The 576,716-nt window shown below is 46.5% G+C and overlaps 13 protein-coding genes and 1 pseudogene across 47 annotated transcripts; 6 read left to right on the top strand and 8 right to left on the bottom strand.

Annotated features, from left to right (window-relative positions):
* Window positions 1-34,047: 34,047 nt before the first annotated feature.
* Window positions 34,048-131,025, bottom strand: Rim (Rab3 interacting molecule). 29 transcript variants are annotated; one of them, XM_076426586.1, is made up of 27 exons: window positions 130,719-131,025; window positions 122,879-123,083; window positions 106,139-106,411; window positions 104,120-104,341; window positions 102,863-103,082; window positions 87,289-87,502; window positions 86,601-86,790; window positions 79,055-79,259; window positions 77,688-77,939; window positions 76,640-76,687; window positions 74,104-74,368; window positions 72,366-72,620; window positions 71,602-71,772; window positions 65,519-65,548; window positions 62,196-62,346; window positions 61,717-61,883; window positions 61,443-61,618; window positions 61,012-61,249; window positions 56,801-59,892; window positions 55,059-55,238; window positions 49,980-50,190; window positions 46,324-46,538; window positions 44,929-45,068; window positions 44,676-44,810; window positions 44,243-44,309; window positions 43,969-44,140; window positions 34,048-42,082 (listed from the first exon to the last, which is right to left on the bottom strand). In XM_076426586.1, the coding sequence occupies exons 1-25, from the start codon at window positions 130,826-130,828 to the stop codon at window positions 44,259-44,261; spliced, it is 7,416 nt and encodes a 2,471-aa protein (XP_076282701.1). In that variant the 5' UTR covers window positions 130,829-131,025; the 3' UTR covers window positions 34,048-42,082; window positions 43,969-44,140; window positions 44,243-44,258. The 29 variants fall into 29 exon arrangements, with proteins under 29 accessions (XP_076282701.1, XP_076282705.1, XP_076282708.1 ...); XM_076426590.1 differs by lacking the exon at window positions 44,243-44,309; XM_076426593.1 differs by lacking the exons at window positions 43,969-44,140; window positions 44,243-44,309.
* A 4,699-nt stretch (window positions 131,026-135,724) lies between these two features.
* LOC143210098 (exostosin-3-like) lies at window positions 135,725-141,771 on the bottom strand. The gene is made up of 10 exons (XM_076426622.1): window positions 141,246-141,771; window positions 140,876-141,115; window positions 140,268-140,808; window positions 139,145-140,199; window positions 138,872-139,082; window positions 138,504-138,760; window positions 138,311-138,438; window positions 137,969-138,245; window positions 137,782-137,886; window positions 135,725-137,640 (listed from the first exon to the last, which is right to left on the bottom strand). The coding sequence occupies exons 2-10, from the start codon at window positions 141,035-141,037 to the stop codon at window positions 137,536-137,538; spliced, it is 2,841 nt and encodes a 946-aa protein (XP_076282737.1). The 5' UTR covers window positions 141,038-141,115; window positions 141,246-141,771; the 3' UTR covers window positions 135,725-137,535.
* Sccro (defective in cullin neddylation 1 domain containing SCCRO) lies at window positions 141,584-144,394 on the top strand. 2 transcript variants are annotated; one of them, XM_076426627.1, is made up of 5 exons: window positions 141,584-142,034; window positions 142,582-142,795; window positions 142,905-143,073; window positions 143,173-143,386; window positions 143,479-144,394. In XM_076426627.1, the coding sequence occupies exons 1-5, from the start codon at window positions 142,032-142,034 to the stop codon at window positions 143,659-143,661; spliced, it is 783 nt and encodes a 260-aa protein (XP_076282742.1). In that variant the 5' UTR covers window positions 141,584-142,031; the 3' UTR covers window positions 143,662-144,394. The 2 variants fall into 2 exon arrangements, with proteins under 2 accessions (XP_076282742.1, XP_076282743.1); XM_076426628.1 differs by lacking the exon at window positions 141,584-142,034 and adding an exon at window positions 142,451-142,474.
* A 652-nt stretch (window positions 144,395-145,046) lies between these two features.
* Window positions 145,047-146,794, bottom strand: LOC143210106 (uncharacterized). Its single transcript, XM_076426633.1, has 4 exons — window positions 146,285-146,794; window positions 145,971-146,209; window positions 145,659-145,889; window positions 145,047-145,447 (listed from the first exon to the last, which is right to left on the bottom strand). Exons 1-4 carry the CDS (start codon window positions 146,412-146,414, stop codon window positions 145,265-145,267), a joined length of 783 nt encoding a protein of 260 aa, XP_076282748.1. The 5' UTR covers window positions 146,415-146,794; the 3' UTR covers window positions 145,047-145,264.
* A 739-nt stretch (window positions 146,795-147,533) lies between these two features.
* On the bottom strand, window positions 147,534-155,201 carry LOC143210095 (tripeptidyl-peptidase 2-like). The gene is made up of 17 exons (XM_076426617.1): window positions 154,937-155,201; window positions 154,296-154,424; window positions 154,011-154,178; window positions 153,281-153,441; window positions 153,017-153,180; window positions 152,321-152,923; window positions 151,926-152,237; window positions 151,691-151,847; window positions 151,424-151,611; window positions 151,194-151,348; window positions 150,895-151,112; window positions 150,585-150,819; window positions 150,273-150,523; window positions 149,080-149,306; window positions 148,143-148,600; window positions 147,845-148,060; window positions 147,534-147,786 (listed from the first exon to the last, which is right to left on the bottom strand). Exons 1-16 carry the CDS (start codon window positions 155,096-155,098, stop codon window positions 147,851-147,853), a joined length of 3,798 nt encoding a protein of 1,265 aa, XP_076282732.1. The 5' UTR covers window positions 155,099-155,201; the 3' UTR covers window positions 147,534-147,786; window positions 147,845-147,850.
* A 540-nt stretch (window positions 155,202-155,741) lies between these two features.
* Window positions 155,742-159,004, top strand: Uxs (UDP-xylose synthase). The gene is made up of 5 exons (XM_076426625.1): window positions 155,742-156,039; window positions 156,180-156,767; window positions 156,840-156,953; window positions 157,019-157,339; window positions 157,414-159,004. Exons 1-5 carry the CDS (start codon window positions 155,979-155,981, stop codon window positions 157,680-157,682), a joined length of 1,353 nt encoding a protein of 450 aa, XP_076282740.1. The 5' UTR covers window positions 155,742-155,978; the 3' UTR covers window positions 157,683-159,004.
* Window positions 159,005-164,799: 5,795 nt separating this feature from the next.
* On the top strand, window positions 164,800-254,918 carry Sulf1 (Extracellular sulfatase Sulf1). 2 transcript variants are annotated; one of them, XM_076426615.1, is made up of 17 exons: window positions 164,800-165,180; window positions 218,006-218,340; window positions 218,846-219,085; window positions 237,435-237,756; window positions 246,283-246,433; window positions 246,603-246,778; window positions 248,382-248,492; window positions 248,624-248,928; window positions 249,924-250,265; window positions 250,554-250,740; window positions 250,816-251,050; window positions 251,142-251,321; window positions 251,381-252,350; window positions 252,424-252,831; window positions 253,144-253,335; window positions 253,410-253,497; window positions 253,783-254,918. In XM_076426615.1, exons 2-17 carry the CDS (start codon window positions 218,076-218,078, stop codon window positions 253,871-253,873), a joined length of 4,263 nt encoding a protein of 1,420 aa, XP_076282730.1. In that variant the 5' UTR covers window positions 164,800-165,180; window positions 218,006-218,075; the 3' UTR covers window positions 253,874-254,918. The 2 variants fall into 2 exon arrangements, with proteins under 2 accessions (XP_076282730.1, XP_076282731.1); XM_076426616.1 differs by lacking the exons at window positions 164,800-165,180; window positions 218,006-218,340; window positions 218,846-219,085 and adding an exon at window positions 219,114-219,646.
* Window positions 249,970-257,302, bottom strand: LOC143210104 (ATP synthase subunit s, mitochondrial-like). 3 transcript variants are annotated; one of them, XM_076426631.1, is made up of 7 exons: window positions 257,126-257,301; window positions 256,966-257,054; window positions 256,582-256,787; window positions 256,352-256,514; window positions 256,203-256,291; window positions 255,797-256,098; window positions 255,493-255,722 (listed from the first exon to the last, which is right to left on the bottom strand). In XM_076426631.1, the coding sequence occupies exons 1-6, from the start codon at window positions 257,135-257,137 to the stop codon at window positions 256,070-256,072; spliced, it is 588 nt and encodes a 195-aa protein (XP_076282746.1). In that variant the 5' UTR covers window positions 257,138-257,301; the 3' UTR covers window positions 255,493-255,722; window positions 255,797-256,069. The 3 variants fall into 3 exon arrangements, with proteins under 3 accessions (XP_076282744.1, XP_076282746.1, XP_076282745.1); XM_076426630.1 differs by lacking the exons at window positions 255,493-255,722; window positions 255,797-256,098 and having other exon boundaries at window positions 256,105-256,291; window positions 256,966-257,302; XM_076426629.1 differs by lacking the exons at window positions 256,203-256,291; window positions 256,352-256,514; window positions 256,582-256,787; window positions 256,966-257,054; window positions 257,126-257,301 and having other exon boundaries at window positions 249,970-255,531; window positions 255,654-255,722; window positions 255,797-256,056.
* A 241-nt stretch (window positions 257,303-257,543) lies between these two features.
* On the top strand, window positions 257,544-393,937 carry Su(var)3-3 (lysine-specific histone demethylase Su(var)3-3). The gene is made up of 14 exons (XM_076426623.1): window positions 257,544-257,802; window positions 258,322-258,550; window positions 258,619-258,770; window positions 258,849-259,010; window positions 259,069-259,185; window positions 259,256-259,432; window positions 259,509-259,772; window positions 259,855-259,992; window positions 260,061-260,134; window positions 260,216-260,364; window positions 386,926-387,218; window positions 389,656-389,868; window positions 390,363-390,561; window positions 391,980-393,937. Exons 1-14 carry the CDS (start codon window positions 257,779-257,781, stop codon window positions 392,162-392,164), a joined length of 2,376 nt encoding a protein of 791 aa, XP_076282738.1. The 5' UTR covers window positions 257,544-257,778; the 3' UTR covers window positions 392,165-393,937.
* On the bottom strand, window positions 317,273-324,300 carry Tollo (Toll-like receptor Tollo). Its single transcript, XM_076426618.1, has one exon. The coding sequence runs from the start codon at window positions 323,564-323,566 to the stop codon at window positions 319,850-319,852; it is 3,717 nt and encodes a 1,238-aa protein (XP_076282733.1). The 5' UTR covers window positions 323,567-324,300; the 3' UTR covers window positions 317,273-319,849.
* A 374-nt stretch (window positions 393,938-394,311) lies between the features above and the next one.
* Window positions 394,312-397,585, top strand: LOC143210105 (uncharacterized). The gene has a single exon (XM_076426632.1). The coding sequence runs from the start codon at window positions 397,137-397,139 to the stop codon at window positions 397,431-397,433; it is 297 nt and encodes a 98-aa protein (XP_076282747.1). The 5' UTR covers window positions 394,312-397,136; the 3' UTR covers window positions 397,434-397,585.
* On the bottom strand, window positions 395,096-395,248 carry LOC143210156 (U1 spliceosomal RNA; annotated as a pseudogene).
* On the top strand, window positions 397,536-418,199 carry LOC143210102 (uncharacterized). Its single transcript, XM_076426626.1, has one exon. The coding sequence runs from the start codon at window positions 397,681-397,683 to the stop codon at window positions 398,947-398,949; it is 1,269 nt and encodes a 422-aa protein (XP_076282741.1). The 5' UTR covers window positions 397,536-397,680; the 3' UTR covers window positions 398,950-418,199.
* An 85,720-nt stretch (window positions 418,200-503,919) lies between these two features.
* Window positions 503,920-566,872, bottom strand: Toll-6 (Toll-like receptor 6). 3 transcript variants are annotated; one of them, XM_076426621.1, is made up of 4 exons: window positions 562,416-566,872; window positions 525,843-558,403; window positions 505,709-505,779; window positions 503,920-504,577 (listed from the first exon to the last, which is right to left on the bottom strand). In XM_076426621.1, the coding sequence occupies exon 1, from the start codon at window positions 566,098-566,100 to the stop codon at window positions 562,432-562,434; it is 3,669 nt and encodes a 1,222-aa protein (XP_076282736.1). In that variant the 5' UTR covers window positions 566,101-566,872; the 3' UTR covers window positions 503,920-504,577; window positions 505,709-505,779; window positions 525,843-558,403; window positions 562,416-562,431. The 3 variants fall into 3 exon arrangements, with proteins under 3 accessions (XP_076282736.1, XP_076282735.1, XP_076282734.1); XM_076426620.1 differs by having other exon boundaries at window positions 525,843-566,872; XM_076426619.1 differs by lacking the exon at window positions 525,843-558,403.
* Between the last annotated feature and the right edge of the window lie 9,844 nt (window positions 566,873-576,716).

Below are 576,716 nucleotides of genomic sequence, written 5' to 3'. Positions count from 1 at the left end.
GGGCCCGATCAGCGGCACACACCAAGACCACGAAATACTTTATTCATTTGCGATGGGGCCCGGGGAGTAATGTTTCAGGCGGTGGTGTATAGAGATGCCAATAAATATGTCGCTGGCGGCATGCAATATGTATGTCAGCGTCTGCCAATCCGCGGATAAGTCGTGCGGGTCCCCGATTCTTCTCCGCGTCGAGAGAGGAAGGCCTGAGATGTCCCCCTTCGAGCACCCTCGCTTCCTCCTCCCCCTGTTTCATCTTCTTTACTGTCTTCTTCCCGGTGTTCTTCCCTCTCGTCTCGGGCCGGGCCAGGCTCATAGCAAAAACGACGATGCCCGGAGTTGCGCGCGACCCGGCCCTTCGTCGACGTATTGAGACGAAATGCGCGGGCACCGGAACGATGATCGATACCCGGGACTTCTCGGACCTCCGGGCCCACGGTGGTCGAGACGTCCACCGGAACGTCCGAGTCGTTATCTCGCGTCCCTTGACGTATGTCGATCGACGTCTGCGATGTCGTTGTGCCACGCTCGTTACACGCGTCGCCAGTCCATGTTCTACAACCCCCCACGCACTCGCAGGAAATAGACTTGCGATTATTAACACTTTACTGGGTGGTGGTGGTTGCTTAATTCTTCCCGGTTTAACGATTTCTAAGGAAAACCTTGCCCTGAGGGGAAGTATATTTTCATATTTATTTTTCATACCTATGTCTTATTTCGAAAGAAGTTCCAAGGTGCACACCTTCCGTGAAACCTGTCAAAAAATTCTACAACTCTTCCGCTCCTAAGAATCCACCTTACCCATTACTACCATCGAATAAAATTCGAGTTTGGGTTCTCGCGCGACGACCGTGCGCTTATAAGGGCCTGAAGTTCGGCGAGTCGCTCTCGGGTAATTTTTGGCCGATTTCAACGGCGATCACAGGCCACGGTACGTTAACGAGGAAGTGCACCGGTAAAGAGGGGGCCAGCGCTGGTCCCCGGTAAGGCAGTATGATAAGAAAGGAGAAAGTAACGTTTAAATAATCGGGTAGACAGCGATCGCGCAGCGACGGGGCTTTAAGTCCTTTTTGCCGCGTGTTGGAGGAGACGAGGCGCATCGGGTGGTCGCCGATCGCGACGGATAGACGTCCGAATGGTCAGCAAAACATCGTTCGATCGAACGTATTAACGATCTCATCAATAAAGCTTTCCCCCGGCCGGGGGGCCCGGCGGCGAGGCCCGGGGGCGCGCGGCCGCAAGAAAAATCGCCAATTTGTTGGATGCACCGGCCATAATTCTGCGAGAAAAACCGTGGAGGCATCTGCATTTCGTATGCGCGGCATCCGGGGGCCCCGGCTGACAGAAATGCGCGGTTGTCCGTGCAAATATCGACTCGCGGGTCCCGACAAGTCCCCGTTTTCGGCGATCGAACGCGCCGCGTATGTCGAACGCGATTTTCCGTCGTGTCCCGAAAGGAACGCCTTACAACCGCGGATATTTATTGCGTCCTGCATTACTCTGGACTCTCGACGCCATTTCCAGTCCGTTTCGTAATCGCCGACGCGATTACAGGTCGATCGAAGCAGACCGAGATCGAATCGTTACATCTGCGAGGCTCGCAATTAACCCTTTCTATCTAGACGACGATTATAGCTCGTCGGCGTCGCGAGCTTTCTATGCCTACAGCTACGTTAACATTGAAACAACATCGAGCAATTTTTTGTTGCCTCCCGATGTTTTCAAGATATTAAAAGTTGCGCATTGTCGCTCCAGTGAATACACAGGTTTGTAAGAGATGTCGCGCTGTTGGAAAAGGTTTGCCATAATTGCAAGATATAGGAACCAAATAGGAATTTTAATTAAGTTGTACGAAATGCATTGATTCTCTTAAAGTATTGTACATCCGCCCATTTTTCCCATAAATCTGCGTATTACGAATCTGAAAAATTGAATTTTGTCTGTAAACATTATTTGCCGGCAAATAAATTGCAGGGGTTCCTTTAGTTGGCACGCGAAGGAACGCCGAAACGGACCCGGGCAAACGATGAGCAGGGAAAACGGACTAGATCCTATTTAAGTCCGCGCAAGAGAGAGAGAGAGAGAGAGAGAGAGAGAGAGAGAGAGAGAGAGAGAGAGAGAGAGAGAGAAGAACGATCGGACGAACTGGTTGAACTTAATTGACGCTAGGCAGATGCATACTTGCTTTTACCGTGTTTGTAACCATATCAATTCGACTCGGCCCGCTACGCAAACAAACCTCGCACGTATTTCGGGATGTTGACTCAGGGCGAAAAAATACGCGGCGAAGGAACACGCGCGTACGAGCGAACGCCGAAACACCGACGCACCTTCGCCAGCCGTTTTAAGGAGCCCTGGCTCCTCAAACAATGCCTCTTTTTTATTTTGCACTTTGCGCGAACCGTAAACCAGGGAACTGCACCGGATTTCCCGGTGCACCGTTTTAGAACGGCACCGTTACCTCGGTTTTGGCAGTCTCTTCGATCAGTTCAATCGCGATTCTTCGATTACTTTCGCTGCTAGCGAGATCGGTTGCTTTTCTAGTGTTTGATTTATACTATTTTTTTTATATCATCATTATATTATTATATATAATTATAAAATTAAAGTAGTTAATATACTAACACTGTACACAGTACGCTGAACATATTAGCTGAAAATTCACGTTATGATATTCACCCCATCTTTTAGTTCTGACACTACATCGGCAGAGTTTCCAGAAAACAGCTCGATGTGAATGAGCTCAGCTAGGCTCGGCATGGAATTTCAGCAAGAGTGCAATTGACGGAATTGGAATTCCAGCGTTCCCACTCGCGATTGAACAATAGACTCAGCTAGTTTAGCAGATCGAAGACATCGGGCCGCGGCCCACAGAATTCCCGGGTAACAAACGACGGCGTTAAATCCGCGATATACAACGCGCGGCCGACCAGAGACGAGGAAACGCGGGCCGATAAACAACCTCGACAATTCTCTTACACTCAAGTGTTTATTGTTTAATAACCATTCCCTTCCCGGTCCAATAATGATCTCGATAGAACCGGATTATATATTATAGTCCCGGGGCTCGGGCCTCGCCTTTTCGCTTCGATTCGCATGCCGCACGTGCGCGCTTGCGATCCGATCGCAGATTTCCGGCGATCTCCACGGCAAAGAACAGCGAGACATACAGAGGGTCGGGGAACGATGGAGAGAGAGAGAGAGAGAGAGAGAGGGGGGGAGAGAGACAGTAGGGAGACCGAATAAAAGAAGCGTCGCTCCCGTATATCACGGATAGACTGGCAATAATATCTAGTCGCTTCCGATTGTGCGTGTACCGAGCTCGTAAACGCTCGGCGTGGGCGAGCACACGCGTGTACCCGCGACAAAAACGCACGCCTGGAATTATCGCCAGTCGTTCGTCGACTCTTTTATCCCAACCCACGACCGATTTCCGGAATCGGAGATCGTCCACCGGTCGATAAACCTGGAGCGGTTCGGTTACGGATGAGCTGCGAATAATGTGGAAAATAATGAACTATATCGGCGCGCCATCGTCGTCACGGGTCGAGAGGAGCTACATTGGGACTCTATGTATAGTGGCGAGGTATCTTGAAATTAGTTCCTTGCCAGCAGTCCTCGATTTGTTAAATGATTTTTCGAATTTGCCCGCATTGAACCAGAATCGGCGATCCTTTCACGCACGCATTCTTCGCGGATGCTGCTCTATGCTCTTCGTGTTTGTATGATCATTGGTGCATTGCAATCTCTATTCAATTTTTAATATCCTGTTTCTTTCGCTTAATCTTCCGCGAACTATGTTGCATTAAACCTTTGGACTATAACATCTAGTCAGGCTCGTTATAATGATTTCGAACAGAATTTACTAAACATCTATAATATGTTATTTTCATTCATGACGAGCAGATCAAATGTAAAAAAGGAGGAACGTTGAAAGGATTTATAAGTACTATTGCATCACTTTCAAACAATTAAAATTAATTAACGCAGACACTTCTTATTTTGTATAACAATCTGCAGTCGAACGATACAAACAATGTACAGCAAAGTCTATAATTTTATTATTATTATTATTATTTATTATGCACGGACCGAGGTCCATTTACAATAGAATAAAGACTTACAACAGAATAAAGACTTAACATAAATTACTAAGAAAGGACATGCATAAAAGAAAAAAAAACTATTGGTGTAAAGGTACTGATATTATGAGTTAATCCTGCGTAATTTTTTTTTGAAAGTTTGTAACGACCCATTAAAATAGTCAATACTATTATATAGAGTGTTGGAATTCGCAATAATTCGATTTATAGAATTTGTTAATCCATATGTGGATTTGCATTTACGTGTTTGAAAACCTGCTCGAGATCTCAAAGCACGTTCAGGTGCGTAAAAATTGATTTGCATAAGGAGAGAGGTACAATCTATATGGTTATTAATTAAATTAAAAATAAGGCTCTGGTCGGATACTCTTCTGCGAGCAGACAATGTTTCCAGGTTGACTATGGTTAATATTGTGGAGTAATCGTGATCAAAGATTGACATAGGATTATTAATCTTATGAGAACAAAACCTGAGAAATTTATGCTGCACTGTCTCTAGCATGATTTCATAATTTAAGCTATTCGGAGACCATATGTATAACTGAAGCATATTCCAACTGAGGGAATTTTATAAGTCACATCTTTCTATAAAATGGTGTGCATGCCCACGAGCTGGAGCGTTTGTTTAAAAGGTTAGTTAGAAAGGGGTACAATAAGAACAGCAACCACCGCAGGAGTCAATTCTCGCGTCGCCGCGTTCAGCGAACTATAACTACCGAGTGGTACTATCGTGGGGGTGAAGCGAAGAGGGGGAGAACACGATACGAGGAGAGAGAGACTATGATTTACACTGTTACCGCTTGGTTCCTGCGATACACCCTTTGTCCTTGTACGGTGGATTCGCGCCTCGGCGCAACCTAACGTGCGACTCGTGGAAAATAGGGGACGTGAGACGCGCAGGATCGCGTGATTGTTTGCATTATTTATGACGATTCGCGCGTCTCTCTCGCTTCGACGATGTACCACCCGATATTATCCTCTCTTCGAGTTACATACTCGGCTCGGCGCGTTAATACGAATGTGTACGGCGGGGACGAGGAACGGAAGAGAAGCGAAGAAGAGAGAAGAGGAAAGCTGAGCAAGGCGAGGAAGAGGACGAAGAAATTCGTCGATGAACCGTGAACCGTGGTCATCGGACTAGGAACAAATTGTTCATTATTTTATACGGTTCGCGGCGATTGTTTATCGGCGGGGCAGCTCGATCGCCGATACTCGATACGCGGAGCGGAGCGGAAACGCGCGAGTTACGAGTAACAGGGTCCCGCGTCCCGTCGCATAAACGCGGGCTACCAGGAGATAGCCTGACGTCGCGTCCGTCGCGATGAAAAGTGGTAAGCTAATGCTCGTTATCGCCGCACCGATTCTTAAACCGCGAGGTTTATCGACGGCGGAGATCGCGCGAGTGCTTGCTCGCGCGCGCGCAATTACGGAAACCCGCTTACGGAATCCGCTCGCAGTGCGGAGCGGAACGGTCGCCCGTGAAATACGACGGATCGTAAAGTCCCGCCGTTTATATTACACGCTGGCCGATGGCCGCGTGCGAGCGCGCGCGGGAGGACAATCCACTTTCGAATTAATCCGCGATGGTCACGACCGATCCGCTCCGGGGAAACGCAAGGATCCGGCTGCGTTCCGCTCGCCGCGCTGCCCGTCCCGGATGAAATACACACGATGACCGACGTTCACGTCTCCCGACGACGGACATTAATCGATCGACGGGAACCGCGATGCTCTCCGCCGACTCGTTCCTCCTGCAGATTATTCACGATGAAGTCCTCAAATTTGCATACGTCTCTCGGATATATCCGTGCGTCGAGGTGTCTGCGAATGGTTCATTCATGGAAGGCCGATTGTTCCGTGTGATTTCGATTTTCCGCGTGACTCGCCGCGGGAGACTCGAATTCTTTCGAATTCTTCGGGATCCTGCGTGGCTCCGGCAAGTTTATCGCGACCGTTCTCCGGAGATTAATGCGGTACTTGTTCTTTTTGAGCTAATTGTTGTAATTTCGTAGAAACAAGTTACTAAATGTTACTCATTTGTATACTGTCTTCAGGCGTTTATGTCGGGGTTTTTAATACTAAAACTAACAGCGCAGCGCCGCGTCGGTCGAACAACCTGTCTCAGATTTGTTATTTTACACTAAAAATGAGAACTGTGATAAAATACTTAGATTTATTTTGTAGTTGAGAGCATCCACTAGCTCCAAAGTTCTCGGGGTTCGTTAATTTGTTAAACAGTGATTATCGATTTACACGTCATAGAATTTGGTAGGTCGATTTTTGGACCTATCCTCTGTCTCGGTGGTTCCCGGCCGGCCCTTTCTTACGCAGGGAAAAGTGATTAATTACGTTTCTTTGGAGACCGGTGGCTCGTTGTTTCCCGAAGCCCGTCGGTGAGCATCGTTTCGACAACAATGTGGCCCGGTGCCCTCTCCTTGCAGCGCAACCTCAACCTTAGCCTCTCAGCCTCCTGCCTCAGCCTCCCGCGCCAGTGATCCTCTCGACCGAGGAGAATCGATCCTGCCCTCGGCATTGTGTCCCTTTTTGTCCGTCCACGCCGCGAGATATTGCCCGGCCGAACTTTCCGCCGACTCCTGACCCCTGCCCATCTTCTTTTCTACCTTTTGCGTTATTCCACGCTACGCATCCTTTATTTGCCGAGCGCAACGAGATCCTAACGACGTTCCGAAGGATCAAGGAACCGATCTAGCAGCTACGCTCTGCCCGCGCCACGCCGAAATAAATCTGTCGTTCGAAGGCGAAACCAAACCAGTTACCGTATCCTCACTTTCGAGACGCTATTATACTTTTAGAATAGCCTTTGCACCGCTGCTTAACTCTTCGCCATTGGAAAATGATTCCACGACTCCTTACTGACGACAGCGAACGACCAATATAGACAAAATTGATGACACTAAATTTTCTTGCGGACAGATAACATTCTGAATGCAAAATTTCATCTTTCTAATATAGGAATTCATTCATACTAGGTTACAGTTTATAATATCTTCCACGTGGCTTTGAAAGTTAGACAATCGGGAAAGGGTTAGTCCGAGAGTGCAGTCCGAAGAAGTGGCAATCGAGTCAGCCGAGGGGTTTCGTTGAAAATTCGAAAAGAAAAATGTACAACGCGGAAAAGGTAGGTGCAATAATTAATTCACATGCGTCACTCAATGAAGATATTTCGGTCAATGAGTCAATGGGGTTCTTCGTAACGCGTGTGGCGCAGTCGACTAACCAACCCTCTGTGCAAACTCATAATTAGACCCCGGGGGCTGCTTCTGACACATTCATTCCCCGCTACCCCGCCCTAAGCGTACACCGATCGGACGGCGAGCCGCATGTTTCGTGCACGATTTCCTTCTCGATTACTCGTGAGGAAGTACAATCGATTATCCGCTCTTCGAATTCATTTCTCCTTCTGCCACTCTCCCTTTACAAACGGTACACGAATAAAAAATCGTTCGAGTTTCAATATCTTCATTTAAAACTTCGGTATCCTAAATATAAATTTAAATACTCGTATACATTTACTGAATGAAATATTTGAGGGATTGGGCACTCTTTAGACAAGCATCTCTTCAGACACGCATCACTTCAAGAACATAATCATAGTAGCTCTAGCAAGGGATCCTCCAGTTGAAGAAGTTCAATTTTTGATTTGAAGCTTCCATATTCTAAGTATGCGGTTATAGTGGAGCAGCGAGGTGAGCTGTGCGGTGAACAAAAACGGATAGTAACGAGGAACAAATGTTGTCACGGATGTTGGTTTGTTTTCACCGCGCCGCTATCATCGATGCTCGCCGCTGCACTATAACCGCACCCTAAGACTTCAAGGACTCCAAACACCATGAAGTCCTCTGTGAACACCTATGAACTACTCTAAACCCCAAAACATGGTCTCTCCCGCACCAACGGGATCTCCAGTAAAGAATCTACGAGCCGAAGAGAAGAGGTCCCATGGGGAAGGCTCTCGCGTCCCATGTCCCGGGTTCCCACGAGAGAGAGAGCTGAGGGCATCAGCGGCCGCGAGCAGGCTCTCGTGAGCGGTTCTCGTGTGCTTTTCGGCTATGATCCGGTAATTACCGACGAAGCTAGAGGTCGTCGAGGCTGTTAACGTTCGGCGGCTAATGGTATGCACGCCGGCCAATAAAAAGCCGGCGACCGCGGACAGAAATCAAGGGAAAAGAAAATAGGCGGACAGCCCGGTGCGGAGCGGAGCGGAATGGCAGAGGAGCTCAGGGAGGATGGGGGTGGCGAAGAGAGCGGGTGAACGATGAAGAAAGGTCCACGTACGGGTTCTGTGCTGCGGCGGCGCGGCGGCGAAACAGGGCCCCGAAACGACTTTACGGGAATTACACCCGCGAAATCGGGGAGATATGGAGCCGCGAAATGCGATGTGGCCATCCGTCACTCTCGCGGCCCACATGTCCGCGCCCTGCCTCCAAAACCGGACTGGATGCGAGCCTGCTCTTCTCTTCTCTCCTCTCCCCTTCTTTTCTGGTCTCATCCTCTCGCAACGTTTCTTTGCCGCGCCGATAATTCGCTAAGTTTTCAATCTTTGCGCCAGTGGTCTCCAATCTCTTCGCAAATCCATTTTAAAATGTATTCGACGGTCTCACGACATACATGAAGCCCATTCTCAATGCTAAAGTGACTTGATTAAAATTTCAGCATGGGTCTTGTAAGCAATTCACCAAGTTTTTAGTCTTTGCGCCAGTGATCTCCCTTCTGATCGAGAATGTTGAACACCTCGGGGGTCATCCGTGACCGACACTATAGAGTTACTGAAAAATGATTGTCATCAAAATAATGCCACTAAATATGAATTGTTAATGCTGATATTAACTAGATGTAACGTAATGTGAACAATAGGGATCTGGTAGAGCCTCAGCTAGCATCGTGTGCTTGAAACTAATCCGACCACACGAGACTGCTGTTTCTCCGGTGGCAAGGCGATCGGAACGGCGAAGGAGGAGACATCGATCGGCGCGGTCGTCTAATTTGATCGACCGCGGTCGATCCACAGCTAAACGATACGGTAAATCACGCGCGGTAGCCGCGAACGTTCGACGTCGGTAGGACGGGATCGCGAAACGATCGAGGAACGAGAGTGGTTAGAAAGACGAGGAAGAGGAGGAGGGGGAGGAGGATATTCGAGCGCGCGATCTCGCACTTAGCGAGCTTTGATTTATGAAGCGATGACGTTTTAAATGAATGTCCCAGGGTACGGATCGTAACGCGATCTGGCCACACACCATGCGTGTTCTCGCACGATATCGCTCGTAATATCTCTTTTACGTCGTGTAAGGGCCCCGAAATGAATGTAAAATCTTTGTCGCCCTGAATTTATACGGCGATAATAAAATTAGCGGTGGAGGAGGAGGGGGAGGCGGAGAACGGGGACGGCGTCGGGACATCTTTCACGCGGCACAAAAGTGCGCGCCGTGTAATAAACGTCTGGCGCCGCGGCACGCTTTCGCGTCCGCGAAGATCATAGATACGATTCAACGGGGCCCGGTTCCGCGGGGTCCGCGTCGATTCCCGCGAGTTAGGTTCGTCGCGGCTCCATCGGGAACTCAGGAGCACCAGGAGAAACCAGGGCCAGTGAGAACCTAGGTCTCAGGTGTTCCAGCAAAAACTCATTAAGCCGACCCCCACGGAGGTCCGCTCCTAGACAAAACTGACGATCCTGGTGATCCTGATCCTGGCAGACAGGCTGGAGCCTTCCTCGCCGCAAATTCCTGGAACACCAGCAACACGCAAGTCCGCCTACCTGGACAGGTGCGCTCAGGCCCAGGGCAACAGCTCTCGCCCTGCTCCGGGTGTCAGAAAGCGTATCCCCTGAGTTATTGCGTTCCTCGAGAGCTACGCTGTGCTCCGCCGCCTAATGATTTCCTTTTTCTCTCTCCCTCCCTCCCTCCATCTCGCTCTCTTTCTAGCTCGTTTTCAGTTTTCGTGACGATCGTCCACGACGACAACGACAAAGACGATTCCCGAGGCCCCGGAGTCGCGTAAAACGCTTCCAGCTGGATCACACCGTGCGAACTGCCTCACCTTTGCACCTTCTGTCCTTTGTTAACCCCTCCACTCACGACAATCCACCACCCCCACGTCCACTCGAACCGATCCTATCGTACGTACGAATGTATCTTCGAGTCAATCTACGACTTGCCAGATAACTTTCTATTATCGTGATCACCGGTTAAGGCACGGTGCCCCATGAATCACGAACCAGCACGGATCTTCTGGTATACCCGAGCTACTCGGCGTGCGGGAGTCTGCCCGCTGGGAAAGCGACACTTTGGAAATTTTCTCGCGAAACTATTGGGGATTCGACTCCTCTGTTTTCATAGTCATTCGCGAGTTTGCTTTGGAGACGCTGACTCCTCTACTCTTGCGAAGGTGCGTCGCAAAAATGAACTTGAGAGGAAATGGTGAGGGTGGAGTGATAAGAGTAGGTGTGCACGGTGCTTCTGTGTATAAGAGCATTTATCAGAAACCGATCTGTGAAAATCATTAAAATATTTGTACTTACATGTTGAAGAATTGTGAGGATCGAAAGAGTTGGGCTTTATTCGATGAATTTTGTTTTCTACCATAACCAAAAGCGCTTCTGCGGGTTTCGAAACACTAGAGAGGAATCGTATTCCCGAAATCGCCATCCGTTCCGCGACGGCGCGGCGATGAAAAATGTCTGGCGGTGTAATGATAAACGAGCGCGAGCTCATAAACGGCCGAATGATACACTCTCGAGGGCTCATTGTCCGAGTAAGTTTTCAGGTGGTTCTCGGCTATTGTCGGCTGTGCCGGTTCGCATTGTTGCTTCGCTGCCGCAAGATGAAACGGTCGAAAATCTTCTCGAAGTCCGGTGGAAAAGAAAAGACGAGGAACACAAGAAAGAGGAGGAAGAACAAGGAGACGAAGCAGCAAAAGCAGGAGAGAAGAAGCGGGAGAGTGAGAGGAAGGAAAGGGGGTTTGTTCAGAGCGCAGGGACAATGCGCTTTCGTTACACGAGGCTGTGGAAAGTTCTTCGAGCTGGCTTAGTAGGATCCCCGGATCTCGGAAATGACAATGGCGGGCCTGATGGCTGTCCGCGCGATCCGATTTTTGTCTACCGATTAGCCAATTTACTCGGGCTGCTCCTTATGCTTCACGCTTTCTAGAAGTCGTTCTGCTCCGACGCGTTCGCGTTGATTTCTCACGATCGACACGCTTAAACGAGTCAAAAGGACAGAGCCAGAAAGAATGAAAGAAAATAAAGATGGAGGGAGAGTTGTCCGAAGGAAAAAAACAGAAGATTAAAAGGAAATCAACGTCGTTAAGCGGACGTCTTCTCTGACAGGGGAAAAAATTTACGAATTATATGCCCGGATGAGAACGACGAACGCGAATCGATCGTTGCCGCGCATAGATCGCTGTCACAGATACGCGTGAAAAACGAGCCGAAACAAACAGGATCGTCGACGATCGTCGAACACCGTCGTCGGCATAAACTGGCAACAGGGTAGGACATCGTGTGTATACGTATCTGTGTGCACGCGCACGAGAGTGTATGTAGACGCACATTCGGAAGTAGAAGGCGCGATTGCACCCACGGCAGTGGCAGCCTCCCTTCTAGCCCCTTAACACCCTTCCCTCGCGGCGGTCGTCATTGTTTCATTGTGTTATAAACGCATTGCGTGTGCTTAGTGCGTGAGGCGAGGGTGTATCGATTGCCCCGCCCCCTGCTGCGTAGCCATGACGACACTCCCTATCCTATCTAACCCCTAGCCTAACCTCCAACTTCTACGTTTCACCCCTGCGCTCGGCAACCCTCTCTCGACCAGCGTCGACCAGCGCTTTCTCTTCCTCTTCCTCCTCCTCTTCCTTCTTCGTCATCCACCCCGCAAAGCAGAGCGAGAGGGAATGAGAAAGAGAGGGAGCGAGAGAGATGGATACTTCAAGGATGAGGTGACGCCGGGCAAGGAAGCCTCTGTCATCGCTTCGAGGAACAAGCGACCCGTCACGACCTCCTTGTGCCGTAACCTGTCATCTTTCTTGGTCACAGGGGATGCTACGACATACCCCAAACGGACGACCAGTCGATAACCGGCCGGATCCTCTCGTACAGCTAGCACACTTTGACGTAGCCTAACTGCACAGAGGCAGCAACCACCTGGAAAGGGTCATCCGAGACCCAGGCTCTCATCGTCAGTGACGAATCACCCCGGGCTTTTGTCTCCGTGCGCGCGGTATACGTTCTTCCTCGGTTTCAGCGACTTTCACAGATCAACCGGCGCAGATAGTTCGCTCCTTTTCTCCCGGGTGTTTTGCTGCAATTACGAGGTGTGTTTTCGAGGTCACTCGGATAAGGTGTCCTCGATCGTATCGGCCCGACTACCCGCCGGGCACTGAAAGTATTGGCAAAACGTTTACAAATAGAAATCATTGTCGGGAGGACACCGTCACGCCGCGTCGCGCCGCCCGCCGCGGTTCCCGAGATGACAGACTGCGCGCGGAACACCTCTCGCCACGAAGACAATAGGTCAGGCCGCAAGAAGACTCCCGTTGCCGAGTGACGGGGTAACCGATCTGTCGCAGCGGTACGCCTCACCTTAATCGACCCCGCACAAAGCTACTGCGCTATTAATTACCGGAAGCTCCGCATTCACGCGTGACTCGGGCAATTTCTCCGCACACCTCGCTCGCGAGACGCTACCGCTAAACCGCATCCACATAGCACTTGCCTCCGGCAAAATATCCTTGTACCACTTTCAACGATATTTTACTCGTGCTACTCAGCCTATTGAAATTATTACGAAGAGAAATCAATTTTAATCCCTTATCTTGTAACAGGTGCAGATCATCTTTACAATTTTCCTTATGAGGCACCTTAAAATGCACTGAAAGCACAGGCCCGTCTAAGATCGTTTATACGACACAGAATTTTACAAAATTAGTTGAGAACCTCATCAATGTCCAAAAGCAGCGGCCGAAAACAATTCGAATCGTTGAGAGCGGTCGCGGTCGATTCGGCTCGCGGTTTGGCCGTTATTTTCATCGGAAAATCGTGGCGCGTGGGAAAAGTAGGCGCAGGCTCGTTTTCGCAGAATCCGTGGGCCCGTACTCCCGCGTCGGTTGCGTCAGGAAATCTCTCGGTTCCGTCGAGAAAATCGCAGTTCCCGGAAAGACGGGAGGGTAGCGCGTCTCTCCGTGGCCCAGCAAAGTTTTCGAGGCCCCAGAAGGTCTCGGGAGAGCTCTGGGCCCGGTCCCCGTGGGTCCCTCGCCGGCACAATACGTCTCATTATGTTATCCGCGCATCTCTCGACACAGCCATTTATCATTCCTCCGCCCGTATACCGATATATCGATCCTCTCCTTACGTGTGTAAAACTCGGGGCCCGAGTGGGGTCCGCACCGCTGGTCCTTTAGGGCCCGTTTCGCCCTCTCTCCACGATTTCCCCCACTCCTTTGTCTACGTCCTTTGGAAAGGAACGCGCGCGCGCGAGCACACGGAAAACAATCGGGCCCAGCGATCGTGCGAACGATATAGGATCGCTTATGAATATTGTATCGCGAGACCGGCCCGAAAATAACGATCCGCTCACGGCTCTGGAGATCGACGTGTATGCAAATACACAGTCGGTGGAAACGATCCTTCCATCGGCCTGCTACGCTGGTTCCACTGGAAAGCACGATCGATGCGGTTAACGCTAGCTGGCCAAGTAGATCGATCCTCCCCTGGAATCGACCGACATAATTGAACGAGCCTGATGGGTGGTCTTCCCGGCAAATAACATGTAATTCAGGCAATTCGACGCGAGAACCAGCAGCATGGTTTCCAATCGGTTGTCTCGCGACGCGGTACACTATCCTTCTTCTTTTAGGATCAAAGGTTTACGGACAAACCCAGCTTCTTTAAGTTTCCAACATGTTGCTTGAAATGAAAATTGACTCTTCTGTTTCTAGTCATGTTACTTTCACAATCTCATGTATGCTCGCTAGGAATGAGTAGGTGAGACAGCAACTCGAAACTCAGCATTTCATTGAACGATCTAACAGTTGTTTCCAGAAACGTCGACGAGAAGAGGAGTTCTTCACTAGAAAATACGAAACGAAATTCATAGCAATCGATAGATGCGAGGTGTTGCCGAGGAGCTATCCAATTGACTCTTCGCGGTTCGGTTAATGGGAAGAAAACCGGGTAGGTTCGGGTTTGCGGTATCGTCCGCGGGTGAGCTAACTGGTACAAGGATCAAAACAGAGTCGGTTCGCGCCACTTATTATTCATGAATCGCGGCCGTTGCTCGCTAATGTGTCTGGGGCTTGCGGAGCGCGTGCGCGCGCTCGCGAGCAAAACCCCGTGCACACTGTGAACGGGCACGGTTACACTGACGTGGGTGGTTGTGCTGGTATGTGCGCAAATGAGAGCAACAGAGAGCAGAGAGACGATCGTCGGGACCGGGGCCCCCGAACTCTCGGACGCGTATATGGGAAAGAAAAATCATCCATCACGTTCGAGGCTATCCAGAGCCGTGGCAGTGTGCCCCGGACGGCCGATGTTTTAGGCATCGGTTCTCTATGGACTCCCGTCATAAAATTGATGAGCGTCTTTGACTAATTTATTACGCCGGGGAAACCGCACGAAATTCATAATGATCCGCCGCGATCCACAGACACGGTGCTCCGCTTTGGCACCACTCCGAAACCGTCCTCAACTTCAACAACACTCCACCGCTCTCTGAATATCAACCCTCTGCAGTGGTGCTACCAAAAATCTTCACGTTTGATGAAGTGTAAGTCGTGAATGAATAAATGAAAGAAAACAGCTATACCTCACACATATTTAACCATTTTGACAAAGAAAAATTTTCGTTTCGTACAAACTTTCTGAACTCACATTCTGGCCAGCTTTCAACAATGATAATTGTCATCCTCACAACACAATCAAAGAAATATTGAACGCAAGTAAGAAACTGGAGCCTTGGATACACAGTGATTGCAACATGGGTTAAAACCTCGAGGAGAATTTTCCTGCTGAAAAAAAGGAGAGGCCGAACGTTCTCGAGAAGGTTCGCCAGTTTCGGTTAATACCACCGCATTCTTGTCGACCGCGGCGGCCGTTCCTTAGCAGAAAAGGAGTCCTGGAACAGCCACGGACAGGTTGTCCGCGCGGATCCGCTTCACGCGTCGAAGGATCCGGGCGGATCATCGAATTAGAGACGTCCCCGTGTACGCGCGTAACACCCGGACAAGCCCGATCGGTGGCCCGATGCGTGTTTACAACGGAATTCAAAAGGCTCATCCGACTGCAGAGCTTAATTAATAAACCCGCGATCTTATCGGGCGCAGCAAGACACATATCTTCCACTACTGTAGCCGCGTGTGCACTCTGCTCAAGCCCGCTCCGGGACTTCCCCCGTTGTTGGCCCTCTTCGGCTGTTGTGTCCCGTCCCGGAGCAGCGCGGGAATTTTTGAATCGGCCCGGGCCCGCGTGCCGTGAAAAATGATGCAATTTTCGCGGCACGCCTCCCATCGCGAGCCTGAGTCTCACGTATAAAGCTGCCTATTAGGTATACTCGTCCTGCGAGTGCACCGGCCGCTGCGTCCGAACTTGCAAGATCTAACGGGTGAGTCGGAAGTCACAAGCTCGGACACTGTTCGCTTTGATACTTCGTTCATGGCGAGCTGCAATGTCCTTTTTTAGTCTCTTTGTGGGAAACCGCGTACACATACAGTGTCTGTTATCGTTAGGAAACTATTTATACTCATAAATGTATTGAATCCGAATCATTATTTTCAGCAATAATATTTAAAATTGAAATTGAAAATAAAGACAATCTACACATATTTCCAATATTCTTAAAATAAAATACCATTTTCAAAAATTACTGCATCAAATAAAATATTTTATTCTTAAAGTTGTACGCACATACTTCAAAATAAATAGGATTATTTATTATTTAATATTTAAAAAACTATCTTACCCAGCTCTGGTCCCCACGGATCAAGCATCGATTCTCCACGCGGTCCAGCACAATTTTTCATCCTGTCACCGTCTCCGTCTCCCCTACGAAATTCAATTACGTTATCAGCGGTGAATGGAACTCTGAAATCACCCCGTACAGTCGCCGGTCACAGGTATGTAGTCGCGGGTCGAACGGGCCCCGTGCACCAACGCAACGCAACGCAACGTAATGCAACGCAACGGCAGTCTCTTTATGAAAGAGACAGATGGAGGTGAGGGCGCGTTCGAACATCTGCCGGTGATGTACCCCCTTGATGTCGATCAATTACACCGGCGTGCATGGACGTTATGCACGCATGCACAGCTTAGGCGACTACGGCGTTATCTGTTCCATCATCGCGGGCAACGCAGAACGATGCGCTCCGTGGCTAGATACGATGTAGCCATTCCTTAACTGGGCCCGGGTAGAACACCGGTAGCTCGACTAATGAGTTTGTCAAACTGCACTTCCTTCCTCGTGCACGTGACCTGGAAGCTGGACTCTACAGTTTCCCTATAAAATCGATTCGGAGGACAATGAATCCAGACTGTTGAATCTCTAGGATTCTCCAAACGAATCTAAATAAACAAGTGTATGTTCTGTTCGATTCGGAGGACAATGAATCCAGACTGTTGAATCTCTAGGATTCTCCAAACGAATCTAAATAAACAAGTGTATGTTCTGTTAGAAGTTTGAATTTACTGAAAGTAGCTTCTATGATCTAATTCTAAGGTCTGTCTGATTCAGCATCTTCCAGGTATATTGAGTGATTATGTCAAACTGTATACACGTTTTAAATATCTTGTAAATCACCTTGTTCAACAAGATTATTTACAGAAACGAGCGAGAGTTAAAGTGGAAACACGCTACACTACCACACCACGTGAAATCATGTGCTGTCACTAGGGGTGTCCGGGTATCCGAAATTTTGGGTCGGGATCCCGAAAGTTTATAAAGATTGGGTACCCGAAATGGTACTCGGGTCGGGTCGAGTCGGGGTCCCGAAAGTTTGCAATATTCGGGTAAACGAAGTTAAAGTTGGGGCAAGTCTGCGATCAAATCAGCGTTTAGTAAACGGTGTTTACTACAAATCAAAATATTATTCTAACCGATGATTGGACATCTTAACCCTTAGCACTCCAGCCTAGTGATTCATATAGTACACAAACAACTCCAGCACTATATTAGTAAGCAAAACAGTCGTGTCGCCGTAGCAGCGGCAGTGGATTTAAAGTTCATATTTCCAATATCGCATTATCGGCGAAAACGGAGTGCAAAGGGTTAATATGCATAGAGTTATTTATCGCTGCTTTAATCACAGACTTCCCCCACTTTAACTTCGAGTACCCAAATATTGCAAACTTTCGGGACCCCGACCCGTCCCGAACCCGAAATTTCGGCTACTCGCACACTAGCTATCACGTTACAATATGTAGAGCAAATAATTTTGGCTCACACTAGGTCCTACTGTCAAAGAACAATGGAAAATTTTCCAAAATTTAGAACCAGAATCCTCCGAAGAGTATACAATACTAAAAGCGTAATAAAATAAAAAATGCTGTTTTTTCGTAAAGGTAGACTTGAAAAAACGTCTGCGACACCTATGGTCGATTTGAAGGGTACAGGCAGAGTTCGGCAAAAATTTTATTGCAATATAAATTTCGAATGAAGTGGGTTTAAAACCCACTTGGAAAATCCCACTTTATTCGAGATTTTAATTTAAATAAAACTTTTGCCCAATTCTGGGTACAGGATCCTATAGCAGAGTATCCACAAAAACGAGAGAAAAATAGCATAAAATGGTCCCGGGCAGGACTCTGAAGAGGATCCACGAGCCGAACGATCGGGGGATCGCGCAGATCTACTGCGGCAGGCTCCACCTAGCCTCGGATCCTGCACGCAGGGTAGGACTCCTGGCTGTTCTGCGATTGGTCGACACGTGGCCCGCCATTGTTTCATTCACGCCTGTTGCACGTTTCTCGTTTATCTCGTGCACAGGCTGCGCTCGGGCTGGTTCGAGAGCCCGTTGCGTTGCCTCGCTTCCGCGGTCGTCCCGGCCACGATCGTTTTCTGCGCGCGCGATCTTGCAAACGGGATCGACGTCGACGTCAATCCTCGCGGATCATTGCGGTCTGCGCTCTGTCTCTCTCCCACATTGGTGATCGTCGAGGGAGGAAGAAAAAGAGCAGCGGAATTTAAATACGCGGAGCAGTTTTACGAGCTGGGCTCGTTAACGAAATCCCATTCGAAGCTCGGGCTGCTTTTTTCGCGAAGAGCCAACCTCGATCGATCGGCTTCTCGATCGTTTACCCGTTACCTTCGATATTTAAGGAATCGTCCGGGGACGAGAAATGTGTCCTTAAACGGAGCGAAGGAGTCAAACGCGGCGCGCATTGTTGTCCGACGAGGTCGTCGAATGCTAACAAGGATCGGTCGACGACGGAAGAAGAAGCTCGATCATCCGGAATGAGGAACGGACAAGACGACTACACAGAGAAAGAAGGGAAGAGGAGAGAGACACGGTCGGCTAGAAAAATAAAGAAATCCTTGTAATCCTGGAAAGCTAAGCCGACAAGCGGGAGGATGATCCTGACGGCGTACACGGGGAAACGTCTCCTACTCTACGAACCCGAGAACAAACACCGCGAAGTCAAGCCGAACTACTCGAGCGGACCGAGCACGCGGTACATAAAGGACCAACAATGCAGGACGATACACAGCTGGCTTGTAAAACACAGAGATCCTGCGAAGATACAAGAATGCCGGCTACCGCATACCTTGGGGTGGTCTCGTTGGATCCCGTGTTTTTCAACGGACAGCTATTTCCATGGATTTCTTTCTTTCTTCGTGTCCGTGCCGCCGCGCCCACGATCGCCCTTTGCATCGATAGACCCGGGTGAAAGCAGCCAAGAGAAATATGTTCCGCATTAACTTACGACAGAGTGACAGTAAACCGTAGTCTACACGGTGAGAATGATTTCTACCATTTCGTCTTTGATGTTGAATTTCACTTTGTTGTGTTGAATCTTGCGTTTCAACCCTTAACTGGAGGGGTGCTAAAAAATAATCCGTTCAGCAAGTGTTTCGAACAGGAAATATTGTAATAAAACTGTTCTTCTTGATAAAATTTCTATTGAGTTTCAGATAATTGTGTGTGAAAAGTGAAAACAATGAAGGTAGAACGCGATGAATGTTATTCTTTCACCCTATCACTACAGAATTTCAGCTGATCGAAATCATTAAGGAAAGAATGAAACTCCTTTTGACTCCTCTTCTAAACAATTTGTTGACACAATTTTTTATCAAGATCCGCAATATTACTATACATATGTATAAAGGCACTACTGAACCGAGAAACACATGATCGAGTGGGTCGAACGATGACCATGCCGTGACGAGAAACGATCCCGAGGCCGCATATCTTCTGCGGCGAATGCTCGCGTGGCGAATACAGCTGTGCGAAAAGTAAGAAACGAGAAACTCGTTTTATATTTTTATTCAGCCATCCGCGACCATTGATAAAAAGATTCATTTGCAGGAGAGCAGCTGGAATTCGCCGGCTGTGCTCACGAACGATTCCTTTCCGGGAACACGGAATAATTGTCGCATTCCGCGGGCAAAGTGTTCTGGACTGGTTCAGTCGGGTGCTTACTGGATCCCGTTAAAGGGAACACGTAGACGACGACGGCGGCGCGGCGGCGGCAACGACAACGACGACGCCGGTGCACCGTCATCGCGATCATCCCGGCCGGAAAAGCAGAATGGATCATTCTTTCGGCCACGGCGACAAAGTCGTCGCGGATCCTAGCGCCGAATAACCCAGTAGGGTTGCGCTTAATCCGCAGAAGCAACAAACAAAAATCTTGAGAACGGCGCGGGCCGAAACCGTACCCAAAACGAAGAAGAGGAACCGGGATGATCGGTTACTTGGCTCGAAAGGGCTTTTCACGGGTGCTAGAGCCTTCTTCGTCGCCTAATCCAAAGTGAATGACAGGAAATCGGTTGCACGACGTCGAATCGAGAACCGAGCTGTAATTCCGCTGCCGATGCTTCTAATCTTCTTAGCAGGGTTTGTCAAAACTCGTGGCGATCGGTGCTGGTTAACAGGTTCCTCGCTCCCTGAAACCTCATCGTTCACCTAACGACGGCTCGATGGAAATCCAAAGAGGCTCTTTGTTCTTTAAATATAGTCAAAAAAGTTCCAGTAAAAAACATTTATGAAACACATTCGTCCCTTGTTGTAAAATGACGTAAATAATCAGTTTATGCATAGTAAAAATTATCTTCTTTTTTATTAGGACGTGTTGATGACGTAGAGTATTCACAGCAGTTCCAGCAAAAAACACCTATCAAACACATTAGTCTGATGGTGTAAAATAATCAGTTTATGGATAAAATCGTTTTACTTATTCGAGAAAGCCGAACTGTTAAGGTTTAATATTTAATTCTTTTCCCAAAGAGCGAAGGCTCGCCGACGATGTTTATGGTCGTGGGGCGGGTTTACGCGCGCCATAACATCGCGGATAATATAATCGAAGGAGTATTAACGGGCGTACGGCCGCGCTAAAATGCCACGACGAAGAAAAATGTCATCGGGTTTTCTCCGCGCGGACGATTACGATGAAGAGAGGTACGTCATCGGGAGAGGAGTAACAAGGCTGGCAGGTTTTTGCGCCGCGTCTGCTTCTGGCGGTGGACCGTGGATGGCCATTCGGCGCCGATGCTAATGGCGAAACGCCGTCGAAGCAATGAAAATCGTTGCTCGATGCCGGAGAACGGTAACCGTAGCCTCGGGGGAGAACGTGCACGGGAGAGAGATCGATTCGAGAACAAACACCTGTCATCGGGCCAAACAATGCCGGGAAGAACTCGCCGGGAAAAATAGGACTTCGGGGAAAAGGGGACCGGGGGATGGAAAGAGTGGGTCCGGCAGATTCTAACCCGGTGCCATCCCGGCATCCTCGCGTCCATTGCAGGACTATAATTTGGTCCTCGGAGGTGCCACGCCCACGCGTATACATCATCCCGCTATCGAGATCTACCAGGACCGATAAAACTTGTCACTTTGTCGGTGTACACATGTATATGCGCGCTAGGAAACGCGGAATGGCGGAGATCAGGGCCGAGATAAGGCCTCTGAGCGAAGTAGAAGGATCCGGAGACAGAACGGCACCCGGACCGTATTCCCGCGGGTCAACGAGCGATTTCAACTCAAGAACGCGTGAATTCTAAAAACAAATCAACACATTTTATGTAACTTGTATTTCGGTGACAAAATTACTTCTCGAAACGTAAAAATTTATTTCTGCAGTGATAAATATACTCTGCTAAATTACCCATGGTAATAACAGGATTTTCATTAAAAACCAACTTCTATATGAATAATAATCCCAAATGAGAATATTGTATTACGTTGTTCTGGGTGAGTTGTTGGTTTAGAAAAATTATGGGATGCCCAGGGGTAGATAACGTGTTAACACCAGAAATCGGAATTTTTGTGGTCGTCGAGTGGGCGATGAACGTGCTTAAAGTCAGGTACCCAGGTATCGACACAAGGGTTAATCAACAAGGTGCATACTGAGGTGGTCGAAACACGGGTCTTGCAATATCTTGAAGTGCAATCTCGAAGCTGCGAGCATGGAAAAATGGGATTGCACGTCAGGGTACGGTCGCTGCGAAGTAAGTCGCGGCGGAGTGTGTTAACGACGAAGAAGAATACCTCGTCGGGCAGGTATCGGGCAAGAAGTAATTAACCAGGGGAACCGCTCGGCGAGTCTTCGGCTAAAAGGTTCACTGTCTCTCGCGGGACCCGACCGGTGCGCTGCCAGGACAGGAGAGGTAGAGAGCATCGCGGCCCCTGACACGCGTTGCATCGTGCTCGGCACAACTACGGTATCAACCTGTCAAAAGATGTTGCCGGGTGTGAAACGCAAGGTACCAACGCACACAGGCGTGTACCCGCCGCCGTATAATGTACCCGGGTGACCCTCTTCAAACCGAACCACGCCTAGTTAGCCAGCATTGTGCCGCGTCGGACTTTATGAACTGGAAACGAACGACATCGCACCCGTGACAACTTGATCGTCGTCGTTGCCGAGCGGATTCCAAGTTTTCGGAGAAAAACAAGCGCGAGAGTAAATATCTACTCTCGCGCACACGCGCGCGCGTCCCGAACCGTGAAAGCGTAATCCTCCGCAGCCGCGATCCTTAATCCCGATTTCACGGGATCGAGACGCCGCCCATAAATTTAAATAATCGTCCGGGTAACGCGGCATCGGGGCTTCTTTACCGGCGCGGTGGAAAGTCGACGAGCCTGGGGAAAAGCGTGTTCAACCGACCGACTCATTTTTCGTTTTTCGATCCCGTGTCGCATATCTCATGCGTGAGTTATTGCGTCCGCTAATAAGCGATCCACCGACTTCTTTGTTGGAGAATTTTACGGTGCGAACACGCCACCGGCGTGGAAATTTATACTCGTGGCATTGTTGATTTTGTACGATTAATCCGTTCCCTTGCCGCTTCCTTGAAAACTATCTTCTATTTCTTTTTAACCCCTTCCCTTATGAATTAAGTCACGATGGCGCGAACCACAATCCACAACAACCACTGTGAAACCACGAGCCCTGACTCACATTGTTTACCTTTATTCCAATCGAAGTACCACGGATCAGCCTCGTGTTTCTTGTCTTTCACCCGCATTTCTCACCACGTCTCTTACACGATGTTGTAGGCGAAGGGGTTTATGTCGACCAAAAACATTTAGATAGTCGTCTGTCGTTTTAAAGTATTTCACTTTTACAATCACATCAGATTGAGAGTATTTAAATATAAAAATGGAGCCGAGGTTCCCAAAAATGGTTGCCAACTCGCATGGAGTCTGTTTTAGACGAAAAGGAATGTTTTCAGTGTTCTAGTGAATAAATGCTCCTCCGTCGTCGAGCCTACTAAATATTCTTCGAGCAAGACGCGCGAAGGGTTAATATCTAATAATCGTCGCAGGGAGACCGAAGATAGTTTCAATCTCCACGAAATCTAATATACGGCATTCTATCCGATTATACGCGATGTAATCCCGCGTGTCAAGCGGCGTGATTAAGTGTGGAATATTCGGCGTTGACCCGCCGTGATTTTAATTCATCGTCGAGGGGCCACGTGCTCCCGCGGCCCCCTTCGTCCCCCACATCGTTCCCCCGTACCGAAAATCGAACGTATTAAGAACTTTGCAGGATTCTGGGTTTCCGCGTTTCTCCGTCAGCGGTTGAAACTGAGCGGATCCCGCCGGTCCTAAGCAAACAGAACCGGAAGCCACAGGCAAACACGTGTAAAGCCGCTCGTTTAGCCCCTCGAAAGCCATTTAGACAGCAGCACGCGCGGTCACGATCGTGCATTCGGATTAACGATCGCGTCGCGATCAAATATTTACCGAGAAATCGACCCCGGTCGAAAAGATCGTGACTCGCCGTTTTCCAGGATTTCATCCACTCTTTTCGTGTTTTAGCGCTCGGCTCCGCGGAAACCGTCCCCCTTTGTGGGTTTTGCTCGAGTTATTCCATATCGCGCCGGTTCTAATTCGAGTGGTTACCTAGTAGCACGTGCGGCTGATCCCCGGCGTCATTGCGGCGCGTTAATATCGAAAGTATGACCGAGGGTGAACGATAAATGAGGAAGAGGGTGAGACCGGCCGAGATCACCCGCAACAACGGAACACGATTCAGTTTTTAATTAAATTACGAATGATCGACTGCGCACGGTTACCGTTGTGTTGCCTGGGAGCCTGATCGAGTCGTCCACCCCTTTTTTTAATAAAGTATACCGCGGCTGCCTGTGGAAACTGTTCAACACGTCGTCGCTGACGTCGATTCGAAGCTCGAAAGGTATGTACTGTATTGCGAATTTTCATGTTGCGGAATGTCGATAAAAGGTGTTCTCGAAAAATCATGTTAACCCTCATCCGTCTCTCGTGTCAATTGACACAGTTTTCCCGAAGTAAGTTATACTGTTCTGTTATTTGTAAATTTGCCCGAAACTTCGAGACTTGACAATGTAAATGTAAATTAACTCATCAATTTGAAAAAAGACATTGAAAAATGCCTGTTTACTTTGTCGTTTCGTCGATTTTTTACCACTGTGACAATTTAACATCGAGGGACACCAAGGTGTAAAAATTACTTATTCAAAACCGATAATTGCTGTCTAAAGTTTTGATTTACTCGGAAGTAAATTCAAATCGTAAAGAACTTTTACAGCTAACAAAAGTGTGTCGGCTGTAAAAAATTCATGCTCAGAGCCACTGAAAATGAATAGTCGTTTATTCGAAGGGAATCGCACTCGCTTCATCGTACGTTCGTGCAAAGGACGAGGATCGTAGGGGTACGTGGCAGGCCGTAAAAGAAGAATCTCGAGAGGGTGCACGTATTCACCAAGGAGACGAATGTCGGGTCGCGGGGAGGTGGCGGGTCGGGGTAACCGCGCAATAACAACCCTCGGATGGCCGGGTCGGAGGTTGACGCAGTGTTTACGTCGAAGGGTCCGCCGACATCGGCTCCGCCCTCCGCCCCCGCACGGCTTAACGCTAATGAATCTGATTTGCATCTGATCCCAACCGATCTTCGATCCTCCCTAGAGGATTATTTAAGGACACGCCGCGCCACCCCGTGATTAATTACGCGATATCTGCGCCGGACTCGCGCCATTAACGCCTCGAAACTTCTCGGTGATTTTGACACACGGTTCTTATTCTATTCGCCATCTTCGTTAACACTTTGACTGTCGAGTGCTTCAAAAGTGGCATATATTCGGTGATACAAATTTACAAAAAGCAAGATGATCGAAAAAGTCAATAGTTTCTAAATTGGTTAACAAGGCTTCCCAGATTTTTAATAGTTTAATGTCAAAACACCTAATTGTTGTTCAACTTGTAGAGAATAGATTTATTTCATTATGTTGTTTTGCGTTTTAGTAATTTTTGAGACGACTAGGCTATAGGCAGTCAAAGTGTTGAATCACACTTGTCGAACACGACAATCGTATTCTGGATTCCACAAATTTTTACAAATCGCCACTGTCAAGGGAATCGAGTGAATCCTTGATGAAAAAGGGTCAGCAAAGTGTGTTTTCAAAGCCAGCAAGTCAGTCGCTTTTCAGCAAAGTCCGAGGGAAATTTCGTTGCCGAGAGACGAACGCTCGACGTTTTATAAACGACTTCGCTTTGTACGAATTTGCTTGGTCATCGATAGAAATAATTCGCTGTTGTGCTGGCCAACGCTAGAACGTCTATTCAACAATTTCTTTCGAATTTTCCTATTGTGTTCCAATTATGAACAAGTACATTAGCAGATTGTGAGACGAATAACATCGATTGTAATTTAAAAAATTCAATTATATTTTACACTACGGATGGATCTTACATAAAAAGGCTCTGTTTCATTAATTATTGTGCAGAGTCAATAGATTTGCGCGACTCGTATAAATCAGTAAGTTAACGATCACAATGAACAAAGCAGGAAAAACAATTTCGGAATAGCGCTGGTCTTTTTAGAGGAAGTCAAACACCATTTCGACCCGGAGCCTCTCTCGTGAAGGCGCAGCCTCGTTAGGCGTTGAGTTACGACGGAATAATTAGATAAAACTAAACCACGCTCGAATTTATATTCATCAGCAGCGTGCGGGCTCGCGGCGGATCGGAATCCACGATCCGGGGAAGATTTACGTAAAAGATCGACGGCGATCCGATGGGATTCGTTGCCTCTTTCCACGACAGGTTCGTGTTTAATGGGCGGGGTGCCCTCCGGATACTTTCACGCTGCTCCGCCTCCGACGCGACCGCGTTATTGCTCGGACACGAAAACTCGTCGCTCGTTTTATTGTTCAGCGCCGGAAAAACGGCCGCATATTTTCGAGACCTGGGGCTCGCCGACGAAATCGTTCCGGAGTGTTTTCCTTTTCTTTTTTCGTTTACGTCGCCAGAATACGAAGGATAATTAACGACCGGTTGCCCGCGTCGCGTTTCTTTCGTGCTGCCCGCGGAAAACGAGATACGAGAGAACTAAAGAACTTAGCTGCTCGACGATTAAACGGATTTCCTCAATTGTTTTGTCCAAATGTTCCCGCCCGTTTCGGGCGATACCGGGATAACTAACGATGCTGTTTACCCGGTTTAGTTCGCGGACTAAAAAACGGAAAGATCTAGTAGAAAACCTGCTATTGGGGATTCTATGCATTTACAACTTACGAGAAAAAATTCGGGTTTTCGATAACTGCTCGGAGAACGAAGAGGATTTATCTGTGTGTGTTACGTAGTTCAATACAGTGGATTAAAATTAAGCGGCTGTCCGAATAAAAGGGCTTACAGTGCCGATAGCATTGTACTCTAGTTTTTGTTTCCAATTTTATTTGAATTCAATTTTTCTTATGTCCTTCCTAATCTTTTAATCCTTTCTTTATACAATTATTCATTGATCGCGGGTTTTCAATGAGTTTCTTCGATATGTGCCATAATTTTACCCAACGGAGTGACTAAAATTGTTTGTTAATGTGCAGCATATTAAGCTACAGAGCATGATGAATAATGCCAGCCCCAAAGAAGATCCGATCGGGTCCATTCAAATGCGTTTCTTCGTGCTCCCTTGTTTATTCTTTCTTTGAATCGGAGCAATATAACGTTTTGGGTAACAGCGAGATCATAGCGAGTGAATGAATGATCGAAACCGATTATTACCGCCAGGAGAATCCAAACATCGGGAGGGTGAGAATCCAGATCGACACTTCGCCAGGAAAGCGAGGCCATACCCTCGGGATTACAGGGATTACCAAGAGACTGAATCAGTTTCAACCATCCTGCACGGATGCCTAAATGTGTTTCATACCGAGTCGCCTGTTAATCGTCCGGATTTCGGGAGATCAGTATTGCGCGTTCGCTAACGAGCCTACCGCCTAAAACCTTGTGTCGACTCGCTGGCTGACGAACGAACAGCCTAAAAAAGTTTCCGCTTTAGAGCCATATTAATTTATCGAATTAATTTATCGGTCTTTCTCTTTCCTTCCGCCTTTAATAATTTTCTACATCCTCCACCGACAAGTATATGTATAGGAATGAAAATGAATAAATACAAATCCTCCAAAGACATATAGGAATAAAGCTTATCTGTGCTTTACTGCTACTTAACTTGTATCGAATACTTCTGCAAAATTTGCAAAGGATAATAAAAAAACCACCTGTCATGCTACAATACCCCCTCAGGAATTCTCGGAACTCGGAGTCTCATTTTGACATGCAATCTCTGAGAAAAACGTCGGTTTTCCCGCACCTGTGGTGGACAAGCATCTCGGCCCGTGGAACAAGCGTAGAAGACGACAGTATAGAAAAGAGAAAGATAGAGAGAGAGAGAGAGAGAGAGAGAGAGAGAGAGAGAGGAGCCGCGCGATTCAAGCCGGAGATAAACAATCCGTAATTTCCGGTCCGACAATGGAGCGGAGAGGCCGTGATGGAATGGCCAAGTTTTTCCCCGGTTTGCTAAACGATCCCGCGTCAATTATGCGAAACTAGCGTAATGAAAGCCGGCTCCGTGGAAACCAGTCGAAAACAAACTCTGAAAGGATCCACCTCCGCCCAGGGCAACCCCTAATCAAGTCCCGTTTAATAAAACGCCCGGCCCTCCCTTTCCCCTCCACACCCGGCTCTTCGTCTCCCAGTTGGCTCCCGGGCTAATCTGACTTTGATTAAACTTTTAGCGACACCTAAAAGCGTGCCGCCCGATAGAACCGCCTCGTACACGCGTCCCCGATACCAGGGTGGCGGCTAGAGGCGAGCCGGGCCGGTCGTGTAAGTCGATTTTTATTACTTTCCGGCGCATACATTACACGGCATCGGCAGAGACACGAGGTAATGGGCTTATCGACGCCACCGGATTACCGTAATAAACTTCCGGGGACGCGAAACCGCGCGAGGCGTCGCGTCGGGACGCGCCAACGGAACGCACCGCTCCGAAATCGCCAATTCAACGAACGAAAAATAGCATGGATGAGAGGTCCGCAATTGACATGAAAATTGGTACCCTCGATTTTCTTTTGGTAAAGCATAGAACAGAGGGCCCAAAATTTATCTCAGTGGTTGAACACATTCTTTAAATCAAATATTATATTAGGTATAATAAAAAATAGTAAATAGTCGATTCAATGGAGTAGAACCTCGATTCTTTGAACCCGAACTCAAACAAAATTCATTGTTTAAATAATAACTTTTCTATTATTCGATCACTCGTGTCTCGTAATATTTCTTTCACTTCGCTCGTGGTGCCATCAGTGGCAAGTCATTCAAACTGGAACGCGCCTATTATCGACTGCTGAGAAAGTATTGGGTATTGGGTTGCTAGTAGGGCTGTTCGAGTACTCGCAAAATGCGAGCCGAGCTAAGCTCGACTCGATTGGTCGAGTCGAGTCGAGTACTCGCACGAAGCGAGCGGCTCGCACGATGCGAGTAGCTCGCATCGATGCAAGCTACCCGCATCGAAGCGAGCTACTCGCGCCGACGTCATCGGCTCGCATCGGTGCGAGTTACTTGCATCGATGCGAGTACTCGACCGGCTCGATCAATCCAGTCGAGCTTAGCTCAGCTCGCACCGATCCACAGTGCGCCGGTATGCCTGTTTCTTGGACAAAATTCAATAACTTTTGTTCTGTTTATGATAGAGACATGAAACAAAGTGGTTTTTTATTTATATTGAGAGCAATCACAATATGATATTATTATAAATATAGTATTTATTTAAACATTAAAAAACGATATTTATAAACAAAATTTTGTTTTATTGGTGGTTTTCAGTAGATATATGAATTCGCAGTTCAGTTCTTCCGAAACTGAAACTTCGTTTTAAATTAAATTTTTTTCATAAATAGCAAGTGATCGGAATTGTGGAAGAAATACTAAAAGTTGCATTATACAACTTCTTCATGTGGACCTATATTGAAAACTTAACAAATACGCTTTGTAGATCTGTGTTAATTGAACAACAAACGTCTACTATTTGATCTTCCTAAAATTCGCGTACAGATTCGCTTGTAACTAATTTCCTACTGAATTTTTAAAATCTTTTTCTCAAAAACTGATTTATTTTGACATAGTATGAACATTGTTTTAAATCGATATGAAGCAGTGACTTTTTCGATTTTTGTCAATGGTTCGGCGTACTGTGGCGAGCGTGCGATTCGTACGAAACGAACGGCATGCATGAAGGAATTGATTCGAAATAAATTCAAGCGTAATACGACATTGAAGTTCTCGCCGTGCCACGTTTAAATTATTATATTGTACAAACTTTAAAAAACGCAATACTCTTAAAAAAATAATTTTTAAAATATTTTATTTGTCTATATTTCAATATATGAACAATACTTCCAGCAGATACGATTAGAATCCCACACCGAATGATTTTCTTTTTCGTTAAACACTTTTTTTTCTTCTTTCTTAACCATATAATTGTTGTAGTGATATTTCTCAAATATATTGTCAAAGCAATATTTATATTGCATTTTTACGTTTGTTAAAAATGTTCAATATTACATAATACACATACAAAAGGTAAAGAAATATCGAAAAAGTTGATTTTTATTTTTTTTAAGTACATTGCACTATATATATATGGTATATATAAAATTCTGAAAAACATTAAGAAAAATGATTTCGACAATATCCCATTACTGAATTTTTATAAAACTGTTATCTCCCATACTTCAATAGGAAATATGCATTTTTTTCGAATGTTTTAAAATATGCAATTTTTTAAAGACGTTCGCATAATTCGAAAATCTGAAAAGCATATGCATTAATAATCACGATGGGACACAACTAACATATTAATATAAATAAACGAGTTATGTACTCTGGAAACTTTAAAATAAAACTCATTTCATGGCTACACATCAGATACATTGTATACATTGTTCGTTTCGTGTAAGCCGTTCGCTTCGGTGAGATCGGTGCTTTGAAAAATATATTTAATATATCTCTACAACAATTATATGGTTAACAAAAAAGAAAAAAAGCGGGATTCGATTCGCAGCGGGAGACCTTGCCGTCTGCACTAATTGTATCTGCTGGAAGTATTGTTCATATTAATTGAAATATAGGCAAATAAAATATTTTTAAAATTATTTTTTTAAGAGCATTGCATTTTTTAAAGTTTGTACTTTATTTTTCTGAATACAAGAATGTTCACTATTACATAATACACCTACAAAAGGTAAAGAAATATCGGAAAAGATTATTTTTATTTTTTTCAAGTACGATGCACTACATAAAAAATTCTGGAAAAAATTAAAAACGGTTGTTTTAACAATATCTCATTATTGAATTTTTATATACCTGATATTTCCCAAACTTCAATAGGAAATATGCATTTTTCCGAATTTTTGGTAATTTCCAATTTTTTAAAACCTGTTCGCAAAGTCTGTAAAATCTGAAAAAATATACATTAATAATCATGATAAGACACATCCAACATAATAATTTAAACGTGGCACTGCGAGAACTTCAATGTCGTATTACGTTTGAATTTATTTCGAGTCGATTCCTTCATGCAAGCCGTTCATTTCGTACGAATCACACGCTCGCTGCGAGCCGCGGTAAGCTCGACTGGACTCGCATCGATGCAAGTAACTCGCACCGATGCGAGCCGATGACGTCGACGCGAGTAGCTCGCTTCGATGCGGGTAGCTTGCATCGATGCGAGCTACTCGCATCGTGCGAGCCGCTCGCTTCGTGCGAGTACTCGACTCGGCTCGACCAATCGAGTCTCGACTCGACTCGACCAGTCGAGCTCGAGCTTAGCTCGGCTCGCCTGCAGCCCTAGTTGCTAGCACCCCATCACCGACGAGATAGTATCACCGACGAGATATAGGAATAGACCTGACACGCAATGCATTTTGGTGTCCGTCGGTATTGGGTTCCTAGCACCCCATTTCCTATATCTCGTCTGTGCTAACACCCCGTTACCATTCAGTGTCAACACCTCTATACATAAAATTAGAGAGATGTATTATTATTATTTCTAGGGGCACAATATTTATAGCCGGGTTAATAGCAAATTATGGATATAATTTAAAGAAAATTATTGCTATCACTGGCATTTTAAGGTGTCGGTACTTCAGATTCCTATGGACACCAAGTCCCATAAGGTGTCAGGTCTATTCCTATATCTCGTCTGTGATAGTATCACAGACTAAAATAAGACTGCCAGCCCCTGTGTTATTCAGCGGGACCGGTAACCGGGCGCGACGGGCGCGGGGATAACGTGGAACTTACAGTGACCTGAAATACCACATCGCTAGAAGTTCTACCAACGACGAGATACTGGTCATGTAGAAGAAGAATGATATAGTATTTACCCATTCTGTAATTGCCTTATAATACTATCACCGACGAAATACTATCCCCTCTCTTTACCTAAATAGAACCAGACGATATATGACGTTGTTCACGCCCGGGGCAAATCAGCTTGGATAATACATATATTTTGATCTGAAGGAAGGTAAAATTGCAAAATGTTGTGAAAGACAATAGGTATAGGAATAGAATTTATTGAAAAATCAACATATTTATTAAATGTGCAGCTATTAGCTCGATATTATCCTTTATTCATAAGACACTAAAAGTTCTTACAAATAAAGGATAATACCGATTGCCCAGGTCTCACCACGAGGAGGTTGCTGCACGAGAGACCCGAAAGGGAGTCAGAACTAATGCAATATTCCTTCTGGCTCCCTTTCTTACAGTGACGCACTTATACTAAATTACGCAAGTATGTCGAGTAATTATCGCGGGGCAGAAGGTGTGAATCGGAGAAGAAGTCTCCGATCCACGGGGGATCAAAGGCGAATCAGGCAGAAGGCTCTGATTCTTTCAAAGTGAGAAACTAGAGCGAACCAGAGCAGAAGGCTCTAGTTCGAAGGTGACGCGGCGCGTACAATGCTTGCAGTGCAGCTCCGGTCAGAGCCGATACCTGACGTGTCCTCACCAAGAGGAATAGACAATGAGAAGTGTTCAAACGTAACACCATCTCTCTGCCAACTACCTGCCACCAGGCAACGCAATGCATTGAGGTAACGTGGGTAGGATTACGAACAGAGAGAATGGCAATACGAGTGAACAAGTCTCAATGAACCAACCCTCTCAATGTATCGACGCCGAATACCGGCTCCAACCGGTCTGGTATGTACAAGCAAGGTCCGACACAGCAGAAGGCTGGTCCACCTCTGGTCCCTCCGGTTCTCCTGGCGCTCCTGGTCCCGCAGCACGTCCGCTCACGCTGGTCCCCCCGCCCCGACTGACTGACTGACGGAGAGCTCTCGCCAAGTCGCCGAGCTCGAGCGGCGCCCCCCACTCCGCCGAATATCGATCGATGTCGATCGCCGTGGTGTTCACCTCTGATCCACCTCTGGTCCACCTCTGGTCCCTCCGGGTCTCCGGGCGCTCCTGGTCCCGCAGCACGTCCGCTCACGCCGGCCCCCCCGCCCGGACTGACTGACTGACGGAGAGCTCGAGCGGCGCCACCCACTCCGCCGAGCTCAAGCGGCGTCCCCCACTCAGCCGAGCTCGAGCGGCGACCCCACTCTGCCGAATATCGATCGATATCGATCGCCGTGACGATTATTGATAAATTTATTATTTCCAGCTGGTTAATGTTTATAACAATTCTATTTTACAGCGATGTCCACAAGCAATCCCTTGGCTATCTGACCACCTAATTTTTTAGTCAAAGTGGATAATAGTATTCGTGATACGGAATAACTTTTAAACCATAATATTCGCTCGCATTAATTTATTCGATACAATTCATAGATAAATTTATTATTTCTGGCTGTTTAATGTTTATAACAATTCCTTTTTCTAATGATGTTAACGAGCACTCCCTTGACCAACTTGCCATCTAATTTTTTCGTAAAAATAGACCATAAAACTCGAAATATAGAATAACTTTTAAACCATGAACATTCGCACGCATTAATTTATTCAAAAAAGTAAAGTCTTTTCAAAATATTTCTGTCCAGATCGATTCTTGGAACATTTATGTATAAAAAAGTGAAAGGTAATAATTCTCGTTTATGAAATGTTTTGAAATTACAAACTGAGGTGTCTCGTATAAAATTTGAAATAGGAATTGTTGATTTTCCTAAAAAATTATGCTTTAATAATATATTTCTAGGAATTCTTTGTCCTTGAGTTTTGCTTTTAATATTGATACCAACATCGTCTGAAATATCTGCTCGGTACAGAATGTAACAATTCATGATGATCAATATGGTTCCGTGACGATTTGCCTTCTCACCGACGAGAATCTCCTCAGTAGCCTTCTGCAGCGACGAGATCATGTCGATGGCCTTCTGTTTCTCACTCCAGTCAGAATATATCTTAGAGGGCGTAAGAGAACACCGAAATATTCGGGTGACACGAACTCCCATAAGGCTGGCAGTCTTTAATAGTACCTCGGCGGTGTTATGGGCTACATAAACACGCTAAAAGCGTGATGATGCCTAGTATTCCATCTGGCGGCGACCAGAGAGCTAACCTCTATCTATCACAAAACTTCAACCTTACAGAGGTGCTTAGTCGTAACACCTCGATAATACACCGTGGTTTATTCCTATACCTCGTCTGTTCTCGTATGGTGATTGGCTACTCTCAGTGTCGCCAGTTGAGCTCCAAACGGAGCTCACACATTCCCCTCTTTTTCCCCTTTCATTATCCCATTCCAGCACCATGCGCATACTCCAACGTCCCCCACTAAGGCGTAGATCACGGTGCCCGTGCCGTAGACCGGACGGGGTACCTAATTCCCCTCGATTTTCTCGACCTGGCGATGCTGCCTACTCTTATGTGTACCTCGTATAAAAGTCACAGAATTCGAATGTAGCTACATTAACACATATCTGTACAACATAATGGATATATTCAAAAAGACGTATTCTCTCAGCTTTGAATAAGGTTGCTTTATTTTGTTAAAAATATTACTGACATTATCAATTAACAGCGGATTAACGAGCGATCGGAAAACGTATGGAAATACTTTCTTTTACGCATCGTGATCGATTGAATACCGGCGGTGTTACGTCGTTCCTTTATCAGTTTCACTTACAAAAAAAACCTCCGTTTCGCATTTAAAATATAAACGTTCTGTGTACAACGTGTATGTCTCTCTCGCTCTCTCTCTTTTTTTCTCTCTCTCTCTCTCTCGCTTTTTTTCTGTCACTCGCTTTCTCTCGTTTTCTCGTTTTCTCGTTCTCTCGCTCTATCGCTCTCCCTCTCTCCCTGTTGTGTATGAATGTAATATGTATATTTGTGTGTACGTATGCACAAGTCCTCATAATAAATACGTACTTGTGCACACATAATAGAAGTGTCGCGTGTCATCGTGTGTAGAGATCCTGCGTGTCGTGAAAGGTGGCTGCGATTGAAATGCGACGAGATCATTGAATCACTTTATTGTCACACGCCATGTCTGGCATCGGGGGTATCTTTTATCAGATATATTATACTGGATACAGTCACTAACGCTTTTTTTTATATTAATCGTTCCGTGCAGATCCCGCCGTGAACTCCTCGACCCCGCGAAACACCAGCACGGAAACCAAGAATCCCAATCGAGATATCATATTTTCGCTGTAGGTATTCGCAAATGACGATTTCGCGTCGAGGATCCACAGAAGCTCGCGCGTCGATCCTGGACCACGTTACCAGCCCTCAAAACGGAAAAACGGGAGAAATCACATACAATAATATATACCACCAATAGAACGCGAGAAAAACAAAGAACAAACCAAAGAGACAACAACTGAGAAACAAGAGAAATCGTCGACGGAGTCCGCGGCCGAGTTCTCTTGCACACCCACGGAACGTCGTCTAATCGTACTGTTTTTTTAAATTCTTTTTCGCCATTCTATTTCGTCGTCCCTTCTCTACTTTCTCTCCCACTTTCACTCTACCTTTCTCTATCACTCCCTCTCTCTCTCTCTCTCTCTCTCTCTCACTCTCTCACTCTCTCTCGCTCTCTCTCTCTGTTTATCACTCTCACTTTCTCTCTCTCGTTCTCTCTCGTTTCTCGTTCTTTCTCTCTATCGGTTGTTCCGCAATCACTCTCTCCTCTCTCTCTTTCTTTCTCTCTTTCCTCTCTTCAAAATGAAAATCCGGATAATTTACCGTCGCTCGCCGCTATAAAGCTACTGGCGAACCGCGTCTCGAACGATTCACACGAGATCTTCAACCCTCCCTCCTCTTCCGCGGTGTACCGTGAAACTGCCGGTGTCCTGCGCGATCCAGCGATCAATCCCGTCCCTCGATCTCTACTGCATCTCTCTACTCTTTAACAAAAATCAGTGAGCTTTACTCAACTTTTCCGAACACTCGATAGCTTCGACGACGTGGAAACGATCTAGTAGATTTTCTGTTCTGATCGCAACGGAGCAACGAACTCGAGTCACGCGATCGATCGCGCACGATCGCGAGATTACAGGACACCTACGCTACGTTGGATCGCCTCTACGGAGTGATTAATGTGTTTCATTGTAAAGAAATCGTTGACGGTGTTCTTCTCCACGTACCTCTTCCCCTCTCGCTCTCTTTCCTCCCATATTCTCACACTCGTCTCTCGCACACCCTATTATCGGTAATCGTAAAACCTAAATTGGCTCTCTAAATTTGACAAAAGTGGTACCCCTTGGCTCGCAGATTCCTTGCATCCCATGTAAATTTGAAATTCAGCTGCCCGTCTCGTTGTCTCGCCCCGATCCAACCCGTTCCATTCTTTTTCCGCTTCTAATTAAACTTTTCCGTTCCCCACCCCTCGCGATTCGCTTTCTACTTGTGGATGTCCCCGAAAGTATTTTTCCTCGTACTTTATCTTTCTCTCTCTCGCTCTCTCGCTCATTTTCTCTCTCTATCACGCTCACAATGACTCTCTTTCTCGCGTCTCGCCCATCATTTCGTCTTCGTTTTACGTTTAATTATTAAGTATATAGGTACAAAGTCGGATATTAATTTGTTCGGTTCATTTTTTTTTCATCTTCTTCCTCTTCTTTCGTAGTTAATGCTATTCTTGTTTGTATATGTGTATATATATATAATATGTATAGAGATGTATGTATATATATGTGATTCACGATGCGTGTTCGATCCTAAGATTGAGCATGCCTATGTACAGATGGGCATGGCAAGAGTATGTGGATGAGAAAAATCAAAAACGGGTCACCTTGATTCTCTTCGCGTTCAGTTCTTCCGGTGTTTACGAAAGTTTCCCCCGCTTGTCGCGTCGCGGGAACAATGGGAAAGACTGCAGAGAGATGGTTGCGTCGTTGTTCGGCTTAGAAAAAGCTCTGTTATCTACGGAGAAAATAGAAACGAGATCCCTAGATCGCTACTCGAATATTACACGAGGATTACTCGAAATTTCACCGATCCTTCTCCCCCCGATTTACCCAATATTTACAGTGACAAGTCTCCTCAGCGAATTCGTTCGACCCCCGGCACGCTCTTCGGAAACAGTTGCGCAAAATATCCTCCCTTTACACTTCGACCAATCGCGTACTCCATCCACGATCTCGTACGTCAAACGAATACAACGCAATCGTAGGGAAATAAACGATTTTACGGTATCCAAAATAGAAAATGGAGCGTGCGAGGGTCGACCGGGCGAAGTAAATTCGTTCCTCTTCGTCGATAGTTATCCGATATTTACAAGTGTTACACGAAAGCTGGAACCGCGAAGAAAATTAAGGCGGAAATCAGATATAGACATCGCGTCGAACGTAAACACGATAAAAACGTTTCTATCTCTCTCTTTCTCTTTCTATCTATCGCTTTTTTCACGTCATACAGCCTACCGGTGTGTAGTCATGCTTCTGTGTTCGTCGTGTGTGGTATCGATATCCCCTAAAAGAACTCTAACGAAACTTCCTACGAGAATTTCATCGACGTTCAACCCCGGACCAAGCCACCCGGACCACCTCGTTCCTCGATGTACAAGTATAAAAAAGCAAACCCGACCCTCTCACGTCTCTGGGATCCCTTAAGACCGGCTACTAAGTTATGAGAGTCATACGTCTGTATAGGATATGCGGTACTTTTATATCGTTAAGCGTTAACAGGTCGCGATCGCGGGACCCTCGCGCATCCCCTTCATTTTGTGCCCCAAAATCATTTACAATTCGGCCGACCTCATCGAAAATCGAACCCGAAATCCGAGCTTCTCTTTCGAATCAACCGCGGCTGCGTCTGGTAATTGCATTTAACCCCCGAGTGGACTTATAAAATGAAACCAATCTTTCTCTGCAGCTTCTACAGAGCAATGAGATGATTTACAATAAACTTGTTATGTAGATCTTCGAACAGCTACTCCACATTAACCCTTTGACCTTCGTAATTTCATAGTGTTGGAGAGTGTAATTAAAAGCATAAAATAGAATAGCAGTCCACTCACGGGTTCAAATCGCTGAAAAACGAACAGACCGGTGATCCAGGTCGTACGGATAGCGCCGAGGGTCCAAGGAACGCCCGTAACCGGCGAATTTACAAACTGAACGTGTTACATGATTCATAGTCTTTTGTATATATTTTTTTATCATTTTTTTTTATCCTTTTAAATCGAGTGTTATCCGCTAGTACAGAGAGTATATTCTGCGTGTTCGGTTAATTACGTTGTCATTGTCCCAAGAGCCTACTGGTTATAAGTCATGCACTTTGCAAAATGTTTTTTTTTGTTCTTTACTTAAAAATTCGTCTTACAGTAAGTAAATTGTTCGTTTTCGCGTGTGTGACTCGCTTTTCTCGCACAGCTCTCTCTCTCTCTCTCTCTTTCTCTCTCTCTCTCTCGGCTTTGCGTCGCACGCGCGCGCGCTCGCGCCGGCGAGCGTGTGTGTGTTCGTTTGTGTATACCTTTCTCCCACGAGTAAAAAAGCTTTTCGTTCTAAATCAAGCGCGTTACAGATATGATAAGATATCGCCCTCCACCCTCCCTATTCTCTTCTTTTTTTACACACCTCGCGGCAATAATGGTCGATCGATCACCCGGTTTACCGAACGGCTCGCGCAGTTTCGAACTCATCGCGAAGGAATAATAGATGTGACATTAGTCGCGATGAGTTTCGAAAAATAATGATAAAACAAAAAGTATGGCACTTCAAATAATATGCAATAATTAGACTACTGATTCCACGCATGTAAAACCCAAAATAGCTATAAGAATTTGGTCATATTATTTTTAAGCAATGGAAATTATTAAGAGAAGAAAACAACTTCTACACAACTCTCGTTTCGTGTAACTGATACCGACAACTTTTGCATAGAAATCAGCAGTCTAGTTATAAGAATTAATCCTCAACACGTTACCTACTATTGTCCATTGTGTAATAGATTTTAATACATTTTCCAATAACATCAACAATTTTGATCATGTACGAAGAAAAATCTTCCAGGGATATCATTTACAGAAAATGTTCAAACTCTCTTTTGATGTTGAAAAATTTCATCAACGAGTTTCTAGTAGATAATGTGTTATTGATGCAAGCGAATTGAACTGAAGAATATACAGGGTGTGGCCGGACGGGTGTTACAACCGAGCAGGGGGTGATACTACATGTAAAAATAAGTCGAAAAAAAGGAATAACATTTTTTTGTTTGACACTTCGTTTTCGAGAAAAGCGAGTTTGAAAATGCAGCGAATACACGTGCTACTGCATAGGAATCGTCTGACGCGTCTGACCATGGTCAACCAATTCTACTTTGTGCATATACTAAAGCACGCGAACCTGGCGTTAAACTCGATTTTCTCGAAAACGAAGCGTCAAACGAAAAAATGTTATTCCTTTTTTGTCGACTTATTTTTACATGTAGTATCAGCCCCTGCTTGGTTGTATCACCCGTCCGGCCACACCCTATATCTGTGGTTGTAAGGAAGAACGCCGCATGTCACATACTTTCACTTTCAAGATATTGCCATTTAAAGTTTTGATCAGTAATTCTGAAGATAGGACATCGGTTAAATTGCATTATTTTTTTGAGCTTCCGAATTTGTTTTCGTGACTTTTTTCTGGTGAATAAGTAAATCCTATACTCTGCAGCTCAATTAATGCGTAAACTGAAATTTTTTGAAATTGTAACATGCGGCGTTTTTCCTTACAACCACTGATATATATGGCGTGCAAGCGAGACCTAATTCAGATGATCAGTACTTGGTCGCCCAGTAAATCGAATAACCGTTCGCATTTATCTTTCGTCTTTTCAAAGCCTCGGATCACCGTGTCTGTCGATCGATTGTTACGCAAAATCTCGTGACGGTTTGCGTGGCAATAGCGAGCTTTGCAGGATGCACAGGCACAAACATCAGAATGCAAAACAGAGCAGAAGGTATCGATGCTGTAGTCACTGATCTGGATTCGAATTTTTTTAAAAAACGTCTTTGTTAGAATCTTTCAACACATTCATCAGACATTGAAACACGACTTAATATTTTAATTACATCAGAAGATGTACTACAAAGAAAGATATTTAAATGAGAAGACTGCAATTAGTGGACAAAGTATTATATATCATAGATATTAACGAAAAGAGACCAAACTTTCATTTTCTTACAAAGGATAATTGTTAATAGAATTGGAATTGAAGTTTTGGGAGGCGTATTTTTGCTGCGGGCCGTTTTAAATTTCTGTAAAAGTGCTTATCAGACGCGAAAAATGTGGTCGAGGTCACCGAGAAAGGTTACAGAGCTCGTCCACGAATTCTAACGGACTGTCGTCCTATTTTTGGCCACGGAATAGTGAATGAAGCGAAAGAAAGACGTTCCAGTGTGTCTCCCGTAAAAAATGAGGAGTCCATCGCTTCAGTGACGTGGATCAATACCTGGGGAGTACCTTTGAAGACCAACAAACGAGGAGCGAAGCGACGCGAAGAGTCCATACACTTTACGAGCATCGTTTGAGGAAAGTTTCGCGCAACTTTCCGCGATAAATTGTAAAATGCATGGGCCCTTTAAAGGGCGCGAACTAAATATTCAGCTGCGAAAGGGTGTCCGCGTGTTCGTGAGAAACTTTCAGCTTGGCTACAGTTTAATTGGTCGCGAAAATCGTATTTTCCTTTCTTGTTTTTCGATGTACAGTCAACTTGTAACAGTTTTCGTGTGATTGTTCCTTCCCTGCACCTCGTGTACATGTACTTGTGTCCGTGTACATGTGTGTGTGTGTTTCTTTTGTTCTTCTTAAACCTCCGTCTCACGAAGAGGAAAATGCATGGTTACGCATGTTTTGCAAGCACAATCAGCAACGAAAAAAAGGAGAAAATATATGTATATATATATATGTATGTATATAATATCGTACACGATTCAATCAAGTGTTTAATCGCTAGACGTAACCGTGTACACGTGCATGCTCATCGTATCGTGTTCCACGAGTGACCAGACGAATGCACAGACAAAGATCGAACACATAACATGAGAATTAAGAGATATAAAATTCGATTGTGAAATATACGTGGCGCGCCGGTGACTCTCTCTCAATCTCTCATTCTCTTTTTCTCTCACTCTCATTCGCACATTCTCTCGATCTCACTCTCTCCCCCGATCGCCAACCACGCGATCAAGGGTATCATACACAGCACTCACTTCTCATATATATTTTTTTCTTCATTAAAGGATTAACTTCAGCAGTGTGGTACGCGCCGCGAGGTCTCCACCCCCGCGGGCTCTCGTTTTCTATGCGAGTAATGTGGGCGGTTCGTTCAAGTGAAATATATATATATATATATGTATATATATACACACAGACATATATATATATATATATATATATATATATATATATCACGTTACAAAAAACGAGCGTCGTTTTTAAAGTCGAGTGCAAGTATCGAGAATAATTAAGGTCTCCTAGAGTTGTATACACAGCTCCCCCGTCCCCTTACGCGTTACACCGGACTCGTGAGGTCGACAATTAAATAAAACTAACAGAATCACAATATATGACAGTCGATATAGTTTCATTTTTTTCAGCGCGTCTCTCTCCTTATTTAAATACACATTCACTCCTCTCCTGATTTCTCTCACATGCTCTCTCGTTCTCTCTCTCTCTCTCTCTCTCTCTCTCTCTCTCTCTCTCTCTCTCTCTCTCTCTCTCTCTCTCTCTCTATTTCTCTCTTTCTCTCTTCCTCGCACACGCTCACGCAAAATAGTTGACATGGCTACTTTAAACGTTCAACAACAATTCGCTAATTCACGATATACGTCCCGGTTCCCGCGACTGCCGATCGACTTCCGGTTGGCTCGAATTCGCCGAATCGTGTACGCGGACTGTTCGATCGTTTGCCGATCGAAGTGCTAGTAAAAATCAACGAGGGTCCGAACGTCGTTGAAGTCGAATGGCAGCGGGGCAATAGGGACGCGACGGTCAAGGCAATTGTTCATTTAAACACCTGCGCGCAATACGTATCGCGAATTCATATATATATATATATGTATAATCGTTATTGGTATTTACAATAGATCATATACGCTTTGACGACGACAGTTTCTCTTTTCCTTGGCTAAAAAGTTCGACGAAATTGTCCCGGAGAATCTGGTTCATCGTTTTTTTTTTTTGGTCGTCGATCGTCGTCCGGATCATCGTCGTTCTCGATCATCGTTCACTGGTTGCCGGCACAGCTCGAGTGTCCTAATTTATGTACAAATTTTTTCCGGTTTTTCATTTTTCCGCTTTTTTTTCATTTCTCTGTAGTTTTCAACGAACGTTTTCGCGCGGTGGTCGCGAGCCTGTGGTTTATTTCGTTTCTCTTTTCTTCCCCCGGTTAGAAGCGGTGGTTCACACGGACTTACGGTTGTAAACGCGAACAACTTCACCACTTCACTTGGGTTTACTGGGTCCCGTGCACGTTATGTTACCGTACGGCACGCCTTTCTCACTGCACACCACGTTGGAGTTTGCATCGATCTCGCATCGAGTGCCTCTGTATCGGTTTCACTGGAAAGAAAAACAGAAAAAATCACGGTCAGACGCAATTGCTGAAAACCCGGCACGATGACATACAGAAACATATCGTACATAAGAGGAATAATTAGATGTAAATACTGGAGTCCGAACTTGCCAGAACACCTTGTCGAACCTTTTCGGTGCCGGTACATCGTTCGAGAAATTAGCTGTTCGAGACGGCGATTTTTCACAGTACATTTAGTTGCCTTCAGATTTTATACAAACAAGATTAACACATGTAACTAAATAATAATCTGTCAATCAGGAAGGTGTACATTTCAGCATTGTATTTTTACTTTCATTTTTTCTTGTACATCATAGCCACGACACCTGATCAAATATTTTTTAGCGGGTATGTTTGTAACGACTCTTCAACGTCTTTACCTATTTTTAGTCGACGAAAGGTCACCAAAGTATTTTTAATTTTGTATGAATATTGCCATATTTTTAACTCGTCTCCACATGAAGACTACGTCTACAGAAAATAAACAGTGGAATAAGAAATTGCGTCTTCGAGAAATCCTTCCGAGACGAATTTTCATTTTTTACAAAGTACAAAGTACCATTATACATACATATGTTCAAGAAAATTAATGATCAACTAACTTGTAATTAAAGAAGCTCCCCTTTTGAGTATTAAAAGATGTTTAATAAAATCAAATATTTTTAATATTTCACAACCGGTGGACTGTGAAGTGTCCGAAAAGATTTTCTGGCCAGATCAGCAGGTAACTACGAACAGGAACAGGTGTTGCAGTATCAGTAGTGTGTTGTGTCTGAAATCTTTTGTGTCTACTCCTGTAGTGTGACATCGAAGAGCGCTTGGACAGAGGACACTTCGTACAGAGACTTACCTTACACGATTCTAGAAAAGAGGAGAGACAGATACATCCAGTGTGTGAAATCGCATTGTAAAAAAGAAAAAAAAAAGAAAACAGCTTCCCGCTCGGATCGAGACGAAGAGAGGATTGCATTGCGGAAAGGGGTGCGTTTCATTGTGCAGACTCGAAGAGAACAAAGTTAACAAGGTTAACGCGCAACGAAGCAGCATGGAGGGCGTCTACGAGCTACAAGAGGAAGGAAAATAACGAATATTGCGAGCCGACATCGAGTTCAGACAGAGAGAACAAGAACGGAACACAGATGTAGTATATCGGTAGAGAGTCAGAGAGATAGACGCCAGAGAGACGTGGAGAAATAATAGCCGCACGAACCCCGAAGCTTCGATTCACGATCACGACGAGGATCGTGATCATCGAGGATCATAATCGACAAGGATCGTTACCTCGAGGCCCGGACAGAAAGTGTTTGCAATCGAGAAAGAGATTTTGCAAGGCAGAGCACATCTGTACGTAATACGTAGACAAGAGGAGAAAAGCATGACCTCACTCGGATAATTTCTGTCAAATTAAGGAATTTTCAAAATTGCTGAAATAAAGGTTAGAGACTCTCAATTTTTATGTATTGAGGTGGTTTTCTATCAAATTTAACTCTATATATTTTGAATAGTAATGTTTTAAGCAAAGATAATAGAAAATATTATAAAATCTCCCCAAGAAATCTCACCTCATCAGTCAGTGACCACTTGTACACCTACTCAAAGATTAATGTCATATGTGACTCACGTGTTAATTGCAACAAATAGATACTGAAGATGATCTGATAAGAAAACAACGATTTTTCTCGGACATAAATTTTGAGATCTAGAAGTAGGAAAGTCCTTGAATGAAGAGATCAATTTTCTAAGTGATCGATTGGACGTTTGTAACCGAAGATATTGAAGCTGCAATGGAAGGGTTATAGATGTTAGGCGATTATTCGCGTGAGACCATGCGAACAAATAACTGTACGAACGAAGCCTAGATCTCAGTGCGTACCTAAAGCTATCTGTCGATCCGGGAACATGGCCGCTATGTTCTACATCTAGTCTACATACAGACTAGTGGCTCATCTGATATGCCATACATGATATGTGATGTGCTAGTGGTGTTTCTAGAAAGACATGTCCTCCCGTACGACCTTTCACTCTTTTCCCATTTTCGCGATCACCTTGCAAATAAAACACACTTTTCTTGTCTCGTCCAACAGCGCGATCGCGTCTGCCCGAAATTTCCCCGGCTATATGCAACAACCCAGTGATCCAATATTTACCATAATCGACGACCATTTATGAAAAGACAATTCCCATTATCTGTTTAAAATTTGGCTTCTCTGTCTCCTGAAATTCGAACGCGCAGAAAATCAGAGATTCTGGAACACGAATCGCGAAATACAGCTGGAACTTACGATTACGTTTTTCACGCCGGTGCCAAAAAAGAATGCTTTCGATTTGCGATTCGTCAGATCGAGCAACAATCATGGGGAGATTCTCCGTTTGTTGGAGGATCTGTACTGGGGACTCGATAAACGCGATCAAGCCTGGACGCGGGGCTTCCTTTCGAACGGATCAATATCGATCGTCGTCGGAAAAGAAAATCTCTATTACGCGCGATAGAAAATGCTTCGGGACAGCTTAAACGTTAAAGGACTCTAGGGACGTGGCCGAGGATCGACGGGACACAGCTAGAGATGGAGGTCTACTGACCAGGGACGTGTTGCCGAACAGCTTGTACCACCCGAACACCATTTCATTGAGGTTCAGTTCGTCCAACACGATTTGCGCTATACCCATGAACACTTTTTTCCCTTCTAATCGGCCGTAATCGCCCCACACTGTCACCTGTAATCATAACAGACTTCTTTAAGCAACGCCCTCCTCTATAAAAAATTTCTTTTTCACAAAGAAGATAGAATGTCAAGAATGTTAGATCTTTAGCGAATTAGAAATGGAGACGTACCTGTAGTATACAACCCCGACAGTTTTCTCTGAAGGTTAGCGACTGCTGGTAGAACGGGTCCAGCGTTTTCCTTGCCATTGTCGTTTTCACTTTCGCGATACACTTTTTCCCGTTGACCAGGTAGACTTTCACGTAGGAGGCTGCGGTTACGTCAGGATGAGTAATTAGTGGACCGAGGTGGACGCTAACTTTGATACTGTGCTCAGCCAGAAACTAGCCCAATGATCTAGTCCATTTTTTAATAATTTCTTATTCTGCTTGCAAGGAAGAAGCATTCTATTACATAGCGAAATTGCTTGTTCACTTCAGCCTGTTATATTTAATATCACGAGAAGGTAGCTATGGAGACGAGATTAGTCTGTGATCAATTTAGCCTTCCCTACAGAAGCCAGTTCGGCTTTGCACAGTACAAAGTCACGTCCACATCGTCTTAGCTTTTAATTAGCCTCTATATCATTAATAAATATTAAATCTAAAAATACAGCTTTGTCGTTTCGATGAAAGCGATTGTTAAACTTCAGGCTTTGATCTTGAAGCTTTGCGGATCATACAGATCATCCTGATAGCTTTTCATTCCATAAAGTTGCATGTTCAAGCCAAGTCATTGAGGATGCAGCTTAATACATTATCTCTATCGTTATTTAATATAATCTTTTGAGAAAAAACGATTAAAAACCCAGGATCTCGTAATGAATTTCAGTAGCGACAACAACCATAATTATTAGTCAATAGACTTCCGTATACCGGCAATACCGAAAAGTTACAATATCAGAAAAAGTGGAGCATAATCGTGCATTGTTAAGCAAGAGTATTTAAGAATTAAAAGAAAATTGTTCAAAGAAACGGTCAATCGACTGTGGATGTTCATACAAATATTATATAAATGTTTATACCTTGACGATCTATATAATTATTTTCAAATTTTTCAGACACAAATGTTCTTTCAGTATTAAAGGTTACATTGCATTCTATAAAAGTGAATGTTATGAACTATTTTATACATTTGACAAATTTTAAAAAGTGGTGAATGCTATAAATGTATAAAATCCATAGTCTAGTATTCAAGTAACCTGTCTTGGTCCTTAATCACGAATGTGGTTAAACGAAAGATAAAATATTAATTATATTTAACCCTGCAATGGCACATTCCCCCATGAAGTCAGGAACACGTATGTCCTCCATTTCCTTTTGAACATCTTGGTCGTACAATTTATATACATATTTCATAAGAAGAAATATTGCATTTAATAGATTGTCGTGAGAAGTATATCACCTAACAGAACTTTGATAAACGAAAGGTTGAGGATAACTGATTGAACTCCTCATCAAAATGGCGCACAGAAGGAGAAACCTCCTCGCTAAAGAATTAGAGGAAAACCGAGGAACCTGTCGTACCTGGTATCGCTTTGCTGCCCTGTTTCGGCTTCAGATCTTTGGCACGTATCACCTCCACTTCAAGGTATCCGTCCTTCTGTTTCAGCGATAGCTGAATTTCGCCCAGACACCGAGCACCGAGTACCTGTCGGCCGACCACTTGTCCAGGTCCGAGATCTTCGAAGAAGTTTCTTAGCTGGTCAGTTTCGCCTGCCATTCGCAGATTTGGGGACCAACTGCAGTTCCCAAAATCAGACGTTTTAATGAACACACACCGACGCTTCTCACGCTAGGATAAGGGGTATCTTGGGGTTTTCGTGGGATTATCGGGGGACGAACAAACGATAAACAAAAGATACTGGGGTTGGTCTGGTCAACTCATCGGAGGGTAATACGATCCCGATCAATGAGCTACAATTACTTTTTCATATTTTTCTGTTTTTTTTTTTCGTTCATTGGCCGCTACAATTTCTACATCGTACCATCCTAAGGTTGGCAGAAACGAAAAAACACGGGGTCACGAGGGTTCGAAAGAAAATCGATCAAGAGGTTCGTTCCGCAGGAGCGAGGGACCATAACTCTCACAAGCCTTCGACAGAAGTGCGAATAAACAGAGAGAGATTACAGCTCGTTCGTGGTTATCTTTTTTTTACTGTTTTTCATGTTCATGTCTCTTATTCTGATCATTTTTGTAGACAAGAAGAACTCACGCTGCAAGTGTGTCGGTGTGGCGAGTAAATATAATATATATATATATAACAACAGTGTACAGAGAGAATTGTTGTAAGGTTGGAGACACAGCAGGCGGTCGGTAGGCATGCAGATCATTCTATGCGCAAGTACCATAAATTAGTAAGGATGTCCGGCAACGATCAATTCGATCGACAAATCAACTCCGATTTCAAGCGTCTCGTTGATCGTTGCCGGTGTTCTACGTTCGAAGTTCTACGTACTCATGCGTCGGTCTTAGACTTACGTTCATCGGTTACCTTTTTGATCAGGGATCTTCGTCTTGAGGCTCTCGACTGATTAAATGATCTAGAATCGTAGGGGACGATCGATGCGCGCTCTGGAATCGCGCGATCGTACTCGCCCCAGGATTTCGGATCAGGAATTCGGGTGATACAAGTATACTACTCTCTCCGAGCCGATCAAACGCATGAGAATCGCATGATTCAAGGTCTTCAGGGGATGATTTGATCGGCTCGGGTGACGCACTTGACGCGAACGGGTACATTCATCTACCTACGGTGTTGGGTCATAGTCGTTGCACCGAGTGCGACGGTAACGTGATCGTTTCCGGATCGAGGTTGGGTGGCATCTATAAATATAAACGGCTGTAGAATCAGGATTAAAAGTAGAACGTGGTCGCACACTTGGGAGAACAAGGGACATCCCACGGAAATCGGCGGCCCTGCCGCTCGAAGAAGAACGATTCGCAACGAGAGCAATACACACATTATCTTCCATATTTATATGATATATATATATACATATATATCTGTAGATACGTATATATATAGTATGTACACAGAGACAGAGCGTGTGTGTAACATTTTGTGAGAGACATAGAACGGTAACGGTGCTCGGATACATCAATCGTCAACATCACGCGATCATTCAGCCAAGCAGCAAGCCAAGACGACGACACAAAAACACCGACGAATGACAGCAGCAACGCGAAACATCGAGATTACATCGAAATATGTATATATATAGAGATCGTATATTATTTATATATATATATATACAGAATCGAAAACAAAGAGGGAAAGAGATAGAGTGTAGAGGATCGAGAGAAGATAACATTGGAAAGATAGTTAGAGGAAGAACGAAGAACGGCAGTAGGCAAATTGTCTTGTGTGTTTTGCAGCATTCGCGGTGAAATCCCCTCGCTTCTTCTTCTCCGTGGCTACGAAACCCGACGGGGATCTTTTTTCAGGGATAGTGTAGGAGGAACAAAAGAGAAGAAACGGCTCCACGATGAAATGATACACGGGGATACAAATGGAACGGGTGCGGGAAGAAAGAAAAAGGGCGGGGACAATCCAGGGAATACGAAAAGAAAGAGACGAAGCGTGAATGAGCAAGACAATGGACATTAAATATGCATACACATCGACTCAATCACACGTCGAAAACGATCGATTCGCGGTTTCCTATGCGTTGTCAAAATTCCTCACAAACGGGATAACAGGTAGAGTGGGATGGAGAATATCGGGAAGTTTTAGATGATAGCAGGGATAGCCCGTTACTCGGAATTAGTTGCTCAATTGCGAACTTTCCACGATGCTTGCGAAACGTTCCCTACCCCTTTGTTTTATCCTTACTGAGAACAATTGAATAATTGATCAGCGCGTCTGTTAGCATCGTTTTGCTGCAATATTTTATTCAACGGGCAATGTGTCTTCTTAATAGGACGCCGGAATTAAGTATAAAAGAACGAGTCCGATACGCCGCGCCACGCGGAAACGTTTTAACGCTTTTGGATAACACGGTGCGTGGAGTTTCGCTTTTTTTTTTAACCGTAAATCAGGAAATCGCGTTAAGCTTAGCACGGGTTGAGCTTGAGAGCTTGCGAGTTTATCGTGATTTAGTAGGGACCATTGAGATAATCATATTAGCACGGTTATGTGACAGATAAATACAAATAGTGTGCGAATACAACACGTGAAATTTGTCTCTTTAATTGTTGTTCTGGATATTTGACTTATAGACACACTCCGATGTTAACCCGTTTCATTTGATGCCATAATCTATGAATTCTTCGGTTTATGTCGATCTTACTAAATATTTGAAACAAACGTTATATCGTAGTTTTATTACGACGTCCTTTATTATATATGTATATCATCATAAAAATGTAAAAGGAAATATTTCTTTTCATAAAGTTCTTGCTACTACAAGTAGCAATAAAATTGTGACTTTATTTTTTTCTGTTATGAATCCAGTGATAAAAGGTACATTTTAAAATTCTGATTGTTTAGCAAGATTTTGATAAAAACATTTGTCAGTTTAAATTATCTGTTCTTCAGTCTGAAGTATTGTCCTAATTTAGAGATTCATTTTTACGCTTGTACATTCTGTGTACCGGGTTTCGTTTGAAAAAGTTATGTTCTAAATCTTGGCTATCCACTTTTTCTTTCTCCAAACAAATTACCTCAATTTTACAAAGTTTCTTGCGATTTCTACAGCTAGACAGTCACATGATAAAACGGTAGTATCAATTTAAATGTTGTTCACTTCGCACAGTGTAATACGGTCTGTCACTTTTTAAAATCCTGATTTTAGTTATTTTAGTATTTTATCTATTCAATTCTGTATAAAATACTACAATCTAATTAACTGAACATTTTCAAAATAAGTATAGATATCCTTTCACCATTTCGATTATATTTCGCGTCCCTCAAAATTCCAAGATAAAAATCCCAAGACCGATTTAACAGGTTTCAGTGTAAACCCTATCGGTTGACCACTATTGCCCAGCAACTGGCCACCCTGCTGGGAGTCTGGGGAACAGTTCTGTAGGCAGAGACAGAAACAGAGCGAGAGATAGAGATAGAAAGAGAGAGAGAGAGTGAGAGTCAGATGTAGAAAAGGAAGAAGTTGGAAGAGACAGCAAGGAGTCTCGCAGTTCCGGTTGCAGAATCGGTCGTTGTTGGTTGGCCACTACTTACGAGCTTCCTTCGGAACTCGAGATCGAGTTGAGACTTCCGGCTGTATCACTGGCCGCCGATCCTGACTGTTTTCCGGGTTCAAAGCGTTGATAGGGCAGGATCTCTTCAGATCGTTGTATGGTGCTCGGCGTGCTGTTGCGTTTCCGGCTTGATAAACCGGCGCGTGGATCCGCGCTACCACTTCCGCTGTAGCTCCAGCCGATACCGCACTCTGCGTTGTAAACCAAACAAGAAACAACCGCTAAACTATAATCTTTCAATAGTTAGGGATCCTTCGGAGACCGCGATTCTGCCGCAGCCGCCGCCGCGCCTCCATCACTCTTTTTGATCCAGCTCTCTCCAGGTGGCCGACGCGTGTCGTCTCTCTATCGACTAGACACGACTCTCTTTCTCTTTCTCTCTCCCTCTCACTCTCAATTTTCCCCGTCAAATGATTACCACACGTTCTACACCCTCTATACCCTCTTTCCCTCGTTCGATCCTTCGAAACGAACGAAAACGAGGGAAAGAGGTCTTCCGCGAAGACACGCGTACACCTAGACACGAAACGCGTGGACGAATGATTGATTTTTGTCAAAGGCAAGGCAATTCGACGATTTTAGAGAAGACCTGTAAAAGAATCCCAGTTGCCATGATCGAGATCTCTCTAGCTTCTCTCGGCACCTGGAATCAAAAGGGGCAAGCGTCGAAGCGCGGAGCCTTCGAACCTTCAAATCGTGTTCGGCTCGCATCGGGATGTCTCTCCGCAACTGCAATCATCGCTAACCGTGTGTCTCGTGTGTGTCCGTGTATACACAGAGGCTGAAGTACTATAGTGACACGTATCCCAGGGTGGAGGGATGGTTTCTCGTCGTGTACATCCATGTAAAAGCTCTCTTCCGCGTGCTCATCCCAAAACTCGCGTCCGGATGAGTACCGAAGAAGTGTCCGCAGGCAGAATGTACAAGACAATGTCGGTGTGATTGTGTACCGAGTACCTGAGTGTGTCAGTGTACATGTCTATATATATTTGTTTGTACGTGTGGTCGTGTGTGCTACATTCAACGAACTTGTTTTGCTTGGTAACTGTAAACGTAAATATATCGAGACATCATATAGAAATATGCGCAATATAAGAACACTGCAACGCTTGAAGACATCGATAAACGTAAAAGCCGTAAGAAGGCGGGGAGGAGGGTGTTAGGGTCGCGTTGTCGCAAACCCTGAGTCCTACCCACCGCCAAGCACGTATCAACAGCTGCCTTCTAAAGATAATAAATAGTAACGAGAACCGGGTGGCCAGCTTCTTACCTGCCTAACACTCCGTCGAGTCTCTAGATGAAAGAGGGGACTCGGAATCCCGAGTTGACCACCGTCGGACTCGTGTCGATCTATGTCCAAAAAGCTGCACAGAAACAGAGACAGACAACGCGACGTTCTTCGCCGGCGCGTCGAACCGGCACTAACAATCACTTCTACTGCCACGAACAGAACACAGCCCGACACGGAACAAAAGTTACTTGCGTAGCTAATACCTAAGGTTCTTGAGCCGCTGATCGGTTGCGGGGACTCCGTTCCACTACTGATCATGCTTAGACACTGTTCAACTACTTTGACCTTCAATATTTCTGGTTTCTCGTTCTCGACTTTGTCAGTCGTATTATATTCTATAGCGTACAAAAAATCTTAATTGACAAAATTTATTAAACTTTTATTGTAAAGACAAACATGAAGAGATGAAGACTACGAAATAAACACTGATTCGTAAGATAAACGACTAAGACATAATTTATAATTCATACTGGAAACATTAATTTCTACTACTAATAGAACGATGCTCTAAAACACGTAATCCAATCGAAAGCACACTGAACAACGTAAGACATATGAAAATGAAGTGCGTAATTTTAAAACACTATTATTGTATTTTGTATTGTATTTTTGATGAATTGAAACATTTGTTCAAACATTCACAGTCTAGTAACGATAATTTCCGTTTCCGGACAGATTATGGTATGTTGTGTCGAAGGGATCAGCAGTCAAAGGGACGGCCCCTGAATCTTCATCAACGCGATTCCAAAATCTCCGCCCCGATGAAACCATAGATCTCATCGAGGCTCGTCATACAGCTCAGGAAACTCGTGCAAACGTTCCTCTAAAGATCACGCATCGCTACAAAGTAGAAACAATCTCTACGATCTAGCTTAACCGAAGACAAGCGGGTAGAACCATCTCGTGACTATTTGTCAGGATCGAAACACCGGCTAAATCTATACTCGTCGCAACTGCGCGCACTTTGACTATAGAACCTCGTCCCGGCAATAATCACGAGCAGTGGTCCCCGCGCAGTCCCGTTTCTCTAAAGCACAACTTCTTCTATAAGAGAGATAGAGTCAATGTGCTGTGTGTCGCATTGTTGTTGTAATAACAAGTGTCTCTCCCGGCTGATCACGCCGCTGTCTCTCGGTTCTTCTTGCCCTGTGTCTCTCTTTCACGTTCTCGCGTCGCCTAAGCTCTCTACCATTCTCACTGGCACACTCGCTCTAAAACTTGTACTCACATTTCGCCGAAGGCTTGAAACGATCCCCGCGGCAGAATTCGGTTCGGCGTCCTCTCGACGATGAGAATCGAGAGCGAATCGCGAATTACGGTTACTAGAACATCGCTGGAAGGAACACACGGAAGAATCTTTGCAGAGGAAGAAAAAAAAAGTGGAGGGCCGAGAAAAGGTCTCGGAGCCGCAGAATCGAAAGAGAAAGAACCCGAAGAGAGCGTGAGACTCGGTGGACGGGGGTCCTTCGTCGGTCGCTCCCGCGCAACGTGAGGGGGCCGTGTTTCGTTTTCTCGGGGTATCCGAAAATCAAAATCTTTGGGCGTTTTCTGGGGGGGGGGTGGGGGTTTGTGGGAGGAAAGAAGGGGGTGTAATTTGCAGGGTGTTCGGACCTGTCCCCATCGCCGCTACCCTCGCCGTCGCTGCTCGCCGAGCTCGGCTGTCTTCCGCTCCTCCCGCTGGCAGTGTCCTCCGGCAATACCTCCTCGCTCCTATGAACTGTAAAGGAGGACTTGTCCTTCTTCCCGAAGCCTATCCTCCGCTTTCGTCCTTCGTCGCCCACGCATGTACCACCAACAGACGCACGTGGTATGTTATGTTTTTTGCGTGACGTGACACAGTAGTAGTAGTAGTAGTTTTGATTTGCGTGATTGTAGAGAGTGATTGTAGCAGTAGAAGTGGTGGTTGTAGAGTAGCGACAGTAGTAGGAGTAGAAGTTGTAGGCGATGTTGTTAGAGTGGCAGATGTTGTATTCTCAGGCAGAGTAGATGTCGCAGATTGTGTTGTGTGACGTGTTCGTGTGCGACGTGTGTTGTTGCCCTCCGAGCAGAGGTATGTCCAAGAGTGTGTGCGCGTGTGTTTATGTCCAAAGTTTTTGATGTTGTAAGTTTCGTAGTTGTTCGCAGTATTTTTTTCGGTTTCAAGTAACAGTGGTGATCGTTCCAGCGATCGATCGGGGTGATCCGCGCCGAGTGTTGTCCCGTGACACGATCGCGCGAGCGACGATCGCCCGCCACGATGAGAAATCGTGCAGGTGGGTGCAGATCGATGACGTGAATGGTGGTCCCCAGCGTCGAGAGATGGTTGGTTGGTAGAAGTAAAGTGTGAATGTGTTCATGTCGAAGAGAGGCGGACAGAGATGAGGAGGGATGGCGGAGAAAACAAGAATACGATTAGAATGTACATACTGTCCCGTTAACTGGGAGTTGGTTTTTTCTTTTTTTTTGGTTTCTGCTCCTCCACGGTGTGCTCTTGGTAGCGTTCGCGCGTCATCGCTCGGGGAGAATCCTCGGCATTTTATTTGTTCCCTACTTTTGTCGTTCGCTCGCTCTCTTTCTCGCACGAATACACTCTATTTTTCTCCCGCTCTCTCTCTCTCTCTCTCTCTCTCTCTCTCACTTTGTTCGTTTTTGCAACCGGTTGATAGGGTGATGTACACTCCCGAATGTAAGTCACAGGACATTTGTAACGCGAAGCGCGGAGGAATGCTAAAAGGATTGCATAAAATTGTGCAAACAGTGATATTTACGGATCTTTGTTAGTTCTCTTTCCTGCAAAAGGAACGTAAACTGTTCTTGCGCGGTGTAAACAATTTTTATCGTCAAGTGAACTTTGAATGTGCAATTTTATGCAATCCTTTTCATGTTACCACTAAATCAGTAATGAGAAATCTAAATCTTTGTATGAATCGAATAATTGTTCATTCAGTACTGTGTAAATGGCAGAAATAGTCCAATTTGATCACTGTATTTAGACTTACAAATTAAAACATTTTCCCTAAGTGAAATACATTACGTCAACGTCTGTAAAGTAAATCACTTTTCTGTTCCTATTTCATTCAATAATTTTATGCATTGATTTTATAAGATTCGTACAGGTGTTTGTGCGACACCTGATGTTTTAAACATTATTTGTTCACGGAGTTTGGAAACAGCGAACTTCAAATTAATTTCTTCTTCGAACTCATGATTATATTCTGCAGGAAATCATCTTCCATTTGCGATTTGCATGTATAATTTTTCTAGCAGGCCAGAAAAAGAACTGGAAAATACTAACTTGTAATCGTCAACTCTATAAAAATAATTAATTGAAATGCATCCATTCGAAGTCACTGTCTCGAATAAAATAAAACAACATCCTGTAACTTATGATCGAGAGTAAAGTTTGATCATAGTGCTGGGTCCGAGACGATCAGCCAAATTTTCTGTGAAACGGCGTAGCGAGAGCACACCGCGAGTCTACAGACTAAAATGGCACTAGACTAATATCTCTACGCTATAATCTCGGGTGACTATCGACATAGTAGACATGTTACAAATAGACTGGTACTAGTAGAGTCTGATGTAAAGAGAAGAGAGATAGAAAAGGTAGTCTATAAGAGATAGTAACCCCGATAGAATAATAATGACACGTGATACACGCGGCTCGGCATTAGTCGCGCGTCCGAGAACGAGTCTCTCACTTGAATTCTGCGGATAGAGAACAATGCACGGCACGCAACGTCTATAAACGTGAAACTGGAAGAAACGGCTAGTGTGACGATGTGTTACCTGTGGCGGACAGCTGACTGGTGCTGTTACTCTTCTTCCCGAGACCGGGCTGATACTGCGCCGTACTTCCGCCACCACCGCTGCTTCCGCTTCCGCTCTTGCTACCCGGCGAGCTCTTGCGAGCTCTCCTCGAGGAGTCTTCGACGTTCAAACCGATCGCCGTATCGCTCAAGCTACCGTCTGTTGAACAGAAATCTCGTGAATATACCTGGCTACCATCATTCATTCGAGAATTTATAGGAGAGGGGCTCTAGGTGATAGGCTTTCGATCTGAAACTCGGGAAACAACAGTGATGGTTAGTTCATTGCTCGCGGGTTCGGGTAAAATGGTAGAAAGGTCACTGATCTCTGCGTTCGGTGGAGGCTACAACCTTTTCCTGGCGAATGCAGGGTCCATCCGGACCCTTGGAAGAACAATCTTTATTTGCAGGATGTCTCAGTGATCATGGTACAACCGCAAAGAAGACATAAATACGGAGGCACTCTGTATAAACTGCGATTTCTTTAATAAAATACAGGGTGTGGCCGAACGGGTGGTACAACCAAGCAGCGGGTGAAACTACATGTAATAATAAGTCAAAAAGAAGAAATAACATTTTTTCGTTTGACGCTTCGTTTTCGAGAAAATCTTTGAGAGTTTGAAGTTCCGCGAGGTTCGCGTGATTTAATATATGCACAAAGTAGAATTGTTCGATCATGGTCAGACGCGTCAGACGATTCCTATTCCATAGCACGTGTATCCGCTGCATTTTCAAACTCGATTTTCTCGAAAACGAAGCGTGAAACAAAAAAATGTTATTCCTTTCTTTCGACTTATTTTTACATGTAGTATCACCCTTTCCTCGGATGTGCCACCAGTCCGGCCACACCCTGTATAAATAGATATTGTGGGTCACAATGGACCCTGCATTCAAAGGTCGCTACAAGATTCACAGATGAAGGGTTAGTAATCGTTCACGAGGGACAATGATAAATTTACTCGTGATGTTCTCCAAAATGGCTACTCGGATAACGAAAGTGCAGGATTTCTGATTTCTTTTATTAATGAAATAAAAAGTTTGTACCAGCGGTCTATGTGTTTATTTCGAACGCTAGGTGCTGGGGTATGTTTGAAGATATTATTGTAACAACATGTAGTAAATATATGATTGCAACGAAATTTAGTTAATTACTTAGTTGTACATCTGCTGGCTTCTTAAGAATTGGTACAGTTAAAAATACTGCTGTAGATATAGCATATCCATCAATAATTCCGCGTCCGACTTATCCAAAATAGTAATCTTCACGAGAAAGCTACAGGCAAATTTGAAAATGTGTCAAAACATTCAAGATTGGTGTTGGACACTGTAATAGATCTCTGTCGCGTAGATTGATAATAGCTTTCTCGTGGAGAGTGACTCTTTCACGGAGATTAACCCACAATCACAAACGCGCGGTCTGTAAAACATATAAAAGGGGTAAAATTATTGTACTTTGCCATATGTACAATATGGTTTATGGTTATGATTTGGTACAGAGTACCAAAATCGTCATTCGATTATTCACTTTTTGGGGAATTAATGTTTAATTATTCAGAACAGTACAAAAACTAACGTGCCCACAAAAGATACCCATAAAAATATGTTTGAACGTCTGTGATTTCAGGTTAACGTCAGCTCCTCCGGGAGAAGTCTCCGCGGCAATCACGACAAAAATCACGCATGTACCAAAGAGAATTGGTAAGAATCGGCTCGTCGACTCACCGACTTTCTCGTCTTGGGGCGCGTCGGTGTTGCTGAGGCTTCTAGCGAACTGGCTGCGTTTGCCGTGCTCGTCGGTCTCGTTCTCGGCGTCCTGGCTCCTGGAGGTCTTCTCGTAGAAGCTCGACTGGCCGGTGTACTCGCTGCTTTCGGGCATAGAGGAGGATCGGCGATCCCGGGATGCCGCCGATTGGTCGTCGCGCGTATCGTCGCCGGCGGTATCGTGGTAGCCGTCGGTGCCGGTTTTTTTCCGCGATCGTCGCCGGCCGGACGATGACGGTGAGGACGACAACGAGGACGCCGCCGTTGTCACGCCGTGGCCCGGTCCGTCGGTGTAGTCGCGCGACGACGATGGTTTTGTGTTTCGTGAGGTGGTATCGTGGTGATCGACGGCCCGTGGGTGGTAGTTTTTAGCAGTGTCGGAGGTAGCGGTTTGGGAATCAAAGAGACTTGAATTAGCGTTACCGGGGCGGGGTGCTCGGTTACGGGGCCTACGCGGATCGCACGGGCCAAATCCGCAGTTCTCGCTGCACTGGCTCTCGCTCTCCATCGAGTACTCGTAGTACTCGAGGGTGTCGCTGATTGCTACGTTCCTCTTACTACCCTGCTGGTGTTGCTGACCCTGGTGGGACGGCTGGTTGCGTTGCTGCAACTGTTGCTGTTGCTGCCTCTTCTCGAGGAGCTCGAGGTCCCTAGCCTCCGGGCAGCTGCTGTTTCGTCTACGGTACCTACTCGTGTGCCGCGACTCTAACGATGGCCTCCTCTCCTCGTGCCTGCTCCTCAACGACCCGGACCTACCTAGCTCCGACGACATCGCGATCTCCCGACACTCCGGACAACTACTCTTACGCCTAACGCGATACGCCCGCAACGATTCCGACCTAGCTATCTCGCACGTCTCCGGATCGCAGATCTGTCCGCCGCCGTAATCATATCTCGAGTCGATGTAACCGTCCCTGTCCGTCTCGTAGTACCTACCCCCATCGCTAACTACCATGCCGCTGGTATCGTTCTTCTGTCGGAAACAATCCGCGCACACGACCGTCTCCATTGAACCGAACTCCTCGTCCGAGTCCAAGATAAAGTTCGTGGTTCTGTCCTCGTCTTTCCTCCGGTCGTAATAACGAAGCTCCCTGGCCTCGGGACAACTACTGTTCCGTCTGCGACGATACAACCGTTTCGCTCTCTCCGCTCGTTCCGAGGAGCTCAACTCCTCGTCGGAACGGAGCACCGGCGACGATTCGGCGCGCTGCAGCATCATCCGCTTGCTCTCCGAAAAGCTGGGGACCACCAGGGTGTCCTTGCTAGGGTCCCGATACGGGACGTTCTCGTAGACACCCGTCTCCCTCATTTCGCGTCTACTCCGCCTTCTCCGGCGCCGTGGCAGCGTATTGTCTTGGTAGTGATCGGCTCGTACAGTCTCGGCACCGCTGTGCGCTTGGTAATCGTACTCGTCTGCAGAACGGTAGCCGCAGTACCCGTCCTGTAGGTATTCGTCCTCGACGTACTGCGACGTACGCTTCTTCCTCGTCCCACTGCGTCGCCTTCGATCGTAATAGTCGTCATCGTACATCTGCTCATCCATTCTCGAGGCCTGGACCCCATCCTCGTATCCGTACAGTCTCTGATCGTAATCCTCCATCTTCCCTCTGTCTACGAACCCTTCGTCGTACTCGACGTCCCAGTCGTACCCGTCGTACCCGTTCTCCAGGTACGACTCGCTGCTCTTAGTTCTCCTACGACCACTCCTACTCATTCTCTGATCATCGTACTGATCTAAATCGGAGATCTCTTGGCCATAGTTATCGGATGACAGCGCTTCGTCGATGCTGCAATAAATATGATCGCCGGAAGGATCGCACATGTTGCTGTCCAGATTCTTCGTCCGTTTCTCCGAAATGTTTCTGGCGAACGTCGGGTCGTGATCCTGGAACATTGAGTCGATGTATTTTCGTTTAGCTGGGTCCTCTCTACCTAGGACGTTCCTCAGACCCATCTGGTCGTCGCTGCTGAACACATTGTCTCCTAATAGGTCGTAGCGATAAGTCTTTGCTCTATCTAGGTCGATTTGTTTGCCAAAACGCGGCATGTAGACCTGCGCGTTGCCGCAAACATAGCCGGTGTCGTATCCGTAGAACGGTTTGTGGTCCTTCATCATGTAGTCATAGTTCTTCTCGCGTTCCAGGAGGCTGTTCGGCATCTTGTCGTCGCCGTTCGAGTCTAGGTACGATTTGCTCTGATCGCCGAGGGCCGGTATTTTGTCGCCGTAACCGGCGTCGCTGATCGACAGGTTCTTCTTGAGCTTTCTTCGGGCGGTGCGCAGGCTGTCGTCGCTGAATATATTCCCCGATATGTTGTCGTACTCGAAGCTCTTCGCGCGCCGCGACAGCAGACCCCCGCGTATCCCAAACCCGTACCGATCGGCGTAGGTGTCGTGTAGGACGTCGTAATCGAAGCTCCTAGCCTTCGAGAATAAGAACGATCTACGCGGCCGCAAGCTAACGTCTAAGTTCCTAATGCCGACGTCGTCCGCGATGTCGTGCAAGCCTCTCGAGAACAACTGGTGTCTAGCCTTCGCGACCGTTCGGCCGGCCCGGTCCTGCCAGCTACGCGACCTTCTACGCGCGCCGGAGTCCAACAACAGGTATGGTGAGGAGTACCTGCCGCGGAACTTCTCGATGAGGCGATCGTTGAAGTCGACCTGAAGGCAATCCTCGACGTATATCTCCGGTATACGTTTCTTGGAGCTACCGGTTAGCTCCTCAGGCTTGAGCATGTAACCCTCGGAGACGCTGTACTCGCTGGTCTCCGGGCTGTAATATCTCAGCATGTTCTCGTCGACGGTCTGCGACCTCGTGAACGGCGTACGCATCTTTCTGTACAACGAGCGCACCACTGCGGACTTGCTCCGTACGAGGGGATGCGGGGTGGGATTGTGCTTGCTTGGGTTGTTGCTCCTGGGCTTGGTGGGATTGTTGTTCGGACAGTGACATTCGCTGCAGGGTACCCTAAGTCTGTGCCTGCGCCTATTGCGCCTAGGGGGCAGGGGCATAGGGGATATGACACCGGGTATTAAAACGTTTTTAACTGTCGGTCTGCAAACAATGTTTTTCATATAGAGTTTTTAACGCATCCTGGCGGTCACATTAAAACGAATACGTTTTTTTTTTTGCTAATATATATTTTTCAGCCCATTCTTCATTTTTATTCACATAGATACACATATATATATATATAGATATTTAAACATGTATATATATGCTTCTTTCTACACTCAAAAAATGACTCTACTCGCACGTTCGCGATCGATCGAACGCGTTTTTCTTCTGCTTTATTATCTTTCTATTTGCTTCCCGTTTCGAGATTTTGTTTGACCTGCGAATTTTGAGCATTGTCACTCGCCGAACAATTTGAAAAATGCAGGTATCTTTGTAGAATATTTTTTTTTTTTTTGGTGGACAAGAGTGCGACGATTATTATAGATCAAGTCTCTCTCGGTGAACGCGTAGACAATACATTCTGGTGACGTGTTTCATTTTTTGTTTTAAACGTGGGTACACCTAGCCGTTCGACCAACGCCACGCACTAATCCCTGCTTCTGTTTAGAATGGGACAGCATTAAATGGACATTGACACGGTGCATAGGAGGTGCGTAAACTAGTCGCTAGACAACAGTTTCAGAATCCTCGAAGAGAGCGCGGTGAGGATATGGGGATTCCTATCAAGCAAGGCGGTGGGGGATGGATGAGAGTAGTGCAGCTACAGGGTGACATTTCATTTCGGCAATGTCCATTTAATTCAGGGATTATCGTCGATGAGAAGGTGAGCCATCAAATGTTCCATTCTGTGCGCCTCTGTACATGGATCTTTCGGTGCGCTTTTCGGACAGTAACGACGATCAAATTGGAAACCGGAGTTGGTTGGATATCGCGAAGAGGTTAATTGGATAGACTCTCCTGTGATCATCGGTCGAGAACAAAGAATGCTGACGGAGGGAAAAGTGTGACGTAAAAGAGGGAACACAGAGAAGAACAGAAAACAGTGAGCGAGGGGTGGAACGCGTGCCACGTAAAAATGGTACAATGGATGGCTGTCTCCTCTAAAGGGTGAATTTCTTCTCTATGGAACTTGTTTTTGCTTTGTACACTGACTTCGAATAATGCAAGGTCATCGACTCGAAATTATTTCACAAATAGACATCAAACTATACTCACATTAGTCCTCTGGAGGCACGTGGACGCTCCGATTGCGTACTCAAGGCACTACTCGTCACGGACGCTATACTCTCCATATCGGAGTCACCGTGATCACCGAGTACGTCTTTCTCGGGACTCAAGTGTCCTTTACGCGGCCCGTGAATTCGATAAGGATAACCGTGCTGCAACGACAACGGATCGTAGCCCACCGAGGGCAAGTCCGAGTCCGACAGCCCGGTATAGTGCCTCTCCCAACCTGGAAAACACAGAAACTCGCCGTCAAATATCAGGATTTCCTCGAGTACATTATACTCTAGGCAATGTCTTTTGTTATAGTAAAGAAATTTTTCTACTTGACATCCTTACAATTGGTAAACTTTTCTACAAACTCTTTCAAATAAATGTTCTCGTAGGAGCAGAATCCCGAAGTATAAATTTCGGGAACTCACCCGTCACGCCCGAGCCGTACGACGTGTGCACCTGTCTAGGATTATGGTGTCTCATAAATGTGGCTCTCTCGTGTAGGTCCTGGTCGACCCTTTCCTTCAGTACTGCCGGGATCATGGGCAACTGTCTCTTCTTTGGGGAGCCGGTGGGAGTGGCTGTCGCCGACCTCGAGGCGAATCTGAAATGCGGAAAACGATGTACGGGCACGGACGGCCTCTTTCGTCGTTCGATTCTCGTGGTGAGCTGTGGCAACGAGGCCCTGGCGATAACTCATACCTGGTCGATACGTAGCTGTGCGAGTACGGCATGGATCTGTGCTCCGGCGGAGACAGGGAGCGATGACCGGTGGGACTCTGAGACCTACCACGGTACCGGAGGCTCGACGCGTCCATAGGCGCTGCACTATGCGACCTGTGGCTCATCATTCCTCGGTGAATGTCGTCCTGGGAATCGCAGAAACTTAGCAACACCGACACTATGGTGAATCAATTAGGCTTCCAAGACCGTTAACCCCTTCGCGCCGAACACTCGACACCGAACGTTTCATTATAAACGTGCCACCGGCTTCACACTTTCTAATTCGCAATTGTTAAAATTTCAAAGACGTTTCCGTTCAAAAATATTCAACAAATTTTTTCATTACACCATATATTATGAGCATTGCAAAAAGTTACAGAGGAAGAAGTTGAATATTTGTGATGTGAAGATTAACGAATGTCCCGGAAGCCTCAGGTGTCGGTGAGCAGAGGACTTACCTTGCGGTAGGCCTGGTAGCCGGAAATGGATGCGGGCTGTTCCCGGATGGTGAGGGCGGGTCGTTTGCGACCCTGTGGCAGCATGTCCCTGCGACTCCGATGTTCCCCGCCGACGCACAGCTCGTTTTCCGGCGGGGGGCTAGAATGGTGGCTGCTCCGGCATGCGTTCATGGTTTTTTTCGTCGATTAGTGATCGTCGTGTGGCTTACAGGTTAAATGGGGCGAGTGCTGTGATCTCGCGCTAGATTACAGAGTGCATGCGGCCAGGCTGGTTCTCATTGGCGATGCTTATATATATTTCTATACATATATCTCTATACGTCTTGTGTATATTACGGATGTACGTATATACACATACGGCCGTGCATATATCCGTCGTGTCACGATGTATGCGCGGCGAGATACGTACATATTACGTGTGTATATCGTATATACGAAAATATATGTATACGAAATATGCAAAAATTACTACGCTGCGTTGCTGATTCGTGTTCTTCAGTTCAACAGACGAACGAACTCGGAAAGCGAACAAACCAAGACAAAAGGATGCGAGTTTCTACTACGTTTGCCAGAATTATAAAAAACAATAAACGGTAGTAATAGAATGATCGAGCGGCCCCGAATCGGACCTTGATCACAGTCAACAAAATTTTCTCGCGCGAGCAAGCTCGTTCTTCCTTCAACAAAAAGTATAAGTATTTACATCCTACTTGAGAAAGATGTACATAATGTATATGTATAGTGGTTACAGAGTGAGACACTAACTATTGACCCTTGGAACAATTGATTCCTTTTGTCGGACGATAGCGCGTTGACGAAATTTGAACAATCTCGCACAGTATCCAAGAAAGGCTATCCGCTAATTCTCATCTTCAACGTTAGAACTGTGTGTGTTTTCTTTTTGGTATTCGCGGGTGGCACTGTTCAATTTTCATCGGTGAGGCCGGGCAGAGCGTGCACAGACACACACACAGAGGCACACGGGGGAATGAATTACTTCCAACGGCAATACTTATTACCTCATTCCGCAGAGGACTGGTCGCTGACCGGTCTCGATATCTGCAAAGTGCAAATGCATAGATTCCTGCGACATGTTCGCGGCGAAGCTATCGTTACGATTTACTTGCCAATGAAGCCAGACCGGAGAAGGTTGGACCGTTTTCTCCCGATGGTGTCCTCCAACAATGGAAGGACCGTTTCCGTTGCCAAGAAGCTGGCCAGGCTAAAGAGGAGAGCTGGCCCCCGCGCTGGAAACAATGGACAGATCCCCGGGGCGCCGCGCCGCGCGCGATCAACCGAGCCAAAAACGAACGCGCGCGCGGGTCTCGCTAACAGAACCGTCTCGCGATTCGCGGATCAAGACGAAACCGGGGCGCGAATACGGAGACGAGACGAGGAGAGAAAAAAGCGGGAAAAACGGAGGGGAACCAGTTCGCCGTTCACCATTCCAACCGGGTTCCTGGCAACGGAACACGAAAGAACGCGTTGAAAGCGCGGCGAGCAGACGCGTGTATTGAAACTGGACGCTGCCCAAAAACGGTACCAACAAGCCTCGAGTACTGAAACTGGAGCCACCCCGGCCGATGCATCGCGTTGCACTAAGCGTTTTATCTAGAAGCCATGTCCTCTCGCAAAAATATCTACGTTCATATCGTCTCAAAACCAAAATCAGAAAAAGAAAACAGAAACGTAAAAGTAAACGTGGGAGGATGCAAGAAGCAATGACATGATGACGCCTACGTGTGCCTACGTGATCGGTGACCTACTGAATCTCTGCGCCCAGAACTACCGTCGCCGTCGTCGTCGTCGTTGTCGTCGTCGTTTTCGCGCGCATCCGGGCCCGCTGCCGTTTCTTGCTCGCGATCCCGATCCCCGACGAGAAACGACAAACTGCCGACTACACGATCCCGAAACGTTCAGACCAGACCGAAACCGTTTCTTTGCGTGCCGCGTCTTACGCTGGAACCAGCTTCTGCTGGATGATGAGGGAGCTAAGAGGGTGAGACTCAGCGACTGAGACCAACCGGGAACTGATCCTGGAGGAAGTTAGGGGACGAGGAAGATGGCACAGGCCTGAGAAAGTTGCGAGATTTTAATGAGCCTTCTGTGTGTGAATTTTGCAGATTATTGTTAAAGATCGTATAGAGCGGAGGTTTAATATTGTTTCTAGTGAGTTGTTTGACGGTGAGAAGGATTTACTAGAAGGATTGATATATTAGCACCTTCGATGAACGAAACTATGCTTGCCATGAAATTCTAGAAATATTTGCCACGAGACTTTCATGTTTAAATAGCAAAGAGCACGACTTTTTATTTGAACTGTGGTGAAACAGTCTCAGTAACATTTCGAATGATTTGATAATCGGATCCGACACTTGCCGACTTCCCTCTGAATCCCTCTGGTAAATGTTAGGCACGAAGGGCAGCTGATTCAATATAGAATCGATTTAGAGCACTGTGCGGTTTTAAACATGATTGCAAAAGAGGAGAATTCTCGCACCTTCTAAAGGCTGCACGAGCACTTGAATCTCTGTATCTGGAGACGAGACGTATACATTCAACACTAAATGATAAAATTGAGTCGTTTTACACAAGACATTCCGTAGATCCTAATAAAATTGATTTACTTAATAGATTGTAGCAAAATTTTGTAAAAAAATGGTGTCGGTCATGTATTACCGAAGTGACAGTCAAAGAACAAACTGCGAAGATTGTGGGCGTTACATGGGGGTAGTAGCGAATGCGTTAAATATAAACAAATTCAGCAACGTGAGAGCTATTTTGAAGTATGATGTGGTGACAATTCAGTGAGTCTAATAAAGGGCAAATGAGTAATTGATCTTTCGTTTTCTGTGAAATTGCACACCCAATTTCCGAATGAAGTTTATCGAGGATTCTTTCGCTGACAGCGCAGAGTTCGTTCCAGCGAACACGCATTAATAGGGACTGGCTAGAGGACATACACAGCAAACGTTTCGTCGTTTCTCGTCGTGAACGATGGCGTACGGTAGCGCCGTCATTAAATCGTCGCTCGCAAGGCAACGCGGCTGAACAAAAAACGCTGTCGTTTCTTTGATGGCGGCCGTTCATGCTTCTTTTAGCGAGACGCTCGCACCGATCTGACGGGCGAGAATCGTTTCAACTCGAACCAAATTCGCAAGGTGGTCTCTCTACGGGGATGTACGCGGATTCGCAACGCGATCTGGTCTACGCGCGGTTATGCTAATTTCGTTAGCTGGTTAACCTAGCGGTGAGAGGATGCAAGACTTGTGACTGCGTGATTCGTGAGAGAGGAGAGAAAATATAAGTTGTAATGGCCGTACCGCTTATAATTTGACGGCATATTATGAAACCTAAAAAATAAATAACAGAGCACACGATTACAAAATGAAACCAACGGGGAACGACTGGTCGGCGCCAGCCCAGCGGTGTTGATTATGTTCCTTTCACATCGAATCCGAATTTTTAGACGATTCCGGACGATCGTCCGTAACTCGGAAACAAAATCGATAACGATGCGTAAAAGGACGCGCTCCCGACAAAATTGTGATGAATCGTCTCCAACGAGGGATGTCAATTACTTGGATCAAACGGTTTTTCCGAAATTTTTGGCCGGACGCGCTGTGCTCCACCAAATTTCGATACTTTTCCATTTCGTTCAGCCCTTAATTTTTGTATGGTCTCTTTGGAAATAGATGCTGAAAGGAACACCGAAAAATGTTATTTTCGTTTTTATTTACAGTCTCAGATTTTCGAGAAATAGAACTAGACTTTAGGATTAGTGGGTTGTTCGGACTGTTTTTGATCATTTACGACTGTGAAGATATTAAAAGAATTCAAGGATATTGTTACACTATATTGAATTTCGTAAAATTGTTATGAAGGAGTACATATACTTCCTAAATTATTCTACAAATTTTTCGCAGAGTTCGTTCGTTATTTGTGAGATGGTAAATGTATATAAAAAATAATGGTGACTATTTTCAGGGCCAGAGCAAATTCTGTGAATGGAGCACACGCCAGGCTAAAAACCCGTAGAAATCGGTAAGTTTGAGGTCCCTCGAAAGACAACGAGGCAGGACGGCCGGTGAACGAAAAACTCGGCTCCTCGACGATGGATTTCTTAATGTAACCAGTGAAACCCTTCCGGAGAATCTTGTTAAGCGATATTGAAGGTTATTAAATTGCTGGACGCCTTTGCCGGGGGCCGGCACTCGGACTCGGGATGTATCAATTATTCGCGTTTCTCGCGCGCGTGGAACAAAAGCGAGAGAGAACAGAAAAGAACGAAAGAAAGGTAGGGGTTCAGGGGTTGTTGGCGGTGTTGGTGGTGGCGGTGGTGGTGGTGGTGGTGGTGAAAAAAAGAGAATCGGTCAGCTGGCACACGCAGATTGAGGCCAGATGGATTAATGAAGCACGCGGTCGTTCCGAATCGTTTCTACAGATTCTCGACGTCGAACGACAAACCCGACCTCGAAGCGCGACGACATACACTCTTCCTCTCCTTCTCACTCTCTCTGTCTCTTTCTCTCTTTCACACGTTTCTCACGTCCCTCTCTCTTCCCCTGCCTCTCGTTCGTTCTCTCTTTCTCGCACAGGGCTGCAAAACGACTCGCGTCGATTTCACGCGACGAACGAGACGCTCGATGAAAAATTTAAAGCGAGCTGGGGGGCACGGGGCAGCACGAGAGGGGGGTTTTCGCGAAGGAGGCGGGTCCCGCGCGGAAGTTTCGACCGTGCGATCCGCAACTTTCCCTCTGGATTCGAGATTCGAGGCTGTGTCGTGCAATTTTCAACGAGCTCGGCAACTTTCAGATATTATTATTATTCGAGCACCCTCGAAACCGAAGAGGGTCGGAGATAAGGCGATTGATTACAAATGAAAGCGAGCGGCCGGCGAGAACGCGCGCGGCTGCTGTCTCTCTTCTCTCTCTCCCTTCCTTCCTTCCCGACAGATCCTCTTTCTCTCTCACTTTCTTTCTCTCTCTCTCTCTCTCTCTCTCTCTCTCTCTCTCTCTCTGTCTTTCTCCGCTCTCTATTCTCCGGCCGGCAATCGCATTACTTTTCTAGGGAGAAGCGACTAGAAACCCTCTCGAAAGGCGAAGCTTGAATTCAGAGCATCATCCGCGGAATAAATTTACAAAGGTTCGACCAATTAGACCTGGAAATGGTAACCGAAGTGGCGGGGGGACGACGAGAAGAGACGACCGGGACGCTGTGCAGGAGGATCCCCCTCGTCTTCGGCGGTCCCTGTGTTCCCTGCGTTGTCGGGTAACGACGGTGGTATCCCGGTGCACCTTGCATCCTCTCGCCCGCTATCGTCGCCCCTCTGCATTCGAGTCACGAGTAATCCAGATGCATCGGGACACCGTGATCGCGCCGAACACCTCTTTCTCCTCCTTGTTGCTCTTCCCTCTTCGTGCCCTGAACACCGACCAGACAGAGAGAAGACTCCGCGATCCTTTGCGCGGCACAATGACCGACCGATTTCGCCTGATTATTACGAAGCCACTCGCGTATACAAGGAACAAGGATCGTCGCACTGGATCAGCGATCGCGAGACTCCGTGTCCGATGGATCGGACCACGGATCGATTCCTCGAATTTCAAGCCAGTCGATTAACCCGTCACGAGAACGTGACCGACACGACGCGACGGCCTCGTGGCCCACAACCGATCCGAAAACGGATCCACCGGGGGACTGTCGCGGAATTCGAAGGAATTTCACGAACTGCACGAACTGCACGATTCGCGCGCACCGGGAACGGAGTCCAGCACGACCGCGAACGATAAAAACTTTATTAACCGATGCACTCGTGCCGGATTTGTTTAGACAGGCGCTCCGACGCGGTAACCGCCGTTCGTGGCCGTTCCATTCGCTTCTCTTCTCTTTGTTCCTTTTACTTTTTTTCTCTCGTTTTGCACTATCCCCTTCCACCGGTCACGCAGAGAGCCGTTCCCGAACCCCGGTCACTCTTTACCGGCGTTCTCTCTCACTGGTTTTTATCTTTCTTGTTTTTTGTTTTCATCCGCGACGCGGAAAATAAAGTATCAGAAGGCTCGGGCGGGAAGCACTTTGCACTCACAAATAACGATCGGACGTCATCGTTGGAATATTAATATGGATACGGGTTCAGGGGCTGGCTTCCGCAGCCAGCGGTGGTTGCAGGCCAACTGGCATGTCAATTGGCTTGTTGCCCAGTTTTATAACTTGGCTCTCGGCCTCCTCTCTTCTCCTCTCCCCTATCTCCTCTTTCTCTCTCGCGGGCTCTTCGTCCCCTTCTCGCTCTCTAATTCTCTTTCCCAACCGCCACTCCGTTATTCTCCACCCTTGTCGACGTTGCTCTCTCGCTCTCTCTCTCTTTCTCTGTCTCTCTCTCTCTCTCTCTCTCTCTCTTTCTCTCTTTCGCGACGCTGTGATCATCGACTACCTTACGTCACGGTAACGTCGCCTTCCGTGCGGAAGACAAAAAGCCCGACCACCTTTTTGCAATCTTCGACGCTCGTGAGCCAGCGATCGGCTTCGACCGAGCACGAGTAATTAAAAGAGCCGATGTCTCCGCTCAAATTGCCCGAAATAAACGCCCGCAGCCCTTCGTTGGGGAAATCGGGAAGCATCCGGGGAAAAAGTAAACCACGCTGCTCCAACCGAGATTCATTGTCTGATCTGTTGTGGTATAATCTACTGAAACACCGAGTACAATTTTCTACATGTACTCTAAAGACGATGAAACCTTGAGGATCCAGAAGAAAGACGATCGAAAGTCGGAATAGATAAGAAATAAGAATAAGAAAGATCGAAGACAATCAATAATTTTATTCGAATGGAGTTTCTCAATCTATAATATTTGGTCAACGATGTGCAGACTCCAGCAAGTTCGAAGTAAATGTTTGAACCGTTCCACAGAGGAAGACAGAAAAAGCCAAGGCGAATATTCCTGGCGCTTATGCTTGATAAATGATGGTAAAATCTACTGAGGCGCGAGGTGTGGAATGTCTTCAGCTACCAGAATCGCAAAGTGATGGAAGTCTGCCGACCCAGGCGGGAATGGATCCTTTTGCGAGGCCAGAATAAATGTTTAGGTCGATTCTGAAGAGAAATAAGAAAGAGCCGGGAGAAAAATGCGACGATATTTTTCCAACAAATATTCTTATGAGTCTGCCTGGCTTGTAACAATGTGTGCTTTCTACTGTCTAGAAAGTGACGGCATGACGAAACTTTACGATCCGAGACTAAAAAAAGTTCATTTGTACGGTCTGGATTAACATTTACATTCTTTACCAAAGAAAGGAAGAGAAATCTGAGGAATAAGATTGTATCAGTGATTTTATGTCCGTCTGCCCGTGACGGTAAAATCTACTGGAGTTCGAGATGGATACTGTTTTCAACCTACAGAGTGCCAAGATGTCGAAACTTTGCGATCCTTAGCTAAAGAAACCCCGTTTTAATGAAGTTTGAATTAACATTTGAACCTTTTCACTCGGAAGAAAGAGAAATCTAAGAAGAATGAACTATATGCTTGAAACAGAGTTTCTTGGTTGTCCGATCAGTGACAGTCCTGAAGTTCAATGTAGACAGCCTAGAAAGTGAAAAACTGATGACACTTTGAGGTCCAAGAAGGGAAAGAAGGGAAAAGAAACCCAGGTCATATGATTTCAAAGTATTATTTGGACCTCTTCGTAGGCAAAGAAAAGAAATTTAAGAGTAGGGGCCAACGATATGAAACAGTGATTTTTAGTCCCCTTCTTTAATCAGTGACATAATCCACTGAAGTTCACCGCGGCTCCGTGTCCCGCGTCTAAAAACCAGCAAGCTGACGAAACTTTGAGGTCCAAGACGAAAGAGAGAGGGCTGGCGATGAAGGATTAAGTGTCAACGGAGACAGGCAAGTGGTCAAGTCGCAAGCCACGGGACCGGATCACCGGTTCCATGCAAACAGCTGAGCCGATGAGCGACGCGGGTCGGTCGATCGATCGCGCACGGGCCATCCGCGACCCTTGGCTATAAGGTAACGCTCGTGCCTCCTCAATGAGGCGGAATTGAATCAATGATGCAAGGAAGACGCATGGAGAAACATTTCGTTGGAACGAAATTTGGGTTGGAATCCTCGGGATAATCACAAACAACGTCACGTGTCGCGTCGCGTCGACCCCCAGTTGTTATTGACGATTAAGACCGCGTCGCACGCTACCAAGAGAGAGAGAGAGAGAGAGAGAGAGAGAGAGAGAGAGAGAGAGAGAGAGAGAACGCGAGTACCATTACGACAACAGTTACGATGTCGGTTACGGGCCCTGTAAACGGGATCTTAAGCCGAGAATAGTAACGCGGCCAGATTAGTGACACGAGTCCCATTGGCCAAGGACACCGGTACGCTGCACCCGCGGTTTAAGCACCATTAATTCCGGAGGAACGGCAACCGTGAACCTTGCACGACACAGCTTCGCACTTCCACGACAAATTCTTCGGCCCGACCCGGCCCGCCACTGCCACGTGGACCGCCGGGTAATTCCCGAGTGCCACGTGTGGACCGGGAGGCACGCTAACGATCCGTAAGTCTGCGACCGTATCTTCCGTCTCGACTAACAGACTGTCATCAAGCAGTATGTCATAAGACCAAATTTTTCCACTCGCTGAATCTTTAGAAACAGAAGCTATAAAATTTAAAGAACGATTGTGTCATTCTTAAAAGAAGTCTCAGAGGTCAATGATTATGCACATAATTTTGCAAATCCTCTAGGCTTATGGTTGGTACTTCTAGGGCTACATTGCTTCTTCATTCAGATCAATAACAAGTAAACTGCAGATTTTATGCACTCGTAAGGAGTAGGTCAAGTCGAATAAAATGCAAACCTTAATGATGGTTCAATAAATGTATCATCATATCTGTGTCGTCATAATCATAATAATAAGTTTCCGATTTCTAAATAACCGAAAAACATCTCTCAAAGACTCGCAAGCTAGTACCCTTGGCAAAATGGGGGCTATCAGGCGACGCGTAGTGAACGGGATCGCGAGTTATCGGTCTCAGACTTACGTTTCATAGCGAGCGTAACACCATTTGCTTCTCGCTATCCAGAATGGGGTTGCAACCGGGCGCGGCGTCGCGTACTTGAAGGCGAAAGACGAAGCGGATCTCGTTAGCCGTGTTCGTCGGCCTGGGACGTTCTTTGTCCGTAGGGGATATTTGCGGCGCATCGGCCGCGAAAATAGCACGCTCTCCAACCGGAGCAATCTATATACCCGTATATCGTTCGGCTTTTGGGGGCGTGTGGTCGAGGGGGTGGTTACAAAGGGTAGAAACGGGGGGAGGGGGTCGGCGAAGGAAAGGGAGAACAGAAGGGGAGGGAGAGAGGTTGTTAGATGGAACGGAACGCGACGTAGAGAGATTTCGAAGGATGGCTCTTACCTGGAGGAACTGCCGACACTGCTTATACTGGTACCGTCAGCTGTTCTCCTTTGATCCCTGGAGACGTCGCAGTCGGAAGTGTCGGAGTCGCTGAGCCGCGACGTCGTCGACGGTGGACTGCGATGCCGGTCCGCCACCGTTATCACCGCGTCATCGGGCTCCTGATAGTATCTGTGTAACGCGAAATTTAGATCTCTCACGCTACCGCTCATCTCTAGCCTTAGGAGAAAAAGAATCGGCCGATCGGATTCAGCTGTGTTCATCGGTTTCGCGCAGATCCCGAGGAGATCCCTGAGATTGAGAATCCATTGGGAATCGCGTGTCGACGGATTCCTTCTCCCCAAGCCTAATCGTTCGAGAACGACTTGTCGCCTACGCTCTAGCCTCTCTCTCTCTCACTCTCTCTCGCTCTCTCTCTCACTCTCTCTCTTTCTCGTACTCTCTCATACTCTCTCTTACACACACATTCACTCACTCTCTCTATCTCTCTAACTCTTTTTCTCTTCCTTTCTCTCTCTCCGTGTCATTCTTTCTTTCTCCTTTCTCTCTGAAAGCTCTAGGCGAGTCCGCAACTTCAGCGTTCATTCAGGCGGCTAACAAGCGCAGAGAGTGTTCGTCAATCACCAATCCTTCTAAATTCTCATTCTAGGTTGCTTCGACAGGCAGACATGATTTGCATAACAGCGACCGTGTTTTCTCATACCAAAGCCATGAAGAAATGAAGAAACACCCTAATCTACGCCCCATCGCCGGCAGCCACATACCCATGTACATGCCAGTGCTCCCCGTGGTTGATCAGCGGGAGCCATTCCAACTCCTCGTCTAGTCTGGCGGATCCTAATTCTAAGACAGCTTCGCCGAGGAAGTCGTTCGTCTCGTAGTTACGGTAGTCCCAGACGGTGATCTCCAATGCTCGTTTCCTCAGGTCCGTACTCCTGATCCCGTTGTAGACGAACGTTTGGTCCCACCGAGGGTCGTTCGTGTTCGCCACCGTTATCGTTCGTCTCTTCGACTTCTCGCTGCCGGGCAAAAAATGCAATAAATATTAATTACGCAACTGTGTTGTTTATGTTTACCGTAAAATTGCGGTGATGAGATTCGTTCAAATTCAGAAATATCTATTGAATAATTTTTCTAGAATTTGGAGATAAAATCTCGATGACCGACGCTATCGATTAAATCAGAACAGGATCAGATTTTTCAGAGCCGACAAATCGAGATCCCTCCTTAGCGTTGCGAATGCAACGATAACCTTTCGCGATCGATGCCGACCATTAAGCGGAGAGTATTCGTCAGGGAGAGGAGGGCGACGGCAAATAAAACTGGGAGCTAGCGACGAGATTGTTGGCAGCCTGGCCAAACTCGACGGCTATCTCTTGGCTCGCGAACGGCTCTTCGGGAAATGATTAATCTTAAGGGAAGACAGGTTTAACTTCGACATCGTCGCGGCCGGGATCTCTTACGGGCGACTAGCGCTTCGTTGTATAATACATGTGTATACAGGAGCGTCTCCGTACGAACTTCCGTTTCGTCGCGTCGCGTTGACGGCCTCGGTCTCGTCTCTGGCGATTCAAATTGATACGGCGCGACGAAACACCGAGAAAATTCTTGGCGCTCGATGCTCATAAAACCCGTGGGCGGAACGGGTTATCGATTACGCGGTGAGTCACTGGATTTTATTTTTAAAGAACCAGGGGTTTGCGGAATTTATTGGAATCCTTTCGATGGAGAAGGTTCGAAGTCGGAAACTTGACGTTTGTGACGTTTGTTGTACGCTCTGTTACTTTAGATCGGCTCGTGTGACGGGATTGAAAGAGAAGCTTGAATTCGACCTGCGAATTTAAATTTAGCTATGTCTGTAAGGTATACTTTGGTTACACATATGATGCAGTGATAGTTTCTTTTTAAAACATTCTGACATACGTATCGAGATTGATAATAATTAGACTGCGGATTTTAATGGAAAATGAAAACTGTTCGTCTTAATTGCAAGAATCAAGGGTCCAGTAGAAATTTTGTTTTCATTCACGTGAGAGTCGTACAAATGTTTATAAACAATAGCGCAGAATTTTCTGGTACGCTCTGACGTACTCTTAACGGAGAAATCGAACACTTCGTATACGTCGCGTTTCATTTCAGAACCCATCTTGGAAGAAATAAGGTTCTCCGGATAGTTATTAGATTGGTAGGAAATAAATGACCGATCAAATTGAGTTGGCGCGTTAAAATTCAACTATAATTTCCACGCGTCGATCAATATAAAATATGTTATAGTTTGTACATCCTTCCTGTCGAGTTTACATCATTTCTACAATTTGATCTTTGCAAGCCCTTAAAAAAATAAAATTACTGGTGTATTAAAAAAAAATCTGAAACTGCGAGAATCATAGAAGAATGTATCTTTCAATAATATGTAAAAAATTCCAAGTAAAAGGAATCGAATTAGTGAATGAAAAACTTATCAGAATAAAATGAAGGTTTTGCCGAGATTTGGTCACTCACCTCTTGTCCGGAAGCAGATAGATCTTGGCATACGGGTTCCTGGGCTGTCCGCTGTTCTTGGGCATGAGCCCGACAGCACAGATTAGGGTGACGATCACCTGCAGCGCGACAGGATCATAGCCCACCTTCACCTGAAGGCTTCCGCCGACATTCGCGTTTCCGGTTGGGTGTCTAAGGTGTCTGGCTCTCCCCTGGCTGTGGAGATCCGGCGAGCCGGGCGAGGTCACTAAAACCGAAGGTTTCTCGCGCCTCGCGTCGTATAACTCTGCAAGTGATCGTTCAGTGCCGGATAGACTTTAGACTCTCTTGGGTAATTTGCGGGTCTTCGAACAGTTATGTGTGTATGTGTCTGTACGTTTGTGTGTGTTTGTGAGCTACGTGAAAAAAGTGGGACTTGTGCCGTGACACGACGATCGGTGCTCGTCGCAGGGGTACACATCGGGGACACAGTTGCCAAAACGAACGGATCGAACTCGATTAATTACGGGGTCCAACAGCTTTCGATCAAGATTCTCGGGAGTCAAAAAAGCTTGCGGGGTACACGAGGCTAGCCTGGAGAAGTATCAGAGATTCGTAGGGGAAAGTCTTGTTTCTGGGGTAGCTGGCTGCGACGGTGGTTGATTATGATTTTACGGTTCACAGCGATTCGGAGGTATAAGAAAATGGCCCACAGAAACAATGTATTGCACCCATTAAAAATTAGACCTAATCTAGAATTGAATGTTAATCATATTTCAATATTCACGGATGTAAATTTGGCTGTTAAGCCTACATTACTAGATGCGAAAGGAGGCACTAATGGGATTCTATGTAACCGTCGAATCGCTGTAAGACTCCCTGGAACACGTCACTTCCCCTCGCCACAAGGCGTAGCAGAATTTGCGGGCCGACACATCCATTCCTCAGGAGATATGACAATTCACGTGCGGGGGTGCTCCCGGGCTGCTCGAAGTCGAAATAACGCGGCCCCCGGGGACGCATCGGGTAGATGCAGCTAGATTAACGTAGATGCATTCGAAACTTCGCGGTTGCCGCCTCGTGCGACGACGCTTGAGTGCACCGGCGCCGGGTACGCGCCGGATATTCCCGTCGTTTACACCCTGAGGACGCTGATTCATTATATAATATACGCTGGAGTATTTAATAGAGACCACACATTAAATAAGAAATGTTCATTCTAGCTGCTTGTACGTTTAGGATTGCAGTATAGTATTCATTGACCGTTATCATCGTTGTACTACAGTAAACCCCCGTATATATATATGTTATACATGTATTTTGCGTGGCTGTATATGTACAAAACATGTATTTAACCACCCTCCTTCGCAACCCCACGTTAAACTGTTCCAGCGACCTTTTCTTTTTATTTCGACCCATTTCATTCGTTAATCCTTATCGTTAAACACCGAGAATTATCGTAGTATTCGAAAATATTTATAAAAGCAAATTAATATTGTAGAAAAATCGACCCTGCTTTCACCCTATCGCCCCGAGTTGCTAAATAATCCTAGCAAATTTTATTGCTGTTGATCTTGTTATTTTAAGTGCTTGTCATTTTTATAGCTCTGTAAAATATTCATAGATTTAAGCTACTCCTTTTTCGCCATCTAGCTCCGCACGACTATTTCTCACTTGTTAATCCTGTTTTCGTAAATACCCCCAATTCTCAAAGCTCTGCAAAACTTTTGCACACACTAGACACTATCCCAAATGTTCCTAACACTTTAAAAAGGCCCACAGAATAAAAATAATTTCGATTATTTAAACGAAACTGCAGAGCTAATTTTACACCCTACAAATCATAAATAAATATATCACGTCAAACAGCAGTTCTTAAAAATGTACAAAGAATCGTGTCACCCACATATGGCCTACGCGGCAGTGAACGAGCCTAATGCATAAACCCGCGCATATAGCAGACGCACTGTTTTCTCTAGGATCATCGCCGTTGGCAAGATAATGGTAGTACGTCAGCGCGAGTGTTACAGTGACGCAGATCGTGACGCGCGATGATAATGGAACAGCCTAAGCGAGAAGAAGGGGGTCGTTCTTTCAAAATGACGCAGAAAGTACAGGATATTCGAGTGCTTGGTCCTTTCGAACGAGGGGGGGGGAGTAAAGATACGAGAGAGACGACACAGAATAGCAATTACAGAGGAAAGAAATACCAGGAAACGTTCAGTACAGAGATCCACTTGTCTCAAGTTGTTGCTCCCATAAAAACTATGCTCGTAATACGGCGGTGTTTTAGCAGGGGGTGCATTGGCGCTACTCTCTACGCTCTACATGGTAACATCGACGGTATACACAAAGCGGGGACAACAAAATTAGTAATCTCAGCGTTGGATCGACCGCTATCGTCGCTGTCCAACGCTAACCATAACTCCTGTATATATATATTATATATCACCATCTCCCGAGACTCTCGAGAGAATCGTACAACAAAAGGTCTAGGTGATCAGAGACAGTAACAAGGGAGAGAGTGGTGAAACATCGATTACTGGGGTTCGAGATTTAAAGAAAATTTGAGGCCTACCCCATAGGATACATTTCTTAAGACCTGGAATGCGAAAAAGCATATAATCTGTGACAATATAGCGTCGCTTTCAGTCGGCTTAACGTTACTTAAGTCTACGCGAGCGAAATCGAACGTGGGAACTCTAGGAAAACGTTGATCGATATAATGTACTATACTCGATCTCGACACACGCGTCTCCTTTGTAGAACAATGTGGTTAGGCTCTAAAGTTCTCTATTCTACGCAACACTACGGCCACGACGACGATATTACGACAGCTTTGTCGAACGGCGACAAACTCGCACCGCCGCCGTTCGACAACCAGTCGTCGACAAACTACAATATACTTCGCAGCAACGTCCCATAGCATTTGCCCTAAGGGTGGTCTATAGTTCCGGCTGAACTCCGCGCGGGAACAGAGACTACGGCCACCAGACTACGATCGGTTTCTAGACGCGAGTGGCGTTTACGCTTACGCTGCCCAGGAACGGTTTCGAATCTTTTGATCCCTTAATACATAAGGGCCGAATGACAGCGCTTTCTTGCGGAGACAGACGAATCAGGATTTCAATCGCATACTTCGCGTGATACGCGCGTTCTTCGTCCACGAAAAGAAGGCACAGAGAAACTTTTACTGTGGAACTAAAATAAGAACCAAAACTTCATGCCAATTTCGTGTTAAAACGGAATCGGGGACGAACTTTTGCACTAGAGTGTTTGTACTAAGAGTGGGGTCTTGGAGATGTCACTCTCTCAAATTTCATACCATATTTTCGTGAACGAAGAAAGCACACGTACGAGACACACATTTCATTCCCGTGTAGTTCGTACGCGTGAAGGTACCCCGCGACATGTGAATCGCGATCCGTGCGTCTCTGTGTGAAAGGGCTGTAACAGGGACAAGAATAGAGGACAGGGATGAAGAGGGAACGGCCGTGAACAAATCCTGTGAAGGTGGTAAGACGTGGGAGGAGTGGACGGGGGAACAAGGGGCGGAGAACCTGGAAAAAGGGAGTACTGAAACGGGGGTTGAAAGGGGTTGTTCGAAGCGAGTAGCACATAGTTACCTTTGTGGTGAGGCTGCTGAGGCCCGGGTATCGTCTCCGGGTGCTTCTGATGCCATTGGGTCTGCCCCGCCATGCGTCGCGGCGCTACCTGCGTCGGGCCCGGGGGCATCGTCGCCGGCCCCGTCGACGACAAGTTCCGCGAAACTACCAGTTCCACTTGAGGCTCCTGCCTCGACTCCGCGATGATGTCGTAAACTTCTTGGAAGCTCTTGCCCTGAAGGGACCTCCCGTTCCACTTGATCACCTCGTCACCTGAAATCGTCGAGTGCCCGGTCGGTTCCTATTGGATCGCCTCGGGAGGAGGGTGTGCGACGGACCAACGGGAGGATTTATTTACTCCGGGATCTCTCTCTTTGTGGCGGGGGTACGAGGTGGGATAGGGGGCTCTCGTTCCTTCCTCGCTTTTGTGGATCGAGGGAGAATCCTGACGCGGTGATTCTCGCGACCGGTGATCCGGGAGTGTTTGCGGACGACCGAATTGGCCCGCGCTACTGCTCCAAGGGTTGTATCCTTTTTTAGAGCGGGGTGGGTGTCCTTTCGTACGATCCGGCGTAAACTGTTCTCTGAGAAGTTGGGAGGAAGGATGACTAGGTTTCAGAACTGTGGCACAGCATGGAGAGCGATCAAGCTTCCAATCAAGACTTGATATAGGTCTGCGTTCTGAATGGGGGAATCCTGAAATATTTTAGAACTATAGAATGAACCACATTTGCTGCTTAGAGAAATACTTCCTTAAAAGAAACCGTCGAATAAATTATCTTCTCCTTTTATACCCGCTGCATCAAGTAGAATCCTCCCCTAAGTTAGCAAATGTGGTTCGTTCCACTAGCTCAGCTATACTGACCATCAAAAGGTTCTATCTGTAATACTTAACCCAGATCAGCTCCTTCCTAGCCATTTGTATTCTTTCTCTTGAACTTTGCGAAGCTGGATAGACGTTTCATCGAATTATCAGACACCACGGAATATACAAGAATTTGAAAGGGAAGGGTGTGTACTCTTACAGATCCTTGCCCAAGAAAGGGGACTAACGAGAGTGGATAAATAAAAAGATGTACAAAGATTTCCATGATAGAAATCTTTGAATATATATTGTCACTTTGTACATATGTTCAACCTTCACTCCTCAGCCACATGGCTGTCAAAGGGTTCATCCCCTAACGCTACAGTATCCAAGACACCTGAATAGGTTTTCCAAGGGCACTCCGAAGATGGAGAAGGGTTATCAGGGTTCAAGGTAGAAGCGTCGAAGATGTCTAATTAGAGAGAGAGAGACCGATTCCACGAATAGGACCCGGAGTCTGGAGAGGGTGTACGGGTTGCGGAAGGTGATTCGTAAGGGCGTCGAGTTAAATTTATCGTCTTACCGGGTCTCAGTTGACCTTCTATGTCTGCCGTGCTACCCTTCTTGACCTTCTCGATGACTGCGCCCATAGAGCCATCGTCGAGCAGCTTCCCGCCGACGACTTTCAGCCCGAGTATATTACTGCTTCCCGATCCGGGCTGCTTTCGCAACACCATGTGGCCAATGATCTTCTGGCCATCTCTGCTCACTTGCCAGGATAACGGATGCTACGAAGCGCGGAGAGAATGGATTTTGTTTTTTTCTCGTTCTTTCTGTCTTTCTTTCGTTTTGTTTTTTTTTCGACATCAGAGCGTCGCGTTTAGTGAGAGATGATCAAAAAAGGGGGACGGGTGGACAAGGGGTGTCGAGTAAACGCGGTGTGGTCGACGCTCGACGCTTGGAAACCGAGCCGTTTCGATAGACTAGCGTCTCGAAAACGGCGATCGGCTTCGGAACGTCGCACGCAGCAGGATCGATCGCAATGGAATGTGGCTCGTGAGTAGACATTGATGACTTCGAAGCTGACATCCCTGGAAGAGCGTCCTGCGCTGGCCTCGCAGGTCATACACTAGGTCACAGATCTCTTCGCGAATGTTTATAATTATCTGACCGAAAGTAAAACTTCAGTAAATTCACGCGTGTCAGTGACGTAGCAGTTCTGTATCTGTGCCATTCGTAATGTATCAGTAAAATAAATTCGGAACTGCGCAGAACGTGTATGGAGTCGGTGTGCGAGAGCCTGAAAGTGTCGGGTCGAGAATTTTATTCGGGATCGGGACGAATTCTCTAAAATTTCGTGATTCTCTTCCGTACCCGACCCAACCATCGGGTACCCGACATTTTCGTATTCTCGCACACCTCCAGTATGAACACGTTCATTATCAACGAAAGGAACTGATACGTCACTGATATCTGTAAATCGATGTTGAAACAATGATTTTTGAATTTATTTAGAAACCGTGCGAAGAAACATGTGAACAGTTGTGTAGGACGCTTAATGTTTGATGTCCAGTCGCAGGACACTTTTCCCGCGGAGAATTCTGACGAAGAGAGAGAGCTGAAGAGAGTTGATGGTATCCCAGATGGTGTGATGAGCGTGACGGAGGGTGTTCGAACGATTTCCAGGCTCAATTGACTATAACATAACAGTGAATCGTGACCGACCATGAGTATAAAATCGTGGACAAACCCTGAGGACAGGAAATCCAGGTTCGAGCACCCTGAACGTGGAAAGCGTTCGCCGCTACGTGAATAGCTACGAGTTCTAGTGGGTGGAATTATGGTAAAACGATCAAGCACGACAACGGGGTAGAAAGCTGTGTTACAGAGACTAAACGCGTGTCGTCTACGAACATATTATGAAACACTTGCTATAGTCCATGCACTACGACCGCATGCATCGAACGTGTATACACGAGCAGAAAAGCGAGCAATCGAAAAAAGTCCCATCGAACGCCCAATGTCCGAGGTCTCCGTGGTTTCAGGCATGCGACAGCCGCGTGATCACAGTCAGCTTGCGTAGAGAGACAAAAAAAAGACCGTGGAAGTGAAGTTTTCTCTGTCGAACAGCGACTCGATCTTGGTGGATCTACTTTAGGGAGAGGGGTCGCCTCCTTCCGGTATCCCAGTCGATCGTAGGTCGATCTGAGCGAGTCATTTCGGTAGCATACACCGGCAATCACAGGTGTGATCTGCGTGGAACACGATCTTGGGCGATGGCCTATTACATAATTCCCTTTGCGTTCTGGCGTTTTATCGCTTGCAATACCATTAACGCGCCCCTTCCCCGCGCGGTACTGTCTTCTAAGTTCATTGTACAGTAATGCCTCGATACCAGGAGAAATTATATTAATTATATTAATAACAAATGTTAATTGCAGACCTCTCTCACATCTATCGAGACATTACTGTAATCGACTGTCGAACGGTAGTTTTTTCTCGATTTGTTATAATCGAGCAATTCTTCCCGCTTCCATTCCTCAGACGGGATAGTTGTAATTAAATATTTCCCTAACGAAGTGAAATACGTGTCCGAAGTTCCGGGCACTAATTCGCGTTAAATTCGCGGCGCAAGTAGCCGCCAGAAATGTCTGTTCTCCGTTTTCTCTCGAACTCTCGGGCGCTCGAAGTGCTGCTCATAATTCCCAACTGCGACCCCCGTTTTTTCGATTCTTTATCCTTCTTTTTTCTCCCCGACGCGGTGCACTGGTTGTTTCGCGCAAACTCAACGGGACCGTTCACTTCGAGACGCTGTTCTTTCCCTCCTCCTCTTTTCCTTTTTTTAGTTTAAGATGGTTTCTCGAGCGCAGCCAATTACATCCGCTGCTGGTTTCCGGGGCGGCGCTGAAGTCGCGGATTTATCGAAAGACACCGCGAAACCGATCGACGGGGGTTAACGAGGTCGTCGAGAACTCCGCCGCTTCGGATATCCTTTGGCCGTGTTCCAATTCGATTAATTATGAAACAGGTACGCCTCTCCCGGCTACCTGGCATCCTTTCGGCCCTTTTAATTGGACGTTTCGGATCGACAGTGCCTCACGGAATCGCCCCCCGTCCCCGAGGACCGGTAATTGTCACGCGGACGCGTGAAAATCAGCCCCGATTCGCCTCGTGCGGCGACGAGAGAATTAAAAAGTGCTATAACACTGGTCGTCGTCCATAAAAATTCCTCGAAAATTAAGCAACCTATTTAATGTTCAGAAATGTCATAACAGTTGCCTTTGTAAACCTCGGTTGGCGAACTCGTGTCTCAAAGAATACAATTTTTAAAATCGGTATTTAATTTGACTGTACTTATTAGGCATAAAAATTTATCTTGCAAATGGTTTATGTATATTTGGTAAAATTTAATAATTGATATCCACATTAAGGGTTGAATCTAGGAAGATATAAACATTTCAAGATCGTTACAAAATTATTTCATTCAATGTATTATATAAAACATCATATAAAAATAACAAAATTGTTAAAACGTCTTATAACTCTGCACACCAGGTAGGTAACGCTTAAAAATGTTCTTTGCTCCCTTCCACAGTGCCTTTGTCAATCGCCCTATCAAACTATGCAACAAAGCCAAGAATCTACCGTCAGCGCATAATTACAGAACCGTCACGCGGCGTTCGTTCGACACTGTAGATCTCGCACGCGTGACCGAAAGAATACACGGTTCAATTTCCTGGGATCGCGTGTTCATTATTCTCGATCGCTGCGGCGAAATTTTAGCTCCCCTTGACTGATCGTCCGTCAATGGAAAACTTTCCCGCTGAATCACTCGAGTTCCTTTTTCTCTCCCTCTCTTTCAATCTCTCTCTCTCTCTCTCTCTCTCTCTCTCTCTCTCTCTCTCTCTCTCTCTCTCTCTCTCTCTCTCTCTGGTTGTTCGTCCGGGTGGAAAGAAAATTACGGTTAATCGCGACGATCCACCCCCCCCGGCCATCCCCGGAAGAGGGTCGATCTTGATTTCGTCGGAGGAGTACATAAGACGATCCGTCGGCAGATAAATTGCTCGATTGCCGTCCGTTTACTCGGACCGAATTTAATCTTGCTTATTTGCCTCGCATAATTGGAACACGGCCTGCCTGCCTGCCAGCCCGGTCTGCTCTCTATCCACCCCCGAGAGAGGGCCACCCACACCCGCGTTAAACCCCCGAAGCTTCCTGTCTTCCTCCCATTTATCGAACGATGATCCGTGTAGAATCGCGGGTGCACGCGATTTCGAGAGCCCGGGAGCAGCCGCTCTCTCTCTCACTCTCTCTCTCTCCGGCGCAAATCGTTCATTCCTGTTGCGGGAGAAAACGATCTCCGGCGAGGATCAAGACGCAAGGTAATTCTAGAAACTAAAGGAGAACGATCGAGAGATATTTTCAGCCTCGGCAAGGGACTCGGAAACTCGGTCAGCCGGTGTGCCGATCGAGTTACAGACCGAGTTTCTTCGCGCGAACGCTCGCGTGGAGCGCGCGCCGAAGTTGTCTTTCGTTTGTATTAGCCCCCGGCTCGGCAGAAGAATTGTGTAATTAAAAGTTTCGTTCCGAAGAGAGTGAGAGAGAGAGGACGAGAGAAAGAGAAGAAGTCGGGGGTGGATGGTGGAAAAGAAGACTAGGATGTATGAACTCTCTGCCCGGATAAAATGCAGAGTGTCCAGCGCGAACTCGAAGCGCGCCGAAGCCGTCGTCGCCGGGCTCGTAAACTTTTCGACGGGTTTTATTGTCCAAGTTGAGGCTAAAGTGTCTCACAGATCTTTCGAAACCGGAAATAACGACCATTGACTGCCGAGGAGGGCCATGAATTTTCACGACGGCACTCCGCTGGGACGTTCCCGCGGAAGCGAGTATTCTCCGCTATCGAAACCTCGCAGCTCTCGAGTATCGTTCTCCTTCGTTCTTCGAGATGCAATCTGCAACCGCTTTTTCGCTTTGCCGGACCCGTTAATTCTTAGCTGGAATTAAGTGTCAGCTTACTGACACTTACCACTGACTTCAATGAAACAAACAGAAACTTCTTCTCTTAATAAATTTCATAGACAGAAAATACAACAGTATGATACATGCAACAGTAAGTTTGAATTTCTGATGCTCGTACAGTCTCGTGTTTCGCCTCCTCATTTTTATCGCAAACATATAAAATGATTCGTATACATAAGAAAAATATAGTCTTATAGACAGATGCAATTTTTTATCAACTATCAATAGCTGAGAAATTAGTTTAACCCACTAATCAGAGAGACTTTTATCTGATCAAAGCGTAAAAACGGTCATAAGAAGCATTTTGCATCTCCAGAGTCCTGCCTTAATTTTTGTAGACTTCGCAGGACTCGGGAACGAACGATTAGTCCGAAAAGCTGGTGCGCTGGTTCGTCGATTAGGCGAGTTTATAGCACGCAGATAGCTGTACCGGTTCCGTTTGAGCGGTTTCACAAGCACGACAGACAGAAAAGAAAAGGGCTCGCGAAAGAATGGGGCTTGGCTTGGGCCGCGGATCGAAATTCGAAGCCGATTTACGAGGTCGTATAATAACAATAACGGATAATCGAACGGTGGTTGGGCATCGGCCATTCCGACGCCAGCAAATTGACAAATATACCCGGGGCCGAGGAGGTTATCGGAAAACTGACGTCCGAATGGAGGCTGCCCGCCCGGAAGAACAATGACGACCGATGATGCCCGGCCGTACCGCCAACGGGCTCCGTTTTCACGCGATGATCATGAATGTTCCCTCTTCGGTTACGAAACCGTCCTGTTCGCCGTGATTTTTCGACTGACTCGGTTCTCTGCCTCCATTGGTAGAGCGCGATCGCCCCTGACGCTTGCGTTTATCTCTGCATCTTGCATTCCGCTGCTATTTTCCACTCTATAAATTAATTTTAGCATTTCAAGCTTCCTACAGGCATTCATTTATTCATTCTATTTATTCATTTATTTCTGGTGTTCTTTGCATTAGGTTGTTAGCATTTTTGCTCAAGAGCAAGCAGAAAATTTAAAAATTAACAAATAGTCCCGGAAGTTAGTTTGAATTTATCTTAAACATTAATTTTTCTTAACAGATTCTCTTTTTCATGTTCCTTTAAAGGCCAGTAGAAAATCAACAGATTGACAGTACGTCCGAGAAGTCATTCTGGGCTTCACTGTGTCCTAAAAATTTTGAGTCTCGCATGTTCATCCCGAGCATTTTAATAAATCATTCTGAAATTCGCGAGACTCCAGACGAAGAGCAGTACGGTTCGAACGCGAACGTTTGCGCTCTACCAGACGAAGGCAGGCAAAGTAAAATATTTATCGGCCGTAACGATAAATCTCTTTGGATCGCGGAGGTTCCGGTTTGGAGACGCTTGTCCGGCCATTCCGTCCGGCCGGCGGAGTAATAGTCGCGCTGTGGAAGAAATACATTCCCAATTAACGCCGGGCGCTCGCAATTCCGGCCCGGAAATATCGTTTCGGAATTTGTCGGTTGTGAAACTGGCCGGTCAAGTGAGCGTCGCCGTCAAAGCTTGATTAAACGCGTGATTGCAGCCGTTCCTCCCCGCGACTGTAGCCCCGTTTTTGGTTTAATAACGTGGAACGATACATTGTCCCGGGTCGGCCGGCGCGAGATGTATCGTGTGGTGAATGAACAGTGGTGATGTGAGTGGTGAGGGGATGATGAGAGAGTCGTGTGCCTCCTCGTGCGAGCTCCACCCTTGCGGCAGAAACGATTTTACTGACGGTTTTACCTAACAAAGAAAGGTTTTACCTAAAGACCCCAAAAAGACAGGTGCGCGACGCAAAGTGTCCAAGAACCGAGTGGTGATCGTCGAAAGCTATGAATGAGACGAATGAATGAAGAGAGACGAGGATTTATGCGAGGATTGATGATCGATCGCGAGTCCATGACGCTGGATAGCCAGTCGAATTGTGAATACGAGTGATAGAGACACGGGTGATCCGTGAAGAAAAGCCATATGGTGGCCTGTTAAAGCCTATGGTGTCCAAGTCCCGGGAACCCTGTCGGATGGTGAGAGACAAGACTCAAGACTCATGCGAAAGGTGCGATCATCTATTCGGGTGGCCAGGGACGTTCGCGTTCCCTTCTGCTCGCCCGAGGCGGCGCGGCGCGGCGCGGCCTGGCGGAGCAAAAACGGTATACACAATCACAGTAACAACAACAACAGTAACAACGCAACAGGACCACGGCGACAACGCGAGTGGTCCGCTAGAGAAAAAGACGGGACCAAGCACGAAAGCCGTCAAGCTCGAAGTTCGGGGGTAAATCGAGCAAAAGAGGTATCTTGGTCACAAAGTTCGACAAGTGTCGCTGGCGACAAAAGAGACAGGCGATGATCGGAACGAGACAGGCCTCCCTGAAACTTCGGCTCACCTGGCATTTGACGCGCGTCGAGGTGCATGTTAACCCTTTCGTTGCGCCTCCAAGACAGACCAAGTGGAATCGTTGTAGGCTTCTACTGTGTCTATTCGTCTAAACTACTCTAAACCGAAAGATGCGACTCGTCCGAAATGATTGAATCAGTAAACTGAAATGATTCGAGAGCACCAGGCTGGTGGCGAGGCTCGAAGCAACGAAAGGGTCAAGTCGAAAACTTGCTAAAGAAACTCTACTCTAGGTTGCATAAACCATCAGGCACTAACAAGGCCAAGGATAGTCCTCTCTCCCTCACTTTTGTCCTTTCTCTCTCTCACAGACACTCTCGCTCTCTCACTCTCCACTAAAGCTCTATGAGTAAGCAAGGATCGAGGAAGAGTAGACCGTAGTATTCCACTTTGGACGACAGAGATCCGCCACGGTTTAGCGCCTGAAAAATTCGGCTGAGCGCGACGCGAACAGAGAGTGCAAGCGTGACAAAGAAAAGCGTGTCGTTATTCGGTCATACATATACAATATACAATAGTAGAACACCGGAATCGATCATCTTGCTCAGAGAGAGACCCCTTTTACTCGATCCACCATGTGTCTGTTATATCCTCCTAAAGGTACTCTAATCGAAGCGACTGCCTGGCCTGGCCGAGAACCACACCGCCCTCTACCCCGCATGTGCGTGCGACCGACTCCCAAAAAAAGCATCGACGACGGCCGCGCGTACCTTGGGCAGGTCGCCCCTGTTGCTGTCTTCACTGCTCGTGAAGGTGCTAGAGGTGTCTATCCCGGAGTCTTTGGTCGCGCTGTCTTGGCTACCCTGTCGATCGGCCTCCCAGGACCACTCCTCGTGAGGGCCGCCGACATTGGTCCCACCGTCAAATCGCACTGTCTTTTTCCCCCTCCTCTCCGTGAACCTGGTGGACACGCCACATACACAGAGATGCGGGACGAGCTACTCTATGTGCCTGTGTGTATGTGTTCCTGTTTTGTTTTATTTTTTGGCTAGAGTAAAGTGTTATTGTTCGTGGGTGTCTGCGTAGCCGTGCGCAAGGCCGTTCCTTGAGATCGTGGTCGATTTCAGTCCCGAGGTTGCCAGTGGAATGACGAGTCCGAGTCAGCGTCGTCGTTCATGATCGTCGTCTGTCCCTCTCACGAGGCTCGACACCGAGAAGAGGATCACGCGAAGAAGAAGCGATCGATCCGATTCAAGATTCAGCATCCTGGGTGTCGCCAGAGACCGGCAATCCCGGGACGACGCGAAATCCGAATCGCGGAAAAGGAAGAATCGTAATCGTAGAGAAAACGAAGTGTTCCGCGGGTAGACGAGAGAAGTGAAAATTGAGTGATGAAACGAACTGAAAAGACAAGACACGGTTTTGCCAATTTCTTTTTTTTTTCTTTTGCACACGCACCTCCTACTGTCGCCGCGCCACTCGTCGCCGCTCCTTCGGAAACTCCGTCTGACGAGCGTGCTCTCCTCTTTTCGCGGCTCTCGCGGTGGATGATGACCGTTATATTCGATGGTCATCGCGCCCGTGTTGTGGTGCCCGTTGTGGGGTCCGTTGTGCCTACGTCCACCGCCGGACGTTGACATCGGACCTCCCGTATGGTAGTAGTACCCCTTCCCTACAGTAGATCCAAAACGTTTTGTTTCTGTTTTCTTTTTCGTATTTCTTTTTCGTATTTCTCTCGTATCTTTCGCTATCGTATGTCTCGGTTCCCTTTCATTTTCCCCTCTGATTTTCTCTTGTTTCCTCTTTCCTCTCGCTTTCTCTCCCTCTCACTCTTACCTCTACGACCTATCTAGACCGAGGCAACCTTAACGCCGGTACAGTAATCACCTTCCCGCCCGTGATTCTTTCCGACACTCTTCTCTTATAGCTACGCCCGCATCCTCGTTCGATACGAAATTCACAAGCTTTACAACCTGACGTTTCACCGAGATTCTGCCCCCAAGACTCGCTTCCTGATGTCTGCTGCTAGGTATACAGCATCCCTAACGGCCACAGTTTACTCATCTGAACCCTGACATTCATAGAAGCCCGCCGTCGGTCGACGAAGTCTACGTGCACCTGATGAACAAGTATTTTAAGAGAAGACGCGAATTTTTCACGTTTTATGGACGTTCAGAGATTTGTGTAATCCGACGCAACCAGGAAAAATGCAGGGATAACATGTATTATAGTTGTTTACTCGAAAATGCTGGTAAATCGAAGACAGAAAATATTGAAAATCTAGTGCACAGTCCGAGACATAAAAATTCTACTATCGTAATAGAACGTTTTGTTAATTTTAATATATTCGAATTGACTGTTCGCAGATTTTCATACGTTGCTGCCTATAGTCGTGAACTATGTCGTTACTAGGCATTAATTAAGAGGTTTTATTAATTTTAATGTATTCAAGGTGGTCTATAGATTTTTACACACTTCCACCTACACTTTTCGATTGCCATTTACTGTATCCCTTTTGTATATACATAAGATGTATCGTTATTATATTGTTAGTATAATCAAAATAATAGGATGTTTTGTACATTTCAATATATCGAACGTTTGTGGATGTTCATACATTTTGCCTGCGCCTCTTGATTGACGTTTATTGTCCCCGTTGTGCGCATTCACAGAATTGAATTGTTGCTATCAGTATCATTGTAGTAACAGGATGTTTTATACATTTTCATGTATACACTGTAACTATTTGCAGAGGTTCGTACATGTTGATTCTCATTAGCATCACTGTGGGAATAAAATATTTTATACATTCTAACATATACGAGGCAGTTGTTCGTACATTTTCAAACATTTCTGGCTTCGTTTTACATGCACACTCTCAGAGACAAACACAAAAAGAAATCATTTCTCCAGAATCTGTCTGACTACAGCAAGTCACAAAATGTGCAAAACGTCGGATTCTTCTCCCGAAATATTTGCAATGCGAGGGTGTACGAGTCTTTCGCGACCAACAGTACTGTACCGAGTGTACTGCGGCATCCCTGTCGAAAAACTAGGGCTAAGACAGCGGTGCAGGCTCGCCCCTCGTGGGAAAAGTGTGAGGAACAGCGGTTCAAACGAACCAGGAGCCGTTCACGGCTCGTTCACCACCGTAACACGGCTGCCAGAACGCAGAACCACCGGGTATATTATATACTCGGCTCAATGTGCCAGGGCTGTGTGTGTTCTGTATGTGTGTGTACGTATGTGTGCGTGCACAATAGCGATGCCACCTCTCGAAAGACGACCGCCCGAGATTTCCCAGGTCCCTTCGGAGCCACGAGGCTAGATATATTCTTTCCGGGGGACGAAAATCGAAATTCTGCACGCTTGCGAAGCTACGCGAAAATTAATCTCGATAAAAAGAGTCGGCGGAATTAGACACCTTCAACCCTTAGACGTCCAAGTAGAATCAAAATAGAAAATGGTTGAATTGTAACCAATACAATTTGATCATATATATTACCAACAAATTCCGAGACGCTCACGAACATGGTTCAGTTTTAACCAAGAATAATTTAGTCATAATTTTTCGAACTCTGGATATTGTTGGATTTTAAACGTTCTTGGGTCAATGTATAAACGAAATTTTTTAGAAATGAAGGGTTAAGGACATCGAAATTGATGTTGGAAGTTAAGGGTTGAAGAGCAAGCGTGCGAGAATTGATAATAGGTGCAACCGCCCGAGACTTTCAAATTTTCGTTCGGAGGTCGCGATTGGTAGGGGTTGTTTCTCCGTGGAATTCCGCACGCTTGGAAATTGCACGCGCCCTGGCGCCGCGTGTCGCGGAATAGCAATCGATGTATTGATCGGAGGGATCGATGGGATTGTAACATTGTCGGATGAAAGAACAAGCGTGCGAGAATTCGGGGTCACGGAGTAGAATGTTGCGGGATCGCCCGCGGGAGAACACATCCACCGGAACACACGCGGCGCCCGTTGCGTGGGCGTTACGTATCTTCGAGACGAACATCGAGGAATGTAGGAATGCCGGGAGTATCTGGTGAGCGATACGTGTACGTAGCGTGAGTGAGGTGTAAACGATATATGGTATACCTGTGCACGATTCGTAGCCGTCCAAAGTAGAACAAATAAAATCTGTTACAGCTCTGCCGACCGATCACATCTCGCAATCAACATACTCTCCGGTCAAAATATACATATTTTACAATCAATTCGCTCTCGTAATGAGACACGTTAATTTTACTATTTTAATTATTCAAAAGGAGACGGCTTATTAGAACAGAAATGTATAAAGTGGAAAATAGAACAGAAAATCGAGGGACTATGATCAAAAAAAGGACCGCAGCCGCGTTTCCAAAATTCAATTCACGATATCCAAAGGCAAAAGAAATTCGGCACGTTACACAGAACTGATAGAAGAACGAAATTTCGCGAAAATGACCGGCGAGCGCCACGTGGCCGCCCACGTGTCTCTTCGCCAATCGTTCGCTCGTTTTCGGGCGTCGTTAGGCTTGAAGAAAAAGTCCGATGGCGAATTGAATTCGATGAAAAACGGGGCCCAGGGAAAATGGGAAAGCTCCGTTTGACTCTTCTCTCCCGATTCGTCGGGGTTCCCAATCGACGCGATTCTTTATGCCGGTTAGAATCGCGACCGGTCGGCAGATGACGTACACACACATGCACACGCATACGCAGAGATATACATATAATATTTATATATATTTTTTTAGGTAGATGTATATGTATGCGATCGGTTCATATATATATATATATAGCGGAAAACGAACTGCCTTATTGGAAAATTAGTAGGTACCGCGAGAAACTGACGCTTCAATCTGTCCCCGGGCTTCTCCCTCACGCTCCTGGAAGTCACCACCATGGACGGCGGTTTTTCCCCTAAAAGGCGATCTCTCTTTAAGTCACACATGTTGCATGATTATGTGCACGGTATTTTTTTGGGTGGGGTGGGAATATATGTATATATCGTTTCTCTTAACCGCTAGAGCAACAAAAGCATCATTCCCGTTGTTGGAAGAACGACGCGACGCGCGATCACGTGAGAGACACACACAGCACGCGCCTCGAAACATAAATCTTTCGAACACGTGCGAGCGTCGGTTAATAAATAAAAGAGAACGTGGACAGAAAATTCACTCGAACATAAGATAAACAGTTCCGCTACTTGGTTCACACAACTCTGAAAGGGTTATAGTGTAATAATAAATATGTACAGGCTGCTTCCAATCTAGCGATACAACTAAAGACGAGAAAATTCTACGGGAAGAAATAAGTCGAAAATATAGAATACAATTTTTCCAAACAGACTTTCAGTCTCGAGAAAATCGTCTTGAACAATTCGTCAGGTTCGCATGCATTGGTACTTACAAGAAGTAGAATTGGCAAGCTATGGTCAGCCAATTCCTATTCAACATTGCACGCAACTTGACGAATCTTCAAATTTAACGCCGGCTACAAACTGGGCCGTTTATGTCGACGACTAATTTTTATACTTACAGAAAATTTTTTTAATTTCTAGAACACGCATTGAAGTCCCTATTTTAACATATAATATAAATATCGAAATGAGATGCAAGAGTGAAATTTCGCTACGAACATAAACGACCCTGGTTGCCCACAGGGTTTTCTCGAGAACGAAACCTCGGAGAGCAAAATTTGATTCTCCTCGATTTATTTTAACATCCAGATTCACTCCCTTTTTTAGTTGTATCACCAGATTGGCAGCATCCTGTGTAACTGTCGTTTAAAAACACACTGGGGATCATCTATATGCTATGCTCGGTTTCGATGCAAAAGAACACAGGGGGCGGGGTTCCATGTAAAAAGATAGTAAAATGAAAACGGTCACTGCTATGGTATATATATATATATATTTATATATATATATATGTATGTATATATAAACTGCACTATGGAACAATCGAACACTGTACTAAAGTATGGTAAAATCGCAATGTTGCAGGCAGTGTCTGGTGTTCTCGCTACGCGCAAGAAGTAAGTCGTCGTTTCGTTTTATGATTTTTCGTCCCGGCTCGAGAATTCGATCTGGGTCGATTGATTCTGGCGGGGAGGAATAGGTTTATGGTGGGGGGGGTCTGTGGAAGGGGCGAAAGAGGGGGAAAAACGTCTCGTTCGTCGCCGCTGCAAATAAGGCAGGGGATGCCGTGTCATAAAACTGGCAAATTGGCCATACGATCGCCACGCGATCGGCTTACATCCCCTACGTGACCGAACGTCTTTCAGACACGTGGACAAGAACGGAGAACTACCCTCGGACGGCGGTGGCTGGGTCTATTTTGAGCCTGGTTGTCGAGAATTTCATTCGACTAACGATTTTTAAACGAAAATCCAATTATTAGTCCGAATAGCCAATCTTACTTTCTATCACTGATTTCATTCGTGACTGTTCGCAATTATTAATCATTTGTGGCTGGAATTGTTAATTTTATTTCACGGCGCTGATTTTATTCGTAGCTGTTCGTAATTATTAATCGTTTGTGGCTTGAAGAAAAACGTTACGCTTGATGTATTTCCAAACAAGTTGCTGCATCTTTTTATAATTGTATTTTACTTACTAATAACTAATAGCATAAACTTCCACAATATAAGAAATATCAACAACATTTAAGTTTGACGAAGATATTATCACAATTTCTATATTCTAATAGACCCGGACATCATTGTCAACGAGATGTAAAAAGCCAGCCCCATCCAAGAGTTAAGACTCCTTTAACCGACGCCACCTTCGTTGAATCTGCGCGCGTGATCCACGCTGTTAATCTTTCTTAAAAATAAAACCGGGTGGAACTGTAGTCGTATGGTTGCAACCCCTTTATCGAAACGCGTCCCATTTTAGCAACCCCCGTGCCGTGTAGGGCGGCAAACGTTCGGAGCTTAAAGCAGTGGCGATAATCGGTATTCCGCGCGAAAGGCGGGATTCCTTTGCATAATCAGGCCCCAATGCCGCTACAAAGTGTTACGTGGCGGGCAGAAAACGTTGATACCGTGAAACGGGGCGGCCGAGGGGGTGAGAGTCAAAGGGTGTGTTTTAAAGCGCAGCCAAGGTAGGCGGGTACAGTCACGCATCCGCGGCCATCGGATCCCATAAACGCGCCGGTGTGTGTATTTTTTACTGAACGATGCTCTCACGCCCGTAATAAATAGAAGACACGCGCGCACCACGCACAACGAGGGTAGTTACTAGAAAGATAGAACTCGCAACCAAGAGAAAAAGAGAGAGAGTGTGTGTGAGAGAGAAGGAGAGAGGATGGTGGAGAGGAGCAGACATGGCGGTGGCGTGCGGATCCGGCACACGGAGTCTTAATTTAAAAGTTAGATGACACCGACTCACCGCATATAAATCACTCCGGGATTCTACCCACTGGCGACCCTCGCCCCGTCGTTCCCAACCCCCGGTATCTGGTTCGCAGACCGCCCACGCGAAAAACATCCCGGAATTTACGAGGGACTGATGTACCCTAAGTAGAACAGCCTATTTACACCGCCGCGCCGCGGCCAGAAGCGTGGGACCGCATGCATCATCGTACTTTCGCCTAACTGAATTCTAATCCTCCGTCCGTCGTTCTGTAATTCATTGTTTTATGGGTCGTTCGCCTCTCTCTCCCTCTCTCTCTCTTTTTCTCTAGACTCCTAAAATATCACTCCTTTCCATGAATTTCTTCCAAAAACTAGCCGACAAATATTCCTAAAATTATGTAGACGATTTTGTAATTCGTGAGTTAAAGAGTGGAAGACGTATTTTCGAATCCCCCACAAGACGGACTTCTTTTAAAAAGTAGACGACAATTATTTGCAAAATTATATCGACTGAAAATAGCTGAAAATTTAAGAAAGGTAAAATTAAAAAGAGGTCCATCAGTGTTTACAAAACGCCCCGCTTCTGACCACCGACGGTCTCGAATAAAAATCATCGGCTAAGATTATTTTCAACGACGAACGAGACGAGCCAGGTGTCAAACAGCGACGCCACGAGCCACGAGATAGCCAAGGTCCACGATATCAGCGTTAATGTTACCGGGACGTCGGTTTTTATTACACATCCGGTCCGGGAAAGAGCCACCGTATCGTCGTCGATCCTGGCGATATCGTGGCCCGTAACTCCGACGTATTAACTATATTAAACGGCGCAGACTTTTCTGTGTCGTAGATACGTCGTGACGTCAAGAGGAGCAAACGTAGAGAATGGACTAGTACACAGGGAAGACAGAGAGGTGTGTATTAATCTACGGAGGAAAAACGTTCTCCGTGAACGTACACGTAGTTCCTGAAAACGAATTAAAAATCTGTTTAATAGAATTTCGACGTGAGGTTCGAGGGGTACCAGGAATATTTCTGGACGGGCTTTCGGTTGTAGGGGGCGATGGTCTGGAGGGGGTGTCGGACTGTCAAAGGTGCGGTAATCAAAGGCAGCAGGCTCGATGAGAGGCCAAAGCGTGGCCGCGACAATTTATCCTTTGCCTCTCCGTCTCTCCTCGTCCGCCTCGGATGTATCCGGTGGACGTCGCAGCTCCGGCCTCTCTGGAAATCCTCGTTAAAGGGATGGTTTTCGCGAGCTGCGAGCGCGCGCGCGTAACGGACTTACCTCTCGAAACTTCTACAAACTAATTGTATTTCTAGTCACTAATTGTATTGTGTGCATCTACGAATGGGAGCAACAACGCCGTCCGACTTGAAGCCGGACTCACTTTTACTCTCGCGCAAAAGGCGACACAGCAAACGGGCCCGCGAATAATTCGCTGATCGTCGATCGATCGATCCTTACGCCGGATCGAGCAAGATTCTTTTCGTGGTTCGCGGCTTTGGCGAGGAGGGAACTTGTCATCGACTCTCCGATGCTCTGCAGATTTCATTGCGGTTGCTCGTTACGGAAAAATTAGCATAGTTACAATCGTTACACATTACACACATCATCAATCTTGTATGTACAAGGTTGACATTGACGAGAACCCTCAGACGTTCCTCATAATAAGACTTCACATTTCATTTATTTCAATCCACGTCATAAGATGTATTACTTTAAAAATATATTTAGCATTATGAATAAAACTTAATTGGTTGGTTTGCGTAAAACAAAAATGGATGACATACTATCCCAGGATCATATATGTATACAAATTATTTGTCAAGATTGTATAAGGACTGGAAAAAGTATGAGACAATTTCTACCAATATACACGTTGACCTTATTTCAAAAATTTTTCAGATCAGACATATTGTAGTGCAGATTAAGCTAGAAGCAGGGTTAAGTCTCCAGTAAATATTCGTTTTGTCGATTCAGAGTCGGCAGGAGTTTCGAACAATTGTTGGAATAATGGTGGCTCCAGCCGAAAAACGGGAGGCATCGCGAGGAGAATGCGCGTCGACGTCGTCCCTAATAAGCGCGATCTCCGCATAGCGGCTGCCCTGGCCATCTGCATCACCGCGTATGCACCAAACGCGTAGCTGCACTACTGCCGGCGCGGCGTGTAGTACGTTAGCGTTGTATGCGATGCGGCGTGCGTCCGTGAATGCGGGCGAACCAGGTGTGCACGGCGAAACCAGCGACGCGTCTGATTATACAGTCCGCGGTTCCAGAATCCGGGCGTCGCGACGCCTAGGTCATATAGCTACAAGTCTCTCTCTTTCTTTCTCTCTCTCTCTCTCTCTCTCTCTCTCTCTGTGTCTCTCTCTCTGTTTCTCGCTCTCTAAGCCCCTAATCTGACCCCGTTGAGGTCGGGCCCCAGAGACAGCCGGCAGAATTTACGTTCCAACGTGCTAATCGGTGACGCAAAATGAAATTAACTAATTATTAATGTTGACAACCTTTCCACCATCACTGACGCAAATCTTGACTTCCAAACGAGCAACAAAAATCAATATTTAATCATTTGTAGTCTGCAATACTGGAAGATTTTTCTGTTTGTATGTACTAGAAAATGTTCCATTTCTTGCTGGTTGTGTTTCAGCTAACTTGAACATAATTATGAACTTTCTGACTGGAAGTGTCGAATTTGATTCGTTTAATAATGAACTACTTACTTTGGATTTGTTTTTAAAATCTCGTCTACGTTTTTGGTAACGATCAACAACATTGCTGTTCATTTATACACCCTTGAACAATTATATGTACATTGATTTAGAGACACAAAAATGTGCACTGAAATCATGAAACCTATCAATTACAATGTTACTGAACATGATAGATAATGTTCGAGACTTCGACACAAGAAATAAAACTAGAACAAAAGGCCAAAAACTGCCAGCCTCAGAAAAGTGGCAAGTACCCGCAAGATTGATCGTGAAGATCACAGCAGAACCGTCTCGTGCGACACCGTGGCGGCCAACACAGCATCGAAAGGGTTAGTATGCCGCACCGTAGAAGCCACGGGGCGAAGTTCATAAAGTTTTTCCCGGGGCAGGCACTCGAGTAATATCTTATGCATTCCGAAGAGCTGCGCGAACGGGATCGAAACGCGCGGGATTCTCCTCGGAATGAGAACTTTGTATTCGGAGCAAGTGATTTTGTTGCATCCGGGCGGTGGCGTGCCGGCTCCCCCGCCAGTAAACAAAGTAATTTCAATCCCGCCAGTCGGTGCCGGAAGCGGATAATGCCGGGGCAAGAACCCGGGCCAGCTGAAAGGCGACGTCGGATCCAACTGCCAGTCGCTCGACCGTCAAATTGCAGTGTCTTCGGATTAAATTTCGATGGAGCTGCCAGCGGAGGCAGCTCTCGACCTCCGTGTCGTAGGTGGATCAGTTTAGGTGCACAAAGACCTGTCCAGCTTCAAGAACGAGAAATGCGTCGATAGCTCAGAGTCGATTCTTCTCGACAGTAGGACCAAAAAGTCCGGTAAAAATCGGTTTCCAGTAACACTAGTTCAATGACTAGTTATATATATTTTATTCTACAATTATTGAAACTCTAGAGATCTTTCCATTAGATTGAATAAATTGTTTCATTAAAGCACAAATCTAAATAAATTCACTCTTGTCATTTGTACAACACACGCCACCCACATTGAGTTTTAAAATCTTATGAACAGGACGAATTTATTAATCGTGTAAATAATGTTAAATATAGTCTGTATCATCCGTGTTCAGATATAATGATTAAATACTAGCCTCGAGTGTAACTATTGGAAATTCAATGAAGCCTGTTATCACAGGATTTGATGCAACGCAGAGCACATTAAATGACTGCTCATTAGCAAGCACATTTTAGAAAAATATCTGCAGAAAGTGATTGAAGTGATGCATTCAATTATAAATCCCTCCAAAGTAGTAATTTTACTAAGAAAGAATCAAATAAAAAATAGGAATGGCTCCCGTAGTGGACAACATTTTTCTATCAGCAGATGATTGTAACTAAATTCGGAGAAAATTTATCCGAAAAATGGAACATCCCCGGCCCTTGTAATTAAACGAGACAGCGAGTCGCTGGTTTCGTCCGATCATTACTTATTGCAGGACCGTGTCCACAAGCGTGTGTATCACTGATCCACCAGCGAGCGGGTCCACGTTTGTTATACAATACCTCCCGGTCGTCGGGGGTCTAATAAAACTTTCCCTGCAAAATTCAAGAGACAGTCAGAGGGATGATCTTTGCACCCGGGCCGCTTCATCACGAATTCACACCGGATCCCCATGACACAGATCCGACGCGGAAAATGTCACGAATCCAGCCGGAAACCGGCGACGCCCGTGACATCGACGCTGCCGGGGTCCGCGTTCGCTTTTCCGCGAAATCTGTACTCCGATCTCTTGAGCTGATGCCACGGATTTTTCCACGGTTTCTAATAGGTCTCCGGTTCTGTCAGCGTCCGTGTAGCCGAGGGAGGCGAGCTCTTCGAATTTCCCGGTGTGGCCTCGGAATCGATCCGAAGCTACCGGTGTGTCGGGCAACGTAAACACGCCGGTGCCGGGGATAACCATTAAAGCGAAGACTATCCAGGTGCGTGACGCACGAGCAGGTATTTATGCAAAGCCGTGTGTCCATGACGCGGACACCCTGCCGAAAATCTCTCTCCAAGCTGTCCAGAAAGGGGTGGATGAATGGACCCTGTGCCCGAAGAAAAAGAGACGCGTCGCTCCTCTATCCATCTATCTCTCTCACTCCCCCCCTTCTCTCTCTCTCACTCTTCAGCTTGGTTCCACAGCCCAGAAATAGCGACGAGGTAGATGCTTGAGCTCGCCCACGTGTTGGCCGCGTGACGTCACGTTGTCGGCTGTGGTGGGCGTCGCGAGCAGGAGCCAGGATCCAGGGGATGAGCCACGGTTATGGTGGGGAGAGACTAATTTGCAGGGGAGAGAACGAGAGAGCAAGAGGATGGATGGAGAGCCACAGACCCGTCGACGTCCGTGGGAACAGAAGAAATAGCGTCAAGCGAACCAGAAACGGAAAGATACGCCGAGAAATGTGAAGACCCGGCTGGAAGATGCTCAAACGTTGATAGTTGGAGAGTTACGGGATCGCCGGAGTTCCAGGTGAAGATTCCTAGCTCGAGGAAGTTAAACGGCCCCGGCCGCGGCGTGACCGAAAAATTCTTCCTCGAGCTTCTTCTGGACCAGCGTCCTCTTCGAGATTTTTCTAGCCGGTTTGCTCAACGTTTTGCTCAATGTTTTGGTTAATGCTCAACAAAGGTAAAAGGATTATGGAAGAGTTGGGAAAGAATGGCGAAGGGAAACGAAGTATGAGAAACCTCTTTTTCCGAGAAGAGAACGCGCATTAATGAAAGACGCTGCTGCTGCTGTTGGAGGTGCTGCGTCTCTGAGGGGAAAAGGAGCGATCTTAGACAAAGCGCGAGAGCAAACTCTCTAGAATAGGGAAAATAGAACACGCCAGCTAGGAAGAAATATAGGCGAGAAAGATTGAGAAATGGGGGCGAGGGAAATCGCATCTAACCAAAAAGTACCTGCATTTACCAGTTAAAAAAGAAACGGCGAACAAACTACAAAAAAGGTGGAGAGGAAAGAGGAAAAGAAGTATAACGCCGGGGGATGAAGGAGGGCGGCGAGGGTGAGAATTGAAGAAAACAGAGACGGAAGGGCGGTAAACGGGGCTAGCGAGCTGCGGAGCAAGGGGTGGAGGTTATACGGGCTAGCGAGGCACAGAGAGAGGGGGGGGGAGAGAGAGAAGCGAGAGGGATACTAAGGATCAATGCAACGACGAGACCGGGAGGGCAGAACCCGAGAATTCCCGCAGGATACCCGTGCGATATGCCACGATACACGATCGCGGAGATCCGATCAAGGATTTAACGGCTACGAGGATAGCTGGGATGTCGATCAGGCGTCCACGCATCCTTGGCCAAGTCGATATTCGAGAAGAGGATTGGAGAAATTGGAAGAAAATTCACCGGCAAGGATTTCCGCCGGCTGATATTTTCGCTCGCGGACGAAAAAACAGGCTTACCCGCGTTCCTCTCGATCCCCTTGCGCGACTCCGGGAAACTCGCGACTTTTCTATAGAGATCCCCGAGATCTAGAACTCGTCCCTCGGTCTTTGTGCCCGATGATTGAACCCCAAGCGTCGCCGATCGGGCCGACCGTTCCCGATCCGGCATCAACGATCGGGGACTGGAAATTACAAACGAAGATGTATTAAATCAATTTCAATCCTGTCGTCCTGGTTCGCGAGAACAGATGACTATCGAGGGAGAACGGTGTCCGCGATAAAGAGAGAGAGAGATAGAGAGCCCTATCTCACAAGGGAAAGCAGAAGAATAAGAAAAACGGGAGACACCAATACCCCGGCGACGTTGCATCGAGCGTCGTTCCTATTTCGTGCGAGCTTCTCTCTCTCTCTTTCTCTCTCCCTCTCTCTCTCTCTCTCTCTCTCCTGCTGATGCGCACCTCGATGAATCGGTTCACAGTTCGCCGATCTCGTGACTAATCAACCGTGATCCACACGTATCTACATGCCTGCGCGCACACACACGCACATCAGTGGACGATGTGTGCTCGTATGGTAGTCTGGTACACCGTGTTCTCTATTCCCGGCAGTTCGAAACCGGCTCGAATGCGTCGCACAAAAGCGACCGAGCGCGACGTGGTGTGTCGAGTGTTCTCGTGAACACACGGCACGAGCAAGAGAGCTCGCGGCGTAACACAGCGAGATCCAGCCGTCGGTAACCTAAATTTACTCATTAGCCAAGGATGAACCCGGTCTCTCGCTTCCCACCGCGGGCGCGGGTTCGGGCTCGTGCTCGGGCTTGGGCGCGCGCGCGCACACCGACGCCTTCGCGATAATGCAGTATCGCTTTTCATCTGCCACTCCATTCGGTCCGATCTCTGGCTGCGCGCGTAGAGTAGACCTACTTTCCCCGTTCCGAGTATTTCAGACTCGCGCTCTCTCGCTCTCTTTCTCTCTCGCGAACAGAGAAACGCGATCGGTCCATTTTCCCGATACGTTCGAGCGGACCGGACTTTCGGCTCCATAGGCGTCGTAAACCACTGGCCGAGCAGCTCGTAAACCCAGGGTATTACGTTCGTCCCCCCAAAACCAGCAGAAAACCAGCCTCTTCTTGGACCAGAGAGACGGGGTCACAATGAGAGAGAAGTTTCTCCATTCGGTCTCGCCAGAAAGTGGCGTCTTCGGAGTTCGAACCACGCCACACCGTTAAGAGGCGAGGCGTTAATCGCTTTATGAACACGCGTACGCGGCGACGCGTGAGCTTTTTCAGACTGCATGAGCATCGGATCGGTCGATTACACTTTCCTTGGTCGGCTCGCCTGTAAATATCCGCGGTACAGGTGCACACACTCTCCGTAAACCAATTATCCGCTGACACGGAAAGCCCGTGCTCTTCTCGTGCAGCGAGTTTCAAGGGCAGAGCTGACCCTCCCGACCAGCTAGCTCTCTCGCCCTAATGTCTCCATCCCCCATCTCCTACCGCCGATCCTCCACGGCGGCAGCCTCACTGACGGTAATTCGACGGTGGATTTGACGTTTAACCGCGCCGCTACTGAATTATACGACTGGCGCCGCGAGGATGTGACATCTCGAAAGAGTAACGGGCCAATATTGCTGTCAGTGCCGATGAACTTCGGGAAAAACTGTCCCGGCGAGCTAAGAAAGAGAAGTTAACGTGGCCCCGATACTAAATCGAACACCAGGATACCGTACACCACACGCGTACCTAGTACCTACCCACGTTTCGGTGGCGCGGTAGCTACCCGCGCTACCCGGTGCTCGTAAGATTCGGGTCGCCACTTGGAACCTCATTTTCTCGCTCGACCCTACAACCGCACCACCGTGAAAACACGTTGAATTATCTGCAATAATTCCAGGCCGGGGGAGCGAGCCCGTGTTTCGATATTAAACGGTGTAACTCCGCGGGTCCCGGACTCGCCGCGCCAGAGCAAATAAACCCCGCCCACCCGCGTTTTATCCGCGCGCGAATTCCAGATTCCTTGCATTTTTAACGATCGCCCCGTGCTAGCCGACCGCCGCAAAGCGCGGCAAATCCGCTTCAAACGGCTCCGCGAGCAATTCGTCAAGCGCAATCTCTGTCGCGGGCTGCTTCGACAGAAATACGTAGGATTCGGTTTTCATTCTCTGTCCTCGGGTTGCTGGGTCTCGTTGAGAATTAGGATTGTAAATCAAATAGCTCCTTTAGATTTTGATGAATTTTAGAGAATCTTAAAGGTGCATGTTTTTTTAGCTACCATCATATTCAGGGGTAAAAGTATATATACTTTAACCCTCATACGCTTTCAGCTCGAAAATTGATCCAATTTTAGTTTCTAAATAAGGCAAGATGTTTGGTTTCTTCTCTATTTGTCTTACGCTTTGATATACTTAGGTGTTTAAGATATGACATTGTGAATAAGTTAAGTTAGTTCTTGAGCGATAGTACACGGATCCATTTAGACTCGCAATCGATAATACAAAATCATGGTCGACTTACATGGGTATTTCAGATATGACATTGTGAATAAAATGAAAATGGCCGCAATTAGTTCTTCGACGATGGTACACAGGTCCACTTTGACTTAGTATTACAAAATCATGATTGACTTACATAGATCCTGGCAAATAATTGAAATGTGTCAGCTGTTGGATAGATGCAATGAGAAGATTGCCGGAAGAATCACCTTGAAGAATGCTTAAATGGACCTAATTATCGCCAGATGCGCTGCTGTGAAAAATGTCCATTTTCTGCGAGTTAATGTACGACATGAAAGTGGATGAGGTATGATCGCAAGATCTTCCAAGTAACTATTTCTAAGGAACGTATGAGGGTCAAGGAAACTCATCTGAACATCTGTGCAGCTATTCCTAAGGAACATAAGAAGGAGAATCTGTGTAGAGGTATTAGCATTAAAAGCACTAGAAACTTGTAGAAGTTAGAAGCATTCAGTCCCTGGGGACGACTAGTTTCCAAGATAAGCAATCAATTACAATTAGCAATCTTACTTGAGGAGACTATTTTCATTCCCAACGTATGAACGATGGCCGCTAAAAAAACGAATACACACAGAATACTTCTTCGAAGTCTATGTCCTATCTACTCATTAAAACCAGAGGACACTAATCGAACAACAGCCCTGGTAAGAACGACGAGCCCATCCACGAAGTGTCACATCCTCGTCGGCGCTTCGATCCGTGTGTGTGTGTGTGTGTGTGGTCGCCTCTCGATTACTATATATCACGGACACACAAGATCTGAACGGAAGAAAAGAGAGTGGTTTTGTTTTGAAGTCCGCTACGGGTTGGTTGCGTGTAATCGAGAGAGGAGTAAAAGAAGGTGAACGCAATAGATACTTACATGGGCGTAACGCGACGGTCATGGGTTAGCTTCGAGAAAAGAACAGAGATCGTAACACGCGAGGGCGACTGCAACAACGGCCTAACACACATCGTGTTCTCGCGGCTCTCTTCGGGGCTTGTATATAATTAAACCCTCGTCGGACCGAGGATTCGGCTGATCGATAACACCGACCAGCGGAGAGTCGGTCGACGTAAGTCGAAGGGGGAAGAAAATATATAGTGATCGAACGTGGACTCACCCTTCTCGGACTCGTCAGGCTCGGGTGTGCTGCGCTCCTCCTCGCTGCTGCTGAAGCTCCTTTGGGGTTGAAGAGCGCCCTGCCCGCCCACGGACTGTGGGGGACGCGCGCTCTGCATCTGATGCACCGAATGTTGCTGCTGAAGATGGACCTGGGATCGAGGTGGGACAGCTTCTACCGGCGGCTGGCCATATGTCATCGCGAGGTCCGTGTTCTGGTCCTGCGAACCGAAAAAGTTCGGGATCTATACGGTTCCAGGGGGCGGGAGAGAGAGCGCGATCTCGCGCGCGCGACCTGCGGCCAAAACTCGTCGCAAAAACTCGCAGAGTAGCTCGATCGGAATCCCACGAGAGCGTAAATCCGGAGCGTCAAAAGAGAAGATCCGTGTGCGTGTGTTTCATCGGGAGACTTACGATTCTCGGTAGCAGCCTTCTGAGCTGTCCGCGTCGAACACAGAGAGACGAAGAGAGAAAGAGAAAGAGCTGACTCTACTAAAAGAAGCAGAAACAGGAGAGATACGGGAGAGAGAGAGAAAGAGACAGCTTATGCGTGTTATAGTCATACTTGGCTCCGCTAGCGTACTAAATTCTCTACCTACGGTCTCTTGCAGGATTCTCTAAAGTACAAGCGAGAATGTTACTCTGGATCTTACGGTGGCAATAGGGGTAGTTACTTCTAACTAGAAACGATGCTTCGATTAATAACAAAAGGTGCAGAAGGTCGCCGCCGGCAAATGCGTATTTTGCAGCTCGACTATACAGTACGATGCGTCGATGTTCGATAAAGGGGACGTGCTGAGTCGAAGAATGACGGTGGCGAATGTTCGATGCGGGATGATCGAAGGCGCGGGAGATAAGATAAGTCGCGCGTGAATCGATTATCAGCGGGGTCCGGGGGCGAGTGTAGTTGAAACCAGGATAGAGCCCAGCGTCGTCCCCTCCTTGTTCCATTCGATAACTTCGTTTTCGCGGATCTTCCGGAAACTGGTCGTTTGAGAGGCCTCTCGAGCACCGCCTACGCAAGAATATCGGCTAGCGGGCGCTCCTACGCGCTCGCAGCTCACAAGAAGAGAGAAAGAGAGACAGAGATAGATAGATAGATAGATAGATAGATAGAGCGTGTGTGTGGGGGAAGAGGACAGAGAGCCGGCGTACTTGTTGAATGTTTAATTTTCCAAGAGTCTCGCAGCGTCTCGAGCGTTAACGTCATCGTCGGGCCGAGCCGGCTCGATCGAACGAGGGAATCGGGCTTCCTTACCGGGTAGATTTGTCGTTGGCGTTGATAAGTTTGTTGCTGTTTCATAAGATAGTCGATCTCGCCGGTGTACAGGTTCGGGTCATCCTCGTCGAACGCATCCGGATGACGCGGCGGCTGCTGCACCTGGTGAGCGGATGATACTTGTGGCGTCGGCAACGTCCTCGTGTGAGGCGACACCGACATGTCCACTCTATCGCTTGTGGACAGCGGACGCACTGGCACCTGAAATCGCGACCAGCAACTTCCATTTTTCTCGTGTACCGAGACCCCCGCGGTCTGCTTCTCGCCCGCGATCCGCTCGCGATCCGCTCGCGATCCGCCCGAGGGTCCTGCGGACACTGTCTCGGCTGCGGCGAGGCACTAGGCGATTCGTTCGGGCTGCGCGACTTTGGACCATTCACGAGAAACGCGAGATTCATTCTGCACCCCCCGATAATCGTGATTTTTGACGAAACAGAATTTTTGGTTGTTATCCAACTTTTTAATAAGTGCGCTGTACCTAATAGAAACTTAAAAATCTTCTCACAACGATCCCAAACGAAATTGTTAGATTATGATATTGAGGGTGAGTTGTTGGTTTATGATTGAAGTTTCTGTTGCTGTTAGAGGATCTGTTAAAAAATCCTCAGCCATGGACCATAGACTTCCAAAATTATGGAATAATCGCCGGTAAATGATAAGTCAGCTGGAACCAAGGCTCCAATGTCTAACTTTGTAGCTGTTAGGTTCGCGGTGGATAGTCGCGATACCACTTTGAAGTACATTTTTGCGGGTTTAAATTGTTTGTTAAGTTTTAGGTTTGGAAACAACAATTCGCTGAACTCCGTTGAAGATTTTGGCTTTTACCCTCAAACTCTCCTCCAAAACAGTAGCTAAAAGATCCTAGGATAATGCTCCATTCATTTTTGCTTAACACTTTCTGTCGAATTATATTTAATTTATAATGCTCCTCGTTACGTCACATTTTAAAGAAATATATCTTGCAACACAAACAGGAAGAAATCTAACATTACACAGTTAAAAAAATGAAAATAGGTGATTCTTCACCCTGAGACATGTATGAGGGTTAAAATATAAGAGATTGATGTTCTCTCAATGTTTACAGGACAACATTTTGATAAAAAGTACTTTTAAAAAAGTATCTGACACATGGTTTTTGGCATCAGTTATCGTTCATGTCGAAGGGGTAAAACAATCCTTAAAGTATGGATGAGAATTTAATCAGATACCTTGGAAATTTATAAAACTAGGAGGACATTAAAAGTAGCAATATTATGTGTTTTTACTACTGACTGTAAAATGTCTGATACTGTAACTAGTGTTAGATTTTTCACGAAGAAGTAGGTACACAAATGTGTCCTGTACAATGCTGTCCTGGGTTGAATAGTTTCCAAGATATCGATCAAATATACATTGCTCATCCTAACAATGAGGACTGTTTTCCCTTCCTTTCATCTCTTACTACAAAAATATTCAATCTAAAAATACAATAATCTAAGAACTATTTTCTACGACAGCATCACCAAAGCTAACAAATACCTCTCAGATACGTCCTACGTTAAAAAATGAAGTACGTGTTCCACAAACAATGTATGTATGCGAAATGTTCCCCTTCCTAAAACCAAGTGCATGAATCCAAAGTGTGCTACATAGCTCGTAAACTATGATATCATAATCTAGAAACTTTGCATCTACAAATGCTGGAGCAAAATGTTGCGGGTAATAGCGCGAAAGACGGAATCGTCCAAAGTGTCGCCGTTGGTCAGGATTGGTGAGTATGACAGTGTGATTATGGTGATATAAACGGGCGTCGGCTTAGGCATCGCCGAAGTTGGTAGCATACGGGATTGAGCAGGGGTGGGGGTGTTTACTTTGCGGATAATCTGTATCGTTTTTTTCTTTTTTTAGTTACATCCAGAGCAACAGTGCGTGCACGAGCGCTATGTTTAAATATACCTCCGCTGGGAACACTACCCCGCGGTCGAACAGAAAAATGAGAATGATGATTGTAAATCGTACTTGCTCTTGCTGAGAGTACTGTCTTCTGAGCTGACTCGCGCTCCTTTGTAACAAGGGCAGATTCTCCTTCTCAGCGGCGCTGTGCGCTCTCTCGAGTTTCAGTCTTTTATCCTGAGTTTGGTCCATGAGTCCCGGAGGACCACCCACCTGCATGTCCTGCATCTGTTGCAGCATCGCGTTGTCCGCGGTGCTGAGGCTCGTGTTCGTCATCCATACTCCGGTCCTCGACACGAGTTCTTGCTTCTTGCGGCAGATGATGCACACCCATATTACCTGCAACCAGAGGAAATCCCGTTATCTCACGAGGAACGATCCTCTGAAGCTCGAATTTAAGTATAGTCCTGGAAAAATGCACAAAAAGGCCCGAGCAAACCATCGACTAAACATTTCTAACAAGTTTGTGCAAGCACATTTTCGCATTTCAGATGATCGCGTAAATGAACGCTTTTGCAGATCGTATTTCAGGCAGAATAGTTAAATAGGATATTCGCAAACGCAAAGCAGAATCCCAGGGAGCCGCAATTTTGAAAACTCGGGCGCTCGGGGCACCGGGTCTCTGAAACTTCGCGAAATTTCGTAATTCCGTGGATCCCGGTAGCTCCCCGGTGTCCTAAAAACTGAAAGTTCGAAAAACCCTCAGTTATCTGAAAGACGTCGTAGGTTATTCAGTAGTCCGGTGGCCTACGGTCTTTGCCAGCCGAATCCCGAGTGTCCTGTTTTAGCTAAAATCTTTAATAACATCAAGCCGTTGGAGAGAAAGAGTCCTGGATCCGACCGATCCAGGTCACAGCGGCTGCTTCGAGGATATTGCTAGGAAATTATCTGTAGGAAGTCGACCAGTTACTACGCAAATTGAAGCCCGTGTAGGGCTAGGACTCTCAATTGCGTCGACGACGACTAGATTGGAGGAACGCGTGTGCTCTACGCATGCATGTTGGAGAAGGGACGTCGTTCGTTCGTTTTCTTTTTTTTTTTGCGAGTCAATATTCGGTTGGATCGCGAGGGTGGAAAACGCGTGTTAAAAATACAAGAAGCCGAGAGGGTGCAGCGAGCCAAAAACGCCAGGGAAGTTGGTCCGGGAGCGTATTTTTGGCGTCAGCCTTCGCGGGAAAACTCCCGGCGGCCTTGCCCGTCGGAGGGAAACTGTAAAATCCCGTTTAACGAAGTCCCTGGCTCCGTAGCAGGCCATCGCCTCGGGCTGAATTCTTATGCAAATCCCCGCTGCTACCCGGTTACGTTAAATTAAATCAAGCAGATCCGCAGCCGATGCAACGCCGAACGAAAATAGCTCGCTGGAATCCGGCTACTACGTGGCCGCCCTACCGAAGGGCTCGCGTTGCTAACATTTTCGGGCACGAGGACTCACGGAAACAAGCGTGCTGCTTGGATTAAGTCCTGACAAGGTCTACGTTGGCTGGAAAGGGTGACCGAGTTCGAGGAAAGATGGTGGGGCTGGTGGACTCGCGTTCTTTTTGGAATCGATAGTGCAGTCGATTGGAGAGGGTTCTTGTTGAAAAGAATTCTGGTCTTCTAGATCTAGTGGTTCTTCAGATGTTTTTGGGGTGATCAAGAATTGATCTTATCCCCTATTGTCAGAACTGTTTTCATCCCTTTGATATGAACACTTGGTTAATTAGAAAATTACCAATTAACGACGATGGTGGACTAGCCGTCTTCTCGAGTCTGATAAATGAACCTGTTCTATTGGAAAGATTTGTTCTTGAAAGATACACTTATAATTCTTTAGATGTTTTTGAGGTAACCAAAGAGAAGGGTCTGAAATGTACACTGCTATTCTAGATCTACCAGTTCCTAAAATCTTTTTAAAATGATCAAAGATCGGAGGCTGGTTTCACTCCTTTGATATCACCGATGGTTAATCAAGAAGTCATTCAGATCGAGAAAAGGTGAACTCTGATTACTAGACGGCGGATTGATGTATTTATGACAGGCTTGAGTGGACGAAATTTAAAACAGCAGAACGATCAATACAATATGTCTAAAAATATGACTATATCATAACTGTGCATGAATTTATTAAAATAAAGCTGAAAGATATTGATCGCAGCTTGCTCAGAATTTGAACAATGAAACATATGAGGTGAGCAATTTTTTATAGCGATTAATAGTGATTATATAAAATGGCCTCTGCGTTGGAATGAAAATTTTGTAACATTCCCATATATTATATTGTTCCTCTAGAAAATAAGTATATTTTTGTTATTATTTATTCTCGACAAGGTGCTGAGGTGCCTAAGAGAGATGCGCACTTAATCAAGCATCTATCCTGTTTACTGCAACTTGAGGAAGTTTCGTGTGACTGAACATGCATCCAGAATAACCTATCTTTAAAGACTGGTGTGCATGTAGGGTGGTAATATCAATTGCGTGTAGGCTGTTATTATTATTATTATTATTATGTTTTTATTCCGCGGAAGCACGACAAAAGCATTAAAAATACATCATTTTTACGGTATTGCTCAAGTGGACGGTTCAGCAAGGAGTGGTTTAAAGCCTGACTGAAACTATAATTCTTAAAATAGAGCACCGTTCCATTGCTATAACAGACTAATATGCTCGTATTCTCCCAGTGTGTCGTTTTACTTTTTTATCGTTCTGTTGACGATGTAAAAACGACTTTCATAAAAGAATGAGGAGCCTTGCAGTAAAAAATCCAGAACCGGTCTTTTGCACCGACAGTGGTACGTTTAGTGTAGAGGCAGCTTCGACGAAGAACTAGAAGAGCAAAGGCCCCGAAGGGAGTGCAAATCGCGTATGAACGAAAGCAAAACGGGATCGAACGTCTCGGATCGAAAAGCACATTCTTCGCGGCGACCATTCACGCCCGGTACAATGAACGAAGGCTAATAATTAGCGGGCTACCGCGACGGTCGGCCGTTTTGAAGGATGAATAGGCCGAGCAGAATACTCCATCAAGATAAAGCGTGAGGGATGGACCATTTAGAAGCGAACCATAAAACAATGCCCATGTCGGTTCCCATCGATAACACTTTCCATGTCCATTCACGCGTATTATTGCGCGAACTAAAATGGCGTGAGCAACGCTCCGCAAGAACAGCCGCGCGATTCCTCTCGTTGAATTACGAGCGTCTCGCCGAGAGTCGCCGGGGATTAAAACGAGCTTTCAACGGACCGGATCATTCGATTTCGGGGCAAACTTCATTGGCGAAGATTTCGCTCACTCTTTTTTTCTCCCCAAGTCTCGTACTGGCAACGGATTCGCTTCCCAGTCGAAATTTCTGCAACGACGGACTGACCCGATTAACAAATTGTCTGTTTACGAGCGTGTAAACTTCCTGTGCGATCGACCGACTGCAGCACTTACGAATCATCACCGGACATAGTGCCCGAATTGATAATTAAGGAAACTATCAAACGAAGAGGCAATAATTTGCAAATCGAAGTCACTATTTCCCCGGCCAAATTGGAAAATCAATTTTTATTGCTGAAAAAAAGTTTGTAATACTGTGTTGCTGATCCGCATTCCTGAATTTAGCTCAGACAACAACTATGCTCATTCGGATTAACAATCTTTCCAGTCTCTCGGTCCCAAGCTGGTGCAGCATCTGATTATAGAAAAATGTATGCACGCGACCTCTTCACTCTGATTCGAGCTCCACAACTCCAGACGAAATCATTATTATGGAACGAAAAAATATTGTGACCACTTTCTGAAGATTGGCAAACATGACCCTAAAGTTTCAGTCTGATACGTTCATTATTGTCGCCCCAAAAATATTACATCCAAGCTCAGCTCTTCATCGTGGGAAAGGCACATCTTCGGCGGGGTTTAATTACTTTGCAGCGATGAAACAGGTCGAACGTTTCAATCGAATCGCGTTTACACGATTGCTGGCCCTTGATTCGCGTCGCCTAACATAGCAGGGGATGTGTGTGAGCGAAAGAGAGAGAAAGGGGTTGCGTTTTCATTTCGTCCTCGTCGTGCGGATTAGCGGGCCAGGGAATATGGGCTCGCGGATCCGGATTGGATTCATCGAGTAATGATAATGGGCAACAATAATTGTTCAAACTGCGCCGCGTGGCTGGGGCGGGTGGGTATCGATTCATCGGGGATATTCACGCGCGAACTGCCGACCACCCCCGCAAGTCCCGTAATTGCGTGACGTTCCCCGCGGAAGTTGCTCGCGGCCCCGGGACAGGCAGCAAAAGAGAGAAGGAGAGAGAGAGAGAGAGAGAGAGAGAGAGAGAGAGAGAGAGAGAAATAGAGAGGGTGCGATAGAGAGAGAGTAGAGAAGAGAAAAAAAATACTTGGGGGCTGATTGCCGCGTTCCACTTATTTCGCGTTAACCCGACCGGCCTCGGGTTCGGTCATTTTGACCGAGTTCTGTTTATCGATCAAATAGACCGATTGCCAGCGAGCTTCAACCCCCTCGAAGGCCGTTTCGTGGACAGACGCGTCCCGAGAAAAAAGGGGAAAGGGAAAAGGAAATTCCGCGCGCCGACCCGGCCTGCCCCGGTTCTTAGGACATTTTGCGAGAGAGGCGAGTCGCGAAACCCGGCTGCGCGCAATCGCGCTGACACGCGCCACCGAGATCAATTACATCGCGTTAATAATGTAACTGTGATTCGCTGATGAGATTCGCCAAGTGTCAACCTATATTCGGACGGAGCGGAAATAGTTCTGATTTTTGCTACCCTCGATTTCGCCGCGATTCCTATTGAACACTACTTTGTTTCAATTAAGCAAAAATAACTGACTTCCAATTTCTAATTTCGCGTGCATTGAAATTCTAAAAATGCGTTCATAATATCAAGAACAGATTGATACCTGGTCGCAAAATAAAAGATACAGACTAAAAGTTCATATGCGGTTTAATGTTTGAGAAAATTGACTGCTACCGGGACGTGTGTAATGAGTTCAATTTATGTCCTGAAAGTTTTGTTAATTACATGAGCGTCCTCTTGTGACTTACACAAATTACGTACCAAGGGATTTATCCGATTAAACACGCCTCATTATTACAATATTTATCTAGCTCATATAACGTTGCGGTTTAAAGCTCCTATTGATTTATGCACATAATTTTGTTGTGTCTATTTTGAATTGTTAATTCACGCTGTTGAAGCAGGAATGGTGGAAGCAAATTTGATGTGAACAACACAAGCTTCTCGACAGGTTAGCCAATCATTTATGAAAAACATCTTCAACCTACATACAGCTTGACAGTCATTTAAAAAGTCAATGACTGAAATATCCTTTCGCCGCCAGTCTCGCAAATTACCCTGCTGAAATTGAATGAATTAATGGAACAATGAACCTTAAGCCCATCCAGTAAACCTTTTAAACCTCTCTCCGACCAACTACAAGCATTTACAAACACACTCCTCTCGAAACAAGGCTACAAGGCACTAATCAAGAATCAATTAAAAACGTCTTTGACAAATTCTTCTCTTCCAAGACTGTTCCCCGCCAGGATAATTAACCCCTTGAACTATAATATCGGGTTAGACTGGTGGCGATGATTTCGAACAGAATCTGTTGAAATTTTCATTTTGTTGTTATCGGTCCACAACTATTGGGAAATACATAGGCATACAACAGACACGAATTTTCTTCTAGGAATTTGTGAAGGGCAACAAGAACAAGAGTTAAGGTAGCCCCTCATTATCAAAATATGTAGCAACCAACGAGCTTCGAGTAACGAGACATATTCCAAGGGAAAAGTAGGCGATTCCGCGTTGATCTTCGCGGCAACCTATTTTTCAATTGCCAGGTATGTAATCTAAATGAAAATTAGAGACAAGCAGCGCAAGAGAACCGACGACGTAGGAGCCGTCCGCTCTCCCGGACAATAAGCGTCATCAATCCGATGACACTTCGTTCCCGGGAAGCCAAGCGTCCCAGTTTCGGAAGCAGCAAACGGGCGAATTGATTTTTACCTTCTTGCCCGCGCAGTTTAATGGGCGAGCAGTTTTTCGCGTAGGGAAACTGCAGCTGCACCGGTGGTTGGCAGTTGGTCGGTGGTAGCCGGGCCGTGGTTCCGGCGAAGGAAACCGCTAAAAATATCCACGGGACGCTCGTCTGCGAACGTGTCGTCGCGACTCTATCGCCTCCATCGTCGGGGCTCTTCTGGACCGGGGGATCACGGTGGAGAATCACCGAATAACACGGCCTACGAGCAAAGATCTCTCGCGCGACTACGAGCAACGACCTCGCACCGTGGTAGAGTTTCGACGATGAACAACCGGTATCGCGGGAAAGAAAAAGCGAGGGAAAAAGGCTCGCTGGTTTTCTGGCGAAAGGAAGGGACTTGCAACGCCGACCGAACCTCGTTGCAGACTGGCAACGGAGCCCGTCCGTGGAACAGAGAGTGCACCGAACAAGAAAGGGAAGAGAATGGGTGTACGGGCGAAAAAAAAGAGAAGAAAGAGCCCAGAGGAGGGCTGGAACGGGGCTGGTGATGCGGGAGGGAGAAGGGAGGAGGTTCTCGGTGGGAAGGGACCAGAGTAGACCGAGAAACGAAGCAGGAAAGATACGCGGCGGCAGGGGGAACCTGAAGAGCACTTCGTCGTGTTGCCTAGGTAGCAATATGTCAAGAGCTCGGCCCCCTTCCACACCGAAGCCTCGCTCATCCCCCCGCTCTGGCGGCACCCTTTCCGCCCACCCACCGAACATTTCGTACGTACGTACCTACCTACGTCTCGTACGTATGCTACGTGGAGCTTCTACGTACCCACAGGTAGGTACGTGTGCGCTATTTTCCCGAGCCTAAAAAGAAAGATACGCTTCTGGCGGCTGGTGGTGGTGTCGCTGGTGGAAGGGTTGTGGGGTGTGAAGGGGTTGGTTCTCGAGCTGTCTCACACCTTCTCCTTGAACGGCCGGCCAACGGAGCTCGGTCCAAGGGAACGGGAACGGGAACGCGGCGCGCTACGTACACGGCCGTGTAACGTAAATGATCATTAGTTCGCCGGCTCCGGAGCGAGTTGCCCAGGTGATTTGCATTAATTAATTAGAGGCCAATTAATTCAGATTACTTTATCACGGGGCGTGTGTACGCAGCCTGTGTCAACGCGAGCTACCCCCGACGCCCGCCTCAGACCAGACAATCGACGACGACGACGACGACGTCGACGACACAGACATCAGCATGGACGTTGACGTCTCGACGCCTCGAGTACAGAACCCAACGATCGATACGCTCGTTCAAGCCAATCCGATAACTCGCCGCGAGACCGATAACAGGCCGGCCATCGCGCTCTCCACGACGATCAAGCCAGATCCTCGATTCAGTCTGCTGGATCCAACTTAACCGTAGATCCGCAGGTGCCTGACACCGATGACCAGGGTAATGAGGAATGGCGGGTGTGGCGCGAAAGTTATGGGATTGTCGCCATAAAAGTTTTTATTTGTGACTCGTGCATACGCGCGAACTTTAGACTACGGGGTCTCGGACTAATTTCAGATTGATGGGGGTGATTCATGGAACTCGGAGGGAGGACAATTTTGTTTCGTTGATCAAATTCCTTGATGAATTAAAATGCATAACTTACAAAATGCACAAAAATAGCTTATGCCTCTCACATATTTGTGTCGATTCCCAGTACAATCACGTTGCGATTCCATCGAACTTCATCCAAAATTCAATGACACAATGTCGCTCAACATTTCGTAGCTTCCAGTACAACCATCGATAAAAATCGCGGTGAACCAGCAACTAGCAGCATTACGGGGTTCAAAGTAACACAGAGGGATAAATCGAGGTTGTACAATTCTCGCGTTTTTTTCTGGATTGTAGATCTTGGAAACTATATAGGTAGCCTGTGGAGACAACGAATCGCGGCACTCGCGCCGGCGAGCTCTTTAATTTCAAACAAGACGACGTTTGAAATTGAAAAGAGCCTCTCCTGAATACCGGAGGAGCGCATCCCAAAAGGGAGAAAAGAAAAGCAGAATGGTGGACAAGAGTTTCAGTTTTCAGATAATAAAGTCTGCGCGACGAGTAGCATCAGTGCTCAGACGACCCTTCAAGCCAACTAGCGCCCGCGCCGTCCTACGGGCGCGTCGCATTCCGACTCTTTTGAAGTCTAGCCTGAAATCATGCTCCGGCATATAATACTGACGAGCAGGAGGCCTCGTATACGTGTCCCCGGCTGAATTTAACCGGCATCGGATCGGGGATCCTTTCAAGATCGAGCGAAACGGGAATAATTCGAGGACAACCTCGTTGAATGCTAAGGGGCGCTCCCGTTTCCGAGGGTGTACTTTAACCATTTTTTTTACCAAACCAAATAATACACCCTTACCGAACTTTGCAGGTTTTGTTATGCTATATGTCTGAACTACGTTCGTGAATTTTTGTAGCGTGTTCTCGTTGAAAACTGTGGTAACTGTTCAGCGAAAAAGAATACCACAGATAGGAAGCGGCTGGCGGGTCTGATCATGGACGACCAATTCTACTTCCAGTGAACACTAGCAGTTTACTTTAGAAATTGCTCCTCACTACACAAAATAATATATCTTTACCTTTACCTTACAGTATTCACTTCGTCATCTTTGACGACACTTCAATTATCCTGTAAACCGTCTAACAGAAACAGTCCGCTTTCTAGTCGAATAATTACCACAATTTCGATAACGGCTCTGTAGAAAAATTCAAGAGCAGAGTCTAAACGCGTACAAACAAGTCCGCGAAGTTTCACAAAGAGCCACGATCCGGTCGAGCAGGAAGAAAATCTGAAAGACAATCGGGAGAAATGGTAATATCAGCTGAAGAGATTTCCGCGGGCGGAGAGGAGTTCGAGTTGATAATGGAATTTGTGGAAACGTCGACTAACGGGTTGCTGCGTCAAGAATCGTCGGCCCGGAACGAGCTTCGGGACCATTAATAAGGGGATCGTTGATGTTCGTCGTACATAAAAGAAGTTTGTGGGCGCGTACGCCCACGTACACAGCTAATTACCATGCAAAGGCTCTCTCCGCGATCGTTCGGCCCTGTTCACGCGCCGGCTGGCTCGTGTCTCTGAACAGCATCGACCTTTCCGCTCTCGCGATTTTTCGGATCCGGCGTGCATTAGCGTCACGAGCCCCCGGGAACTTCGGCCGTCCAGAACTTTTCGAGCAACGTCCTACATACACACACAGCTCGAACCAGCTCCGCCCCTCCCCTTTGCCGGTCTCGGCTAAACGGGAAGAAGCCTCGACAGATGCCCCCAAATAGCAGAAACTCTTGGCCAACTTTCGACCCGGCTTATTTATGTGAATCGCGACTCGTTATGGAAATCACGCGAGTCCGCGTTTAATCATTCTCGAGATTACAGCACTCCCGCGATCCTTCCGACCCGAGACACACGAAACTACTCCGCCGCCGTGTCGCAGTAACCACAAGAAGACACGGGATTTTATACGCTGCTGCCTCGTAATTATATGTTACGCTGACAATAATTGCTCGTTATCCATCTTCATTACCGCGGAAACTAGTCGCGAGGACGATGCGTCAAACGAACGGCCGTAGAAACGATTCCGCTGATATACTGACTGTGGAACCGGAAATGTAAATGCGGATTATTAATTTTTTAGTCGATGAAGCGGTACCTACTGTTGGTACTTTTAGAATTCCTGCTTTTCGACGTGGAGTTATTGTACGGCATAATTGAAGCGTGGAGTGACTTACGCGTCAAGTTAGGTCTGGTTTAGGTCAGGCGTACGATAGATTAAATGGTACTTCCTTGTTTTCCGGGGAACATTTTTACATGGAAATCGTTTTGACGTATTCTATATGTGTTTGTCAATCTTTACAAGGCTTAAAAATGGAATCTTACTAAATACTCTATTTAAAAGCATCCATATTGGACAATCCAGTGCAATCTATAAGACTGTTTTATTGGTGTTTCGAACAAATTTAAATCTATTAAAAGAACGAATCCGGATAAAGATTGAGCTAAGACTCACAACCTCGGTAGCTGTTTGTATGGATTTCATCGAATTGGTGGTTTGAAAGGAGAGTTTAAGTCGGTCGAAATGTTCGATAAAAATTCGAGGAGCGAGATTTCCGTGAATGTTTGACCACCTCACATGACATTTCGCTGGAAGAAGCGGAGGCATCGATCCTGCGGGGGGTACAAGGTGGAATGCTGTGTTGGAACGAAAGATACTTCCTCGGGACAGCGTTCGATTAGAATTGCCGTCAGTCCGTGTTCCCCTGACATAAATACCAGAGATACACGCGTGCACGGGCGAGCGCACAATGGGTCGGCCGCACAGCCTTGGACCGAGCCACGGCAGCGTCCCACGGACCTCTGCAGCTATTCACCTCCGCGTGCCTGGCTGCCTTCCGGACCTTCAGCAATTTCGGAACGGCGAGTCATTAATCGAAAATTGCCATAATTCGATGGGCGACGCGAACTATGCCGACGTGGCATCGGGTGACGCGCGTGCCTTTGAAACGATCGGCCACTGTCGGTGGGTTGAGAACAACGATCGCGAGGCATATTTGTTTCCGGATTGCTCTCAAGACATTCCCGTGTGCCAACGGCTGCTCTTCGGTGGCCGATTCGGTGGCGATCGAGAAACACGATCCGTCAAGAATCACCTGAAAAAAACACGCCGACCTCCCGGTCCCATTAATCCGGACGCTACATCACCGGGAACCATATTCGCTCAGCCGTATTCTCCCGACGACGCGAGCCTGTGCCGCCCACGCCCGGCTCCGCTCCGAGAGCCACTCCTTTCTCGGATCGGTGGCCCCGAGCGGCAAACAACGGACAACCGCGTTCAAACGACGAACAAACGTAAATTCACCGGCTACCTTGTATTCCATTCTTCCGGTCCCTCCGCCCCGCTGCCTCGCCGCCTATCGTGGACTGCAACCCTCCCCACGAAACTTAGATCAATATGTTGCGTCACGTTTCCCCCCTCCCCCTCCACCCAACGCCGACCGCCCCCGCAGCCCGCACGCCGCCCAACATTCATCCACGGCCACCCACACCTTCGACCACCCCGCGCGCTTCATTCCTGTTCCCCGCCCCTCCGACCACCCGCCACCCTTACACGGTCGGTGACGTCACGCAGGGACGCGCCCCATTCATAGGCTGCCACGCAGCCAGCCTAAGCTGCCACCGCGACAACCAAATGGGAAAAAAAGGAGGAGGAGAGAGCGTAAGGAAGCTCGCTGCGCGAGACTGATCTACGAGATGTCGCGATTCTACGACGATACGAGTGAAAAGAGGTGACAATTGGGTGGGAGGAGATGAGCGGCGTGAAGGGGGGTCCGTTCGGGCCCTGAAATTTCACGAACGACCCCCACCTCGGACCGGACTGGCGTAATTAAGCGAAGGTTGCGGAGCGTCGCGTCGCTCTGTGGTCTCCGACGAGGAAACGTACGAGCCCGGATCGATGATGTCGTAACGCGCGTCGTGACGTTTATCATCGTACTTGCTTGTGGCCCCGCGGAGCGGGGGACGGTCCAAAGAGCGCCGGAGGGGGGGGCAGGAGCGTGTAGGTGTAGGTGCGCGCGGGACCAGCCACGACGACGCGAGCCCTAGCTCCCGACCTCGTCGTCGTCGTCGTCCCGACGTATATTTTCGGGCATATTAAATGAGATGTTTGAACACTCGTTCGGCCGTGTTTTATGAACTGGATGGTTATTGGAATCCTCGGGGCACGGAGAGTTAAGAGCGAGCCGCGTACCCGCGCCATTAATATTTCCTGCTGAAACTTTTTCACCCATCCGCTGCCGAGGACTTGCTTCAGACTGGGACAGTTCTGACGATTTTACAGAGGTCTCCGCAGTTTTTTGGAAATTTTACAAAGTCATCTCAACTTTCAACTTGGTTCTTTCTGTAGTATCATCCCGTTTTTGACTGAACCACCAGACCCTGTATATTTAAGTATAATTAAGGGATTAACGGACGAAAAATGTTCAGGAATTATAATCACTGCTGGCATATGACTTCAGGATACAGGGGGAGGAGTCGAGACGATTCCGCGAAGTAGGTAGAGAAGAACCATCTCCGCGGACGGTTCTAAACTGTTATCGCCCGGTTATTCTTCCCGTGGAGGGAAAACGGGTAGGGTTTGTGCGCGATGATGAAAGCAGTGGCTCGCCTTTCGGCGATCTGAGCGAGCGAGCTACTAGCAACCCCCATTTCTTAAGCCACGCGAAAGTACGACGAAAACCAATAAACTTGCAGGAAGTTGTAAGCCGAAGTTCCGCGCGCGTCTGCTTCTATTATTATACCACCACTTGCCGGTTGGAGCACGCGCGTGTGTACTCGCTATACGGGTCCCGGGCCGCTCTTATTTCTTGGTTACGGATACATGGAGCTTTCAAAAACGAAGTTAAATTGCCCGGACCGGCGCTGGGACGCGTGGAACCAGTGCTCGAGCTTGAAGAAGAACGTCGTGACGCGAGAAACGTTGCGGAACGAGAGAAAACCAGAGATTCGAATCTCGATGCGCGCTACAATCCTCCCAAGTCGCACATTTTTATTTTGTACATAACCCGTAGAAACATTAGACTGCGGATATTTGCACACGTATCGCACCGATGAAATTATGAAGACAACGCGAATATTCGGAAAAATTGATAGCGTTTTTCATCAGCTTAATTATATAAGCAAAAATGTTTGCCCCATTCGGGCTGTTATAAAATAAACTGCGAAAATAGAAGTTTCTAGAATGATACGCTGATGTTGCTTTTATAAAGCTGAGGTTAAAAAATCAAATTCATTCAACCACGTTTTGTGGAACTGATTGTGAGTTCAAGTGGAACTGTAATAACCACGCCATTCAGCAAATACCAACATGCATTCGCTAATGATCGTTCAATACAATTAAACACGCTGAAAACCAAAAAAAGAGAGCAAGTTAATATATAAATATTCCATCTCGCAGCTTCCATTCAGATCCAAATGACCCGCTCCAGATTTTTACTTCGCAATTGCAACAATTATCCAGGTACTTCAGCGTGCAATTACTAAATAAATTCATCTACCCTCGCCCCCATTACAATGAAAATGAGATGTAATCAAACGTGTAATCACAATTTTCAGTAAAAATTGAAATTTAGTTTCTTTGACTTCTCGGTGGACCCGGTGCTAAAATACTAGCGCGCAAGAAGAGTTCGCATGGAAAAAATAAAATCCGAGTCCACGTTGCACAGTGCATTCCATCATCAAAGACATGGGGTGAAATAAAAAAGCATCGGTGCCGGAACCGAGTTCCCATTCCCATTGATGGAAATCCTTTGAAAATCGCGCGATCGCGATCGGTTCAAGGAATATCGGCGTATAAATGGGAAACGTATTCGCTGGATGGTTATTTAGCGACGACATTACGCCCACGAACGCAATGTACACGCGTCCGCGATAAGGGTTAATTTGTGCAGCGGTGGTGGCCAGAGAGGGGTAGGGGCGCGCTATAGGTCAATTATTTCCACGTATTTCAGGCGTGCACCGCGATACGCGTACCCCCGATTATCGTCTTTCGCGATACGGCTGCCCTTAATTGTTTCCAGGAAGTTGACATTTACAGGCGGCGGCTCGGTGATTCGATCGCAATCGGTCTGATCGCGGGAGTTCGCAATTTCGAGGAGACACCGGAAGCCCGCAGTAGTGCAAACCGATGACCAATTTTTCTCCAAGCACCGTTACCAGAATTGCGCCGAATCCTCGGAACTCATGAAAACTCGCGATTAAGATTGTCCCGCGACGTTAGGCGATTTCCTCCGCTATTATTTCCGTGAAAACGAACCCGGTCGACTCGAGTTTCGCGAGGGTTTTTCGCCCCGATGCTGTTCGCAATACCGACCCACGGCCTCATTGTACTTTTTCAATCGACACAGCTGACATTTTCTAGGGTTCATAAACCACCCCCGTAACCGGCACGTAATTACATTAATTAACTGCGTTCGCTATTTCATTGATATTTAACAGTCAGCCCCGGACCCCTGCGGCAATTGTACGCTGCTTCTTTCAACTACAATTTAAACATCGAGAGATGAGACTTGGGTCCGGACTCGGACTGAACAGACGTTCCATCTAAATTCCGACTTTTAATGTCCAGGTAAAATCATTAGTTATTTGTATACTGCGGGTTTTATGCATTTATGACAATTTAACCCTTTTAGTGCCGAACGACGATATATCGTCGTTCACAACACTTGCGAAAGTGCCAACAACAATATATATCGTTACCATTTGCAATGCAAGAGAACTCTATATCTCGAAATAAATTTGTAAAACGTTATACATGGTTTAATTTCGTTGCATAACAACTGAAAAAATTGTTCATGGATTTAACTTTTTGTTATATTCTATGCCGGTTGGTGCCGAGACTGTGTATTTGGGTGAACCTTAGCCTTACCCTGGTGAAATTTTTTTTGCGAGATATTTTTCACGCCCTCCCCCCTAAAATTGTGCCATTGGGTAAGAAAATAATTTCTGCAAAGGATGAAGTTGATCGGTTAAGGGGAAGACGTGCCACATTGACGTTGTGACTAAACGTTCTTGTTTAGTCATAATCAAAAGTCTTTCCTTCAAAAATTCCCATTCGTATAAAATTTCATGTTTTTCGCAAGTTTCATGTCAATGTGGCACGTCTTCCCCTTATCCGATCAACTTCATGTTTGCAGAAATTATTTTCTTACCCAATGGCACAATATAGAGGGGAGGGCGTGAAAAAAATCTCGCAAAAGAAATTTCACCAGGTATAGCCAGGTATAAGTACATGATCTATATATAGCTATGATCAAACTATGATTTTTCTTATGTGCAAATACTGTTTGTAAAAGAGAATTGATTTTTCTGTTTTCCGTAATGTTTTATTATTTATGTTATTCGTATGATTTTCAACAAATATTCAAAAACAATTGACATTACTCTAATCTCCCTTTATTTCGTAATATGCTCCTTTCCGAATTTTATAAATATAATTCCTTCTTTGTTTTTTATGAGCTTTTCCTCAAATTCGTCAAATTGGTCCGACATTCTTCGCATAGGTACGATACTAACGGTCGGCACTAAAAGGGTTAAGTAACTAACATAAAACAGTAGAAATTGTAAATTTTAGAATTATAGAAATGAAGATGCTTTCATTGAAAAGAAAACACATTCCTATAAAAATTGGGAGGGGTCTAAATAAATTTAATTTTGCAATTTTCACGAAACATGTACACACCAGTGACTATTAGTGCTCGATACGTTTAGTGTTCAATCTACAGCAGCAGGCACGAGATAATAGCCCAAAATAGTCAATAGTAGTCCAGTTCTCTACCTCCAGCTATACAGAGCCGGACCCTGTGTGTATTACTAGCCAGACCCCATTGATTAGGGTTATCGGCAAAGGGCGAGCTACTGACTCCAGTTTTCACGCCATGAAAACATTGATTTGCATTGCCTGCGGCGGACCTTCGCGTGTATATACGATCGACGATCTCGTGTATCGGTCAGTGACGTATCCGGTTAACCAACAGCCCCACCAATACCTCGATGTTCGACCGATAACAGTCCGTACCCTAAAGATTCTTCGCGCAAGCAACGATTAAACGTCAACTGTTGCATAATTCCCCTTACGTTTGCTTTCATAAAGTTCGTTTCCCGCAAGTTTATTCTGATCTCCGCGGAAAGGAACCCCGAAATGTCACAAGCAATGCCACCCTCTCGCTACCACAGCGGACTCCTTTTGATCCCTTCATTTAGGTAATGAATCTTTTTTGCTCTGGTCGCCGCGACGACAAATAGAACCGGTGATCCCTCAAAGTGTCGATGTTCACTAAATTTAAGTGGTCCCGTTAAGTAAAAGAAAAATACCGGATTAACGGGAGCCTTTCCTGCTCTCCTTCTCGCCAGATTGCAACACAATCTTCGAGAATTGCATCGACGCGTGCGAGAAATCGATAATTGACGCGGTCGCTGTCAACGTTATACAATCGTAATAATCACAATTTTAAATCAATTGACTGCGTGTGATACAAAAATTCGTGAATTTTAATTGGTAGAAGTTGAACAAACACTTACATGTAATTGCAATCCTTTTAATAGCTTGGACGCAGTATGAAATTTTTTCGATATTTCACCGTTTTGTATCTCAACTACCTAACTTTGTCACAAACGCGTAAAGTCCATTAATTAACAGTCTCTTAAATCTCCTTAATGGTTAAGACCCACGTTGTAACACATGATGCAACATGTAAAACATGAATGAACGGACACGCTTCTTGCATTTTTCAGATATTCTACAAAGAAGGTGCGCTGCGCTTAGTTGCGTGTCGCAACAGTTGCAACATTTCTCGAAACGAACGGTGCCAGCGAGCGTGTTAAGCGTGTTAAATTATGCGTGAGAGGCGGAGGTATTCGAACAGCCACCTGTACACACATTACAGATCAATAAAGATAAGAGCTAAAGATAGACCGTGCAAACCGCCCTTCCAACCAAATATTTCACCAAAAAACCGTACAAAATTTTGAAGTCTGAATAAAAATCTGCCCGTTATGTAGCCGTGCAAATTTACTATTGAACAACCGGCTGAATAGGCCAGTTACGTAACCGGGGCTGCAGCTTTCAAGCGTGGCGCGCAAGCTAATTCTATTCAGCCACGGTTCCGTCACAACTTTTCCGCGCAACAGTATTATTTCGTTCGATCTGCAATAACGGATCCGCGAACGGAGTTGCACGGAGAGGTGTCTCGATCGTTCGGTGCGCTGTTCGACAGCCTCTCGTCTCTCGTTGCCGCTTCTTTCTCGCGAATCTCGGCCTCGTACCTTGCTCGACCGTAGATTGACCTTTCCGCCGCAGCGTGCGCAGCACCGGATTCTGCAGTAGTTGCAGGTGTGGCCGGCGCCGGCGGCGAACTTGGTTTTCATGCATATGTGACACGTGGCATGCAGCTCCACTCCCGCCTTCTTGCACCACTCCGACCAGGCCCGTATCGTGTCCTCGAGGTCCTTCACCTCGTTCTGCTTTCGTCTGCGGGCAAACAACGAGCAATGATTACTTTCGCCGGCACTGAAAACACGGGAAAAGTTTCGCGGGAACGCGCACAACGCCATGCCCCGCCGATATTTCAACTAATAAACCCCCCCCCCCGAAGACGTTCCTTCCTCTCTCTCTCTCTCTCTCTCTCTCTCAATCCGCTCTCCACCCCCCGCATTTCGCTTCGAGACGCTTCGAATTACTTCGAACGTCGCTCGCTTACTCGCTCGCTGCCACTCGGGAAACCTCCGAGAGCGAACCTCTCTCAAATTAAACGCCCCGGAGAAACTTTTTGGGCTCGGCCACTTTTATTGCCAGCGAATCACGCTGCCTGCCACCCCTCCCAACCTCTACTTTCCTTCGGGTTACGACTGCAAACCGTTTGATGAGGCCAAGATCGTTGACTCGCCGGTCAACTCTACCCCCAATCAACGGATACCAAATTTGAAATCGCCATTTAGATGTTCCTTTAAATTACTGCTAGAATCCTTGCCTTTTGTGATCCCTAAATGAGTGTAATGGATGGAATGTAATCTGTAAGGTTTATCTATAAGGTTCATGAAGTATGTCTTGATTAAGGTAAGACTCAATTTAGGAAAATTCTAAAATTGTCTAAAATTGGAGACCCTCAGCTTTTATCATTTATACGGTTTAAATATGCATCTAAAATGTTCTTCTATAAGGTCCATCTATGAGTTCACTTTTGCCTCATCAATTCAAGTAAGAATTAGTTTTGTTCATCTATAGGATTCATCTATGAGGTTCATCTATGTATAAGGTTGATCTATTATAAGGCTGATCAGACACAGGACCCAAATGCACAAAATCCGCAATCTATTTATCGTCGCAACAAATACACGGATAAAAGAATGTACCGTTTTAAATAGGCGTGAGGCTTGAGAGTTGCGAAAATCTCCATGCACGGGGTTGTAAAGTATTTACTTAGCACGGTCGCCGAGGTACACGGGGAAAAAGTAAAGTAATAAGCTCCGTGTTTCAATTTCTGACTCCGGGGTCGGTGAGGCTGGTTACAGCCGCCTCGTTTTCGCCGAGATTTTTCTGCAAATTGCGGGCGGCCGCACGTTGCACCCCGCCCCACTTTTATCTGTCCCTCCGATATGATTTCGTTTAGATGCAGCTACTTAATCCCGCCGGCGTAACTAATTCGATGCGCCGAGACTGAAAAACCTGCCACTCGTCTGCCAACCGAGGGACGAGCGAGCCATTTGACGTTCAAGAGTCTAGGCTCCGGCAACTCTAGCATCCTTTCGACTTCCATTAAATGGACTGTTTAACGATCGAACAGTCGGCCGACGTGGAACGTCAATTGTATTCTCGGGGGAAAAAATACCACGTCGAAGAAAAAAAAAAGAAAAAAAGGGAGCCTTAGATGCGAGAAAACCGGTGTTTCGCATCCGTGCAGAAACGCTTAAGTGTCTTATTAACGCGCTTCTGAAGCCTCCGTGTCTAATTAATAAAAGACACGCCGCAGTCCTAAATCTCGCTACCTGTTTTCCACGTGAAATACCAATTTCTGTACCACAACTCTTTTTACTCTGCATGCGATAGGTAAAATGAAAGTATGTTTTAAAAAAGTTAATCTACCTTATCGGGTAGAAAATTACAAACTCTAATGACTGCGAAGTTATTGAACGTCGAACGAGATTTCGGGTATAAAGGGTTAAAAGTCAACAATTTGCATGCTGGATGCAACCGAATGCTCGAAAGGTCAACAGCAGAGATCGCGTTTATTGCTCGCGGGCCCTTCGAAGGGAGTAAGCGGCGGAGTATTCGTTAATTAGCGGCAGGAAGATAGGATTGTGAGTGGCCGGAGCCGGGGAACCGGTCACGCTTTGATACCGGGGAAAGTCAATTTATCGGTGGGGTAATTGAACTGGAATGGAATGTGACCGATGCCATCGATTTATTCTAGTCGCCGCTGCCGCCGGCTTAGGACATTTCTACGTCTTTCGTCACTCGCTTTTTTGCCACCTTTCCAGACTTTTGCCCATCAATCCTCTAGAATCAACGTCCAATTATAATCTCTCGCACAGAAGCCTGAGGCGGACTTTGATACCGGTTGAGACTGTCGGAACTTTGGCGCGCGAAAATTATGCCCGCGTCAACATCAACACTCGTCAAGGATCAAAAGGCTGTCGTCGACTTTTAGACGGAACCTGATGAGCATAATTTTTCGTAGGAGACACAATCCAGGACACGCCTATGCGCCGGGGAATCGTTTTTTCCCCTCGGTGTTATAGCTGGTCAAAGAAACTGGAGCTCTAATTGCGCGGAACACGTCAACCATTCGGAAGCTGCCGCCAAGGGGATTCGTAAACAATGTTAACCGAGGTAATCACAGGGGAAAGGACACCGCGAGAAAGTCCAGGCACCCGCGAATCCTAAGCCAAGTAGGTTAGCGAGGGAACGGGAGGAATGTGGGAACACTTGGCACGGGCCTAGAGCCTCTCCGACCGGAAGTCTCGGTCTCTAGGTCGCGTGTACGGAACTACCAAGCTATAACCGAAGGGTTGTTGGCACCGGCAGGTTCAAACTTGCAGCCCTGGAACACAGGAAGTGACCAGAACGGGCTGGATTCCTTCTGATCGTTATCTACCGGGTCAACCCAACGGCAGATGGAACTTCCTACCGAGAGGCTAGTTACCCGAGGGGTTTCGGAGCGTATGGACGTCGTGCTCTGGATCAATTATGCGAGTATGAGGAGCAATAATGTTACGGTCTGGCAACGAATAATTTACTACTGCCTTCGTCTTTTGTGTTGCCAACAGGATATTACAGGTTAGAAGACGTCTTGCAGAAACAGTTTCAGTTCGAGCACATTTAAAACACACTTTCAGATAATGCAGTGTGTACATGTATAGTTGTTAAACTATACCTTGGACGACGAAATAGTCCTACAATTTTTTGAAATATATTTTTGGAAGAACAAGTCAGACGACTATGATTGTCACATTGTTAACAGCAACAGACTCGGCTGTGAAAAAGGATCTCCAATGAGCAAAGCAATGACGAAGAAACAAGCTGGAATAGAGCACGTTTATATCGAGGAACATACAGGGCGTTTCAGGGCGAGATTGTCGGTTAAATGGTAAGCAATTACTTCGACGAAGGTCGACGAGGGTTGGCTTTCTAATTCAATTTTTGGAGGGAAGTAAGTCGGTGGTTGTCGGTCGCGAAAGAGAACCGGTGCGGCCCTATTAACCGCGGCGGTCGGATGAAGTTCGCGGCGGAAATTTGCATCGAACAGTCGCAAAGCGGTAACCTAAATCTTGAGTTTGCTGATCGCGAGACAAAGGTCGCGGCAGCATGTCACAATGTACACCGTGTCCGCCTACGTTCCTCTAATTACTTTACCAATAATCGGCCGCGGGTGCACGCGAGCACCGATCGAGCCGGCGAAGAGAGAAAGAGAACAAGAGAGCAACTGAGAGAGAGAGAATAAGAGAACGAGAGAGAGAGAGAGAGAGAGAGAGAGAGAGAGAGAGAGAGAGAGAGAGCTAGGGACTCGGCTTCTCGGCGTTCGGTATCCGTCACGCGAGGAAAAAAATAATATACACACGCGTGTGCACGTATATATATCGAAAATATATACATATACCTAGGCATATAGTCCGCGACAAAGGGGCAGATCAAAAGCGGAGAACCGAGCGGAGAAATGTAGGTTACTTAACGAACACCTCGGTGATTTCGCGCGCGCGAGACGCCTCTGTCCCGCAAAATCCGGGCCGGCAACGCTTTTCACGCGACGAAGCCCAAGCACACGTTTTCCTCGGCCGATCGACAAAGAATCCTTCTTATCCGCGATGCGTCGGAGCTTCCGACAGCCTCGGTATTTTTCCGCCCCTGCGCCGGAACCGTTCGTCATTGTGCGACTCGCAGGATTTCGCGCCGGATAGAGGAATCGACCGGCGAGAATAAATGTCATTCGGAAAGGAGATCCTTGGGAATACGGGGTGATTTCTCCGCGGAAGAGCCCCGTGGAACGTAATATTCCTATCAGGCCGAGGGAACATTCCTCCGAGAGATTCCTTCAAGAATTATTCCTAACGATGCGCGCGAACACTGTCCATCCCAAGGACCAGTTAACGCTTCAGACCTGGATTGCGCTTTCGCAAATAAATTTCAATTGTCAGCTCCCGGAAATGTGCCGTTCGTTTCGTTCCCAAAGAATTATTCCACGATCGATAAAAATCTCCGCAATAGTTTAACGTCCAACGGACATCTGTGTCTCCATATGAAGTTCTAGGTCCTGTTTTGTATCACGTGGGCACAAGCGATTTGAAATGTTGTGTAGTTTCGTGGATCCTCTCGGTCCTGGAAGGATGTGTAGCTCCCTTCGATTTAATTGCACCAGTTCTGCACGCGTGCACGAAATAGCCTCGGCACGCAGGGATTGAAAGGTTACCGTCTATTTTTACCCGAATCGCCTTCCGATACGCTAGCGAGACTCGGTTCTACAGAAGAACTAAAATTACCGGCGCGATATCGGGATTCGCGTCACTTGGTGACTCGTCGCGCCGCGTCCTTCGTCACAGGACGAGGGGTTGCAGGATGAAGGGCTGTACGAGACCGAAGAAGTTTCCTACGGAGCCGGTGAACCGCGCGGACCACCCTCTATATTTCACCATCCAAGAATTTACCGTGCCAATCCAACCTCTTTCACACTCCATCCACGGCCTGTAGCCTGCATACCCTATGCATACCCTATGCAACTGCAGCAGCTCGTTACCAAGCCACGTCAAGCTTGCCACGCCGCCTTGCATTTTACATGCGTCCCTACACGTACTTGTCGTCCACATTACACGATCTCGCATCGGTATGGCGAAGCACGCTTTCCTCATTACTCTATCTCCGTTTCGCCCCTCTCCGTCCGACGCTGTTCACCCTCTCCGTCTATCGTTTTCCCTCGATCCAACGCGTTTTCCCTCTCCAACACACCCCCGCGAACCCGCCGACGCGACGATGTGTCTTTGTCTCTCTTTCCCCGGGCCGGGCTCCTTTCTCACGTCCCCGTGTTCCATCAGCGACAACCTATCAATAAAACGCCTTCCTCGAAGAACGGCGCCCATCTTCCTCGGCGTCGCCTAGCCTAGCCTAGTCTTGCTTATGCATCCTTACCTCCGGCAACCGTAATTGCATGCGAATAGGGAAGCTGCCGCATCCGTCACCTACTTCCAACCCGGCCAGGTGCAACGATGCTTTCCACTTCTGCGATCCCGGTCGCTGATCCCGAGGAATCGTCTGTCTAACTGATTCAAATGGAAAAATGCGAGACTCTGAGTCCATTGCCATATAGAAGTTGGCAAAAGTATAACACTCGTGGCTTGAAGAGTGGCTGACGATCAGTATTATCACACAGTGAAACGACACCACGCTATGGCAGTAGTGAAAAGATGGTAATTCACACCGAAGAGGATCTACACTCTGTCATTTGACTTCTGAACAGTCTAGGGGATGAAACCCTTTGAAATTCGTTGACTGAAAGAATGAATGAAAGTTAAGTAAGATGATGCGTGTGGGATGTATGTGGGATGTTGTACTAGGTGTATGAGATACGTAGGACGTACCCCTAATAAGGTTGCAAGTTACTTCTTGGGTCTTGTAGCTCCACCGTGCACTGGAGCGTTGGATTATTTGTGTTAAACTTAATAAAGCCTATGTCGCGAGACAGGAAATGTCTCTCACTAGAATCACTTGTAGCAGAGCTGAAGGTCTCAAATACTGAAGGACCATTTAACAGGGAGAGAACTTTCTAACGTCGAGGTCGAAGGACCCTCCGCAGGAAGATGAATATTGAAGATCGAACGTGTGCCAATTAAGGATGAAGGACTCTCCGCAAGAAAATGAATCTTGAATATGAAACGTGTCTTGAACTATGTTCTTAAAGTTTCTAATTGCTCGGGGAGTTATCAAGGCCGGTGGACCGAGCGATTGAATCGACAGTTCGCCGTCAGAGCGAACGGTCCGTGTGTTCAGCCTTCGAAACGACGAAGATCATTAAGTTGCTCCATCGTTCACAGGTTGCGAAACGACAAATTCTCATTTCGCGGCGCGAACCGGCGGGATAATCGTCCGCAACGATGTGTGCGCGACGGTGAATACCTAAATAGGCGAAGATGCGGTTGGGTATAAAGCGGTCAAGGACTAGTCGAGCAGGTGAATCCAGAAAATAGGTGAAACGCGTTGGCGGTGGCAGGCGGCAGCGGCAATTTGCTGGTCAAGAAATACGTGTACCGGATCGATCGGATATCGTTTCGTCCGTTCAGTAATTCCGATCGCCGACGCGTGACCGACCGTCCACATTTCGTGGCTCTGACTCTCTGCCGTCTGACCATTGAGGTCTCGTACTACTAACCGACGCGACCACCTCTCACTTTGTGTGTCGCTTACTTATTCATCCTCTTCGGCAACCACGCCGGCAGTCTTCTTGGTCGAAACGCCTTTCAACTACTGTTTACAAACTGCGAAAGATTGCGTTCCGATTCCCGTGAATCAGTCCGTAATACTCCGATATCGCGTTAACAAGAAACGATCTCGAACGTCTAGTCGGCGTGACTCAATCAAAATGACGCTCAAGATAGTTCATCGCCACTGCCCCGATTGAAGAAATAATTACCAGACTACGGGTGTAAGGTACAATTCGAAATTTTTACTTAAATGTTAAGTGGCAATCGGGGAAATTATTGACAGAGGAAAAACATCTCTGTTTTATCTGAACCTTTTGCGCTCGGAACTATTCTAATTCGAAAACCAAACATTTATCCCGACTTAAATTTTTTCATTTTATGCATATAAAAAATATTTTTAATAATAATATAGCAATTTTCGGAGAAGTGTACTTTGATGTTAGAAGACCTGTGGTACAATAATGACTAACTTGAACTTTTTTTATACATGTACATTCAAAAGAATAATATTCTCTTAAGATATCGCTTCTGCGTCAAGCATTTCATACTGTTTATTTTATCGAAGTCTTTAGTTCATTGTGTTGTGCTAGTTAGGAGGTACTCTAATTGCAGTGAGTTCCGCAGTCTGGTATAATACCCACGAACATTCAGAATAAATCTGAACAACGAGAATTCGTACATGGTAAACGTAGAAAAGTTTTTGTGTAGCCAACGAAGAAAATTAACCCCTCGCCCTAAGACTTTCTACAAGAGCAAGAAAACTTGTATACATTTTGTACACCTAGTGTACTATAACAGAAAAACGTCAATAACAAAAAGATGAAAAATCTCTGAGACTTGAAAGAAAGAAATAACATCTACATATATACAATAATAAAATTCCGTTCGAAATCTTCATGACGAGTCACGTACATAATATCACAAGGCAAGGGGCTTAGATTAGAAAGCAAAGATAGACATAGAATGTAAAAAACGAGATAACGCGACAGAATTAGTACAAATCAGAAAAGTATGGTTAGCCGAAAAGGAAGAATCGCAAACCAGCTATACCCTAAGTAAGCTTAAAATAAATGTTAAAAATCAGTGTTATTAAAAGCAGGCTTGTGAAAGAGCCTGCAGGAGAGCGAGTGAGCTTGGACAGGTTAAAATCGGCCGGAGTGTGGCGAGTGTGGAAGGTGGGGGCAGGTTATCAGGTACGCACCTCATAATTTCATTCTCCTTCTCCTCCTCCTGCCTCTGCCTTATCATAACCTCCTCGATGGTGCTCCTCTCCTCGGGGGTGAGGTGCGACATATCAGGTACAGCCGCCATCACGGATGTAAGATAGGAACGTGCACGGGAAGGTCTAATCGCGAGAAGTTTAGAGCGACGCGCGGGCCGGCGCACCACCGACGACGCCGCCGATGAGATGCCGCGACGAGGTTCGCTCGCCGCGCGGCAACGCTCCTTCCTACGGGATATCGCGTCCTTTCTACGACTACGGGAATGCTTTGTGGTACGGGGGGAGTCATCCGACACCTGGTAATCGTACCAGCTGGCCGCGACAACACGGTGAGCCCTCCTCCGTTGAGCCGAGGTTACGTCGTGGTGGTGTCCGCTGTTTCGTGCGTTCCTTGGATCGGTGCTCGGAAGAGGATCTGGCGCACCTGTCCGCGCGGCGGCTACCACGGGGTACGACTGTTGTCGTTTGTCGGTCGACGGCGAGGACGGCGATGACGGCGATGACGAGGGATATCACGATGACAACGTTCACGATCAGGACGAGGCTCGGCTGTCCTACTGTCGAGGGTAGAGAGGCTCGGCGGTGGACCACAGGCTTTGGCTTTATCGTTCGCGCGTTATCGTCGGAGCCGGAGAGGCTGGCTCTCATGCGAGTGTTCAGCTTCGTCGTGGCATCGACGCGACGCTGCCCTATGACGATGATGATGCTGATGCTGATGCAGATGTTGACGATGCTGCTGCCGATGCTGGCTCCGTGATCGTCGTCCCCGTCGGCGTCCTTGTCGTCGGTGTCTCTCGTCGTACGATTACCACTGGCCGCATCTGTATGACAAATCATGTTCACAGGCTGTGTGGAGGTCCTCGCATTCTCTCTTCCGTCCTCGTGGCACGTCCTCCGCTCGAAGCCAGCTTCATGGAACGGCGCTCGGCTGTGCCCGGGTGTTCCTCGAAAGCGACCTTCGACGAGGTTCCTCCTCACGTCCTCGATACGATGATGGCGTCGGCGGCGTCGGCGGCTAGGTTAGGACGCGCGCAACCTCCTACTCTCTCTCGCTGCCACCGAAGTACGCGTGCACTCGGAGAGAGAGCACCCACACCCCCACGTCGCCCCGAACTCCGTTTACCAGCCGATTCCCCCTGGTTTTGTTTACCCTACACGCCGTTTCCTTCTCTCCCCCTTTAATCTTCGTCTTCCTCTTCGTCGTCTTCCTCTCTCTTCTTCCTCGTTCTCCGGCCAGCCCCGTGGTGCACGTCACACTCTCGGGAACGTCAGCCGAGTTCCGAGGTTTCGAGCGAGCCAGCGGCCCAGTTCACGAATACATCGATTGAAAAGGAAAACGGGTCACGGGTGACTCCGACGTTGCTGCGCTCGTTTCTGCCGTACACACCGACTCTGCTCTCTCCCGGGTTCTTGAACTTTGCAGGGAGGAAACACACCGCCTCTGTACACTGTACTTCCGACGACACGCACACACACAGCACCGCTGGGGCCCCCCAGGTGAAAAACGCTTTCGCCGAGGCTTTTCTTCCTTCCGCACGGCCGAGAGCGCGATCAGACCGTGATCCCCTTTTTGTGGCGGGCCAGATGGGTTCACCTAACCCTAACCAATCCCATAATGCTGTGCAACGATGGCTACGTGCTCGTGTTCCTGGGCTATCGTTCGCTTTTTCGGAATCTCATCGAGTCCGAGAGGAACCGGTCACTGGGTTTTTCTCTGATTTTCACGGGTCGGGCTTTTCTCTTATTTCTATACCATAGGTAAGAAAATAGCCCCCTCTCTCTCACTCTTTCTCTCTCTCTCTCTTTCTTTCTTTCTCTCGCTCTTTCTGGTGAGATCGACGCGGACGATCGAACGCGTTTTCGAGGGAGATCGGATCGATCAGAGTTGCTTGACGAGGTGCCCAGCTCGTCAACAATTGTCGTCCACGACCATAGCTCGTGGCGATGATGCTTCTAGGCGTTCGCTAGCTACCGTACGGAGTCATTCGACAGCCGGGTACCCGTGTACTCGCGCGGATCACCCGCCACGTATGCGTGCCTCGGCCCCGGACGGTATTTAACGCCACAAGTACTCGTTACTGGCCGCGATTCACGTGGCGGCCGACACAACGATGGCGCTTTCCGACGTCTCTGCAGCGGCCTCGACACCCACACAATCAATCGCCCTAGACCGGATCGTTCCACACCCACGAGAACCGTTTTCCCAGCTGACCGGCTGTCCTCGAGGTTCTCCGAGGCGTACGAACACCGTCGTCGAACGCGGAGCCCGTGTCAGCTGCTCGCTTCGTCCTTCGATCTCTCGGGCGATCCTAGCTCCCGAGGAATATGGATCCTCGCGGTTTTCGTCACGTTAACAAACAGCCAGTTACTTTGTTATCACGAGCGACTCTCTAACCCTCTCTTTCTCTTTGTCTCTCGTTCTATCTTTCTGTCCCTTTCTCTTTCTCTCGATCTCTCGTTCTCTTTCGCTCTGCCTCTCGCTCCCTCTCACTCTATCTGTCTGTCTGTCTTTCTCTGCGGCGGCTGCCCGATATCCCTCTCGCACTGATTACACACGCGTGCACCAGAACAACGGGGGCCGAGTCGTCGACTATGGCCGAACGAACGATACTCCTCACTTCCGTGTTTCCAGCGTTTCCCTTCTGTACGCTCGACGCAAGAACAACACACGAATGAGCTTATTCCACACCCCTAGCGCGCTTATGTCCGTCAACGCTCCGCGATTGGTACTACTCTCACTGACGGTTCAGCCTCTCCGTCACGCTCCCGTTCCCTTCGGTCTCTCTCTCCTTCTCTCGCCACCCCGTGTCCGACACCCTTCGCTCCTCCACTCGTCGCAACCCGCCACCGTTCGCCTACATCTTTCTCCCTCTACCCCGGCTTCTATATCTGGTCCTATCTACCTCGCCCTTCCCTCGGCCGACGTCTACCTTCCCTCTCTCTTTCTCTTCCTCTACGCCTGGCTCGCACACCACGGCTCTCTCTGCGCCACGACCCTCTCCTCCTCCTGCTCTCCTCTCCTCTCCACTACTCGCAACACGGGCTGAAACGAGACAACCCGGTCCGCGAAGGGGGCTAATTTCCGGCCGCGAATCGACTTCCTGTTCGAATCCACCGCGCGATGGATCCCGGAGCCCTGGCCCGAGGCGAGAACCGTGTACCTTGGCTATCGTGTGGCCCGACTATCGGTGACCATGAAGAAAAGAAAATAATCTAACCGAGAACCGTCCGAGCCTTTCGACGCGCGGAAGATACCCTCTCCTCTTTTCTGCCTTCCCCTCTGTCTCTCTCCCTCGTTTTACTCCACAACCGCAGTTGCGCGAACCACTAACCCTCCCACCGTCCCTGTTTGTCCACTACGAACCACCACCCTGCCTGCACGAATTCTGGTTTCTCGTGGACGTGACGGAACCCAAGGTAGGGGAGATAGACGTCCGAGAGAACGCTGGTCGGTCGCCGCGCAATCCCGAGGATTTTTCCACGAGACACATGGCGAACCATTCCCCCGTTTAGGGTCGAAGCTAAGCTAGCTTAGGCGAGCCGGGAAGCGCGGCATGCCGAGAGCCAGGCCGATTCCAGCGTCCAGATGCGTCGAGAAGCGCCCATTCATGCGGTCTTAATAAATAATGGGATGCGGCGTACGTCCGAACCAATAAGGACCACAAGCCGCACTTACGTCATGGAAAACCCCGTATTGATCGAGCTATAGGCCAATGGGGTTCACCGCCGCAACGGTGCCACTTGCCTCGTTCTGGCGGCGAATTCGAACGCTATCGAGCGACCGACCCTGTCCGCTGAACCCGGGAAACTATGAACTATCCCCGGTCGTTGTACCGTTGTTCCGTGAACAGGAACGGCCGCCACCCAGCCCCCCTCCAGTTGATTCGAGGACAAATCGTTTCGTCTTTTGATGACACCCGACGGTATTTAGTTTATTGGTAAAACCACCAGGGATCCCGGGCCGTTTCGTTACGCGGTTCCGGGACGTTAACCGTAACAGTCGACGACATTGACGAAGTTCCGCGGAGTTGGTACGCTGCCCGAAAATTCAACACCCCCGCGTACCCCGGCGAGCTTTGGACCGTGTTCCCCAGGAACCGGAGTTTAACCGGCGCACGTAAAAACTTCCGGACTACCTAGTTCCTGGCTGCAATTTAAATTTAGCACGACGCCCCGACCGTACTCTCCGACCCGAAATTAGAAACAACCCTCGCGCGAGATATGGAAAGTTTGAATAGAAAGTCAGGGACAAGGAGTTGGCCGTTTGGATTAATCGCAATGGTCTGCATCGCAGCGTGTGTCTGGCTTTGTGGAAAAATAAAAACAACTCGATCGGTACTTCTAACGGTACCTCAGCATTTCAGTTCCACAAAAAATTATGTTCAATTTATTCACTCGAAGTAATAAAGGAACGATATCGGCACGACGGATCAGTAGAATCAGTCTGCTCTGGGTCAGACGGACCGAATCTACTCGCTGCTGCTGAAAGTGGTGTATGCCCGCTCTGATCAGACGCCAGGGTTCATATTCAACTGCCTCGATCGACGTTAAATCTTGATCTCATTTTAGTGTTTATATTCTACTGATATAAATAAAATTTTTATAGTAGAATGAAAATTGCAAAATTAAAAATGTTATCCAAGTCTTGCTTCGTCATGAGAATTTTTTGCTTCAGAAAATAGTTCACGGTTTTATTTTAATTTTTCCGGCTACTCGTGCATTAAACGTCGATCAATCAACTGCAATAATATTAAAATAGTCCTGCCAACCACACTGCTGCCAGTAGACTCTGCCAACCTGTTTCATGTATCCGTTTTTATGATACACAATGTACGGGCACGCATAATTAATGATACCTGGAGCGACGCCAGAGATGCTCGGTGGTCAGTTTTACGAACGCTTGGTATCGCATTTAAATTAATGTTAAGCGAGTTGACATTAACACCAATTCATTATTTGTACAGCGTGACAAGTACATTCCACTATGAAATCATAAATAACATATATTTGTCTCCTTGAACGTGAACCTGACTTTGATTCCAACTCCATATACAATCGGTTGCACAGCTTCTTAGTATAAAATCAAATTTACGAAGTAGTGTTATTTAACACGCAGCAATTGTATCGAGGTGCATCCACCCGCACGATTACGTTTTATTATATTAATTACGTTAGAGTAGACCTGTTAAATCATACAAGATCGAACGGTGTGCGATACGTATATGTACAATTAGTCTTTAAGAGTATTACGCAATTAAATATTAATGCTTGCAGTGTGACCGAATATTATGATAACTTAAAACAAGGATTGTAATTAATAGAATTTTGGCACGATACAATGGAGTGACGTTCGCTGGCAAACTTCTATAAATAAGACTCTAAATAGAATGAAATTATCTACACGGTTCTATAAATCGTTAATGAGTTTTTCAGTACAAGGACAATTTTTCTGATATTTCATTTAAAGTGTGATTCCCTTATTCGTTCATTAACACTGTCTTGATCGTGTTTCAGAATTCTTGATATTGTATTTACATAAGATATTATTTACAATTGTAGTGATTATGCTTCTGTTACATAACTGTAACCATTGTTACTTTTTAATCGTATTGGTCTTATTTCAAATAAATAAAAATGCGATTCAACTCACTCTTGTCGAGATCCTCATATTACATACATCAATGTGTATATGTAATATGGATTATACATATATCGTATACGTGCTGGAGTTTGATCTTCACTGGGTTATTTTCATATAAACAAATGTATCGTAGTTCACTATAAACTGTGAAAATTGGTGTAGTATAACTCAGAATTGGGCATTAATCAATTAAAATTTTAATCATGATTGATTGATTAATGTGTACGATTAAAAAAAGAAATCATTGAAAAATCGACGATCGATTCAATCAATTGATGAAGTTAATCGTCAATCGTTGATTAAAAAAAGAAATCATCGAAAAATAACATAAAATCACGTAAACAGAGTTTGTATTACATATAGATAGACTGCGGCTGTTTATGCAAAATAAAAATTGTCTGTATCGATTACAAGGAATAGGGACCAAACAGAATGTTATTTCTTCCCTCAATCATTTTAATAGATGAGAAATCATATATTGACATCTTCAATTTTTTTAATTTTCCTACAATTTTCAATTTTATCTACTCAATTTTGCTGTAAATGCATAAAGATCCGCAGTCTATGTACATATAGACCAAATGACAATACACCTAAACTCAATTTACATATTTTTCAATATTTAAACACTTTTTTAATTACGTATTTCATTTCGAAATTTCAGCAGTTAATCATTAATCAATCATCCGATTGACGATTAATAATCGTTAATAGCAATTAACGACTAAAGTAGAAATTTAATCGTTAACCGCAATTAAGAACAAAACGAGGAGATTAATTGTTAATTGCGATTAACGATTGAAGTAGAAATTTAGTCATCAATCGTTGATTAAATTTTTGCCCAACTCTGGTATAACTTAAGTGTATAACGACGTAAAAAGGTCCATTGCATTTGTTTTCTATGTTTCTTACGACATATAAATTTGTGTAGAATTTTCCATTAAAATGTGCAATTTGAGAAATTCATTAATATAACAGTATAAAATATAATTGAAAAAGGAACGGCATTAAAAAAGAAAGTCTACAACATTTACTCCACGTGTTGGCATACCCCGTAGGAAACAGTGTATCAATTCAGTCAAAATTTTATCAAAAACATGTAAATTCTATCAAGTGATCACTCACTAGGTATTTATCTATGTAAAAATTAGTTCTCTATATAAATTTAAAACATTTCTGTTTATCGTGTGGTATCCTCGTTTTGAACAATATCGAGTCAGCTCGATACTGAGTATTTAGGAGAGGCATATATCCAAATACCTGAAATAAGAGAAATAAGTATTCCTTCATTTCTAAAACACATGCAGTACCACGTATAGATACGCAGAAATTATGAATTAAAATATACACTTAAAAAATTTCCAAAGAATTCAATCATCGATACTAATAAAAGGTACTTGCCTGAGAGAAGAAATTAATGCACTTGTGCCTCTCCTGGAAATGGGTATCATCCTCTGATAGAGAAACTGGACAGCCAGGGCATCTGAAAGTCCAACGTGATGTAACCTGAAAATACAGAAAAGCGGAATGTTATTCATCAATGGCAATACTAAATGTAGAACGTATCGTGCTATAGTATTTCACTAACCTTGACGGGTGGTTTCCTTGTGATGTGAGATATGAGGAAATTCATGGCAATATCCTCGCAATTCATGTATTCGTCAACCTTATCTCGTATGGCTTGCGGTAGCCAATGAGTGTACAGATATGTGTAATGTTTATGAATGAACGCGGCTCCGGTTAAAACCATTGATAACTCGCATGAGTAATTCGAATTATAGTTCCAAGCATTATGGTAATTCTGGTCCCATGCGTGAAAGCGACCGGGGAATCCGACTACGCGATCCCGATGTTCTCTCCATACTCTGCAGATATCAAAATCATCATCATTAATCTCTTATATTCTAATAACCACATACGAATAAATTACCTGAATCCAAACATAATCTCGTCGTGCCTCAAATGAGCATCATCATCGACTGAAAGAACGGCTTCCGTTTCGATGGCATCGAATGGCAGAAACCTATTGTTTAAACTATTCCTCGAAGCCTTTATGACCTATGTAAAGAAATTTTCACTCATGATAATCGACAGAATCTTTTTTTTAGAATATTAAGTCTTACATGAATTGGAACTCCAATATCTGGCCACTTCAAGTCTTCCATTGGTGGTTTTAGACTGTTCCACACCACAAGTACTTTATTTAAATACGGCAATCCGTAAAGCCGAGCCAAGGAGTTAATCAGGACCTGTTCACGTTCGTAACTTAACATCACGATTGTAAACTGTTCTCTTGGATAGTTCCCACCCAAAGCTTCGCTGAATTCTTTGCCTGCGCCACCTGCACCTTTGCCAATTGGTCTGAATCCCACTTCAGATCCTAAAATTTTTATTCAACATAAGGATGGATTTTCCCAAAGATGTCTTCCCATCTCGTCCCGACCATCGAATACCCGACATTCTCAAGTTCTCACACGCTTCTACTATTTACCAAGGAATTTGGCGTCACTGGGAAGAACAGTGTCGAAAGGCAGCTGTGGGTACAAATAAAATGGGTCTACCCAGTCGTTCCAGATCTCATGGCCTTGAAGTAGTATCGTGGTATAGTTTCTCTTAAAAGCAGGAGACGGATAAGGTGGCTCCAGAGGACCCAAACTTTCTTCTGCTTCCGGCTCGGCAATAATGGCATCAGACTTTAAAGGCTGCAAAAATATATAGCATTCATAGACAATAGCAGAGTAGACGCTGCAACTGTAACGCTTACCACAAAGCTTTCGTTGAAGACACTTGGACTGGCAGTCTGTGGTGCTGGCAACGGAGGTATACCAAGTCGATCCCTGATAACGGCAACAATAGTATCTACTGCACCCTGTGCTGTGCTTAGATACCGTTCCCATATCAGCCTGCCTTGTCTACGCATACTCAGAAGATCAGTGTCAGGCACAGCACGCAGCAGGAAGTGCATTTCCGTTACTCTAGCCTTGGGCAAAAATATTGCAGCTCTGCGCCAACTGATTACTTCGCTGTAACTCAATACGATTTGATCGCCGCCTAAGAAAACTGGGATAGATCCGGACCGCAAAGCTTCATATAGTCTAGCTTGCATATAGGACGTAGTTACAAATGAAGCGTTGCTAGGAGCTAGAATTAAGGCAAACGTGGACTCCCTTAAAATAGCTTTCCTCGACGAATCAGTTCCACAGAGAGACCAATCAAGAATTTCGACATTTTTCTCCTCCGAAGCCGGTATGCACTCAAACTGAATGAAAAATTTATCCAAGGTTATTCCTGTACTCATTTCCTTGAGATGCTGGATAATGAAAGAATCAAGATTATTCTCGTCGACGGATAATCTCTCGAGATCCACGTCGGTGTCATCTATTTGATTCGCTATGGTGGTTGCTCTCAGAGGTCTCATTTCTCCTTGAAAAGACAACAGATATTTTCTCCTAGCTGGTAACATTTGAGCACATTCTTGCCAAACATCACCACCTGGAGGTCCCAAAATAGGTGGAACAACTAGATCGAAACCTTCGTTAAATTGATTTCTATAAAACGTTGATTGCACTATTATAGCTCTGCCGGTGGCCACGCCACTAAAAATATTCCCAGATTCCACGGATAGATCCCTACGTGCGAGGTTTAATAAAATGTGATTTCTGCCATCCCCGCCCCAATAGGGAAGTGCGTGCAATTTGTTTATGTCCACGAGATTTCTGTGTTTCTTGTCAATCTTTTGTTGAGTAGAGTGACCTTCTCCTATGAGTAGTATGTATATACAAGCTTCAGCTGCGTTTGCAGTAAGATGTGGATTGTATCCTATTGAACAGAAACATATGTCTCAACTTGTAATGTACAGAAATATTAATTATCATATGACTGCATACCCAATGTTTGCTTTATGGTAGTTTTTAAAAATCCGTCAACATCCCAGCCTGAATTTATTACCGAGTATTGATCTGGGTCATATAAATAAACTGGAAATCCACTTGTTAGTGCACAACGGCTATGATCAAAACAATTGTACATTCTGCACGAATGCGATGTAGGACTAGGTAATACAGCAGGAACAGAATCCATTAGTATACGTTTGGGAGGTGCCAATTCTGGCGTGTTCCTCTCCTCTGCTTCCCTCTGATACACTTGCGCCTGTACAACACTGATCTTCAATCGATCAAGTTCTGTTTGTTGACGGAGGAGGTCTAGCTTCAATTCATCTATCTTTTGGGTTAAACTATTGATTTCCACCTGAAGCCTTTGTCTCTTTGCACTCAAGTCCCTAAGCTCGTTATTTACAGAAACTTTAATACGCAGTAACTCTTCGATTCGCATTTTCAACTGAGAAGCTTTCATAGAAGTGAAATCTTCGAAAGCCTCCAATGTGGAAAATGTACGGTAAACGTCTCTGTCCGGTGAATCAGACTCTACCTGTAGTACAGAACATATTTTAGCAACTTTCATTAGATATTTCTAAATATTTAAGAATGACTGTTACCTTCGACAAGTAATAATGAGTAAATAGCGGTACAATAAACAAAACTGCAGAAGTTAGCAGAATGATCCTGGACAACTTCATATGTGTTATCCAATGCCGGAATTCTCTTCCGCTTCCATTTTGATGGTATAATGGAATGAATTCGAACATGCTTCCCCCCATTGCAACTGTTACAGACTGCTATTCATGATTACTTAAATCTCAAGTCTGTGTAGATAACTTTAGTCACTTGGTAGATATCTGTAAGTGTAAGAAACAAATCAATTAAAATGTAGATCCAGTTTTATCCTAAAATAATTGTAACATATATGAAAGATTATTAAATTCTTAAACAATGCAGAAAGTAAAAGAACAATAAAGTATCTCTCACCGATAACAGAATAACCAGAGAATTTTGACTGGCATCGCCGATCAGTAACCTCACAAGAGAATCACTCTCCGCTCATTTTCCTGGCAACCATAATCCGCGTTCATCACAGGTGCATCATTATTGAAAAATGTTTCACGAATTCATTTTATTTTGTGTACACACGCCCAACAAGATCAGTGTTGATCGAAATACACAACGGTAATTGTCAAAGTCGCGGAAAAATCGCATCCATTTCGCAGACAACATTTAAGTTAACAATTCAGAAACAACATCAGTGTCAGCATCGCTGCGGTTACGTATTAATTATCCGTTTGACTGGCAGCGTACCACGATCTTGCAAGTTTACGGTACGAGTATTTACATGCGATGGTCTAGTAATGTCTAGCGTTTACGACAACACTCTGTTGTTGTTGTTGTTTCGGTACAGTTCGGATATCGCGACACGATTCATTGTCAGTCGAACAAAACATAAAAAAAGAACATTGCATCGATGCCACCGAACGCCGAGTTGAATTACGCGATGCTCTCGACGATTATTTCTTCTTTTAGACAGCCCCGCGGTCAAACGCGCGGCTCGAGAAATTAAACGTGTGCCGTTTCAAAAAACCCGCGACATTGTCCTCGAAATAGTTTTCCATTGACAACGTCTGGTGGCATTGCTTCTATTTAGCTCCGCTGGTGTCTATTTGCATTTCTCGGAGCTTTCGCAGAACGTGCGCATGTTCATGTCAAGTGCAGTGCAAAGGAAATAATATTTTGGCTTTCGGGGGCCTAAAATTAGCTAAAATGGTGAGTGTTTTATGAATTTCTGTGTCGTAATCGTGCAACCATCTTTGCGGATTAATCTACTAAACTGATATCGTTGCTCTACGACGGGCGTTAACGAAAACCTAACGGAAACGTTCGAATAACCTATCGGATTTTAACGTTAACGATTCTTTTCGCACGAAATACAAATATCGGTCTGTCGCTATACATCTCGCCCAGAGAAAATTCGAGGATAATGCTTGTCTATATTCTCGAATGTCTATAAAACGCACCAGTGACACACGAAAATCCTCGAACTTGGAAACATTCCGTCGATGGAATCGTAGGCAAAGTATCGTAACTTTTGTTCACGTAACAAAGTATTGTTTGTTTGTATATCTTCATCGAGGTCTACGTCAGTATAACGAAAGCCCTGAGATTACATATAAATAGGTTTGCATCGAGAGGTTCTGTCCAAGATGGTGTGCAAACGAAAAATGAAATATAATTTTTTTTTGTCTCTCTGACCGTGTCATATTTGTGTCAAGGTTTTGTTGTACTGAAATCTGGTGTTTCATTCTCGTTGCAGAATAAGTTGAAGGTCTCGCAAAGGGACAAAGTTAAAAAATTCATTACTTGTACACAAACCGGAGAACAAACAGCAATATATTGTTTGGCGCAGAATGATTGGAAGCTAGACCTGGCAAGTGATAACTATTTTCAGAATCCCGAGGCTTACTATAAAGAGCCAAGAATTTCTGTGGACAAAAAGAAATTAGAAATATTGTTCAGTCGATACCAAGGTAAGCATTAAACATTTCTAATTACTAGGAAGTAAGTTGATATCATTGGGATGTTTTTCTCTAATGTCTTCAAACTTTACATCTGATTGTGATCCGGCAATCAATGTAGATCCAAATGAACCAGACAAGATCACAGCAGATGGAATAATGAAATTTTTAGACGATTTGGGTTTGAGTCCTGAGAGCAAATTAGTCTTAATTATTGCTTGGAAGTTCAGGGCAGAAACTCAATGTGAATTTACGAAAGACGAATTTATGAATGGCATGATGGATTTAGGGTAATTTGAAAAAAGTCCTTATTCTCCTCATTTGTACAGTATATCGGAGTTAATGTTGCATATAATCTAAGAAAAAATAATCGAAAATTATTGTTTCAGTGTGGACAGTATAGATAAATTAAAAGCTCGTTTAAGTAGTTTAGAAAATGAATTAAGAGATCCTCACAAATTTAAGGATTTTTATCACTTTACATTCAATTATGCAAAAAATCCAGGGCAGAAGGGCTTAGACCTCGATATGGCAATTGCTTATTGGAATATTGTATTAGATGATAAATTCAAGTTCCTGCCGTTATGGTGTCAATTTCTCCAGGTAGAGATTTCAAAAGAATTATTGACAATCAGTCACTAAAAGATCACAGTTACAAACAGAAATATTTACATATGTTTCATACTGTTTTCTAGGAACACCATAAGAGATCAATTCCAAAAGATACATGGAATTTATTATTAGATTTTGCGCTTATGATCAATCCTGATATGAGTAATTATGACGAAGAGGGAGCTTGGCCTGTGTTGATAGATGATTTTGTAGAGTGGGCACAACCACGAGTTCATCAGAAAAAAGCTTTACTTATTCAATTATAAAATTGTATAATTATGTGATACTTGAACATATTTTTTTTTATAAAGCATCATCATTTTACTTTGTGTACAGATCATATTGTATTATACAATCATATTGTATAATAATCTTGTAATGTAAAAAATTTTGCTTAGAACTAAAAGAACATTACTTTCTTACATGTTAAAGTTAAAGCTAATTAAATCGTTGTAAATCCAAATTACGTGAACTTTAAAACTTCACTAGTGCTATTGTAAGTTTAAATTTACAATATTATACATTCATCTGTACAAAGTAATATGATGTATAATCAGTTTATTCTCCAAAAGAAAAGAAGAACAAGAAAAACGTAGTAACAGTTGAAAACGTTGCTCAATTACCAACGGTATTTGCAGGCATTAGGAGAAATAACTCATTGTGTTCCTTCTTAAGGATCTAGTTTTGAAAGAAAAAATTCTGAGAAAGATTCGTTTCTACCTTTTTGTAGATAGTAATTTCTAGAAATTGCGTTATTGAAAATTGTTATTAAATAAATTTTACGACATACATAACACTTGTAACATAAATACAAAAAAACACGAAGAGAAAAACAAATCTGTATTTTAAACGTAACAAAACTTTGGCACCGCTATACTTATCCTTTCAAGGAGAAAGATTTGTTTCTGTTTTACCGCTACAGAGAAATATTTATATTGTAATTCTGAGATACTATAGATGTTAGGAAAAATAAATTAAGAATTTTTTTACAAGTTTAAATTATGAGTTTCATTTATGATTGTTGCAAATGAAACATGTCCGTGTTTTTAATAAGTTGAAAAAAATTACGATATTTTTAGCTTGTGATTTCGACAACAAATCTCATACAGAATCGATTTCATTTTCTTGTTGTTGTTCATTTGACAAAGTACAACGTGTGATCAATGCTTGTGTAGTTTTAGTCAAATACACAGTGAATTTTCGAAGCTACTAATCGCTTTAATTTATATATGATACAAAGAGATTGAAGAAATATAATGTAAAGATACAAAAGATATATATATATATACATACATATATCTTTGTAGAAAATGTTTAAGAAATCAAAAATAATTATGCACACTTAGGTATATTGGCATACCTCTGTGTACAGTAGAAAATTAGCAACACGAAGATGCATCGTCCATAAATTTCGGATTATATTTTATAAAGAATTGTAATAGATAAAGTGAAAAAGATTCTGACTAATCTATTCATTATAAAACAAGTTCAATATAATGTCAGAAGTACGTTTATGCAATGCAACAAAATAATCCATAATCACAGAACTTATACTTCATTTAAATACTCTAATAGTATACAGTATATGTCCTGAAATTTTAAACTGCAGCTTTCTATTGTGTTAGCATTGCGTAAACAAAGAATTGTAATAGTTTTAGAAACACATTGTACATAATGTAAATAAATTTATTAGTCTTAATCTACAAAAGCTGTTTCATTGAAAGATACACTCCATAATTATCACACCTCTCTGGCCCTCTCAACAACATGAACTACTCGAAGCGTGTTTAAATTTTACCATTTTTTTATTTTAGTCTATTACATTCTTTTTGTTAAATTACATATGTATGCAAAAGAAATCAAATCATCTCATTGGATATGCCTGTGGCAAAAACTGGTACATGAGCAGGGAAAATTACATCCACAGCATTTAATATTATCTTTAGGATATAAAAAAGCTAGCTCATACTGTTCTGATTTTATGTTGTAACATTGATTTAATATATCCTCGATGTACCACTTGCATAAATATTGCAATTTTTCTATAGCTGTCTGCATAATTTTTTTATTATTAGTTTGCGAAATATTTCGGTATTAAAAATTTATTTCTTTACAGAATGGGACGAACATCACAGTATAGCTACAATAGGGACGATTTTATGTGAAAAAATACCAAATCTTTTTTACACATTTTTGTGCATAAAACCACCCTCATTCTGACTATACATACTACGATATCCGCCCACCCTGCACGTGAACCAACCTGTGCAACAACTAATCCTCTGATTGATCTTGAATTCATTTGATGATTGTGAGAGTCAAAAAATGTTACTGTATTGGTATTTTCTTGAAATATGAATAAGACTGTGCGGCCGCAAGTAATTAGAAGCATGAACAAGTTATTGGATTTTGAGGAGGCATACCATTTGTGTAAAAAGTTATTTATGTTGTGATATAAACTTCTTTCGATTTTATCATGAAACACTTGAAACGTCTGCAATGCATATAGCGAATTGTAAGGTCTTGTAAAATGAAATGTTGGATTTTTAATAATTTTTTGTCATGAAATGTATACCCATTCTTTCAATATACTTAATCTGTCACCACCATGTCTTAATGCTTCTTCTGTACTGAGATATGGATGAGAAACTAATCCATTTTTAACGATCCATGCATGAGTGGCATTACCTTCTACCATAGCCTCTGCTATGTAATTAGTTACTTCAGGAGTTGATTCTATATCATATATAGACAGTCCTGTCGCGGATATTCGTTGTGCAACGAGAAGACAAATCAGAGTACATGCTTTACTGACTATAAAGTTCAACAATAGAATATATTAACGAACAGAGATAAAATTAAGAGGGAGGGATATAAATTTTTTGTTACTTCTCTGTCCTCGAGGATATCGGCTTTGTGCAAAGTCTTCATTGTACCAATATATTGTGACATTATCAACATATTCTTTTATAAACGAAGGGTAGTTATGGTCGGATGAGGTTGATGATGACAAGGACATAACTCCTTGTGCAACGTTTTAGTAAGAATGTATTGTGTTACTTCTAAATTTTGTGTTCGAAAACATTTTTTATTGAAATGAATGAGCCATGATTAGGTTACTCCCAAAAAATTTTGAATTTTTTTTTGCAACGCCACCCCGTGACGTGATTCATAATTAAATAGCAGAAGAAAAAAATGTGTAAACACTTTTTTACATAGCAAACAATTAAATGTCTAACAGTTAAATAAAATTAGATTGAGAGCAGCTTCTAAATATGTATTAGTATATTTATTATTCATATAATCAGTCATTTCATAAAAACAGTACAATTCAATGTCAAGAAATAACCCAAGTTTTATTTCCTAATAGAAGATCTATATATAGTAAAATGTAGTTCAACTAAATGTACTTCTTATAATTACTTTTCAGTTGTAATGTTGCAACTGTAGTGCACGTAGTAGTGATCCATACTTTGTTGTTTACGTGATTTACTGTGGAAAACAAGAACAGCTATTTCATTAAAGAAAAATAAGATGTGTGCTCCATCCAATCATTCTATCGTATACATAAGCGCATTCAGTGCTACTGCACATAACGTAAAACATGCGCCGTATGTACTGTTTTTGCAACGACATAAATCAAAAATACATTTTACATAAATTTTGCATCGATTTAAATCGCGTGTTCAGTTGTAAACAACTGAATCTAATAAAATAAAATATATTCTGCGGGTGTAAAGAAAATACATATATGTGTATATATATATATATATATATTTACATTTAATATATTGTAAAAATGGAAAAACCTAGATGAGTTTGGATGATATCCATCATGTTAGTTGAGACGAATGCTTTCGAATAACATATTGCTATTTAAAAAATTCAGTTTCTAAATTGATAACAGTTTCCGCGATACTCTGACATGTCCTTCTCCCTCCGCGCAATAGTCATTGTAAAAATGCAGTTTCTAAACAATTATACTATTGTCGAAACGATTAACTTATTAATTTTTTTTCTTTTTGGAAATCTATGTACATGTGCCGTCATACGTTTTACTCGCGAATACGAATTATTTCATGTTATTGCTCCTAAGAGTTTGTTTCGGTCTTTTATGGTTTTCATAAGGCAAATGATATTGCAAGTACGAATATGATTTATTTGTTTTTGTTGTTTAAGTTCAGAAGTTAGATATTTAGCTGAAGTCACTTTTTCTTCCTTTTTTTTTTTTGTTAAGATCAGTAAAATTGCATTTTTCTAAATGTACAGTACATTCGATTGACTTGACAGAAATGTCTCCTGCCAACGTAGAGCTGCACTGGAAACTGTTTTACATAATTAGTCTCCTCTCATCAGGACGTCATATTCTTTCTCATTTCATCTTATCGTATCTGAAATATGTTATTATATAGTTATACGAATATTGAGATTAAAGCACGATATGCTTACCAGTAATCAAAATGATCTGTACGAAGTCGGATAACGCGACGGTATACTTGAGGTGATATGATTCGACAAATGTTCCCATCCCAGGTTCCTCGCGATTTCTATGCATTTCTCGTCGATTTCTTTTAGTGGTTTCTCTTCATAATAACGCATCAGTAACTTCAAATAGCGGCCGTAATGATTGTTGACGTGAGCATGCCACAGAGAAAGCATAATGACCTGTAAGAAATAACTCATTTTCACTTGGGTCCTTTTAGATAATCATCAAGAAGGGACAATAAGTATCCTATTTTTTTTTTACCTTGCTATCGGTTGGTTCAGCAAACTTCTGCACTTCTTGCCAATGATTTGTAACGCTCTCTAATAAATGTTCGAACGATTGACGGTCTCCCTCTCCTTTCTTCATGTTGTGCACGTATAATCGTGCCAGTGCACATCCTTTCTTCACTAACGCTTCTATCAAGCTGCTCTTCTGTTTCTCCATGGTCGCTTTGATTTTCGCTGCATCGGTACGCTGGTCGTTCTTCAGACCGTAGTACGCTAACAGTTTATCCTGATCTATGTTGGTGATCACGGAGTCAGCGACGGTTATTATTTGATTTGCGAGAGAAACACTGCTTTCTGGAAGATCATCGTGTGGCACGTGACGACGAGCCTCCGGGGAATCCAATGAAGTTAACATGGCAATGTGAACGGGTAAATGATCCGAAAATAGAGTCTTCAGTTCTCCGTACAGCAAATTCGCGTATTCCCCAGGTTCTATATTTAAAAACATAGATTAGTTATGTTGATCGAAAACAAATACGTACATTCATGTTGCAAACGATTGACAAAAATGCACTTAAAAGATCACAAAACATGTACACCATTCGATAAAGAGTCATTTATAAAATTGGGACATGGGAAAAAATCCTTTCAGTATCACAGAGTGCTGTAATAAATATTGAATATAAGTCACAAAGAAGAAATGTCAGTATGTACATGCGGTGGAGTAAAACGGCTGAAAATATAGATATAGTCGTCTAATTATAGAATTGTAGGGGTCTAAAACATAAACCGTGGAATGGTTTTCCTTCAAGCTGTAACTTACTCGTGGATGGCGCTATTTGTAGAATTGAAACCGGAAAGAGAAGCAAAAAGTTTATATGAACATAATAATGAAATTGATAATGTAAAATACTTCTGTATGAGATACGATCGTACGTAAATCATATGAAATTCAGTGGAAATTTGATTACCCAGCTTTCCAAGCCAATTGCATTTTAAGTCTCTGAGTGCTTCATTATATTCGTCCCATTTGGTAGTCCTCTCCTTGTCCGTTTTATTTGTGGCATTGCTGCTCTTCTTGCCCGGCTCGGATAAAATGTATTTGAACGTGTGACAGTCCACTTTCTTTACGGTATCGTCCTTACAGAATGTCAATGTACCCTGCAGGTAACTACCCAAGGTAGCACCCTTAGAAATCCTTTAAAAAGAAGTGAAAAGATAAAAATCGATTAGTCTTGAATTAGTTGTTCTCAGACGTTGTATTAAGTATTTTCACTACTATGACGCGTTATAGAAAGAAGCCAAAGATATGAAAACAAAAGTGACAAAACGAAGCCAGTCTCCTAAGTGGAAAAATGAACAGATGTGTAGCAAATGTTGTAAGCCAAGTATTATAGTTATTACATATAGAAGATACATTAGCACTTCCATATTTGAACATTTACAGATGATTCTTTTTTTTATCAGTTTTATGTTGTTATTAAAAGCTTGATTTGTAAATAGCTGTAGGAAGACACTTCATTACATAAACTACTTATCATGCAATGACTTGTGCTTACTAAAACTTGATATAGAATGATTTGAAAGTAGTACTCATTGTCATTTATCTATGCTCGAAATTGTTTTTTATTTGCAGCTGGACAATTCGAAACTCACTTTATATAATTGTAGATTAGTATTTGAAAGCATCAGCTACTTCGACAAATTATTATTGTTTTTTCACAACTACAAAGCATGTAAATGTGCAAAAATGTTTATAAAAATAATACTATAGACTCACTTGTTTTCAGTGCTGCAATGCGGGATAAAAAAAAGAATGTTATCTTAGTAGCAACTTTAAAAGCGTATCAAGTAGAATTGTTTAAATAAAATACTGAGAAAAATAGGCTGTATGTATAACGACGAGTTGAAAAGGAGCTAACATTCTTCAAATGATAGTAATAGTATAACTTACAGAATGTAATCAACTTTTGGATAATTACACTTAGTTTCAAAATCATAATTGTGAAGTTACCCATGCAGTTGTTTACTTATAGGAGAAGAAATTCTACATGTACAAAAAATATTTAAAGTATCCTTACACGTATAATAGATCAACTTAATTCAATAAATAAGAAAGTAATAGAAAAAGTAAAACTTCTGTTTTGTTAAGTGAAATACTTACTTGTTTTCATTCGTCATAGGAGCAATGTACACAGGAAGAATATGACCAGATGGAATCGAACCTGATACCATTTTTTTGCCACCAATGATCGCTTGTGACTGATTTGCATAGACATCCAATGTAATTGGATTGCTTAATTTGTGACTTAAAAGTAGCGGCATATCTACTAATTTGTCTAGTAACTCTTTCTTTTCGTGCCTCACGTGCATTTTCAAAGTGTAATCGCCCTTTTCTAACTTTTGTATGATGTACTGCGAAAACATATAAAGTTACAACTCCATTCATCGAATTTAATTCACAAAATAAGTTTACCTTCGATGGATAAGCATCGCCGCAAGATATTAGCTGTTTGTTGCTATCGTAAATAGTCCACATTTGGCTCTCGTATTCGCTTTCATACAGCAAATCGCTGAGCAATGCTGCGTTCGGTGTTACCTCTGTTGCTTTTGCAGAGTGGAACGTATATGTTAATTGCAATTCGTAAATTTGTCGTGATGGTGGAATAATGTCCCGCTCTCGCAATGGAACGATCTTTACGTCAGTAGGTCTATAACATTGGAGAAAATAGTAAGTGTATAGCTGAACACATAGCAAGCATGCATCCAATTTTAGAGGTACATACTTCAAGATTTGCACGGACGACTTGAGACAGACACTAGGAACCACCTCTTCGTTTCTAAGCGAACTTCGTAATTCTAGACGGTTTATTCCATCCCCGGATTGCATTGTAAGATTTCCATGTATCATATGAATACCATGAAATTCTATAGAATAATCGACTAACATGTCACCCAAGTTTGCCCAATATTTTGCAATAACCACTTCTAGGATCAATCCTCCCTACACGGATATTTACAAGTTCAATTTAATGTCACTATATATGCATTTGTTAAATTGTACTATTATAGAACCGGGCATTACCTGAACAGCAAACGGTTGAACAGTCTCAGACTGAGAAGTTATGTTAATCATTTTATTAAATTCCAGAGTCTTGCAAGACAAACGGGGCTTTAACTGAACAGTCTGAACTACGACTCGTCCAGTTTTATCCTTCTCTGTGCTCTTCAATTTAACAACTGGATCGAATTGAATGAAATCGTTGATACTATACTCTTAATATAACGTAAAAATATATTGCGAGAGAAATTTACCTGCCCATGTCGCGTCTTCCGGAACTAGAATGAAATGTCTTCGAATTGTGTTAGGCTTGAACAGAATATTTGAAAACGTCAAGTCTGGAAGAATAGCAGATCTTGGCAGTGATTGTGGTTGCACTACGGTAATTGGTATTTGGAACACTGGTCCTTTTGCAATGTCTGTTACATCATATGCCCTGATACTGTAAAGCACGATTGGTATCAATACAATGTGTATCTTAAACACGTTCGATTAATTTTCTTGATTATTAACAGATATACCTAGTTGTATGAACACCTTCCGGTAAATTTGAGCCATCGATTCTGACGATAAACGAGCGAGACATGTGCATTAAATCAAGATGTGCCGGTTGTTGCACCCAAGATGCATCACACACCAAAGTCAATTTCAAATTGAAAGCAATTTTCAATGCTGGATCTATATAAGTAAACGTGACAATAAATTAAACTTAAACGAAACATACGGCACTGCAGTAACAGATACGTAAATCAGTACCTGTATTTTCGGTATTCAGAAATATAGGTTCAACGTTGACAGTGTACTCTTTTGGTCGGTCAATGATCCCAGTCCTCATGTGAATTCCTTTGGTGTTGTATCCTCCGCAGCTAATAGAAAATCTTATGTCCCTTTCAGGAACGTTGCTATAAGTAATAAGACTTTCAAACGCACGCTCAACTTGCAGCAGTCCCGAACCTTGTGCGAAAGGATCCAAGTTTGGTACATAGAGAGCTGTATTTTCGAGAGCCCTTTTTATATTGTATGGAGAGTAGGGGAAGTTTTTAGAAATCAAACCCGATATAAGTACAGCTGTAATACGATTAAACTTTTGATTAGGCATTTTTATTCTCATATAGTAATTCTAAACTAATCTTAATAATGACTACACATACCAATTGCTCCAGTTACATGCGGGCTAGCCATACTTGTTCCATTCATGAGCTGACTTTTTCTTAATGTAAAATTAGGAACACTGGTTATAGCTCCTCCCGGAGCACACACGGTTACACCAGCTCCTCCGTCAATCATAGGACCACGGGATGACCATGTGAATGGCATACCTGGCAATTTTTCCCTTAAAGAATATTCAGCCACCATCATATCAGGCGAGACATAAGCTCCTACACTGATTATGCTGTTAGAACTAATGTCCGGAGGTGTTCCAACGGTACATAAAGCTGGCCCGAGATTCCCAGCGGATGCCACCCACGTAACTCCGTATTTATCGATCACTTCGTTCATTAATTCTCCTATTCTTCCTGTGTTTGACCAGTGCGCGTGTTCTCCGTAACTCATGTTAATTACATTTATTTTCTCTTTATGTTTCATCACGTGTATCATTGCTCGTACCACCGCAGTCCCTGTTTCCATTGTGCCAATGCGGCCATCTCCGACAGTCAGTGAAATAATCTGCGCACCCGGTGCAACACCATTCAAATCTGGATTATCTGGGAAATACGCTGCCGCAATTGAAGCTACATGCGTGCCATGGCTTGCTGTAACATACAGAAATAAATTGAAGCTTTCTGTTATCTCAACATCGGTTTTACGTGATCCGAAAGAAACAGTTTCATGCTATTGCAACTTACAGCATAAACTAACAATCTCTAACGTATTCCCATCATCGTGAACATTAATACTAATATTTAACTGATCTTCCGGTATAAGCGGTGCAAATTCCCTAGTCAAAGTATACTCTCCCAGACACACGCCAGCTTCAAGATTACCTTCCTCAGAAGTATCAATACACGCCCTACAATAGATAATTAAAACGATTGTATAGTGATTAACGTTTGTTGAATTTTTGTAAACATCCATGCAAACTTGAAACTAGATCCTCCATGTATCCTTACCTCCAGACCTCACCATCATGGAAAAGAACACAGTCATATGCAGGTCCTGCATCAGAATATTTTTTCTCGATGTTATTTAGAACTTCAACTCTCGCCTCAAGTTCTTCTTTCTTTAGTCTTTCTTCTAAAGTCGTTATTTGTGGATTCTTTGCTTCGAATTCCTAAATATGATTATAGAACAAAAAATCATATTAGTTTCGGCTTGATTAAAAATTACATATTCATAGAAGTTTAATTTGTTTTATAAATAAACTTGATTGTTTCTGGAAATATTGAAATGTGCAAGATTTTACTGCTCTAACATTTCGTATAAATCGGATTGTAAAATATTAAAAAATATTATAAGTTAAGGTGTTTTATAGAAGAGCTATTATGTAATGAATCAATGGCTTTACAGTAGATCAAACTGCCAAATATAAATATAGCATTAGATAGAGATCACTGTGACACATTGTGAAACTGGCCTCATTTGATTGAATGGTTTAACGTACCCACAACAACCCTATCTTTGGATCACATGGTCTACAATCCTAATTACATACAATGTCTCTCCCAAGTGTACAATTTGAACGGATCATTATAAACTGTGCATTGAATTATAAATTTCAAGAAAATAATTAAAAATAATACGTAGAATTTAATATTAAATTCAATATTGATTTGTATGTGTGGCAAAGTACTTCATATGAAAAATGAATATTATAGCAACAAAATTAATGCAATTATATACTTGTAACTCTCTAGATGCATCTGCAAGTGCAGTCTTTTGAGAACTATCCCACAGTCGTTTTTTTCGTTCTAATAAAACTCTTTCTTTTAATTTCCCTGGATATAAAGAATACAAATTCTTTACACCAATGTGATATTCTCCACTAGGATTTCTCCAATTAGATGGAATCTGGAAAAGAATGATATTTCTTGAGCAATCAGAATATATATTATTTAAATGTCCACTGGTCATTGTTAATTTAATATAGATCATTTAATTTAATTGTTATTACTGATTCAAATATACCTTTAATTTACGACCAGTAATGCCAATTATGTATCCATCGGGTGCTTGTACAACTTTTCTGGTGTCTACATCTCCAGCTCCACTGCAGTCATACCTTTCAATAATTTTTGGTTTTCCATCTGTAGTTATCTATATAAAATAGATTTGTCATTTGCTAGATCATATTATTATATTAATGTTGCTATATTTTTTTTTAATAAGCAAAAAAAAACAGCAATGTCATCTTCTAAATGTTATCATAATGACAAATACTAATTTCCAGATACTTAGATGAAAGAATCAAATGAGTAATGCATTCCACTTTAGTGTTTAATGAATGCACTAATTTGTAGCAAAGGCTCGATCAATCAGTTCTAATACAGTAAAAGCTGCCTGGAGAAATTCAATCAAAGAAAAAATAAAAAAAAAGAATAATCCGTAGAACAGATATTTTTGAATGTCACTGGAATTATACAAATTTTTGTATTTTATGCACGGGGAAAATAAACGGAATATTGACGGTAAAACGATTATAAGTATTGAACGGATTCTTTCGGAGTCATGTTATGTCCGAGAAAACGGTGAAATTTTTTTCAAATTTGAAAGGGAAAAAACCAATGATTTGAACAGTCGTAAGGCGTGTCTGGTAAAAGCCAACGTACCTGCATACCAGGCGCCCCAGGATCAACTCCTGAATCGAAAATTGCGATGATGACTCCTCGACCGTCATATTCGGGGTATTTGGTAAGAAATTGAGTGACACCCGTTTCTTTTTTAGGCAGAAGCCCCCAAACAGGAAAATTACAATCAATGACGTCGGCCATGTTTCAAATGCCACTGCCACCGTGACTCCAGAAAAACTATTTGAGATGTTTCCTTTGTACTGCCACAGCCTTATATATCAATCAAAAAACAGGATCTGCGCCTGCGTGAGTGTGTACACTTCAAATTTTGAGGTTAAGTTATCGGCTCACGATAGGTTAGAGCAAACTGTCACTGGCGCTGACTACACTAGTGGCAAAACTTCGCTGTTTTTCGAAAATCAGTGTCCAGTACGTACGGGCCCGTAAATAGATTCATCATGAATACAACCTCAAAGCGCCGTATTCAAAAAATACATGTAAATATAATTTGAATACTAAAATAAAACAAAGTTTTTTATACGTATATGCTTGCTATTTCTTGTGCATGTTTTTCATCCAATATGAAAATACAAATAGCGAAGATTTTGATACGAGTTTCCCCTCTAGCATACTGTATAATTCGATGAACAAAATCTGCAGGATGTTTCGCGTTGAGCTGCTCAGATGGCAGCACCGGCTCACGTCAATAAACGATGTGTCGTCATAGACGAGGTACAGGAATTGACCAATCACGGTTCTCGTGGATCTAGTTCCAACATTTATGTTCGTCCGTGTAGAGGGCGTAAGAAATCGATGTCGGTATTTCAGATCGCGAGACACGAAACCCCATATGGTGATTGGTCTACTCCATCTACTCCTACACCTCGTCTGTGGTATCTTGTCAAGAGTCGCAATGTAATAGGTTATGTTTTTTAATTGTACGCTCTAAAAAATGACATACTTGATACGGTCAATAGTTGGATACCGCTTTCACCGTACGATGTTATGTTGACAATCTGCGGTGTATAAAGAGGAGGTATTACACGAGTTCCTTTACCCAAGACATGTGCAACGTTAAAGCATGGTTGTCACTCCACGAAAGATGAAACAGGTTGCCTTTTCCGTGATTTGTATAATAATAAGTAAGTGTCATGACATTAGAATTAGAACAATATTATTTCTTGCTTCTGTCATTGATCAGCTATACGTAACAAAAAAATTTTGAACAGTATTGTCAGTGTTTTCTATACTTTCTGAATGCTGTATTATGTAAAAATTTCAGTATTAGGATTCTACAAGACAGTAGTGAATCCACAAGAAGAACAATCTTTTCATAGAGTACACCCGAGAGAGCGTAAATCTCATATAGGAGATGTAAATGATATTGAACCTGAAAATCAAAAGGTGCAAGACATCGAAGAAGATGCACCTTTTGTTGACATCAAAGACATTGAAGAAGCAAAGATAAGGATTAGAGATTTGGAGGGTAAATTGCAGCATCTGGAGACTAAAATTGAGAACAGTGTGTCGAAGGATTTTCCGACAGTCAAGTTCCTCAATTATAAAAACCGAAAAAGAATTTTGATCACTGGGGGAGCCGGTTTTGTTGGCTCGCATCTGGTTGACCGTTTAATGTTAGCTGGCCATGAAGTAATAGTTGTAGATAACTTTTTCACTGGGAGAAAACGCAACGTGGAACATTGGGTTGGCCATGAGAACTTCGAGCTAGTTCACCATGACATTGTTAGACCTCTCTATCTAGAAGTAGATGAAATATACCATCTTGCCAGCCCAGCTAGTCCTCCACACTATATGCTTAATCCAGTAAAGACGATTAAAACTAATACTTTAGGCACAATAAATATTTTAGGTGTGTAATACCCTTTCAATAGGTATAGCCTATTGGAACATGTATAGATTACAATTCTAACTTTTGACTCAGGTCTTGCAAAACGAGTAGGAGCAAGAGTTTTAATAGCTAGTACATCTGAAGTATACGGAGATCCTAATGAACACCCTCAGTCGGAAACCTACTGGGGCCATGTCAATCCCATAGGTATATATAAAAGTTATACTAAAGTTTATTTCTATAAAACAAAAAATCAAACGCGACTGTTTCAGGGCCCAGAGCTTGCTATGACGAAGGTAAACGCGTAGCAGAGACACTAAGCTATGCTTACATGAGACAGGAAGGTGTTTCAGTGCGCGTAGCAAGAATCTTCAACACATTCGGGCCTAGGATGCACATGAACGATGGTCGTGTGGTTTCTAACTTCATACTACAAGCATTGCAGAATGATTCGATCACGATATACGGTAGTGGAAGACAAACACGGTCTTTCCAGTATGTATCTGATCTAGTCGACGGTCTAGTAGCCTTGATGGCTTCTAACTACAGCCAGCCTGTGAATATTGGAAATCCAGTAGAGCATACGATAGAAGGTGAATAAACATTGCAGTGCAAAATTAATTCTGAAATAGAATATCACACTGATCATTTTATTCGGCTGTTTCAGAATTTGCACTTATAATTAAGGATTTGGTCGGTACAAATAGTAAAGTAGTCGAGCTTGCCGCAGTCGAGGACGATCCTCAAAGAAGAAGGCCGGACATAACGAGAGCCAAGAAATATCTGAACTGGGAGCCGAAGGTTCCTTTAGCCGAAGGACTTAAGAAAACGATCATGTACTTCGCTAAAGAGCTGCAGAGAACGAAACACTCGCAGAGGCCTAGTTTCATGCAAACTTCGTACAAAAACGATCATGACATAGTAGAACAACTGTAGAGGGAATAGAAAGTTAACACGATTAATTGATCCACTTCTAAGAGTGGCTTGAAAGTGCCATTAAGCTATGGACCACTATGTGCCAAAATATTCCCCGTCCAAATTGAATTCCGTATAATTTTTTACATCGACGGGTACATGATCCTCATTTTTTAATGAATAATGAATTTTCGTCGGGGACGTCCGTGTCTCTCATACTTACGTTTCTTAATTTTATTTCAGCCTCGTTAAAACTGTGTTCATCAAGTTGTGTTCGTGCATACACGGTTTTCGTTAATTGTCGCGTACTGATATTTGTCTTGAATGGCCACGAATCGCTATTTATTTCGCGACGGAATGGAGAATAATAATCGTGTTTCCGATATCGTGTATCTTTTCCGTAGAAATGTCTAGATCGCGTAACACGCTCGCAATACTTCGTTATAGATAAGAGAAAAAAAGCCTCGTATGATCGCTCACCGGTGCTGGTGGAAGTTATTCTTATCCTTTCGACTTTTTGCGAGTAACTATGGGATAAACTATTACGAACATTCGATATATCGTGTTGTTTTTACTTAAATGTTTCTATGCAAACCGATCCTCCTCGGACTGTACATGTTCATCGCGTTTTATCGAATTTCTTTTAACGAATTCTTGTATATCGTAGATACGTAATCAATGTGCACCAATGCGATTAGTCAATTTTTATAGAATGTCTTTCGTCACCGAATTTTTTTAGAAACATAGAAACAGTGGCGTACTCGGCGTTGCCGTTCCACGAAACGGGAAACCCCGAATGTTTGTATTATAATGGTACTCGTGTTGTGTGATATGTATATGTGTATGTGTACGCGGTACACGTGTGCCGCACTTTAATATTTGAGAGCGTGTAAACAGGAAAGTAATTTTATACTTTATGAATAACTGTACGCAAGTAACAGAGTGAATAGCTTTGTGAAGACGTATTCTCGTCGTTTGTAGGCAGTTCTATCGGATTTAATTTATATACGAATAATCCAGCGAGGGTGCGGCTTGCATCCCCTATGCAGATATATAATACAAAATGAATGTTTACACTGCAAACCAAGTTCCCACTTCCTTGTACTGAAATCAAAAACTGCATTTGAATCAAATTCAACCCTTAAGTGAGCGACTCGATACATTCATTTTTGTAAAAATCAATTTTAATTTTCAGCATTGTAAACTTACATCAATAGAGCTTGAATAATTATTATAGAGTCATAGCTGCCTCGATAGTCCACTTAAGGGTTGACATATAGTTTTGTTTAATTTATAATTTGTTGGAATGTTTCGCAAAGGAAATAAAATTTTATGCAACTCCAGTGTCTTTAACAGCGTAATTTGAACAAGCTTCCGGTCATTGGTAAATCGAAGAGAAAATTTGCAAAGAAAAAAATAATTCAGTTCAGCAGAGGGATAAGAACCTCAGCAAAGAGTCTTTGTATTTCAAGAAACATTCTGCATAGGAATTTTTCTAAGCGGCACGGTTGCCTAAGAAGGAATGGGAGCAATTACCAGCAACAAATAGACCGTTGTGCTAGCGACGACGAGTCACCGGCGAGTCATAAGGGCGCACATTGTTGCATAACGAGCTGGTGATTCTTCTTGTCCGGTTGCAATCCAACTAGATAATATTATAATTCCGGCAAGCGTGACCACTTGCTGAAGACGCATTCCATGGCGAGATTGAAGAATCGGCCGGGGCCGTTTAAAGCGTATTTGAAGGGCCGATTGGTCTAAATGGGTGTCGCGTGGGCCCTGACAGGGCGCACGTGGTCGTCCTGTCTCCGCAGAAAGAGAACGAATCATCGTGGCCACCGGTAAAGAGGATGGAGAGAAAGAGAAAACCAGGCAGATTGGCGAGAGTAAGGGGACAGTAAGACCCGCTCGGATTCTTAACCATAATCATCGCATCCGGGATATGCTGCGGCTTTTGTCGTGGCCGCCAGGGTGAAGATGACCTAATCGTTGGTCCGGCAACCGAAGGAAATAAGCTTCTCCGCCGTTACGATTTCGCATAACGACCGGTTGCGGTCGGTTTTAATCGAGCTACGGTTTAATTTCACGCGGGTGTAAATAGCCGGACGAAGATTGGTCGGTAGAGCGGTTAGGGGCGCGAGTGTTTTGTCCGACCCGGCTGGAGAGAGCTCGTTAAAGATGCACGCCGCCGGAGTACACCGGGCTGTAATCGAGGAACTTGAACGACTTCCTGTCTGCAGAAAGAGACTCTCGGCGGAGGAACAGGTGACCCAATTCACCGTGAAGAAGCAACTAGCTTCGCTGTGTCCGCCGGTGGTCCGCCAGTAATCTGATCTATCTATTGGTAAACGAGACGGGGATTGCTCGTCTAACATGGGCACAGCGTGGGCAACGAGCCACTTTCTTACCTGCGACCACCATGGGAAAAGGGGTGCTTAATCGAGGAGGACGCGATCGATTAAAGTTTATGCGATGATACGGTGTTCGTTTCCCCGGCCCGAAGCGTGCCTCCTCTCGCTGACAGCTCCGAAACGTTAATCGAAGAGGAAAATGCGTCCCGCGTACCCTTTGCATTGCTCGAGAGGATTTGCTGGAGAACTGAATGCCTCCAGGGCGCAATGATGGTGACACCGGACTACGTTCCCACGAGATCCATGCTCCTGCTTTTATCATTGCCCGTAAAGACGCAAGAATGCTGCTTGCTAAAAGGTGGCACGCAAGATAACGTTTGAGAATGTCAGATAGGCGAATGTGTGTCGAGCAGTCTGCGACCCCTCTCGAAACCGTAACACACTGCAGCCAAGAAGCTCGCTGGTTCATGCATTATGCAGGCACAAAGTAGAGATGAACGGGTGCAGGTAACGGAGATGCTGAACCCGCGATGCAAATTTCGTGCAGAAACGCCCGATCGGTTGTACCGGCCTCTGAATTTTTCTTTTCCACAAAGAATTTAGCCTCTCGCCGCAACCGAGGGTATCTCGCGTCCACATCGCGCGCTCTTTAAATGAGAAAAGAATATATTTATGGGGGCAAGGGGCTGTCGCGTCGGCCACGTGGACTGGTATAATTTCGCAGACGAGGCCGTGCCCACTTGCGAAGACAGCTTTTACCTTGGAGCACTTTACCTTCTCTCATATACGCTGGTTTAAAATCTTCGTTTTATTGTCGCAGGTTTACTCTAAGTGGTACCTTCATTCTTTAATGCCACACTGAGATGATAAGACTGTGGCAGTCTGTACTGTCGTGTCTTTTTCAATCTCTAAAAATGGTTAATGAGGTACTATAATAAAGTATTTCATTCCTGCGTGTTACAATTGACAATGAATAATGTTGAGCCTAGTGTACTTAAAGGAGAGAACTATAGTTTGGGTCAGCACCGAGGTTCAGCCACCATATACATCAATCGCGAACAAGTCTGAAAATTCAAGTTCGGGAACGCAGTTTGAAAGAATTGCGCGCGAAGGGGTTGAAACTGATTTGCTCAAAGGAAACGCGTAGAACGTTGATAGAACAGTGCGCGCCCATGCATCGTCGTTACACGCCGTCGGGGTGCATTTACGCATGATCTACGAGTCCCTAATTATGCCCACGGGGGATGTCGGCGGAATACACGCGGACGCAAGATGGACGAAAGCATTCGCGCGAGCGTGTCCGGCTGACAGCTCGCTGGTTTAACCAGAACGTAATAATCGTGAAGCAAGCAGAAACATTTTTGCTCGTCAGCGAACGTAGTCGCGGGATTAGCATGCAAATACGCGTGCCTGCACCCCGTAACCCATTACAGCCTCGTAACTTCTTATTTCCCTGCCACACCGTCTTTACGTGGCTCGAGCACAGTCATAAACGTTATTAAATTAGAATGTTGAACGTCGGTCGCCGGGTTTCCGCCAGGTAACACGCAATTATCCACGCAATTGCGTCCTCTGCGAAAATCTTATTCAGCAAAACTTTCGAGAATTTTTTTTAACGTGCAGTGCAAGTGAACCAATTTATTGTTCGTTACGGTTAGTGTATATGTATATATTACAAAATGTGCACTATCTATTACAAATTGATTTGCACGCAACACTTGTCCGAAAGTAATTCCGGAAGATACTCCTGCTTTTCACGATGTTAAACAGCAGTTGAGAGTACAACATTAGGACCGAAGTTGGATTTTCTCGGCGGGCTTCCAAACCAAAATTCTAGGCAGGAAGTGCAGCCGAGGACATTAAAGACGCAAGAAGCATATTTCACGCATTGCAGCACGGTTCGCGGACTTTCCTCGCTCCGGCTGGAAAAGGAGAGCCTGCCGGGCAGGTTCTACGAAGCTCGTAAACATTTCACCTGAACCGTTCCCGCCCACTCGAAGCGGTCTCCGTAATATCGCAAATATTCTGGCGCCATCGACTCCGAGCCCCGGTGTTTAAATAAATAGCCGATCGCGTTCGACGAGCATTTACTTATGCATGCGCGTCTGCCGAGCCAAGAGGAGAGCATAGGAGCAAACGTCGCCTTCGTCGAGGCAAAGGGAACACGCTCTGCTCATGCGAGTTCGCGCCAAAACAAGTGGTACTTTTCAAGAGAGTTGCGATTTGTTTCTCGCGAGTGGACGCGAGCGACTGTTGATCGAAAAGGCTCGGACGCGCGAGAAAAAACTGGTTGGCTCCTGCGAATAGGATTGAAGGGCCGACGAGGACTTCGAGAGGGTCGCTTCGTGAAGCGTAGAGTCAACTCGATGAAAGGGCCTGAGCAATAGCGATTGCTGGCTGATTTGGATTTTAGGATGTTGATCTTGGCAGACACTCCTGGGACACTAGACTCTATCGAACGAGAGGAATATTTTACCCTTTATTCGGGATTCGAATTATGGGATTTGTCGGTCGTTACGCCAACCGTCGAGCGACAGTTGCTATTCTTTTTTCAGCACTTGTCGCGATCGCTCGTTACCGTTGCGCAAGGCCGCGCGGATTTTTTCGCGTCGCGATCCGTGCATCTGCCCGCGTCAAGATTTCCTACTAACGCGGTGAAGATCTCCGTCCGCGGCGACCCTCGCCGAGGTGTCGCACAAGATTTCCGTCGCGACCCGACGGCAGAAATATCGCACGCGCAAGATTTCCGCATCTCCATCCGTCGGCGATTATATGAAAATCTACAATTTTGAATAAAGTGCAGTGTGAAATCCAGTCTAAATTCAATCTCTCTCCCTCATTCTCACGATCCTTGTCATTGCCTTCCTCGCGCGCACAAATCTGAGCGGTTCCAGCGTCAGGCGCCTCCGATCGTCGGTCGACGCCGAACACCCTTTTTTCCTCGTTTGATATGTCCGCACCCCCGACACCGTCATCACAGGACAAGATCCAGTAGACATTATAAAGACTCCAAACGATAAGAAGATCCAGACGCTCGGGCATCCTTATCTTCTTTACAAAAAGAGCACTAAGGGACTCGATGAAGGACGTTCGCCAGGTTCCAATGGACTTGAGGAAGATACAAGCGGATTTAGTGTCTGCCACGGTCTACCAGACAGATGGCTGGTCTAAAACGCGGGGCTAAATCATCCCTAAAAGACGATAAGATTGGACGGGTACTCGGACCGCACGCCCCCGAGTTTGCCTTATCGGCGGGTTGCTGAGTTTAAACTACCCTTGTAAAAGCCGGTTGGGACATTCCCCTGGAATTCGGCAGGGCGAGGGACGCATCGCCGCGGGTCACAAAATGATACGTTCGGTAATAAGCCCTTGGGTCCCCAGCCGCGGCCAACACGTTCTGGCACTGGTGCCGGTTTACAACACGGCGCGGTAAGTAAATGACGGGGTGAACGTAGTAAAGGAGCATTAGCACTCGGCCAATAAAAGACCGGTACTGTTACGCGTCGGGTCCCTCGGACCCATACGCGCACAACGCACACGCACACTCGCGTGAAATTTACCGAGTCTGTCGTCTGCGACCAGTCGGCACCGCGTTTTTCACCCGCGAGGAGAGCTTTACGACCCTAGGCTAGTAGGAGAGACGTCAACGGTAACGATAGAGCTCCGACGTCGATGCTTATTTATGGATTTCTTTCCACGCTGACGATCGCTATTATTTCGCGAACCTATCGCGGGGGCTCGTTTAATAATAGACAGCTTGTTTCTAAATTCGCGGCGAAGAATGCATCGCCGTCCTCGCAGACTGCCGGCTTCCGGCCGCGTGTGAACGACCCCGAGGGCTCACGCGAAATGTAAATATTTACACGCGAGCGCAGCTGTCAGCGAAGGGGAGTATTCACCTTTTTCAGGTAATGGATCCCGGATGGTTCGGAGCTGCTTCGCACTGACAGCCGCGGAACGCTTTCCTGCGAAAGCATCGTGTCTACCGCTTTCAGGAATTTCGAAATCTATGGCGCTTGCCTCCGTTTTGATGGTTTGAAATTGGACATAAAATTCTATTCATACGGGTACGAAGTACGGGCAAACTACAAGTACAAAAAATATAAATAATATTACTTTACCGAGAAATAGGAGGATTTATTGTGCTACGGTTTCTATGTATAGAATGCACGATACGAGCATTATCACTCAGCGGAATATGGATATTGATAAGCGCCACTCAGATAATGATTAGTAAATAATTTTTAACCAGATACTAAGCAGATAAGTTTAACCAGATAAGTTACAGTGTAACTTACAAGCCTGTTGTATGAAACACTTTGATTTCCGTTTTATAAGCCGATTAGCCGATTATGAGCGTTGCCACAACGGCACCAGTATAGTGCAAAAAGGTAAGAATTAATAAAGACACAGCTGTATACCATTTCTAACGGTCACCACCCGGTGCCACTACACAATCAAGTTTCCACTTCAACTTTTCTTGATCTACCAAACTTGTGTCCTTGATCACACGGGGCGGTCGCGTTCAGGTGTGCGACTGATCAAAAACGAAAAAGAAAAAGCTCCCGAGCAAGATCATGGAAACTCGTAATTAGCTTTGATCGTACGTAAAAGCGGTTTCCCGAGGAGCGGCAGAGGAGCTTGTGCAGCAAATAGCCCGGCCACCGGTCCCAATAGGGTGAAACGTGATTTTTCTGCGGGGTGCCCCTACCACAGTGCGATCGGGACGCAGAAAAGATGCACTTGGCGCGGCGTGCAGCTACGACCGGCCGGCCCCACAGCCAGGCGTCGTAGTTTTCTGGCGCTGGCAGGCGAGAGCAGCTGTTTCCAGGCTGGAGTTGGAGTAGCGCGGTCTGGAAGTTCAGTCTCGTTGCGACCGTCGGCGAGGTCGTGTCGCAGCCAGCCGTTTTTGCGGCCGCGCTCAGAACCTTCCCGCCACGTGCACTTCTCCGCTCCTTTCTTCTCTCTCATTCTTTATTCCTTTCTTTCGTTCTTTCTCTCTTTTTCTCTCCATTCGTGGACCACGTCTTGGAACCGGCTCCCGGCTACGCTTCCATCCGCGGAGGAACCCGCGGCTCCGGTGTACTCCCGGTTTTCGTGGGCGGCGAGGGGAGCACTCCTCTTCCGGAAGAAACGACCCGCGGCTTCAGCATCCTACAGACGCCACTGTGAGTACCAAATGTCTTTGTTCGACGCGGACCACCGCGGTTTATCGCAACTTTGGGCTTCGCGGATCGGTTACCGATGAGCTTTGGTTTTCGTGATCGAACGCACCTGAAACAGAAACGCTGTGACCCGAGTCACCAAGTGATGCTGGCCTTTCTAAGAGAGTTCCCAGTTATCTTCATTTTCACTGAGATTGTAAAATATGGGTCTCCGATTTACATTCAAGCGCGGGCTGGTCTTGACATGAAATCACCGATCGGCAAACTGTTTCAATAATTTCACAACCGGGCTGTTAGGGACATGGATAGTTTCAAATTTGGCGAAAATGCATGGTCTACAACAAGTGTTCTTGTACTCGTTTACGGGACGGAATAATTAAAAAGTGCTTTGCAGTTCCGTTCTAGCCACACTCACGATTTCTCTGCCGACCGCACTAATCTCATCAGTCACATCTTTAGAATAGCATTTTTAATGAACAGGGGTGTTAGGGATGTTCTCAAGTTCTAGTTCGGTTAATAGATGATCTCAGGGAAACAGGGATATCGGGTGTCACGATTGAACTCCTCGCGCTCCAAACAGAAGCATTCTTGCGATATCGACCAGGTCAATGTTTGCACGATCTCGCTGTCATCGGCCCGTCTGTTTCTCGTCGGCGTATTTAGCGTTACGTAAACCGCGTATAGTTCTCCGTAGTGCTACACGCACGGCTTCGCGAATGTCGGACATTTCGATCCGCGATTCCGCGCCGGAAACGGAGCGGACCCTTTCCTGTGTGTGGGCGCCCGGGTCCTGAGGATCGACCGGTCACTTCGGAGAATCGCAAAAAAACGGTAAATGCATGTGTCACTCGGGATATATGCAAGTCGGCCTCTCGGGACCGACTCGGCCCGCCCGAGACGACCGACTTTCGAATATTTTGCGGGGCATGCGTTTTATTTCGCGCCGACGCGACGCGACGAGCCGTCGAGGGCCATGCACGGGAAATTCGGAATATTTTTGCGGCGGGTTATCTTCGATTATTTTTCAATGACTCAACGACAACCATGAACTAAAAAATTGTACAAAGCTTTTACTAATCGTAGAGATTCAAAGAAACATCAAATGAATTTGGAGTCGTTAATTTTGTAGTACAATCACCCAATCAAATCGAAAACTTACAGCTCCTTCTTACGCTCCAGATATTTCTCCATAAACATTTTAATTTAGCTTTAAGACAATCCAATATGTCCCCCTGCATCGGCCATCTTTCATCAGGGTTACTGCTAAGCGTAAACCACTGTCACTCGAGTGATCTTCGCGGATGCACCCCGGTGAACGGATTTCCACTACCATCGATGAAATTGCGCTATTCCCTCGAACTATTTTAGCGGCCGATGCAGCCACTTCATGCACCGCGGCAGGAAGGCTTGGCTCCAGCTTTACGATCCTCCAACTGGATTCTATAAAAGCTTAGCTTCCGTGCAGTCAAAATAGTCCTGCAGTACAATAAAAGCATTCACTGGCTCTCGGTGCTCTCAAGTTGAGAGTCTCAACAACTGACTAGACGTTCGCACAGCAGTTCCGCCGCATAGTTCCATAGAAATCTTGTCTCAAGCCAGCATCGCCGAACACGAAAATTGGTCGAAACGTCGAACGATCCATTTGTGAAAAATGTTGGGCGACTAAACGATTAACAATAGACTCGATCGATTTTTCGCGGTTTTATTCTCAGCCGAGCGGTTCGCCGAAATGATTCACGAGCGCGCATCACGCTGAGTTTTTAATCAGCTTTCAGTAGATTGTGGTATTTACTACCTTCGCGGGACCGAATCGATGGTTCGCAAATATGAAAAATAGCGTTACCAAGCGGACGAATTTTTGACTCGATTTTTTCCGTTGTCGTTCTTCTATTCAGTATTGTATTGTACTGTGTATTCACGAAAATCGCTGTACGGTATTCAACTGTTGAATGTTGGAAATTGTATCGACACTGTGTGTGAATTTTTTAGCAGATTTTATGCTGTCGTTGGTTTTCCGTTCAGCATTTGGCATTCATTATAAAGAGTATTCATAACGTTATGGGTACAACAATTTGGTTAAGAGCAAGCGCAGCTCTTGCGAAGCATTCTTCGTCAGATAGAAAGTCGGGCTAAATTATTTAGATATTCACTGAAAGATTCTAACCGATTCGTGGCTCAGTTTTTAAAGACCGGAATAGTAAAATGTTTCACGGTCTAATAATCGCGAACAGCAAATTTTCCGTGGCCGATCATTCATAACGCATTAGCACCATTGCATCGTGTTTACATTAACCAAGAATTTCCCGCTGCCCCCACCAGACGATCCGGCGAACGATTACATGCAGGTATCTTGTATTGCGAGACCGGCAATAAAGCCGAAAGGTCGATCGCGGAGGAATTCGTGCGGCGGTGGTATCCAGGCTGGATCCAGACACCTGCGTATCGATCCCTGGGGCTGGATCCTATGATCAAAACGGGCTTATTGTGCCTGGTTTCGCGGCGAGCTCGACGATCGTTCTCTCCTCCGTTTCTCTGGACTGTTTGCGGACGTTGCAGTAACTGGAGATATGCGCCGGTGTAATTATTTCACCGGTGACACGTGTCTCCTGATAAATTAGTCGTACTCCTTGCGCGGAATTATTCTCGTCGCGATTCGCAGACGTTTGTCGTCGCGCTAACGAAAACTCCCACGGGTTGCCTAGACTCTAATGGTGCACGGCCTCCTACCGGGGAATGTTTATTTCCTCACCCTTGACTCGGGCCAGCTTAAAATAGAGGCTACTTTGAAAGAACGGCGCGGATCAAAAGCAGAAATAAATTCTGTTCCGCGCTGTTTCTTTGGCGAAATGCTCCTCGGCCCTTGCCCCGCTCTACCAGACGCGCCTAAATGCTCCTCCGAGTGGCATGACGATTGCGCCAGGGTTGCTGCCGAGGCCTTTTCGCAGCCGACAATTACCGAATTTTTTATGTAATTATCAGACCCGCCGCGCGAACCACCGATAAAAGATACATCTCTCTGCCCAGAAGTTCTGGCGCACCATTGAACGAATTCAATGGCGCGATTCGCGGCCAGAGTTTCTATTAAAAATTCAACTTTCTTTCCGGAGCTCCTTAGATTCATTCGGTCATCGAATAGACCCACCCAGTGGACCGTCCTCGAGTGCTTTCGTTTTACAATCTCCGGAAGACTCTTCTCTGCTCGCGGAATCGATTCAGGAATCGGGGGACGTTGTTTACTGTCGGGCAGTCGGAATGGTCGGCTTTTATCGTAACTCGATTGCTGGTTCTTTTATTTGATCGTCAAATGCTACACTCTACTTCGTTCTGTAATTGATAGATGTGTTTCAATCTCTGTTGTTAGCTCGTAATCGGAAGCAAGATTCCATTCGATAGAAATTGTATGACAGAAAAATAATATTTGATTCCAGGTTAAAAGAACTTGGTAACTTAAATATATTTCATTCATCATCTTCTCCGCTGACTCGACAGTACAAGTTACATTGGCTCTGAAGAAATTAAAATTTAAATGAACCGTTCCTAGTTCCGTTAATTACATTGCAGCGATTTTTATGCGCAAAAACTGTCCAGCCGCAGCGCAGAATTAATTAATAGCGCGTTACGTGTTGTAAAGCGGTGTGTGTAGCCAAGTTCGAATGGCCAGATCGATTTACGATCCCCGGTTTCCGGCCACGAGAGCCGTGAACGCCGTCAAATTAAAGATCCGCTGATTGAAGGCGAAACGACCGGGACGCTGCCTCGCCGGCGCGCGGCGTTAAACGAATAATAAAGTTTCATCGCGGGAAGCAGCAGTAAATTTCGAATCCATTTTCTAGCGAGCCGGCCAAAAGCTCTCTCGTCTCCTCCCGTAAGTCCCCCGTCGCTGTTTGGAACGAATCGAGCTGCTGCCCCGGCACATATCCAGTCGGTTCGATTCGCGCGAACACGAACAGAAACGAACCCGCGAAATGAGGCCATCGCGCCGTCCACGAAGATTAACGTTCCCTGCCAAATCGAACCCACCACCGCGCCCGCGTCGATTGATTTACATCTGACGTTTTATTAGGTTGGCGAGAAACTTCCTCCTCGGGATCATTGCTTTTTCAGAGACACTCGCCGCAAGAGAACAACAAGCGTCGTTCCTCCAACCAGCTTCCGCGAATATGTACTTTGCTCCACTCTTCTGGCCGAATTGGATTTTATTCGTATAATCTACAAAAAGGGGTTCCACTCAAAATACTTCTCATCACTCAATACAATCATATTTACTTAACTCTCGTACGTTCCTCACAGTGAAAATTCACCGATTTACTACGTTGACATGCTATAAAATGATCGATCTCTTTCTGTTTGTGTTGTGAAATATATATTCTTTCAAAATGTAACACTATAAATAAAACATAGTTTATCATAAAGATTGTGGAAAACTCATTTAATTTTATGATAATGGGGAGGGAAGTTATTAAATGATGTTTGACCGAGAACATTGAAGCTGAAAAAAATGCCGCGAATTTCCAGGGCCATTGTAATACTGGAACACTCAAAAGCAAAACCGTGTTCCTCGCTTTAATAGGGTTCTCGCCGTAAAGATTGCCACACATAAAAAAGGTGGCGTTTCTTTATCGAACACCCTATTGACCGCGATCAAGTCTCCATTTCGGTTCATACAAACAGCTCCAGGATGAATATGAGGGTCGAAGTGTCGTTCCCGAATTGTCTTCCCTACTCTGTCCGCAATTTGTGTCGACAAGAAAATAGAAGACGAGGACGGTTGTGGCAGAAGATTCGGAACGCGAGTTTAAGTAAATAGCCCGTTATTTCGGACATCGGAGTTGCATGGACGAAATCGCGAAACTTTTATCGCCAGCCAGACGAGATCGATATTACCAAAGCCGAGGAGAAGCGTAACCACGTCTCCACGGAATCCGACGATAACTTTTTCGGCATCCGATAACTCTTGGCCGGTATCAACTTCCGTTTGGCAACGGCGTTCCATGGAGAACACGGCCTCACGATTTTCGCGGAGAGTATACTCGACTTTGGCAACCGGGAACCTCTTAAATACGGTTCCGTTTAACTTTGTGGCGTGCCATTTTTGCATTCGGATCGGATCCTTCGGCCCTGTTCGGCTATGCCAGCTCGTTTAGGCTGCTGTTATGTGCGTTTTCTGACGGACTAACGAATGGCTTCGGTCTGCTGATTGGACAAACGTAACGAGTGATGGTTATAGAATGTACGCGTAAAATAGAACGTGCATGTAAAAGAGCTGTAAACGTTTGACAGACCGTTCGCCTGTCAGACCTGGACTGCAGATGCTCGCGCACAATGAGAATTTTCTGCATCTGTTGCGAGAACCGAGAATCATTTAGGAATTCCTTTCGTTCTTTAACACGGCAACTTTGAACATTTTATGAAGCCATTTAATCGTGCTATTAGAGAGCTGCCTGTATACCGATTCCTTTCAACTCTTTTAATCATTATACTCGTTTCTGTCATAAATGCATAAAATCAGCAGGCTATTTATAACATTCAAGAAAGATAATATTGATGATCTCCGTTTCTGATGAGGAAAGAAGCCAGTAAATGATATGTGTGCTCAAGAACAAAATTCAGAGAATTGTCTATAGCGTCTCAAGAATTGAATAACCAACTTGGATGGATTCTGTGAAAATGTACTTTAGAATGTCAATCCAAACATTTCACCATACAATTAAACAAGATTAAAGAGTATATCTCTAAACAGTCTAAAGAATTTTCATTCATTTTCAGGAAGATTGTATGTATCCATTCGCGTAGGAATTGATTTATTTGATTGTTTTGACACATTCGCAAGCAAATGCATCCACCGTAACCACAATGTTACGTGCAAATAGTCGTTGTTTGGCGTCGGAACATTCTTCTGGTCAGCAGCAAGGTTACGTAAGCGAGCGAAGGTGTAAATAACGAGTCGCGCGAAGTGTCCGCTCGTTCCTTCCAACGTGACAGTCCTTCCGTCGATACGCGTAGCTGATCCGACGATATTTATTAATCAACACTGCTTTTTTTCTCGTATCGAAGTCGCGAGGCCCGAGAGTTTTTGCCGCGACAACACGCGAACGCGATAAAAGCGATTGCGTCGAGAAATGACAGTCGCCCACGCGCGTTTTTGTTTCGACGAGACGGACCTCGAGGCATAGTAAACATTTTGGAAGTCTCTAATCAACCTTCAAACAAACCATCCGCTAGACTCGACGGTATTTTAATTGCGCGTGCTATCGGGCTTTTAAAACTCGACGCGCCATTGTTTCGAGAAATTGACAGTCGCAGCGTTCTTGCAAGCATGTGTTAATTGACGTTGCCATTCTAGCGGTGGAATTCATGTTTTTTTCTGTCGTGCACGGTTTTACAGCGAATAAAAAATGTTGTACTACACGATATCAGTGGGATATAATGTACAGGTCGTTTTATTAAATTGTCATGCAAATATCTTTTCCGCATCTGCGATACTTTTACGAGATACCTTATAAAAGCTTGATTCGCCGATATAAAAGTTAGTATACATATATTTCCGTTCGCTGTTAACCGTATCAATTTGTAGTTAAGTGTTCGTGTACTTGGCCGGGGGAAGGCGTTTCGTTGAGCTCTTTCGGGAAATTCCGAGGTGGCGGTGGATCGAGCAGCCCGGGAGAGGAAGAGGAGAAGCCCGCTCGGGGAAGGCAGAAGTGGCTGGAATCCGCTTTTCAATCGGTTGAAAATGATAAAGACGTCCACTCGTCCCGAGGTTTGTTACGACAATGTAACGATCCCGGGGCGATACGATGCAATCAGCCCGATGGACCCTCCACCGAAGCGTACCGGCCCGACGGAGATGAGCAAACACGAGTCTTACGATCGGTTTCGGCCCGACGACTTGGCCAAAGATCAAGATACCTAGACGGGGCTATAAATAGATCCGGTTTCAATAATGACCGGCACGGTCGCGCGGCGCGTTTATCAATATTGATCGCGCAATATCGCGCCGGGCACTCGGAATATCTTGGCCGTGTAATAGAATCGATTCGTGGCCGGCCGGGATCGGCCGCGAAATCGCTGTCGATGCGCCGGCTAATCGACCGATTACGATGATGACACGGGCCTCGATCAGCCGCGCGCTAATCTCGGATCGAATATTCGCTTCCTTTCTCCCTGAACTCTGTTCCGGCACCTCTGCGTTTTCATTTTTGTACAAACTCTTTTGCGTCGCTATTCGATTCTGGAAAAGAGTTCTTTAATCAATTATGTGGTCACTCAAGCAATTGTGTATAATATGTTAAGTGGAATGTTATACTAAGGATGTACCTTACTGTAGACTTTTTCATCAAGAGCCATAGGTTGTTTTCAGAGTCGGGATTCGAAGAACGTTCCTAATCTAGGACCAAGGTTATTTAATCCTTCGGCGACGGCAGGCTAAGCCACCGGTACACTTTGTTCCAAACTGAATCTAGCATCTGCTGCTTAACCCTGCTATGCAAATTATTGGATTTTCACTCAAGTTCTCCTAAATTAATATATAACGGATTACAAACAAGAACATGTCAGAATAATCGGATTTTAAGGGTAAGCCCGACCAGGGTTGTTAGCCCTCAATTGGTGAGATGGGTCTCTGGCGCAGGGTGAAACTTTCTAAACGAATTTCGGGTTAGTTTCGTTCGAAACAATTTTACGGATGGAAGTACATTCGTGCAGTCAAGCGTTAATATAACACTTTTCTTTCCCAAATGGTTCAACTTAGAAGCAAATCCAAATTTTGCTAGTCTCGCAGTCAACGTAGAAAATATTTGCAATATGCAACTCACAGTGACCGAGGGATTGAAACAACGAATTGCCAGAAAATCCGGTTCGCTCGAAACGAAATTGAGTACACGTCTATAACTCATTCGTTCATGCATGTAACACTGTGAACACCTGAGCCGTGGAAAGGCTCGCGAATAATTGAACAGCCGTCGAATGGCCACGTCGAGTGACACGGAATCGCTTCTGCCGGTTTCCGCGGCCCGGTGACATAAAAACCCTATAAACTCATCGGCGATCGACCACGCACGGCTTACACACAGGCCATTAACTTTGACGCTTGTTATATTCAGTACTAGGGCGGACGGCAGTCAGCAATAGTCTTTCCGCGCGTTGTGTCGCAGGAGCACCGGATCGTTCTATCTGAAACGAGGGTATAAAGTTAGCCATCTGTGTCGTTAACATACTTGAGGAAGTTATGTGTCGATAAACGGCGAGCCGGGGATCTTTTCGGTTACGCGACGCCGCGCCGGATCGTTCGCAATCGTTCATCGAATGGAACGGCGTTCTATCGCGTCGCGACATCCGATGAACGCTCTTAGTGTCGGGTTCGGACGGTTAATTCGAGCTGCCGGGTCGTTTAGCACGAGATTTCGCGTAAATTCAATTTAGAAACGATAGCAACCTCGATAACTAGACTGCGGATTTTATGCACTTCTGACGAGAACGAGTGGATAGGATTTGAAAGAGTGGAGGGTTTGGGAGAATTTAAGAGCGTCGATATATATATATACAATATATATACATATATATGCATATATATGTATATATATTGTATATATATATTATTTGCAGCTTGTGAGGTCCATCAGAGAATATAAAATACTTCGTTCCTCTTTTGTGCATTTGATGTAAAGCATTTTTATCTTGTACGAGGATTCGTTGTCTATATAGTGGTGATGCTACCTTGCTTTCATCGTATTCACACCAGACTTTACTGGGCACGTAAGGCTATAATCCAGCAACATTGATGCACTAAATTTTATTCAAGTATAATCTATTTTCTATTGCCAACGAAAATTTCTCCCGCCAGCGAATTAAAGATTAGAAGCTCAGGCGTCCCAACGCCTTTCCACAGGCCACCCCTAATCCGGCCGGGCGGATTCGATTCGAAATTCGATATTTTATGCAGATTTGCGGCGCGCCGGTGGTGGGTTAAAACCGTATTATGGCGCCTGGTAGGTGTTAGATTCCATTTGATGGTTCCCATGCTCGTAACTTAGGCTCGGACCGCCCATGGTGACCCATTGTGGCTCGAGCGTCGGCCGAATATCCGTCGAACCTGGTCGTTGCCCGCGATTCTTTCCGCTCGTCGTCGTCGCTATAGCAATTCCCTCGTGTTATCAGCTTTTCGGCCGGTTAGGCACACGCCGTGCCCGTATAGATCGGCTCGTCTCGATCCCGGAAGCGGAATCGTAGCTGACCTGGATTAGCATTTTCCGTTCCGCGAAGCCTGGGATATTTCAAAACGATAATTCTCTTCCTCTCTCTCTCTCTCTCTCCCCGCCGATATACAAGAGACATATCGACGTTCGAGCGGGCAGAAACATCGATCACGGTTCGCGTGTCGCGCGACAGACGAAACGCGACATGATTAGGCGGCGCGATAAATCGCCGATGCATAGAAATCGCGACGAACGATCGCGCGAACCGGTCGAACACGAGAGGAGGAAGCCGCGCCCTTTTCCTCAACAGAAAAACACGCGTAACGAGACAGTTGAACGGTCGTTTAACCAAAGTCAAACGTTTAATGGGTTTTTAATAGCATTGTTCTTACGGGCCGTTTTATGCCCCAAACGTCGCGGCAGGAAGGGACCAGCGGTGGCTGCTTCTCGATTTTGACAGGTTTATTTAACGATCGTTAATCCCCACGAACGCGGTCGCCGTCGAAGAGGGTCCTGCAACTGATCTTCGGCTTATCTTGTGTCGTCGTTCAAGTCTCTTGTCTCGAGTGGATGGCCGAGATGTTTCTGTGAAGACGCGGTAGTCGTCTGTGTCCGATTACTGTAAATGAGAGATGTGAAGGACATCTGTAAAAAGAGCGTTTCGTTCTTAGCTCTTTGTTCCAGAGTTGTATTAGTGGCGCCAGTCTACATGTTTTCTCCGACTTTAGGATCTGTAAGTGGAGGGAGGGTTTTAAGAGTACGTACCTTTCATAATGTCATACAACTCGAGGGACAGGATAGGATCTCTAGAAACAGTAGAAACTATGTATAATACCTTCAACCTCATTAGCCAACTACTTGCATTTATACATATAACTTTGCATTTAGTCGTGTCACGAGCTAGTGGAGCTAGAGCCGCGATACTACGGACATAATGTGCCATCTGTGACCTTCTTGTGGCAAGATCTAACCTCCAGTTGGTCGCACCACAAGCTAATAAAGGTAGAATCGGTACATTTTGGAGGTACAGTACCAACTTAAATCCTCCCACTAGCAAGAAGAACCGCGATGCTCTACAGAGGTAAAGAACCACCCCTTGGCTCTCGGTAGCAAGAATGGTCTCACCTCGACAAGCGGAAAGTCTGCATCGGTCGCCAGGATGCGACATCGATCACCGCGGTGACCGCGATAATTCACGTTTATCAAATTGCTAGAAACGCGTCGCTATGGCAATTAATCAGAGGCTGCTATCCAGCGAACTTGCTCAGACAGGCAGCCCGCGATTCATCTTAGCGAGTTCTATCGCGAAGCGTTCGTCTCCCACTCTCTTCGCGAGCTTCGAGGAAACGATTCTTTTCTTGCGGCCCCGGTATAATCGCACGCATAATTTCAAGTAATTCTCGATCGTTGACCCGACGCCGCGCCTGCTCTCGCCGCGACGTCGACGGCCGTGGTCTCGACGGGTCGCCGGTTTTTCACCCGAAAAATTCCCCGCAAATTGAGGCGGGTCGTTAGACTGTTCGGTCTCGCGCCTCGCCGTCGTCGTCGCGCAGCCATTTCGGACGGAAGAATCTTAAGTACCTGGAGTCTCGGGGCCCGGGCCACTCGACGTCGCACTCATTTTGGCACCAGAATCACCGAGAGACCGCACCCCCGCCGCTTTTTGTGCCCGCCAACGAAACCCGAGGCCCTCGAGTGCCACTGCGAACATCTCGCCCAAATGGCTTTCACGAGTCGAACCGGGGGGACGGCCGCACTTTTCGTCTGGGAACGCTCTGCGACTCGCTCTCCTCAAAAATTTGTCGCGCATCTGCTTCGTTTTCCCCCCCAGGAAAACGGTCACCTCATCGACTTTTTCGGCCTCGCGATGACGGCGAAGGCTCTTTCAAACCCTGCTAGCGTTGGATCCGTTCGCAGGTGGTCGCACCAATTACTTTTAATCCTTTGCGGAGGAGCAGCTTTCAAGATACATATTTCGGTCTACGTTGGTTTAAATTTTGTTGTCGCTTTTTTAAATATTATTAAATAGTAACAAATCGTCCACTACAACTTGTCGAGGTCGTATAAACGAGGTTCCACCGTACGAAGAAGTCCGAGGTAGAGCACGGTTTGCGAACTGGTCGCCACCCTTCCATTGCGGGGCCCCCATTATGAGTATTTGCCTAAGTTATTCGGGTCCCCGACAGCGATCTTGCCAGGTAGACGGAATAGTTCCCGGCGTGGAATTTTCATCGAGGTATTCAAAGGTCCTGCGCTCGGACAAAAGACTGGGGATCGTGTTTTCTTCGAGGGGCGTCAAATGTCGTGGCTACCCGCCAACTGGCGTAACCACCCTCGTCCAGGTAGCATACCTAATCGCATGCCGACACCCGAAAGATCGAAGGGACAAGACCGCGCGATTCCTCGAAACGAATTCGCTCTCGATCGACTGGCACGGCTATACCCATAGTTTTCCCGTGATTAGATCGTCGTCGTCGTTGAGGATTGTTTGACGCTCGAGCGGGTTCAGCTATGTAGCCACAACAATGCAGAATCGTACACCCAGGGCATCGTCCACGTGGTTTCACACGTTTTCGCGACACTGCCCGTGAATTATGGTCCATTGTCTTCGGCCCGCTGACGGCAATAAGTCGTTCTTTCCTCGCGTTACCTTTTCTTCTCCTGTTCGCTTAATACCGTTCCCCTTTCACAGATCTGGCTTCGCCGTGTTGACACTTGTTTATTTGTCACGCGTATTACAAGCGGGACAGTAATGGATACGCGGAGCGGTAACGGTGACCGTTCAACGCGGAATAATAATAGGGACCGGCAACGATTCAGCGCGCCTTCCGCACGCGTGACTAATTCGTAACTGGCCTTGTAATTCATTTTTCCCAGACCGAGCGCGTTACAACGAGCCTCGTCGCCATCTCACGCGGCCTCTGTTCAAGCTCCAGAAACTCTGTTCAACGAACCCGTCAGCCTAACCCAGACCTAGCATCACAATGGATCTATTATCCGAAAATTCCACATGACTCATTACTTGTCAACTCTCTCCCGTAAAAACGGGCTCCCTCCTTCCGAGACATTTATTCGCTCCGACTTTACTTGGTCAAGGTTCGGGCAACTAACGCTGACGTGGTATAGAGCATCGGTGGTACATACAATAAACAGTATCAAACAGGGATCGTACGATGCATACTTGGTAATAAAACATAAATGGATGTTTCAACCAATATTTCTTCAGTGGGTGAGCAAAACACAGTGTACACAAGTAAAAAATGTACATTAAAGGTTTAGAACATGAACAGTTCATGTATTCATTCCTATCAAAAGGAGGTAAATACCAGAGTGTCGATACTGTGTTGCTATGGTTAGGTGATCGCATTCACATTTGAGCTGCATATAGTAATGTAAACACGGTCATGTTGGTCTGGTGTCGTTCAGTCCGGTCTTGTTAAGTGGGCGACCTTTAAAGTGCAATGTGACATCAGGTGTTAGATTTCGGACATGGAAAGTGATAACATGGTAAATGATAATTTTCAAAGTTCATATGTTTAATTAATTAGATGAATCCCAATTCTAGACAGCAATGCCAGTCTCTCGAATTCTCGGACCTATCGCACACAATTCAAGAGAAACGCCCATCCCTCCAATATTTTCCAAACAGCGATCGTGACCGATAAAATATTTTTTAGCGACATCCGCGAACAAACGCACAAGTCACAGAGTGTACGTTGAACCCGGTACCTTATCTTCAGATAAAAGTTTTAAAAATTTCGTTATCCTACATGAAGGCAGTTCAACAATAACGAGACTCTAGATGACAGTGTCCCGGTTTCGCGATTATCCGGAATCTATTTGCATTCGATATTCTCTATCGTTATGCTCCTCTTCGTGCAAGATTTAACTGTCTGGGTGGACTGGCATCAGAATCCACTGGGCCGTAGTTACCCGGGACACTTTATTGTCCCGGTGGACGAAGGTTTTGGCCGAGCGGCAGTTGTGATCGTCACGGAAACGATGCCACTAAAACGTGGCCAGGGTTCTCGAACGAGACTGACGGGGCTGGGTCGTCGTGTTCCAGGCATCCAGATATATTATGGTAATAAAGCAAGTTTTAACGAAACTTTCACTTCCTCCCGGCGTCGACTGATTTACGACGCTTGGACGGAGGAAGACGCCCCGGGCCCTTTTTCTCGACCTTTTGAACGCGAAGACAAATTGTGGCGGGGTTGTCTTGGCGTTTACGCGGACACGATTAGAAAGACCGAAGCGTATTCAGATATATGGTGTCGCGCGTGGGCGGGGGCAAATGCTCGCTCCCGGCCAGATTTATAAGTTAATCGAGCGTAATGGCGCTTCAACGGGAACCCCGGTTGCACCGAGAGAGTGCATCTGCCTTCGGTCACATATTTCTTCGTCGAGCCGGGGCCACGGAAGGCTAGATACAGATGGATTAGATATACAAACGTGTGTGACTCACTACGGCTTTTGTGCAGCCCACCCCCTCTTCAGCCGAGAGATCGAGATTGCTTTACGGGCCGTGTCGCGATAATATCTTTAATGATATCTCGTTTTGCCCGACATCTCCTCCGGCAAGGTAATCGTCCCCTAATACGCCCATTCAGGAAACCAGATAAAGAAGTATCGAAGAGGAAAACGCCCTCGTGTGTCTGGCGATAATCGACCGATGCACGCCGCAGACAGGGATGATAGCGCATAAAAAATAAGTCTCTCGTTTTCTTGCGTGTTTAACAGAAACCTATCTGTACCTTCGCCTCCTGGAGCCTCACCGTTCAACCCTTAACTGATGCGGCCGCTGCCGAGGCGATATAATTTGTCTTCGGAGTGCTGCGCTTTATCATCCTTTTCAGGGAAAGACGGCCAGGTCAATTTAGCTGGTGCATTCCAGCAATGAATGCCTGTCAAATGTTATTATTCATTTGTTATTTATTTTAATGAGAAGAGATTGTTTTTATTTAGTTTTAAAAAAACAGACTTCAAATCATCAAACTAACAAACACTCGAAACCATCGGCAGACGGTTAACAATATACAAGAAGATCATACTACACACTCGCATTGAATGCTATTGGCTGGAGTTTCGAATATCGTTATTTTCTCGAAGGCGGCAGATTCAGCCGACCTCGAGCTTCATTGCGCATTATCACAGTAATTAATATCCCTGCAACATTATCAAAATATCCAGTCTCGAGGCAAGCAATTGCTGACGAGGCTCTCCGCGCTTATCTCCCGATGGTTCGCGGTCGTTCGAAAAATACGGCGCTTTAATTGTGCGTCGCCGGCTGATTGGTATTCGCCGCGCTAAAAATGGTTACCCGGTGAGAATCGCATAATTCAAGCGGTAATTGCGTGCAGCGTATCGGCCAGGTGTGTCGCGCTCGCTTCGTGGCCAAGCCGTGAAACGTGCGGCACGCGAGGATCGATTCTCGAAGTCGATTCTCCCGGCCGCAAATGGATCCTTTTTGCTTCATCCGCTTCATCCGCGCGTTTCCGCGTCCGCGTGACCATCGATCGCGAGATAGCCTTGCTTTTTTCTACTTATTTTTCACCGTTTCCCAGGCCTCCTAGCCGCGCGGCGAGGAAAAATTGTCGTTTTGCTAATGTCGATACCGCAAAAAGCCGAACGCGAATTTAATGCTCTTGTTTATGCGGCAAGAACTTCATCCAGCCGGCTATAGTCTATCCAATTCCTGATTTCCACGGTGTAAAAACGTGTATTCGCGTAAAGAGCTGCTGTCCGACGATCATAGCTTCATCCGGGGTCTAATGTCTGAAGTCTAATGTCACTTCTTAGGAGTGAATCATCGCGGAGTTTGCTGTGCTTATAGCAGTAAAAGTTTGAAGCTGATGTCCTTTCAGCAGGTGCTTCTCTGTTTAATGCAAATAGCTTCTTTAATCGATTTGCGGAGATGTGTCCAGGGTCTGATAGGTTGCTTCATTGATGGGGCTCCGGGGAGACCGTAAATAGAAATGGTTCTCTTCTTTTTCACTCTTCCGTCTTTCTAGGGTCTCATCTATTATCCGCGTCTACGAAGTTGTTACAAACGACGTAGAGGGTGTGAATAAAATAATGGATACACCTGGCGTACTGAGGAAATATTCTTGAGTCATGCACTTTTGACATTTAATGCGACTTAAGTTCTCGTGGGAATTAGTCGAGTATCTAAGTTTGATATTTGCTAATCCTGTTTCAACCCTTTCGCCACTCTTAATCCACACTTCTAATTTGACCAAGTATTTTTAGTATCGTATATAATAGTATACAGGGTGAGGCGCCAGAAACAGGCCACTGATCCATTTTTTCCTAACACCAATAGCAGCCGAGTAATTCAGGTAGCCTGTTTCTGGCGCCTCACCGTGTATAATATATAATAGATCTTGGTAGAATCAGGATTCTGTGGTAGGTCACGCAATTGGCAAATACCGCGATACCCTAAAGTCTTAGGAGTGATAACTAGACACCGTGAACTCGTGAAAGCCTCAAAAGTGGCAGCTCGATTGCGCAACCAATGCAGCCACTCCCGGTAACCGAGGACGCGATTATGCAAAAGGAATTTTTCTGCTCTCGCGTGACCGTAGAGAGGTGAACGGTATCTTGTTCTGGAGCAAAACGGAGCCGGGGATCAACGGCGTCTCCCCGTCGTAGACCGAAGAAGCGCTCGGGGAAGAAAGCGCTGAGGTAGGAACTGGATGTAAAGCGTATGTCGATCCCGACCAGTGGCCACCTCCGGCCGGAGGTTTTTCGCGGAAGTGCACCAACCGAAGATAAATATATACATCCAACTCATTTACGCCGCGTTGAATGTTAATACCGCGGCACTACGGGGGAACACTGTCGCTGGGCAATCGTCCAATTCTCGTGCCATGCACCGGCGACGGCGACCGTGATGCTTGAAAGTGCCAAGGTATAGAGAACTGCGCGTCTGGGTTAGGTCATTAACGTTCCCCTCGAGGCCCGGATTTCACCGATATTCGATGCTACTCGCCGTCATGGGTCCGTGGGCCCTCCTGTTCCCTCGATTTGATCATTGCAGTCGATAGTGAAGGTTCTCGTGCACAAATTGCCCCATGTTGCTCTCCCATGATATCGAGAGCAAGCAAGCCACAGCTACTCATAGAATTCGCAACACAGCGAATCTACGATTTGTTTTACTGATGTTACCGTTCCTCAAATTAATATATAGTGATCGAAGCTTCTTCTAAGCTGCCTGTCCGATCGAGACTTCCCTTAATGGCTCGTTAGTTTCTCGTTTAGCGTATCGCGATCGAATCTCGCGGATTTGTTATTCATCCGCTCGGCCGCGCAACTACTCGCGACAAGATTGATCCCGTAAATGAGACTGACCCACATCGGCGACGACTTCATCGAGCCGGCTGGAAATCCATCGAAGCATGCGGTGATCCTCTGTCGTTAACGAGCCCGGTGGCATTTCGATCTCACCGCGACGACGTTCGATATACGGGGTGTCCCGTTCACGGCCCGTCGATCGACACGATAAAGCTGATAAGCCTGCTAATGTTGCGATAACGACGGTGTGCTCTCTACCTCTTCTAGCGGTGTAGAGGTTCCCCGTTCTCCTCGGTGCTGTCCGGAGCCGGTTCAACGACCTACGATACGACGGGACGCTTTTGAAGGTCTTCTTATCAGGGTCGAGATATCCAAAAAAAATGTTCGCTTGAAAACGCCACGTTCAACAACCGGTCGCCTGAGTCCACAGTGACCAGGCCCTGAGCAAATGTTTGCCGGTCTCCTGGGGCGGGAAGACAAATTTTTGGCCTCTTCGGTGCGTTAGACTCGCATAATGGAATGGCAAAATGTTTGGACAACTTTGAAGTTTGAAGATTGACGAAGCGAACACCGGGGACGCCGTTTGAAAGTGAAACCGGGTGCAACACCTTATGCTCGACAGGGCGTACGTCTAAGTATACCGCTGTTTGAGTTACCTTAAGTCAATTCCAAGCTGAATTGTCACTCGCGCTTTAGCTCGCGAGTCTAATGGATTAGTCTTTAAGAGGAGTTAGGTGCTCGAGCATAGAAAATATGTAAAATACGCTGCACACAAGTGGAGGAGAGAAGACAGCTGGTGGAGCTAGCCGAAGACAGCAACAACGCCGGGCAATTAATAATAGCGAAGTGAAAGCAATTCTCGCGAGCCCGCGGCAATTATCGGGACATCCAGGCCTGGTTGCAAAGCTTATTTCTGGCACGACGGAAGCGTCGGTGTTTCAGTCGCAAACACACCGTGGAAACGGTGGAGTCGAACCGGCGATAAGCTAATTTTACGCGAGTCTATCGGGTTCCGCGACGTGTGCCGCTTCAGATTAAGCCGGAGTCTGTGGCCGGGTATCAGCGACGATACGATAAATAAACACCGGACGATAAGGAGGTTACGATAAGTCGAGCAGCATCGGTTGATTGCTCGTCGGTTGATCGGCTCGGTAAACGAACGGATCTGCAATTAAGATCCATTGTCGAGGGTGAAATTGACCGTGTCGCTGCGTGGCGGCGCGCGGGATGCTGTCCGTTTTCGATTGTGCGGGTCGTGGTTCAACGATGATGAATGGGAAACGTCGAAGAAGGTACCAGCCCTAAACGTTGTTGCTAATCACGTACTAAACCATTGAACTCATTCTTGAAATTACTGATGCTTTAGCGAAGCAAGATTTCGGTTTAGTTGACATTGATGAAGTTAGAATTAGTAAGTTGTCTTAAGAGTTCCTATTATTATATGTATATTGTTTATTATATTCTTATACAGGGTATTTCACCTAACTTGACCACCTTGAATATCTTTGTTGTTTTTAAAGATACGTCAAATGTCTGAAGGACAAAGTTGAATGGTAAAATGGGGCTCACACACACACACACACACATACGATACTAAAAAATTTTTATTTTTATGTAATTTTTTTAGAGATATGAAGGTTACCTTCATTTTTTTAAATGGAATGAGGTATTTTTTAATACATCAATCGATGCAGCTGAACATTCGTTATAAAAAAGTACTAACCTATGTATGTCGAAAAGTTAGTATAGTTCAGGAGATATTACAATTTAAATAACACTTATGTATATACCATACATATCTGATGACCACTTTGTGTCCAATTACAACTGTCATCACCACTGTATCCAGTAGAACAAATGAACGAAAGGTAACGGAATTATTAAAAAAAGGCGTGAAAGCCTGAGGCCCGAGTTCGTCCGGGCACGCGGTCGCCGAAACTACAGGAACATGTAATGGGAAACTATACGGCCAGTATAATTTTACATCGAAACGCGATATGTCTAAGCCTGACCAGCTCGAGCTGTCGCAGAGGGGTATCATTTTTCGCTTTAGAAAAACGCGCGGCCGCCTCCGGCGAATATTTCGGTGGTACCCCGGTGCGAGGCGAGCAAAGTGGTGTTTCTGTTTTCGAGGGAGCATCGGGGAGGATTTAAAATCGGCTATTTAGAACCGTGGACACCGGGACAGCCGGACATCAACGTCGGATCCGTAATGGGAAATTTTGATTGCATCGCGGTGAAAGCGGCGCTGCGCCGTGAAAAGCGGCACCGGCTCCATAAACGTGTTGGGCTCCTCCCGCGGCAGTATAAATGCGCAATTCATAGCGTGGTCGGTTCCTATTTATTAAAGCATCAGTCTATTCACGGCACGATGAAAACACCACCGCCGAGGCTCGCGAAGTCATCGCCGTTCGATTTGCATAACGCTCGAGCGACGACCCACCCTCTGGAAATTATGTCCCTCCGAGAGTTATCGCTTATTGCGCTCTGGAGGTCTCCGCCTACTTCTCGCTTCGGGGTGGCTTTCTTCTGAAATACCGCGGCCTCCTGCCTGTCGAAACGTTGGTTATTCTTCTTTGCGATTGTCGAACCTTTGAGAAATATTAAAAATGCAGGGTGCAACTCGTATTGATCAAAAGTTAGATAAACACCGTACGGAGTCTGTACTACAGACTGGTAGTTTGTTTAACCCTGCTATGCTTCCCACTGTTTGTTTCAAGGAACACAGACTTCACGTTCAAAAATATGAACTTTTAGGAACATACTGCGCACAGTTTACACAATTGATATTTATTATTGTTCGTAAGAAATGGGGCATTCCTCTGTCGAATACGTCACCGACTACCACAAGTATAGACCCATCTTTTAATTCATACGTCAATACACTTACTGTACAGAGTTTCTTACCAAATTGTTATGATCAGTCTGTGTTTGGTCGAACCATCTGTTGCTGGGAACCACTCTGTTTGCATAACAGAACGTCTGGATAGTTTATCGTCTAACCAGGGAGCTCGGTATATTATTATATCTCCAGTCCAGAGGATTAAGAATCAAATTATATATCATCCCTTATATTTTCAGAGCTGCTATAAATATTAAGCAACCGTATTCACCAAAAGATTTATTCACCAAACGATTTAGAAACGTTAAAGGAGTATCCCATCCCAAAGGGTCAATCTCTCGGGGATTAGACAAGGTTCAATCACGCGCAGAATTCGCAGGCGATCCTTGATGCATGTTCTTGTACACAGGTTCCATGGCCCGCAAACGAAGCGGTGCGTGCAATTGTATGGAACTTTTTCGGCGCTCGGGGAGGAGCCATTATATTCCAAAACCGGTCGTTTTGTTCCCGCGAACAGCTCGTACCGGCTGTAGAATATTTAAACCGTGTTTGATAAACATCGAACGAGCGCGAGATCCGTTTGCCGGGAATTAACATAATTACAGGCAACAAAGGTGGGTCTGGGGACCGGGTTTAAAGCGCGCCTCTCCTCGGTGGACCTAACCCAGACCCTCATCCCTGTTTTCTTTCGGCCAAGGTCCAGCCAATTTTCCCCTTCAGCCTCCCTGCATCCCTCTCTTTCTACTTCTCTCCCTCTTCGTACCTTTTCTCTCCCTGCTTCTCCCTTTGTTCCGCCCTCTGTCCTCGTTTTTCTGCCATTCCATTTTTTCCTTTATTTCCATCTTCCTTTCCTCATATTTGTCTCGTTCTCTCTATACATTTTTATATTTCTACTTCTCTATTTTTTTTCGATTTCTCTCTCTCTCTCTCTCTCTTTATTTTTTCACTTCAACTTTTTACTCCATTTCTTTCTTTTTTCTACTTTACCGTACTATTTATTCTTGATTCAAATTTTCTCTCCTTCATTTCTCTCTCCCTTAGTCTCCTTTTTTCTATATCGCTATTTTTCTCTCCTCTCTCTCTCCCAGCGCATGATTGCCCACGAGGAACAGGTCGGTATGGTTTTCGTTGGGGGAAAATCGCAGCGAAAAGGCAATGTCCGGTGTCTCCTCGGTAAGCACGCCGGGTCGGGAATATTGTAGGACCATATGTTACCGAAACGTGGTCAGCTGTTTATGACGCTCTACGACCGTAGTATCCCCGGCTGATCCAGGGGGTGGGGGTGCATCGATTGTCCATTTATCAATCGTCGGGTATCGGCTCTCGATCCAGTCGGACGATATAGCCACACGACGCGCCGGCTGGACCGGGAAGGGAAATGAAACGACTTTTCGAGCATCGTGAAAGGGGGACTAATCCGGCCTCCTCTTGGGGGACAATATCTGTCGCGATTGCGGACGATAAACCGAGCCCCGTGAACCGTTTCCTCTCTATCCGATTCGTTTCAATCGGACCAACAACCCCGCCCCTGCTTTCCACGCATTCATAGAAAATTTGAAGCTTCGCGGAGACCGTTTGTCGACCGGACTGACAATCTGTCCGCAATCAAGATCGAACCGGAGGGATTCGGGGGTGAATTTCTTCCCGGTAACCGAGGGTTTGTGTCACTGTGCTGCGGGCTTGATTTTTGCGTGCGTGAAACGATTATGTATTGTTGCAGTGAATTCATTCGATTAACGAACGTTTTGCTTTCCGCGATTTTGCTTTCCGTTCTGAAACGGTCATTGATGAGAGACGGTTTAGGCAACCTCTTTTATGTATCCCACCCTTGTATCTATTATTAAAAAATATTTTATTGTTGGTTGCATCTGTAGTGTATAGAAATACGAAGACACCTTCGATACATAAGTGAATTTTAGTTTACTAGTTGTATTGTGATTTAAAAATATCAAATCATTCACTTTGACTCTATTAAACAGACCGAGTGTCGATCAATTTACAACATGCGCGAATAGATGACTTTACCCAACAATTTTCCACAAAAGCGTCGCTTGAGGTGCGCAATAATAAAATAAAAAGTCTCAGATCGTTCTCATTGACCTGCCAAGTAGATGGAGCGTTAAAGAACGCCGTAACAGGCTGCTGAATAGCAAGAAAAGGTCGGTGCGTGCAGGTTAAGTCCTTGAAAACCATTGACAGGGGCAAAGAGGGAGAGAGAGGAGCTTCTTCCCCGTCAGTGGAAATCAATCACGTCGTGTGACGAGGAGAAAAATGGACAGAGTGCAAGGATCGCGTCGGAAACGGCGCTGCTTTCACGGCGCCGAGCGCTTAGATGTATTTTCAATGGCTCATTTGAAAATTACACGCCATTCTCACGTCAGCCGTGGCCCGGCTACTTGGACGTTTGAAGACGTTGCGTGACCCCGGCTGACCCTACACCAGTTTGCATCAGTCCACATCAGTTTACATGACTCACGTGGTGTTCCGAGAGCTTGCGAGCGTCGATCAACCGGTTTTTTTCTCCTGTCGTTTCGCCGGGCGACGCGACGTGATTCAGCAGGTCTCTGCACAAGCTTTTTCCTTTCTCCGCGAGCGAATAATTTATCCGGCGAGCAACGGCGCCGTAATAGCAACCTTTTGCTACAACGTCTGCAACATTCGCTTCTTTTTAAGGTGAAAAAATTGCCGGACGAATCGAGGCGCAATTGGCCTCACTTGCGACGCTGTTAACAGGACCTACAGCAGCTCGGAGCTCTGTTTCTGACTGAAGCTTCATTATTTTCTTGTTTTAACTTTGTTTTAAAGGCTTCGTCCCCTTTCGCTTTATCCTTCCTAGGCCTTAGTTACCCAAAGTGTCTTGGTTTACAGCACCTTTCCGATTGTTTTGGACGGATAGCTGGGTGGGGCTCCTTTTGGGTACAGTATTGCAGTATTAAACACTGTAATTTTAAGTCAGTCAGCAAAAAAAATTGGTGATTCTTCACTCTGAAGAATTCACAAGGATCAAGCCTACCACCAGAACCCATAAAGTTTGTTAACACTGACCCGCGAATGGTTAAACGTCGGGTATAGTAGTCTCGCACGGTCAGTTGACTTCGTTCCGGCCATAACAGGGAAAACCACTAACAATGGGGTTAGGTAGGGACCTTGTCTATGAGTCACTTCAGGCTCGACCGAGAGATCGTAAAAACTAGATACAGTCAGTGGTCGGGAATCGCTGTGAACAAGGGTAGACAAATCGATGGAGAAAGATTCCGTGGGACAGTAAATTGTCATAGGCAAACAAGTGGTTACGGCTGTCGGCTAGTATCGACTCCTCTGTCGCAGCTGGATTGAGCGGTTTCGTTTGCTAATGGACAGACGTTGATTTGCTATCTTCGATTTTATGTCCGAGCTTCTTTCTTTATGGATAGGGATGCTACGATACAGTATGGACGACTTGTTTTATGACAGGGGGAGACGTTGGTTGATGTAATTGTTGTCGGACTGGTCTGCCGGGGAATGTCGTTTTGTTAATAGCGTCCCGCTAAAGAGATGCATCGAGCCAGCATAAACGGAAATACCGGAGCATTCTGCCCGATAGTTTATTGCCTGCGTCGATGCAACGAAAAACTGTTGATCGGCTCTCTGAGGCACGTCAGGGCCGCTCGCTCGCGCGGGCGCGGGGCGGGGATGCACTTATTCCGAGAGATACGAATCTAAATTGGTGCGGCGAGTATATAAATCACTCGCTCAGCGACGTATATCAACACCTAATTAAAGGGAAGAGAGTCTAAATAGTCTGCCGATGAGTTATTGCGCTGCACGTATCGCGCTATTTTCGGTGTGTTCGATTCTCCGGAATACTGTTCAGCAACAGCTAGCCGTGCTAGATCACGCGAGTTCATCGGGCCGGGGGTGGATTTATGGTTTCTCCGTGAACGTTGCCCGTTCGAGGCAGACAGGTTTCACGAAAACTTGCAACCAGTCGATCACGGGAGGAATTCCGTTTACTAGTTGGGGAATTAGGGAAGCCAGTCAACCGGTGCGGATAACTATGTTAATACATCGAGCGAGAGAGCACGCATCGACGAGATTAAATAAATTCATCGCGGATATTTGCTTGCATAGACCGCGTGTGTCTGTCTCAATGCCGACGGAGACAGCCTTGGGTATACGTCTGATAAAAATCTGGTGGCTTTATTCTGCGGCGGCGAGGCAAAAAAAATAATTACCGGCGAACCAGTTAATCTCGTCGCACCGCGAGCCAGCAAGAAACCCGGGGGTGGGAGCCTCGGCGAAGAGCGACAAAATCGTTTTCACCTGGCCGATCGATCATTCCTGGAACCCAGCAGGCACGGCGCACCCCGCTGGGACCTCGCATAATGTACGCGACTAATTGCTAGTCGTTTCATTGGTTGTAATTTCACGTCGGATTCCACGCGCCGTCCTGTTTCTTAATGGCTCATCAGCTGATGCCGCCACCCACACGACCGATCTCACGATTTGTTCGTCTCGTTTAATCGGAGTTATGTCGATGCGTGCTCGCGCGATACGTCGCTGCCGAGCACTTTGCATGGTCATCGTGTAATTCCGACAATTGTCGCCTGAGAAAAAATTAATCGACGGCGGCCGGGATTAGAAAAACTGAGGCTTGTGTCTGCATGGATAACTTGTTTTTTATTAATTTTTTTTTAAGGAATAACATCTTGCAGAAATTAAAAATGCCGTACCGATAAAGACAATTAATAATTTTCAGACTGGTTGCGGGGAAAAAGAAGGACTTAGAGGTAGATCACTGTAAGTTTCTAAAAGAAAGCTTTAGAAGGATATATTTATGAACACATAACACACAATTTCGTTCGAATAAATTGATTCGGTTCCGAGCCCTTAAATAATGCTTTTTACGGTCTCATTCTCGAAAGAAAGAAATCTCGAGGTCTGCTGCATACTTTAGGGCAGTCTGAGGTTTCTTTAAGGTTCTGTTAACAGTAGCTTGTCGTAGTAGTTGGTCGGTATCGACACGAATGATACTACTGAATCGAGCCTCGGAGGAACGTCCTTCTCAGAATTGGTTAATATAGTCGATGATATGTAATAACAGTGCGCGTGTTCCGGTTCGTCGCGCCATTGTTTGCAAAGGTTACACCGTATTTATGTACATTGTGCGTCACATCGATCGCCCATTTAAATACAATGACGGAAAAGAACGAGCAACGCTGGCTAATTGTGGTACACGTACCAACACTTGTCGTTCTTGTTGCTTGTAACAAGTACGCCTAGTAGCAAGACTTGCTTCGATCCGTAAATGTCTTGCACTGTAAATAGCTGGTTCGAAAGTGACTTCGGGGGTTGAATATTTTAAATTGGCTCGAAATATTTTGAATGGGTTCAAATTTATGGGAACACAGTTACCCTCTCGCTCTCATTAGCGGATTAGTCGCGTGACATTGTGGCACAAGCACGACAAAGATGATACGTGACACGTGACCAGGCCATAACGGAAGCGTGGGGGAATAACGTCGTCCTAGAAGAGAAAGGTAGAGTGGGATACAACTATTAATCTGGCGACACTGATCGGGAGAGCGATTAGGGTTCTAGCACATTTTTAAAAACGGCCTAGTCCTAAAATATTGATTAGATGGCAGCTAATCACTAGCCACTGCGTTGTGTTGCATGTTTGAAAAGCGATCTACCCGAGCCAAGCCTTATTTTAATATCTCTCGTGTCGATCCGAGTACATATGTTGTTTCTTTCAACTCATTAAGAATTAACGCGCATTCCACAACACGCGCGATAGTAATTTATCAGCGTGCATTCGGCTGAAGCGTGCAAAGAACCGGCGATATAGGCATACCGATCGCGAGGCCCCGCCATAAATACACTTTTCCAGCGTTTGCCCTTTGGCGTGGCGGTGTACCCGGCTTTCGTTACGATCCATAAAAGCCTCGATTTGATTTATGTCGACCGGTGCGCGACCGTGTTTCCATCGTTCGAGAGCGACGGTGTTTGCGTCGCGCGGTGCGCTTCCGCGGCAGAGAAACACGCGCGAGAAATCATTCCGGCAATTAGTCGCGGGGCGAGAAAGGGGGGTTGGCCGGCAGCGCGACGGGGGAAAAAGGACACGTGGGTGCGAGATAAAGGGGACGATAATCCGCGTAAGGCAATGGGAACAATGGCAGGCGAGCGCGGTAGCAACTTGTCCGCTGTCTCTGCCCGTGCGAAGTACATTAAATCGCACTTAGCTTTCTTTGCCCGGTTATCGGGCCGTTATTACTCTTTCGGTCCGGAGCTCTCGCAAGCGCGCGTTTTATTGTCCCGCGGCGATAATTCTAATTGGCTTATTCCGCTCCCGTACGAGCAGGAAACGAACAGCGAGAACCATCGTCCTCGGTATCGGCGAACCAACAGACGCTCGAGGAAGCTGCAGTGATGCTTATTTACATTCGGACATTCGTTGAAAGGGAGGAACTACATCAACCTTAAATGTACCGCTACTGTTCAAATGATCAGTTTTATAACTAGTCTACACTTGTAGACATACATACATCCTCATTATAAATTCTGCTAATTCCTAGGAAACTCTTTCAGCAAAAATGAGCTTGCGCAGCGCTAGCTAAAAATAGTTGCATTCTCGACACTTTATAAACAAAGTGTACCAGTCCAACCATTAGCAGACGTCAGCATATACAAGCCCAGTGATCAAGGGACAATCCTTCGTAATAAATTGTGCCGGTTCACAGCAGAGTCTTCCAGCTCTCCTCTAAGCGCAGCAGAATCGAAGGATTCATCTGCCCGTGAGCTTCCCGGGTAACAATCTTATCGGCTCTGCTACGATCGACACGGAACTATGATTTACGAACGGGGGACCATAGATCCTATGGACACCAGAACTATCACACGGGGAAGAAACATGCAGATGAAGGGGGGATTATCCCCCGTGGTCGGCGTCGCGACGTCGTCCCGACTAATAAGCGAACTTGCTCTAATTGGGATGAACTCTTCTGGCTGACTGGTCGTTATCGCGATGAACGGCCGGCTAATGGATGGTTCTGGGATCGGCTCGGGACGATCGCGAGACCAGAAACGAAGGAGAGAGAGCGGAGATTTTTGTCGGTGTGCACACGGTATTGCGTGGGAGACTGGAGAACAGAAACACACCGTCATCGTCGTCGTCGTCGTCGACGGCCAAGGAACACGTACTACACGTTCTGCGCGAAGTCGTTCGATTCTCCACGGATGGTCGCGAAGGGAAACGTGCACGGTGTCGTAAACGCTGTGCGAAAGCTTATTTATGCGTTATAAGTTGCGAACCGGCGGCCGGGCTGTTATTATACAGGCGAACGCCTGCAACGATACACGACGCGTTTCCCTGATTAATGCACCGCCGGCCGAGTCGCGCTGGGTGGCGCCATGGAATCTTAATTGGATTTCCACATTTCACGGGCTTTTTACGGACGCGGACCGATCAACCGTTGATCCTGCGACGCGTTTTCACGCGCTATCGATAGCTCCCGGCCATGGGACCGCGCTTTAATCCCTTCCTTTTTAACGTAAACACATCCGCGGGATGCAAATCGTGCTCTCGGCGTTGTCTCGGCTTCTTTTTGGAGTGGACTTCTGTAACGAGCTCTTGCTTCGTTTGTTTTTACGCTCATTTGGTGGAAGATTGTGCGTACGAGATGTGAAAGTCGCAAGTAAGAGTCGTGGAACGATTTATATTGGGTCTGATGGACGATTCATGTAGCGAGGATACTTGGCAAATTATGCATTAGATTAACAGTAGGTGAGCTGTTAAGCTAGGTCTACACGGAAGCAACGTCGGGCAACTTTTCGCCGCCTCTGGATGCCTTTCTAAAAATTTCTAAAAAAGAATTAACTCTTGATCTGTACAATCAACCTTATAAAAACGTTCCGTATATTACAAATCATCCTGTACATAAAAATTGGAAGCGTACGACTTAATCCTCGTTGCAGCACCATTCTCATCAACTTTGCCAGCAGAAAGCCCACAAATCGGTACCGACGCGAGTTCCATTGAAAGAAACACAGCCCGACAGACCCTCTAACCCAGTAAATCCCACGTCGCCGAGTAGAAACGGCCGGCCGGTTATTTTTCCGCCATTTAGCGGTCTTCCTGGTAGCCTATAATACCTGGAAACTGCAGTTAATACTGTTCCGGGCTTCCGGGAGCAAGCCGTGTTGGTTGAGTAGTGTTTTGACGTTCTGCCAGCTGGTGGCTTCATCAGAATTACGTGTTGCGAGTTAGGTCTCTCATATCGGGTCGACTGGTATAGCCGAGTTCCATCGGAGCTGGTCGAGCGAGAACGGGGCACCGCGATGACGACGACGACGAAAGGAATGAAAAAAGTTCGAAGGAAAGCTGTTCTGGGTCTCGGTGGGTTTCCCTCGGCTAATTCTATTTCCGATTCGTGTCCGTCGACGGGGATACGTTCCCACGACGGGACGGGTGTGTTCAGAAGAGGTCTCTTGCCGACCCGTGGAATCCACTGTGTCACGAAACGAAGTTCTTTGCGCGGGCAAGAAGTCGCGGCAAACGCGAGGAACCCGGTTGCATTCCGCGGTGGCAGTCGGGGACCGTCTCGTCGAGGACGTTCCACGGTTTTCCCACGATCCATCCGGGCAATCCCGATATTTATGTCTCTCTCATGGGGCCCCGTAGGCGTCTCGTCGCGCAGAGAAAGAGAGAACTCCGCTCTCTCGCGATCCTCCTAGCGGGCAGAAAAGTTGTTCACCTGATCGGACTGAAATGAATTACCGGGCGTCCCGAAGTGAATGGGCCGCGATCGGTCGATCATAGAATATTAATCGCACGGGCCCACAACAGAAGAACGAGTAATAAGACCGGATCGAGTGTTGGGACGCACGTCCAGCCAAGTATCGATTACAACGTAAAAAAAGGCTCTAGCAGCGGCGAACGACCAGCCGCGTTGAAAAATGAGTTTCGCGTGCAGGATCGGTGCCTCGTTAAATAGTTTATCGGTCTTGTTGTTCGGTAATGTTCTTCGTTAAGTAAATACACTTATCGCAGCGAATCGCTTTTTGGTCGTTTCAGTGGCCTATTCACATAGGTCCCGAGGGAACCGGGGAACCTTAAGAATGCAATTAATGTGTTCGTCATAACTACCCCCGATTAGCCGTTCTTTAAAGATAGTACCGGAATCGGCGACCATAAACGATCCAGGTAAAACGTAAGTGATTCGCGCGGAACTCGCTTATAACTCGCATTTACATCTAGATAACATTGGCATCGCGGCGGCTTTGGAATCTGGAATCCCGCGACCATTTGCGATCCGCTCTTCGTTCGTTTTCGAGTCGCCTAACGAGGTCGGATGCAACGTGTGTCCCTTGCGCAACATGCAGCTTAGATGCTCGTCGTTTCTCTTGCACGCCGGCTCTTTCCCGATTATGAAACCAAAATTATCTTCCTGGTCGGTTCAATTCCTCGAATCGCGGACTTCTCGGGCTGTATTCCGGTAAATCGGTTTTTAGAAACCTGGCGACCGGGACCGGGTAATTACGAAAGTTCTGGTTTGACACTCTCGTTTTCGCGGAAAGCTGAATTGTTCATTTCTGTTCCTAGTTGTATCGCTAATAGACTGTGCTGATACAGAATTCATGTATTACGAAATTTTATCGAGCGTGATGCAGTATGATTTTATTCAGCGTACCACTGTTTAGTTATTAAAAACAGTTCAATTCTTAAGAAAACACGTGGCTTAGCTTGTTTCCTTTTAATCGGAGATTATACATTCATCGTGCTATTTCGCGACAATTAATACTAGATTGAATTGCTAAGTTCCACTGGATCTTGTGCCATTAGTAGACTGTGATCTTTTACCCATTCATAGGCTGTAATCAGTTTTGTAAACATATAAATTACGAATCTTCTTACACAGAGTTGTACCGGAAAGAGAGTACGCAACTCGGCTCATTTTCTCTGAATTGGAGACTGTAATTTCCCAAGAATGTGCTTACATCACAATTCTTGTCACACTGAATTATTTCTTAATACAATTTGCATCGAGTTTAGCGAACGTAGTTCTAGAATGTAATTATCCTAATAAGCACTTGTAGCATATCTTATGTTCAGTGTCTGATGAAAACGATACTAACATTTCTACGACTGTGCGTCACGAAACAGAGTGGCCAGGTAAAAAATTTCTTGTCGAAGAACGGTGTGGTGTATGAAACGCGACGAGCGTCCGTCAATCGCTATTGTCCGAAGTTTCGCGAATTATGCCGGCTCGGTGTTTGCCGGCCAATGTTCCGAATCCATCAGCGGAGTTTATCTCCTCGAGGATGATCGACGGCCGTCATCAACGCGATGCGGGCACTCGGCGACGGATTTCCGACTGTCTGACCGCACCGCGAGACAAATGAATCCTCGCGCGGCCGGGCCACCGCGTATAATAAATTGCGAGCTACTGAATTATTTCGCGTAATTGATTCCGACGCGTACAGTTTCACGTGTTGCCGTGGTCTCGCAACGCTACCGTAGCCGACGCGACGTTGCTGCTACCGGGGCTCCTGGAACCGGTCTTAATTGACACGCCGCTTCCGACGGAGCTAATTGAAAATGGTAATGTCGATATTGTTGTTCGAACGGCACGGACCTGTTATCGATTCGTTCCCCTGGTGAATGATAAAGAGCCGCGGACACGGTTAGGTGTCTTCCGGCTGCACGCACGCTGGACCCGCGGCTGCGGATCCCGTCAACCCGGATGATTGATGGTCCCGGCCTGCGCTCGATAGTTTATCGCTCTGGTCTAGATCTCTGGTTCGATGGGGAGACCTGCTGCGACTCGTCACTGGGATTACCGACCAGTCAGAGGTCGTATTCCGCGCCAAATTTAACACTTTGCCTGTATCAAGTCCGTTGACCTGGTAATCAGCAGCTATTAGCTCCGTTGCCTCTTACGCTCGTCTGAATCCTTCTATCATCCGTTCATTCTATCAATTTTTCGTCACCGGTCGAATCAAGTTGAGGTAAAGAGAACTTAAAAGATTTAACTAGGAGATAGTTTTCTTGGTCTAACAAACGGTTTAACAGAATAGTAACTACATCAAACCTGCAATTTGATCGTATTGTGTTCAATACTGGAGGGTGCTCGAAGAATATATTTGAATCCTTGATAAGCTAGCCAAAGAACGCGAACTGCAGTTAATTTCTGCAAATCCACAACTCCGATAGATGCAGCAAAAAGTTCCCCAAACGGCTAGCTATTGCATTCCACTGTTCCGCAAGTTTTAGGATTCCGGATTGAAACGAGTCTTATGCGAGCCCGGAGGTCCACGAAGCAGCAAACCCACCCCCAATTTTGTTTCCTCAACGGAGGAGAGAGATCACCGGAGGCGATTCGTCCGGAATAAACGCAACTGCCTGCAAACTTCAAACGTTCCCTCGCCCTTTGTTCCGAGACTTTGTCTCCGTCGAATTACACGAGAGACTGTAACCGTGACCCGGATTATCGCTGTTATGTGCGCTTGAACTCGTTTTCGTCGGTCGATGCGAGATTTCCATCAACCCGAATAAGAAAAGGAAAACCTTTATTGAGATAGGATTTAGAACTAGGTTCTGGAATAGCCTACGGAGGAAAGGAAACAGAAGTTTCGTAGTGGAAGCATTTCTAGACTTTCCTCCGCAGCGACACGTTTTTGTTCCTATTAGTTTGACGTCAGTCGCGTGTCACTTGACTGGATCGAGTTCTCAGCCAATCAGGTTCCCGAGCGTCTCACATCCAAGACTGCGTCAACTATTTACATCTCTGCATAAGATTCCAGGTTTCTCTTCCCACAATTAATAAAATTACAAAGCAGTCTCAAGGAAAATTTCAGAATAATTTTCTGTACTCATGCGCACGCAAATGCGAACAGATGTAATCTCATTTGACAAGTGTGAATAAATCAAAACGCAAATAGATGCGATCTTGAATTTTTACAAAGCAGTACACACCGGTCATTGCTGCAGCAAGTGTTAAAGCCTCAAAGTCACATCACGAGCAGCTTAAATCACGTTTGCTATAAAAATCCGAGTTTGCTTAAGCAGTCGTTAATCTGATGGCAGAATTTTCCAAACGATTTCGTCGCGTGCAAACAAGTGTTCGCTTCTCTCGTCGAGGGTTTGATTGCTCCAACATTGGATCACGGCTGTGGAGAAGGTATAGGATCGAGGACCGAGCGTCTCGGTGATTCGTCGTTATTTCTGTCACGTTCGTTGGCGACGGTGTGCCCGTATCCGTGTATTTCTCGCGTAAGCACGGGGTGTTCGATCGGCGGACACGCGGAACGGGCCGGCTCCGGTCTCTTAAACAGCTGGAATAAGCTACTTACGGCGAACCGGTCAGCCATGAAGATAGAACGTCGTGCATATACGAGTTCGGCGGGGCCTGCATTCCGCGTGCTTGTCCCTTATCTCTGAGGACGCGTTTATTTCGAAGCGCGGAAGCCGGACGCGCGCACGGACCGATCGCCTAGGAACAAACATCGTCGACCGGTCTATGAAGATGTATGCCAGTCGACGGTCTCACCTACCGCGCGATCGGAGAAAGGAACGACAGCCGGAGGGAGACGGGAAACCACGATGAATGCGCCGCTTAATGGTATTCACTGTGAACATACCCGAGGCCCAGGATGAATGGATCTTAAGAATCCGCTGGCCACGTATCCGCGACACCATGCCGGGAACGACCGTGACAGGGCGACTCGGTGACGGCGTACGACGATTCGATCGAGTGGACTCGTTAACGACACCTTTACCGCGGTCCCCCGCGTCGAAGCATCATGCTTCTCCTGCACAGTGGCCCATACTATCGTTGTCAATTGATGGGAATGAGACGGTGCGGCTGGGAACTAGACTAGGGTAGCTAGGGGTTCAGCATCAGAACTCGTATTTCTTAGCACACGACTTTAAGAGACGTGGAATGTAGACTGGGATGAGGTTGCTAGACTGATTTGTGGTCTAAGAATTACACGAGCCAGATTAAGGCAAGATAGAGTAGCCAAGTTGTACAAATAAACATGTTTGGGTATTCATGCGGAAGTTCCTTGGAATCCTGTTACAAATGCCATAGAACTTAGGCTGTGATACGGTAGCTAAATTGATCTCCGCTCCAAGAACCACAGAGCCTGGATTAAAGCATGATAGAGAGCCCGGTTGAGAAAATAAACATATCTCATCAGAACATTAAGGGATTCGCGGCCCGACATCGTACAGTACTTCCTGATGAGGCTTTTCGGTGAAGAAGAGATACAGAACACGTTTAGCTATCAGTACAGAAAGTTCCTTCGAACCCAGGCGTGAGTGCCGCAGAACCTAGTTCAAGATAGCGCAACTAAGTTGAATTTCTGCGGCTCTTTTCAAGAACAGAGATTAGAACAATACAGAGTAGCTAACTCGTGACCAGAAAAATGTTCGACTATCAGAACCCAGAACCTAACCCAGACCTATTTCAGCCATAACTGCTGCAGAACCTTCTCTAAGATAGGATAACATAGAAACTAGACTGAGAATGGGTACCTCAGCGCGCCCAAGTAATGGAGATAAACATGTCCGGGTATCAAAATCGAAGTTTCTTGGAATTCAGCGAGACAAGGACAGTTAGGAACAAGGGAGAAATTCGGAGATGTGTGTGTGTGTGTGATTGAAGCGAGACTGCATATAGTCTCCGGCAGCAGACAGGACGATCTCAAGACGCGACGAATAATTACGATCCATTAAACAGCTGTTCGGGGCATCACCGTTCAATTTTCCGTGGGGTGTCGACCGTCCGTTATTGCCATTTAACAATTATGAACACCGGCTAATGGTACGCGGGAGAAAGAGGAGGGTAACACGAGAGAGAGAGACAGAGAGGGGGGGAGAGGCTCCTCGCTCGAACAGTTTCAGCGTGTGCAATCGCGCGAACGGTCCTGAAGGGATAATGACGAGCCACCGCAAAGTAATTTCACGGCAGAGAGATTTAGAGGCGCGCATTAACCGGGGCCCCGGTAACGCGATATCGCGAGACGATACGCGCGAAATAATAGGCCCGATCTCGCGGGGCCACCGTGCCTTCGCGAAACGATCGAAGTTCTGCCCATTCTTCTCCACCTCGAGGAACAACGGAGCAGCGAAGTTTAAATCATCCCCGGTCGCAATGTTGGTTTTTCCGCGTTCGAAGGGGCGTGTTTGACATCCAATTCACGTCGGTCTCGGATCGAGCGACGTCGCATTGCTGTACAATATTGAAAATTCAACACATTTCCTCGGCTACTTATTCGTATACCATCGTTTCCGACGTCTGGGCCTGTCGTCTTGGCGTCAAATCGCCTGAGAACCTCGACATCTGCTAGAGAAACACTTTCCTTCAACGGCGAAGCTTTTCTTTCCGACGACGATGACGGCTCATCTGCTCAGCTTCTTCGGGAAATACGACGTTGCCGGACCGGCTAATAACACTTTAACTGGTGAGTTTCTGGTTGAGCTGTTGAGCTTTCAAATGCGTGAGACTGTTGTGATTTTTGGCAAAGTAAGAGATAATTTCCATTGCCGTTTTTTCATCTCTGTTGTACAGCCATCTGCCTCAAGACATTTCCTCTAGGAGCCAATCCAAGTGCAAAGAGCAGTCGCTATTCTCGTCTGGTCGAAGTCCTCGAGGCCAGGAAGTGCTCGGAGCAGTGGAGTCGAGGATTTAACAACTTTTCGATAATCCGATCGAAAGTCTAAAGATTCTCGCCGTTCTCTTTGATCGTTCGTTTCCGGGTATTTCTGCACGAACCTCTAGGTAGCCGAGGCAGCCGTCATGGACACCGATGGAAATTAAAAATGAATTAGCCGGGACTCGAAGACGATCCCGCTTCGACGAGCGAGCAGAGTGCTCCTCGACGGCCATTGAGTCTCGAGCCATCCTCGAGGAGATCCGGGCATCGGACTCGGCCGAAAGAGAGAAAAGACACACACCGGGTTGGCCCATTAATATTGATGAGTTTTGGCTTTATTAAAGCGGTCAATTATTCATTCGGAACGGCGCGCGTTAATCGGCCGGCCGAAACACCGTTGGACGAGGTCTACGATCAAACGGATCCTCGATTATGCACGAGGTATTTTTAGAGTTTTGCGTAATAGATTTCGGAGCGTCTCTTCTCGCAAACTTGCCGATAGATTGAGTCGTCAGAGGGAGGAATCCCGGGATCTATCTCATTCTCTGACGATTCCCCCGGTCCACGGAAATTGTGAAGAGGAAGGTGAGAGAACCTGTTCCGCTACGATCGAGTTGTCGGGACCGCCGTGCCGATCGCAATTAGTCAACACGTTCGTTGGAAAAATCGGCTGTCATGAGAGACTGATACCGTGGCCGATGCAAAACGACTTTTCGCGGCCGTCCACCGTGCCCGTAATTTCAGGCTAATGAATTTAATTGGCCCGACGGATAGCTGGAAACCGGCTAAGTATTATGATCGGCCGCGCAACCTGTTATTAGACTTTCCGAAAGAAATTCTCGCGAGCGCGTTCTCCATCCGACCCCCCGTTGATCCGCGTGTAAATCACTCAGTTTGTATAGTATGTTATACAGAGAAAACTTAGCTCGACGCTAATCAATTTCGCAAATTTCGACGTGAATTATCGGCAGGGGGCCACACCGTCCCGCGGAACCCGCGACCTCGCGAAGTTAAACGAGACGTCGATAACGTTTCGAGTGCCGCGTAACACGACTCCAGTTTCTGTTACGATAATTAATTTTCCACGATCGATGGTAGTAGCAATCTTATGCTCGCCCGAGCAACGAACTCTCATTTTCCGTCGAGGATACCGGCGCGGCGGCGCGGTTTCGTTTTCTTGGAGAAGAGAAGACAGAGTTGGAAAGCTGCCTTGTGGGAACACAGGAGCAAAAGAGGTACAGGTCCGATTCCGTGAGTTATACGATCCAATCCATCGATATTACCTCCTCTGTCAATAACCGGGACACGTGAGCCCAATAACCGCATTCCTCGCGCACGCCAACTTTCCTGCTCTTCTGCGCGCTGCATTCCCTTTGGACCTGTTTTTTAGCTTTATCAATTATTCCGGCTCGGATTACCTCGAAATTACTGCGGCCATTCGATATCGGTACGAAGCGATTTTTAAAGGCGATTGCGAAAACGCAATACACACTGCAGCAATTGGTAGAGAACTTGTCCTCAATCTTCGTTATTGCACTGCGGATCTGTATATGCATCTGTGACTTGTGTGATTTAATAAAATACAAGCAACAGAATAAATAAATTACTTGTCCCGGAATAAGTGAGTAAGAATTCGATTGTTAGTAACACAGACTAAAAGAAGACGGAAACAAATTACACGAATGAGATCCAAGAAAGTGCTATAAAAAGAAGAACCTGAACGAATTGAAGAGATAAATCAGCGCAGTTCTGTAAGATTTAACTAACAGTAATCCGAGTGAAATTTTTTAATTTGATCAAAAGAGGAAGAGAAAAAGTGAATGAGGCATACAAATTTTTGCAGAAAAGTTGAACGCATCGGCCTCAGGAGTCGAAGCTCCCTGCCGATTTCTCTGCCGTGTCACGAACACGATCGCTAAACGTCGTCATTCGACCAGATGGCAGCCCATTCTAGGTGCTACGTGTCTCCGTACTCGCCGTGAGAAATTGCGACCGCAGACCGCCGCTGCATTAACTAAAGTGCAGCGTCCGAAGACGTCGGCGATGCGCGCCGATATTGCAACCACCTTGCACGCCGTTTCCCTGCTCGAAAAACGTCTCCTGCTTTTTTGTCACTGTCTCTCTCTCTCTCTCTCTCTCTCTCTCTCTCTCTCTCTCTCTCTCTCTCTCTCTCTCTCTCTCTCTCAGATATCGCTTCGATGTCGTCGTGATCGGCTGGCGTCCAAGGGAATACGATCGAGCTATTAATCCACCTTGCGGCTTCGTTCAAGGATGAGGCGGTTGCAAGAGGCCGCAGCACGCAACTTCACGGCTCTCGTGTGCACGGCAGCCGCACGGAGATTGTGCAACCCGATTGCATCCGTTTGGTGCACACGCGCTTTTCTTCGGCAACCAGGCCCGTTGCGAAACAAGCGTTTGGCAAGGCGATTTCTTTCGCTTTTGGGACGAGAATAAACGTCGGACCCTTTTCAGGTGTCTCGTCGGTGTCACGGTCGTCTGCCTCTTGTTCTACAATATTGGATCTCTCCGATCATGCGATCTCGGTTAATGGCAAAATTGCTTGCGGAAACTGATTCGCCGTGAACACCTTGATGAGAAGCATCAGGAATTTGTATCTGATCTATGCTTTCTTTTATAAACCGAGGAGGTTGAATGTATGTATTTACATACCTCTAACAGGTTTTTAACACTGAACCTAGCACGGTCAAGTGACCGGTTCTTTAACTATTCACAAGCATTATAATTATACGGAATAATTATTGTAATAAAAATGGTACACTCAATCTTCTGATCCTTATCAGACAACTTGCAGTAATCAACTTTAGTGCGCTGTAGATTTAGTATTAATATGGCGCTCGATAACTATATTAATACATGTACGCATAGATTAACGATTTTACATTGAATACTCTCAATTTGATGATCCAGTGATCCGTGTTAAATGCTAGAGGATTATTTTAGTGTGAGCTGATCGAGGAATATTATTGATCCCTTTTAATGTATACCTTGAATACTGAATCCATAAAGGGTCTAGCCGGATAAGCATGGGCCAGCGGCCCCCGCTCCGATTTTCCTGATTTTTGTCTTAAAACGTCGCTTTATGTCTAAAAAAACATTGTGTAAAATTTCAAATGTCTACCCCTACCGATAGGGGTGATATGGAGGTAAACTCCCCCGCACTTAAATGCAATTTTCTCTAAAACGAGAAAAGATATCGACATGGGATAAACGGCAAATAAAAGATATAGATACACTCTATATTCGAGATTTTTTTCAGAATTTTTTGCTAATTATTTATAGTTGAAAATAATTAATTAATTTTTTGGGAATTTTTTTCACTATCTTCCCCTGGGTTGACACCTACCAAAAAATTCTAAAATGTTGCTATGATTCTAACCTATTTTGTAAAAAATTTTCAAAAGTGTCCGTTTGGTGGAACAGTGTCAAAAAAAATAAAATATGCCGGCGAACGCTCGGTTTGATCAGTAACGGCGCAGCGGCCGAGTCCCCTTGCGGTGGCTAGTGACGGGAGCGAGCGGGAAGTCGGCGCTTGTACGGGAAAGCTGATACATGTAAAAATGCGACTAAATCTTCTAATATATGATTACAGTTGGAAGTCTAAACAATTATATTCTAGGAAATAGCTTACATTGATGCAGAAAAATACGTGTAAAGCTAGTTTGTTGGAGTCAAGTAATAGAAAGAAGAAGCTACTCACAAGTATGTTGTATGGCTCGAGTTCGAATCCTCCTCAACTCAACTTCTTTCTCTTCTTGTTTTTTTTCTTTTTTTTATATGTATTTATAAACTAAACGATTTTTATTGTTTGCACTTCAATATTCTATATGATAAAATTACAAACATAATTATTAATTTGTAATTATCATATAGATTAAAATGTTTTACATGTCATACTGCGTATGACAGAACAGTTAGCTCTCCTGGTCTTCGAACAATACTGGTAACGTAACAGTCGAATGAGGTCTCGCGTTTCGCGTTTCCCGCATTTCGCGGCAAGCCGTCATTGAACATGCCGCAAAGTCGGCATATTCCTTGATCGCTAGTCGACGTAGTATCGAGCAGAGCCTCTAACACCGTGACCATACAACATACTTGTGAGAAGCTTCTTCTTTCTATTACTTGACTCCAACAAACTAGCTTTACACGTATTTTTCTGCATCAATGTAAGCTAAGATTTAGTCGCATTTTTACATGTATCAGCTTTCCCGTACAAGCGCCGACTTCCCGCTCGCTCCCGTCACTAGCCACCGCAAGGGGACTCGGCCGCTGCGCCGTTACTGATCAAACCGAGCGTTCGCCGGCATATTTTATTTTTTTTGACACTGTTCCACCAAACGGACACTTTTGAAAATTTTTTACAAAATAGGTTAGAATCATAGCAACACTTTAGAATTTTTTGGTAGGTGTCAACCCAGGGGAAGATAGTGAAAAAAATTCCCAAAAAATTAATTAATTATTTTCAACTATAAATAATTAGCAAAAAATTCTGAAAAAATCTCGAATATAGAGTGTATCTATATCTTTTATTTGCCGTTTATCCCATGTCGATATCTTTTCTCGTTTTAGAGAAAATTGCATTTAAGTGCGGGGGAGTTTACCTCAATATCACCCCTATCGGTAGGGGTAGACATTTAAAATTTTACACAATGTTTTTTTAGACATAAAGCGACGTTTTAAGACAAAAATCAGGAAAATCGGAGCGGGGGCCGCTGGCCCATGCTTATCCGGCTAGACCCTTTAAGATATAGAATCACAATGAGCTTTCATTCCGCCATTGGACCAGGTGTGGTTCTTACCATTACAAAGTATACTACCAAACCGTGCAATCAAATATAAACGTTTCTGGATTGAGCCAGCATTTCCCACGACTTTCAACAATTTCGAGCAGCAGGCGGTCGCCTAATTAAATCGAGAAACATGTTTCACCCCTCGGGGTGGCGCAGCGCGCGTCGCCGGTCGGCCAGCAAAGGCAGCATTGTTCACGACGCGACCGATTTCCAATTAACGATCGAATTATTAAATTATTCCGCGCCGCTTCGGCGGGGGAGGCGTGTCCTCGAGAGGAGCGTTTCGCCGAGGGTATAACCCCTTTCGTAGAACGGTTTCGTCGCCGGTTGAAGCGACACGGACCGGCGAACGAGAAAGACGACCGGTCCTCGATACAGGTGTAGCAATTAAACGGTGGATCGACTGCCGCTGAGAAATGTTAATAAAAACGGCGTGTTAATTGCCGGAACGAATCGGGGACGGTATACAGTCAGTTTTATAATTGATGGTACGCGCATTAAATCAGAATAACTTTGTTTACAAACACGACTTCGGTCCTTCAAAATTTTCAGCATGCACGGTGGGTATTTGATACTCTATCGATTCATGATACAGAAGATATACATAGGTCTTTCCATTTAAAGAAGTCAAGGTGACCATGAAATCTCCAAAACGCCTTCACGCACGCAAAAAATTTTCACGTCATAATCTTTTCCCGTGTATACGGTGCAACTTTTGTATATATCATTTTTTCAGAGGTGGAGAAAATTATTGCATTTTTTAAATCTCGTTACAGTCCGATATAAAAATGTTATGAATATTAACATTTACTATGTTTTTACGTAGTTCAGACTAACCGAAATATTTCCAAAATTTTCATTACATATCGTCTAGGAAACTAATCCATCTAGCTTGGCAGTAAAGTTGTTTGGTGCATTTGTAAAAGCGTTATTCTGATTTAAAGTGTGTACCATCAATTGTGAGTCTGACTGTATAACGGCGCGTGAAATATAATACAGCGAGAAAGGGGCCACGTGCTCCGCGCGTTATCGCGCCAATCCGCCGCGCGTATTAATCGGCCGGCTATGGAAACGACGGCGATAAACATTTCAGGTATTTACCAAGAGATTACCAATTTACGTACTTCGGATTAAAGCTCTTAAACGTCGCGCGTAATTCCGCGGCTTTTTCGCGACAAACGGAGCCGGTTCGCCCGCCTGTTTGCCGTATTAAACCAAACAAATTCTCGTTAAGAAGTCCGCAGAAACTCGCCGCGCGTCTGTCCCGTACCCGTTCGGCTAATTGGGCTACCGACCTCACAACAAAATTCACAGCACTCCTGCAACTTGGAACCCCCACTTCATGTTTTCCTTCGTTCCAAGATAAAGTTTCCTCTGCAGTTTTCTCTCGAGCGAGAGTTCAAGAAATAGTCGCAATTGGCGCCGGTACCATTGTTATCAGAAAATCTGATTTCTGTTCGACGATGCTCATCCTGTTTCATTTGCGTTCGTTATTTTCCGCGGAACCCTGCAGACAAACTTCTTTGCATTGTACTTTATAAAATCTTTTATTGGATCGTTAGTACGTTGATGGATTTCCTATTAAATCCTTCCACTGAGGTCATCTGTAAAACAGGAATAAAAATTGTTTTTCCTGGAAAGAAAACTACATAATTGACAGCTTGATTCCACTGAAAATAGTGGAAATTACATTTGAGTTCTGTTCGACGATGCTCATCTTGTCTCATTTGTGTTTGTTATTTCTCGCTGATGGAGAATCGCATCCATTGCGTAATGGCACGAACTTCCTCGTTCTTTTATCTTACTATAAAATATTTTATTGGATCGTTACTGCGTCAATGAATTTTCTATCGAATCCTTCCAATGGAGTGTAATCTGTAAGACGCGAATAAAATTTTCTTTTCCTCGGAAACGACTAATTGACCACTCGATGTATTCGGAGATAGAGGAAGTAACAGTTCGATATTGTATAATTGTATTGTAAAAGTAACCTTTTAACTTGATTGCTACAACACGTGTCCAAGCGAGCCGCAAGGGGATAAATAATATGACTGCGTTTTACGATCGGCGTTGGCGCATAAAATACGGACCGTATGTAAAGTAGCCATTTTCGCAATTTCATTTATATTTATCGTCAAACGAGATACTGCCCACCGGAGTTTTTCCAACGGCGGTTCTTACGACTCATATGAAAGAGGCAGTTTGCACGAGTGAAAACTCGCTCGGAGGCATTCGAACGAAGCGAACGTCCGCGATATTCGCGCGTTAGAAGCTGAATCGCGGGAACTCGTACGTGCGTAGGCTGATAAAGCAGCCGCCAAGCTGTCTAGCGTTCCTCCCCGGCTGTCTCTCGGTCCTCGTCTTGCCAGCATCGTTCTTTCCTTCCACCCTTTAGCTCGTCTGCCTTCGCGCGGCCGTCTGTCAACTTTGTCTTTCACTCTTTTCCCCCTTTTGCATCGCGGCGTGCACGCACGCGAGTAAACACTCTCCTCGCTCTGCCTCGCTTCGACTGCCGCCCTTCTTTCTCTACGCCTTCCCTCCCTCGTTAATTACGTGTCGCTAATTGTCCCTTATCCACTACATCGAACCGCGACCTTTTCACTTCTTGCCAACCCCGGGCCCGCCGTTGCTCGATTGCGATCGCGAGTGTAACTTTCGCTCGAGCGGTGAACGCGTGGTGAAAGAGACAAGAAAAAAAAGAAGGAGAAAAGATATATTGGGTGTGCGAATTAATTCGAGACTGTTTGGATTCGAATCAAAATTATCGCTTAACATATTACACACCAGCGATTATTCCATAATTTTTAAAAGTCATAATTAGAGAGAATAAACGAATTTAAGGGGATGTCGATTCTCTGCATTATAAAATTTGCAAAGAACTTGCAATTGACGAAGAACATTTTTGTTTTGCATAAAGATCCGCAGTCTCGTCATAATGTTTAAAAGTGTGGAACTCGATTTGAATTATAGAAGGTAGACAGAGAATTCTGTCACTACGACAGTGAACGTGTGGATCGCGCGGAGATCGTGGACAAGCAGCGTCGAAAGTGGTCTAAAATCCAGCAGTTTCGCAGGGAGTGTGCGCGTAGAAGATTTTTCACGGCGTCCACTTCCCGAAATTACAGCTGGCAATAAAGTTGACGATTTCCTTCGGCGCGAGCGGTTCCCCTGAAAAGTTTCTGATTTATCTCGCCACGACGTTTACCCCGGAGAGACGCCTCGTTTTTATCTCGCCCCGCTGGTCTCGGTGCACAGCTCTCATTCATACGGCGAGTCTTCGAGCTTCCGTGGAATACGTTGCGATACGATCTCGATCTCGTCCCGCAGCTCGAGAAGTTGCCCCCTCGGAAATCTTTCCCTCGAAATCTCTGCCCTCTCGTCCGAGAACAATAACTGGCCGTGCGAGGTGGCGTCGCGTCGAGGCGCACCCGTCGTTTCTCATTTTCGCGCTCCCCGAAATTTCTCTCTCTCTCTCTCACGAAGCCACCAGTTTTCGCGAGAGTACTCCGCTCTCCCCGAAGCTCCCTTCTTCGTTTATTCAGTTTCTTTTTTCGGCGGGGGTGTCGCACGCTTGATGTCCCTCGAGATTCCGGATCGAGGATTTGAATCATGAGGACTATCGCGGAGGGACAGGCTCGTTTACCTTCCGCGGAGAAAGTACTCCAAGATTGTTTTCTTATTGTTCCTCGCCCACGCTTACTTTCAGTCTCGGAACCCTCCCGCTCGCTGTAATTGAAATGTTTCGTTAGGGCGCCCAAGCTTCACCCTTTCCCTCGATCTTTTAGTGGACGTGCCTCCTGAACCACTTTGGCGTTAATCACTCGAACAGAAAGCAATTCCCATAAACTTATATGTATTTCAAACGATTCGTTTGCAGAAAAGAATATAATATAAGATAAGAATATAATATAATAATATTCTCTTGATGGTATAATTTAAACAATTTAAAAATAAATGTGAAAAGTCTATTCAATTATGGATGGCATTACTTAACCCTGAGATTGGCGCCAGAATCTGGTTCGGCTTGTCTAGCTTAAGCGTGCCTGCATCACGTTAATAAATTCAGCATGAATTGGGGGACGATATCAAAAAGAGCGTTCCGCTTTCATGTTCCACAAGACCAGAACAGAAACAACAAGCTAACTCGCTGGATCAGAGCCATCCAGCCATCGGAACGAAGCGAAAGGGTAGCGAAACGAGCACCGTCTAAATGCGTCGCGCTAACTATCGTTTTCTTTTCGTTTTCGGAACGAACAAGCGTCTGGGTCACATTAATTGTTTTAACATCCTCCGCGTTGAATCACCGCGAGCGAACAACAGTGTCACGAGCGAATCGGTGTTCGTGTCGAACACGCGTGCCAGGGCTCAATCCAGTGACTCCGTACGGCCAGTTTAACTAATTAGCGAATGAATCCGCGCGATCCAGGCGGATGCAGGAAACGGTTATCACGAGATCTCTGGCGAGCTCATAGGTGCACGATCTGGGACAGGAAATTTCCCTTCTGTCGAATACCGGTGCACATGTGGCGGCCAGATCTTCGAGCGAACGTGTAAACGGTTTATGACCTGTGCTTCGGAAGCGTTACTGGTATTAGAAAGTCCTAACTATGCTTTCAGAGCGTCATGCTTATTTTGAGAAATCTTTTTGAGGATCTGTAGAATGTGTTCAATATTGAATTTTATGTTGATGATTTTAGATTTGTATATAACTAGACCACTATTTTTCACCTGCGTGCTGTAAAACTTTCTTACCAATATCGATTGATCATATTTGTAACAAATAGACTGCGGATTGTATGGTTTCATGACAAAATTGAATAGATAAAATGGAAAACCGAAAAGGCATCAGAATATATTTAAGATCAATATTACACTATTCTCGGTTTACTAAAACTATTAAGGGGGACAGTACACTTCTATTTAATTTCTGTTTCGTACAATCGAAACGAAGTTGCAAAATTTCTGAGACTTGAACTGAGCAATCGAGAGTTGAAAGAACCCCGCAATAATCCCAGGGGACGGTCTTGAGATTTCGCGAAGTGGTCTCAGAGCTCGCTGTCCGATGCAATCACGGCTTCGACCAAGATGCAAAGAGCCCTCTTTTCGCCGGCTATATCAGCGTTGAAAAATCAATGATCTATTCTCGCCGTAGGAGCGAACCGTTAACGGTCGCCGGACCAGCTGCGAGGCAATTTCCGATTCTACGATCGGTGTGACTTCGCAAGGCCCATTGTCGCGTTTTTAACGAGCGTGTGCGCTTCGTGCTGGGTGGAACGCGAACAGATACGAACAGATGCAACCCGGTCGACGGACGTGGTTGCTCCCGTTGCATGCGTTCCGAGTTGAAACGCGGCGCGTTCGCACGTGTGCGAGTGCATTATCTGATTGCGCTGAATTCAGTCCACGGGGCTCGTTCTCCAACTGTTCTGCTCCAGGAAGTGTGACGTCAGGGATCCCGGTTCTGTTGTGCTTGTACACGAAACGGCCGATCAGGATTTAGCGCTGGCTCCTCTCCCTTCTGGCGAGCGCGTTCCGACCACTTGTCCCGGGTCTTTACGTCTGTCGCGATTAAATCAGCCCCGGGACTAACTGGCCGGGAGTTTACCGAGCTTCCGTGCTTTCCAGCTCTCGTGGAACACCGGGGACGGTAATTCCTCTGAACACTGGCCGTCTGTTCTGTTCAACTCGCCAGCATGCCTCTTGGTCGCTTGCCCGGGACCCTGGTTTCTTGAGCTGGGTGCGCAAGTAGAGCCTAGGAGTCTAGGATAATAGGTCGTCGCTCGATTGGAATATGCTTAATTGTGTTCTACTTAGAGGACAGTGAGATGCAGACTTCTTGTGAAGCTTATCGATGCTTAACTATTGATCATATTAGCCAAGCGAAATCTTCTTAGTCTTAGGTAGCTTCTAGGTTAGCATCTTTATCTATTGCTTCATTTAGCTATTCCACCATTTATGAGACACTTGAAACATATTTAATCCCAGTATAAAAATAAATTCTTATTCGCTTTAGTGGGATTAACGTTCGATAATTATCGGATAATTGAACCCATCGATTTTAAACGATCCAATTTTAGCCTCATAAGATGCGATACAACCTTGGACTATTGCTCTTACACATGCCGGTCATGCGAATCGCACTCTCAACAGATGCGAAGTCCTTTTACCTTGACCTTAATACATGTCATCTGTATTCAGGGTACTGATACCTCTTCCTCGTAGCGATGACAATCACTGCTACCCTCCAACGTTACCATTTTAATCCTCGTCAGATCCTCGTTCTACTAAATTAATTTGTCCAACGATGTGAGACTGACAGAATACCAAATGTTCAATTTGCTAAAATTCTTTTCTGTAAAATCTATATACTGCAATATGGAGACAAACAAATGAACACCTTCTACCAAAAAAAGTGAATACGATAATAGTGGTAAAGAGAAAACAAGAAGTTAGAACAAATCAATGTACTGCAAGGACAAATAATTGAATTTACTAATTATTGTAGGAAATAATAAATAGTACGATGTAAATCAATACGATGTACGGGCCAATACAAAATAGAGAAAATCTCCAAGATATAATGATACAGGATTAAAATAAGAATGTCTAGACTCAAATTGATACTGTCGGCAGACGAAGATTGACAAACAGACGCATCGCATATCAAAAGCCAGTGAACCGAGTGGAACCGGGCTCGTTGAAAGGCCGCCGAAGTACGATCGCAGGAAGACTGTCTACACACGCGATAATCGCGACCGTTCACCGACTTGTTATTTGCTCGACGAGCCGCGGCCAATTGCAAACCGCAGATGGTCTAATCCGCGACTCGGCGTTACGAGCCCCGACGGTTTCTCCCAGCCTATCATCAGCCTGTCGATTGGGATCCTGAAACGCGGCGGGAACACCTCGTGCCTCGGACACGGTGCTAACAGCGGGGAATCGTAATAACACGCGGACGGAGATCTCCAACGCGGAAACCGATTCACCACGGTGTTTTTTGCCTGGCCGGTTATAGTCCAAGGTGTTAAATCGTGACTTTTCCGCGTGCCGTTTCCTTGGAATTGATTGCACTCTCTTCATGGTGGATTCTCCTCGGTGTTTCGAAATCAATATTCTTATCCGCGATTTTCCTTATTCAATCGACTTTCGTACGCCATTAAGGACCACCACGTGAAGTGGAACGAAAAGATCATTCTTAAATTGATTTGTTCGTCTGCTTGTAACAGCAACAGTGCATAGAAAGTTCGGCAAGTGATGTCCTCTTTGTAGGAAGAAAAAGGATTGGCCACTTTCTCTGCAGATTTTGTCTATGTTAAATAGCGGTTTTATCAGTTTAATGGAGTGTTGTAAGCTTACTTGTAAGTATAGATTATGGAGATAATGGAGAGATCAACGTTGTGGACGTAGGAAAGTCGAGCAAACTTTCGCATCCTCATAGTGAATTGCTTCCGGCATTGTTAAATCACATTCGCACGATATTAACACTAGTGCCAGCACGTTGACCAGATCAGGAGGATCGTGCCTAGACTCTCTCGCGAGATATTACTACACAAATTGATTCGTCGAAGTGGTTGCTGCAATCAAAGTCAATAGAAAGCTCAACGCCTGTCCTCTTCGGAAATATAAAAGTCACTTTCTCTGCAGAGTAGGTTCTCTTAATGAGCGTTTCCTGGGCTCAATGAAGCGCAGCACGCCCACCTGTGGGCCCAGCTTCCTCTCGATCCGATATAGAGAGATCAATGAAGCAATTTCGAACGGAGGAAGGTCGACCAAAGCCCGCGGAGAACGCGATAGCGCCGTCCCCTTGGGTTCTAATGTCTGTTTAATGCGGCATCACGACAATTTAAAAGTGTTGACTGTGAGAAATTTTCCTCGGCGAGTGTCTTGAGCGTTGTTTATGTCGATTCAAGAGAATCAAGGCTTTCCATGCCTGGTTCCCGACTTGGAATTAGCGGGCTTGTCTGCGAGGCGAACTTTATGTTCAATCAGAGAAAGCAGCAACAAAGGTTTCTACAATAGGAACCGAGTGTTCGAGTCGAACAATGCCGGTGGTACAGAGATCTCGGAGTTCCGCGGGCTCAGTCCGAGTCGTAAACGCGAAGACTCACGGGTCGATAGATCATGGTCCATTGATCCACAGTTAACCTCGTTACACGTCGACGACACTTCGACAAAACGACGCGCATCTGCGAGCGGAACGCAGTCGTAAAATGGCCCACCTAATATTCATATTCGAACGGCCGAACGCGTTGCAGCGTGACCGATGCTGAAATAGGAACGGCAACGTTACGGTAAATCATATCCAAGTGCCATTTCGGCTCTTCGACGAACTCGCTCATTCGCTCGCTTGCTGGGAGGGCAACAATGGCAACTGTAACTCTGCCAGCTCTCGTGGTCCTATTCAAGGCAAGCACCTCGGGGATGCGCTTGTATTTTGCGGGAGAAAAAACCGCCTAATTCATATCACCCGAACGTAAAAACGCGCCGAGCGCCTGCTGGCCTGCTCTACCATTCGAAATGATTTGCATCCGTGACTTCTCGCTGTAGCGAAAATGGAGAACGAAGAGTAGCTTTTTGCCGAGCTAGCTGGTGGGTCCTGATGGGGTCTGGTAATGCATGCGGATAAGAAATGCAGCATGGATCAATTTCTTGCGGTGGAACGAGTCGAGAGACCTTTGGCGTCTTTGGCAACCTGGAAACAATTTATTAAATGGGGATATTATGTGTTTTAGATAACAATAAGTAGATGAAACACAGTAAGTGCATCAGAAGAATATAAGGATAGAGTCATGTTGTTTTCAAATAATTGAAATCATCGAGAGAAGAGATGTATTGTAATTTAAATCGCGTTCTCGAATTCCCTGTTGATCTTTCATTTCCAACGGAGTATCGTATGATCGATGGTTATCGTGACGAACAGCAGGATCGTTTAGCTGCTCGTAAATTTCGCGGCACTTCCCACGCGCGAATAGGCGAAACGCCTCGGATGAATATTCACTTGGAGGCCCGACCTACAGAGGATCGACCTACACTCGCGGGCCAGGTGAGCGTGTCGCATCGCAGGTTTACACGCGAGCCACGAATACGTAACATCCGTTTTACCTGCGACCTACTCCGGCCCGTATATAGCGTGCATCTGTTGTCGATAGCTCGGCTGTGCCACCCACGCCGCTCGGATAGCGTCTTGCTCGCGGAATCGTCCTTGCTGCTTCTTCACCTGCTGGGACCTCTCCATGTCACTCACTCTCAGTTTTCGGTAATCTCTTATCCCTTACATCACGCTCTCACCGTCTCCGTAACGGTTCGATTTTTATTCACACTGGGAGAGCAGGTAGTGTACGGTATTTTGATCTCTGTGTAGCCTTCAGGTGTCAAGGTCTTCTCTGGATTTCGTTAGATGAGCCATGAGATGGTAGAAATTAAAATACAACATTCGCTTCCTACTGTTGCGTGATTAAACATTACGTCAGTACACAAAAGTTTCTAAGACGTTCAATAATTACTGACTGCGTAATTACAGCAAATATCTTGATGACACAAATATAAATTAGTTTGTGATTACCCAGGAAAACGAACCAAAGAGAAAAAAGCTGCAAAATATGCGGTATGTATGTACTTAGTTAGCTATGTTTGTGTCTCCGTTCGGTCTGGATTAGGCGACGCCCGCTAACGAGATCGAGTGCTAATTGACGACTGATCCATATCACGGTACTTCCCAGGTGAAGGAGAGCAGAGGAGACGCGGAGGCTAGCCGGCTTCTCGGCCGGGCAACTTCGCTTCCTGTAGAGTTGCTTCTCGCGGGCACAATGGCTTCGAATCACGGCGACCCGAGACTTGTTACTCAATTCCTGCGGTTGCGAAACCGACTGTCGGATTATTGTTTGACTATTCTTAGCCGACGTCGGGTTCGATGGTTGAGAGAGGCGACCGTCACGGTTCAATGCCCCCCGCGAGATACGTTCCTGGATGCTCATGCCCCGAATGAAGATTGATTCTCGCGATCTAGGATTCATTTATTCCTCGAACGCGGCACTGCCCAGCCCTCCTGTCAGCTTCCATAACATCCTTGAAACGAAGAAATGGCTCGGCTCTCTTGGAAAGAGACCTCGCCGAGACGCCTTTAATCAAAGGTATATTCGTGGAACGTTCTGCTCGAGACAGTTTCCGGCAGCCCAGAACAAATCGGCGCGGCCGAAGAGGATCCCGGAGGATTCGGGGAACCGTGAGGAATCGGCGAGAGAACTCGCTGCTCCTCTGTCAAAATCTAATTACCGGCACCGCTCTTTATTTTCCACGCTGTTCGAGGGGGGTTCCTCGAGCTACTCGGGCCCCCGAATTAATCGCGCGGCCAATTACCAGGTGATAAATTGCGCAACGATCGCACGAGAATCCTTTCGGCGGGTCCCGCGAGGGACCCACGTTGTTTCGTTGTGAGCTCCTCTCCACAAGCCTTCTTCCTCTTCTCTGGCCTCTCTTATTTGCCTACCTGCTCTCCGTCCGGAGACCACGAGGTGATTATCAATTAGCGGTAATTAATGCAGCCTCCGGAGCCACCGGATCGAGCGGCCAGATCAGCCGTGACATCACTTCCTGACATCTTTTCAGCCGCCTCTGAACACGTTTCCGGGCCGACTCGGACCCGGCCACGCCGCGAATAGGCGTCGCTAATTAGCGATCCATAATCCTGACGCTCCTGCGGCCGTGTCAGACCTTGTACGCGGGCTACGAAGAATTTGTTCCGGCGATACCCGGCTTGTATCTGATCGGGGATCAAATAGAAACTTGTTCGCGCTGCCGCGCCGGATGGAAGCGAAACCGCGTCGACTTTTTATGCAATGGTTTATCAAAGCTGGGTCCTTGAGCTGAAAACGCGTCAAATCCGCGTTCTAACGGTGCGGGTTTCTTGCTGAAAATGTAATTCTCTTGTTTTACGGTCTGACGTAATGTTACACAAAAAATAGCCGGTTATCATTTATTTATGATTAATGGTAAAATCTCCTTACACTATGCATTTTCCTAGCGTTTTATAGATTTAAACAAGCCATAAGTGTATCTAACGTCCTTCTTACATCTGGATTTAGTTTCTCAAACGTCCGATTTGTTTAAAGTCTCCTTCAGTCGAGCGAACCGATCTCCGAGGATTTTTCGTCGGACTTCCCACCGCGGGCCCGAGAGACCCGAAGTGTCCATTCGAAAGTTTTGAGAGTGAAACCCAGGAAGTCCGTGTCCGATGGGAATAGACGTGGTTCCGTGGCACGATCATCCCCCCTATACCGTCTCGTTACCCTTCTCATTCAGACAGGTGAAGCTCTCGTTCACCAGGTGGCAAACTCGCCGATGAAATCTCACTTTCGCCGATCTACGCGCGCGCTAACCTATACTCGGCGCGAACTTTATGAAGGTGGATTCCCGTGTACACGACGGCTCGGCTGAACTTATAACTCGAGCCGGATCGTATTTAAGGCGTGTCCGATCGAAACACGCCGTGCAAAACCGACTCGATCGCTTCGCGAACGAGCACGTAGACCGGCGTTCGAATAGGGGAGAACCGTGTGTTGTTCTCTCGGCGAAAATGGGGAAAAGCGACGTCGAAAACACGCGAGCGTCGACGAGAACAGGAACCGATCGTTCCGTATTCGCGGCGCGTCGTTGAAACAGCGAAAACAGAACGGCACGTCCCGAGAAATTTAATAAAAGCCCGTGTTTCCCGTGAAATGGGTCGGCTGAGGAAAGGATCGCGACGCGAATAACGCGAAAAAGTCGCTCCTTGACGGTTCCACCGTGGGAAACGTTCGAACCGCATCAGAAATTTGCTTTGCCGTGTATGCTATGCTTCCTGCCACGAGACGACGCCCCTTTGTGCCTTCGTGCTTGCTTTCGGGGCGATCTTGTAATCCCTCTCGCCGATATTCCACTGCGAATTTTGTTCGTAAAGTTGATTCCACCGCGTGAGTCGTCTCGTACCATTTTTCTCAAAGTACAGTTTTCAACGCTTCACCTGCCGGAAGTCTATTAACCCTGCATAATTATGCCACATGTGGGTAACGTCATTGCTAGACAGCGAATTTTATATATTCATGAGAAGAACGTGTTCGAGCAATTTAAAACACTAGAAATATGAACAAAATTTATTTATCGCCATAGACAGACTTTCTAAAATTATGATCATAATTGAATCCATTTTTTTCAACATTAAAGATATTCCATCTTACGAAGAAGAAGAATGAACCGAATTAGGACGTTACTACTTGATATAACGATAAAAGAATTTATTAAGGAATGACTATCACCGAATCACAGATATTAAACAACCTCCTCCGGTAGGTAATGCAAAGTATCGTAATATATGAACTGAGAATTAAATGGGATCAAGGCAGATGTCCATTCAATCCTTGAACGAGTATTTCTACATAGCCATTCGACGAGATAAAATCATCCTGCCCGCAGCGTTTACCACCATAATTTTACCCCTATCATTTCAATCCTCCATAAAACATTCAATACTACCTCCGACAAACCAACTACCTGGCAATAAGAAATGGTCAATTACAAATTGTCTTCTTCCATCGGGGAAGATAAATTCCAGACTTGTCGGACAAGGTTTCCCGCAACTATAACATACGCTGGCAAAAACCAGAAAAGTAAACGTTCGATGGAATTGATCACGCACGACCGCTAGCATCCCACATGGTCTATGAATTTATAAAATATGCTGGCAGCGGGCACAATCTTAATCGTCTTTACGACCACCATAGTTCGTATAAAGCGAGCGTATTAGCGTGTACGAAGAAACACGACGGCGCGGCTGAGAGAAAGAAAGAGAGAGAGAGAACGAGAGAGACGGGGAGGAGAGTCGCGAGAGGCAGTGTTTGATTTAAGCGAAGACTATATGCTATTCATCGGGCCGCGGATAATACAGGTGCTAACGACTATTTACGAGGCCCTCGATCGTCCGCGAGATGTCCGCCGAGAGGAATGCGACGGGTATCCGCTATAAAACCTCGGCCGTCCGATCATGGTTGCGCGCTGGCCAAGAGAGGCAGCCTGTCTGGATTCTTTTTTACGTCTTTCATCTTTCTCCGAGGCACGGCCACGCTCGCCGCAGACTATTTTGTTACGAGGATCACGTCCTGCACAAGGCACACCGTTGGTATTCGCGCAAGAGAGTTACGCTCCCCGATGAAATCGAGATCGCGTTCCCCACACGGTTAATTGTTTCGCACAGTACAAGTGCGTCGCGTTCGAGACTCGCGGTTTTACCGAGTTATCGGCAATAATTAGCGGTTGCGTATCCTGTCCGGCTGCGAGGCCCATTAAGCTGTTAGCCAATCCGTTTCGGTCGCCGCAAGAATTTCACCCTTCGGCGATCCTGCCGCGCCGCGATCATGCGAGCGTCCTGTGTGGCGGGTGACCACGTCCTGCAACCTCGCGCGCGAGACTCGCTCTGTCTCCTGCGAAATCCCGATGTGCACCTTTATTCAGAGATAATATCGTCGGTTTCTACGGTTTTATTAACTTGAAACGAACACAGTCCCCGATGGTGACAAATTAGCATGGAGCGGAGGCACAGGAAATTGCACCGTGAAATTGCGGCCTCCAAAGTACCTTCACCGTAACCAAATCGAATTTTATTTTCGTTTAAAGGAAATTAATTACGTACATAGCAGATTCTGTTCAAAGCATCACGAATCTGACTTGATATTATAGTGCAAGGGGTTAACACATCAATGGCAAATATCAATCTGATCGGAAACACTTCTCAATGAAAATGCAATCGGTCCCTAACCGAACGAAACTTTCACTATGGTCACCCTCGGCGATGGGGCTCTTAAATTGCGGGGTTAGTAAGAAAAAAGCGAGACGGGGGGCTGACAGCCGCTAAAGACAGGCTGTCTCTGCAATAGGCGATTTTATCGACTCGGTCGTCAATTTCGCGATCGGCCCCGCGAAAGATTACGGTCCGTTACGGAGGGACGGATTTATCGGGATCTCGTCGGGATGGACGTCAGTAGCAAACGTTCGTTAACGCGTTCGACACGCCTTGGTTGTTACAGCAGCAGCCATGATATGACACTCGATTGAGAGGACGAGCCTGCAACCGACGACGAGCCACCAGCATCCACCATGAGGAAGTTACTGCAATTTTTGGCGGTGGTATTGTTGGGCGTCAGCGCCAGGCGTACGGACGCGGGCACCCCTGCTGAGGACGCGTTCGGGGGCGGTCAACAACGTCGTGGTTCCCTCCATAAAAATTTCAACGGGAACAACAATAACAACAACAACAATTACAACTCGCAGTCGAGTTCGCCTTACCTGCCGTACCAGCAACCGAGGGAGAGGAAACCGAACATCGTGCTGATATTGACGGACGATCAGGACGTCGAACTAGGTCGGTACAGTTAAACGGTTCACATAATGTCCGAGTTCCTTGTTTTTTCATGTGGTACTGAAATTTTTGCATAACGATGGGCGATAATTGCAGAACACTCGGATACAGATAATATAATTACAGTTCTTGAAAGAAAAAATCGTTGTAAATTTAACCGTGCAGTATTGTATCTCTATTCCTTCATCCCCTTCTTTCTTGAGCCGCTGCATCCGGCTAGTCGTTCCCGAAGAAAGATTAGAGGCAGTGAGAAAGCGAGCAAAAGGTAAAAAGGGAAAATTCAATTCCGCGATAAACGAGGTTCGGGGAGGGGGGCTTGCCCCCCTTTCTTCGAAGAAGTAATCTCCAGCCGCCGCGCCGGACCCCTTTCTTTCTCTTTCTTTCTTTCTTTCTACCCCGACTCTATCTATCTTCGAATCCGATCCGAGCTGTTTTCGGTTGCTCGCTGCCCGGTAGATCCGCCGAACGAACCTTTTGATCGTCTGTTGCGGTTGGTCCGATCCCTCAGGTTCGCTGAACTTCATGCCGCGGACCCTCCGGCGAATAAGGGACGAGGGAGCCGAGCTGAGACACGCATACGTGACCACTCCCATGTGTTGTCCGAGCAGGAGCTCCTTGCTGACCGGCCGTTACGTTCACAATCACGAGGTCTTCACCAACAACGACAATTGCAGCAGCCCCCAGTGGCAACGAGATTACGAGCCGCACTCGTTCGCCACTTACCTGAGCAACGCTGGATACCGTACCGGTGAGTACCGATCCCCCTTTCACCTTTCTCGATCGCTGCGACTCTCTTTCTCTGCCCCCTTTAAGGAGCTCCATTTTTCTCGAGAATGGCCCACAATTTTTGCGTTACTCGATCTGTGTCTCCTAGTCATAACTGATCAATTTTGCGCGTACAATTTCTTCGCTTCATAGAGTTGCGACACGATCGCCCTTGTATGGGTACGAGCTGATAATTTAGACAATTTCTAGTTGTCGACGGAGCACCGTCCAGCCCTTGTCGGGATTCCCCGGGATTATTTATTGCGCCGGGTTCTTCGTTAGCGGTCTCGCTCATTGCAATTTAATGATCTCGCGGTCCGAGAGGAATTTGCCATTTGTCTGAAGGAGAGGACGAGAGGGGAGCCCACGGTTCTCCGACGTGGGTACGCCACTGCGAGAGTTCGCCTCGCTGACCTCTGACACCACGCGATACCATAGCAACACGACAGAGAGAGCAAGAGCATCTGGCCACCTTCAATTGAGCCGAGGTTTCTATTTATTTCTCGGCGAGCGCAACGGACTCGCCGCGAGTAATTGGAGTCAAGTACGTTCGACACAATAAATCCTCGTTGCATGAGCAATTACCGTGGAAACGACCGATTCGAAGCGGAGCGCGATTTTTCGATGGGGCGAGACGGTGATTATAGTAGATGGCGACAGGGATTGAGACGATTAGAACATTTAATCCGTCGCGCGACTCGCGAGACTCCGAGACGCTAGGGAGCAGTGGAGGGTACTCGTTTTCGCTCTGATTGGCTGGCGAAAAGCGACGCTAAGGAGAAATTACTGAATCTTTGATATATTAGGTCATGAGGCATTGCTTATCATCAGACAGTGGATTTTATACATTTATCAGAAAAATGGGTTGACCGAATAAAACTTGTAAAGATATTAGAAGAATCTGCGTATGTCAAAGCAGTCGCGATCGCCGTAACCGTGAATCAATCATAGATTTAAGGGTTGAATCTTGTTGTCAGAAGTATTTTGTAAGGTTCGTCCAGAACGAATATCAGAGACCATTAGCCGGTCCATGCCCCGTGGCAGCCAGTCGGTTACGATCCAGTCGTATCGGACAACCGCGCGAAAACGATCGGGACGCAACCACTTACGAGACGGGACCGGGACAATTATAAAATCTCGGAGCGTGTCGTTTCGAAAACACGGCGGCTACCTGGCCGGGTCACATTTTATCTTCGTGCCACGGTGCCGTGATTCTCGTTCCACGGCCGGTAATTACGTGCCAGCCGAGACACTCGAATCCCGGCCGCAACGAATATGGGAATGGATTCTCCGGTGGAATCCTCGGGGTTCGATCTCGCCGAGTTGCTGTGGCTCGAACGAGCCTCTGCTCGCAATTGTTGGCTCTCCGACACGGCTATCCGGTGGATCTTGCTTGCGAATCTCCGCTCGTAGAACCGGAGAAGCCTTCTTCCGAGTGGCCAAAAAGCGGTCGCGACGCGTTTCTCCCGCGTTTAGAAGCGGGGAACGCCGATCGATCATCGGGGAATAATAATTCAGGAAACGTCGGCGGATCAGATGAATCCGATGCTCGATTCTTGCTCGCATTGTTTGCCAGTTGCCCGGCTCTCGTCAAGTTGCATCGCCGCGTCGGTGCAGCAGCGCGGTACAATTATGAGGCGCGTCGAGGACTCGGGAACAGGTAGACCGATCTAATAGAACCCGCTGCGCCGCGCGCCTGTCGAGACTTTGGAGATGGACGCTTCGAGAGCAGACAGCTGAATCGAGGGCTCTGTCATCAAATGATAGTCCCTTCTATTGTTGGTCCGAGGGGCGGTGTCCCTCTCCGGTTTAGATGAAACTTCGCTTATAATGTTCGATTGTTGTCGTACTGACACCTATGTGTATTCATAGCTTGGAAGTAATCTCTACAAATTGCTCGTTTACCTTGATCAATTTTTTAAAAACCCTCGTACATTGACCAATCCAGCTTTGACTCATCCATATATAGGTGACAGAATGATTTTCTCACATTCAAAAATGTTTTCGTTCAAAGCGTTTTATCCTTTGCAAAATATCAAGGGTTGATGACAGATCATAAATTGCATAAATAGTAACACTGCATTATCACTGGTGTATTCTACGTAACAGTTTACTAGAAGAATAACCTAATTCGATTACCACAACATTACATCTCGGTAGGAAACTACAGATCTCGATACTGCTATTACGGTGAAGAGGATCTCCGTGCCACACTTCATTTAAAATAATTAGCAGTCCGATTCCGAGGGAAGCACGCCAGCGTCTTCCTGTTAATTTTCTTCGAGAAAAAGTAGCCCTCGTATCTTGGGGCTCACAATGGGCAATCGCGGGACGATATCTGCCCACCGGAAGGGACGAGAAAGCCCGTATTTCTCGCACGATTTCTCGCGTAGCCATTTCCTGCGCATGTTACCCGACCGTCACGCCCGTGCGAAAATCTGATATCGGTAAATTAGGTTTTAAGCGGGGCTATGCGAGAAACTGCGTAAATTGTACAGTGGAGAATAGCCCTAGGATAAGGGCTGTATCCGCCCCTGCGTGCTCGAACGATATCGAGTCGCACGACGAACGCCAGAGTGTCCGGCCTCTATCTGAAAGTGTTAATAAACCGACCGAATGACTGTGCAGATAAACTGCGTGATACACGAGGGTGGGCAACGTTTTTAATCGCCGCTCTAAACTCGCCAGAAATATTCTACATCCCGCGAACCGTGTATTATCCGACGCGTTCTCCTCGTCCCGTAAGAGTCGATTACAAAAGCATTTTACTGGTATACACATACGCAAACAGTATACACGTTACACCAGTTGCTTTAAATAAAAATACATAGTTTAACCTTTTGAGGACCGGAATTTTTCCTTGAAAACTGGAATTACCTTTACGAAAATAATAAAAATTAGTGGTCAGTCCGACCCTCTAAAGGTTAGGATAATCCGTGAATAACTGGTGAAGAATGCATCGTTTGAACATAAATAAATCCGTCGAGGGGTGAGAACGAAGCATTGGCCTCAGGAAACAGGAAAAAGTGGAGGCTGACGTGATTCTCCGAGGATATCGTGCGGTTCTCATGACGACTGACCGCCCGTTTTAAAGAAACCGACTAGAGCCTATACTTACGCGATTCGTAGATTTTTCCAGCTCTCTCGCTCGGAACTGTTTGGTTGCACGCCAGCCGGGAATCGGGCCGGAGCACACGTCGGGTCGCGTGATACCCTTTTCCGAGAAGCGGAGATCGAGATGCCACGAGCGGAGCCACGGAGTTAATAAGTATAACAGAACCGGGTTCGATTTACATAGGAAGATATCTGCTCCGGCGAAAGTAGATGGATCCGCGGGACGTCGATCACCGCGGACTTTCGAAAGTCCCGCGAGATCCATTAACATCGATCCAGATATTCTATTAAGATATCACCGGCCAACGATGTGTCCACCGGGACGCTCCGCGATCTATCGATACGGGAAAGCTGTTTTTCGTATCGGACCCTCGATCCGATACAAACGGGTACGGCCATTGCCATTCCAAATAGGAAATAGTCTCGTGACTAGACTGTTGTCTAAATCCTACTACTTCGAAAACATAGTTTTTCATTTAATCCAAGCTGAAGGTAGTTTCGAACTTAGAACTGCAACTATGTTAGACCCAATTTGTGAATGATAGATTATTAGTATGAAAAGCGTATTTTTTGATCAACTAATGCCATTAGCAACTTGCCAAGTATTTCTGTCGCGAGATCCTTGACACTGCCGATGCAGCTGGAAATACGCTGCGCGTTTTCGTCGTGCGACTCGTCTCGTTGTTGGCATTTTCAGTTAACAGGTCCCAGAGACCGGTGTCAGCCACGCTACCGAATGTTTTACCTACCCGTTCTCGCATTCAACACTTCCAGCCATCGACGACCACGGGTCCTTTTGTTATCCCCCGGTGAATCTGTTCTATACCTGGCGTGGCTTTCGACGCGTGTGTGGCCTTATCATTATACCCTGCGGCTCGCGAAGGGCGTCGTAAAGCGAACGTTTGCCTAAAGACGCTGTCGAAACCCTTTCTCCAAGGTCGACGAATCACCTGCTCAATCTTTATCAAGAAATCCATAGTCCTCTTACAAATCGCTTCACTTTCGATGTCCAACCAATATAGTAGGTGACCAACTCATTAGAACCGCAATTAAAGAATACATTTATTGTGCACGTTGTAAAAATCTAATAAGAATATAATAATTAGAATATAATTCAGAATAGATTGGTATTGACTGTATTTTAAGATATTTCATTGTTATAATACGAAGTCGTCCACCTATGCAAGTGGCTCTAATAATTTCATCACTGCAGTCTCTGTGGGTAGTACGATGTACAAGTTATGCGGCAGACACGTCAACTGACAATTGACATAAAGGACTATAGATCTATTACGAAGACAGACATATGCGACAGGACATTGTCCAAGTCCCAGCATGCTAGGAAAGAAGGGGGGGAACAACGTGGGGCTCGCGGGCCCCCAGTTCGTCAACCCCCACCTTTGGAATGATGCAGTACCAAGAAACTACGATATCTAGCATGTACCCTACAATCAAGGTTCCAAGACAATTGTATCGATCGTATTATACAAATCACCCAACACACCGTGTTCATTGTTTCGATAGTAAAAATCGTTATGAAACCTTTTTGCATAGAGCGGAGGAGAGGTGCCGTTTCTCTCGGCAAGAGAAACGCGAAAGGACAGTCGAACAATCGAGGCAATACCGTTGCCTTGGCTACGTCTTGCGTTTACTTCCTGTCGCTGCATTATGCATCGAACACATAGAGAGACAGGGAGAGAAACGGCTTTAATAAAGACGCGGGCATCGATCGTCGATCGCTGGGGTGGCCGCGTGGGTTTCGCAAAATATTTCTTCAAAAGACGACTTACAAACGCGTACGCATTCCAAACGTTCATACGTGTCGTTAACCATGCGTTGGGAGCTTTGATTCTACCGTGGATCTCACTTAATTAAAACAGAACATTTTTGCGAATTAAATAATATAATAACGTGAGGGTCTATTATCTTATTGCATGCACTTTTGTTACAGAGGTCCACGTAGATAGATAAATAAAAGGATGCTGAATGAAACATGTCCTTCATATTTCTAACAATGGGTCAAAATCATAAAAGGCAGATACAGAAATAACCCAAGCTATTTCTAGATTCCTACAACTAGGGCATTCTAATTTACTTCAATCAACTTGTAAACCGAGAATGATATGTGTACTCGTCGTTTATATTCACCTTTATCTTCGTCATGATTGGCGTAAAAGGATAGAGACGTATCTTGGAGCTGCTGTCACGCAAGTTTCACATCAAAATGCTGACATGAAGGATACAGAAAGAGGCTAGAGAAAGATCCCGAAAAAGAAACTGTTTCAACGACTGTGTACAACTTCTTACGTTCAACAATTTTCTTTTACTAACTCATAATTCTCCATCATTTGTATTCATCTCCATCTTCATTATGAGCGCCCCGGCAGATTTACATTCATACGTGTACCTTTTCAGCTAGGTTAATTCTATTCCAAAGGGAAATTCATACTTCTGCGAGCCATCTGAGCAAAAAGAAATGGTATCATCTCGAGGAAACGATCGCATGCATTTTGATCGAGAACGATCCGGGCTCGATCCGTGGGCTCGGGGTCGCGCACGTTTCGTATCCCCGTTTCATATCGGTTGGCAAGATTCACGCTCGTGCACCCTCCGGCGAGTGCAACGCTCGCCGATCACTCAGCCGACTAGTTTCTCGGACCTAATTAGCATCGGCAAATTCAGGTCTAGTTTCACGCCCGTTGTCGTAAGGCGTGGGGTCTCGAGCGCGGCTTAAAGGTGAGGCCAGGGCCTAACGTATGCGCGCGTGACAAGATCCTCTTGCGAAGATAGCGAAGAAAATTTGTCGCCCGGTCTGCCAGCCCCGCTATTCTGGTCAGGGACACTCGGTGTACAACAGACGACGATAACGAAACCAGTTCTCTTTCTCTGCTCCCGCCCGCGCCCGACCCGACCCGCAGAATTGTTCGCGAACCGATCCTCCGCGAATCGACGGCTGGAGAATCCTCGCCACGACGCGACGCTTCGTCATCGGGATAATACGCTCTCTCAACACCTTTGACCTGCTGTCATTACATACATGTTAATTAGTCGTCAAATTGGACTTTTCAATTTAGTTCATCTTTTTATTCGTATGAGATATTTTCATGTTCGTCACAATATTGTTGTACTCGATATTAGTTCAAATCCGCCTAGATATTAAAACGATCATTTCTCTAGAATATTTACCTGCTCGAAAACATTTAACATTTTCTTTACTTTTCTTTAAAACGTTCAAGCTGGAACGAAAGTTTACCGCAGGTCAAACATACCAATTTTCGAACCAAGACTGTAATTCGAAAACGTTTCGCTAGAGGAGGAATCAAATTGATTGATTATCGCTCTTTTTAGCGACGCGTTCGAAGGAATCACTTTTTGCAGCCTTGACTGATACTCGTCGAACGTGTCCTTGCAACTGGGACGCGAAGATCAAAGATGTGCAGGCCGACGCGACGCGACGGTGCGAAGCATCGTGATAATTGGCCATCTACTTTGCTTCACTGGCAGAATGGAACGTACAGTGTGTTATTTTACTTGTAGAGCCGCGACATCTTGTCGGACGGTCGTAAACTTCTGCAAAGCCGCCAATCCTGTTGAACGCTGTCTTACAAACCTGAACGTTGCGTTATTCTTCAAACCTGAATGTTATTTCTGAAATCTAAACATTGTTCTCTGAACTTCAATGACATTCTTCAAATCCGAACGTCATTCTTGAAATTTGAACTCTGTGCTGCGAACATTGTTGTATTTGGCTCCAATTCCCTGAATCTATTCATAAAAATGGTTTGACCTATTGGTTGGAATAAATTCCCAAAAATTCATTCCTTTTCGACGGTTCGTACGAGTCAGCCCCCTGAAAGGTTGGGAAGCCTGCCGCTTTCAGGGAGCAACGTCCTGGCTCTCGTCGAATATGGTCGTACGTAGAGAAGCTGGTGTAGACGTGCGGACAACGGGGAGAGACACGTACGGACAAGGAGAGGACGCGGCCCCGTGTCGTGGTTAAAGGGAATGCGAGGGCCTCGAAGGGCTCTCTCACCCAACAGGAGCCTGTCTCCGGTCTCTGGCCGTCGAAGGGTCGAACTGTCACGATCGTGAGAAGATTTTTGTCGCCGCTCGCGTTCCTCCGCCCGGTCGTGATCTCTTTTCTTATGGGGCTCCCCTCGCCAGGTGATCGACGACGATGTTGCGCGGAGAATTCGAATGCACGGGGGCCGGTTCCATCGGGGGCCGCTTTCACGAATAATCTTCGTAGCTGAGAGATAGCTCTCGCGCGCAAGGATCTATGCGGGGCCCCGGCTGAGATACGGGGTCGTGGCGGCTCTAATTTACAAGATCCTGTTGAACCGGGTATACACCCTGGCCTTTTCCGAGACGATAGCTTGTCGTCGATAGCGGCTCACAACTGCCTTTACGTAAGGATAACAAGCCGTTTTTCGGCGGTCTAGAAAAATTTGGAGAAAGCCGATAGAGCGCCGATAGTCTATTCATCGGAAGGACACTCGATCTTTCTGAGAGATGTTGTTGTTTCTCGCGTGGCAGATAAGCCGGCGAATTCGGTGCAAACGCCGTGTTAACTGGTCTCGACCATATCTGCTCAAATATCGCGGAACGAAAGATTTAAAAAGTTGAAAGCATGTTTATTGCAGCTGCTAGAATAATCTTCCAGCTAAAACCGAACGAAAGGACGAGTGAATTTCCGCTCTGGCATTATTAATGAGAATTATTATCTTTTAAAAATCAGTTTCCCATCGCCTGCACCGGCCAGATCGGTTATTAAATCGCGCGTTAAATGTATGCATGGAATGAGTGGCCCCGTAATTTCTCATAATGGACTCGTGGAGGTACCACCAGCGTAATTTCAAGCATAATTTGGAGATAAGTCCGCTGGTAAGTGTTCCGCAAAGTAGGCTATCCGAGCCATGTTCTTTAGGCGAAGGGAAAAGTTCAAAGGGGAGCAGGCTTTAATCAGCTACCCTAATTCCGCGGGTCTCGCTGGTAGTAGGGGTCGAACATCCTAAATCCCTGAGCTACAACACTGCTTCCGAAGTTCTCGGGAGTAAATCTGAGGTGAAGAATTATCTTCCGAAGGAATTATCTTCGGATTGTTCGCAATCGTAAATTTCTAGTTGCGGATCTATATTTTACCAATTGATACCTTCAATGATAATCGAACGCTAATGATTCAGCAAGATTTAGAGCACTGATAGGCTTAATCTCTGTTTGATTGTAGTCTCTATTAGATTAATAGAGACCCATATGTTTTTATCGGAATCGCTTAGGAATGTAACTGCTTTGACACAGAATTGCGGAAGATTTTTAGGCCAAAATAATCTTTTTTCATTTACCCAGCCTTCCTGGATTTTTACGACACTGATGACATATAGAACACCAATTCCAAATTTATTCGCAATTTCTACTTGAAAGAGCGCTCTCTCAGGAAATTCCCGACTGTCAGGGGTTCGAAATCTCTTCCTTGGATTCTAGTCGCAACGGGAGGAAATTCAGCTGCGTTCGAACGGAATTTACGCGCCGGCAGCACGTCCGATTGTTCGTGGCCGTATTTTCGCATCGACGCGACGTGCTCGTGCCGCGCGCCGCGCCGGTAACCTCCACGCCGACACGTCCGAGCCGACTCGGTAATAAAACAAATCTCCTTATACGCTTGTAAGTTCGCACGGTTCCGGGATGTCGTATATGGCGATCGGACAGGTATTCCATGAATCGCGGATGGAGGGCCTGGCGATGACTCGAGGAGATCCTAGTAAACGATACATCGCGTTGTTCGAGCCGCGTTCCTCGGGACGTTGTCTCGTAATTCGCGGGCTTCGCAGTCTTCCCGAGCTTCGCGCGGGTCCGCGTTCCTTGCTCGAATATTGCTATAAATCTGCGTGCGTCCGTTTCCTCTTTGTCCGATGCAACGGTGAGACTGCTGTCCGAGACTTCGAACAGATCGAGGAGTCTACTCGTCGAATTGTTGCCGGATCCGATACGCGCAATTTCGAGCTCCAATATGGGCCGGTATGCCGATCCGCGTCGAAACGGAGCCGGGACAGCACGGGATTCCATCAGTATCTCAGAGAAGCGAGCAAAGAGCCACGGAGACGATATCTCGCGCTATTCAAGTTATGTTGCATGGACGCGATTGCACGATGCAACATGGAGACGGGATCGGAACACAGATACAAGCGGAGATGCGGCCGGATCGCACGAAAGTCCGCCAGGATCCTGGACCAGCCTCTCTTCTCTCTCTCTCTCTCCCTCTCTCTCCGTCTACATCCGTTATCAGGATGACCAGGTTCCTGTTGTTGCACCACGGCCCGTCCGTCGCTGACGTAGTCGTTACTCTACTCCGGGAGGACTGCATGCTCCCGCGTATCTCGCAGGATCCATTGGATCGCATCTACATGAACATGTGATGCAACCGAGGAGGGTGCGCCGGCCGGCCCGGTTGAATATGAGGAGATAGAGGATGTAAGCTGACTGTGTAATCCGAAATTCGGATGTAACAGACTGCCCATCTGATGCAGATAAGCTGTCTTCTAATAATCCGAAAGATAACTTCGCCGTTTCTTCTTTGATCTTTTTAAGCTGGATCGAGTCTGTGGTCCTCCTGGGTTAGCTGGCTCTTTGTGGTACAGTTCTCTGATGTTGGAAGTTCCCCCGTAGATCCGAAGTAGACATTCGGATGGCCCGTGTTTCGATCTACTCGCACTTTTAATAATTGAGTTGACTTTTCATATTTCTAATCTTTTTAATTACACCTACTCATTTCTACTTATCAATCAATTAGGCTGCTTAGCAAACCCTACAAATCAGTAAAAATAAAAATCGCACTACACATTCGGAACTAGACTGAACAAGGTGCCTCAGAACGAGGTGTGTTCAAGCACCCTCTGCAGCCAAATACAAAAGATGTCACCGCCAAACTTCTCCCGGGTGCATCAGAAAGCATCGAGTCTGCTGCACATTGGATCTTGATACCGCGAGCCGAAATTTTCACACGAGAGGCTCGCTCAGACAGGGGTGCGCCTTTCTGTTCCACGCATCGGCGTGTGGTGTGTTCACGCAGCGTGCAGGTAGCGCGAGGGTTCGTGCAGGTGAGATTATCTAAATTTAAATCGCGCCGCAGCGCAGACCCGTGGAAGAGCATTGTTCCTGGTTGTTGCGGCTCTCGAGAGGACGCGCCGCCAGTTTTTCGAGTGCTCGTGGGACACGAGAGGAAAGTAGAGAAAGAAAGAGAGAGAGAGAAAAGGGAGAGTGCATACTACGGCTGCAAACGAGGGGAGCACGAGGAGAGGAGGTCGAAGACGAGCCAGGCTAACGTAGGGCACCCACACGTTCGCCCCGTAAGATACACGAGGGTCGCACACACGCCGCTCACAAAAGGGCCCCCACGGTGCAGGTGCAGCGCTGCAGATCGGTGCATTCATCGGGGCGCGCTCGGCGACCCTCTACGGCGCCGTCGTCAAAAGGCCCGCGACGTAGTCGCGATTCGATGAAAACGAGCGACACCTTCAGCTGCCCTGTCTCCTGCAGCCTTTAGGACCTGACAATCTCGTTTCCTACGCTACTTCAAAATGGCGATACCGCGGAGTGGCTACACCACGTTCACACATAGCGGATCGTAATTAATAAGTAGACAGTGGATTTTTATGCTGAATAAAAATGACCGTTACAGTTGATGAAAACAAAACAAAGTGTACGGTAAGGTCCGACGCGACGCAGCGATGTTGGTCGTTCAATTAATAGAAAGCCTCTTTCGCCTCATAAAATTGATTCCCGTTCAGACAGCCGAGTCTTTCCTGTTTCTCCTATTTCGTAGCCGGTGTCCCATCGAACCGAAGGGCCATTCCGCGCCTCCTACGTGAAAATCTGCCGGGAGATTACACGAGGAACGGGACACGTGCAAAGTGTATGCTCCGAAGCACCTACTCTCGGATTCCAAGAAATGTCAAAGAGCTCTACGCGTCTCGCGTGGGTGTCGCGGACAGATAATCGGCCGTCTGCTTGTCGCAGGTGCAGCTGTGGATTATAGCTCCTCCCATCGATAGATCGTCTCAAATCATTGCAAACGTATCTCGCATTGTAGCTCGATTCAGGTTTTCGCGCGTCCGTTGACACTCGCGGTACGATATAAGACACCGAAGATTGGCGGACGAGTATTGACACTCGGTAAAAAACGCAGACAATCGAGAGATCAACGAGGAGCCGGAAAACGACGTAGCAAAGATCTCTCTCTCTCCGACGATGACCGCTCGCACCGGTAATAAGACAAATCGAGACCTATTATCTGCATAATCGTGATAACTGCATAATGACGGGATCAGCGCGAGACGACCGGCCGGTACCATGAAACTTGTCAAGGAACGGCTTCTATGATTAATGCCCGGTAGAGCGTCGCGCTGATTGAATATAATAGGCGACGGGAAAAATAATCGTGCCATAACGACGACGCAGTCGCATGCTCGGTCCCGCTCCGATCAAGACGACGAACAAAGAAAATCCTCCGCGAACGTCCGACGTAATTACCTGGCTGCGCGCTCTATCGAGCGATCGCGTATCTTGAGTACCGACAGGAATCGAAGAGCAATCTGGTGGAAATGTCTTGAACAGAGCAACTGGTACTTTTTGCCCCGTGAAGCAGTCTGAATTGCTCCCGAGGGCAGTGCTTTGAGACAGAGGGCGTCAGAGATGTTTATCAAAGGACATCAATGAAAATCTCGATGTTGCTACTGGTGAACAGAGGGCCTATTATCTCTCTGTACAGTTTGGTGAGTGGGCGTGGCTTTGCTGCTCCCGATTATACCGGAGTCGGGGCAGTGCTCCGCAGAGCAATTTATGCTTGTGCCTGTTTTAAAGCTTTGTTTGTTATGAAATCATAGGTTGTAACTAGTTAGTTCGAAGATGGGCAGAGTACCAGGCGCAGCACTGTCCTGGCCACGTTAAACTTGGGAAGAGCGAAGCCTCGTCCGCTTAGGATTTTTCACGAAAAAGAGACAGAACTGGATGGGTTCTTTTATATCTTTCTCTAACATCAAAGGGCACTAAGACATCAAGAGAGATTGGGGCATTGCTCTGGCTTCTTAAAAACCAGGAGCAACGAAGCCCCGCCCTCCCAGTGTTCTCTACAAAACGGGAGCGGGAATGCTAAGGCTTTTATCGCAATCTAAGTTGTAAAACTGAGAAGTAATGGTTCCCACCATCATTTGCATCAATATGTCGCTCCCAGGGGCAATCAGAGCACTTCCAGGGCACTCAGTGCTCATTGTCTATGCCCGGGCTACCTATTTTTCGTGCAACTGTCGGCTCGCGTGCGGCCATCATCCTCGCAGACCCCGGGCCCTTCATGAGTACTTTTCCTCGATCTCGAGCCACTCGCGATCACGAACTTTTCGCGTAATAACCGGTGATTCGCGGCGAACATAAAATCCCCTATTTGTTATACGAGCTGTTTTTTCCCTCGGAGCAGCGGCGGCACGCGGTGATCGTTAAACGGCTCGTTAAGACCGCGGCTGCAAGCCGACATGCGATCCACCCTTAAATCCTCCGGCAGCCGCCGCCGCCGCCGTCGTCCCGCGATCACAGAAAACGGGACACACACATATACAGAGAAAGAGGGAGAGAGAGAAAGCATGTGAAAAGGGGGTTAATACACCTTGCGCACGAAACCACCAGCCGAAATAATCGGGATTCCGTATTACCCGCTTTGGCGCATCGCGATGCTCCAAATACACGCGCGCTCGCCTCGATATGCTAATTTTCGCGGCGTCGCTAATTTCGATCCGCTCCGATACGCTTTGCGCCACGGTCCCCGAGTTAATGTTCTACGTCGGAGGCTGGAGATCGTTTCCATGTTGCGGGGATAGTTGATCGGAACTGCCCCCGGATGTTAAATCGAATAAATCAATTCATGCTGGAAGAGTCGTCCGAACGTTGGAGATGAAAAGTCTTTTAATAAATGTATGAAAATGAATAATATATTCAAATGAATGAGGATAAAGAAGTTCAAATGTGAAATGCTGAATGAGTACAGAACGACTAAAACAAAGCCCTTTCTCATTTCTCTGTCGAACCACGTACTGCAAGTTGACAAAGGATCAAAGAGAGAGAGAGAGAGAGAGAGAGAGAGAGAGAGAGAGAGAGAGAGAGAGAGAGAGGAGCAGAAGCACTCGGTCCAAGAAAGTGGTCAATTGTTTCGTGATCTTTGAATGGGTAGGAGGGGGAAAGGAGGTGCGGGTAATCGCACACGACCGACGTGACGGTGTGTTACCTGTTGCTTCGCCAGCGCGTGGAAAGCGGTGTCGCGGTCGGCGGCGCGGAAAAATCAGCCTGGACGCAAGCGAAACTGCAGAAGCATGTTCGGGACTTGGCGACGGCATGGCCAAGACCGTAAAAACCCGATTGGAGGCGCTCGGTCTGTCCGACAAAAGCGGGACAAAAGGACGACCGAGGAGCCGTGATATCCTGGCGCCAGTCGCGGGGCCGTGCTTCAGTCCGAACAAACAAAACGAATGGCCGTCGACCACGGGGAGGTTGGAGCGGCAGCGATCGATGCAGCGGGATATACATAGTGCGCGCTGAATCGATCGAAAAAGCGAAAAGGGATGCATCGAGGCGGACAAACCGCCGCGGAATCGGAGACAACTTTCAAAAGCCTGTTCCTCTGACGCGCATTCATTCTTGGAGAGGAACGACGGAAAACCACTGTGATGTAGGGTAATGTCCGGATATATGGCCGCGAGTCTCCACACTAATTCTGGAAAGTCTTCAGGCCCGCCTCGATACGAGCCAATTTACGCCGATACCGCGTAACGAGGTTCGGTTCCGAACCCATTTGTAATTCAATTTAATTTACCTGCAACTATCTAGCATTCAGTTTTCCAGCGTCGAACCAAGAAACCATGTAATCAGTAGATCTGTTATTGTTCAGGTAATATTTTATGGTACACGAACGACGCGCGGTAACAAATGTGGATATAGTTTTAAATGGAGGATATTAAGTCGGAACTTCATGTAGGTAGCCACGTCCAGGTTCATTAGGACCATTAAAATTCTCACTTGTCCGGTTTTCTAGCAACATTTTCCAGCTCACTCGTCCAAGAGACACGAACCGCTTCATTAACCTAATATGAATGCGGTTTAAATTAGCTGCTGGAAAATGAGAACTTAAATGAAGTCTTGGAAGCTAATGGGTCCAGCTCCAATAGCTGTAGAGAACCTACAGGAACCAACGCAATCCCTAAGAACTAATTGGAACCCTGCACAACTTGGAATCGAAAGTAGTAATAAAAACTAACAAATAATGATGAAGGGTGCAAGGGTTGTCCCCTTTGCTTCTCCAGTAAAGCGGAGAAGATTGGTTAGAAAATGTCTACAATCCTGAAGAAGGGTGATCGAAGTTCATCGGCTACCGCAGAGTCTTTGACCGGGACCAGGAAACATCGCAGCAGAGATCTAGCGTCCAGTTTCCGATAACGTTTTTTCTTTCCTTCTTGGAGACGAGGCTGTCCAGGCGAAACACGCAGCGACGGTGATTAACTGGAATGACGCGGCGGCAATTAGACTCGTTACCAGCCCTGCCCAATCGTTATTGGAGCACACCGTGCAACACATGCACAGAGCCTCGCGTTCTTCGCATGCACCGCGGTTCGCGATAACAATCTAATTGATATTTACGGCTGGCCTAGTGCATCCAGGTATTTTTAGGCTGGCGCTAAGTCAGCGCCATGTAAAGCGCACTTGAAGCGGTCGTAGCAACGACCCCGGGGGAACACGCGACCAACTCGCTGACAGAACCGCGGGAATCGGTATACGGGATAATGCACACGAAATGCTTCGTTATATAAACACGGTCTACTCGGAAGGTAGAAATCTTTATCTGGAAACCCGGAGGATTACGCAAGGATCAACGCGACACGAGGCACTTTCGGAAAAATTGCTTCGGAAGATTCGCAGCCTCCTCAAATCTCTTTTCTCACGTTTAATCGACTACTAGGAAAGTTATCACCATTCCTCGAAAGTGAACGGACAATGGAATGAAATCAAATGCCAGCTATTTTGTGGACAACGTTATTATTAAAGAAAACTGGGCTTACAGTCGGAAGATATAACAGTAGAGACTGTGCGATGTGAACTTTCTTCATTTCCTGGTCAGAAATGGAAAAGTTATCAATTTCTTGCCATGACAAGTAATATGAAGTCTCTTATCATCACGCAACTCAAGAGATAGCGAGATCTTCAAGAACAGAAGAAGCTATTCTGTCTTCGTTCTCATTAGCTGTCGACATGGTAGTATTTTGCGATTGCATTAAGAATTCGGATGAAAACGCGACGCTGCGGAGGGCACGTTACAGCTCTTCGGAGCAAAGATCCAACACGTGTAAACACACAGTGCAGTGTGTTTCCCGTGGAGCTGGAGGAACGGGTTACAAGCCGATAATTATTCTCAAAGGCAACTTTGCATAAGTCACGCCCCGGCACGGGCTGTTCCGAAACGATTAGTTTGATTAACCGATAACTCTGTATGTCGTCGTATTCGCCGGCTAACGTATTCACGGCACGCCACTCAATAAGCCCGAATTATCGACAATTAAAGCGCAATCGTGGAAGCGGCCGGCCACCGAGCTCCGGCAATGGTCGTTTATGCAAATTCCCCGGAGCGGATCAGCCGTGATCCTTTAAACCTGTTCCGTGAGAAACGTGTCCCGCTTTCAAAAACTGGCCGGACGGTATCTGGCCGGTCCGATCGAGGAAACTTTTAAACGACCTCACTAATTAATCCGCGACTCGTTTTTTCTTCGTGGGCTGGTGCGCGCCGGCAGCCTCGTGGCCAAGAAAAAAACAGATCGAGCGTTCCGTCGCAAGCGATTTCGTTCCTGACAGCGAGGTGATCTATCCACGCGAGCGATCCTGAATGAACGTCGGAGTTTCTGCTTTCGAAATTCAATAAACGCAGAAACTTTTTCGCTTGGTCCTGTTCTCCGGTAGCGGAGGAGATTTCAAAGAAAAGTAATTTTCATCCGGACTTCGAGGAATCTAGATCGCAAGACCGCGAGCAAGATTGCCTCGCCGGAATTTTCGCTGGAACCATCCTGGCCCCGGTTCCAGGAAGATTTACTGTTCTTTATATTTAGCGGACAAGGCGGCCCTTTATTGAGATGTCATCGGTTAACGCAAAACGAGAGTACATAATGCGATTGGCCCGGCTCGGTGGTCCAAACCCGGCAAAAAGTTGTCTTGGCCCGCTCTGGCCCAGACTCGCCCTAACACAGACCGGGCCCGCGCCGCTGTTATAAATAAGCCCGCGGTATAGGCTTGATAGCGAGCCCTACCGCGGCTACCGGTACAGGTATGTAAACGCCGCAGGGACGGCGAAAGGGACGTCGGTGGTACTTCTGAATTAATTATTTGATTTTGCCCGTATGAATAATTCAACGTCCGGCAAGATGAACCTTTACCGACGCGCGTTTATACGGGCCGGGGTAGCCGCCGGAAAATGGGATTGCCTTTTGATTTATCGAGACCCTCCAGAAAGAAAAGCAGCGGTTCCTCGGCCGTTCCTCTTCTTGGCTCTTCCGGGAAGATTGAGGAGTTGGGAACGTGCAAATTTCATTACCTTATTGTTCCCTTCGCGCCTAGCATACTTTCATTATTTATCCTCGCCGATACTACCTCCTCCCTCGTCGATCGATTGTCATTAACCATCCAGTGCCACAAGCAAACTCGACAAATCGAACGCAATTTTTCAAGCGTAAAAGGGAAGTACATAATTCGGTACTTCAGCAATAATATAATAAATAAATAGACTGTGAAACTAAAATTAACTTTAAGGAACGAAATTTTTATTCGTACTAATTTTAATAACTGAAAAGCGTGCGACTAAAACCCTCAGCTTAATGATAAAGTATCAAAGGGATTATAACTAATAAATTGAGTATTATAATAATGATGAGGTAAATTGACCTCAATTGGTTAACAGAGGAAGAAATATAATCGAAGACGTTCTAAAAATGTTAAATCAGAACTTCATAATAAATAGACTAGAAAAGATCATAGTTTTAGAATTTTTTTTACAAATAATCTGTTTGATCAATCGCGCTCGACCGAGAAACGAAGATACTATGAACAAACGAGAAGATAACAGACTATAGGAATGTTGGATTGATTGACTAACGACCTGTAAACACCGGGTACAATATACATTCGCATAACTTTCAACGAATCTCTGCTCCGTGCTATCCAATCAGTCATTCCGTAATTTTTTCGAATCCCGGAAAATGAACTCGCGAGGAACGATAATGGAAGTTTACGTTTAATTCGATAATTGAATAATGATGATGATAATTCTGCTGGTTAACATCCATATGGATTATCTGTATGGGTGATCGAGCAATCCGGGTCCGAGCCGCGCGAAATAAAAGTATACCGTCAGCGGCGGTAATCGATCTGTTACATGAGTCAGTTCCTGCGACGAGCCGAGCGTGTCCGTAGCACATTAATTATTATTACGATAGTCCGGTATAGAGCTGTCTTTTTTTCGTCAAGCCCGAGCTTAGGGAACCGGCCACGCCTTGCGGTCATTATTCATCCGATAGCGAACATTGATTCTTGATTTTTTGACAAAATCCGCGAAAAATCTGTCGGCGAAATAAACTTTATTCTATTCACGCCCGGTTCGTTGCATGCCAGCGATTTGACCCCTCGATAACGAACTACAGCCATGCAATAAAATTTAAAAAATATGCTTGCTCCTTTGCACATATTGTCTGTAAAAATACAATTTTGTGGAAAAAATACAACCTTAGATGATTATAGTTGATTTCTTTCGAGAAGCAGTAGAGTTACCACAGTAGAGTAACCACTGACTATTAGTCGTGGGGTGGGAATACGAAGCCACTCCTACATAGTGGTGGGCAATGCAAAGGTACAACCATCGAGACAAAAACTGCTTAGTTTGACAGTATAATTTAAAGCAGAAATCACTCGCATATGATGCCAATTTTAATCAAGCAAACGTTGCACAACAATTACATTAATTTACGCGAAGAACAGCTGTCTTTTGATCGCGCGTTCGTGTACGGATTAAAGATAGACGGAGAGAGAAAGAGAGCACAGAGAGCACGTCAGTCGCGGTAACGCACGGATAAGTCGATTCGCCGTAGCAAATCGTCTCTCACTTTCCGCGGAATCGGATCCAACGTTATCGCAAACACACGTTTCAGGGTACTTCGGCAAGTATCTGAACAAGTACAACGGCCTGTACATACCGCCGGGATGGCGGGAGTGGGGCGGCCTCATAATGAATTCACGGTACTACAACTACAGCGTGAACATGAACGGGAAGAAGATAAAGCACGGCTTCGAGTACAGCAAGGACTATTATCCGGACCTGATAGCGAACGACAGCGTGGCTTTTCTCAGACAGAGCAAACACAATTTCGCCCGGAAGCCGCTGATGCTCGTCGCGAGTTTCCCGGCGCCACACGGACCGGAGGACTCCGCACCCCAGTTCTCCCATCTCTTCTTCAACGTCACCACTCACCAGTAAGTACCAGAAACTTTGTCATTGTGTTTGCCTTCGTTACCGGCCAGTCCTTCGACTGCCGTACCTTGCCGAGCCGAGACAAGTCGGATCTGGGTCAACTCGTTAGCCCAAGATCGGAGATCTGTTTGCCGTTAATCATGCCCTTCTTGTCTCGACCGGCAGACTTTGCTGGTCCCGATCGACCCTTTGACTCTGCAATCCCAGATGTTTCGTTGATCCTTGGTACATCATCGCGATCGACTGATTTTCCCTTGGACATGATGCATTGATCTCAACGTAGACATTTTTCTTCTATTAGATCATTCCATGAGCCGTGTTGCTTTTTGACGATTTAAATTTTTAATACTTACATTTACATTTTCAACTCTTCAATATCAAGACAATAGTAGACCCGAGGTTTGATTCGAGGTTTCCATTCATTCGTCGTGACCCCTCTGTATAAAGAGGGGTGGTTATTTTAATCAATAAGTTTTATTTAGAGAAAGCTATGTTTGTTTAAAGTTATTGTTATGAATCGGACAACCTAATAAACGAATGAAGATCGTGAAACTATAGTTTAAAGTGTCCGAGTAGGCGTGGCCTAAGCGATCTTTAGACGGATCCAGTGCCCCGTAGGGCAATCCGTGCACGATGCCCGCGCCAGACGCTACTGCTCCGTCTGCAAGTCGCTCCCTTCTCGCGAAATGGGTCTTGAGCTCTGCGATTGCAGGCAACTGGCTGCATTATTATTTACACACGTACCGCGCCCCTCTTTAAACGAGCTTTTCACCGACTCGCGTTAGTCGCAATTTACCTTCTTGCGCTGCTGGAACCGTATCATCAGGCTGCCTCTCTAAAGATCCGCCGTTATAACGATAGCCCTTTCAGTCGAGCACACGGTGTGCTCGCGAAATGAGGCAAGCAAATGAAATATTTTAGGGTCCGTCCGTGATGCTTCTTATTAGTATCGACATTGTGAATGGGAGACCCGAGGACAAGTGAAATGTCAATGGCTCTCCAAAGAAATGGTAAACAGACAGACAGAGCGCTGTACTCATTTCTGTACCATTCAGCTGTCGCCTCGAGGCATTTCGAGTGTCTGCGGACGGTGAATTAAATTTATCAAAGCCTTCGACACGGCTGTCTGAATGTAAAGCGGCCTCGCACACGCTGGGATGCACTCGATCTCTTAGGACGTGAATGCAGGTCGCAAATCGGTGTCTTTTAATACTTTCGATTAATTTGCTTCCTTTGGTCAATCATATCTCGAATCAATTTCCTCTTCTCTGCAAATGTTGTATATTTTTAAAGTAAAGTATATATATCAGTAATACTAACACATAGGTGTTGAAACATTAGTAGGGCACAAGAGCTTCTCAAGCTCTCTAGTCAACCTTAAACTGTGCACCATTGTCATACTCTGTGTGAGAACACCGAATCATAAATTTATAAAAAGAAGCACTCGTTCTCCAGGAAGGACATCCTGTCGTCTGCTAGCTTTAAAATAGCTTCCTCGCTAAAAATATTCGCAGTGCTTCCCCGTATAAAATCATCGTGACCCACATACATACGGATTATGTAGCAGCAAACACGTTAACCATTTCTTTGAAGTCTTTCAAAGATTATTTATCATCGCCAGCGTTTTCAAGGATGGTACCTCGCTTGAAAGCCGCGTTTCGCGGCAAGAGGTGTCGGAAATGGTTCTGCACGCGTACATTTCTAGACGAGGCGACGCCACGTTTCATTTCCATTCAGAATGTCGTACGGGCAACGGTACCATACGCGCGCTTCCTGACAATAAGGCTGGTTTCTCGGAACGAGCAAACGCGTGCCGGTCGTCCGACGTCCGGCGCGGTTCTACGGACGACAATGCTCGATTCTCGAGGGTCGAGAAGCTCGTCGCGCGACCCGGAGAAGGTCGCCGAGAGTCGTGTCTAGAGTCTCAAAATCCGCGAATGGCCGTTTTGTTTCGTGGACGGGTTCGAGGGGTGTGTTGGCGTTGGGGTCGCGAGGGGGAAAGAGCGAGGCTTGCCGAGAGAACGAAAGAGAGGCAGAGAGGAGCGCACTCTAGACTAGACAACCGGATAGATAACTGCAGCGACGGTGTGTCATCGTCGCGTGATGGAGTGCCCTAGACGGGATGCAGTGCGCGAGCGAGCTAGCGAGCGATGAAAAGCACTAAAAACGCGTGCACCCCTCTCTGTAGTCTCGGTCTCGCCCCTCTGGACACAGCCAACGCCCGTCATTGTACCGGCCGTGATGCAGGTATTATGTTCACCTGTCTCTCTTCCACGACAGAAGAAAAAAACACACAGAGGAGAGCACGTACACGTGTACACACTGAGAGAGCCGTGTTCTCCGTGTTCCCTCCTGTCTTGCGTTCTCTTCTCTAGCTGGACGCGAGTACCTGGTGACTACGAATCAGACGACGAGCAGAGAAACGCGTGACATTTTCGCGAGGGATCTTTTGTACACCTCGGGGACTACACATTGCCTCATTGTACGGCCCGTATCTTTGTTAGACGCCGTTTCCACGATAAGGAGAGCATCCCGGAATCCGCTCAATAGAAAGTCCGATCGCCAAACGATATAAATGCCATTCTCTTTCAGAGGATTACTTTTTTCTAATGCGACTTTCAGCTTCCTTTCTTCTTCACTCTCTATCGCAGAATTTTATAAGAATTTGATCCCCCGATGATGCCATTACTCGGACGAAGAAAACACCAGCTCGCGAAGCATCGTTCTCGGCTCTAGGTCTTCCTCCCCTGCCGCCACTTCGTCTCCTTTATGTAGGTCGTTACCGTACCAACGCGACATAGCCAACGTTCTACTCGCGTATCTCCCCTTCCCGGGAAAACGAACAGAGTTCTCTCCGCGGGAGCCATTGGTTACCGGATTCTCCGTGAAACTGGGCCAGAATCGCCGATACCGTAGAATGCCCGACTCCGTTCATCATTGCTTTGTGAAAACGAAAGAGAACGCTCGCTGCTGCTGTCCCGCCTTAGAACGCGGGAACAGTGAACCGATTGTTCGAACAACGCGCTGACAGTCTTGCGGATCCGCGAGAGACAAAATTGACACTCGAATCGGAACTCCATGTTTTCTGTTTCGCGATTTCTGAAACTGGAGGCATCACTGTTGTGAAAGCGATTTAACCGCAGCCCTGTTACTTTTACGAATTACTAAAATCAATTACTCCATGAAGGTTCCGTAAGCATTGCGATTCAGGAAAATGGAATTTTCTTTCGGATGGACCGGCCGGCGTGTGTACGGCCGGAACCGAGTAACGGCATGACGCAATAAATTCCAATTACACGCGTCCATAATGTAACAGCGGTTAACGGAGCTGCAGGGGTACGTATGGCGGGTGCTTGTCGCCGTTTAATTCCATAATCGGAATTTTTTCGATTCGGGGCTCGTGCATCGCGCCGCGCCGCGTCGCGTCGTTCAAAAGCTAATCGAGAGAAATTAATGCGTGCCACGCGGCTCGCGCAATTACGTGCTTTCACGACGCTTTTACCGAATGAGGGGGACAGAGGGGAACACGCGGCATGCCCTTAAGCTGCCGTTTGACCGGGTTTTGAATTAATATTTTCGCGCTGCCGCGATGGGAATAAAGCGACACTGGCTCGAAATCAGCTTTACGACTGCCGGGTAATTTCCTGATCGGGTTTCTTTATTTTTCGCCGGAGGCCGCGTCGCGCGAGACCGCTTCTCTCGATGAATAAATTCTACTTCTTTTTAACTTTTTCGATCCGGCCTCTCTCTTCTCTGATTTTTCTTCCTCCTGGGCGAGAGGAGCGGCTTCGCTTCCGCCTACTGATTATTATTAACGTTAATTTACACGCGGCAGAGGCGTGTGTAATAGCCGGTCTCTCGCCCGTGAATCAACCGTCCCAATAATCGCGATTCAATAACATTCGATCGAACGATCGGATGAGCCATTCGACACGATCGCGCCCGATCGTGCAAACCGATACTCGCGTAATTTCTGCGGGACGTACAACGTGTCACCGAGCGCGATTTTCCTGGCTCGTTTCCCTGCAATTCCGTTCCACAGGCGGCGACACCGGATCCCTTATCTGTTTTGTGCAACATCTGATAAGCTCGACGCGACAACGGGACACCGGTATATCGATCGCCCGATTGAAACCGAGAACCAGCCGCTAGTTTTTCTCCGCGATCGTGAAACGCGATTTACTATTCCAACGAGTCAAGAGGAATCGGAGGGACGGTAGGAGGCATCTGTCATCTAACGAGAAATCTCCTCGTGGAACTTTCTATCGTATCCAATTAATTCTGATAGGCGGAGCGCGGATATTAAAATGTTAACGAGCTAGCTTGCTAATGCAGAAGAGGAGCGATTGGTTTATACGCGACACACATTTCCGCGGTTATAATGTTGCCTTGTGTCTCAATGTTTTTGAATTACGACCTCTCCTGGTAGCGGTGAAGCGTCTTGTCTTCGGCCGAGACCTGCCACATTTGCATTAGAAAACGCTTGTAATGGGGAAAGAGATGCTAAAAATAGTGTTGTCAGGGGTTTCAATGTACAGTGATTAATGTATTGAAACTTTACTTGTATCTTCCACATTTTCAATGCAATAATACAATACGCTAAAGTGAGTGTGTAAGATGGTGCAATAAGTGGTCGAAATATTTTAATTTTTTCGAATAAACATTCATTGTTTTTAATTTGCAAAGGACAATCTTCAAGAGGAAGCCCCGCAAATAAAAGATACGTCTACAAATCCCCGAGTGTTCCCAGAGCGAAAGGTCTGCCGTCTCTTTCAAAGTTAATCAGCTTTGAAGCCTGCAGCTCGAAGCACCGCGGACCACTTTATTGTCCCAGGGAGGCTCTCAATCGTTTTCGATGCGAGGATTTGAAGGGACCGCGGAGACGCAATTTCGTTATCGAATCAACTGGTGGTCGTTCGCTGATGAGCCCCGTCAATCTCCTCGGAGATCTGGTCGCGTTAATGACCGTGCGTGGATTGTCTCCGCGTAATGGGGAGTTGGGAAGAGCAGGAGGGCCTAATGCCATTACCCGTGGTCAACGAGCCCGCTTTATATCTTGACAGGCCCTCTCATCGTGACTAATTCAAAGGCAACAACATTGAGTTCACTGCCAAAACTCGGCGTTAAATTCTCGGCGCTGGGCGTTCACTCGGCCGCGGGCCTTGTTTTCATTCGGAGCAGAGAGAGTCCGTTAATATCACTGTCCCCTGCTCCCCGCGATCAGATAATCGGAATTTATCGCCGCGGTAATTAGCGGAAGAAATTTATGCGGCAATTACGCCGGGGACCGCCGGTGATCTTTGCCCTTCCGCTCCTGGGAGAGGGACAGGAAAGAAATTGAGCTGCGCGATCGGATTCGCCGCGCGGTTTTCCGGCTCGAAAACCGCGCGACGCTGATCGATCTCGCGCGCGTTGCTCATGCATCAGAGCCGACTTCTGCCGCGTTAGATCTGCGCAGATCACGCGCGATAACGGCTCGGCAACGGCGGAATTGATTAACGAGGCAAACGCCGGGCGACAGAAACGCGAGACTGGTCTGTCCGATCGAAGTTATGGACAACCGGAGAAAAGTTGTGCCGAGGTTCCCGTCGAAAGAGAAAACAGTCTATCCGAACCGACGCGACGGGGACGGATAGCAATCGAACCGGAGATCGTTAATTATATCGAACGTGAAATATGTCGATCGGAGTTCCAGCTCCCAGACGCTCGAATCATTCGTGCGATTTGATGGATTTGCCGGAGACCAAGAACAATCGATCCTTTGAGACCGTGCACACGGTGGCCGCTTCTTCCTGCGACCTCTTCGACTCTGCAAAAAGGTACAGAAGCTGGAAAGCGACGTCGACGCAGGCATTTACCATGGAGAACTTACTTTTCCTCCTTTTACATGGCCTCTTTTCTTGATATTCGCGATACACGGCGAGGCTTGACAGCCACTCGGGCTCCCTCAAATATCGATTACCCCCTGCACTCGATATCCTCAGACCGTACATCCGTCTGCGTCGAGCGTCCTTCGCGAATTTAGTTTCTCTGAGAGCCGGGGAAACATCCATGTAGCAAAGGATGTAAGATAAAATCTGGTGGATAGGGGAACGCACTCTGAGCCTCGATTACTGGGAATCAGCTCCCAGGAGGGTCGCGAAGTGTTTTCCGGGGGGTCGGGGTGAATGCTTTTGTAATAGCTTTCGGTTTATTGGAAATTGTCGGGCGATGAGCTTCGTTCTCCGATTTGATGTTTCTATGGATTGAATATTGAAGTGGCCATTTTTAAAAATTTGATTTTTTGTTGAAAATGGGGAATATACCCGTACTATTGACGAGTATTGCTGTCTGAAATAAAATAGTAGGCCGGTTTGTACATGAAAGAGAAAGAGATGATATTTTAAAGACCTCCCGGTGGGCGGAGTATACATCTTAATTCCTCGATTGTTACATCAGCAGGTTCACAGGTAGGGCAGTAGATTGAAGGCAGCTTATCCCCCGGTTCCTTATCCCCTAAGGCTCGCTTGATTAATCTTAAGCGGTCGATTAAATCCGCGGCTGTTCCAAGAGACAGCTGTCGAATGAAAGCGCATTCGAGGGATGCGCGCGCGGAGACAAACAAGCTCGATGCAATTGGGGTGCAAGTGAGAGAGAGAGAGAGGGGGGAGAAAGAGAGACGAATGCAAGGGCTGGGTGGGGACCATGCGTCTGGGCGCAAAATATAATCGTGGAGTGTCTCGCGGGAAAGCTAAGTGGCCGTGGCGAGCCGGTGTACGCAGAATAGGCCGCAATTACGGAGTCCAGACGAAATACGTCGGCGCGGTGGCGGTGGGGAGGAGTATTCTTCGTTCGGGGGCCACCACCGTCAGATTGCGCGCTTTATTTTAAATTTGCATAAAGGAACGAGCTGCTTTACGACCGCCAGCAAACGAAAAAAGGCTATCCGGCGAAATTAACGCGGACCGTGTTCCGCACCCCTCGCCCCGCGTAACACGCAGTTTTTGGTCCTCCCCGCGTTCTTTCTTCGTGCGAATTACGTTTTGTTATTCGGAAACGATTCCACGGCGTCTTGCGACCGCACTCTTCCGTCAACTCGTTTCAGCCGAGTTTACAGTCACCCTTAACCTTCTTACAAAGGCAAATGGATTGTTGGATGACTAGGTATTTGCAGTTAGGCTGAATCATTACCTGCGTTCATGGTAACATCATAGTAATATGCTCGTAACCAAGCTGAATCATCTTAGTACGACCTTTCCTGCCTCGTTAGTCATCAGTGTGAACTTTAAACTGCTATACGCAGGAATTATCGGTGCCCCTATTCGCGAAAGCTATTACACAGAAGGGATTAAACATTCAACGATCGAGCCACTTATATTTCCGAATTGAAACTATAAATTACCACTCGGAGAGTTGATAGTACCAATTTTCTTACCGTGAAATCTTCATAAAGTTGCGGTCGGAGTTTGAAGAGCAGTGATAAATAATTACTTTATTCCCAGATTCACGATCGCCCCTCCGGCTTACCCTGACTTTGCCGACGATCATTTCGCACACAAACATTTCATCGACACCGAATTTCGGTGACAGTATCTACTCGTCGTCACCAAATTTCGTTGACAGTATTTTCACTGTACCCAGTAGACCTTCATGTAGACGTCCCAATTTCGTTCGACGAATTTATTTCAATAAATTCCCCGGAGTTAGAGTCGCCATATTGAAACTTTTCTCCCATTCTACTCTTCTACATCACGTGATTAATCCGATAATGGCAGAGAGGCAGGGTAACTGTATTCCCCTCAATTCGAGTCAATTCCCCTGATCTGGCGGCACTGGGTGTCGACGCAAAGTGAACGCCTCGAGTTTTCCAGCCGGTGACTGGTCGGTACTCTATGAAATTCTGAGCGTCCAGGGCCCAGTAAACCTGTTTCTGCATCCCGTACGAAGGTCCGCCAATAAGACAAAGATCCTCCACGTTCGAGGCGAGCGTTCCTGAAGGACGTGGAGGAAGGTGAAGGGCCAATTACCCATAATTTCGTGTCTCGCGTAATTGGTAGAGAGCTAGGCTGAAAGAGGACGGGGGCCGTAAGGGACGAGAAGGGGGCCACGGTGTCTCGAGGGTCCAACGCGTTTCACCTTCTCGTTGCATCGAACTCTCGCGTTCTCGCTAGATACTCGAGATTAATTCAATTTTGCCTAGCCGGATCGTGTTGCGCGCGAGAGCAAACCTAAATCCTAGTTACTCGAGCCACGCGGGGACTTAATCGGCTAATAGGGATTCTTCGACGCTCGGGAGCACGGGTCGCAATTAGCAACCGGATGGAAACTCGATGACAAGTCGACGTCGAAACCCTGACGGTTCCTCAAAAGAATAATATCAAATAACATCTAAAAAATATAAGATGATCGAATAATTGAGAAACGTGTTATTATTCAATTATCCCCTTGCAGAGGACGCGGCCATAGCAATTTCTGTTGTCCAGGGTGTTTTCTGAATGGTCCTCCGTGCACGGAAGCCTACTGACATGCGTTGAAATTCTTTGTTCCAGCACGCCCGCCTACGATTACGCCCCGAACCCGGATAAACAATGGATCCTGCAAGTCACTCAGAAGATGCAGCCGATCCACAAACAGTTCACGGACCTACTGATGACCAAGAGGCTGCAGACGCTGCAGAGCGTGGACGACGCCGTGGACCGGGTACGTGATTCATGAGATCAGCAACAATGTTTCTCTTTCGGGGTGGGGGAGAATAAACGGGGAGTTTAATCGATGCATCTGCCACGGGCCGGTCAGCCTAGTGACTAAACGTCGTTTCGCTGAAACGGCAATTTATTTTGATGTCTCACCGGAACCCTCCTCTAAACAGATCTACCAAGAACTGAAAGACCTGGGCGAGCTAGACAACACGTATATCATCTACACGTCAGACCACGGCTACCATTTAGGCCAGTTCGGGTTAATCAAAGGGAAGAGCTTCCCGTTCGAGTTCGACGTCAGAGTTCCGTTTCTGATCAGGGGACCTGGTATCGAGCCCGGCACCATGTAAGTAAGGTTTATTATTACTTTCATTCCGCGTAGGATGTCGTGATCGAGGAACGGCTCGTTAATCCGCCAGCGAGGGATCCGCGGCCGGGGAAAATAAACAGTCGTGAGAGAGGAGAGGCGTGACGGTGGACGAATCGCGTACACGGTTGAACAGAACGGGTGCCCGGTAGCAAACGACTCAGGCAAATTGATTCATCGCGAACCCGGCGAGGATTCATCGCGACGTTAAGCGACCAGATTTCGTGGATTTCCCCCTCGCGGGTTCCCCAGCGCTTTCGTTTCATAGGAGCAATCCAGCCGCTGCTTCCCCACTGTCTGACGAGCCTCTCGTCAACATTGTTGCACACCTAATTGCCGGCTACGCGGGCGCGCCCGCTCCCGCGAACTACCAGACGTCCCGTAAATTCCCCCGGGAAAGGGACGAGTCACGAGCGGCGATAATTTTCGACGATGAGCCCCGGCGATCGTTCCATTGAAATACCGCGACGATATCGAGCTGCATCGAACAACGTTCCTCTCAACCCCGTTCCACGGCAATAAATAGAGCACTCGCGGGTAAGTGGCCGTTGTCTGGCCGTCTGCTGGAATTACGGTTCCGCGGGATGCCACGAGGAGCCTCGGAAACCGATAAATTATATCCGTCGCAACACGCGCTCGCAACCGGCGCGACGAAAAACCAGCTGGTAAACCGAGACGGCCCATCCCAGACTTCCTCGCGTTTGCCAAACTACCGTGTGAACGTGAACCGGCGACCACTCGCGTATAAATTGAAGCACAACCAGCCACGTCTGTTATAAACATCGCTGTTAGATTAATGACGCACAAGGCAACTTCCGTGTGCAACCAACGCGCACCGTTCTTCTGCCCGCAGCCGCACGGACCGGGACCGGCCGATTTAACAAACGGCCACGCGTTTCTACCGGGAAAACGGAGAACCCCGTGTTGTTCGTATTTTTATGGGTCCCCATTACTTTTGACACCGAGGCGAAACATGTTTGCTACATTTTTTATCGATTTCTTTGCCGCAGTGGACAGCAAAGTTGCAGCTTTTTGATCATGGCCCATTGGCACCCTTTTATCCAACCTGAGATTCTTTGATGCTGACAGCCAAGAATATGAGTGGCATGAGTTCGATACATAAGGTAGCACAGGTAGTAATGCAAAAAGCGGATCCCTGTGCTGTCTTATCGAACTATAGTTAGGACTGGGAAGATGGGGCCTGTTCTGAAAAGGTCCCAGAACAAAAAGAATCTTTGATGCTATCCAAACTATAAACATTTACAGTCTAGTTACCACAAAATTGTACATACTGTCCACTGCGCTAAGCGCAGACTTTTATAGAATCGAATGAAATGCAGCAGGATTTTTCGGACGAGCAAGTAAACGATGCTCCATATTGCGGCACCATGAGTCGCGGGATATATTAAGGTTCCGGGGGGCCGAGAAAAAGCAGGTGGTGATCGAGGGGGGTTGAAAATGCCGGGACACTCGCGGGTCGAATATGCTCGTGCGATGGCCGTTCGGTATTTACCCCGTGGGGGTTGAGGGAGCAAGAGCCTCCAATATTGGATTACGATAAAGCATCTATATGACGTTGCAGCGTAGACGACATAGTTTTGAACATCGACCTGGCGCCGACGTTCCTGGACATAGCCGGCGTCGAGACGCCGCCGCAGATGGACGGTCGTTCTTTCAAGAAACTTTTCCAGAAGTGAGTATACAGTATACATTGCCAATTCGCCGGTGCTGGGGACAAAAACCGCTGGCCGGTGAAAAATCCGCAGAACGATCGAACACGGCGACGGTGGAACGGGAACAGACGGGCTTGTTGTTCGGTTCCAGTAAACACGGCCGAAAGTCGAAATTCAAATGGCCGGACACGTTCCTGATCGAGTCGTCGGGACGCCGGGAGACGCCGGAATCGATCGCCGAGGCGAAAGCCAGGGAGGCCAGGAAGATGAACGCCACCCTCGCGAAACAGCACGCGAATTCGACCGCGAGCGCGAACCCCGAAGAGGAAGAGGAGGCCGCAGCCGATCTGGAAGCAGAGCATGAACCTGAACACCGGTTCCTGGAGAACGACACTGGCAGCGACCAGGACATCTCCGAGGACGAGGACTTCGAGGACTCCATCATTGATGATTCAAGTAACGTTATTTCTTTGTTAGATGTCGAATACCTTGTTTCCACTCCTGTTACGCTCGACACCGATGTCACGTTGACCTTTTCGCGGCAATAAACCCGATCTACTCTTCGAGAGCCGTAATCTCATGCCATGATCCAATCGCACAATGAATAAATTACGTTAAGCGCGAATTTGCAAAGCTGTTGGCAGGATTAAGTGGATCTTAACTGGTTTAGCCGCGTTGCGACGCTTCTGACAAGTTGGAAACCGCGAGAGCGGATGGAAAATCTCTGGGCTTTGATCGAACATTGTTTATGTGTATCAGGAAATTGATGATCGGAGGATACGGAAGTTTAATTAGACGTTTGATAGACGGTTCTTTCGAACGAGTCTCGTTTTGAGCTTGACGGAAGATTAACTTTGATAAACGTTATAATATAGTGCGAAGTAGAAGACCCGCGGTCTCTATGGTTCGGGAGTAATATAGTCGCAGTTAACTGAAATCTTATTCGTACGGATTATCGTGATGGAAGGGGTCCGCGTCCGGGTTCCATTTCGAACATAAATCACCGACCCAGCTCTTGGCCAGGATTTACGCAACGATCAGCTCTAATCCCGTTTTATTGGCCCGTGTTCCCTTCATAAAACCGTGCCATCACTTTCGTCCTCGTAGTCCAGCGCCGAACTGCCGCCATAAACCATGTCGTTCCGCGATCGCACCTAACATACTCCCTGTAAGACCAGGTGTAAACGGATTTGATTCTTTCGGATACAGATTCCCGCGATTACGGAATCTGCTCGCTGGAGTTGCTTTGTAAAACCAGGAAGTGGAGACAAATCCCATTTTATGCCAAAACATTAACAATTGTTGACTTCATCCTCCAGCGCGAACTCCCCCATGAAAATGGCGGGTTCTAATACTTTTAATTTACGATTATTAAGATTGTAAAGATGCATCGATGAGAAATTGTTCAACAAATTTATTTCTAAAAATTTTAATAAACACGATTCTTCCAGGCGCGGATCCTCACCTGGACAACAGAGTGCACCCAGTGCATTCGAGTTATTCGACAAAGCACGAACGACTCGCGATGGAATGTTCAAGACCCGAAGCTCAGGCGAACTGCGTGATGGGTCAAAAATGGCGTTGCGAGAGGGATGGTCACCGATGGAGAAGACACAAATGCAAATATGCAGCTCCTCCGCCACGGATTTCGAAGAAATGCGCCTGTTTCACGCCAAACGGCGTGGTTTACACCAGATTGGAGTCGAACGATTACGATGGGCATCGATACAGCGTTAGCAGGGATAGGATAACGGGCAACTACGCCGATGTGGCCAGGTACTTCGCCAGACGAGGTACTAAAAGTTTTTAATCAACGATCTTGCCTAACGGAACCACAGTAAAGGTCAATAAAAGAACAGTTTCCTGAACATTTTGGGCAGCGAATGTTGTGGCTAAATTGTTTTAACCCTTTGAGGAGGAACATCGCAGTGTAGACGACACCTACAACTGACTCCTAAAATTGCAAACAGTCTACATATTTACACATTACGTTTTCAATATAATATTTCTGTGGTCGCTACTGTAGGTTCCTAAAAATAAAGAAATTCGTAATGCATCACGGTCGTTCACGATTTTTCTAGGCAAGCGAGAAGTGTCGAACGAAGCTAGCAAAGATGCTCATCGAGATACGAACCAGGATGAGGATGACTATAATGACGGTGAACGGGACCGTCGCGCCATAGACGAAGAAGATGACGAGGAGTTCTTGGCCGAGCTAAACCAGCTAGCCAGGCACGTGAGAAGTGAATACGCGAGCTTCCTTGCTGGGTATGGATCATTTAAAAAATTGCTGATACCTCGATAAGCACGCTAACGGTGTTTAATGGACAGACGTATCTTCAGGAGTAGGTTTGATAATCGCTCGTTCACCGATGAGAAGCTTGAATTCGATAACCTGATGGACTACTCCATGGGTGACTTTGATCCCAGCTTGGACAAGGTGGTGAAGGGTCGGCTGAACATTGAAGACGTTGTTAGGAGGCACAGGAGGATACGGAGGAGCGTGGCTAAGAAGGATACCGTGGAACACGTTACCAAGATCATGGAGAGCATAGAAGAAGAACTGGATGACTTGAAGGTATTCTTGTGCATAAATGTATCAACTAGATTTACTAAATTACTATTTATTATTTACTAATTTGATTAACAAAACGACACTGCTCACATAGGCAACGCAAGCTCGTCACTCGGAAACAAGGAAGTCATTGCCACCGAAATGTTCGGTCCTTCCCCAAGGCGGGGTGAACTGTTCCGAGACTGTCTATCAGGACCCGAACGAATGGCGCATCTCCAGGCGGGAGATCGAGCAGCAGATAAGGGAGATGAGGATGCAGCTGGAAACTCTGAGAGTGAGTCTTTGCGACAGCTATTTAATCTCGCTCATTTAACATCATGGTATTCTTTCTAGGAAATAAAGCGGCACTTAATGATCAAGCGGCCCCACTTCATCACTGACCCGGAGGAGGTTATGGAGGACGCCAAGGACACCAAGGAGACCAAGGACACTCCGAAGCCGCACCACCACACGCCAAAGCCACATCCAAACCGTCATCACAAGAAACATGAGCATACGACCACCACAAGCCCCACAACTACCACTGCCCGATCCACTCTGAAACTCGACCAAGTCACCGAAGAAAGGATCGCGACTACAGAGACCACAGAGAAGCCAAGACTGACTGTCACCTTCACGGAGACGACTGTGAGCGAGCCGTTCACCACGACAGAGTCTATCGCGACGACCCTGTCAACGACAATCAGACCGAAAAAGCTGCCCCGTCGTCAGAAAATAAAAGAGACCGCTAACAACCGGACGGAAACTGAGGAGGATAAGCCCCAGCGCCGCAGGAAGGTCCATCATCATCGCAGGAACACCACGTTGCTCACGAATAGCGTTCACGACGAGGTGTCTGCAGCCAATGTCAGCGAAACGGTGAAAACCACCGTGACCACGCAGAGCACGACCACCGCTCAGACTACTCAGTTCCATACGACTAGACTTACTACCCTTCCTACCACCACCATGAAGGAAACAACGGTTCAAAGGGAGACTTCGAGCACTCTGGGCACTACGAATGACTTCAATAGAGAGACCACTATGGAAATGGACTCGCAGACTGGGTCAGAAGCATCTAATCAAGCAGAGTCAACCGAGCCGCAAAAAACAGATACTGTCTTCGCTAAAGTAGCTACCGAGGGTCGTTATAGAACAGGGTCCTTGCCTTCGACCCTGTCCACGACACCGATGACGACTCCAGTGACGGTTCTTCCAACGAGAAAGGTTCCGAAGGTTCACAAAAACAGGACAACGACGAACCTTGGTCCCTCTAGGATAGACGTCACCATTTTGGAGTCTCCCGATAGGAAGAACAGGCAAGGTTGGTGATCAATTTCACAAGACGTTTTCTTTGAATATGTCTGTTAACCGAGTGTATCTTGCTTAAACAATAGATGTTATAGATCTGTCGAGCAACAGACGACTGCCGCCTTTGCTGAACAATCCCCTGGAAGCTCGCCACAAGTGCTACTGCGAGCCGGACACGTACACGAAGAAGGACGAGAAAGAGATAGCCCGCGAGGAGAGGAAAAGACTGAAAAAGGAGCGCCTGAAGAAGAAGGAGAGGAAGCTGCGAAAGAAGGCCAAGCTGGAGAAGGAATGCTTGACCGAGAAAATGAATTGTTTCGAGCACGATAACGATCACTGGCGGACGGCTCCCTTGTGGAGCGCCGGCCCGTTTTGTTTTTGTATGAACGCCAACAATAATACCTACTCGTGCATCCGCACGATCAACGCGACACATAATTTCCTTTACTGCGAGTTCACCACCGGTCTGGTCACGTTTTACAATCTGAGGATCGGTAAGCGAGCCTCGTAACAACCGTCAACTAAGGGAGTACAGAATTAAACGACTGAAATCCGGGATTACTTTTGCGTTGTGCTGCTTTGACGAAGTTCGATGAACATACGAATACTTTGTATGATTAATTATCGACCCATCTATAAGTAATAAATTTAAGTAAAATCTGTTCGAAGTCTCCAATCGATTTTTACACGATTGTGTTCGTTTTATCTTTGTTCTCCTCTAATGAGGCCTACCTAGTCTGTACCCCCTTCAGCAATGTGATAGTAGATCATCATGATTTTAGAGACTTTTTTAATTTTTAACGCAGATCCATTCGAACAATGGAACAGATTGTCATCGTTGACACCGCTTGAGCGATCGTACCTTCACGATCAGTTGGAACACTTGAAAGGATGCAAGGGTACAAGAGATTGCACTGTTGGCAGTGCAAAGGAGGCTATGCCACCGCCGCAGCCACATCAGAGATTGATTTCGAAGAGAAAATACGTGAACACGTTCGGTAAGGAGCTAGGCTAATCTTGTGGCAACAGGTTTTTCTCATGATCGCTGATTTCATGTTGTTCGTTTCTTTAGAGGATATGTTTGTACCGTCAGCTTTGCAAATTATTCGTGAAAGTGAACTCGGTAGTCCGCCTAATAAGAGACGAAAAAAGTTGCAAAAGTAAGTAAGCCCGTTTCCAAGAGCTTCAGGCTTCAAGTATTGTCTCTGGCAGAAAATATTTAATCAAAAGACAATATTGTATACACGTTGCATAATGCACTGTTCAATGTTATGTAAAAATTAGAAGATGGGGTACACCTCATGCTACACCTTTAGAACAAACGTGTTCAATTTTGGCCCGCAAATTATTAGATCGAATACTTTTTGCCGGGGTTGTAGAAGAGTGGAGTAGGGGATAAAATTATTCGACGGAATGTCTGCAGTGTTTGCTTTCTTGTTGGACAGTGTTTGGAACAGACGCAGTCGAAGCTGGCAAAGCAGTTGGAGGCATCACCAAGACACCGTGAACTTCCGGCGGCATAGACACCAGTACTGATTGGTTTATTTGTTTCTCTTTCGAACGTGTTGCCGAAGGATGCGCGATGCATTGCCTTAGATGTATATTAATTAATTCTCGCGATGCATTTAACGAACGTAATTTATTTAGTGATATTTAATTGAAAGGAAACGGAAACGTGATATATTTAATTGACGAACGTTTTGATTCCATTTAGAGGCGGAGCTCGCGATTCGAGCGAAGCGCAGATTTTTTGAAACGATAAACAAACTGTTCTTCAACGTGAAATTATAGCGTTTCGTCGACGCTCGCGACGAAAAAAAAACAGGAAAAACAAAACAAACGATCCAAACGATGACGATCCCTTTTTTTACTTAATAGCAGATATTTTTTATAATAATTTATTTATCCACCGTCTCTTTAGGTCTCTTTGTAAGGAGAAACAGATCATTTGTATCGACACTTTGCCTAATGAAATTTAGAGCAATTTTAAACTATCGGTCAACCGGAAGTAGGTGAAGCTGGCATTTTATCGGACGATAGATTGTCCGAAGGGAAGAAAGAATTCGAGTCTACCGCAATCAGAGCACTTCGAATTTGGATTTTTTGACTGTGGACTGATACGCACAACGAAATAACAAACACAATAGCGAAATTGTCCTGCCAAACAAAAAAAGAAAGCATCTTTCGCCTAATCACGCGAGGAAACTCTCTAACTTTCGTACGACCGTGAACAATTTATTCCAGTACAGCTGCCATACTTTTAAATTCTCTGTTATAACAGTCTCTACGAGAAAAAAAATGGAATGCTGATGGACCTATACACTCTATCGAATTGGATGTAATCACTTAACGAATAAACGAGATTTTAGACAATACCTACTCTTGTCCCGACAGAAATTGTATATTATTTAAATGAAATGGCCGCGCAATTGTCTCCATTAGCATTTTATTTTTTTACAATTGTATGTCTGTGTTATGTACTAGGTTCTCAGTTAGTATTCTGAGAATATCTTCAAGATTTTCAAATTAAAACAATGTATTTAAATCATGTGAAATAAACAAATAAATACTGTCCAAACAATTGCCTGTGTTTCAATCAATCGCATTAAACCTAAATAAACACAAATTGTATTAATTAAATAAATACTAATTATAGAAACATCAAAAACTTAAAAATCGATGGCAAGGTCAAAGTCCTCGTTATCATCAAAAATAGTTATTGCATCTACTGTCTTCACTAAATCCCTGCCTTTAGAATTATTACTTTTGCTCTCATTCTTTGTATCTAATTCGGTATGATGTAGTTCTTGTTCTACAAGATTATTGAATTCTTCTTCATCATCGAGACTAACATTCTGTGGAGAATCTTTGTTATAGTAAGAATGGCTACTCTGGGAACATCCATACGTGTTCTCGCTACCCATCTGTACAGAATTGTTAGTTTCATCGTTAACCTGTTCATGGTCCAAAACTTGCACAGTATTAAACAGGGCTTCATCAGAAGTATCCAAATACTTTGCCCATTTGTTTTCAGACACCTTCAACTCAGGTTGGTTGGTATAATCAACTTGCTGACTATCATATGTATTAGTGACTGTTTCGAATGATGAATTTGTCTGACCTTCATATGCCTTCATGGCATTTAATTTTTGTACCTGAATACGACAATCTTTCCCAGATCCTTGGAAAAAAATCTAAAATTTTTGCCCAATCGTTATTTTCTAGTAGATTCATTTTACAATTGAACAGATGAGACATACTGTTGTAGTGTCCACTACAAACCAGTAAAAATAATTAATGAATTGCTGAAACTCACTCGTCTGAAAGATTGTTTTGCATTACATATTTTGCACTGCCAGTTTTTTGCTTTCTTAACTATGTGGACCTGAAAACTTTGCAATGAATAAAACGTTCGAAATTGTGAACCACAATCATAATTTCGGTGGTTCTAGCACCTACCTGATACATGTTGCAGGAATAACAGCATAAAATGTTCATATGCTGCGGCATGTTGATTAGAACTCTTGAATGTCACAGCCAGTTACAGAACAACACTTATGAAACAATTTCAAACTTCGAACAGCAAATGACGTTCGACGAAACAGGCTAGCCAACATCAGTAACTGAATTTTAGCGGCAAATTTTTTAATTTCACTTCCGCCTATGGAATTCAAACGAACCATTTCCGGTCTCTGCACTGAACTAAATATATGTATAAATAGGTGTAATTTCTTATGTCGATTTAAAATATAGTCCATTCACTGGAAATAATATGTGAGTTTGTTTATTTTATTTAGTATCTCCTACTTTACAGTAAATTTCATATGAAAGATGTTATAATACGTTTATGCAGTATAAATATTACAATTAGGTAGTGCTTCCTTGATTTCTGCACATACAGCATCCATATTTTTAACGTACGGTAATGATCGAATATTTAGATGCTCTAAATTTCTGAAAACAATACATGTAAATGAGGAACAAAAGTCATGAATTTTTTTTCATTATACATACTTGAGCTTTTTCAATTTCCGTAACCCGTCATCAGTAATGTTTTTGCAATCCAAAATCAGTACATCAGTAAGCGAATCTTTCAGTATAGATAACATTGATATAGCTGTATCATTGATGTATTTACAGCTCTCCAGCCTTACTTTCTTTATATGTTTACATCCCTCTAAATTAGTAACTCATATAATCATGATAATAATCTTTCTGCAAGCATAATCCTAAGTAACACCCACCAAAGTGTGGAAATCCAATATCACTAATTCCAGCATTGATAGCATTAACATCCTCGATGAAATAATTACTGTGCGTTGTTGGTAGAGCATTATAGTCTCTTACTTCTTTGATAGAGTCTTTCCATTTGACATAAGCTCCGTTTCTCAAGAGCCACTCTGCACAAGATATATCAGGACCAAGTTCCCTTCTATGATCATCATTAACTCTTGAAAACAAATTTTTATATTACAAAATTAATTATCTTACACAATAATCCTACAGAGGTAATAGAGTTTGAGATTTATAGTTAATACTGCAGTACATTTCGAATGACTTCTGCGTATCTCTAAAATATTATATAATCTCCATGGAATTAAATTGTTAATAATTATTTCATATGATACCTATTGAATACAATAGTAAGCCAGTAAAAAAAGGGTCTGCCCTGACTTTTTGTGCACTGATACACAGTGGAGCTTAATCTACTCAGAGTCTGCAATGAAGTAAACAAAGTGAGAAATTGTTGATGGATAGGTGACGAATGTATTTTATTTTGTTTCATACGTAAATTCCCATCTCTCTTTGTTATTTATTTCAACCTTTGTTATTTGTTCCGCTTACGTTAATCAAGTTTAAGTCGCATTTAATGTTTGCATTACATATATAAACGTAAATTCTATGTGATGAAATACCACTGCTCTGAGCCAGGCTTAGATTTACGAAAGTCTGTGATGAGGTATAGGTATAGGAAGTTTTCTCGACGAGAAGCGACCTGGTGGCGCTAGCTTATGGCAAATCGACGAAACCTCTAAACAAAATGTGCCACAGATTGCCTGTTAGATAACGTCACCTGGGCGTTCTCTCAAATAAAGAAGAAGTCACTGACGAGACACGTGCTGTAGTGAAGCTGTAACAAAATGAAATTGGAAATAATTTCAGAGCTGATAAGGCCTACTCCTACATCTCGTCTGTGGCCAATACTTATTGAAAGAGTAGTTTCTCAGCGAACTGTTGTTCATGAAAAGATGGAGTAAACATTGTTCTCCTACAGATGTCGATGACAATCCATAATTCTGACAATCGTTGTGTTCTATATTGTTCGTAGTTTCTGGCTTTTCTAATTGTATGTGCCGCCGGTTTGAAGAGTCAAAACAAACCTGTGTAACTTCGCACGGCAACAATTACATTTTGTGGAAAGTCTACAATACAGCAGCGATATGAGTCGAAGGAAAAGGGCGAAGGTTTGTTCTGTTGTATGTCTCAAGTAGTAAAAATGTTATGTCGTTTTGAAGGTTATTTTCACAAAAATTACTGTGGTGTCCAATGTTTCAAATATTACGCCTCCAAAGATTATTCATGATATTACGTTTATGTTTACTTTCCTGCAATATTCAATGAATCGTCATTCAAGAAAACGTGTAATCCAGAGTCTGTGCATAGCTGCAGTAAACATTTCAATGTTGTAAACAAGTATACTAGGTTATGTTTTGATTAAACCTCTTATTTGTTATATTTATTCGTGTGATGGGTAGTCATAAGTTTTAATTTCTCCAATTGATTTATACATGATCTGTACAAGTCGAAATGCGAGTGTTTCGTGGAACTTTTATGTCATAAATAGAGTTTCAGGTGTTTAACCTATATGTCAAAGTGGAATTTTACTTTTTCCTTAAGCTCTGTTTATCAACAAACAATCATTAGAAGCATGTTCATTGAAAACTATGTTATTAGAGCTGTCTGTCACGTTTATTTGTTTATAGGTGGAATATAGAGAAATGGAAGAAAAGTATAATCAGTTGGAAGACGAGAATGCGTCTGACACATCGGAGAAATCTAAAACTGGTCTTGTGACACCAGAGAAAAAACCTGTGCCTGAAGTAAAAAAGGAATCTGAAGCTCCCATACCACAGACTGCTCCGACATCGTCGGCAACGAAGGTGGAGGTCAAAGAGGAGGATGATCAAGACAGCGATCATGAAGATCCACATGGTAAATACATCTTTTACAAAAAAGTTTTCATCTGATGAAAAAAGTTTAATGGATATTTGTGATTGCAGTGAAAGAATTACTTAATGGATTGGAAGGAGCTGCATTCCAGAGTCGTCTTCCTTTTGATAAATTAACTTCTACAGAGGCAGCTTGTTTCCCAGACGTTTCGGGTGGTCCACCACAAACGCAGAAAGTGTTTCTTCATATTAGAAACAGACTTGTAAGTCGTTTAACAACATATAGCTGGCCTGCATTTTCAACTTTCGAGTTTACTTACAAACTGTCTTTGTTATCTCAGTTGCAGTTATGGCTGGAAAATCCGAAACAACAATTAATTGTTGAAAATGCTTTGCCGGCGATAGAATCACCTTATAACAGCGATACAGTGTTGGCGCGAAGAATTCATGCCTTTTTAGAAAGACATGGTTTTATAAATTTTGGTGTATTCAAACGATTGAAGGTGGGTGCATTAAACAACTAATTAATACTGAAAGTATGCTAATGTATTTTCCTTTCAGCCTTTACCTACTAAAAAGCTAGGAAAAGTGATAGTGATAGGAGCAGGTATAGCTGGATTAGCTGCTGCTCAGCAGATGCAGCAGTTTGGCTTAGAAGTAATTGTACTGGAAGCTAGGGTAATTGTTACAATTCTAATACTCACCTATAAAATATATTCACCTATAATATATATTTTTTATTCTACAGGACCGAGTGGGTGGTCGTATCGCAACGTTCCGCAAGTCTTCGTACATAGCTGACTTAGGCGCTATGGTAGTCACAGGTTTAGGCGGAAATCCTGTGACGACTCTCAGCAAACAAATTAACATGGAACTTCACAAAATTCGTCAAAAGTGTCCTTTATATGAAAGCGACGGGCAAACGGCGAGTAGAACCATATATTTGCAAGTATATGATATGCGATGTGTTAGAAAATAATAAATCTAATCGTTCTGACTAGGTCCCGAAAGACAAAGATGAAATGGTGGAGAGAGAATTTAACAGATTACTGGAGGCAACGTCGTACCTTTCGCATCAATTAGATTTTAATTATGTGGGTAGCACCGGAGCTACAGGCCAGAGCAGCAATACGCGGCCAGTGTCATTAGGTCAAGCATTAGAGTGGGTGATACGTTTGCAAGAACAGGGTGTTAAACAACGTCAGGTAGCCCACCTACGTTCAGTCTTGTCGCTTCAGGGCCGACTTATCACCAATCAGCACAGAGTAAGCATTTCGTCTGCTCCAATTTTTCGTTCAAATCTTTCGGATCTATTTTATGAATCGCGCTGTTACATACTTGTTACAGATGATATCGATCATGGACCGCTTAGTGGAGCTGAACAAACAGTACAAAGAGATGACCGAAAGCAAACTACCGACGCGCGACATCACGCAAGAGTTCGTGTTGCGTTCGAAGCTGCGCGACCTCCACAACGCATGCAAGGTGTGAATAGTATTTACGCAATTAGAATATTTCAGGCATCGCATGCTGATTTATTCGCTTTGCCTTAGGAGTGGGATCAGCTGGCCGAGCAGCAGAAGGAGATCGAGGCCAAGCTGCAGGAATTGGAAGCCTCTCCTCCTAGGTAAATCGTAATTTGTTTTATTATTGATGCGATCGTTTCACGCGAACCCGCCATCAAGAAGAATACATTTATGATTTACAGCGACGTATACTTATCCTCGAAGGATCGTCAGATACTCGACTGGCACTTCGCGAATCTGGAATTCGCGAACGCGACATCCTTGTCCAACTTGAGTCTGAAGCACTGGGACCAGGACGACGACTTCGAGTTCACCGGCAGCCATCTAACAGGTAAATCGCTCGACAATATGTTATATAATCCGCTGGAGATCGGTCCATTAAATTAGCGCTTGCCTCCACCGTCGCGGTGAAAGTGATTCGGATCGATCCGAGCGGCCGATTAAATTGCCTGCGATTATTATTGATCGCGGCGGGCCGCCGCGTGTTGCGCCGTGGCAAAACACGCGAAGACATTCTAATTTCGTGCGTGGTTCGCGGAATATTCTCCGCTCGCAACGTAAACGCGTGCAACGCTGCATTATATCGACGTTCTCGAGAAATTGCTTAACCAGCCGGTAGATGGTTTAGATAACGGGTGAATTATTCGCGGGTTGCATCTCCTTTACAGGCGTCGAGGCTCCGCGGCCTCGTGCGCGCGCGCTCGCGCGGTTGACTTTATCAACCTTATTGAAAGCCGATAGCATGAGATTCCGTGTAGATAGTCGTGGTGGTGTATCCCCCAACCGATCGGTTACCGGAGTTCTCATTATGTGAAATTATACCTATGATCATCGCGTGTTGCCTGCGCTCGGGCCTACTAATGCGCTAACAAAAACGAACGAGACGAGGAATTATGACTGCAGATAATCAAGCGGTTTCGTATTTTACACTGTCGACGGGTCGCCGTGGCGACCAGCGACGGTTACACGTTTACGGCGGTGGCGGCGGGTTAACCGTTCCCCGAATCGCTCGATTCTCTCAAGTATTTACATTAAACTAAAGCTTCCCGGAAATAATTGGCATTCCGATACCACCTGAACCACTAGCGCGGCAGTTAAAACTGTTAGCCACTTCCGGGTGTAATCTCGACTAGTTCCATCGGTAGCTGGGAAACGTACTGGCGTCGGAACTCTATTCAATCCCCGCGCTCTCGTATTAGGGCTGTATTGTACCCGATAACCGAGTTGGGAGTGGTCGAAGTTTCTTTGACCCATTCACTATGCTGTATCTAATCGCGGAGGGTTTCCTATATTAGCGACGACTGTTACGCGAGAAACCGACGATAGGAACGACTGGTGAACTAGCACGTGTGGTTAGTCCATCAGCGACCTTCAAACCATCCTTGCTGATAGCAGAACCTCGATATTCGTAAACCTTAACTCCTTCTGTTACGTTAATTCAACGGGTGTTAGGAACGATCAATGGAGAAGAAGCTGTACGAAAAATCATACTAACTCTCCGCGAACCAGGGGAATAAAAGTAAAAAATAACGAAATAATCGCCGGCATATAATGCACTAAGAAAAATGTCTTTCCACCATGCACAGTCCACGAACTCCTGCAGCGTTTCGCAACGCGTTTCAAGCAACGATCGAGGTGCTTCTGTACTTCGTACTCGGCTGGGACTCTCCAGAGAGTCTGCGTCGAGGTTCCAGCACGAAAATGCGTCGGTATAATGACATGCACGGCTCGCGAACGAACGGTAAACGCCGGGGTTAATAGAGAGGCTACTCGAGAGAGCGATGCGGTTCAAGGTGGACGGAGCCGGACGTTTTGTATCGGTCGGCCGTATCCCGGCGGAATAACGTGGCTGCGTGTGTCGCTACCGCGAAGTGCACTCGACTGACAGTGAACGAACGAACCGGTCGAGTCGAGCTCGAGTTCCAATATTGCTCCACTGTCGTTCGTCGGGGCCCCTGACGCAGTCGAGCGGACCGCGGCGGAACGACGACGACGGTGGAACACTCCAGGGGCCCCGTAGGGCCCCCGGTTCCCTTCTTTTTCCGTCGTGCACACGGTGAAACAAGAGACACGCGAGATGTAGTTCGTTGTACGGTAGGAGGGGGGGGGGGTGGTGTGGGAGGTGGGGAAAGAGGAGGGAGGTACAACACAGGGCCCCGGGCATGGTGGTCAATTCGAAATTAAAGCGATGCCCACGGTCCATGACTGACGTGCATCGATGATCATGACGGTCTGCCCGCAAGGTTCTTCCCGGCGATTAATGAGATGTAAACAATTTAACGCTAAATTAAGCACAACAATAGGCTCTCTCTCGTGAATACCCGGTCGAAAGTCGGGGCCCCGATCCGTCGATGTAATCGGTTCTTCTCCCCGGTGCGTTCTTTCCCCGGGCTCTCTTCATCGTGGTCCTGCGCTCCGCTTTACGGACCATCGGTTCCTTCTCGGTTTCAAACGAAATCCCGCTGCACAGGGTTAATAGCCGCTGACCGAAAACCGTTTAGGCTGAAATATTCTTTGAGATACTTTTTCGCTTTGAATGTCGCCGACCGATACGCCCCGCGACTATTTACGTTGCTTTTTTTCGCTCGACGGGTAGCGGAGGCGGTAGCGAGACGCGGGCACCCGCGAGTGCTCGAGCTCGAGCAAAGGTCTCTAGTTGGATCCGCAACGAAAAGTTCGAAAATACGTTCTCGAGATTATGTACATACATATATCGAGATTGAGTGGAACGGAATGACAACATGAGACAAAATTGATAAATGAAGCAATGAATGATTCGCTGTCCGAGGGTTAGCACAGTTTGTACGTGTCCGGCAACTTACGATCTCTGCATGGTACCAGTGTGTCTTACGGTGGTCCAGGAAACCATTTCGGATGGACACGGCTACCGAAAGCCTGGACAGTAAAATTATGAAATAACCCGGGTGGATCGAGGCTCGCCTAACCCGAGAAAATCAAATCCAAGAAGGAACCTTGTTCCGGAGAGGTCTGAAAGATATCGAGTGATTTCTACGCCGTTCGCGTCGAAACACGACGACGGTCCCCGCCTCTTTCCTATTCGACGTTTCGTTGGCTCGTGTTTGACACGGGAACGCCATCATTCCATTTCGTGTATATTGTTTTCGTCTCGATCGAGGGATCCGCTACACGGACCACGTCGGTCAACATTCGGTACTAAAACCGTGGAATGTACGTCCCCGTCGTCCTCGTCGTAGGCCTGCCCATCCGGCTGGCGGATTCGCTCGTATACTAGAGAGTTACCGAGCTTTGTTCGTCGGACCCGACCGCGTCGTCAGTGTTTTTCGGTCGTTCGTTGTCCAGAGGAGCCTTCCTATACGCTGGTAGGACGAAAACGTAGGCTGGGTCCACGATGTTATGCGTGTATGTATACCCGGGGCCGCGTACTCGAACCGAGATGGAGAACCGGGATACGGCCCCGGGGATGGGCCATTTACGACGTATCGAAGACTTCTATACCGTTCGTTGACTCCGATCGTCGCATTCCACGCCGTCGGTGTGTCGCTACCAAAATTATATTGTCGTAAAGTCGACTTCGCGCGAGTCCCGGCTCTCCTCTGAACCGAACGAGGACTCGCCCGGGACATGGTTACGCCCGTTCGCGGCCGAATAAACGTCGTCAGCGTTTCGTTCACTCGCATTTTTCGGGAAATTTCTTCGGTCCTCCTCCTCCCCAACATACGATCTTGGAAACGTAAGCTCTGGCCGGCTTTAATCGGATATGTTCGATTGAGTCCTTGCCGCGTGACTTTTAAGGCCGCTGTAAAGTCCTCGAGGAAGATGAATCGGTCACTCGTTGCTGGCGTTGCTGAAATTGTTCAATAATGCTCTATCCGCGTAATGAGCATTCTATGAGCTGAGTCACAGGTGGGTGACGAGCTTGATTGGCTCAGAGAGCTTTTAGTCCGTCAGGATTTTCTTGTCTCTCGAACACAAACGAATCTTTCGATTGTCTTTGATTTGTCTGCGGAAAGTTGTTTACCGTGTATTACCAGTTTCACATATGCATCAAATGATAAAATCATATAAAATTAATTCAATTATATTCATGTTTTTAATGGACGTCGTCATTAGCTTAGTAGAAACGATACTTACAAACAACATAGTTATTGAGGTTTAAATGACTCCAGAATTTTGGAGTAGGAATTCAGAAACGATACACAGCATCTCAAAGATCAAAGTTGAACACTCAGTTAAACGATATACAACTCGAAGCCGTGGTGAACAAATAAATAAAGAAAAGCAGAAGGAAATATAATATTCTGACATTGGCGAACGTCTGTACGAGCCACGCGGTCGAAGCGAAAGTAAAGTATGGCCGGCGATTAAAGACGCTGACAAATGCGCGCTCAGTTTACCGAATAGGGTATTAACGAACGTTAAACGTGTATTAAGCCCGTCGGGGAGAACGTTTACCGTGGTGGCGGAGGACAATAACGGGAAGAATGGAATCCGGAATATCTAGGCCCGGGCGTATTCCCCTAGCTGGAGATAGGAATCAGGATGCTGTTAAGGATCGCGGTGCCTCGTAGCCGGTCCGCTGCGCGTCTCGTGTTTCCCAATAATGTTCGGCCGTCAGAAAATTTACGAACCAAAGAATATTCGGGGAAGAATATACAAACCCGGGTGCGCCTTAATGAGCTTTCGCTTTCGATCTCCGATCGATTCTGGCCGGTGTTCACCGGAGGCCTGGAAATAAACGGTGGACGGGCCCGGGCCTCGATCGGCTCATTTGGCGAGGAGAGAATGAGAGTGTGTGTGTGAGAGAGAGAGAGGCTCCCTCGAAAAAGAGTGTAAACTAGAATGTGTCGAAACGCGGTGCCGCGTCGCCAGTGTTTTTTCGTAGAGGGTTGGAATCAACGAAGGAATGAGTGTGTGTGAGAGAGAGAGAGAGAGATGCTCTCCGGACGGCCAGTGTTTCCCCGACAGGACGAAAACGTAGGCAGCTTAACATTAGTTGAGCCGAGAGCTCGATGGCAGCACACGGTGGGAGGGAGGGGGACAGAGAGGGGGCCCGAGTGGTAATTTACGAGGTATCGAAGACCTTGTACACTCCTACCCGCCAACGAGCCGGCCTCGCCCCGCGGAATCCAGTCTTGGCCTTAACGCACCGATACCTTTCCCATGACCACTTTCGGCCTATCTGTGCACACGCGGCTCGGCAACCACACAACCGCGATCTCTACACACCGTATACCTTCTCCCCTCGTGCCTCTCTCTCTCTCTCTCTCTCGTTCTCTCTGCTGCTCCATGTCTGTGCCTTTACCATTTACAGTGCTCCTCGTGTCGGCGACGCGGTAGGGTACCTTGTCGATATAGTCTATCTGGGGTTGGGGGCTACGGCTCCTCTCGGTGCCCGTCGTCGATCCGCGCGTGATTTCTCTTCTTAACGTCACCTATCGCCGGTGAAGCGTCGACCGGCCGATTTCTTAGCGCCGGGCATTCCTCACCCTCGAAACAAATGGTTCGCCGACACGCGCGCGCGCACCGGGATTAAGTCTTCCTGACGGACCGCGTCACCGATACCCATCCAACGTCCCCGGCCTCTCGTTCTTTTCTACCGACCCCGTATTCTTCTTCGCCTCAAAGCGAATACTTCCTGTCCCCATACAACGCGTCACGACGATTCAGCGCGCCGGAGAATCCCTAAATTTGGTGTTTCTTACGGTGCGTCACGACCTTCCTGTTTGGCCACTGTTTCTGCCCAGCGACACGCTCTTAGTACGACTGACAGTCACGACTCAGTCAAAATGATATAAATCGTAGATTTGGTATAATCGACTTTATTGTACATCAGTAGGGTTTATAAAAGTAGTTTAGAATTGTTCGCTTCAACAAACGCTCTTGAGACTCGCTTTAGACCCCCGTATGATCCCATTTTATTGGTACACCAGATATAAGTAGCTAACGGTTTAAGTTAGTTCACAGAAGTTGAGAAGTTAGATGAAGCTGCTCGTGAAGTTTAATTGAATCCTTAAGGACTACTGTCTTAAATAATTTATGATCCAAGGTGATAAGGGAAGATAGGAGTTGCTGGCTAAAGGTGCAATATTTAGTGTTCAGTAATTTTTGTGCTAAGGAAAAGTAATCCAGTTAATGTTAACTAAAAAAATAGCCATCCTTGTAATACATAGATTTCGGAGCCCTTGTGAGTCCTCTGAGAAACTAATACCAAATATTGAAGAACAATTTTGGCAATGGAAAAATATGTACCTCATTCTTACACAAAAAAAGAGATAGAAGATTACCTATCTTAATCTGTTCTCCTTCTTGTCACTCTTGCCCCGAGTGAGCTTCAGATCAATGACCCACAGAGAAATGTCCACATCCGAAATGCAACAAGTGCTTTTCGTCTTTGAGCCAGGGTTCCAGCGAAAATACCGACAGAGAAAGCGATAGTAACCAATCAATCTAGTTCTCCTCGCGGACAGTCTGAAGTGGGCGTGGCGATTTTGCCCTTGACTTCGACCTCGCCAGGCCTGTGCCCCACAGGGCAATCCGTCCACGTCTCCCGTCTGCCCAGCACTCGCAGCGGAGAGCTCGTTGTTTGGATACGGAATATTTGATCGCGCTTATTTGGGACCGGTCAATTCGGTTACAGGCTAACCTCTAATTAGAGATCGGCCAGTAAACCGGATGATAGAGTCTGCTTAGCCGGGAACGGCGCGTGTCAGCATGAAATGTGCCTGCTCGCGGTCGAACCGTAATTAGGTCGTCCACGGTGCATTAGATCATGATATCCCCGAATCAAGCATAGTCGCCTAGCTACACACAGAGAGAGAGAGAGAGAGAGAAGCAGAGGTTCTCAAGATCGACGCGCACCGAGCGGTGTGCTGCTGGTTCTCTGGCCATTGATTAATAACGCGGGAGCCTGGAAAATCGTGAACCCCCGGCACTGGTAGTAATTGAATCGTTCCGCCGGCTAACGAGAAAGGCGTATACACCCTTCAGTCCTTCTCAATTACCTCTAATCCGCTTTATTTATCGAGGCAACTTTATTCGCCCCGGTGAAAATGCTCCGTTTAAGCCCGCGTGCGGCTCTTTCCGAGACCGGCCGAGCGGCCCGGCCGCTCGTGCGGAGACCACGTTGAGAGCGGACAACGCGTCACTTGCGCGCGATTAAGTATCTTCGCGCTGTGCCGCGCGGCACGTGGGTTAATCAACTTCCAAGCGACGTCACACCGGGGCTTATTTATGCGCAAGGGCCTCGTTGGATGCATTCGCGCCGATAACAAAGCTATGCGAGGGTACACGCGTAGATCGTCCCCATGACGCGTTTAAATTTCCAGGCGAATCGCTCGCTCACTCGCTCGTTGCGATTTCCTTGACGCCAGTTGCGTCGCGTCGGGCTCCCCCCGATAGTTGCACCGCAAACGTGGTCGCAGCGAAAGAGTAACTTCAGGGGTCATGAAGTTGTCGAGCCGACGAATTATTTCCCCTCCGTACTTTGTAGAACCGTGTTGCCAATCTGTCATCGGTCGTGCCCGCTCGCACTGCAAGCTCTCTCGTGTATTTATGCGTGTCCCAACCACGAGCGTTTTCTCTCACTCTCTCTCTCTCTCTCTCTATCCTCCTCTAGCCCGTTTCTTCGCTCTTAAACTCACCCTCTCGGACACGATGTACCAGATATATCGCGTGTGTGCGTGTCACCGGTGCGAGTTATTCGTACCGAATTTCGTTCTCAATTAGGCGAGCCGGGCTCATCAATCATCGTTGCGACCCGATTCCCGCGTGTAGACTCTCGGACCCGGCCCCGGCCGTGGTCTGGCGACAAGCTTTTCGAGGATGTCCCCTCGAAGACTGTGGGTGGAGACTACACGAGAAATACGAAAACAGCTCGTTACGCCCGCCTATCCGATTATTCATCTAGGAGGACAGCCGGTACAAGGAAAACTGTGAACGCGTGGGCGTCTATGGATTAGTGATTACATTGAAATATTTCTCTCACTCGGCCGCAGAGAAAGAGAGAGCCGATTGTGTCGCGAGACGCCCGGATCCGCAGTTTTGATGCCTAATAAACTTCTAGCTCGGTGTCCCCTGCTGAGCAGCAACCGTGTCTTAAGCTGATGGTCTCGGAGCCTTCAGTCCAGCACAGAAATGCTCGCATCCCCCACATGATTCTCTATGATAGTGGGTGCTTCTGAACTATCACCTAGCTAGATAGAGAGAAGCCAGAAATAATCATAAAAATCTCCTCTTCATCACCGCTCACGCAAAGAATATCAATGCCGATCTCAACCTGTGTACAATTTTCCAATACAAATAACGAAAGTATTCTAATTTGCGGGTAAAAAGGTGGGTTAGGTAATGGTATGAAAACTACGATACGGATCTCAGCTACCACGTCCCATCGAGATCGAGCCGATGCGATGCCTCGGCAGCCCTCGTAAGTTTCGATGGAAATAAAATCGCGGTTCTGTTTGTACGGAGCCATTGGCGATTCATTTCTCTGGCGACCCGGTTTTAATTAGACTCGTTTCCAGCGTCTTGATTAGAGGTTCCCCGAGCGTCCGTAGCGCTTATTGGTCGGTAGGTCCGTGGCGGGTTGTAACGGTGGGCTTAAGTTATCCGGATAATTCGAGTGTCAGGGGACGAGCCTTCTGAGGAAGTCGAAGGAGAAGAGTCCGCCCGGTGAAATTGGTCTAAAGGGGGAACTCGGATTGGCAGTTCGACGATGCGAGGGTACACTGAGAGAAGAGACCGGTCGCCAGATCGTTCGCGGACTTGGTTTCCGGCTGGATAGCTGGTTCTCTCTCCCCCTCCTCCACCCTCTCTGTCTCTCTTCTGGTACGGTATAACTGGCGGGCCCGGGCTCGTATAAATTCGAAGCGCGAAAGTTCCCCTTAACCAGGACCCAGGCGTAATCGTCGACTGATGGTGGCGTAGTTCGTGTTTTTTCGGCTAATAAGCTTACGCCTCGGCTACGCCGGCGACGTCGCTACATTTTTCAAATTAATGCCCGGTAATCTCGGCCGACAATCGTTCCAAAAGGGGATTACGTGACGGGGTGACCGGGAATGATTAAACGGGGCCCAGCAACGTGACGGAGAGAAGAATGACGGTGACCATTATATGTTAATGTCCGGCCACACGCCATACGACGATTACCCGGGCTTTCAGCGTGCTCCTTCGCGGCGCATTTGCGACCCGTAAAAACTAGTATCGGCCTCGGAGAGTTTTCGCGGGTATTTATCTTTTCACTTAACAGCCGTGATGATGATGTCTGTTTTCGCACGCGTCCGACCGACCTCGGCCTCGCATCGCCTCGTCCTATTAGTAATACACCTCTCTCTTTGTCTTTTACTTTCTCTCTCACGCCTCACGGACCCTGTTATCTCGTTAAATATTTTCTCCTGGAACCGTATATTTCACCGCACACTCTTTCCACCGGTGGTTCTAGACTTAGCACGGTTTATCTTGTCCGGTTCCGTTGCCGGGACATTTTTCATCCGGCATCCTCCACTCGTTGCATCAATAATTATAGTTTTCCTGCGGATAGGAGAGCCACTTAACTCCGGATAACAAACATCGCAGAAAAATCGCGATGGGGACCATTTCAATCCTGCGACTCGCTTGCACGTCGACTAGCTGTATCTCTAATGTATCAATTAGTACATTCGGTATCGAATACCACTTTTTAAATTTGTTTACTCAGCTTCTTCATGAGATGCAGTACTTTATTATGTATGTGTTTGTGATTAGTTTAATGATAACGTTAGGTACGCATGGCGTAAGCGTCTAGGGAAGACGGGATTGTCAAATGGAGCCAATTAGATTTTCTTATCAAAAGCATGTGGGTGCTATCCGACATCTCAGATTTGTTGTAGCCATTTCATATAAAAGTAACATTCTTTCAAATTGCATTGGATGCATGCACTTAGTGATTCGATGCTTCGTTTTTTTAATAATTCGTCGTCATTATCTATTTATAGTCCCATCTTCTGACGTCAGAATTCGAAATTCAAAATGCCTCATCTCTTCACCAACAATTCAAAACCTCTATACAAAGCAGCCGTCCAATTTCTTTACAGAAATTGGCAAATAATGCGGGTAAAATGATGCTTTAGAGCGGGAGACCCCCTTGAATCGGAGTAAAATTCGGAACGAGCCGGGAGGCGTCCGATTTAGCAGATGGCAGGGATTGCTTGTCGCGTTCTTCGTCGAAGGAGAGTGGAACGGCACCTGGTGACCAGCCGTTCTCAATCTGCCAGGCTGTCCTCTCGGCGCGTCTCGTAAAACTTAGCCGTCCGCTCGTTCTAACGACGGTCATTAAAAGGCCGGAGCGATAGAAAAGTTGGGGCACGCGGGCATCGCGTCGGCGATAATTAACGATCGACCGGCGTGTATCCCGGTGGACGTGAAACATTATCCGCTGAAAAACCGATGTTTATCTCGATGATGAATTCGAGGCGGCCCAGGCGGACCGCGCCGCGGCCCTCGAAAGGCCCATAAACCGGAAGCCGGCGGCCACGGGGTGCTCTTAATATCGTTAATGGCGGCCAAATTTACCAGGGAATTACTCTCTTAACGATGAATTTACAGGAGAACGCCGGAAAATTTATTACGAGAGATTGCAACGTTCATTAATCTTCCACCCCCACACTTCTCTCGCGCGCACGTTTATTCCTCTCTTTTTGCATCGCCGCTTCTCTCTTCTCACCTCGAAACGGGACTCCTTTTTCTCCGATGTCTCCGACGACGCAACAGTTTTCGCGTTCCGCCCCGCGGGCTATTTGTTGCTATTTACATTCGAAACGCTTGGCGGAATTCGATCCCCGGGTTCTCTCATGTTTTATTTAACAATTTCGCGAAACCTGGAAACACCTCGCCGTCCCCGGCGGATTTTCGTGCGGTCGATCGGCCGACGCGTAACGATAAATATCCCCGGTTAATGTCAACCGGCCGCGTTGTCGGCCGGCTACACCGGAGAAGTGAAACTCTATCTGTCGATAGGTTAACTGCCGTGCGATCCGCGAGAGCACCGGCTAAACTGTGCAGCCGTGTCGCTTCCTGGCTCGTACGGTTCGATTCTTATTAGGTGCGATCCTCTCTCCGATCCTCCGCCGAACACGGAACGCGAGCCGGCGAACAATACTGCGAACTGTCGCCGGTAAATAGTTCGCCGGATCTCTTGACTCGTTCTCTTTCTCCCTCTTTTTTGCTCTTTCTCTCTCTTGTTGTCGGTCTCGTGTCTAGATTTTTCCCGAGATACATCCGAAAAATATGTCTCGCCGCCGTTTCACCGATCTCCCTCGGCAGGCGAGCTTCTAATAATCGCGCTGATCATCCCGCGCTGATAGCCGAGCCTCTGGAAACGATTCGAAAGGGAAACGTTACTCGCGAAACGTTTCGCAACTTCCTACCGCGAACACGTTCCAACGAGAGAGGAGAACACCGGCTCGCACCCGGGCGAAAAAAGATGAGGTAACCGGCGCAGCGCGGCGATCAGCTGCGAAAGCGTGCGGCTCTTGTTCACCGCCGCGTTTACGACTCGCTTCGGGACGGTTTGTTTCCTCCGGGCCTCGTCTAATTGCATGATTTACGAGCGGAAAATTGCCGGATTAATTGGCCCGCCGATCGGGATCAGGCATTCCTGATACGCGCCCCGTTTCCCGCCTTCGCGATTTACGATCTCGAAGATGTGTCCTCGCGCGACGCTAACCGGGAACCTGCGGGCATATTTAAACCCTCGAATACGTAAAATAGTATAATAAAATAGTATTTCGGTTCAAAAGAAATGCATACCGTTCACATTTAGTAGACTCTGAAATCTCGTTAGCCTAGAATCTAGTGAAATCACTAAAAACTAATTGGAAACCGGAATCTCAAAGGATTCGTTAATATTGTAGCTCGCGTCTCAGTTTTTGTGTGTACTTTTACCAGACGAAAACGTTTTAAGCTGGTAATGAAGGAGGATTGGTTTGACGAGCGTTTATAGCAGCATAATATACTCCGGAGGTGCTATAAAGGATTTTAAAAAATCTAAATGAAAGTCTTAAGTCGATTATGATACCATATAAATTTTTTTAAAGCGTATTGGAAGTAATTTTGTAATTCCCGGTATACACGTACTATATTTGATCTACTCATTCGTGTCTCAAATGCATAAAATCATGAGTCTTCTTATTGCGAATCACAGTTTGGCACAACTTATAGTTCGACCAACTCTATTGCAGTTCGAAGAGCACGGAAATTCAAACGGTCCGAAGAAACCGGTTCGAACGGTTTCAAAGTTCGAGCTTCGCCTAGAGCCCAACGCCGAACGGTTTTAGACGGTCGTCGGTGATAAACTGTCCTTGGGGGACCGAATCTCGCGATCGCTTTGTCGCGTCGTCTAGCTTCACGGGAATGGAGATCGAGTAACATCACCGCCTCCCTCTCCGGGGTTCTCCTTTTTTACTCTTCTTCAATTTTCTTCCGTCCGCGTCTGTCCTCTTTTCCTCTTTCGCTCCGACGATCTGCGAGCCCTCCGAGAGTTCGTCTCGATCCATCAACGCTTTCTGCATGCTCAGGAATATCGAGGAGTCCTTAAGGAGACGATTGAGATTGAAATTATCACTGGGGATTTCTTCCGACGCCTAGAGTTCGCCTACTTTCCTTCTTTTCGCATGGAGAACACAGGGAACAATCAAGGAAAACATCTTAGTTTCAATGAGATGAACGTTGAACCTTGAACAATGCTCTTCAACTATGAATTTGAGAAATGAGTGAATAATCCTTGATCTGATCTTCTTCCATAAAATCTCTCATAGTTTCGAATAGATTTCAGGCATCTTCTAATTTTTAAACATCCACATTAATCGGCTCCCAGCAAGTAATATCTGTAGTTGCAAGGAAAAACGCCGCATGTCACAATTTCAAAAAATTTGAATTTATACATTAATTGAGCTCTATAGTATAGGATTTATGTATTTACCAGAACAATGTCATGAAAACAAATTCGAAAGGCTCAAAAAATTAATTCAATTTAACCGATGTCCTATGTCCAAGCATTAGTGATCAAAACTTCAAACGACAATATCTCGAAAGTGAAAGCATGTGACATGCGGCGTTCCTCCTGACAACTTCAGATATATGTATAGTAATATGTATCAATATTTCGAAGTTCTCCGCAATGAAACAGAGTTGAGGCTTGTATTAACTGATTGCAGAAGGAAAAGGGGGTTACGGTCGCTTGTAATAAATAACACTAAAGATAAGTTCGTTATCGTCGACCCAAGAATTTTCAACGCCGCAGCTCGGCCACCCCCGATTCGAAGAAATCTGCGAGTGTTCCCGCGAGTCCAGCAACAATTCCGCGTACCGTGCCCGTTAAACACGAGCCCCGTCGTCGAGCCCCTCGCTCGTACGAACGGATTCTTATTACCCGGCCTCCTGTAGTTCCCACAATGAAAATGTGTACACAGGGAATAGTCTCGCGGCCCTGTCGATAATAAATTATCCTCGCCACGGAGCTCCGATCTCTTTGTCGCGTCGCGTAGGTTTACGGGAACGGGAATCGAGTAACTTCAACACCTCTCTCCCACCATCTCCTCTTCTTGTTCTTCAATTTTCTTCCCTCCTTCTCTGCTTTCGCATCCTTCTTTTCTCTCGTTCCCTTGGCTCTCGCACCTTCATCTCGGTCTGGCCCCTCTACAGTGTGTCCGATTTAACAAATACGTAAAAACCTTGGAGTATGTGAAACATTTTCAATAGTCCCTCAATTTTCCAATTCGATCCTGAACACTAGATTTACGGAACTAGATTATTTAGATTGTAAACTCGTTTTTGTCATATGCGACTGAAAATTGTGCACAGTATTAATAAAAAGATACAGCGTGCCGCTATAAAGTAGTGGACACTATTATAAAGCAAGGCTATTGGACGCGTCAAGGAGTGGTGGAGGAAAAGTCGCGACACTAAAGAGGGAGAAAGCGCGAAACGCTATGACGTAGTAGGTACAGTCGATATCTACAAACAGAAGATCTATTGAATGAAAATTTGTAGAGGTGGGGGCGAACTGCTAATGAGGGAAAACGGTACACACTGTAGAGGCGAAGTTAGCGGGTCAAGAGAAAAGGGGAGGAAGGGTAAAGACACCGTGGAAGAGAGACAGGGAGGGGGAGAGAGAGATAGGGATGGCGAGCCAGCCAGATCGCCTGAGATGTAACTGGAGAGCACATTACCTGGTATTAAGTCACCGAGATAACTACCTGTGTGGGAGGTTCCGCGCACCAGACCGTCCTGTAAAATACGGCGACGCGGCCGGCCGCTTGGTGGTACTTGCTCTTCGTTTTACGAAATATCCGGATTTTTTTTGCCGTGTGTCAACGAGCGGCTCTCCAGGAAGCGCCGTGGAAGCGTGCTTATAGCGCTCGCGCTCGCGCGCACACAGGCCCCGGTGTCCCTTTTCCGATTTATATGAAGCATCGCCTCTTGGCCGGGCGCACCGATCAGGATTTCGAGGCGTGTAACGCGTATTTCTTCGCGCCGCGTTTTTTCGAGGTTTATGGCCGGGCCCCTCTGTCTTTATCTCCGACTCGGGCCCGGTAATGCTCGTGCTCGCATCAGAATGCACGCGGAACTTCGTGACGAACCGTGAAACCGTGATTCCCGGTGTCCGGTTATCGGGCCCGGTCGCGCCTTAATTCGATCGCCAAGCAATCGTCAAATTATAGACCGCGCCGGCTATCGTTCCGGATCTTTTTCGGCAATTTGGGTATCGGTACCACGGTCGGCTCGGTCCACCCCTCCAGGAATAAAATTGTCCTTCAACGAAGGAAAGAATACGATTATAGCAAGTTACAGGAAAGGACGCACCGCAACGGGTACGCGCAGGGTGGTGTACTGGAATTTGCACGTTTATTGTCGCATTAATAATTCATGGTGTTGCGCAATTTTTAATCAGCTGCCGTCTGCCATTGATTGATGCTGCCCTCGCGCCCCCATGGGGCTCGAATTTACATACAGAACGAAAGGGAAAAGTATTGACACGTGATACGTTCCCTACCAAACAAGCAGCAAAGTCGAATCGCATGTCATAATGGCGCCGTTTTCTTTCTCTACCTCTGTTCTTTCGTTTCGGCTCAGCTTCCATTCTCTCTTTCTCCTTCTTCTACCTCGCTCACCCCTTCGTCTCCGCCTCTATCTCGCTCTCTCTCCCGTCCGTTCTCGTCTCGTCTCTCTCTCTCTCTGTGTCTGTGTGTCTATCTGTCTGTCTGTCTGTCTCTGTTTCTGTATTCTCGTTCTCTTCCACGGCTCGGACAGTCGATCCTCTCTTTCTCAGACTTGCTGGGACCCCACAAAGAAGCTAACAAATCGGCCGCGGTGCAGGTGAGGCTTTTTATTAAAAAATTTTTATTGCACCCCGCGCTGCAAAGCATACGTCGTCGTCGTTTCGGGCTTCGCTCGAAAAACCTGTTTGCTCTGCCGCCACCATCACCACCGGGCCACCACCACCATTGGGCCGCCACCACCATCGCTTCCTTTCACGAGATATTGCTTTACAATACTATATTATATTGCGCGCAGTACGTCGAATTTCGCCTGTTTGGATTTAACGAGACTCGCCGGGAGGATCTCGCACCGACGAGCGCGGAACAGTGTACGCGCCGCGTGTGCGAATCGCGCGCGGCCTCTCGCTACATCCTCGCGGCATGCCGTTGCTCATCGCAGCATTCGACCCTGCCTTCATACCTTCTTCCCTCCTCCTCCACCTCCTCCTCTTTCTCTCTTTCTCTCTTCAGTTCTTCCCTCCTTTCATCTGTTCCTTCTTTTTGTCCAGCGAAATCTGAAATTTACGCATTCGTTTCTTCAACTCTCCCGGCCCCGTCCGGATAATAACGAGATTGTGCGAGCCGCGTAACGGGACGCGTTATCTCCCGACGAAATTCGTCGTTTGTCATTTTTATCCTCCGCAGCCGACAATAGCCCTGACATCCCTTTTTCTACACCGTAATTTTCCCTTCCACCGTCGCGTCCTCCCGATGTGTGTATTAGCTGCCTGCATACCCACCGTCCAGCCGTTTCCCAGCTCAAACGATCTCGTAATAAAGAGATTTTTCTCTAGTCCAGAAGTTAATTCTGTGGTTGTAAGGAAAAACGCCCCATGTCAGAATTTCAAAAAATTTGAGTTTATGCATTAATCGAGCTTTAGAATATTGGATTTACGTATTTACCAGAAAAAAAGTAATGACAACAAATTCGAAAGACTCTAAAACGAATAACATTCACATCTAGCAAAATCGATTCGAAATCTTTGCATCGAGATTACATATTAATAAATCGGTAATATTCGTGTTTCATAAACTTGAATAGTTGAAGTATTTATTTGCAACTTCTGGATTCGGAGAGACGAGTCTGAAATTGCCAATACGACGACGTTCGGCCAAAAAGGTACGAAGATGAAGTGTCGATCTCCTCGCAATTTTGACAGTTCTATATCAAGCAGAGAAAAACGAAGCAGTGTCGAAGAAGCCGTATTCGGAGACTGCTGTACCAATAATGTCGTCCTAGTATCGACGCGTTGTCATCGATTCCTCGATTTCGATTTTTCGCGGGCGTTCGACGGTGTCGCGTTCGCGGATTCGCCCGTCGAATTTCTTTTCGCCGATATGAGCACAAAGTACGTGGTTCGTAGGTGTAGACGCATCGCCATTAATCTTGCGAGATGCCCCACGTGTACATTGTCGGTTTGGTCCGCGCGCGGTTCACCCGCAAAAACGCAACGGAATTCTAGCAGGGGATTGGCAACTTTTTTCCAATATCCGTCGGCGGGGCCGAATGACCGTTAAAGCAAATGCTAGGGTCCTTAAAGGTTGCCCGAGTATAACCGGCGAACGCATGTAGAGACAAGCTTTATGGCTCTATAAATTGTTGTTTCGACCCTCTATTCTATATCTTTATTGACCTCCGCGCGAGCGGCCGTACCAGTTAACCGGAATGCCATTAATAACGGAAATGGATATTCGATTAGCTCCGAATATGGAATAAAAACACGTTGTTGGTGCTCGCCGCGAGTAATCCGCCTACTACTATACTACCCCCGTGTGCCGTGGGGATGGTTACGGCAAAAAGCTTCGAGGGAGGGAACTATTTAACGTCGAAAGTGTTTCGGTGAAAATTTACCGCGGCTAGGGGCAACCAGCCAGCGCAACGAGATGCGTCAGAAAAACTGGAGATTCGTCGAATACCGCGTTGTTACGTGGCTGAACGAATTACTCGGCCGTGTTCCCAGAGTGCTCGCTGACTCGCAGTCTCTCCTGCTCTTGAGAAACTTTTCCACGAGACACGAAAGATCGTGTCGGCGCTGGTTCTGGGTCAGACAGTTTCATCAACGTTCTCTGTATATCGTAAGCAGTTTCTTGAGTACGTTCGCTTGCTATGTCTGGGTCCAGTCGGACTATTATTTTCCAAATAACCAGAATGAAATTCTTTAAACAAAAATTCTTTTGCAATACGAGGTAAAGGGTACGAGAAAAAGCTTCTAAAAACCGTGTTGGAAATACCGCAGACTGCACTTTGCAAGAGTTAAAACTCGCGAGCATCCCATAGCGTGCCTCACCCTAAAGACTCCCATTACCCCAGCAAACCCCTCTAAAATCAGTTTCCTTGGGCGGAGTAGTTAGCAGGTTTGGTATCAGACAGGTAAAGCAGCCATTCGGTGGATTATTTGTACGCAATCTGTACGTCGGTCCGTGGAGTATGTCCGAGACGAGTGAGTGAGTGAGAGAGAGAGAGGGGGGGGGGGAGTGAGAAGGGTTTGGAGGGTGTGGGGCAGTGAATAGAAACAATTTCCTGGCTCGCGTGTTGTCGGTGTGCGTGGTCCGGAACGCGGCTCGCGTAACACGGTCCTCTCCGGGAGGGAGAAACGGACGGAAAAGAAGGAAGATAGACAAGAATGGGTGGTGGGGAGAGGAAGAGAGAGAGGGAGAGAGCGAGAGCGACGTATATGGGGAAAGGTTGGAGGAAGGGTAAAACGTCGAGGGAGGAACCCCGTCCTCCCTGGCTCGTTATGTATCTCAGCGCGGAGAAAAGGAGCGTGTACTACCGACGGCCGTGGAGTAGTCTCTGTCTGGCGTTCTGGCTCAAAGCTCTCCGGGCAGGTTCTCAGAAGCTACCGGTGCTGGAGGAATCCGCGTGGAGCTGGATTATACTGCCAAAGGGTATATTTATCGGGCGAGAATGTATGCAGAAGCGCGGACATCGGCACAAAGGGGCCGCCCCTGCGGATTTAGCCTTGACGCAACTTCCAGAGTGGACTCACGGATTCGAGGCTGGCCGAGCTCTCCGGGACTCTCTTTCTCCCCCCCCCTCTCTCTCTGCTCCCTCTCTCTTCTCTCTTTTCCTCTTTCTCTCTCTCCTGGTGACTCTCCTCTCGGCACTCTCGGGCCGGGGTAATGGATTGCCCAACTTTCCTCTTCTTACGGGTTACGTTTCTTCGGTCGGGACCCCTCCCGCGCCCGACCCGCTCGCGTCGTACTCGCGTGCGTGCCCTCCGTCCACGACTATGAATCGTTTTTATTGATACGTTTTATTGAACCACTTCATCAGACCGCCGCGCCGAGCCGAGCTGAGCCGAGCAGAGCCGCGGCTCGACTCGAATCTCTCTCTGGTTCCCTAGAAGATCCGTCGCGTCGTTGCGGTGCGTTCTTCTCGCTCGCTCGCCGATTCTTTGTGCGCGAGCGGGTCGCGCGGCTGGTACACACGGGTATCCCTCGGTGTCCGTCGGGGATACGAGAACTCGTACGGACCCGGTCGTCACGCTTCCCGTAGAATCCCGGACGATAAAGCGGTCAGCTCGAGGAGCCGAGTGGCCGTTCGCCTCGGCGATATACGCCGATTATGAGGTCCGTTTATGGACCCGGGCTTCCTCGCGATTCGATCTATTATTTTCACGCCCGGCCCGGCTTCAACGCTTCCAGATTTATACGGTTATAGCGGGACAGGCGACGAATCGCCCTCGTAAAACGTTCGATGGGACAAAGTCCTCGCCGTTCGCCATCCTTAATTATCACCCCCCGTTCTTTTCCGTACCTCGCTCACCACCGATCGATCTTGCCACTTCGAAACGGTTCGTGAAACTTGTCGGGTAACGAATAAAAGCCTCGCGTGGCCGACGATTATCGGGCCGCCTTATTAGGCCGACGCTTTTTACCGATCCAATCAATTACGCTGATGCGGGCGAAATTTACACTTTCATTTAGATTTCTGAAATATCGCGGCCGTAAAGCAGACCGGTCAGATAGAGACCTCTCGGCCTGCCGCGCCTCTCGGCCAGACGATGAGCTATCTTTATGGATCGTGTTTTTAGCGATCCGGCCTACTATTTACGCGCGAGCCTTATCCGTGAAAGCGAAACGACACTTTCGTCGACACGATGCCGTTCCTCGCATGGGAAAACGCTGCCGAGCCCGAACCGAACGTTCCTGGATCTTGTTTTAGCAATGAACACCGCTGGAAATTCTAAAGTAATCTTTCCGAGACCGGAGTGTGTACAAACCATAGACATATAGAGATAGACTGCGCGGCCTGTACGAAGCGCTGAAGCCCACAATGGCGGCAAAAAACAAAAATAAAACATCAATAAATACATCAATTGGAAAGAGAGCGCTATGGACCCCGGCTAATGCTCTCTCTCTCACTCTTTGTACCGCGCGCCGCCATTGTGGGCTTCAACTCGCCCATAAGACGGCGCAGTCTATCTCTATATGTCTATGGTACAAACACATCTCGAGATTGCTTTGTTTCATCCTTACTCTTTTATTTTGTGGATAATAATTCGTTATACATACGTGTTTATTCGTATTTCATTTTCGTATGGAGGACTATCTTGTCCCGATTCTACTACTTTTGATTGAAGTAGATGATTTTCTCTGAAAATGATCTTTATAATTACACTACGGATATTTATGCGAAATGGGGTGAAAATTGAATTTCTTTCTAATATCTTTAATGGATTATTAAGTTCGTAAATTTGCAAAAAGATCCGCAGCTCAGGTATCACACTCACTCACAAATCCTCAGTTACTTTCGCGAAGCGAGGTACTCGTAACCGACTTGTAAATGATATTCGAGCATACCTACCCGAGAAGGTCGTGCCGGCGAAAGAAGTTGTATCGCGCGTCGTAAACCACGGTTCGACTTCGGGACAGGATTTGCGAAATCGCTTCGTACGCCGCGTCGGGACGGCCTACTCGTTTAATGGATTGCCAAAGTTTCGCGGGGCCACGCCGCGTGCAGTTTCCACCGCGACGATGGTGGTATACCCACCACCGTCGATCGAGGGAACGGGGAGAAAGTACAAGGAAGAAGGAACGAGAAAGGAAGAAAAAGGAAACGAGGAAGAAGCGGAGGAGAGGCCGCACCGCGCCGCGCCGCGCCGCGCATCTTTAGTCATGGCGAGAGTCGAGCTTTGACGGAAGTTTGGCGAACGCGGCCGTGGTTTTCAGCCGGCCGACGTCTAGTGAGTTGGTAAGCCCGGCTAATGGATTGCCCAACTTTTTCTCTGTCCTCTTATTCAGCCGTCTCCTCATTCATCGCGGGTCTCGCGGGCCCAGCGCGGGCTTTTCGCCGCGGCCCCCATCGCGGCCTTTGTTCCCGTTCGAATACCAACAGGAAATATGACCGGTATCAGAGGGTAATCGATGGTACAACGATAAGGAAGGCTGAGCGAACGGATGGGACACGATATGGTTTTATACACCGGCCACCGGATAAGCGATCGACCCAACTTGTCCCGGTCGAGAGGGACAAATCTGTCGCGCGGACTCCATTTTTTATTGGGTAGCTGGCCTCCAGACGATCACCGAAAGTTTAGGAGACGGCGAGGATTGTTTCTGCCTACAGCTTTCTCCCCGATAACAATAAACAAATCTGAACAATTTTTTAGACGAGACCACCAGGCAAGCGGTATCTGCTTACTATAGTCTGTCCAACGAGACAAGGCAATAAAGGTGAACAAATGTTGACAGAGTTGAAGTTCTCTAACCACTTGGAAAGTGCCAAATGTCGTCATTGCGTTGCTTTTTAAGTCCCGCCGAAATAAATTGCTCCAGAATTCGAGTGTGCCGTTTAGGAAGCGGATACTTCGGAGGCCAAAGATCACTTCAGAAGTCGATTAATGGGGGCTTGTCAGAAGCTTCGCGCGTGCAGAGGGGACATATGGGGCCAGGGGTGCACGCAGGGACGAATTTGTCGCGCGGGCCGGCCGGTCTGCGAATTTATTCGCGTCGCGGGTAGCCGGGAGTGGATTTTGGGAGATTCGAACGCCGTCGGTGCGTCCGCGTCGGCATCGTCGACCGGTCCCGGGGTAATGGATTGCCCAACTTTCCTTCTTCCACGTTACTTTCGCCTCCTCGCTTCCTCGTCTTTTTCTCGTCCCCGCTTTCGTCGTTTGTTCGTTTGCACGCGCCGCGGTGCCCCGGCCACAGCCCCCCTCTTGGTTTTATTAGAATTCGGTGGCGGTTGTCCCGTGGAAACCGTTCGGCCGGCTCTCTTTCTTTCTGTCTCTTCCTCTCTCTCATTCCTATACCCAGGTCCCGATAAGATAAAGCAATCTTTCGATTAATTAGCACTCGGTTATAGTACAGCTTCCTGCTTTTAATTAAAGAAGTGTTCGCGCGGAGACCCGCGAGATAGGTGAAATTTATTGCGACGCGTCTTGTAATAAATTCTGCTTACCTTCGCCACTCGACGTCCGTTCGTACCTGTCCCGCTGCCAGCCCGGGCTCTAACGTAATTGTTATACATGCATGCATTTTTCCCGCGAATATATTACTCCCTCATATTGCGCTCTCGGCCCGCGGACCGTTATAACCCGCGACCAACGCCGGAAGACAAACCGCTGTCCGGCTAAGGGATGGCGAACAATACCTCGCAGATGTCACACCTTCTCATCCTCAAAAATTTCAATCTTCCTGTTGAAAAGAGGAGACATCAAAGACTTCCTTCTGACTCTGTTATTAGCGCAGACGATTATTATCTCCGTCCTGAACGCTTCTTCCACCTTGAGGGTAATTACAGTGGATCGTTTAAATTTCTTATCTTCAGCGTTTCATCCTCAAAATGTTATTTTATGTTCGCATATGCATGTACAATCTTCAAAAAGAGGGACCGAGCAAGCTTTCTAAGTTACAGGCGCAAAAAGCCTACCTTCGAACACTTAGATCATACTCAATTTGTAGTTCAATCATGCAACCTTCGCTACAATATATGTATAACAATTTATTAGTGCAATTTTTCTTATATAAATTAGTATATAATCTTAAGCAGTATACTCGTCCAACGAGTCGAGTCAGTAAAGATAAACAAATGCGCGTAGTAACCACTTAAGTGCGACAGAGTTGAAGTTAGCAAAAGATGCACGCTGGTGCTACCCTGACTTCTCTCGTTGAACGGACTATAGCAGTGATGGCGAACCTTTTTAAAGAGAGGATCAATTATTTTTATTTCTTTTTTAAATACTAGCCCGTGGGCCATAAATCAGTGGCTTCAATTAGAAGGGCGGGGGGGGGGGGGGGAGTGCATCAAACATTTTGTTAAAAGATAAAGTTGACAGTTGAATCTTTTCGGTTCTCACTGTTGAAATAATCAAAAAAAGGTTTTAGTTTCCTTTTTGATTTATAACTTTAGTTTTTGCAGGTCAATATTACAATAAACGCGTCGGTCACTTACAAAGCCGTCGTGGGTCAGTATCTCACCCGCATGTCATAGGTTCGCCACCACTGGACTATAGTGTCTCAAATGACAGACAACCTGTTACACCCTTCTTCACACAGAGTGCCTTAAATTTTTTCGGGACCACCTCTGCCTCCCCCTCCGCATCGTTAAAAGGTTGTAAATATTTTCTATTGAAATGTTGATTGTGTAAAGCGCGTACGATAAAAATTCTAGTGCAGGTTAGAAGTGATCCAGGTGACACCGTTCCCAGTACACCATCTCGAGGTATTCTGCATATTCTAGCTCGCGAGATCCAAGACAGTTTACCGTTTAGCCAGACAATGAATCATCGAGGTACTTTAACGACGCGAAAATGAGATTATTCGACGTAAAGTACGAATGTTGATTTACGCACGAAGAAAGTGCTTTAATGCTTAGTATCGGCCGTAAACCCGTACAATTTATGGAACCGTTCCGAAGGTTAAATTAAAATCCGAGTTTAATGCGCGATAAATCCTGTTCGCTTAATTATTTCTATGATTCTCAAACGCACGAACAACGATAACGAAGACGAGTTCGCTCGTGTGCGTCGCGTCATAGGATGTGCTGCTCGAGGTAACGCACAGTTGCGTGGCGCGCACTAGGCATTGATTGTTACCACCCATATAAATACCCACTCGACAATAATACTCTGTTAACTGATTACAACATCCATGAATCATGATCAAAGACGGACGGTAAAGACATTAACGTTAACCAATTCTCGTTAACCCTCATTCTACACGTTTTCCCATCTCAATTTGTCTCTCGGGTGTCAAATTGGCTAATGTAATGGTATGTGAGCACATGATTGCTTACTAGGTTGCATTTTATTTTACTAGAATCTAATTTTCTAATTTCTGTCAAGCTTACAATTATTGACGACGCAGGAATTTATTTAGTAAACATACTCTGTCTTTTCACCGTCGAACCGGATGACTTTCTCAACCAGTCTCGGTGGTTAGGTGTCAGAGCAGAGCCTTCCGCTAATTTCCAGGCTGAGTGGCGGCATCAAAAACCGCTTGAATGGGGCGCAAAGTAGCACGTGTCTCGAATCCGCTTCTCGCGGGCCAGCGGGCAAAGTGGAATTTCGCAACGGCACGGCAGGGCGTGTCGAGGAATCGGGGGTCTCGCGGCGGAAAGAAAAATTCCGGAAACCGAAGCGCGCTGGAAAGGGGTCAAAAGGGGTCTCGGCGGAGAAGGTTAAGAAGATTACGCGTCGGGTTGCATCGGCCGTTTTCGCTTTAACAGTCAACCCTTTTAGCAGTCAAACCGAATGCGCCGGGACAGAGGCGGCGGTGGCGGGCGAGCTGGGTTCCGGGCCGTTCCGATTTAGAGCGAAGAAGGGCTGAGAGCGAGAATGAGGGAGGCGCGGGGGTGGGTAGAACGGCGGAGCTTACAGCGATATCCACTCGCATTGATCCTCGTTCCTCGAAGCCGGCCATTGTTGGCGGAAGAGGGAAGCGGAGCGGAGCAGAGCAGAACTGAGCGGAGAACGAGGAGCGTAGGTGTGCGCGCGGATATCTTTCGCACACCGGTTGATGTTGTAGAAGAGAGCTTCGCGCGGAACGGTTATGCTCTTCCGGGGAGTGGGATCCGTTTCGTTTTGAGACGAGCACGATGGGGGAGCTGCGGGGCTGAGGGATATATCGAAGTGTTTTAGTATTCCGTGCGTCGTTTCCCGCGCGACGATTTATGGGGTAAGAAGAACATGCGGGTCAAGGGGACCACGCATATTAACCGGCGCACTATAAATTCGTGCGGCCCGCGTATATATTCGGTGCCTACCTGCGCGTGAGGGCCAGTTTTCGGGTGAAACACGACAGGAGGGAGTCTCTAACCAATCGAAGGGGGCCCGTCAACTTGCGCGCCTGACGGTATTTTTAGCCTTCTCGCCTATCTCTACCGGCGGACGCCCGCGAGATTTATGCCCAACCGTCTTCGTGGCATTTATCAGCGGCGCATACTGAAAATTACCTAGACGCTAATGCCACCAAATAAAACGCGCGCCGTACGAGATTACCGGCGATTTTTCACGCCTCTCCGGTTATTTATACGGCACTGGGGTCTCGGAGCCCTCCGACTCCGACTCTCCTCCATCCCGGGGACATCGATTCCCCGTGTCGCGTTAATCGATCCCTTTCCGTTTCGCGACTGCGAGAAACCCGCCGGAAATCGACATTGTTAAACAGTCAATTCCTTTTAGTTTCATTTCCACATGGCTTCAACATTGCTGCTTCTAGATATTCTCAGCATATACGTTGGGAAACTATGGTCACGGTGACCATGCGTCGTTTATTTAAGAGAATAGTCCTTTCGTCCATTTCAAAGTTCATTCTTAGAACAGTATCAAAATTAAATTTTTTTTAGACACGAAACAATTCCGGATTAGTCCTATATTCTCTCCCGTAGAATATGGTGACCGTAACTATAGTATAAAATATGCTATAGTTTGCCTGGGAACATCGATTACCCGTGTCGCGTTAGGCTGCGTTTATAGTTCCTGACTCGCGTGCTTTTCGTCTCGCGTGCTTTTGGTCTCGCGAGACAGCGGGTCAGAAATTTCGAGCGGGGTCGACGGGCCCACTGTGCGAGGCACGAAAAAAGGTCTCTACGGCTTCACGGTTCGTTTAGGTAAACTACCGATAGCTTTCCTTTAAGGCGGTAGGATATCTTCGGAGACCTTTTTTTGTGCCACGCACAGCGGGGGGCACAGTGGGCCCGTCGACCCCGCTCGAAATTTCTGACCCGCTGTCTCGCGAGACCAAAAGCACGCGAGACGAAAAGCACGCGAGTCAGGAACTATAAACGCAGCCTTAATCGCTCCCTTTCCGCTCCGCGACAAACGCGCCGGAAATTGATGTTGTTAGACAGCAAATTTAGTTTCAATTCCACGTGGCTTCAACATTGTACATTTTCGAACGTTGTAGTTGAGGTTGTATCTATTTTTGAATAATACAGAAGTAATTCTGTTCTTCGTTGGGTGCCTGTGATTGAAAAAATAAAAAATTCGAGACAAATACAATAGGTAACCTACTGTACTTACATTCCGAGAAAACTTCGAACACAGCAATATTGCGAACAGTCAGCAAAAGCCATATGGATTTTCTTGGAACCGCGTTCGAAGTTTCTCGCAATAGCAGCATTTGTTTCGGATTTTCGCCAGTTCTTGAATTTCACAGTGTTTCTCGGCACGAGCTAGCGTCTGTAAAGGAAAAATCAAAAATCCAGCCGGTGGAACGATTGTAATTCCGTGCGAGCAAAAGACAAATCGTGTTTACAGCGAGAGTCTGGGTGCTCGTCCGTGGAGGCTCGGTCTAATCGCTCAATAGGTCGGGCTCGCGCTACGAATTTCCATCGAGCTGGTTGAATTTACGACGACACGGCGGATCCGCGTACAAATCTGCCGTCCCTCGGTCGCAATACGTTCTCGTCCGGTCGAAAAATCTTGACGACGGCTCGCCTCGCCTCGACTCGGCCTCGCATTGAAATGGATGGCGCGTGTAAGACGAGGCGAGGCGAACGCGGAATCGAGAAACACGGGGAGAAACTGAGAAACACCGTGGCCTGTACCGTCGGGACTCGACAAGCCGGGCACAGAATGGAAGCAGAAGGAAGGGCACCGTTAGAGGGACAGGAGGGTAAGAGGAGGGAAGAGGTTCGAAAGAGATCGAGGCGGCTCTCTCGGTGCATCGGGACGCGACCGGCAGAAACACGGAACGATATTCAGGTTGGTGGTGCGCGTGGTTTTGCGCTCGATTCCGCGCGCCCGGCCACGCGGAATCTCTTTCTCTCGTGAAAGGAAAAGCCGAGGGAGCGAGATAGCCGGATTTACCGAGCGAGAGAGCCTGCGGCTCGCCGATTATGTCGATATCAAATACCACGAACTGCACTCAGCCTGCCGCCGAGAGCGGCCCGTCGCGTCGTCGTCGTCGTGGTCGTCGTCGTCGGTGCAGTCGTTGCATCGCGCGATGCGGTACGGCAGTGCAACAGCTCTGGCGCGCACGCGGTGCAACTCTCTGCCTCTCAGCCTCGTCGCCTGCACCGGTCTATTAAATTCTCTGCCGAGTAAAATCGTATTGTCTTTCCAGTCGACCCGCCGCCGTTACGATGCTCTCTCAGAAGCACTTCATTACCATATAATTTCCAGTTCCCTCGCGGATTACCGGGCAAAGGAATCGAGCGTACACTATGCCGTTGTTAGAGACCCCGGCTTCTGCTGCGAGAGAAACAGGCTGAGAAACAGACAGAGACCCCCTGTCTCTCCATCCAGGTCTCCACATGTGGCTGCTCTCTCGCTAGCTTTGTCGAGCTAGCTAGCTATCTGTATGTCTCCTCTACCTTTTCCTCTCTACCTTCTCGTGTTCCCTCCTCCCGCCCTCGCCGCGACCCGGTAAGTTCGAGTACGTCTCGGTTAATGTATTCAGAGGCCTCCGAGTGAGTCTCGAGACATAGCTCCGGGCATTAGAACGAGACTTAGGTCGCGGGGATTGTCTTTTGTATACAACCGGTGCGGAGTTAACTTTGTTTATAACCTGCACGGGCGGCGGGGGAAATATCGTGCGCGAACGGGACGAGCGGTCGACTCGTCTTAACACATCGCTGACGGTGTCTGCCACAGACACTCGACATTAAAGTTTCACTTTGTGCGAACTGCTTTCTTTAATCCTCGGGACATCCTCAAAAATGGTTGCACAGTAGATCCTCCCACCTTTCGTCCACAGTTCCATTCAACAATTGTGTATTCCTCGTGGCATTGTACTTTAAATAAAGGCATCACGTCGCGACACCATTGGGCAGAAATCAAACCAGTTTCTGCATTTTAACGGTACTCTGTCTTCGAGTATCTTGTTACCCATTCAGATCTTCATTTCTTTGACACTTGTCGCCTACACTATAATTCAGCGATTGTGCATTCTTCGTAGCAACGCATCACATTGCGACACGATCGGACAGAAATCAAACCAGTTTCTGTTTTTTAACAGTACTGTGTCTTAAAGTATTTTTGAACATATTCAGGTCAGAGCCACCAGAAGACCCCAGTATCATTGATCAAATTTTCCACGTCCAAAAGTAATGTCTTGCTTCCTCGAAAACCTGAAGACCGCACAACGTCGGTATCAGCATCTTGAGACCCGAACAAAGCGATCTGCAATGCCAATAAAACATTGAGAAACCTCGCTCTTTCTACACAACTGCAAAGATCGTCCTCCACATCAGGCCGCGTCTCGTTACCATAAATATTCGAAGCACACCCAAATCCATACATCCACAGCAAAGGAGCTGTTCAGCCAATCTAAATGGACATATTCCGAAGCCGTAGATCGGTCCGATCGGCCAGCGGTGTGTCACCCGTCCTGACATTTCGACGCAACATCGTCGTGCAGGTTTGACGGTGACACGACTGAATACCCTGGACACTGTTGCCGGAGTAATTGAGACGGTGTTCGAAAGAGGCTCGCGGGATCGTGGGAGTGTCTCACTCCCTCGGGGATAATGTCACCGTTATTTATCCGCATCGCGGAGGAATTGCATTCGAATTCGCGGACGCGGCCGGTCCGGCGGCGGCGATGATTGATCGGCTGGCTGGACAATGGGATATTTCGTCCTCCCACGTGACCGGCGTTTCCGCGGCACGGCGTCGGGTCGGTCACAAGCTGTGTGCGCCGGTTTCGCATGACTTTTGATTTAATTACTCGGGGACCGCGAAACGAGACACAGTGGACACGCCTCGTTTATGGTGGCCGACCACCACCGTGCGTAGAGCGCGTCGTATTCGTAGGTGATAGAAGGTTGCGATGTTTAATGGCGGGTTCGAGTTTATTTATCACGGTGACCGGCCGTTCCGAATCGTTTCGACCGGACGCCCGGTTATTAAGAGCGCCGGTTACGATCGATTAAACCCGATCAAGAATAACCCGCGTCTCGCGAAAACAAGCCACCTACCCGGCCGCGGAGATAAGGATCTTCGAATCGCGCGCGGCCAACAACTATAACCGTCGAAGCGCAAATATTTATTCGCTCGCCGGCGTTGATTTATCGCGGCGACAACAAATTGCACTGGGCGCGCACACCCCGGCACACCGGGTCCGTCGAGTCGGTACCCGCCGCCGCGGGTCGTTCGCATACTCGCGGGACCATGAACGCGAGCACGCGAGGATTTTCGTAATCTAGCCCACGGCGCTGGCTCCCGTAACAAGCTTTTGACTGACAGCCGGCCGTGCCGCGATCGCTTTCGCGGTGCCGGCCCTTGTGAAACCGTTCCCGAGCCCCGACTACGTGTGCAGTCGGGAATTTACCTGCTGAGCGTACCTGCATCCACGAACCCACATCAGCTGGAAACTCTCTTCTGGAGGCCTCTTCTCGCGAGCGGTAACATCCGCCGCAACGTCAGCTGCTCTTTAATTACCAGCTTTTCTGGGTTTATTTGCGATGTGTTTCTCCGCGAGAGCGAGAAAGAGAAAGACCCGCTCGCGTCTTTTTGCCCGGCCTAATTGAAATAAGCAACAGCTTACGTTAATCGCCAACAGCTGAGCAGTTTGATGGAGACTTCATAGAGTCGTGTCAAAACGGGTTTAACGTTTGATGCAGCGAGCGATCGGATTTTATTTGATTATGTAAATTGCGTTGAAAAATGAAATTGTTAGGTTACTGCGAACATAATGTTGGTTTTTGACATTCATCTCCGAATGTGCATGTCCTACGTCGTTAATTCACCGGCTTTAATTGGACGCGCATCGATGGTGTAAATTTAAATCGAAGATTTAAAGTAATGCTTGCCGTTTGAAGTGATATACGACACGAACGAGTTCGATCGAACACATATCTTAAATGAAGCTGTAACGTTACGTAAAAACTGGCATCATTATCCTGCCAAACGATTACAATAAATTATAGATACAGTTTATGCCATTCGTAAGCGAGTCCAAGCGTTAAACCCCTCATTTAATGCGATTACAATCGACTGTCATAAATCGAAGCTGCAAACGCGACTTTAGAACGAGAGGGTGAATATTGTTTCACTTAGAAACTGCAACTATAGTGAAATTTGTTTCCTCTGCGAGATTCAAAGTCGTCCAAAGGACCTCCTTTGAGGTCATGAAAGCTGGTTTGTCCTTTGGGCATCCTAGAGCACCTCCCCGAGATTTCTTTGCTTCAAGGAAGCCCGATAGGTCTCGGGGAGCTATTACAGGTGGCTTAGATATCGTTCACAGGCCCGTCAAGGGTCTAGGTGTTTAGAAGGCTACTCGAAGTCCTTGTGGGATCGTTGACGGACCACGAAGGGTTCCTGCGGTCCTCGAAGAGTGTCCGGCGAGATTTCGACCGGACCATAGATCCCAAGGCAAAGGATTTTCGATGTCCCTCGGAGAGAGCACTTAATCGTTCCGGCCTGATATACTTCATAACGATATTGACACGGTAATACCGTGTAACGAGTTATAAATCAACAGATAACCAGCGTGAATCGAGGGATAAGTATCTCGTAATTGAATTAAGGAGCTAAATGCGTTCCGTAGTCGTGGGATTGATTTATTACGGGAACAAGGAATCGTAGCAGGCCTCCGCGTTCACCGCGCTGAGCTCACGGTTTAACACGTATAACTTGCGGCGTGTAAACGAGGGGATTGACGCAAGACCGGTCATTTTCGTAACCTACCCTTTGCCACGGTGCTCGTGACTACAATTTTGTGACTGTGGATTGCTCCGCCGTGGCGCCGTGGTATTTCGCTCTTCCCCTGTAACTTCTTGGAACCTCGCCGAACCTCAAATACGAAATTTAAGTGCCATCCTGTTCTTCTGTTTGCGTCTTCTTCTGCAGCAATCACGAAAATTAGTCCATGAGAATTTTCTCTTTCATTCAGAGACTTTCAAAATGACATCGGTCTCATTTAAATACTCTATCGATATGTTTCGGTGTTGCGTGCCACCAGCGCGTGAGGATAAAACCGATTAACACGTTCGCATCAGCGTCACAGTTGCTTGACGACCACGATTTCGTTTATCACACGGAGAAAATTAAATCAATATGTGCTTGTCGTTACTTATCGTGACAACATATTTTCTTTTATTTTACAAGATTTTATCACAGCATTAAAATCCTTGACGTTGGCTATAATCCAGCTTTACCCAGAATCTTCGAGGCGCTATTAGAATCCTTGAAAAATATTAGCAAATACATGCGAAACCACGTATCTCCAGCCCACCGGTTATCTTTAACAAGGCCAGGACCCGGGGATCTAATGAATCATAATAGCCCGCTATATTGAAACTAGCAATCAGAGACCCGCGCCAACAGGATCCCCAAAGATAATAGCAACGGAGCTTCGAAAAAAATCCCCGATCGTCGTATCGCGGTCTTCCGATCACGTCCCCATTGTCTTCCCTCGACGATCCACCTTCGGCTCTAGATTCAAGTATCATCGAAAACCAAATAGCCCGCGTTCCGCCACGCCCACGTGGAAATTGCGCTGTAAACCGACAATACCGTCCCCATTACAGGCATGGAAAAAATTCATGGTGCGTGAACGAGCGTGGCCCGACTCGTGTGACCTGTGATTTTCACGATCCAGCCCTGGGCGTGAATCGTTCTTGACTATACAATGTTGTGATTGCGATGGCATAGCTTCGCGATGCGCTGTGGACCTCCTGGGAGGACTTTGCGTGTGGTCTTGGTTGGTTTCAGCTACAATAATCACGATTAGATGCGATTAGGGGAAAGTTTGTGCGAGATTTCGGGGCGAAATGTACTGTACAACCATGATGAGTTGACGAGGCGGAGGCTAGAGATTCTAATTGGTATTTAATAGCCCTGTCGTAGGTTGGGGTCCACTAGCTCCGCCTACAGTAGCTCCGCCTATTATTACTTCGCTCACTGAGCCGTTATTTAATTCTCTATCTCACGGCGTTTTTTGATTCAGTGATACTATTCCTTGACCAAGTGTCATAAATAAATTTTTATTGTGCTGTGCTCGAGTAAATTAAATTGTCTTAGGATATGAAGGATGTAGAAGAGTTGAAGGAGTAACTGGTATGATCAATTTTGTCTTTCTAGTTATGGCTTCATTGATTAAATTCTTTTGAGTTTAATATATCCGACTCGTGTCTCTTGCAACTGATGCAGAAAATTTTTATTTTGCATAAAGATTTCCAGTCTAGTTATTAGTGCAGACGGTCGAGCGCGTAACGTGGATTCTAGCATCGAGTTGTAGCAACGGCGTTGTAGGTCGAAAGTGTGGTCCGCGAAGATATGCAAAATGGTTTCCTTTTGCCGTGCACCGATACCGCGAGTGGTTTTCAGCCGTTTCATGTTTGGTCGTGAGTGCTGCGTGTGCAGTGTGCACACGCGAAGAGCGAGACGCAAGTACTGCGAGAAAAATAGCGGCATTCGCGAACTCTACGGTAATTGAAGGCTTCGACGGACCTCGGCCAGTCGTGTGTGGGTACGTGCGGGTACGCGTACCCAAGCACTCGGTTTCCCGTGGGCATTTTTTCCCCGCGGGCTCCGGTAACGTCATTGCGTGCATCTCGGATCGCCTACTTTAAACTGTGTCCGTCTCGAAAACCAATCTCTCTCTTTCTCTCTGCGATCCTCTTCGAGCGTGTCGCTTCGAAGACGACTCACGGAGATGCAACCGGAAACGAGTTCTTTTCCACTGGCCGAGGAATAGGTCAAATTATACGCTTCGACGAGCTCTACCTCGAAGAACACCTTGTTCCTCGGATGCGTGGACGAGTGGACTTTACTATCCATCAACGATTCTGATTGCTCGTTTCCTCGTGGCCGTAGAATCTATAATTCGAAATTGGCCCAAGTCGAACTGGATAACCGCCAGCTTTGCCTACTACTCAACCGTTCGACCCTTCCGGTACGCACTTAACGCTTTGTTTATCTCCGCTCGTTTTAATACTTCCTACAGTGGTGTTTGCGGTTCCTTTCGTTTTCTTATACATACATATAAGAGGCTTCATAGTCCGTCTGTTTCACAGTTATACATTCTTTGCATGAAACTGTGGGCTTCACAGTTTATGGCCAGTAAATGTTTTTTCCTACTCAGGAAATACTTAGAGAAGTGCTAATAGTAATACTTAAGAAAATCTTGTAAGAAAATCATTAAATTTAGACCTCGTTACCATTTTGTTTTTAAATCCCGCCAGCAGCTCGGGCTCCGTATACGCCGAGCGCGTAGCAGTAACCGTGTCAATGGTGATCGCGGTCGGATAGAGTATTAAATTCCGCGGATACAAGTGCTCGAAAAATATTACAGTCTGTCTAAGTGGGTGTACTCTTCGGACATCAGTGGTGAGAGAGTCCACGGTTGATTGTCTTCTCGTTAGTCCGTGGGGAGAATTGCGGTTCGTCGACTAGAGAAAGAAAGGGGCACACACCGCCTCACCAGGGCTCTCACCGTGGCCGGGTAACGATAAGTGAAATTGTTCGGTTGTCGAGAGCAAGATGAATCGTTCCGGAGGGGAACGCGTAATCTTCGGAGTTAATTGAGGGGCAGCGAGCGGAACGTTCGATTCGCGAGCGGCTAGTATTGGTTTCCGAAATGATATTAGAGAAGTCAAGGGTCGAACGCTCGTCCAATTATCCTGTAATCGACTTGGCCGCCTCGCGAGTCGGTTACGACAACCGCTATCCTCGGTGAATTTCGATTCGTATGCCGGTTGCGGGACCGTTTCGCCCACCTACCTGTTTCTGCACTGCACTCCACTGCACTGCACTGCCGACGCATTGCCTCCTCTTTCGTTTTCGACGCTCGTTCTGCTCGTTTTCGTCTCTGGTTGCCGCTGGAAAATTGTTCCCTCGGACTGCACACGCGTTTGCACGCAACGCGTGCAGGATAATTGGGGGCCCCTTTTCAAAGTCCCGCGGCCCCGCGTCCGCTTATAAGACGTCGTCCCGGGGCCCCGGTCGTCACGCGTTCGACACAAAGCTGCTAGACTTTGTTCGATCGGGTCCCCGCCGAGAGAGTCGCTCTGTCAGGGCAATTTCACTCCTGAACAGGCAAATTGCCCCGCAGAAAAGGCCGAGTTCGCCCGTGGAAGAACGAGAGAAACGCGTCGTCGTCGTCTTCGTCGTCGTTCGCCTTCTCGATGGACTCTTTAGCCGCCTATCGCCGGGTAATAACAGCGATACTCTAAACGGTGTCCCACCATAAAAGCCGGCGATCCGGTGTGGTGTGTGTTCGAGGAGAGACTCTTCTGCCGAGGATTTTACGCGGCCAACCAGAGCGAGAAAGGTGTGGATCTCGTCGCCCAAGGCAGCCGAGAGATCTCTTTCGGGTTTAATTGATTTTTCCCCTACCGTTGCGAACAGCGAGACGAAATCGTTCGCGTGATCATCTCGATCAGCCGCGCCGCGCTACGCGGATATCGATACCGTCCAAGACCATGGACAAATAGGTATGCGCTAGGCGGACGTAGCCTTCTATTTGCGCGGAGTAATGGAAGAACGGGCCCCGGCCAAGACACAAGGAGAAGCAGAGCCTCGATCGAGACATTCCGATCCGCATTTCCTTATTGCTGTTCGATCGACGAATGCATCCGTCGGTCATTATGATAATAATTTTCCGGTTGAACGGCCGTGCTTGCGCAGCGTCCATTGCGTGCCGCGCACGGAGACGTTTCTTTAAATATCATTGAAGCCCCCGTTCGAGTTCTCTCTCGATCGTTTTTAACTCATCGATCGTGACGTCGCGACGTCGATGGTCCCGTCGTTGCGCCGTTCTTCTTCTAAGCGTATATCAGCAGCGTCGGCCGTTTTATGGGCGTGCTGCGAAAAACATATCGGAAATAGTCGCCCGGGACCGAACCGCAACCGTGTAATTATGTTGAAAGCACGGTTTATCGACGCGGCGAAGGTCGAAACTCTCCTTCGAGAGCAAGCTGTACTTTCGAGATTGCTTCGTTACGTGTTCGCGATCTTGATCGGCCTTGCGCGAACTGGTCGTCGAACTCGAGCGTTAAAAGCCACTTAAGCGGGGTAAAAAATGGAACATTCCGGCCGACCTTGATAGGCCTGACGTCTACCCGCCTCCGGCACCACCGTTTCCATCTTCCTCCGTAACCGCAGTTGAAAATTTTCGTGCTCCTGACACACTCGATCACCCGCGGCTCCCTCTTCTTTTTCGTCCGCTTCTTCGTCGTTTTTTTCTCCAAGAGACACGAGGCATTTCGACCGGTCACAATGCGACGGCAGGTCGAAAACATGGGAACCCGATACGTATAGGGGTGGCTCCCAGGGCCGTTTCACCCGTCAGCTACTAGGGGCACTGTGTCTAGAGCCCGTCGAGGTTTTACGAGCCACAAAAATGGGCTTGTTAAAAGTTTTATAAGAATCGGGAAATGGCGGGACTGGGAGCCATGAATGGCTAGAGACTGCGGAATATTTTATTACGCTCCAGGCTGCGGTAGAGTCGCAATTATTTTTTCTCGGGTCAGGCGAATCTTCTACAGAGACCCCGCAAAATTTCTCTTTTGTATTTTAACAGGGTACTGTCATGGATTTTTTTATTCCAAAGTGTGATTTTTGGGAATCTTTTTGGAAGAGTACTGATAAAGGTATTGTGAGTCCTTTTTGAAGCCAAATCTCCGGACTCGAGTGGCGAACTTCTGCAGGTATAAACCCGGAGCGATCGAAGCGTGATGAACAATTATTGCGACGATCTCGGACAGGCTATAATTACCCTCGATTCTCGTTATCCCGAGTTGTCGAGTAGATGGCCAGTTTCGCGATGTTCTGCCGGTCGTCTGGTAGTTGTCCGGGACAGAGGGCGAGTCGTTGCGAAAAGAATCTCTCGGGCTGGAGAGGAAGGTGAGAAGCGGCGCAACAGTTGCGTATAAATCCGATTCCCGGCTGGATGTTAAACGGCCCCGGCAGAGCTCGAGCTCTGGTTTCGTCCAGCGCAACATTATCGGAATCCCGGCGCGGCGCGATTGCACGCGCGCCAGGTTGATTCGCGCGGGGCGCCGCTTCGGTCCCGCCCGTAAATCATAATTATCATCGTGTACGCTTTTATTCGAATGGAAATTCATTAGGCTCGGTCGGTGCATTGTAAACAACGCGGGACTGGTGGGAGGCGAGAGAGCACCGGTGAACAGAGAAAGGGGAACAGGGTTTTAAAGGAAGAGTAGGAGAAAGAGAGGAGTGTAACATCGCCCGATTCGAAAGAGTGGAAGAGGGAGAGGGCGCCTCTGGTGGAGGAGAGGAGATACGGGTGGCGAGGGGTACGGTGGGCAGAGGGTAATTTACAAGGAGAGCTCGAGCCTCTCGAGCGGATCGTGAGTTCGAGGCACGGAAAGGTGAGTTCTTCGGCCGACGGGCGTGCGGTATCGATATTACCAATAATTGTCGGCCTGAAAGGTTATCTCAAGAAAGCGTGCATAGCAAACTCCCCACCGACGTGGCAGATAAGTTATGAAGGCCTCTCGCGTCCTTTTGCCTCCCCCTGAACCCTCGCCCTTCCCTCCTTAACGCATCGCGGGATCGAAGAGCCGCGCTCGCGTCTACCTTCGACACTTCTGTCGGAACAACCGATAATCAAGCTCCGTCTGTGGACTCATCCTACATCTCACTTTTCTGGAATTCGAAAAAACTCGTGAGAATGCACTGGTAATCGTAATAGTCTCCAGGAGTCGCTCCTTTAACTCCATCATCAACGCGGAGACTCGTCAGCTGGCAGAGACGACGACAAAGCGGGCATCACTCCCCTCGAACAATCTATTTCATTCTTGCTCGCATCGGCAGGATGAGGACTCGTTTCAGTTCTATGTATATCCCTCGCTCATTCGCTTTCCCCTTTGTTAACACGTTACCTAGCTGCGATTATTCCATAATTTTTAAAAGTCCGTGTCTAAAGACTTTTTAATGGATCCTTCAACAGCAACATTTCAATTGTGAACCAACAAGTCACTTCCAGGTACGTCATATAAGAATTTCGTTTCTTATGGTATCAACTGTTAACGTCTGTGCACTCTGACGAACATTTCAGACTTTATTACACAATGTCGGGATTATTAGCGGTTGATACACTTACCTGTATCTCTGACGCAAGATAGGAAAGGGTCTAACTCATGACACCGTCTAGTGTCTCTTATCCCTTTCTAGATTCCACTTACGGCGTGCTGCAGTGTCTCCGCCTCTCATCCCTTTTCAGTTGGCACTTATGACACCCTCGAGTGGCCAGGTCTCTTATCCCTCTCCGGCTGCATTGACGAGGATAGCCGAGCGTTCTCTGACCGACATTTTCCCTATCCAGCGAATCACCTCTCGTTGAAAGCGTGATACGAGGCTAGAGAAAAGTGGGACGGTCGGGTCATAGTCGAAGCTTGCGCCTAATAACGATCATTATCGAAGGCATTCGCAGAGCGTGTTGTATGCCCGAACCCATATGTCTGCGGGTTAGTTTCAGCTCGGCAATGATCCGCGAGCCGTTTTCACGGTGTCACGTCGCCGAAACGCCGGATGAACACCGATAGAAGCTGACTGCTCGTGGGACATTCCTCGTTCAGGTCCGCGAGCCGCTCAGAATGCCGACGGATGAGCTCGATTACACAGCAATTACGGGGGCGACGGGGTTCCTGAATGATCGTTTAGGGGATGACCGGTGTGTGTGTCATCCCGAGGGAAAATGGGGAGGCAACGATTTAAAGAAGCAGTCACTGCGGCGACCGGCTTCACCGTAATTTGCCGGCGAAATGATAACCATAGCGTGCCGGGTCGCTGTCAGTGAAAGGAAACGCGAGGAGCGTCGTCGTTCGACGGCGGCCGCCTAGCCTCCTCCTGCGCCTGGATCTCCGAGCGTCCTTCACCTAAGACCCCGTGCGAGCCTAACATCCTGCCTAGTTCGAGGAAACCGGCGGCATGCGAGCGCTCGCTCTTGATATACATATACATTATGGACACTCGTCACGGGAAACCTACTGTCCCACCTATGATTTTAACGAGCTTTTTTTCTGTACTGACGGCACTCACCTAGATAATGATATGTGGGAAATATTAGTGTTAGTTTTAAAAATATACGGAGTTCAAGTTACTGGCCTCTTTGCACGTATTGTATACTTATCGGTATGGATTTCATGCATTTATGACAATTGTCAACTAACTACCGCTAATATCTGATATGTACCATTAGGGAAGTGTATGCTGACACAAAAGCTTGTTAAAATCGAAGTCGGACAGTCGAGGTCCTTCCCTCGTCAGAAATTGAATTCGGCCGCAACCGAGTACGCGCCATAGCTCGACTATCGGCCAGAACTTTCGATGGTGACTAGACTTTCAACGAAATTATCCTGTCGACTCGAAACTACCGGCAAGTTATTCCGCCCTCCCAGGAAATAGAAATTTAACGCGGCGAGCCCGTCGAGAAGTTTCGATGTGTGCCACTCGCAAACCCTGGCGAAGTTCTGCTAAAATGTGCAGTTGCGTTTCGTAAGTTTTTTGGGGGAAATAGTCCTACGTAATTTATTATACCCGACGATCCTATCAGAACTGTGTGTTAAAAGGATTGACCTAGATGAACAACTCTTGTAACGGTACAGAACATTCAATTGAAATGATTAAAGAATCGATACATGGTGCAACGTTGTGCAGTTTCAAATGAATATGGTGTAGGATTCAAGTTCGTATTTTATGTGGAGCTATTCAATGCAGACATTTATGCTCTTGCAGTATTTTCTGATACATAAAATGCGGTAAAATGAAGATATATCTTCTCGAGAACACAATACGGTCCTTCGTGTGGTAGACACAATTACACCCACGGTTCGTTTATACAAATTACTGTATGAAACTTCCTATCTATACATTGCACAGCCGAACCATCAAATACTTTGCTTTAGTACTTTAGTCTACGAGATTGTAGCGTGAAAATAATGACTGCGAATTCTATGCATTTGTAACAAACATGTACATAATCTTCAGTTTACTTAAGAGATTAAATAAATCTGCGTTTAGCTCCTGTTTCTTCTAATTGCTGCAGGAAATGCTTATTTTGTATAAAACTCTGCAGTCTAATAACAACAAACAGAGGAACTTAAAAGAATTTAAAAATCTTGTTATATTATTCTCAATCTATTAAACGTATTAAAAAAGAAAATAAATTTCTATTTTTCTCCAGATTGTTTCAATTCAGGTGGAAAATTTTTCATTTCCATAGATCCGCTTTTCAGTTATATTGCAAATAAACAAAAGAGTCTTTTACGAAACTGTATAATTCAGTGGTTTTGAGACGCATTGGGACAGGGAGCAGTTTGGAACGGAAGTAACGTCGCGTTATTAAATCAACGACGGTGATTCGCGCGGCGCGGTTTAATGATTAATATTGATCGATCAAGAGCGAAATAGAAAATTGATTTCTCATTCCGCTGCGCGGCTGCGGTGCGGCGTGTTGGTGTACAGAGATAAATGGTTTCCGCGCGAACGGTCCCCGTGCCCGGCCGCGTAAACTCTCTCGCGGAGAGCTTCATTTGCAAGTCACCGTGGGCCCCAGTGTTCTCGCGGACAATGCGTCGTCCCCGTGGCTCGAAAGCGATGACAAGCGTCGTTCATGAATCTTCGCCGTGGGCTCGACGACAGGTTACCGGTCGCCGCCAGGCGAAAGTAGAGAAAGGTTAAAGGATTAACAGTAATTCACAATCAGGATGCCGATAGTCAATGCCGGTGCACGCGTCCGTCCATCACGGGGACGTTAATGCCCGCTCGAACATAAATAGATAGTTACGCGGAGCCGACGTATTAATTATCGTCCGTAACGATTATCGTGCCTGACTTCGACGCCGTCGGGGTGTGGAAACCGCTTTTCGAATGACACTCGCGGCGGGTTGCCTGCACCGCGGTTGCAAAATTCTCACGTTCCCTCAGAAGACTCTACGTATTATAGAAATCATTCTTATATTCGTATTACAGAAATCATTTCAACTAGCGACTGACGTTGGTCGGGTTATTCAATAAATTCGTTTCAACGTTGGCAAACGTGGATACTCGGGAGCACAATTTAGCTGAACCATTCTGACCACTTATGTGAGACGTCCTTTAGTCTACAGTTTCAAGATACAGATTTATGCAATGAATTTTAACTACCGAACCTTTAGAATTACTTATTTGGTTGCCAGCATAGAGGTTAAATGAAAGTTTGGAATTCTCGAATGATTGTCTCCTCTAGGAAAACAGTTTCCAGTAGGAATGTGGGTATGATTGGTTGATAGACGCTCATAATTCTACTATTGGTCGCAGTGACATGTCAATGAATAAAATTATGAACAGGCAAGATCTTCTCTGGCTCCTATAGGTACCGTTTCGCATACCATCTTTCTAGCAGATAGTAGTTACTGTAGTTACGTACAACATGCACGAAGTGGACATCAATTTTAATTGCGACTGTATGGAAAAAACATGGAGATGCTTGTTCTGTAGATATTTTTGCAATAACCAATATTTAGTATTAGCTATTCGTCGATAGCGTTAGATCACGGACTTGAATGAAGTAGATCCGGCGAGTCCGGACTCGGCAAAGTGAGGAGTCATCTAAGGAGCTATGCCAGCGAGCTACCATCGGCAGTGGTATCGATAATCCTTCGGTTTCCCATGATCTGGAGCGTGCCCGTTGCTGGTGGATTGGCGCGTTGGCCGGGCGATCGTTCCCCATAAAATATAACGGTACCGGAGAGGACGGTCAATAGCATTGTGGAGGAGCTGGAATCGGTAAAAAGCGATGACCGTCGCGCGTATTAAGAGCTCTAAAGAAGCGGATCTAGTCAGGCAAGAGAGTCGCGCAGCCGCCGAGGCGCTAAAGCTTAGCGCGCGGAATCCATGCCTGCAACTTCGGAGCATATTCAAGCGATCCGACCGGTGAAATATCGGAACTGCGTCGGCAAATGTTTATTTGTTGCTCGTAATAATATCGGGGCCGCTTATTATTCACGTGTACAAATTTCTCGGCGGGGCTCGTCCTCCCCCTCACGGCCGTTCGGAGATTATTTCGAGAGGGAGGCGTAAGTAAACGATATCCGCGTTGTCCCACCTTTCCGAATGCCATAAACAAGAATTCGCTCGATAATGTATTTGAAAGCTCGTACATTTATTTCAAGCCGCAACGATCCCTTTTTTGTTGCACGAAGAGGAGGAGGAGGAGGTGGAGGAGTAAGAGTGCGAAGGGAAAGGTGAACGAGAAGGATGAGGACGAGGACGAGGGGCCGCAGGGCGAGGTGCGTCAGGTGGGCCGAGGTGGTAACTTCTTCTCGGATTGTATAACCGCTAACGAAAAAATGTATGCGCAAATATATTTGGACGGTCGTGGCTCGCCTTTATACGCTGTTGCCTCGCCTGCCACGTTGGATATGAATTTTCGTGCAGCATCGTTGTGCACGTGTATTCCCACCATCGGGCGCCCATATTCTCTCTCGGGTTCGCGCTTACCAGTGGTGCTCACCCGGCGAGTACCCTGGTGGCGCAGCTGCTTCGAGAAGAGGCGAGGCGTCAAGCAGCCTTCTCCTCGTTATCGCGGCGAAATCCAGGAAGGACAGGTTGCTGGATTTGTTTGCGCGTCGCGTTGTTAGCTGCCTCGCGATCCCGCAACAACCAGAGGTCGGACGAGCCCTCCCGAGGCTCGGGCTATCGCGTTGAATTACTGCTCGGCATTTTTTCCCACCGTCCGAGCGCTAAGTGTATTCCTGGATAACGCCTCCGATTGATTTAGACGGTTCCAATACGGGCTCCTCTCCCTCTCTCCTGCTAGACGAGCCACCCGCTTCCGCCATCCCGTTAATTGCCAGCCTGCGAAAATCGTTTCCCATCGTATCGATGTCTCGACGAACGACTGCAAGTAATCGCAGCCGCGCAATGACCTCTTTCGCAACCGGGAGTCAGTAACGCTGGTTGCAGAATGTGCCCCGGAGAGTCACGGGCCAGACCTTGATTTTCAGGTTCGAGGTGGGATCGCTCGGTGACCGTGCACGCGCGGATCGTTGACACTCGCATAATGCGCGTTTCGTTCGCGTAATTAACGCGCTGATGTATCGCTACACGCGACTGCGAACGGAAAGTCATTCATAAGAAGACTGCTCGCCGCTTTATGGCCGTTCCGACCGATCCAACGGGCAACCGTCGCTTCCAGGTTCGAGTCCAACCGGTGCAAACGATTTCGGATTCGATTCTACACGTTTTAATGGCTTCTAAATTCAATTCTAGCTGGTTTGATCGCTTCTAGAACGGGAGCAATCGAGGTAGATGTCTCCCAGATTTACCGCAACACGGATCAGTCCGCTTCAAACTTGGTCGGACAAGAGCCAATTGCTTTCCCGACCTGTATCGGTTTCTACATTCGCTTTCTGATGTTAGCTGAACAGAATTTAATTGTCTGTAGACTTAATTCTACACGATCTAACTTGGATCGAAAGCTTTCTGACTCGTTACACGGGTCAAACGTTTGCAAACCTGATCACGTCAGTGACTATAGCTTCTAGACTAGACCATGGCCCGTAGAATCGCTTCCAGAGTTAATCTTATACAAATTATTTGCTTCTACACATTGTTTACTAATCACACCCGACCCAATCGCTCCCAAATCCAATTAAACCCGACCCAATCGCTCCAAGATCCAGCTGACTCTAACTGTACCCGCCTCAAACGTTTCCAGGCCTAATCGCAACCAGCGCAATCATTTCCAAACAGAGGCCCGACCCGAGTTCCAGATCCCACCCACGTACCGTGCACCCCGTCCCCGTGGCGAGTTAATTGTCCTGGAATCGTGACGCCTAGTCATTACCGTTTAATTCACTCGGCCGCTCCTCTATGCGCTCGAGGAGTCGAAAGAATCACGCAGGCACGTAAACAGGTTGTTTCGCATTACACGGTGAATGGTAACACAACAAGCGGAAGAAGTTTTTCCCAGAGAGCCAGCAGCCAGCCAACCAGCCAGCCAGCCAGCGAAGCACGCATCGCGGAGAAATGATTTACGATTAAGGACAGAGCACCGGTGGTTCGTGTGCGTCGGATAATTAATCGAAATCTGGTTCTGCGAAGAAAATTCCAGCCGAGGTACCACGGGGACCGTGTGCAAAACCGTGGTTACCCGGAGGCGGTGTTGACGAAATCCTCCTCGCGAAGTCCTCGCTTCTCGTTTTGGGAACGTCGTGATCCTCGGCATCGGGACATCGATTACCCTCGATGATCGCGCGCGGTCACGGGGGATCACCGAGCCACACGATCCTGAATAATTCAGCCTTTGTTTGTGAGAAACTCGGACCACGCGCGGAGCTCAGGCCTATTAGCGGGCCCGAGTTAACCCCTTGCACTGCAATTTATTTAGCGGCAATAACGTATACGCATGATATTCAACGTTTCGCAGTTTTACTGACCGATAGGAACTTTTAGTTTTGTTGTTGGAACGACTGGTGGCTGGATATTGTCTATTTGACATAGGAAGCTCATGAAGAGCTACTATTTACATTTTGGTACAAGCTGTTGTGATTATTCTTGTCGTTCACAGAATATTCTGTTTATTCGAGAAAATTGCGGTACATTGGCATAAGTGACGTATTAGAGTTAATCTAGCGTGGTCGGGCTATGCAGCCGTCATCGTCGGGAGCCTCCATTTCCTTCATAGTCCTGAAATGGCTGTGCGGATGCAGAAAACGTCCATCCTGGGGGACACCAAGGGGAAACCCACGGGGAGCAAGAGTCAGAGAGACACAAGCGGCGAGAATTACGTAAAGAATGCGAGCAGAGGGCGGAAAGCGCGGTCACGAACGGAGAAACGATCCGGGAGACGCGGGGGGACGGGAGCACGTGAAACAGAAACAAAGACGATGAAATGGACGGATGAGAGTAGAGGGTGGGATCGGGGGTGGGAGGAAGCGGAGAGCAGAGAGGGCGAAGCAGATTGAGGTTGATAGGAAAGAAAATCGCACTCGCACGGCGTCGTTAGCTTGTTAAGTTGCACGCAACACCTTCGGCTCAAATACCGGATACACCGGGCTCTCCTCCCCCCTTCGTGCAACCATGCCCCTCCCCCTTCGCCAAGTCTTGCATCCTCTCGCTCTCGCTCTCTCTCTCTCTCTCTCCAATCGGATGATTCTTCCGCCAGGACAGGATAGGCACAGATTTTTCTGCGGTGTCCTAGCCTCGTGCAAGTTGAACTGGAGACATTTTAGTTAGAGACAGGAGCATCTGGTGTCGTTGTTCTGGCATTAGAATGAACCCCTCAGATTTGTACATTCTTCAGAGTCGCTACGCACTACGCATGGATGCTTTATTATTTTTACGATAAATTATACACGTTTGGAAAACGGAAGTTCAAGATGTATTTGCAAAATTAAGGCCGAATTGACTAACTGTCGTCTACGAGGAGCATCTTCTTGTTGTCCAGTTCCCAGCGCCAGGACCTTCCATGCTTTTCCTCGGGATCTATTCGAGGAACTGTGGGTTCCGGTGACTTCGGGCTATCCGAGGCCCGAGTTTCTTTTCCGCTACCACCGGCGGTGTGGTGGCTTCTTCATCGTCTTCTGGGCTCTTGCTTCTCGTTTCTTCCGGGAGGTGAACTCGCCGAGACGGTTTTTCCCGGACAACTCGGCGTTGGTTTAAGAGCTGTCCTCGCGGAGCCACGAGCGTGCTCCGGCTCGAACGCTTTTTCTCGATATCGGTGAGCGAATGGCATTAGCCCGGAGACAAGCAGCTCAAGAAAGAAAAGTTCGATGAGGGGATATCGGGGGGCCGTGGAGAACTCTCCGTGAGAGCAGTGAAAGAGTGAGAGAGACTGTAAGAGAGGGATCGAGAGAGAGCAGGAGAGAACCTGGGCAAGGTAGAAACACGGCCCGCTGAATTATTCCTTTACATTGGATATCGACGGTCGTTCGAGCTACCCGCGAGCAAGCAGGCGAACGAGCCGGAGCCAGCGAACGAGCACTCTCTGGTTGGATCGTTGCTTACAGCGAAAGAAATGCAAGTCAGGGAATTGCATTATGCACGTATCGTCGCTGGGCCGGATTGATTCGTTTCTTCGTGTTATTAAGAAGTTCCTGCCCCTTTGAAATATGCACCGCTAGCCGGTTGCATTATTCACCCCGGCCGAGAAAGTGTCTTTGTTGCACTCGCCCGCACCGTTTCGCGTGTTTTGCAGCTACGGGCTCTCTCGGCCCTCTTCTTGCCGGTCGATACCCGAACCCAATCCTCGCGCTTGTTACGGCTCCGTACCTTTTCAAACCAACTAATTCCTCGCAGTCCAAAGCGTTGAACAAACATTTTCGAACTTCCGAAAAGTTCTTCGAGTTCATCTCGAAGTATCTTCGAGTAATCTGTCTGGATGTTCTGGATCAGAGTTTATGTTGTCAGGCAGAAAGACTTCTCGTCAACTGCCATCGCAAAACGACAAATTGAACAGGCCAAACAGGATTGATGATTGTTTCCGTGAGCCACTCGATTGCATAAGGGAAATCCAAACGATTCGACCAGGGTTCAGTGAGTTGAGGGATATCGGTGTCGCGGGCGTGCTGGGACGGTTCATTAAAAAATACGCGCGAGCGTGGCGACCGGTGACAGGGCAAGGGTGGACGGAGCGTCGGTTGTCCTCGTGCATTAGCCTTAAGTGGGGTCGTTTAATTACCGTCGCGGCTTATGCGCCTGTAAACCGGCCTTAAGGATGATAGCGCAGCATCCAACGGGTAGCGGAGAGAAGTCGGGTTGCTCTCGGCTCGGCTCGGCTCGGCCTGGCCTGGCTTTCCGCGGCGAAACGCGGCGCGGAGAGGACAACGTTCTCCGTGGAGCAGGACGAAAACTCGAGGGCATATAAGACAGAGAGGAGCACGTTTCTTGTCATAGCCTGTTGGAAGGAAGGTGGACGGGGCGCTAACCGTCCCCACCACGCCTCCGACGATGTCTCGGAGCCAGGTAACCGGGCAAACGGGCATCCGAAGCGACGCCACGTCGAGCGACGCGGAGCCGAGCCGATCCGAAAGGACTACACCGTGGTTCCGATCCAAGAATTTTTTACCAAAAAATCTACTTCAAATCGATATCTACTCAATGAGATACGTTAACAGGCTAAAAGTGTTCAGTTTGATGATGCATCTTGCAAAATTTATTTTGAAATCCAGTCCAAACGTTGAATCCAGTGAAACAATTCTTTTTCTACACCGAACCCAATACGGGATTCTGATTCCGGCATCGTCGCAAGTCGCTTCTGACCTACAAGCATTGCAACGTGTATCGTGAAAGGTAGGAATCGATGCATGTTTGAGTGCGTACAGGGGGCTTGAGAGGAGACGATGGAATACCTGTCTGCCGGTGGGGCCCGGTGTTCCTCTGTCGAACCGCTTCTATGGGGCCCCGTGGATGCTACCGGGCAGCCACCGCGAGGGGATCGGCTCGATCGGTATTCGACGTTCTAGCTCGATGACATATATGGCGTAAAGGGGCAGCGGGAGAGATTCGAGGCCCGATAAGTTAATAGATAAAGGATCGGGTTCGGTGGCGCGAGGCTCAGGACGCGGCTATGGGGACGCTCGTTTTCGGTGGAGCGCCGGGAATGCGGGTCGCAGATAGTTTCCGTGGCTCGAACGCTTTCTTAATCGCTAATTGAAAATTCTTTGTGGGCTGAGATAGCGGGGCGGACGGCGTCGAAAATATACGGCGCATAAGTAGCGGTAATGAGTTGTAATTTTTGCTGCGGCTCGGTCCCGCGACGCTTTGTGTCCCAGACCTCCTCCGGGGGCGGGGGGGGGGAGAATGCGGCCTCGTTTGCTTCGGCCAGGAAACGTTATCTGTAATAATTGTAACAGTTTAATCGCGCAGGCGGATTTACTATAATGCTCGGCCGGTTATCTGCGGCGAGCACTAGAGATCGCCTCTTCTTCTCTGTTTCCTCTCCGTTTCGTTTCGCCTCGCCTCGTGTCTCGTTTTCACCGTGAACGCCTCTCCTAAGGCCCAGTTCGCGACCATACCGTTTTGTCCCTTTTTCTTTTCCGTGACCGAACACGCACCGGTCAGAAAATTGCTCGGCTCGGCCGTGACCATTTGCTCTCCCGGCTTGTTCGCTTTCTTGCTCGCTCGCTCGCCTCGATATACGCTCGCTTTTACTCGCTCGCCTTTCTCGCTCGCTCGCTTGCTAGCCGGCGCACGCCCGCTCGTCCTCACGGGCCGTGAACTCGCGCGAGAATTACGGCCGTGGAATGCCCGGCTACGACGCGAGCCGATAAATTCTCCGCGCGTAAACGCGTGTATTAATCATTGACCCGAGTTCTACTTATCTCGATCAATGTATAACTTAATTCAAGCTTTTCGCCGGAACTTTGAATTATGCAGCCGGAACCGACGCGCGACGAGCGTTTAGCGCCGCGTTCCCTCACCGGGGAACCGGTAGACCGCTAGCATAGTATTAATATTGCACTTCTTTATGCGGTTTGCTGCGTCATATGCAGTCTCGTTACCCTCGAAGGCGAACACTGCATTCGCTTATGCATAAAAATCGCGATTTTCCACCGGTTTACGGGCAAGACAACCAGATGTCACGGACTGATTACTGTCATCGTAGTGCATCTCGTTAGGCTGCATGGAAGTGTGTCAGAAAAAACATAATGACATGCAGTTTTTAAATTAACGAATTGTAGGAGGATGCAAAAGTGCATTGACTACATTGAACGAGAAAGGAAGACTTGTAGTTACCTATTTGCATTACTTCTTTTGGCAGTCAATTTCTAATCACCTGTGCAGTGAAATAAGCGATCCAGATCAGACACAGCGTTTAAGCCAAGAGCTAGCGGCAGGCAGGCAAAAAGAGTAATACGTAGTCTTCGACGATTAGAAATCCAAAATTGAGGGAGTATTAAAACGTCAAGAGCCGAATGCACACTTCGAGCCTCGTCTAATAGGGTCGTCAAACATAATGACGCGCGTACGGCAGATTCCGCGATAAGTTTTATCAGATATTCGCGCCGCATAATCGTGCGGCCGAAATTTCGTTAATTCTTTTTTCTCGGGCGGCGTTAACGATCGCCTGAAAACGAGCCGGAACGATCCGAGAATTTATATCATCCGCAGCTGCCCCGTTTTCTTCGAGCGGAGGCAGATGTTCCTGCGCGCCTCGCTCGGACTTTGTCGCGTGTCTATGTTTTTGTTGCGAGCTTTCGGTCTTGTTCCAAGGATTTTAGAGGGGGGAGAAACAGAGGGAGAGAGTATTCGCATACCATAGGACGCCGGGGTCGGTCCTTTGTCGACGGTATCGAACTCGTAGGCTATCCCCGAAGCGCGTAAGGATTACGATTGAGTTATCCTTGCGTAAAAGTATCGTGCCGGACACGCAGCACGGAGCCAGGTCATAAAGATTCCGCACTTAATTACGCATAAATAATCAGCGTCGCTAATAAAATGTTTCGCCGGGTTCTACCCACCGGATGATTCCGACTGATTAATTTAAGCCACCGCGATGCGTTCCGTGCGTCCATTACGGTCCTCCCGGGCTGATAAGCGTTGCTTAACGATCGGACGCGTACACACGCTCGAAAAAAATCCGAAACCCTGTTGCTCTCCGTTGGCCAACTTTAACCAGCAACGAGGCGTGTCAACGGGGTCCCATGGTATTATTATGAGCGAAGTCTCGTCGACCGGGCCGGGGCCTCAGCCCCCGAGAGAAACAGAGAGAGAAAGAGATCCGAGGAATGGCCCCGACACGCCCCGCGACTCGTTCCGCAGGAGTTTGCGCTCGCGAACAGTTGATTAAAGTCACCACCGGGTACCCTGCAACTTGTATTTTCAACCTCTCGAACCCAGGGGCCCGCGCGGGGGCTGGATCCGATTCGATATTCCTCGAAACTGCTTTGTAATCGATCCTACGGCCAAGCCACAAAGCGGCCTCTCTCCTCTTCTTCCGGTCGTGTCAGTCTCGCGCGGACACCCGGATCCACCTCCGTCAGACGTGTACAATGTTTGCTCGGCGGAGCCGCGATCAGAAAACCTCGTCCTTAATCCATCGAATTATCATACATTTATCTCGGTTCGTTAAAAGTCGATTTAGACGCCGGGACCGGCTGTAAACGAGTCGCTTTATGAAATCGTCGAGACCGTGCTCGCAACATCGTTAATTCCAATCCCCAACATTCTTTTCTACTCCCGATCCTGTTCGGCGAACTCGCGCCCCGTCTTCAAACACCGTGGATCGTTGAAAGAATCGCACGATCCTGGCTTAATAATTTTCTCCGAACTTTCGGAACTGAGTTTTTAAGAACTTCGCAGCCGCTTGCCAGTTAATGCTGTGCAAACATACTTTTTCACGGAGTTGGAGAAATACGGGAATAAACTCTTTTTACGGAGGTAGATAATCCTTTATATTTCTGTTATGACGGCGAACAAATTGACGCATTAGACGACTGATTGTACGACGAATATAACCGGAAAGCTTAGGATAATCATCTGGAAAGATTTATTCTGTAAAAACATCGGACGTTGAAATCAGTTTACCGGTTGCCTATCTCGTCGGATCGGCATTGTTATTAATAATTAGGCGTAATAAAAATGCCGGCATACCTCGGCGGTCGCCGTGGTTCTCCGTCTTCTTTTCGCGGAACCAGTTGCATGGCTCGTAATTAATACCCGGCCTGGGCAACGATCGTTGCGACGTAGCCGGATTAACGTCGGCGGTTTCTACTCGGCGGCCATTCGAGGGTTCCCTTTACAAAGGGACCAAATGATTTCTGCGAGTTATTATGATGTTACTTGTACCGGTGCACCGGTCCGCGGCGAACGCTCTTCCCAGCAGTGTACATGCAAGCGGGATGTACCGCGGTCCGACCATAGTGTGCGGGCCATCGCGCGCGAGCGCACGAGCTCCCCGCTCGCATAATCAGCAAGCCACGCAACGACTACAAGACGGCACGGCGGCCGGTGCAAGGATAGTGCACGTGTGAAATATGCATTCGCTCCGCGAGACAATGCGAGCCGGACACTAAATTCTCAATCGCGATAACTAAACTACGCGGCAACAGTCGCGTACACACGCAATCGTGCTCGGGAATATAAAGTTCACGTGCCGATGTCCCTTGTAATTGAAGATACGCCGATTTCGAGCCCGAGACTCACCTGGCCGGCTGCATGGACAATCGGCTCGATGACGGGGAACACGACGTTCTTTGACGGGCGTATTTGTTCTATTAGAAACTATCGACGATTTTTGTCAGCGATGCTTTATTCGCACGAGGATTGAATTCTGACATTGTTTGTTCAGAGAATTTGCTGTAACAGGTACAATGACAGGAGTCTTTCAAAACTGTAATGAATCCTTTATTTACTCCACTATCGCTGAAATAGGAAAGATAAAGGTTCTAAAGCTCTTCCGACAACCTGTTCCAAAATTATAATATATTGGAGTGTTATAAATGGTCGAACAATTTTGTCTTCTTTTCTTTACGTTGCACACAAACCATCAAACAGAAATGCAATTTTGATGGATGTATGTAAATCGTGCTCCAATTATGACAAGCCGGTCCGTGTCGTCACGGCAGCCCAGCATTTAATCATTGCGGAACCTAAAAGATTGGCGTGGCTGGTAGTGAAACAGCAATTTTCTAATCGTTGTATTAGAAAAATCGTGAGATTGAACCAATTTTCTAGTTGCGGATCGTCTTAAACGATCTCGGTAGTCACGATCGCTCGGTCGTCGCGCGGAATCTTTGCGCTGGGCTCGCGCGGCTCGGCTCGTTCCTCTCTCGGGGCCGTATAGCGACCCGGTTACAAAAGGCCGCACGAATCCTCCATTTGCTACGGCGAAAAGGGGCAAAACCTATCTCGCGGATGCATCGATGCACAGCGATTTCGACTAACGATGCCTTCCGCTCATTGGTCTTAATCTGAGCCACGAATCACAATCGGCCTCTTCCTAACATGGGCCTCGGCCACGACGGCCACGGCGAACGGCCCTCGGGTGGAAAGAGCGCAGAAGTCGCGTGTGCCGTTTGCCGGCGGATAGTGCAAACAGAAATTCCGTTATACTGCATAAAGCATCGTGGGGCCCACTAGCCGCTGCTAGACGGCGAGGAAGGTTGGCAGGCATGCGAGAGCTGCATTCTCCGGCGCTGCTTAACTACTGCGCGAACGAGTTACCGAGCTGGTAAACTAACCGGCGAGCCGCCGAAAGAAATATTCGAACAATAAACGGCTACTCGACCCCCTTACCGTCCCCCTCCCACCTTCTTGCCACATCTCTCTTTCTCTCTCTCTCTGTGTTCCATCGTCGACCCACTTCTCGTATTTTATCGCCCCTAATTCATTGTTTTCCGCGCCGCGATCTTTTAGCTTTATGCTCCACCATTATGGATTATTCCTAGCCGTTCGCTTCCTCGACGCGCAACCCAGGCTCCAGATATTCTCCTTGGCAGCTCGTTTTCTCGTTTTCTCGTTCCTCCGCGTTTGTTAGCTTTTTCCCCTCCGGTAACTTCTAATGCACCGGTTGCTAGTTTTACGACCGCGCCTCCTTCGATTTCGCCGTTCGACACCGCGTTTCCTTTTTCTCAAAGCTGCCCGAGAAACTTCGCGTTTGGTTTCTTCTGTGCTGGCTGCTCCGATTTTAGTGCGCTCCCCTCGGTGGTCGCTGTTAGGCCAAATGAGAGACGAGACATCGATATTTTATTGCATTTTCGTACCTGTTTCGTTCTGATAATCAGTGACTTTATGGCGATATTAAACGGCGATAGATTCTCCGGAGAACAGGAATTGTATATTTTACTAATCGCTCGTTGTTTATGCGAACTAGAGTGCGTAAACATATGCGACTGTGTTGAATTTTTCTACAGCTACAGTGATTCTCTCTCTCTCTCTCTCTCTCTCTCTCTCTCTCTCTCTCGTATCAAAATCTTCGCCACGAGCCTGACTTGATATTCCAAAGCAAATTGTTAACTGTTTACCACTTAACAAGTCATACTAAAGATTTGTAAACTGGGAATTAGTGTTGTTATCTCTAACGCCAGCATAAAGCCCGAATAGTTCTTGCTAAACATTAACAGCCCGGTAACTGTGTCATACAAATGGATTAAAGAAACCGGTGGAACAGGTCACTGCAAACAGTGTACTTATCTTGTTCCCAGCAGAAATCGTGTAAGGGATCAATAACACGGCCGATCGTTTACAAACGCGTTCCCGAAATCTTTTCGCCGAGAGAAAACGTCCAAGAAAACGAAAAATTTGATAGTCCCGCATCGACTGGTAAAGCGACTACTGCGGTCGGCGCGCAATATTCCCGCTTTATCTGGCATTCGGCATTTTTCACGGGAACGTATCGTTCATTCGATCGCTGGCTTCGACCGCAGGAGTAATTTTCAAAGTGCACGGGGCGAGCGAGAAAAACAAAGCCAGTTAAGCAAATGCTAGCCAGGATCACGAAGTCATTCGTCATCGAGTAGCTGGGGCAGCAGGCTTCTCGCAAAGTCGCCCGGCATTCTCGGGCCGACCACAGCTCCGCGTCCTTAGCTGTGATCTGAATATTCAACGAAATGTCAATCGCACCCTTTCGCCTCTGCTCCACCCCTCCCCCGGTGTGTGTTCTTAATCATGTTTCTTGTTCGCGTGGATTTTTCCACGGCTGGTGTATACGTATCTGGCCTCTATCGCTCTCGCGTTCGAATCGATCCGTGCGCACGATCTTTCGATTTAAAGCCGTGGTAAGCCTCGCATCGATTCGCTCGCATAATTCTCGATTCTTTCGCAAACGGTAGTCGCGCGGCAGGTTGCGATAACACGATTTTTACGCGGCCGTTAAATTACACGGAGGATGTGCTTCGGACTGCGAGCGAGCGGCGTTTCGATGCGTTGTTACGCGGTTTGTTAATTACGAAAGTGGCAGAACAGGATCAGTACCGCAGAAAGAATAGCAACTCGTTGCTCGCGCGACGATCCAATATGTATACCCACGGCCCGATCCGGCTGGATCCAGCCTGAGAATCGACTCTATTTCCACCGGGACGCCTAACCGCGCGCCTTAAACGCTTAATAACACCACCGATAAGATAAGTAATTGAATCGGGCCGAATACATTCGATCCCATCGGCTTCATGCCCCCGCATGTACACCGCACAACACGTACGCGCTCGATCACTCACGCTCGAATTTATCCCGCGAAATTTGCAATTCATATTTTCATAGTCACTCGGACGGTGAACAGCGGCTTTCTACGCTGCCATAATCCAGCCACCACGTTCCACCGTGAAACCCGGACCACGGTTCTGCATTGTACCCCGGCCGGTTGACTGTCTCGAATGATACTTTCGTCATTCGACCGCGCACTTTGCATAATTATTGGTCTCCAACCAGTTGCTAATATCGCATCTGGAAAAAAAGAATATCGTAAAGATAATTTTATTGAACTGCTAACAAGCGCAGCGCGCATTGCTTATTAAACTTGTACTGCCCAGCAACTGTTAATTTTCGTAGTTTATGTACGCGAATCGTTAAATTCAGTTTTATTAAGTCTACGGCACTCGTGCAACAATTTTTACACTGTGCCTTTTTCGTCTACTCGCCGCCGCGTGTGGTATCGTTCTTCTTCTCTCGGTCGTTCTGTTTATGCATCCTGCGTTTATGCTCGTGATCAATTAGGTGGAGGACTACATTCTCGTCAGTTGCGCATGGGAACCTTGTTGTGTTCCATTTTCTAGGGTTAAGCAGCTAGTAGAAAAATTTTATCTGCGATCTTTTGTTTGCTTTTCGGCCTGGGATCGCTTTTTACTTGGTTACTTTATGAAACAATGGTGGGAGTGGTTTCTCATAATTTAGATATGTCGACTGCAATATTTAAGGTTTTCGAAAATTTAGCATTTCTCTTCTACATAGATTTGATGTTTATTTTTAAAGTATTAATTTTTTAGAAAAAAAGTAGGCTCTTCATTAAACGTTCTCTCAATTCATTGTTCTTTGTAGAATCACCTCCTGCCTTAATGCACAAGATCCTTTATCTCAACTCTAGATAAGTGCACTTGTAACGGTAAAATTTCACAATTTACATGCAGGCCTCATTAAATTCAATTTTCTTGTTAATTGAGCTCCTTAAAAAATATTCATCCTATACTTTTGACATCTTCTCACATGGGGAATCGCCCTCTGCGTGATCGTATCACATCCTGCATTTATACATACGTATGCTAGGTGCATACGTGAGAATAAATTCTCGCAATTCATTTATGTGAGACATTAAATTTATTTCTTAAACTAAGCTTGCTTTTAATAAATCCCATCTTTTATTTCCGTTTAATTTATCCATGTTAAATTGTCTCTTCGCATGTTTATAGCGCACGTCCCATGTATACCCCTGATAAAAACGTTTCGTACAGCAAATTTTCATAATCTTATCCGCAATTCATAAGGATCACTCTTCCTGAAACTAAGCTCCCCTGAAAAAAGTGTCATATCTCGCACATTTGATTTACTTTCTCGTGGGGTCTCTCGCGAGCGGCGCCACGCACTCGAGTCCGTGATAAATACACTCGACGCGATCGCGACATCACACCCCTGTTTGCCAAGCCAATATTTTGACTCGAGCGTTCAAGTGTCTTGCTCTCGGTGTTGTTTGAACAGGCGCGTTACACAACGGGTGAAACGTGTGCGTTCTATCCCGCGACGCGATGGTGGAAAAGTTCACGCGGCTAATCGAACAAGCGTTCTCTCTCGGGTGTCCTTTCTCAGCAAATGGATCTCGCACGCATCGATGTGACTCATTGATTGGTGGATGATTGCTGTGCATAACTGCCGCGCCACCGGGAGCGGTTAGGCGAAACCTTAGGAAACCGCGATTACAATTATTACTGGAAATGACGGGCGCACAATGCAAACTCCGAACGCCATTAAGCAAACCACAAAACGCGTTCTCCCGCGTTGCGCTACGTTGGGTGGGACTCTCCTCTCTCTCTGAACTCTCTGTATATTATATCTCCGTCTCGGTCACACCGCATCGGCCGGTTCTTCCATAATTCGCGTAATCGTGATTGTGTGCCCGGCCCGTGACACATATTTGCGTTATTCATAATATCGCCGCGGCCGCAACCGGCGCCGCGCACTCTCTCTCCCGCCCCCTATCTCGCGCGCATCGATGCAATTGCATTCTCGCGTGCAATCATAGCCGAGCCGATGCACACCGTCCCCGCGAATTCCCGACGCCAACGAAATCTCTGGCATTTCACACAGATTTTACCGTCGAGGCTTTCCGGCGAACTGTGTCCTTTCCAGATTGTTTTTCCCAGTGTTTCGTCAGCCTTGCTGCTTCATCAGTGCTCGAAAGACATATTCAGATGAGGAAGTCATTAAAAAGGAACACAGCTTACACCTGAGACCTCCGACCCTTCCGAGGATATTTTAATTATTTGCAATATTTGCCCCGGAGAACTCAACCGGGTATTAACCCTTTGCAGTCGAAGCTGTTTTAAGTTCAAAATTAAACATTTCTTCAGACATGGAATATTTCCATTGTATACGATGTTTTCATTTTATGGTTATGAAATTGATATAATACCTCATACAATACTTGAATGTGTAGCAATTGATTAGATACCAACATAGTTCTCTCGACTGCTAAGGGTTAAAGTCCTCAATACTGGAAAAACGATAGATGTGGATTGATATTTCTTCGTGGACATGGTTGAATTATTTGTTTGAATGATTTCTTCTCTTGATAATTTTAGTAAGTTGAAAATTCTTTGAATATTTTCACTGTTTTGTACTTGATCGACGCTGTTTTGTTTTAATGTCGACAATATGTTGACATTCGTCCTCGAACAGCGAAAAGTGTACGAGAGCTAATCTCTGACTCTGACATTTCAATAACCCGCGATCCCATTCCCGATTGTGCCCGTTACTGACGAAACCCGAGAACTTCGAATCAAGACGAGGCCGATCGACGATGTAACTTCACGCTGCCTAGGCTAATTCAATTATGACGACTGGCCGCTGCACTGTCGAAGTTTCCGCTCTGTGTAAACACCACCGAGCCCGGTGATTGGGTAATGTGTGTGCACGTCAAATTTGCTCAGCCTATTTGGCTGGCCTAGTTGCCGGTCCCGCGATGTGGCCATTTGGAAAGATAGTTGTCTTTAGACCGCTCTGAACGGTGCTTAGCAGGTCTGATTGTCTTAATACGCTGCCTACCGAATCCACAAAACTTCCACAAATGGAATATGTTGACTAACATCGATGACAAATCTACCTTATTCTCTACCTGAAGAACAAGTACTAGTCAACACATCATCCTTGTCAAAGAATTCTTACAACTAGACTTCAGAATTTATGCATTTACAACAAAAACGGATATATACAATTTAAAGTAGTGGACATATTGAAAAGATTTAAGAAAAGAAAGAAATTTCGATTTGGATCCTATGTCCTGCAATAAATGTAAAAATTTTTTTATTTTCCACAATGATCACTTACCAGCAGTCCACTTATAACAGCATGTTTAGAAATCGTATATCTCTTCAGTGTTTCACCGAAGTTTCATCTTCTCCACTATTTTACTAACAATCTGTTAGAACGAGATCAAATTTCATGTCTGTCACAAGCCCCCGATTGCTCCGAAGCTTCGCCAATTTCGCCAACAACGTGGAATGTCCTTTCGACATCGAACAAATTAAAGATCCTCGTGACTGTCGGATCTCAGTCATTCGATACAGTTCGTTTCGTCGTCGCATTTTCTCTGAAATCCGAAGCGAGTTCAATTATTTCTGAATCGATGAGCGGTACGGAAACAGCGTCGGATTGAAATTCGCAGGCACCAGCTTTCGTTTGCGCGCCGCGCCGCCTCTCGCAAATAACGTTGTTGTTCCAGCAACGGGAACGATCAACGTCATCGAGCGAGCAAGCGGGGACTCGCCCGGCGACGACTGTCTTCCACCAAACTATCTGATTTCTATTACAATGAGCCCGGCATTACTTATTCCGTTGATGTAACGGTAACGAAACGTGATGACAATGTAAACAGACGTGACTCGATTAGCATAAGGTATTGTCTCGTGTCGAGATTCCACGTGAAAGGCAGCCAGCGAGGCGACACAGAAGTTTGCATACTTTCGTAGCCTCGCCTCACCGCGAGCGGATTTTCGGCGTCCGCTTACTTTCGCGACGAATCTGATCCATCCGTGATGTGGGAATTTTTTACGTTTCTTGGGTGCATTGCTCGCGACGAACTTGAACTTTATAGATTGCTATCAACCCCCTTCTAGACGATTTTGGTCGGTAGAGCTAATTATTAACTATTTGCTACAAGAAGGGATTTTAATTTCGTTAAGACAAACTGAGTAGATCAAACACAAAAGAATAAAAGTAGTTAAATTTCAAAATACTGTTGCATTGTTTTCGACTAGATAGAATCATTGAAAAAAGTAGCTCCTGTATCTTGTAACTCGTGCATACAATTTTTCAATTTTTATTCAGATTGAAAATTGAATATTTCGTGATCGTATCGGGGAAAACGGGCGCGGATTGCGACGTCGAAGAAGAAGAAGAGTCGTGGGTGTTAGAAAACATGAAAATAGAGCATTTTATTGTTTCAGTCACAGATGTTTATTCTAATAATATCTTTCACGTTGTGTCGAGGGGAGTGGGTCTTGCGAAAACATGAGTAGCCACTTGCGAGGAAAGCTAAAGGGTAGAATTGTTCCACGTTTGTACATTATATTTCAATTATTTATAGCGGTACTTTAGTTTCCCTGCGTGACAAGCATTCCGAATTCGACGGTCGCGGCTAGAACAGAAGGGGGATACTGGGTGTGCCGGAATTGCACGTGAACTTTTGATTCATCGTTCAACGGGTTAGGTGAACGTGCGAATATGGTAAGGGGGAGGGTGAAAGGGGACGCAGAAACCGCGTCGCCGCAAATTTTCTCGACGCCCGTCGACGGGATCGCGCAGATTAATCTGTTCGCCGTGGACAAGAAACAGAGCGGATCGCCGAATTCGTATACACACGGAAAACAATTGAGAAAACAGATTATGTGTGTGGGTGTGTATGAAAGAGTTCGCGAACCGCGTTGAGTCGCGAGTACACGCGGCCAACGTCCCTGTCAACGCTTGGGGACGAAATAAATAAGAATTATAGTCTACTTTCCGGAGCAAAAGACCCGGGACGCACGGATAGTCTCGTAATTACGCTGTGGAACTTTGTACAAAATACGTTAGACATTTATTGAGGGCTGGAAAATAATTTTTACTGCCTTACAGACTACAGAAATTCAATTTCTAGACTTTTTAAGCGGTTGATTATTAGACTGCAGATTTTATGCATTTGTGACAAAAATGAGTTGTTAGAGACAGTAAAAAGATTAAGAGAATTGAAATCTGGCTTATGTTTTGTTTGCAAAATTCGCAGTTATTGATTATGGATAATGTGAAATGTGAGAAAATCAAATGTAGTCGTAGCAGGCAAATATTCCAGTTGATATATTTTGTATCATTATCTTAGATGGTTATTGTGACTATCAGTGGATCTCAGGTGTCTTTCTCCGAGAAATAGACCATAGACGCACGCATTATAATACTTTACAAATTGGTCACGGCAACGGCGAAGAATCTGAAGATTCGCCGTCTGCCGATCTCTAAGTATTAGGTCGGCCAAAAAGTCTCCTCGTCCGTTTCCGTGTAATTAAACTGAACTGGGTTCACCCTTGTGCATCGTCTTATTATGCATACCCTTATTTTTCACTTCCATTTTACGATAAAAATAGAAAAAATCATCGTGTCAAAGTGGTCATATACATTTTCTTTATGCAACAATTATTAACATCGCGAAGGTCTTAGAGAATTTATTCAAGAAATTTATTCGTTCATAAACGTCTTTCGTGAACTACAATTTACAGTAAATTCAAGTGTATATGATAAACGTTTTTAATTATGTGAATTGCACAAGGGTTAGACAAAGTCAGCTCGGTCCAACTTTCAGTCGCCTTACGGCACCAATTTATTCAAGATCTTTCATCCAGCGTTATAATACAAAGCGACGTTGTAGAACGATCGAGAGGACTGTTCGGCCGGCCCGATACAATTAAATACACATTGATAGCTACGATTAGGAAGTGGTATCACTGTCAGCTTGCTCGCGGCGACGGGTGCGCACGACCCGGCTCTCAAGGAATTCTCGTGGACTCGCTTCGTGTTCGCCGTTTTGAGGCGGGTTTCGCGTTCCTCAGGCAGTATCGAGCAAAGGCAACAACAAAGACAACGACAACGAAAACAAGCATCGCGGCCGGTCTACTGGTTCTCGTTCGATTCCTCGAGGCCGGGTTGTCCGTCCGTTCTCACTCTCTTTCCCGCGGTCTGGCGAGAGCTCGTTCGAAAAAGGCAAGAGAAGAATCCGCGAAACTGTGAAAAGGAAAAAAAATGGCACACGGCGAGAGCGTGCCGAAGTACAGGGCCGCAGGAATATATAAATATCCCCCTCTCTCCTGCTCGTCCGACGAGCGAGAAGGACAGAGGGAACGGAATCGTTTTCGCGCACTGTAAATCCGTAGGAAGATTCGAGGGGGACGACGAGCCGCGTAAAACAGTCTCGGGCGAAAAAAAAGACGGAACGCGGCACGGGTATTTACAACGACTTTTTTCTTTTAAGTTTAAGCTATCTATCGACTCACTGACTCGCTGGGAATATACAGAACACCGGGATCGCCGAGTCTCGTGTGTATCCCGTTTTCTCTCACGAGGAAGCACCTTAAATATACATATACATATATTCACTCCCATTTCGCGCGTGATCTATTTACAACACTGCTCCTCCCGCTCCGTACACTTCCGATATACATGTACATATTATATAGAAATCCTCGCTGCTGTATATTTACACTCTCTATTCGTCGTCTGCCACGTTTATTGCACCAACGCAGTGAAATGCACTGTGTAACCGGGTAGCCGGCAACCGGCAAGCGTCCGCTCGCTTGATTCTCTCTGTGGAAGTCGTTGGATCCGCGGCCGACGCCCACACTCCGAAACGGAACCACGAGCAAAACGTACACAATCATTCGCACCGAGAGAGAGAGAGAGAAAGAGAGAGAGAGAGAGAGAGACACGCACACGCGTACACGTACGCACACATTGAACGGACGAACGACCGAACAAACGAAACACGAACACACAGGTAGGCACAGGTAACGCACCGGGAAAACGGACACACTCATATGTGCACGGAGACGGTGCGCGAGCCGTTCGACGTCCTGTTGTGCTGCCGTCGGACCGGTGGCGGCTGTCTCGTCCTCTGCGTTGTCCTCTGATTGTTGGGCACGTCGGGCAACGCGAACCGCAGCTTCTCCCAGAACAGCTTGTCGCCCCACTGCAAGTAGGTGTTGGTCTTCAGGTATAGCCTGATGTCCGGGTCGAGGTCCCGCTGGTGGACGTCGCCCACCAGCACCAGGATCAGCCTGCGCCTTCTGTCGCGTAGCACCTGGTGGTGCGCGGACTTGAAATCGAATCTGCACCACTCGGACTTGATGAAGTTCTCCGAGAGCACCATGATTGTCCTCCGCGAGGACTCCACCGCTTGGACGATCGTGTCCGCGATGAAGCTACCGACCGGGAAGTCCCTGTAGTGCAGGCAGAGCTTGTACGACGGGTTTCCCATCTCCAAAACCGGAGCCAGCTCCTCGGCGACGAACGCTTCGTCCTTCGAGCTGTAGCTGACGAACGCGTCGAACAACTTGTCTCGGTCGTCCCTGTCGACCTCTTGGTTCCTGTAGAATATCCTCACTCCGAACCTCGAGTGGAACCAGACTCTCAGCTCTTGGCGGAAAACGAACGCCAGCATGCAGATTAGCACGACCAGCAGAGAGCCCACCAAAGTGGCTACCACCAACGGCAGATAATCCTGGAGGACTTGTTTCTCGATGATCGTCTTGGTGTAGTTCCGGTGGACGTCGTTGTCGATGCTGGCCGCGCCCGAGCACACCGCGGTCTCGTTGTTCTTCTCGCGATCCCCTGCCGTCACTAGGAACCCGAAATCATTGTCCGCGAACACCTCGTCACCGAACGCCTCGAACTCCGTCACGTTGTACACGCATCGCAACGCGGAGGCGTCCGTCACACGGACGCTCGGCTCGCGGATCCACTCGCGATAACTTTGCAGATAGTCGCACTCGCAGGACCACGGGTTCCCGGCTAAACTGATCTCGATCGCTGTCGGTAAAGTCCACACTGCCAGCGTAGTTAGCCGGTTGTTCTCCAGCCGGAGAATCCTGAGAGCTCTCAGGGACGCGAACGTGTCGTTGCCGACGGATACGATCCTGTTCCGTTGCAGATAGAGCAGCCTGAGCGCGTCCAGTCCCTCGAACTCGTGTCCCCTTAGCTCGCGGATCCTGTTGTCCTGCAGATGAAGGTCCTCCAGGTCCCGCAGACCGTTGAACGACCGGTTCTGCACGATCTCGATGTTCGAGGAATTGAGGAACAGAACCTTGAGCTTCTTGCGGCCGATGAAAGCGTGACTGGACACGACCCGCAGGTCGTTCCCGTCCAAATAGAGCCGCGTCGCGTCCATCGGGATCTGCTCGGGTAGCTTGTTCACGTGGCCGCCGTTCGAGCAGTCGACCACGTTCGCCGACCACGATTGGTCGTGGTAACACGTGCAGTTTAACGGGCACGTCATCTCGCAGTCGCAGGCGTCGAAGTCGCAACAGTGGCACAACGCGAAACAGTGGGTGTCGTACTTGCAGAGGAACTGCGAGTGAGACGCCTCGACCAGTGGGACGAATGCGTGCTCCCTGTCGTACAGCAGCTCGCAATAGATGCTCTCGAGGTCCATGACTCGGGGCTGCACTCTGCTCTGGTTCTGCCTGTTGACCCTCTGCAACCACTCCATGGTGCAGTCGCACAGGTACTGATTATCCCCTATGTAGAACTCAGGCAGAGATTTGTCGGGTGGGACCGCGCTGATCCTCAACGCGTAGGGTTCCAAGTTCCGGATGTGGTTTCCCTTGAGGTCGACACGGGTCAGGTTCGGCTTCTTGAAGAACGAGTAGCTCTGCACCTTGGAGATCTGGTTGTCATTCAGGTACAGTCTCTCGACGCTCATAGGGATCGCGTTTCCGGTGATCTCGGTAAGCTTGTTCTCGCTTGCGTCGAATGTGCTCAGCTGCAGCTGGCTTTCGATTTCGAAGTAATTGCCCAGCTCCTTGATCTCGTTCGAGTGTATGTCCAGCCACTGCAGCCTAGTCGGTATCATTGCGTAATCGAACCATTTCAGCTTGTTGTCGCTGACGTTCAGCCAGACCAAGTTCGGCAGATTGGTGAACAGGCCGGTGATGTCCGTCAGTTGATTCCCGTCGAGCCGGATCGCCTGCAGGTTCAGGTTCTCGTCGAAGGTGCCGGGTTCGATGTACTGTATCCGGTTCATCGCGAGATTCAATATCTTCAGCTCCTTGATACGATCGAACACGCCCTTGGTCAGGTTGCCGATGTGATTTTCGGTTAATCGGAGCCCGTACAGTTGGGCCACGTGGTCGAACGTGCCGGTTGGTATCTCCGAAATGAGGTTCTCGCCGAGGTCAAGGGTTCGCAGTAGGGGAGTGGCTTTCAGCGCGTCCGGCACTGATTTCAGCTGGTTACGGTTCAGATGGAACTCTTGCAGGGATGAGACGTTTCTCAGGGAGCTCGGGTGTATCGTGTGTAGCCGGTTGTTGTCCACCGAGAGCAGATTCAAAACGTATAGTCCGCTGAGCGTGGTCGCGTCGATAACAGTCAGCAGATTATCGCTGAGCAGCAATGTGTGCAGATTATAGAGCGCGGAGAACGTGTTCTCCGGCAGGCTCTCTAGCAGATTCTCCTGCAGCCGGAGTATCTGCAAGCTGTACAGGTCGCGGAACACTGTCGGATCTAACCGAGCGATACGATTATTCGAGAGGTCCAGCACCACTAGTCGCACCAGGCCGCCGAAGGTGGCCGCGTTCACCCACTCGGCGGTCAACTCGTTGTGAGATAAATCGAGCACCAACAACTGCGTCAGTTCACTGAACAACCCGGGCGGTAACACGTTCAACGTATTGTTCCTCAAGTGAATCTCTTGTATACTCCTCGCGTCGCTGAACAGTTCGGGCGGTAGGCTGGCGAGTCGGTTGTCGGCCAGCCTCAAGATGGCCAACGAGGAGAGGCCCTCGAACGCGCGGTCCGCCATGAAGCTGATGGCGTTGCACCTTAGGTCCAGGCTGTGCAACCTGGTCAACCCGGAGAACGCGGCGCTCGGGAGAGATTCGATGCTGTTGTTGCTCAGGTCCAGCTCCTTCAGGTTCGAGAGGCATCTGGCTACGCCATTGAACCGGAAGCTGATCACCTCTCGCAACCTATTCCGTGTTAGGTTCAGGATCTCGAGGTTAACCAGAGGGCACAGCGCGCCCTCCGGGATGCTCCACATGTTGTTCTCCCCTAAATCCAGCTTCTCGAGCTGTCTGAGCTCGTCGGTGAAAGCACCAGCCGACACGTCCAGCGCCATCGCCGACCAGTCGGTGTTGTGCGTCCTCACGGTCAAATTGCGCAGCTCCTTGAGCCCCTTGAACGCGTCGTCGGACAGATTGCCGATCTTACAGTATTCTATCACCAACTCCCTGAGCTCGACCAACGGTCGAAAGCTGCCGGCGCTCAGGGAACTTTGGTAGAATAACGCATCGCTGCATTCGAGCCGCAGCCGAACCGTGTGCTGCGGCTGAATCACGCTGAAATTCGTGTTCTCTAGCTCGCTGTTGATGGTCCTCAATCTGCAGACCAGCGATACGTCGTCCTCGGTGTCGCCGGTCGCGACCCACTTGCACTCGTCCGGCGCTTTGTACCTCAGCGCTTTGCTGAGAGACGCGCCGAGGACACCGAATATCGTGCCCAGCAATATGGCGAAGAACGCAGGACTGCCCTGCATCTTTCCGCCCTCTCCCTCTCTTCTCTCTCACTCACGGGCACTCTCTCTCTCTCCCTTTCGCTCCTTCAATCTTCCATCAAATCCCGTTCGACGATCGCGGTTCCTCCGGCGATTACGTGTCGTATCTGTCGCGGAGACCGGCCACGATCCATTTAAATCCTGGGACCCACGGCGATCTTTTTACCTCACGTCGTCCATGTCACTACCACACGATCCCCTCGGCATCCGCGGAGGGCTCGACTCCCATCGGCGGAACGATCCGAGCCGCGGTTACGTTTCGCCCGATCCTTCTTTACCGATCTCTGTCTCTCTTTTTCTATCGCTCTCTCCCTCTATAGATTTCTCTCGTTCGGTCTCTCTGGCCGCTAAGCCCTATAATCTCCTGGAGATTTCATCCTCGGGACCGTATTCCGGAACGGTCGTCGGTCGGCTGGTCACCGGGCAACGAGGAGAGCTTTGCGAGAGGCGACCGCTTGCGAGCGAACGGGTTCACCGACCTCTCCGGAGAGTATCGATACGTATACACAGGTATGCGCGTGCAGCCAGCGAGAAAAATCCCGAGAACGACGAAAAGTCACGGGCGATAATACACGTATATACGGCTCCGGTAAGACCCACGGTTCTCCGAGGACTGGTTGGCAAGTTGTAAGGCCCAAACTGGCACCGCTACCCTCGCCCCTCCGCCCACCCTGAGCCACTCTCCTCGCCGCGCCGCTCTCCCCAGCCGTCCTTCCTTCCCCCACCAGGCGAGCCTTCTCTCGTTCGTCGTCGTCGTCCTCCGTAGCCAGGGCCCGACGTTCTGGCAAGCCTATAAAAACAAGACAGGTACACTCTCCGGGCCCTTACAGTGGCTCCTCAGCATCTGCAGCCTCCATCCACCACGTTCTCCTCTCCTTCTTCCTCCTGCCCTTCCACGCTTCTCTTTATCCTCCTTCTACCCGTTCCTCCCGTGTCTGCTTGCCCCTTTCTCCTCGGGCCACCTCTCGGTCCCCTCCTCCTCTCGCTCACCACCCCCCGCATCTCGTGTTCCCTGGCTCTACCCGTGGTTCTCTCTCTCTCTCTCTCCTTCTCTGTACTGCTGCTGCCCCCTCGCTCCCGCTGGCCCCTCTGTCCCTTTTGCCGTATTGCCGTTCGATTCGTCCGTGAAACCTTGCCTCACCGTCATCTGTTCTCACATCGTTTCTACGATTCTGTCACGAAGAATGAAACCTCGAAAAAGAATGTTTGCTCAATGCCTTTGTGCGAATCCCGTTCCCATTCGCATTCCAGTTGTCGCGAGTCCCCGGCTAGTATTTTGCAACTAGCCGTTCCTCTCATTTTTTCTCTCTCTCCCGTTTCGTTCTGTCTTGTACCTCTCCGCCTCTCCTCTCTCGCGTATACCCTTTCTCTCGCCAGCTTCCCGTCGATTTATAATCTACACGAGGGCCCCGTGTATCTGATGTTACACGGGACGCACATTGTTCTTTTCAGCGGATCCTCGCGGATTTTCGCAGAATTGAATATCCAAGGAGGAGAAGGCGAAACCGGGAGAGAAGAGACTGATAATCTCGGCGAGCAGTGCCGCAGTGAATTACTTTTATCGCGAGATTACGGGCTCGTTAGGCTGCGGCGGACCTCTATGAAGCTCACGTTTATCGTGGAATCGCGCGGGAAAATTGCTGGAAAAGTCGAAAAACAAAAGCCACCGGCACCTACGTTTCCGAGATAGGTCCAGGCTTTGAAAATGCCCGGCTCCCTTTCGGCGCCCTTCCGGTTTTTCGCCCCGTCATTATTAGCTTTATGGTCTGTTTGGGATTCGCGCGTTCTCGTCCCATTGAGTGTAAAACGATCGGACGCATTGTGTCAGGAGCGGTGTGTAGGGACACGTCAAGTGGTTCCCCACAGGGAAAGAGAGAAGTCCGCCTCCTTTCAGAAAACAGTGCTCGGTAGTTCCATCTCCCGTCGTTGAAAAGTGATTTGTTACCTTTACCTGGCCAAAGTAGGGGTCCGCATTGGTAGGCCGTCCTCTCCGCCGTGTACCCCGGCCGGACCGCCTTGATTTACTCATCGAAATTCAAATAGGAGGATACATCATTTTCATCGGCCCAATAAAAGTATCATTAGTAAAATGAATGCTGGCCCGCGCCTCGTCGTCAACCCCGATTCGTTCCAATTCCGACCGGCCTTGCGCATGTCTCATTTAGCTCCTCATCCACGGAATCACCTGCGGAACTTTTCTTCCAACCTGTACAACCTCCACTAGAATTTTTCCGGGTACAAACTTTAATTAAATATAAGTTTTTGTGCGCAAATTTATTTTTCCCAACTGTGTTATTTTTGTTGATTCTGTATTAATTCTGTAAATATGTTTTTTAAAGAATTGTTTGAAGAAGGAACAATACTGTAAACCATTTTTTTAAATTAATTACTTCAGTGAAATTAATTTCAACACAGAACCCATTCACTTTTTCATACCATTTTAATGAAAATAACAATTGCTCAAGTCCGCACCTGCCCGCCGGTACTGTGATCACTATTATGGCCCGTTTCTGCATTTTAGTGACAGGGAAATCAATGTTCCGGAGAAAGTGGCTCGTTCCGACTATGCTTGCCTCCGGCCTGATCCATCATCCGGCGAATTATCTTTAAGCTGTATTTACATTTTCTCCGAGACCTGTTGGTCCATCGAAACGATTTATAATTATAGGTACAACTGCAGACGAGTAGATGGGGGGGAGGGGGGACATCGAAATAACGGATAGTATTCATTGTCATTAATAGCCGTTCGAGAGAATAAACCGCAGCGTGAAAGTGTATCTCGCGAGAGGCGTATTTTATCGTGCGAGCCCATTGATCCTTATTACGAGATCTTTGCCAAGGCCGTGGGCATAAATCGGTATAATATTTCACCTTTCCGCGCGGTTCTCTCGCGCCATAGTAATTGCCTATAGTCTGGCGTTTTAGTCGTCAATGAGCGGTGGTAACGTTATTGCCCGAGTGTGCACGGTGTTTCGCGAATTAACCATATATCACCCGGTGTAAAGCGAGACTGCAACCAGTTAACTGCCCCGATCGCCTCGGGTCCTTTCTCACAATTCTTCCTCATTATACAGAATTCCCTTGTTCTTCCCGGAAAAAGTCGTGCGCTTCCACGGAGATGATTGTCTGGCTCCGTGATCCCGAATTGTTCTCTCGGAGCAGCTGCGAATTAAAGCCGGGCAAGCTCGCGAGCGTCTCGCTGCACCAATTAATCTGCATCCCGAAAAGTTCCACTAAGTTCCATCAAACAAAAATGCAAATACCCGGTCGTCCCAGAAACCGGGTCATTTCTTATCGCGCTTCGTGGCATACAAACGTTCGTACTTTGTTCACGGAATTATTTTATTGGAATTTGTCTAGTTTTAGAAAGAGAGTAGCATCGATTGTTGTAATAAAAAATACACGATTCCGTTTGGAAAGCAAGGTCGACCTCCCACGAAAGCATTGCTGACATCAGATAACAATGTAAGTCAAGAAGGTAAGGCCTCGGCTTTCCGGCGCGTCTGCGAATTTTTCTGAACAATCGCAAGAAAGTCACAGGCCATTATCCATACGTGACGCGGCGATACTTGAACTTCCACTTGATCCACGCAGCATTCCATGTTCCTCGGCGTCGGGAACGCCGTTCAATTACACGTAATACGTGAAACCCGCGGCGGCAGTCTACCCGCCCAAGTTCACGGGCTTGCCTCGTTACGTCGCAAACCCGTTCCTCCCTTCCAGCCTCATTTACTAGTTTCTAAGCGCGCGCGGTTTAATTACGGCCGTCGATAGCGACGCCGGGATATCTCGTTGCACCGTAGCGTCGCGCAAGGATCGCCGAGTATTTCGGCGTGGACAAGAATCAACCGGGGGAATTGTGGGCCCGTGGGCGTTGCGCAACGGACTTCGGGCCCCGGGCCGGTCGATCGTCGGGTAGAACGAATTCCCATGATTTCTCGTGGAACCGAACTACCAGCGCCACTTTTTTTCTCCCGGTTGTCGGCTTTGATTAGCGACGCGATGTGAATGAGCCTTAAGAAGGAGGATGCCCCGATGGCTGCGCCGCTGAAAGGTGGCTAGCTGGCGGCTGGGATCGGCGAAAGCGGTCAGTGATCGCTGGGGCCTCATGCTCTCGGGCCCCTCGTTGCTCACGATCCTCTCTCCACCCCGCTCCCGCTTCCCCTTATCTCCTCTCTTGGTTCCCTTTCTCCGTCACAGTCCCCACTACTTCCATTTTCCCCTTCTTGGGCCCGCGGACGCCCCACCAGCCCGCTCCTGGGCCTAGTCTCCTTTCAACGGTGCAGGTGACGGGGCATTCTTTTAAATCTAATCAACTACCGAACCCGGTCCCGATGTATACAGGGTGTTTCCGAATGGCTGACAGGCTCGTTTAAAAAAACAGGGCCCGAGTCGATGGCTGATGGGGTGTCGGACCTGACAGGTATCCGATAGACAATCGTAGTCGTCCATAATTCGAACCTACGGGTTTTATCGTCGTCCCTTTTCATTCTTGATAATGGCGTTCACACTTCTCATAAGTGGACCGCGTTACAGGGAGCCTCGCGATTTCGTCCAAGAAATACCCCCATCTCTTCTTACATCCCTTCTTCGTCAACCCAATGCCACCCTCCCTCCCACCGTTGGAAACGCGCTGGACGTCCGGGGATAAAGCCGCCAGCCGGATCTTTTCGACGAGACTTCATCGCGGTGCGGTTTTACTGGACGGTTTTATGGGATTTCTTTGACGGCACCCGGCGAAACCCGAGGCAATTGCTTCTAACAGAGGAAATTGCCTCGTAATGTATTGAAGCGGAGTACGACCGGGTTTCTTGCGACAAGAACGCTCCGCCAGGGGAGACTAATCCGGACCGTTTATCCGCGGGCCACCCTGTACATGCGAACGGTTCGTGGACACACGCGTGTGTCCCGCGTTCGGCCTAGCGAGGCACGCGATGACAGAGAGACACTGGGGACACAGAACCCCGGCGTCACGCGTTCATGGATTACGCAATCCTGGGCCTGACACGTATCGGGGATCCACGGTTTCCTCCTTTTTCCCGGCGGATTCGAATCCGGGGGCCCACGGAAATCGGACACACGGCATCCTCATTAGCCGGCCGACGGCGAATCGATCAAACAAGCCCCGACGCACAATGCTGCAAGAAACTACCGGATTCCGATCGGCCAGTCACCGGTTTGATAAAGACTGATGCGTGATGATCGTTCACCGGGACCGGACCCCCTCGAACACGACGTTTACTCGGTCTAAATGGGCCCTGAGATTTGAATAGATAAGATAGTACCCGGAGATTTCCGAAAAATTGAGAAAATTTGAGAATTTAGGAATTATTAAGGACCACCGACTATGGGTTAGAGAATTTATAGAGAATCAGGTTCTTAAGGTTCTAATATGTACAAGAACCATCCCCTTTCGTCTCTGTCGCCAGAGAGAGAGCTGGGAAAAGTATAGGATAGTACCTGGTGATTATATGAAAATGTAGGAAAATTAATGATTCAAAAGAAATTCAGTGACAACGATTTTAAGTTATTATCAAAGTCATCTCTTCGTGTTCTTCCTACTACAGAGCTCTTAAACGATGATTTTATATTTCAATGTTACTGGAGGCTCTGAAATGTGGGTTGGTAGCTGTTCCGCCTAGAAGTACAACTACAGCAAAATAAGGGTAAAAGAGAAAAAATGTAGTACAACAGAATTTTGCATTAAAACACCATAGATCGCCATGTCATGGGCTTTGTCCCCCTCAGTGCCCCGCCTAGGTCGGGTGTCTTTTAATGAACGTATCGCCGCGGGATCGGTTACCTAATTCTCATGACCGCAAGATTGTTGCGAGCCATCCGTGTGAGCAAAGCAAACACTCTCGGCGGGCTGTCGTTCCGCCGGGGTAATTGTTCGCCGAAGATTAGCATCAACGGTACCCTAATGCATGCCGGATGATCACGCGTGAGAGGATGTGCTTCACGTACGCTGGAAATCGCCGTCCGACGAGGACACTTCTGTGGGTGTTCCAACGCCTTGGCATCCTGTGTATCGTACGCTCTTGTCTGACGGCGGTTCCTGTGGGAGGCCGATTTAGGCTTCCTTTGATAGCTACGCAATTAGGGTTGCTACCTAGCAACTGCGAGCAAACCAAGGCAACTGCTTAGCAAACGAGGTGGAATCTAAACTGTCTCCTTTCTCCGAGGAATCCAAGGGTATAGTGTCGGTTATAATAAATGTTCCTCTCATTCCGAAGAGATAAATATAATGAGCCTGGAGTGATTGGGAACGGGGTGGACAACTATTGTGATTGATAGTGCCTTGGGTCTTAGGTCCTTCTCGGAGAGCCCGGAGATCGTGGGTCTTCGCTTTCGAAATGGGGACTGCAAGAAGTGGACTGGACATTTGTTTGTTTGTGCCTTTGTACTATGTTCGAAATTGTTTGCGAAGATGATGTGTTTATTGAATGTCGATTCGCTATGAAGGAAGAATTATCGATGCCTCCTAGATTTACGCTGTTTCCGTGAATATCGAGAAGCCACAGATGCAAATGAACATTCTCTCCTCCGCGTCGGCAAGGAAGCGATGAAACTATGATTTCCGTGGCGCCGAACGAAATTCCACGACCGAAAGTCTCCGAACCTCGTCGCCGAGGCTAAACCGGGGAGACCGCAAAGTAGGATGTCGAACGTTCGAACTAGGATGCCGTGCACTTTCACTCGGGGCCTAACTTTTCTTCGTGCCTCGGGAGCAGTCCGGAGGTTGTTTATTGTTTCGAGACCGGCACGAAATCACGAACAGCGAGAGAAGGCAATGCCCACGACGATCACCTGCTAGTTTCGTCCTACATTCTTATCGTCCGGGCATGAAGTCTCCTTCGGCTTTTTACGCGGAGTTTATTGCCGTTCCCCGGGCAACAATGGCTCGTAACGATAGCTGCCGCTTCGCGTATCCCTGAAATAATTTTAATTTCGACCGCGTGAGAACGAGCTGGCTGGATAATAGAGAGAGAGACGAGGTTTTCGGAGCGTGGATTTCGCGGAGCGGAATTTTCGTCGGGGTGGGGAACGCCTTGTTTCGGGATTTTAAATGCGCCGAGCGTGACTTCCAAATACAGATTTCCTTGGCTAAACGAACGGCTCGTTGGAAGCGTTCTATTGTAACTGGACTGCGATACAGCATGATTTCCTGAAAAGATCAATGACCGATCCCCATCAATTTTTACGTATCTTTGTATTTTAATTGCATTGTGATTGCATGATAGAATGTAGTGAAATGCAATGACCTCTGTGTGGCAATAAAATTCCACAGAATTTTACATCTCATATGTTACCGTAATTGTTACCTGTTGAAATTTATCCTGGGAAATCATTGCCAGTTAACGTTGCCATACAATCGCTACCGACAGCGGCAGTCCGAATAACTGTCAACGCAAAAATTTAACGTCGCCAGTAGTTTCGTCGTTGAATAACACGGGTCCGAACGAAACGGAATTTCGCCGAGGGTAGCCCCGCGGGGGATTAGTATAACATAAATATTCCTAGTCCAGCTGTAACAGTAAAACGGTACACGATTGTAATTGGAGGTAATATCGCTAATGGCAACGCATTTATGTCATAGAAAAAGTAAGATGCGGCGCGAGAGGATTCGCATATGGACGTTGGCGCGCCGCGGGGCGGTCGCGCGGTGATTTTTGAGCAGCAATGTACACACGTAATCACAGTAAACATAGTCATCAATTATTTATCGTCGATTAGGTACTCTTCGAGCATATAGCACCGGTGGTATCTCGTTCCACTCGGGTTTATATTCAATTACGCGTAAAAAGACGAGCTGCGAGCAGCGGATCGCGTCGATTAAATCAAACGAAAGACCGGTACATTGGTGGCGTTAGAAATAAAAGTCGAATCGCGTTAGCCACTTAACGGTAACCGGCCAATAAATATAATCTCCGATCAGGCCAGGGGTAAGGAGGAACGGTGTGTGTGTATAACCACCGCGGTATTCAAATAATCTGCGACGGTATCCGTATCGGCCGCGAAAACGAGGGCTCGCACCTCTTCGCGCCTCCTCATCTCGTTACCCGCCTTCTTCCGACCACGGCTTTCGACGGCTGCTCGTCAACGATCGTTACGACAATGTTTATTATCGGCGCGGGTTACGGGGATAATCGCGGCGTATCGATAATTGCCGTGGAAAATTTATCGGCGTGCATGCCGCGATCCCGAGAACTCATTTTCCGCGTGTAACCGGCGCAACGTCCGCGCCGCGCTAACACAAGCCAGAAAGAGAACGAACCGTCGACTATGGGCTGCGGAATAGTGCGAGAAAACCGGTTATAAATCCTTATCGAACTCACCCTTTTCCATCCCCGCTGCCACGGCGCGCGACGACGAGCAAACTCTCGAAACTTTTATCTTTCCGGGCTAACGAGCGGTGTGGCGTTTACGTGCGGTCCTCTCGTTTTAACGAAAATCGCGTATGTTCAAGCGAAATTAAGGGTGGAAGTGGATCTGAACGTTAAAACTGAGAAAATGATGAACCATTTTATTCCACGATTTAACAGTCGCAGTAAATTATGAACCTGTACAAAGAAGAAGACCAACTTGCGAACATACAGCATCGCATTTCCTATTCACTAGAGGCTTTTCTGGTTAAAAAGGATTTCCGTGTCTAAACTCAGTAATTTACAGCAGGATTTCTCTTATCTTTTCAAGAAGATGATGCGCCATTTTATTCGCCGATTCAACAACCGCGAAAGAATAAATGATCACACTTCGTAAAAACGGGAAGATAAATCAGAATTTCCAACAATTTACTATGGCGCTGTCGGGTGAGAAATGTTTCTCCGACGAGATTAGTTTTTCACTTGCCAGATTACGGTAAAAAGCGGCGAGACTCCAGGAATAATACATTTTACAATAAACCGGCAGATGCTAAGAGACCGTGAAAACCGAAGAATGGGGTAACGAGGGGATCGTTAGCTCGGATTAGAGACGGCGACAGAGAAATCAAACCTCGACTGTGGAACGGAGATAGGTGGGATCACGGCTAGGTGGGAGTAGGTAGAACAGGTAGAAGCAAGAGGCAACGGCAGTGAAGGTGTAGCACGAAGAAGGATGAAACGACTGATGGTGGGCGAGAACATGGTTACGGGAAGAGGAGGGAGCACGGACGCGGCGATCGTCTATAATCGAGTTGACCGTGAAATTTTCATTACACCTTTTCTGAGTTATGCATATAAATAAGGAAGGGAGCGGGTCGGTGCGCCGGGAGCGAAGAACGTGGCAATGCCTTTGTTAGCGGAAGGTTAATGGTGAGGGACCCCCGGGTATCTTACCACGCTGACAGCAGTCTCGTTAACGATTACGATAACTCCACGGCCTCCTCTGGGGATGCGTAGTTGGCTGCGAGCGATCGTCACGGCTAACGCCAAGGTAGTCCAGAATTCACGGACTGGTCAGCCTCTACTGCTGCCGTCGAACGTGTCCATATACCTTGGCGATCATAGAGCAACGGTGCTATATGTTCATCCTGTGGCCCCCTGTTCCGTGGATTATCGAATGCGGGACTCGATACGATCTCTGCCCGAGCTACTCCTAGCCGCCATTCGATTGTTCACCGCGATAATGGCCGAGTAATGCGAGATATTTAAAGCTTTAATGGACGTTTAGCATGGTTTAGGGGTCGACAGTTAACCGAGAACCAGCTGGCTGCTTAGCCGCCTGCACCTCTAACTAAGCGAGACGAACACCCGAGCTACCACCGGGATCAATTTCACCTTCTAATCAGTTTATCCTGTTCCGATGAGTTCGGGATTTATTGGAGCCTCGATGGCTAGCACCATACAATGCTGCTCTTGCTGCTAATAATCTTCCCATGGAAATTCTCCAATTTTAACTCATTACCTCTCTTTTTTATTATGATTACTATATTTATGATTATGATTATGACTTACTCTCGTAATCACCGGCACATATGTATAAACACAGGAAGGGCGGACAGGCGCATGATTGCTTTTTGAGAATTTCCATTCATAATTATTACCAGCAATAGCTCTGTGCTGGTAGGATAAACAGCTAGCTGCAGCTAGCCACCGAGGTTCTAATAAATCCTGAAGTCATATCGCAACCGGATGAACTGATTACAAATTCTTTTTAATTCATTTCGTTGGCAGTATTCATATTAACGAGACAACTTTTCGATTTGTTATTAATGTAGGGAGCTACATCCTACCAGAATCTATTTAACATTCCAACGCAGCAATGTGTTTTCGTTATCTTTTATCTCAGTACTCACTGCGCTGACTTTAACTTTCTATTCATCAAAATCGAACTAGTAGGTATTCGATAGAAACTTCTTCTACAGTGTCGAAACATTGATCTTTGACCTCTGATTTCACTTTTTTAAGTAAGAAGAAGTTTCAGGGAATAGATATGTTGAAATATTTTGAACGTCTCCAGTCACCCTGCTTTTTGATGATCATGCCTCTATTAAATTGCCCTCGGCACCCGTAAGGACATTTCGATAAAATTTCGCGGATACCCGAGGAAAAGGAGAAGTGTTCAAATCCTGTAAATCATATTTGCTACCGCTTCATGGAAACCGAGGTAGTTCGGCTTCTTTTTGATAGCGCCACATGTATGGGTTGAAGGTGTCACGGTGTTCCTCGTTACGGGGTAATGAAGGGACCTATAGGACTTAGGTGACTCGTAAAACGGTGAAGGATGGAGCGGAATCCGCCCCTGTTTCGTACGTGCTCGCGCACGCGTCCCGTCGCTCGTTCTGTCGGCGAAAACGCTCGTCCGGACCGGTGCAGACGGGGCTTTAACGAGCGGCCGAAAAAAATTGGCCAGTTTTCGTTTACCGAGTCTTAGCCGGTTCGCGAGGTCGTTAATTTTCGGGTGGTCGCCGAAGTGGCTCCGCTCGACTCCGCTCGACTCCGCTCGGCTCTGCGCGCGGCGCGCGGCTAGTTGTGTGTACACTCGTCTCTCGCCCACCGACGAGTCTTTGAACCCGAGATTGCCTTCGGTTCCTCCCGATGCTTTTTCGATCTCGCAGAGACCATCCTCCTTCTTCTCCTCCTCCGTCTTCCTCCTATCCCTCTCCTCTCGTTTCCCTCGCATTCGGAATATCTCGAATTCCCATCGGCGTCTCGAGTTTTCTTCGCCACCTTCGCCGCATAATATCCTCGTTTAACGTCGGAGTTAACAACGAATTCGACGAGGCCCCGCGAAACGATGCGACCAATGGCCAAAGAAATATCCACGAAACCGTAGAAAGAGGAAGGAACAAGCTGACGATTAACGAGCCGAGACCTCGCCGGCGGATTCTACGTCAATCACCCCGGTGTCCTTGATTATTTGCATAAACTTAATTCGGGCTCGAAATTCGATGTCGACGGGGAATGATTGATAGAGCCTTTCGCCAGCTCTCTGTATCTTGATTCGCAAACAAACGCGATTTATGGAGATAAGCCGCGGTCTCATTAGGTGACTGAGAAATTATAGTTTTATAACTGCGTGCATCGGGGATTCCTGTAGAAATGGAATTATGGTGCAGTGTGCTCGAAATTGGGGAGAGCTCGAGTCGTCGTTTTGCTGGTTTCGAATTTATTTATAAAATACAGACCTTCAAAGTTTAAATGTTTGCCTATTTTTGTAAAACCACGTTGATGGGAGGAAGATGGTCATATTTTGAGTTTTATTGATTTCGTGTAACATGCAATGCGATCAAGTGTGTATATATCCGTCGCGAAATAACTCCTGCATAGGAGTTCACAAAGCGACGTAAAATAAGCAAAAAAAAGTGTGTATATGTAGTTTGCTCTCGTTAGTGTCGCGTTCTTATCCCCACCATCTCGTAACGCAACCAATAGCGCTGCCTTTTGTCTCCGCCCATGAGACGTTAACGAGCCGCCGGCAAATTGGAAACAGTATCTACTGTTTAACCCCGTCGCTACTGCAGACAAGATATTTCGTAACTACGTTATCGGTAATGGTATTCTATGGCGACACTATAGACGAGATATCTGGCATGTCTTATTAGTATTGGGATGCGAAAGCTATTTGTCGCTGGGCGTTTGGTCGTTAATAAACAACTGAAATTCTTTACCTTTAAGTATATAATTTAAGTTTAAATAACGCAAATGTTCTAAAGAAGTGAAAGTATTCTGATATCTACAATTATCAATGCTGAAATTATGTTGGTGTTACGAGAGACCCCAGTGAAGCAGTTAAGTATTATTATACTTAATACATCTACAACCTCGTTTCAGCATTACAGTGACACAAAATTCCCCATCATAGCGCAGACATAATTACGACTTGGGGTATCTCGGCCACAGCGTCGCCTGAACATTATTGCGACGCGAGATATCTCGTTCATAACGCCGTATCAGCAACGTGGTAGCACGAGATATCTCGTTCGTAGGAGAACGGTAGATACGGCGTGTTTCTAACGAAGAAAACCCGTTGAAAACTTTCTTTACACCGTCGTGAACCTAACGATCGAAACGCCGTTCGATCGAAGCGTCATCGATGAAAAATGATCGTCGGGAGGGCGTAGCAGATGAGCCGGGCGACTTCCTGCGCGTCCTCGCGTTTGCTCGCCTCTTTGTCCGGGTTTCGATTCCTCACCGGCGGGCAGAATAAAAAGCGGAAACGCCTCGTTCCCGTAACAAGCTTTTCAACTACCGGTTAAACATTATTTTCGCGGCGCGGGGCGAGTCGGCGGGCCGGTCGTTTCGCCGTCGGCCGAAGGTGCTTATTAAAAGCAGTCAACTTGTCAAAGTTTCACGCGCTATTAAACGACCGCCTGGCAGTATTATCGCGGCAGGAAACTCGGGACGGGGTAGAAAAAGAGCGGCGAGAAGACGATGCAACTCGGCGTGTGCTCTCTCTGTTGGTGTGCACCAACGACGGAACCATCATCGACGGACGATGATCGGGGGCCCTATGGCCCGGCCTGGGACGCCGGTTACGATCAATTAAGATGTTCCAGCGCGAAACTTATGCAACGGACTCCCGGCTTTTCACGAGCGCTCGTGAGTCACGCCGGAGCGGAACAGAACGGGCCCCGAGACTCGAGACCTCGTCTCTCTGGAAGCTCGTGCGCTGAGCCAGCAGAATCCGTTAATTTTCACGGTGGCCGACGACGGGACACGCTTCTCGTTCACCGAGCACCCGAGCCTTGAACGTTCGGCAGCCTTGAATTGTCTCCGATCGCTGGACCACCGCCCCTTCCAACAGAATTTTCGAACCACGACCGCCAGAGCGAAAGCGCTCGTTAGCCGCGCCATTGAAACTTTTAATATCTCGCTTTGCCTCGCCGCGCCGCTATCGCCGGCTACAATCGATTACGAACTGTCTCCTAGACTCGAATCCGCATTTTCGAGATTGCTCCCGTGATGGCGTCCGTAATCCAGTTGGTTGGCTCTAATGCTCTCCTCGGTACCTGTGATATCAAATCAAAATTTCATTTAGAAGCACTCAGTACACATTTTTTTTATAGTTTTACAATTTTGTAGTTAATAAAACGAGGGATAAAATGGAAGAGTGATTTTTTGGTCTGCTGAAAGAGAATTACTCTAGAATTGGGGCGAGTGCGAGGGTTATTGATATTAGAAGAGGCTCTTTATTTAATAACAACAATATTTTGTTATCATGATCTTTATAAAAAATAGAGATTTTTTACCTCGATTGAGTCATACTGGTATTTGTTCAAAATTATATGACAGTATTTTTAAATTCTTGCTCCAAACTTCGCCGTCTACTCATAACTATATCATTCAAATGTACAGTACCGTTGCCGCGAATAATTATGTCATTGACTCCGCCGCGCGCCGCGCCGCTAATTCGCGTGCGATTTCAGAGCGCGATCGATCAGACCGTCGTTCTCGTTATCCGTAAGACTTTATAGGATCGTTCGGACGATTCTTTACGTGGCGATCGATTAGATCGTGTGCAGTATTACGCTCGAGTGAGACATCCGGCGCGTTATACCCGGCTGAACCGTCTCCGATCGTATCATTAATCCGTGCGCGCGCGGACGTGCGTTGGAATAGAAAAATACCGGCGCGAAGACAAATAATGTTTCACAATTGCGAGCACCGATCGCGATAATGATCCGTGACGAACGATACAATAACGCAGCCGGTAGCACGAGACCCACTCTCTCTCTCTCTCTCTCTCTTTCTCAGTGGCCGGAGAACGGTAAATTAAATTCCCTGTCTGGCTGTGACTGATTCTCTTCATTCTACCGTTGCCACGGTTCGCTGTGTTCTGGATTCTCGTGATCTTGCTGGTTCACCGTGAAACCGGCGACGCTCGTTTCCAATATTTTCAATATTCCGTTACACCGTAACGATTCGGCGATTAATTCGACGAATGATCCACTGAACGGCGGGAACAGGGAGAGAGAGAGAGAGGGAAACTGGAATCCAGCGGGAATATTTTTCATCAGAAAATACACGAGAGGAAGAGAGAAATGAAACAGAGAGCTGCGAGTCTCCGCGCGGCGCGGCGGCCGGCCGCGTAATTATCCTCGGCGAGGAGGCCGAGAGAAAGAGAGACACGAGAAGTATAATATGTGTGTGTGTGCGTTCAAAAGGAAGGGGAAGAAAGAGAAAGAGCGGACACCGGACGACGGCATGATTAATAAATTTATAGTTTTATTTCGCCGGTGCTGGCCGCGGCGCCGATCAGATACGCGGCGCGATATCGTTACGCGCTATTGTGCTGCTAGATTAATTCGCGGCAATAAATTCTTCATACCGCGGCCCGGTTAAGTGATACAAATGAGTTCGATATTCAGTTAAATATCTGCTAACCGTTTCGGCGAGCCGGAGTCCGCCCCTGGATCCGGGCCCCGGCCCGCAGATTGCCTTGAAGAATGGCGGCCCGTCGTTACGGACCGCGTATTTAATGGAATTAAAGTGTGCAAAGGTGCGTACCGGGGGTGGGGGACCCAGTGCAATCGCATTTCTTACCCCTGCACACCCCCTCCTACTACACCGGTGCAATATGATGCCCACCACCTTGCACCCCCCGTCACATTATCGACGACCGTGTTTCTCGGTTGTTTTCGTTTAACCTCTTTGTCTCTTTCTTTCTTTCTCCCGCTCTCGTCGGTCTTGCAACGCTCCGAATTTTATTTACGTTCCAGCCCCCTTACGCCACCGCGACGTTTTGCTCGGCAATTTTCGATTTCGCCGCCGGTCACACATTGCCCCCCTTATTCTTTCTCCTTTTCTCTCTTTTCTGCCCAGCGCTGCGCGCACCCTCCCGACGTGCACCTACACGCACCGACAATATCGCCGACTCTGCGTTTTACATCGGCAGCCGAGTGTTATTGAATCCTTCGAACACAACGGCTCGGCTGTCCGTTTTTACATTTTCGTCGGTTGCCGGGGCCGATTCCGCAGCTCTTTGTCTCCGCATTGTGTGCAAGCTGCATTCGGAGTTAATCCGTAAGCCGGCCGATTCGAAATTCGATGGATTCTTTGTTGGAAGGTTTTCGGCGATTTTATTCGGCCGACTTACGGAGGTTTCTAACTTGCATCGATTAAACGCTCGCTCCGACGGGGGTCTGCTTGCAGTACTAATTTTGTCTCCGACTGTAATTGTGGTATAATGTTGCAAAAGGTACATGTGGGACCGAAACTGTTTCCGGTACACCCAGTATAAGTATACAGCCCTACAGAGAAACATCTGCGGCTGGGGGCCGCAGAAAAGTCAACTGATCTACATAAAACGGAAAACAACAAAGAAGAACGAGAAACGAATGAAAAAGGAAAGCGATTATCATTGATAAGGTGGCGAATGGTACAGGTTCGGCTGAAAGTATCTGGAAGGATGTAGAGGATGGGGAAAGGAAGAGTAGAGAATGGGGGGACGAGAGAGTAAGAGGATGCTGCCGGTGGCCAGCGAGGATCGAGGGAACGCTGGATCAGTTCCCCGGGTCGTCGTGCGTTCTACCTTCTTTTATTACGTATTTCAATCGAGTGTAGGTCAATTGACGATAATCACGAGCGGAGTTATACCAAGGCCGATCGATTGGAGGGTGAAAATGTAACGAGCAGGGGGAATAGGTGGCCCTGGACTGTGCGCCGGGGGTGTCGAGGGGTCAGATGAGGAGAGGAGGGTGGGGAGGGGAGTAGAGGCTGAAAAGGATGAAGGGCAAAAGAGAAGATGACGGAGGGCAGAGGGTTGTAATGAGAGGGTAGCGGAGTGCCGATAAATCCAGCGAGTCCCAGCATTTGTAAATTACAACCTGCCAATACTGATCCTCGGTAAATAAATGAGCCTGCCCCCACGCATGCATAGGTGCCGGCCCCGTGATCCGGCCTCTGAGCAATACCGTGGATATCGCGGTGGCGGTTGATCGCGTTAAACCAACAGGAAGGCGGCGTTCCCCGCGATTTTGCGGCCCGACCCTTCTACCCCGAACCATCAGACTGCGCTCGAAAAATACGGCACGAGAAATTTTGCTCACGATACAGAGAACCCCGCTCACCGAACGGTATTCGACTCTAGAACGCGATACTTATCTCCCCAATTTTTTGCTGCGGGCTATGGAAAGATTTTATTGCTCGGCTCTTGTGCACACTTCTAGTTGCGTATAAAAAGCGCATACAACTTTTCAGATAAAGGAAAAATCGAAATTAAACCGTGAAATTTTTCATCATTCTTGGCATTCAAGCATGTTGCTCGATGTGGCTTCAGTGTGAACATATCTTCATTAGAACACTCCGTGAAAACTACTTAGGGTGGATTTATAGTGGAGCTGCGAGCATCGATGATAGCGGCGCGGTGAAAACAAACCAACATGCGTGACAACATTTCGACACATACTAATGAAAAAGTACATATGTATTTTCATTGTTTTTCTTTTTTTTCACCGCACACCTCACCTCGCTGCTCCACTATAAATCCACACTTAGCTATTAATGATCGACTTGAGCATTATTCGAACTAACCATCGATGGGTAAAGTGCATATTAAAAATGCGTAGCTGGAGTAGCTACATTAAAAAGAACATTACCACAACCTCTATAAATTGTTATTTCTCCGACGAATCTTCATCAGTCCATAAAACTTCATACTTATTCCCGCATCCAGTCTACAGTACCATTAATGAATCTTTCGTTCCTCATTATGTGCGTCACCGTAGGCGTCCTAAACACGTTATCACACTACAAAAATTTAAAACAAGCTCTCACATAACAATTTTTACATCCACAATTGAATACACCCATATTTTAAACCCATTTATATTCGCAACTTTCCTGCGCATTTTTACCACAGCAAAGACGATGAAACGGTAATAACAGCCCTTGCCGAGGGTTAGAAGGAAACGCCAGTAACTTTGTACACCGCAACAGCTTCCACCGAATAGGAATCACCATCGCATCCGATAATAAAGCCGCAGAAACGACGCAACGCGGAAAAATGGTGAAGAGAAACGTTGGCGCGAATACTTCAGTGAAATTAGAATAACTATCCTGTTGAAGCGAAGCAACAGGACGCGATATCGATCCACGTATCCGGGATCATCGTCGATCCAGGATCAACGATCTCACGTTTTGACACCGGCCGAACGTTGGTCGGGTTTGATGAATCGAACAACCGGAAATTCCGTCGGCGTTAACGATACCCCGATCCCGGAGGAAGGAGGAGCCGGTAATCATAGGCTGGGACGTCGAAACGACGCGGACGTCTCGCCGAAGCTTTCGATTAGCCTGTCAGGAGCACTGGGGAGGGAGCAGCCGCCGCCGCCGCCGCCGCCACCGTTTCGAGAAATTAGCCGCGGTTATTATGAAAACGCGGGGGACGAATCATGGCGAACAACCGGGTAATTACGATTACGAACGCCCCGGCCCGATGTGTTCCCAGAGATGGGATCTAGCTGAACAGAACAGTAGTTTTATGCTCCTCGACTCCAAATTGAATTCAAAGAATCAATACGACGCTCTTTAACCCAGTCGCCATTTATTAGAATAAAAAGAATACAGAATTACAGTTACGAACAAGAAAACATTAAAACGTTTGTAGATTGTATAGAATTCAATCATTTTGGTTCAAGTGGTTTTAGTCATTGTAATTTAATAAAATTTTCTCAATCATTTTTGTTTAATGTGGTCATTCATACAAAACTTGGTATTGGTATTTCTCCATTTGCAACTGAAATTTTCGGTTTTGTCTAATATTTGTCAGCGCTGTTCGAAATTCAGACTGCAGCTGGTCCAACAGCATTTGTCTGTGGCAACATCGACGAAAAATAGCTGCGGGTAATTTGTCTCGGATAAATGAATCGCCAGCGCGAACGATTAACGAGCGCTCGGTGTGCGTAGACTGGCTCGGATCGGTTGGAACGGATCACCCGTAAGAAAAATATTTCACTTTCAACATTTCCGAAACTGGCTCGAAACGTCTCGGACGCTGTCGGCCGGCTGGAAGGCACACCGAGGTCGGCCCACCAAACAAGCGGGATAATTATAATTATCCCGAGGCCGTTGCTAGAGGGATCGAAGCACGAAAAATGGCCCCGGTAATTTCTTCCCGATAAATGAATCGGCCGGAGGGGGCTCGAAGAGGGCGAGCACGCAGACCGTTCGACGAAATTCCGATCCGAGGCCGCTTTCTCCGTTCAACACCCCCGCGAGGAAAATCTTCCGTCGAAGGAACGATCTTTCAATGCTATTTCATAATCTGGAATGTCTCGTAATACGTACGTGTGCTGGCAGAGAAAAGCTAAAGGCGAAAATTTGAATGCCTTAAATATCTTGGAAATAAGCGTCTCGCGAGGATGAATAGGAGAACAACCATTTGCGACATTCTTGACGCATGCTACCGGAGCCGTAGACAATTTCGCACTTCCTGTAACCTTCATAATTAAATGTTCTAAATACCTGGTAATCCACTGAACCGTTAATTTCATCGCACGAAATGAAATTTCACTGCACTCAACTCAATCTATAAACATATCCACATTTAGAATTAAGCCACAAATTAATAGTTCTGTTTAGAGAGCCATCCAAGCACCTACAATATTGCAGAAAAAATTGCACAATCAAGCAGTCTGGCACGGTCGCAAACAATACCGTGGCCAACGAATTAATGAAAAGATTGCCTGCTGCGAAAGTGACAAGCAATTATCCGGACAGAGATTACCACATCGCTCTTCCCAAGAATTTTACGTTCTCTTGTTGGGGCTTGTATACTCGAAGGAAAAATAAAGTGTTCAAACAAGTTGAGCCAACATCTCGTTCGGCGGGGCCGCGATTTCTCTATTTTGATGTACTTACATATCTCTGTAAACTCGAAGCCAAATATTGAGGATAGGTGAGAAGGGATGATTACGGCGATGCATCATGCGGCTCCGGTGACTAATTTACGAGACGGCCGTAAATCGTCCGATAGCAACTATATTACCGCGAACAAATTACCGAAGGAGTCCTGCTCATCTGGTTGCTCGAGTTGCGACAGTTTCCTGCGGGTTCGCGCGGGCCGGGGCAGGTTTTCCCGGTCCGCGTGGGCCGGCGAGCCGGTGCAAAAGTCCGAGCAAAAAGGTTACGTGAAAGTCTTCGTTGCTCTGGCGGAGGAGCAACGAGATCCAAAAAGGAATCGCTCGAGACTAACGATCTGACCGTTCGTGACTGTCGTAAATAGATGGAATATCCTATAAGGCAAGCCTTTGTTAATGAAGCACCGAGGGAGAGTGAGCCCACGGAGTAGTCGGTATTTCGCGACTCGCGTGCGTTTCCACGGAGCGGCGAAGATGCCACGGACAGATTCAGCGCTGAGCTGCCGGCCCTTTCTTGCCGAGAGGGATGCTGGGGATATACTCGAGATATGCTCTTCCTCTGCTTCGGTGGCCTCGACTTCCTCGACTCGCAAGCTGGATCCGGCCGGTTGTCTCGAAATTCCGAACCGTAAGGAATCCCGCGAGAGAGTAATGCCGGCATTACGCCGCGCCAGGCCGGACCGGGCCCAAGAAGTTCGCGCGGAGGAGTTCCCTGCCTCCTCGCGCGCAGGACCCGCTCGCTCGTCGACTTACGCTGATTCAATAAAGTCTGAAAACGAGCTGCAGCCGCGGCACAAAGCCTGCCAGATACGCTCACGGTGGCCGGGCCACTTCGATCCTCGATTTTGCGATCGTGAGAACCAACTCTTCCTCGAGTAGCAAGCTCCGCTCGGCTCGTTTCTCCCCGTGCCGTCGCGCCGCTACCGCCACCGTAGCTGAAAAGATGAAACGGCTAGGCAGTGGAATGCAGACGTCGCTTCTTACGACCACCTTCTAGCTTTAATTAATATAATGCACGGCGGAGCAGAAAAATCGAGGCGGAAAGATGACTGGGCGCCGGAATGCGGACGTTGCTTCTTGCAGTTATCGGCGAGGCTGAATAAATATCATTTTAGAGAAAGTGGAGAAAGATGATCGTGGGGTATGCTCACCAACGAGATTATGTTTAATGGGTTGACTAGTGCTGTAGTCAAAACTGCAATGTTAACGCTTGTCCGATCGCGAACGTATGACTGCGTCGTATAATGAAAAATCACAGACAAATGTGACAAATTTGCTACAGCAGGTTCACAACGAAGATTCTTCTTCCCCGACGGTCGGGATAGAACCATTTCCATAGGAGGCGTAAAAATCGGGGTACAGTTTCTCGCGGTTTAGCCGGCGCGGCGCTTCCGTGCGCGTCGCGTAATAACAGTGATACAGCGACAGCGCTTAGGATCGACGCGGGCGATATACTTCACGGAAAATTGCAGCTTGTATGCATATTACATCCAATACTTCACCCGATAATCTCGCGGGGCTGCGCGCGCCGCGGGATTAATGACGAACACGCGTCCGGCACGCCGCTCCGCTCGGTTCCGCTCCGCACCGCTCCGATCCGCGCCTCGACCGGCGATAATCCGCGAACTACGTCCAACGGAATTTCCAGCACGTGTGTATGTGTGTACGTGAACGTTCGTGCAAAAGAGAGACCAAGAGAGGGAGAGGGAGAGCGAAAGAGAGAGAGAGAGAAGGAACAAGCCGTGTGAAATTTCGACTTAACGTCCAACCGGATCCCCGGCCCTCGGCTCCGTTTGAATCTGGGGTGTACAGGGAGCAATTTCCGTGAAACCGATGGAAATGCACGGCGCATCGGTCGCCCGTTCCGGATTCGAGAGCTCAAAGACGATATTCCACCTACGGGTCCGGGTTTCCTGCATCCTGTATCCCTCCGGGGATGCACATTGTCGACTACACGAAATCGGGCTTCGAATAAGAATCGATATCGTGGCTGTGATAGGAGAAAGAGCCGGAGATGCCGTGAAGGAAGAGAAAAGAAGAGAAGGGCGGGAGGGAGGGAGGAAGAAGGTTGGGGAGGAGAAGAAAGAGGAACAGCCGGGCTGACTCTCGTGGGTAGCAAGAACGACGGCGTTACCGCACGCAGCAAAGCTGGCCACGGGCTCACGGTCGAGTAGCTGAAACGACTGGATGCCTCGTGCAGGTATTCTCCGACGGCGTTAAGCCCTATGTTACGCCGACAGTTCGATCAGAAGAGAAGAAAGAGGGAGAGAGAAAGAGAGAGTCCGGTGCGCAGTGCCGTAAATAGGCGAGGTAATCGGCCGCGTTCGATTCCACGAGAACTCGAAGGGCTCGGGCAAAACGGAGTTTGGGCCGTTTAACCCTATAACCGCATGCCCATGGCGGACCCAAAGAACGAGTCTCTCCACCTACTTCTTTCTCCGTCTATCGCGGTTCTCCGCCTCCCTTCATCGATCCTCGGTCCTTCTCGTCGAACAGCGAACATCGTCTACCCTCTCGTTCTCTCTTCCATCGTCTCTCACCCTTCGTTCGACTGCTCCGTCCCTGTTCGTCCGCGTTCCTCCTTCCTTCTCTCTGTCTCTGTTCGCCGGTCCTCTCGGTGGTTCACTTCGGTATCACATGGCGCACATGCATGCATGCATGCATGCATGCATTTCGAAGCCGAGGATGGCTCAACTCGGTTCAGGCCAGGGTCTCGGCTTTCCTTCTCTTCGCGGAGAAGAGAACCGCAGCTCGTTAAAAAGTTGCCCGACCGGTTGGGCGCTCGGAGAGCTGACTCTGCTGTGGTCTACGACCCGACACCCAACACACTCTCCCGCGGAGCCGGGGCCCTCGCTCTCTTCGCTTCTTCGCAGCTCGCTCTAGCACACGGACAGGCAACAAGCTCGTTCTCTCTTCAACCCTGAGAGAGGAGAGCATGCAGCGAGCGGAGAGTAAAGCTTGAAACTCGCGGCCTGCGCTCACCCCCTTCCCCGCACACCGACGGAGAGAGCCGGATATTCACTACACGCGGATGAACATCATTGAACCATCTCTCTCTCTCTCTTTCTTTCTCGCTGACTCTTCTCTCCCCCGCTTTCCTCCGTCTTTCCTCCTCGTTTCGTCTGTCTCCTCTTTTTCTCATTTTCTAACCCCCCTCTCCCAATTTTTTACCCTTTCTCCAACTTCTTTTCTCTCCACCCGTTGTGTACTCTGTTCTCAATTCTTCTTTCTTTCTCTCGCCATCTCTCTTCTTCGTCCTCTCGGTATCGCCGATTGCATGCCTTACTTCTGCGTGCATTTCGACTATCACCACCGAGTAGGATATCTTGTCTTACACTCGCCTTCACCGGTATTCGACTTTCGGCTCTCTCCTCTCTTCCTTCTCCCGTGTTCTGTCCTCCTTCCTCCCGCGATTGCATTACGGCTGTGCTGCCTGCACACACGAACACCAAGCCACGTAGGTACACGTACAGTCAGCACCGTGTGCGCCCCCATCGTTTCTCTCTTTCTCGAAACCGCTCGTCTCTGCCGCTTCGTCGCTCGTGTTCACCGTTTCGTTAAAGCCAGTACACTTTTCTGATCCCTGTTTGCCCGTGTAGTTCGTTTTCGCGGTTCCTCCCCACCTATCCTCGGTCCTTCTCCTCTCTCTCTCTCACCCTCGTGCAAGGTCTCTCCGTCTCCTTTGGTTCGCCGTCCACGGCTGGTTCCCGGTCCCCGTTGTCTCTTTTCGAGAAACGAGTTTCCTTCCGTCGCCTTTCCGTCCTCTTCCTCCTCCCGTTCTTCTTCATCTTCTGACCCGGCTGTTTTTGGTCCCCTTTGATCCCTTCTTCGGTCTTTTTGCACGCGGCAACCGTCCCCTCCCCCCTTCTGTCTGTCCGTCTCTCTTTCTCTCTATCCTTCTTTCCTCTCCTCTCCTGCCCTCCCGCTTATCCTACCGAGATACCGATGATCATACGCTGGAAATTCCACGCGGACGAGCATCGCCCCGCAGATTCTTTTATGCCTCTCGCAACTCGTCGCTTCTTCTTGCCACGCGCTTATTATATTGTTTGATTTGTTCCGGCCGTCCCGGGAACCGCCGATCGCTTCGTTTTCGATCGTTCCGTCCGTCTGTTAGCTCTGCCGAGCTTTAGCCGGCTTCTTGTTCCCCGCTGCTTCATCGGCAACCTCGAAATGTTCGCGCGAACCCGATGCGACTCTCTCGCGTTCACAGTTCGACCGCTCCAAGTCGACGCCGACCGAACACCGCTCGCATTTTTCCGGATTAATTTGTCCCTCGGTGTCCAGTCCGCAGGTGATTAACACAATTAGCTGTATACGTATGTGGAATTTCAACAAGCACAATTTTATTAAACAATGAACCCACTCGATTTTGGCATCGAGTTCTTCAATTAACATTTTCAGCACACAATAAAATATCTACAATGCTACGTTTCTCTTCATATTAATATGAAATTGCTATGTCGGCTCTTTCAATGAATGCTCATTTCTAGCATCGGGCAAATAATGTGTCATTTATAAAGCCTATAAAATCAATCGTGCACGACAATTTCAAAGACAATAAAATTATGCAAAAGTATCTGAGTGAGCTAATAATCTTCATGTCCTGATCGACTCTTTTCTAGGTAATTGCGCCATTAATATTTCGACAATTAAACGGGGAATTAAACGACAGAATAGAACATAGAATTATGGGAAAATAATCTCTCTAATTCGATTCATATAAAATGGTTCTATACTAAACGAACATAAAAGGCTCGGCCGAGGAAGGTCTTTAAACGGCGGATGTTTGCGCGTTTAGAAGAGAATCGCCGATCTAAACCGGTTCCCAGATCGAACCGCTATGCAGCTCAAGAAAAAGAAACCTCTACAATGCTACTAATAACATTAATTACCTATATATTATAAATTTAACCTCCAATGTAGAAGCTGTTCCAAATTAGCCACATTAAAGAAAACGCATTAAACCCATCATCCAAAGGGATTAACTTGCTTACCGGCCGTCTCTTCCAATTACACCCATAAAATTCTATTTTCCAAAAAGGCCTCCGGCGATCCACTAATAATCCACTTACTCGGCTTATACAACTGCGGAGGAAAAAGTCGAATCCGAAAGCTCGTCCGAGGAGCGCGTCAATCAACGTTGGATGCAATTAGCGTGTTCGTGTGTTTTACGCGGGGAGAAGGCAGCCACGCGTCTCTCCTTTCAACGTGCAAAGCTCTCGCTGTGGCGGCGTGGCGTGGAAGGGAAGAAGCTCTGCCGGTCTAAGAAGCGGCCGATCCATCAAACATTCGCCGTGGAATATCAAAACCAAGACACTGTGGAACATCGGGATCGAGCGTGAAACGCGAACGATCGGTCGGGGGATCGGTAAAAGCTGGTTCGCCCCGTCGCGTCGCGTCGCGTCGGGAGAGTTAGTTAACGGAGATTTTCCGCGGCGAGTATAGTCGCAGTGCAGCGAGTTTTTGCGGCCGGTAGCCAAGCGGCGTCCAACAAATCAATTCGACTTCCAACGGTGGAACAACGATCGGCCACGATGAACGAGCATCGGCACTCGTTGCCGATCGGCGGATCGTGACTTTTTACCGGACACGGGGGTTCGTCGTTCCTCGGACATTTTTCTTTACCCGGTATATATCGAGAGCCACCGGTGTTTCCTTATCCTCTCCCACCCTCGTTCTATCTATCTTTTTTTTCTCTCTCTCTCTCGATCTATCTATCTCTCGCTTTCGCTCATTCTTCGCGAGGAGAGACCCGTCCTTACGCGACCGGGTAAGAACACACGGCCGCAAAAACTTTTACCGGGAACTATGAAGCTATTCCTGCATGTTCGACAGCGTTCGTTAAGCGACGCAGCACGACCTGACCCTTTTAAGTAGCGGGTACCGAGCGGACAGCAGGCCCCTCGCGGTCCCTTTTTACACCGGATCGTAACGCAAGTGTAAATTTATAAGATGTCGCGTGCTGTCCGCGGAAGAATACGACTGTCCTCCGACCACCGACAGCCTGCTGCGCTTTTTCCGTTTCCGCCGCGCTGTCGTAATTTGCTCCTCGCAGCTTAAGCTACGCGCTTCCGCTTCGAACTACGTCAAGCCGAGCTCCGTACACTTTGCAGACACTTTCGACTAATATTCGTTTCCGTCTTGGTCCTTGAAACACTGACTACTTACGTTGAGCATTTCTTTTTGGTAGGAAATCAATTTTGGGGGTGAAATCCACCCCTAATACTAATCCAAGCATCTAAGTACAAATACGACTATGCTGAAGGGATACATAGGTTCATCTTGGTTCTCCAGGCAATATTCGGACACGTTGAACGTTCCTTTCTGGTAAAAGCAATTTTAGGGGCTGAAATGCACCCTTTGTACTTGTACAGCAAGCTGGGTATATATATTACCACATTCAAGAGATACACACTTCTATCTTAATCTTACAGGCACTGTGTGATGACGTTGGATGGTAAATATTACTCAGTTATCCACAATAAATAATGTGTAGACCGTTTTCTATGATAGCAACAGTTAACAGATATTTTGTAATCAATTGGTACATTGAAGCGTAGTTAAATCGTAATAGTAACGCCTCATATTTGATTACGCATTTGAGTGCCGACATAAAAGTTAACGAACCCGGTATTTGCTTGTCTGTTCCAGGTATGTAACAGCGCCGCGAAGATCTAATTGCCGGCTAGGGTTTTTCGGTGAGTACGCAGAGAGCGAGTGTCTCGAAACCCGCGTTACACGATCTTCATCAATGGTAATTGCGTTTCGGAAAAAAGTGTCCCTTTGTTTTTCGAGTAGGCACGAAAATGCGCGCGCGCGCAGAACTCGAGGGCGACTTGATGGATCGCGTGTATGTTTAATGGAAAAACGAGGGTAGTTAGCGAATCGCGAGAGGAATTCTCCTCCATCATAATAAACGTCAACGCGTTAGAGCACCGGCGGGAAAGAAAATTGAACGGTGTAAATGGAATGCGTATCGCTCTGCCTCCGTCCGCGGCGTCTTCCTTCTACAATTATTCATTCATTTCACTCGGCTACACTGCCGTTCGGCCGAGCTATACATTTAAAACAATTACGAGAGAAAAGAATCGGCTGCCTCGGTAATTTCCTTACAACTTTTTGAAAATGTACAAGCAACTTCTAGGAAGATGGGAAAGGAAATACGCCAAACATACGAGCTGTTTAATGCAAAAGCGGGGTAAGTCATAAAAGTTGATTACTAGATAATGAAAGATGGAGAAGAGGATCTGGAAATTGCAGTGGTATCCAAGAATGTTACATCTCTCTCTCATAAATCGTTAGAAAATTATATTCTACTTGCTTATACTATTTAATGAGAATAAATAAAATCGACTGCGACGATTAGGTCAAAAAACATTACGAGTGACGTGAAAAAAACAACGTCAACTATCTGCAATCGCAGCAGGAATCGTTCCAAGCCCGAAATTCCCCGGATGTCGGTCCCTGAAATTCTGCGAAAGGCCAAAAAACGAGAAGTTGGACTAAAAAGGCATTGGACGAGTTAAAAAGTAGAATATCGGCAGTGAACGTCTCGGATCGCGATCGCAGCTGATAAATAGACATCATCGCGGCCACGCAAATCGTCCGAAATCCGATTATCGCGGAATAGAATGCGACACGGCGTATCAATTCGATTCACGATTTAAGAGAGATCCTCGGGGAGGAGGCGGGGGAGAAAGAGGTTGATGACGAGGAGGAGGTGGATGAAGAGAAGGGTGATAGCGTGGGGTAGAGGTTAGGGGGAAGGCGTCAGCGTGTTCCCGGCTGTTTGACAGTAACGAGGAAGACGTCCGGGCGTCGTAAGCCCCCGCTGGAACTAATCCTCCGAAGAGCCAGTTAAGGTATTTGTATTTTAATTAGCTCCTCCTTTTCGATAGCCGTTTGTTCTGCCCACACTGTGTTCTCGCCGGGGCCCCATCGGCTTACCTCGTTCCTCCAATCTTCGCTCTGCCCTTCGAATCGTTTAATCATAATCTAATAACCGGCTGACACAAAAAACTAACTCGATAAGTGTACGCCGTTAGCTTAGCAAGCGAGGGTTCTCATACTACGGCGAAACGGGTCGGGGATCGGGACCAGGCCCCGGGTCGGGCCGAGCCGGGCCGGCTCCTCTGCAGTTCTCTCTCCTCTCTCTCTCTCTCTCTCTCTCTCTCTCTTTCTCTTTTGCTCTCGGCCCTCCATGGTCGTCGCCGCTAATCTACCGGCGAACGAGATCGATCAAGGTGTGCGTGGAACACGCGTGCACCCCAACAGAGTCGTATGAGTGGGCCGGATGGAAGAAGTCAAACCGAGGTAGAAGGCGAACGTCTTCTCCAGATATTATCTATTGCAGTCTGTCTGTCAGGCCGGCCGAAAGAGCAAGCCGCTACGGGATGAAGTGTCTTCTGCATAGTCAGCCTCTTTTTATGCCGAAGCCCCGGTTCGGCCATCTCGCTAATTCCGTCGTAGCACGCCAGGCACGCCAAACCGAAGCTTTCCGTGCGACTCCCGATCCTCCCTTTATTTTTCTCTTTCTCCTCGCGCCTCTCGTTCCCTCCTACCGTCTCCTAGCCTCTTTCTCTCCTCACCGCTGATATACTTTCTTGCCTTCCTTCTTGCCGCTCTACCGACCCTTTTCCCAACATTTTCTTTTCTTCTGCACTAAATCCGCTTGGACTTGCACTTCGATCGATTATTGTTAATAGTCGATCGCAAAAATTAGTTACATTGTACATCAGTCACAATGAATATAAATCTCGTCGAAGCATCGCCTATTAAGAAGCATAATCAGAATTTTTCGGCCGCGTGAAATGAGACCCCGGATCGTGTGACCGAAACATAGATCAGGTGTCTTTCCGTGGTCGCCATCCATGTCCCCGGAACCCCGGTACGTTGCTCGTTGTCCTTTACAGCTTCTATAAAACTGTTTATGCGTTTCTTTGCTCCTGTTCAGGATCGAAGAGCCGGATTTCATAAACGGTGGCAAGATTTACAGCTTCCTATCCGCTACAATGATTTTCCAGGCGTCTCGTTCACCCAGGTTCCACATCGGAGATGCCTGGGCAACGGTCCCCGGGGTTTAGGAGGTACCATTTTGCTCGCAGTTTCTCGGCGTTGTCTCGTCGTCTACCCCTATCGATCAGCCACCGGCTTTTATCAGCGATATCACGACTTCATCAGCGGCGGGACCGTTGTATATACGGGCTAATATCCGAAGGACACACAGCAACCATAGACGCGCATTGTCGAAGGAACAAAGCCCTGTAGTGGCCGTAGCCGGCGCTCCTATATTGGTCCGGCTTGGCTTCTTTGCTTGCCATTCTTTCTCATAAAACTTCATACCCTTCTTCGGTCTCTTCATATTGGCCGGCTACGTACATACCAACGGATGAGAAGGAAGAGAGAAGAGGATACCAGTGGAATAGAGCGAAAGAGAGGGAGGAGAGACAGGGAATCATCATACCATTGGGTGCGTCAGGGGTGCACCAACACCAGTCAGCTTGTAAATCTTCTCTCCCCTAACGAGGTGTCGTAAAACGCGATCTTATTAGCAAGCTTGCTTGCCTTTAAAATATGTCGACTTCAGAAGGTATCGGTACGCGTCACGTGGGAGGCTTTGACAGCTTCTACTCTTCGGCTCGCGGCCTCTTTCGTTTTTCGAGCAGACTTACTTCACGTAAGTCCGATTGCTGCTCCACTCGACCCTGTTCGCGGCATTTCTTCAGGACGCATGAATTACTTCTCTTCTTGCCTTACCTGTAACGCGAGCTCCGATAACGTTAAATCAAACACATTCGCCGGTGGCCTTCTGTTGCGTTTGGCGCTACCTAACCCAATAGTTTCTTATTTTACTGAATAACATTCATTAATAATGCTAATCATTTCACTATCACTTCGTTATCAGTTCACTTTTCAGTGTGTACATCGTATTGCGAACCTATTCTAGTTTGAAAAAATATCTTCACCAGACAGATTTATGAAGAAGCTCCAGAACCTGTAGAATTATATAATATAAAATCGCCAAAAAGATCTGGATAATTTGTAGACCACTCAATTCATCTCGTTAGAGCACTTCAAGGACTTGCGTCGCTTCTAGCCTCAAGAAATTGTACTTTCGCACTTCGCCGGCGATAAACTGTATTTCCTAGCTTAGGCATCAAGAAGGTCGATTGCTAGCGGAGATAAAGCAATTTCCAAGCAGTTTCTGGCACCATAAGGTGTCCGCGGAGCCCCCGTGGCTCAGTGGAGAGCGGTCCCGCGTGTTTCCCCGGTTTTCCCGGCCGCTCGTTAATTCTGTGTCGCGTTTTACGGGTCGGTTACGACACGCGTACCTTTTATTATCGGTGCCATGCGACAGCAATCGGATCGGTGGTCGGCTACTTGCGATGCAGCGTGCATGCTTGCACACCGGTGCCGCTCGCTTTGGCCAGTTCTCTCGATGGCTGGAGGAGGACAGGGAGCCCGGTCAGCGAAGAGGAGAGGACAGGAGCGCAAAAAAGGAACGTGGAGAAACGCACGAGGAATAATCAGCGCGCGGACAGGACTGACGAATGGGACTCGGGCGCAGAAGACATTGTAAGATCGATAGATGGAATCGGTGTGTGTAATGTAAATTGACTCGCAGCCCGGGCCGCCGCGAGGAGTCACCGGCCGAACGAAATGATTGTTGACAGAAACGCGGACGCCTGGGATCCTCCTCTTCCTCCTCCTCCTACGTTGAAGGACAGAGGAACTGTCTCTTTTCCCTCTGTCGAGTGGCAGGACTCCGCGACGAGTCCGCCTCGGCAAGTTATTCTTATTTATGTATTCTAATTTATTGGAGCAACGCGAGCCGGGCCCGGCCGATCTGCATGCAGCAAACAAGGGATAATGGCGGATACGCAGCGCTCGGGCGTCGTCCCGTAGAATCGGCCGAGAACCGCCTATCCTTTTATCAATCTCCGCTCGAAAAATCGTCGGTCCATTCCTCGTTAGCGAGCCATTCGCTCGATTTAACCCGCCCCGCGATAACGCCCTTTTAAAAACGTGGCTCCCTTGGCTGTCCCCGGCACTAAAAACAATGGCTGATAAACGGCCGTATGAATTTTATCGCGTCGAATATTGGTCCAGTTAGCGTGTGCCCCGGTTAGGGTTGTACAACGTTGCTCCAGGATCCCCGCAAAGGGAACACGTTTCCCAAGGATGCAGGATCAGCCGGCAGAGACAACACCGAATAGGGTTTAACGTGGGATCATATTGACTCGAGATCGCTCTACATTGGCAGTCCCGGGATTCTCAATATGCATCGGATAACATCGAATACTGGCAGGAAACGGCACGTTGTAGCCGCGTCCCCTAATATGGCTCGAGTCCACATTACTCGAGCCCTCCAGTTGGATACCGGCGGCCAGACACTGGTCAGAAACGACTACTATACACCACTATACCCGGTCAGCCACTACCAGCCTGGCTCCTATCCGCGTGCACATCCACCGGTCCGCTACACTACCGTCCAGAAGTATCCGAACACTTATGACTTCGAAAAGTATCGTTCATGCATTTGTCAGTCGGCTTCGTTCATCTCGAATCCTGTATTTTATTGTTACCGATATTGCTTGAAATGGTAGACGATTCTGGGGAGGATTATGCAATGAACTTGTTTATTCGTTTATGTACTGTCTTGCAAACTAAACGAATTTTGTATGCAATTTATTGGAAATGAATCTCATACTCAACTTTAATCTTGCAAGTGACATAAAATATACAGCATCACTCTGTAAATCTGATAACTGGACCACTCTGAACGAACTTGTGCTACCAAATTAATTGGTATGCGTCCCAAACAGGACGCCTTAAGGTGGGATCTCCTTTCCGCGTCTGGACACAGCATTTTGTTATCTATACTCCATTCGCCGTAGCTCTCTGCTGTGACTCTGGACGCACAAGTTTGCGTTCCTATGACGCTATTTGGTATGTCTTTCCTTGTATTTCACTTGCAAACACGCGCGTCGATCGATTTACGATATGTGTTCGACGCACACGATTACGTTTGTTTTTTCGCTTCGAGACCTCAGAATGTTGCGCCAGACCCAAACGCAAGCGTTTTTTGACCCAGTGCTTCCGAGGCAGTCCAGACGCACAGCCATGCGTTTGTCGACCCACTGCTTCAGAATACTTTTCGGACTACTGTTTCGGATTATGTTCAAACTTCGATATGTTGTAATCTGTAATGGTATATAAACGTATCTCAAAGAATTTTTCGAAATCTTAACAATTGTAAAATAAAGCGTCAACATTCTTTCCATTAAATTATAATAGCTGAACTAGTAGACGCAGTTGCTCGAGTCTAGACGCAGTTCTAATGAAGTATGACGAATGGAGTATTAAATACGTTGAGACAACAAAACGCTGCGACCAGACGCGCAAAGGAGATCCCACCTTTAGAAGCGACGACCCGGTTTTAGGACAAATTGACTCGAGCAGCGGACGAGGGTTAAGGATCGTAATGAAGGGTCGTTGATTAGATTCGGAAGTGTCCAGATACTTCTGTATGGTAGTATACGTCGTCACCATCGCAACCCACGAACACCGTGGCCGTCGGGTTACCACCACCATGGCATCGGGATCGGTACCCGCTCTTGGTTCCTCTCTCTTTAGGCTCGCGTTGATGCACCGGTGCGTGGCCCCTAACCGTCTCTTCCTTTCTCTCCGCGGCTCGTTTTCTTGCACTTCCATTCCATCCATATTCTCTCCTCTTTTCGATAGAGAGCATTCTTACTTTGCCGGGGTCTCTCTCGCCACGGACCCACATGGTAACGGGCTGGCAAACGCGAGCCTAAAGAGAGAGAGACCCTGGGAAGAGAGAACGAGACCCGGTTACAAGAACGTGTCGTCGCACTGCGCCGGGGATTTACGGACTCCGCGATCGTTTAACGTCAACCGTTTCACGGTATCTGAAATCTATGGGCCTGGATAACCCGTTTCAATTACGGACAGTTAGAGAGAAGATAGAGAGAGAGAGAGAGAGAAAGAGAGAAGGGCCGATTTAAATTCACCGCGGCGGCCTTGGTCGAACGTTAAGTTCGATTCTTGAATTTTAATAGGCCGACGATAATCCGTTTTAATCGTGGATACCTGCTCGTTAATGGCGGCCCCGATCGTCGGAAGCCGAGGCGATGATCGTTCTCCGATTTTCTCGTTCTCGATTGTTGCGTCATTCGCGGCTGCCGTCCGCTCAAAGGACAGAAAATGTGGATCGGAGATGCGTATAGGCTGATAAAAAACCACGGAATTTGGAGGGGCGTCTCTTTCAATTGGGGCAGAAAAATCCGGATAAGCATGGTGGTTTGTTTATTTACTATGTTCCTGAATGGGTGATTGAAATAGGATTCAGAATTTTAATCCCCAGAAAGAGGACAATTTTGTAGTAAGCAACAGTTTGAGTTGTCAGGATAACATATTTATATTTGAAAATGAACTTACAATAATACAATTTTGGAACAAAAGAATATAAAGAGAAGGGAAACAGTTATTCCTTTACTATGGCCTTTGAATACGCGATATCGCCCACAGTCCCTCGTGGCCAGTATCGCACTCACTCTCACACGGACACACACGGGCAGTCCTTCGCTGTGACAACAATTATGTGTTCGGTTCAAATCTTCAACTCTATCTGCTCTACTCTCAAATACACCTGTCTGTATAAACATCGTTCACGATTCGCGTCTTCCGCATTAGCCTACAGGGGGCAGCGGCCACCAGTCCCGAATAATACCGAATCACTAATCACTAATTCGCGCCTACATTTTTGACTAAACACAATTATATAGCACTGATTCTAGATAGAACTTATTACCATTGTAAACCAAAGTGGTCCCCGGTGCAATTCAAGGAATAAGGGTAAATGGTGCTCCTCGAATAGAACAAAAAGATTCCAATAATTGTAGCTTGCAGAATACAAAGTTTCGAAGGTGCATCGAATTCTTCGGTTCGGCTAAATTGGGCGGTCCATTTTTTATCGGCCAGCAGAATAATGGAACGTAACGCAGTTGTGCCTGTCAATAATTAATGATTCGTTCCAGACAGATGTACTCGTGGCTTCAATACACGCCAACCAGAGACAATCGATCGAGTTTCTGCGGAAACTCGTTATCTACTGCTGAAATCATTGACTTCCTAGTGGTGATTGATTCCACGGGCGGAAACCAATGACCGGGTACTGGAAATGGGTATGGGAACACCTGGGATTGTGTCCGGTGATTTTCTTAACGATCGGGAATTGTTGCTAGCCTGTATAATTGAGCCGATTTTTACGTACAATAATCTTCGAAAACCGGTAAAATACTGAGTAAACATGTCGTTTTATTTTATGATTGCTACTTCGAAGCCAATAAGGAAGAAGTCTACATTTTTTACCTAATCCTATTCAAATTTGCATAATGTATAACGTCAGCAAAGATAATTGGAAGTCCAATCGTGATAAAGAAATATCGCAGAAATATCCAGGCAAGAAAGTAGAGTTACAAAAATTAGGAGACTTAACAAGGTTGCAAATTGCATAGGCAAACATTGTATTCATTCTTCACTGACACGTTGACTTCCCGGTCAGTCGCACTATTTTGTGATACAGTGTAGAAATTCATTTTATCAGGGTCCTTAGAATGAAAAAGGATTGAAATACCAATTCGTGTGATAAATATCTGTATAACGTTTCAGTTTCGGTCTATTTTTGGGGCTTATATTCCGCCAACAACTTCCACCATAATTTGATCTGATCCCATTCCTTGATAGTGGTACAATTTCTGCGACTCCGCAAACATTTCAAAGCAGTCCGTGCAATAAATTTTTACGGCGGGTTAGAAATGACCCAGCCACGGTGCGGCCGGCCACACGGGCCGCATTCCGAACGTTAAACGAACCATTCAGAAAAATGGAGTATATCCGTATAAAAGTTAATTTTACATCCGGCGGACGGTGTTTGGGGCAATTCAGTTTTTCAGAGGGACAGAGAGGCTCCATCGCGGGCCGAAAAAGCCTGAACGAAACATTCGTTCGTTCGTTGTTGGATCGTTGTTCCTACACGCGGATACGAATTACGCGGCACGAGCCCGACTCGTTACACGGTCCGAATGAGTTAACGAGGCCCCGCGCCACGCTGGGAGTGCCAATAATTTTGGCAATTCGAGGATCTTAAGCCGGCGTTGCAACATTTTACGCGTTGCCCCGTGCAATGCGGTATTATCATTAAGTTCCACGGTATGCGGCTGCATTTGCATGCAAACGCCGCGGTCAGGACGGTCGCCGTGCGCGCCTCTAACGGTTTAATGAACGAATTTATGGCTACTTATCATTTTTCAATGATTCCCGCGGCTGGACCTGCATTTTTTCTCGAGATAATCTCGCGCCTTCCCGACTCCGGGACAACGCTGTAACTCGTACGGTTCCGATATTTCCTATGGCCACCGAGCTTTTGCAAAATTGATTTTCACCGTTTCCTCAATTAGAAGATGCACATGTTTCCTTAATCTTGTGCAGCGGACAGTGATTGTTTTGACGTGACAACAGTGTTCTGCGTCAATTTCGATGGCCCCTTATTTTTATTACTTTCCTTACCACTTGTGATAATTCGACAAATTGTAATAAAGTACAATTTTATTCCTTTTATTAAAGAATTCAGTAGATTGAAAATGAAATGTTATGTTCAATTTTTGTTTTGTGTCTTTTAAATGTTGCAGATAGATTCTATTGCCGAGTTTTCGTCTTTTCTGTCAGAAATCGAACAAAGCACTTCTCCTTAATTCCTCGACAAGGTTAGAATCGCGGGAAGTGGGTAGAAATGACCCAGCTCTTGTTGAGAGAGGGTTAATTGCGGGGCTCAGTGGAAAACTGGTACATGCCACAATTAGACGGCAGACCTTTATTCAAATTCCGACTTTCATAGGTAATTGTATAAACACCGGAGCCGAGGAAGAATTTCTTTCGTAAACTGCAAGGCTGTTTGCAATAAAAATGAAGTAATATCCTATAAATCTCTCTTAACATTGCTTCTTGCAGTTTATAATAAACATCCACAGTACAGCCAAGGTACTCTACAATTTCAATCTACACTCACTTTACAGCAGTTTGAGGATATATATAATGGTACTAGGCAAGTTTTATATTTTTTCTCTTTGTCAAAATGATTCTATAAGTGATCTCTAGCTGTCCGTGAAACCAAGTCTCAGGGGAGATACTACGGTCAGACATCCTTTCGCTTTTTCCTCCAGATAATTATTTTCCTCGCCGAGCATGTGAGTCAACGATCGGTATCATCCGAACTATTCGGCCGGGTCATTTGCCCTAACCGGTGCCCGCGATTCCCTCGGCGGTGTTCGGTCGAGAGCACGTGTCACCGGGCCAAGAAAAATGAAGCGAAACTCGGTGCCTCGACGCGGAGGGACACGATCTACGATGATCCACGATCGTGAGGCAACCGGCCTGGGCCTGTGGGGTACGGTGAAAGCGTCAAGGATATCTCGGCGATCGATAATCTCCAGGATTTATCGCGTCCATCCGGGGAACACGGGATCGTTCGTGGAAAAAGTTTCCACAGGACCCGTCCGAAATCGGAGACCGTCTCGTCGAAAGGAAAACGACGGTGATCGTTTTCGAGAGCCTCTTTCGCTCGCGGGAACCACCGGTTCTCGGTCCCGGGACGGAGAGAAAACGGAATGAATGGATCGGGCCCGGCTTGCACTGGATGTCATACATATGTATATGAGTTGTATCCGATTAATCAACGTAATAGACCGAGTTGTAATCGCGACGGACACTCCATTATGATCATTCGCGTGTACAGTCATAGCCGCTAATCTGAAATTAATCAGCCGCTTAATCATTACCGGTGTGCCACGTTGAACTCTCCACCGCGTGCGGTGCCACCACCAGGTTTTCTCGTTACGCCGATATCGCCATTCTTCCTGTTCCTCCTTCTGCCCGTTCGCACTCCTCTGAACCCCCTTGACCCCCCCCCGAAGCTCCCCGTGCCCCCCGGTTATCGCCGTTCCTCGATCGGCCACGTTCTTCTCCCCTTCTTTCACCTTTTCGACGCTTCGTCCTCCTCTCGCCCACGCGTTCCTCCTTATTGCCTGCTCGATCCTTTCCTTGGATCTCTTTCTCGCTCCGTCTCACTCCTGCCTTACACGTTCGCCGAGTTCGTTTCTCTTTCTCGATCGAGCGGCCACGTCGTCGCGACCTATTGAAGGATTTATGCCTAACGACGGAATGCACGATGAACTACATTAATTTTGCGTTTTCGGCGACGCTGATGTATCGTCCGGAGCTCATTATCGCTCGCGTCCGGCCAGAATTTATAGTGTGACTTAATCTATGATGTAATCTCCACGTTTGTTCTCCGTGTGCGCTCGCCTGCTCGCTCACTCGCTCTCTCTGCTCGCCTCTGCTCGCCTCTGCTCGCTCGCGGCCGCCCCGCGCACACCAGCGGCGTCTCTTAATCTCGGAATTTCTTCGTTATAACGCGCAGCACCGATCGGTGATCTATAGATCGAGAGAGGCGTCCCGCCACGCCGTGCAGCGCCGCAACGGAATAAATTAACCGCCTAGCCGAGCCTACCGAATTGGACGTGGAACCGTGGTTAATTACAATAGTTCTCCATTCACGCGCCGACTTTCCAACGCTGAGCACTCTCCACCGCCCCTCCCCCCCCCGCTATACGACACTAAGTGTCGTTGCATTAATCGTTCACTTGAAACCTGTGCGCACGTTGACTCTATTATGCGAACGATCTAGGCTCGATTCCACGGATGGAAATAAATCTGTTTTCTTTAATAGGCTCCGTAGGAGCTCGTTGATTGCTTCCAACGCTGAATTATCATATTTTATAGCCGATCGAGGTGTTGTCGATCCTTTTATTGTTGCTCAATAATCTTTGAGTACCATTTGATTAATGAACTGTTTATATTAGCGGGCTGCTAATGCTCGGATACGTACGGAACGATACAATTTCAGTGACAATCGGAATGGATTGCATGGGAAAGCGATTATTCATTCGTACACTCCTGGATAGAAGTTTGCAGATATGTATAAATTATTTCAATAGGGTAGTTTGATGGTCCAGGGTTAAAAAATGTTCGTAATTGGTGAACCTAGTCAAGTTGTAGAATAATACAATCGCATGTATTATCATACCAGACAGACGAATCTAGACTATGAATAAATTTAGGCCTTATACGCAAACGCTTTTGTAGGCCACTATATTCCCATAAAATACTAAAGAGCGAATAAAACAAAGTCCATGAAATCAGAGAGTAGAATGAGAGTAGAGGCCGCTGAATAATCTTTTATGTAGCCGCTTTTAAGGATCGACCGAGGAACGAGTCACCGCAGAAGCTCATTAACTCGGCTCGAAAGGTGCTCTATAATCTAGCCTAGCGTAAGACCGGAAGTACCTGTCGCTTGAGTAGGAGGCAAAAAGCAGAGTATAATCGTGGCTCGCGTGTAGCGGGTCACGCGTTAAGTTTTCCAGCCGCGCTCGTGATTAATCGAAATGAATCAGCAGAGGGCTGGGTGGGTCCCCAACGCTGGATCGAGCGAGTCGGAGCAAGCCGGAGCGAGGAGGCGAAGCGCAGAGGATGCGAGAAGACGGCCTTCCGATCGGGGTGGGCGTAAACTATTACACACATCGGCAGGAGATGTCAGCCGGGCCGAGTGTTGTTATTAATTAAACGTCTGACTGATAGGCATCGACCGGCACGCCAAATTCCCTCGCGGCCCTTCTTCCCTATTAGACATCATTTGTCTCTGCTACCGGCGATGCCTCCGTGCTCCCTTTTTATCGCGTCCTGATCCCTCTTCCTCTTTCTCTCCCCCTTTCCTGATGACCGCCACCCGATTCACCGCGGGACCATGGGTTTTATTGTCCCTTATCGTTTCGGCGGAACGATTTGTTCTCCATTTAATAGTCTTCATTAGACACGACCGGTCGCCAGGCAGATCGTAAACCGTCCGGAGAAAAATCTCCGCAGTCCCTGTTCATTGGAATCAGCCGCGTACGATTATACCAGCTTCGGCGATAAAATTCGCGAACTCGTCGCCGCGAAATTGCCGCGCACCTTGTTATCGAATATCTCTTCTCGGTTACTCTAAAATTACCCCGTTCGGAAACCTCGGCAACCGTGTTTGTGATCAATCAACTCTTCGATCATTTTCCACGGAGTCCGAGTTACGATCCTGAACGGGGAGGAAACACGGAGAAACAGGATTTAGAACGTCGATATTTTATCGATCGTCATTTATTCCTCTACAACCCGATTTTTAAGGAACGTCATCGATGCCGTTTGAAAAGGAATTGAAAAATGTAGTGTTGTCACCGACGTAATTTGTCTGCGATATTAATGTGTAATTTCTCTATGGCTGCACCACACACACGGAGGTGACCAGAGGGTAAGCAATTTTACCAAGGCAAGTTCGCAAAACTTTATCGTGGAAGCTCGTGTAGTTGTCTCCTCTCACCCCTCGAGAATGATTGCGTTCCCGCCGGTTATATTTCTCGCCTATCCGCGCCGGTCAATTAGTAACTGTTTCCGACAACGACCTCCTTAACCGGCGCCCGCTTTCCCACCGATTGACTTTCGAACGGCTAGTGGCTGCTTGAAAAATAGTCCCGTCGTTGGCTGTTCGAGCCTCTAAATAATCAGCCGGGCGATCAATCATCGAAACAGCTCTGAAATTTCAATCACATTAAGTCCCGTCCACTGTCGGGTTTATTCTCGACGACCGGGCGCCGATCTATCGCCATTAACAGCCGTCTTTGCAGCAGAGTTTCAATAAACAATTCTGTTCACCCGGTTAAGTGCCGCTTAGAGCATCATTTTTTATTCGGCTGGTCGATAAAACATTTGTTATCACTGCAGAATTATATAGATTTATAAAAATTATATTCGATAGCAATTATTCAGTATATAGCTTTAGGAGATTTCATAAAATTATTTAATAGCTCCAGGAGCTGTAACAGTTTGTATAAAATTATTTAATGCTAGACCTACCACCACCGATCGAATAACCGGATTTATGTGTTTCATTCTAGAATTATTGAAATTATAAAAATTCAGAATAGATGAACGGCCACTAGCCAATCGAAACTTTAAAGTGGGCACTCTTTTAGGAAAAATTGGTACCGATCTCCGGTTTCCCGGTCGGGGAACGGCCGCGCGAGTGTTCCGACAATTATTTCGAGGAGCAGAGGCTGAAACGGCGAGCCATTAGCGAGGATTCAGCTAGACACGTTGGAGACGGGTGCCGCGGACCTCGAAACCGCGCGGCTCGTCGCCGGCGGGCTTGAATTCCTCGCGCTAGATAATGGTCCTCTCGTCGACGAGCCGCGCGCGAATTCGATCGGCGCGCACGTCGTTAGCGGGCCTGGCTCAGGCCGGGACTCGGGCCGTGCACGAGCACGAGTTTCGAAATGAAAGGTGGAAGCGACGAAACGAGGACTCACCGGGCGAGGTAGCGGCAGAAGGGGTCCAGTTAAAAATACAAATAACGTACAGAAATTACTTTTGTCCCGCTACGCCGGCAAGATTTACGGCGGGGCAACAAGCTTACATTGGCGTAGGACTCGGAGACATAAATCAAGGAGAACTTATGAGAGGCCATTCATTAATATTAATAAGCCGTATGTATCTGTCGGGGCATAACGATACGCGATAGTTGCCCGATCGATACCTAGAGAGATTTTTCATCACGTTGATGAGAAACGATGATTCAAAACGAGCCGCTCGCGAGCGAAGGGCTCCTCGCGCGAGCGCGTGAAAGTTTGCGTCGCTTCGTCGTCGTCTAGCCCGAGGGGAAAATATCGTCGTCGACGAGATGGTATGACGACGACGACGACGATTCCACACCAGCCAACCGGTGCTCGCTCGGTGTTGGATTGGCTGTTATTTAGACGCACAGGTGCGTGCGACGTATTTGGCGCGGCGCGTAATTGCGGCACCGCTCGCCGGACAAAGCGACTTGCTATCAAACAAGACGGATTTTGATTAATTCATTTACTTATTCCACGCATTGTGCCCGTGATGTATTATCGCTCACCCCTGTCGCCTTTAACGATCTCTCTCTCTGTCGCTCTCTCTCCAACCTCTACAGGCGAAAGTTGCTAATATCGTACCATTTAACACGTTAGTCGACGATTAGTCGGTACTTTTTAACCCTTTACGGTTGTATTACTTTAATGGCTGTTGTGTTAGTTGTAAATATCTTTTTCTCGGTCAACAGTTGATGCAGGTCCAATCAATCATCGCCGCGAATCCTATAAATGTTATTTAGCTACGTATGTATGTTTCAGTTGAATGGGGTTTCGTTTTCTATATTATAATCTCACATTATTATTGTTTGCTGAGCTCCTATTATACGAACCAATGGTATACCATTTATCAGAGCTCATGACATTGGTAAAAACAATCGCAATGCGTCTTCTTGTAATGCATGAGAAACAAGGAAATCTCATTGCTATTCAAATAGGTGTAAATCCAGTTATGCGAACATCAGTTCCTATTATACGAAAGAAGGAGAGTTAGTGGACTCCTATTATCCTAACGATCCAGTTAACCGAATCATCCTGTCCCTCGAACTGTTTGAATAAATCGAGACCCACTGTATTGTATTTGTTATTCGGTATTATCCAGTCTGGTTATTAAGCAGATTTATGTTAAATGGAAAACGTTTTGCGCAACCGATCAAGTGCTTCGATAGTAAAATGTAGAAAAACTCGCCTGCGAACAACTCAATTAATAGTCTTCATTAAACACGTTCCTGTTCATTGGAATCAGTCATGTATGATTATATGAGTTCTGACGATCAAATTTGCAAACTCGTCGCTGCAAAATTGCTGACCACCTTGTTACTGAATATCTTATCGACCACCCACCTCTCGAAACCTCGGCATCCGTAATAGTGATCAATCTACCCCTCAGGACAATTTTTATTACGAACGAAAACATGTTTTACAGTATGTTTTGCCTTTTTTTTTAAATATTTAGTGTTCAATAGACGGATAAATTTCTGTTCCTAATCTTTAATTCAATCAAGCTAATGGGTCCAAAAAAATCTTTATCTGCATCAACCTAAAATTTTCCTCTTAAAAATCACCCTCAAACAAATTTAAAAAGTTCATTTTCTTCATCTAGTTCTTTTCTTGATGTCAAACTGCCGAAATTATGGTAGTATGGTAAAATACAAAATAATTAAATTTGTAAAGTCCTTCTTTGAATGTCAAGACCTACATGAAAGATAAATCATCGCGAGGGCGTACTACTCTTCCAGAACCACTGACAGAGCAGAGCCTGTCAAATTGAAACAAGGTACAAACGAGGGTTGAAACACCGACGTCACAAGACACACTACCAATAATTACTTAAGTAGATTAATCGATACTTTGTCGGACAGAAAGAATCAGGTTTATTCCCCGGATGAAAAACTTCCGAATAAAATTCCTCCTACCTCGTAGCTTGCGGCAGCAATTAGGACTCGTTCCGTGCCAGGAGGAGGTCCTCCGAATCAAGGATTCGTTCGATCCACCCCGGCAACAAACCTCGGTAAAGGGTCCTTAATTTGATTCCGGGCTAGTCTCGGTTACAAGACGAGCCAGGCGTTTCTTTCAAAATAAACTGCTCGGACCGAAGCGATGGTTCGGCGACGCGATGGCAGCCGTCGTCGAGGATTTTTTCAACTTGGAATCTTATTAGCGGCCTCGTGCCGCATTCCAACAATTTCTCTCTTTCCCCTTCCCCCTCTTTTGGGGTTGGCGAGTTAGCTGGGAAAGTTCGAGCGGCGTTTAAAAGTTCCCGCGAAGGGGAGGTCTATAAACAAGATCCGGCGGGGTAGTTTACATTATTTCAACTACCGCGTCTACAATTTCACCCCCCTGGACTTATATGCCTCTTGGGTAACTGTTTAATTCAATTGCGGACGGGATTTTTTGAAATACGCTCAGAATATTTTCCTCGGAGAAACAGATTATGCATCAAAGTTTTAACACATTACCGACCGGTGATTATTGCATAACTTTGAAAAATCTATGGTACATGCCTCAACACTTTTTACTGGAACGTTCAATAGCAACAGCAATTTTCATTTTGAACTAACAAGTCACCCTCAATAAAGTCATCTAATAGTTTCATTCAAGATTGCAATGTGGAAGAAAATTTCTATGCCTTTCTGTCGGTACAGCACAATTATTGAAAATCCTATTAATAGACTTCCGGTAGGTAAAGTGTTAAGTAATTCGATAGTTCAATATATACACTGGATGCTCTTAAATTCTCTTAATCATTATTAACTTAACCCGATAAATGCGTTAAATCCACTAGCTAGTATTTCGTGTGCAATTAAAGGCTTTTTTCGTACTGGTAAGTTCGCAACACACGAACAAAATATAAACCAACTTCATCAACGTTTTCGAAGCAAATTGACCACAGTACATCGTCAACAGCATCGAATCGCCACAGCGACCATATTCTCTCTCGTAAGGGGCTGTTTCGAGGATATAGGCAAGCGTAGCTGCCTTGCGCGGCTGCTCCTAGAAAGCAGCAGGATAACGAACGGCGAGTAAGAATAAGGACACGCGCGGAGGAACAGTACGAGGAAGGGACGCATAAAAAAGGAGGGAAAGGAGAAGACGGAAAAGAAGAAGGGTATTACGGTGGAAGGAACGCGACGCTGTGTGTGTGGCGGGCCAACGGAGGAGAGAGCCCCAGAGGTAAGGTAAAGTGGAGGCGACGAAGGTGGAAGACGGGCCTCGCGTAGCGCACTTAGGAGAGCCACCGAGGCGGTCCGCCGTCAATAATTCCCACATGTAATGAGGCGGCCTGTTGTTCGCGGGCGGACAATAACGCCCATAATTCACTGTCCTGGCCCTCGCCAGAAACTTATCCTCCGTTTTCCGAGGAATCCCCGGGAGCGGCCGCTGGCGATAACCTGCCACCGGGATGCTTCGGCTTTAATCAAATTAGTCGGCGACCAGGCAATGTAGCTGGAGCTTGTTAAAAGAAACGCCCCGGTCGACCGATCCGCTGTTATCCGACGCCTCAAATTGGCTTCTCGAAGGGTGCGAGTCGTAAGAACCCGGGTTCTTGACGAGATAAGGGCCCAGGAGGTTGAAAATGTGGCGTTGGCTAGGCAGAAACTGTTCTATGTTGCTTGGTAGGGTACATAGCGATTGATTACTGTATCCGCAGGTTCCACAAACGTGGTCTAACAGCATCAAATTAGGCGTTTCAAAGGTCAATACATCGTCTGTAAGCTTGTTTCGTTCACGTTGTTAAAAATTTTTACTTTGTATTGGAGTTACAACAACCACAAACATTAAATCTATTCCCACCTCTGCTATACCGCAAATGATTTTCACCAATTTCTATCGGAAACGGACAAAATGCGTAACCCATTATGGCAATATTTGATATATTATTGGTGCACAATTTCCTGAACGAGAGCACCGGTAGACCGAGGTGAAGTCGACAATTGTATGCTTTCATTATCGAATCGCGAACTATTCAAATTGATAATCCTCGTCAATGTGTCATCTCACTGCTGAATTTAGCTCAGCTATGACCAATTTGATAATTCCTGTACGAGCGCTAAACGACCAACAGCAGATAATTGCAAAATGTACAAGACGCCATCACAGCGTCATCGGTCATTAATCCATCTAGCATTTAGCTCGCATCTCGTTCACAACGGACATCGAACAAGGCGATCGTCACCGGTTCCGTGAAATTAAGTATCAGCTAAGGATCATACTCGATGGGAATAGTGACAAATATAAGAATGGGTTCCTGTTAGACGATACGTCTAAGGTGTCCGTCCGGAGAATTATCCGATGGACCACCAGCAGTCGGCCATCCACTCGCGACGTTACATAACTTTATCGCTTTAGAGGGAGTGGAAAAGGAAGAAAGAAAGGGAGTGAAAGAGAATGAGAGAGCGAGCGAGTAATAAATAGCGAAAGATCTATAAGGTACAACCGTGGAATGTCCTCTCGCGGGATACAAGCAGTGATAAAGAGAACTAGAATTGCCCGTCATATATTTTCTTAATCCCGGCGACTTACCTCTTCTTCGTCCACCGCCTCTCTCCACCGTCAGTCGATTACCAACGGGGCCCGATCATTCAGACTCTCCGCTAATACTCGGGAGATCGTATTGCAATCGCATCGGTCGACCTTGCGTCTAGGCCTTGCCCGTCGCCGACAACCGGTCCCCGGATTCCTATTCAGGACTTTTCCTATTCAGTAAGTCGGGATGATTGCGATTCGTTAAGTGCGGCTCGTTCGACTTGACATTGCCGATCGGTCCATCGGTGACAGGGTAACTGACCGCCCCGGCTTTCCATTCCAATGTGGACACACGAGGAAAGATCCTGGTTCCTGGATCCTGGACCCTAAACATTCTGCCGAGGGTCACTCGAAAATTCTAGAGTGCTAGAAGACGTAAACAAGAGTCTACGTTTTTCTCGACTTGGCTGCTTACATCTGTTGTCAGTTGGCGCGAGGGTATCTCGAACGATAATAGTGAGACTGCAGCGGAGGGCATCTTGCAGTATGTTTAGAGACATCCTTAATACTTTTCAGTGAAACAGTTTTCCAGTTTGAATATCTAAGTTTGTTTCCCACTTAAATGTCTTATTTTATGTTTGCATCTGTGAGTTCTCGCGAGGGGTCGATCCGTTTCGAGGAAAGATCGGTGACTCGAGCGATAAAAGCGACGCTGCTGCCGCGAGTTCCGTGGAGCGCGAGCGTGGGGACAGGGTAGAGCCGTTGATCGCGGAGAGGCGCGAAACGAAGCTGGAATGCCCCGATATCGAGCGGATCAAACGAGAAAGGTCATTTTATTCTCGCACACCGGCTCATCTTGCACGACGACGACCGGGTGGACTTTCTAAACGAGCGTGGAGCACCGTACGCTTCTCGGCAGCGGGAGAAAGACAACGACAGTGGTAGGGGCGACGCGGCGGTGGCGAGATGAACAGAGACAGATACTCTCCCGGAATCTGCTCTCGTGCGGATTTGCGCATTTCGTGAGAATTGCGCAGACCTTTTAAAGAGGCTGACACTAATTAATTCTCGAACGAGATACGATCGTGCGCACAATAAACAGGAGAAAGTCGCCATTAACTGCCAGAAAAATCCGGCCGCTTGTTAAGAGAGGCTCTCCCGAGGCAGACCGGGAGAGTATCGTTATAAAGCTGATCGAAGATAACCTGATATATTAACGTATAGTATAACCCCTTTTTATCCGCGGCCAATGCTCGCCCGTTACGTGCACCTACTGTGCGAGCTAGCCGGCCTAACGGTTTATTAAAGAATCGTCGCCGGTAGTGCTCGTAATTCGCGAGACGGCGTTGCACCGTGTGCAGCGTGCAGCGTGCAATGTGCACGCTATATACCGTGGCTCAGCGTAATGCACACGCGGGAGAATCGTACGGGAATTCCGCGAACGCTTGTAACGCTCGCTGCCGTACAAGCTCCCGGTGACAGGTACACCGGTGTGTCACTCGGGATCGGGTTCCTTCTAATAAGGACGCTCCGCGAATATTCTCCTTTGCCGATGCAACACGTACCCTGGAATCTGGGACAGATCGCCGGATCAACTTTAGTTCCTCGCTGATTTTCTCAACTACTCGGGTTACAGGGTATCGGGCTCTCTCTCTCTCTCTGCCTGAATCCCTGTACTACTATCCTGGGATCTATTTTGACCCAGTGTCAAAATCCTCATTTTACACAGTATCCACCGCCAATTACTCTATCCGGTTTTCCATACTTATTCACAGCGAAAAATTTCTCAATACCTAGGTTTACATCTACTTTAACGAAGAATGTCGGAATCGAAAAAAATCGGAACTCCGTCATTTTGAGGGATCAATAGTTCAAGTGTTAAACAAGCGGGCTTGTTCCATAGACCGCGATAAAGATAAAACAAAACCGGGGTTTGTCTAGAAAGGAGCGACAACAGCTCGGTAGAACCGTTTTCTTGCGAAGCATTCCAACCGAGTCAGTGGGGCACTGGTTAATCAATGGAGCCGCGTTTGAGCGAGGCTGGGACCACGTCGTAATTAAACACTCGCTATCAGAACTCCCGCAGTTATCAGGTGTGCTCGACGTTCCCAATATCCTCGAGACACGTCGGAGTCTACGGACGGAGGAAGCGGAGGCTGCTGTCAGACAGCTGTCCCTAACTCGGCGTGTGTATGCGAAAGTGCCGGCGCGCGAGGCCTCGTTTATCAAGCCCAATTTACCTGCACATTAATTCGTGCGGGCAAGGTGCAATAACCACTCCCAAAAGTACAACTTACGCGGGCAGGTTATGGCGGCAATAGCACGTATCACGCTGCGAGAACGGCTGTTCGCGAGCCGAGAGATCTCCGGCGCGATCGACGGGTGTTTGCGATCGTTACGGGGTGGAGCGCGATCCTGGCGACGACGCGTTATTCAATTCAACGGGCGAGGCCTCGGCGCAAGACAAACAACAAAATCGCGACGGTTGGTCCCGGGAAAGTGTACGTTCGACGAGGCTGCGTCGAAAAATCGGCACCGGCTCTCGTTCGCTGCGGCCATTACCGCGACAACCACAATCATTTCGGCCGGATAAAGCCGCGCATTACGAACTTTTTTGAACCCGCGCGATCTCAATCAGCACTCGATTCATCGGCGGATACGGCCGGTGCCGAGCCCCTAATAAATTTCAACTGGCGCGGAGCGTCCCGGACCCGGAGATCCCATACCGATCGGCTACGATCGTATCAATACACTCCTCCGTATTTACGTAGACCGATCGGTATCGACGCGTTCGTGTCCGACCGAACGACGTACGTGGCCCGTCAACCACCGCCGATCGATCCCGATCGTAACGCGACGACAGTCAACGGACAAGCGAGAATTCGATTTACCGCACTGGCGAACAACAACCCCGGAATCTGACTTTAACTGATCCATCTTTGATGTCCGGCAACTTTGACACTGCGAATTTTCGACAAACGTGGGGAGAGATGAAGAATTTATTTTTTGTGTTAATTTACTTTTCTAATCAATAGTTTTACTGCGTTTCTTATAAAATACATAAAATGTGCTGTCCAATAACCAATCAACCAATTTGCTTCGAAAGGAAGAATGAAAAATAATGTCACCATTATCATCAATTACTTTTATTCGAAAGAATTTCATTAGCTCAAAGAAAGGTTTCAGTAACTTGTAAATATATGTTACACAGATGATAACGTACACACTTATGACTGATATTAACTGCAGATTAATTTTTTGTACAGAAAATGCGCGCAAGGGTTGAACGACGCAGCAACCCTGTTGTATCACACCCTTTTGTGAATTAGAAAGGGAACTATCAGGTTCCCAGAGTCCCCAGCCGCTCGGGGGTTTTATCAAGGTAATCTCGTCGATATCCAAAGTTCCATCGAAGAGATTGACCCGCGGGTTCCCGAGGGAGGTCAGGGTGGCACTCGGCCGGAAAGAGGGTAACCGCCCTGCGTCGTCGGTGTCTCAGTTGCTCGTCTGCGAGTTGGTTCTTCTTGGCCCGGTCGTTCGGTCGCCGGGTTTCTCGCGGAGGGGGCGGTCTGGGTGAGAGCGTGGGCCACGGCGTAATAAATTTCACCCGGTAAAAACGGCACGCTGGGTTACGAGAGATTGATGGAGCGACGCGCGAGGTGAGAGCGCGCGAGGCCCCGTAAGCGGCCTTTTGCCCACTGACAGTGATCATCAAAGCAGAAAAAGTTGCCACCCGGAAAGTTCGGCCCGCCGGACCGCCCTCGATTGAGGCTAACCGCTGTAATGACCGCGGCCCCAGCCGCTTGAAAATAATTTTGACTCAATTACTCGCGGCCCTTCGGCTCTCGTCACTTCGCTCCGCTTCACACTACAGATCTCCGGCTACGCGTTACACCGTCGTTGTCGTCGTAGACTTCATTGTAGAGGAGAACCGGACACGGTCCTCGAGGTTACACACGTGAATCCGGCTGGTGAAGACGCTACGCGCCGCGGCGCTTGTTACGCACGTGCAGTTTGAATGAGGCAAAAAGCACTTGAAATCGAACACACGATGGCCCATCTGAATAAACGTATCAAACGAAACCTACCTTGCTGCGGCAATCTTATAGTGTTCGCAAATCTTCTCTGGATGAACGTCCTTCCGAGATTTCAAGGTGATATTTGCTGTTTTATAAAATGTGGATTTCTATGTTTTTATTTATGCAGGTGTATAACTCGAGCTGGCACAAATTCATATTGTGTTCGTCTTTGAAGATCGTTCAAAGTTAGCCAAGGATATTTAAGGTTATTCAATGGGCGTTTCAAGCTTACTTCAGTATTTTTAGACTAGGAAAGTACTCTAAAAATAAATTGGTGACAAGGACTTTAGTGTTCGTTGTTTCTGTTCAATGTAAATGGGTCAAGAACGGTCACTAGAGGATGTTTGGGAAATGCTTCGGTTTATACGGATGTATCGCGATAAACCTTTTTTCCTGCCCATCCTCCGCGTCCTCGGCGGCCGGATGTCCATGTCCGTCGTCCATCGAGGATTCAACTGTGACGCCGTTTGACGCCGTCCAGGTAATTGGCAACACGTGCGCCAATCGAGGGCGCATCCGATACGGAGCCGATACCCGGACTCGATCTCGTGATCGATTGGTTATTTAACGCTGCCCGCGCCGAACTATTTGTCTAGTAAACTGTTTGCGATTCTAGTTAACCATTTGTCACTTCGCTCCGATACGCGCCGTTATAAACTCCCGCTGCTTTTTGGATTTGACTCGATCGTTACCCACTTCCCCACAAATCTTAGAGCTGCTCTTTAGGACGAATCGGAATTAGATTTACTATTGACTTCGTAATTATCTTTTTAGTATAGCAAATACTTAAGAAATTACTTGAAATTATATATAATAGATTATCAAGGCATTCATCTAGCACTTTCATAATAAAGCTAGATTTATTAAAGATGTCGTGGGCACAATTAAGAAAAACAGTAAAAACCACCCCCAAGTGTGGAACAAGGTAAACCAGAACGTGGCTAGCCGCGTTCCCATCGTTCTCGCCTGAGTAATTCATTCGCAGGTACATATAACGTTCGCTGTAAAACACTCGGCACGTTCGGTTGTTTGAAAAAGTTCCCGAAGAATTCGATTTCAGCTGGCCGGAACCCAATCCTGCGCGCCTTCTTCAACGACGCATTCTTCCCTCGACGCCCGCTGCGTTGCCTATAGCCAGGGGTAACAACTCTCCACCGCACCGGACCGAATCCACGGCCGTGGCGCGGCCAGTTTACATCCACCATCAGTCGAATCGTATATAACGCGAACCATCAAAACGCGCTTAAAGCAAACCGAGTTATTACGAGCAAATACGCGATAGCTGGTTCAGGGGCCGCGATGCCACGTTGTAAATCAACTGCAGCGAGCGCTCGGTTCTCTCTCTCTTTCTCTCTTCCTCTCCCTGCTTCTCACTCTCTTTATCTCGCCTCTCTTCCATTCCCACCGATTAATATTTACATTACCCCCGACCCGCGTTGCCCAAGGTCCGTAGACAGGATCTTTCGAGGGATCGAAATCCTCCTTCCAACGAGACGAGGGAGTTTTTGCTCGGCGAAGTTCACTTTGCGCGAGACAACTTGCTGTTCGACGTTTCGATCTCTCTAAGCTTCCCTCGTCAAGGCACAACGAAGTTCCCTGAGCCCTTGGTCCCTTCAGAACTTTCTCGGCATCTACCCCTCCTCCAACAGTCTAATCTTTTTCCATTAATTCTTTATAACTCGTGTCTTTTTGGGGTCTGGACTCTGGACAGAATGTGTGTAACGTAAGGAAGACTTCAAACAGGATTGGAGTTCGGGAGAGTTTAAGAATATTATGACGCTATTTTAAGCTGAACGGAATTATTAAAAGAAGGGAGTGCATTTATGCTTGTCTTTAGAACATTTTTAGATCACTAATTACACATAAATCATAGAACACGAAAAGATACTAACTACACGGTACTACATTTTCAATGAAGTGTACAATCGTGGTCGGCCAGCAAGTTCGCCGAGAGGAAGTAGCTAATTCCTTGAGAGCCGGTGCTTTCCGTTGTGGAGTAAGACGAACGAGGTGTATCAGGGGGCAAGGTTGAGCCCCGATGGCTTCTCGAACCGCGGAAAAAATGCTAGAGGACCCTCGGGACGCTGACGGATTATATTGACTTGTGAGCAGGATGAATAAGCAGCCGTTCGAAGTGTATCGGGGCCGGGAGATGACGATGCTTTACGATCGAAGATAACGCGGCGAAGACTATACGCCAATTTCAGGCCGCGTTCCCCTCGGAGGGATTAATCGGCCCTCGTTTAAACCTTCTCCGCTGCCTCGTGCTTCTTCCATTTTTTAAATCCTCTCACGGCATCATCCTCCTGGCCGAGAGGTGGTTCCGCCACGCACACACACCGACCGCGCCCCACCCCTCCCCCTTTCCCTCCCCTTTTTCTCCTCCCCCTTCGGTTGAGCCGCTGTATGGGTAACTACTCTAATTATCGAGATCTCACGTAAAACGAGTATGTAAACATAAATCGACAATCTTGTCGAGTCGAGCCCTGGCGGTGGCGATCGCTTAACTGAGAGCCGCCGAACGAATTTTTCTTCCGGTAACGCGGCGTGTCCTTGACGTCTTATTACGCCGATTAAAAGCCGCACCAACCCCTCCCATCCCCTGCCAGCCAACCACCCAGAGCCCACCCTGTTTCTCGATCCTCTTTCTGCTCTCTTTCGCAACCGAGATCATTCTTCCGCCGCTTATCACCGTCCCTCCTCGTGCTGCGCGCACCAGCCTCTCTCGCTGAAGGCGGTAGGTACGCTCTGGAAATTCCTCCGCAGATCCTCCTTTATATCTTGCTCCCACCCCCTCTCGTGGAAACGAGCCCTTCAGTCGCCTAGCCTCGATTAACTGATCTGGTTAATGCTGTTACATTTTGATAGACAGTCAGCTTGATACGATGAAGAGGGTCGTTGGTGGTATTAAACTTAATGTAAAAATTACCCCTCGTATGTACGAAATAACACCATAATTTATTACACAACAGCTTCAATTAAAGAGTAAAACGAAAAAAAAGACAATCGAAATTTATGAAAGAAATTAAGATTCATTGAACATCAGACTTTTATTCTCAGACTCTTGATGACCTTCAATTGTCAGACATGTCCGTACCGCAATGTGATGCAAAAGTTGTTCCAGAATCGCAGCAGATTTCCCCGAACACTATTCGTCTCGATGATCCTTCGCCAGGATTGGTAATCGTTTCCGCGAACACGGTTCTTTCGGGGAACGATTTCCTCGCCGCGGGGCGGGACAAGTTTGCGGCACGCACTCGTGTACTTACGCACGCACCGGACCTGCGAAAACGCAGAAAAATCGGTCCTTCACGGTGAAAAAGGCGTCCTCGGGACGCGCGTCGCGAGACATTTTCAAATTATCCTCGCTCGCCACGTCGCGTCTCGCAAGACTTAACTACACCGTTCAACTGGGAAGTATGATCGTTATTATGTTCCTGTCCGTCGGGGAATGGTTTTAATAAGCTGCTTGAAGAAAAACTCTGCGAATGCTCCGTGTTCTACAGTACCTCGGGACTCCCCGTATCTCCAATTTTAACTTTTTTCGTCTCTTTGTTTGATTTGTGCGTACACACGTTTAACAACGCTGTGACGGGTATTTATGCACTTTCGGAAATATGGAAATACCATAGGCGCTGAGTGAGAAAGAAGACTGTTAAAGCGAGAGAGAAAGGTTCTGATAAATATAGATATAAAATTGGTATTGTTAAGGATTCGAACAACTTATCCTTTTGGTGGAAACAGTCGGTGTAATTATACGGGAACGTGTAATTTTTAAAGAATTTATTTTTTATTTAAGTTTGCATTTGCTTACATTCATCAGAATGTTTTCTTTGCAATTAGCGAGTAGGCTAGGTCCTTGGAGATCTGAATCAGTTTTATGATCCTGTACATAATATATCAGGCTATGTTTTCTTTTTAATTTAACGATGATAGTGTGTACCGGAAGCAAGTTAATAGCTGAAAGAGGCTTAACAATTTCCTTATAAAAGACAGTCTGAATGGGAGTAATTAGACTGTAGTGATTGAGGTAGTTTATGGGTCTGCGAATCAAGTTGCTGCTCGCACTGAAAACTGGATCGGAAAGCCCATAATTGTTCATCTTTGATTTTCAAAAATACTAAGAAACAATCGCCAACAGGTACAGAGTCACAATTATAAATAAATGAATACACTGAAAACCATTGACTTAATAAAACAAAACTTACTTGTAAACACTAACTGTGACACGAACACGAAGAATATGGGAAGTCCCGTTGAAATCGAGAGCAACAAGGCCACGCCCACTCAGTGCAGTCTACAAATCGGGAGCAAGACGAACAGCCTTCTATCTCCGCAGAACTGGCAAAATCGTCAGCGTCTTTTTCTCTGACGTCACCAGCCCTCAAGCACCGTTCCCAAGAGGCATCGTGCTGGTCTACGCCCGATACGGATTATCAGATCGTTTCTTGCACTATCATCTTCCCCGAGTCATTGACTACGATGAGGAAGGCCGATACTAATTTTCATTACATCTCGATTTCTGAATACTCGGTGAGAGGCCCCCGTGGCGATTCGATGTACCGGCCGCCGGTAGCCGTCGAGCTGTCGCCGCGTTTGTAATTATGCGAATAACGGCAACGTTTTTCCTGTAGGACTCCTCAAGGAATGTGTACTTAGATGAAATGCCGGGGAACGCTGTCGATCGACTCCCTGAAACGTCTGCTGGTAGAATGAAGTTCGCTCGATGCAAAATAAGAACGAGGGCACAGAAGAAGGAGGGATGAAGGGCAGATAGAATATAGCATAGAGAAGGAGGTGAAAGAGGGACGTGGGAGGAGAGAGGGTGAGGGAAGGGAAGGGAAACGGAATGGAGCGCGCACGCGAAAAAGGGCCCCGCGTAAATTGAAAGGGGGCACGGCTGTCTTGTTGTGTTTAAAAAGGCAATTTGCGGGCCTGAGATACGGCCTATATATTACGGCGCAACTGGTACGGGTGGTGGGAGATAGCTCGCTCGATAGCGCCCCTTTGCTCTCCGCCTGGACCAGACGAAAGGGGACTTTCCGTGGGCCTTACCGGGGCCCCTTACACGCTCCGGCCACCTAGCGATGGCCTCAACTGACTCCGCGACCATTCCTGAAAACTGGAACTGCCCAAACCCCATATCACCCCGAAATACACTCAACCATTTACCATAAATTCATTAGTTACAATCCACGATTTTTAGCAAGCTTCATCAGTTACCCTTACCTCTTCAGCATCTATGTATATCTTTTTACGTGTATACCACTAACGGATTTTTAATAATTTTGGGCTTGTTGCCCACTTTCTTATCATTTTTTTGCACAAAATATAACCACGCAAAAAGCGAAGGGTTCTCTGTCTGGTTCTGAAAAATCATGCTCAGAGAGCCGAAAGAATTAATCAGAAGGTCGTTAGCCCGGCACGCTCGGAGAATTAATCAGCGTAAAGCGTAACGCATCCCAGGGTACGAAGAACGCGCTAATTTACGTGAACAGCAAGGGGTTGGCAGCGGATCGTTGAGCGTCCGCCCTGTCCAATTTCCAGAGGTCCCTAAAAATTGTCGACCTCCCAAGAACGTCTAAGCCCCGGCTCTCGAAACCACCCAGTTCCAGGCCATCAATCATCCCAATCAGGTCCTGCCAAATTGGTACAATATTCGGGCGAAATTGCTCGAAAGCTCGCGGCCTCCGGACTCTCCGGTGTCCATCGCTACTCGTACCCCTTTCGGCGTGCGCCCTGCTCCCCCTCGGGCTGCAGGGAGGGGCCCGTTATCCCCACCGCACTGCATCCGGCAAATGCATTTCTTGTGTAGCACGCTGCTCGTTTGCGGACGATACGATTTACTCCCGGTATATAGTCGTATTCAAATATCTTCTTGCTGCGAGCCGGGGCCCTTTGCGTTCACCTTTCTTCCACGTTCTCTTGGTTTTCTTCTCCCTACTTCTGCTCGCATTCCCTCTCTCTTCTCGAATCTCTTCTTTCTTTTACCTTTATCTGTCTTCCTTCCTTCCTTCCTCGAACTTCCCCGCCTCCTTTCCCTCTCGGTCACCGATCTTTCACTTTTACGCACTCTCCTCGCATACTTACGCGTAATCCGCATTACCGGGGCCCCAGTTCCAGCCTCCGCCACCTAATTCCGCGCAGATGCACGTAATTGAAAGTATAGTGCGCCCTAGACACCTATCCGTCGCCCTCGCTCCTCCTGGAGGAGGATTTTTTAAACATTTCATATGTTTCCCGTGGAAAACTTACTTGTCGATCAAAGTCTTGAGCACGTAGATAAAAAGAAGACACACGGGGTCTTTTTGTTATTTAAATATTAGTGTCCCGTCTTTTACTTTAGATGAGTGCCGCTAAATGTACGTTTGCAATTTAAAAATATCAGAGTAGGAATAATATTAAAATTTCATTGAATATAAATTTGAATTTTACCTCATACAACAGTGATAAAGGCCCAGTACGAATTCAGCAGCTAGGATTCCATTTAAAAATTGATTCTTTTATAGTAAAGAAAACGTTCGATGAAATTCTGCAGACCTAGTAAGAAGTTTCCTCAAGATCCATCGATCCCCGCTGTTTTACCGATGCGTTGCTCAGTGGTTTCCGGCGTCGGCCGCTGATGTCGCTTCTTGGCCGTCCGCGGAGTCACGCGAGCGATGCAGGCCATTCGAAACCATTAGCGCTAACGATCCCCGAAAAAGCGGTAGAGTTCTGCAGGCCGTATCCTCGCCGGTGCCGTGGTATCGTCTCTACGCAAGAAAAATAGAACGAGCAGGCATCTTAATGCGAGCGCGAAGAATTTCTTTGATACCGCGGTTATCCCTCGGATACGGGGCCCAGGCCACGGTACAAGCTCATTTGCACAGAATGTGTGACAATCGTAATAAATCGCCGCTCGATATCGATCTACGGGGCGAGCGTTACTTACTAGCGCGATCTAGGAATCTCTGGGTTCTTCTTCGTCGAAAGGGCCCCCGTTCTTCACCGGCCTCCTCTCTGCCCCCCTCGGCGTCATAAATTCCGCGCGGGGCTCCAATTAACTTTATCGCAATCTGAACAAATTATACAGAACGCTGCCGATGGTAAATCCGCCGATGAAGGTAGGGACAACCGCGGAGATAACGCCGCGGAAAAACGAGGACGCCGAAACGACAACGGATAACGTTTATTCTTCGCGTGGGCCACCCCCGCAATTCATTCGAACGCTACCCCTTTTGTCTCGGCGTAATTTCCACGGGCCGACGTTCAACATTTTAAAGCCAGAGTCCTTGGCTCCTCTCCCTTCTTTCTCCTCCTCCTCCTCCCCCCCCCCGTTCCCCGAAGGAACGTTTCATTTCATGCAAACCCGGTAAACGCGATTCTCTTTTGATTGCGAGGAGTATTAAAAATGAACGCTGAGGGAAACAGCAACCTGCGAGAGGAATTACGCGGCCTCCGACCACGAAATTTTGGCGGAGAGTATGCTAAAGAGACGCGGCTTATTTCAAGCATCGTTTTCGGGCCGCGTTCATTAAAATATCTTTATCGGGAACGGTGCCCGGGAAGCTGCCGGTATTAGTACTCCAGCACAATGGGAAGAGACGCCATTGTTAACCTACCGTGCGATCTAGATTGTTAATTTTCGTGCCGACGCTGTGTGCTCTGGCTATCTCGGAAACCTTTGATAATAATTTTATTAGTACCACTCCGGAGAATGTAATTTTAGAAAATTTGTATAGTAAGAATTTAGACTTGGTGAGGTCGGCATATTATATTGATCGTGGGACCGTATCACGTACCCAAAAGAGGAACCAGCTTGCACAATATTCCGTTAGTAGGATATCGATCAGCAGCTGTCGATTATTCCTTGTTCGGTGACACGGACCAGCCATTTCTCCTAGAACACTCGATGCAAAAGCAGTCCAACCGTTCGCCAAACTACCCCGAAGACGTCCATCGTTGGATCCGTCGCCGTCTTCGGGAACACTTCCGCTCATTTAGCGGTCGTTTGTCCAGGGAATTCCGCCGGACGTCCTCTGGGCAAACAGACTTTGGACTCGGCGCAGTTCGGAATGTTAACGTAATGGCCCGGGGAACGAGTCCGCGCCGACAGGTATGATTAATAGGACAAACAGAGGCGCGGGGCCCCAGCATTCGTTCGAACTTTCGTCCCTATTAATCTTATTATGTCGCCGGCTCGCTGCTAGCATACCCAGAAGTTCAACGTTTTCGGCTGCGGAACAACGAGCCGGGTAATCGCTAATTTATGTGTATCGCGTCTGTTTACTTGTCAACATCCGGCAAGCGCCGTCTATCCTCCGCTTAGCGTCACCTGCGCGAATATAAGACGGGTTTCTCTCTCTCTCTCTCTCTCTCTCTCTCGCTCTCGCTCTTGTTCTCCCTGTTATCGCGGATCTTCATTTTCGATTGCGAACCGTTCGAGCCTGTTCATTGTTAACCGCGCCACGCCGCCGTAATGAGGAGTTTGTGAAACGGAGTTGCGCCAGACAACCCACCGCACATCCTCGTGCTGTGTACTAATTCCCGCGACGATACTCCGTCCCGGGACAAACATGAACGCAACCGGCCGAAACTACCCCGTTTCGTGTCCTAACTGCACACACGAACCGTCTAGCAATTATCCAACCCTCGCCGTATGATTCTTTTGCAGCGACTAGAACTTCCTCCTTCCCCAATGTTTCCCAAAAGAAGGCGAAAACGTATTTGTTGCATGACTACATCTGATGTATTGCCTAATTTTCATAATTGGAGGACAACATTTTATTTCGATTTAAAGATAATGATCAACCCTTCAACGACAGCACCGATTCTACTTCCTGCAAATACCAGGGCATGCGACCCCAACGTCCTTTAAACTCAGTTTGTCCCTTAATAAATTATTTTTGTTTGAATCTCCCAGTTTCGAGGTTGGATTTGATTAAACAACGAGGGAAGTGCGAAGAAAAGTAATATCGAGAGGGGAACGAATGCCCGAAAGTTCGACTACCCTGTACCGATATTAGAATTGCCCAGATCCCAGCGGAATAACAAATCTTGCATCTCTCGCGGGCGATGTATGTTCCTCGCGTCGAATTGCTCTATCTCCTTAGAACGGGTAACTCTAGAATTCTCTTTGGCATGTATATCACGTAAGGGATACGGTAGGACGATCTTCCTGCGCAAGCAGAGTATCCTCAAAGGTCAATCAATTTCTTTCAGACCACGTGTCCGTGGATGGCTGGCAGGGCTGTTTATTTATTAAATATTTGCTCTCCCGTTAAGCAGGAGCCTAGCTTTTCGCTGTGGAAAGAGAGATACGTGTGTACAGTGAGCGTGGAAGAGATAGAGATAGAGAGGGGGGGGGGCGCAAAGGTGGAAGTTCACCTGCAGGACTCGCTCGCCGGGGACGGTCCTCTCCCGATTTCCGAAAATCAATGTTTACTCGCCGAGGTAAATGAGACTTCCTCTGCCTTACCGTATGCTTCCGAGAGTCGCGTCGCGGAATGTTGACCTAACGGTCGGCTGAACAAGAAAAGCAACCCTTCCAATTTCTGTATTCCTGCGCCACTCCCGGAATTTCTGGGGCAAGCCGGGGGGCTGGGGGCTGTTAACAACCGGCAAACTCTGATATTTGAACTCTCGACGGAAGTGTACTCTATTTAAAGGAGTAATCGTTTGCCCATTATCTTTTCGCTCAACTATTATCAACCCTTAACTGCTGAATTACGGTCTACGACCTCCACGACGACGCTCTTTCAATTACCGACAATCTCGCTGCAGCAAAAATTAGATCGTAATTGTTCGACTTGCTTTACCGTGCACGTTGGAATTCCCAGAATGTTATTGACCAAAGAGGAAGATCAAAATACTAAGGCTGCCCGCTACTTATAGAAAAATGAATTATAAATATTACAAATGAAAACGTAAGCTGATTTTAATGTACACGTTCGGTTTGTTTATTATACGAATGAATGGTCCGTTATAAAAGAAGATTTGGAATATTACCGTGAAAGGAAACTAATTACGGCGCTCCAAATGTGCCCCAATTAGAGAGATGATGTGAATCTACTGCATATAATATTATAATAATGCTATTCATTTTACCATGCTCGTCAATTTAATTTGGATGCTTGCGTTCATAGAAAATGTCAAAATATTAGTGGAGGATACTCTAAATGCACCCCAATCAAGGGGATGATAGATCTATATCGCATTGAAAGTTATAATAAGGATCTAATCGATTTAGCGATAAAACGCAATAATTTGCATTTTACGTCGCAGTACTTTTTCAAGTGAAAGAACGTAGGGGATAGATGGACTGCCTTTTATAAGCTACTGGGTGTTTGTTACACTGCACAATTTCAATTTCCCTTAAACCTGCGTATATCCTGTATCTTTCCCGTCATTCACAGTCGACTTTCCCCCTAGAGGGTCGATCTCTGATTCTACCCCCGGTCTAAAAATCGGCGGATCGTACAGCACCAGCGTGTAGGATGCAAATCCCCTATCCACGGTGTAGTAACGTTTGATCATCAGCGTAGGTAGGACCATGTCGTTGGCGAAAGTTACCGGGGAGCCTCCCCGCGTTCTCGTCTCCCCGTTTCGGTGTTCCGGCACGTTTACGTAGCGCGCAAAAACGAGGCAGAGCGTCGCCGGTGCGTTGAACTTTCGGAGCAGAGAGTTCTGCCAGTCTCTCTCTCTCTCTCTCTCTCTCTCTCTCTCTCGGGACCGTTTCAGTATTTGACTGTTCGAGCAGGACGGTCGGGAGAGAACGCGCGAGGCGGTGGGCGCCGCGCGCGACGTAAGGGGGGTCTCTTGGTGGATCCCTGGCCCCCTCTCCTTGTTCCGCGTTGCTCTCCACCATTACACCGTATCTCCGTCAGTTGCAGGTCGTATCCTCTCTCGGTTCCACGGCAGCAGCTCGTCCCTCGCTGTTGCGCTCCCGGCTGCACTTCGACTCCTGTCGAGACGACAGAACGCCATAAGCAACCAATTTAAATGTAAATTGAAAACCACCGCGGCATACAAATTGTTCGACTCGCCGTCAAAAAATACTGCGAGCAAAGATCAAACGGAAGACAAGACGCGAGAGGGTAGCGTCCGCTCGAGCGAGCGAGCTGAACACACCGGGCCCCCGATCCGGACGAGATAGAACGAGAAAAGCCGGCCCTGGAAGAAACGCCGCTCCTGCTTCGTCCTCCGGATCGTTCTCTCTCCTTCTCTCTCCCCCCTCTACGCCGATAAATTCTTCTTTAAATATTTGCCTTCGCGCTCGCTTGCCTCGATCCGCTCGCGACCACGATCGGAGAACCTTCGTCCTCGCGAGAGGAGGTTCCGGTTAACGTGTGGCCCGCGCCCTCTTCCGCGCGCTGAATCTCCGCTTGCCTACGCTTGCCTACGCTCCGGGGATTTTTCTGATCCTCCTGTGACACCGTGACCCACCGTCAGCTCATCTGACACGCCCCCTGCGATTCAGAATTTTCTCCTTAATGGAGCGGCGCTACTGTCATTCACCCATTGAATGTTCTCCAAACTCTTCTATGTACATCAATGTTCTGTTTCAGCTGTGAGAAATACATTTTATTGTTTTGCAAATTCAAAACAGATTTTGGCTTGTGATATTTGAGGATAACGTTGAATTGATAAAGAACCTCACTGACCTATTTCCTTCAGCTATGATCTTCCGGTGAGCCATGTATTTCAAACAATGTTAAAAAGACAGGAACACGTATATTATGGTCTGTTTCGCGAATGAGAACACCTGAAATACGCCCATAACCATAATAGCTGTCCACATGCAACCCTAATTACTTCCCACCTGCAACATAGGAGCAGACAGCACAGCAAATTATGACTATGGGCGTGTTGCAGGTGTCTTCTTTTGGAAAATAGCGTAGCAACAGAATTTTCTGTGATCTTTTTAACGCGTTGATTATCATGTTAATCGTGTATGAATGACGTTCTTTTATTAGGTTTAGAAACAAATTCGTGACCGACAGCGTATAAAACACATTATATTTATTGCGACGTGCAATTTACAAGGCTGGATATTTCTGGAAACGTCTGCCGTAAGATGAAAAGTTATACACACTCGAAATCGTGCTCGGAACTTGGCTCGCTTTCCCGCACCTAATTTTCCCCTAGAATTTTTTCAGTGAAACTTTCATCGAAAAGTCGTTGGCAAAATTTAGAATATGAAACGAAACTGGTGCGTTTCAACGGACTTCGTATTCTACGTTCATCCCGAAAAAAGCCTGCTACATTTTTCAGTGCGGCCGACTACCGACCTTTTCAGCCGAATAAAAAATTCGTGACAAATATTTCCTGACTACGATCACAGAGAAAAACGTTGTAACAACATTTAATTAAATTTATAATTATATAATCACTCTGCACTGTGTAACGAAGAGCATACCAGTAGAATTCCATTTCACGGATACACCGAAAATTAATTCTCTCTGTTTCACAACGTATATTCTACGGTAATGTCAACTAAAAGCAGGATAACGAGACGCAATTATTGTAGAAAGACTGGCTTCGAAATGAATATTACAGAGATGCTAACATGCGTCGAAAATTATGTGTCGTACTCCCATGCTGCTACTGGAATTTGTACAGTCTTTCGAAAATTTCTCTGCGATGAGAGATATTTTTCAGGTCGGGCTATGTGAAATTCTGGTTCAGTAAAACTGGTATAAAATTTATTTATACATATTGAAGACTCTTATCTTTGATTGGATACTATAAAAGGATATTAAATAAAAGTAAAACGATAATAGGAGATCAGAATTGCCTGTAGAAATAATAACACTTATAACATTTGCAACAAAATGTAGATAGGAACTTATCATGATTAACAAAAAATAAACATGCTAGAAGCAGAACCACCCTATTAAGCGTTGACAACAAGTTTCAGCCCATCGAAGAACGAGTTCCAACACCATAGAGCTCGTACATAGTTGATCGGGCATTAAAAGAATCTTAGGGAAAACGCATTGATAAGAGCAACTAAAATTAAGCATAGTCTGGATCGGAAAAACGAACGAGTTCGCCGAGTCTGTCATTAAAAGAACCTCAGCAGGATCGCACCGATAAGAGCAGCTAAAATTTAGCACAAAATGCATCGAGAAGCTCGAAACCGCCAGCGTTAAACGTGTCATGGAACTGGACGGTGGTGCGCAGTGCCGTAAAGTACGATCAGAAGGATCATGGATCTGTTCAGAGATCCTGGACGAACTGTCACACGGCCACCGAAACCGGATCAGTCCTTTCCGTAGAATTTCCATCGACTCGGAACCGACCGTCTCATTGCGAGGAATTAATTTCCCATTCGGTAGTGGACCGAGGGGAACAGTGATAGAGGGGGGAGGGTCGACTTACCATAATTTTGGTAGCAGCGGATCGTTCCCTTGACTGGCTGTTGAATATTCCCTCGCTTATTAGAAAGGGTTTCTGTAATCGACGCCAGACACGAGCGGGAGAGAGCGTATAGCCGCCAGTCAAATGGATTCCAATTAAAGTAATAATGAATCCGGCGTACCGTTTCGTCGCAAATAATCGTGCGTGGATCGAACCGCGTCGCGCGACGTGTCCCTCCATCGACCGATCATTTCCTCCTGCCTCCCCTCTCGGGAGAGCGAGAGAGAGGGCGAGAGAATCCTGAACGGTTTCCTTCAGCCGAAAGGAATAAAACAGAAAAAGAAGAAACACGCGCACACACACGTACACGCGGCCCCCGAACGGAGGCCGACGTCGAATTTAAATCGGTCGAATTAACGAAACGACGAGGCGGCTCTCGTTCTCGACGTGACGATAAATTTCTAGGAGGAACAGGTCGGACAAGGTGTCCCTCCGAAACTTTTCCAGGCTCCATGGACTGGGGAACCGTCCAGACCCCATCGGGAACTCGGCCACCGAGGAATTCGCGGGGGCCGATTTCCGATTGCCGTACCGAGGGTTGTCTCGCTCTTGTCTTTCTCTCCTTCTCTCTTGCCCTTGCTCTCTCTCTCTGTGTGTCCTCGGTAATTCAAAATTAGAATGGCACTCCGCCGCGGCCAGGCCGCGTAAATTTAAATACCCGAAACGCAGCCCGCGCCGATAGGAGAGTGCTTGTTAACGCACCGGCGGCCATCAACATAATTAACCCCCTAAGTGGAGACGCCTGTGTATCATTATTAGTACATGCGCAGCGGATGTTATGGGGTTCGAGTGTGCTTACGAGGATTTAGGGCCGCGTCAGGTGTACTGATTTGGCCGCGTTAATGCGAAATATCCAATTAAACGGTAATGGAGCCTTTATCGCATCCGGTGAGGTCAGGGCCCACGGAATTTTGCGGACGGCGGCGGGCCACCCCTTGCGCCGGACACGCCTTGCTAAGGCGAAAGATCCTCGTTGTTAGCCATTTTAATATTTAATCGATGATTCTGAGCTTCTTCTTGCGTGGTGGTCACTGAGATGCACTGCGTAACGCTTTTGTGACTGTTCATCTGTGATTAGATCGTGGAGGATTGCGGAAATCGCGTGTTTTAACAATATATTATATTTTAAATTAATAGAATTTATTAAAAAATCCTTAGCTAATCGTTTCTGGAAATTATTCTCAAGCTCGAACCTCCCAATATTCCTTTTCTACAAAAATTGCGTGCCATCGGTTACATTTGGGTGATCCCGACACCGTGTATGAGAACTCGATGATACATGCGATATCTGTTTGTCCAGGGGTGTGCGAGCAACCCTAAGTGTGGATTTATAGTGGGGCTGCAAGCATCGATGATAGCGGCGCGGTGAAAAGAAACCATCATTCGTGACAACATTTCGACACATGCTAATGAAAAAGTACATATGTATTTTCTTTGTTTTTCTTTTTTTTCACCGCACAGCTCATCTCGCTGCTCCGCTATAAATCCACCCTAAGTCGTTTCTTCCAAGGAAACTGTAGCAAGTCTTTTTTCTGCAATACCTTGCAGTTCGCAACGGCTACTCCTGCGTACCTGTTGCTCTCTCGGAAGGCCTCGACATTCGATTGAACACAGCTGCCAGGGCGGTCCGGTACGGGGTAAATGGCGTGGAAGTGTGGGCAGCACCCTCTCGCAGCCCCCATACAAATCACACGGTGTACAAGGCGGACGCGGTGTTGGTCACGCTGCCCCTCGGCGTGCTGAAGGCTTCCGCACCACCATCAGCGGTCGCGTTCAACCCGCCGCTTCCGGACTGGAAGTCTCAGGCTATACAGAGGCTCGGATTCGGCAATTTAAATAAGGTAAGGCCCACTGAGAGGCCCCAATGATGTCGCTATCTGTGGGACAGGTGAGGAAGAGAGAGCGGAGATAGTAAATCGTCTTCGCGGCGCACAGTGGTCGTCTTAGCTGTCCAATTAGTCTTAGCTGTGTTCGAATGATTAGGTAATAACACAAATTCGTTCGGTTATCTTCGACATCCTTTTTCCATTTACTAACGGAGAACAGAATTACAAGCACTCAATTACAAAATCGTTGACCGTGATCTTCTATCTAATTACAGTACAAGTGGCTTCTATTTAATAATAGTTACATATATTTACGAAGAGTCACAACTACATCGTTAAGATTAGAACATTCATGTCTCTTTGCGATAGAGCGTATTCATGTCAAAACAATATTTTAGAAAGTAAGGGTAACTGCCTATCTATCAGACTGTCAGTCTACCTGTCAGTCTATCCGACACTTGTTCAGAGGTTTGAAAAGTAGCTGATATTGATTCTGAGCCGCTAAATCCTGATTTGGGACCACTGTGCGGCGCGCTCTCTTTCGTCGCGCGGGCCCTGGGGCCTCTCTGGGCCCCGCTGATTTATGCGCCCGGCGAAAACGACGATCGAACTTGTCGACCGGCTCCGAATGAGATATATTGTGATCCGGCGGTCTCTTTCGTCGCGAGCAGCGACCGGTGACGTGGCTCGTGTCGCTTCTTACGCCGGGGACATGTTCCTTTTACGGCCTCCCCGTGCTGGCGACCGGGGACACCGACCACTTTTACGACCGCTCCGCAGGCCGTACTTTCGTATGCGAAATTAAAGGTTCATCGCGCCGGGGAAATGGGCTACGGCTGTCAGGATTTTTCGCCCGATAGCCGGTGAAACGGAATAAATTGAGGGTAATTTGGATGAATCGGGGGACCGGCGCGCAACCGACCATTCCTCGGGACCTGTCCTCAGGGACGAACGCTGCTCGCTTGCGGACACGTTATTCCTTAACTTCAATATCTTTGCATGACGAATGGTTAGCTGCTTTCCAAATACCTGCTGAATTTTCTGACTAATTGTTTTATTGTTTCAAACACGTCTCTCGCAAATGAGTTGTTGAATTTCTCTTGTTTGATGGAAAATATCGAAATGCTATATTAAATAAAATGAATAAAAGAATAAAATGATTTCATAAGAGATGGTAAATGTTCTCGTTTGTATAAAGAAGCATGTAAAATATTTGTTTTGTGGCTTTGTTTATTATATGTTGGTAAATGGTAGGAACATGTTCGCAGGCGAGCGTGCTCTTCCCTCGACAAAGAGTATATTCTTGGTATTTCGCTCGGCGATTGTCGTTCGTGTACTTAACAATAATAATGTCTAGATCAACAATGCGATGCAGTTGCGCGTTTACGTGAGCAATTCTTAAACTCCAGGATTTGGAGCATCTGCCGGAGATGCAATATTTTCTCCAAACAGATCCTCGAGTATCCAATCGAGGCTTTCTAAAGAAGATAAACTTACTCTTCCATTTTCGTCTCTCCTTTACAATCATATTTCCGCGTTTTGTGAGATATATCTCGGTTCCCAGTTATGGCGAAACCAGAAAGTTTCTCTTGACGCGTTCGATCCTTAAGAACCGCCGTCCGCTTTATCTAACCGTAAATTTTCGAGCGTGTCATCCCATAAAGAAACTTGTAGTCAGTGTGCGAAATCAGAAAGACAGGTGTCTTCCCTACTTTGACGACCAAAAATTGATGCAATCTCCGAAAATTCTTCAAAAGGAAACTAACGAATGTGTTGATTTCACACTGTGTGGCTACATTGAACGAACTTTCGAGAAAATGGAAAAATTGTTCTATTCAAAGTTATAACGATTTAATCAGACTGCTATTAGAAAGGTCGCCGTCAGCACCGTCTGAAAAGTAGAGTTTCAATTTCTGCAAAAGATTCCCCGGCTTCTTAACTCGTAGCAATCGAATCTTGCAACTATCGATCTAGCGTAACTTCGCACGAGTGTGAGACAACTACAGAAGATACTTGCCAAGTTTGAAGTTTCCGGTACATAAGAGGTCCCGTTCCGAAGTCCGCAGACTTGCCAATTCTACAAATTTCTTCGTGATATTTCTGTATCGTGTCTTCAATCGCTTAGCAATTTTCCATTCTAAACCCTTCCCGAGAACATGACAGAAAGAAATTTGATACACGAAAATCATGGCTTCAAATGATGAATCAAGTCGTCTCCTCCAATTGCCAGATCTCAAATTAAAATCGCGAATAGTTCCTCAGAGAAGTCAAATTTTGAAGTCGTCAAGGTAGCAGCAATAGTTTAAACGATCGCTCGCGAGGTTCCCTGACGTAGAACCCCAGAGATCCATGTACCGCGTCGAATCGCTGGCTCCGCGGAGAAGAGCCATTAGCTTTGTGCTCGGAGATTCAGGGGATGGAAGGTGTAACGCCACTAAATCCGTCACGTCAGGTGGTGCTGTGCTTCGAGCGGATCTTCTGGGACCCGACCGCCAATTTGTTCGGCCACGTGGGCAGCACGACCGCGTCACGAGGCGAGCTTTTCCTCTTCTGGAACTTGTACAAGGCGCCGGTGTTGTTGGCCCTGGTTGCTGGAGAGGCGGCCTGCGTGATGGAGAACGTCAGCGACGACGTGATCGTCGGACGCTGCATCGCCGTTTTAAAGGTAACATCGAAAAGCCCAAATCGCCACTCTTGCTGGACAAAGTTCTAAACGATTTGCTATAATGATTTCTCAATGTAAATGTAAGACAATAAAAACGAATTTAACATTAAATCTACCATTGCCGGTCAAATGATCGGTTTTATATTTTTCATTTTACAATTATTGGAATTACGAAGATGCTTACACGGAAATTGATTCGATCATTTTTTTTTATCCAAGCATATATTGGAATAAAAATTGCACAAAATCTAAATAATTAGAGTCTTGTCATTTTTATAAGCTGAAACATTTTAATCGCTTTTAGTGCTCGGTAGGTTCAGTGTTGAGTGTACTGTTATATTGGTTTCATCTCTATAAAATTATTCAGAAAAGAAATACATCAGATTTGTCCAGCTAGATAAGCGTAGCTCCCAGTAGTTGTCCACGACGAATCAGCTATTCAGGAGTGATTTAGGGTATAGCTGCGGGTAGTTCTGACCAGTTTGACTTTCCAGGGTATTTTCGGGAACCAAGTGGTGCCTCAACCTCGCGAGAGCGTGGTGACGAGATGGAGGGCAGATCCGTGGGCAAGAGGATCGTACAGTTTCGTCGCGGTCGGCAGTTCTGGCAGCGATTACGATCTGCTGGCAGCTCCGGTCGCGCCGACACCCACCCCCGGCGCTCCACCCCCGCCGCCGAGAGTCTTTTTCGCAGGTAAATATTTAGCCAACGCGTTATTCCGAGCGGCCACTTATTCCTCCGGCTCTTTTTCCTGCGTGAAACAAAATCAACCAGGTTCTCCCTGAATTTCGCCGCGGAACTCGGTTGCAAGTTTTATGGTCGAGCCGGAGCCGAGGCCGTTTCGTTTCCGAAAGAACGCGCTTTTCTCTCTATTCTAAAAGTCCTTTTTCTCCTTCTGATTTTCGACTCCGTTCGGTTCTACCGAGACGCTTCAGAAACCTGGCGGATTTAAATACTCTCCGCAGTGGGTAGTATTCAATAGAATCGTTCTATGAAACAATTATTGTGGCACGCTCTAGCTGCTTTCGACGCCCTTTGTTCGGCCACCCCGTACACACTCGGCGCGCTTGTTCAATCCTGCCTGTAGTTGATTAAAGTCCGCTCTCTGAAACTATGATGAACACATGCCGTCTCTAATCCTCTACAACCCGATTTTTCTGTCGGGTACCGAACAAAGGCGCCCCGGAATGTCAAAAGAATTTATATTAGAGTATCCGAGGATCGCAATAAATTTCTTGGTTACGCGCGGGACAATAGTTTCTCGCGCCGAACTGTAACGATATAGGGAAATGAAACTTGCGAAACGCAAATAGCAAAAGAACGCCAAAGTTGCCATTACAAGGGATTCCAAAATGGGAAAAAGAGGTAGAAAGGGGAATTCAAAATATAGAACAAAATATTTTTATAAAATATAAATCCATGCGGCACTAGTAGAACTGGGAGGATTCATGTGCTGCCAGAAACCTTCATTTTCATGCAGTTATAGTTGTCAGAATTTTCTGCGATTTTTTGCGATTTTAATTATTCAATGCCGATTGTGTATATTAATGCTACAGGTAACTCGTTAGTAGAACTTTTTATAATTTTACTGCATCTGAAATATTAATTAAATTTAACAATTTCACTTTAAGATGCAATATCGACAGAAGTTATTAAGGTAATTATTGTTATTATTGTATGGCGTATTCAGAATGCCTTAGTTAATTATCTTCAGTGATTTGAAGGATTATCGAGTAATTACCAGTGGATAAAGTGTTCCTGCGAAACAAGTACAGAAGCCATAATATCATTGGGAAAGTATGATCGGAACTGTTTCATACTTTCCAAGGATGTTATAAATAGACTGGGGATCTTACCGCGAACTTCCACTTTGTAGAATAACTTCCTGAAAACCAGACCAAATGAAACAATGGTTTTATCGTCTAAAATATTTCTTCTTGAACGTCCCGGGAATCAGAGAAATTTTTCAATGAGATGACCAAACAGTAAATCTTTAGAAACATCGATACAAAAAGACTTAAGCCCATTTTGCCACATTGTCTGGGCTCTCAGTGGTAGCCAGTGTACTTTTCTCAGCAACGATAGATCAGTCTCGGTTTTACTCGTTCCAGGTGAGCACACGATCCGAAATTATCCAGCCACCGTGCACGGAGCCTTTCTGAGTGGTTTACGCGAGGGTGGACGCATCGCGGACCAACTTTGTGGCAGCCCTTATGCACCGCCAACAATGCCGGCAGCCGGACCACCATCAACAGGCATTCCGTCGACCACCACCGCCACCAGCTCCACGCCTTAATGCTCCCATAATGAACACCATGTTCGACGAGATCGTGTCACCTCCGCGCAGACGACGAACAGAGAGCAGCGCCCGGGAAACTAAACCATCCAAGACGTTCATTCGCGACAAACCGGGTCGCTACTTACCGCCTTACGATTTTAACTGTCGACGATAATTTTAATCAGCCCGCACACGAACGGTCGGGCGCGATTTTTAGATAGGGAAAACTATACGACATTGTTAACTACCCCCGATCCGTTCGACGCGGGTTTCATCCTCTGCTGCGGTCCTCGACTATGAACAAATTAGCGAAACGATGTGATAAGTAAGTCATTTGATATCAACCAAATTATTGGAGATTTGATTTTTATAGGAAGGTGTAGGATGTAGGAAACCAATCAGTCTGTCAAGTCTAGTGAAAGTTGTATACAGTTCGATGATTCTAGAAGCTAATCCTTGGCTTCCGAAGTTCTATCAATTTTTTAAGGAACTGGGAGTCGAAGTAGTATTTAAGAGGTTAGTCACGGTGAGTCTGAAAAGCCAACAATTACAGCACATTGATCAAATACATCACATGCTTCGAGTTGGTCGATGTCCTTCAGAAGGATCGGTAAATTTGGGTGTTTCTTACGCTGGACGTGATTGTTTTATTTCGACATTGTCAAGTTATAATGTCCAGTATTCTTGTCTAATGTGATTTAAAATGGAAGGACTGGAAGTTCTAATAATCCATTGAGAATTCAGATTCCTCGTTCAGTGTGATTTAAAATAAAAAGGATCAGTATTGAGCAATCAGCTATCATCCACCAGCATCGTAGTCCTCATAGGACCCGCGGAATTTATTTCCCGAATTACTCTAAACAGTATACAATAAGATCTCACAAAATGATTACTAATTCATGAACTGACATCATCTGGATTAGACTAACCGAGGACCGCAGGAAGAGCGTTCACCAAGTTCATTAGGGTAGATTCGTGCCGTGCTTCATTCCACGTAGCCAACGCCTGCAGCCCTTAGTTTTTACATTGCTCTAGAACAGCTTCGTTCTAACGCGTTACGTTCCTGGAATTCTTTTTTTACTTGCTTCACGCTATACACATGCTTCACGAACTTTCCTGCCCGGACATCCCGGCCTAGGTACCATGCTTCCGTCGCTTCTCACATGATCTCCGAATCGTCGCCGGGTTCCACATCTCGGTCCATTCCGCAGAACCAGAGGATTCCATGTCCTGGCGAGAACTGTCATTAGCTGGAACGTTTGCGGATAGACCCGAGAACGAAGTCCTATGGATTCGACGTCGCGACGCCTGGTGACGACAATGGGACACCTGGGAAAGAAGACTATTTAGCCAGGAAACTATTTCGTTCAACGATAATTGCTTTCGATCGTGGCCGTCCGAGGAGACCGATCGATTCAGGTTGCTTTGATGAAATCTGCGTCGAACGCACAGCTGACGTTCGAATTCTCTCGTGTCGATGGTGACCCAGGCTCTCAGAAGCTCGGTTCATCTCTTAATTTTTTGTTATATCGGAGATTTAAATAAAAAGAAGAGTCAATTCGCGGTTAGATAGAGATAGATAAAGAAATTGACGTGTAAAGGCTCGAATGGCCCTGAGCTAGCTGAGGAGCCTGCGGGAGCCGAGGGTTAGGCGATTCTCTTCGGATCCAAGTGACTCTCGTCGGTCGGCGCGGCGTCTGTAGATGTAAGAGCCTCGCGGTCGGTCGAGATTGTGAGACCGAGCGCACGTGACAATGTATAATAAAGACAAAGAGAAGTTTCTATGGAAGTTTGGTGTCTCCGTTGCGAATGATCAATTGCCGAACCAGCTACCGTTTCACTGCCGCGCGAACCGGATCGTAATCCCCGGGACTTATAGTCTGTTACCTACCGACTAGACTGGTAGGCAGTCATCGGGATCGCGTACCAAGTCGACGGTAATGCCTCGATAGGATTGTTGTATGGTCGTTTCGACCCATTTCGACAAGGATCCCTCGATGATCGAGTGACAGGGGCCATTGTGATGAACGTCTCGAATCCCAGCATGCACGTCACCCTCGAGCCTCGTTCTCACCGTTGTCCGAGGAACACTTGGGGGTACGCTAAGCTGCGCAATAAGAAATGTCAATGTCTCAAGAGAGGATTCCTGGCGACTATTCGTGGGCGGAACTAGGTGAATTCCGCGACGTTAGTCCCTCTTACGAAGGTTCGCGCCTAGAAGCGACTTCGGCCTGCGACAAAATACCTCCTCCTTGGTTCTTTTCACCGACCAACGCCCCTTTCACCAAGCTAGATCCCTTTTCCCTTCGATCAGCGGCACGAGGAACGCAGCTTTTCTCAGTGCAAGATGCCCGGTTAAGAGAGAACGCGCGCGATACACGCGAACGACCCTTTAGGGCAGGAAGTAGGTCACGTGGAGCCGCGAATTTGTCGAGCTACTTGTCTGAGGCCGCCGAGGATGCAAGGAAATATCCTAAGATCGATTTTCTTTGACAGCTGCCCCCCTGGAACCCTTTGACTTCTTTTCGAATACGGTACTTTATGGACATTTTCATTTTCATCTTGCTTGTCTAAGGGTATTTGCGACTGGACACAGTTGTTCAGATCAATAGAGACACTTTGGAGACTTGATCGTGATCATTATCGAGGAAGGATGATTTTTTAAGCTTTTTCTACGTATTGGCTCTCTTTGGTTAGCCAATTTCGACCAGAACAATGGTCACGGAAACTATGTTACGACACTAACCCCGCCCAAGCTAGGAAAAATGCATGCAGTCGATGGAAATCATATATAAACACAGTTTATCCTTACCAATTCGACTACCATACCAGCAATCTCGAAAAATCCATAACGTTAAAGTAATTTATTGAATGAAATAGGAATTGAAAAAATTATTTTTACCTTATATCCTGGAAATATGATTTAGAAATTATTTTTTCATTATAATACGTGGGGCCTGAGTGCTCGAGCGAGCCCCACACTATCAAAAATTGAACGCACGAGTATACTCTCGTTAGGAGTACTCACAGGCTTCAGCTGGTGGCCTCTAGCCCGGGGGAACCACCTCGTTGATCATGGTATCCCCTGCGCGAGGTTAGTATGACCGTGCCAATCTTCGCGACCCCCTGATTAGTGCTCTACGTCTTATCTTCAGCTGCGAGAAACGACGAAAAGCGAAACTCCATCCCTCGGAATTTTCGACGAACTGCTCTACAATAATTGACTAACGAGCCACGCGATCGATTGTTCTATATGGGTAACCCGCAGAACTCGATTCGATTTATCTCGGAACGAGCTTTCGACCAAAGGGGACACACCGATGCGAGAGAAATAGCAAAGAATCGATTCGACGTTCAATTAGTAGCGCAATTTCACTTTGAAGAGTGCAATCCCCGCATTCACGTCTAATATGATACATTCTGACTTCTGGAAGGAAAGTACTCTCTCTACATATATGTATATATATATGTGTATATATATGTATATATATCTGTGTGGATTTTAGGTTTAGCGAAGTTCAGTTAATCCGCCGGCAATCGTCAATATTTTCCGAAAGTGTTCGCTTTGGGAGTCTTCCGCGGGCTGAAATTGACGAACCAGCTATAGGTCTCGGCGAGGTTCCGCGCGCAAGGAAGTAATTATCCGTCAGAACCGGCCGTAAAATCGTTAGATCAGAAGCAAGAGCAACGGGAACTCGACGGCAAAGTGCTAACATTGCGCGCCGCGCGCCGTCGGGAACTTCGGGACTTCGACGAGGTGGCTCGTCTTTCAAGTTCATCGAGTTTACGAGACTCGGCGTAGTTCGATTACACGCCCTCGGGCACGGGCCCCGTAACGCAATATCTATATCGAAGTAATCAAGCTCACAATATCCCCGATTTAGGCAGGAAATTTCGCGGGGGCCGGAAGACGGAGCGATTGCACGCGGCGTCTCGAGTTTCAAATTACGCGGCGGGGCGACGATCCCCGCGATCATGCGAATCGTTCCACGATCCTCTTTTCCCACATCATTTCTTCCTCAAACCCAGACGCATCCTTCACACACTGACAATTTTCGAAACTGGATTCCTTGAAAGAAATAAAATGAACAAAGCTTATTTATAGTATCACGTTTTAAAACCCCACGTTTCCCAGTATAGACAGAAAGACATCAAACATTTTTCAGAATCTGAATAAATGAAATGGCTGGAATAAAACATATCCTCTTTGTGAAACTCATTCATAATGTCGCATTTTACGAAAATACTTTCAGCAACACAGCCAGGAGAACATCAAGCGTTTTACAATGCCAAAAAAAGGACAATGTATGAAATGAAAATTACTTTCTGCAATACTAAGGGAAAGACATCAAACTTTTTACAGAATCTAAATAAATGAAAAAAGGCTGGAATAAAACATATCCTCTGTAAGTACGATGCTTATTTACAATGTCGCATTTTAAGAAAAAGTTTTAGCAATATAATCAAGAGAAGATCAATCGTTTTACGATGTTTACAAAAGACAATGAAATGAAGCATGTCCTCTTCCTGAAGTCTTGAGAAGTATCAAACAGATTCGACGAAGTTACTAGAACGTATAAAATTCGCTCTCTCGGGGAACCATTGGTAACTGTTATCGGACAGCCATTCTTTGGTTCATAGAGCTTGCGAAAATATCGGATTCCGTTCCCAGGCATTTCGTGGAAACTTTTCGATACTGAATGCTTTATCGAAGCTGGTAGAGTCCTTTTAGAGACCAGGTTGGGATGTAGTCGCGTGCTGCCGGTCACGTTCCAGGAGTATTCAGCGTCCGAGTGTACCTAGCCTAACCGAGCCGTAACTAGACCGCCAGTGCAAATCAACCCTAGCTCCCTCCACGAGCTCAAATATTAATTCAATAGAGCAGACATCGTCATGGTAACCGTAAACACTGCTCGAGACTGGTCGAAGACGCGCGACCGAACCTCTGGGATCCCGTTTCACCGCAAACGATTCGGTATACTTTTTTAACATGAGTATGAAGCCGTTCAACAAGGTGCGGTGCGGCCGCATAATCCCGAGGAAGTATCCTCAGGCGGTGATCGGTAACTCTAAAGGCGCGTTAGGCTACCGAATACGCGAACGAGAGGATTGCGTTATCGTCCCCTATGTGGACAGATCCTTGATCGAGAAGCACGAAATGGAGAAGATGAAGGAGTATGAGCACTTGATGAAGACGATGGATTTTGTGAAGGAAACTGACAGGAAAATTGGAAAGAAGAAACTTTGGAACCATGTTCAGCAAGGTACTGATGAAGATTCTGCGTGAATGCACCTTCACGTAAGTGGGGGTCAGGGATCACGTTAAAGATTTTTTATTAAATTCATATGTTAACTGTAGTCATTTTAATCTTGAAACATCTCAGAGCTGCGTTAGATGTCTAAAGTTCCAGCGGTGTTTTCTTGTTAAAAAGGAATTTACTGACTCCATAATTGCTTCCCCAGGGTTGGCAGCCTACCAGGACACTGTCAATGCACGGAGGCAAAAGCTCCGCGAGGTTCTTCTGCGAGAACAGATGACCCTAACCGGGGAAGTGGTGGACCAGGCTCAGCACGGCGACGACGCCAGGATGGAGGAGATGCGTCAGAAAACTGATGAGCTGAAGAAACAGCAAGAAGAGCAGCGTCTAGCCTTGGTAGCTGCGAAGAGGATGCAGCAGTACCTGTCGCAGTGTCCTGAATTTAGAGAGAAATTAGTGAAGAACAGCACGATAGAGGTAAAGGAAAGCAACCTCGTGCAAATGGCGGAAAACGAAGCTAGGAAACAAGAGCGCGAAGAGATTGAGAGAGTGTGGCATAATCTGATGTTGAAAGAAGTTGAAGCGAAGAAGGAAAGAGAGGTTGAGGAAGCAAAGAGTCGTTGTTTGGTTGATCGAGCGGTGATGATGACCTTGGAGAAGCAAATTGCGGGACAATTGGCGCTGGAGGAGCAGAAGAAGGAAGTTCAGAAGGAGGACAGGGAGTATGTAGATTGCTTGATAAAAGAAATGCGGAGAGAGGAGCTAGAAAGGCTGGAAAATGTGCGTGTGAAGAGAGAGGCCCTGAAGAAGGACCTCCAGGAGCAGGTGTTGCACGCTAAGAGACGCTTGGCGGAAGCAGCTCGCCAGGAATTTGAGATGGATCATCTCAGAGACAGTTTGGCCGCAGCTGAGCTGGCCAGGGAGCGAAGCAAGATCACAGAATCGAGCGCACTCCTGCGCAAAGAATTGTTAGCCTACTTGCAGTATCTGGAGGATCTCAGGAAAGAGGAGGTCATTAGGAACATCGAAGTGGACCGCATCATCGAGCAATCGGCGAAGGAAGCCGACGCCAGGCGAAATCTAGCTGTGAAACAGTTCAAGGAGGCCAGGACCAGAGGTCTTCAGAAGGTCCTTCAAGGTCGCGAGGAGCAAGTGAAGCAGAATCGTCAGAGGGAAAGAGAGGAGGAGGAGAGGCGCAGGCTAGAGAAGGAGGAGCTGGAGAAGATGATGGAGACGGAGGCTAAGCTGACTGCTCACGCGAAGGAGGAAGCTGAGAACAGGAAACACAGGTACAAGCAGGACCTGGAGGAGCAGCGCAGGCTTGCAGAAGAGGCTCGACGCAAGGAAGCTGAGGAAACGAAGAAATGGTATCTTGAGGACGAGAAACGACATCAGGAGTACGAGAAACTAACTGAGGAGCTCATGATGGCTTCCGATGATGTCACTCCGCATCCTTTCAAGGTCCTGCTAAAGCAGTGCGCTGCAAGATATGCTGCTGAGAAAGAAGGTCAGTGCTACTGCCCTCCTCCTTTATCTGCTGAGTGATTTCATAAAATTTAGACAAACAGGAGAGCTGAATTTGTAGCATTGTTGTACTGAGACTCTGGACTTGTATATCTTTGTACCCTTTTCAGAATAAAGCATTGTTTAACCGATATTGAATTTAATAATAGAAAAATTGACAGTAGCTGATCGAATTATTTCAGTTCCATTTTCCTGTGGTTCACGATAGGATCTAGGATCCACGCGGTGATCTACAGCGCAGATCGTACTACAAGCGCCATCCGTGGCAGCCTGTTAAAGCCAAGAGCGTTTCCATCGCCGGTAATGCAGGTTCCTGTTTCACTATCGATTCTCAGCGTTACTTTTTTTGCGCGAGAGTGCAGTTTTTGCGAATCCTCGTGACGCGGACGGTTTCCAAAAGGACCTCGAGCACCCTTGAAACGAGTGCATCGTCCGGAGTGTGTATTTAATGTAGGGGTTTCAATGATTCACGGCTCGCCCCGTAATACAATTTGAAACACGTCTCTGAAACGTCCGCGCCCGATAAACGGTGTTTGTTGTCCGCGAAATATAAATTTCCGATCAGAATATAATTTCGTCACCGCTTCGCGTCATTATCCCGCGTGCTGTTAGCTGTGACTCAGATCGAAATAATTACGGGGGAACTGGCGCGGCGGTGCTTCGGAGCGTTATTTTCCGTTTTTTATTGACAGATTTATTATTTCGTTGAAAAACACGTCTTGGTCCGCCAGGTCCGTGGCTCGATAATTCCTTCTTTCTCCCTTTCCCTTCGGCCCTGGCCTCGCGTGTATTTACAGCGCGACGTTAAACTCTCGAGTCTCTTGCAGCACCGTCGGGCAATTGCTTTGAAATTCACGGCGAACCAGTCCGAAGTGCAAATTGACACTCCACTTGGATTGAATAGCATAACTTGTTCGGTACTGAGTAGAAACCGTAAATTACCTCCGGGTCGTTCGATTATTGGAAAACACGCGACTCCGCTCCGGGGCGCGGGAGCGGGTGCGGAATTAATGAGCGACCGTGCAAAAATTAATTACGAATTAATCGTTCGACTCCCGACGACAACGTTAATGGCTCGGCAATTAGACGCGCCTCGCCGCGAGAAACTGAACGGCGCGCTGTGAGCCAAACGGCGATTCCAGCTAATAAAAAAAGAAATAAAAGATTGAGTCCTAGTTTGCAGTTCTTGGAATCGGAAAACTTTCGGCCACGAGTCTCGTTATTTTTCTTCCTTTCCCTTGAGTTACGGCATATTTCCTCCCACTTCTATTACTTCAAATTTATAATGTGGAAGTGGAATGCACAGCTGTTATGATTTTGGCTATCTTATTGTTAGTTCCAAGATACAGATAATAAGTCTGCGAGGAGCAGCGTTTGGAAAACTGAACGAACAATTAGGCGATCAGTAGGAGGCCCGTTTGGGTTTCCATCTATTCATGGAATTTCTCGTTTTCAAACCGAATCCGCCGAAGATAATATAATCTGTGTGGCCGTCCCCAAAGAAATTCTCATAATCTTTTCAGCGACTCGTCGCGGAATAAATTTGCCTGGGTATTAAATTCTTTTTGAATCCCCGATACCGCGTCCTCGGATATATTAAAATATTTCTGTTCGGCTTCCCCAGCGTATTTCGCAATTTCGTGCGGTATCGTGTATCCGCGTAAGCTCCGCAGCATCTTGTCGCGAAAGTGGGAATCTGAATGGGGGATGCAGGGGGTGTGAGAAGCGCTCCGAAGTCGAACCCATTTAACGCAGAATTTGAAATGTGAATACGGATCAGAGTTTGCGTTCGCGCGTTATGGCGTCGCCGCTACGGCTGTTCTCGGGCGTGTTTTCACAGCCCGCCGGTCTTTTCCACGGTTATGCTCGTCTGTTCCGCGAATGCTAATGTGCGTATACGCAGATATTACGGTACGCGCGGCACGTTTGCCTGGCGACACGAGCCGCAATTCCGACCGTCGCGGTTATCTTTATAACGACGGAAAAACTGCAGTGTCTACCCGGTCTCCGCCGTACTTTCGTTACCGGTGATCCCCTTTTATCGGTTTTCTTTTTTTCCTTTGAGCTCACCGAGCTCTGCTCTCGTCTTCGTTTTTTTTCCTCTTGTGCGATCGCTGCAGGCCCGATTAATCGATTAACAGCGACCCAACGGCTCTTTGAACTTGCAAGACACTGTGGCGGCACAACTCGCCGGGCCTCGCTTTATTTAGAACCGAAGGAATCGAGGATGTAAACAGCCTATTCTTTCTTGTAAATGCTGCCGTTCGCGTTCATGCTGCGTTGCAGTCCTGTCCAAACACAGACTGCTTCCTAACCCTTTGTGCGAATTTCATAGAAGCTTTTTTCGCGAGTAAATACGTTGGCTCGTTCGGTTGTCCGCTTGGAGAAAATGTGCTTTACGCAACATAAGAATAGTCTGCATCTGTTGTAAAAAACAGGAGCACAATTCAAGTTTCATTCCATTTTAAATAATTTTAATGAGTTGAGAGCAATATGTATGTACATATATCATTAAATTAAAAAAATCTTCTTACTGCTTTGAGCGACTATTTATTCTTTTTATAGTTGTCCCAATAAAACACCAAAGAAAGCCCACTCAAATTCGCTCGGTCGAAAACCGGGATGTATCAGCATCGCGATAAGCGTCGTCGAATTCGAGTCCGTGGATCGATTTGCTGTCACATTGGGGCGCAATCCGACCACCTAGTTGTCAATGCAAGGGTTAAACTGGCGCAGTGTCCAATGAAGCAGGGACTGCTCTGTCACAGAAATCTCGAATCCCTTCCCCGAAAGGAAACACCGATCCTCCCCTGTCACCGATGATTATCAGTTCCCGTTTGCGCGTCCCGCTCGTCCCTAACGATCGGCTGTCTGTCAGTGGGGTTAAAAGGGCCTGTGTTTCGGGGTCGGCCGATTCAAGCCTATCTCGGTCTGCCGGTGTTCGCGGATTGATCGAGAGGGAGAGAGAGGAAGAGAGAGGGGCAGAGAACGCGGGAACGAGGCATTGCGGTTTGTCTCGGGTAGCCGAGGCTCACCCCGCGGCAACCCAGAGGCAGCCTCGGGGGTTGCAGTTGTCATAGCGGCGATCGCTTTGAGTTGGGGGGCCGGAGGACGCAACGCCAGGACCTTTTTTCTTCTCCTCGTGGTGCTCGTCTGGCTCGTCGGTCCCCGAGGCCCTGCATCCGACTGCACGCGAGTGCATACGTTGCACGAAATCGCGGACAGACGTCGAGGACGCCTCGGGAGAGGCCTGGGACACAAAGGGAAATAAAGAAGAGGCGGCGAAGACGCTCCGCGTCGGGATATGGAAAAGCAGAGGAGCACGAAGTAATAAGAGCCAACGCCGCGCGCCGCGGAGAGAGAGAACGGGGGTAACGACTAGGTTTGCAGGTGCCCGAGGAGACGACGAGAGAGAGGATGAGGGTCTGGAGATCAAGAACAAGGAGAAAAACCGAGGATGAACGCCCGCGCGCGCTCGCGGAGAGGGTAAATATCCGGTACCAGGGAAAAACCTTGGGGGATGGGGGATCGAGTGGCGGCGGGGGTAATTGAATGGAGAGAAAAGGGGCCGAAGAGAGCACGCGCGAGAAGAGTGGTGTAAAAGCCGCGAGGATTCATTGACGGTGAGAGGAAAATAACGTTTAAGACAGAATAAAGGGGAGGGTTCGCCGTCGAGAGAGAGGGTGTCGAGGATATGATAACGCGTGAAGGGTGAGAGCACGAGAGAAAGGTTACGCTTCGACGAGGAACCGAAGGAATTCTTGCTCCGGTGGATAATGGAAACAACAGGAAGATTAAAAAATCGGGGGAGGGGGGATGGCGAGAGCCAGGACAGACGGGAAAGAAACCCGGGCAAAGAAAATATCGCGCGGGTGTAAAAAAAAGGAGGGAGTGGAATCGTTCGATCAGCGAACGAAAGAAAACGAGATACAGAAATGGAACAAAGGGAAAAGGAGATCGAGAGAAGCGGATACCGGGGACGAACAGGATAAAAACCGGACGAACCACGGACTGAGAGAGAGAGAGAGAGAGGATCGATCGAAGAGAGGGTAAAGAACGAACCGACCGAGAACCAGACGTAGAAGAGAAAGAAGACCAAGACAGACGGGGGTGGGGGATTGCGGACTCGCAGGAGCGAATGGACTTCGCCTCTGGGGATGTTCTTTTGACAGTCATGTCGCTGTCGTCTCCTAAGGTCCCCCGGCGGCGTTGCATTAATCTTCTTCTTCCGACCCCGCCTTATTGAAAATTCTACAGAGCGCTTCACAGTTTTTGCCACCGACCCGCCCTTTGTACCCCGCCCCCACACCCCTGTTCCGTCTCGTTCCGTCGGGACGTCACCTACGGATTCACCTGCGGAGTCGATCGTCGCGGCTTCCGCTCCATTCCGTTTCGTTTCGTTTCGTCTCGTCTCGTTTCGCTTCGTTCCGCTGGTCACCCGATGGTCGCAATTGCAAAAGAAGTCCACATTCCACCGTTTCGTTCGGAGTGAAACTGTAGTGCAGCCATGACCTTTTTTCAGTTAGGTCTGGCAGTGGATTTTTAAAAAATGCTGTCTACTTTCCTCTACGAAATGTACTTTTGCCTTCTTCTCTCGAGCTCCTGCGTTTTTTACAATTTTCCAAAATTTAAGTATTTATAAATATAGACAATTAAAATGTATAGAATAAAATATAGAATATAGAATACAAAATATAGAAGAAATAAAGAGTATAGAATCAAGAATGTAGAATGTACAATAAATATGGAATAAAATGAATAGAAAATCAAACAGAAACAATTTTGATCCACAGTTGTAGCGTTGTGGCGAAAGAGTTTGTCGACCAGGGGTTCGACAGAATAAAATACGGTCCGAATTTCAGTGATTCTGGGTGGCAGCGGCTTGTAGCGTGCGTGATCCAGTTGACAGCGTTAGACCTGCTCCCTCTCGACACTGTTTCCCCCTTCTGTTTGGTCGTTGAATTCGTGTCGCGAGCTTTGTTCATTGCCCCCGGTACCTTGTCAACGTCTTTAAGAGGAAAAATGTCAACGACTGCCACAGTCTATTATCACGGTGCCCAAGCGTTACCCACCCTTAATTAACATTCCCATCGCGGGTTTCCGAGTCGAGTCCTACTCCCCCTTCCGTGGAGCAACTTGTTTCGCTGTTTGTTTTTTTTTTTAATCCCGTGGTCGTACCGGAACGACATCCGCCGACTCGGTCTCCCACAAAGCGGAGTCCGATTTAAAGGAATTAAGGACTGTCTTTGCCTTTTAATCGCCAGGGATCTCCTCCGACGCAACCGGAAGCACTTTTCATCTACTCGGGGCTTGGTTTCTTAACTGCAGGAAGTCACCTTTAACTACAGGCTCTCTTCGTTTGCGAATTTATCCCTGTTTAAACTAGTCATCGCGAATTAAATGAATTCCGTACTTCCTTGAAGCAACTCCATTTGCATTCGCTCGGGCCATTCGTTTCGAGTTCAAAAGACTTTCCTGAATTTTGGATAGCCAATTCTATTCGCGGAGCGTGTCCTATTAGTGGAGACGAACAATATTTGTTTAAATTGAAGCCATAGGATTCCTGTTGAGGTTCTGGTATAATTTATGTACATAGTGTGTACTCGATTTGCGCGGATTATTATAGGGTAATTTCGGGAGAGATGCACCAGTTTTTATTGTGGCAATACTGAATGATTTTTAACTGTTTTTCGCGTGGCATTTACACCGTATTAACTTATGCAAAAACCACGCTTCGAAGAACACGTGTATCACATCATTTACGTGTAACAAAAGCATAAAAACTTCTTAGTGCTCCGAACTTCTGACGAAATATTTTTGTAAGTGGTTAGTACAAATATTATTACGTTCTTATTGTATGGTTTTAACTTCCAATATCGACTTAAATAGAGACAATGGTTTCTCCTTTACGATGTTTCATCGTGTTATGACAAAATTTTTTGTACTGGTTCTTGTTTTTGTATAGGTGAGTCTATCCCTGAATTGAGGGATAGAAGCACCAGTAATTTATGTAAATATAATAGGCAGTCGTTTTCGTCAGGAGCATCCTTATTTCAATTAATTATTAAGCGATAAATTAAAACTGAGACTTGTTGTTTGACACACTATTTGTTAACATCATACAGTTTGATTAATTGGTAATTATTTAGAAAGAGCTACTCCTCTCCGATTTTGATGAAATTTAAGAGGAATCTCTTTTAGTTTTAGAGATATTTGCAAAAACTATTGCTAGTACTGAATTGAATTTTCCGTATTCGCGCACGCTCCGTGAAACATGTACATGTATTATGTAACATGTGTGGTAGAGCAAAACATAATAGAAGTGAGGAGAAGAGGCTATAAATGCAGGAGAGCGTCTATCCCCAATTAGGAGTGCATCTCACCCCAGGCCCTAGGGAGAGATGCACTTTTTCGACCTTTTTTAAACACTATACTAATATAAAAGTTTTACTCATGTAACGTTATATTTTATTAAAGAGATTTAAATAAAGAATTCAACTATGCCTGTCTGCACTTTCAATTCTTTTTATTATAATAAAATTTTTATAAGCAGAAAACAAAATGTGGTGCATCTCTCCCGAAATTACCCTATGCGAATCAAAAAACCAATTCCGAACTGTGAAATTCGTTTTTTGATTGCCAGAACAGGAGGTTTGTCAGTACATGCGTGAAAAATATGTGACTCTTGGTGATCGGAGATGGAGTGGAAGATGAAGATAGTCCGGACAACAGGACGGCTGCGAACATTGTGACTCGATCGCGGCTCAAAGAGTCTCCCGGGACAGGGACGCGTTAATTGCAACGCGGTTTCGCTTTATTTTCACCGAGTCAGCTAGTGTCTTCGACCGGGAGAGAGACTCGTGTGCCGGCGCGGCACGATCGGCACGTCGAGTGCTCGAGATAATGGCCGGGCTTTGATTGGCAGTCGACACGTTGAAAGCGCGTAAGAAATGTTTGATCGGGCGCACAATGGTCAGCGGAGGCGCGGCGAGGTATAATTAGACACGAGAGAGCCGAGTTCCAAGCGAAGACGCGTTGTTCCACCGCGTTCCTCATCGACGTCGAAACCCGCGACCCGCTTTTTTCTCTTTTTTCTTCTCTCTTGTCAGCCAACGGAGCCGCGCAACATTCTTCTCCGTTAATTAACGACGGCGATTATGGAATTAGGATGAATACATTATTGTGCCGGCGAGCTCCTTTCCACTCAACGCTCAACGGTGGGGATAAGTATTCATTCAACTATAATTTTAAACAAGCGGGTCATCGTATCTTCAGACTTGACTTTATAACAAAAATGTAATGTAAAATGAATGCTAATTAATAGACTGCAGCTCTTTATGCAACATAAAAATTGTTTGCATTTAATTGCAGCGTATAGAAATCAAGTGGGAACTTATTTCTCTCCCGTGTGTTTTATTGAAGTAGCAATTTGGTGAATGACTGTATAAATGCAAGACGATACATTCTACACCTTTTTGTTAATCATCAAAAAGTATACATTTTTGAACACACTATGAAGAAAATTGATGTTTCTGTTCTTGAGACGAGGAACCTTTTTAATCGAACAAAACCGAAGCGTTTACCGTCAGCAAAAAATGACTGCTCAACGATGATTCATGAATAAGCTCGATAAGAGTCCGATCGCCGATTCACCGGGTGAACCAGCGAAAACCACGGTTTTTCCCGAGATGTTCCTCCACCCGACGTCGCCACTTTGATGTTGCTCCGCGCAATATTTGATCAATAGACTCGGCAACGATCCCGCGCCAAGGAAAAACAAGCCATCGTTTCGAGAAGATTGATCGACTTCGGCTACGCACAAAGGGGTAAGTACGTCCAATTTCCATGAAATTGCTCCTCGTTTTCGGCGCTCGTTCGTTGCAGTGCCGCCGACGCTGGCTACGTGACTCGCCGTGGCAGTCGGGAAAGAATAATTGCCAGTGACAACGTGGAAGAAACGAGAGTCCAAAGAGAAATAGCCCAAGTACACGTTTCGATTGTCGCCGACCTGATAATTGTAACTCCACGCTCCTGTATCTGGAATCGATGGTGAATCGATAGTGTGCATCGGCGAGGCAGAGCATCGAAGTCCACTTCAATGCGTCTCACGCAACCACTGATCGATACCGTTCGCCGTTTCTAATAAAAATAGAGGAAGAAACAACCTGTCTAGCAAGCGGGAGAAGATTCGCTCGGTCTCGCGCGCAAAAAGCTTAATATATCCAATTTCCGTGCAACAACTCTTCGATATTCTAACCACTTGCCAGTCGACGGGCATAAAATGCAGAACCCGTTGCAATAGCGCAGAGATTTGAGGTAAAAAGGCCGGGAGACGGAAGCAAGCCAAGGGGAAACTGAAATATTCAATCGTGCTCGATTTCTCGCGACGAAGAATAATTATGTACGGACGTAATATGATCGATGATTCGCGGAAAAAAGACGCTGTTCAACTCTCACAGACCCGGGTTGGCTGCAGGTAACTGGGTGGGATGTTTAGGTTGAATTCGCAGCTATTTTCCTTTTACGTTTGCCGAAATTCCTTCTAAATTAAATTAAAAAACAAAACCAATTTTCACCGATAGTTTCCACGAGACGTATAATTTCCAGATCGTGTTCCATGTTTTGCACTACGCAGCAAACCTTTTGCAGAATATTGCCTGGCAAAATAAAGATATCGGAAATTTTTGGAAACTGTGTTTCATTTTATTTGCAGAAGTTCGTAGCTGCAGCAGCAAAAGAAGTCATAAAGCAAGGGTTTAAACGGACGAGGAGAATATTTCCGCGCTCGTTCTCCGAAAGAAATAGGAGCATAATTCTGCGCAACACTTACTAAATAAACTTTCGTTCAGCGTGCCTTTGTCGCGGCGGCTCGCGCAGCCAGCGAATAAATTCCGAAGGCTGCTGTCCGACGATAAGAGACTCCGTGGGACATAAGCGAAAACCTTCGTCCCCGAAATGTAAATAACCCACGTCCATCATATTTTACGGGGTTCGGCGTCGCGGTGCAACCTGCTCATCGACAACGACTGATTTACCGGGGCGCGCCACAAAAGGGGTTAATACAAACAATTTCCATACAACAGCTGGCTATCCGGTTTTCCCCATAGCGCTTTACCTGTTCAGGCCAATATAAGCAACTTTTCTTAAATGTTAAAAAAAAATATCATTGGGTCTTTGCATCAATTAATTATTTACTTTACTTATTTTTAATCAGCAATAATGCTACAATTACGTGGTACGATAAAATGACTAGCATTTCCTAACATTTTCCTATCCACGGTCCCAGAACACTTCGACGAAGCTTTAGTCTCCTCATGCCCAAAATGAATCTCCACCCCTCGACGAGTCTCGACACTCCCACCCCATCCATTCTTTTTTTCTATGATGAATAACGTCTCCTGAAGAAAAAGGAAAGTGGCTCTGCCCGGGACCACCCGCTGCAGGAACAACGTTACCAATTTCCCGGCGCATTAACGCCGGATTAACTCCGCCCCTGGCAGTCAGGAGGGACGTGCCCTCTTCTGCCCATCTTTTCTCGCGAGTCACGGCGGCGTCGCGACGCTACGCGAGCCCGACGCGACGCGCTTATCAGAGGCATCGCGACGTTGCGAGACTCTCTGCACGCTCCAGACGGGAGGGAGCTTATCGATAAGGCTGATTGATAACGCGCCCGCTCCGCTGGGTGTCTCGTGAACCACCCTGTCCACCCCCTCACTCTTTCTCTCTCTCTCTCTCTCTCTCTTGTCCTTCGTTCCCCGCGGATCCTAATGAGAGACATCGGGACGGGGGTGGACGCTGGATGAGAATTCGATTCCACGGAATTGAATGCGATCCTTGATTCTCGCAAACTGGATCCTGCTTCCGAATAATTGGACGATGTTGTGGGCTCGCTGTGTTTGTGCGGACATGGCTAGGGTAAATCATTTTGAGACTGTTCGTTGTGAAAGAAATTTTTAGAGTCCCTCGAGTAGAGACTTTTATGTGTGAGGCTTGGTTTATTGTCTTTTGGGGGATTTATGTATTTCTCATGTGGATTCATTGAATTTTGAAATTGCGTTCTTCATTGTGAGGGTAACAATACGTACCTTATTTCATCCTGTTTTTATAAATCATTTCACTGAATCAATTTTATTTTACTTATATCAATTTTAATGACCGCCGACATTGTGCACATCCATGTAAAATATTGTTGAATATTACGAGCAATTATAAATGACAAGGCCTCTGTTATAATCCCGCAACATAATACATTTTTAATGTATACGAAATTTCTTTGTTGAGCTTCACAAATGATGAGTTTACATGTGAGTATACGTATGTTTGGTTATATCGAATTCAATTCAATCCGTATGGTCATTAAAATAATTATGTAAAAAAGAATATTAAACATGAACGTTCTGTTAATGTTACGATTTTACGGATTTTTGTCCCGACTCGAAAGTAAAAAATCAAAGATGCTTGGTTTCACAATTGAGAGAAACACATTTTTCCAAGAGAACCTTCATTTTCTTGTCCTTTCCATTCGCAAATATTTCATTTTGCATTGAGGCTACCGGCACAATGAATAGTGGCGCTCAAAGGGTGAATAAACCTGTAACATCGAGTCAGCCACTTCGCCAAAAACATCAACCAACCTCCTCTAAGTGTAAACACTCCTCACCTCGCAGAACTAACACTTCATCGAAACGAGAATCGAAGTTCCCCAGTGAAAATAAATACCTGCATCGATAGAATGGACTCGTAGAAACAATTAACAGCAAATTACCTGGGGGTAGCGTTCGCTCGCGAGATAAATCATAAGACGCGGACTTTCGCTGGCCGGGTAGTATGAATGTCGGAGTTGAAAATAAATTAAACCGGCGGCAAGAGATAATAAATCGGGAGGGGTGGGAAAGAAGAAAACAAGCTTCCGGAATTCTTAAAGGAGCAGCGGCGCGGCGGGTGGATCGATCTAGGGCAGCGGGGGCGGTAGAATTCCGGGATTCGAAACATCGGCGCTCTCGCTGGATATGAGTTATGAAAATTCCCGGGCGAAACAATTCTTTCCGGTGGCAGGAACCGGGGGGCTGAAAAATTGCGTCGGCGTCGATTCGAAGCCGCGTTTGTTAATCGCCGACAGAAGGTAATACGTTCGCGGGGGAAATCGAGCGTCGCACTTATCGCTCGGCGATCGTTCCTCGACGTACCCTCTCGCTCTCGTTTCCGCCCCTCGGTCCACGTGCTCGCCCCCCTCGCAGCGAGCCATACATATCCCAAGATTCATGTCCCGTTATGATTAATAACGTCTCCCGAAAAAGGAAGAGCTCGCCTCGTCCGGCTCGGTTCTACGTGGGGGTGTAGAAAGCGAGAGGGGGTTGGAAAACCGTTAACGGCGTGACAGCCGAAACACGCGCCACGGGAAAACCTCCCGCGAATTTCCTTTCTGTCGGAACACCGTTGGGGAGCTTAAGTTTCACCTCTGTCACGCGGCCAGAGTGGCATGTTTCGCGCTCGAGTTCCCGCCCCGAGCCGCCGCCTTTTGTGCGTGCAGAACGCCGCTATCTTTGCGCTTTCTTCCACCCCCGTTTCACTTCTTTTTTTCTCTCTACTCTCTCTTTTACACGGTGCGTGCGGAAAGAGGGCTCAACGGTTTACCACCACGGATCCTTTCATCCCTCCGCCCGGGCTCTCTGTAAGACAACTATTCTTCCAAGTAATCCGAAATAATGGGGGGAAAATTGTCCTCTTCTTTACACCGCCCCGGGCCTGTCGTACCAGCATCTACATTTTTATGACACTTACATATGTATGTGTCGCATTCGGGGAAATATTCGATACACACCTTTCCTTATGGGATTCGCCTTTTGCGGTTGAAGAGCGGGATTGGGCGTTGGGGTGCGTTTTTGGTGGTTGACTTCGGGAAGATTGAAATTCGGGAGGTTAGATTAAGTAGATACGTATAGAAAGATTTTCCAAAATGTAGTTTGGTTGAGACGTAGACAATGCTTTATATGTGGTGTTAATGTATTGTGTTTGTTGGTTGATTTCACAATGACGTAAAAATGTACACGTTTTTCGTTCAATTTAATATAATATAATCCTATCAAAATAGAAGGTGGTTCATTCACGTTGCACCTCTACTGCGACCTGAATGATGCTTCTGAAGTTTATACATACAATAATGTATGTATGAAATATTAGGGGAGAGTTGTGGAAATTGGGCGGGCTCTCAGATAGGACCTAATTCGTAACTCACAATGTTAGACTGCGGATGTTATACATTTATGACATATAGATGACTCGATGTAGTTTAAAGAAGTAGAAAGTACTTGTAATTTTTCAACTTACAAACATGAATTTTCATTTGCTTTCGTTTCATTTACATAACAATCCAAAGTCTATCTTATTTATTTATTAATTTAGTACGATAACGCTGCAAATATTTCTCTTTCCTAAGACGCAACTGTTTCCAATAAAATCAGTAATATACTTTTTCCTGGCCACGGGGAAAAAATTGAAAAAACTGTATGAGCTATTTCAGTGTATGGCAGATGGTAGTATGACGGCATTGTGCGCCTTGATTCGTTCGCGGGACACCATGAGCAATTTAATCTACCAGCGTATTACAGTTCGACGAGGATTTCTGGGCCGCGTCGTATTTTGTTTCGGCGTATTATGCTTTGGGATCGGAACGCTCGCCGCAGGTATTAATGCGACACAATGCCGAGCGAAGAGTGGATTACCCAATTACTTTTTCATCTTAATGCGTTTATTATAATATTACGCAGGCCACGGTCCGGGTAATAGAATTTCATGGGACTTGCGGTAAATTGAATCCCTTTATGACCGCCGCCGTAATTCGCTTTTCCCTCGCTGGAACTCCCAAAATCAAAAGATCATTCGTTACATCCGAGCACCTGGAATAATCCACTTTATCCGGACGGACGTTCGAAAAAATTTATAACCGGAACAATGAAACTTTATGAAATTCCCCTCCTCCGGGAAAGAAAAACGAATCCAAGAGAATCATCCTGGCAAAAGAGCTTCCCACTAGAAAGATACTAAACAATTCAATTGCACGTCGTTTCTGCGATGGCGCAAGAATTTTTTGCGCAATTAAAAAGCAACGGAACAAGTATAAAATTCAGACCATTTGCAGCGATTCCTTTTTTTAACCTCCTCGTTAAACTTGCAACGTTATACTGAGCTCTTTTATGCTTCAGCAAAATGCTCACTGCTCTGATTTTTCGCTAGTGTATTATAAAATAGTTGCAATCGTGAAGCTTTCTAGATGCGTTCGAAGGGTTGAATTTTACATCCATGCATTACGTAGTTAAAAGTGTTTCAGTACATTTTTGCATTTAAGTTGGATTCAATTTTTCGATTTAAGTTATTTTAAAATAAAAAGCAGCAAATAATTATTTAAATAAAAAATTTTTTTAATATACCATGTTTTTAAGACGGACTAAAAAGTATAAAATAATTTTTCTTAGCCCCACATACAGATTCCTAACGCCATACAGATAGTCCTGAAAATTTGTGATTGTGAATTCTTAATAGCTATGAAAATACATGTAAGATTTAAAACGAAAAACGTGGGGTGTAGGATAATAGTAAGGAGTGTAGAGAGTAGCTGTCGTTGAGAAAACTCACACAACAGTTCATATCATTTGCAGTGCAATAAAATTGTTAGTGACTTAGGTGAACTATTCATGCATCAATTATAATTATCTATTGCAAGTGCTCCACGTTTTTCGTTTTAAATCTTACAAGTATTTTCATAGCTATTATCAAACATTCACAATCACAAATTTTCAGAACTACCAGTATGGGGCTAGGAAAAATTATTTAATACTTTCTAGTCTGTCTTAAAAACGTGGTATATTAAACATTTTTTAAATTTAAATTTGTATTTAGCTCTTGTTTCCATCACACGGGGTAAAGCTGAACATTTCTAATTTGTGCAAAGGTCTGCAGCATATTTATTACTGTTAACTCTCTGTCCGTGTTTGTGGTCACCAGGCCCAAACGCAACGTCAGGCCCTCGCCGAATTCAAGTTCGATTCCGAGGCCATTCGAAACACCGTCATCGTCGAAACAAACCGTCGTCGGGCGACTTTCCTCCCCTTAATTAATCGATCGACGAAACTGGGACGCATCGGCTACGACAGCGTGTCCCTTCCGCCCCCGCGTAATTACGCAGCTCGCGAAACACGTTGTCGCCACCCCTCCAGCGCCGGAAGTCGACCGAAATTAAAATCTTCAGCCGTGCAATTAGCTCGCCGATTTATCGGTAAACCGTCGAGAGCGTTAGATCCGTCACCGGTCGGGTTTTAAACGATTGGATTTACCTCTGACGGAAATATTCTCGGGCATGAGTAGTCGCCGGGGCTGTTGGAAGCGTCGCGCCAGGTGAAAATGTTGCGTTACCTTTCGACCAGTTTCGTTACTGTAAATTTACTTCCATTTCGCTCTTGAATCTCTCTTGGGATTAATTTTTTAACGAACTTTCGCTGGATTTACGTATTTCGCGCTGAAACTAGGAATTTCGCCGAAAATATTTGGGAACCATGTTTGGTCCCTTGGGAAAATCTTGGAAATACACGGAGAGGAAGGATTTGACTAATTACGTTAGTGTTGCTTTGTGGGTGCTGCTATTCGTATTTATATGGTGGGAACAGCCTTCAAATAATAAATATTTCAATGGATTTTTTAAACAACTCAAGAGAAATCATAAAATAAAATATATAAAAAAGTCTTTTCGAAAACCACGCTTATATTAAAATGCACTAAAAAGGAGAAAATAATCTTTTTAGACATTAGTGACTATAAATAGTAAGATATAGAAACGCAAGATATGGAAATACACGAGATAGAATGAGGGGATGAATCCGAGAGACGACGTCTCTTGATGGAGTCCGAAATTGTCCGAAATGGAAGCGAATGAATGGAACACCACAACCACACTGAGCTCCTTCGATGCGACGTGGGCCAGTGGAGTGGGGATGGAGTCGGAGTGGGACCACGTAGTGGAGTAGGGAGCGCTGGCGCGCGGAGTGGGGATCGCGGAACGCAATGACGTATTACCGAGCGTCGCGCGGCAAGGTATGACGGTTAATATAAAAAATTTTTTCTCCTAAACGCAGATACCGTAGATAAATTTTTTTAAAATTTGTTTTTTAATATTGCATTGTCATCTAGTTCTGAGCTATGTTTAAAGTTTCAAGTCTCTAGCTCATCGGGAAGTGGTTTAAAATTCGATTACAAGATTTGACGCATACAACAACAACTCTGCAAGCTAATATAAGCATGGTAAAATAAATATTATCCATTTTATTCGATAAAGCTATGACATGTTTGAATGTGTCTTTTATTTAATACTATCACCACATTGATAAGAAAATTGACAGAAGTTTGTAATCAAGTCAGTAATGTTCGTAAATCTAATCGAAATTGGCAAAGTCCCTTGACTAGCATCTTTGTGAGGCTCATTGCACATCGTTGCATGATTTATGCCGCAAGTCGTTCGATCAGACTTATCAGGCAAACCCGCAATCTCAATCCGTCAGAGTTTACCAAAACGTCGTAGCAAATCAAGCCGGAAAATGTTCTTTGTGACGAACGCTGCTTGCAGTTTACTGTCGTGCGATCTACAGGCGTTATTGGAACGCCTCTTGGTCAAATATTTACGAGAGCAGTGAACTAGAATCACAGAAAGTTCTACAAAATCGCCTGCACTAATTAGTTTTCCAAAAACAATCAAAATGAATTGCTGGAAAAACACAGTTTACTTTGCACAGTGCACAAACAAGAGTTGAATAACATTAAAAAAAGGCAGCTTAAAAATAAACACTTTTTTATCTGTCATCCCGGAATCTCCCTCTAAAAACTGATTGAAAATTAGTTTCATTTAAAACACGGGTTGTTTGTGCAAATTCGCACAGGGTATAATTGCATAAAGATCACCTGTATCCCGATCAGAATTCCGGTTCGTCAGAGATTTGCCCACCGCGTTTTCCGCCTGGCAGACACAAAGGCGGTCGGGAATACGGAACTTCGAAATGGAGTTAACGAAATTGCGGCATCGATCATAGCAAGGGGGTTGGCCCGCTCGTCCGCAAACAGAAAATTCCGCGAGCGCGTAGGGATCGGCGGCGCATATTTTAGAGGGTGGCGGGGGGCGTAGCCGCGGTGCGGCAAGACGCGTAAGCCTTTGATTTCTGTAATCTAATGGGAGATCTGCCTGGAGGGTCGTGTGTTTACACGTGACGGGAAACGAGGGTTCGCAAATTAAGCGGGCGGCTTCGGATCTCCTTAATCTCGAGGCGCTGACGCCGGAATTAACGCGACAATTGCGGAAACGTCGTCGGCTCCTCGTTGATTCCGCTTTCACCGCGCCGGAAAAATCGCAAGCTCGATCCTCGTTACCTCCGCGCAACTCGCTCGCGTATTCTCCCCTGCGAGAAGCGGGAAAACATTCGGCGTCGAAACATTAATCCACGTCGGCGGCTACGTGATGCCTCGCGCCTCGCCATTACCGCCCTCGCGATCCCTCCGGAAAAAAGAAGCCGCGTTATGAGAGTCGCAGAACTGTGGAAATTGCCTGAACCTTTCGCGAACACAGAAACTCTCTCGCGGTCATGAAGGGATGCAGAAAAACCGGGGAAATAAATTTTTGAAACTCCCCAAACCACCGCGGAACCGAATATGAACGATCGCAGGCTGCTCCCGATATTGAATAGGATTGAATGGGAATCTCATGTCTGTTCATCACTCACCTTTTCTACTTACCGTCGACTTTCTTCCGAAACGGAGCCTGGTACGAACAAATTTCGCTCCGCGCTTCCACGCATTTTTCATCCGCCATTCGGTTGCATAGTTTCTTCCAGACCCGGGTAAAATATTACTTCAAGTAGTAAATACGGTATGGTCTATTTCATTATTTCAAGTAGTAAAAAAATAGGGTATCTGCATTTCTGGTAAAAATACAAAAATGCTGTAAAGTAGTTTACCTGGCGATATTCTAAACAGTGAGTCGACGAAGATGAAGGAAAATGATCGGTGGCTGCGGCATCTGAAAAATCGCCATTAAGACTGCGGCGCCGGAAAGAAGAGGACCTCCAGACAAACAGTGCCGGGGCGTGCTGTTCAAGCAAACTTTTCACGCGTCGGTTATTTTTTATGTTTTCGCAACGATCAGACTCGCCGGCGCGGCACGGGGCGAAAAATCACAGTGGTAGACGGGGCGCTAATACGAATTCGATTGCCGGCCGGTTAACCGTCGACCGTGGAGGCGCAGAAAAAACACGTATTCAAATTCGATCGCCGAAGGGGTTAAGCAACGAATAAATAAACGTGGAAAAACAGTGGAGCTGGGGAGGGTGCGACGTCGACGCCGGCTTCGACGGTCGACGCCACCGTCGACGCCGACGCCGCACGTTCTCGCTTCCTTCGACTCGCCAAGACAGGAGAGACCGCCGTCGATTGCATAATATCGGCGTCTCCAGAGTAAATAGAATGTCGGGCCAACGACAGTCCCTTTCCCCCTGCCTCTCCCCCAGCTACCCGCCGAAACGTTGGCAGAGGGCGGCAACCCTCGTCCGAAGCAACGGCACAAACGTTAACCGCGAATTTATTTCGGCCGTCGAGCCGAAAGGAAAATCGATTCCCCGTCCGCATCGGCGACTCGTCCACGAAAACGTGTTGCAGTCGTCACACCGGACCTCCCCTGATTTTCTGCTTCGTCCCCGGGCCACGCTGATGCCAATCTGATATATTGCATTTCATTTATAATTCAACCGGACCGTTCTTATCGGCCGCCCCCCGTCGACTTGCTTCTTGGCAGAGACACTGACGTCCACCGAAACCGTCCTACCGAATCTCTATCTTAACCTAGATATGTTTCCATCATACTTCCACCAGCTAGGTAATTCCGTTCCTATGTATTGTTTTATTGCTCGCGGAGTGGCTCCCGGGAAATGGAACACCTAATCTTTGGCGCAATGTGCTTTAACTGACCTGTATATGATGTCAAGTCTCGCGCTGAAATCAAGAGAAATACTTCACAGGAGGATTTTAGAGAAGGACGTTTCAATTTTATTATATCCGATTCTATGATTTCTGGAAAAAGAATTAGAAAAGCCATGGAAACACTTCCGAAAAAGCTTGGAAACAATATTAAAATGTATCTTCTATTCATATTGTTGGAATTTTAGTCTAAGACAGCTTCAACAACAATGCAGATGTAGCAATTGTGACTCACCCGGTACACGACACGGCATCCATCAATTTTTTGGAAATCTGGAGCCGAAATTGAATCAATACCAAATACGTTCCACTTAGCTTCCGGGATTGCGGAACAGTGACACTGTTCCGAGGAAATAAAGCAAAATTGAAGCGCATCTGGGTCAACGAGACCTATATTTCAGTATCGCAAGGAATTGCATTCCTTATCCTCTAATTAAATTTCGAGGCGGAACCGGGTAATTTGCCGCAAGCGCCCGGCTAACAGGGGAATCTTGTAAAATCAGTTCCGGATTGATCCATTAAATCGTCCATCATTGGCCATCAATGGGAACCCCGGGTAAGCGTGCTCCAATATTTCCTGACAAATGATCGGGGAGTAGCAAGAATGGCGACCGGGCTGACCAACCCTCGGGGATCGCAACCCATTCTCCTGCGGAAAATGTCAAGGAGAATGTCAGATGGAAGTCTCTCCCCGGAGTAATGCTTTTATACACGATTAAACCAATCTTATCCCCGACGAATCTGGACCGGTGCTGTCCCGCGAGCTTCTTCGCTCCCGGGCAATATCTTACCGATTGATGTTGTCGGTCGCGAATCATAACCAGCCAATTCGAGGAGGACAAGCGGAAGAAGAGGAACACGGACGTATCCTGCTCGGGTAAAAGGGGACGTGGGCGGTGAAAGCGCGGTCGTTTCAAAGCGATTCATTTAATAACCATTTAACCGATAACAGGAAAAAGGAGAAGGGTTCGGGAGGGGGAGCAGAGCGATAAATATAACAGGGACGAGGATATGGAGTGTTCCCTCCGTCTGAAGTCGGACGGCGGATATATATATATATACGGGTATAAAACATTAAGCACCGAGAGCAGGGCGGCGTTTTCAACCCTCGAGAGCGCAGCCCCACTCGGTTTTATTGTTGCGCTTCCCTGGAACCGGCCTCCTTTGATTTTTCGAGCCTCGAATGTAACCCTAACTCGCGTTCCAACGGGCCAACCCTTTTATTTTTAATTGAATTTAAATGTTGCCACCTTGCCGTCCCGCTCCACCCACGCATTCGCCACACTACCCCCGCCTACAGCCGGCAAACGAACGAACCCGGCGACGCGAAACCTCAAATTACCATTTGCCTTGTTCGAGGCGAACCATCAAGTCGTCCGACGGCATATGCGTGCAATCACGAATTGCGCATCGATGCGTGCACTTCCGCATGCACGCATCCCGACGCATGCATGCGCGCACCGATACCCGGCGACGACGAATCGCGGATCGATAACATTATCAAGCCGCCACGATTCCCAGCAGCTATGACAGCTTGATTGGTAAGCCCGGCAATGGGCAAATCAACCCCGACATTTTTTTCACAAGCCTCGCCCCGTTCAACCGTTACCATCGCGCAACGGTTCATTATTTTCTCCGGTGGAATTTTTCGTGGAGATTAGCATGATACCGACAGGGGTACTTTCCTGGCAGTTGATCCGCTGTGCTTCAGTTCAATTTTGGAAAACCTGGTTTTGTGATCTACTGTCTGAAACTGCTGCTTGGAAGTGTGTGATACACTTTTCATTCAAAGTCTAATAAAACGGGAGCAAAAAGTGTAAATTAATAGTTAAAACCTCTTTCTAAAGGAAAGACTTTAATCCTCAAGTCCGTGACGGATTCGATCTTTAAAAACATTTGTTGACTCTAGCGTTATTGGAATTTGAAAAATTTTCGAGTATGATGGACAGTTCACGACATTTTTACAAAATGATATTTTTACAGAATGATTCCTAAAAATAATCCAGCAATATTCAAAATACTAAAAACGAACATCCCAAGCGAAGCACGAGTGATCCCTAGCAAATTATAACTCGGATCGCGGTGCACACGGTCGTTTAACCATCCCGATCCCGTTCCCGTAGTTTCCCTAACCAGATAGCCCACCATGGAAACCAATTTCCTCGGACCGTTCAAAAGAATCGATCCCGTCCACGATACTAACATCGCAGTCAGGAATCGTAGATGGCTAGCGAAGATCAACTCGGAGTCCGTAGGAAAGCCGGAGCTCCGAAGTAACCATAAGTTCGCGGTTACGTTCTCGGGGAGCGATCGAGGCGACGTTGAAACCGGTGAGGAAGGAGGGGACGACACCTTGCCATCGTCGAAGGACAAAGGGGTTTGCAGTGCGCGGGACAGGATGCAATATCGGTGCAATATCGCGAGGGCACACGTGTGACGCAGAGGTGCGTTTCGGAACGATACCGCAAACCGATTCTATAACTCACGCGACTGAGAGAAAGCCGAGAGAGATACCGCTCTCGATCGCGAGCACCCAGTGAGATCGTTTCTCGAGAACGTTCGGAGCTGTGTCTGATCATTGCTTCTTTCCGCGTTTGACGGTTCGTCCCGCGTTCTCGGCCTGGTGGACCGGAAATCTGAATCCTCGGATCGGTTTCCGGCGATATTTCCCTCGAATTTCAATCTGGCCGAGAATGTAACTCCGCGCGCGGTCCCACGGAGTTTCGTATATTTCGATTGTTCCGGGACTTGTCAAATTCGATAGTGGGACATTATTCTGTTTCACGCGGACGATGCGCCATTTTCTAATTAAATGGAAAATATCGCGTTAATCTTTTGACCAGAGAATTTTAGAAGTGAGTAGTTGAAGAACAAATTGCAGTAAGAAAGCGGTCACCTAATTGCAGGTACGAATAGGGCTGTTGCGGTTATGTAGAGCGTTATTAGAAAGCAGCTGGAAGGCTGGAAGGTTTATGGATTGTTGTGAATCGGTGAGGCCGGAAGGTTCCGAGAGCGGATCGCGAGTTTATACGAGGGGAAGTATAGGGGACGAGATAAAATCTACCCATGAATAAGAGAAAAACAGCGGCGCGTAGCAAAGAATATCGAGAACTCGGGTTCCCCGTGAGCGGTTTTCTTTGAATCCGCTCGGTCTCGAAACGTAATTGGCAAACCATGTATCCTCCGGTGTCTGCTCGTCGATCCGCGAACCGTGGCCCGTTCGTATTCTGCTCGGCTTGCATTTCGCGCTTATCGTCGCCGCTGGCTCGCACGCTCGCTCGCGGGATCGAAACTCCGGTTTCTTCTTATCTGCTGAACCGCCTCGACCGCGCCACGCCACGCCGCAAACACGATCCAAGAAAACTGACGAACTGACTCCTCTCCACCACGACTCCCACGAATCTCCCCTTATCAGCCGCACGGAGTCTTAACTCGTTCGCGGTTCAACTCGCAACTCGGTGCCCATCGGTGCGCGACACCGCTCGAGATCGAAGATTTCAGTATCGATCCGCCACCGTCGACCGGGAACGCCTCACATCGCGAGCTGATCGCGAGCAACTTGAAAACTACTCCCATGCTCTATAATTCCTAGAACGCAACTTTCGAAAATAAGACCACTATCCGCGAGAACTTCGAGATACCAATCGACTCCAGCGAGATTCTTCGAGGGCCCTCCGGATCCCTTGGCGCTCCCAAGAAACCCTTCGAAGACTCTCGGGATGCTTTCGAAGTCGCTGGAGGATCCTCCAGATCCCGTTGGTCCCCTGGAAAGCTTTCGAAGGTCTCCAGTTTTCCCAAGACACGCCTTTAACGTGGCCTGCGTGGCTCCTAGCAGGCCCTGGAAGGACTCCTACAGGTCCTCCAAGAATCCTCGTAAACTTCTATGAATCCTAGGGAGCTCTTAAGTCCTTCCAACGTCTTGCAGAATTTTACTGGTCTCGTAGAAAGACTCCAGATTCTTCGAAAGTTTCAGAAAGGTTCTCGAAGGGTTTCTGTTACCTCCTAGAGTCTTAAAAATACTTTTGAAGAGTCGTCATAACTTTTAAGGGTTTCATAATGTCTTTAAAATATTCTTGACACTTACTGGCGCTCTTAGAAAGTCCTCGAAGATGTTTCAGTATCCTCATGATTCATAAAAGCCCTTAGATACAGTCAAAATCGCCTAAACGCTTTCAAAGCATCCTCAAATGACTGTGATAAATTCGTACTATTTCTAGGATGGAGAGAAAGAGGACTTTAATCCTCATTTCAGCGCAATTGTTGCGCTGAAAGGTAGAGTATGCTTTACTACCAACTAAGTAATTGTTATTGATAATCCCCACACAAGACCGGGGAATTGAATCCTTTAATCAGTTATTACACAGCGTTTCCATCTCGGGTTGTTCAGATCGCTGCCTTTTCACATGATGTTACGGGAGAATCCTATTGTTGCAGGTGGCATTGTTATAACATTTGAGAATTTAACTCGTCACATTACATTGTGTTACAGCGAAATTATACTACCCGGTCCATTGTCCGTGGCGACAAACATTCCCGAGGACAGATAATCATGCAATTTTCTTGCCCGTACACTGGACCGATCGCGGTCACGTTGTATAATATACATATTTCGAGTTCTCGTGTGTATCCCCGACATGACTCCACGTGGTACCGCGGAGAGCCTATGTTTCGATACGATTCCCGAGTCGAACGGGGCCGTGGCTGGGTCCCCGATGTCGCTTTAATCCTGGCTCGCTTTCAATATATGCGGCATGCATTATTCAAGCAACCGGTAACGACGTGGACCAACGATCGTCGGTGCGTATATGGTTCCCGTATTAAATCTTGCCATGGATCACTGGAGGTTTTCGGTTGATCTTATTTTTACCCAACGCAATCACCGGAGGTGTTTATTAACCGCCCTCCAATAAAACAGATCGATGCTCAATACGCTCCACTGCAATCGTACAATCATTTATACATATATCGACTGGTGTACCACGCTGCAACTTCGTCATCCCACGACCGATGAAAATTTATTTCTACACGGAGAATAAAATTCGAAAATATTGGGTCGTCCCAAAAGTTTCGAAATGTGTGCTCTTGATATAGTTCGGCAACGTATGCATACACCAGCAACATAAATGCATTTCCCAGAACTTTCAACATCGTAGGGTTGGTATCTATTACTAGACAAACACATCCACAGTTGTTAGTGGCAGCGCCAACAGCAGGGTTCGATTTGTGCATTCGGCTCTGTTAGGCCAGACTCTCTACAGGACCCAGAGGACAGGTCTAATCGGAACAGGCTGGCGCGATATCGGTCGAATCCGTGGCAACGTCGCCGGCTTCGGCTTCGGCTCCAGGCTGGTCGTCTCGGTCCTGATCTCTCTCGTAGCGCGGCTTGTCGTCGCGAGGGTCCGCGCGCCGCCCACGCAGCCAGCTCGTACCCCGTCTTATGTTATGCTAATAACGCCGGCGAAGAGAACATCGGCCTCGATACTGACTCAGCCCGGATAAGATAACCCGAATCCCTTGGCCCAGACCGGCTGTAATTAAGGCGTCCCCGCCGCACCGCCCCTTGCTGTCCTCCGGAGCGGATTTCTCGGGCGCGGCTGCGCGATTCCTCTCGTCGCGACCGGAGTGATGATCTTCGGATTCCGATCTGTGTCCACTGCACCTTAAAACGTACCACAATCCTTTACGATTTTTACATTGTCATGTAAGTGTATTTCATTCGAGCGGGGGTTGTCAGTTGGCAAGAGGTTAACTTTTAATATTTGGTAAATATCGTGTTATGTAGCTTAATATTGAAACTAATGGGAAGATGTGGAAGAGAGTTCAAGTTAGAAAGAGTCACGAGCAACAAAGCCACACCCACTTTGGTCTAGATTGTAGAATGTTTGTTGAATGTAGTCTTATGTTGCTATGGATGACTCTTCACAATTTTTAACAATTTTTCAATCGTCCCATCAATGTATTACAATTAAGTGGGGTTTGTATGTTTCCAAGACGCTCATTTGATGAAGAAAGCAATAATGTTTAATGAACGTCGTATCGAATAATTTAGGGTGTAACGAATAAGTATAAGGATTAGCAGATTTGAATTTCCATATGAAGAACGTGGCGAAAATTGCTAAAAGGCAGCTGCGTAGAGGCAAATTGCCCCGTGGGGCACTAGCCCCGCCTAAGCCGAGAGCAACACGCCACGCCCACTTAGGGCACTCTAGACGGGAAGGGATTGGAATAGAATACCTCCCGTAGCTATTGATGCGGAGCTCCTAAAATCGAGGGTCTCTAGCATCGCCGAGGTCAATTTGCCCCCGAAGCTCTGCTCCCCAGGGCAATCGAGCGCGTTGCCAGGGCCGAGGTTCTTGCCCAGGAATACAGAAACCGCGGTAGTCTTCTCGTCGAACGTCGATCGAAGAATTAAGTTCTTTCGGCCGGATTCGTCGGATATCTTAATCGCGAGCTATTTCTCGAGGGTTCAAGCGAGGAATCCGCCTCGAGCGAAAAGATGGAACGCCCGGAATGCGTTCTGGGTTTAATTAAAGACTTCATCGGGGTAATTAGCGTTATGCGTTTTCGTCGGGTCGACCGAATGTTTAAGAAGCGTCTCGGTGCAATGCCGATGGGCGACAGGACGAACGCGCGGCGGAATGATCGTGGATCTCGTCGGGTTTTAACGGTCCTGATCGATTCAACGAAGTTGACGGAGCCGGGCTATTCAGGTCTACGATATACCCGGGACTTGGATCTCTGTTTCTTGCGTCGTAGTACTTCAAGACTCGAGCCGAGTTGAGCTCCAGTTTGACCCGGATTGTTTGGGAAAATGTCTGATGGGGATTATGAGACCGGCTACGCGGATTCTGTTTTATCGCGATGCAGATGGCGAAGATTTCGGGATTCTCGAACGAGATCGAGCCACCTCGAATATCCCGTCCACGAGATTCCGAATGAATTACTGGCATTTTTTACCGTTCTATAACAGTTTCGGAGAATGTATTCATACGATCGACGAAAGAAGCGCGGAACGGTGATCCCGGCGAACCGTTCCCGCGCTGGAAATTGCCGGATCGGAGAGCCTGCGATTTCGATGAAAGCGATGTTATGTAAACTAGATGCTACCGCCCGCGTTCCCCGCACAGAAAAAGTCGCCGGTCGATTGCTCGAGCAGTACACCCCGTACAATGATCGTTTTCCAATTCGTTTGCGAACCGGATCGTGGACGCGCGGCATCTTCTTACCTGTCGCGGAGGGGTTCACGCACGATTAGGACCATTGAGAATTCGAGATTTCCGAGTGAAATTTGAGTATATGTAGAAATTCGAACCATACGGTTCCGGGAGATTTGCTTAAAGATACGCTCTCACGATTTCCTAAGGTTTTTCGTGGTTTCCCGAGATTATCTCCGTTTCCACAAGTTGCTCAATAATTTGTCAAGGTGTCTCGAGACTTTCGAAAGCGTTGCAAAGTTTACCCAGGTTTCCTAAGGTATCTCAAGCCTTCCATGGCTTCCTAATATCTTTCAATGCTTCCTTAACGTTTTCCACAATGTCTCCCAATGTCTTTTAAACCTTACAAAGGACTCCCAAAAGATCTCAGGACATCAAATCAATAACTGCGACAAATAATTTGCAGAAGAAAATCTTGCGACGAGTAATACTCGTTTTGTAACCTTTGTAAAATATTGTATGCAATATATACATACATCGTATGTAATAAATGTGAATTTGTAAACTAGCAGAACATCCGCGGATCCTTCCAATAAGTCGAAAAGCTCGCAGTGATTGCAACCCTTCGCGAGACCCCCGTTGCTCGGCAGCTTAAATATCGAACATCTTTCGCTCGGAAATTCCGTGGAAAAAAATTAACCGGATCGCGGAACGGCCAGCCGGATAATGCGAGGAGAAACATTAATGCCGTGACTCGCGTATAGGGGCGTAGATAAAATCCGACAACTTCCGCTGGCTGGAACAGCCCTCGCGTTAATTTTATTTCAGATAAGCCGGGTGGAAGGCGCGACAGCGGACCCCTGGACCCGAAATTTATTTACCGCCTATCTATCGTCTCTCGCCGAACGAGATCTCTAGCCGGTGTTACGTCAACTCCGCCGATCATTATGATCCATCACACCAGCCCGTATATCGTGTCAAATTCGATTATTATTATCGTGCATCAGACGGTCGCGTAAAAAAATAAAAACAAAACCGATCGACGGACGAGAAAAAATGAAAAAAAAAGCGAAACCGGAGCCAGGGGTGCGCCGACGAAACAGATAAATATCCACGGAAATCGGGGTCGTTGCGGAGTACCGCGTTCCGCCTAATTGCCCTGTCAAAGTGATCGCGAAATTTTAATATATATACCTATCCGAGCGAAATGGATCGTTCGCCGCTCGATTGGCCGAATTTTACGGCGCCGCGAAATACGACGGAAACGATCTGAAACGCGGATCCTGTGCTAAATTTCACCTTTTCATACCTCTTGCTTTAGTATTTGCGCTTGGATATGAATTCTAGATTTTCTGTAAAATGTTCTATGATCAAGTTTCCCAGTCAGAGCATGCTTACGCTTCGATTTAATTGAGCCCGGAATCGTCCCGACCTTCGGGTGATTTATGGGGTCGAACGGGTCCCTGCAACGAGCGATTCGGCCAGCAGAAAGTTCAGTAACAACCAGCAGTGACTTAAGATTATACAGCAGCCAGCAAAACCAATATTCTTCTTCGGTATTCAACGGGATTAGCCTTGGTTCGAATGAACTGCAGTTCTTTCTTCGGCGATTCGGCAACCGCGTGTTCACGGCCGAAACGAAAATTATACAGTTCAGCAGCGTTGCGTACGCATTAAATTCGAACATCGCGAACAATGCGGGTCTGTTTCAAATATGGGACCGCGGAACGCACTCGAATTCTAGCGAATCCAGTCGGATGCACGCTCGGACAGCGGATCCGTGCGACGTCCAGCATGATGGAGATAGTGAGCGTCCGGCAAGATTGGAATTCCGCGTTGTGCCTGGCGGAACAAAAACAAAAAATAGTATCGAGTTTCTACGGTATCGAGGAGGACGTCAAAGCGCGATGGCGTGCCCGCGGTATCAATCACGCGTGGCAATGATTAAAACGGCAGAGAGAAAGAGAGAGAGAGAAAGAGAGAGGGAAAGCGAAGGAAAGAGAGGGAGCGTTTCGGTTCCGTCCACTCGTAATTCCGCTAAACAGCGGGCGTAGATTCGGTTGCGCGTGGCGCCCGTAAACGCGCCCCGGCAATTTCCATACGGTCTCGTCGCGGTGTTTATGAAAACGCGTTTTCCCCCGTATCGCGAACGATATTTCGCGGCGGGTACGGATTCGTTCGCGGTCCCGAACCGCGCGGGCTATTTGCGTTACCCGCCCGACCTGCACAGATAAACGTCCGCGGAAGATTTGCTCGCACGCCGAGCCGAGCGGAGCCGAGCCGAACCGAGCCGAGGCCAGTTACTATCGCGGCGAAATGTAAATTAATTAATCGTAATGCGACGAGATAGCGGCGGCGCGGACGCCCAGCATTAAACGCGATCCGAGAGTGATCGATAATGAACCGGTCCGGCGATGTGCGTTCGACGCGCCTGTTACGCTTACTACATATACCAAGAACACGTTGTGCATACAGTTTTCGTCAAAGTATAACGGGTGTACGTTGAAACAATCCATGAAACATTTGTCATCATTTCATCCACAATTGTTATTAATGGTTATCTTCATCTACACGATTTATGAACATTTTTGTGGCAATCTCTATCACCATCTTCATCTTCAACAATACAATACGTATATCAACATTAATGTGTAAAATTTTTCGATTTAAAATGTAAAATGGAAGAACATTAGAGTGTGTCCCATGCAGCTACAGTGGATCGAAAGTAGCAATTCGCGAGCGACTTTCGCGAATTCAAATTGTGTTTGTCTCTTTGCGTGGTTATGCGTCCCGGAAGCGAGTATCTTTTGCGAAAGAATATTTGGAAGTTGGTTGCACGGAGAACCGACTTTCCTAACTCGCGGAGCAGATAACGCTAAGTGTTATTGTAAAATTGGAACCGGTAGTTTTCACTCCAAGTAGGCGGAAAAAATTGGCAAAGTTTGAGCACAGTCCGCTGTCGGCGGTGCTCGCGACGCGGAATCCTCCAAGTTTGACGATTTTTATCGTGCGGTCTGACACACAAGAATTGGTCGAATTTTACGCTGGCTACTAGATATTCCGAATGTTGAATGTACGAAGTACAATATTCGGATGAAATATTTCCGAATGCCAGTCCATCTCCGAGAGCAGATTTCTATTAAATTTAAGACTCTTTTACAAAAATTGGGAAGAGTCTCTCGTATCTAAAAGAAGAAGTCTTCTCGTGAAGCTAAAGTGGAGATCACATTAATTTTTCTCACTGCATAGCAGTCGTTTTCGAGTATTTTAGATGGTGCAGACACCATCGGTCGATGAAGATCGGTAGTCTGCCAAGTGCAGATTTCTATTAAATTGTGTAAAACAGGTAGAAGAGGAGCTCAATACGGTGCGGTGGTAGTCGAAAAATAATTTCGATTCTCGGTGGTGTTCCATCATTTACAGTCACCAGCGAACGTCGATATTCCATAAAATTCCATCCCGACTAGCCGCCTAGAGATAAATCCGCGATAGCCGGGTCGCGATAAAAGATATCGAAGATCGCGGGTCTCCCAGAATCGATGCGAGCCACGAAACCGTCGGTGGTAGAAGAGGAAGGGAGCCATCTCCTCCTTCGCCCGGGCAATTTCATCGTTGCACGTGTTTCAGCTTCTCGTGGCCGGTATATTAGAGCCTCGTCCTCGCGACTTTTACGATCAGTCATTCTTTCCCCGCAAATGTAGCGATACTAACTGCTCCCGTCATTCCTTTTTTACCCGGGCAACGGTTCCCGCAGCCACGATCCTCCGTCCCGCGACTTTTATGCCGGAGTTTAAATATATGGGTCGATTATTCTTCGCCGTTGCCGCGGAAACTTTTTCGAAAAAACGAGGATCCCATTAAGGGTCCGCGCCCTGCGACTTCGTAGTGTTTTTACGCCCGTGTGTGTGTGTGTTGTGTATGCGTGCGTGGATACCGACAAAAGTAAATATGTATCGAGCAACGGTTTTCGATCTATCAGCCCTTATTATCTGCAAGGTTCGAGCGATAAACGCGAGTATTCGATGCGCGGCTCGCGAAGGCTTAGCTCGAAAGCCAAGCCGGATCCGAATAAATTCAAGCAGCTCGAGACTTTAGGACTCACACCCCCGCGGAACCCTTTTCCAAAGTTCCAATGGCACGCCGCGCCGCACGTTCAACTCCGAGGAACGACCGAGGGCAAACTTGTTTTATCGCCCCTTGTTAACCCATTAAGGCCAGACCGATGAAATAAGGTTTTTATATACGGCTCGGCTCATTTAACTCTGCCACATTAATTCACTTGTCAACCGGTCGCTGCGCAAAAATATATTTCATATAAAAGTTGATTGGTTTTTCGGCGCTCCGCTGTTTTATCGTGACGCGATGGTATTCTTGAATTTTTGTATCGTAATTACTGTTTGATCTTACGATGAGGGACAACACTAAATGTTGAGTGAAGAATTATTTAAAACGCTCTTGATATTATTTGGACAAAAATACACTTTAAATAGCGTGTTGTTTGGTAGAAACAACAGGTCGGAATAGAACAATGATTGATCTTTTAACATGTTGTCTAATTACCGTGATAAATGTTGCCTTTTCAATTTTGACTTAATTAAATAAATGACTGTGGCTTTACACAACGTTGTAGAACATTTGTCCGTGTGAAAAGTACACGATTCATTATGAAAAGCACGCCCAACAATTTGTCAACTTCTGACTACGTAACCATCGAAACTGCCGAGCTTAATTTATCCCTACACGGTTCGCGGTGAAATAGAAATCGCGCTACTAAATTGACTGGATATAACTCAGTCCGACGACTTTTTGAATTCACTGCGTACAAATTATACTTTATGATTCTCTTCTATCTGTCCTGCGTATATCGAAAATTGCTGTGCATATAGAAAATGGGTGATTCCACGTGAAAACATAAATAAGCAATCTAGAATAAATTGTTTTCGACCTCATTCTCAGTAAACGTTATATGGAAACAATCAAAACTCATGAAAGAGCTTTTCTATAGTTCCAGGCCCCAATTATTTTAAAAGGTTCAAATATTTTCCTGCGGGAATTTGCTATTTCACGATAACGGGACGTCAAATGAGAAAATTTCGTTCGCAAATTGTTGTTCATACCAAATTAGCGTTTCTCTGGTGCTACCATGATTCCTCAAGCACTCCCGTATAATCCCTCGTAAGACAGTATATTCGATAATAGAGGGTTGGAAGGAAAAAAGGTAACGTGTTCCCCGTTTTTTCGTCAGTGTTTTAAGGAATTCACATAAGCCTGACGTATTAACACATTTTTGTACAGCGAGGGCAGCGACGTTGTAAAAGATTCAGGCTCCCTGTGTTCCGACTGCGGACCCAAGGTAAGAAAATGTAAAACACGCGGTTATGCAACGGTGTAACTGTAAAATTTCCAGCTCGTGCTCAGTGGAAATTGCGCGATCCAGCTTGACTCCGCGTCTAACTTCAAAGCAGCCCGGGCTTCCTCCGGGGAAATCTATTGCCTCGTGAATAATAATTAAACAATAATAATAACAGAGACCGTGAACTCGAGTGACGTTAATGGCGAAGTCTGCCGACTGCGCATAATTGAATATTTTCAATTACCAGGGAACTCTTGTAAAGATTCCCGTCTATAAACTTCTCAATCCGTCGGAGTTCGATAAAAATCAGTCGTCTCGGGGAACCGCGAAAAAATCTGCGGCGTTTGCCAATGCGAAAATGGTGGAAGAACTCGGAGAGAAAGAGAGAGAGAGGGAGAGAGGCTGAAGGCAATCGAGAATCGTGGTAGAAAGACCGATTGCCGCGAAACGAACATGGGGCAACGGTGAAATATTAAAAAGCCGACCGGGCGTAGCGCACATGGCGCGCATTGTTATTAGCGAAATTAGATGTGTATTATTCATTCTTACCGGCGCGTACAATTATACCGTGGACGCCAGGCCATGCCGCCACGGGTCATCCTTGTCTCGCGTTTTTTCAAATGAGAATTTCCGCCGACAAACAACCGGTACGGACCGCGTTGAGCTACATTAATTACCCGCGGCCGTTCGCATGCTCACGCGTTTTCCTAGCGGAACAGTGGCGACCGAAACGACGGACAACGGAAAATAATTTTCGTGTGACGCGCGGGGGCCGAACGTTAACGTATCGCGCGCGCACCGCCCTATTAAATAAACGCGAAATCACTATTTCCGTGTCGCGCGTGTTCCACATCGATTTCGCGGCGGCTCGCGAAATCGTGGTAGAATCAAGTCGAAATTGAGTCTCGGCCCTCTCCCTCGGCTCTCTCTCTCTCTCTCTCTCTCTCTCTCTCGCTCTCTCTCTCCCCCCGTCTCTCGTTTTCCCAGGCCCTTTGAGCACCATCCACGGACAGTTTATGATCCTCCATGGAGCCCGTTTCCACCTTGAACTACGTCGATCAGAACTTCACCGAAATTGTCAGATCACACCGAATTAAATCTCGGACTCTCTCTCTCTCTTCCTACGACGTTAGACTGGGCTCTCGCCGACCTTCTCAGAGATCCAACACGGGATCCACGCGATCGCAGATAATAAGTCGCGATTTATTGAGCTCTCATGCTTGCTCGTACCCGCGTGTTTACTGCCGACGAACCGCGCGGATCCTGCGGAATCTCCGATTTCTCTCCCCGGCATTCTTTTATGTACACTTATAGCAACTTCGCCGCCGTGTTTGTTCACGGCTTCTGGAATAGAGATTGACGTTATGGGATCCGGGGATTTCAGACCCGGCGACTGTTATCGGTTTCCTTTCGAGGGGACACTTTGACAAGTATATGGGCGAGAAGTGCTTTGACGGTGCTTTTAGCGATCGTATAACATTTTGTTCTATCACGGTGTATTAGCTCTGCGGAAATCAGGTCTTTCAAATTAACTTCGCTGGAGTCATTTCGTTGTTTAAGTGGCTATGCTGTCTTCGTTTTGCAGTTTTATCTCATTGTCGTAACAATTAATAAAACGGTGTCTGATATTGAACTCCTCGGATCAACCTTATAAACATCAACGACAAAATAATTCAAGCAATGAAAACTTCTCCACGCTGCTTATTTATCTATAAGTACTAATTTCGTTAAGTTTATTACAAGATCATTTCACATTCAACATGTTCTGCCTCTATCGTATAAAATGCCAATATTAATTAAGCGATATCGTGCTCTAATCGTGTTACAAGTTTCTATAAATATGGCGTGAAGCTATTAATAATAATTATAAATACATCGATGATCAAGCTCCTACAATTTGTGTGTTTCTCCTTCTCAACGACACTTTTAAACGAAACCATTGGTTGCCGATACGTCGTTGAATGCACGTAGAACTCGTTCGCCCGTTTATTATCTTGTATGATTGCTCATAAAATTTCTTCTTCTCGGAGCGCAACGCTTTATTTTACCGTGATAAGACTTTACGGTCCACGATTTATCATGGTACTTACTCTTTGCACTCTACTCTTATAATTGGGCTGCGGATTGCCAGAAGAACCTCCGTATTCGTAGATTCCTTTGGAAACATTAGATCGAAGAAGGAATATCTCTGTTTGGCTGAAGTACCCCTTCTGGAAGCTAGAAAATAAAAATGTAGGTTAATGCTTTTCGATTTATACATTTTATTATGCGCATCACGGTATCGTAAAGATTCGCTAGGGTAATTACTAGACTGTGAATCTTTATGCAAAATAAAAAATGTTTGCATTGATTGCAGGACACAGGAGCCAAATAAAAATTGTACTCTCCTTTTAAATATCCTATTAAACTGAAACTAATACATTGATGCCCTTAAATATTTTTAAAACGTCCACTGTTTTAAATCGTACGTGCCCATTTTTGTCATAAATGCATAAAATCCGCAGTCTAGTAATTACAATATTTTGTGATGTGTTCCTCTTGTAGAATTGTTGCGAAACGGGTAGACGATATCTGCATACTGTGGAGAATTTACTGACGAGAATGTTGAGATACAATTTCAGCTGCTTTGTGGGGGTGGACTGGAATAATTCCCCATATGCAAATTGATCAACAAGAAGCCCGTTCAACGCTGTGTGTCTTCTTTCTTCGAGGGTGTATCAAAGATAAGATTTTTCTGCCCCGTCGCGTCGTTCCCACGAGTTATAACATCTGCAAAAAAACGTACCACAGCTGTTAGCACGCATCGTATCATTTCTAAGCCAACACTACCAACTATTTCAAAGTCACTATGTAATAATCGTTTCAAAGTTATTGCTAAAACATCGCTAACCCTGAAGTGCAATGTTTTCTAAAACTCATAAATGACTTGAAAATAGCGCATTTATACATCGGGGAGTAACAGAAAAATATTATTGAAAGTGTGGTATATGAAAGAGAGAGAGATATATATCTAAGTAAAATAATTATTAACTCTTCGCAGCCGGAGAAATTTGTTTCATTTTATAAATATGTAGTGATTGATTAAATATCACCATATTTAATCATGTAAACAATATTGTGAATGATGATACAGCAATTTTTAGTCGATTACTCAGGGTTAAAAAAAGTTTCCGTAACACAGCGAAGAATAAAAATCGAAGAGCAGATTTGTACGGATGCTTAAATTGAAAAGAGGGGACAGGGCTGCCAGCGACGTCACACCGAAAAATCATTCCGCAAAGGTCTCCGAGTGACGTCAAGGTGTAACAAGTTACTAAATTCGTAACGCGTTTCTCAACGATTCCCCACTCGAAGTGCACAATAAATTGCACTTACACGCGAGCGTGTGCACCTGTCTCGTCGACGCGGGGGACTGTGTAGCGGGAGCCAATACCCCGAGTATAATATTCCCCGCAACAGTAATTTCCCCGGTATCTCGGGTTTCTCCGTAGCCAAGATGGTTCCAGGCCGCGAATTCTAGACGCGTCCTCTCCGTGAAACCCGAAACTTCCTGCGCGCCGCTCTTTTCCCAGCCGGTGTATTTCTTCGTTTCCCGAATTCGAGTTTCCTGGAAAGCTATTCCATATACCGAGGGCCACCTTACGCCCTCGGGAGGCCAACCTGAGAGTGTAAGCTCTACTGGACCAGCTTCCAATTCGTTGTAAGTACAAGTTGATTTACATTGCGTTCGTCAATAATGTCATAATTTCGTGGCAGGTGACAAGTAAAATTTAAATAGACACATTCTCATTCATTTTATAAAGTAATGTAAAATAGTGACTCTGGTGATAACAACATCTTCAAATAACGTGTAGAAGGGGAAGATGAATGGATAGAACGGTGATAATCAATTTAAGTAGCCTAAGATCGACGTACCGAGCGAATGATGGTGTTCTCGGACGGGCCCCGCTAACGATCGCATCTTTTTCATTTTTTCTTCGTACGACAGGGAAAGTGAAGGCTGCCGGGATACACGTATGCGAACACGCGTGCCACGGCGGGCGTGTTCGTCGCGTCGGGGGCGCACGTACGCGCTTTGCGATGGCGAATGCATAATACATGATCGTGGCGCGCTGCAGGCGGTCATGTTTAAGGATGTGTACGGAATATAACGTCCGGAGCGTTCCTTTTTCAGGAAAATGAGATTAGAGATTGGCGGGGCCGTGTTTCTACGCGATCCTCCTCGCGTGAGCAAGCGCGCGCGCGCCCGAGCCCTTGCTCCCGTCATCTGCCCCCGGGGGCCATCTCTGCCTCGTGGATCCTCGGCTACTTTCGTCGACCTGTCTCGAGGGCTCGCACGCGGTCTGCGTATCAGCCGAAACGCGACGATGCTCTAAGGTCTCTGTCTGTCCGAAATCGTGGCAGATCTTCGCCGAAACGAAGAACGATACTTCTAGGATGCTGCGCAAGCGAGTTTGTATGCCGGGGACGTGGGTTCCGAGGCTGATTGGATGAAAGATCGTGTAGAGGATGTCGTTTGCGGGATGTCGATGTCCCGGAAAGAGGGTGGAAACCCTAAACGAAATTTGAGATCGGTCGGTCGTTACCTACATATTGTTAACATATTTCCTGGCCCTGTGAGTATTTTCTTCGGCTCGGGAAATAGTGGGTTCTTTGAGGGCCGTGATAAATGAGCTGCCTTATTTTAGATGTAATTAGTCTGGGAACACTTGTGCGTCTTCGAAACGATGGGTTTGAGAAAAGAGAAGTTGCTAGTTTGTTCTGTGTTTTCTTCTTTAACATTTTTAATCTTGATTTGGGTAATATTATTCTTTATAATGAGATCATGAAAATGTATGTAGAATGCTAAATTTTATTAACCCTCGTACACCCTCTGTGACACCTCGTTGCGGACCCTCATTAAAGAAAAGAGTCCTGGCAAGTTACTTCGCTCATTTTTCTTTGCATTTAAATTCAACAGATTGTAGCTTAACTCAGTCAACAAAAAATAAGGAATTTTATGATATCTAAGAATAGGAATCCAGTGTGAATCTGTGACATTGAAATAGCGAGACGATGGTTCTCAGTAAATGGATCGTAAAATAGATAAAAGCGTTTAAGGAACCGTAAAGAAAGGTATCTTGGAACTTTTTAGCGCGGAACGTACAGGAACATCATACGGTTAGCTTATCTTGATCAAGACGGCAAGTTTCCGGAGGGTCTAACGAGAGGGCGGATAAGCTTTCTCGAGGCGAACGATATTGATATCGAGCAGGTTAATTTCCCTATCAAGGTTTCATGGTACCACGAATTACCATGCATGCTGGTGTCGCCCAGGGACTGTATTAATATCGCAGAGTACACGATATTTGCAATTCAACGGAGCCGGGTCCAGTGGAGCTTGGAAATGTAATCTCTATCTTTAGACTTCCCTCGAATGCCACCGCCCGCACACACCGGTCGGGTCTCCGGGTTGTTCTTTCTGCGCGGGCATTGTTGCGCCCGCGGTTTTAAATTATTCATTGTTGCAGGGCTCGGCCCGTCGCGGCTTAAGGCGATAAATATATTACTGTGGCGTCCACAGTGCGTGAAGTAATTACTTCGCGATGAAGTAATGCCGCGGTCGGTGGCGTCGCGGGCTTAACGCTCCGTGGAATTATGTTAACACCTGTAAGTGCGAGTACAGGTGCTTAATAAAGCGATTAGATCGTTACGCGAGCATCCACCGATAAATAAACGCAGTCGTTTGAGCTGTCGTCGTTAAGATTCTACTTTGAAAGAAAGTTGTTAAAGTGCCATTAACAGCGAACTCATGCGGGCCACTTTTCGAACGCGACAAAATGGTGGTTGTTGCGTGACTGCGCTGCTTGTGCTTCACGATAATCAATATTGATAGTGTTTCTATGGAATTTCTGATACGAGTTTTGATTTTCCTGATGAAATGTGGACCGCGGATTCTGTGTATCTGTGACCGTCGATGCGAAAGAGAACCGAATTGGGTTACGGAGGATTAACGGCGCCCGGTTGCTCGTCAAGGAATCGCGGAGCCGACGTCAAAAATATTCGTCGCGATAAATACGTTGAAACCGGAGTCGAGTCGTGGTTACGAAACTTCGTCGGGAGTTTAAATTTTCGAAGAGTTACGCGATCGCGTCGTCGAAAACGGGCGGGGTGCAATAAACGTCGAAAATCCGTCGGCGGAACGGAGCGAAACTGGACTGCGATCAACGGAAGAACGTGGAAACGTCGCGCCGTCGTCGTCGTCGTCGTCGTCGCCCTCGAAAGAAGTTCGCCGTCGAGAGAGAAAATGCAATTTTGACCGGGTCCAGAGAATCCTTCGAACGCTGCGCAGGAATAATGTCAGAGGTGGTTGCGCAATGGCTGCAGGAGGATCCGGGCACCGCAAAGGGTTAAGCGCAGCTGCCACCCTAAATCCCCGAAGAACCGCAACGGTAGCTGGACCAGAACGTGCCGCATCTCCATTCACCGTTCGATCCCGCGACATTCTCATTTCCTCGAACTCGCAAGTGTCGTTCCGCTACCGCGTTTCGAACCTCGAAGGAAAGTCGAGGACAGACGCGAGGGCGTTTCCGCGTCGCACCCTAACGCCCTCGTAAATCCATTCGGAGTCGGGTGTCGCGGCTCTGCCGATACTCTGTCGCGTTCATTAGAACCCCCGACAACACCCTGGAAAACAGCTATGGTGCTGTCTGTTCCCTAGCCGCTGTCCTGACTCCATTTGTTGTCACGTTCGTGCACCAACAACTACTGAACTCGAGCTTATTTTCACCCTGTAAGAATCTTCTCCGTTTCCAATGATATCATACTCTACAGTTAGAATTTTTTTAATTGGAGTAGGAGCATCGTAAATGGAACAGGATTTTTCAAGGTCAAGTCTAAGGAATTTCTAGGTCACAGTGCGTTTACAGGTAAATTACTGTTTGTCCTCATTACATCTTGTAGGGGATGAAGATATAATACATTCTTTTTGGTAACATTTCCAGTAAAATTTGTTTCGTGGGCGCAATTTTCCAAAAACTATCCAACTCACTATGCGTCTCCACACAGTACACGTGGTCGAGCGGTATATTACTCGCTAAGCGCCCATCATACTGAATCGACAGAGGGCCCAAGGCACACTCGAGTCGGCGCCGGACTGAAACACGATCGGCCAATCAAAAACACAGCTTAAGAAGCGGCGCGTGGCCCTATAGTATCGGAAGTCCGGGCCACCCTTCGACGCAGTAGTCTAGAGCACCCTGGGGTACATCAAAAGTTCCGAGCGAAAAGTACAAATGCGCTTAAGGAACTTTCTGTCCCGGGCTAGCCGCCTTCCCGCACCTCGAGCTTTTCGGCCCTTCTATTCCCTTTCGTTGCAGCTTCCTTCCTCTCGGCTTTCCTCTTCTTTCCGACGCGGGCGAGAGTCGTCTGCGAAGACGCTTGTCGACGGAATCTTAAGAATCTCGTTACGATATTCCCGGCCTTTTGTCGTCGAACGTGTTAATCCACTTGCGAATCCGAGTTACGCGGTGCGGGCCAACCGGGGGCGGCGTTAATTAAATTTCTTCGGGACCGTCTTACCAGCCCCGGTCGCCGGATCTTTGTTTGACGTCGAGTTGCCGAGTATTTTTGGGTAAATAGCGGTGGCTGCTGGGACTCCGGTTAATCCCATTCGAAGGGAGTCCTCGGAGTGTCTAGCCCTGCGAGCTAAAAATCGAAAAAATCGCACAAACACATCTCATCGGTGATAATTTCATTACTCTTCGATAGGCTACAATTCATATGTAAGAATTTCTCAATAAAGTCTTCAGTAGCAGCAGCAATTTTAGTTGTGGCCCAGCAGGATCGCGCATGATTTAAGGGTAAATATTTTTATAAGGAGGATGTAACATAAAGATCAACACTGCCATACTCACCACGAAGGGGATGATGTCTCAGCATAGCAGAAAACGCACTCGAGCCCGCAGCCATCTGTAGCACCGCGAAAATCAATCGTTTCGCAGTCAGCCTCGCAAGAATCCAGCAATCCCCTACCGGCGCCACCCGCAGAAATAATTTCATCCCCAAAAATAATTTCTCTCATCGACGCCCGTAGCTGCTAGTTCCCTAACCGGTCACAGTGTGCCGGGATCTACAACTCCCCTTCGTTATGAACCCTTGGTTAGGTCGAAATTCGCGACGGTAAATCATCCTCGCGCAGTGGCTTTTTAATAACTTGATTCCATAACGAACCGCGCGCCTAGCCACGCCGCTCTGTTTAGAAAGTGGCGGGAGCGTTTTAAATTAAATTCGATCCGGTGCGATGTCCCGCGGTCGTACACGTGGCAACGTTGTTTCCATCGAGGGGGTGGACGATGTGGGGGGACAAAATCGAGCGACAGAGAAGCGAAGAAAAAGGAAAAAAGAGAGCAGACGTAGGGGGTCGGGGCAAAAGAGAGCAATATGGGACAGGTAGAGCGAGGCGGAGAGGGAGGAGAGACCTTTACCGAACGGATTATTCCACCCTAAATCGTGTTTTCGGCTCGAACGTCGCCCCGACATTGGCATTCGTTGCCGTAAGCCCGGCCAGACCAGGGGGACACCTGCGTGGGCCGAAGGGTTCCGGTTCCCCCCGTGCCTTTTGTTGCTCGATATTTGTTTTTTCCCTAATGTTGCCCTCGCTCGACAACGCGAGAACAGACAAAGAGACGCGCGAGCCAGCAGCACCGCTGTTCGACATCATGCTCTCGGAAACCTTGTGGAAACTTTCTCCTCCCATTTCCCTCCTCGTTCCAGTTCCCCCCTCGACTAGAAACAGCGTCCCTTTTCCTTGTTCCGCTAACGAGTTTCGTAATTTTGCTCTTGTTAACGAGTTTTTAATTTTCTCTTAAATCCATGACTCCAACTCTCCAGCCTCCCACCATTCGTTGCTGCAGTTTCGCTCAGGATCCGGCCTCGATACTAATATATTTTTCAGCCACGGCTGCCTCTTTCTTTCGGTTAATTACAAATTTCTTCTTGCTCCGCGTTCCTCGTCGACTTTTTGCACCCACCTTTCAGCTTCCCTACTCTTCTCTTAGCCAGGCTCCCGGTACGGCGCGGTCTCGCCAAAGCTTCCTCGCTGACGGATTCTAGAACGGTGATTCTTTGAGCCGGAATGAGTTTAGCCAATCGATGAAGTATTTATTCATGAGAGATTTTAGTATAGCGAGACAGGTGGGCGGTGGCGATCGGGACTTGCTCGTATCGAGAAACTGGTCCAGAAAATACAGCCTGGAACAGATGGTCTTAATACTGTGCTCTGCTGGACATGCGGCCGACGATTTCTCGGCCTGACGTCATGCTGTTCACACATTTTTCGTTTCTTATTCACTTTGGAGAAATTGTCTCGGAGGTGTACTCTCTGTTTACTGTTTCGATGCGTTGACAATTATGTAAGGGGAAACTGAGCTCGTAAAAACTTCGTGAATTACGTCTGGATCAGTAAGAGTTGTACAAACAATTGCTACAGTAATCAGTAGACTGCGGATCTGTACGCATGTATGGTATGCGCAAATTTTTGAAATACATGAATTAGGTCATTATAAGGCGACTTAATTCTTCATCCAGACTCGCAAGAGAAGAAAATTTTGTTATGGACTACGAGGTAGAATAAAGTTAAAATATTGGTCGAAAAGTATTCTTGCTTGTTCCGAACTTTAACGACAAGTTTCACTTCGTTAAGCTGGAGTTTACGGAAAGTCTAAATTGTTCTTCCTTTCTTCAGCGCTTACATTATTTACAGTACCTTGTAAAGAAGACGAGGAGACGTAAAACCGAACCTTTTTAAGACAGTACTCATTTAGAAACTTATTTAGAGTAGATCAAATTTAAATCGGTAAGAGGAATAAAATCATCGTTTTCATGTGATTGAAATTATTGAAGAAAGAATGTTAATTTTACTTGACCTTTTTTTTCTTCCAATTGATGCAGATCATTTTTATTTTTCATGGAGATCCTCGGTCTAGTTATTACTTTTCAATGCTCTCGAAGTAATCGCGGGAGATTTCGCCAAGATGCCAACACCTTCTCGCACCTCTCGCAGTGCGAAACTTTTCCCCGACCGAGGACTCGCACGAGCATGTTCAAAAACTCCAGGGTAGTGAGCATTTGAAACTCCTGATCGAGTGCTCATGAAGGATTTCTCGTTATTACCCGACACCGACGCGGTACAACAGTTTCCCGGACACTTAAAGGAAATTGCCATCCCCCTCTGAACAAGCCTGGAAAAGTAGGTTCTCCTACGAGAACAAGAAGAAGAATCGACAGCCGTGGAGCGGCGCCGTTCGTGGTATTTAGGATCGCGATTCCCCGGGATCCAGAGCCATATCCTTCGAGGGAGGAGGGCAGAATGGTCCAATTACTTAGAGAGGTTCGCCGGATCTGCTTTATTCGTGCTAGACTGTTCCTACGTGCATCGGCGATGTTACGATTCGCCCAGAAGACTCGACGGCCGCAGAATTTTGAAACTGTCGGCTCGAGTTTCCGCCTCCGCTATCGCCAACTTGGTAGCATTCCAGGACGTCGTGCGCCGCTTATGGACGATGAAGTCCCATGGTTGCCTTCCTCCCGCACCCCGGTAAATTCCAAATTCGGCCCGGCTCATTATTAATGGACGCGCCTTAAGCCAAGTTGAACGTCCCCTAATCTAACCATCCAGTTACACACGTTCCACCGTTCTTTAACCTTTTCATTGCGCGCCGCCCGAAATGTCGGAACCACATCGGGACTCCGCGAAAATAACTGCGGTTCGGACCGTCCGAGACTACCCTTTTCAATTTTTAGCAGATTAAGCTGCGCTTCGTTTGCTTCTTGGCCCAATGGTTGGCTTATTTTGGGACAAGCTGCTTTGATCTCTTTTAAAAACTGTTTCAGTCCACCTACTTCATTTTTTACGATATTAAGCTGTACTCAATTTGTTCCCTGTCCTATTGATTGTCTAATTTTGGGTTAAGTTTTTGTTATATCATTATAGACCGCCGTTTTAATTTTTGCACTGAAAATTGATATATTGCACGGACATATTAAACACTTTAGCTACCGAAAGCTTATTAATCGGCTCTTTAATAACTGTGCTGTGTGAAAATTTGCATCCCAAAATGGGACATTGTATGGACGTATTTAACACTTCATCTACCGAAAGCTTATTAATCGACACTTTAATCACTGCGCTGTATTATGATTTTGTTTTGGACGATAATCACAAAAGGAGTTATTAGATTTCATATGTTATTCGAGACAATCTGCTGCTTTGTGAATAAAATTGCTGTTGGTATTGGACAATTCACTACAGAATAAATTCGTCAAGATCAAGACTACTCTTATACAAACAAAATAGCTGCAGTGAAACAATTTTTTACATTTCAAACATATTTATTCCAGTTTAAGAACCTACTTTTTCTCGTCAACGTTGATCTTCATACTGTAGTTACAGGAAATAGCCAATACTTTGGACTACTGAAAAACTAGAATTTGGGAGGAAAACTTGTAATTCTGTGACCAAAATTCAACTCATCGCATCATAAAATTTCGATTCCACGGGGTTCTCAAACGAGCCTAGTGAAATTCGAGGACCTTCGCGCTGGAATTGAGCGCCGCTAGACAAGAATTCGATTTTAACACCGCGTACAAGTCCCCCGGCTACTTTAACGACGCAATTTGTGAGCGCGGTCGTGCGATAGCGTCCCGTTGCACGCGTTAAACAGGGAAGAAATACATATAAAAATTCTTGCTCGGAGGACCGCTTCCCACGTAACAAGTTCCAACGGAGCGCACCAAAAGGCTCTCGGGATCTGTCGAGGATTGAATGAGAGCCCGAAGAAGAAGAAGAAGGCTCGTAGGGCTCTCGTCCTGAACGCGTCCGGTTCTTGAATCGACATAGAAAGCATTCGCGCTCGCGCCTCTTCCGAACACGACGCATCGAGCCCGTTGAATGGCTCGTAAAGATCGTCCCACCGCGAATTCCACTTTTCCAAACGCGTTAGGACACACTCCTGATCCCCCCCTCATAAATATCCCCGGGGCCCTTTCCGAAATTTCTCCGATTATTTCTGGCCCGATCCTTGTCCCAATGTAAGAGGAGATTGGCAGATTGATAATTGGACGGTTGCCACGAAATTTCCCTAAATATGGCAGCGATACCCGTCGCTCAATCGATAATCCTCGATAGATCGATCCGCTGGAATGTGATCGAAACCAGCACGATCGTTTCTTTCGGCGGGCACGATGCAACTCGTTTTTTGTTATTGGCAATTAATACGATCTGAAGACCGGTTTCGAAATGTTTATCCCGCAGTTGTTGACATTATAAGGATGTTCTCTCTGGTGTGTGATATCTAAATGAACTGAATTTTATTTTATTCCCATCATTATTGCTAGGAGGCGTGTGCCAGGCACTTTTGATGTTCATTGATGAATTTAAATGTAAATGGTATGAACTATGCCTCGTTCTTTCCCGTATACTCTCCTTCTTTGCGTCGCAAATTTTGATCGTTCATTATTTTTTCCTATGTTCTATGACTTTCTATGATTCTATCATTGAAACAATTGGCATGTGATAGCTAAAATATGATATAAATATTCTTGATTCAATTTTGTCTAAATGTCTTGCAAATACTGCATCGAGAGTTGTTCCTGATCTTGTTGTCGCTTCATTAGGATTATTTACCATTTCCAATCTTAATTTACTTCTAAACATTACTAGACTGCAAAAAGTTTCACTTCTGCCGCGCGTGGTTTTTTTTATGGAGATTATTATTTTCTACGGAATCAACTTTAATGGAACGGTTACAAATAGGAACTTTGTGTTACGACTCGTCATCGTCTTTATAAACGAAAAAATTAGATATAACGCGAAATTGAAGGGGTTTGAGGCGACGTAAAATATCAATTTCCCACAAGAATGTGTAAAGAACAGAGCGCACGCGGCGAAGTAGGAAGATGTGTAGTGTAATAAACAAGCCGCGTGTCCGAAGGTGAGATTAAAGTTAAAAAGAGATGATCAAGTCGTCTGTCGAAGCGAGGCGGAAGTAAAATATCAATTTTCCCGGGGTGAAACGAAGCAGAGGAAGCGGCGGCGTCGGAATAAGTTCCCCGTGAAAGTCCCCGGCTGCTAATTTCTCAGGCCATCGGGTTGGCGTCGGGGGTGATTTATCGCGTGACAGAAGCCGTCATTCCCGCCGCGAAATGAAACACCAGCCGCGACCCGGCACGCGAACTTCGTGGAACGGCCTGTACATATAAAGCGTAATATTCGAGGCGCGGCGGAAGAGGGAACGGAACACGTCTATCCGGAATCTTGAAGGGCTTCAATAATATCTGCGAGCTACTTCCAAAGTCTCGGCAAAGTTCTAGCAGTTTACGATACGTGCTGTGAGGCAACGTTAGCTACCTTCCCGATCCACTTATGTAGAGGCCCACCCTCTCAAGCCGCCCTCTCCTCGGCCGTGCAGACGAGCGCCTGTCTGTGAAATGGCTTGTCCATAAATTATCCATCCACGACACACGGTGTACCAACGTCGGCGAGAAACTTTTCCGCTTAATCGGGGGAAAAACCGCGAGCGAACGGAAACGTTGAAATTCTGCCCGGAAGGCAAAATGTAAAGGGTTGAATTATTTGTTACACGGAAAGAAGCATTATAATTTGATCCCGAACAATCTTGCTGATTTTTACCGACATTCACAGTTTACATACCATTATAACGACATTTATACGATTAACATAAGTCAATCTTCAAAGCCGCACTAAATAAAAATCCACACCACGAATGTTCTTCGTTCACCACTGTAAATAATAGTTCCCTCTACGTACTTCCACTTGAATCATTTTTTAAATTGGACCCAGGAGTTTCCCCTACGAACCCCACTAATTATCTTCCGCAGATCTTCGCAGCTATGTCAGTCATTGTCGTTTTTGCGCGTACCGGCGCGCGATCGTCGCGATTAGGTTCGCCCGGCGATCGGTAATGACAGATAAAGGCTGGATAAGCACGTGACTTTTATCGGATACTCCGAGAGGAGGATCCTCCACTCTGTAGATCTTGTTTTATATCGAGGGCAGCCTCTTTTCTTTCTCTTACGGGGCGGTCGAGGAGAAGGAGAGGAAAACCACTCGCCCGATATCCGAGGGAAAAAGTTGAATAGCCCCGTGGAGGAGAGTGGTACGCCGGGTCGATAGGGTTATACGCGGTTCCGCGTGAAATGTGTTTCACAAAAGGGGTTTCGAGTTGTCGAGTGTTTGCCGCGCAAAATTCTGCTCCGAACGACGAACTTGTTTTCGGCCGAGGTAAATGGAGATCGAATGGCGGAGCTTGTTGTTCCGGGGACGATTTTCGCGTTCCGAAACTCCCGAAGACGCGCAAAGACTCGCCCGGTTTAGCATACGGTAATTGCCACATTATGCTGCGGTTACAGTGCATGTATTTTCTGAAGAATATGTCGGAACTGTTCACAGGACGCACGTAAAAGCAAGGCTCAAAATGATTCTGAAAATAACTGTTTAAAACAGTATTATTATTATTATTATTTATTTAATGCTTGAAACCAAGTATGGTTTACGTTTAAAACAGTATGAAATTTTGTATATTTTGGTACAGAATGTTTTGCACATTATTTTATCAGTTATGAATAGACAGCGAATTTTTATGCCAAATACAAATTGAGTACAGTAATTACAACATGCAGGAGCCTCATAAAGATTTCGTCCTTTCTTCAGTCGGTTTAAATAATATATTGATGTAAGCAATTCTCGCCCGCGTATTTCTACAGAAGAGTCGCAATCTCCGCAATCTGTTTCATATGATCGTACCGACGACGTTGTAGGAAGAAACGCACACACAGCCATTCGCATAAGAATCAATTGATTCCGTCGTTCTGTGGTAGATATTCGTCAGAACGTAAGCTCGTCAGAAGACGCATCTACAGAAACCGCAGCCTTCGTCGGCCTTCGCGAGTAAGCATCGAATTGCAAAGTGGTTGTTTGAAGATCAAAGTTCGCAGGACCTCGGCGTTGAAAGAAACAATATTATTCGAGGCAAGTCGTTCTCGTTCAACGTTAGATTCGGTCGGAGTTCTCTCCGTTCGAAGTTGGTCAATCTGTCAAGGATGCAGGCGACTCTGTAGCCAGGCCTTCACGCATGATTTCCGGTCGGTTATTAAAAGTTGAAACCGTCGCTTTCCGGGTTTATTTTTCTCCACGGCTACGTCGAGGACCCCTTCAGAAAGTTTGCACTTCACCGGCGGAACTGCGACGCGATTGAATCGCGAAGTGGACCATCAAGAGCGAAGCAGACAGAGCGAGAGAGAAAGAGAGAGAGAGAACTGGCTGGGTCTCGCCGAGAGGAGAGTATTCACGAAATTATTAACGAGGACCAGCGGCGAACTTTCGCGACTGGGTGACGCGTTTAACGTGCTCGATGGAAATTTGACGCGCGACGCGATGAATACACTCGTTATATTTGTCACGGTGATCGCGTTGTGTCCGCCGTTACACCGGACGATCGAAACGCGCAGTGGATTGCCTCTCGCGTTAATGCTGCTCGATAGATACACGATGCTCTCCGCGTGTCCGTGCACGTGCGCGTGCACCCTGTCAAGAAGCGCATTAAATTGCACGCTCGCGCCCGGAACGAGATTTCCACTGAAAAGGAAAGAAATGCCCGCGCCTCGTTAGATTCGAATCACAGGATTTCGTTCATTCTCCTATCCTCCTTTCTCTTTTCTCAATTTCTGAGGCATTTAATTTTCTTTCTTATTTCCCGGTCTTTCTTCTTCTTCTTGTTTTATCCTCCTTGTTTTCTTGGTTCCTGCTTGATTATTTCCCCTGTTGTTTCATTTCCTCGAGTTAACTCTTTGTTTTCGATTTCCATTCGCGTCTGTGCTCTTTGGATTAGACAATTGGTTAGCGGAAGCTATGGATCCGTACGTATACAAGTACAAGAATGAATGTTTCACGTGAAACAGACCACCGAATTATCTTTTTGCATGGAGTCGTCATTTCTGGTCGTCGGGAGCTGGAATGTTCTTCAAAGCACATCCTATATGAAGTTTACTTTGTATTAGCATTTTCATTTTCATTCCATGGTGAGGAATTTTTCAATGATGGAGGGAAGTTTTCTTCTATTCCAGTTTGCGTGATGTAATTTAAGAAACCATTACTCAACGGTTTAATATGCTTGAGTTATAAAGAAGGTTCAGACAAGCTTAAGACAAACTTACCGAGTTGCTACTAAAATATTTCTATTCCAATTTTCCCAATCCGAAATTACAAGAAATTAATCAATTTAGCCTCCCCGTGTCGTTAGTGAAATATGTACTCTCTGATCTTCGCTATCGTAGATTGCAAAAGGTTTAAACATGCCTCCCCGATTAAGAAAAGAAGTTTATCCGGCTGGTTATTAATGAAATATTTACATTCTGATATTCCCAACTTACAGAAGGTTTAAAAGTTGCTTGAATCGGCTTACACGCCATCCCCGGGATCGTTTAACCTCCCTCTAGGAAAATAAATCGTGGATTTTAAAATTCACCCTCGCAAATTCCGTTTTCAGGGGGCGCGAAACGGTACCCGGAAGCAGCGGAGAGCTTGAAATAACGCTGGCGTAACTTCTTATTTGAAATTTTAGGGAGGCGACCACCCGCGACGAGGCCACCCCCCTGGGAATCAACGATTATTGTGCCGGTAACACCGAACTCCCGGCTAATAATAAGCAATGCTCTCGACCCCTCGCGAGCCCAGACAATGTCGGAGGGTGAAACGACTTTGGGAACACACTGTATGCGCCTAGCAACAACGCTGATGCGCTAAGCCAGCAACCAAGCTGTTCCGTCGTCTAATTAATTTTCTTTGCAGCGCGACTACGGCAGGGCCGTTCCGTGGAAAACGGCGAAAATTATGCAAGGAAACATCGAAACTTTCCGCGCTTTCTCATCATTACTCGGACGCTCGAGATTGTCCCGTGTTCCGCCGTTAGGCTCGTTTTTTCCGACTCGAAAACCGCTACTTTCCGACTGCAACTTCTGGATGAAACTTTACCACTGTTTGTCTCCAGTTGCCCAAAAAATTAAACTCTACTGCAATTGTCCTCTGTTTCGAAAGGTATATTCTCCTTTTGGGAGCTTCCTGGTTGTTACCTGTTTATTTTAAAAGTATAGGTATCAGACAGAAATCCAGCTAGCCAGTTAAGAGATAAAATGAAGACCTGTACTGTTAAAATTAGTTTCAGTTTTAAGTACACTGTGTGCAAGTATACTTAAGTAAATACATGCAGTTTTACCAAGGGTATGAATTGATTATGAATTCCATTTTGGATCTGCTTAAGCTATGTATCTTCGAAAAGAAAAGTATTTCCAGAGAATCTGTTAAGTTGACATGTTCCACACGTTTCACATGTTCCACATTTTTCGAGTAGGTCGCGCAAGAAGCATTGAGAACGCCTAAGCCGCCCCTCGAGGAATTCTAAAATTCATAAGTTACCGTGCTAAATGCAACACGGAACAGCCTGACAACTAGTTAACGAGGGTCTTCGTTATTTTTCCAGTTAACAACCCGTGGAATGACTTACTCTCGATCGTATCGGGTGAGCATGGGAAAAAAAGGAATAGGAGCGAGAATTACCTCGGCTGGAACTGTGAGCACGGCGAACTTCTCCGTGGAAGAGAAGAATAATCTTTTCTTCCTGGTAGGATTGGCGTGGCTCGGGTAAAATATTCCCGGAGGCAGGGAAATTGTCGCCGGGCCAGTAATTAAGTGGGTCAGCCGAGGAGGACTCAGGACCGCGGAATGGCGGACACGTGGGCCAAGCTCGAGCGTCCGGCGGCCAGTCTTTGAGGAAAGAGGAACGCCGATTTTCACAGCCTGTTATTACGAAGCGAGGAAACCGAGCCGAGACGCGGCCAGCTGCTCGCAATTAGCGGCCGACCGTATTGTCTCGAGGCTAATAGATATTCAACCAGCATTTTGTACCGGGGAATCGGTCGTTAGCACTGACGAGCCCATGTTTCCAGCGTCCCCCATAAATACCTCGCTTTCACAATTTTCGAGCACCATCGTCTAGCTCTTCACACGTTCTTCACCCTTCCACGTGACGCAATTGATTCCACGATTTAAAAAAATCTCTCATATATAAGCCAGTGTGAAAAGTGAAGGTATAATATCTATACCTTACTAAAAAAAATGTTCAAAGTATACCATAGCACAGGAGATCGTGTAATAACGGCATGGTCTTCAGGAGGAATAAAAGTACATACACCCTTTGAAACAGAAGAACTTTTTTTGTAATTATACCAAATGACGCGATGTTTTGCAAGCAATTAGAAGCATTGGTTTGCTGAATGACGTGCAAAAAATATTTTCTAAAAATTACAATTTACAAGGTTGCATACAAAAATAAAAAAGGCACTTTTTAAAACTTTTTTATTTGGACTCTTAATAAAAATTTAAAATATATGTTTTGTAGATCTATAGTAGTTACACACCTGCTGAAAATTTCATCGAAATCGATCGACATACACACGAGCTACAAGCGGTTAAAATAGGTGAATCCACAGAATCGTACATCTTTCGATGCGTGTTGTTTTTCCCTGCTTCAACCGATTTCGCTGAAATTTTCAGCATGTGTATAACCAACATAGATCTACAGAACATATATTTTAAATTTTCTTAGGGACTCGAATAAAAAAGTTTTAAAAAATGCTTTTTTTATTTTTGCATGTAACCTGATCAATTGTAATTTTTGGAAAGTCTTTTTTGCACATCATCTAGTAAACCAATGCTTCGAATTGCTTACAAACAGTCAGATCGTTTGGTACAATTATAAAAAAGTCATTCTGTTTTAAAGGGTGTAGGGAAACTTATTTTACTGAGTCAATAACGTTCTGAAGCAGACGCGAAGCGAACCATTCCCCTCCGAAGTTCATAATTTAAATCAACAGCCGCCATAATAATAAATTGACCTATCTCGTGCAAGGGTAGAGGAACGCGCGCGATCGCCCGATGTGGAACGCAATAAACACAGGATCGGAAAAAGCCGGACAACCGGGGAAAATTAATTGGCGCGCGGTAGATACGGATCTGTGAACACGTCCCACTTTCTAACTATTTTGGAAAACACGTTCTCCTTTTGGGATCGAGGCCCGGCGTCCCGGCCTGGGTTTCGATACGAAAAAATGTCGTTAGTCACAGGAAACACTGTTTCAGCGAGAGATAGGAGCGTCGCGCAGCTGCTCGTCGTAGCTCGTCCTCGGGTGAAAGGTGCCCACAACACACCACGGTCGAGAAGAGGGTCCTCCTCTTCGGAGCAACAACGCGGGCTCGATGGTAAACCGTGTTCGTGGAAACGAAATGATCTTCCTACGGTGCCACGCGAATAAATGGTTCTTCCCGAGGCGTTTTACAGGTGTTCCGCACCGTTCCGATTCCCCTTAACCTTGCCGTCCTCGGGTATTTTCTCGAGATAAATGAACCGGTCGGCCACGGGCTGGACGAGTATCGTGATGCTATCGGGAACCGTGACGATTCAATTAGGTGAAATAAATCGGTGACTATGCCCGCGCCCGTGTTAACCTTTATCCCACATCGATGACCGTCATTATTAACCCAGGAATGCCACTCTCCTGTCTGCCTCCTCCATTCTATCTTAATTGCTCCCCCAATTTGGAAACTTTGTTTTCACGTTCGCGCGGTGTCGTTGCCTTGTAAAGCGATAGACTGCGTCACTTAGGAGCTGTCGATTTGGGTGTGCCGTGCCGGATATTATTGATTCTGTGACCCGCTATTGGAAAAATAATTTGGTTAATATTGCACGAGGTTATGCATGATCATAACATTGAATTCGAGATGGTAATGTTTGTTATCGATTATTAGCTCTATGAGGACGAATATTCATCGTACTGATAACATCGGGCCAACGTATCCAACACTTCTCTTCTTTTTTTGTGTTCAACAGTTTGATATACGATTTAGTATTTTGGGAAAAACACCATACGGTAATTCAGAATTTTGTACAATATTTTATAGAATATCGATGCATCACTTTCATCTTGTTGAAATTATTAAAGAAAGAATGAGAATTTCAATCGGCTTCTTTTTCTTGCGACTAATGCAGATAATTTTTACTTTACTGGCGAAAACGACAATGTATCTTGAGAAACGAAAGCGTGAAAATTTATCGTCAGAAAATCTAATTTAACGTCACCTGGTTTGCAGAGGGTTCAGATAAAAATGGTTATTGCCCGTACACCGCCGAAACCGTTTACCTAACAACCCTATACAAAACTTTATGGACCAGTGTTTGAGGAATTAATTTTCTGGAACGTAAAGCCCAGTGTACAGGAAGCATCATCGAGGGGTCCAGGAGAGGGAAAATTCGTTTGGGAAGCCCGAAAATGTTGAACGACAGCGCGGAATTGAAATTTATCAGAGAGGCCCGTCTCTCCCGGGGAATCCCGGGAACGTAAAATGCGGCCCTTAAGACGACCGGAGGAACGCCCACCGATGCACATTTCATTAGAACGAGCCGGAGAAATTGGGGAAACGAGGCATCGGCAGGGCGTGTACGACACATCAAAAAGTGACAGGACACGAAGCAAAGCGGTGGAACGGAGAGTGAAGAGGAGGGAGACTGGATTCCGACAAGGAAAGAAGTAACGAACGACGCACGATTTCCTGGGGCTAGGTTACCCAACTGCGACCCGGGGGTGACATTGTTCCAAAACGCAACAGCCTCCTCCCATTGGTCCTCCGTTGCAGCTGCTCCCCGTATCCTAGTGCTGGTGACACGAACCACTCGTTTTTTCCTTCGAACGTTGTCCTTGTCGGTTTCCCTCGAATAGATCCGTTTCTCCTTCTCTTCTCCCGTGGAAAAGTTCGTCACAAGGACGACGGCGTTTTACAAAAAAGTACTTCATCGCCAACGGTGACTCTCGTGTGCCCGGAGATTGCTCGAATCTTAAGGGGACCTTCCCAACGACGCGCAACGGAGCGCGTCGAGAATTTTTTTCGGAAAATCTGGAGAACTTGGCTCGATGAAATTTTGCGAAGTTGTCCGGACTGGTATGTACTGTGTTCAATAATATTCATACGGTAGCGTTGTAGAAATTACATTAATTATTTATATTGGAAGTAGGTGGGTTTACTCTTTGGTGGATAACTTCCACACTGTTGAAAATAGTGAAATATTAAAATTCATGGATACAGTTAGAACGTACATAAATATTCTACTAAAGTTTCAGAAACATTGGTCGTCTGATTTACTAGAAGAATATTTATGAAATACAGTTTTGGGTCGGAGTAAAACGGAATGCGCTCTCAAATTAGATTCAATTTCTGACGTATTTCCCGCCTTTTGACCTTTCGCGGTCACCCAGCATTATTATTAACCATTATAATTCGGCAAACTCGTCTCTGGTAGACCAGCGCTGTTGATCCGGCGATTAGCAAAATAGTTTAACGGTAATTCGCGTATTAACGGATTGAACGTGTTTCAGGGTAGTGGATCGAGGAGAATGAATTTCACGATTATGCGGTCTCCGGGGCAAGCAGATCCACACGACAATTTCCCAGTGTCCACAGAGTGGTCCCCTCTTCCCTCTTTTTCACTAATTCGTCGTTCCGTCGCGGTGTCCGTCGGACACCAAAGGAATCTCTGTCGGACCCTTCGGAACTGAACTCACGAAGAAGTTCATGCGACAGAAGCGGCGCTGATTACTTCCAAGAAGGATATTCTTTCCCCGTTACTTTTACTCGATCCCGCGACCCTCCTCCTCCTTCTGGGTTTTTCGAGAGGACGGAACTTCGGCCGGACGGCTCTTTATTAAATCCGCAATACGACAGTGGCGAAACTTCTTTCCGTCTTCGTCTTTGAGGCGAGCGAACGGGGTCGGAGAGGGAGGAACACCTTTGCGCGGCACCTTGACGATTGCGGGGAGAATCGAGTTACAAAGAAAATTAATTAGACGTCGAGCCGGCTCGTGTACAGAGGGATGGCGGCTGCTCTCGCCGCCTTAAGTTTCCAACGACGATCGCGGCGTCGAGAGGTATTTCTTTTGACCGAGCAGTGACTGCCGTGCGGTTTATTGAATTTCCGACGTAATAGCGCCGGGGATCCGTTTTTCGCGGGTCTCCGAAACCCCGCGATCCCGTGCCCACAATTTATTGCTCGATTAGCGATAACTCCCGCTGCAACGACTCGCGAATGTTGCGATTAATACCGTGATTTCCGGCGGCTCATCCCCCGCGACACCCTCCGAGCCCGCACCGAAACGGCGACCTGCATTGAACGCGCCTCGTAAACCAGGTCACGATTGTTTGTCTGATTTTCGGACCCAACCCTTTTTACACCCTTTGACCTATGATTCCTTCAGTTGCTTGGTAAGCTACTTTTTCGATCGTAACTCGATACGGAGCAGGAAGTTTTCAGCTTGCGCAAGAGAGCTTTATCAGAGCATCCGTAATTATTTCTAAAACACATATTAGTCTGAAAGCAATAACTCTTGAAAAACGACTTGACATAACACAGTTAATCATTACCAACCGCATGCCACAATGTACACCACTCAATTACGAAGACATCGTTTCTAATAAAGCTTCCCTGAACAATGGGGTTTACATTCGGTAAGGACCAGCATATCAATTGAAAACGTTGAAACACCACTTCTACCCCATCGTTTCCCTCCGGATCCCCTAATTCGGGCTCCCGTTGAGTTTCTCCAGGCCTATTATTATTGAACCATGTCACACGATCGTTTCTAAGCGCGTGTCGCGTGGGAGTTAGCCACGATTCCGTTAAAGAAGACGACGCGACAGAGGGCATGCGTCTTTTGGTCGTGGCCATAAAAACGCGGTGAGCCGCGGGTGAATTGATGCTCATGAAGATTTACAGCCCACGGACGGGTCTTCGGAAGTTGAAGCCAGCTTCCCGGATTAAACGGGCCACGTCGACCGATGCATATTTCGTTAGGTGGACGAAGACAGAGAGAAAGAGGGAGACGGAGAGGAAAAGAGAAAGCGGGACGAGGGCGTTAGATATAACCCGATTGGATGCCTAAATCCGGCGGATTTGCTCCGGGTAGCTCGTAAGAAACTTGTAAAGATCCCATTAGGGATTCTTCGCGGCGCCCCGCCCCCCCCCCGAATGGCTCCGCCGCGAATTTTGCAAACACCGGCCACGCAATTAAGCCAATTGATCAAAAAGTTCCCGACGGCCGTGGTGTTCCTGGTAAGAGCGGCCGTGAATTGAAATTGATTAGAGGGAGGAGGGCCACGCGAACGAGCGTTTTCTTCCAGGGAATTCCTACGCAGCCGCCGACAGTTTCGCGGAGACAATTGCAACGGCGAGCGCTCGGTAATTCGTCCTTCGTTACGCTGATATGACGGCGAGCGAAGAAACTCCATTAGATCCTGTGAAAGCGGGGTCTCTCCCGGCGGGTCTCGCCTACGATAATGTCGAGCTTCACCCTGGGAACTTCGCCGGATCGACGGTGTTTCTTTTTTTTTTCTTTTTCTCCACCGCGCTCGATTTAACCGTACCGCTGTCCGCTCGAACCAGACACCCTCGGAATTTTAATTTTTCTTCGGCGAAAGTGAATTTCACCCTGCAACTATTAATGCAGTCCGTCGTCCTTTAGAAAATGCCTCTAAGACTGCGTCCTCTTGAGCCCTTTCACGCGAATCTGCACGAGACATGCTGCACGTCGCTGCTGCGATTCGCGTATGCAAAACGCGTATATATGACATACGCGTATCTGACTTGTGTTTATTTGTAAGGCACCTGGTTGCGGACGTGTCAATTTCGACTGAGGCATTCTGAATTTTACAAGAGTATGAACTACCGAGCATTAAACGTGATTTATCGATGTTGTTCTACATACATATAATAACGAGAAGATGTTTTGTAATCTTCTCCAAAATACTCCACGAAAATTTTGAAAAACCACGAATAGTCAAAATGTGAATTATAGAGGATTAGAATTAGCTGAAGTCAAAACAGCAATGAGGGATTACCCATCCAATTTCTCTGTAATTACTCTCGGCAGTGTATTGTTCGTAGCAGTGGGCCTCCTGCGTAAGGGTTCCCGGGTTCCCAGCAGTTTCCCGTGATTTTCCGGGGAGCGTAAACGCTTTGGTCGATCGCCTATCGGCTCGCGTAGTCCCTGTCGCCTTGAAAACCGTCTTCCACGCGTTCAGGATTCCCCGGCATCGTGTACCGATAAATCTTCATAAATTCCGATTCACGACCTCTATGGGGCGGCTCTGGCCATTGTATTCGCCCCGTAAAGCCACTCTGTGTTTAAAATAAGGGCTCGGGAGTCGATCCTCGACTTAAGCCGGCGAGTTCGGGACGCGAGTTTACATCGGAGCCGCGTAAGCTCTACCCAAAAGCGACTCGGCACTCTCTCGTTCTCTCTCTCTCTCTCTCTCTCTCTCTCTCTCTCTTTCTAGCTCTCCGTGTGTGTGTACCCCCTAAAACGCGATTCCATTTTTTCCCTTTCTGCCAAGGGGAGAATGGGAGACGCCGACAAGTGTCCCGCGGGGAGACCAAGGGGGAAATCGGTCGATTCGATCTCGAGTCACAAATTTAATCCGAGCTTATCGCCGGGCAAATCTAGAGGCGACTTCGCGAGCTAATCTAGAGCCGATGTAGACGTAACTCGCGATGGAATAATTATCTGGTTGCCGGTTCGGTGTTTACTGCCAACCCTGGTTCACTACAAGCATGAATTAGAACGCAGTTTACTGCGACGAGTTTACAATAATTTTATATAGGATAAATGTGTCTTATCTATCATTCTGAAAATAAATCGCTTAGAAACCTGGTTTAGCACGCTGAGAATAATGTGATTTTGTAATTTTCTGATTAAAAATCACTGTTCCTCGCAGTGTCAACTGTCAACGCTGAAATATTTATTAAGCTTTTAGATACAAACATGGTGACGCAAACATTGTTTTAGATAATAGTGTGACAATTTTTAGTGATTAATAGTGAAGTAACTAAGAACCATTATCAATAACGCCAATCAAAACGAGTGAAACTTGTAGGAATTAAACGAAATTCGCGTCGGACGTGTTGATTGAGTCATCAGGGAATTTTTCTGGCTCGAGCATGTAAAACGGCTGCCACCCAGACGCGGTCTGTGCCGCGAGTTGTCTTTCTTCTATCCTAGTTGACCAGTTCTTGCCGTTCTCGGCTTAAACTCGCCTCGGCCTTGTGGACTGGCGGAATTCCCGCGGCGTGTACCGATAAATCTTCATAAAATCCAATCCACGCCAGAGCGGCCGGTCGAGTGTCGTTGCACTCTGCACTCTCCTTCTCCCCCCTGTCTCTCTCTCTCTCTCTCCCGCGCGAGAGACGGCGCAAAAGGGCTTAATGAGAGCTAGCAGGCTGCGAGCCTGACGGATAATTTGATGCCGAAAAAACTGGCAGGCTTAACGACCCGCTGCCCACCACCTCCTCTTTCCCACCCCCTTCGCACCCGCCCGGTTCCCGTACCCGCCGGAATTTCTCGCGAGAGAGAACGTACCCGCTTCCTTTCCCCGGTGATTATCTTTTAATAAATTTCAAATTGACTTTGTACCGAATGTTCGGCTTGCCGTCAGCCTGTCCCGAGGCAATCTGCATGTTTGTCGCCCGGACAGGTATTTAAACGCTACAGAATGTTACTTAACACGGCCGTCTGTGTGCTTCGGAGTTACAGAGAAGCAATCTGACGGTTTTTTTTTAAACGGGCGGAGGCTCATGCTAATTCCCGATTCCGAGAATAAATCTCGACAATGTCGGACCGGCTTGTAGACCGGCGTGTTCCTTAACACGTTCGTTAACGACTCGACGCGACGGCGGCTACGGAAATTAAACAAAATCGAAGCAGTTTATCTTTATTTTCAGCGTTTCTGTAGTTCGGCAAAAATCGAGGTGCTAGGATTTATGGTGTAAATTATCGTCCCGGTCTTCCGCGTTTCGCAGATCATATGCTAATTCGATCAACTCCGACGGCCAAATATGGCTGCCGGTCTGCATGTTGGGCAACCGAGTGTCGAAATAAAAAGGATAATTTATTATAGACAAAATCAGCGTGTACAGTCGGTCGTAAAATTCGGTGTAAAATTGTTTTTCGAGCGAACGAATGGTACAAGCGAATGGCTTCGATCAATTAATTCAATCAAAACCGATCTTCGGTGAAATCCGTTTCGTGCAATTACCGAGATTCCAGTGCGTATCAAGCTTTAATGAAACCACCAAACAGCCCGAATGAAAAGTCGAGTAGAAGAAGCTTGGCACGCGTTGAGGAGACGCTTCAGCGAAAATGATTTTAGCATCACGCGGAGCTTATCGCACAGTTTTTCCGTCTCAAGTTTGAAAGAGATGGAAGAGAGAGTGGAATTGGAAGTTCGCGGTCGTTTTCCCGGTGTTCTCGCGCGTCGGAACTTTCGCGGCCGTTGATTATCGAGTAATTTGTTTCACTTCCTCGGGAGGAGGGGGCTGGCAAGCGTTCTCTCTGGTCGGGTCGCCGTAAAAACCGACAGGGCGACGCAACGGACTTGCACTCCTCCGATAAATCTCCATGAAGTCAACGATTGCAGAGCCGGCCGCGTATCTGTAAACTTTTCAGCATTGTTTTCCCGTGGAAATCTCGCTGTGTGCGCACGGGGAACGCCGCGCGCCGGGACGATCTTCGATAGTTCGAACGGTCAACAAAAATAGTCGACCGCGCTCGGAATATCGGCTGTAAAACTCGCCAAATATTTTCGGACCGGTGTCCCGGGCTCCCTTCTCCACTCTCGACCCGTTCGATTCGTCGTCGATAATTATTATAATTATCTCGCATGTTGCGTAACGATCGAACGTGTGTCTCCATTTTCGTGGTTCGGCCGACAGCGAACGTAATACCGTTCAGCGTCGACCGATTCGAAACGGTTTTCCAGGCAGCCGGGCTCCACGATAAATATTTATGAATTGCTTTTTTTCGAAGCCTGTGCGTTTATTACGCAATCATGAGCGCGTGAATTCATACGGGCAAATGGAAACGGCAGCTCGTGCGTGGACACCGATAGCTCCTCGCAAATGAATGAAATGATGCGTGTCCGCAAATATCGCGATACCCCGCCCTCCGAAGGGGTGAGGGAACGCGGATGTCGCTGCGAGAGAAAACCGAAGGCTTTTCTCATCAATTTCGAACCTGTCTGGACGAGGAACAGTTTTCAATTCGCTTTTAGAGGCCCGCGTTGCGCGGACACGTTCGAAATCGGCGAAATGATGACTTAAAACGTTTGCGCTCGAATTTATTCGCAATAGAACAAAATATAATATTTTTTCTAGATTTTTGATAATGGAGAGTTTTACGAGAAAGGGGAAATGGTGGATCATTTATTGGAATACCATTTTTATTTTATTCCCTGTTGCTATCGCGACAGAATTTCAAAGGGCTGGTTTAAATGGCGACGTGTAAGTTAGCTCTGGAATTTTTTAATCGTGAAACTACAGAACGTTGGTGTTCTGGCATTTTTTGTACATTTCTGTTCATGCTCTGGCGATATACAAACATTTGTTCACAATGTCTCGATCACTAATTTCTATTTAGTAAATTGCTAGGAGTATGCTGATTTTTTGTACTTCCAGTTGCAGCAATCTTAACAATTCATTTATGTTAACGAATTCAACGTCAGTAAAAGATTGTTCGAAAATAAATAACGACATCGTCGTTAACTTTCCTCCGAATATTGACTTTACGACATGATCAATTTTTAAGCTGCCAGTAACTATAAACTGAGTCTTAAAACTGTCGAAGTATTATACATAGATGTCTCATAAAGCAAGTACAATAGATTCAACCTTTTCAGCCAGTGTTTGAAGCAACTGTCATTGAATTATTATTTCTACTTAAAAACTCTTTCAATTTTAATTTTGTATCGATGCTACGTTCACTTTGCACCTTCAACAAATTTTCTCAGTGTCTCGATAAATTCTAGACAATGTTATCGGTTTGTAAAATGTGGTCAGCACGTTGGATATTGGATGCACGAAGATAGACAGTTACGAAGCGAACAAGTCTACCCGATGGAAGTTTATCCGAGAAGTATAAATTTTGGAGGACTTCTACCGTGACAGCTACTTTTTCGACTTCTTCTTGGAATTTATAAAATATTCAATGTGACAAGCGGTACAGTGGGTCAAGAAAGTATTCTTACGCTCACACAATTCGACCCTCATAACTGTATCCATGTATTAATTATTGAAATCTCGTAATCTCTTTATTGTTTCAAATTAAACCCACTCATGTCTGCCATGAATGCATAAAATCCACAGACTAGAGATAAAACACCGCTGAACTCGAGGCACTAAGCGGTGGGGGAAGAGGTGGGCATGGATCGTGGACACTTAACCGTGGGTTACTGTACTGAACTGGCACGTATATCGGGAAAGAGAACGGAGGGAACACAGAAGTACCGGTCCGATGGAAACAATTTGACGATCAGTCGTTTCCTCGCGGACCGATTAGAGTGATCGACGAGGTGTCGGGCGTCGGCGTCGTCGGCCGGCGTCGAGGATCCTCCCGTGAAATGCATTTTTCATGAATCCGGCTGGCCGGTCGCTCGACCACGGCCACCCGCTACACTCCGGTGTTTGCTTATCATTATTATACAGTTTGCGGGGGCGGACGCGGGCGGGAGCCACGGGGGAGCCGCGAAGCTGACATAACATTCCGGGGAGCCGTGTGTCTCTTCTGTGAGGACGTCTAAAACAACATTGTCGGGACATCGGGTGAACGGATCTCTTGGCTCTCGCTCCCGTGTCCTGCAGTCTACCTCTCCTTTCACGTCTCATTTCTCTTGCCGGCGCGGTGTGGCCTCCGCCCCCGCAGCGAACGTGCTCTAGACGCGCACGGGTTATCCCCGACTCCGATCCCCACCATACCAGCCATTTTCACCGTCCCCGCGAGAACACGAAGGAAATTAACAACATCAACAACTTTGTATCACCGGACCTGGATTTACGCACCGGCCAACTTTATTGAATTCTACCCCCGTAGACACGCGTATGCAACGCATCGAGCTGCATACGGCCACTCTCCAACGTAAATTCCGACATCCCGCTTTTCCAACCCTTCAGAACACCCTTGTAAAAGAAATTGGGTGACCTGTTTAGTGAGTCAACACTGAAGCTGCTTGTCTGTTGAAATTGCTATTCGCAAATCGTTATTTAACTTCCTGACTGCTGTTTCAGGGTTTTAACGCATCACCAGCGAATATTTTGCAATTTAAAGATTGTAAATTATTAAAAAGTAAAAGTGTTTTAAAAGAGTCTATAGTCTATGGTCTCAAGATCTACAAATAGATCTGTTATGTGGAACAAAATTCCACAAAGCAATAATTAGCCGACCAACGAGGCTGACGAAAAGAACCACGTACAGCGGATTTTCCGGATGGCCAATATCCCTGGCAAAAGATCAGCTCACGGTGAGAAACGTTTCAATCCGTACGGATGTTATTAAGACCGTCTGAGCGCTCGAAGTTTTCCGCAAAACGTAGCCACGGAATTGGGACAGGCTGCGTATTCCGTACACGTGCACATACTTCTCGCTGATTGCGTACCGCCGCCGTCGCCGCCATCGCGGGAAATTGTATTTAAAGGCGTATTGGCGGTGTTGTTTCCCACTTTTTGCTCGTCGGGCCGAGGCGGAGGGCTTTATAGACAGCGCAGCTACCGAAAACCGACCAAAAAGAAAGGAAACGGGACGACGGGGAATTCCAGTCTCGTGGAACCTCCATTCGGGATATAAAACCCTAACAAGAGTATCACGGCTCGCGTAAGAAATCATTCTCGTTGCCGTAGGTTCCTCCGGATTCGCTAATTAACCCACGCGAGTTCCTCCAAAATAATTGCGTGAAAGATCCCCGGATAACGCTTCATTGAAAGAACAGCAACTGCAAAAATTAGATAAAATCTGGGCACACACGATTCATACACGTTTCGTGAAACAGAAAGGGTGAAGCTAAAATTTGTCATAGTAACTATTAGACTGCGGATTTTTATGCAAAATAGAAATTGTCTTCAAAGAAGCTCTCAAAATTATATCTTGTTATGCACAATATTTAGTAAAAAATATTTATTACATTTTCATAAATAACTAAATTAATAATTCTTAACGCTCTAGTGCAAGGTACACAGAGAAAAAAAAACATTATTTCACAGTGTTCAAAGAAATTTTACTCTCAGGGACGGACAAGAGTTAATAGACTCGTTTGACGGAATCGTTAAGCCAGTTTCCCAGGTGGAATTCGAACGAGTTGCCACAAAGATAATAGGGAAAGGAGACATAAAGGAAGACGAGAAAACCAACAATAAAGGAGAGAATGCCGCGCGCACCGCGGCCGGTTATTAAATAAATTACTCCCAGCCGCGGTAAGTATCTATCAACGTTACTGGCATCACGCCGCCTAATGAACCGCGAAACTTATGTACATATTAATCGCGGGTTTTATCGGAGTCTTAATTTGCCGCGAACATGTCGCCTTTGACGAGTGAACAGCTTCATTATCTCCACGACACTGCCTTGCGAGAACCTCTCCTCTGGCTTTAAAAACAGCATTAGCATACCCGCAGCTAATCCATATTTTTCTGTATGTATTTTTGTCTAGATTTTCGCGATCGTGTCACGGATCCCATTTATTATTTCGTAATTTATTCATTGGCGATGTTAACGAGTCATTTCAATGTCCTGTGAAATCTCCATTTCAATGTTCATTCATACAGTAGTTTAATACTACATATAGCTAACATGGTCAATTATTGGAGTAATAAAGACACTTCCGTAAAAATTACACATAGTTATCTCTTTTATGGTTCGGCAGTTTTAGTGTGAAATACTACTACTAAAGTGTTATTGGTTTCATAAAACTTCGGGGATAGCAATTTGTGTAGTATCTCATATTTATAAATTTATATAAACTCTAGATATAACTATGCTAACATGCCTGGAAATGACGGCGCCAATTAAAAACACGGATACAATATGTACTCTTTATGGTACAATGAAAATGTTTTACTTTATAAAGGAACATGATAACTGGAATGGAAAATATATATTTGGTATTGAATTTATTAATTCAACAAGAAGCATAACTCCATAACTGACAAATATTATTAAACAAAGAAGGTGCGATGTAGTCTCTGAAATGTAGCATTTTAAACACAGAAACTTTGTTGGACAAAGTTCTACACGGGTATTGAGAAAAAAATTCTCGAAAATCGCGTTATTCTCCTGTTGACAGAGTCTATAATATTTTGTACACGTATAAAACAAATTCGTAGGGTGCAGCAGCCAGCCCACGCATCTAACGATTAACTTGGTACAAAGAAGACGCCGCTGTTTCCGCCAAGAAGCATGTATCAAAGGTACACGACGGGTACAACCGCGTTAAGCCGAGCATCAGCCCGTTTCGAGGCTCGATTGCGAACAGGACACGGCGGCGAAGAAGCACCGCGGAATCGATAATTAGCCGGGGAAGGAGCGTGGCCCGCGTGGGCGGTATATTAAGCGGTAGGGTCGAGAGGAACATTTGCAATTCGGGCCCTTTGAAGCTCGCTTGCCGGAATGAATACGGAGGCGCAGGAAATGCGTCGCGCTGTTATTAAAATATTATTTTTCAGGACCCCGTGAGAGGTCGCCGAAAAAGTGACGAACGTCGTACCCGAGCACTGCGGCTGACCGTACACGCGCATCCACGATATTTAATTGGCCATGCACTTGGACGGCGCACCGATATTTTCGTTCCGCTCGGTTAGAAACTGCGGTCCGCTCGCGTCAACGTTCCGGACCGACCGCAATTTTACTGTCCACCACGAAACCTCGACCGGCCTTCGTTCGGCTCGCAAAAAAAAGAAGTTTTCACCAGCCTCTCCTCTCCCTTTCTGCCTCTCTATCCACCGATGCTCGAATTTCCGATCGCCCTGGGGCCACCTCGGCGCTGATTAAATTTTACAATCCGATCGCATTAGTCGCAAGACCGGGCTACACGAATTTCCTGAAGAGGACTTTTTTGCAAGAAATTAGCGACACCAACGCCGAATTGTCCCCGATACCGGTTCTAGTTCTAGTCTGGATGGATTGAAAGTGAGGTGTGATGTAGTCCCGATCAAATTAGTGGAAAAGTTGAAGTCATTACTTTGCTGGTTTCGCGTTCATTTGCGAAATACGCACACGTGAATTCCGAGTGGAGAAATTATTGACACTATTGTTATACAGAATCCGATTCTAATTTTAGTTTGGGGAACTTGAAAGTGAGGCATGGTGTAGTTCAAGCAATTTACAATTTGTTTATAATATACTTTCTGTATGAATTTTAAAAAATGTTTTTATCCCAACCTAAAAAGTTGGTCCCACCGTAAAAGTTTCATTTTCAATAGAGAAATTCAATAATTTTTAGGAGGTCTCTTAAAGTTGCTTATATTGAGAAGTGGAAGCGGCCGTTCATGGTCAGACTCGGTCGAACACAGCGCCGGTTACGAGGTCTATGCGTTTTATGTGTTCTTTATGTGTCTCTCATTGATATAGCTGGCAGCCATGGCTTGATATTAGGCTCGGCAGGGTAGCGACGGTCAGGGGTGGTTGATGGAGTAATCATTGAGCAAATGAGAGGCCCACGTTCGACCTCGTAATTCTTCTTTCTGGCACGCGGTGATGTTTTATTGAGCATACGCGCGTGTTATTACCATTGCCTCTGTTGGTTGATCCAATTTTCTCGGCCATGGAACAAACGAAGTTCTTTTACGAGGGTTAACGTACTTTTCCCTTGTCCTCCGTAAAAGTTCCAAAATCAGAAGGGCTCGAATGGCAATATTCCAACGGTCGAGTGACCAATGGCGACCGGCGTAAGATGAAAAGTTGATCGGAAAGTTTCGACAAGAAATCTGTGTTCTTCTCTTTCTTTCTCCCCGTTATCGAAAACAATTAGCGAAGCATCGCGGAGTGTAATATGAAACTTCTGTGACGCTCTGGCATCAGGAAGCAACCCTGTTTCTTGCGACAGAGAAGGTCCGTTTTCTTCCAGAAGGTTGGTGTTATACTTCGAAACGAGGACACCCGTAATTGGGCAACTCTAACGATGATCAAATTACGATGTTAATTCGCGGCTCTTACACGCGCGAGTTAATAACCCGTGCATTCTGCTGTTCATTGAAGCGATAATACCTACACGAGCTGCGCAGTCGGGCTAATGACTGCCGACCGTGTCCTTGGGGAGATCATTATCAAAACCTGGGGTCGAATAATTATCGGAATTTGTCGGGCTACTTTGTAGCCAGCTTTCGCCCGTCCAAGAAAATGAGTGCGAATAATCGGATTCTCATTAACTCCCTGTTCTAGCGGATCGAATACCCGGCGTGCTCGATCTCTTCATTTCGAACTGCCAATTAATAAGCCTGCGATCCCATTGTCGAGCCATCGACTCTCAACTCGCATTAGGTCATGATATATTTTCAGATAAAACCGTTGAAATTTTCATTTTAGACTCTATCCACTTAAAGGAAAACTAATATGTACCGGTAAAATCAATTTTTAAAGGATAGTATTAATGCCAGCAGGTGAAGCGTTAAACATTCTAGTACCAGGAATAAAAGGACTTTATAAATAAACAGGATCTGGACAGTGTGGAGGAAGCAGTCTTCAGCGTAATAATCAGAATAGTTCGCTGACCAGCGGCCACCACAGCAGACGCCTAGTTCAATTGCTGATGACTCAGGCGGAACACGTCCTCGAACCGCGAAATCGGTCGGGAAGAGTAGAACGGCTGGTCGTGGAAGTTCGCTGACGGTAGACACTTTGCGCCAGACAGATATAAATTCCGGGGTAAAACTAGCCAGAAACTTCGAGGAAGGGATGTGGGGGGCGAATGACATTGTCGTGAAGCCCTAACCATTTCGTTTGCAGGTGGTGCGATCCGCGCACACCGGAAACTCGTTTCATACCGGAGTGTACACAGAAGTGCTCGCGAAGCAGTCATATTACGGCATCCAGCTCTAACAATCTGTAAAAGGCATAACTTTTAAGAATATTTTCCGAAAAATGAATACGAATAAAAATGAGATATGAATCAAGGTATTCGTTTAATAAAAGGACAGACTAATTTTTTCAGCAAAAATTCTTACAGATCAGGTTTTTTCAGATTGTTAACTGGGATGAGACTTTTGACGAGAATTAAATATTTTGAGAAGCATAGCCGCAGGTGTAGGCCGGACCAGTTCATAGTTTCTCAGTTCACGGCAACAGGCGGGGTTAGGTTTTCGGGCTTGGGCTGATGCGGGAAGTAAAGGCGCGTAATGCTCGCGGAATTACCGGGCAGAAGGAAGATTTCATTAATTCCCCGACGTTGCAATGCCTCGAGTATGTAATTCGCGAAACGGGAACGATTATTGGATGGGATTCATTCGACTCGCGCCGTGTTTCGAGTCCCGGAATCGAATTTAGCCGGTCTGCACCGTGGCTGCGCCGAGTTTCCCCGCATGTAATCGCTAATTACTGCGGAACGATTCATATCTCCGGGATATCTTGACTTTGGAGCAAGATATGGAACGGGAATTGTTTCACAATTGACTGTCACGAACAGCTAATCTACGGAGTTTAATTTTAGGGGGATCGCAGGGCCTCGAAACGCGTCGCGAGCGCAGCCGCGCGGTTCCGCGTAAAACAATTCCGCTTAACCGCCTTTGTCAACAATTCGGAGACCTGTCGGGAAATATCCAATCACAATGGAAGAAACAATTCAATTGAAATTAGATTTCTAAGTTCGATGAAGCCTTGGAAAAATAGTTTCGAGTTAGAAATAGTTGAGTGTGACATTTTAGGCCAACTGTGGAATTTTTTTTATTAGGAATCTATGAAGCCATTTATTGTTGGATATACACTTTTATTCATGTCCAAGAATGTCTATAAATTACTAGGCAATGGACATACAAGGAGTGAGTTTGCCTTCGAAGTATATCTTGTCACACATACAGAAATAAATCGAACATTTCACAGTGTCCAGAGACAGAGGATGAAGAACGTGCGAAACATATTACAAGTTTCACTTAAAAACTAAAAATCCACTCAAATAATTCAGTGTTCAATATTTTGTAGCATAATGAACCGGCGCCAAACAATTTCAATCAAAAGTCCGGCGGCGTTCCTGATTTAAACGTTGTTGGCTGGCCGAAAGTTGTCTCGGTCGACTTCCGTGCGGTAAATGCGAAAATGAAATAGGACAAAGGTTCTGGTTACCGGGCGACCTTGAGTAACGTGTATTTCCCGCGGCCGGTATTTCGAGCGACTCGTAATACTTCATTTCCATACCTAACAATAAACTGCAATTACAGAGTACGGTAACACCGGTGGCGCACACAGAGAGCAGCGCGGGGTCGCATACTCGTTGGATGTTGAACGTATTCACGGAGACATAGGTCCGCAATTATAGCGGAACTCCGATCTGAAACAATCGCGGATAACAGCGTTATCATTTTCATCCGGGTGCGGTGCTCGCGCGTTCACCGGAAGCGGTTCCCGGGATTATCGGTCTGCCGTCGTTAAAGAACTTGTAGCAAAATATTGACGCGTTATCCGGCGGCGTGTCTCCAATGGAAAATATCGATTCCCCGAGCGGGAAACGCGTTTTCCCGATGGGGAAAGGGCCTTTCCTGTCCCCTTTTGTCAATAACGAGGCGGCCCGGCCGGGAAAGCTCTGTGCTCTCTTAATTCGTCGCCCTATATAATACTTGGGACGCGTGGTAACACCGACAGCCCGTCGAGAGGCCGTCCAATAATACGCCGTGGAAATTCAATTAAACTTGCCCAACTTCATAATTGCGTCGCGTTCTCTCCTTGTACCTTTTATCTTTATTTCGGCCGCGCGAGAAACTTTTCGGCTCGCGCGACCGAAACAATTTCACCAGGCTTGGCCTCGGCTCGCCTCAATGTTGCTGTCGCCTCGCCACGCCTCGACTCGCGCCGCGATTATGTCGGCGCCGCTGTCGCTCGATTGTTTTTTTTTTCTTCTTTGTCCCGCTTTTTTTTCACAAGCCTTTGTGTCCTCTCCCTTGTCCCCGTCTTTCGCCGACGCGTGTTTGCTTTCGATCGAGTTCCCGCCGACGCGGACACGCGAGCAAGCTCGTTCTACCAGTGTTTTCCAGAGGATTTTCGAGTCCCGTTCGGTTTCAACGGACTTCGCAACTATCGACCATTCTTTTGTATTTCTCTCCCCATTTTTTCCAGCCCCGTTACCAGCTTAGAGCCGTGTCGACGCACCGAGTGGTCGGGGGCAATAATCAAATTTCAGGTTTTTGAGAGACGGTTGTACGCGGCTCGGTACATTCGCATTCGAGCGATTTGCGCGACTTCCAGAAAGAATTGATGGGATTGTTTGTCGATTGCTAATCTGTATCCATGACAATCCATAGATGGTTAAAACACAATGAACTCTTGGTCACACATTCACTTCAGTTTTACTACTGGGATCCTTTTAGACACCCAGAGCCACATTCCCATTTTCCTGATTTTTATTATATTATATAAAAAGTGATTTGAAAGATTTGCGTGTAGGTACGAATACGTGAGGAACGACAAGATAGAATTCCCTTTAGTATTTTTGTTTCCATGGATTCCGCTAATCCGCGAGATCCCTGGGTCACTTCGCGGAGCGAGTAGAGCTGGAGATCTCGTTTTAATAAAGCACCGATGCGAGTGCTTTAATAAGAGGCACGCCTGTACACAAAACTCGCGGGCTCGTTCGAAAAGAGGAAGTCATACATGGGAGCTTAAAGACATATTGAAGTTGTTGCCGGCGAGTCCTCGCTCCGGGCAATATGCCGCGCCGGTGCGCGAACGGTTCCGGGCAAGGTAAATAAAAGCGGGGGCGAGAGAGCGGGCTGGCGGTTCCGCACACTCATTACGCTATAATTGAACATTATGCTCGAACGCCGAATATAAATTCTTTGAGAGCGAGAGCCGCGAGCGTTTTCACATTGTCCGGTCTTTGTTCTACCGATTGACAAACGGACGTCGACGGAGGTAGGGGGATTTAGGAAAGGTCAAATCAATGCCCGTCGCCTTTCTCCACATTTATTTATACGCGTAATTAAAGCCAGCAAAGTGGAAAACTGGCATTACACCGAGCGATAATCAGCGAACGTTCATTTGTCAGCCGGACAATGTGAAAACGCTCGACCAGCGCGGCGCGATTCCGAGATTCCGACACGGGGAATGTCGAACGTCTACGCGGCTACGTCGCTGTAAAAATACTAAGGCCGAAAGAACCGCGGACGAGACAATCTCCCGTAAAAATACAGCATTCTTCCGTCCGGAATTTCCGAGCGCTGCGTGCAAGGCTAATGGCGAACGCGCGGCGGTAGAGACAAAAACCCCCACGAACTCCCATTTTCCCGTGGATTTTATAACCGTCGGAATGTTCACGGTCGATGAACCACCGCCGACTATTCTTCCGAACAGCCATTTTTCAGTTGCATCGAAGTCGTCGAGACTTCTATAACAAGGCCAGAGAAGGGACGCGACACGCTAAACGCGAACTTCCGACTCGCCGTTTCAGCAAACGATACAACGGAATCGTTCTGGATCGCTAGGAATTTACCCGAGATCGACGAACGAGGGAGTCACAGGAGTTACACACCGACGACTACACTCCATCGCCATTATGCAAGGAGAGTATGGCGCGGGACAGCGAAACGCCCAGGACTTTCCGTCAAACAAACATGTCATGGCCCCCCACCTTTGCCATCCCCCACAATGGCATTTTTCCTTCGATAGGAGCGAGCTCACGGAACCGGAAAGCCCGCGCGAACGCAGACTACAAGGTGTTCAAAGCTCGCGATGACTCGCGATGCACCCTGCGCAAGGTTGGATGCACCCAGATAAAGATCTCCCTTCCCATCTGGTCGCTAACAGTAAACATAACTGCAACGTTTTAGCGTGTAACAGAGTGCTCCGTGATGCACGCTCGCCGGGAACCTGCGGGTTCGTACGACGAGAAAGCGAGACGGAGAAACAGAGCAACTATAGAGCTCCGGCAAAATCAGGTGGACGCTCCAGGCTATTCGAAAGTTATTCTCGCCGTACGATTTCATTACCTCATTGTTCTAGGATGCTCGTCACGAACCACCTTCGCAACGTGCTAGTCTTATCACTGGACCATGGATCTCCATGTTGAACTATTTTTTGGAGATGATTCATTGGGATCGAAGTCGTGCAACAATTTGTTCGTTTCGTTTCTGATTCTAATATCTCTACACTCAACTGCAAATAATATGTTTTATTGTACAGTGGGCTACATCTATTGAAATCCAGCTGAAATATTAAATAAAAACATCGGTAGACGCTTTTAACACACAGCTGCTTTTATAAATTCCAATTTTAACCAATTTCTTTATTCCCTTTTAATTGCCATCAGCCTCTCTTCTCAAAAATTCAAATTTTCATTAAAAGATTAACGCTTTCAATCCGTGTCCAATATTCGAAATGCTATTGCGGATCAGCTAAAGTCGGCTCAAAAACAGAGAAATTTTCAAAAGGTTCTTGAACGACAGTACTAAATACATTACAAAAATCATTTCAATAAAACCGACTGAATAAATTGCCCTTTGAAAATTAATATATGCGAAAATTGAGTTAAATCTCCGTTTTACAACATCGCCATTTAAAATTCTCCCCGAAACTCTCAAGTAAATTACAAAATTAAAATATAAAATAACGTATCTCCAAACGCAGAATGCTGAATCACTTTGCATTACGATTTCAAAGGAACGTTTTTTTTTTAAGTATAAAAATGAATAAAACGCGTTGAAAGAGCTACATGAAAATCAATAAAAGTGATTTACATAATCGATGTACGTTTTCATTGTAATGGGAGGGGTCTCCATCGATTTCAGACCACGAGATTTTGGTGGACCAGTTTTCCGGTGGCGCGAGCCTCCGAAGAGAAAAACAGATCCCTGGAGCGCAAACATCCGAGCCCCGGCGGGATTGTTTTTAATTATTGTTTATTATCGGGTGATGTTGCGCCAGGCTTTACGCCAGACCCCGCATTGTTCCCCCGGGGGTGGACGCTCCGAAAGTAAGGGGTTAATGCGCAAAGTGCGTTGTTTCAGCGCTTGGAAAAACCGTCAGATAACCGGGCTCCCCCTGGCCCTATTGTTTTAAGAGGACCATCTCGCGATTCTTTTCGGCAGTTCCGCGTTATCCGCCGTTCCAGCCGCTTAGCGGTTTGGTCGCACGGAATATTAAACAGCGAAATTTAGAAGGCGTTTAGGCGTGGCTACACTGCACCCTCCACCAACGGGAAACCCGGGCTGGAAGCACGGCGAGGAAATTAACAAATCTACTCCGTGGCCCGTACAATAGCCACGTAATCGAGGCGCACTCGTAAGCTTCGATTTCCCCGAGCACGACGCGCCGACATTTTTCGGGGACGCTCGGGACTGTAATCGGGAATTAATACGCGCCAAGAAATTTCGTTAAAATGCAAATTTGGTTAATAGTCTCGTCGGAGCATAGGAATGGAACAAGGGAATTAACGAACCAATGCATACTGCGCGGCCGCGCAATTACTGTACAGTGTGTTCCAGTAATCCGCAGCTCCTCGTTCCGTGTTGGAAAGGTGTCTGGTTTACTCCGATTTCAAAAATCGAATTTTTTATTGCTTCACTCAATAGTGAATATGTAGAGATTTGTGTCATTACAGTTTATCAGTTGATACAGTTTTTCTCTAAATCCCTTACTTGAGAAAATTTGTAGAAAAGTGAAGCAGATGACGCAAGTTTGAGAATAGAAATGGGAAGAAGGTCAGTGGCGCAAATTGCTCAGACGTATTTTCACGGACCTAATGATTCTGATTGGTCACTTTCGACGGCTCGTTACGCTTAATCGCACGCGCGTTTGTCCGCGTACGAATTCGCGCGTAATGCAGAGAGCGTGTACGACCGTGTAATAGAAACCGTCGAGGGCCCGGGGACCGGAAAAAAATTTGGCTCGCCGTAGAAGAGGATGTAATTTCGACGAAAACGCGGTGGAATCGGTTTTTGACCGGGCCACCACCCTTCCGCTTGTATAACCATCCGTAAAAGGCGGAATGCCTAGCATTAAATCTTTATTATTGCTCCAAGTGTTATTACCGTTACTGCACGATGCGAACCTATATGCGCGCACCCTCCTCTGGCCTCCCCTGACACGTGCGCTGCTTGCCGCTCATATATTATCTATACGAATATTGCGCTTTTTACGAGAACTTCAATTTCCGGCCGGAATTAACGCGAATTTTCGAAATGTACCTGCCCGGGGAATTTTCTGCTTTACACGCGATACGTGTTCGTTCGTTCGCCGGCGGCCCGACGGAAAATATTAACGCGGCGACGCCCACCTTCTGTCAAAGGGAAAAATACCGCGCCGGAAATGAGTCAACAAGCAATTTCGGGGGAACGACACTGCCGACATTCACGGTCAAATTAACCGGTAACATCATAATTGCTAGGATTAACAATCAAGGTGGTTTAATCGTCCCCAAAATATCACCACTTGATTTCAATTTACAGATCACCGACTTTGTTGCAACGTTTGGATTGCAATGTCTCTGGAAATTCGATATGGAAAACGGAGAGAAACAGTCAGGATTGAACGTTACGTGCATCCTCGGGGAATAACGTTTAATTTATAATTATTTTTCAACCCTTCCCCGTTTCGTTCAAGTTACGCACAGCGTTCTAGTCTGACAATGGATATGTTAACAATGCCGAGTCTTCATTTATTTTCATAATTTTTGCTCTGTCGGCAGAGTGATTGAAGCTGAATATCGTGGAGTAATCAAATGTTGAAATATGTTTAAATATTCACGAAGGGTTTGATATGGGGGTGTTTGAAAAATTTTGTTTTCTGTCCAGATGCACTAGTTTTATTTTAAAAATATTATATTTTCAGCGCACACACAAGATCTAAATAATGTCTGAAGGACTCGCTACAAAATTCATCGAGAAAAAAGAATAATTAAAATTTGCTTGAAACTTAGTGACGCATAGTATGGCGTTTCCATTAGTAAATCCGAAGTATGAATACGTATGGAAAGACAAATCTAGGCGACAAAAATGTGCTCACCCTCTCGACTGCGGGATCGAAAAGAACGACGATGGCGTTCGGTTTAGATGGCTGCAAGAAACCGTTCGAGTTTATAGAAAACTGCGCAGTCATAAAGCTTGAAGCGTTGGTTGCGGATTGTTTTGACGGTGAATCAAAGAGGGTTTTTCTAAGATTGTCGGGGCTGAGGCGCGTGTTTTGCACGGTCCCGCGATATTTTAACGGCGACAGTCGGGATCGTCTTGGTGTCGTTCGCGGCCGCTTTTCAACGATATCCCCCACGCCCGTTTTCTCGCGGCTCGACAACTTTTTCGGCCGTTCCTCACGGAATTCCACGAGACTCGAATATTCCAATCCCGTTGCCTCACCTCGCCCTGCCTCGCCGGCAACTTTCTTCCGCGCGGCAATCCACTTATACGCGCGCTGCGCTTCGAAACTTCTCTCTCGCTCTCTCTTCCTCTCCCTCTTCAGCCTCGATCGAAAATTGCTTCGTCGTTCCGGCCATTCTAATTCGCTGGCCCACTCGCGAGAATAGTTCGTTATGGGGGCAGCTCTTCGGCAAATGTAAATGGCCTTTTGTATTAATGGTCCCGGCCGACTCGGCCAATGCACCCCGTTCACAGTTTGTTGCGTAACTGTTAATGCGTTTCGATCGGTTATCGAATAATAATAGCTCGCTGCCTCGGAGAACATTTCCCGCGAATATGCTCGTTGCGAGCCTCTGTTTTTTCACGGTGAAAGGGTCAAGCGTGGCTCTCCGTCGACCGAATTCCAACCCCTTCCGTCCCTTCTGTCGATTTTACGCGGTTTTTTCTTGCACGGGGATGCTGGAAAATGGCGAAATTAAATTAACGTAGCACGAGGTGGGGAACAAACACTTCGCTAAAACGTCCGATTGCAGACGCTGCGCTGATGAAGAAGAGAATCAACTATCTCGGGACCACTTTATTGTAGTTCGAACACAAAACTTGTTCATCATACCTCTCGCGAATGAATAATATAAAAATATTCTTCATCAGAATATATGCATCCTTGTAGGCGCTATTTTCGCCCAAACGTATTTTGCCAACCTACATTTTCAAAATCAACGAGTTTTTAAAACTTAAATGCAAACGCGCAGTATACAGTGAAAATTTAACTGTTTCCCAGTTTCTTATCTTTACGACGTCACAGTTTCATAGCAAAAGACAAATTAAGTTTTGAAAACGTCGGACGTAAACCGTTCGAAGAACCTCGCGTCCCGATTCCGAAATCTACCGCTGAAAAACGATCCTTGGACTTGTATCCCGTCTGCGAAAAGAAGACCGCAGGAGGAAACTTTTCCTGAAGATTCCCGCTCGCGCAGCAACTTTCCGAAGTTATTTTTCGGGGTTGTTTATTTGACCGCGATCACGCGCGCGACACGGCCAAGGAATTTGTTGTGTCGGTAGAAGAAGGCGTGTGCTCGGGAACGGCCGTATAACACGTGAAACGATAATAGCCCCCGGATCCGACTGTACAGACGAAAAAAGAGAAAGGCTTTATCTTCATTATTATTAAAGTCGCCCCGATGAAAATGAACCACGAAATTGGTCCCCGAATGGCGGTAGCTGTAGGGGTGGGGGAAGCCAATAACTGTACAGGGGCCAATAACTATATAACTTCCCCTACCTACTTGCTTGATAACGACACCTAGATCGATATGGAACCAGCTATACGCGCCCGAGTAGTCCAACCACCGCCTTCTGGCGCGACGACCCTTCTTCCCCGGCTTTTCGAATTCCGAGCCATCCCCGCAGCACCCTCGCCCCGCCCCATCAACGTGAAAGAAACGCCGTAGCTTCCGTGTTTTCGGCGGAAGCGCAGTAATTTCATCCAGCAACCGTTACTCTTTTCAACGGCCCGGGAAAAGAAACTTTGCTCCGGGTCCTCTAGAGAACGCTCTCGCCTCTCTCACTGACAAATCCGCGAGTATTTTTAATTACAAGCCGGCTCCAGGTTGTTCGAGGACCGTCGAGGCCCTTATTAGACGCGTCTTCGTTATGCTGCAAGATTTGTTCAACGCAACTTCCGCGTCCGATGAATGCCTTCAATGGTACCAAGCTTTTCTTCGACCGTGATTGCACCAGCCTCGATTGAAAACGTATACCATAGTAAGACACTCACGTAGTTGGGGATTCTATATGAACTTTTTTCGGATTTCATTTCATTCGTGGGTTCATTAATTTTTTTCTCGAACAATTCTATAATTCACAGTGCATTCAGTGTTGGGAAAATTTTATTTTAAATAATAAATAATTAAATAATTAATAAACGTGTGATTTTAATTGCAAATAATAACTAAACTTTTTATTTAAATAAAAGTAATTTAAATAATTCCAAAAGTGATCTATTTATTATTTCTTATTTGCAAATAAAAGATTATTTATTATTTGGATTGAGGTGGAAATCAAATAAATAGTTTTTGGTCTTCTCTTATTTCTTGTATTTTGTACATACAATGAACACGTGCGCGTTTTTTGTCTGTTATAGCAACCTTTTCATGTATACCGCCAGTGGTTGGGCACGTCCGGAGGGCCTAGCTGCCTATAAAAAAATACAATTTAATTTATTATCTGTCAATGCAAATAATAATTGAAACTGTATTTGAAAAATATAACAATTAACTTTCTTAACGATTTCATTTCAATTAACGACATCAGATCACAAGTATTTTTCCACAATTTTAATAATATTGATCCATTCACGCACCGAACAAATTCAATTCGATATTGTAAACGCGAATATCGCGCGATTCACATCTCAATCAAAAATAAATAACAGTTTATAGTTCTGCATATTACTCTTTTACAATAAATACACAACATCCTTCCAGCAGGGGAAATTGATGTCGGTAAAAAAAAAACTTAGAAGTTTAGTCGCGAGATAAATCATAGAGTAGAGGGTCCAATTCCTGAAAATCCAACGATAAACTTTAACGCAATCAAATCGAGGTTAGCTGCAATTGTTTAGCCCAGTACCCATCTAAAAAAAATACACCCCCAACTTCGAACCGACAGACAAAGTTAAACTCTATTGGGGTAGATGCATCATTGTTTATATTAAACCGGTAAAAACAGGATTTCAGGACAGTTGACTATTGCACCGGTCAGATACAAATCACCCCTGTGGGCGATGGTCGTTCCCATAACTCATAATCCTCGCCGGCACAAATTTTTGCTCCCATACAGGATCGCTTTAACACTCCCTCCTCCACTCCCCCCCCTTTCCCGAACTGCAGTTCTATTAATTACAACGAATCACGGAATAAATTCGAAAAATTTCCGCCTCGGGTATTCAGGGGGATCCGTTCAAACACAAACAGAGCATGGGTAATGACACACACAGCGGCCCGGCGAAATAAATCGCGATTGATTCTACTTTATTCGGTACTCGCGAGGAGCGAGCCCCGGTTGATGAAGGTGATATTTCAGTACTTACAGCTAGCAAATCGGATTATCGGATCGATGCGCCTTGCCCGTTGTTTCGACGCAGGAAATCGTCGTTGAAAAACTGTCCGCTATTTATCAACACACCTCCATAACTACCTCGAGCCCGGATCGCAGAACCTTGTTCATCTCTCGCCGATCTTCCCGCGGAATTCGATGTTGCGAGCTGCAAGGGGGGGATGGGGCGCGCACTCTCAATTCAATAGAATCTCGTAGTTCTCATTCGAGGGCTCGCGGACTCGTTCATCAAAACCGCGAGAAAGAAGCTATATACCGGGTGGACCATCTGATGCGACCATCTCAATTATATTTGTTATTGGTACATCGATAGAAATTTCTTTTGTCACAGATAAGGTACTATCCTAAACAGCATTCAATGTATTTTTTACGAAGGGAAAAAGGAGTAGGGAATTTTCATATATTTGAGGGCTGAAATGAAAGGTGGATGATGGTGCTTTACGATAGGCGCACTTTGGTTCAAATGGTTCGCTCGAGTTAGCTCGAGCAACATTTACTCTGTTTTGATGGGATTCCTCGAACCACTTTTAGAAGGTATTTCCACAAGAATTCTTTTTGCGACTCTCTGTAGGGTGAATATATTTTAGGTTGGAAGAAACTTTTGGATTTCGAGTTAAGACAGCTCCGAGTACAAAATGTTAACCTCCCCAATCTTATTTCTAGGGAAGTGAACTTTGAGGCGCGAATTTCTGCCGACCGTTCACGCTTGCGCCGCGTGTATTCCGTCCAAAGCGAATTTCGTTTGGAATGGTCGTTATCGACGAGAAACGCTCGCACTGTACGTGATCGCGTGAGACAACGCGTTATCTCGGTGACGAAAATCGCCAGTCGAACGGCTCAGCCGGTATGATCGTTTGCTGACTCTCGATTTCAATAACAGCACGCATCGCGGAACAAAGGAGCAAGATTTCGCAATAGCGCGGGAAATTAGCGAACGAACGCGGCGGCTCTCTCTCGGATGCGGCGTGGCACGGCGTTGTAACCGCTTCAAGTCCTGATGCACATCCGTCCCGGAGAGCCAGGGAACGGGTATAATGCTCGTCGAAAATCAACGGGTACCGACAGATTGAATTTTCATAAATGCGGTCCAACGTGATCGCGATACCGGCAATCCCATAATTGCGCCTCCACCGGCGCAGACACGGACTTATGATGCGGCCGGATCAATCCCATCGCATTATTAAGCGACGCGAAATCGCCTGGCTCTCGCGTAACAGACCGCCGAGTACATTTAACATCCGGTCGGGTGCATGCACCCGGTCACTGGTACGCGTTGCTTCACCCGACCCTTCTCAAAGGGACCGTGTAAACGTCTACCTCTATCTCTGTTTCTCTCTGTCTCACTGTCCTCTTCTCTCCCGACAACCAGTGGAATCCCCCAGTCCTCCAAAAAGGCAAACATGTTGACAGAAAAATTGTTCCCGGAGTAGACCATTTATGTTCCTAGCCTTCCGTCTCCGACGTCGTTAGTCGGCATCAACGTGTTCTCCGTCGACACGTTTTTCACTTTCCTGTTGCTGGATATAGGCGGCGAGGATGAAAGACTTAATGCGTGGGCTACTGACATCTTCGAGGACAAAGGGAAACATTGACGCTTCGAGCTGGCAATAATTTTAGCTGTCGGACGCTTCTCTCGACCTAGATTTTACCTCGAACATTGCTTAACGAAGTCAATAGATAACTAGTTGTACCATAATGTTCCTTGTTGTATGTTAAAAGCTTGAATACCAAGACACAACACCAAGTTAATTAATTGATTGTAGATTGTAAATAGCTGCATTTTTTTGTTGTTGTAACATACAACAGGGAACATTATGATACAACTGGTTGACTTTTCACCATCTCCAAACCAGAAAAGACAATCTTGTGTCCAATAAAATGGGGTGCGCGAGCAAATCAGCTGTTGGATCTCGGCGTCGGACCGTCTAACGTCGGCTCGCGAAGCAATTATACGGGACATATTTGCGAGGCAACGTTGACGGGCTTCATCAATGGAAGCCGGTGAGTTTGTTCCGCGGTGTTGATCGACAAACGAGGGCCGGAATCGCAACGGTGTTCCGAAACTCGTCATCGCGTACGGTACACCACGGGGGGCCGCGTCTTCGATCACATTTCACGTGTCCGGGGAGAACACACCGTTTGACCGTGTCAATTATATCCCCGGTCAATCCCCCGGCCCTGGACCAGACCAGGCTCGGCTCGGTGCATCTGCCTGAGTTTCACTATCCCCCTGTATATGCTGTGGGCAAACGGGAGCGTTGGCCCGGGTTCCCCTTGTCTCTCTATCTTCTCCCTCTCCCTCTCTCTCTCTCTCTCTCTCTCTCTCTCTCTCTCTCTCTCTCTCTCTCTCTCTCTCTCTTCATCTCTGCCATCGGAACAGGCTGTACAATCAGTTCGGTCTCTGGCCCATAGGTCCTGCCACACCGCGCCACGATCTCTGACAATTATCGGGGGAGGAACAGGGTTCGGCTGACTGGGTTCGCGCGGCCGCGTCTAAGCGAGAAGCGAGCGAGCTAAGCGCCAAATTAAATTCCTCTTCCGGCGAACTTTTAACGAAGAACCGTTTCCCTCTGTTCTCTCGCTACCCCTCCATGTTTTCCCTTCTTTCTCTTTCTCTCTCTCTCTCTCCTTCTCTTGCTCTATTTCATTCCCCGCCTTCTTCGGCAACAGGACGTTACCGAAGCTTGCCACTGACACGGGAATTAACAAGCGGCACGGGCCAGCTAATGAAAAATCGAGCGTCGAGAAGAAGGGAACGTATTTCCTTCGAGCGAGACTTTTCTCAACAATTCCTCTAAATACGTGTCCGAAGATCGTTACGGCTCAGCGAGCCCTTTGTAAGCTGCACCTCCGTGGTCCGGGAGACTGCCGAGGCTTCTTCGGAAAGTTCCGAACACGTTTTATAGGAGAAATTATTCGACGAGGCAAATTGTTGATGGGAAAATATGCCCGGATGGTCATCGGCCGGATTATTGCTTCATTAACCATTGGGATACGATGTAGAGTCACTTGAGGACTTCAATACATATGTATGTATCGTCTTTCGAAACGAGATTAATTAGAGATTAACATTGGTCGAAATTGCGAAAAAAAGTAATGTTTATGATTTTTAACTTCTTTGTCTGCGGGTATAAGTGAAATGTAAAATATAGCTTTTGTAGACCAAAGCAAGTTGTATGCATACACAAAGTTTCATCATAATTATTAACTGCATCTAACCTTTCCCATTTTGATCAAAATTGCAGAAAATCCACGATCCAGTCGCAAGTGCACAAAATTCGCCGTCCAGTTACAAGTTTGCTAGTTAAAAGTAAGTTGTGTTTTCTGAAGTTCGCTGGTGTGTTGGCGCATCGATATATTGGTTTTCGCCGGGTGCCGGGTGCGTGTATTGATCCAGTTGTTTCGAAATGCTCGCGAATCGTTCGGAAGTACGTGGACCGCGCGCACGTTGCGAATTCGCATCGCGAAGCCGTGCACAGTGTGCACGCGGGTGAAACGCGCGCGGACCGCGGCGCGCCAGTTATATGTCGCTCGACGCGGCGCGCGTTGTAAAGTTCGATTCCCGCGTTCGCTGCGGTTTCTCGAACTTTGCCTGATCTGTCACGTTCAGATCGCAAACTCTGCGGCGCCGGATCCCGGGGCCGAGGGTTAAATCGACTGTTCCCGATGCGAAGGAAACGTTTTATGTACTACGCGGCCCTGGGAACTTTGAAACAGCCTGTCGCTAATACGCGACGCCCAACTTCGACGTTCACCGCCAATCCTTGAATCTCTGCGACCTCCAAATCTGGAAAACGATCGATGCGTCTTGCGGTTGAACAATCATCTATTACCATGAAATGTTGTCCGCAAAATTGACCCACGCTATTTTATTTAACAATTTGTAGAACGATTTCTAGAACAATATTTATAACTAGACGGTCGATTTGGTGCATTTATGACAGGAAAAAGAATTTAAAAATATTGCTAATGAAAGTGCTGTGCCATATAGTGTGAACAGTTCCATTTAAAACGCATGTTTCAATATTTTGTCCTGCCGGTGTCGGTCTATGCCAATGTCGGAACGTGACGGTCTGTGCCGTACAGTGTAGATCGACCTTAAAGCGGCGCGGCGATCGCGTCCTTCGAGTCAAGAGGAGATTAATTACGAGGATCGACAGGCGTTAACAGGATTATAAATCCTGGTCGGGCAAATAACAGGCGTCGCGTTCTACGCGAAATCGTCTCTGAGGCGAGTTTATAGCGAGGCGACCTCTTTCCACTCGAGGATATTAGCTCGCCAGCTAACGCCGTCTAAGATTGTCCGTGGTTCAACCACGCCTTCCCCATCAGTTTGTCCCCGGGCGTATATCCACAGGATTCCTGGTAAATAATCGTTACAATTTCGACGCTGATTACGGTCGGCCGCGACCCTCGGGAGCGGAACGATCTCGTTCCGTCCAACGACACGCGTGAAAACTATCTCTGGGACGCTGTAAAAAAATATTGCCCCCGACGTGTGTGGGTGGGCACGCACGCGCGTACATCCCGTCTCGTTAAGCCGTGGTGTCCTTAGGGCCCCGTAACCACGATCCACCGACACGTTGCTATAGTCGCCGTAGTAATTTAGAGCACGGGGCTGTGCGCCCCCGTGAAATCGTGGGGCGAGCAGAATCCATCCCGCATCTGCTTGCTGGCTTTAAATCGATCTTTCGCCCTCTTGTCGCCTAGATCGTCAAGAATTTCGGACCAGCCGGAACGTACCGGATTCTGATGACGCGGGACTTTATGGGCCGCCGGAGATAAAATATCCTCGACGGCGGCGAACCGAAAGTAAAATGGAGACTGAAAGCCAAAGCAGTTTGGTGGCGGCCGTAAAAATAAATGCGGTTAGTGCCTCCTGCGTGTAACGGAGGCTGAGATTGGTTTCTCTTAGTGTTTGGAAGATTAGGAAATCTATGCCGAAGTAGGTGAAAATCTGCTCGATTTGTAAAATCGTGGAACTAAAAAATTTGAGATTTTGAAGGTCTGCTCGATTTTTCTTTCGTTGGGTTTCTTTTGGATTTTGTAAAATTGTCGTAATTTTTGGGGATGCTGTTTATAGACAGCTAAATGGATCACCCGAGACTTGGCCCCAGCAAAATAAATACAGGAAGCTGCTGTTGACTTAACACTTTACCTACGGAAAGCCTAGTATAATCCTTTATGTCCTGAAGGGACTCCGAAGTACCACTTCCATTATTAGGATACTGGTACGAGTACGAGCATTGAAATTAACGCACATATTACGTGAACAGTTGCGAAATGTCTGGTATAAAAACAGTAGTAAAAAGTAGGAGTGTAATTCAGGATACAAAATATTCATGGACTTCTTAGTGACTGCGTTGGACTACGACGTTATCCTTGATGAATTGTCGCAAAAATCAGAAATTTTAGGAATTGAAATGCGTCATCACTATGTAGAAAAGCCAGCGAACACCGCCGACAACGTGGTAATTGATAAAGTAAAGCCGTGGTAATGCGTGGAATAATATAATGCTAGATAAAGTGGGAAAATGACAGGGTCACGGTTTTCGCCGGGCGAAATGTGTCCCACATTTTTGTTTCGTACTCAGTGGACGGTGCAGAGGTCTCGTGAACGGGTCGTTTCGTTTCAGGAATTCAGCTGGGGCGTCTAGTAACGATATAATTTCCCCGGTGAAAGATTTGTGTGCACCGCAGACGCGCGGACGTCCGCGTATTTTTCGATCGTTCTGTCCGCTCCGGCCCGCTCTGGCCCGCTTCGCTCTGCTCAGCACAGCGCGAAGTGAATCCACGGAACAAAATGAACGGTGATACACGGCCATTAATACTCGCCGGCCCGTGCCCGGCCCCTATATAATTTGCTCGCGAAATTCCGGGCGCGAGCGGGCGTTGCGGTGTAACGCATTAGCCGTGCCGGACCAGATCTAAATTGCACGTACGTTACTGTATTAAATTCCGGGACAGGACGTACGAGCAGACACATTCGGATCGTTACGAACACGTGGGACATTAAATTCTAAGGGAACTTCTCCTGACGCACCTAACCGACCCGCCGGCCGTCCATCCGCGGCCCGATAACGCTTCCACCCCCTCTGTCACCCCCTTGTCTAGTCGAGGATCCGCCCCTATCGTTCGAATGCCCAGCAGCTGGATTGTTGCTTGTTTTTCTCGTTAATTAAATTCACGTGGTTAGGCCGGCAGGGGAGCCGATCAACGATCCCGATACGATTCCACGGGCCGTTTCTGCTAGATTCCCGATTCTCGTCCTCGTTACGCGTTGTTAAACGGTGAAATTTTAGTTTCTGTCTGGGAATTCGATAGTCGATCCTCTATCTCCATGACCGTGGTACGCATTTATTTCGACTACTGTGTTGTGCTTTATGAGAGGTTTTGTGTAAATAATTATAAACGTGAACGGTGGAAGAAATATATTGAAGTATTGGAAAATGTTGTCGGAGGTGTCTACAAGACGGGCGCACGATTAGAACTGCCTGCACAAACGCAAGGGCAGCGGTACGTACCTTCGTACCTGAAGAAAGAACGGCAAGCTATAAACGAAAGGGAACTTGGTATTTCCCAATATTCCAAGGATGTGGGGTTTTCTACAAAGTGCGTTAAAACGCCTAACTTTTACCTTGACAGTGCTATTGTGCGATTCCCTGCGAACCGGCTTAGCTGAAAATCGATCAAAATCGGGCTGATTTATTGAACTCTTCGGGTCTGAAGTGACTGAAATTTCTGGGCTAATTCCTGATCTCCTTCACAAAATCGTATGGCAAGGAGTTGAGTAAAAAATTCGACTTCGTTCCTCAAAATTGAATTTCTCGAGCCGGAGCAATATAAAGAAAAACAATTCTGAGATTCTTGATATTGGTTATTTACAAAAGTGGATGTAGAATGGTAGGATTATGAAGGCAAGCCGAGAAAGGGGTTAATGAAGCCAAGCCCGAGAGCTCGTGACAACGATTGCTCCCTTAACCTTCTGGCGCTCCGGCAACGTCGATGATCGTTTAGGGCAAGCACGAGCAATAAACTCTCTTTGCTCTGGGAGCGTTTTCGATTGCCCCGGGGGCACCGCTTCGGAGCAAATGGCGTCCGAGTCAAAGAAAAGTGGGTTATTCTCGATCTCGTGATAGAATGCAGTCTATCTTGCTCTTCCTGTGTAGAATGCCCCGAGGAGACGTAGATTCGTTGCTCTCGAGTGCTACAGCGAACCCGGACGGTGTGTCACGGAGAGCAATCTGTACCCGTGCTTCCTCCTAAGATCTCTCAAATTCTAATGAAATTCGAATTCGACACATTCTCGGGGAGCCGAACGAAAGATGTCGGCGGGGATATTTTAGGGAAATATCGGGGAAATTTCCTTAGCCGAGTTAGGTATCTAGCTCGAGTCAACTTCTATTCAATCCCTTCGACTACTCGGTGCTGCACTATCTCGCCGGAGACCTAACGTGCACACGAATGCTCCATGACTCTTCGGTTCCAGTATGCTAATTGTGTTGGGTAGAATTTGTGTTCGCCAGCGTGCACCGCTCGAGGAGCACACCGAGCGCTCGCGCGAGCACGGATTGGCTAAAGGACTCATCCAACTGGTAGTTCGTCGCAAATTTAGTTCACATTAATTCGTAACTCGCGGCAGCGATCCTTGCTTTATGGCGCAGAGACTTCCCAGTCGGCGATCCGTCCTGAACAAAAGCCGAGGCGAGCTGCTACGACGATAGTAAACTTTTGGCGGCCAAGTTTCGAGCTGCCGAAAAAGAGCCAAGCTTCCTCCCTAATTTACACGGCACCAAAAGTGGCTCTTTTGCCCACCCATTAAACAAGTATTAATTTAAAACCACGTACAGCTAAGAAGCCCCCAAAGATCCAATTAACCGTAGGTAATTACGTTGTTGTAAAAATGGCGATCGCGTAACATGGAAAGCGAAACATATGATGTCGGGCAATTACGGTAATTCCGAAAGTTTTAATTAACAAATTCGATATGAAAAGGTAGCTATTTCATTGCATTCGTGCCGGTTCTTTACAATACATCATATTTTTGTTGTTAATTAAACAGAATTGTATTTGTCCGATTTCTATAGATGCACGCCCAGGGTAAAATAGAACGAACCTTCGAAAAAAATGAAAAAAACGGGGTAACAGCGCGATCGTCTCTAATTTCTTGGGAACGTTTACCACAAAGAAATTATTCTAGCAATGACGTAAGTCACACAACAAGGAGCTAAGGGTTAAATTAATGCGAACGATCCAAGTTCTGTGGACAAAACCTGAGAAGAAAACCGTTTGGCGTCTACGTTTCGGGGATGGGAAAAGCGGGACAGTAGCGCGATCGTCTCTAATTTCTTGGGGAATTTTTACCGCCGAATTCTCGGCGGATTTCACGGGAATTAGAGGTAAGGGAAGTCGGAAGGCGAGAGACGAGCTCGGAAAACCGCTGTCCCACGTGGGAGCCGGCCCCACCACGTACACCGAGAAATGAAATTCTCGAGATAAACTTGAACGCGGAAGATGGATCGCGCAACGTGCCTCCATTTTCTGCGCTCTCTGCCCCTTCGAGAGCGCTCCTTCTTCTCTCCGCGAGAGACGTCGCTTTGTCGCGCACGATCCCGCCGTTGCATAAGAATATTGTTCGGCCGAGTGTCTGCAATCACGACGCCGATCGCGAAACCAGTTCAGAAACGCTCGAACACGAGGACATAAAGGCGCACAGGGACATCGGGAACAAACGATCGCGAGCCAGACGTTTTCTGTGTGAACGACGCTGCTCTCTTTCTCTCATTCTCTCTCTGTGCTCGCTCGGAAACCACACCTAAGCGTTGCGACATTTTCGTCGCCGCTGGGATCGATCGACGACACCATCGAATCGATCGGTGAATTATTTTTATCTGGAAACCGGCGGAATTGATTTGACAGTGTGTTATAAAAGGCCGGAGCTCTGCACGGACATCGATGTCTGCTTTGCTAAAAAACAGCAGATACGATATTTTTAAATTCTCCAAATGTCTTCACAGTTTTATATTTCAACTATTCATTTTTGCCATAAATGCATACAATTCACAGCCTATTTATCCAAGGAAGAAGAGAGATTAGCTATTTATCTACACGAACATACAACAAATTTTAAATACAAATTGAAAGTGGGATAAAGATTGAAAGGGGCGAATCCATTTGGAAAGAATTGAAGTTCTAGAGACTTTCGTTTAGAGACGGACCGAATCTCCCTCTAGAAAAAGAGCGGGTTCGTGTCGGGTGCGATAAAATCTGGTCCCGTAATTAATTTCTGCTATCAAGCAGTTCTCGGACATGCGGGCCTCTAAGATCGCGCGTATCTCTGCGAAACAGTATATTCAGTCGGATTATTTGAGAAATATCATGCTTCTCGCGTTACTCAATCCTCGCGCGCGTGTTCTTCCGGCCTTCTTTTTCCTGCTCTCGGAAAGAGGAACGGGGCAGAGTGGATGCGCGGCAGCTTTGTTTGCGATATTACGCTCAGATTTATGCAGCCGGTTATCGGGAAAACGTCACGCGCGAGGCACGCCGGGAAGATACAAACGGAGTGCTTGATTCGCGGTAATGATAAAACGACCCGGCGGACGATAACGAATTATATTACCATCGGAATCGCCTTGTTGCCCTGATATTTCGGGACCTCTCCTCCCCTACCCCCGCTCACCCCCGATGTTTTGCAAAAGTGACGTCCGCGTATAAATTCGCGGAGCGGATTCGACGTTTCCTCGCGAGCACGCGCGACAGAGCACGCCGCTCCGGTTACATTATATAAAGCGTAATTAAATTTTATCGATACCGTGAATTATGTTGTAATCGTTTTCCGATATTCGACCGTCAGAGCAATATACCGCAACACCGGCATTCCCTCTAATATCACTCTAATCTCCCGGCGAGCCGGATATAATGATCGGTAATAATTAAACGCGCGTTACAAGTATGACGCTAGTCTCCCACGGAATCGAAGCGACGCGATCTCCGGGATATCCTTGCCTCGGGGACTCGATCTCTTCCTCTGCAAATTAATTTAATTATCGAACCGATTCGCCTCGCGGAATTTACGCCGTCTCGTCGGAGTCTTTATTCCTTTCTCGATCCTCCGTTCTAAGTATCGACGACGCGGAACCTGGCTGTAATATTTGCTTCTTCTCCGTTTAATCGGCGATAAACCGAGGATTTTATGAGTGTGTGGTGAAATTAGATCGGACACGATGCAATAAAGACATTTAAAAATATTTCCACGCTGTTTCCAACTGATGAAAAGTATTAATGCATTTACACATAAGAAATCGGTGAAAAATATTTGGAGATAAATATATTCTCATTATTTTTATAAAGTAAGACAAAATAGTCGCTTTTAGTGCTCCGTAAACCTAGTGTTAAAGGCTTCGCCTAGCTATTCAGCTCTTGATGAAGAAGACCAATGAATCTCGGATAAAGTACCATTAAAAATATTCCTTAATCATCAAAACGATACGCCTTCCAAGTGTTGAAGATCCATCACTCGACAACTCTGGTTCGATTTCCGGGCGGCGCGTGGCAGTAAAGCGGAAGCGTGTCTCCGGTCTGTTCTCGCGCAAACTAGGGCACATCTCCGGAGGCTAAACAGCCGGCGAATAAATTCGCGTGCTCGGCAATCGGTTCCGGGCGATCGTAGCGTGAAATCCGCGGAGTCGATTAACAGGGTCGTTTCGCAGACGCTACGGAGCGGGACCGGGAACGCGCGCGAGAGAGCGGGCCGCGGCCGAATTAAATTTTATCGATTCGTAAAACGCCCGCCGGGAAGACGTGGCCCCCGAGATACAGCGTCGTTGACGTCGACTGCGACGAGGACGACAACGGGAAGGACGAGGACGACGACGACAACGACAACGCGTATCCGCGAGTCAGACGTTACTGATAGCGCTGAACTGCCGTGGAGCGCGTCTTCAGCATCCCGCAGATGCATCCCGGGGAATGCGCGCATAACAATTCGCGTGCTTTATGCCGGCATCGTAGCCGAGCTAACTGAATCCGCAGAAAAGATACCGATACGCCGAGAGACATAAGCTAGATTTCCCGTACCCGGCTCGGATATTTCTCATGCTTGCTCGCCGCATTTTTCCGACCTCGTCTCGCTACAGCGGCGAGTTCGTGCAACTTTTCCGAATGCTTCGACGCTGTATCACTGACATTACCCTCGGGAATGCGTGTTAGGTTCCTCGCGAAGTGGACCAGAATTGTTAATTTTGGAAAAGCGAGGAAGACGTATGTATGCTCGCGAGAATGAAAAATTCTTTTCAGTTGATGAAGCCTCGTATTTTCCCGGGAACGTGGAAGCGGGAGTGGTTTTCGAAAAAAATGGATTAGCTGCGATAATAAATAAGCCGGAATTTCTTTGGTTGCCACACCGGCAAGTATATAATAATTCTTAGGAAATCGAAATAGTGTTTCCAATTGAGGAAGAACTATGTTGGTTTGTAGGAGGTATCGTTTAAACGGTGATCTTTGTGTTTTTCTTGAATTTGTAAAATGCAGTTGCAATACAATAATGCAGTAGTAATATGTTTATTTCGTTTTTCATATTAGGAATTTTTTAATTGTAGAGAGAAACGTTTCCCTTCGTTTTGGTGTTGGTAAACTGTGAAATGATTTTATATACAATTAACAAAGCATATTTAGGCACTTCCTTTAGCATTTTAGTTCTCTGATCGCCATTTTCTGCTCATCTAGGTGCAAAATTACCTGCTTGACAAGTTTTTGAGAACGGATAGAATGCAGTGTACCCCACGAGGATTGCTGAAATATACCAGGACGACGATGGCTCGAAGCATACTCGACCGCACACACCTAACTGTATCCATGAAACTGACTCCGAGAGCGATATCGAATCCGGTGGTCGCGGGCGAAATTTTTACGCGACTGCAGCCACGGTTTGTTTTATCGGCGAGCAAAGTGGCCTCTGTATTAAATGGAACGCACCGTTCTCCTCGTCGATAGGGAAGAGCGTTTTCGTCATTCGTGAATCAGGCGAAAGATATTCAGCCGTATAAAGAACGATGGAATCCTTAACGAGAACGAGGACCACCGTATCTATCGGGTGAACGAGCTCGCGTCGAACGGCACTGGGATCAGCTCCATAAAACATTCCTCGGTCGCGTTCACGTGCGGCAAATAAACGACGCGGTTTGAAACGTGTCCCGGTATCGAAGACGCGTTACGCGGCAACTGGTTTGCTCGACAGCTTTACTGGCCGCCGATGGGCCACAATGAAACGCTCCCGTGGAATCGCGCGAATCGCTCGACAGTCGCTCGATAGACGATATTTTATGCCACGCAACAAGCTCGGAACGGTTCATCTTGCTGCCAGATTCAAACCAGTGGTACCACTACTGTTTAGCGTCGCGTCGATGATTTGATGTTGATTAAAAAAGTGTATGTTAAAGTTACACATACGAAAAATATACAGGTCACTTCTTGTTCCGAAAGAAAAATGAAGAGGAAGCATATCAAGATATTTGTTGCACCTTGAAATTCTTGGTGGGTATTCAGAGTTGGTGGTTCAATTTATTAATCTGTTAAGCAGATCAAGACCTAACTTTCTAGAATTCAGTGCTGATTTAGATTCAGCACTTAATTTTATTAGAGGATCCAAGTAGTTCAGGATCTAATCCAAGACCTACTTCGCTGCGATTCTGCACCGATTTGGATTCGACGTTCAATTTGATTGGACTGTTTCAATATTTCACGGTCTAATCCAGAGATAACCCTCCAAAATCCTATGTCGACTTGTTAGACTATCAAAATCATTTCCAGCATCGAGTTCCTTTTCTGCGGTGTGTTCTCTGGATAATTTATGTAAGAATTAAAATTGTTCTCATATGGAGGTCCAGTTTATTAAACTGTTAAGCAGATTAGACGTAGACCTGACTCTCTGGAGATGATAATTTGGACTCGACATTTAATGTTAATGGACAGTCTACACGTTTGGAGATCTAACCCAGAATTATCCTTTTGAAGTCTCGTGTCAAAATGGACTCAGTATTTAACTTTATTAGGCTGTCTAAATATTGCAAGAGTTAACACAGACCTAACTCTTGAACTGTCAACACTAGAGATCTCTCACATTTTCTGATTCATAGCTGCATTCTCAAAATTCCCTCTGCTAATAAGGTTAACAGTTAATATGTAGAGTAATCACAAATTTCCAGCACTGACGTTTGTAAACTGTGATCCAATTGCAACAAAATCCTTCATGAAAGTATTTCATCAAGCTGTTAATTACTCGTGTAAGAGATATTCACATGTAAAATCAATATCTTTCTTGGGAAATGATTTTTCGACCTCAATAAATGTACATAAAGATTGCAACACGGTGCACTGAATTTTCCTATCCTAATCTAAGCCTTTATAAATTTCTATGTTCAAAAATATGGTATAAAAATAGTAATTGTCACGAGATCGAAAAGAATTCTTATGAATCAAATCAGTAAAACAGTCGATCACGAAAGCATAAAGACTAATATTATTCGCAAATTGACTGAAAGATAAGGTACTAAAGATAATTGCCGGAGAAAAATTTCTCCGATTCCGTGCAGTACGGAGCCCTTACAAGGTCCTGGTAATTTTCTGTCGACGATGGAGGGAAGGGTGGTCAGGCCACTGTGCTCTAACCGCAGCACAAAGAATCGCGAAGAGGAGGCTCGCGCGCCGGAGTAAGGAGGACAGTCTGCGGGACTCGAGGACGTTCTACCTCTCCGTGGCCGAGGTATATTCCAGATATAGAACCTCGACCACGCCTTAGAGTTCACTGTATCATATACAGTTAGTTCGCGACGTTTCTATCGTCGGGACGGAGCGGAGGAAGGAAGAATTGGCCGAGTAGAGGCTGCCTGGTCGTGAAGCACGCGACCCCAGAAACGGTTCTTTTCTCGGTGTCACCGGGAGCATCCAACAATCACCGGGGCGATAGCGCGCCGGAGAGCAGAAAGCGTTCGAGATAACTTTGAATTGCCAGCGAGGGATCTCAAGTATTCCGCGAAGACATTCGGCGCATAGTTTTCGCAACGGAGGCCGCGTCTACGCAGGCACGGGCAGACATAATACCGTTGGAAACGTGGAACGGTTTTAAGAGCACTTCTGGGGCCTGGGATGCCCGGCGCAGCCACTTCCGCGGCCCCAACAAATTGACAAAGTTTCACCGTTCGACCGGCACACCTTACCCTTCTACAGCTCTTAACCTTTTCCCTGAGTAGGCTAACACCCTCGGCTCTGAAGGGCTGGTCCTTCTTTCCGCGCCGCATTAACCCTTGGCGCCCGTGATTTCCGTGGTTTGCTCCGGAAAATTCCTGTCGATGTGTTCTCGGACCTGTTTCATTAGTTAGATGCTCCATATTTGAAATTTTTCATTATCCATCATACTGCTTAGAAGTAATCGCACGGAAGATCCTAGGACAATATTTCCAACAGTTTTGCTTTACACTTTCAATCTTTACTTTACAAAATAGGTGCATTTTAAAACGGTAGAGAGATCCCAACGATTTAAGAACACTAGTGTATTATGTTCAATACGTTAAAATTATTAAAATAAGAATCAAATGACTTCTCTAGTAAAAATCAATTTTTATTTTATTTACTGATGAAATACCTATTCTCGTAATCTAAATATAGACGTCAGGCTAGTCAAAATGTTTAGGATTGCAGATCGGCGTAGCGAGGCACATCAGTCGCGGGGCTAATATCCAAGGTATTTTTCCAGTACACGTCGGTTTTCTTAACGAATAAATTATTCCGGGGCGGATCTTCTCCTCGGCGAGAAGAAAACGGACGGGTTTCGCCGGCGCAGTTTCGCGGTACGGTTGCGCGACGAGGGCATTAGAGATAACGCGGAAGCGAGGCTACGGCAACAGCCACCGGAAAGACGTGCACGCCGGAATTCGAGTGGCGTGCCTTGCTCCGCTCTGAATAGACGCTGCACCGGCTGCGCCCGTGAGAGCCCTGATACGGTTTGCGAGAAATTCGAAAAAGAGTCTCCTCGAGCCAAGGAAATCCGTGCGCGCCGTGAAACAACCGGGCACGCGTTCTCTAGCACCCTCGTCCACCCCTAATATGCGAGATACAGGAACTGAGATGTTTATATCGAGACGCCGAGGCCTTTCTGCCAGCCACTTTTCCCATTTCCCGGTCTGATAACGGACGATGATTCTTGTAAGCGACGGAGACGTTCCGCGTGGACGTTCCCTGCGAAATCTAACTCAAAGCACAGTCTTCTGAAGCGTTACAGAGTGCGACATGCAAATGAAATGATCGCATCAACGCAGGAAAGTGACGAAGTGGATCCATCCTACCGTGTATGCGATCGAATACCGATGATCCCTCATTTGTTTCAAACGTATTTGCAATTTTTAACTCGAATATACAACGTACGCTTTTCTACGAGTGGCCATCGTTCATATTCAAGCACCGGGGAGGAAGTAGTAAACGGTACTCGACAGTTTACCATGGAAACTATTAATTGTGATAAAACAATTTATATATACAACTTTTTCTGTTTTATTTTTCGAATATTGAATGTATCAGCGTGTATACCTTTCCAATGCAAACATTTGTTAGAAAAATACGGGAGAAGCATAATTTTTCAATATTTTTGTACGATGTTGGCGCGGTTGAAAAACATGCGAATTGCCCTTATACTATTTTTATTTGTCGGAATTAGTTTCATATGGGACCAATATAGTATACTGCAGTGCAGGTACATGGTACATGTGTAAACACTCCAAAGTTCGAAAATAATTCTCATCCCTTCAATGTGAATGAGGTCTAACAAAAAATTACATTTTGTGTATTTTTGCGTGCGTCAGACAGTTACAATTAAATTTAATTCATTATTATCATATTAGGAAATATCGATATGATGAAAAAGGAGTTCAATCTATTATCTGTCAGGAGATTATACTGTCACTATTGAAAAAATTCTAGCACCCAATTTTGATTCACTTGCTACATCTCACATGGGTCGATCTTCCAAATTAGAAGTGCACCAAGTGGCTAGAATCTTGAATACGCTGCTAATCTTTTAAAGAGCAACCCAGCAGACTCGACGAGACTTGTGAGACGAGTCTTTGAAACGTACATTACGTGAATTTCAACGAATGGGGAACCTCAAAACCAGAAAGACTCGGTTCCTGGGGTCTCTTGGTGATCTGTTCAATGTTCAGAATGTAGCTCGCACCACATACAACCAGAATACCAGAATCCTGGCAACCAACGGAGGACTTGATTCCTTCTAATCTTCAGCCTGCACACATCTAAAGCGAAAGAGAAGTTCAACATAGTACTTTGCAGGAGATTGTGATCACTATCATCGAATAAATTCTAATACCCAATTTTGATATACTTGGTCCTTGTAGTTAGACTCTCGAATACGTCACTAATCTTTCCAAGAGCAGCCCATCTACCCAACAATCCCGCGGGTCGAGTGTCTAGAACGAACATCGTGTAAATTTAAACAAACGGGGAACCTCAAAACCAGGAGGGCAGGGTTCCGGGCCTAGACGAAGAAAGGATTAAATTTAGGGTCGAGTGTTCCTCGCGTCCGAGTCGGAGATCAAACGAGTTGGCGGGTCGGGTTGCCGTAGATCGGGGAAGAAACGCAAATCGGATAGAACACTGGAAACCGCCCTTAGGGGGGCAGTTTCGCCCTAATGCCGTGGAAGGAGGGCTTCGGCTTTGCGGTCGGGTCCGAGTATTTACAAGCTTGTCCATTAGTTGGCGGCGGAGCAGAGATCAAAGTTCTCAGGTGGCCGAGGAAAAACGGGGGTAGTTTTCGCGGCGCGCGTAGGGTGGTGAAAACGGCGACGCCGTGAACACCGCTAATACGGAACATGCGGCGGTGCAACGGTCGCTGATAGCGCGCATTTTTCTCCGCGGACAAACTAACAAACTTTCGGAATTCCTGTGCTCTTCCTTAATGCCCGGAGCACGGTTCTCGTTGCTCGAGAAAGCGACTCGAGCAAAACGTGGCCTCGCCTCCCCGCCCCCTTTTCGGATGCACCACCTTCTCTCTCTCTCTCTTTTTCTCTCTGTCACTCTATCTCGCTGTCTCTATCCTCTCCTCCTCTTCGTGTTCCTCTTGCCTCCCCGGACCCGGCTTTCTTCGTTGTCGACGCTTTTTCCTCGACGCGGTCGCCTTTACGACGGCACGGTCCGCGAGCAACAACTGTCGGCAGCACGGCGAGATGGCAAGTGTAACAAACTGGAAGTAAGGCCGTTCGGCTCAATTATTTTCGACATGTTTCAGGGCTGCCCTTCGAACGGCAACGACCTCCAGGCGCCTACATGCATATACAGGGTGGCGGAGAACTTGTACGACCTAAAGACCACGAATATGTGCCGAAATGTCGCAAGAAAATGGCAAAGTATAGCCTTTTTGTCGTGATGGAAAGCGTAACTTCTCTTCATTTACTGTGGATTTTGTACATTAATATTGCTTCATTAATCATTTGTTTAGTGAGCATCAGGATTATGATGGACAAATAGGCAATGTCAATGGTCAAGAAATAAATGTATAATAATTTTACTTCTTCTCGTCGCAAACTATGAAAACACGAATGAAACAGTTCGAATTAAACCGTAAAACTAAGGGTAAAAATCACGAGAGAATCTCTCGCACAGTTTCTCCTGGCGAAAGTTCCGGGAAAGAAACACCATCCTATGAACTCGACACATTTTTTAGCTGGAAATTTCAACGTCCCCGGTCGCATTACCAGCTCCCTGGTTCACTGACACCCTGTATACACGGCTCGGTGGATCTCGGGGCTTTTTTCGTACAGGACGTTCCACGAAACGATCGCATTCACCGGCACGAAAAACCTATTCCGCGTGCCGCGGAATTACAGGATTCGGGCGAATCGTAATGGGGTAGCGGGGATCGTAACGAGTCGCTTAACCGAATCCGGTGTGAATTGACTTCGTCGTGGCCACGGGTAAGTGACTGGATTACGACGCCGTTAATTTTCTTGTCGCACACCAACGTGCCAGGATATTGCCATGGCGCGCTTCCTTTTTTAATGAAACTCCGAACGAGATGAGAGAGGACCTTCGCGGAAGGGACGAGAAACGATGACGACGTCCCCGTGTTCTCTCTCTTGCGCGCACACACCTTGCAAAAGTTTCTTTTCAAAGTTACCAGTTGGTAATGAAGTGTCTCACATGCATTATGGAAAAAAATTCAAGATTCATCGAACAGAACCAACGCGGAGCCCGGTCGATGGCTATCCCCTTTTTCAAGCGAACAGGAAATAATTACCTGTTAACGCGCGAATCTAAAAAACGAACCTGCAATTTCTTTAATTGTCGGATGGGGGATTGTCTGGCGATCAGCCGGGAGGCGGGCCGCTTCCGATCCGTGATAAAGTTCATCATTTATACATTAGGATATCGTGATACTTCGCGAGATTCAGCCATCTTTTTCTCGAAATTCAGTCTGTTTCTAAACCCATTCTTTATTCTGTGTTAAAAATTGCTGTTGAAAACTTTAGCTTAGGAATTACTTCGAGAAATATCAAGTGGGGGCTATGAACCATGAAAATCTAACTATGATTTGAAGAAAATGACAATCTGCGCCACTTCGAAAGTGATTTTTAACAAAACAAAAGTATGTATTACTAGAGTGGTTATTACGCTGTTTGCCAACAGAAGCAACGGTAAAGTTTTCAGAAACGTAGATTCCGACGTGCTGGGAACAAAGAGACAAAGAAACAATGTGCAATCGAGTGTTGGAGTCCCGATCCTCAGAAGCAATCTGTTCATTGCCGATCCCGTTTTCCCCGTTTCCGCTTGCGTGCTAGAAGCCGACGATTATGCTCGTTACCATCCTCTCTCGTCATAGGCGCGTTAAGTCTCACCTCCATCGCCACGGAATCGTCCGAGCAGATCGGCAGATCGGCTAGAAGCTGTGCTCGCGTGCGTGTGCCGCATTCTCTGCCGCGATTAAATCGTCCGCGGGAAAAACGCGGGGCCCGGCCTTGGCCGGGACGGTTCCCTCGGCTCCGGGGCCTGGTTTTTGCGGCCGGCGAGACAAGACAATTACTATTTTTCGTGGCGGGCTGTTTAATTGGACGCCACGGAAGCCGAGGAAGGCTACTTTTTAGCGTCCGGCAACGGCGCGTAACAGGCCGGAGAATTCGTCCATTCCGCGCGAAACCGCTCCGACGACGAGACGCGGCACTCTCTCGCCCTCTCTTACTCTCGCGGTCCGACGAAATTAACTTAATTAGGAGGCGCGGTCCGGATAAAAGTGCGGAACCCGACACGCTGCGCCGCGTAATTAAATTTCCGATCGAAGGAAAAATGTTTAATTATGCGCGCCGCGAAACCGCCGCGCGTAAATCAATCCCGCGTGTTCCGGGTGGTCCTCGCGGAACGGCGAACGTGATTGCTTGACGTTACGCATAAAATCGCGCGTTTTTCTACGGTAAATAAATTTCATTTGTGCGCTCGAACACACGCAGATCTGTATTCCGTGCTCGAGTCGAATCTCGAACTTCCATATTCGTCTTGTGTGTTCTTTTGTATTAGTCCTTGGTCCCTCGGACTTCATCTTTCGTGTACCTTCTTTTTTAATACTACTGCGTTCGTGGGGTATTGACTCAATTATTTTTTGATGAGTTAAACACTATTGCCATCGTGCAATATCTTCTCTTATTTTGCCAGTGTTATATCAATTCTTATTTTTTAGTGGTTGAAAGGGTTTTAAAGAACGGGTGGAATCTTCGGTTCTTAATCATTTTATTTTATATTTGTTTTCTTAACACGTTCGCTCCAACATTACACGCGCGCGACGACCACGATTTTATATTTCATGTAAAAAAGATCAAATTAATTTTCAGCATGTCGTTGTTTTAATTTATAAACGTACATTATACGATATCCAAAGGATTTATAACTTTGCAGTGAGAATGCTTTTTCGCATATTTCATTAGAGGATATGCTGCGCGTTTAATAAAATATTATAATTATGAAGGCTGTTGCTCTCAAACTCATAAAGTTACGAACACAATAGATGTGGAAATTTTAATAATAGAAACAATTTACTCGGTAAATAATGCTGCGGTAAATTGAACGTTGTTGGGTAAATTTTTCGGTAGATTATTTGAGCTTTTAATCACATTAAAGACTTTTCATAAAATACAAGCCATTAAATATTAAGCAACCGCGTTTAAAATGCGTTCGAATACAGTACTCCTTGATTCGCCGCACCGAGCATTTTCCTTCAGTTCAACTATTTTTATTCGCGTCCGATGCATCGAGGTTCGCAACGAGCGAAGAAAGCAAGGGTTCTCCGAGCAACGTGCAAGTGGAGCTAAATATTACTGCGGAATTTTAACAGTCAATTTTCACTCCGGCTACGGGGAAGAAATTGCGGAAGTTCGAGCGTTCGCGAGGATGGCGTGTGCGCGCGCGACGGTGAATATTCAAACTTCGCCGATTCTTTTTTTCGCGGGGTTTCCAAGTGAAAATTGCTCGGTAAAATTCCAACGGGGAACGTTCCCGCTCGCGCGAATGTATAGAGAGGCTCAGGTGGTGCTACAAGTTTTTCATGTTCCCCGGCGTGCTACAAATTTCGCATCCAACTATCATCGACTTGTTGTGTTCGCCTGTATTTCCATTTTAGATCAGAAAACCGTAAATAAACTCCGTCGAAACGCGAGCCTCTTCAGGAGCCGCCAAGAGGGAACGAGATTGCCGCAGAAGGGACGGGTTGTTGATTAAAAATACACCTGGGGGCGATGCAGTCGCCGAATGCATCCGTGCCGACGAAAAAATCCGAGGTAAAATCTTCTGACTGGCGTTTCGCGAATATTGACTAACTCTTAGGTCGAGTCTCTATGTATCTTGCTAAATAATGTGCATTTGTTACGGTGCTGATAACGTAAGTCAATTATAATTTATGAGCTAGTGTGTGAGAAAATATAAAGTCTTCCTGTTTTTGAGGAAAAAATTCTCAGAGTTAATTATTTCAGGTTGCCAACCGCGTGACGGCCTAATGCAGTAAATAAACCCGCAAACTCGCAGCCCTACGATCGAGTTCGTTGCACCGACAGCGTTTTCCGCGATAAAAGTTCCTGCGCGCGGCTGTTCGAGTGTCACGCGAGCCTCGTCTAGCGTTCCACGCAGTCTGGCTGGCACGATTCGAAGTCGTTTTACCTGGCGAAAGTCGCAAATATCGCGCTCGTTAAGTTGTCGGCGACACTCGATGAAAAACACGCGTTCCCGCCTCGGCACTGCGGCGCGGCGCGGTGGCGTTTCACGCGATCCGCAGACACCTAAACCCCAGACCCGCGTCGACACGCGAACTGGAAGGTCAATTTGATCCGGGATTGTTTGACTTTGGTATAAAGCGCGAAAATTCCGGAGAATGGGGAATGCAAATAGCGGAAGATAAGTGGTATGTACCCGTGGCTCGGTACCATGGTTTGTTTGGATGCCAGCCGGCGTGGTTGGATCAAAATGCTGGCCGATCTTCTAATTATTTTTACATGTTTAATGATTTGTTCGGATGATGAATTTTTTAGCTTGTTCGAACAGATTGTGGAACATTTAGTTTTAGAATTACGTTATTTGATTGTTACTGTGGCCGATTTTATGTGAACATTATTATAATTGTAAGTAAAAAGTAGTTTGATAGAGCTACAATCACTTCTGATTGAAGTATAGAAGAAATTTGTCCTTGACCCCACAGAAACCGCCACTCCTCCCTCGAGAAGCCGCACGAGAGCAGCTTCCCTAATGGTTGGCGTTCGCGTGGCCATGAAGGTCGCGTTCCAGCGTCATTAACGGGGCACATCGCACCATCGTCGAGGAGGCCGGGGTTGTATGATCCGGCTCGACGAAATAAATCAGCATTCGCGGCTGCGGCTCGGTCGGAAATAAGAAAGAATGACCGCCTTGTTATCCGTATCACGAGCGTGTGTATAGGTGAGCCGGCTGGACCTTGACGCACGACGCGGCGGGAAGGAAGGAAGGCAGCCAGCAGAAGGGAAGATATATAGACCATTCGCGCAGTCCATTCGCCTCGACGCGAACACCTACCTATGGGACAAATAACCGTATAAATTTCGTCGCGCGACACGTCCTCTTATATTACATGGTAATGTACGGGAGTCTGCGAGCTAGGGAACAGTCACGCGGTCACCGTTTATTCGATCCACTCGCCGCGTTAATTCTTACAGTGTTACAGGTTCCCATAGATCGGCGATCGACTCCATGTATACAATCGTCCTTGGTGTCCCTTCGACGAGCTTCAGCTGTGGGCTCTGACTGGTCAGGACTGCTAACTGATCGCTGACAAGTTTACGACAAAAACAGTCTGATGAGTCAGAGATTTTTCTGTGTTCGAATGTCAAGTGAATAGACTACGAAGTTTTATTATTTTTGGGATAAGCGTGAATACATAGAGTATTAAACAGTAGACATAAAGAATTTAATAAGAAAAAATGTGACAGCAGACCGAACCCAAAAAGATAAAAAAATTTAATTCGACGGTCAATTTCCGAGCTAAAAATTGTTGAGTGAATATTGGCAGAAATTACAGTATACTTGGTCCCAGGACCGCCTTTTACGAACGAAGTGGAAGCCACGAAATTGATGACTTAAGCTCCCCCTCATTTCGGCTGTATTACGCCATATACAATTTTGTGTAACATCCTCCATCGTTGTTTCATGGCACCAGACATCTCGAAGACCACCTGCAGGAAGCAACCGCGGCTCGTTGTCCAGGTATGCTTCCAATACTGCGGGTTATTGTTCCCGCAGCTTTTATTGTCTTTTCAGAATATTCCCGCTAAGTAGACGTTAAATACGTACCATCGGGAAGCAATATCCTTGCGAGGGATTGTCTGTGGTAGAGCAATTACGATCGCGGGGGCGGATCCACTTCAGAATCGAACAATAATCTGCAGTCGAGTGCTCCTTCATCCGCTGCATTACACGACTGCTTGGCTCGTGTTCCCCGCGGCGGACCGCGCACTCGTCGACGGTTAATACCGAAGAAAATATTCGAGTGGTGGGGTGGGATATAACAGTGGTCTCTCTCTCTCTCTCTCTCTTTCTGCATAAATTGGCCAGCCCGTATCGGGCCCGTATCCGAGTCACAATGGCACTTGTATTATCCAAATATCGCGGATATCCGTATGAACCGTACAAAGCCGATAGCCTTCATTATCCGCATAACGCAATACCGCCGGTTACACCGAGAATTGCGCTCAAACGTGCCATTATATCCCTGAAGTCTCTCTATCCGCGATCTACGGCCCGAGAGCTATTCCAGCCTCTTCATTGTTTAAAAACCGATCGCAAGCCCGCGAGCGAACTCGTAGCAACAGTTGGCGGCTACGAATAACGCTCCATCGATGGTACCGACCAACGGAGAAGTGATTTCAACTGTAATGGGACCTCCTAATCCGCTTGCAATTTGGCTAGTAATCGCGAACCTGTGCTGGATGGTTAAGCGATCTGCCAAATGCCACTCGTTTTCTTCCCCCACACCCTAATGTAAAGGCGCCAGTAATTGACTTCGTATCAGTAGTTGACCATTTTTCAGGCATTGAGTTTTCAAAGGCGCGATAGATAAATATAGTTTCTCATATTAATTAAGAACAAGCAAACCACGAAACATTTACATTTTTAAGTGTTTGTTTCCAAGGGATTTCTTGTGACATTTCGAACCGTCCTTTATACCATAGCAGGTTCTACATATTTAAATGCTTCATTAGATGCATTCAACGGTTTTATTGCGTCTCCCAATCCATTACAGCAAGAATAGAATTAATAATTGATTTGTGACATTTCTAAATGACAATCGTGCTTCGTACTGAACCATGATCTAGTTAAATGCTTCGTCAAAAACGTCCCCAGCGGTTCTCTTTCGTCTTTCAATCAATTACAGCAAGCATAAAAATAGTAATTTGTGTGTGACGTTTCTAAGTGTCAATAGTGCTCCATACCATACCATCATCTATTTAAATGCTTCATCAAACGTACCCGAGGGTTCCAATTCGCCTATAGCGAGAATAAAAATAATACTTCTAAAATGAACACTGCAATTTAAGTACACTAATGGACAGAATTACACACAAAGTTGTTGAAAGAAGGGGACTAACAATGAGACAGACCGACAGCCACAATAGCTGTTCACCCCATTTCGAGCACCCATGTGTGATCTGGAGGCATTGTGGTAGGGTGAATGGCTTTTGTGGACCAATTTAGCTGTCATGTCAAAATAAGGAGCGCCATTAACATTTTATTTGTAATAAATACGGTCGCATTAAGAACTTTTACGAGACCAAGAGTGGCGCTCATAGGGTCACAATTTTTTTAGCAATCACTTTTTTACTATTAACCGAATCAAACTTGTGATCCTTTTGTTAGGATCTACCAGATGCGAGAAGGCTGTTAAAAGTGATTAAAAAATTTTGTTTTAACCATCAGCAAACTCGATTAACCAACTTCATAAAGTCTACGCAGTAAAAAGTAAGGAGTCCAATTTAAAAATTCGCAGAATAATTCTTTTTAGATTTCTTCCTTGAAATTAGCAATTAGCAAACGCACATAGGAGATCAACCCAGCAATTTCCCGTCGAATGAGATCCAGCGACGACAAATCGCGATTCCCGCTGAACAATGGCGGGGTACGAATTGCTCGGCTCGCTGTGCACTTTCCCTGGGCGTGTCGGGTAGCAGGGGTCAATCTTTCGAGCAATAAAATATGCATTCCACCCCGGGCCGATCTTTTCAGTTCCCATCAGCGGATTACAATCATCAATCTTCCTGAGAATGAGCGCTGTCGAAAGGGTACCGGTTAAAGAGCGGCGTTTATCGGAAGAGCTAGAATAAACGGGGAGCTGCGGAGCTGCAATCAGGAGGCAATGATCAACGCCCCCGAAGTGCTAGGCAAGCTCGAGAACTTTTGACTTCATTGGCGGAAATAAGAGCGGTCCGGGAGAGTGATCCAAAGAGAGAAAAAAAGAGATCGCTAAAGAGAATGGAGAGAGACAGAAAGGGGCGGAGATCTTGGGAGGGGGATGAAATGATTTCGGCTTGGAATCGGATGTGCATAGGAGGGTCGGGGGTAAGGGTGATTTGCACTTGCAGCCCGAGGGGGACGAAGCCGAGGGGCTGGGGAAGGATTCATTCATATCGCGAGCCCCGTGTCTCATTGTCAGAGCCCAACGACGGACAAAGCGCACGGGCGCAGGGGACGTGAAGTGCTGTCAGGAGCAGCGCACTCTATTGCGCGACACAAATGGCAACCAAAAGTGGAGTTGACGGAAAACGAGATCCAGACCCCGCGGGGAACGAATTATGTCTGTGTGTTACGAATCCCCGGCCTCGCTACCTGCGATTTTTTATATTCGATGCAGACACATCCTCTGTGTGTCAGACCACGCCCGACGATTTTTCTTTCTCCTCCTACCTCTGCGAGTCGACTTTTCCTACTGCTTTCATACTTGGAAGTATTAATATTTCACTGTTTCAAGATACAGCTGAAAACCGAACGCGCAAACACAGCAGAAAACAAAACAGACGGATAATCCGACTCTGTTTGAATATCTGTTAATATTCCGCGCCGAGAGGAAAGTAATGAAATTTATAATGGTGCGGCAACAGTCCTTTTGCGTCTTTCTGATGCCACTCACTAGACCCGCCGGGGACCATTTCTGTAATTATTGTGTCTTCTAATTAGCTGGAAGTGTGGACTGTGCTGCGAGGAAACAATGCTTTAAGATTTCACCAGGAGCTTATGGACGTGGCATAGAATATGGAACAGGCAAGTCTTCACCTTCATCCAATGAAACTATTTTAATGCGTCTATTATAATTGTTCGTTTTTATGCCAGATAAAAATTTGTTACGTTAGGTTAGGGAAAATATGTATTGAATAATGGAGTTTACGAGAATTTGAAGTACATAATCACATTGATAAAAACAAAGAACGTTATTACTCAAGCTCAATACAAGCTTTGTATTTCAATTTATGTTCGGTGAACGAGAACAGGCAGAAAGTTCCCAGTAATACGACCAAAGAGTGGGAGTTTTGCAATTATTATATCCGTGAATCAGTTTGCAGATTATGGGAAGAGACGTCAGCGGGACGATAGCGCCGGTGACTTATGCGCGAGATACGGCGCGGTGTCGCATTGTTAAATGAGATTCAGCTAGCTACTTCAGCGTAGCCGTCGAAATGGCCGCCGGCTGTGCAAAATATCGAACACTCGGCCGAAGGTTAAGGTAATTCGAACAAGAGACGCTCTAATTGCTTCGGGTATTTCCGATGGGATCCCGGCAGCAAAATCCCGTAATTATAAATATAATTCGATCGTTAGGAGGTTGAAGAGCCATCGTCGGTGACCGAGGGAGGATGCTCGGGAGCGCACGAGGGTGGGAGGCTGCGGGGGTGGGACAAAGAATTAAGCTTAACAAGGTTTCCCGGCGGGACCTGTTATTACGGCAGCGATGCACTCGGCGACTTCTCGTAATTTTCCGACTCGCGGGTCTACGGCGAATAATTATAAAAGTGGGACCTGGGCTGCCTTTACGGATGTGCAAGCAGCTTTCAGCAAAGCCCGTGTAATTACTGCGCCCAAGAACTACCCTTTATGACATGTGGCAAGTGCGCGCGAGTGTCGCACTCCGCGAGAGCACGCCATAAAAGATAGCTCGGCGATACGGAGCTGCGATTCAGCCCCCGACTCACGGAGATATATTAACCTATATTTCAAGAAAACGCCCCCGCGCCGTGTTCAACCTCGGAAGCGGGATTCGACGAAGTACAGTCCACTGTTTACCGTGACAAAACGCTCGCGACGAGGCCCCGTGAGTTTTTCCACCGGTAAATTATCGTGTTCCGCTGATCTTTCCATAGAAAATTATTGAGAAGCGCGGCCCACTCTTCTTCTATAGTTAGGGGTTGCGCCTGACCCGAAAATAGAACGTATACTTTGTGGAGATCCCATAAATTTTTTATTAAAAGATATCAACGATTGGGAATGATATTGCCATTTTACTGTGAATGTGGTTTTTTAAAGACGAAAAGCACATGTAAAACATTGACTTACTAATGATTGATTGTAATGTAATATTAAAATATGAATTTTCAACAAAAACGAATATCCAATATTCTATTTATTAAAAGAATTGCATGTGGTTGAAATAAAATTTTTCTTCGTTCGGAATTTTTTTCAATTTCTGCCATAAGCTTATAAAACAACCCGATGTAGCTGCTGTTACAGTGGTATTACTTTTTTGTGAAAATGCGGTTTGATGTTCTCCGTTATAATCGGATTAGCTTAAAAATGGTTTTAAAATATTTTCAAGATTAAATATTATACTATCCACCACTGTCCGAGCTTGAAATTTGATCAAGCGAAACAAATTGCATTAGAAGATAGAAGAGAGAGAAAAAGAAAACAATCTTAACGGAGGGTCTTAGCACATCAGCCTTTGTTTCACTGAGATAACTACATAGATTTCATGAAATGATTCCATCTGTTGATTTCGCAAATATATGAATTGAATAATTTCCAAGCGTGCCGCGAATTACGGGAAGAGTCTCGGAAGAAGGCAGATATTAGCATCGTGACTCGTGAAAGCCTGGGGAATGACTTGAACCGGGGTTTGCTTTTTAGACGCGGTGGTACCGTAGGTTATGCGCGCGAACCAGAGCCCCGAGTAATTAGTTGCTGCCGGCAAGAGTGTGACTTCGTTACGTTGCATTCCGCGGGCCAGGAGAACGTGTAAGGCTTCAATCGAATAAAGGAGGATGATTGAAGTCACTGTTCGCATTACCTCGCCGTGGGTGGAATCAAATTTTCATGACAATTTACGTGCAAATGTCTCTCTCTCCTTGGGAAACCTAGTCGCCGTATTCTCTCCTCCATTCGGCCGCGTGCGCGTTTATTCGAGCACGTTTGTCGACGTGTCACTCGCCGAAGCGTTCTCGAACCCGATAATTTGTTTCCAAATCACGCGTCACCGGCATCGGAAAATAATTATTTTTCCCGACGGAGGAATCATGTTGATACCGCGGCCTCCACGTTCTGCTCTGGACCAACGGGGCCTAAAAAAATATCCGGGGAATGGTGTTGACGGGCCGCGTGATACGAATTTCATTTGCCCGATCGGTAATACGCGCACTTGTTGCCCCGATGTTTCTCAATCAAGTTAATGTAATGGACATTGCCGCCCGGGCGCGACCGCGTCTCTCTATACCGCTCGGGAATTAATAATGCCCGTGGAAATTTGGAACAAACAAATAGCTGTCGCGTGTGTGGCCTTTCTGCTCTTGCCACCCCCGCGATACAACCGTTTCAACGAGATCGCGTTTGACGACTCGGGAAACTGCCCTCCTAGCCACCTGTCTCGCGACAATTACGACAAGAACAACGTGTTCCATTAAATGGCATGACGATCATCGATCTTGCCAGGAGTATTGCAGAAAATTTTAACAGAGACGCCTCGAGGATAATTAATTTCGATGGTGGGCCCGCTTCATGTTTCCGCTTCTAGAAATTAACCCTTAGCACTCGAGTGGTAATTCGGAGAGATTCACCACTAAAAATTGCTATACCATTATTCAAAATATTGTTTGGATTATTAAATATCTTGCTATCTAATCAATTACTAAACATTTAAGTATTGTATGAGGTGTTATATTAATTTCATATCTATAAAATGAACAGAATTATATCAAATGGAATGTTTTTTTAGGTCGAGATTTATTAGAAATTGGAAAGCGTAGAGCATTTAAAAAAATAGTAGATTATTATACGTATAGAATATCTAATAGAAGTTCGAGTATCAATAGGTATGTAGATTTTTTGACAGGCGGCGATTGCATTGTGGGCAGCGGCACATTTCACCGGAACGAATGTGTTTCATCAGTTTTTACGGTTTAATGTATAGACAATAAAATAAAAATAACAAGACAGAAAGTTCCAATATTCATACTGCAATAAATTGCACGACAGAAATGAAAAGTTCGTACGCTCTGGAAATGTGAATTTGAACAAACGTGCGGGGACGATTTCCTCGAAAATGATTTTACCACGTGTTTATTAACTCGCTTTCAGTCTGTCTGTCCGTACGGAACCCTATTATGTACTAAGCTATCTGTCCGTCCGTGTGTCTGTCCTATCTTTAAAAGGCTGTATCTTTTGAACCGTAAGGATTGTACATAAGAATATTAATCCTGGGTTATGAAATACTAATGTCACGTATAGGTACATACAAATTTTTCAGAATCTTCTGTTCCTTCGTCGGATTAACAGGCACTGCCATTTGCGTGAATACGTCTCAATAAGTGTGAAGCACAAAACAACACATTATCCAAAATCGTGACAGCAAAGGGAAACAAGTTACTTCGACCACGGTGAAAATAGCACTGCGGGTGTCACCTCGGTTTTTCGTGAATGGTTAAGGGTGGATTTAGGCGGGGAAACGTTGCGTTTGTTAATTGGACGGTGGTATGTCGGAAGGACTTTATGTTGAGAAGTGGCGAAACTGTCAAAGAAATTCCTTTTGGTATTGTCTATGGTCATCAATGATTGCAAGTATTTTCATAGTATATTCACAAGAATATTCACAAGTATATTCATTACAAATTTTCAGGACTATCTGTATGGGGTTAGGAATCTGTATGGGGCTAAGAAAAATTATTTTATACTTTTTAGTCCGTCTTAAAAACGTGGTATATTAAAATTTTTGTATATATAATACAATAATATAATACGTACCGTATTGGCGAAACTTGTTATCATTACGCGTGCATTACGTGCACGGGATCCTCGTTCTGGTCGTTTATGGCAGGTTAGGCGGTTAAAATTGCGACGGGAGAAAGGAGATCGTTCAGCGATGTTGTGATTAAAATATATATAAATAACTTTATTGTTTATAATAAAATGCCCTATCTATTTTACAAATATACAAAACTCTCGCTATGTACAGTAAATAACCTCCGCCCGACGAAACAAGAGACAATCTTTCGCCCGGGGAGGATCTCCCCGTTGAATTTAATCTTTCGCAATTCTTTAATAGTCGATCATTGAATTAAACTATCGTGTCGAGTAGAAAGAGAGAAAACTTGTTACTTCGTTGCAATTACGAGTTAATAAAGGTAGTATGCTCGGTGTGTATCGTGTTCCTTCCTGTATGTATGTGCATGTGTGTATGTTTGTCCGCGTTCGTATAACACTGTATCGTGTACATGTATACGTTTCGGGCGTGTGTCCGTCTTCCTTTTCTATTACGCTTCTTGAGTATCTTTTCGTTCTTTTTTTTTTGTTCTTTTCCATTTTCCTTCCGTCGACCCCGTCTCGCTTGTTTTTTCTGTGTTTCGTTTTTCTTCCTCTTAGTTTTGCCCTAATTACATTTGCACACTACGAAGCTATCACGATTCTCAAAAATACGAATAACCATTTATTTTAGTTTGGACACCGTGTTACGGAGTACATTGCGATAGTGAGAAATACTTCTTGATAATAAGTAGAGAGAAACGTCGCGGCAGCCGGGAATCCTGCAACAGAAGATCCAATGTCGAATTATTTATACAATATCGTTTTCGTCGCTAGACTGTGGATCTTTGAGCGAAATAAATATCGTCTTCTTCAGTTGCAACAAACGGGAGCCAAATCAAATTTTCTTAAATTCTTTTAATTTTTCTGCTGTTTTTGATTTACTCATTTTTATAATAAATGCAGAAAATCCACAGTCTAGTCATCTATACCAGTGCTCCCCAACCTTTTTATCGCCGCAGACCAGTCAATGTTTGATAATTTTACCGCGGCCCGCTGAGGGGGTGGGGAGGAGAGGGATGTTTATATTTCAGATTGTTCTGATTTAATCATTTTAATTTAATTGTATTTAAATAATTGTATTTAATGTTCCTTCGGCGGACCGGTACCATTTGATCCACGGACCGGTATTGGTTCGCGGACCGGTGGTTGGGAGCCACTGATCTATACATATGTATGTACCCCATTTTCAAGCATACAATGCTTTCCGTAAATGTCTGGACATTTCCATATGAAATATGAGATCACTTTTTATTATTTATTATATGCTCACAATAATTTTAAAAACACTAGGGATAAAAAAACTGGGGAGCAAATCAGAGAGTATCATACAAAATAATAATAAAATGAGAAAAACAAACAAAGAAAACATCATTTTGTGACAGTCTCTAATGCTTTGCTTAGAACAAGAAAAAGTTAAAATCACTGGTGCTATTTAGGTGTCCAGAACTGTCCAACTTGTTACAAACGGCAATGTACGCGAGAACACAGCGAGAACAAAATGTCCCCGGCAAAATTGAAATTTCTGAACGGTTCAGTTAAGGAAAGTCTGGCAAGAAATTAATAGAGGAGCTGGTTACACCGTGTCCGCCGGCGTAGAACGCTAAACGAGTCGAGTTACTTCGAGTTCCCGCCTCTGGAACGCTCGAAAATATCAGGAACTGTGTATCTCGTCTCTTTGATCTCGCAGTCTTGAAATATTAACGCGGTATCTCGAGCACGGCCACCGACGCGACGAAATCTCATGCAAAATCCCCGAAGTTTTGCCAGCTCGTGCAACTGGAAGCGATTCTCGGTTGCTCGGATCTCCCTTGCGGTCGAACAAAGAGGCAAAACCGATGTGCAAACCTCACCTTGCCCACTGCGATTTCCAATTACTTCATACGTAATGCGAATCGATAATACTTCTGGCAACAGTTCACATCTGAAACAGAAAATACGAGACAATCCATTAGACCAACTATACCTCACGTTGAACAGACACAATTATCAATTAACGTATTTCTAGAGGATCAAACTAAAGCAAAGTCCGGTAAAGTTTACTTTACCGGACTCAAAATTAGAACCTTTCTCCTACGAATTATGATGCATTTGGTATGTAATCCAGCAGATTTGTACCCGGCGCGGATGCAGATCGAAGTTTCGATCCTCTAGGATCAATAGTTGAGGAGCTATGGTCGCTTAAAGTTGAGCATCATAATTCGTAGGAGGAAGGCACAAATTTTGAGTCCGGTAAAGTAAAGAGCAGCTAAGCAATTGTTATACAGAGTTGGTTGCCAGACGGGCTGGAGTATTGACAATACTGAAAATCAATGGCTTCGCTGATTATTCTTTTGGAAAATTAAAAATTACAACGTCCACTTTCCGCTGGTAATAATCAATGTTGGTAAATCATGTCTGAACAGATGTGAAAACATGTTCAATCTGTTCAAACATCTGCGAACATATTAAAACTTCAAATGTGTTCAAACCTGTTCACATTTGTTCAAACTTGTTCATACAGATGTACATCTTTTCTCCGTAGTTCAACTAAATCGAACGCAGGATCATCGATCTAATTGCACAACGTATCATCGAATGTACGGATCTTCCGGTAAATCACTGCCGGTGCAGCAATGGTTCGGCGAGCCAATAAAACGAGACCGGCCCGAATCAAGCTTGTCCGGTGCTGCAATTCGTGTCGCGCACTTGTATCAATTTGTCCGGGCATCCACGGGAAGATGGACGAGGTAACGAGTACCCGAACGGACTTGCCGTCATATTCGTTCATCGGGGCGTAAGGAGGTTCAAGTAACCGGAATTGCAGCACGGGGACATTTCCAGAAGAGAGTCGCGATCTCGACACCAAAAAGCCCGCAGAGCTTTTTCCCCCGGAAATCCAGACAGGCCTTGTCTAGACGCGACAACCGCCGTGGAGAGAGAACGTGGAAATGCGTTCTGACGCAGGGGGAGGGCACAACCAAGCGGAAGTTTAAATGCATTTCTAAAAGCGCGTCCGACGAGCGGGGGAGTGAGCCTGTCGCCCGTACCCGCCTGTACCCGTGCAGATCTAAAAGAGGATCAGGGGGACGAACTGAAACGTATAGTATTAGGGAAACTGGAGGAACGACGATCGCTTGACGAGGGTCTGAAAGGATCCCGCCTACCCGAACCACTGTCCATTCAAAATCAACTACAATGCCTCAGATTTGTAACTGCTGGATACGGTTTTGGCAACATACTATTACTAGATCGCCTATCTTTCCCGTTTTTGTAGTTCCTCGGCTAACCCTTTTGCACTGGGAGAAGTTGGCTCGAACCCGATGTTTTCTTTACCAGACAAAATGAACGTTACGGTAAACACCAGAAAGAAACAAATTTCTATTTCTTGAAATAATTTAAAATTTGTTCATACATTATTTACTATACCAGTATCGTACTTGTACCATTTTCTACCGAGACTGTATTCAGCTGCGAATAAAATGAATATGTTGGATAAGATAGAAGACTGCTACATTGCCTATAAGATTTTACGATCCCGCTTGCAGTACATCTTCTTACAAACGTCCACATAAAGTTCCCATCGTTTTCAATGAGATTGCGTCGTCCCCGATAAATTGTTTCGGTGCAACATCGTACGTGCAACCTTGTCTACCGAAAAAACAAGACGGCCGGGAATGTGTCGGGAGTTAACTAGGTTGCGGAGTTATTAAAGAAGCCCCTCGGGCAAGAGAGCTCGGAACCCATCGCAATGAAAATTCTTTCGTCGGAAGGATCAACGGAGGCACGATTTATATATCGGTCGAAGGGAGGCGGGTAACGTACGATCGCGGTTATAGAATCTTGATGAACTACTGTTTCAAGACCGGCAGAAGTATATCGTGCAAAAAGCGTGACAGTGTCTCATCAGTTGCTAGTGGCGGCCGAGAGGGGTTTAAAACTTTCGAACCGCCTTCGATCAATCGGGCAAAAAGCTCAGGGCTCCGTCCGCAATAAACTGCGAGCTGTAAAGCGCCAGATGCATCGGTAGAAAAACGATAGGTGACCGTCGAATGGAAAAAGGAGGAGCTCGTCGTCGAGGTGGACGAATTACGGGATACGACGGCTGCGGGTTAGAACGGGCACCCGTGGATCCGATGTCCGGTAACTTTCTGCCCTCACCCCCCTCGAAACGCCGATTTAATTGAACCCGCTCTCGGAAAATTAATAATAAACGATGTCGTCCACTTAGCTGCACTTTAACGGCGCCGGACCGACGGATTTACAGCGGCGATCGAATTAAGCAGTTACCTTCTGCTTTTTTAAAACAGTTATATGTTTCGCTTAAACCATTTAGGTCGACCGCGCCGTATATGGCTAGGTTCATCAAACAAAATTTTCTTCAAGTTCTACTTGGGGAACAAGTCATTAAACGGTTTATTAAAATTGATTTATAGCAACCCTTCTTCATTAAATCATTAAATTCATTAAATAATATTTGATGCATACTACAATGATTGGAATCATTGGAATTTCACTTCACTCGGCTCGTTCGCTTGATGTCGCTAAAACATTATTCACAAATAATAAACACGGAACAAACGGAACAAACATAAAATACGACATCTATAATTACGAAACTTGTAAGTCACTATAGGAATGAAATGATTTTGTAATTCATAATACGACCTACACTTTGTAAGCATGAAACTTTTCATTTCAAAGTGTCCGAATGCTTTCGTGGCTCGCTGTGTGCACCTCTTTTTATGGATTATGTCGATACTGTTGCGGTGCAGCAGTTGCATTGATGTCGATATTTTAAGTATACGACAAACAGTATCAACGCGGTGACAACTCGCCCGTTGCTTCCTGCTTTCGTTTGTCAGCGAAGCCGACTGGGTCGTTTGTAAAATTATTCCGATGGATCGATCGCAGCCGGTTTTCGCGAGGAATCGGCCGTAAAGCTGGCGCAAATGTAATTACAACGTCAGCCGAGCAGCTAGCTGGATGCTCTCGCGAACAACGGAGGAAACAGCGCGTAAACAGCGAAGTTATTGATTGCGAAAAATCACTCCTGACCCGGTGCACACGTCGGACCCGCTCGGACATTTAGTGCAATTGGGCTGTTGCACCTGGAGCACCGTGTTTCCACTATATGTAGTTCGTTTCCTGCGGAGAGGATTGTTGTCGAGGCTTGTAAGGAGTTAGAATGCTGTAAAATGAGTAACTCGAAAAAAGCTTCAATGATACCTTGCAATCTCCAGAATGAAATGTAAATGCTTGACAGAATGTTACTCCCTTTTACGATCCGCGTACAAAAATGGTGTGAGTCGTTACAAGTGTGTGTTACATGTGTTGGAGTAAAATAAACCTGGTCAATGGCGACCGATACGTGAACGTGACGATAGCGGTATTGGTTCGCAATCTTAATGCGATCTGGTTTCCAAAAATTTCCCCGCAGCAATTAGTAACGCGAAACCTCCACCACTCCTTCCGAATGAAAGCAAAATGAACAAAAGAAAGAGGCCACTATCGTCAGGATAGGACCAATTGATTGCGTGCAATGTTTCCTGCAAAATCGACTGTGTAAATACTTTTTTGCAAGATAGGAAACAGTCTATTTCGGAGCTCCGAGGCTCGCCCAACACTTTGAACTTTGTCGTTCCCCGATTCCGCTCGGTTCCCGTCGTTGGATCCAATTTTGTGAGACTCTTGCACATTTCGCGGCTCGATGGAGCGCTTGCGCCGAGTCCTTTGACGGTCGCGTCTCAAAATATCGCCGGAACGTGACCCACTGCGTAACAAACCCCGCGGATTAGGTTGATCGGGTCCGTTCGTATCGGTGGAAATCAACGAAACCGAAGTTCACAGAGTACATAGAGCCTGCAATCGGGCGCGCTGTGAATCCGATGTTTTCATTACCAGGACAAATCGAATTCCCGGCGATTGTGTTACTTGATCGGCCGGGGCCGGCTTTATTTCCATTTTAGTTAACTAGCAACAGACACGGCCGCATAGTTCGGCGCTGGATGTGGTTTTGTCACTAACCGCTTCGAGGAAGACGACGAAATTCGACATTTAGCTCGCACATCTTCGCATGAACGGTTGAAAACACTTTTATGTGAAAATACACATCTGGAAGAAGAGTATGCAATACGTCGTTGCGAGTCCCATCGATCATTTATACTTGAAATTCTGTAATGATAGGAATTATATCGTGAGAAAAGAGAGACACAACTTACATAATACATCGTTAGACTTCAGCTTGATAATCTTTCTACGGTAAAAGAAACGTTAATGGGCTCGTTAATCTTGATGTATTAAGATAAACGTTAATGTGTATACATTAAGAGAAGAATGTTACGCATAAAACAGCTGCAAGTATGTGCACTCGAGATCGTAGCACATTTAACACTAGATTGATCGCTCAAATCTGTAACAATGATATCGATGATGAAGAATATCGCGGTCAATGATCGCGTTTCGTTGTTGCCAGAACGCGAGCAGATTCGCAGACATAGCGGTGCGCATCGATCCTCTCTTATTTGCATGTGCACGTGGCGCATAATTAATCACTCAGCCTGGCTCGGGCCAGCGCAACGCGCGATTGTATCTAATTGATAATATAATACGCCGGCAATCGCGGCCACTTTGTGACGGCGCGGGGGACATTCATAACGACGCGACAAGTTGATGCGACGTCATCACCGAAATTGTATGTCTGGCCGGGGAAGCGGGGCCGCGCGGGACGGTGAAAATTCTCACCTGGACTTCCGCGGTCCAACCGAATTGATGACCGACGAGTCGCGCGTCATTTCGGCCATTGAATGAGTCCCGTTGTCGACGACTAATTGAACCCCTGTGTCCGGACCGAGGCCGGTCGCGGGCCCGCTAATGGGTTTCTCAATATTCATACAGCCCGGAAAGTGCCCTACAGTGAACTGCGAGTTCCCGGCAACAACACGGCCGAACCGGGATTTTTATTAATTTTGTTTGCTGGATTCAATGAAGAGCCAGCAATTTATTCGGCGAGGCCGTTTTAGTAATTTGCGTCATTATTTTTAATGCGGATGATTAAAACGCTATATAAGTTTTCGAGCAATTTTTGACCCGGTGGGCTTCTCAATATTTATATTGTTTTAAAACTGATTTTCTGTTCCATTGATAAGTGGCACTGGTTCACATTGCTCCAACTATTACTTTCTAGTTTTCTGATACAAAATTAAGAACAGACTGAAAATCGGTGTTTTTATTCTAGTTTGCCGGGAGGAATTTTTCAGTGATTTCCGTAAGATAATCTGTGCATTAGCAGAATGATTCGCAGATAATGGCCCTCGGTCTATTGGATGCCCATCGAAGCTTTAACAGTAATTCGAAACAGCGCGTCGGCGATGGAGAAATACAATGCCGGGGGTTCGAGGGAAAATAAATTATCAATTTTGCGGATGAGTATCGTATTGCTCTCAGGACTATTCGAAGCGTTTCCTCGAGTATCGATGGGTATCGGAGGAAGTTAATGCGATTGTTCGGCCTCGATCAGGCAGAAGCACGCGTCCGCGATGAACTCGGTGTGTATAGTCCACAGGAAATCTTTGTCCATGGAGAGAGAGCGCGTGCAAGTGCTCGGAAAACATCGAGCGTTCGATCAAAAATAGATTTTCCACTCGTCGGCCGGGGTTTATTATCGAGGTATTGTACGCCGCGGCACAACTTTCCACGGACTTCTTGAACTTCCGGCTTTGCTGGCTCTCTATCTCTCTCTCTCTTACTCTCTCTTCTTCTCTATTCTCTCTCTCTCTCTCTCTTGCTTTCTCTTTGCCGCAGACCGCCCGCGGAAAACACAAAGACTGTCCATTTGCCATCTGATAATAATTGGAAAAGTTATCGCGGAGATGAAGTTTTCCCCGCGACTAACATCTACCGCGGACTATTCCTGTAATGTAAAATGGAGAAACTTTCGCATTGGGGAATAACTTCCGGTGCTTTTGAATGATATTACTTTCTCCGCGGCGCAAACACTCGCGCGGGCCGGCTTCTTCCGCGGTCTTCTTCCCGGCCGGAATTTCAATCAGCGATCCGTACGGGAGACCCTTCGCTGCCGGAGATCACTTTAATGCGACAGGATCGTGGCTGGATTGCGTGAATTACTTACGGCCGAGCCGGACTAGATATATACGTTCCCGTCTAACTTCGATCGTGCACTTTTGATACCTCCTTCTACGAAACAGAGATATCAATCTTCGCAATCGATCTCTACAGCCTCGAAGTAAGCATACGTATTTAAAATAAGATGCTGGTACAACGGTGACCAGTTCATTAACAAGATTAAAATATTCGTATCATGGTACACAAATGACCAAATCCATACCGTAACAAAAATTAATTTAATAAAACAAGAAGCGCATTCGAGACCACAAAATGAAGACTTTTTGGTCGAGCCAATAACTCTTGGTTCTAATAACAACACTGTACCAAAATCGGAAAACTAGGAACACAATTTTCGCCAACCAAAAAATTCTTCGTAATACATCAGGGTAAAAATACAGGTCCCGTTATCAGGCAGAAAGACCCTCTGCTAATAAGTAACGAAAAAACAAAGTAAGTTCCAGCAGCCGCGGTGGAGGAGGCTGCTCGAAAAAGGGGGATCATCAGCGCGCGCGTATCAGGGTATATTTATCTCTCCTTAATCGGTCGGTTTCGTTGCGGGCGAAAAAGAAACTAAATGCAGGCGAAATAAATGTCGGGGTGGTCGGGGGGCGTGAATTACAGCCGCGTGGTCGGTGTATCCGTAATCGTTCCTGTCGTGAATTAAAACTAGATGAAGATATCAGCAACGGTGGCGGAGGCAGGTTGGCCTGGCGAGCGTTGTTGTACGCGGGGGTGGTGGTCGGTGCCGGCGACAACGGTGGCAACATACAGCGAGAGTCCAGCGGAAATAATGAAACGTGCTAAGCGGTCTTGAAATACCACCACCCCCGTTCGGAGCGGAAAGTCCTTCCGTGTTTACAAACAAGTGGAACTGGTTCTGAAGGGACGAGAGGCCGGTAGAGTGGACACGCCCTAGCCCGTGGCTCTCGAGCGTGTGAAAGAGCCTCGGCCGATGAGATGAACAAAGAGCCACTGTCCTTTGTCTCAACCGTTCACGACAGAGTGAATATAATGCGAGCGTGTTAATTAAAGCCGATAGCGGAGGCCGCGGATAATCGTGCGTGTAGAAGGATCGAAAAAAAGTAAAAGAGAAGACAGAGGACAAGGACAGAAAGAAAATGAGTGAGAGAGAGAGAGAAGCACGAGGAAGATAACGACAAAAATAAAAAATATATATGAGAGAGGAGGAGAGACAGGAAGAGAGAAAGAGAAAAATCGAGAAAGAACAGAGGTTGGACCCGGCGGATTTATTCCGCAAAACGACGTCCAAAGACGCGGAGGGGAGGCCGGGCTGCAGCAACGTCGCGTCGTCGTCTCTAATAATCCCGGCACGTTAATTAATATCGCGCATAATAACCAAGTTTCGATTGCGTTCCGATTCGTATTAGTTTTATTGTCGGAATGACTGGCAATTAAGACATCGCGAGGGCCGAGGATCTGTGCGCAGCGATGCACCGCCGGCCATCATTAACCGCCATTACGGTTCCGCGATCGTCGTTAACGCAGTGTGAAATTGAAATCCCCTATTGTCCCGTGTCTATTAACATTCCGCGGGATGGATGGGCCACCGGCGACCCTGTTTCCGCGGCTAATAAGGGTATCCTAGCTTTTGGGGGATGCATTATTCCGCGGGTTCTTTCGATGGCCCGCGCGGATCCGTCGAAAACTTCGGCTCCAATATTCACGGCAGAACGGCGAAATCCAACCGGGCGGGATTTCACGGAGAGAGAGAAAACTTTCCCCGGCCGAACACATCCGACCCCGCGTCTCCATCCCCCTCTATCTGTACTTCGTGCTCGGTTCATTAAAATTGAAGGTTCCTCGTCGTTGCCGTTGCCAAGTCGAAAGTCTACAGAAACTCGCCCGATGTATCCACCATCCTCCCCTCTGCTGCTTCTTCTTCCTGTTCCCGCTCTTCTTTCGCCGGCTTTCCTCCAACCCCATGCCTCCCCCGCAGCCGACTCCCACACCGATAGCAGCGACGATAGTAACAAAACGTGACGCACGCGTTTCGTTTCGTTTCGCTGCGATGCTGCAACCTGGAAAGCGAATTGCCCCTGCCACACACCCGCGAAACGGAAAACACCCTCTCGCTGAGACGGGGACACCCCCCCGCAAACTTTTCAGAGGGGCCAGACCCCCAACCCTCTCGATATTCGAGGTCTACATGTAAATTCGGCCGAGTCTCCCCCTTTTTTCGGTCCAGCCCGTCCGAGAGGAAGTTGCTGCCATCCCCCGCTGTGTTGTGTTTCTGCGAGTGGCGTCCAACCAACTTTTCCGGGGTTGTCGCCCGAGAACGCCACTCCGGGGTTAGCCTGTGAAAACGATCGAGCTGTATCGCCCGGGACATCGGGAAACTTTCGAATTTTCTTAGGCTTACAAGTTCCACTGGGCGGATCCTCGAATATCGAGCTGGCCTGACAATAAACTTCGCGAATTCGTCGCAGGAAAATTACTGCGTATTTCACTGCCTAAAGGGGGCTCATCTTCGAAGGGATCCTCTTGGGATGTGCTATACCAACTCCGGACCCTGAACTTCCCTCCGGAATAATATTCAAAATTGTTTTCCGAAGTGGTGTTTGGGAATGATGCTGCGTTATTCTTTATGCGATCGATGCGGTAAAAATCTTGCTTATTGCCATTCTTTTAATATTTCCCTTATTCTCTTGTGAAGAGAAAAAGGTCACCGGATTTAACGATGAGGGAAGGTATTGCAACCCCTTTGAAAGCGAACGTTTTGCGTAGGAAGTGCGAATATCGTTTATCACTTCTGATGTGATCGACGTCACTAATGTGCCTTTCTTTTCATATTTTCTTTATTTTTAAGATCAAAAGAAGGTCACTTGTGTTGCAATATTGTTATCTTTTTATAAAATGAAACATTCTTGAGACAAGCTTTACTCTACATAGTAATCTTTTTAGATGACCTTTTAGATTGTCCCTTTGGACAATCGTGAAGGTGAGTTAATTGACGTTGACCAACCGGTTCGGGACTATAAAAGAAAATTTATTTTCATAGCTAACGAAGAAGACAAGCACGCGTTCGAAACGTATTTGGCTCGAAAGTAGTCGCTGGCAGCCCGGGCCAGGCTCGAGTGGGATTATTCGCGTTAATGCATTCAAGTGCCAAGACAATGGTAACGGTAAATTTTACACGCGAAGCGAGAAATGATAATAATAAAGGCGCCGCAATTGCAGTCGCGTTCCTCGTTTAAGAGGGACTCCGCTGACCCACAATCCGGCGAGTGCTCTCGGCCATTTCCCTGGGAAAATCTGACGGTTACCGAGTCCCCCGAAACCCACCGCGACGTATTTCATCCTCCCATTACACCTTAAGCTCTTGCATGTTTCAGAGCCTCATCATAAACACGGTTTTCGCGAGCCTCGCCGCGTAAAACAATAATGACAGAGGTTGTAGCGCGCGGCAGCAGGGAAATGAATTTCGAATGGTTCCCGAGTGAAAAGAGTATAGTCCGTTAAAACAAAACTTGCACGTTTGCTCGAGGAGCGTCGAATTCCTCGGTGTATTCTGGTCCTCGGACCTTTTGTGCCCAGACTTCATTTTCTGCACGGTCGATCACGCACACACACGTTGACCGATCGATTGCTCGGGCGCCTCGAGGAAGGAACGGAGAAATCATGGGGGATAAGTGTACAAGGATTTTCAGGGAGCTAAGAGAATAGCTGGCAAAGTGGACAGAGGCGGTCAAAAATCTCGTTTCGCGCTACGGACCATCGAAATCGAATGTGAACGAGCGAACACGGCCGCTGAGAGAGAGAGGAAAACCCCAGCCAAAATGGAGAACAGAAAGAGTTAGAGAGAGAGAGAGAGAGAGAGAGAGAGAGAGAGAGAGAGAGAGAGAGAGACGACCGAGAGAAAGAGGCGTGATCGGGAAAAGCGTCATTCAAATTTCGGCTCGTTGCACGCGCGCCGCGGCTTCTGAAGCGGAATGACACGACGGAATGACGTCGCCGCAATGGCTCGTTTTTTCGGTTCGACCGGCTATGAATGCGAATCTATCCGGTCGGAAGGCGCTGGCCTCGTTCGAGTAACGAGCGTTTCGAAAATGCGACCCCCGAACGGGAGTCGCAGCCCTTTCCGAACACTTTTACGCTCGATACGGTGCGTTAAAGGGATATTCGGCTCCACTGCCTCAAAAATATCGGTCTTTTTACGGTCCCGTGCTAAACGAGGCTGCCAAAATGTGTCCACAAAACGGTGTTCGTACATTCTCAAAATTGACGAAGGTATAACTTCAAATTTGGGTAGAACAATCAATTTTTTCGAGTCTGTATCCAGCGGATTGGCTGATGTGGTATCTCAAAATCCGTTGGACAGATCGACTTCAAACTTTCTGTGTACCCTCAGCATACCTGTAGCTGTAAGGGGTATAATAATTAAATTTGCACAACCTTTTGTTGCAATTTTATAATTGACGAAATATTTGAATAGTTCTTCTAAGAGACGTAATTTTGACATTTCCTGCATCAAGGGATTTGTGCATCGTGCTAAAACACAGACAATAGAGTACAATAAAATTCGATACTGGAAAGTTTGACGGTGACACAGTAAAAAATTCGAAAGTCAGCCATAGCAGCATCGCATTAGTTCCTCTTCGATCTTGCCTCTCATCGATCCTATTTTACCTACAAACGAGTTAGACCTCGTAGCGGAGAACCCAGAAATTACGCTCAGATATTGACAAAGTGATACATTACGCAGCCGCCAATCAGTATTGTTAAACGAAGCGTTCGATCGATCACCGGCAGCGGAATTCTTCCATTCGTGTAACGCACGTACGGAAAAAAGTGATCCTTTTTGTACGTCGGCCGCGGGAGAATTTCCGAAACACGAACTTTTTCCATTGTGAAAGAGTTCCGAGACGAGACGAGGATGGAGGGACTCGGAATCGACGCCGCAAATCGACGACGACGGTCGAATTTAGCGCGAGCACGCGCGCCTTAAATTTCTATTTGTAATTGCATGAGAACAGGGTGGAAAAGCCTCGGTCTGGAAAAAGCTGCAGAATAAAACAGAGGGGAACAAGGGACAGGTGAAAAAAGTGCGCGCGCGAGAGAGAGAGAGAGAGGGACGGAAGGGTGAACGACGGGATGCGCTGCATGGAAATTTCGGTTCGACTCCCGACCACTCTCTGGGAAAGTGAAATGACGCATAGGAATGACGACCTGCTGCAACGCTTGTTCCCTCCGTTTCGATTCGGCCATTTGTGCCGATCCCGGACCGGTCTATTCGGCCGGGCACAATGTAAGAGCACTTTTCATGCTAACGAATGTACCGTATTCCGATTTTGTCGTCCGGTTATCCGCCCTGCTAGCCATGATTTTCGTTTTTTCTCCCGCGAGCGAATGTCTCGAACCCGCCTCCTTCTCTTTTTTCTCTGTTTCGCGGTGTTTCCCCAGTTTTAATGCACATGGAAAACCGACAGCAAACAAATCCCAAGGCGGGTCCTCCCGGCATTTGCATCATCATCAGCCCTCTGCTACCCACGCCTGACCCCACCGTCCCTTTTCCACGGTGTTTTGATACCAGGCCGCGGCTGTTTCGCCGGCGGGTTCGAAATGCGCAATTTTCGAAAGCATTTCCGCGGGCTCCATCGACCCGCGGCTGCATACTGAACGATAATTGCATGCATGTAATTAACGCACGAAATGTATTCATCTCGAATATGCATGTGTAATATGCCCCGGCGGCCCCGCTCCGCGCCGACCCCATCGCCCACGACCTTCTCCGTTGTTTCAAATATCAACTGAAACTACTGGGAATCGTAATGGAAGCTTCTTATAACGATAATTACGCCAATCCCGGTTGGAACGAGGCTCTGCTGCCCCTAATGACGGTAAGACGCTATTGTACTTGGTTCGTTACCGCAAGACTCTTCTAAAGCAAAGTATTCTCGCGAATCAATCGAACACAAGACTCTTATGAATATTCAGTTGACAGTAGACGCATGTTCATAAAATGGAGGACAGACACAGGTGACATATAAATTTCGTTTGTTTCTTCCAAAAAATGCCAAAACTCACTATCCCTTGTTAGAAAGGATAGGAACGTTTCCTCGGTTAAACGGCTCCATGCAGAATTAATTCTGCGACGTGGATCCATCTGTGACGGCCGGCGATTCGCGTTTTATCGACGATCTTCCGTCGGTTTTTTCGTTCGGATAACCGCAGCCAACACCGTCCGCGTGTTTACGTTATTCGGGGCGTCACAGCCGGAATTTTATCGAGTGAAACTCTCCGACCGAGTAAAATACATTTTTCATAGTGACCGAACCGTTTCTATCCGATAACGATCGGCCAATATCGGCTGGGTCTGCGCAAGGTTGGACGCGGGCACAAATTTTTCCTTATCGCGGGACGCCATCTGCACGAACCTTCCCGTTTTACGAAATTTCGTGTGGCGTAGCGGAACCCGCCAAAAAAAGGACAAATACAACAGACCAGACAAAATTGGAAGAAAATAATAAAAGTCCCTTTAGCGCGAAAACGCTGTCGCGCTGCGCGTTTCTGTTGTTCGGCCCGGATACGAGCTCGTGCTCCTTCCTGAAAACTGGAACGTATGAATTTCCCATACAATATCATGGAGACGGCCGCCGCCTGCACGCTGACGTTTTCGTGTGTACTGACATAAAAGTGGCTATATAAAGTTCCTCCTTTCGCCGAACGTGAATTCCAGTATCTGCGGCTACGCGCGCGACCGAGTCGGCTGGAAAACCTTTGTCAAACAACGCGCTTTGACATGCTATGGAAATTGCGAATCGAAGTTTCTTATGCCCCACGGCGCGCGATATCGTAATACTAATCAAAAACGCTCGACTCGATCGCGCTCCGCCGATGGAAATTAGTTTGAGCGAGCGCCGTCGATTCGTTTTCGTCTGTTTCGTTCGATTCTCACGGACTCGCTTCGATATTGAACACAAAAGTATACTTCGAACAGCGCGGAAATTTTCAGACAATCTGTGTAATCGAATCCTGACATTCTTTACGAACACACTTTCTGCAGATATTCACACAAATCGTGTACGTGATTCTGAGAAATGGTTTTTACGTGGGAGATCGCATTTTGATCTTTTAATTATATTTTTATCTAATTTCCGAGGTTAGTCAGCGAATGGCAATTTTCAGAGGGTGCTTTCATTGAAAATTAGTTAGTTTAAAAGTTTTATCCAAAATCGAAGAAATGTGGTCGTAAAGTATATATTGCTAGTTATTTATATTAGACTGCTCTTTTAGTAGTTCTCCATAATCTGCTAAAACAATACTGCCGTAATACAGGCAGTTCACGCGTTAGCCATGAAACATTGATATTTTAAACCGGTGCGAAAATATTTGATGATCTACCACGTTCACACGTTACAAAACGAAGAAAATACAAGACTTTACAGTTTATAGTGTTATGATCGTTCTCCATTATTTTTCTTCAATTTTATATAGAGACAAGAGTTGAACTATCAACATTATTAAGTATCAACGACATATTTCTTTACTAGAAAAATTGCACCGATTTAGGACTGCAGTTCATACAAGATTTCAAGACTCGAATCTAATATGGTGATTAGCTATCCGAATTGTGTGTATTAACCATACTAATCGAGACACATCGCTCTTCCCAATAAGCATACGCAGTGACCCGAAATCAATGAGCGCCCTCTGATATTAATAATACCCCCATTTCGATCCATGAGATCAGTGGCGCCCTGTTTCGAGTACACAGCTCGCCAAACACCACGGGAATTTGATTCGAAGTCAGTGAATCGGCAGGACCCTCTATCAGAGATATGTAGCCATAGATCATAGCGGTACGGCTCGTTGAAAGTCATCGATCGCATTTTTATGTGATTATTTTTTATCGGATTTTAATAGGAAGTATTATTCAAAAGCAATTTTATGATGAACAGACAAAGGCGAAATTTCCTACAATAATTAAAAGAAAAGTACTTGTACAACGTGTACGTTACATGTCGACGTGATTTGATGCATTTATGATAGGAATGAACACATAAGTAAGAATTATTAAAAGAGTACATTTTTGTTTAACTTCTATGTCTTGAAATTAACTTATCAGATTTAAATTCTGCAAGAAGGATCAGCAGTCTATTCGCAACACTCCCCGAGAATTTTGTTAACCATTTTGCCTAATTATGTAAATTTGTGGCGTCGAACCTATTAACCTAATGAACATAAAAAGCTCATTACCGAGCCCGCGCCTATCCTCCCCCAACATAAAAACGTAACTCTCGAGCTCCAGGTGCTAAAAGCACTCGACTAAAAGTGTCCCAGATTTTTCGAATCAAAGAGTGATCAACCGCGATACGGACCTCGTTCCGCAAAGGTTTGCTCGCAGGATTTTGTGATGTATCAGATAACTAATTCTCCGGTCCCCTAGAAATCGAGAGACACATTCTCGGAGCAAGTCCACGAGCGAATTTCGAGTTTACGAGAGGCTCGAGGCTGGAAGCCGAAACACCGAGCTCTGTTCGGTCGTCGTAAAACTCGGATGAAAACGCGGAACGCGACACCGGAAGAGGGGGATCGCGGACAAATACTTTTTCGCAAAAATATAAAAAGAGGTTGGGGGTGCGGGAGGTACACTATCTATCTGTGGTTTCGAGGGACAGGAGGGTGCAGAGACCTTTCGGTGAGTCGGACGATAAATCCCGGGGCTCGAAGGACTTTTACATTGTGTCGGGTCGGATAGCTCAATTCGTATCAGGATCACGATGAACGGCGGATCAGAATGATGAGAACACGAGGTCACGATTCCTGCGGGCCAGACCGAAATTTCTGGGACATCGTCGTTCGAGCAAAGAAGAACCGTACGCCGGCTCTTCTTCTTCCGCCATACGTCCACGTCCGAACGATTCGCTGTGTTCCCACTTAGCTTCGACACGGGAAAAAAGAGCTGCAAAGTCCACGATCGATCAGCCTTTATTTGTCAACGGAGACCGTCGCGTCGTGCTCGTTCAAAGATTAATACGCCAGCGATCCCGAAATCCCTGTATTTGCGAGCTGTTCGGTGAGTCGATTTTGTTTCTCCAAACGGGGACGCTGTGTTTCATTGGGTCGAGTGGATAGTTCGAGTGAGAGGCTGATATTAGTGAACAATAAAGGCGAATAATGTCTAAAGATGTTTCAGTGCGGCCTGGTTCGCTCTTGTTTATCCCGTATTGAATTTCAAGGTGAAGAGGTCATCCTTGTGATGAGTAGAATAAAACGCAATAAAAAAATTCTTCACCTTTTAACCTTGAAATTAATTTAGCTTTGTTATATCCATTTCTACCAGACCGAGGATGTAAAGTCACGCTATACTTTCTTTTCAACCAAACAACCATTTTTCTGTTAATACAGACGACTGATCAGAAGTTTCGGTAAATCCCAGGAGAGCCCAGAGTAATTAAAGTTGAGTAGCGCGGCGGCTGTCGATGCAGGATCTCATTTTCAGAAAAAAGCGCGTTATAGAGAGGGATGTAGCGACGACGGGGTTGCAGGTTTAACAGCTAATGCAATCGCGCGACTGGTTTGATGTATGCGCTGCGGAAGGCCGGTGGAAATTCAAAGCACCATCATAACGCCGGCTGCGCGCAGGAACGAGCAGCAGCGCCATGAAAATATTGTGGATTACGTTTTTTCGACGTAACACGTAATTTCACGGTGTTTCACAGAGAGACAGGCTAGTTACTTTGCCCTCGGTCCCTTTTGACGCTGTCGCGAGCGCGCGTTCGCTCGTTCCCGCTCGTTCCCGCGCGAGCGCGCTACCAACGACGATGGGGGAAACGCGAAAGAGTTTGTCCATCCATTCTACTTCCGGTGACGAGCTCATAGTACGATGCCTCATAGTATGAGCCTCGTACACAGAGGCCAGACGCGTCATTGGCCGGACGATAAATCCGACTCCCTGTTCACTCGGTCAAGGGGAAGTTACGCGGCTCCTCGTTGAATTGTGTTGCTCCGACGTTGCTCCGCGTTCTGCTATCTCCCTCTCTATACCACCTCACCCCCTTTTTCTAGTTTCTACTCTTTTGTAGCAGTCTCAATTACCACCGTCGCTAATTTAGGGTAGTGAATATTATTTTTAGGAGCACCGCGGTAAGTTTAATCGCGCTGCTGTCATGCCGCCACGCTAGAGACCGTGCTAACGGAAATTAGTAATCACGCTGCGGATGTTTGAGCGTTCGCACAGTTCTACTCAGCGCAGTAGGCTGAAACTATTGCCAAGGCTATTGACTTTTTGTATAGCAACCATTTAAAACAGAAATTCATTGATCTAAGAACAAAATAAAGTTATTTTACTACGCAGAGACTAATAAGGCAGAATCAACCTGGTTTCATGCAAATAGAATAAAATACTTCCAAAGTGGTAGAATCCCAAATCTCTTCTCGCAAAAAAAGCCAGCTGCAACGCTGCAAACTCGATTGCACCAAACGGTGTATTGTTCTTGGCAATAACAAGGCGCCTCCGCGAGATTGCCGAGTCTAATAGAAGCCGGAATTTTCGGCTAGAAGAGGTCTGGCAGTCGTTCCGGTTTTCTCGTGGAACGTGGAACGAAGGAAGGAAGCTTCGAATATAATCCCTCGATCGGAAAATCGACTTCGTCGTCTAATCTGATTACGAATACAAGCGGGCCGCCAATCGCGACGGTGCTCCGAGGAAATTGTTCGATTGTCGAACGAACGGTAAGTATGTTTGCCTATCGCCGCGCCCCTTCCCAAGCATGAACGGCGGGGGGAGGGGGGGGATCGGAATCGAAGGGTAGCTGTTTTGAATCGGCCCCGTCGGTCTGTTTTAAAACGTGGCGGGAGTTAAGTGCTGCGCTCGATAAATTTTTTCGAGCACTCTTTACCTTTCCCACCCTCTCACGGCTTTGTACTTGCTCGCCACCGACCCTCTTCCTCACCTTTCAACCCTCGTCGAAGGCCGGGAACCTTGGATCTACCCCTGAAAACTGCTACCGGATTTTTCGGCTCACCTGACGCGCGCCTCCTCTCCCTTTCTCGTTGCTCTCTCTCTCTTGCCATCTTTTTTTCTCCTGTAGTCGCTGCCGCCACCACCCCCGTGAATTTCCTTTTCTCTTGGTTGTTCTTTTCTCCCTTTGACACTCCTCCGATCTCCCTCTCTCTCTTTCTCTCTTCCTCTTCTTCTTCTTCTTCTTCCTGTCTCCTCTCTCTTTGCCTCTTTGCCATCCGCCCACTTTCCCCTTTATCTCTTTGACATTTCTCCGTTACCCACCCCCGCCGTCTATCATCCATCTCGCCCTCTCTTATCTGCCGGTCTATTTCTCTTCCCGTTTCATCCCTCTCGCGATAATCTCCTTCCTCTCGCCTCGGATCGCCGGTTTCAACCCCTTCGCTCTTCCCAGCTGCTCCCGCGGCCGTTCCGCTGTCAAATTAACATAGTTTCCGCAGTCGAATTTAAATAGCGATCCGGGTAACCGCCCACCCACGCCGATTTCGGCTCGCCGCGCCGTAAAACTTTCTCTTCTCGAAACCCGCGCACGCGGATCCTCTCGTATCCCCGAGGCTGGACCCGGCCGGGGCGAGAGAGATTCGATGCGGACTTTTTGCGGGGATTAGTCGGTAATTGGAACAACCGAGACTCGCGACACCGGATCCTGGTAAAAACAATGTTCGCCGCAGTTAATTCCGCAGGTTCGTTTCCGCGGGACGTTCGATCCGCAAACGATCCGGCTTTTTCGGCTCCGGCATCGAACCGCCCGCGCCCGCCTGCCCGGGCTCTCGCTTAACGGCGAACGACATAATTCGCCCGCGGGCCAACTTGAATCGGGGCTTACGAAGTAATCGGAAACTTCGGAACCCGACTACCGGGCGCCATCGTGTCTCTTCTTCTTCTTCTTCTTCTGCTCCCTCCTCCTGGTTCTACTCCCTTCGTCTTTTTTCGCCTCCTCGTTTTTTCGCTGGCGCGGCCGTGAATCCTTCCTGCAGGCAGGCCACGTATTTGATCTAGACGAGTCAAGTGCACCGACACGAGTTTACTTGACGCGTGTCCAACGTAAAAAGTACCCGGGGACAATTTCGCGACGATCCAGCGCTAAGCACCGCCGGGAAAATTTCTCGAGTAAGCCCGGAGAGCAAGCGAGACCGAGCTGCAAACGGCGAACGTGATCGGCGAGATTAAGCGAGTAGGATTATGACGTTATCGGAATTAAAGAGACCGTGGAATGCCGGGTTTCGGACTCGCGAATTTCTACAGCCACTCTTCACGGTGCACCGTAAGGGAAACTTTATGATTATGCAGCGTCCCGGGCCGATCCCCTCCACGATCATTCTTAATTTCGTTTTAATACTGTTATCGCTAAGTGTTCCATCAGCGCTCTTATTGGTTTCATCGATAATCGAAGCCGTCCGCGGCACGGCCCTTAATTATCGTCCATTTACATTGTATCGTCGCTGCGGTGCGCACAATCTTGCAGTCAGTGTCTTCAGAAAAGCTTGCTGATCGAGATTTATGGCCGAGGGTGAGGTGAAAATGTTGTTATTGAACCGTGGCTATTTACTTATATACTCGTAGAACATGTCAATATTTGATGTGTAAATTAAACTTCTGCAAACTTATAAAATATTCGCTGGTAGGGTAATGTGTTAAGACAAGAGATTAACCGCTATTCACGCCACAAAAATAATGGGAAATTTTCACTTCGAAATAATAAAACAACTAAATCACGGTCTATTACATTAAACAAACAACGGTCTTGAAAGCAGAAAACGGATGAATTTTCATCCGAGGATCATACGAGGGTCGAACTCGTGCAAGGGATGAAAAAAGATATTCGATGGCACAAAGACATCAAAGCGGAGGGTTCGTACGAGAGATTAACGAACGAGGGGATGCTTTAGCCCCAAGAAACACGCACGCTACTGAAAATTCTCTCGGAACGAATACGTGCGACAGGATTGTCGGTCTCTGCACAGCTAGACGGATATAATCGTCGCTAATTCGCCGTCCAAAGTAACCGATTTTAATTAACGGAAGTTTGCGCAGCCGGGGACCGCGTATTACCGAGAATAACCGGGCCGGGTAGTTCGTGATCGGGGCGTTCCAGTTACGTACACAGAATGTAAGAGGACGAGCAGTCGATTGGTTCGATTTCGATAAGTAGAATGGCTCCGGGGGGTTAGGTTGGAACGAGCCAAAGGAAAATGGCGTATGTCACGATTTCCGTTATCGTAGAGCCGTGCTCTCGCTCTCTTCCTACTCTCACACCATCTCTCTCTATCTCTTCCTCTTCGTTTCTCTCTCGTCGTCTCCAGCTCTTTCGGTTCTAGCCACCACCGCCCAGTTGCATTCCGGCAACTACTTCGGAAGTGCACTCAACCGGCGCTCGGCGTTCCTTAGCTGGGCCCCGGGTGAACGTGTACCACCCACACTTTTCAGCCATGGTATTATGCGCAAGTCCCGGCCCGTAACTTTTCCACCGATGTCGACGGAAACTTTTCCACCGCTTCCCTTCATCGAGCCCGAGCAAATAATTACTGTCTCGACGAGAAAGAGGGACGCGGATTACCCACCGCGCCCCGAAACTTCCACGAAAACATGTTCATTTGCGACCGGTATGACGAGCCGGCGCAGCGCGGCGAGCTTAATCGCGAGGTTTGCTCGCGAAACTAAGTGAAAAACCCCGTCGATTGTTCTTTTCCCATCATTCAATCTGTAACTCTCATGTAGTCCGAAGAAGAATTTAATTTCATAAGTAGGCTTAATATAATTATAATAATAATATATATAATAAAAATTGTCTACATCAATTGTAAAAATTGCAAACAAGAAGAAATTTCTGTCCTGCTTTAATGACGTCAAAAAGCTGAAAATCGTGTCGATAGCGCATAAACGCGCACGGGTCTTACACTTCAGCCGTTTGTTCTGTTTCCGGCGGTGCTTCCAGTGGATTCCGTTGTTCACAATTTTTCAGAGCGAGCCGTTGCAGGCGTCGCGGATCACAACACCAACAAAACGAGGAGAACCAGCGTCACAATAAAAATCACGGGGATTACACTCTCCATTCCTCGAGCGATTTTTCACCGGTATCGGTCCACCCCGCTCGAACCACCCTCGCACCGTTGGCCACCGGCCGGACAGAAATCCTCGTCCATCATACGCAGACGCGTCAAAGCTTTCGCGCTACTCTTCGAATAAATCTCGCGACCGCGAAAAAATCTGCCGTCGGGAAAAAAGCCACCACAATAAACGCCTGACTAAACCGCGTAGCACTGATATCGGCTGCGGGGGTGGCGGAATAGTAGGGGTGGAGGACGCGATGGATAGATAGCGAACGGGAACCGTAAAATGACAGTTAACTGGGCCGGTTACCCCTCTTTTGAAACACAAGTTTCGTGACAATGGCAATAATTCGTCTTTATTCTATATTCATTACTGGAGAGGAGTAACAGGTTGTTCTAGATGCAAATTTTCTTAAATGATCTTAATGTGTTTACTCATTCAGACAGCAAATGTCACTCAAACAGCGATTTCCACACTCCCGCCGCCCCTTAGAAAGCGAAACAGCCTCTTCCAGGGGGCCAGTTCCATCGAGAGCCGAATTGAAACCTTTTCGAAAGCAATTACCGGACGGGTTCGCTGAAAGAATTCGGAACAAAGCGCGATTGGTCACGGCAAGCTGCGCGCTGGGAGCGTAGAACAGCCGAATCATCGAGCGCCGTAATCGCACGCGATTAACCTGCCTCTCCCTCTGTTGCGTCGCGTCTAATTCGTCGCGGAACCCACCTAGTCTCAAAAAGAAGCAACAAGAAATCCGACTGTGCTGACATCCGAACGAACAAGCTCGTGGAGGTTGCAAAATGTCTCCGAACAAACAAAGAATCTAGACATTAGATAACCAGACTTGCTCGGTGTTTAGATGGCCTTTATTTCGGTTCTCGTTCGGCGATCGAAATCGGCCGTAAAAGATTTTCGCCGAGTGGCTCGGGTCGATCAAAATAAAGTTCGGGGGGGGGGGGGGAGCACCGGTGTAATTACTATTGGATAATCAATGCCCGGCTGTGTACACGCCTCCGTCTTTCCACTCTCGTCGCGAGTGCTTTCTATCCGCTTCCTCCTCGTGTTTCTGTTCATTTTCGTGAGCCGAGGAAACTCATTCCTGTTCTATCCGGCCGTTTTCCAGCCGTCCCGGCCGGCGCAACCGAGCGGAATCTGATCGTAAAGGTCAAAACGACTGTCTCTGATTGATTTACCCACGGTCAATACACGGTGAAGAATTGTTTGAGAGCGCCCGTCGATTCTATCCCCCGATCCTGAACATCCAATTCCCGTATCCAATGGAGAGCTTTCCCGGCGAGCGGTACTTATTCCAGCCGCTATCGTTCGCCCGGCTCTCCGAATAACCCCTCCAGTCGTTCCGGATTGCTGCGAACGTTTTCTTCGCCGCCCTCGATCCGAGGGCATTAACCGTTTGCGATCCCGCGAAACGCGATCCAACTTCGATCCACCGACACGAGGTTCTACCCGATCTACCCTATCGGGATCGTCCCACGACCCAGCCACCTATCCCTTTCGACGTAGAATTCGGATTCGCGTCGCCGATCGATCCTGCCCAAACCACTGTCATCTACAACGGCGGTCTGACTGCGAAAAACCATGGTACAATTAACCCCCGATACTCCGTGCACTTTTTAATGCCATTAATAGACTGCGGATACAGAGGTTCATAAATATTCTATTTTTATAATATCTGAATAAATTCAATCCTGTTATTACTATCCCAACAGAAACATCCTGTAAACAGGAGCCAAGTTCCTATGGCCGTAAAAAGTTATGAGATCAAACAAAATAACGTCAAGTTCGTTAGCTTAGAAATACCTCTTGCAAAACTGAAAAAAGCGCTTGTACAAATTAGTTTAAAAGAACGCTATTTAATTTTTAAAGAGTTACATGGAGGGCTAAATTATTCAAACTTGGCCGTTACTTTTTAAACCAATGGCCATAAAAGGTGTTAGGTAGCGGCCAAGTTTGAATAATTTAGCCCTCCATGTAACTCTTTAAAAATTAAATAACGTTCTTTTAAACTAATTTTCACAAACGCTTTTTTCAGTATTGCAAGAGGTATTTCTAAGCTAACGAACTTGGCCGTATTTTGTTTGATCACACAACTTTTTACGGCCATAGGAACTTGGCTCCAGTTTACAGGATATTTTGTCAATATCGAGACATGATAGCATTTAACAAGTGTACGAAATTACATCTCTCTATCTGCCTCCAGTGCCGAGTTATAGGAGGTAGTGCGCGAGAGAACTTGGCTGATGCACTACCGTGCACACCTAGATAAAGAAACATACTCTGGTTTACGACTCGGCTGCTCTAAGTGTCAAGCAGATATTCCCACTCCTCTCCTCTAAGAGAAGTTCAGGCCACTGGATGAAACAGTAAGACTAGTCGAGACCAAAAATTGAGAACATCGAGCGCAATATTATAACAAACGAAGTACAACAAGCACAAATTGACGAGCAGACCAACGGCGGAAAAGTTATTTTTCCCGGTGAACGGCGTCAAGTGACGCGGTAAACGAGAATAAACGGGTATCCGAGTCGAATCGGGTAGACAGCACAGGTCGGAATGCGAAAGGTTAAGCATTCCGTAAAACTTCGAAATAAGGATTACAGATATAGACAGCTACGAGAGAGGACATTCGGGGTAAACTTTCGAAGGAGGTCAGATAGAAGGAAAGTTTTCCGCGGCCTCCCTCTATTATTTGGCGGCGACGGGTCGGTCCCCGAGTAACTGACGGTGTACACTGCAGAGGCGGGAGGCGGGTCGCGTGCAGGGTAAAGACGGTGGCCACGTGCGAATCACGCGGTCGGTAATCCGCCTCAAAAAGACATAAAACTGCTCGTGCGCCCCACGGTAATCGTCCCTGGCACGTGTTCGACCATTCAAATTGGAAAATCATGATCAGGAAATGTTTTCAACGCGACCGCCATCTGGCCCATGACCCTTCGGTATCGACTCCCTCCAACGAAATGACGAATACAGATTGTCATCAGCTTTTTATGCCAAATGAGCAACGATGAGTTGCCAGGAATAATTAACCCTTTAATTGGGGATGATGAGGTAATTCGTCATTGAAGTTCTCAGTCACCTTTTAGAATCTATTTAGTGTTTTATTAATTCCATGGACTTCCATGGAATTCTTTCACTTAATTCATTTAGTAATCTATTGATTGGCTACGGTCAAATTTTTGTTATTTTATTTGTCTTCCGTTATGTCTCCATGTGTTTATAATACCAAAGACAAACAGTTAAGAATGCAATGTCAGACACACATTCATTCAGACTCGTTGTAGAATGTGTCCAATTGCCACGAGGGTTAATGTACATGAAGCGATATAAGCATAGCGATAACAGTTAGCTATAGAGAAATCGTTAAATACCCCGGCTCGCTGGTGCCAAAAGTTCATTCGCTTCCTTGGAAGTTGTGTAACGATCTTTAGGAATATTTAAGCGCAATGGCGCAACGTGGGGCGAAAACAAGGACGAAGAGAAGTCGTTGGAGCAGGGGCCGCACGAAAGAAACGAGAGAATTGGAGAGGGTGTCGTATAACAGAGCAGCAGGTGCTCCAAGGCCGCGTGGTTACTCGAGGAACGCGTACACAGCCTGCGCCCCGTAATTTCTCGAGGCTCGCCGACCCTCGGAAATGATTGGTCGCACCTTGCATCGGTTATGCGATTTTTACTGGCCGGACCCCGGTCCGCGTGCACACCCGAAACTCTCGGTCCGCGCGGAAGCTAATAATTTGAAAGCTGGATCTCGGCTGCTGGCTGCCACTCTCGAGAGGAGAATTTCTCGGAAACGAACGACCAGGCCCGAGAGAGAGAAGGGGAGAACAGAGACCGGAGAGAGGATATTCGTTTGCAGAAGTCGCGGTGGAACGGAACAAAGCGGTAGGAAAGCTGCAAGATCAAAAGGGTACGCGTTCAACCCAAGAAAGAAGATTGCGCGAAAGTTGCGCAGAATTTCTGCAAGCGGCGAGATGAAAGCGGAAGACGTATGCTGCAACAGTCGCGGGGACTTAGCAGGCTTGAAATCGCTTTTGGGATGACATTAGGTAGCTGGAAGCTGTGGTGCATGCCTAGCTTTGCAGAAACTTCGAGCTTGCTTCCGAAAAGGACTTCGCTTTTCGACAATTTGAGTTGTGAGTTAGACACTATTTCAAATGAGAGTACCGTTCTCCGTATATATTTTTTATCGCTTCCAATTTTGCTGCGAACATTTTTGCTGCGTTTCAATTTTGCACGATGGAAAAATATCTCCGACGCTAGTTAAAATTTCGACAGAACAATTACCGGGTAGTTATGGCGCGCGGCGAGGCGGTGATCGCACTTTTTCGTCCCGAAATGCTAATTCCGTGACGCGGATCGCGTAATGCGATGATTTCCGTGCGCAAAACGCAAACAATCGATACGCTAAAATTTAATTACCAGCTGCTCTGTTCGGGCGCGCGACTCAGAACGTTACAATGGTTTAGAACGAATGAACATCGTCGAATCAAGTTAACCGAGCGAGAAATCATTGGCTGAGGGCCTGAGGGAGGGAGGGCACACTGAGCTTCCATTATTTGAATGTACCAATTACTCGGACCACTTTGTTCACCGACACGCTCGGATAAATGGAGTTCTACTTCTATTCAGTAATATTTAGCTGGCATTCGTCGGGGCATTATATTCTTCTATTCGAAAACGATCGATTGGAAGCCTGCGGTGGACGCGCCTGAAATTTTCATCTGGTACACGATCGATAGTCCCGAACTTTCGTGTTTTTCGTGTTCGACGAGTTTAGTCGCGCGCCGCGGCCGTGCCGCATCCGGCCGGTTCGACGAGTTTGTCCCCGCGTCGTTTCATTAGCGAGTAATTGTTCATCGAATTATTCGAGGAGCGGGCGAAAAATATTACATGCGATGACCGGCCTCTAACGAAGCGATGCAACATGGCGGATGACGACGGAGGTGGGGAAGCCTGACCGTTTTGTTACAATTATCGTTCGTCGCGCGGCAGGATATTTAATCAAACGTAATTGCGATTAATTAAGCCGTATGATAATAACAAAATAATATATGCGAGCCTCTTATCAGCGGGGAGCCAGCGATCTTCGGAAATTTTGTGGCCTGTGTGTATTTTTCTGTGTGTACGTCGGGAGGATTGCGGAGGTGTGCGACTTTTTTACGTCACGCAATTACGGAGGTCCGCGCGAAACGGCGGTTATAAATCCCGCAAATGGAAATAGTTGGCGCATCCCGAAATTAAATTGACCGGCGACATTTCGAACTATTTAAGTGCAATGGGACACGAATCGCAATTCCGAGCGACAGGCACGCGGCGGTTAGCCAGATAAATGCACCGCGCTGCAGCCTGCAGCCCCGCGCGCGCGCGCGCGTGCAACGCGTTGCAACGGCCGCGATGCACTGCGCCTCTCCCTTGAAATTCGTTCGCCCGCGGTGCACCGCTCTCTCTCGCTTCCTCTTTTTTCGCAAGCCGCCCTCTCCCCTATACCTCCTGCTGGAAATTACGCGGTGCCGCGTAATGCGCGAATTATTGCTCCGTATAAATCCTCGCGCGGAGTGTTTCTTAATTGGAGTGTCTCTAAGAATTAATCCGGATCGACTGGCGCGAGAATGTTGCGCCACGGTATAATCTCGCTGTTTTTATTCTCGCCAACGAGATATATAGTCGTGATTTGTTCGTACAAACAGACCACAATCGGAAGAATGTTGCCTACCGGTTGCAATCTGTTATTCGGTCACATCTCTCATTCCTATTTCTAGTTTTCATAGTTTATTTTGCCTTCTCTTGCCCATCTGTTCTTTCGACTTCCTATTTATCGATTTAGTTCTGTTTATACATTTTCCTCTGTTTCTTTGAGACTTGTTAAAGAAAATCCAAGCTTGCCGTCGCTGGAGTTTTTTTACTTACGCCGGCCTGGGGTCTGACCTTTATTACAGCTGCTACAACTTATGTCTTCCTGGATCCCGGCCAAGTTTCATGCGATTTTGTTAACATTCGTTTCCATTACGCTAGAACGTCAGCTACACTGGGCTGGAGGTATATGATTGAAAATGAAGGGCTCTTTTCATCAGTTTTATCGGTTAGGATTTAGGGGATATTAAAATTTCAGTTCTTAACCATCATCAGCAATATTTCAAGTTTCGATAATTATTCTTTTCAGTTTTAAAAAAAGGAATAATTTTTAGAGAAGGGGTGAACCGAAAAAGATTGAAGGTGTAACAGGAAAATGGTAATTAATTTTCAGGACGTGCGGCTTAGTTTCATTTTTGGTTCCTCAGGAAGCACCGTCACGATTCTAATCAGACGTTTATCATCGCCGCTCCGCGTACAACATCGATAAAGGCGTGTTAACACTTCCACAGACACGTATGAATCACTCCGATCGATAATCTCGATAACGCCGGTACGCGTTGAAAATTTTTAATAACCTGTCTTCCGGCGAATGCTCGATACCGTACGTCGCGCGTCGGCAGCCACGAACACGAAGAGACTTGAATACATTCTGTCTCTTTGAATGCTGAATCGATCTTCACGGTTACGACCACGGTTTGTTATGCGCGTTGTATGCTTCGACGTTGAATGGAAGACAAGGAGCAATTCATTTTCAAGTTAGCCGAAGAATGTTGCTCCGTTGTCCCTTACGTCGCAACTATTTCTACTTTTACCGTACCCTGCAATATTCAGCGATTTCACTTCTTGCATTGGAATTTCAAACGCGGACAACTGAACATCTTTTCTTGGATGATATGCACTTTAATCTAAAAAAAATTTTTTAAATGCCTGATTCAACGCCAAATTGCTGTTGGTCAAATAACCAGGTTGTACCTTGCTATTTTGTGATTAGTGCAATTTTATGGTTTTATACGAAGCGATTACATAAATTCAACCTTGTCAGTAGTATCAGACAACATTAACTAATAATTTGATTGGTAGCTTTAGTGTTCACACATGATTAATTGCAATTCTATACGCGACGCGATATCGATCGAATGGCCATTACACTTAATGCATACTGTTACAAGCTATGACGTACTGTGAACGCATTTACTATTTTATCTATTTTAGTCAGCCTGTTAATAGAATTCTCAACGAGTATATTATATAAAATAGCAACACGGACATTCTATTGTATAATAATTCAAGTTACTCTTTTGTAAAAAAAATTATACAACTTTTGATACAATTAGAATAGAGCGATGAAACTTTTTTCTATAAATTCAAGCTGAAATGTTCCACAATATTTGTTTCTCAATTCTGTGAGGCAGTGTGAATGTTTTACGTAAAAAACTATAGGCCAACTTCAAAAATATTTTCAACCTCTCCTCTTATTTTTCCGTTACTAAGGGACCTTTTAGGATAGTTTTAGTAGATTTGCTCGCAAAAATGAGCAACCGTTCCCACAGTGCAACGAGCACTCTATCGGAAATCGGACGACATGTAAGTCACGGCAGCCCCGATTTCACAGTTACAATTTTACGATCGTGGATTGCAGGAGCCTGGGGGAGCCGTCGCGGCGTCTCGATCGACGTCGTCGTCGTCGTCGTCGTCGGAGCAGCTCGCGTATCCGGTAATAACGATAAATAATCGTAAAACTCCACTATCGTTCACGGTTGGTTAACCCCGCCCCTTTCCCGTACGCGGAGGGCAAAAGCAGCCTCCTAAGAATTCAATGTGCGGAACATCTAATAAATATTTCTTTCCCGAGCGTCGCCGTGCGGGGACGCACGAAAACGTGCTCTCTCTCCCTCTCTCTTTCTCGAGTGTGCGACGGCACACCAACACACAATGGCTGCGTACGTTCTATCATATAAAAGAAGATATACTCGAACGAGGAAACGTTACCAGGCAGTCACCGGCACAAAAGTTTCCCCGTCCGTGGCACGGCTTTCGAAGATTTCGGCGCCACACTGCGGTCTGAAATCCCCGAATCCGGAAAAATAGCACGAAAACATCAATCTAAGTGCTGCCATTTGCGTAGTCAAAATTCCTACCCAGAATATCTGCAGTCGTTGATCATAAATCTGGAGCCAGAAGACGATAAATTAGTAAAAAAAATTTATGATAAAAAAAAATTAAACCGACTTCGAAAAAACGCACTAAAAAGTATGAAATCATTTCCATTTAATTTATGTGAATAAGCACGAACTTAAATACAACACAATCTTTTCAGGGGCGGCGCAAAATTGAAAATTTTCGACACTGGAAATTACGAAAATCCTTAAATTCTTCTACATGCTTTCACATATTAATGTATCTTCTCTTGCCACCTACTGATTTCCAAGTTCTATCATTTGGAAAATTTTCAATTTTGCGCCTGCTCCGAAAAGATTGTATTGTATTTATTTAAGTTCGTGTGTATTCATATAAATTAAATGGAAATTATTTCATACTTTTTAGTGCATTTTTTTAGTGCGTTTTTTCGAAGTCAGTTAAAAATGTTTGTAATAGGTAGTAGCTCACAGCCGGAGGCGAGTAAAATAAGAGAAATGGTCAAAGATAGACAATATTGATTGACCAAAAATAGTTAAAAAAAAAAATCCGTGTGCATTTAGCATGCGGAAAATTAATTTTTCCGCCCTTAAAGCAGCGCGGCTAAAACACGAATCGTCGACTTCCACCTTGTGCACCACCCTTTCGGAACCCAGGGCCGGTGGAATAGAAGGTCGTTTCGTTATCTTGGTCACGTCCTGTCTGGACCCCTGGGCGCGTTTCCACCGTGGAAAAGAGATACTCGAATATTTGTTGGCTGAATCTCCCGGCGATCTATAACCGCGGAATCTATATACGCGTGTACACGAGCGGCTCTGCTCCACGCCGTTTGAAACCCTGAGATGCATTACCGCGCGCGCGCGCCGCTTTTAAATCACCCGTAATTTCGTTGCGAAATTCCGCCCCCGAGTTCACGCCAGAGGATGTTACACTTTCAACGGTGACACGGGTCTCCGTGGCTGCTCGGGCTCGGCCCCATCCCTTTTCCCTCGACCGATATTATCATCCGCCTTGCGTTCGTTCGTTAAAATTCATGGTGTTTCCCCGCTGAGGACCACCCCGTTCCCGGCGAAAAATACACGGGACTTCGGCGAGCTTCCAAAGTGAAACCGCGGGGGATAATGCCGCGCAAATCGCTCGCTGCCGAAGCACCGGCTTCGAGCAACTAGCGAGGCTTCTGGAGAACTTGCTCTATCACGCTATTCGACTCTTCTGTGCAGCTTCCTCTCGGTATAGGAATTTGATTATCTGCGATTTCTTTTTCGTCCCAAGACAAAAATCGTCATTTAAGAAAAATATACTATTTTACTATTTGTGAGAATTAATACAGACTTCGGTACACGAATTGTAAAGAGTTTGCTATCGATCGTTCGAAATCTATAATTGCCTGTCAACAATTTAATTATTCAGTTTTCAATGATTAATGAGAGTTGTCGAATTAGAAGTATCAGAGAGATTAATGTATCTCGCAGGAGTATATTTAAAAGTAGGCTTAAAGAACGGATGAATGAAAGTGTAAATGGTTCAAACAGCCTACCGACAACTGTGTTAGTTGCCCAATAGCTATTCAAAAGTTACTATCATGAAAGATAGAAATCATTCATTAGGAGATAGAGATGTAATCTTTAGTTCGAAAGTGAAGAACATGGCTGCCTAATCGTAAGCGAAAGTGATGTTCAGAAAAGGGAACTATTGTGAGTACTAGAAGAAAATAATCTCAGTCCAACACAACCAAATCTCGAAGAATCTATCCGATCGCTACATGGTTACGTCAATGAATTTTATTTTATTTTTTGACTTCGCGTAAGTTATTTTGCTACGCGGGAGGAATGGGGAGGCGAGATTATCGTTTCCGTTTAATTTTCGCGGATCTCGCTCACGGCGGTTCAATGGACATTTGTCCGGCGATCGTCGGAAGTATTAAGGAGATATCCGACGGAAGATAAATCGCCTCGAGTGGACGTTTTTACGTCGGACAGATATGATTCATCCGGCAGTCGGAGGGGCCCCCGATATATAAAGGATTTAATTGATTTCTTTCTTTGTAGCGTGGTCATCAATCTCTCCCGGCGATACGTCAGGAATATATCTGTTATCTTCCGCGCCAGATAATCGGTAGTTGCGTAAAATGATTAAGCGGCCCCCGTTACTCATCGAATCCGCTGGCTGCCTCTGCTCGGTGTGCTGCTCCCTTTCCCGCGGGTTACGCGCCAGCCCGAACCCATAAATGTCGACGAAACTTTCACCAAGTTTCAGCCCCTCGTTTTAATGCCTCGCCATCATCGGTGCTCTTTCTCGCGTTCGATTAAGATGGTACGCTTTTAAGTGGAATTCCAACGGGCAGCCTAAAAACTTCCAATAAAACCCGGCCACCCCTGCAAGAATTTTATTGAGAACCACTCGATATCCGAACGCAAACTTATTGCGAAACCTACACACAATTTCCACTGTCTATTAGATCCACTATTCTCTATTAGATTCGCCGTCTTCTATCCAAAAACTTAAACCTAGTAATGGACTCAAAATATTGAGTCCTTACACTTTCTGAGATTTTTAATTCTTAGAAAATAACACGCGAACATTGAAGTGCCCCCGGCGTAACGCTTCGGAGCACTTCGCGCATCGCCTAATTCCTCTGCGAAAGGAGTAGAATCCCGACGGTTAAACCCTCTCGAGGCGGCTGGAAAATCCTCGGTGGCGAAGTTTCCCGGCCACCCCCTGGACCGAATCCGCAGCTTACAAATTTTCGAGTACCCGGGTCCGGGCAGGCAGGGTGTGGAGCCCTAGTGGCAGTCAGAAAAATAAGAAGAACGGTCTAGCCACCCTACCGGAGCCGCCTGTATACATTACGGTTCGTTGGGGAAGTTGAATCATCCCCCTGATGGAATAAGTAGCGCGTCGATTTGCGAGAGTTCGCGGATGGAACGGAGCTGACGTCGTCACCGTCGAGTCGCCGTGGAAACGAAGAAGAAGCCGGCCGATAAAGATGGATACGAAAGGATAGAGAAACGGAGGATAGCAGGCCCGGTAAAGACAGAGGCTCGAGCGAGCAGAGGAGCGCAGGAACTCGGCGAGCCGCCGCTGCGGAACTTATAATGGAATCATCTTGCTGGCCCGACCTTACCTAAGGAAGCCGTGGGTCCGCGGAGAGCCCATAGAAAACTAGTTCCCTGTAATTCCTCCTTTGATGGGGAAGCGACTCCGCCATCCTCTTGCCATTCCTCTTGCTGTCCGTCTCTCTTACTCCCCAGATTGTTCTATAGCTTATTCGTTCTAGCTTACTCTCTCCACGGACACACTCGCGCACGGTGGATACACGTTGTCCGAATGGGATCGCACTCGACCGTAAACTTGACACAATTGTACCTCTAGACGTAGCTCGGGATTAGTACAATGGCTTCGTCTCTTCTCGACGACCCACACCCCTCGACCTAGCCACCCTTATTTCATCGCTGCGAAAGGGAATATTTACGGCGGAGAGAAAATTGCTTCGCTGATCTCTGCTAAATGGGTGAAATGCCGGAGAACGTCACTGTTTTAGAGCTAAGTTGGGGAACGAACAGAGCAAAGGTACTCGAAGTACTTCTGCAATAGTGATTACATTGTATACCTGCCAATTTTTCAGATTCCTTTCTCTGTTCCTGTTGTTTCCTGTTCTATAGTTCAAGAAGAATTTAAGAGAGAAGAAAATATATTTTCATACAAATTCGATTTCTCAAGATCGACCCAGAAAATTTTTATTCACAGTACCTTCACAGCTGAATATTTATATTCCATTTGTTAATCAATACGTAGAAGAATTAAAGAAAATTGTGAATTTCGTCGTTTTTTTACGACAAACGCGCCAATACGCGTCATCGAATTACTATTGCAAGGGAGAACGAGAGACGACAGAGGGAGAGAGTGAGTGAACGAAACGATTCATCGAGGTAGAAACACGACGACAGAAGGATCTAGGGAACGTTCGCGCAGTTTTCCATTTCACGCGCATTTCCGGCCGGCAGAGGGAAACGGAGCAGCATTCCTGGTATCTAATAAAACCGTATCGAGGATCGAACGAGATGTACGATCGTGCACACCGGCGACAAGACACGTGGCCGGTTAGCCGTTCCTCCTATGTGTTCTACTTTTCGAATAAAATAGTGTGAACGGATCTCTCCGTCGTCCATAAATATTCATACACCCCTGGATTTTATTATTCATTTCCTATCAGATTGATCGAACTCTGAATTATATCTGACGATCAGTTCTCAGCTATCAACTCTGGATTTACCAGTGTCTTATATTGTTTCGGATCTAAACAATCTTCTGGGAAGCCTCTTTCAGTGTCAATTTAGATCTTCGTATAATCTATGTTTCAAGATTCTTTTTGTCTCGTCAACATATTATATTTATTAACACATTGGATGCTTCAATTAGAACCGTATCTGCGCGTTTCAGATTTTCTGCAGAAGATGCAAGTGTGGAAACGGTTGCACGTGTGTGCACGGTGGGCGCGGGTTGCGCCAAACGCGGAGACGAGCGAAGAGAAAAGAATTCCGAGAAAAGGGCACAATAAGATGCTGCGGAGATACGCAATCCGGTGGGAACGGGGGTGGAGAGGCGGGTTTGGGTACGGGGTAGATAGATGCGCGGATAAAGAGAGATGGACACTGATACGCCGTGGACGGCGGAGGGCGGGAGACTTGAAGGGGACGGATGCGCACCGAGAGATAAATGGAGGTAAAAGTGGCATGACAAAGAAGACTCCTTCCTCGCCCCCGGGAGGAGCGCAGCCGGAGGAAAGGTGGGACCGTATTGAATCGGTTCATAGGTTTACAGCCGACCACCATTATTTTCGTCGCGCATTCTGGACCCATTGTGTCGGGGCGTGAGGCTGCAGAGTGAGCATCTGCCCGGCCGAGCTCGCAACACCGGCTGTCCCAGCCGGTCCCTGCACCTACCGCGCCTGCTTTCTGTCCAATCATGCACGCGAAATATTGGCGCCGATGCCTTTTGCACGAAAAAATATCGCCCGCCCCTTCGTACAACTTTTCTTCGAAACGTAAACACGAAAATCGACGGAACGCGCACGGGATTTTCGACCTTTCAAAAATCAACGTCACAGAAGGTATACTAACTGCTCGATAAATAGTCGCTTTCTGGAAAAGGTCCACTGGAAGTTGGTAAGTCACCGAACGCTGTTTGGAATGCTTGTTCGCAAATACAAACTTAGGCTTTGGGTAAACTTCGGGATTTTTTGACGTGATACTGTTAAGACGTTTGAGTATTGATCTTTGGTGATCACCATGTTCGGGTTTCATGTATACGCATAAATTTTTATGCAGAAGAAAAGTTAAAATTGTTCACAGCGATTTGCTTAGACGTCAATTTTATTCATGAATCAACAAGTTAGGTTACAGCAACAAAGCTGCACTACCTATTGCGAAATTATTATTTAGTTGAAAATTGTTAAATTTCTTTCAGATAAGTCACATTTTGAGCCTCGAGTAGGTAAGACGTTAATCATGAATGTTAACTCTCCGTTTCAAGATTTGTCGCGTTTACCAAACCGACACGGTGCTCAAACAGCTTTCCCAGCCCCAAAAGCGGCACTTATCGAGCGACCGCCGCGCCGTTGCCCGCCCACAGCAAGGCCAGGTCTCGGCGTTAATCCTCGACGATGACGAATCGGGTAGAGTGTTTATAGCGAGCGAAACCGTTCCTCCTTGGGCTTACACGGTGACTGATGCTGTCCGCAGACCTCACGAAGGATGAACGCGTCGATTTTGCGGATTATGTCGAACGCATTTGACGAGCACTTCGTCGAGAATGGTCGAATCACTGGGTTGTTTATTATACCGGCGTGCCGGACAGGGTACACCGGACGGCCGAAACGATTTCGCTTGATCTTCAGGTCGAGTTTCCACCGGGACTTTTATGAAAAATACAAATCCTTCGATGGCTCGTAAAAACCTGCAGCGGCGAGTCGCGGTTACGGCGTGTTAAAACTCCGAGTAATTAAAAAGGACGTAAAACCGGGGAACGGGACCGTAAAACTGTTGCCTCCCCCCATTCTTTATCGTCCTCCGGGCCCCTGGTCCAGCAGTGATACATTTTAATCGATACTTAATTAAGTATGCAAGTGCTGGGGAAGCCGGCCGGGCTTTGCGAGGCGTGGCAGAGATCAGAGACTTTGCCAAGATTCATCTTAAATCTTCAAGAAAACGACCTCGCAAATCATCTGTATTTTGTACAATTTTTTAGTGAACTCATTACATGAAGAACCATATTTATTCTTTATTTAACTTGTAAGTAGTCAAACAATTTTTGTGATGCATACTATTTACAGTTTCCTATGGTACCTAGAATTGATTAATTATTTATTCAACGCTGATACTAATTGTACGTGAGCGAACGATTTTTATATTGACTTATTATCTTTATAATTATAGAAATCATAATAGATTTACTTGTTTGTTTGGTCACCGCTTTACGATTTTTCAATTGATTCGTGGAGAAGAAAAACATCGATGCTTTTGGGGGAACGAATCGCCCCTGATTCAGGGTGACCGACGGCTTCTGGACAAGATAAAAAGGTTGCGCCATTAGCGCGTGTTCCCGGGTAAATACGTAAGCCACGCGAAGATTTATTGCTTTCATAAAACTGCCCCGCGGCCGGGTCAAGAGTTAATTTCCCGGCGCATCGACAAAAACGTAACTCGAACCCGACGAAGAAGCGTCTCCCCTTTTTCCACGATCAGCTACCGGAACCCAACCGTGGCGAGGCTTCGACCAGGCCGAAAAACCACCGGAGAAACGGTCCATTTTCCACCAGGATATCCCCTAGCCACCGGCCCTTTAATAAGAACTCGCGCGGAAGTCTTTTGCGAACCGTACAGAGAACGCCTTAATATTTTAATTGAAGTGTCTCGCCGCGAATCTCGGGGCCGACTGCTTCAAAACAGAGAAACTTCTTCAGGATTAAAAGTTGAAATTTTGATGCCCCGCTCAAACCCACTTCTACCTCTCGCCGAATTCGAGTGGAATAATTATGGGAGCTGCTTTGTTAGCACACCGGATACGTTCGTGCCAAATAATATTTCCTTCGTTTGCAAAGACGGAGTTAGACTTCTTCTCCCGCAAATTCTATTAAAAGATTGTAGAAGTTGCTTTATGGTTAATTAGATGTATTCTATTTTTTATACAGATGCATAAAATCAACAGTCTATTAATCTTACAACACAATGTTCACTGTAAAACCATTTACTGATATTGAAACAGAGATAATATTATTTTTAACAATGTTTCATACTTCATTGCATTTTCTGCGTTCATATTCGACTGCACAAATAAATGCATAGAGAATCACAGTCTAGCTATCATTGATCCAGGGTAAGTGTACCCATCTATTGCAATGGAAGTTATTTTATTTGAAATTCGAATGAATGGAGGTCGCAGTGTAGCTATCAATAATCCAGACTAAGTGGTACCTATCCATTGCAACTAAAACAATTTTATCTAAAAATAGAATACATGGAGGGGGCAGCACAGCTATCACAGCTCGGATATCACTATTTCGCAGTAAGTGTACTTATGTCGAACATTGAAAATAATTTTATATAAAAATTACACGGTGGAGGTCACAGTGTCGCTATCATAGTTTATCTTCTACTCATCTATGAGAAGTGTGTATCTCACTGCTGTTATTGAAACAATTTTACTTAAAAATTGACTGGATCGAGGACGCAGTGTAGACCATAGTCTAGCTGGCATTAATTTGGAGTAAATGTATATCTGCCTACCGCAATTGAAATAATCATATTAATATTAAAAAATTGGGTGCACGGAGGACGTAGCTATTGTCACGTCCGGTGGTTCAGCCAATATTAATAATTGATGAAATCAATCATGTATAACATTTATTTTATGAATTGAATACTTGCTCTAATAATGTTGTACGAGAAATAAAACATCAAATATCATAATTAGAATATACTTTTGTTTATTTAAAGTTAAATTAAAATATCAAATCATATTTAAAGAGTTTACCCAACTTCGATTTCTACGTTCCAATTCCACGATCAAAGTCACATAGAATTTAAGAAATCCTCAATCTCCCGAACCGAAGCCGATGAATGCAGGTAAGTTAAAAACTGCGTTTTATCTTCAATTAAAATCTTTCAATTAAACTTTAATTCTTTAATACGTCCACCTCAGGACATAACACTATCATTCTATCAATTTAATATTTCTGCTGCAATGAAAATCATTTCACATAAAAATTGAACAAGCGGAGGACGTAATGTAATTATCACAGTCTATACATATATCGCTGATTTAGATCAAGCGTGTACCTATCTCCTGCAATAAAAATTACTTTGAAAATGAATGGACGCAGCTTGATTTAAAAAAGAGAACTCTGGGACCAAAATGGATTTCGAAATCTTCGTCGATGGGGAATCCCAATACGGTGGAAGGTTCTTCGATGATTACATTAGGCACACAGTATCTTGTAACACGATCTCTCCTTCATTCTCTCGACGAAGCGTTCAGCGCGCGGAACAATGGCGATTTTTCCTCGTCTCCGGCTTCGGTCCCTTTAGACACGGCCAGTATCGCGACGTTACGAGACAAAGAAAAGTAATTTCGCGAACAGAGTGTCCTTCCACTCCGGGGCGAGAAGAGCATCCCAGAGTCCCGCAGGAAATTCAGTCAGAGGCGGGGATCGTTTTCCTCGGCCACGTCCCTTTTGTTCCTCGCGTTAACGCTAAAATTTACTTGTTGCGTGCCGCAGAGCTCACCCGCGACAAATCACCACGCCACCCTTTATGATTCCGTAATTAGTGGATGGTATTAATTACTTCGACGCGCCGAGAGTGTTCTGCGAGCCGACCGTGTTTCTCGAATTCGCGCCACACAGAAAAATATATTTCTTCATCGAATATTCAGTTCATTCATTATTTAGTGAACAACTTCGCGAGATTAATCGTCGGACTGCGAATAGTGGGCTCATTTAGGGCTGGAATAATCATCCCCTACTTACGTGGTGCATGATATACACCAACATTGAATAATTGAAACATATGGATGGTATAAAATATTATTAATGTTTTTACTGTTTTATATTTCACCTATCTATTTTTGTTATAACAGTGTTCTAGTATCTACATTTACACGGAGAAGAATCTACAATGTGTTCATTGAATATTCAACATTTAATTTGTATAGAGAATTTTCTGTTTTCAATCGTACGGATTCAGTGGATTTAAAATTATGTGAAAAGAATACGAAGGCTTGTGAAAATGTTCATTCTCTCTACTATCTCCTTTTCAAAATTTCTACAACCCGTGTTTCCATAAATGTTCGTCGTCAAATAATAGCATTAAAATTTCCTTGAAATTGAAAAGTAGAGATACGTTCTGTTAGACTGGCATGACAGTTACGTCTATTAAAGAGCAGCGAAAAATCATCGTACTTGGAAACACAGTCGCTCATTTCCGCCAACAATGCTGCAACGTCTGTCCACACAAATAGAATAAAATTTAATTACCACAGCTAATGAAATATAATCGAACGACCCGTGCCGCTCAGAAGAACTTTATCACTGGTCGATCATGACAGTGCGGATGGATTGGTCGTACGCATCGGGGATTAATAAGTAAACGAGTTCGTCGAGCAGAGCAGACTAGAGCAGAGCAGAGCAGAGCAGAGCAGAGCCGAGGCAGGCAGGCGAAAGCCCGCGGAGTTGGCTCGGGCAATCGAATAAAGTGCGAATCATTTTGAAAAGCGAGCTTACACCGAAAAGTCCACGATGCATAATTCCGCGCGGGTATCGTCCTCTCGGTTTCCGCAGCGATGCATTACCGATGCCGATCCGATCCGTCCTCGGGACGAATTACGAGCAGCGAAAACACCGTCAATAATTTCGAAGTAACGAGCGTTTTATTTACCCGAGCCGGTAAATATTTGCGCTGGCTTATATTCAGAATTATCGAGCGCCGTCGCGTCGCTTCGAATAAATGCCCGGACCGGACGAAGATATTCGAGGCGCAGCCGCCAGCCGCGCCGCGCTGCTCCGCTCCGTGGTGCGGTGCGCTCGTACGTTTTGTCGGCCGTATTTCCGCTTATTAATTAAAACGGCGCGGCGCGGCGGCGGAACTGTTTTCAGCCGGGTTTCGCTCGTTCGTTCGGAATTCGCATAAACAGAGAAATAGTTCCGGCGGCCGGAGACGCCACTTCGCGCCACGCGGCGGGAATCCCGCTTTCATTTCGCGCTCGCCGAGAGAATTCGAGCGGGCAAACTTCCGATTGCGAACGTCTCTGAACTCGCCTCGAAAAATCAATCACAACTTCCACCCCTGCAGCCTTTATCTCGCCGTAGTCTCTACAACCTTTTTGAATTCCCGCTCAAGAATTCTTTATGGGCGCGCACAATTGATCACCACGCTGATATTTTCACCGATCTCCACCGACGCTTCAAAAGAAACGCTTCGTTCCGTTTCAGCCATGTTTCTTAATTAATCGCGGCCCGACGCTCCGGCGAGGACCCACGGAAACGCTAATTAGAAGAACTCCCACCACGATTTCCGTGGACCCGCCACGAAAAGACCCACTTAATGACCCATCCGCGGGTAAACTGCGGCTACGTCTGGAAACAATTAACACGAAGGCGTGACGAATTCCCGTCGTAAATTATCGATTTCTCGCGGCGTTGATCCAAGACTAGCTCATTGAATTATATGGCGGTGTTAATGCGCCATCCGGAGAACGACCGGATGCGTCTCTGTCTTAGCACGATTCTTCCAGAGCTCTCTGTTTGTCGAATAAATTAACGCGGACGAGACGTTCGGGTTTGATGACTTGGCCGCTCTGAGAGCGCCGCCTTTACGGGCGCTGGGATTCGGACAGTCGGACGCTTACTTTGGCGAATTTATTTAACGGGGATTAGAAACTTCGGACTTTTGGTGTTTCGCGTAAGTGTTCTAGCAAGGTTGAAGTAATACCCAGAATTTTCGTTAGCAATTCCATTAACAATTTATAAAGTTACAATGGACAAACGTCAGCGAACAAATCCCCTTGACAGGAGAACTGAATAAAACGGACAGACTTCGACGGAAAATTCCCAACTGCCAGCCCGGGTAAAATTATTTACGTTCCACAATAAAAAGAGCTCGGAGCCACCAACGACAGCGCGTAATATGCCGAACACGTACGACAAATTGCAACCGGTTCTATCCAACAGTTTCGAAGAAAAACGCGTTTAAAGTTCGGGTCACCAGGCCATGTGACTTTGGAACCTGCACAGCTTTGTCAATTTTACGATCCTTGGATACGACGTTTTACAGAGACATTTTTGTATGGGTGTAAAAGAATTCGATGATCTATGAAGCATGGCGGTCGGAGCTGCTCGATGTCTATGGAAGGAAGGTCTGTTTCCAAAGCTGTATGAAGGCGAGGAAAAGGAAAAAAACAAAGGAGGACGCGCGGCGCGCTCTAATGGAACAAAGACACGCACGCGGGGGCCTCGGAATTGGAACGTATGGAATGAAAATTACACGGTAGATTTAATAAAGCGAGGATCATACGGGGATCCGCGCGTAATTTCGTGCGCAGTCTCCGGAGCCTCTAATGACGGTTCCAACGCGAGCGAGAGCATCGCCGTTCGGATTTTTCACCTCCGCCTTCGGGCGTTCGTCGTTTCTCGTTCCCCTTTGGCCCGAAACCTTGCCCGCCGCGCTGGACCGTTCGACTCGCCTTTCTTTCCATCTTCCATCCCTTCCATCTCCTATCTCTTTCCCATCTCCCATCTCTTTCCCGCTCCACCGCAAACCCCTTTTTTCTCGTGCACGCCGTTAATTCGTGCCGGCGAGCGGCTACCCTGATTCCGTCCGAGTTCCGAGTCCCTTGCCCCCGTTTCTCCCTCCTTATTCGATTACACAAACCCGCAAATTATCGAATGCTCGGCTCGCCACGCCGCCCGTTTCCGCCGACTCGATCCATTGTGCGCCCTCGACGGTGTACAAGCGATAGAAGTTCCGAATATCAATAAGCTCGCCGCTGCCATGAAGAAAATTTTATCCAGCGTGGCCCAATTGGCCTATTGTTGCTTACCAAGCCGGGGAACAACACGCGGCACCGCCTCGGAATACCGTGCGAGGTTCAAGAGACTCGTACAGCTCGGGCTTGGATCGTTTTGCAAGATGACCAAAACCGATTGCGAGACAAGACATATTTAGGAAACTTTTACACAAACATCAATTGAAAGGTGTAAAGAATCGCATAAAAATTACTAGAACAAACTGCAAGAAGCGAGCTACATGCTCCACGCAACTCGTGTCGCTTTCGAAAGGTACTTTCTATCGGAGAAAACAATTTCCCCAGAAAACTGTCAGCATCTGGGCCACGAGAACGGTACGCACAATGATCCGAGGCAACGGGTCAATTATTTAAAAAATTGATTGCCCTCACAGCGGAGCATTCAATTACCCCGTAGCTTACAGCGATTACATCGTGGCGAGGATTAGAACCCACCGAAGGCAGTTTGCGTCCGGCGTGCTCTCTTTACTGGTTGTTAATTTATATTTTCCCCGGCGTCCATTACATCGCATTAAGGCGTGCGCGGTAACAGCGCTTTAATATCCGGGACAGGGGTAGCGCCGGGGTTTCTAAGCATCGATACAAAAGAAGCCTGTAATCGCTATTGCATAACGTTCAAGAACCTCGGGTTTTCCCGGTGAATTTCACGATTCGCCGTGCCCGCCCTGTTTCCCCGAGGCACCATGGGTCTGCCGTCGTCCCATTGCACGTCTCGTTACGCCGTCATTGTTGCCGTGAAAGCGAAGATGTTATGATAGGCCGGCCCCGACCCGTTTTGCGGATTCACGGACAGAATAGGAGAAAAAGAGGGAAATGACTGGGAGAGACGGACCGAGATGACAGAGGGATAGGGAGACAGAGAAGTGGAGGCCGCAGAGACACGACCAGCCCCCGAGACTTCGATCCCTCTCACGGTTATCTGGCCCTGAATGGGCGCAAGAGGTAGGAAACAGCGCGTCGCCGTTTTGCTCTTTTCAGAGGGCCCCGGCCGACACTGCGATGACAGGTAGAGTGGCGGAGCAATTGAAATAACAACGGAACGTTAAGAAGGAAGCCGCTGCACCCGCAGAGAGAGAGAGAGAGAGAGAGAGAGAGAGAGAGAGAGAGAGAGAAACTCGGCCCGGGTGTGCCCGACCGAATCCCCCGAAAAGTTTCTTTGTAAAGGATCCGCGCGCGATGCGATGCGATGCGACGCGGCACGACACGACGAGCAGAGGAGGCATTCGTCTTCCGTCCCGGCTCCGACGAATTGCAAAGCGGCCAGAAAAATTGTCCTTTTGAGAGCCACGTCCCCCCCGATGCCGCGACAATGGCCCGTGCTCGCCGATGCGTTTCCACCGCCACCCCCGCCAACGATATTATCGTTCCTTCCGTATGAATTAGATGGCCGGGCTCCGCGAAAGCTCGTAAATAATTCAGAGCTACACCGTCGAGGGCCGCGTCAATACTACCCGGCTCCGTAAGCTTTCCGCGGGAAATCTTGAACAGGTACCAAACCGTCTTCTCGTTTTTCTTTCCCGCTCTTCTCTTTCTTTTTTCTTTCTCTTCTTCCGTGGAATCTCATCTCGCCGGAACGTCGCGGGCAACGCGACGTTTACGGCCCTCGTTCAATATGTAAAGGCGAGGCTGGAAACACTGCCAAAAATTCGGCGCCCCGTGAATTATTCCTTTGTCCCGGGATAGATGGTTATTGGTAGGTTAGACGATCAGAGGGTGTGGGTGTTCAGGCGATTAACCTGTTAACCGACGATCTTTTATTGGCAGTGGATGCAGGAGGTTCCTACGAGTATCTACTTTTCTCTAAGAGTAGAGAAATTTGTGTGGTAATAATACAATAAATAATACAATAAAATGATTAAAGACATTGCCGGCGATGAATCTTCCTACCGAGCCTCTAACAATTTGATGAGCCACTGCGAGAAGCACGTGTAAAACGACATGTGAATATCAGTGAACAAAAACAAGCGTCTCGGCTATTACGGGACGTCCTGCTAAAACAATAGCTCGTATTTCCACGCTTCTCGCCGCGGTTCTAATCCCTGATCGCGGCTCTAACACGAACGCAGGGTAATGTTCTCAGTCGAACACCTGGTGCGTCCTCGAGCGAGCAAACGTTTGGGTGATGGTAGCGCGGTTCGGAGCGGAATAATCGGCTGGTAGATTCGTGGGACAAGCGAAAGGACAGGCGTCTGGTATTTGCGGGACAAGCCGCCAGGACGAAATCACTTCCGTCTAGGTGTGGCGGGAGTCATAAGCCCATAAGCGACGAGCCGATGGAAATTGGGGCAACGCAACGCTACGGCAATGGCCACGCAACTGAACGCAACCCAAACGCAACGCTACGACTGGAGCTCTAGCAGAGCTCACAGAGCCAACAGCTGCGGCACCGTGGAGAATTCCGAAACGCAATCAATTTATCAGACGGAAACGCGAACGTGACTAGACTTAAGCATATGGCCGATTTAACGATGTCGGGCCCGGGGAAACTGGATCCATGACTGCGAGTACCGCCGGGAGATTATACACGTTACCCCGGAATATTTTCCGCGATGACACAAAGCCAACCGGCTTGCGACGGGGTTGGATGGTGAGAATATATTTGGTGGGGGTAAAGAGGGGAGAGGGTTGGATACGTTGAAAGGAGAGAGGAACGAAGCCAATTATGCGCGGCACCAGTGGCGAATTTGTTACGGGGTTGCGTCGCAACCGAACGCGACGACAATGAAACGACACGACCGCCTGAACGCGTTCAATGGGGAGAGAAATTTTTCGGACAGTCGAGGCCCGGCCCGCGATGACTCGCCTTTGTGCCCGGGAGTTTTCGGGTTTCACCCAAAACTGCCGCGCACCTTCCCTCCCCGTACTACGGCGAGCATGATTCTGCACGTTTTGACCGGGCGAAACGCCCCCGTCTACCACCCTCCCCTCCACTCCTCTCCCGTTAATTACTTTCTCGTTTTTGAACGGCGCCGCCCGCCGATTTTTTCTTTGTCCCTGATTAATGGATACGGTAAATGCTCGCGCGCAACCGGCGCGGCGCGACGTGGTCCTGGCATCGTCCACGAGATTGACAGCGACGGCGAAATATTTCGAGGGGTGAATGGTAATTTTTTCGTAGCTGTTCAATTTTGGCTGGAAAACGACCGATGGTCTCTCGGCTTTAATGGAAACGCGTGTTATCGAACGCGACATTGTTCGCGGACGATGCAGGTAGTAGCATTGTGCGCCGTTGCGATGCGATGGCCGCCGCCGGAAGTGCAGGTGCAAGTGGATTATAGAGTTTTGAGGAGGATAACTCGGTCGAGCTCGAAGGCTCTTGTTCCCGGTGACCTTGGACGTGGTAATCTGTTAGTCGTCGGAGATTAGTTTGTTCTTTGTATTTACTTGTAGTATGTGTTTCCGACATCCTAGTACCAGCGGGTGGCAAATCTACATATCGAAATCAGAAGAAAAAAAAATATAGCATTTTTTGTTTGGCACCTCGATTTCAAGAAAAATGTGTTTGATTAATACTAGATCCAACACAAACGTACACTCACGAACGTTTGAAACGTCGCTTATTGCTAATGAGAGGATGAACGGTCGATTGATTATTGTACACTCATGTTTTTGTTATCAAATGAGATGGTTGCTATTATTGTTTCTTTGGCCATTTAATCACCAAAATTATTTATACATTGACTTTAAATTCTCCAGGCAGCAGACCACAGCAGGATTACCTTGTACCTCAATGAAACCTCAAATTAGCGAATATTTTATGTATGTAATTAACTTGTTTATTATGTTCGCCGCAAGCAGCGGCGGTTCGAAATCTGTATAAAAGTTCAATATTTACCCATTGATTATTATAATTAGCCCTCCTAAAGGCGTTCAGCTGTGCGTTCCACCGGGAAAGTAACAATAAAGCTCGGAGAACATGTGGAAAATAAACATGTTTACTGGGGTGGTGTAATAATAATTTCAATTTTTGCTTCAATATTAACCGATCGAGGAAAACCTATATAAAGACGGCTTTGTAAACATGTTCTTTCACTGAGATGCGTTTCCAGCGAGGCATCTCAAGTATTATATGTAGATTGTAATTCAGAACAAAATTGCTGGACTTCTTTTAAATATAGAACGGATCATTAAAATTGCTATTAATAGGCTTCGCTGGAGCAGTGTTAAAACATCCCCTACAGGCGCTGCACACGCAACTCTGAGGGGAAGTTTCGGATCGCACAGATCTTCGTTTTATTAACGACCGTTGGCGGGGCGATTCTTCTTACTCAGCTCGACACGAATTTAAATGGAAATTACATCTAGGATTCGCGACGGATTCGCCAGACGCCTCTCTCTCTCCCTCTTTGATTCTCTCTTTCTCTCTTGGTGCTTGAACCGTAATAACGGTGGACGCGGAGTCTCGGCCCAACACGACGGGAATATCCCGCTTTTGTATCGGGAAGAGTGTAACCAGACGTGGCTAATTCGAAACGTCGGCTCGGGGAAAATAATTCCGAGGTCCGGAATGTTTTCGTTTCATAAATAAAACGGGCTGGGCACACGGTATCAGAGCGGCCAGTGAGCCACGATAGACCGGTGGCGAGTTTACACTCATAACATCTGAAAGTTTGCGCCCAGTGGCCGGCGTTAAGGTCAGTCTGTTATTTCCGGTGGCCGCGTTGCTCTCTTTCCCCGTTCGTTCCTCGTCTCCTTCGGCCTCTTCCTACGGCCCCTCCCGCAAACCCCATTAAATAAACCGTGTTTCGTTTCGCGACATTCGATAGCGATTCGATAGACGACGATCTTGGACATCTCGCCCGAAAAGTTCCGTGACTCTCCAACCCCTAACCAGTCGGGTTTACGGTGCACCACCAATTTCTTTCTACTGCACCGGAACTGGTCGGTGGTTCCTTCGAAATCGAACGCTCTAGCCAATTTACTGAGCCAGAACCAGCGACGCCGCTAAAATTTTATCCGATATAGATGTGCCGGTGTTGTTGCTCGTTCTGCGGGATTTATGGGGTGGCCGACACCCCTCAGGAATGATTGGGGATCGCTTTGACTCCTTTGGAAGGAAGTCACCCTATTTCTCTGGAGATTTATATTATTGTTAATATTTTACTGTAATGTATGAAAATGATTGTTGCTGAACGTTAAACGATATTAAGATATAAAGATGTCTATATTGTTTTAATTTAATTATTTTGTTCAAACCCTCGGGCTTTCCTAACGTCTTCATCAGCATCGAATAAATCGAATAAACTGCTCCAATTTCACGTGGAACTTTTATGGCTGCTGGTTCGACAAAGACCTCCGCGTTAAAGGGGCACGGTTGACCATCGAAGACGAGAAGGGGGCCACATGCACGCTCTATCGATTTATATCGCACGGGCATGAATCCACGAAAATTCTCGTTCCCTTCTGGTGACTCATATCCGATCCTACGCGCTAACCGAACAACACGCGAGGGGAAAAGCGCAGTAAAATGGGGATCCTGGAATGGTTCGTAAGAACACGCTGCTAGGCGGAGGTGTGTGGGGTCCGTTGGCGGCGGCGAAAAAAAAGTATAATCAACGTAACCATATTTTACAGAGGCTGTATACACGCCCGGCATATTACACTGGCTATGATAAAAATACAAGGGACGTCGGAGTGAAAAATTTCCACCGAGTGAAAAAGGAGGGAGGAACGATCTAATGTAATATTTTTCCGGAGCGCAGATAAACATTCCTGCAATTCCCGGCGGGAACCGGAACGATGAACACGTTAACTGGCCAAGCTACTGAAATACTACCTCGAAATCAAAGTAATTTAACTGTCGAGTCCGAAACTGCGGAATTAAAATATAACCATAATTAACTAATCCGCACAAATTTGTTATGACAGGGTTGGATGCGTTCGCTAACGTCAATAGTTGAATACAACGGTGGAAACAATGGTGGAAAAATGAAAACATTTCCCACCATCCCTTGTCCTGTTTTTAAAATATTGTACTATATGCTGCATAGTGCTTCATGAATTGTTGAAACAATTTGGCAAAACTCTCTGAATGTTGTGCTAGGTATTATGAATTTTAAATAACCACCTGTGTAAAATTAATTTTGCCATGTTCGTACGAAATAGAAGATCGTGAATGTCAGAAATGTATGGACCGCAATCGTACTGGCACTGGTGGCTTGTAATTGCAGTGTCTCAAAGATTTGTTCAGAAACAGCTGTTACACATCTGTTTGTCCAAATTGTATGTAAAATATTGAACTTTATGTTAAAATTCAGATCCCACGAGAATTCTAATACAATACGCGATACAAATATACATGTAGGAATCGTGTGACAATTTTAGCATTGAATTTTCAACTGGAACATACTTGCATACGTGTGTATATCTGAATATATTTGTATATACACGTAGATTCTTTAAAAATTGTAATCATTATGTATACATTTCAAAATACTAGTACTGCATTTTATCTAATCGCATTGAGAACGATTTTTACAAGAAGGACAGTGTCGGCACACTCCTGACTTGATAGGATAAATAGATGAGATTGAGAACAGTCGAAAGAAGAAAAGAATTTAAGAATATTGGCGTCCTGCTAGAAACTTACCAAAATTATTACAGAAAGAGAATTCTATTTGGCTCCGGTTTCACGTGACTGACGCAGGAAATTTTTATCTCGCATAAAAATCCGTCTAGTTATCAAGTACCACGGCGATCAAACCAAACCGTTCGCCGCGCCAGCCAGAAATTCAACTCCGAGCTGCCACGGAAAATCATTCAGCAAGCCGGCGGGAGTGTAACGAAGGATCTCCGAATTGAAAAGAATCGAAGAGGGTGGTATGAAATTTTCGTGGTGCACGCGACCTCGGGGCCTATGGAAATGAAGAGGAATGACGGCGTTGGCTGGAGCTAATAAAACGGGAAAAAAGGCGAAGGGGATGAAAGGGCGGGATATAAAAAGAGAGAGAGAGAGAAAGAGAGAGAGAGAGCGCTAGAGAGCAAACGCGAGAGAGGGAGAGAGTCTTGATAAGATAAGGAGCACGAAGCGCGTATTAAAAGTGGAAGTAGCTCTTAAGGAAGACGCAAGAAGCGGTCTGATGACGAAGTTAGAAGCGCGCGGCACGAGACGGGAATCACCGAGCGCTAAAGCGAAGAGACGCTTTCCAAATTGACCAAACACGCCACCGAGATAAGTCTGTTAACGACTTTACTGGGAAGCGGGGGCCGGCTGTGTTCTTGCCTGAGAATGAGGGGCACAGAGGCGAGGGGGGACGCGCCATGGAACGAGAAAAAAACCGTCGGGAGTCCGCGTACAAGACCGTGGCTAAAACCGCCATAAAAATGTTCACTGCGCAAACATTGCGCGATGCAGGTGCTCGCGTGTGTGCCGCTGGTCTCCGATAAGATTAGTAGAATCTTCTAAGAACGCGAAGCCAGCCGTGCCCGGCCGTTGTAAATTCACGAGGGACAACGCGTCGCTTAACAGACGCGCTATCATTTTCATCCTGGGGAAACGCGTCTCGCCGGCGCGGCGCGGCGAAGGATCCGCGGCCATTTCATTAGCGATTCGATGCGCGACAGGAAACTACGATCTCGCTAATGAGGGTGAAACACGCGGGCCCCCTGAAGATAACGAGTAGTAAATATTGACGTTTACACGGTTACGTGGCCTATTTTCCCTTGTTCTAATAAAGCCCGGCTTTTACAAACTCCTACGCGATTCTGCGGGATAATTAACGCTAAATTGTGCGATACTCGGACGCGTTTAATACATTAATTTCCCAAGGAGGAGTACACGTTGAACGCCGAGTGACTGGGTCTTGTGTGGGAGTCTTTGGAGGTGTGCTTAAAGAACTGTTGAAAATAATGAGCAGTTTGTGGTACGTTAAATTAGAATTTTATTATTCTTCAGCCTCACAGCCATGAAAAAGGACTTGGTTCACGCAATACAATGTCTTATGTCTACGACTAAATTATGGTATTTTACAGCAGTGATATACAACTCGCCCTTCCCCTCTTTTTTTATGTACAAATTAATGAGAAATTAGGATACTGTAGCTTACAAATTGAGAAAACAGAGTTTCAACCCTCGCACGCTCCTCGAGTGAAAACGATAATGTTTCGATATTATCGAGTACATATACAATAAAGTTCATACAAAATCTGAAACGATCCAGCACGATTGTCCCTCGGCGGTTCTAGTGCGAGTGCGAGGGCTAAATTCGCGATGTAACAATTACGAGTTCTATCTTACAATTTCCGTATAATTCGAAAGTATATACAAAAAGGATGCTCGAGGTCTTCGAAGCGTCGTCGTACTGTTCTCCAGCGCGTGAAGTATCGCGTTCGTGTGTTCGGAACAATACTCGTTAATTCAACGTGTGCTCAATGGAGTCGCCATTAAAACGAATCCTCGGCCGGAAGTCCTAGACGATGATGGTACGCGTTCCCAGAAATTTCATAACAGTCGTTAGCCCGGTGGCACAGATTTCTATACACGGAAGCCGGGCGTCCTCCGCGATTTACCAGCCAAAGTAGAATCGGAGACTCGCGCTCGAGATCGTCGCTCGTTATTCATCCATTCATTCGAGCCTCGCGATTCACCTGGCGGCGTGTTACGTTTGGGATAGCAGAGCAGATCTGCGAGGGTGGAGCTCTCTCTCTCTTTCTCTCTCTCCCACTATCTCTCTCAAGCCAGCGAAAGGGGAGCGGATATCTGCACGCGTTTTACTTTCGCGATCTGCCGCTCGGTCGAAACGTCAAGAGCCCGGGAGAGGTTCACGCCCGAGCAGAGACACGCCAGTAGAGGAGAGAACCAGAGAGAGAGAGAGAGAGAGAGAGAGATGTTCCAAAGGAAGGAAAACCGAGAAAGGAGCTCGCTCGCTTCGTTTCCCGTTTCCCTGGTTATCAATTCTCGCGAAAGGATATTGCGTTCTGCGGCGGAACATAATGGAACGTTCGTTAAACTAAATGATTTTAAAAACATCCTCTCGCCGATATTCACTGATCTCTGGCTCTCCGAGTCGCTCCCTGCTTCACTCTGACGGTCTTTTCGGTCGCCGCCGGTTCATGAAGATAATTTTAACGCTGGAGGTATGAAATAAGAGGATGGTATGACATAGTAAAGGTACTGGGATTATTAAGTGGTGAAGTTGTTAATTCTTTGTTAATTCTTTGAGGATGGTTGTATAAAATGCTGAAAATATCTCTTTTCGCGAGGAATATAATTTTATTGCAGTCTTTTATACTAGGAGAGCACGGAGCCGAGGCTTTTCTTGTATCAAGACTTTACAGTATAACCATTTGAGCACAAATAAAAATGCAATGAATATACATTTTCATTTTCTTTGAAGAGATTATTTTAGTAGCTTTAATCACTGTAACTGAAAGCGGAAATGGTATTTCCATGTGTGACAGCAAAGCTGTCACGTTGAAAATCGTGGAGGAGCTTATCGAGAAATTACTGTTGATCGGAGGAAACCACGTTGAAAGCGGAATAAACCTTTTCGAGGGCTTCGGATACAATTATAGCGTGGGAGGGAAAGCATTCGAAAGGATGTAGGTTGAAGCAGACAATACGCGCGAGAGAGGACAGCTGGAGAACGATTTTCGAGCGGGGTCGCGAAGCTAGGAAGACCCGGTGGCCTCGTAAAACACCTTGCTGACAATGAGGGGTCGCGGCGGGGTGGGTTTCGAGGGTTTGCGGAAGTGCATTTCGCCGGGGCTGGCGGACAATGCAACGGCGACGGAACGACGACTGATATGCCAATCTCAGGATGTAATACCGGGGCTTGTCGATACGCGGATACACGTCGAGCCAGCCGTCTTCTCGCGGTGACGTGGAACGGCTGTCCGGGATATCGAGGAACGTTTCCCGGTGGTCGAAGCGCGAACGCATCATTTTATTGTCTCCGATTGATGTATCGAGCTTCGCCAGTCGTGCATCTCGCGATTCTCTCGCGAAAACCGCACGGGAAGATCAACTTCGTTATGAAAAAAGATCCACCATTTTTGGAGAGGTTATGGAATAATGAAACTTTACCGTCAACATAGTACTCTTTCTCAAATATTTCTTGCTTTATTTCTCACTTCAGCATGAACACAACTGTGCGCGCAGTCTTACTCGTTCTATCTGGTGGGCCGAGAAGTATTGTCGGATTTTTCTGTTGGAGGATATCTCTGATCAAATGATATTATATTTCTCGAATTCGTAAGTAGACTGCGGAGATTTTGTGCATTTATAGTACGAATGAATAGTTAAAGTTCGAAACTGTACATACATTAGAAGAATTTTACTTCGATTTGTTTCTTCCAATCGACTCGGAACACTTTCATTTTGCAGAAAGATCTGCAGTCTACATACTCACGAGATCTTGCATAGTATGTACAGTGTAACAGTGGAACAAACAGTACCAAAGATTTTTAAAGTGCGCATCAATGATACTGTGAATGAAAGATCAGTGGAAGGATGGTTCTTACAGCTTCGTGACGGAGATTTTTACCGAAGATTCTCACGGAAAAATCTCCGCTCTAATTGCAAATAATTCTCCTCGTATCAAACAAGATACCACCGGTTAATTAGCGATATCGAAGTCCCGCTTTATGAACCATCCGGTTCTCCCCGAAAATTCCGACAGTACATTTCGTCCAGCCTCGTTTCGTTTCTCGTTACAGATCCGCGACCGCAGTATCTGGACCTGGCCGGTAATTTTTTCCAAGTAACGACGGTGTTTCTAGCGGTGTGCGTGTAATTAAAGCGTCCCGGCGCGGGTCCGGCACCGCACTGCACTACGGATCGTAAAGTTTATCGCGCGCAATTTGCGTAATGCGCGTAGAAAATTCTAATGAGCAAGAAGCGCACGGCCGCGCGGTTTCTTTCAATTAATTCTGGAGTGCGCGCCGTTTGACGCCTGTGACTAAATAAATAATCGAGCGTTGAACACGCTCGCCGCCGGCAAAAAAGACCGGAGACGTTTCCCGGGCCCATGGCGAACAGAAAAGGACCACGGTATTCGAACCAGGAATTAATTAAAAGAGAAACGCCGCTCAAACTTTCTCCGGCTACTCCGCTCGCACACGCGTGTCCACGCTGCTGTCATTCGGAACATTATCGCGAGACGTCGTTATTCCAAAACGCTGCACAATGGCGGAGATCAACTCTGCCCAACGACGCTCGCTACGAAATACACCGCCTAATTTTCATAATCTCACAAAGAAAATCCGGGAAATGCCTGACACGCTCGCGCAACTTCGCGGGTCGGTCTAGTTTGACGGCTGCTGAAAATTGTTTCCGCTTTTCCGCGTTTTTTTACGAATCAACCCCATCCCGTATAATGACGACTGCAATTCCTATCGAAAATTTAAAACGGAATTGATTAAACATGTATATTATTCCATTCTTTACACTCGTCTATTATTTCTGTGAAGAAAATAATACGGCAAGGGGTTAAAAGCATATTCCAGGAACATTACTGGTGAACTTGACAATTTAATAACACTGTTTGACATATGCTCTGACATAATGCCTGGGGACTTTGATTGAATTTTTCCAAAAAACTAATGCAACCAAATGCTTTGAAACTTGACAGATATATCTTTGGAGAAAGTTTACATGCTCGCTCAAGATTAATTGACCGCATTCTTCGAAGGTTGCCTAAAAAGCGCACCAAGTTCGGGATTAGAATATTCAACAGCGGTCTTTAGAAAAATTCCCTCAGTCGTCAAGCTAGAGAGATCTTTTCAGATTTCGAGTCCGGAACGACCACCCATCGAGGGAGTAAAGGGCTCGCACAAAGGTGGAGGGAAAAAGTCGTGGAAGGAAAGAAGGGGTAGGGAGCACCGGTACAAATCCTCTTTTAATTTCTAGCGTCCCTCCGGCCCGGGAAAAACGCAAGCAAGGTCGACGGCGAATCCCATTTGTCTTCCAGATTCGGTCCAGCCGTTGTCAGGTACAAATGTAAAGGCCGGCGGTAACAGGTACGCGGATCGCAGGTTCTACCTGTTCCCTCGGCAGACGCCTCAAGACTCGAGAACGGATAGAAGAAGGGGGCCCAGCGAGAGACGAAGAACATAGCCCCCTTTTCCCTGTTTCCTGTTTCGTTTTCCCCCGGTTCGGACCTCGCTTTCGGCCGGTGATCTTTCTCCCACCTCTGCTCTGTCTCTCTCAGTCTCTCTCGTCGAAAGTATGGTTGCGAACGCGGGAGACTCCGTGCAATTAGGAGGCGGGACACGTATTCGAGGTTCGAGGACGGCGAAAAGCATTTTTCACCGGTCCGATCCGCCGGGACCGGGCGAAGCCGATTTTTATCCGCGGTTCGCACGCCTCCGTGTCGTCGCATCCGTGTCGCTGGAAAACACATAAATACAAGGGAATTATGGGGACCAAAATTGCTCCGGGTACATTCAACAAAATAAATAAAAATAACAGAAGGTGACGTGAAGTGGGAGGGTGACGGTGACGATGGTGGCGGTGGTGGTGTGTGTAGGGGGTGGCTGATAGCGGACCAATCGATGGAAACCCATTCTTTTTTTTCTCAGTGCTCCGCTCTGCTCGACTCGCCCTCCCCGCCGCGCGACTCGTACATCATAGCCGAAATCGAAACTGACAACAAAACCCCACCGCTAGGCGTATGGCGTGTAATAAATCACGGTAAAAAGAGCACGATATCCTTTCTCCCCTGCGAGGGAACCCTGACGAAACCCTAGCTTCTCCTTTACCGTCTGCCTTTCGAGCTGATCTTACAAAGCGCACCTACACTCCGACGCCGAGACCAAAACAACTCGGAGACCACCATCTAGCTACTCGACCCTTTTCCGGGCTAGATATCGCCCTCGAAAATATTCGGGACACGCTGACTCGGATTGCGCGAATTTTTATGCTCCTCCAGCCACTCGAGTGAGCTGAGAACTATCTTCCTTCTGGTCTTCGTAAATCAAGTTTCGCGAGTTACATGTTCCCAACAACTTTTAGTGATGAGTAATTTATATAACATAATAATAAGTTCGCACATTTTCCTGTAAATTCCTGTAAATTAAAGCGTAACCCTACTTCTACCCATCCAACTATTTTCTTAAAAAATATATACGCACATATGCATATGTATATATATAACACGTGAATGTTATTCTTTTCCAACGCATTCACAATGGTTTTGATGAAAGAACGTCCAATCAGAAAGAGATTAAAATCGTCTAACATGGTTCTAAAAATCCATGGAGAAGTTAATAGAAGATTACTGGAGGTTGACGTTTCATTTCCACAAGGAGACAACAAGTTCAATACATATAAATTGCATATACACGTTAAAGATAAAAGTTTCATTGGAAACGTTCGATGATTATTCCATGACTTTCAGAGAAGGTGTGAATGCCAAGATGCGAATAGTAGGTAGCAGAGTTCCAGGGTAGCTTTTGCAAATCAGAGTTTCCCTCTTCAAGGGAGCGTGCTGCGCGACAGAGGCTTTAGCTGTCAGCGGTGTGACAATCTTCCGACGACAATGGCTCGGCAGTTCCCATTCACGCATTGTTCGTCTAATATATTTTTTGCGTAATCCCGTAAGACGACCGGGATCGAGGGTTATCCGTGGGACGCAAGCTGGGCCCGGTATCGGTGCGGCTTATCACAGGCGGATCAGCCGCTAATGGAAACGCCCGTGGCGTGAATGCGTCAGTACCGAGGATATATAAAAAGGGTCCTGGGCAACATTCGGTTCTGCCCTTTAGGATTCACCCCCGGGTAAACGAGGCGGTGACCACCACGGAGGAGAACAGCTGAAACTGAAGCTTGTCACGAGAGGTTAACGCGCCGGGGCCGGTTTTCTCTTCGGAACCTCGGTCATTCGATCCGTGGATCAGCTGAAGGGAGCTCAGTACACGTGGGGGTGGACGAGGGACATTGTCGCAGAAATCTGGGGGGTCGGAACGACCAATTGACTTTCCTAATTTTCTCGTACCGCCGCGACAAAGCGAGTGTCGCGATATTCCGCTTTATGCGAAGGGCGACACCCCTCTATGGATTGTTTTAGAGAATCGATTCGCCGGGGTGATGACTCTTTTCTCGGCAGATGAAAGCGGACTGATTGGCGGTCGGCTCATAATGGTAGACAACGTGTTGGGTTGGGGGTGGTTCGAGTCTGTTTTCGGAATGTCGAATTTGAAATTGTTTTGAATTTGTGTATTATCGAACCGGCTAATATCGTAAAATTTTTAAATCTACTAAAGTTTGTTTCAAACTTGGTGGATACCTTCAGGACACCTTTAATGCGCCTACAGTCCGCGGAGTATTATAAAATGGGCTCAAAATCTGTTTTCCATCCTCAAAATACTGTCACTCTACACTCACTACTGTTTTAAGTAAAGATACGCAATTTTTAGTCTTTTTTCTTTTCTAAATCAATGAATCATGTTCTATGTATATTGTGTACACAACTTCATAATACAATGTATATATCTACTATGAAAATATATTCGATCTCCTCTGAACAATATACTCGCACGATGATTTCATTACGGATAACTTCTCATCCCTGATTGACTACTTTGAATGAACCCAATATACCAAATAAGAATGCAACAATTTTCCAAACAGCGCCGAAGGGAGCATAACAACCTAGCTATTCTACCAGAGTTACAAAATGACAGGATTTCCCAGGAGAAGCGCGGAGGGGTTGAACAGGCGGTTCGATCCGCGGGTCTCATCAGTCGCGCTATTTACTATCCGTATAACGGCATCCCGAAAAAAGGTGTAAACGAAAGGAAGCGTATCGGTTTAATACAGATCAGCCTGTTATCGTGAAACGCGCTCGTCGAGGGTGGTTGAAAGGCGTTGGGTCGGAGCGCCGAATCGAGGCCACGTTAACATTAGACAGCGTTGAATAGGTTGTCGTGCAAACGCGTCGCGGGTGCTTCCATTAAATTAAGAACGACAACGAGAGAGGCAGGCCCGTGATAATCGATGAAAGGTAATGTGTCGGCCGCGCGTCTCGTCTGGTTCGGGTGTACGCGCCACACGGCCGATGCAATTGCGACGCGATATTCCTTTACGGGCTGGCAGGGAGCCATCCGATAAAAGCGACTTAATTGGTAAGTGGGTGAAAATTGTCGCGTACGTGGGGCGATTCCCGATCGATAGAGTTTTCAAATTTAACGGGAACAACGGGACAGACCCTCAGCCAGGGGTACCCCGACAAATTTCAACGTCGGGTATAAGCCGGTCCGCGTATACTTTCGGATCGGTCCATATGCTCCCGCAAAACCCTCCCGTCGAAGATGACCCCATTCACAGGCGCGATCACAATGGCGCGAAATGCGCTGCTGTTAAATCGGACTTGTAGGTCGAGGCCCGGCCCGGCCTGGCTCGTTCAATGGCTAGCACAGTAGTCTCGTTAGTTTGTCAGTCGGAAATGATATATAATTTCAGACCGTCGACATTACGGAGGAACTCGCGCGCTGTTCGAAGAGACCGGCCAGCCTTGGCTTTACGAACGGATCGAACCGTTTAAGCACCGCCGTAAACCCGTTAGAACCCCTGGGCACCGAGCGGGTTTTACTTAGAGAACGACCCCGGTCTCGAAGTTAACACGGCGGTGATTCCGTGTTGCAAAATAGTCGGGCATTGGAGTAGTATATGTATAGAGACTCTTGTCCGGCGCCGCGCCGATCTTGCTAGGGAACGACAACGACCAACGATAATTCCCAGCGTGTCCGGTAAACGATCGAACCGCGGACATCGATTCAGGGGGAAACCAGCTATATACGAGAGTCTTCTCGAATCGAATCGGGACTAAAGTGGAATCGGATTGATCGCTATAGAGTAATTCTTGATTGACGGGCTTGCTTCGCCAGGATTTTATGCAGACTCTGAGCCCCTACTTTTCAGGTGTCACCATTGTAGAGAACCACTCCTTAGGAGGGAACATTCCGAACTGACGTCTCCAGGTCTTGATGAAACTGTGTGAAGTAGTTCTTGTGAAAATATTAGATATATTTTTATTATGGACTTCGTCTGTGTTGAAGATGCAAAAATAAGGAATTTTCACCAGGTTCATTACAGCTTCAGGCAAAAGAAATTGTAAAAAGCGATGCTTGCTATTATCTGAAAATTTCTTTCCCACCTCATTAAGCAAACTAATGTTTGTAATTTTGCGAAAAAATTTCAAGACGTTTAGCCCACTGTGGCAGAAGTTACTCCGTTTTAAAGAGACTTTATAGCCTGACTTCGCGTCCCCCGAAAGTTTCATCAAGATCTGCAACGTCACTTGGGGACGATCCCTTGTTAGACTGTCCACCGTGTTCCCCCGTTCGGCGGACGTCATTGAGAAAGCGAAAGAAGCGCAAGACGATCGAATAATGTCTCTTACCTAAATAATGGCAGTTCTACGTCCATTGATGCTGCGCCGGGGGTGGCGGCGGCGGGGGCAACGGCAGCGGTCTCTCGAAGACGGGGATGGACACGTCCGGCATGGCGAACCTTAACTTCTGCCAAAACAACTTGTCTCCCCACACCAGCACGGTGTGCGAGGAGATCCTCTTTTTGAGATCGGCGTCGAGATCCCGAGGGCACACACCGCCCACCAGGAGCAGAATCACCGAGCGGCCCTTCCCTTTCAGAGCGTCCCTGAGCGCCGCTTTAAACTCGAACCTGGCCCACTCGCCGTGCAGAAAGTTCTTGGAGAGTACGAGGATGGTGCGTCTGGAGGAGTCCGCGGCTTCTGTGACCGCGTCCGCGACGTTGCTGCCGGCCCCGAGGTCTCGATAATGCAGACAGAGTCGATACGAGGTCTCGAGATTCGGCACGAGAATGGTGGAAACAAACGCCTCGTCGACCGCCGAGTAAGAGATGTAGGCGTCGAACGGTTTCTCCTGGTCCTCGAACGCGGCCGTCTTGTAGCAGGCCCTGAGGCCGCATCTGCTCGCCGCCCATGTCCTCAGGGCTCGCCGGTGCTTGAACGCGCCGCACACTAGCGCCACCATCGCGAAAATCAGCACCGCGGTGGCTAGCAGCAGCGGCAGATAAGTCTCGAGCGGCCGCGTCTCGATCACCGAGGTCGTGCCGGTTAACGCCGCGCAATTTACGACCGAGCCGTTCGTCGGCAGAGTGATAGGCATGCCGAGTGAACAGGTGACGCTCTTCCAGTCGCTGATCTTCGCCCGGTTGCGAGACATCCACTCGCGCACCCGGTCCAGGTACGAGCATTCACAGCTCCAAGGGTTGCTGGATAGACCGATGTCCACCAGGTACGGATTCTGGCCGAGCTGCCACACGGCGAACGTTCCCAGCCGGTTGTTCTCCAATCGTAACACTTCCAGCTGACGTAGCGGGAGGAACGTGCCATTATCGATGTACGTCAGCAGGTTGTTCTGCAGGTAGAGCTCCTTCAGGTTTTCCAGCGGCATCAGCTCGACGCCGTTCAGCACGCTGATCTTGTTGTTCTCCAGGTGAAGCACCAGCAGTCGTTTCAATCCGCTGAACGTGTGATTGCGGATCGCGATTATGTTGCTGTCGTTCGCATATAAGATCTGTAGATTCTTGCGGCCGATGAACGAGTGGGAGTTCAGCTCGCCGAAATTATTACCGTCCAGATAGACCTCGGTCGCATCCATGGGTAATCGTCCTGGGAGAGTCTTGTAGCCGGAGTTGGAACAATCGACCACGTTCGCCGACCAGGATTGGTCATGGTAGCAGGTACAGTTGGTCGGGCAGGTCATCTCGCAATCGCAGGCGTCGAAGTCGCAGCAATGACAGAGCGCGAAGCAGTGCGCCTTGTACGTGCAGAGGAACTGCGACGATTTCGCCTCGAGCAACGGTATGAACGATTTGTGGCGGTCGTATGGTAGTCGACAGTAGACCGACTCCAGGTCCATTACCCTCGGGTGTTGTCGCAGAGACAACGAGTTGATCCTCTGCAGCCACTCGGTGGTGCACTCGCAGATGAACGGGTTCCCGCCGATGTAAAACTCCGGCAGTTGCCTGGTGGTTGGTACTTGGGTCAGCTGGAACGCGGACAGGTTCATCTTGACGATCTGGTTCGCGTACAGGTCCACCCTGGTCAGGTTCTTCTTGTCGAGGAAGGTCTGCGGCTCCACGGTCTGTATCAGATTGTCGTTGACGAACAGAAGCTCGATCGAGTCCGGTATCGATCGCGAGTGGATCCTCGTTAGCCGGTTGAACGACACGTCCAGCGTCTGCAATCTCATCGCCTGTGGCGCGACGCCGAGATCCATAATTAGATTTTTATGGAGATCCATCCACTGCAATTTCTCCGGCAGGAAATTGTAATCGAAGTGCACGATCATGTTATCGGACATGTTCAGCCAGAGGAGGCCGGGCGCGCTCGCGAATATACCGGACATGTCCTGCAACAGATTCGAGTCGAACCGGATCGCCTGCAACGCCGGGTTAGCTGCGAACACCGAGTCCTCGACCATGTCGATCTTATTCCGTGCCAAATTCAAGATTTGCAGCGCGGGCAGCTCCGCGAAATCTTCGCTGGTCACGTTCGTGATCTCGTTCCCGATCATCCTTAATCCGTAGAGGCTCGACATACCGCGGAAGCCCGGCCGGTTCAGGCTTCTGATCTGATTCTCGCCCAGATCCAGCGTCCGCAGCATCCTCATGTCTTTGAGGGCGACCGGTATGCTGTCCAGATTGTTCCCGGACAGATTCAGGTCTTGCATACTGGAACAATTCCGAAAGGCATCCGGGTGAATTCCTTCGAGCTGATTAGAGTCCAGCGAGAGGAGGGAGAGCGCGAACAGACCGTTCAGGGAGTACGCGTCCAGGTAAGTTAATCGATTGTACGCTAAATCTAGCGTGTGCAGATTACTCATCGGCGCGAACGTGTCCGCCGGTATCGTCTCGATCTCGTTGTACTGGAGGTTCAGTATCTGAAGGGTGTACAGGTCTTTGAAGAGGGCCGGGTCCAGCTTGCTGATCCGATTATGGGACAGGTTCAAAAGAACCAGCCGAATCAGCCCGGAAAACGTCGCCGAGTTCAGCCAGGAGCTTGTCAACGCGTTCCTCGACAGGTCCAGAGCGACGAGCTGATTCATGTCGGCCACGAGCCCGGGCGACAGCACGCTGATCGAATTGTTCTGCAAGCGTAGCTCTTTTAACGACTTCGCCGCGTCCCGGAACATTTCCGTCGGCAGCGCGACGATTCTGTTTCCGGACAGATCGAACGTCTCCAGGGAACGGAGACCATGAAGGGCCTCGTCCGCTACCATCGAGATCGCGTTGCTCGACAGGTTCAACACCCTGAGCCGTTTCAACGACGAGAACCCGTACGCGGGCAGCACCGAGATCTGATTATTGGACACATCCAACGATTGCACATCTAACGAACACGGGAATGGTGCCGTGGTGGACTCCGGTTGTCGTCTAGCTGAATGCTTCTCCTGAATGTCCCTGAATCCCAACTCGGAGATGTCCTTCAGCATGTTCCATGAGACGTTCAGCGTGAGCAGGTTCGACAGCGGGCAGAACAAGTGCTCTGGTATCTGCCAGATGTTGTTCCACGAGAGATCGATCTTCTCGATCTGCGGGACCGCGTCGAACGCGCCGCTCTCCAACTCGAGACTGTACTTGCTCTTCCGACCGTTCAGGCTACGCACGGTCAAGTTGCGAAGGTCCCGTAGACCGTTCAACACTTTCGCCGGCCAGTGAACCAGCTTACACCCGGTCAGCCGCAGAGATCTCAGCCGCCAAAGCTGCACGAATCCGTCGACGTTCAGCACGCCCGACTCCAGGGCCTCGGTGTCCTCGCAGACCACGTTCACCGAGGTCACGTACTCGCTGGTCGCCTGGGAAAAGTTGGTTCTGAGGCTCCCGCCGCCCACATACCGGTGGACGCAGGTGACCGCCCCATCCTGCCGCGAATCCCACGAACAGTTCTCCGGCAGGTCGAGCCTAGGCGGCAGCTCGCTGGTCACCGCGAGCACGTGGCACGCCGGGATCAGCAGACAGTAGAAGCAGGCCAACGGCAAGGACAGCGGCAACACCGATCCACCGCGGAGCCTGACCACGGGATCGACCAGGCCGCGCATCTTTTAGCGTTCTCGGTGCCTTCTTCTTCCCTCGGCCGCGCACCTACTGATCATCACACAAAACCACCCCCTCGCGTCGCCTGACTCACTAACGCACGCTGTCGTCGCACGTATACGCCCTCCAATATTTACTCCGACCGACTGTCATGTGTGGCCCCCGCTGCAATCGATACGCGAAACTTCCCACGGCACCTGTCTCCGCTAAGATCCGACCATCCGGTGCAATCCCGACTTCCGCCGACTCCGGGGGCCCCCAACAACCTGACCCCGTCGTCCGCGATCGTAACCGGCGACCAACACTTCGAGATTTCACACTTCACACGGCCCGACTCCGGACACTCTTCCGGGACCAATTGTTTACGGAACAAATTCAAGTTTTCGAAAGACTGTATTCTATATCGAGACTCCGTCCCTTATTCCATCTGATCCTTCATTCAGAGTTAGGTAATCCAGAAGAGTTACTCCGAAAAAAATCTTGCGACTCTGTGATCCTACGAAGGATCAAAATCCTTCCGGATAGAAATGGTTCGAAGTGTCCAATGCACAGTTTATTATCCGCGAAATGGATGAACACTGTCTGACGGTTGTCGTCTCTGTTCACCGAAATCCCATCGCGGGAGTACTACGAGAGGAAGCTCGACACCGTTCGCTGGAGCAAGAGAGAGGAGACTGAACCGTAGGGTACCGACCGGCAGGGTACGAAACCGAGAACACCGTAGCACTCGGTACGGCGGCCACCGCGCAACTGACGCTTCGGATCTCCTCAGCATCTAACTCGACGCTGCGTCCACCAATCGTTCCTTCCCCCACCAACGGCGGCAGCACTGACACAGACACAGGCACCGGCGTAGTCACTGATACAGACACGGACGAAAAAGGGACACACACGCGCGCAGCGCAGCAAGGACCGGCATCCTACCACGTCGAGCACGCGCCCATCGTCGTGGCCCTCTCCATGGTGGAAGGAAGACGGCATACGGTCCCTCGGAACCCTTTACTTGTCCTCCTCCCGTCGACTGGGAAATCGCGCGCTCTACCGTCGCGCGTCGTCGCACACTGTTCCGAAAGATAGAGTCTGGACGAAACTTTATTATGTTTTTCAACTTTGAACTCCTTCGAAAGAATCGATATGATGTTTTATCACTCCTTCAATATTTTTTAATAGCTATGTTAATGGGTTATGGGATTTTTAAAATCGTTTGAAATAATTTTGTAGTGCAAGAGGCTAAATGAGTTCCAAACAAGAAAGACATTTCTGATCATGGTCTTGTGAAGAAAGCCCATTAGTATTTCTTTTCTAGCTACTTACATTTTCGATTTTGTTCAGCCAGCATGTACTGTTCGAAACACGCTGCGTCGCGTCGCCTCGTATACATACGACGCCAGAAACGGAGGTTTCTGTGCTATCTTTACCCCTTCCTTGCCCTGTTATCTTCCTCGCCAAGCTTCCCTTGTTTTCGAATCTGGGGACAGCTGGCTCTTTTCTTCCATGATCCCGGGTTTTGGAACGTTTTATCTTGGTAAGAGCGACTCGAAGTCGAGCATGTGCTTTCTAATCAAGCGAGTATTTGTCCGCGAAGGAAAGAGACTGCACTTTATACACGGGTGCTTATCTGTTGCAGGAAAATACTATTCGAACTGGATTTTTCTTGTGTTTTTCCACTTTTCTTCTTTCCCTCTATATGTAATTTATTTTATTTTTAAGACCAGGACATGTGAGTCGTTTCTTGGAGGAATTCGAGTTTTTGGAGCGTTTTATTTTGGTTGATGTTCGTTTTAATCGAGCAGTCTCTTCGGCAAATATGGAAACTGGGAAGCTCAGGTGTTACTTCGTTTTATTTCATTCACAGGTGTTTGTCTGATGCAGGAAAATTCTATTGACAATGAACGCTTCTTCTATTTCTCCCTGTTTCTATTCTTCTTTTTGGATCCGAGGACATCTGGGTCTTTTCCCGAAGGATCTCGGTTCTTTGAACGTTTTATTTTGGTTCATGCAACTTGTGAACTATCTTACGTCAAGTATACCGTTCCTTACCCGATACAGAATTCTTCGGGAAATAAAGAGACCTATTGTCAGACATTCACGTGTTACTTCACTATTTTACTGCATCCACAGGCGCATATGTGTTAGAGGAGTATTATAGAAAACGGATGACTCTTCTATATCTATGCAAGGACCTTCGGGATTTACATCAGTACTTTACAACGTCCCAGAACTTTTTGAAAATTTCAACTTAATCGAACACTGGGACATTTCGTCGTGAGTGTGACACTTTTACATGGTAAAACTGTTCCCCATAGGCGTCAAAGTTTATAGACGACGTTTTTTCATCATACATAAAAGTATTGTAAAACAAAAAGTAATCTACGCTTATTTCTACCACGAATTATAATCTCCCGAGACTGTCAAACAGTAAAATAGCCTCTGGACATTTCCGACTCAGATATCACGCTCTCTAATCAACATATCACAACGAATGCAGCATCTCTTCGAGAAACGTGGAAAGGCTAAAGACCTCAGGCGTGTCTTACCTATTTCACGTCTCGCGCAGACACCTGTCCGTTTAAAAAGGGTAAAACGCCGCGGAAAACGGCCGCACGTAGCCGGTTTCCATCTTCAGGTGCGGTCGAAAGAGTTGCGAGGGCCGAGTGATGTTGCGTGAGCCGAGAAGATCGTCGGGACACCTAACACCTCGACGTAGACGGCCACCCTCGTCCAACACGATGAAATCTTATTCTCCTGGCTCGGCCACGACCACCCCGATCCGCCTGGAGAACCAGAAGAACCAGGAGAAGATCGTATCTCGCCGTCGCGATTCCCGATTGCCGAGCGTACCTCCATTCTTCCCCTTTTGCCTCTTATGAGCGACCCTGTCCTTCGACCGGCTCCCGGCCTCACCGCGAAACTCTATTTCTGATCCCGCGGACAGATCGTTCTCTTTATTTCGTGCTGCATTCTCGCGCACAGCCACTGCATCGCCTCCTTTGTTTCTACCGCTGCATCGGACACATTTGGATCGCGCGGAAATGAAAGCGTGCACGCGCCAATTCTCTTCTGATTCGCGATACATTCTAACCCCCACTACAAATACCATTCCAGCTTTACATTCTACATTTTTCTTGTACATTTTGATTTTGCAACACGATTCCGCGTTACATCCGGCCGAGTGGTCAGCTCGTTCTGTTTTGCCAAATTCCGGCCCTTTTTAAACGATCGCAATTAACCCGATTTTATTCAAATATTTTTCACGATCTATTCTGTTGGAAATTACAGCGAAAATATGTACACGATGTAAAGAAATTATCTGTCGCAACTACGATATAGATTCTACGCCCTTTGATTAGGTGGAAGTTGATGTAAAAAAGCTAAATTAATTTCAAGGTCAAAAGATCAACAATATTTTTGATTGCGTCTTATTCTACTCATCACAATGAGTGAAATCTTAACCGCTCTCTTAAAAAATCATTACGAAATTTTTACAATATCACAAACCGATTTCATTTATATTTTAATACCACATGTGTAAAATCGTGAAACGGAGAGTCAAAGGGAGGAACAGCATTTAAGACAGCGTTTGCGAAGAAAAATACAAAACGTTTGTTACCGCAGCGACAGAAAAATCTCGATAGCTGTTACTTCTAATCCGAAACCAGAAATGAAAAAAGTATAACCGGGAATTCCATCGAACACGGTAACGCAACGCGCAAACTGTTTTTCGTCGACAGATTTGTTACGACTATCTGGTGCTCGCAATCATTTTTTATTGTTATTCTCGCTATTACGGCGTGTACGGGGTCGTCCAGTAAATCTCGGCAGAATGGCGAGAAAACGCTTCGTCATCGGATACTTCAGAATTCCGCCTCTCGATCAGCGGAATCATCCTAAAGCGATTATACGGATTACTATCGCCTAATAATATCGGTGATGTTGTGGGGCAATTTTTAACACTGAACACTAAACCTACCGAGCTTTAAACGTAGCCAGTACACGTTGCCTTATAAAAGTAACAAGATTACATTTATTTGAATTTTGTGCGGTTCATATTATAATATCTGCGCTATTAAATATATTTATTTAATCATCTACCACGAAAGCATCTTCATAATTTCAATCATTGTAAAATAAAGATTCTGGAACCGGTCATTTGACCGGTGGTAGTAGGTTTTGTGTTAATAACTGCGAGCACACCTTTCAAGGGGGGATATTTGTGTAAACTCGGTCACGAAAAATATTTTCACGCTACGACAAGCGATCTTTATAAACGGTATCGATCCTGGTTTCCTCGAATGCCGAGGCAATACTGTTAATATCACGATGCTCCATATTCGTCGCGTAATCACACAGTCATTTATTGCGACGTCGAATTCAAATCCCACGTAAAAATCGTCCACGAACGTCCGCACATGTTTCGCATTATTTTATGTACCGAAATTATATCTCCGTTCGTAAACTATAATCTGAATCCTCTTGGACACGCTGCTTTATCACTGGCAATGTATCACTGGCAGCGGTGATAAGGAATTTATTTCAAAGATTATTGTATCGGAAAATCGTGGCCGTAAAGCTCGGCAAGGGATTTTATGCGGTTCAAATACGCAATTTGTAGTGCAGGCAATTTAGGAAAGTTTTACAATATCAAAAGAATTTTGGACAATGTGTACAAAATCTTTGATCTAAGCCCTGTTAAATCGATTGATAGAATTTCATATTTTATATTTGTTCTCTTCACCGTTGTGTTCGTACTTAAAACACACCTGTCATCATGAAAACTTGCGTACACGGGAATGTTGGTACATTTCCATACGCTTTGTTCGCGAAAGATTAAGACAAAATTTTTTATCGGTCAATTTCGTATGGTACATTGTCGGCTTATTCACGATTACGGAACAAGCAGCTATCGCGAAGATCGTTTCACTGCGATATGAAAATTTCTTTCCTTCATTTGTGATGCACTATGCTAGCACATCCGGGTACGCCAGTAAAAAATGCATTCTCTATATTTGCATAATGATTCGCAGTCTAATTGTAACTAGAACCGGTGCAGAACGGATTTTTACAATTTAAATGCGTCTGTTACCTGCACGGAAATTATCAAAAAAATATTCACCACGTTTGTCGATTCTTTTCCACATATTTTTAGATGAAGGCCCATATTATTATTTCCATCATTCCTAATATAATTCGTTTAATTCAATCTTCAGAAATTCAGTAAGTACGATTCTGATACTCTGTTGAGTCCAAGAAAGTTGATCGTGGAACGAGCCAAACTTTTAAAAAAAATATACTGTGACTTGAGGAGCGAACTGGCAAGCAAGTTAATGTTTGCATCCGCGGCCGAAGCGAATCTCATATGAGGTTCCACATGCCTAGCAAAAAAAAGTATGGAGTTCGCGAATCGACTGGGGAACACAGACCACTGCGAACCGGTCTCTCCCTTCTTTTTCCGGTGTGTTTCCCTTCGCTCGTTCCTCTATCGCGATCCAGCCGATATTCGGAGCACCACCCCTGCTCATAAAAAGGTTTCGATCAATTTTTAAGTGGCCGACCGATCGGCTTGGTTTTTCTATTTCTCTTTACGGTCGCGAGCGACTGAAACGGGGGAGAAGGAAGAGGAGGAGGAGTAGGAGGACAGAGAAGAGAGACCGAGCGTTCCATGGGCGGACACGTATTTATACGTCGACGAGGGCCCTTCGCGGACTGTATCGAGATCTTCGATTTGTGTGCAACGCGACGACTGACTCCGCAGGATCGGGTCCTCGATATGCTCTGAATAAGCCCCGCTGATTCATTCTTGTCCGGCCGTCCGGAGACCTCCGGCTTGATCGATGATGATCCAGGATGATTTGTATTGTGCCTATCCAACGCCACCGCGCCACGGTGAATTGAATTTCGGGGAATCCGCGGGACCGGTGTGCACCGGTGTAACCGCGATAAGCGGGATTTTCAAAGAGCCAAAGATTAGGCGGCATTACGCGCCGCTCGATTAGCTAGACCGAATGCCAAGGCTACGAGACACCCACGCTTTATATCCACCAAGTTTGTTACAGCAGGTCGTGGCAAGCGAGATTTCTACGTGAACTTCTTGTTACCAAGATTGATCACCGTCTTAATTGACGCGTTCCCCGACAGCCAGCCCTGATCTGCGTGCGTGTCACCTGTTACGGGCAGCCGCTCTTATGCATACTAGGCTCATCAAAAATGGCTGGGTCTCTAGGAAAAAGAATAAAACAACCCTAGTAAATTATCTCATGCTTATCAACCATCACTGTTATCATGTTACACATACCATTCTCGGTTATCAAAAAACATCCATCTACATATCTTTCTCCCTGCAGAATCAACAATGATTATTCGCCTAACAGCCAACTCTCGAGCGGCGATATTATATAATCCACGGCGAGTGCCTCCATCGAGCCATAATTAAGTGCTGCGGATTATGCAAGTGCTCCGATAAAAATCGGGAATAACAGAGACACCGGACTGTCTCGAAATGTAATTAATACTTCTTAGCCTGGCGAGCGAGAAGGATCAGGCCGTGCTGGTTCGTAATTAAAACCTGTTCGAGGGAGGGGGATCGGAGGGAAAGATCAAGGATCGTTGTAACCCCGGGACGATGTCGGCAGGGATGGGATCGAAGAAAGTTTCCTTTCCGGGGCGAGAAATGCCCCCCCGAGCAAAGTCAACCGTGGCACCCTAAACTCCGACGTTAGCCAGAAATAGGTCTGGCTGTTGGTGGGCGAGCTGTGCACGTACACGCTCGTCTTCCGGACAGGTGTGGGGTACGAGGGGGGATTCTCGAGGAACACTTGTTCGCGCTAGATAACTTTCGTTCCCCCCGCCTCGGTCGTTGTTTATCTTATTTACACTGTGTTTCACCATTCGCCGTTTCGAACTTCCTCAAACGGATCTCCTTCGTTGCTCGGGCCAATTGAGAGAGAACTCGTAGCCTCTTCCAACCACCTCCACCCCCTGCCCCCTACCCCCGGTCCACTCGGAACTTTCTTCTTCCTCCTCTGATTCGAAAATCAATTAGCGGGCAGATTCAGTTTCCATGTAAGCAGAAGGAGTATCGCGACAGGAAGATCGCGATCTTTGCGGGCCCCGTAGATCGCACCGAGGATCACCGGCGAAAAAGAAGTTTTAATTAAAGCTAGGATAAGAGTTTAATCGAGCGAAAGGGATTAATTGCCCCGAGGGGTAGTCGGCGTTCAGGGGACGAGCTGCTGACGTTCAAAGAGAGACCACGCCATCGTCGTCGTCGTTGTCGTAGTCACGATACTACTCGATGATTCCGCGAGTTCTCGAGTACCACGGTCCGACAAGAGCACCCTCCCCGTAAATACTCGTGGCGAATGCTTCTCTGAAAGCCCTTTTCCGTTCGGCAAACAAAACCGCACCGCCTCCGATACTCGCCCCGATGGAAATCGATGTTATTAAAAGCTACCCGACCTCTACTGCCGGTTACGCACCGGCCGACGTCGACGGGTATGTACTGCACTTTTCGTTACTGTGTTTCTTTACTACAGTTCCAATTAGAACTCCAAGACTTTTAATAGACTACGGATTTTGTCGATTGAAATTAGGTGACACGATTTGTTGTGATCAGGTTTAAGATTCAGTGTGTCTTTGATTGACTCGTTTGCAGAGAATGTGGAGCCGGCAACAGGAGCAGTTCGCAGTTCCTCGAAAAATTCGTAACCGCCTGTAATCACAGTGATCTGGCGTCAACCCTGTAACGAACGCAGAGAGGCGATACGACAGCCAATTTATAGAGTGGTCGTTATACACGCGCAAGGACTGTGTCCTCTCGAAATATCATCTATTCGACGTCCCTCGGAGCGTATAAAGTGCTGCGTGTTCCCATTTGGCAAAATAACGAATGCGTGGGAAAAACTACGCGGGTACATGGTACATCGATTCCCTCGTAGTTTTCGACGGAAAAAGGGGAGCGAGAAGAGAGAGAGAAAAAGAGAGACAAAGGGAGAAAGAGTGAACCGCCAAGGCCGTGGAAACACATTCGGCACAGAGAGAGAGTTGCGGATCGCCAGCCTCTGACACTCCTCGAACCGCTTTTAACGGGTCGTATAACAGCCTCGATCTATGACAGAAATTTTTGGCTGCGGGACATTGCCGACCCCACCGGGTATAATGTGTCAGACAATAGCGTGCTTTACGGCGATTTGATTTACATCGGATTTTTGTCCGGGCGGCATGGCGGTATTTCAGTCCCGTCGTGAAAAATCCGCTCGGAACTCGCACGTTCGCTCGCGTTCGGGCGCGCGAGTGCGAATCGACGGACAACCACCGCGTCGTCCATCGGTGTTTGTCAAACAAGCCTGTCATTGTCGGCTGCGACACGAAAGTAAAGTGTATAAAACGAATACCGTGTCACCACCGCGAACACCTGGTCAGATCCATACCCTGCGTCCGTATTCTTTCATTTTCAACGCCTGGGAAAAACATTTCGAAGCCAGCTCGTCTGTTCGCTGCGAATCTCCTACGTCATAGAGAATATATGAGTGACAGTTCGCTGATTCGATAGACCCTGCGAACGCGGGGTCTGCGAGGACCCGCGTCTACGCGTTGTCAATTGTGCAAAATGCTAGATCATTTTTAACACATTCAATGAGGCACAGTAGAATAATTAATCGATTGCGGGTCTTTATGCAAATACATGTATATATTTTTCAGGATTACGACAATTGGGTAGGAATAAATATTTACCCCTTCTGTTAAGGGTTGGATTATATAGGGTGTCTCAGCTGAAGGAGGCCACCTAAATATCTCCTTTATTTTTAATGACACAAAAAAATTATTTATGGCATAATTTAAATGGTATCGAAGGAGGAATATTATAGAAGAACAATTTTTCTGTCCGGTCATTTTGTTCATAGTTTTTTCAAGGCCATCATTATTTTTTATCGGGAAAACTTCTTTATTTTTTATTCGATCTTGTTACTGACTTAAACATATTCAAATGTATTTTTTCAGCCGCTATAAGATGGAATAAAAAAAATAAGGTTTCCCGATAAAAAAATAACGATGACCTTGAAGAAACTATGAAAAAATAACCGGACAAAAGAAATTGTTCTCCCATGATATTCCTCCTTCGATACCATTCAAATTATGCCATCAATATTTTTTGTGCCATTAAAAATAAAGGAGATATTTAGGTGGCCTCCTTCAGCTGAGATACCCCGTATTCTAAAATGGATAAATATTTTGTTGAACCTTTTTGAGGATCTTACGATTAAAAGATCTAAGAATCAGTAACCCGAATGATTAAATATTTCAAAGTATTTCGTGTAACGTAGATCAAAATGGCCGCCAGGTTCGGTGGTCCTTTCAAGGATTAGCGCCGAGGCAAAGGTAAAATTCCGAGGATATTTCTATCGATGGTACCCTGACACAATGACTGGAGCCGTTTACGTGTTCCAATGCAGGGCCGCAGATAAGGGAAAAATAAAAGGCGGAGACGGTCGTAGCGGCGGATGGCGTGGGGACGAGGGTAGGAATCGCTGGTCTGAAAGTAATTGGCAATCAGTCCGCGACTGTCTTTCAATATTGGAACACTCGGCAGTATTTACAATTTATTGAAAGATCGAGACGTTGGCAGACGTCAAGCCCAAAGGGTTCGCGGAGGAAAGAAAATTGAAAACCTCCGGCAAGGAGGCCGGGAAGTATCGGAATTTGAAGGACAATCGTATCGCGAGTTCGACGAGTTTTTTCCACCCCTCTGTACTTTCGCCCCGAGGCGGTTGAATTTCAAAATATAATTTCGTTAGAGTTGGTTGCGAGGGTAGGATAAGCTCGGTCTTGCTCGCGCGTTTCTTTCGAGTTTGCGCATGGGGTTGAAATTAATGGGTATCATAGCTCGGCCGAATCCCGCAGCCGCAATTGTAAAAAAGTGCTGCAGTAAAATTTTACTGTGCATAACAACAGCGGGATAGCTACCGTACGAAACTTTCGAAGAATAAAAGAAGCTCTTCCCCGCGGAAGGCGGAACGCAGGAACAACAACCGCGTTCTCGACGCGGTATTTTCCGCGGTGCGAGACAGAAACGAACTGCTCGTCGCCGGAAATGAGACAACCACTTCCACCGAAAAGCTGTTCTTCCTGGCAAGATTGACCGTGGACCGTGAGACGCTGCGCCACGAGCAGATGGATCGCGAAATTATTCGGAAACTATGATCCGGATCTCGTACAGGTTCGATCCATAAAATTTTACGGCGAGTCGCTAAAACATAAGGCGGAATTTTCGTCTGGCAGCTTCGAAATACCAATTTTTTTGCATGATCCAAAATTAGGATATGTGGAAAATGTGCTGCCGAAATTTTGCGCTCGGATTCGCGAAAATTACGAAGTTGCACGCCATTTGATGCAACGATGCTGCACAGTTCTAAACAACCCGTTTTTAAAGCTGTAGGAGCGATAACTGAAAAACTAATTCACCGTTTAATTTCGAACAAAACTCATTTTATTCGTTATGAAGTTTGTTCAGTACCTATGTACTGATTTTTTCTTTGTATCATTCTATTTGGAATAGTACAAAAACAATCTTTTAGAATGGAAAAAAGGTAATTTTTCATTCAGGTTTTCATGTTTCCTTTAGAAG

This window comes from Lasioglossum baleicum, chromosome 6 (assembly GCF_051020765.1).
Source record: "Lasioglossum baleicum chromosome 6, iyLasBale1, whole genome shotgun sequence".
In the NCBI taxonomy this organism is placed as follows: domain Eukaryota; kingdom Metazoa; phylum Arthropoda; class Insecta; order Hymenoptera; family Halictidae; genus Lasioglossum; species Lasioglossum baleicum.
This window is presented reverse-complemented; position numbering and strand designations above follow the sequence as displayed.

Bases quoted from the DNA above. Each gene is read 5' to 3' on its own strand.
- Sulf1 (XM_076426615.1), top strand. From the start codon at position 218,076: ATGAGGAAGTTACTGCAATTTTTGGCGGTGGTATTGTTGGGCGTCAGC. The intron at 252,832-253,143 runs GTAAGCGAGCCT...TTTTTAACGCAG, and splicing joins GTTTTACAATCTGAGGATCG to ATCCATTCGAACAATGGAAC. The intron at 253,498-253,782 runs GTAAGTAAGCCC...CTTGTTGGACAG, and splicing joins AGACGAAAAAAGTTGCAAAA to TGTTTGGAACAGACGCAGTC.
- Tollo (XM_076426618.1), bottom strand. From the start codon at position 323,566: ATGCAGGGCAGTCCTGCGTTCTTCGCCATATTGCTGGGCACGATATTC.
- LOC143210106 (XM_076426633.1), bottom strand. From the start codon at position 146,414: ATGTCCTTGTCATCATCAACCTCATCCGACCATAACTACCCTTCGTTT. The intron at 146,210-146,284 runs GTAACAAAAAAT...TGAACTTTATAG, and splicing joins ATATCCTCGAGGACAGAGAA to TCAGTAAAGCATGTACTCTG. The intron at 145,448-145,658 runs GTTGGTTCACGT...AAAATTATGCAG, and splicing joins GAGGATTAGTTGTTGCACAG to ACAGCTATAGAAAAATTGCA.
- LOC143210095 (XM_076426617.1), bottom strand. From the start codon at position 155,098: ATGGCCGACGTCATTGATTGTAATTTTCCTGTTTGGGGGCTTCTGCCT. The intron at 152,924-153,016 runs GTAAGTTGCAAT...TGTATGTTACAG, and splicing joins AGAGATTGTTAGTTTATGCT to CAAGCCATGGCACGCATGTA. The intron at 149,307-150,272 runs GTAAGTATTTCA...TTCTTTTTAAAG, and splicing joins CCTATGACGAATGAAAACAA to GATTTCTAAGGGTGCTACCT.
- LOC143210098 (XM_076426622.1), bottom strand. From the start codon at position 141,037: ATGGGGGGAAGCATGTTCGAATTCATTCCATTATACCATCAAAATGGA. The intron at 138,439-138,503 runs GTAAGACTTAAT...TTCTTTACATAG, and splicing joins ATATTGGAGTTCCAATTCAT to GTCATAAAGGCTTCGAGGAA. The intron at 138,246-138,310 runs GTAATTTATTCG...TGATATCTGCAG, and splicing joins GAGATTATGTTTGGATTCAG to AGTATGGAGAGAACATCGGG.
- LOC143210102 (XM_076426626.1), top strand. From the start codon at position 397,681: ATGACCCTAACCGGGGAAGTGGTGGACCAGGCTCAGCACGGCGACGAC.
- Uxs (XM_076426625.1), top strand. From the start codon at position 155,979: ATGGTTGTCACTCCACGAAAGATGAAACAGGTTGCCTTTTCCGTGATT. The intron at 156,768-156,839 runs GTGTGTAATACC...CTTTTGACTCAG, and splicing joins AGGCACAATAAATATTTTAG to GTCTTGCAAAACGAGTAGGA. The intron at 157,340-157,413 runs GTGAATAAACAT...CGGCTGTTTCAG, and splicing joins AGTAGAGCATACGATAGAAG to AATTTGCACTTATAATTAAG.
- Rim (XM_076426585.1), bottom strand. From the start codon at position 130,828: ATGGCGGCTGTACCTGATATGTCGCACCTCACCCCCGAGGAGAGGAGC. The intron at 61,884-62,195 runs GTAAGTCCTCTG...TGCGATTCCCAG, and splicing joins GCTACCAGGCCTACCGCAAG to GACGACATTCACCGAGGAAT. The intron at 50,191-55,058 runs GTAACACATCGT...TTTACAACGCAG, and splicing joins CAGTCAGCTGTCCGCCACAG to AGTGCGGTATCGGCTGGAGC.
- Sccro (XM_076426627.1), top strand. The intron at 142,796-142,904 runs GTAAGCATTAAA...CAATCAATGTAG, and splicing joins ATTGTTCAGTCGATACCAAG to ATCCAAATGAACCAGACAAG. The intron at 143,074-143,172 runs GTAATTTGAAAA...TTATTGTTTCAG, and splicing joins AATGGCATGATGGATTTAGG to TGTGGACAGTATAGATAAAT.
- LOC143210104 (XM_076426629.1), bottom strand. From the start codon at position 255,847: ATGCCGCAGCATATGAACATTTTATGCTGTTATTCCTGCAACATGTAT. The intron at 255,723-255,796 runs GTAGGTGCTAGA...CAAAGTTTTCAG, and splicing joins ATTCCTGCAACATGTATCAG to GTCCACATAGTTAAGAAAGC. The intron at 255,532-255,653 runs GTGAGTTTCAGC...CAAAAATTTTAG, and splicing joins CAAAACAATCTTTCAGACGA to ATTTTTTTCCAAGGATCTGG.
- LOC143210105 (XM_076426632.1), top strand. From the start codon at position 397,137: ATGAGTATGAAGCCGTTCAACAAGGTGCGGTGCGGCCGCATAATCCCG.
- Toll-6 (XM_076426620.1), bottom strand. From the start codon at position 566,100: ATGCGCGGCCTGGTCGATCCCGTGGTCAGGCTCCGCGGTGGATCGGTG.